At 36.7% G+C, this 497,477-nt stretch overlaps 11 protein-coding genes and 1 long non-coding RNA gene across 20 annotated transcripts; 7 read left to right on the forward strand and 5 right to left on the reverse strand.

Moving 5' to 3' along the window:
• The first annotated feature begins 10,481 nt into the window (after nucleotides 1–10,481).
• Nucleotides 10,482–12,057, forward strand: LOC123528768 (uncharacterized). Its single transcript, XM_045308743.2, has one exon. It carries the CDS (start codon nucleotides 10,578–10,580, stop codon nucleotides 11,871–11,873), a length of 1,296 nt encoding a protein of 431 aa, XP_045164678.1. The 5' UTR covers nucleotides 10,482–10,577; the 3' UTR covers nucleotides 11,874–12,057.
• An 11,144-nt stretch (nucleotides 12,058–23,201) lies between these two features.
• On the reverse strand, nucleotides 23,202–79,195 carry LOC123529380 (uncharacterized). 6 transcript variants are annotated; one of them, XM_053521320.1, is made up of 6 exons: nucleotides 78,895–79,194; nucleotides 54,233–54,331; nucleotides 53,567–53,666; nucleotides 53,074–53,196; nucleotides 46,226–46,997; nucleotides 23,202–31,963 (listed from the first exon to the last, which is right to left on the reverse strand). In XM_053521320.1, exons 3-6 carry the CDS (start codon nucleotides 53,630–53,632, stop codon nucleotides 29,976–29,978), a joined length of 2,949 nt encoding a protein of 982 aa, XP_053377295.1. In that variant the 5' UTR covers nucleotides 53,633–53,666; nucleotides 54,233–54,331; nucleotides 78,895–79,194; the 3' UTR covers nucleotides 23,202–29,975. The 6 variants fall into 6 exon arrangements, with proteins under 6 accessions (XP_053377295.1, XP_053377296.1, XP_045165625.2 ...); XM_053521321.1 differs by having other exon boundaries at nucleotides 53,074–53,193; nucleotides 78,895–79,193; XM_045309690.2 differs by lacking the exon at nucleotides 54,233–54,331 and having other exon boundaries at nucleotides 78,895–79,195.
• A 24,844-nt stretch (nucleotides 79,196–104,039) lies between these two features.
• On the forward strand, nucleotides 104,040–112,376 carry LOC123529718 (uncharacterized). Its single transcript, XM_045310221.2, has 4 exons — nucleotides 104,040–104,270; nucleotides 106,305–106,440; nucleotides 110,232–110,362; nucleotides 111,102–112,376. Exons 1-4 carry the CDS (start codon nucleotides 104,222–104,224, stop codon nucleotides 111,287–111,289), a joined length of 504 nt encoding a protein of 167 aa, XP_045166156.2. The 5' UTR covers nucleotides 104,040–104,221; the 3' UTR covers nucleotides 111,290–112,376.
• Nucleotides 112,377–114,243: 1,867 nt separating this feature from the next.
• LOC123529715 (caprin-2-like) lies at nucleotides 114,244–115,918 on the reverse strand. Its single transcript, XM_045310217.2, has 2 exons — nucleotides 115,626–115,918; nucleotides 114,244–114,680 (listed from the first exon to the last, which is right to left on the reverse strand). Exons 1-2 carry the CDS (start codon nucleotides 115,843–115,845, stop codon nucleotides 114,250–114,252), a joined length of 651 nt encoding a protein of 216 aa, XP_045166152.2. The 5' UTR covers nucleotides 115,846–115,918; the 3' UTR covers nucleotides 114,244–114,249.
• A 1,953-nt stretch (nucleotides 115,919–117,871) lies between these two features.
• On the reverse strand, nucleotides 117,872–167,608 carry LOC123529371 (histone-lysine N-methyltransferase EZH2-like). Of its 2 annotated transcripts, none has more exons than XM_053521326.1 (18): nucleotides 167,471–167,608; nucleotides 152,964–153,121; nucleotides 152,228–152,356; nucleotides 148,619–148,738; nucleotides 147,659–147,857; nucleotides 146,964–147,054; nucleotides 144,776–144,939; nucleotides 142,116–142,207; nucleotides 140,445–140,604; nucleotides 138,427–138,453; nucleotides 135,260–135,408; nucleotides 132,764–132,867; nucleotides 131,174–131,346; nucleotides 128,095–128,270; nucleotides 127,171–127,266; nucleotides 125,300–125,381; nucleotides 122,625–122,790; nucleotides 117,872–119,859 (listed from the first exon to the last, which is right to left on the reverse strand). In XM_053521326.1, the coding sequence occupies exons 2-18, from the start codon at nucleotides 153,111–153,113 to the stop codon at nucleotides 119,799–119,801; spliced, it is 2,139 nt and encodes a 712-aa protein (XP_053377301.1). In that variant the 5' UTR covers nucleotides 153,114–153,121; nucleotides 167,471–167,608; the 3' UTR covers nucleotides 117,872–119,798. The 2 variants fall into 2 exon arrangements, with proteins under 2 accessions (XP_053377301.1, XP_053377300.1); XM_053521325.1 differs by lacking the exon at nucleotides 167,471–167,608 and adding an exon at nucleotides 167,284–167,378.
• Nucleotides 160,845–161,991, forward strand: LOC128547848 (uncharacterized). Its single transcript, XR_008366690.1, has 2 exons — nucleotides 160,845–161,099; nucleotides 161,369–161,991. It is a non-coding gene; the product is annotated as an uncharacterized LOC128547848 (long non-coding RNA).
• On the forward strand, nucleotides 167,457–208,122 carry LOC123529372 (transmembrane protein 168-like). 2 transcript variants are annotated; one of them, XM_045309683.2, is made up of 6 exons: nucleotides 167,457–167,787; nucleotides 168,095–168,170; nucleotides 181,213–182,602; nucleotides 189,793–189,871; nucleotides 195,678–195,873; nucleotides 199,263–208,122. In XM_045309683.2, exons 3-6 carry the CDS (start codon nucleotides 181,251–181,253, stop codon nucleotides 199,808–199,810), a joined length of 2,175 nt encoding a protein of 724 aa, XP_045165618.2. In that variant the 5' UTR covers nucleotides 167,457–167,787; nucleotides 168,095–168,170; nucleotides 181,213–181,250; the 3' UTR covers nucleotides 199,811–208,122. The 2 variants fall into 2 exon arrangements, with proteins under 2 accessions (XP_045165618.2, XP_053377302.1); XM_053521327.1 differs by lacking the exon at nucleotides 168,095–168,170.
• A 3,619-nt stretch (nucleotides 208,123–211,741) lies between these two features.
• Nucleotides 211,742–264,499, forward strand: LOC123529369 (protection of telomeres protein 1-like). Its single transcript, XM_053520788.1, has 12 exons — nucleotides 211,742–211,845; nucleotides 215,650–215,761; nucleotides 219,468–219,607; nucleotides 221,923–222,066; nucleotides 228,094–228,198; nucleotides 229,321–229,394; nucleotides 234,803–234,938; nucleotides 235,848–236,382; nucleotides 241,309–241,471; nucleotides 243,273–243,320; nucleotides 244,133–244,232; nucleotides 263,652–264,499. Exons 1-12 carry the CDS (start codon nucleotides 211,825–211,827, stop codon nucleotides 263,847–263,849), a joined length of 1,776 nt encoding a protein of 591 aa, XP_053376763.1. The 5' UTR covers nucleotides 211,742–211,824; the 3' UTR covers nucleotides 263,850–264,499.
• Nucleotides 264,500–272,000: 7,501 nt separating this feature from the next.
• On the reverse strand, nucleotides 272,001–300,339 carry LOC123529366 (inter-alpha-trypsin inhibitor heavy chain H3-like). 2 transcript variants are annotated; one of them, XM_053521323.1, is made up of 16 exons: nucleotides 300,125–300,339; nucleotides 297,682–297,839; nucleotides 297,033–297,143; nucleotides 290,382–290,496; nucleotides 287,827–287,953; nucleotides 287,081–287,244; nucleotides 286,545–286,661; nucleotides 283,667–283,838; nucleotides 281,673–282,391; nucleotides 280,343–280,463; nucleotides 279,729–279,878; nucleotides 278,242–278,415; nucleotides 275,326–275,448; nucleotides 274,401–274,512; nucleotides 272,718–272,929; nucleotides 272,001–272,521 (listed from the first exon to the last, which is right to left on the reverse strand). In XM_053521323.1, exons 1-16 carry the CDS (start codon nucleotides 300,206–300,208, stop codon nucleotides 272,286–272,288), a joined length of 2,895 nt encoding a protein of 964 aa, XP_053377298.1. In that variant the 5' UTR covers nucleotides 300,209–300,339; the 3' UTR covers nucleotides 272,001–272,285. The 2 variants fall into 2 exon arrangements, with proteins under 2 accessions (XP_053377298.1, XP_053377299.1); XM_053521324.1 differs by lacking the exons at nucleotides 297,033–297,143; nucleotides 297,682–297,839; nucleotides 300,125–300,339 and adding an exon at nucleotides 290,982–291,339.
• Nucleotides 300,340–312,803: 12,464 nt separating this feature from the next.
• LOC123529404 (HMG box-containing protein 1-like) lies at nucleotides 312,804–412,367 on the forward strand. The gene is made up of 13 exons (XM_045309732.2): nucleotides 312,804–312,821; nucleotides 317,654–317,874; nucleotides 321,921–322,030; nucleotides 330,181–330,367; nucleotides 331,896–332,027; nucleotides 336,351–336,484; nucleotides 345,764–345,875; nucleotides 348,807–348,964; nucleotides 351,674–351,812; nucleotides 361,201–361,255; nucleotides 367,082–367,251; nucleotides 391,166–391,308; nucleotides 392,375–412,367. Exons 1-12 carry the CDS (start codon nucleotides 312,807–312,809, stop codon nucleotides 391,305–391,307), a joined length of 1,575 nt encoding a protein of 524 aa, XP_045165667.2. The 5' UTR covers nucleotides 312,804–312,806; the 3' UTR covers nucleotide 391,308; nucleotides 392,375–412,367.
• An 11,900-nt stretch (nucleotides 412,368–424,267) lies between these two features.
• Nucleotides 424,268–433,838, forward strand: LOC123529360 (uncharacterized). The gene is made up of 4 exons (XM_045309672.2): nucleotides 424,268–424,425; nucleotides 425,362–425,526; nucleotides 426,412–426,559; nucleotides 429,113–433,838. Exons 2-4 carry the CDS (start codon nucleotides 425,362–425,364, stop codon nucleotides 429,274–429,276), a joined length of 477 nt encoding a protein of 158 aa, XP_045165607.2. The 5' UTR covers nucleotides 424,268–424,425; the 3' UTR covers nucleotides 429,277–433,838.
• Nucleotides 433,839–453,797: 19,959 nt separating this feature from the next.
• On the reverse strand, nucleotides 453,798–484,983 carry LOC123529354 (uncharacterized). The gene is made up of 5 exons (XM_045309665.2): nucleotides 484,649–484,983; nucleotides 470,943–471,131; nucleotides 468,105–468,252; nucleotides 467,294–467,366; nucleotides 453,798–462,562 (listed from the first exon to the last, which is right to left on the reverse strand). The coding sequence occupies exons 1-5, from the start codon at nucleotides 484,722–484,724 to the stop codon at nucleotides 461,189–461,191; spliced, it is 1,860 nt and encodes a 619-aa protein (XP_045165600.2). The 5' UTR covers nucleotides 484,725–484,983; the 3' UTR covers nucleotides 453,798–461,188.
• Between the last annotated feature and the right edge of the window lie 12,494 nt (nucleotides 484,984–497,477).

Here is a 497,477-nt window from a genome sequence, read left to right on the forward strand (position 1 = left end):
TGACGGGCCATTGCAAACTTGCATCTTCAACATTGTAACCGCAGCTTCTAAAGTGCTAGATCGACAGGTTCATGACGAGCCATGGCAAACTTGCATCTTCAACATTGTAACCTCAGCGGCTAGGGTGTTAGATCGACAGGTTCATGACGAGCCATGGCAAACTTGCATCTTCAACATTGTAGCCTCAGCTTCTAAAGTGCCAGATCGACAGGTTCATGACTAGACATGGCAAACTTGCATCTTCAGCATTGTAACCTCAGCCTCTAGGGTGTTAGATAGACAGGTTCATGACGAGCCATGGCAAACTTGCATCTTCAACATTGTAACCTCAGCTTCTAAAGTGCTAGATCGACAGGTTCATGACGAGCCATGACAAACTTGCATCTTTAACATTGTAATCTCAGCTTCTAAAGTGCTAGATCGACAGGTTCATGACGGGTCATGGCAAACTTGCATCTTCAACATTGTAACCTCAGCTTCTAAAGTGCTAGATCGACAGGTTCATGACGAGCCATGGCAAAATTGCATCTTCAATATTGTAACCTCAGCTTCTAAAGTGCCAGATCGACAGGTTCATGACGAGCCATGGCAAACTTGCATCTTCAACATTGTAACCCGCGCTAGGTGTTAGTTAGATCGACAGGTTCATGAGACGTGCAAACTTGCATCTTCAACATTGTAACTCAGCTTCTAAGTGCAGATCGACAGGTTCATGACGGCCATGGCAAACTTGCATCTTCAACACTGTAACCGCCTAAGCTTCTAAAGTGCTAGATCGACAGGTTCATGACGGGTCATGGCAAACTTGCATCTTCAACATTGTAACTTCAGCTTCTTAAGTGCTAGATCGACAGGTTCATGACGGGTCATCGCAAACTTGCATCTTCAACATTGTAACCTCAGCTTTTAAAGTGCTAGACCGAAAGGTTCATGACGTGCCATGGCAAACTTGCATCTTCAACATTGCAACCTCAGCTTCTAAAGTGCTAGATCGACAGGTTCATGACGAGCCATGGCAAATTTGCATCTTCAACATTGTAACCTCAGCTTCTAAAGAGTTAGATCGACAGGTTCATGACGAGCCATGGCAAACTTGCATCTTCAACATTGTAACCTCAGCTACTAAAGTACTAGATCGAGAGCTTCATGACGAGCCATGGCAAACTTGCATCTTCACCATTGTAACCCCAGCTTTTAAAGTACTAGATCGACAGGTTCATGGCGGGTCATGGCAAACTTGCATCTTCAACATTGTAACCTCAGCTTTTAAAGTGCTAGACCGAAAGGTTCATGACGGGCCATGGCAAACTTGCATCTTCAACATTGTAACCTCAGCTTTTAAAGTGCTAAATCGACAGGTTCATGACGAGCCATGGTAAACTTGCATCTTCAACATTGTTACCACCTCAGCTTCTAAAGTGCTAGATTGACAGGTTCATGACGGGCCATGGCAAACTTGCATCTTCAACATTGTAACCTCAGCTTTTAAAGTGCTAGATCGACAGGTTCATGACGAGCCATGGTAAACTTGCATCTTCAACATTGTAACCTCAGCCTCTAAAGTGCTAGATCGACAGGTTCATGACGGGCCATGGCAAACTTGCATCTTCAACATTGTAACCTCAGCCTCTAAAGTGCTAGATCGACAGGTTCATGACGAGCCATGGTAAACTTGCATCTTCAACATTGTAACCTCAGCCTCTAAAGTGCTAGATCGACAGGTTCATGACGGGCCATTGCAAACTTGCATCTTCAACACTGTAATCTCAGCTTCTAAAGTGCTAGATCGACAGGTTCATGACGGGCCATGGCAAACTTGCATCTTCAACATTGTAACCTCAGCTTCTAAAGTGCTAGATCGACAGGTTCATGACGGGCCATTGCAAACTTGCATCTTCAACACTGTAACCTCAGCTTCTTAAGTGCTAGATCGACAGGTTCATGACGTGCCATTGCAAACTTGCATCTTCAACATTGTAACCTCAGCTTCTAAAGTGATAGGTCGACAGGTTCATGACTAGCCATGGCAAAATTGCATCTTCCACATTTTAACCTCAGCTTCTAAAGTGCTAGATCGACAGGTTCATGACGAGCCATCATTGTAACCTCAGCTTCTAAAGTGATAGGTCGACAGGTTCATGACGAGCCATCCATGGCAAACTTGTATTCAAAATTGTAACCTCAGCTTCTAAAGTATTAGATCTGTACAAAAAATATCACGAAGGTCATGAAGAGTACATTTGTTTTCGAAAATGGTTTACTGTTTGCTGTTTTAATAGAGATTAGTTCACCATCGACACGATTTCTAAAATATACGTAGAGGTTACCGGAGTTAGTTTAGTAAATAAAAACTAAATCATAACAGCTTTGATCTTGGCGGTATTGAGCATATAGACTTTAGTTGTGGAATTGTCTGTTTCATATTTAACCTGATTTTCGGATAGACCTTTATTATATTTATAGTAATAAATTATTGAATAGTTATACTTCAACAGTTTATGGTGATTAGAGGGTAATTGGGAACTGTTTGAAGCACAGGAGGGAAATCTTTATTTTTATTTTATCTCGCTCTCCTGACATGCCTTATAGACTTGTTTTCTATCTCGTTCTCCTGGCATAGCTTCTAGGCATGTTTCCATCTAGATCTAATGACATAGTTTCTACACTTGTTTTCTTTCTCGTTCTCCTCGATATATAGTTTCTATGCATGTTTCCGTCCAGATCTAATGACATAGCTTCTACACTTATTTTCTTTCTCGTTCTCCTGGATATAGCTACTAGGCATGTTTCCATCTAGATCTAATGACATAGTTTCTACACTTATTTTCTATCTCGTTCTCCTGGATATAGCTTCTAGACATGTTTCCATCTAGATCTCATGACATATTTTCTTCACTTGTTTTCTATCTCGTTCTCCTTAATATAGCTTCAAGGCATGTTTCCATCTAGATCTCATGACAGTTTCTACACTTGTTTTCTATCTCGTTCTAATAACACAGCTTAAAGTATTGTTCTCTCTAGTCTTTCTGATATAGCTTCCAGATATGTTTTCTATCTTGATCTACTGGAATAAATTCTCGACATGTTTTCTATTTTGTTCTGCTGCAATATCTTCTCGAGATGTTTTCTATCTTGTTCTACTGGGATAAATTCTCGACATGTTTTCTATCTTGCTCTGCTGAAATATCTTCTCGACATGTTTTCTATCTTGTTCTGCTGAAATATCTTCTCGACATGTTTTCTATCTTGTTCTGCTAGAATAGCAGCTTCTAGACACTCCGCCGTCAGTGTTAAGTGAACACGACATGAAGAAATGTAAACAACAGAGTTGCAATAGATCTACAACCCACCTTCGGTGTTAGTGAACACGACATGAAGAAATGTTATCAATTTGGTTGCAATAGATCTACAACCCACCGTCGGTGTTAAGTGAACACGACATGAAGAAATGTTATCAACTGAGTTGCAATAGATTTACAACCCATCGTCGGTGTTAAGTGAACACGACACGAAGAAATGTTATCAACTGAGTTGTTATAGATCTACAACCCACCGTCGGTGTTAAGTGAACACGACATGATGAAATGTTATCAACTGAGTTGTAATAGATCTACAACCCACCGTCGGTGTTACGTGAACACGACATGAAGAAATGTTATCAACTGAGTTGCAATAGATCTACAACCCACAGTCGGTGTTAAGTGAACACGACATGAAGAAATGTTATCGAGTTGTAATAGATCTACAACCCACCGTCGGTGTTATGTGAACACGACATGATGAAATGTTATCAACTGAGTTGCAATAGATCTACAACCCACCGTCGGTGTTAAGTGAAAACGACATGATAAAATGTTATCAACTGAGTTATAGATAAAATGTTATCAACTGAGTTGCAATAGATCTTCAACCTACAGTCGGTGTTAAGTGAACTCGACATGAAGAAATGTTATCGAGTTGTAATAGATCTACAACCGACCGTCGGTGTTAAGTGAACACGACATGATGAAATATTATCAACTGAGTTGCAATAAATCTTCAACTCACCGTCGTTGTTAAGTGAACACGACATGAAGAAATGTTATCAACTGAGTTGCAATACATCTACAACCCATCGTCGGTGTTAAGTGAACACGACATGATGAAATGTTATCAACTGAGTTGCAATAGATCTTCAACCCCCGTCGGTGTTAAGTGAACACGACATGATGAAATGTTATCAACTGAGTTGCAATAGATCTCAACCCATCGTCGGTGTTAAGTGAACACGACACGAAGAAATGTTATCACTGTGTTGTATAGATCTACAACCCACGTCGGTGTTAAGTGAACACGACATGATGAAATGTTATCACTGAGTTGTAATAGATCTACAACCCACCGTCGGTGTTAGTGAACACGACATGAAGAAATGTTATCAACTGAGTTGCAATAGATCTCAACCCACAGTCGGTGTTAAGTGATACGACATGAAGAAATGTTACGGGTTGTATAATTCAAACCACCGTCGGTGTTATGTGAACACGACATGATGAAATGTTATCAACTGAGTTGCAATAGATTAAAATGTTATCAACTGAGTTATAGATAAAATGTTATCAACTGAGTTGCAATAGATCTTCAACCCACAGTCGGTGTTAAGTGAACTCGACATGAAGAAATGTTATCGAGTTGTAATAGCTCTACAACCGACCGTCGGTGTTAAGTGAACACGACATGATGAAATGTTATCAACTGAGTTGCAATAGATCTACAACCGACCGTCGGTGTTAAGTGAACACGACATGATGAAATGTTATCAACTGAGTTGCAATAGATCTTCAACCCCCGTCGGTGTTAAGTGAACACGACATGATGAAATGTTATCAACTGAATTGCAATAGATCTTCAACCCACCGTCGGTGTTAAGTGAACACGACATGAAGAAATGTTATCAGCTGAGTTGCAATAGATCTACAACCCACCGTCGGTGTTACGTGAACACGACATGATGAAATGTTATCAGCTGAGTTGCAATAGATCTTCAACCCATCGTCGGTGTTAAGTGAACACGACATGATGAAATGTTTTCAGCTGAGTTGCAATAGATCTTCAACCCACCGTCGGTGTTAAGTGAACACGACATGATGAAATGTTATCAGCTGAGTTGCAATAGATCTTCAACCCACCGTCGGTGTTAAGGTATTAGATCACTAATAGTAATGTTTACAAAATGGCCTGTGCTTGTTATATTCCGAAAGATAACCGTGTTTTGCACTATTTTGCAACTTTTAAACAACTTTTACCGTGCCGTTTTTTTTTTATAAATTTTATATAACTTATGGTATCTCCTCAAGCTCAAGTAGAGACAAATTTCAAAGTGATAGCCACTATCCAAAACGTTTGCAGAGAACTCATTTTACCATTAATTTTGATAAAAGAAACATCAAACTATTGGCAAACAATTATAAAACACAAAATAAAAATGACAATATCATTTTTTCTATGGGGCCTCAGGTAAACGGATTTAATGAGACAGAATTCATACTTCAACATTGGAAAAATAAGGTCGAATGCTGTGTTTCTGTTTTGAATTTTGCTTACTCCATTTAAAAAATAACCTTAGGGCAGACGTAAAACCTACCTAAATTTCTTCAACAATATATAATCTAAGAGTGAAAGCAAAATACAGAACTTTCACCGCGTGTAACTCAATCTTTTTAAAGATGTGTAACTCTACCCCTTCTGTTTAAGTAGTAAATTCACATTGAACACCAAGAAATCGCTTATAAGATTCACCTTTTTCCATTTTTGTACAAGAAATCAATAATAAGTCTTGAAAGATGTAAAAACGTACTAGAAAAAAGGAAAATAAGGGGGGGGAAATTTGGTCCCAGCAGGGCTTGAACCTACGCCCCCTCCTAAGAATTGCAGTAAAACTAGGTTTATGGTAGGAATTGAATACTCTTCAAAAAGGAGGTTCTCTATTAGTGATCTAATACCTTAAGTGAACACGACATGATGAAATGTTATCAACTGAGTTGCAATAGATCTTCAACCCACAGTCGGTGTTACGTGAAATGTTGTCACATGAGTTGCAACAGATTTCAACGTTCCACCATCAGTGTTAAGTGAAATCTGACCTGAACATATGTTATCATTTGGGTTGAAATAGATTTACAAACCACTGTCGGTTTAAGTTGAATTCGACCTGAGGAAATGTTATCAGCTGGGTTGCAAAAGAGATCTATTAATCCCTGCAACTATTAAGTGGCATGATATATTAACAGAATTGAAAAAAAAAAAAAATAATAAATAAATGACCTAAGAACCACGTTCGATTAGTGTTAATTAGTGTTAATTTAACCTGAATAAATGTTATCAAGTAGGTTTAATAGTTCTAAAACTACTAGCAGTGTCAAGAGAGGCCTGAATTGAACAAGTTTACCACGCCAGACTTTGCCAAAACACTGTTTACGAGATACTGTGGACACTGAACATTACAAAAAATCGCACCGAAATACACATCCTGAAATTTGAAACCAGTGCGTGCTTAGTATTGATGTGGTCTTTCTTTTAAATATTTTTTCACATAAAATTTTTTCACAATGTATTTGAGAGATTTATAATTAGCGATATAACTTTTTTGAAAATTTTGATTAAAGATAACCGCCAACAAAAATGTCTACATCAGACAAAATCCTAGACATAAAATTAACTATACTTTATGTAAAGCCTTAATCATAACAGTCACGTTTTTAAACCTACCAATGTGGCAACCTCGAATATATGGGATTGACTGTTTTATATTTTGACCTGATATACAAATATATCTTTATTTATAGTTATTGAAAATCAGTGTAGTAAAGAAGTGTAATCGAGGACTTTTAGTACGGAAGCACAGAAGCATTATCTAAGAACAAATATGACATTTCAAAAATCTATTTTATGTTATTTGAATATAACACTTTTTCGGCTAGAAAAATTAACGGCCGTCATGACTGCCGTTTTTAAAACTCATGCGTTATTGCATTTGAGGTAAGGGTCTCGATCAAATTAAATGTTAGGTACCAAACAATCACCATGCAAAGTTGTTTACTTATAGAATTATATGAATTTGAACTAAATGTATTCATCACACTATTGACGTCGTGTGAGTGAAAAAGAAATTTTAGCCCAGAGTTGTTGGCTGTCAATGGCAGGCCGCAGTATATTAACTTTATTATGATTTTATGTTATTTCTGCCAAGGAGTTTATTCATATTATGACTGTCAAAATATGTCATTTTCCTTGAATTTAAATTGATTGCGAAATCTTTTCAAAATTAGGTCTTAACCACAGATCTTTAAGTCTATGTTTTATTGAAGAGTAGCACTGATTAGCTTTTACAAAAGAGCTAAACTTGTCTTTGTGTAATTTTACTTCGTTTCACGTACAGAAATGCGCTTGTCGAACTGGATCGGTCTAAAATAGACCAAAAAAAGAGAGAAAATGTCAATGTTTTAGCAGAAAAGGCTAAATAATCACAGTCTAGCTAAAATAAATTAGTATAAACCAAAGTACCGTAATTGACAACTTCTATTATAAATCCAAGGCCGAGGACTAAAGTTACCGACAACTACCCAACATGAATCAGAAACCAAGGGCGAATGCTGTCGACAACTTTCCAACATGAATCAGAAACCGAGGGCGAATGCTGTCGACAACTTCCCAACATGAATCAGAGACCGAGGGCGAATGCTGTCGACAACTTTCCAACATGAATCAGAGACCGAGGACGAATGCTGTCGACAACTTTCCAACATGAATCAGAGACCGAGGACGAATGCTGTCGACAACTTCCCAACATGAATCAGAAACCGAGGGCGAATGCTGTCGACAACTTCCCAACATGAATCAGAGACCGAGGACGAATGTTGTCGACATCTTTCCAACATGAATGAGAGACCGAGGACGAATGCTGTCGACAACTTTCCAACATGAATCAGAAACCGAGGGCGAATGCTGTCGACAACTTCCCAACATGAATCAGAGACCGAGGGCGAATGCTGTCGACAACTTCCCAACATGAATCAGAAATCGAGGGCGAATGCTGTCGACAACTTCCCAACATGAATCAGAGACCGAGGACGAATGCTGTCGACAACTTTCCAACATGAATCAACAACTTTCCAACATGAATCAGAGACCGAGGACGAATGCTGTCGACAACTTTCCAACATGAATCAACAACTTTCCAACATGAATCAGAGACCCGAGGACGAATGCTGTCGACAACTTCCCAACATGAATCAGAAACCGAGGGCGAATGCTGTCGACAACTTCCCAACATGAATCAGAAACCGAGGGCGAATGCTGTCGACAACTTTCCAACATGAATCAGAAACTGAGGGCGAATGCTGTCGACAACTTTCCAACATGAATCAGAAACCTTTGTATGTTCAACACCTGTCATGTTCTACAAGATATCTTGTAGGCACCAATAAAGTATTTATGCTTAGTAACTATTTTGGCACTTTCACGCTTCCATAGAAACAACTCTATTGCTCGGGAAGCATTTTTGGCATCGTGTGAAGAGGGCTTTTCTCAGTCTTTGGCACGCGTGATATCATTGCCGTAAATATAACATATGACCAATCTGGAAGCAATGAAAATGATTTTGTACACAAAATTATAAATTCAAAGTTCATACCTTCATGAATAGTGAAAAGTGTAGCTAGTTTCAAAATTCATGAATCAGTCTCAACTATAGTGAACAGCAGACATATAACGGTGAGGTTACGCGTAGATTCTTTTCAAATCATTTACTAGAAATAGATAATGCAAAAAGGGACTTCAAGTCGGTTTTTTTTTTTTGGCAGTTATTCGCGTATGTGTGGAATCTCACTAGAGTAACAACCAAATACAGCTGTTTGTGTAGCTACACTCGGTTTGGTGACGCAAAAATAACAATATGAAAATTTAGTCTTGATTCGTCCTATCCTCGTTACAAAGTCAGTTTCTTTCGTGGTCAGGTGTCCTAAGGATATATCATCATATTGTTGCTATCACTTTAGCCGATGCGCAACTTGTCCATAATAATGGTGATAGGTGGGAGGTAGTATGAAGAGACATATTTTTCGTTGTTTTACTGATACAGAATATAAGAGTAAAATTGGTCAAAATCTCTACAAAGCTAAAACATTTTAAACACGAAAAAAAATAGTGTCGAAATATAGGACATCAGTAAACTATAATTTCCTAAATTGTGTTGCCATTTCTATATCTTTTTAACGTGTTGCGTATAAAAACAGTAAAATTCAAGTGCACAGAGGCATGACAGTGTCTTTTTTCGTCACTGTAACTGTAAAAGACCTTTAAATGGGTAACTTTATAATTTCAAATAAGTCTACGTTTTCTTTTATCAATTTAAGAAACGACCTTGTTGCCAGGTTTGTTGTTGTTGTTTTTGTTGTTGTTGTTTTTTTGTTCAGAAGTTGAGCTAAAAGTTAAAACTGATAAAATGGCATCAGCTTAAAGAGTTTTTCGTCAGTTTGCTTAATATAGAAGTATGACACGGTTGACGTCTAAAGAAATTCCCCTTTAGTAGTTCACAGTACTACGGAAGCCCTGGAGGGACATTTCAGTTGTTACACCTTCATACCTTATCAACTATTCGTTATAGCTTATTTTTCAGTTACAGGTTATTCATTCACTTAACATAAATAGCATCGCATTTAAGGACTGAAAATGTTATTTATTGTGATTATTTAATCCACTGCGTCTCCTGACTTATCACATCTGCACTTTATATAATCTCTTACAACACTTTTTATACAGAAAATTGTTCTACTATCTATGGATCTTGACTTTTGTCAGAATTTTAAACTCGTTAATAAGTACATGTACTTACTTTTATCATTTCTTAAAGAGATAAACTGAGACAGTTTTCTTTTACCAGCTGTCTAAAAAGAAAGGAAAACTGATATAATGGTCAGTTAGAATATCAATATGTGTGGTTGTGTAAAATCTATACATGTAGAAGTGTTGAATGATCCAATCGAATTTCATAGCTTACCTTTATCCAACCGTCCATTCCTACATTCTCCAAACCCTAGTCCGCTAAGTAAACGTAAGTATTGTGAAATAGATATTTTAGTAGTTTTACACTGGAAACCTGTTCGGTTTTTGGTATTAGTCTGGTAAACGGTTTACTTAACGTATATAAAACAGAACGGAAATTACGTTTTCTCTACTTCTTACTAAAATCTTTCAAACATTTAACTTATGAAAAATAAATAATAACAACAAGGTAATGTCAAATGTGTAATAACAAATGAATAATAACAAATGGTAATAGCAAAACAGTAATAAGTTCTTCTAAAAAGTTATAAGTAATAATTATTGAGTGTCCCTCCAGGACTGCCGTAGTTTCGTGCTGCCTGTTAGAACACGAATTTATACAGGTGTTCCGTATTTCCAATAATCCGATCGCGACATAAATATAGACGTGATCAAGGTAGTACAATATAGATCAATACCATTAAAGGAATTCTATACAAAATCGTTTCGTGTTTCCACCCGTAATCGTGTCTTGTTTAAAAAACTGATACGAAACCATGTATAAAGATTATCTGAAACGGAATGGATTTGTTAAAACTGACTTAAAACTTAAACAGAACGAAACTACTAATTTAATGGAAAGAATAAGCGAAGAAAATGGAAATAAATACGGTGGAAATTCCGGCTTGGATACTGAAGCGAGTGTAGATCCACTTAGCAACGAAGTAAATACAGCATTTTCATCGGACTTAAATAAGAGAAAATTAATTCTTCATTTCGATATACGAAATACAGTGCTTGTCGCGGATTCAGTGACAAATGTTTCTGTAGAACAAGCACTGAACAGTTTTCTGACAGGTGTTGTTTGGGGCAACGAGAGCCCAGACGGGAACTGGGTATGGCATTCCGATCAGCTTTCACTCACACCGCCGGCGGAAAATGTTGTAACGTTTTACAAATATCTAGAAAAAAAATTCGTCAAGAATACAACAGACAGGACCCAATTGAGGTTAGCAACGGGGGATTTCTCTCAGAGCGACATCGGAAAGAGCTTTCAGCCGCATTTCCAGAATCATTTGGAACTGCTTAAATGGAGACATGACTTCGAGAAAGATACTCACAATTGCCTGACAATGTCTGGTAAAGATGGACAACAGTATAATTACATAGTGCCTGCTTTGTATAAGTGTATTCATCATTTAGTAGAATCAAAAAGAGATTTTGCTATAGTTTTTAGAACTTTTGGACTAGACGCCCCCAATGTTATCACCAGTTTGGAACACGGACTGAAAGGAAACCATCCAGGATATCAAAAACCCGTACATTTGAAAGTTAACAGAGATGTTGGAACTGTGAAAAGAAGTGACGATGAACCAACTGTTTTCACTGTTATAGGAGAAGACGAAAAGACAGAAAACTACGTCGGGGACAGATCGATTTACGACATGCTTTCCAGCAGTGTTGGTATTTCCGGTTTTAGAGACGATGTACACTATTGGCTGGAAAATTCTTACCATCACGAAACATCAAAACCTCATATTATAGACCCTTTCGACCAAAACGTTCATCATATATTCTTCGATGACAATTACAGGGCTTACGAAGATGACAGTATAATTGACGTTAGATTATTTGAATCACGTGATGCCAAAGAAGCGCGAAGTTTGACTAAAGCTGAAGTTGCGCAATTTGATAATGTGTGTCTTGTGCAAGCGGATCTTATCAAGTGTATAGAAGATGAAAATTACTATCGCGACAGAATTCAAGAATGTGAATCAAACTACTCCATATTTCTGAAAAGATGGAGTCGGCTTTCTAGGAGTATGTCAGTGCAAGTAGAGTCCTCAAAATGAAAAATAGTGTTCACATATTGTACCTGGAAATAAAAAAAAACAATTTAGCTTAACAATCATTTCTTGTTAAATTAGCCAAAGTTTTATTTTATTATATGATGCAATATTACTAAAACGCAATACTAAAGCATTAATATTGTCATTAGGTCATTACATTTTATTTCTAATAAAGAACCAAATTGCACCTCGTTCTATTCGTATCGTACTCCAGGTTTTGCTAGACTGAAAGGTCATATCGATCGTGCCCGGAACTGCAAAATGGCAACTTTTCATGAGAATTTGAAAATATTTGCTTTGTTTTATCAAGGGGAGTCCACTTCACTTAACTTTAGATAAATGGCTTAAATTTTGTTTTTACTAAACTGAATGCAGATCTTCTGTCATCTTAAAGGTCCATTACTAAGGGAAAGTGAGTTGGCAATTTGTTTCATAGCCAGTGCATAGACTTCTGCAAGACACTAAATAATGAAGATTGGCAGGTCAAAATTTACAGAAGGTCTTTGGAACTCAAAGAAATGTATGTGTATTATGTTGAAATTTCAATGAATCGACAGAATGACCCCCCTTGTCTTTTTAACTTTCTTCATACTTCATAGAAAAATAATTGTACATATACTGCGATTTATTTCGAATTTCTACATACCAACTTTCATTTTCGAATAAAATGAAATAGTTTCTATGCTTTTTAAATGAAATTAAAATGTTCACTTTCCTTAGTATTGGACCTTTAAAAAATCACTTGTTTGTTAATGGCATTTAATATGATAAAACAGTGTAGTTGGCTACCATATGGTGGCTTTTCAAGTTGCTCAAAACCTGTAACTCCAAACGCCGAGTCTAAACCATGCGAGTGCACCATTTTGTGCGAGCGAAAAGTCTCGTAGGTGAAACAGATAAGGTTGATAAAGAGATGTGCTACAGGGACGATGGCTGGACAGAAATGAGTATCCAGTTTATAACAAAACAAAAAAAAAAGTGTGTTTTTTTTTCGCGCTAAACTGCAGGCGAACACGGTGGATATGTCTAATGTATGAGAAATCACGAAACAACTGGCTTTGCTTTGATGTAATTTTGGAATTGCCAATAGTTTCTGAAATGTCCCTGGTTTCACAGAATTTCGTAAGTGATTAAGAATACAACATAAGTGGAGCAATGCAGGAAACTTTAATTAATATTTCATTTTCATGGGCGTAGGAGCGAGTTTAACTTTGGGGGGCCAAACCTTTTCGACCGGCGGTTTGTGGCGGGGGGGGGGGGGGGAGGGGGAGGGGTTAGCGGCAAGGTATCCTCGGTGCATTATTCATGACAAAGCCTCAAAGCCTTGGGATTAATTGGGCCATAGGCCCCTCAAACCTTTATGTTTTAGGAATCATTGAGTTATTCTGATGATACACATACAACTAGGCACTGAACTGTCTTAATCAGTCATATTATGTATTGTTGTAATTAAGTGTGCCATTTTTTTACATTCTTCTGTTGAAGCCCTGGACATACAATCAATTAGCACTGCATTTGTCTGATTGTGGTATAAAGTTGTGGAAATATCATTTCCCTTGAATGGACAATGAAAAACAAAAAAATACATACGTTTACATGCGTAAACAGGCTTAATAGTTAGGCCTACATTGATTTTGCAGTCGCTCAAACTGGAACTGAAGTGATTGCGCTCAATGATATATTATTTTTATAAAATGTAAACAATTCTTGGCGTGGCGCGTACAGATTTCAGTACTCACACTACGGAAAGAGACAAGTCAGCATATAAGGGAAGGCCAAAATGCAAATTAGAAATCTGGTTGAAAAGAATTATATGATGCTAAGTAAATGTTATATTAGACTGCAATCTATATCTCTTTTCCAAAATATTCGGGGGGCCAAACTATACTTTGACCCCCCCCTCTCCTAGCTTTGGGGGGGGGGGAGGGGCCTGGCCCCCGCTGGCCCCCCCTGCTCCTACGCCTGTGATTTTATTTCAGTGGAGTTGCGTCTTTCCGATTTTTTTTCTGAGAAAGTAAAAAATACAAAGATGTTTCAAAGTTGTATTGTATGTGCCCGTAAAAGATCTGAAACGTTAAAATATTTTTTTTTGCCTGGAAGGAATGGTCGCGAAAGCTTGCCTCTCACCTTATGGGTTCGAGCTATAAGTGTGATTGGGTTATACCGTGAGAAGTTGGCTGGTTCCACGCATAAACTGAAATAATATCTATATTTGATCTTCGGATAGACTTTATTATTGAAATTTCTCCTGAAATTAAATAAGCCCGGCAACAATTCTAATCTTCAGGTAGACTTTATTATTGAAATTTCTCCTGAAATCAAATAAGCCCGGCAACAATTTTAATTTTCTAACCAACAATCTTTCACTCGATCCTTAGATTCGATCTTGACATTACTATAGTATTACAATGTTATATACTTATACGAACATAATTGAATGATATAGATCTACACGTGTTTTTAATAATAAAAAAGAATTGTTTGAAAATTAATGTTTCCGAACATCTGTTTTAGAAATTAATAGATTTTGATCACTAAAATGATAAAATGTTAAATTTAGAATAGGTGTGTTCTCTCACTAGTGTGACGGCTGTAATTCGCCTCCTTGGAGCAAAAAGGTACAAAGTGCTGATAATTAAAGAAGGTTATGGTACCTTTTTGCTCCAAGATGGTGGTATGTATAATTGTTTATACAGGCAGAATGCATAAAATTCTTTATAAGAGCCCAATGTATTATAATGATTGTTTAGAAGTTTGTTGTTCTCTAAAGTTCTTGAGCACGATGTATCATCGCTCGTAGAGTTGGCTTACTGTTGTTAGTCTATAAGTTCTGCACATTGTCTAAATTTAACTTAACTACATTTTAAATGCATGGTCTAGTGCCAAATATTTATAGGTTAGATTTGAATCGAGAAAGTGCACGAGTTCTGCACGAGTTTAAGAGCGCAATATTGATCGATAGAAAGTGCATATTGCCCCAAGCTAATTTTATTACTTAATGTCAGCCGAAGCTGAGATGGGCCATGTCAGGATCAGTCGATTTGATATAAGAAATTAGTAATCTGTTATTACAAGTTACTAGAATGATAAAAAATTCTTTGGGGTGAGGATGTAATTGGGCATAGGAGCGGTATGAGACATTGGGACATGGAGTGAGTGCGGCGGGTATTTGCATACTAAGAGTTTAATTACGTTTGTGGTGAGTAAGACAGTGGTGTAGAAGAAGTAAAAAGTGGGGTAAAAAATTAGGATGTGGTCTTATGGTGAAACCCGTTTGCAGGGACAGTTGGAGTGCTGAGGGGATACAAAAATCATATGGAGTAACGCAGGAAGTGAAATTTTTTTTTATTACGGGTAGTGGCGGGATGTCATAGGAGGTTGACAGTAGACTTAGGTGTGCGTTGAGGAGTGGGAGTATTGAATTTATTTTGTTTTTCTTGGGGTTGTGATAGGAGGAAGAAGAAATGGTAGAAGAGGTATGTATGTATGATACAAAGAAACAACTATTAAGTAACATAAGAAAATGAGAGAGAAAATCTGGCGTGGGGTTAACTGGTCTTCTACCCATTCATCATTATCACCCTACCAGAAATTAAATCATTTCTTAAACATTCTATCGTTACTCTGTAAAAAATATAGTATTCCCATAACCCCACCCCTACCAATATACCTCAGTTTTTAATCTGTAAACTGTAAAATTTAAAAATAATTTGATGATATATTGTTAATCATTATATGTAAGAGATTTAACATGCTTATTTTACCTAAAATATATAAATCAGCGGTCAATACTGCGGCCTTTAACATTTGTTTACGGATTAGTCAAAAATTTAAAAATAAAAGTGAAAATAATTTCTGATTTCGCTTGATAAAACTCGTATTGAATGGTTTGCCATCCGATCTCCGGTGCAACATTAAATTCTATATGCCCATCTCAAATGCGCCCATTTGATTGGTCGAAATGAGTTCACGCGCGGGTCCGAAAAAAGCGATATTGACCTGCAAAGTGATAATGACTCTTGTGGTATCACGTTTTCTTATGTGTATGAAATATGGGCAAGTCAAATGAATGCATTTGAGAAGGGCATATAATATAACAATTATAGACTTATGTTTTGGTCAATATGTGTATTTACGGACCTATAAGAATGATATTGACCTCGGACTGCGTCCTCGGTCAATATCATTTTTACAGGTCCGTAAAAACACAAAATGACCTCAACATAAGTCAGTAACTGTATAATACTGACCCCGTTGAAAATAGATCCCATGGGTCCTTTTTCAACATTGAGAATTGATCCAGTCAACATTTCAACATTAGATTTTGATCAAAAGTTCCTTTCAAAGTAAAATGTGTACATGCCCTTCTTATTTCTATATAGAAAATCTGACCGCTATCGATTAGTGGCCGGAGGAATATTCTTCGGTATGTCAACGTTGAGAATTGATCCCGTCAACATTTCAACATTAAATTTTGATCAAAAAGTCCTTTTTCAACGTTGAGAATTGACCTCGCCAACATTTCAACATTAAATTTTGATCAATGGGGTCAATTTTCAACGTGGTCAATATTTATAATGCTACACCGGCAATAGTTTTGACTACTGGCCGGCAAGTCATTCAGTATGTGTATATTTATTTAAAGAATTTTGACAGTTATAATTAAGTAATGTGCACACATGTTTTATATATCGATTATCGGCTCGGTATCTTCCTTTTTTTAAATTTTACTTTTGTTATCTGCGCACTTTTAACTTCTACTTTAAAGCTGAACTGAAATAAAGTAGGATTATAAACTATTTGGTCTTCGGTTTTGTTATGACACTATGGTAAACAGATTGATCTTTTTGAAATCGAGCCATTTAATAAATGAGCCGTGCCATGAGAAAACCAACATAGTGGGTGTGCGACCAGCATGGATCCAGACCAGCCTGCGCATCCGCGCAGTCTGGTCAGGATCCATGCTGTTCGCTAACAGTTTCTCCAATTCCAATAGGCTTTAAAAGCGAACAGCATGGAGCCTGACCAGACTGTGCGGATGTGCAGGCTGGTCTGGATCCATGCTGGTCGCAAACCCACTATGTTGGTTTTCTCATGGCACGGCTCAAATATGTACTAAGACGTCAGATTTACAGATCAATGATTTTTGATTGAACTTAAAAAGTATTGAAAATTTGAACGCACACATTCCTTATGTATGATTTACTTAGCTTTACAAATTGAGTGCAATTTTAAATTAATACATTCGTGACACTTTTCAATAGAGACGGCAATAGATATACTAGCAAAAAGACGGCAATCATATTTTTTACTATTATAGTTTAATCAAGCGGTGAAATCATACAGAGTTTACGAAGATAGCCAGGTCAACAACAATATGCATAAATAGTTACACAAATTTGGAGTCCCAAGATCCATGTATTTAAAGAAAAAGAAAAACAAATAAAAAACAATTATCATTCAGGTAAATCTCCAATATTACGTGTATGAATACTTTCTTTTGTGCTTCTCCGATAAACGTCAGCGACAGTACCTACTAATTGTAAACGAAATTTCAGCCATGTATCTGCTTCTGTCCAGTCCCGCTGTTTTTATTGGTTGAATAATTATAAATTTACAATTTTTATTGGTTCTTTAAGTAGGTTAAAAGTTGGTTGAAAAAAAATTCTTGGCCCAAGTAAAATCCCAGCCCCATCCCCTCCCCCTTCCCCAAGAAGTTCAAATTGTCGGCCCCGAGGTAACGTCATGCCAAACACTTTTTTTTTCAAAAAGAGGAAAAGGTACAGGTTCTTTTGCTGTTATTTTTTTAAACGTAGGTGTCTGTAAGAAAATTTGAACAATATATTAAAAGGTTTACATACAAATTATTTAGTGCCTCTTAACAGTATAGTGATTGATTACAGTTGGTGATTGATTAAAATCATTGATAAAAGTTAGTGATTGATTAAAATCATCTCATAAAACGCTGGACTTGGTTTAGTAAGATCATACACTTCAGCCAGATTGATTGACTATTCACTTTCCCGAGGCCTTTCCTATTCCTATATATAGCTTTAAAATATGCATTTGGAGACATCACCTATTTCGTCAGCAGTCACTAATAGTAGCATATAGTCACTTTTCAAAAAAATCGAAGAAAAAGAAAAAAATCAGGGTAATATTCATCATGATCATGAACTATTACCTCTGAAATGCTTCCATCAATTAAAGGGAGTATATGGCCCTTTTAAGTGAAATTGTTGTTAGTTTACTGTGACCTATTAATTAGCAATATGACTTTGATCGCAAGTATCAAAAACAGTTTTTGCATGCATTTTTTTCTCTCATCTACAAATGGCAGGGCAAGCTGAATGAGGTTCAGTATTTTCATATGAAAACAAGAATGTCGTGCAGTAGGTACACACATATTAGTCACAATCCGTGACTCTAGTTACCTCCCCTGGCAGTCCGTCCATAGATAATATAAGACTGAAATGAAATGAAAGTGATAATTACGTCACGAGTTGGACTACACACATATGTACAGTGAATTACGGTGCTCCGTTATGGCCAGCGCCTGCTCCCTGTGAACGCGAAGCGCGAAGGTACGACGGTACGATGGCGAAGCGCAACAGCACGATGGTGACAACACGACAGTGCAATGGCGAAGCGCGACAGTACGATGGCGAAGCGCGACACTACGATGGTGAAAGTCCGTCGTACTGTCGAGCTTCACCATCGTACTGTCGCGCTTCACCATCGTAGTGTCGCGCTTCGCCATCGCACTGTCGCGCTTCACCATCGTAGTGTCACCTTCGTACTGTCGTGCTTCGCCATAGTACTGTCGTACCTCCGCGCTTCGCGTTCACAGAGAGCAAGCGCTGGCCCTAACAGAACACCGTAGTGAATAGCCCACAGAATTCCGTTTTCCCAAATGTAGCGGACTGAAAGAATGCTGAAACATAAAAGGGGAAAAAAGTATAAGAATCAGTGACCAATAAGTAAAATTGATGGTTTATTCATGTAATATCAGCATTTAATTTTAAACTAGCCGCAATTGTTTTAAGTTCAGATGCGCATTTATCATATATCTTGAGGGTACAGTCCATTCGATACTATTTTACACACTTGGATTTCTTTGTTATTTCATTCAAAGATAAATTCACTGATCAATACGTATTGGTTCGATTCAAACACATCAAATTAAATTTGTCTCGCATTCATTTTCGGCGCGCCACTATACAGTTGGAACCTGAAATACCCAGAGATACCGAACAACCGAAGTTACACAAAAAACCTCAACTGTCTTCAAAGTGAATATGCAGGCGCAGTGAAGCCAAAGCATGTTGACATAAAGGTGTTTCCCTATGAGATATTTGGTCTAGTATCACTGACATTCTAAGTCTTTAAACTCTGGTAAATAAACACATGTATTGAGTCAGTGCGTTACTATTATTATTATTATACCAGATTTATGTAGCGCCCTTTTCATGACCAATTTCACGTTCAAAGGCGCTTTACATAGTTCAAATGCAGCCACACAGGGCGCATAATTCATCCTCTACTAGTACAGACATAGAGCGATCTGACCAGAGGGACAGAGTGAGACAAAGCCCCCATGACAGAGAGATCAGAAATCAGATACAGGCTTGTCCGGTTAACTTAGCCTAGCTCGTTGCGAATAGACAGCCTGGTTCTTTAACGTACGTGCCCAGTGTATAGCACTGATACATGCAAGGATTGAATTAGCTTTTTATTGTGCTGTACATTGTTTCTCCATACATTTCAAATTTATCTCAACACTTAAAGCTTACTTTAAATGTATTTTATGACGTAAGAAACAGTATGTCCCCGATACATACTATACCGGTACTTATTCACTAGAAATTCCAAAGCAGGAATGTTTTACGAACCTGTTGGAAGTTTTGAAATATTAGATGCCATACAATTTAGTTCCAATATGTTGTAACAACGCTACTACACGGGCTTATTGTATCTGTGAGAATTTAATCGTACACCCAATAGCAGAGAAATCACTGGCAATATCTGATTCATCCAAAAAAAATTTGGAAATCACCTTCTCTATATGTAACCGCGCAAAATTTAATGGGGAATGGACCGTCTCACAACTAGTTCGTATCTATCTGCTGTACAATGTAGTTTAATGTGGAATAATTTACCACCTTCGACGTCATTATCGTTACAGACCGGAAATTTGGCCTACTCTGTCACCGCCTTTGAGGCAGCTATGGACTTGATCACAAACTTACAAGTACTCATGCCCAGTAAAAAAAAGTTCAACATACTCTGAATATATACCAATAGCACAGTAATTTACTACGAATAACTATCGACTGCATGCCTTTACTTCACACCTGTTTACTTTACAGGTGGTTTGAAAGCATAACTGCATGTATATATCATTCAGCTGTTATCGCTTTGCCATCTTTGGAATGGATTGTTTTCATACACATACTAACATAAATCACCTTCCATCAGTACTGTGCTATCAGTAGGCTTACCTTGATTTGTATAGTCATCTTGTTGCAGGAAACCAGCAAATGTAATGTAAAGATTGTCATGGGCAAACCCGCCGGGATCAAAGTGCTGGACAAATATCTGGTCCTTAGCTTGCAAAACCACAACACCTGTTTGCGCCATCGTGTCGTTGAAGCGTTCACAGGGGCGTGAGGGAGCATGTTCCCCACCAGTTCGGACCCATTTTTCATTTTCAATTGCAGTTGCAGTGGTTTCAGTCAGCCATCATTGTCACAGAGAAAACGGAAACTCCTGGTACCGGTGCTTCGTAAATGCCACACTTTAAGTCAAAGCCGGTTTCGACTTTTTTGTTCATTGGCGCACTTCTGGTAGTCTCTTTTCTGCAGTTCTAACACTAAATGCAGTTATTATACGTATAGAAATGTTTTGATGTATGCATCTTTCCCTTAAAAAGTATCACCATGACCTGACTGAGGTTATTACAATGGTCTCACTCTACGCATTTTATTATTAGCATACATTCTGAATTTAATTACTACCACGGCTTGACATTGTGGATGTCAGATTCTATGCCGCAAAAGGAGCAGCTGACACCAATGAAAATATTGATACAAATAAGATTTAAAAAAATATATTGTAACGCTTTATTTACTGGGAATAAACGGCGATGACTGTGCTGAAATCAAAGCCTTGAGATGTCTGGTGGTTGCGGGTTTTGCTCTAGATTTAGTTTCATTTCAAATGCCAATCTATAAATATACATGTATAAGAAACAAATACTAATGTGCCTCATATCTAAGATAAACTCTGCCTGACCTTACATGAACTCAACTTAATTGACAGCTGGAAGTCAGTGATGTAACCATAGGCTGAAATACCTTATCATTGACAGATGTTATATAATCTAAATGGCCAGTGTGAATGGATAGAGGATGAATAAGAACTGCTTGATCATTGATAATTCATCCCCATTGTTCATGAATGGGACTATTTTGTGTAGCAAATGAACATCCTTTGGATGTGATTTGGAATCAAATAAAGATGCAACATGATTGTCAGAAATACACAACTTTGGTAGCGGGATAAACCCGCAACCAAAAATCAAATACTTATGGCCAAAGGAGGATGGAAGCAAATTTTAAAGAAATAACTTTTTTGTTGGAGTGAATATGGGCAAACGGCAAGAAACTAAATTGTTTTTTGGGGTGGGAAGCAGGACGTCTGTGTGTGTGGGGGGGAGGTGGCGACAGGATACTAGTATAAGAAACTAAATGAAACACGAGGGCCATGAAGGCCCTGTATCGCTCATCTGACCTATTGACCTAAAGATCATTAAGATAGTTTCATTAAGATATGGTCATAAATACCGCCTCTAGGGTGTTAACAAGCTTTTCCTTTGATTTGACACGGTGACCTAGTTTTTGACCCCACATGACTTAGATTTCAACTTGACATAAAGATCATCAAGATTAACATTCTGACTAAGTTTCATGAAGATACAATTATAAATATGGCCTCTAGAATGTTAACAAGCTTTTCCTTTGATTTGACCCGGTGACCTAGTTTTTGACCCAATTTGAACTTGACCTATAGATCATCAAAATTAACATTCTGACTAAGTTTCATTAAGACATGGTCATAAATGTGGCCTCTTAGTGTTAACTAGCTTTTCCTTTGATTTGACCTGGTGACCTAATTTTTGACCCCACATGACCCAGATTCAAACTGGACTTTGAGGTCATCATAATTAACATTCTGACCAAGTTTCATGAAGATACAATCATAAATATGGCCTCTACAGTGTTAACATGCTTTTCCTCTGATTTGACCTGATGACCTAGTTGTTGATCCCAAATGATCCAATATCGAACTCGCCCAAGATTTTATTGAGGGTAACGTTCTGACTAAGTTTAATTAAGATTGGGCCAAAATTGTGACCTCAAGAGTGTGAAAAAGCTTTTCCTTTGATCTGACCTTGTGACCTAGTTTTTAACCCCAGATGACCAAATATCCAACTTATCCAAGACTGTATTGAGAGTAATATTCTGACCAAGTTTCATTAAGATTGGGTCAAAATTTTGACCTCTAGAGTGTTAACAAGCTTTTCCTTTGATTTGACCCGGTGACCTAGTTTTTGACCCTAGATGATCCAACATCGTATTCATCCAAGATTTTATTGAGGGTAACATTCTGACCAAGTTTCATTAAGATTGGGCCAAAATTGTGACCTCTAGTGTTAACAAGCTTTTCCTTTGATTTGACCTGGTGACCTAGTTTTTGACCCCAGATGACCCTATATCGAAATCGTCCAAGATTTTATTGAGGGTAACATTCTGACCAAGTTTCATTAAGATTGGGTCAAAATTGTGACCTCTAGAGTGTTAACAAGCTTTTCCTTTGATTTGACCCAGTGACCTAGTTTTTGACCCCAGATGACCCGATATCAAACTCGTCCAAGATTTTATTAAGGGTAACATTCTGACTAAGTTTCATTAAAATTAGGCTAAAATTGTGACCTCTAGAGTGTTAACAGTCAAATTGTTGACGTCGACGGACATAGGGCAATCACAAAAGCTCACCTTGAGCCAAAAAACAAAAAAAAGAGAGGTGTGTGTGGTGGTGGTGGTGGGGGGGGGGCCTTAATGATGACAGGGGTAATGTAGATTGTTGTATTGACGGGATAGAACCGGTTAAGAGACTTTTTTTTGTTGGGGGGGGGGGGGGGGGGGGGGGGAACTGGGGGTGTGGTGGTAGCAGTGCATGTATGTTTTCTGGCTGTTTCATTAGGCCTTATCAATATCTGATGTGCCATCTAGTCTATTATTAAACTGAAATAGAAAATAAAAACAAGAAGACTTTATCATGACTTTAATCATATAAACTTTAGAAATGACAAACTCATATATCATCGCTTTTACTCATATATCAAACTTAAGATTACATTTAGTTACTAGTAGTAGTACATTCAAGAAAATTTAATACAGAAATACAATGATCTTTTTTATCATTTAATTCAAATTAAAAGCACGTTATTTACCTGAAATACCCCTGGAACCTTCCACAAAGGCGGTCTCATGTACTATTTTAAATGTCTGCTAAGATCTAATATCCCCATAGCCATTGGTCCAGTGGGTAATACATGCATTTAAATTCGATATATTACTATACAATGTACATTAATGTGTCAAATTAAAGACCACAAAAAATCCACAGTCTTACATCAATTCAAGCTTAAATAAAACTGTCATACAGCTATGCCAGAGCTACTGAAAATTTTATACTGTTTACATCGTACACAGAGTTCTACAAAATAACACTAACTAAAGAAACTGGAGCTGTAACCTTAAATTGGAATTTCAGAATTTGTATCTTTGTTATGGGTATAAAAATATGTTATTTTGATGAGATAATTATTATAACTAAAATATAAAGACAGAAAAATGTGTTATCTTTCTAAATATGTTACAGAATTGCATTAAAGAATGCTGGGGAAACAGAAAAATTGTAGTATTGTGTTTACAAAATATGAGAAATACACTGAAGTTTATGGGTAAAGTCATTTGTGAACTTTAACTTAGCACATAACTGTATGACTATTTTACATTATAAAGGAAATGTAACTCTGCTAAATATTGTTCAACTTTTAATACAAATGATATAGTCCATTTCATTTCGCAGAAATTGCTACGAAAATTGGTGAAACACATAAGTAGGAAACAGACTACTGCACAAATATCCTATATTGAACAACTTGAATCTGCTGTAACTTTACCAAAACTTAAAAAAAGAAATAATGGGAGAAAACTTTTTATGTATTAAAATTATTTACAGAAACTTATAATTTTGACAAAAAGATCACTTCACTGAAAAACTACTATTTGACTGACCAAATCTGGAACACTTATTTCACAAATTGTTGCAACATCATTGATCAATAAAGTTACACATTCACCATTCTGTGATAGTAGGATCTTTTTAATTCTTTAAAATGTCTTAATAATAAATTCTATTTTAATGTATTTTTCCATGTGTAAAATTCTGACACATGAAAGTGTGAGAATTCTTTTTCTTCAGAAATTTACAAAAAAAACAGGAGCTGTCACAACTGGTGACAATGCCCCCGAAATGTGCCCAAGAATGCTACAATTGTCTGCACAAAATATGCCAGAATAGTTTAGGTATGAATGTGTCAAATTATTTTCAAATCCCTTAATAAATGGTAAACATTATTTCAAAATCCCTTAATGGATGGCAGAGTTATGGACCAGACAAGAAAAAGACCCTGTTAACCTTTGACTTCTAAGTGTGACCTTGAACTTAGATCTAGGGGTCTGGTTCTTGTGCATGACACATTGTCTCATTATGGTTAAAATTTAAGCAAAGCTATTTCAAAATCCCTTAATGGACCGGACACGAAACAGACCCTGTTAACCTTTGATCTCTAAGTGTGACCTTGACCCTGGAGCTAGGAGTTTGGGTCTTGCGCATGACATGTCGTTTCATTATGGTGAACATTTATGCCAAGTTATTTCAAAATCCCTTTAGGGATGGAGGAGTTACAGCCTGGACATGAATCTACACGGACACACGCAGACGGACAGTGCGATTTTAATATGCCCACCTGTGGGGGCATAAAAATTTACATGGAAAAGTTGTTTTTATTCCAACTAATCCTATTTATTTTTAACAACACATCTTATAGCAGTCAAACTGAAAACTTGAGACTCTTTTTCTCTCCCAAAATAATCCAGATAAAGTTTGAAAACTATTTCTACTTTTGCAACCCTAGCTCAAAGGTTATTCTATGTTAGTCTATGATCATGGATGGCCTGAAATAGAGTTTAACAAGAGCACTGCCTTGTTAAACGCTCATCTGATTTTTGTGTAATAGAAATATTGTCATACCCATGATTTTCTAAGTTCAAAAGGGGCCATAATGCTTGCAAACAAGAGGACCATGATGGTCCTGAATCGCTCACCTATCCCCACATGACTCAGTGTTGAACTGAGTATGACGTCGTTATTTCTATTATTTGACATAGTGACCTAGTTTTTGAGCACGTGACCTAGATATCATCAAGATAAAAAATTCTGACCAATTTTCATGAAAATCCATTGAAAAATATGGCCTCTAGAGAGGTCACAAGGTTTTTCTATTATTTGACCTAATGACCTAGTTTTTGAAGGCACGTGACCCACTTTTAAACTTGACCTAGATATCATCAAGATGCACATTCTGACAAATTTTCATGAAGATCTTGTAAAAAATATGGCCTCTAGAGAGGTCACAAGGTTTTTCTATTTTTCGATCTACTGACCTAGTTTTTGACCGCACATGACCCAGTTACGAACCTGACCTAGATATCATCAAACTGAACATTCTCAACAATTTTCATGAAGATCCACTGAGAAATATGGCCTCTAGAGAGGTCACAAGGTTTTTCTATTTTTTGACCTACTGACCTAGTTTTTGACCCCACGTGACCCAGTTTCGAACCTGACCTAGATATCATCAAGGTGAACATTCTGACCAACATTCATGAAGATCTCATGAAAAATATGGCCTCTAGAGAGGTCTCAAGGTTTTTCTATTTTTAGATCTACTGACCTAGTTTTTGACCCCACGTGACCCAGTTTCGAAACTGACCTAGATATCATCAAGGTGAACATTCTGACCAATATTCATGAAGATCTCATGAAAAATATGGCCTCTAGAGAGGTCACAAGGTTTTTCTATTTTTAGATCTACTGACCTAGTTTTTAACCCCACATGACCCAGTTTCGAAATTAACCTAGATATCATCAAGGTAAACATTCTGACCAATTTTCATGAAGATCCATTGAAAAATATGATCTCTAGAGAGGTCACGAGGTTTTTCTATTTTTAGACCTACTGACCTAGTTTTTGACCGCACGTGACCCAGTTTCGAACTTGACCTAGATATCATCAAGGTGAACATTCTGACCAATTTTCATGTAGATCCATTGAGAAATATGGCCTCTAGAGAGGTCACAAGGTTTTTCTATTTTTAGACCTACTGACCTAGTTTTTAATCCCACATGACCCAGTTTCAAACTTGACCTAGATATCATCAAGGTGAACATTCTGACCAATATTCATGAAGATCTCATGAAAAATATGGCCTCTAGAGAGGTCACAAGGTTTTTCTATTTTTAGACCTACTGACCTAGTTTTTGACCCCACGTGACCCAGTTTCGAACTTGACCTAGATATCATCAAGGTGAACATTCTGACCAATATATATGAAGATCTCATGAAAAATATGGCCTCTAGAGAGGTCACAAGGTTTTTCTATTTTTAGATCTACTGACCTAGTTTTTAACCCCACTTGACCCAGTTTCGAACTTGACCTAGATATCATCGAGGTGAACATTCTTACAATTTTCATGAAGATCCATTGAGAAATATGGCCTCTAGAGAGGTCACAAGGTTTTACTATTTTTAGACCTAATGACCTAGTTTTTGACCCCACGTGACCCAGTTTCGAACTTGACCTAGATATCATCAAGGTGAACATTCTGACCAATATTCATGAAGATCTCATGAAAAATTTGGCCTCTAGAGGTCACAAAGTTTTTCTATTTTTAGACCTAGTGACCTAGTTTTTGACCCCACGTGACCCAGTTTCGAACTTGACCTAGATATCATCAAGGTGAACATTCTCACCAATTTTCATGAAGATCTTGTGATATATATGGCCTCTAGAGAGGTCACAAGGTTTTTCTATTTTTAGACCTACTGACCTAGTTTTTGAAGGCACGTGACCCAGTTTCGAACTTGACCTAGATATCATCATGATGAACATTCTGACCAACTTTCATAAAGATCCCATGAAAAATGTGACCTCTAGAGTGGTCACAAGCAAAAGTTTACCGACGCACGGATGGACGACGGACGACGGACGACAGACACCGCGCTATCACAAAAGCTTACCTTGTCACTTTGTGACAGGTGAGCTAAAAAAGCAATGTAGAGTAACTGTACTTGCTGTGCAGAGTCAGCTTTTAATGGCAAATAACCACTCAAGTTTTAAAGCAATAGCTCTGACAATTAAGGAGAAAACTTGACCTAAACGCAAAACTTAACCAAGAAATCTAGAAATCTGATATTTTCTATTAAAGTCCAAAAGGGGCCATAATTCTTGCAAAAAGCAGGACGGAGTTATGTTTCTTGCTGTACAGAGTCAGCTTTTGATGTTGAACAAGTGTTGCAAGTTTTAAAGCAATAGCTTGATAGTTTAGGAGAAAAGCTGACCTAAACACAGCACTTAACCAAGAAATCTGATTTTCTAAGTCCAAAAGGGGCCATAACTCTTGCAAAAAGCAGGATAGAGTTGTGTTTCTTGCTGTACAAAGTCAGCTATTAACGGTGAACAAGTGTTGCAAGTTTTAAAGCAATAGCTTTGATAGTTTAGGAGAAAAGCTGACCTAAACAAAACTTAACAAAGGCAAAGCCGCACCGACACAGACGCCAATCAAGTCATGAAAATAACAAATTTTTTTCCCCCAAAAAAATCTGATGAGCTAATAAGAAAACCAGTCTGTGGTTGTGAATGGCCTGAAATAATCTTGAATCACTAAGCCAGTCTATGATCCTGACTAGCCTGAAATAGTGTTGAATAACTAAACCAGTCTGTGATCCTGAATGGCCTGAAACTTGGCTTAATAACTTAACCAGTCAATGATCCTGAATGGCCTAAAATGGCACTGAACAATTAACCAGTCAATGACTGGGTTAGCTAGTAGCACTATTCATAGTAGCATGCAAAGTATCACTTTATAAAGCTGGGTCACAACAAAATGATGTGTTGAATGTTATATACACAAGGACATTACCAAAGAAATTCAGCATACAACCAGTGTAGAAAAAAAAAGCCTTCATTCTGGTAACATGATCAAAACAAGAATACAAAACTTTAATGAAAAACTGAATTGAACAAACTGATCATCAATGACAACTGATATTGAAACATTTTATAACATTTAATACAAAAATATATTAGCCTCTCTGCTATATGCAATGAATTAATGATAGGTCTCTGCTCAGGTAACACATGGATTGATGAAAATAAGTTGTGTGATATCCATTTTAACAACAGAGTGAAACCTCTGTAAACTGTTCACATTAAATTCAAATACACATGTACAGGTTCCTACAATAATATGGTCAAAATTTAAACAAGATAATATATATTCATATTAAAGTTAATCATTCAAGTAAGTTTGAATAAAATACTTGAGAAAACGTAGCATTTGATATAAAATTCATCATACAAAAATATTAGTTTCTCTCACATTTTGGAACAATTTACAATGGCATTTATAATACATGCAAAAAAGATCTCAATATATTAAACATCCCATTAAACTGGTCACTGAACATTTCATATTAATAACTGCAGGGGATTTGTTACTGTGTACTTAATGTAAAATATACTTTGCCAAAATACATAGTTTTTAAGTTTTTAATACTTTTTTTTAGTTGAAAATGTCACAAATGTTATGCATTGCTATTTCTTCCACTGAAAGTCAATTTCCTACATAAGTTGGTCAATGTTTGGGTCACTCAAAACCATGTAAACTTTAGCCTCTTTTTCATCCCTTGGTGTCCTAAAGCAATCAGTGTTTAAATGTATTCTATGTATTTTTCAATCAAATTAACCACTGATATGCTTAGTAATGTACAGAAACGAAGTGCAATTTACAGACAGTAATGATAAACTTACCCACTTGTAACTGTTTCCAGTTTCAAAATGAATAAAAATTCATGAAATTGAAAATACTTCAGAGAAAGGTTTCTGAAAGCTACTTGAAAAGCAACAAAATTTGATTTTATTATTAGGAAAAAGTAAAAAGAAAAGGAGCACAATGTGCTTTTCCAAAGTATCAGTTGATAAAATATTAGGTAGTATTGGGCATATTCCAGTGAGCATCCTCTTTCAGCATTTGAGCTGCACCATGAGAAAACCAACATAGTGCATTTGCGAACAGCATGGATCATGACCAGCCTGCGCATCTGCGCAGTCTGGTCAGGATCCATGCTGTTCACTTTCAAAGCCTATTGCAATTAGAGAAACTGTCTGTGAACAGTATGGATCCTGACCAAACTGATGCGCAGGCTGGTCTTGATCCATGCTGTTCGCAAATGCACTAAGTTGGTTTTCTCATGGTGCGGCTCATTTGTATTTTTCTTCACTGAATCAAAAGATTATGTCCAGGAGTTACTAATTAAGGTTTCTTTTTTATCTATCATATTTTTACAGTGGAACTTCTGAAAACCACACACCATTGGGACCAGAAGAGAAGTCTGGGTTTTTTTAAGTTTCCAGTATTTGGAAACAAAGAGTGATTTAGCCAAGTACAACTGCATATGATAAGCTTTCCTTTGTGATTTGGAGCAAGTTCAAATTTTGGCAAAACAGCCCGGTCATAGAACTTGTATGTATATTAAGACTTTATCTAGATATCTCATTCTAATTCTCAACCATCCCTTAAAAGAATGTTCAGAACTGAATTAATAGAAACATATTAAATTTCAAGATCTACAAAATGAACTTTCTGCAATTATCCTCTTTCATAACTTTCCTCTTTCCCAATACTGATATATCATTCATCGTTTTCATCTGAATCAATACAAATGACTTCATAATCCATATATTCATTATCTGTTGACTGGGACTCATTTCGTGACTTTTCAATGTCGCTTGTCTCACTTTTTATTTGCACAGTCTGACTGGAATCTTGGTTTACAAGTTCTTTTCCTGAGATAGGTGGCAACATTGATGTTGTTCCATCATTAACTCTCAAACTTGGGGAATTTGTTACAGGCTTAATGGGTAATGTAACACTTTGTGGAGAGGGCTGTCCAAAAACTATGGCAGAGGCAGTATTTGTGTACTGTACTGGCAGTCCAGTTTTCACCGGCTGTAGAGGAATGATATTTCCTGGAGAGTTAGGTTTTACGTCTGCCGCTACTGAACCAGCAGACTCTATGTTTTTAGATTGCTGTCGCATGAAACTAGCTGGACCTATTCTTCTCTTTCCGTGAATCTTACATTCATCTTTATATACTCTGCACATTGCACACTGTTGTTTTGGTAAAGGTTTTATGACTATCTCCTCCTCCTCATCTGATGAAAGGCATATCACCATACTGTCATCTTCTTTAACGTTGTTAAACACCTGTTTACGTTTCTGGCTCCTGGCCACTTCTCTAGGTGTGTCTGGCATGAGGCTAGTTTGTGTTGGATGAAAAAGTGTTTGGCTGTGAGTGTTCTGGATTGGGAGAACCTGCAGACGCATTCCTTGTCCCCCCATTGGCACTGTACGTACAAGCAATTGTGGCGTTGGTCCAGAAACTCTTACTGGCTGCATCAACTGATTATAAATAGGTCCCTGCATGGGCCTTACCGCCATTGAAGAAGCCAGAGCATATTGTACCTGATTAAGTCTGTATTGTCTGTTTAACTGATGTAACAAGGTTGTTTCAGTTTGTCTTTTCTGCACTACTTTTGGACGAGGAGTTGTCCAGTATTTAATATCCTTCTTACTGATTCGTGCCAGTACAACTTTACAGCGCTTCATTCTCTTCAGTTTCAGTCTACTGTCTCTATCTAGACCAAACTTTAGTCTTTTCTTAAATTCCCACTTATCACCTTTATTAAACTTGTACCAATGGCACCACTTGTTCAAGTATTTTTTTGTGAACCTGAAAGTACACTGAGGGGGTGGTCTATTTCTTAACTTTTCAACCATTGGATTTTTCCTTTCTTTCTTGTCTAGATCAATAAGACTGGCATCATCAGTTTTACAATACCTTTCGATGTTCTCAATAACAGGCACCTTGTTTTCATATTTCCAGTGTTTCTTCAACCGTTGTCCCAGAGGGGACGTCAGAGGTATCCCAAGAATAGCTGATTTTGATGGTACTTTTTGTGTTTGTACAGTTTCTTCATTGCTACTCTCAGAATCCTCGGACAGTTCCTTTTCAACTGACGGCACTTTGTCAAAAACAGACTGTTGAGAACTTTGTGAAAAACTGAGTTGACGCCTGCGGCCATTGCTATCATCCCTACTCAGCTGTGACAACATGGAACGAGTACGGGGTGTCATTGGGAGAGCCTGAGGAGTGTCATCCACTGTGAGGTCAATAATCTGACAATCATCATCATTCACACTCTTTTTTGGGGACTTGGAAATTGCTTCAACACTAGGTGTAGGAAATAGACCAAGAGATTCAAAGTAAATATTCCTGGAGGGTGGAATGTAAACGTCTTCAAATTTCCTCTGTCTCCTTTTTATCTCTCTAGATTTGTTGGGTAACCCTAATGGCAGAGACTTCAAACTTGAACCAACTTTTCTGAGCAATGTTGGTACCGGTGGACTATTACTTCTATCCAACTGAAATCTACCTGTTACAGATGTTGATACAGATGGGTGACTAGCTAGTGGATTTGATGATGTAGGAAAAGCTGGCTTGAGTAGTTCAGAATCCGTATTACTAGGTTCTTCTTCACACACATCTTGATGTACCATTAACTCAGATTGGTCTGCAAAACCTTTAGCACAGACAAAACATATCCAGACAACATCATCTGCAAAATAAATTCATGAATTCAGCGAAATGTTTAGGAAATAGGAAACATATCCATACAATATCAACTGCAAATTTCAAAAGGTCCAAGTTTGTCACAGTATTAACAACTCGGGTTTTCCCTGGCTGGGCAATATACCTCAAGTGGGCACTACTGCGCAATATGACACTTTTGTAAGAAGCTAGATGTGAATATATAGGACACAGATGCCTCACACTCATGTCACTCTGTACATGGTTTCATGACTCTAGGTAAAATATTTTTCAAGACATATGCAACACAAACTTTTAAGCACTTTATGCAATTTTCACTATGTCAAGGACCTTAACTCTGGTCTGGTTGTGTAAAATCCAAGACAGAACATCAAACTTTTATGCCCTTTATACTTTTGAGATACATACAACACAAACTAAGGCCCTTTAAGAGCACCAGAGTCTAGTAAAGCATGCTGTGAGTGACAGAGTCTAGTAAAGCATGTTGTGAGTGACAGAGTCTAGTAACGCATATCGTGAACGCCAAAGTCTAGTAAAGCATGCTTTGAGGCCAGAGTCTAGTAAAGCATGTTGTGAGTGACAAGAGTCTAGTAAAGCATGTTGTGAGTGACAAGAGTCTAGTAATGCATGTTGTGAGTGACAGAGTCTAGTAATGCATGTTGCGAGTGACAGAGTCTAGTAACCCATGTTGCGAGTGACAGAGTCTAGTAAAGCATGCTGTGACTGACAGTGTCTAGTAAAGCATGCTGTGAGTCACAGAGTCTAGTAACGCATATCGTGAAGGCCAGAGTCTAGTAAAGCATGCTTTGAGGCCAGAGTCTAGTAAAGCATGTTGTGAGTGACAAGAGTCTAGTAAAGCATGTTGTGAGTGACAAGAGTCTAGTAACCCATGTTGTGAGTGACAGAGTCTAGTAACCCATGTTGTGAGAGACAGAGTCTAGTAACCCATGTTGTGAGTGCCAGAGTCTAGTAAAGCATGTTGTGAGTGACAGAGTGTAGTAACATTTGTTGTGAGTAACAGAGTTTAGAAATGCATGTTGTGAGTGACAAGAGTCTAGCTAAGCATGTTGTGAGTGACAGAGTCTAGTAACACATGTTGTGAGCGACAGAGTCTAGTAACACATGTTGTGAGCGACAGAGTCTAGTATGGCATGTTGTGTGTGACAAGAGTCTAGTAAAACATGTTGTGAGTCACAAAATCAAGTAAAGCATGTTGTAAGTGCCAGAGTTTACATGTAGTATGGCATGTTGCGAGTGCCAGAGTCTAGTAATGCATGTTGTTAGCAACAGAGTCTTGTAAAGCATGTTGTGAGTGCCAGAGTCTAGTATGGCATGTTGCGAGTGCCAGAGTCTAGTAATGCATGTTGTTAGCAACAGAGTCTTGTAAAGCATGTTGTGAGTGCCAGAGTCTAGTATGGCATGTTGTGAGTGCCAGAGTCTAGTAAAGCATGTTGTGAGTGCCAGAGACTAGTAATCGATGTTGTGAGTGAGAAGAGTGTTGTAAAGCATGTTGTGAGCAACAGAGTCTAGTAAAGCATGTTGTGAGCAACAGAGTCTAGTAAAGCATGTTGTTAGTGCCAGAGTCTAGTAAGCCATGTTGTGAGCGACAGACTCTAGTAAGCCATGTTGTGAGCGACAGAGTCTAGTAACCCATGTTGTGAGTGACAGAGTCTAGTAACCCATGTTGTGAGGGCAGAGCCCTAGTAGGGCCCATGTTGTGTGCGACAGGTCTAGTAAACCACATGTTGTGAGCGAGAGTCTTATGGCTGTTGTGGTGACAGAGTCAGTAAAACCCATGTTGTGAGTCAACAGAATCAAGTAAAGCATGTTGTAAATCCATTTACATGATTTGCTGTTGTGAGTGCCAGAGTCTAGTATTGCATGTTGTTAGCAACAGAGTCTAGTAAAGCATGTTGTGAGTGCCAGAGTCTAGTATGGCATGTTGTGAGTGCCAGAGTCTAGTAAAGCATGTTGTGAGTGCCAGAGTCTAGTAATGCATGTTGTGAGTGAGAAGAGTGTTGTAAAGCATGTTGTGAGCAACAGAGTCTAGTAAAGCATGTTGTGAGCAACAGAGTCTAGTAAAGCATGTTGTTAGTGCCAGAGTCTAGTATGGCATTTTTGTAAACCCAACGCACATTGTGACAGAATCTAGTAGAAATCAGAGTTTTAACCATTTGTAAGAGACAGAGCTAGTAAAGTATGTTGTGGCGGAACTGTGTTTTAAAAGCTGTTTTTAGCAACAAGTCTAGAAAAGCAATGTTGTGAGTCCAGAGTCTAGTAAAGCATGTTGTGAGTGCCAGAGTCTAGTATGCGCGTTGTGAGTGCCAGAGTCTAGTATGGCATGTTGTGAGTGCCAGAGTCTAGTAAGCATGTTGTGAGTGCCAGAGTCTAGTAATCCCATGTGTGAGTGAAAAGAGTTTGTAAAGCAGTTGTGAGCCAATTTCTAGTAAAGCTTGTTGTGAGGCCAGAGTCTGGGAAATGGCATGTTGTGGGGTTGCCAGAACCTAGTAACATGTTTGAGTGCCAGAGTCTATTTAAACATGTTGTGAGTGGAAGAGTGTTGGAAAGCATGTTGTGAGCAACAGAGTCTAGTAAACAGTTTTTGAGCAACAGAGTCTAGTAAAGCATGTTGTTAATGCCAGAGTCTAGTATGGCATGTTGTGAACAATGCACATTGTGACAGAATCTAGCAGAACCCAACCCATAACCTATGTTATAAGAACGAGTCTAGTAAAGTGTTGTGTGTGAACGTGTATTAACATGTTGTTAAACAGAGTCTAGTAAGCATGTTGTGAGTGTGATCTAGTAAAGCATGTTGGTGGCAGAGTCTATAAGCATTTGTTGAACAAGAGTCAAGTAAGCATGTTGTAAGCGACAGAGTTTAGTAAAGCATGTTGTGAGTGACAGAGTCTAGTAAAGCATGTTGTTAACAACAGAGTCTAGTAAAGCATGCTGTGAGTGACAGAGTCTAGTAAAGCATGTTGTGTGCGACAGAGTCTAGTAACGCATGTTGTGAGTGACAGAATCTAGTAATTAAGCATTGTTGTGAGTCCAAGGCAGTTAATCATGTTGTATGCAACAAGTATATATCATTGAAAAGCAACTTTAATAATAAGTCTGTTGTAGCGCAGAATCTGTAACACAGTTTAAAGCACAGAGTCTAGTAATACATTTGTGAGCGAGATCTAGTAGCATGTTGTGAGTGTCAAGTCTAGTAAAGCTTGTTTTTTGCGACAGAGTCTAGAAAGCAGTTGTTAGCGACAGAGGCTAGTAAAGCATGTTGTGAGCGACAGAGTCTAGTAAAGCATGTTGTTAGCAATAGAGTCTAGTAAAGCATGTTGTGAGAGACAGAGTCTAGTAACCCATGTTGTGATGCCAGAGTCTAGTAAAGCATGTTGTGAGTGACAGAGTTATAACATTGTTGTGAGTAGACAGGTTAGAATGCATGTTTGAGTGCAAGAGCTGGGCTACTGTTGTGAGTGACAGAGTCTGAAACATGTTGTGAGTGACAGAGTCTAGAAAAGCATGTTGTGAGTGACAGAGTCTAATATGGCATGTTGTGAGTGACAGAGTCTAGTTACGCATCTTGTAAGCAACAGAGACTACAGAGTGCCTGAGTCTAGTAAAGCATACTGTGAGTTAGATTGGCTATCTTCTCTCTGTTTGTTTTGTCATATTTCTCATGTATAAGATATCTTTATTATCATGGAGGTAACTCCAGAGGTTCTTTCTACATCAACATTTTTTATGCTCCTAGCTCTAAAATAGGGCTGTAGGGTTTAGACTCAGATGAAATGTCTATTAAGAAGCTTAAATTACTATAAAGTTTGCGGGTTTTATAAAAAAACAAACTGCAGCCAGGGCCAGGCAGCTACGAGTGAGGGAGTGTAGTAAAGCATGTTGTGAGCGCCAAAGTCTAGTAAAGCATGTTCAATTGTTGTGAGCGACAGAGTCTAGTAGGCCATGTTGTGTGTGTCAAGAGTGTAGTAACGCATGTTGTGAGCGACAGAGTCTAGTAAAGCATGTTGTGAGAGTTAGTCTAGTAAGCCATGTTATGTGTGACAAGAGTGTAGTAACGCATGTTGTGAGCGAAAGAGTCTAGTAAGCTATGTTGTGTGTGACAAGAGTGTAGTAAAGCATGTTGTGAGCAACAGAGTCTAGTAAAGCATGTTGTGAGCGATAGAGTCTAGTATGGCATGTTGTGAGTGACAAGAGTGCAGTAACGCATGTTGTGAGCGACAGAGTCTAGTAAAGCATGTTGTGAGCGACAGAGTCTAGTATGGCATGTTGTGAGTGCCAGAGTCTAGTAAAGCATGTTGTGAGCGACAGAGTCTAGTTAAAAATGCTGTGAGTGACAAGAGTGTAGTAAAGCATGCTGTGAGTTACAGAGTCAAGTAGCGCATGTTGTAAGTGCCAGAGTCTAGTATGGCATGTTGTGAGCGACAGACTCTAGTAAGCCATGTTGTGAGCGACAGACTCTAGTAAGCCATGTTGTGAGCGACAGAGTCTAGTAACCCATGTTTTGAGTGACAGAGTCTAGTAACCCATGTTGTGAGCAACAGAGTCCTAGTATGGCATGTTGTGAGCGACAGAGTCAGTAACACATGTTGTGAGCGCAGAGTCTAGTATGTCAGTTGTGTGTGCTCAAAGTAAACCTATTTGTAGTCACAGAATCAAGTAAAGCAGTTGTAAGTGCCAGATTTACATGTAGTTTGGCAATGTTGTGAGTGCCAGAGTCTAGTAATGCATGTTGTTAGCAAACAGAGTCAGTAAAGCATGTTGTGAGTGCCAGAGTCTAGTATGGCATGTTGTGAGTGCCAGAGTCTAGTAAAGCATGTTGTGAGTGCCAGAGTCTAGTAATGCATGTTGTGAGTGAGAAGAGTGTTGTAAAGCATGTTGTGAGCAACAGAGTCTAGTAAAGCATGTTGTGAGCAACAGAGTCTAGTAAAGCATGTTGTTAGTGCCAGAGTCTAGTATGGCATGTTGTGAACAACGCACATTGTGACAGAATCTAGTAGAATCAGAGTCTAGTAAACTAGTTGTAAGAAGATCAGTAAAGTATGTTGTGTGTGGGCAACGGGTTTAAAGCATGTGTTAGCAACAGAGTCAAAAGTAAAGCACTTTTGTGAGTGCCAGAGCTAGTTGGCATGTTGAGTTGCCAGAGTCAGAAAAGCATGTTGTGAGGCCAGAGTCTAGTAAGCAGGTTGGTGAGAAGAGTTTGTAAAGCATGTTGTGAGAAACAAGTCTAGTAAAGCATGTTGTAGAAACAGAGTCTAGTAAAGCATGTTGTTAGTGCCAGAGTCTAGTATGGCATGTTGTGAACAACGCACATTGTGACAGAATCTAGTAGAATCAGAGTCTAGTAACCTATGTTGTAAGAGACAGAGTCTAGTAAAGTATGTTGTGTGTGGCAACTGTGTATTAAAGCATGTTGTTAGCAACAGAGTCTAGTAAAGCATGTTGTGAGTGCCAGAGTCTAGTAAAGCATGTTGTGAGTGACAGAGTCTAGTAAGCATGTTGTGAGTGCCAGAGTCTAGTATGGCATGTTGTGAGTGCCAGAGTCTAGTAAAGCATGTTGTGAGTGCCAGAGTCTAGTAATGCATGTTGTGAGTGAGAAGAGTGTTGTAAAGCATGTTGTGAGCAACAGAGTCTAGTAAAGCATGTTGTGAGTGCCAGAGTCTAGTATGGCATGTTGTGAGTGCCAGGGGTCTAGTAAAGCATGTTGTGAGGCCCAGAGTCTATAATGAATGTTGTGAGTGAGAAGAGTTTTTGTAAAGCATGTTGTGAGCAACAGAGTCTAGTAAAGCATGTTGTGAGCAACAGAGTCTAGAAAAGCATGTTGTTAGTGCCAGAGTCTAGTATGGCATGTTGTGAACAACGCACATTGTGACAGAATCTAGTAGAATCAGAGCCTAGTAACCTATGTTGTAAGAGACAGAGTCTAGTAAAGTATGTTGTGTGTGGCAACTGTGTATTAAAGCATGTTGTTAACAACAGAGTCTAGTAAAGCATGTTGTGAGTGCCAGAGTCTAGTAAAGCATGTTGTGAGTGACAGAGTCTAGTAAAGCATGTTGTTAGCAACAGAGTCAAGTAAAGCATGTTGTAAGCGACAGAGTCTAGTAAAGCATGTTGTGAGTGACAGAGTCTAGTAAAGCATGTTGTTAACAACAGAGTCTAGTAAAGCATGCTGTGAGTGACAGAGTCTAGTAAAGCATGTTGTGTGCGACAGAGTCTAGTAACGCATGTTGTGAGTGACAGAATCTAGTAATTACAGCATGTTGTGAGTGCCAGAGGCTAGTTATGCATGTTGTTAGCAACAGAGTAGAGTAAAGCATGTTGTTAGCAACAGAGTCTAGTAAAAGCATGTTGTGAGCGACAGAGTCTAGTAAAGCATGTTGTGAGCAACAGAGTCTAGTAAAACATGTTGTGAGCGACAGAGTCTAGTAAAGCATGTTGTGAGTGTCAGAGTCTAGTAAAGCTTGTTGTTAGCGACAGAGTCTAGTAAAGCATGTTGTTAGCGACAGAGGCTAGTAAAGCATGTTGTGAGCGACAGAGTCTAGTAAAGCATGTTGTTAGCAACAGAGTCTAGTAAAGCATGTTGTGAGCGACAGAGTCTAGTAAAGCATGTTGTTAGCAACAGAGTCTAGTAAAGCATGTTGTGAGTGCCAGAGTCTAGTAAAGCATGTTGTGAGTGACAGAGTCTAGTAAAGCATGTTGTTAGCAACAGGGTCTAGTAAAACATGTTGTTAGCAACAGAGTCTAGTAAAGGATGTTGTGAGAGACAGAGTCTAGTAACGCATGTTGTGAGTAACAGAATGTAGTAATTTAAGCATGTTGTGATTGCCAGAGGCTAGTAAAGCATGTTGTGAGCGACAGAGTCTAGTAAAGCATGTTGTGAGTGACAGAGTCTAGTAAAGCATGTTGTTAGTGACAGAGTCTAGTAAAGCATCTTGTTTGCAACAGAGTCTAGTAAAGCATGTTGTGAGCGACAGAGTCTAGTTAAACATGTTGTGAGCGACAGAGTCTACTAAAGCATGTTGTCAGCAACAGAGGCTAGTAAAGCATGTTGTCAGCAACAGAGGCTAGTAAAGCATGTTGTCAGCAACAGAGTCTAGTAATGCATGTTGTGAGTGACAGAATCTAGCAATTTAAGCATGTTGTGAGTGCCAGAGGCTAGTTATGCATATTGATAGCAACAGAGTAGTAAAGCATGTTGTTAGCAACAGAGTCTAGTAAAGCATGTTGTGAGTGCCAAAGGCTAGTAAAGCATGTTGTCAGTGACAGAGTCTAGTAAAGCATGCTGTTAGCAACAGAGTCTAGTAAAGCATGTTGTTAGCAACAGAGTCTAGTAAAGCATGTTGTGAACAAAAGAGTCTAGTAAAGCATGTTGTTAGCATCAGAGTCTAGTAAAGCATGTTGTTAGCAACAGAGTCTAGTAAAGCATGTTGTGAACAACAGAGTCTAGTAAAGCATATTGTTAGCAACAGAGTCTAGTAAAGCATGTTGTGAACAACAGAGTCTAGCTAAGCATGTTGTGAACAACAGAGTCTAGTAAAGCATGTTGTGAACAACAGAGTCTAGTAAAGCATATTGTGGACAAGAGTCTAGTAAAGCATGTTGTGAACAACAGAGTCTAGTAACGCATGTTGTGAGCGACAGAGTCTAGTTAAGCATGTTGTGTGAGACAAGTGTTGTAAAGCATGTTGTGAGCAACAGAGTCTAGTAAAGCATGTTGTGAGTGCCAGAGTCGAGTAACACATGTTGTGAGCAACAGGGTTTAGTAACGCATGTTGTGAGTGACAGAGTCTAGTATGGCATGTTGTGAGTGCCAGAGTCTAGTAATGCATGTTGTGAGTGACAGTCTAGTATGGCATGTTGTGAGTGACAGAGTCTAGTAAAGCATGTTGTGAGTGCCAGAGTCTAGTAACGCATGTTGTGAGCGACAGAGTCTAGTATGGCATGTTGTGAGTGCCAGAGTCTAGTAACGGATGTTGTGAGCGTCAGAGTCTAGTATGGCATGTTGTGAGTGCCAGAGTCTAGTATGGCATGTTGTGAGTGCCAGAGTCTAGTAACGCATGTTGTGAGCGACAGAGTCTAGTATGGCATGTTGTAAGTGACAGAGTCTAGTAAAGCATGTTGTGAGCGACAGAGTCTAGTAAAGCATGTTTTGATTGCCAGAGTCTAGTATGGCATGTTGTGAGTGCCAGAGTCTAGTATGGCATGTTTTAAGTAACGCACATTTTGACAGAATCTAGTGTCGCTTGTTGTAGAGGCAGAATCTTGGTAACCAATGTTGTGAGAGACAGAGTCTAGTAATGCATGTTGTGAGTGATAGAATCTAGTTAGGCATGTTGTGATATTCTAGTAACGCTTCTTGTGAGCGACAGAATCTAGTAACCAATGTTGTAAGAGACAGAGTCTAGTAAGGCATGTTGTGAGATTCTAGTAACGCTTGTTGTGAGCGACAGAGTCTAGTAAAACATGTTGCGAGAGACAGAGTCTAGTAACACATGTTGTGAGAGACAGTCTAGTAAAACATGTTGTGAGAGACAGAGTCTAGTAAAACATGTTGTGAGAGACAGAGTCTAGTGAAACATGTTGTGAGAGACAAAGACTAGTATGGCATGTTGTGAGCGACAGAGTCTAGTATGGCATGTTGTGAGTGCCAGAGTCTAGTGTGGCATGTTGTGAGTGCCAGAGTCTAGTATGGCATGTTTTAAGTAACGCACATTGTGACAGAATCTAGTGTCGCTTGTTGTAAGTGACAGAATCTTGTAACCCATGTTGTGAGAGACAGAGTCTAGTAACGCATGTTGTGAGTGATAGAATCTAGTAAGGCATGTTGTGAGATTCTAGTAACGCTTCTTGTGAGCGACAGAATCTAGTAACCAATGTTGTAAGAGACAGAGTCTAGTAAGGCATGTTGTAAGATTCTAGTAACGCTTGTTGTGAGCGACAGAGTCTAGTAAAACATGTTGTGAGAGACAGAGTCTAGTGAAACATGTTGTGAGAGACAGAGTCTAGTGAAACATGTTGTGAGAGACAGAGTCTAGTATGGCATGTTGTGAGCGACAGAGTCTAGTAAAACATGTTGTGAGAGAAAGAGTCTAGTGAAACATGTTGTGAGAGACAGAGTCTAGTGAAACATGTTGTGAGAGACAGAGTCTAGTGAAACATGTTGTGAGAGACAGAGTCTAGTGAAACATGTTGTAAGAGACAGAGTCTAGTGAAACATGTTGTGAGAGACAGAGTCTAGTACGGCATGTTGTGAGCATCAGAGTCTAGTATGGCATGTTGTGAGTGACAGAGTCTAGTAAAGCATGTTGCGAGGGCCAGAGTCTAGTATGGCATGTTGTGAGTGACAGAGTCTAGTAAAACATGTTGTGAGAGAAAGAGTCTAGTAAAACATGTTGTGAGAGAAAGAGTCTAGTAAAACATGTTGTGAGAGACAGAGTCTAGTAAAACATGTTGTGAGAGAAAGAGTCTAGTGAAACATGTTGTGAGAGACAGAGTCTAGTGAAACATGTTGTGAGAGACAGAGTCTAGTGAAACATGTTGTGAGAGAAAGAGTCTAGTATTGCATGTTGTGAGTGACAGAGTCTAGTATGGCATGTTGTGAGCGACAGTCTAGTATGGCATGCTGCGAGTGCCAGAGTCTAGTATGGCATGTTGTGAGTGCCAGAGTCTAGTATGACATGTTTTAAGTAACACACATTGTGACAGAATCTAGTGTCGCTTGTTGTAAGTGACAGAATCTTGTAACCCATGTTGTGAGAGACAGAGTCTAGTAATGCATGTTGTGAGATTCTAGTAACGCTTGTTGTGAGAGACAGAGTCTAGTAAGGCATGTTGTGAGATTCTAGTAACGCTTGTTGTGAGCGACAGAGTCTAGTAAAACATGTTGTGAGTGCCAGAGTCTAGTAAAACATGTTGTGAGAGAAAGAGTCAAGTAAAACATGTTGTGAGAGAAAGAGTCTAGTAAAACATGTTGTGAGAGACAGAGTCTAGTACGGCATGTTGTGAGCATCAGAGTCTAGTATGGCATGTTGTGAGTGACAGAGTCTAGTAAAGCATGTTGCGAGGGCCAGAGTCTAGTATGGCATGTTGTGAGTGACAGAGTCTAGTAAAACATGTTGTGAGAGAAAGAGTCTAGTAAAACATGTTGTGAGAGAAAGAGTCTAGTAAAACATGTTGTGAGAGACAGAGTCTAGTAAAACATGTTGTGAGAGAAAGAGTCTAGTAAAACATGTTGTGAGAGACAGAGTCTAGTGAAACATGTTGTGAGAGACAGAGTCTAGTGAAACATGTTGTGAGAGAAAGAGTCTAGTATTGCATGTTGTGAGTGACAGAGTCTAGTATGGCATGTTGTGAGCGACAGTCTAGTATGGCATGCTGCGAGTGCCAGAGTCTAGTATGGCATGTTGTGAGTGCCAGAGTCTAGTATGGCATGTTTTAAGTAACACACATTGTGACAGAATCTAGTGTCGCTTGTTGTAAGTGACAGAATCTTGTAACCCATGTTGTGAGAGACAGAGTCTATAAATGCATGTTGTGAGATTCTAGTAACGCTTGTTGTGAGAGACAGAGTCTAGTAAGGCATGTTGTGAGATTCTAGTAACGCTTGTTGTGAGCGACAGAGTCTAGTAAAACATGTTGTGAGTGCCAGAGTCTAGTAAAACATGTTGTGAGAGACAGAGTCTAGTGAAACGTGTTGTGAGAGACAGAGTCTAGTGAAATATGTTGTGAGAGACAGAGTCTAGTAAAACATGTTGTGAGTGCCAGAGTCTAGTATGGCATGTTGTGAGTGCCAGAGTCTAGTATGGCATGTTTTAAGTAACGCACATTGTGACAGAATCTAGTGTCGCTTGTTGTAGTGACAGAATCTTGTAACCCATGTTGTGAGACAGAGCTAGTAACCAGTTGTGAGTTCTAGTAACGCTTGTTGGAGAGACAATTAGTAAGGCTGTTGTGAGATTCTAGTAACGCTTGTTGTGAAGCGACAGAGTCTAGTAAAACATGTTGTGAGTGCCAGAGTCTAGTAAAACTGTTGTGAGAGACAGTCTAGGAACTGTTGTGAGAGACAGATCTAGTGAATATGTGTGAGACAGAGTCTAGTAAAAATGTGTATGCCGACTAGTTGGGCAGTTGTGAGTGCCAGAGTCAGTATGCATTTTAAGTAACGCACTTGTGACAGAATCTAGTGTCGCTTGTTGTAAGTACGATCTTGTAACCATTTTGAGAGACGATTTAGTAACGCTTTGTGAGATCTGTAACGTTGTTGTGAGAACGAGTCTAGAAAGTTGTGAGAGATTCAGTACGCTTGTTGTGACGACAGAGTCTAGTAACATGCTGTAGTGCGCACATTGGACAAAATCTAGTGTCGTTTTTTATAAGTGACAGATCTGTAACCCAGTTTGTGAGAGACGAGTCTGTAACGCATGTTGTGGTTCTAGTAACGCTTTTGTAGAGACAGAGTCTTAGGCATGTTGTGAGATTCTAGAAAACGCTTGTTGTGAGCGACAGAGTCTAGTAAAACATGCTGTGAGTGCCAGAGTCTAGTAAAACATGTTGTGAAGACAGAGTCTAGTGAACGGTTGTGAAGACAGGCCCTAGTGAACCGTTGTGAGAGACAGAGCCCTAGTAAAACATGTTGTGAGTGCCACAGTCTAGTATGGCATTTTGTGAGAAAACGCACATTGTGACAGAATCTAGTGTCGCTTGTTGTAAGTGACAGAATCTTGTAACCCATGTTGTGAGAGACAGAGTCTAGTAACGCATGTTGTGAGTGATAGAATCTAGTAAGGCATGTTGTGAGATTCTAGTAACGCTTCTTGTGAGCGACAGAATCTAGTAACCAATGTTGTAAGAGACAGAGTCTAGTAAGGCATGTTGTGAGATTCTAGTAACGCTTGTTGTGAGCGACAGAGTCTAGTAAAACATGCTGTGAGTGCCAGAGTCTAGTGAAACGTGTTGTGAGAGACAGAGTCTAGTGAAACACGTTGTGAGAGACAGAGTCTAGTAAAACATGTTGTGAGTGCCACAGTCTAGTATGGCATGTTGTGAGTAACGCACATTGTGACAGAATCTAGTGTCGCTTGTTGTAAGTGACAGAATCTTGTAACCCATGTTGTGAGAGACAGAGTCTAGTAACGCATGTTGTGAGTGATAGAATCTAGTAAGGCATGTTGTGAGATTCTAGTAACGCTTCTTGTGAGCGACAGAATCTAGTAACCAATGTTGTAAGAGACAGAGTCTAGTAAGGCATGTTGTGAGATTCTAGTAACGCTTGTTGTGAGCAACAGAGTCTAGTAAAACATGTTGTGAGTGCCAGAGTCTAGTAAAACATGTTGTGAGAGACAGAGTCTAGTGAAACATGTTGTGAGAGACAGTGTCTAGTGAAACATATTGTGAGAGACAGAGTCTAGTGAAACATGTTGTGAGAGACAGAGTCTAGTGAAACATGTTGTGAGCGACAGAGTCTAGTAAAACATGTTGTGAGAGACAGAGTCTAGTGAAACATGTTGTGAGAGACAGAGTCTAGTAAAACATGTTGTGAGAGACAGAGTCTAGTAACGCTTGTTGTGAGTGATAGAATCTAGTAACCCATATTGTGAGTGACAGAGTCTAGTAACACTTGTTGTGAGCAACCGAATCTAGTAAAGCATGTTGTGACCAGGGCTTCGGAAATTTGCCGGTTTGTCGGTTTTGGACCGATTTCTGACTTTTCAGACCGATTCGTGAAGTGAAAAAACGAAAAAAAATCGGTCCCGAAAATGTAGAAAAGTATAAATTTCGTCTGATATCTCAATACACGATTCACCTGCCAAGTAGGAAATTGTTGGTCGCACCTTCAGATAATCAATAAACGTGTCAATCGGTCTGATTGTCACTTTGATAATCGGTCCGTAATTAGCGCGAGACGCAATCAGTGCTCGCGCGGCACATCCTTTAATGTTTGCAGACAGCCGACTGCGGTGTATTAAACATTTTTGACTGGTTTCCTAACGTTTCTGACTGGATCCAAATCATTTCGACGGGGATCCACTTCTGTTATTCAGAATACGACGGATGGTTTATTTCAAAAGGCTATGTTTGATCACGGTAACAAACAAATGGTCGCTGCATTTAATCAAGGAGCTATAATTGTATTTTATACTTCTTTGATTTAGTGAGACATCACACGGAAAACCGATAAAAATAATTTTTATAATTACTTGATTTGAAAAAATTACATGATTCATTTGTTGGGGCTACAGTTGAAACAAATGCAGAACATCGTCTTTGCAACCCGACTGTACAAAAAAGAAAAAAATGGACGGGCAACCACGAATGATAAAGAAAACCGGAGTGGCACTGTTTATCAAATCGGTCTTTTAAAAAACGTTTCAAAATGAAGTTTTGTTTACATCAGAAGAGAACATATAACTTTATAAAATGTAGTTGCTTAATGAAGTACAACGTAAGTGAAATGAAATATTTGTGGCCAACCCGCGTGACGTTTTGGTACTATACATGCGGGAAATTCGATCTCAGCGTTCAAATAACGTACACATTCGGTCCGCGGCAGAGTATTCTTTAAATCTGAGGCTGTTTAGCAGAGAATATGTGTCGTGTAACTCACTTTGACGCATTGTATTTTATAGAATTCCGTCAAAGAATGAGGAAACCACAAAGTATCTGCCGTGTATACGGTATCGAAGTCACGTGCGTTGGCTTTTAGACTAGTTACGCACACGGTGTCAATGCCTCGTATTATCTCGGAAAAACATCGAAATTTAAACAAAGTAACGATCACACATAACACTGAATAACTGTCTTCATTGTGTGGTAACGCGCGGTGACTGGTAACTCAGTTTTAATGCATGACATGCTTATTTCTTTACCCTATCACGTTTTACAAAATATGTAATATTGGGAATGCGGTGGGTGGGGTAGCGCCGATGTCAGGATTTTCGTTTCGGACCGATTGAGTTATCAAAATTTCCGGAGCCCTGGTTGTGACAGTCTAGTAATGCATGTTTTGAGTGTCAGAATCTAATAACGCTTTTTGTGAGTGACAGAGTCTAGTAACGCATGTTGTGAGCAACAAAGTCTAGTAACGCATGTTGTGAGCGACAAAGTCTAGAAACGCATGTTGTTTACGACAGAATCTAGTAACACATTTTGTAAGTGATGCATGGAGAGGTTCCACTGTATATACCCCTACCTAACATATATGTAAACAGTACAAAATATGACATGTGTGTCCGGCATTCTGAGTTATACATACCCTCTTGCTTTTCATCTTTGTCACTTGGTCTCTCCTCCTTAACAATATCAGGGAGGTCTTTCTTTACAGAATGGTTCTCTGCTTTCCTTCCACAGCCTGCATTAGTCTTCTGCAGATGTTTATCATTAATTGACAAAGAAACTGGTTTCTCTTTCAGCAATCTATTTAATTCAGTCATTTTCTTCAGAACAGTAGATCTAGCAGAATTCTGTTCAAGTACATTAGTGATTTTAGCAGAGTTAGGTTGGTTTACTTCATCAGCACTACTTCTTCTAGGCTTAGTTTTTTTCACCTTATGTAAATTTTTATCTCGGCTTAAACTGTCTGCAATATGAGGATAGTTTCTACTTCGGCTTCCAACCGGTCCCTTGACAATCTTATTTAGTCCAAAGTCTCCAATATTTGAGAATGCTTCTTTCAATGACTTTGCAATTTCAAAATCTATCTGAGCAATAACATCTGCTGAAATATTTTGTTCCTTACCACTGTCTGTATTCACACTCATACCTGTTATTTCACAATCATGAGAATCTCTACCCATAACAACCTGTAAACTTGCACCATCTTTTTCAAAATTATCTACTTCAGTATATTTGCTTTTATTACAACCGTCTCTTAAGTTACTTCCTGAAGGCATAACTGCTTCTTCCATGGGTTTTTTCATTTTTTCAGTGTTCTCTGACTTCTCTGGCCTTTGACTTGATCTGTGTTCAGCAATTTCAATATTTGGCTCACCTGTACAAACTTCCTCTCTCACGCCTGGATGATTGACCTTAAATATAAACAGGAAGGCTATGAAGGTGCTCAAAAATTCACCTGGGTTTGCAAAGGTTTGCTACATGATTAAATCGTAATATATTGTATTTTCTGTAAGGCCATTATGATACCAGGAAAACTGGCCCAACACACCAACAGGTATCAAGTTATGTAGGTCCCCAATCTTCAACATATAGGCACATATGACATGTTACTTTTTTTTTCAGCTGTATAAAAACACTGCACTTTGGTGCCAAGGAAGTAAGCAGTCAACAAGTTATAACAAATTAAGATATAATGGTAGTGTATTCCAGAATTTAAATAATGGCCCCCTTACACATGTGTTTCTTTGTTCAAGACATTGGTGAGCACCTGTGTAATTTGAAAAACTGTCACAATATATGGCCGTCACAGCAACTTACTTTCTAATTTTAAAACAATCTGCTTCATAAGCATTAAAGTTGTTTGTTTTCTAAAATTTGCCTAATCTAAAGGCCATGTCTGGACATACTGATTCAAACTGGCTGGTAATCAAAGAGAACTAGAGCTATCACTAAAGGTGATGAATGTACCCCCCGCATGCACTGACACAGTAAATTGCAATTTGACGCACACAAGATTGCATAATTATGTGGACTGTATGTATATAGACTTTATGTATACAGTATAGTAACAAACAAGAAGCTGCGTTCCATAAACGCTTGATGCCCCCGGTGGCATCCTTGTCGATACAAAGCAACCCAAGTCCAAAACGAGGTCAAGGTCAAGGTCAGACTTAGGTCAGGTGATGTTTGAAGATGAGGAATGGTCACAGGTTACATCTGTATTAGTATCAATTCATTCTTGTAAGTCAGATGCTAGACGAAACGGTCCCATTTGGTTAACCAAGATATGGCCAATATAAAGCAACCTAAGTCCAAAATGAGGTCAAGGTCAAGGTCAAACTGAGGTCAGGTGATGTCTGAATGGAGGAATGGTCACAGGTTACATCTGCATTAGTATCAAGTAATTCTAGTAAGGGGTATTGATGCTAGACGAAACGGTCACATTTGGTTAACCTCATACGGACGGACAGGACAATAAAAACAAAGTCCCATAACTATGCAGAATATAAATTTTATCTAAAAGAACGTAACATGCACCATGCACAACTAGGGTTGGTACTGATCACTTGTGTGAAGTTTCATTAAATTGTGTGCAAGGGTTCGGAAGATTAGGCGCACACAAGATTGCATATGCAGACTGTATGTACATAGTATGTTAACAAGAAACAAAGTCCCATAACTCTGCAATTTTTGTTGTTGAAAGAACCTAACATGCCCCATGCACAACTACTGTTGTTACTGATCACTTGTGTGAAGTTTCATTAAATTGTGTCAAGGGGATGAGGAGAGATGGTGTGTACAAGATTGTGTCTACGTATATAGTATAATAACAAACAAGAGATCACAGAGTGATCTTGGCGCCCACCAATGTGCCATTTTTGAGTGTTCCAAATTTCAAGACTTATTGACTACCTCAAGGTAAAATTTCATTTCAGTACACAACACTGTGCATGTGGTCTCGAAGTAGGTCACTAGGTCAATGTAAAGGTCAAAGTTCATTTCGGTACACAAAACTATGCATGTGGTCCAAATTTGAAGGCTATAGCTTGAGAAATGTAAAAGTAGGTCACTAGGTCAAAATCAAGGTCAAATTTTATTTCGGAATACAGAACTATGCATGTGGTCCGAATCTGAAGCCTGTAGCTTGAGAAATGTGAAAGTAGGTCACTAGGTCAATGTCAAGGTCAAAGTGTTTTTCGGTACACAAAACTATGCAAGTGGTCCAAATTTGAAGGCTGTAGCTTGAGAAATGTAAAAGTAGGTCACTAGGTCAAAATCATGGTCAAATTTTATTTCGGAATACAAAACTATGCATGTGGTCCAAACTTGAAGCCTGTACCTTAAAAATGTGAAAGTAGGTCACTAGGTCAATGTGAAGGTCAAAGTTTTTTTCGGTACACAAAACTATGCATGTGGTCCAAATTTGAAGGCTGTAGCTTGAGAAATGTGAAAGTAGGTTACTAGATCAAAATCAATGTCAAATTTCATTTTGAAACACGGAACTATGCATATGGTCCAAATTTGACGCCTGTACCTTCAAAAATGTGAAAGTAGGTCACTAGGTCAAAACCAAGGTCAAAGATTTTTCCAGTGCACAGAACTATGCATGTGGTCCAAATTTGAAGGCTGTAGCTACAGAAATTTGAAAGTAGGTCACTAGGTCAAAATCAAGGTCAACTCATGTCAAGGTTAATCTTGCCACTCAAAAATATACATGTGGTCCAAATTTGAAGGCTGTAGCTACAGAAATGTGAAAGTAGGTCACTAGGTCAAAATCAAGGTCAACTCACATCAAGGTTCATCTTGCCACTCAAAAATATACATATGGTCTAAATTTGAATGTTGTAGTTATTGACAAGAACTTTTTAAAAGCTTTTCCCTATATAAGTCTATATGAACCATGTGACCCCTGGGGCGGGGCCATTTCTGACCCTAGGGCGATAATTTGAACAAACTTGGTAGAGAACCACTAGATGATGCTACATTACAAGTATCAAAGCCTTAGGGTTTGTGGTTTGGACAAGAAAATTTTCAAAGTTTTTCCTTATGTAAGTCTATGTAAACCATAAGACCCCCAGGGCGGGGTCATATTTGACCCTAGGGGTATAATATGAACAATCTTAGTTGAAGACCAGTAGATGATGTCACATACAAAATATCAAAGCCCTAGACCCTGTGGTTTTGGACAAGGGGTTATTCAAAGTTTTTCCCTATATAAGTCATTATAAACTATGTGACCCTCAGGGCGGGGCCATATTTGACCCCAGAGAAATAATTTGAATCATCTTGGTAGAGGACCACTAGATGATGCTTCAAACCAAATATCAAAGCCCTAGGCTCTGTGGTTTTGGATAAGAAGGTTTTCAAAGTTTTTCCCTATATAAATCTATGTTAAATATAGAAATAAACAAAGGACCATAACTCACTCATAAATTGTTGAACCAGTCTGATTTTCAGAGGGACACAACTAGGGTACCAATACATCATTCTGACAAATTTTGGTCAAAATCCCCCCAGTAGTTTCTGAGGAGATGCGATAACGAGAAATTGTTAACGGACGGATGGATGGACGGAATGACAGACGGACGGACCACGGACGCAGAGTGATTTTAATAGGCTAAAAACAAAGTCCCGTAACACTGCAATTTTTTTTATTGAAAGAACCTAACATGCCCCATGCACAACTACTATTGTCACTGATCACTTGTGTGAAGTTTCATTAAATTGTGTCCAGGGGATGAGGAGAGATGGTGCGCACAAGATTGTGTCTACAGACAGACAGACAGACAACCTGAAACCAGTATACACCCCCTTACAACTTTGTTGTCTGACAGGACAGGGGCTGGGCAGGGGAGGGCAGACAGACAGATGGTTTATTAAACAACAAGAGATCACAGAGTGATCTTGGCGCCCACCAATGTGCCATTTCTGAGTGTTCCAAATTTCAAGATTTATTGACTAGCTCAAGGTCAAATTTCATTTCCATACACAACACTGTGCATGTGGTTCAAATTCGAAAGCTGTAGCTTGAGAAATGTGAAAGTAGGTCACTAGGTCAATGTCAAGGTCAAAGTTTGTTTCGGTACACAATCCTATGCATGTGGTCCAAATTTGAAGCCTGTAGCTACAGAAATGTGAAAGTAGGTCACTAGGTCAATCTTAAGGTCAAAGTTCATTGCGATACACAAGACTATGCAAGTGGTCCAAATTTAAAGGCTGTAGCTCGAGAAATGTAAAAGTAGGTCACTAGGTCAAAATCAAGGTCAAATTTTATTTTTGAACAAAAAACTATGCATGTGGTCCAAATTTGAAGCCTGTATCTTCAAAAATGTGAAAGTAGGTCACTAGGTCAATGTAAAGGTCAAAGTTTGTTTTGGTACACAAAACTATGCATGTGGTCCAAATTTGAAGGCTGTAGCTTGAGAAATGTAAAAGTAGGTCACTAGGTCAAAATCAAGGTCAAATTTTATTTCGGAATACAAAACTATGCATGTGGTCCAAATTTGAAGCCTGTACCTTAAAAATATGAAAGTAGGTCACTAGGTCAATGTAACGGTCAAAGTTCATTTCAGTACACAAAACTATGCAAGTGGTCCAAATTTGAAGGCTGTAGCTTGAGAAATGAAAAAGTAGGTCACTAGGTCAAAATCAAGGTCAAATTTTATTTCGGAATACAAAACTATGCATGTGGTCCAAATTTGAAGCCTGTACCTTCAAAAATGTGAAAGTAGGTCACTAGGTCAATGTGAAGGTCAAAGTTTTTTTCAGTACACAAAACTATGCATGTGGTCCAAATTTAAAGGCTGTAGCTTGAGAAATGTGGAAGTAGGTCACTAGGTCAAAATCAATGTCAAATTTCATTTGGAAACACGGAACTATGCATATGGTCCAAATTAAACGCCTGTACCTTCAAAAATGTGAAAGCAGGTCACTAGGTCAAAATCAAGGTCAAAGTTTTATCCAGTGCACAAAACTATGCATGTGGTCCAGATTTGAAGGCTGTAGCGACAGAAATGTGAAAGTAGGTCACTAGGTCAAAACCAAGGTCAACTCATGTCAAGGTTCATCTTGCCACTCAAAAATATACATGTGGTCCAAATTTGAAGGCTGTAGCTACAGAAATGTGAAAGTAGGTCACTAGGTTAAAAACAAGGTCAACTCATGTCAGGGTTCATCTTGCCACTCAAAAATATACATGTGGTCCAAATTTGAATGTTGCAGTTATTGACAAGAACATTTTAAAAGCTTTTCCCTATATAAGTCTATATGAACCATGTGACCCCCGGGGCGGGGCCATTTTTGACCCTAGGGGGATAATTTGAACAAACTTGGTAGAGAACCACTAGATGATGCTACATTACAAGTATCAAAGCCTTAGGCTTTGTGGTTTGGACAAGAAGATTTTCGAAGTTTTTTCCCTATATAAGTCTATGTAAACCATATGACCCCCAGGGCGGGGCCATATTTGACCCTAGGGGTATAATTTGAACAATCTTAGTTGAAGACCACTAGATGATGTCACATAAAAAATATCAAAGCCCTAGACCCTGTGGTTTTGGACAAGAGGTTTTCCAAAGTTTTTCCCTATATAAGTCTATATAAACCATGTGACCCCCAGGGCGGGGCTATATTTGACCCCAGAGAAATAATTTGAATCAACTTGGTAGAGGACCACTAGATGATGCTTCAAACCAAATATCAAAGCCCTAGGCTCTGTGGTTTTGGACAAGAAGGTTTTCAAAGTTTTTCCCTATATAAATCTATGTAAAATATAGAAATAAACAAAGGGCCATAACTCAATCAAAAATTGTTGAACCAGTCTGATTTTCAGGGGGACACAACTAGGGTACCAATACATCATTCTGACAAAGTTTGGTCAAAATCCCCCCAGTAGTTTCTGAGGAGATGCGATAACGAGTAATTGTTAACGGACGGACGGACGGACGGACGGACGGAATGACGGACGGACGGACCACGGACGCAGAGTGATTTTAATAGCCCACCATCTGATGATGGTGGGCTAAAAAGGTTACAAACAGTGAGTTTATATAATACATAATAAACAATATAAGTATATTTCAATTGTGGTGAAATACAAGCTCAAGTTATTAAGCAGGCACTGTCAATATGCAAAATTCTAAGTAATTCAAGAGAGACTGGGTCTATCTGACTGGTTGTGAAGCTTCGCCAAGATATTATGCCAATGAACATTCTGACAAAGTTTGTTGAAGAATGTATAATAACTTCTAATGTTAGAGAGCAGATAATGTCAACTGCCTTATCTGAGAGTAATTCAAGGGCAGTAACTGCAGTGCCACTGCGACTCTGCGAGAATCCTATAGTTAGCTCAATTTCAATGCATGTGACTCAAAAGATTAGGGATGTGCTGACAGACAAACACTGCAAGCTGGCATAAGCTCAGCCTTGACTTAGAGATCCTATTAATATTAAATGCTCATCCAAGCCTAATTAGTAAGTGATGCTTACAGTAGAAGACAGCTGAAGTCCTATGTTACATTCTCTAAAATCAGACAAGAGTGGCAGATTCTCTTGGTCCATGTAGCAGTTACAGCTATGTACAATCTCTCCAAGCAAATCAAATGGATCCTGCTCAAAAAAAAGGGGGAACAAATCAAACTCAGGAATATATCCCTACAAAAACTGTTTGTTTTTTTCAGCATGCATAGTTTGAATTTTTGGATATATTTACTAAAACAGTAGAATCTGATAAGCTGACGAGGTAACTGCATATATCTTAATCATTTTAGTTTGAACTACATACGGTACTGGCTAAACTGAATTGGGTATTATGACATTTTTACTTCAATTCAATTGCATTTCAATAAGAATGTCTCAACAATTATTTAATTTTTAGAGTTTTATACTATTTTTTTGGCTCAAATGATAGCATGTTAAACTAACCAATCGCCTACATGTATAATGCATAAACTCATCTATAGGTAGATCTCATATAACTCACCCATCTTCTGTACTGAAGATGTCGCAAAGTGGTCACATATTTACATACACCAGTCTCTTCTAGCATTGTAATACATTTTTAAAAGACCAGCCACAAAACACTGAAAATACAAGAGTGATGTCAACACTTTAATATGTGCTCTAGAAATGCACAGTAAGAATACTATGTCATAAAGTCATCTGGGGCAAGTAAGCTAACACAATCAAGAGAAACCAATATTCCATTTTGCTATATATATGTTTGATTCCATTTAAGACTATTATGATATCTGTGATAAATAAATAAATATACTTTTCCATGTTTTTCAGTGAATTATTAAAATATTAGAGAGAAATATCATAGACTGGTATTTCCACAGCGAACAAGAGGGTCATGATGACCCTGGATCGCTCACCTGAGTAATATGAGCTACATTTTTCAAATGTCAAGCTGATGCTCAAATATTATGAAAGTAGGTCAGTAGGTCACATTTATGGTCACTGAAAGTCAGTTTTAAGATCGGTATGCAAAACTGTACATGTCATCCAAATTTCAAGACTGTATCTTAAAACAAGAGGGCCATGATGGCCCTACATAGCTCACCTGAGTAGAGCTGCTTGCTTGTGAACAAATTTCTTAGCTAAAGCTTTAAAAACAAGAGGGCCCTGAAGGCCCTGTATCGCTTACCTGAAGGAAGTAGTCAGTAGGTCACATTCATGGTCACTGAAGTCAGTTTTAAGATCGGTGTGCAAAACTGTACATGTCATCCAAATTTCAAGGCTGTATCTTAAAAAAAAAAGTATGTCAGTAGGTCACATTCCACATGACCCGGATTCAAACTTTACGTAAAGATCATCAAGGTTAACATTCTGACCAAGTTTCATGAAGATACAGTCATAAATGTGGCCTCTAGAGTGTCAACAAGCTTTTCCTTTGATTTGACCTGGTGACCTAATTTTTGACCCCACCTGACCCAGATTTCAATTTTATCTGAAGATCATCAAGATTAACATTCTGACCAAGTTTCATTATGGTATGGTCATAAATGGGACCTCAAAAGTGTTAACTAGCTTCTCCTTTGATTTGACCTGGTGACCTAATTTTTAAACCCACCTAACCCAGATTTGAACTTTACCTAAAAATCACCAAGGTTAACATTCTGACCAAGTTTCATTAAGATATAGTCATTAAGATATAGTCATAAATATGAACTCTAGTGTTAAAAAGCTTTTCCTTTGATTTGACCTGGTGACCTAGTTTCTCATTTCCACTTGACCTAGATTTGAACCTGCCCTACAAATCATCAAGATTAACATTCTGACCAAGTTTTAGGAAGATACTGTCATAAATATGGCCTCTATTGTGTTAACAAGCTTTTGCTTTGATTTGACCTGGTGACCTAGTTTTTGACCCAACCTGACCTAGATTCGAACTTGACCTTAAGATCATCAGGATTAACATTCCGACAAAGTTTCATGTTGATACAGTCATAAATGTGGCCTCTACAGAGTTAACAAGTGTTTCCTTTGATTTGACCTGGTGACCTAGTTTGTGACCCCAGATGACCCAATATCGAACTTGTCCAACATTCTAGTGAGAGTAATATTCTGACCAAGTTTCATTAAGATTGGGCAAAAATTGTGAACTCGAGTGTTAACAAATCAAATTGTTGACGATGACGGACACAGGGTGTAGGTCAGTAGGTCACATTCCACATGACCCAGATTCGAAATTGACCTAAAGATCATCAAGGTTAACATTCTGACCAAGTTTCATAAAGATATAGCCATAAATGAGCCTCTAGAGTGTTAAAAATACTTTTCCTTTGATTTGACCTGGTGACCTAGTTTTTGACCCCACCTGACCCAGATTTGAACTTGGCCTAAAGATCATTAAGATTAACATTCTGACCAAGTTTCATTAAGATACGGTCATAAATGCGGCCCCTAAAGTGTTAACAAGCTTTTCCTTTTATTTGTCCGAGTGACCTAGTTTTTGACCCCATCTGAACCAGATTTAAACTTCACCTAAACAACATGAAGACTAAAATTCTGACCATTTATTTGGGTTTTATGGCGCACCAACACAGTATAGGTTATATGGCGCCAAACAGGACTACAAATTTCTAACCAAGTTTCATAGAGATATTGTCATAAATGTGGCCTGTACAGTGTTTATAAACTTTTCCTTTGATCTGACCTGGTGACCTAGTTTTTGACCCAACCTGACCCAGATTTGAACTTGACCTACAGAACATCAAAATTAACAGTCTATTTAAGTTTCATAGAGATACTGTCATATACGTGGCCTCTAGAGTGTTAACAAGAGATGTCCGTAAGACAGCGCGCTTGACTTTTCTCAGTGCTTGACTCTGAATTAGAGCTTTGCCAATAAAAAAATCCAAGTTAAAAAGGGTAATAACTCTGTCAAATTCAAACCAGAGTTATGGGAATTGTTTCTCCTGGTGTAGTCTTTGATAGTAAATAATTATTTTGAGTTTCAAGTCAAAAGCTTTAATAGTAACAGAGATTTTTGATTTCATCAAAAATTTTAACAAAAAAATTCTTTAAGAAGCGGCATAATTCTGTCAAAATTCAAATCAGAGTTATGGGGATTGTTTCTCCTGGTGTAGACTTTGAGAGTAAATAACTATTTTGGGTTTCAAGTCAAAAGCTTTAATAGTAACAGAGATATTTGACTTTATCAAAAATTTTAACAAAAAATTCTAAGTTTAAAAGGGCCATAATTCTGTCAAAATTCAAATCCAAGTTATGGGGATTGTTTCTCCTGGTGTAGATTTTGATGGTAAACAAGTATTTTAAGTTTCAAGTCAAAAGCTTTGATAGTAACAGAGATATTTGACTTTATCAAAAACTTTAACAAAAAATTTTAAGTTAAAAAGGGGCATAACTCTGTCAAAATTCAAATCAGAGTTATGGGGATTGCTTCTCCTAGTGTAGACTTTGAAAGTAAATAACTATTTTAAGTTTCAAGTCAATAGCTTTGATAGTAACAGAGATATTTGACTATATTAAAAACTTTAACCAACGGCGACGCCGACACCAACGCCGTGGCGAGTATAATAGTTCTACTTTTTCTTCCAAAAGTCGAGCTAACAAGCTTTTCCTTTGATTTGACCTGGTGAACTAGTTATTGACCCCAGATTGCCCAATATCGATCTCGTCCAAGATTTTATTGAGGGTAACATTCTGACCAAGTTTCATTTAGATTGGGCCAAAATTGTGACCTCTGGAGTGTTAACTGTCAAACTGTTGACAACGGACGACTGACGACGAACACATGGTGATCACAAAAGCTCTTCGTGCTTAGGTGAGCTAAAAATATATCAAACATTTTTCACTAATAAGAAAATTTAACATGGGTAAATTTAGTCAATATATGAAATAACAAGAGTTGTCAGAAAGACAGCATGCTCAACTTTTCTCAGTGCTTGACTCTGAACTAGAGCTTTGCCAGTAAAAGGGGCTTAACTCAGTCAAAATTTAAATCAGAGTCATGGTGATAGTTTCTTCTGGTGTAGCCTTTGATAGTAAACAAGAGCTCGCCAAACAAGGCAATATACGCCAGAAGGGTTACATCATAGGATGGGAGCAAAATTTAAAGAACTTGACTGTTGTAGCCCAAAGGACTGGAACAACAAAAGGAAAACTTCCAAAAAAAAATCTAAGTCCACAAAAAAAAATATTCAAGGTCCACAAAAAAAAAAAAATCCTTATCAGGTACTGGTATTTAAAAATACACCTAAAAATTGGAGGTAACACCCATCTTGTACCACAGAAAAGTGGTCTCGGTTTTTCCCTACGGCCAATACTAAAAGTTTCAAGAAAAGCTATTTATAGTAACATAAAAGGGAAGTAATTCCAAAGAAATTATTGTAAGTGAACAAAAAAAGAGATCTGCCAAATAAAAACAAGAGCACTGCAATGCAGAGCAATATACACAAAGCAAAGTCATATATGACCTTTGACCCTTAAGTGTGACCTTGACCTTGAAGCGAGTCATCCGGAACATGCGCTCTGCATGTCGTCTCAGTGTGGTGAACATTTCTGCCAAGTTTCTTTGAAATCCTTCCAGCAGTTCAAGAGTTACAGAGCGGACACGAAACAAACTGATATGACTTTTGACCCCTAAGTGTGACCTTGACCTTGAAGCGAGTCATCCTGAACATGCGCTCTGCATGTCATCTTGGTGTGGTGAACATTTTTGTCAAGTTTCTTTGAAATCCTTCAAGGGGTTCAAGAGTTACAGAGCGGACACGAAACAAACTGATATGACCTTTGACCCCTAAGTGTGACCTTGACCTTGAAGCGAGACACCCAAAACATGCGCTCTGCATGTCCTCTCAGTTTGGTGAACATATGTGTCAACTTTCCTTGAAATCCTTCAAGGGGTTCAAGAGTTACAGAGCGGACACGAAATTGCTAACGGACACAGACAGACGGAGTGACGGACACCAGCGTCATAACATAATACGTCCCTTCGGGCGTATAATAACTATTTAAAGTTTCAAGTCAATAGCTTTGAAATTAACAGGGATATTGGACAACATATAAAATTTTAACAAAAAAATTCTAAGTTAAAAAGGGGTGTAACTCTGTCAAAATTCAATCAGAGTTATGTGGATTGTTTCTCCTGGTGCAGACTTTGATAGTTAAGAAATAGTTTAAGTTTCAAGTCAAAAGCCTTGATAATAACAGAGATATTTGACTTTACCAAAAATTTTAACCAACAGCGACGCCAGGGCAAGTGCAATAGCTCTAACTTTTTCTTCAACTAGAATGTGTCTGTAGGACACAGGGTGTGCCCCCCAATGGTACATTTGTCACAAATAAGGGGCAATAATTCAAATGTTTGCAGTCTTAATGGGGTATAACCTCAACAAACATTTTATGAAAAGGATTCATTATTCTAGGCCCTATACTTTTTGAGCTATGAGCATCACAAACAAAAAATCCACTATTTTGGCTATTTCAAGGGCCATAACTCTGTAATAAAAGCTAAGATTCTCAAGAAGAATGCCAAGTGTGCAAGGTCACATCACTATAAAGACTCAAGCAAGGTTTCCTGAATTTACATCTAATACTTATTGAGCTAGGCACATAATTAGGTGAAAAAGCGCATCTTTTTACTATTTCAGGGGCCATAACTTTAAAAATTGGGGGTGGAGCCAGCCAAAAATAAGAGATGTACAAGTTTATATCATGATAAAGACATATGCAAGTTTACAACCATTTATATTAAATACTTTTTGAGCTTAGTAGGTGCGTCACAATTTGAAAATGTACATTTTTGACTATTTCAGGGGCCATAACTCTAAAAATAGGGGGCGGACCCAAATGAAAAATAGGAGGTGCGCAAGTTCATATCATGATTAAGACTCATGCAAGGTTTCATGAATCTATATCGAATACTTTTTGACCTAGGCATGTCACAAGGTGAAAATACGCATTTTTGACTATTTCAGGGGCCATAACTCTAAAAATAGGGGGCGGACCCAAACGAAAAATAGGAGGTGCGCAAGTTCATATCATGATTAAGACTCATGCAAGGTTTCATGAATCTATAGCAAATACTTTTTGAGCTAGGCGTGTCACAAGGTGAAAATTTGCATTTTTGACTATTTCAGGGGCCATAACTCTGAAAATAGGGGGCAGAGCCAGATGAAAAATAGGAGGTGCGCAAGTTCATATCATGATTAAGACTCATGCAAGGTTTCATGAATCTATATCAAATACTTTTTGAGCTAGGCGTGTCACAAGGTGAAAATGTGCATTTTTGACTATTTCAGGGGCCATAACTCTGAAAACAGGGGGTGGAGCCAGACGAAAAGTAGGAGGTGCGCAAGTTCATATCATGATAAAGACTCATGCAAGGTTTCATTAATTTATATCAAATACTTTTCGAGCTAGGCGCGTCACGAACTTCGGACGGACGGACGGATGGATGGACGGACGAAAGGACAAGACCAAATCTATATGCCCCCACCACTCATGGGAATGGGGGGGGGGCACAAAAAGTCAAGCTAAACAGAAAATTTGTTTTTGTTCATCAGAATGAAACATAACACCTTTAAGCATATTTTTTGAATAAACACAACTTCTCATGCTAATCAACATTTTAAAAGGTTTGATGACTCCAGGTCAAATACCTTTTGAGATGTACATGACACAAATTTACATGGAAGGATAGACACACAAACTTTGACTAAATCATGGGCCATAACACTCTGGTCCGGTTCAGTGAAGAAATCTTAAACAAAATCCCTGTTGCACAACTTCTCATGCTGATCAACAATCCTTTGAGGTTTAAAGAATGTAGATAAAATATTTTTTTGAGACGTGCACCAGGCTAGTTCAGACAGATGTACAGACAATGGCAAATCTGCATCCCCCCAACCCCCCGCCCAAAAAAAAATTGAGGAGCTCAATACCCAACATTTGCGTTCTATACATGTAGTGAATCTTATACATCATATGAAAGTCAACAGGAAACCGAGAGATCCATTACAGATGTTTTACATATCATGTGATGATAGTTGAACCTGAAAGTTCATCTAACTACTGTGAACCAGCTATATTATATATATGTATGTGTGCTTACATACTTGTGTTCATGTAAATATTTTTACTCATTTACTTCTCAAATAAAACAGAATTTTCCATTCGACCTGGATTAATCTATTCAGTATTTTCAATTTTGTGCAATTTAAGGAGCATTTCCCAAATTGGAATTAACATTGACTGAATTTTTCCCACCCCCTGCAAAATACTGACCAATCCTGCCATCTGTGCAACTTCACCTTGATTGAATAATATTCCTTTTTCTAAATGGTGTCATGACTCCTAATCATATACTTTTTCAGGGATTTTTAAGGCCTATTTTGGGGCAGAATTTCGGCCCCATCCCAACTGCAGAAATGTGCTTATTTTCCCAATTTTGAGGTTTAAATTTCCCAAAAAATCTGCCAAAAAATAACAATTTTGCAGTAATCCCAATTTTAAGGCTTCCGATTTTTCGTTTTGATTTGTGTTCCTTACTTTTAATCGAGTTTAAGCGCTGTTCCTGTTTTGATCGAATAACCGTTCAATTACCGATTCGATTAAATCTTGCAAACTGTTCTATGTTCCGTTTACATGATCCCGCGATCACATTTAATCAAGCTCGCCAATTTTCCCGAAAATGAAAATAATTATATCAAGTAATAAATAGTAAATATTACACAAATAAAGTCATAAAAAAGTATGCTGGTGACAACAAAAAGCTGTCAAGCTTCAGCTTTGTCAGTAAAATAAGTGCTGAGGAACAGGCCACTGCAATAAAGTCGCAGGATTCGGTTAGGTAAGCGAACGCCGATTACAAATTAAACACATCCTCGGACCGAGCCCAGTTATAAAACATTGGATAAAACACTGTACACAAATGAAGCTGGTACTGACCCACCGAAATCTGAAGGTTTTACTGACACCTCTTTGTCTTAAGAGTTTTTTGTGACTTTCTTTGAGCAATTTATTAGACAAAATAAACAACAGAAAAAATGACTTGTATTTGTAATGTGGCATACAATACTGAATCAAATTTCATACAATGGTAAAACTTATTTTTGAAATTTCCCAATTTTCAGGTTTTACACGCCATTTTTCCCAACTGAATGGGCCCCGGGCCCCAGGTTTGAAATGGTAAAAGAATCCCTGCTTTTTACGATATTTGCCACAAAAACTTCCTACCTATTTTTTATCATATTAACTCTGGTCTGGCTGAATTAAATCTCAACCAAAATCCCTGTTGCACAATTACACACGTAGAATAACAATCCACTTATGTTCAAATATCCTTTGAGAAACATGTGATGCAAACTTTTAGGTCATTTTATGCATATTTTTTTTAAATCAAGGGCCATCACTCTGGTCTCCAAACCGCAGGTGAACATTTTCACACTGAATTTAAATACTATTGTAAGGTTTCATGACACACACTTTAAGGTTGAGATTTACCCTAAGCCTTCTTTACACAAGGGAAACAATCTTGTTTATATAGCGAAATTGTTGAGTGAACACCGTTCTGTCCATGTTATATCAGTGCAAAGGAAATGTAACCTATCTATGTTAAATGCTATGCATGATAACACAGTTATGCATCTAACAGTCCTGAAATTGATTTCTTCGATTTTCACATATTTCTAGATATTTTTCCCCTACTTTGACGCATATATGTTATAGTGTAGATAGTTGAGATTGCTCACTTTCCAACAGTAGTCTTTTCAACATATTTCACCTTGTGAAATTCTGTCGGTTTTGACTTTTTAAAAAAATCATCTTTTTGTTGACAAATCTCACCACATAAAATGTCCCACTTTCCCTAGGGCATTAATTTATTTGATCTTTACATAGTTTTCTACTCAGATTGCTAATCCATGTGGCAATTATGCATGCTTTTTCCCTGCTTAGAGGTAGAAAGTGCATAGTTTGCATGAGGTTCTAGGTCAATAGCCACCATAGCCTACCATAAAGTCTTAGCAGAGTTGGCTCCATTTTTTCCAAATATTTTACCCGGGATCATTTTTTTCAGCATAAATAACTCTTTTTCAGAAAATGATATTTTAATAATTTTTTCAGTCCTTTTACTTTGATGCAGTTAACTACACATCCATTTATGTCTAAAACAGATAGTTTCTACTTGAAGTTTGTATGTTACACTGCCTATTTAAGGCTCTTTTTGCATTTTCTTGAGAAAGTTGAACTTAATGGCCATAATTCTGGTTAGGCTTAGTGAAATCCCAAACAAAATCCCAGGTAAACAACTTCACATGCTGAACAACAATCCTATATATATATATATAAATTTTTGAGATACACACAACACAAATTAAGACGGGCAGTAAATTTTGAGCGTCCCCACCCTAAAATTTGTGTGCAGCAAATCACAATTTAATACTAGATTGTGTGGTGTTGAAAAGCTATTTTTGTCTTTTGTGATTTGTTTAGCCTTTACCCTGCTAAATTTCTAAAATGGACTGGTCAATCATTCAATTTAAGCAATACCATTTATTATTCCAAGGGGTGTTCACTGAAAATTTACTAACTGAATAGCAAACAGTGCAGAGTGAGACCATGATCAGCCTGCACATTTATGCCAAGTAATTTTGAGATCCCTTCAGCAATGGCAGAGTTATGGACCAGACAAGAAACAGACCATGTTAACCTTTAACCTCTAAGTGTGATCTTGACTTTAGAGCTAGGGATCTGGATCTTGCGCATGACACCTCATTAAGTAATTTCGAAATCCCTTGATGAATGACCTGGACCTTGGAGCTAGGGGTCTGGGTCATGGTAAACATTTATGCAAAGTTATTTCAAAATCCCTTCATGGATGGCAGTTATGGACCGGACATGAAACAGACCCCGTTAACCTTTGAGGGTTGACCTCTATCGTCAACGTACCTGTTTTCAAACCCTAAACTTATACCCTATTTATTTTGTTTGTAGCCGGGCCTAAAAATGTATGAAAAACAAATATTGTATCTAATATTAATTTCAGGAGGATGTGCAAAAATGATGTTTTTCACTATTACTTTTTGCATGTTTCGCATATATCTATTGTGTACTATATCTGTTTTATGTGAAGCAGCATCTTTCATGGAGAAAATTACTCACTGTATACTCTTCAAAGTCATATATAAGTTATGTAACATTATCAAAAATTTATTTCTACAATTGAATCTAAACCTGGTCTTTGTCTTATATGAATTCTGTAAAATATGACAAAAAAATGTGAGCGAAGTGACTGAAAAAAAAGTTCATAATTCCAATTTTATCAATTCTTACCATTCTTACCAAGATGGCCGGCCCTAGGTCGCTCACCTGAGTAACACCATAACAGTGAAAACACGTTTGACTTAGTGACCCAGTTTTTGACACCACATGACCAAGTTTCAACTTAGTCAAAGTTTTCGATAAGATAAACCTTCTGACCAAGTTTCATGAAGATTGGAGCAAAAATGTGGCCTCTAGAGTGTAAAGATTTTTCTTCGATTTGGCCTAGTGACCTAGTTTTCTACCCAACTGGACCCATTTTTTTACCTATCTGAGAATTCATGGAGACAAATATTCTGACCAATTTTCATTAAGATTGGACCAAAAAATATGGCCATAAACATTTTCTTTGATTTGACCTAGTGACCAAGTTTTTGACCCCACATGACCCAGATTAAACACGGTCTGTGATTTTATGAAAACAATTATTCTGACAAAGTTTTGTGAAGACTGGAGCAAAAATGTGGCCTCTAGAGTGTTAACAAGCTTTTCCTTTGATTTGACCAGGTGACCTAGTTTTTGACCCCACATGACCCAAATTCAACCTTGGGCTAGAGGTCATCAAGACAAACATTCTGACCAATTCCCATGAGTTTCAAACTTAAAATGTGGTCTCTAGAGTGTTAACAAGACTTTCCTTTGATCTAGCCTAGTGACCTAGTTTTTGACCCCACATAACCCAGATTCAAACTTGGCCTAAAGATCATCAAGATAAACATTCTGACCAAGCTTCATGAATACAGAGTCATAAATGTGGCCTCTAGAGTGTTAACAAGCTTTTCCTCTGATTTGACTGGGTATTAAACCTAGTTTCTGACCACACATGACCACTATTAAAACTTGACCTAGAGGTCATCAAGACAAACATTCTGACCAATTCTCATGAGTTTCAAACTTAAAACGTGGTCTCTAGAGTGCTGTGATCTGGCCTAGTGACCTAGTTTTTTACCCCACATGACCCTGTTTAGAACCTGACCACAAGATCATCAAGATAAACATTCTGACCAAGTTTCATGAAGATAAGGTCATAAATGTGGCCTCTAGAGTGTTAACAATGCAAATGTTGACAGACGACAATGGACGGGGGACAAATTAACTGGTCCCAATAGCTCACCTTGAGCACTTTTGACGAATATCAAAAATAAACAAGAGGACCATGATGGTCCTGAATCGCTCACCTCTTCCCACATTACCCAGTTTTGAGTATGACGTCGTTTTTTCTATTATTTGACATAGTGACCTAGTTTTTGAGCTCATGTGACCCAGTTTTGAACTTGACCTAGATATTATCAAGATAAAAATTCTGACCAACTTTCATGAAGATCCTTGAACAAGAGGGCCATGATGGCCCTATATCGCTCAACAGAGTTTAATTGCTTTCTTGAAAAAAATTCTTTGCTAAAGCTAAACAAATAACCCCATGGGGTGGGGTCAATTTGACCCCGGAGGTAATGATTTGAACAAATTTTGTAGAAGTCTACTAGGCAATGCTACATGTCAAATATCTAAGATCTAAGCCTTCTGGTTTATTTTTAGAAATTTTTTGAAGATTTTCCTATGTAAAATCAAGTGACCCCTGGGGTGGGGTCAATTTTAACCCCGGGGGTCATGATTTGAACAAATTTTGTAGAGGTCCACTAGGCAATGCTACATATGAAATATCTAAGCTCTAGGCCTTCTGGTTTACTTTGAAGATTTTTCTATGTAAAATCAAGTAATCCCATGGGGCGGGGTCAATTTGACCCCGGGGGTCATGATTTGAATAAATTTTGTAGAAGTCTACTAGGCAATGCTACATGTCAAATATCTAAGACCTAGGCCTTCTGGTTTATTTTTAGAAAATTTTTGAAGATTTTCCTATGTAAAATCAAGTGACCCCTGGGGTGGGGTCAATTTTGACCCGGGGGTCATGATTTGAACAAATTTTGTAGAGGTCCACTAGGCAATGCTACATGTCATATCTAAGCTCTAAGCCTTCTGGTTTATTTTTAGAAATTTTTTGAAGATTTTCCTATGTAAAATCAAGTGACCCCTGGGGCGAGGTCAATTTTGAACCCGGGGTCATGATTTGAACAATTTTAGTAGAGGTCCACTAGGCAATGCTACAAGTCAAATATCTAAGCTCTAGGGCTTCTGGTTTTTGAGAAGAAGATTTTTTAAGATTTTCCTATGTAAAATCAAGTGACCCCCGGGGCGAGGTCAATTTTGACCCTGGGGTCATGATTTGAACAAACTTGGTAGAGGTCCACTAGGCAATGCTTCACACCAATTATCTAAGCTCTAGGGCTTCTGGTTTTTGAGAAGAAGATTTTTAAAGTTTTTACTTTTGGTTGCCATGGCAACCAGAATTCTGTATGGAATTCAATTCTTTGAACAATTTTTAAAGAAGACCATCCAAGGAACAACCCTGTGAAGTTTCATCAAAATTGGCCTGTTGGTTTAGGAGGAGATGTTGTTTAAAGGAAAGTGTGGACGGACGGACGGACGGATGCCGGACGGTGAGTGATCACAATACCTCACCCTGAGCACTTTGTGCTCAGGTGAGCTAAAAATATGGTCTCTAGAGAGGTCACAAGGTTTTTCTATTATTTGACCTATGGACCTAGTTTTCGAAGGTATGTGACCCTGTATTGAAATTTACCTAGATATCATCAAGGTGAACATTCTCACTAATTTTCATGAAGATCTCATGAAAAATATGGCCTCTAGAGAGGTCACAAGGTTTTTCTATTTTTATACCTACTGACCTAGTTTTTGACCGCACGTGACCCAGTTCAAAATTGACCTAGATATCATCAAGGTGAACATTCAGATCAATTTTCATGAAGATTCATTGAAAAATATGGCCTCTAGAGAGGTCAAAAGATTTTAATTATTTTAGACCTACTGACCTAGTTTTTGACCGCAGCTGACCCAGTTTAAAATTTGACCTAGATATCATCAAGATGAACATTCAGACCAACTTTCATACAGATCCCATGAAAAGTATGGCCTCTAGAGAGGTCACAAGGTTTTTTTATTATTTGACCTACTGACCTAGTTTTTTACGGCACGTGATCCAGTTTCAAACTTGATCTAGATATCATCAAGGTGAACATTCTGACCAATTTTCATGAAGATCCATTCAAGGGTATGGCCTCTAGAGAGGTCACAAGGTTTTTCTATTTTAAGACCTACTGACCTAGTTTTTGATCGCAGTTAACCCAGTTTCAAACTTGACCTATATATCATCAAGAAAAACATTAAGACCAACTTTCATACAGATCCCATGAAAAATATGGCCTCTAGAGAGGTCACAACGTTTTTTCATTATTTGACCTACTGACCTACTTTTTGAAGACACGTGACCCACTTTCAAATTTGACCTAGATATCATCAAGATGAATATTCAGACCAACTTTCATACAGATCCCATGAAAAATATGGCCTTTAGAGAGGTCACAAGGTTTTTCTATTATTTGACCTACTGACCTAGTTTTTGATGGCACGTGACCCACTTTCGAACTTGACCTAGATATCACCAAGGTGAACGTTCTGACCAACTTTCATGAAGATCTTATGAAATAAATGGCCTCTAGAGAGGTAACAAGGTTTTTCTATTTTTAGACCTACTGACCTAGTTTTTGATGGCACGTGACCCAGTTTCAAACTTGACCTAGATATCATCAAGATGAACATTCTGACCAACTTTCATAAAGATCCCATGAAAAATGTGACCTCTAGAGTGGTCGCAAGCAGAAGTTTACGGACGGACGCACACACGCAGGGACGACGGACACTGCGCAATCACAAAAGCTCACCTTGTCACTTTGTGACAGGTGAGCTAAAAATACATGTGTTTGAAATCTATTATTTATTACTAAAGATGTACTGGTCAGTCTGGTTGGGAACCAGTATCTGGACAGGACCAGTTTCCGGACACATGTACCGGTAATAACTGATTTATTTCGTTGTTATTCACGTAATTGTTTCATCTAGATCATTTAGATGTTTGTTCTTCATGCATTCTACAACAAACCACTATATTACAAGGCTGTATAAGGTTAGATTTTATGATTATACCTCACTTGTGTTTACAAAACAACTTTCTGTCTTAACGGGGCATGAAGATAACATTGCGCATGCGCAGTAGTTTACACTTGTCGAGGTATCAAGTGGGGAAGAAATAATTAAACTACATATTGATTGTCTGCTGATAACATGTGCTACGTACTATAATTTCACAATAACTGTTACAAAAATTAGGCAGGGCTGTCGATTTTTGCACTAATTTTATTCTATATCTATTGGAATTATCAAGAATTTGTGTTAGACGGAATTAGAGGTTTTTTTATAGTCGACCACTGTTTGCTTTCGTAGCTGCTAATGAACGTCGGGTTATGTTTCATGTGCATTTTTGGAGAGATTATTGATAAAGAAATGTGTAAAAAATAGTTTAACTAGAAAATGCTTTTGTAAAAAAGCGCATGTCTCCCCCAATGCAAAGTCCTATAGGCAAGAAGTCAATAGGGGTCAGGAGCAAAAGTCAAAGAGACACTGATGGTTGGTTGCAATAGGGATCATCTACTTGGCATGTCCAATCATCCCCCTAAATTTCAACACTCTTGGCCTAGTGGTTCTCAAGTCACTGTTCAGGCTTCTATAACCTTGACCTTTGATCAAGTGATCTCAAAATAAATAGGGGTCATCTACTGCAAGTCCAATCATCCTATTAAGTTTCAACATTGTAGGTCAAGTGGTTCTCAAGTTATTTCCAAAAAATGATTTTACATGAACAGGCCACTGTGGCCTTGACCTTTAATAGACTGACCCCAAAATCAATAGGGGTCATCTACTCTGCATGTTCAATCATCCTATGAAGTTTCAACATTCTGGGTCGAGTGGTTCTCAAGTTATTGATCGGAACTGGTTATCAATGTTAAGGCCCCTGTGACCTTGACCTTTAACGGAGTGACCCCAAAAACAATAGGGGTCATTTACTCTGCATGAACAATCATCCTATGAAGTTTCAACATTCTGGGTCGAGAGGTTCTCAAGTTATTGATTAGAAATGGTTTTCCATGTTCAGGCGCCTGTGGCCTTGACCTTTAACAGAGTGACCCTAAAATCATTGGGGGTCATCTACTCTGTATGACCAATCATCCTATGAAATTTCATCATTCTGGGTCAAATGGTTCTCTAGTTACTGACCGGAAATGGTTTTCAATGTTCAGGCCCCTGTGACCTTGACCTTTCACAGAGTGACCCCAAAATCGTAAGGGGTCATCTACTCTGCATGACCAATTATCCTATTAAGTTTCAACATTCTGGGTCAAGTGGTTCTCAAGTTACTGACCGGAAATGGTTTTCAATGTTCAGGCCCCTGTGACCTTGACCTTTAATGGAGTGACCCCAAAATTGATAGGGGTCATCTACTTTGCATGTACAATCATCCAATGAAGTTTCAACATTCTGGGTCAAGTGGTTCTCTAGTTATTGATCGGAAATGGTTTTCCATGTTCAGGCCCCTGTGACTTTGACCTTTGACAGAGTGACCCCAAAATTATTAGGGGTCATCTACTCTTCATGACCAATCATCCTATGAAGTTTCAACATTCTGGGTCAAGTGGTTCTCAAGTTACTGACTGGAAATGGTTTTCAATGTTCGGGCCCCTGTGACCTTGACCTAAAATGGAGTGACCCCAAAATCGAAAGGGGTCATCTACTTTGCATGTACAATCATCCTATGAAGTTTCAACATTCTGGGTCAAGTGGTTCTCTAGTTATTGATCGGAAATGGTTTTCCATGTTCAGGCCCCTGTGACCTTGACCTTTGACAGAGTGACCCCAAAATCAATAGGGGTCATCTACTCTTCATGACCAATCATCCTATGAAGTTTCAACATTCTGGGTCAAGTGGTTTTCAAGTTACTAACCGGAAATGGTTTTCAATGTTCGGGGCCCCTGTAACCTTGACCTTTGATGGAGTGACCCCAAAATCGATAGGGGTCATCTACTTTGCATGTACAATCATCCAATGAAGTTTCAACATTCTGGGTCAAGTGGTTCTCTAGTTATTGATCGGAAATGGTTTTCCATGTTCAGGCCCCTGTGACCTTGACCTTTGACAGAGTGACCCCAAAATCAATAGGGGTCATCTACTCTTCATGACCAATGATCCTATGAAGTTTCAACATTCTGGGTCAAGTGGTTCTCTAGTTATTGATCAGAAATGGTTTTCAATGTTCGGGCCCCCGTGACCTTGACCTTTGATGGAGTGACCCCAAAAACAATAGGGGCAGGGATCGAATTTAAGCTCGCATACTCGCGAAATGCAAGTGCAAATTTCAAACTGCAAGGTGGGATTTCAGACACCAGCATTTTTTTGCGAGTGAAAATTTTTGGCCGAATAATGTGCATTTCTAACGGTCGTCTCGATCTTACACTGTTCTTTCTTTTGGAGCACTCTTTCATCTTTCGTTGTGAAAGGACGTTTACACTCGATACTTGTCCTGTGCGCATGTCTTTTCAACTGCTGACAAGTACCTGCGCCAATTTTGATGACGTTTACCGCATCCGGTGGTTTTTTTTTTTTTGGTAATCTATTAATAAGTTACTATTTATATAGCGCAAATACGATTGGCTGGATTTGTCACGTGGATGTTTGTGTTAATGTTCTAAGAAAGTAACATGTCACGGAAAATGCAAGTTGTTTTTCATTTAGCAAGTTAAAAAAATACCACTTGCGAAAAAATGCAGGTAGAAAATCAGGCTAAATTCGAACCCTGAGGGGTCGTCTACTCCAGCAGCCCTACAACCCTATGAAGTTTGAAGGTTCTAGGTCAAATGGTTCTCCAGTTATTGCTCGGAAATGAAGTGTGACATACGGACGGACGGACTGAAGGACGGACGGACGGACAGACCGACGGACGGACAGGGCAAAAACAATATGTCTCCTGGGGGAGACATAATAACTTATCGTCAAAATATTTGTCGACTACTGGTTTACCTCATGGTGAAAATAACTTCATTTTGTGACCCCATAGAACCCATATTTTACCTCACAACGCGATGCTGATTACAACATCCTATGCGGAAGGAGGTGAAGTTTGTATAGTGTGGGCTTCATTTATGTCAAATAATGGAGCCGAAATATAACAAGAGCACCTCCTTGCGCGTGCTGATGCTCATCTGATTTTTTTGTATAATAGAAAAATTGTCCTACCCATGATCTTCTAAGTCTAAAAAGGGCCATAATTCTTGCAAAAAGCAGGATTGTAGTTATGTTTTTTGATTCACAGAGTCAGCTTATGATGGTGAACAACAGTTGCAAGTTTCAAAGCAATAGCTTTGATAGTTTAGGAGAAAAGTTTACCTAAACATAAAACTTAACCAATAAATCTGATATTTTCTAAGTCCAAAAGGGGCCATAATTCTTGCAAAAAGCAAGGCAGTTATGTTTCTTGCTGTACAGGGTCAGCTTATGATGGTGAACAAGTGTTGCAAGTTTTAAAGCAATAGCTTTGATAGTTTATGAGAAAAGCTGACCCAAGAAATCTGATTTTCTAAGTCCAAAAGGGGCAATAATTTTTGCAAAAAGAAGGACAGAGTTATGTTTCTTGCTGTACATGGTCAGCTTATGATGGTGAACAACTATTGCATAGTTTTTGTTTGTTTGTTTTGGGTTTAACGCTGTTTTTCAACAGTATTTCAGTCATGTAACGGCGGGCAGTTAACCTAACCAGTGTTCCTGGATTCTGTATACAGACCTGTTCTTTGCAAGTAACTGCCAACTTCCCCACATGAATCAGAGGTGGAGGACTAATGATTTCAGACACAATGTCGTTTATCAAATAGTCACGGAGAACATACGCCCAGCCCGAAGATCGAACTCACAACCCCGCGATCCGTAGACCGACGCTCTACCTACTGAGCTAAGCGGGCGAGTGCTTTGATAGTTTAGGAGAAAAGTTGACCTAAACATAAAACTTATTCAAGAAATCTGATATTTTCTAAGTCTAAAAGGGGCCTTAATTCTTGCAAAAAGTCGGATGGAGTTGTGTTTCTTGCTGTACAGGGTCAGCTATTGATGGTGAACAAGAGTTGCAAGTTTCAAAGCAATACGTTTGATAGTTTAGGAGAAAAGCTGACCTTAGAACATAAAACTTAACCAGGCAACGCCGAAAACGATCAAGTGATGACAATAACTCATCTTTTTTTTTCAAAAAATCAGATGAGCTAAAAATGTGTCCGGCTACTGGTTCCCAACCAGTATCACTTTAATCTTTAATTGTTAATTAATTCCTTATTTTTAAATGTTGACTTGACAATAAATTTATCATGTCCTGTATAATTCATTAATTATATAAGTAATTCCCCACATTCCTTGGGGTTTTTTAAAACTGCAATTCGATGGTAAGTGTGACCTTGACCTTGGAGCTAGGGGTTTGAGTTCTTGGGCATGACAATTTGTCTCATTTATACAATGGTGAACATTTATGCCAAGTCATCTCAAAATGGGTGGGGGAAGCATAGAAATTATAATTTCTTTAATAGTAATGTTGTAATTGTTACACCTTCTTTGCTTACCGGTAATTATTATTCACAGATTTTTGCTTAGTATTTAAAACTGTAAAAAGCAAATTATTGCGTTATAAACTTTGTTACTTTTTACAAAGATATTGTAACAAATTTTTAAACAATTTACATGTTTGTTTTGTTATTATGCATGCATGCAGTTAAGGCCTAATTGTGTTCTTTAGTTACAACTAGCATTATATTAGTTCTCGATTTCGGGGAAATTATATATTAAACAGCTAGATGAAACTTTATGCATTTCAGGTGGAAGTTTTAGCGGCATAGATTAAGAATCATGCGATTTTGGGGAAATTATATAAAACAGATGAAACTCTCGAATTTTATACACTTCAGGTGGAAGTATTAGCGGCGTAGAAGAATCATGCAAAAATGACCAAACTCGAAAGTTTCAATTATTAGCTAGATTTTGTAACCTTTGGACATATTATATAATTATATATTTAAGACAAAGGTGAGAAATAAAGATGAGAAAAAAAACATCTGTTGATTACTTCTTTTTCTGCAAATTACACTGAAAAATGGTGGGATTCTGACATCTATATAGCCCACGTTGGGATTCGATGCCTAAATACATTTTACAAATTAATCCAACCAAAATTCCACATTTGTTTATCCAATATTGGGGATCCAACGTCTGACTGATGTATAATGTTTACTGGAATAGATCTATACTGAAAATAAAACAAAACTTTAAAGTTTAAATTTTGGGAGAATCAGACCTGTACATATTGTTCTATGTTGAACAAGAGCTGTCCCAGGAGACAGCGCGCTCGACTACTTCGATGCTGGATAGCGAGACTGGGCACATGTGAGGAAACTGGAACTGTCAAGTACTTGAGTGTTTATAATGACTCCAATGGTGGATAACAATATTGCACAAAAGCTAAGACGTCCATTCTACAGATAGAGGAGCAACTCCAATTTAAACATGTCCGCACAGTTCAGCTTTTTATACTTTTTGGTATTATCATTATTTTGCTTTCAAAATGAAGGAGGCATATTTTATACTGTCTAAAATCGTACTGAAATGTCCAACTAATTTTCGAAATCAGACGTTTAACACATGCACGTGAGATCAAAAATCTATGTCGGCAATCTAGGGTTAAATTAAATTGCATGGTACTGAAATTTAAATATCGGGACAATTACTAAACTGTTATGCTCAAATGATTAGTTAATGATATACATCTTGAACAAAATATCGCCTTTTTCAGTATGTTTCCATCATGTGTATATTGACCGCGTACCTTTTGTGTCGGCAATTTGGACAACAGATACGTTACAACATCTATTCACTTCAAATTAATACTCAGGTGCATAATGCATGTTCCGGAATGACTATTGGCAGTTTGTATGTTTAATGATATGATTATCAAAATAACATATATTTATTAACAAAATAAACATATTGTAGAAAATAAAATAAGATGATGTTCAACTGTCGCCGTGTTTCAATCTATTTTTAACAGATTCGTTACGAAGTGTTTCATTCAGCATACATTTATATTGCATTTATCTAGAAATGTTACTGGACAGTGTAGTAGAACACGTGTTATACTTTGTATCCGAGTTAAAGTATTTATCTTTTAGTCCAGATTTCATATTTTTCACTTGAGAAAACATATTAAAAACAGATACGTTACAAACAACAGATACGTTATACGAATGTGCTATAAAAGAGTAAAAATATTTGAATTGTTTGAATAATCATCACCTTAACTTAAAGTTTTAGAAAATAGTTGATTACGGTTTTATTATTGATATCTGGAGTTAATAAGACATCATAAATATTGAATAAAACAGATACGTTACAATTTCTATTTTTTATGTTAGATGTTAAAATTAAAGTTTTTCTATACAAAACATAAACATTTTATGTTATATTACTTTATTTTCAAAAAGAATCATATCAAAATGTATGAAATATAAAGCAAATGTAACGCCAATTAAGCAATTTAAAAATGCGACAGATTCGTTAATACGAAATGGGTAGACTATTTTCACCAAAAGACTGTATTTTCGGATATATCTAAGAACCAACAGTTATATTATTCATATAGTATGTTTCCCTCATCAATTCTAGTACATTAATCTACATGATGATATATATCTTATTTCATAATCCAATATGAAGTGCGTTTTATGACAACTGATATTTGTGTAAATTACGTTAGTTTTTCCATACAATTTGATTTATTTTATCAGTCATAATATATAAATAACTTCATTTCTTATAAAACTATAAAGAGTATTAAGTTTCAACAGGTAAATAACAGACACAAATATTGTTATGTGTTATATTAAAATATTCTTTTGAATGAAAATTCGCACTGTAACGTATTTGTCGCTGATATACAGCTATCTTTGTAAAATCAATGAAATAACGAAAAATTGTCGATAGTTAACTAAAATATTTAATATATGTACTCCAAAGGCATGAAACAACTAAATAAAAACAAATCTGATTATATTTGGGAACATCAGATGTGGGGACATTTTTGCTGTCCAAGTTGCTCCTGGGTCTATCTGTAGAATGGACGAAGAGTCTGTTTCAAAATTATTAAGTAATAAAGAGTGGTAAAGATAAAGTGTATCTAAACAATATATATATGTAAGTATAATTCTAAGCAAAAGGGGGCATGATTCATAAAATATTGGTGCAGGAGTTATGCACCTTGTGTCATATGATGTGGGTAATGATGTGGAACAACTACATTTTTGTACTTCAAGTTTGAATCAAACGCATTTCATAATAACTGAGATATAGTGAAAATGCATCAAAATTAACCTTAAATTCTAAGTAAAGTGGGAATAATTCATGAAAATTGGTGCCAGAGTTATGCACCTTGTGTCATATGACGTGGGAGATGATGGTGAACAATTAATTATTTTAAGTTTGAATCAAATCCATTTAGTAATAAAAGAGATCGATAGAATGAAAATGCATCAAAACTTTAACCGGAAATTCTAAGTAAAAAGGGGGAATAATTCATGAAAAACTGGTGCCAGAGTTATGCACCTTGTGTCATATGATGTGGCTGATGATGTTGAACAATTGTTTTAAGTTTAAATCAAATCCATTCAGTAATAACAGAGCTGAGCTAGATAGTGCATCTAAACTTTAACCTGAAATTCTAAGTAAACGGGGAATAATTCATGAAATATTTGTGCCAGAGTTATGCACCTTGTGTCATATGATGTGGGTGATGATGTTGAAGACTTATTTTAAGTTTTGAATCAAATCCATTCCATAATAACAGAGACAGAGTGAAAGTGCATCAAAACTTTAACCTGAAAATCTAAGTGAAAAGGGGGGGATAAATCATGAAATATTGCTGCCAGAGTTATGGCCCTTATGTCAGATGATGTGGGTGATGATGAGGAATAATTATTTTAAGTTTGAATCAAATCCATCAAGTAATTGTACAGAGATAAGAAGAAAAAAGAGAGTGTAAAAAAAACTTTAACCAAGGTGGGGACGCGGAAGGACGCCGATGCCGGGTCCAGTAGGGTAGCTCTCCTTATACTTCATATAGTCAAGCTAAAAATGGGGTCACCTGAAATGCCGTCCATATAATCAACAAAGCCAAATATTTTTTGTAAAACAGAATTAAATTACAGTACCTGAGTATTATTTTAGTTTTCAATTTTATAAAATATTTCACTGAAATAGTAGAAGATTTCTCTGTTTCTCAACTAAATTGGTTTTAAGGACACGTCACAGACAGGATATTTTAGCATTATTGCAATACGCAATATTATAAGTGTTTCCAATAAAAAATTCTCAATATCTAGATATGAAAATAATCGAGGGATGTGTTTTGTATGATCTGAAAACTGTAGAGTTCTAATTAGTGACAATTAAGACTGAATTTAAACAATAGAATTTCGTTCTTATGCGATTTGGATAGACAAAACAATAGAAAGGTAATAATAATTATATTCTTTTATTGTTTTAATTTATGAGTTGTAAGCTACAATATATATTGATCCATTTTAAGAAAATCAAACTGGAAGGTTACTAAAGAAATAACAGCAAACTTTTAATTCCGGTCATGAGTCATCATAAACCTCTATCTCCATTCTGCATGTGCATTGTTTTTTTTGTTTTGTTTTTTAATTTGTAGGTATCTTGGTAGGACATTGTAGTGTGTAACTTACTTTACATTTCCGCCAATATTTGTGTTTGAAATTGCTTTGTTGAGCTCACTGAAGCCATGTAAGAATTTCTATTGTTTTAGTTTATTGTCTGTAATACGGTACCAAACCTTGTTATTAAATTGTTCCTGAATTCTGGTGGGAAAAGGAAACTATTTGTTCGAATCATAATATAACGATTTTTGGAAAGAACTGAATAGTCTTTGTTTCAAAAATTTGTCATTCACCGGAAATTTAAAATGTGATACTACCTAATAACGCATAAAGTTTAACAAATCAGATAATCAACATGGTACCCAAGACAAACCATGGTAAACATCTGGTATTCATAACTTTATCATGACATCACCGTACATTAGGGGTTCTAACTGACCAATCATAGAGCTGCATTTTCCAGTACCTGCCAGTTTCCACTTGGGTATAATAAACGAAGTATATATTTACAATGAATAGTGACTTTAGAAATAAATATCATACTATTTAAGAAATCAAATTAAGATTTTTTTCTGCACATGCCCCAGATGATGCTATACAAACAACAAAACTTTGAAGTTTCATTGACATATTATATGGATTTAATACCTTTATTTTAGTTTAAAGTTTGAGATTTTACACTGGGAGTCTATGATAAAGCCCGAGTAAAATGTAATCATTACCCAAGTGAAATTAGTATCATTCCGCAATGTTTTGGACATGTTAAATTTATGAATGCGAGAATGCTACAATGTATATGTGACAAGTTAAGTAGAGAAATGATACGGCCTAAAAAAAAAAAATTCTTTGTTTCCGGTAACATGCTCAAAAAAATTAGGGTAGGTAGGTCGGAAATTTCGGAAATTATTTTTTTGTCAAAAAATGATTACAAATAAGGGGGTTATGCCTTTAGAGCATCAGTAAGTTGATTTCTAACATCACTGGCCATGTTTAAAGCATAAAAAGTGCAGTTTTGCATCGTTTTGTTAAAAAGTTGAAAAAAATATTCTCCAAGGCCATAAAAACATTTAGGGTCAGGCCAAAAATTTAGGGTAGGTCGGGATACCGGAAACAAACAATTTTTTTTTTTTACGCCTAAGAGACAGTGTGATGTAATCTTACAGTGATTTTTTATTTGCGCCGATCTGATTCTGATTTGACTCCCGAATTCGGCATCTTCCCAATTGACAAAAATGGTCAAAATTCCAAAAAAATGCTTAAAAATTCCCAAAAACGAGATGATTTTTCCCAATTAGATTCATTTCTTGTGAAAGTTGAACTAAAACGATGCAAATAATCATAAAAAATTCTGACTCTAATTATGGTTTATTCGCAGAATTTTGTTGCCAATTCGAAGTGCGATGTTTACATAAAATGGGTCACGGCATAGTACGGCATTTAGTATGACTTTCATCACGGTCGCTAAATGCTTTTTCATGCATCAAAATGAGTTGGAAAAAAAATTGTTAGAAAATTACCTAAATTATCGAAAAATGTCGCATAATTCCAAATATTACAATAAGAAAATAAAACTTAAACACGCCATCGGTACTCCAGACATTCGAAATTCTTTTGGTAAAGTTAAAAATTCAAATCAAACGTCAGAAAAGCAAAGTGATCTGTCCAAGAAATCTGAGTCCCCACAAAATGACCCTCAGAAATCAACAGTTCAAGCTCATGGTGACCCTAATTTAGCTATCTGAAAATAACCTGTCTGTCCTGTCTGTTCAACCTCAGTGCATATTTGAATGAAATAAATTTACCTTAAAATAAAACTTTTCAAAATGATTTCTTTATTAAGTTTTGTTAATTTTTCCCAATTTTGAAGTTTATCGCGATAAAAATTCCCAATTTAAAAGGCATGGGCTGTTGCCAAAAAAAGTAAAAATATCACTGTCTTATGCCAATATAATCAGGTCTAAGAAAGTGGAATATTTACAGATTATCTGTAAATTTACAGATAATCTATAAATTTACAGATTTTTCAATCTGTAAGTTTACAGATTGTGTGTATGAAAACCGATGAAATTACATTTATCCTCAAAACCGCAGCTTGGAATTAATTGGTTTATTTACAGCATGCTTAAATTATGGTCATTTGTGGATTTCAGCAGTTTTTGTTGACTTTGAGTTTTTGGCATTTTAAGAAAAATCAAAGTCAACAGAAATGACTGGAAGTTACAATTGACCTTTATTTATACATACCTTAAGTAATTGAAAAATCTGTAAATTTATAGATAATCTGTAAATATTTCACTTTCTTAGACCTGATAATTTTGTGCAAAAATACTAGGAAACTGTTAAACCACAAAGTAATTAATAAAACTGAACCAGTAAAGTACTCAATACAATAGCTAAATAAATAAATTTCTACATTAATGTTTATTGGCCACTGCTGGATTCCATGAATTCCAAGATCCGGTAACCGGACGTCTTGAAGTTGAAGAACGGAAGTTACCGGACGTCTGGCCAATTTTAACGGAAAAAATTGAAAAAAACTATATTTCAGCTAGACGTTGGCTATTTTTAGCTACAAAAATGGTTTTTAACGTCGGCTTAAACACGCAGACACACTGTGAAACAAAATATCTAAATAATAACAAAAGATATCATAATTGTTTTGTTGCAAAATTCCGGGGCGTCCTAACATTTGTTACTGAAAATTCCATAATCACCGCGTTTAAAATTTTTAAAGTAATTAATGTATGCATATCGTCTAGATTATTACACGGAACAGTTCTTACATATCATCTGAATTAATATTTAGCATGATAAAATGTGAAAATTGGTTATTTAAAAGCTCCGTGTTACCTTGTCAAATATGGCGCCCATCGGAAAGTGTAACATCGTTGTTTTCGGAAATCAGTGGGTGTTGTACTATTTGATAATATAAGTACACCAATAAATTCAATATTAATTTCTGGCGAACTTTACATTTATAAAGTTGAGAAAAACATAGAGTATTAAATCGTATCACATTTGAATCACCAAAATATTTCTTTTTTATTGCCATAAAATGCGATAATGCAATTTGAAATTAGAATTCGCGATGTTCAAGATGGGGTCACGTCAAATTTGAGTAGTTGATGACGTCATATGCGTAAGCGTTACGCTATTGATAATGAAACTCATGGAATTTTATGTTGTCACTCATGCATATGTCTTCATTTAAGTCGGATTATACAAAGTTTTAGTCGACCTGTTTTTTAAGTATTTACTAGGGTAACATTTCTACTAGCACCCACGAAATTTGCAACAAATTTTTAAACGTAGGTCACAAAATGTGAAAATTTCAAAAAGTTATCTTCTAAATATGCATGTACAATTAATCATCAAATATCAGTTACAGAATTGTAAGGTTTGCGCGGCGTTTGTCGCCTGATTATCATGCAGGGCTCAATTTTAACAAGGTTTGAAGAATTAAGCCACGAGTTTTAAAATTACTAGCTGGTGATCTTCTTTGTTGAAGCGGCAATCAAAACCGTGACCCTAGTATACGTCCCCCGACGGTTCGTCGACAGTTATTTAAAATCGGTGTAATTCGATGTACGACACGTAGGCCTACTGCAGTCTTTCAGAAATGCTAGAAAAGTGATAATTTAATTAATGGCGAAAAGAAAAATACTTATGAATAGCAAATTTATTTTTGTGCAATACGTAATAACCGGTGTGTTATGAGTACTTCGCAGTGCCTGATAATTTTTTCTTGCCTACCTAGCGGGGAAAGTATACATTTGTCCGAGCACGCGCCATGAATAGATATTCCTGTCTTTCCCTAGAGAAAAACCTTTTCTAAAATAGCCTGCACTTAGGTGACCATTTATTAATACTGATATGACGTCATAATTATTAATACTATTATGACGTCATAAACATATAAATAATGTCAGGAAAAACCCAAATTTATTTGTCTCCATGATCTATTTTGAACGGTAATAGGAAAGAAAAATGATCTAACATGTCTGCCTATGTAAGACGGCTGTTTTCCCAACACTCGAGACAGCTTGGATAAAAACCTCGCTAACGCTCGTTTTTTTCCATTCCACGCTATCCCTCTGGTAGGGAAAACCCCGTCTTACACAGGCAGGCATGTAAGATCCTTATTAAGTCACCAATATTCCTATATTATTGATTTGTTTTTCTCCATTGATGACGTCACTGCTTTATTACGTCACAGTTGGCGCATTTCATGCAACTGTTCCGGATAACAATTAATGGTGAGCAAACCCGTCTCGGGATATTTCAAAGGGTATTAGAGCATTTACACAAGGATCTAACATCAAATTACAACATTTTAAAGCTAAACGTGTTTGGGGAAAGATCCCCCTGTACTTCTTCTTTCATGAACACCCGGAATAAACTCACACTGGCCATAGCTTTCGCAGAAGCGGTGGTTCTAACGCCGCGGCGGTGGAGGATTCATCGGAGGAGCGGTGGATAAGTATGACTGACTGACTATCATCGGTAAGTTTTCTAATGAGTTTTCCCATATTTTTTCACGTTTGACTGAAAACAACTAGTGAGACAGAGGCCCACATGTGTACTCTTCAAGCCTCAAACACTTGTTCAGTGCAATTCTTTGTCATTAATGTAAACACTTCTGTGTATATATATATATACAGTTTGACGATCGAGGGACTGCCGTTTTTGTACAATTTCCATCAAAAATGGTAAGATTTTGTACAAAGCGACCCCTGAACACGTTTGCATCAAATCGCGTAAGTATGACACTGTCAATCAATAAATATTTTTTTTGTAATCGGTAAATTTTTATTGCAGGCATATAAAATAATCGACCAAAAATTACTCCAACGCAGTGTGCGGTGGGTACAATTGCAACGCATTACGGTGTGTCCGATTTCTTGAATGTCCGTTTCGGTTTTCTAAATGAACTAATTAAGCTGCACTTTAAACAAAATTTGACTCTGGAAACACAAATTTCATCACTCTGACACCAGATGGCAATACTATCTCAACATTTAGAAATAGTATATATTATTACATGATTCCGTATACATATATCGCCGGTCCATAGTTTGTGCTACTCCAGTGGTTTCTTTTTAACATGTGCTTTTTTTTTGGGGGGGGGGGGGGGTATCGCCGTTTTTCAACAGTATTTCAGTCATGTAACGGCGGGCAGTTAACCTAACCAGTGTTCCTGGATTCTGTACCAGTACAAACCTGTTCTCCGCATACTGGGCTAGTCTAAAGTTAAAAAATATAGATCTATATTCTGTGAAAATATTTTTTTTTCTGATATAATGTTATAAAACACTTATTGAATGACATGTCTGTCAATAGTAACAGCTCTTGTCAATAGTTTTGACTGTTGAGCGGAACGCCATTCCGCAATAAATGTATTCTATTTACTTGCGCTTCCATTTTCTTTCGATTGAAAAATATGTACCCCATAATCATAGAATATTCTGCCACCAACTTTCCTGTTTTTACGAATCTTTATTTATCTGTTTACATGTTTACTAAAAGTGACTCTTTTATTGTATTACTTCTCGAAAGTGTAAAATAACATACTATTATTCTTACTCGTTTATTAAATTCATATCTCGATACAAAGCTGTTAAAGCTCTTTATATGATTACGTAATTTGTAGCAAAGCAGTTGGATCTGAAGGTTCTGTAACCAATCGTAGCTTTATGATTAAATATAGACCCCCACGTCTGGAAAATTACATCATTTGTTATTTCTGAACATTTCGAAGCGCAAACATAACAAACACCCTGTCAATACAAAATGCACTGTGTTATCGAATGCGTAGGCGTATATCACGGTGTATATGCATATCGGATCCATCTCTGTGGAAAATGAGAAAACGAATCCCTCGATCTCTGTTCGCGCACAGGACACTCTTTGTGATAAACAATGACATCCAACGTTGGCGCTTTGCCAGGGAGACCGGAAAATCAACTTTTTCGTCCCGAACATGGGTTTGTGCATAAAAAATATAAAAACCACGGGAAGACGTAGCGATCTGCCATTGCTTTTTTATCGTTACATTTGTTTTATCAGTTGACACAAGTCCAAATGAAGATGGAATGTAGACCGAGGGTACTTGCTCGGATGAACATCGTGTCGTGTTTATGAAACTTAAATACGACTTTCCTTGAATATAGCAAATATCTAGTACATTAGATGTGAAACCGTTGATCCCATCTTACCTGTAAATACACTTTATGTGGTTACTTTCATCATGTTTCCTTAAATATATATAGGAGATGCGAATGATTTCGGTTTTATCTGTTCGTTAGCTTTTGTGTCTGCTCTTTCTTTGGGAGAACGGGTTGCAGAATTTTGTAATGATTAAAAATTTAGTGCTTTTGTTGTAAGTCATAATTATGAGTATGTCAGATAGATTCACCTCGGCCCAGATCTCCTGTTCAAAAGTTTGTTTTTCCCATGCTTTGAAAAACATTCCCCTCCAAAATTTGTTTCATATATTCCAATTAAATATCTGTGTGGGCCATTTATAAACCAGGTCCTATTTTAGAGAACTCCTTTTCACCTGCCGATGTTTTCTTTGAAATTTTATCAAAATTGATAAAACATCGTCACCCATTTTCTTGTTCTCTCGAATTATCAAAATGACGGCGTATGAATCAGTTGCTTCTTTGTCGTAGCAGTAGAACAAGCAGTTAAAGATCTCTTGTGTTTGATTGCCGTTGTGACAGTTTTTAGAGGTGAATAAGTTTTTTGTCTTTTAATTAATGTATCATTGCTTCCTGTTTGTCTTTTGTTAGTTGTTTGACTCTGTTTCTCCGTTATTTTTCACTGTTGAAACAAAAAGTCTAAACTTTTTTCTTGACATTTTGAAATTCTGTGGTAAACCTCTAAAAAAAGGATACTGTAGAAGTAGAGATAAATCAGCCTACTTGAAAAAAGTCTTAACTAATATAACACAGCTGCTCAATGGCATTTTGTTGTGGTATACTACGTATTAGTCATTGTATTGTACATTAGTCAAGTACTGTACATCCGTCCCTTTTGTCTACCCCTTACCCCATCCCGCCCCCTTTTCCCTGTATTTTGCATATAATTAAAATGTACTTGTAACCCGTCTACAATATTTTTCCGTTACAGCATCTTTTTGTTGTGGGCCTACTTTGCGATGCATGACTCTATGGCTGTTTATGGTGGTGCTCAGTGATTCCGGAAAATCTAACCTTACCTTTTATCTTTTGGTATATTGCATGACATAAAAGTCGCATGTGGTCAGCATTTAACCAAACAATCGATATAGTCAGCTGATATTTTGTATATATTTAGGGAAAATGAAGTTCAAGAAATTAATTGAGGTGTATTTTATACGATAGAACATGATATTATTTCTTGGCAGTAAATTTAGTAGCATAACTGTAGTTCAAGACATTAAGCTTACTTCTCGTGTATGTATTGAACAGAACGGAAGTGCAATGATATATTATTACTTAACATTCAGTTTCTATTGCTGTCTAATGTCAAAGTGATTTTATGGGCCTATCCAGATCAAAATCCCAGGAAAAGTGTTGTTTCGTTAACTTAACATTAAAGAAACAAGATACACCGTAATGCGTTGCAATTGTACCCACCGCGCATTGCGTTGGAATCATTTTTGGTCAATTATTGTATATGTCCTCAATGAAAATTCACCGATTACGAAGAAATAATTATTGTTTGACAGTGTCATACTTACGACTTGATGCAAACGTGTTCAGGGGTCGCTTTGTACAAAATCTTACCATTTTCGATGGAAATTCTACAAAAAACGGCAGTCCCTCGTCAAACTGTACAGAAGTGTTTACATTAATGACAAAGAATTGGACTGAACAAGTGTTTGTGGCTTGAAGAGGAAGAGTACACACGTGGGTTCCTGTCTCACTGGTTGTTTTCAGTCAAACGTGAAAAAAATATGGAAAACTCATTAGAAAACTTACCAATGATAGTCAGTCGGCCATATTTATCCACCGCTCCTGCGACGAATCCTCCACCGCCGCGGCGTTGGAACCACCGCTTCTGCGAAAGCTATGGCCAGTGTGAAACTGTGGTGGTCAAATCGAGTACGACATTACACGTACAGTGAGCACTGACTAAATGCCCTGTGTTCATGCATATATTTAATAGCTGTTTTTATAGGTTTTATGCAGGACATGCTAAGGAACGTTTCTGTTTACGAGATAAATGTATTGAATATTTCTTTCATTTCTCTTGAGCGTATATGTACACTTTATTTTCGGATGTGAATCACTTATGATTACGCCCCTTTTTTAGACGTGAATGAGTTGGACGTAATATCGTTGGACCATGAAAGAAATGCTTTTATAAATGTACACCACTGTTGGAATGTCATGATGTGAAAGGCACCCACTTTAAATAATGAACAAGGTAATTTTAGTAGTATTAATTAATACCTAGTGACGTAATGTTTAGACCGTCCTGACTGGCCATGCAGTAAGGCAATAAAACGGAATGTGTTTTCTGCGCTTTACAGTATTTTATTGTACATTTTGACAATATTTGCAACAGCTGGTTTGTAAAAAATATCCAACTTGATCACTTCAGTTTGGACCTTCAGGGGGAGGTAACTTTATTGAGACACGTAAGCAGTTTGTGACTAGTGAGTAGGCCATTCCTTGATCTTGATTCAATTTAATAGTCCCTACTGGACTTCAGGATATAAACGGAATGGGGGCTCATCCAGCACGTTTTTCCCCACAAAATAGCGAAAAAGTCCCTGAGTATAAATCGACAAGCACGGAACCCTTCCGTTATTTGAATTTCCCGCGCCAAGGTGATAGTCTGTTACACTGATCTGCCTTAGCGAATATGTAGTATTTAACGCGTGTAAGAGTCTAGTCTGGATTACCTCCCCCTTACTATCGTTATCAGAGTACGACCGGGAACCAGACAGAGTACGACCGGGAACCAGACAAGAGTCTAGCCAAGGTGACTCACCGATTCATACAAAGCTAGCAGCAGTTAGTTTTACAACTTACATCAGAATTTTATATGTATCGGCTGTTTAAATTTTCTAAAGAATTAATTACAATCATTATCTCTCACCTTAATTTACAGACATCCAAAATATTGACGGGGTCCAAAATTCGAAGTGCTACCGTAATCGGGGGCCAAAATTCGAAGTGCTACCGTAATAGAGTACCTCCTTTTTGAAGAGTATTCAATTCCTACTATAAACCTACTTTGACTGCAATTTTCAGGGGGCGTAGGTTCAAGCCCCACTGGGACCAAAATGTTTTTCTCCTTATTTTCCTTTTTTTTTCTAGTAAGTTTTTATTTCTTTCAAGACTTATAATTGATTTTTTGCACAAAAATGGAAAAGTTTCATTTGATAAGCAATTTCTTGCTGTTCAAAGTGAATTTACCTCTGAAACAGAAGGGATAGAGTTAAACATCTTTAAAAATACCGAGTTATATGCGGTAAAAGTTCTCTATTTTGCCTTCACTCTTTAGATTACATGTTGTGGAAGAAATGTAGGTAGGTTTTACTTCTGCCCAGAGGTTATTTTTAAATGAAGTGAGCAAAATTCAAAACAGACCCGCAGGATTCGACCTCAATATTTCAATGTTGGGAGTTAGAATTCTGTCTCATTAAAACCGTTTACTTGAGGCACCTTAAAAATGATATTGACAGTTTTATTTTGTGTTTTATAATTGTTTACCAATAGTTTGATGTTTCTTTTATCAAATTTAATGGAATAATGAATTCTCAGCAAACATTTTGGGTAGTGGCCATCACTTGAGCTTGAGGAAATACCATAAATTATACAAAATTTATATGAAAAAAACGACACTGTGAAAGCTGTTTAAAAATTGCAACACAGTGCGAAACACGGTCAACTTTAAGAATATACCAAGCAAATGCCATTTTGTAAACATCACTATTATGGGTCTAATACCTTAAGTTCTGTTTTGATATGGACCGGTGACTATCGTTTATCGATTGATCATAGTATACTGTCTCATGGTTTGAACTGATAATGAATTAATCGCACATAGCACATACAAACTCGATGGTAGCCTACTACACCAGAAATATGTTGTTTTTTTTTCGGCGATTTTTCATAGACCTAGCTTTGGAGAATCAATGATGGACAAGGGAAATAACCCCGACTTACTAAATCCACGAGAGACGTTTTCAAAGGTTGCTACTTTTTTCCAAGTTTTTTTCTCTCAAAAGTTCGGGATTTCTTTTCTTTCTTAGAGCCTCACAGATTTTTTAAATGCTCTACATGTCACGCTTTGATCGTTTGTTTCCATACCATTTTCATATTATGACTGAAATCCCCAACATCAATTAAGAGATTGCATCCAACATCCAGAGATTGCATCCGACATCAAGAGATTGCATAAGATGCGTGCATTTGGGGCCAAGCAATACAGAACAACTAGGTTATCGCGACAAAACTGCTGCGGGAAGGCTAATGTGTAACCGTATTATGCTACTTGAATGAACTCTAGTAAAATTCCACTACATCACGCTCTGCTGCACTGGTCAGCATTTTCTAGATATTGTTGATTTCCCGCCTATATGCTTCAGTCCATCTATTAAAGTTGCAGTGAAAATACACTTGTGTTCTTAGCTTCTTTATCCCCACATTTGTGGTACATGGTTCCTACAGAACTGTATTATTATTATAATACCAAAAACACTAAAATATTACATGGTGTCAGAATAAAAACGGATTATTTATCAAAGCTATTGGATTAAGTGTTCTTATCACATTTGTGAAAATGGAAGGCATACCGTCTCCACAGATTAATTGGAACAGTTCAAACTTGCCAGATGAATGGCAGAAATTTGAAACGCACGCCAAACTTATCTTCAACGGTCCACTCAGTGAAAAAACGGAGGAACAAAAAGTAAACTACTTACTTATATGGGTACAAAGGAAGAGAAGTGCGCCAATCATGGAAGGACATTAGCGCCGAGGATGAGAAGAAACTAGACACATATTATACGCGTTTCAGGAATTATGTGCAGCCGAAGTTGAATCCAATTTTCGCGCGCTATAAGTTTTACAATGAGTCCCAGGGCTCAGACAACTTTGACACATTCCTAACTAGATTGAGGATTAGAGTAAGGTGTAATGGTATCACCTTTAATGAATGAACTCTATTCACATGACCTATGACCTCTGTAAATTTCCACAGCATGCATCTCCACTCTCTGTTGTTATATATATATATCAATGATTCCCGCCAAAGCTCAGTCCTTAGAATAAACTAGTACAGTCAACACACTTGTGCTTGCTTTTATTTTATATCCACATTGGTAGTATATACAGGACCAATAGTGATATGAACATCACAAAATAGAAATCATTACATGGTGTCAGAATAGTTGGAATTAATATTTAGTAAACTATTCACAATCTGTGAATTTATAAACATGGAGTTAACAGGACTTTCTGTGCCTACTATGAAATGGGACTCTAGCAACTTGCCGGAACAATGGATTAAATTCCAGAGACATGTGGAACTAATGTTTTCGGACCCACTGAGAGAAAAATCTTACGAGGAAAAGGTGTCCTACCTTTTAATCTAGGTAGAGGATAAAGGGCGAGAAATTCACGCGACATGGGAGCCCTTCACTGGTGACGACGCCAAAAAACCCACTAAATACTATGAGAAGTTCAAGGCTCATGTTCAGCCGTCACTGAACCCAATATTCGCCAGATATAAATTCAACAATGAAGTACAAGGCAGTGACAGTATTGACGCCTACGTAACAAGGTTAAGACTCAGTGCACAGGATTGCAATTTTACAAATAAAGATGAGATGATCCGAGACAGGATCGTATTCGGAACTAACTCCTCAAAAGTGAGAGAAAAATTAATCAACAAAGGAGAGGGACTAACTCTTGAAAACGCAATACAAACTGCACAGTCGCACGAATACTCGCAACAACAGCTACATTCTATGGCAGCAACAAATAATGACGTTCACTCTGTAAAACACAGATCAAAACAACGACCAAGAACCATCAACAATCATCTACAACAACAACCACACAACACTCCAAAGCAACATCATATGAGATCGCCAAACCAGGAAACGTGCAGCCATTGTGGACATAGAAAACACCAACAAAACAAAGAGTGTCCAGCACAGAATGTCACGTGCTACAAGTGTGGGAAACTCAATCACTTTGTGAATGTGTGTAAATCCAAAAACAGGAATGTAAATGCAGTGAATTATTCAAATTCAACAATGGACAATGAAACTAGTGATAGTGAGAATGAGGATTATCAAAACTTCTATGTAGACACGTTAAATTTTTCTTCTTCTCCTGATCGTGCATTTACCCAGATAAACGTTGGCCCCTCCCGAACCCCAGTAAAGTTCAGAATAGACACTGGAAGTGCAGTGGATATTTTGCCCTTGAGTCAATTTCAGAAACTTAAGGTTAAGCACCCCTTAGAGACCCCAGATAACATTCTACCTGTTTGTGGCATGATTAGATTGCATTTGAGCTATAAAGATAAAACCTGTGGTTCGATGTGCTATGTTGTTGATAGCCCTTCCTTACCCCTGCTGAGTTTGCAATCTTCTGTTGATCTAGGTTTGATAAGACTGACCTACTCAGTTGATAACTCGATCTCTAACAATACAGCTCCATATGATAAACAGAGAGTTATGTCAGAGTATGGGAATTTATTCCAAGGAGTAGGGGTCATCCCAGGTGAAAGCAAGCTTCACATTAAGCCTGACGCTGTTCCTGTAATAAACGCACCTAGACGTGTTCCCGAAGCATTAAGGGACAGGTTATACAAAGAACTCCAGCGCATGGAGAAAGAAAACATTATAACAAAGGTCACCGAACCTACCGACTGGGTTAACTCCCTTGTCATAGTAGAAAAACCTAAGACAGGAAAGCTAAGGATCTGTCTCGATCCGAAAGCCCTGAACGAGGCCATAAAAAGACCTCACTATCCAATGCGCACACTTGAAGACGTAACATCAAGACTGACGGACGCTAAATTCTTCAGTATACTTGACATTACGCATGCATATTGGAGTGTCAAACTTGACCATAAATCATCTCTTTTAACCACTTTCAGCACGGTATTTGGCAGGTACCGTTGTCTTAGACTCCCATATGGTATCTCAGCATCGAGCGACATATTCATGCAGAAAGTAGACGAGATCTTTGAAGGTCTCAATGGTCTCACAGCAATAGTAGACGACATCTTGATTTATGGGAAATCTCGTGAAGAACATGACGCAAACTTGCGTAACGCTCTCGAAAGAGCTAAGTCTAAGGGAATCAAGTTCAATCCCAACAAGTGCATAATAGGAGTCACTGAAGTGCCATTTTTTGGACACTTAATTACAGACACAGGACTCAAGCCAGACCCTACGAAATTAGAGGCAATATCGAAACTCGAGATTCCCAAGAACCGACAAGAATTAGAGAACGTACTTGGCATGGCAAACTACCTCCAGAAATTCTCACAAAATTTAGCTGAGGTTACAAGCCCCATGAGGTCTCTACTTAAAAAAGATGTAGAATTCATTTGGGATGCTGCTCAAATCTGGGCGGCATCCCAGGTCACTTGTTCCCTGGTCTTTCGTGGCGGTAATTTTCGCCCAGATATGTGAAAATATATATTTGTTAAGGTATTGATCGGCAAAATAAATATTGCCCTTTTTCAGTCAACACTTAGTTCACTCTTATATTTTCCCATACATAGTCCTCAGGGTCAGTGCTTCGTTGTGAACAGATACACATAAATGAATTTTATAGGTAGATAAAATTATTTATGTCATTGTTGTACATTTAGAGCGAATCGGTCCTATTCTGAATTATGTTAATTTATAAACTACGGTAAAAGCCAATCAATGAATTCTTTTTATCACGTGATACCGTTGGACCAATCGAGAAACGGCATCTTCCTTCTTCGTCAGCATTCAAGAGTGAATAGCACGCTTCTTTCTTTAATTTTATTTTGGCTTATTTCTGGTTTTATCTTACCATCACCTCCCATTCCACATCCTCTTTCAAGTTACAATTTTCTAATTTTGAAAGATTTCTCTTAATTTGCAAATTCATCTACATTTCTTGATATGTTTTCGGCGGTTTTATCCGCCCTAATATGTGAATATATATATTTGTTATGGCATTGGGCTGTAACTCCATTCAGATATGAGAACATATCTATTTGTTAAGGGCGGTATGTTTCACCCAGAAAATATAAATTTGTTAAGGTATTTCGTCGGTATTTTCCGCCCAGATATGTGAAAATATATATTTGTTAATGTATTGTTTAGCAACGGCGGTATTTTCGCCCAGATATGTGAAAATATATATTTGTTAAGGTACGGGGCGGTATTTTTCGCCCAGATATGTGAAAATATATATTTGTTAAGGTATTGATCGGCAAAATAAATATTGCCCTTTTTCAATCAACACTTAGTTCACTCTTACTCAGGGTCGGTGCTTCGTTGTGAACAGATGCACATAAAATTTACTGATATATCTATTATATACTTTATACTTTTGTTTCATCAATAATATTTACTAAAATATTTAATTGTTTAATGATTTGTTTGGATATTTGAAATTGATATATTTGATTCATTCAATTTTAAAATTTTATGAAGAGGGAAATGTAATGGTATCACCTTTAATGAATGAACTCTATTCATATGACCTATGACCTCTGTAAATTTCCACAGCATGCATCTCCACTCTCTGTTGTTATATATATATATCAATGATTCCCGCCAAAGCTCGGTCCTTAGAATAAACTAGTACAGTCAACACACTTGTGTTTGCTTTTATTCTATATCCACATTTGTGGTATATACAGGACCAATAGTGATATGAACATCACAAAATAGAAATCATTACATAAGGGACTGTCAATTTGACAAACCAGAAGAAATGATACGTGGCAGAATTGTGTTCGGTACAAACAGTTCTAAGGCCAGGGAGAAATTAATTAACGCGGGCGACAAGTTAACACTAGACAAAACAATCCAAAACATGCAAAACATGGAGTACGTACTGTCAGGAACAATTACGAACAATTGGTAAAGAAAATGTGAATGCCATCAAACAAAAACGCCCACACCACCGCCATCAACAACAACAACAGCAACGACAGGTTGATCGACGGAGAGCGGCAACTGCCAAAGAAGGAAACTGTATAAATTGCCGACGAAAGAAAAACACACAGAATCACACATGTCCAGCGAAAAATGCAACATGTCACAACTGTGGAAAACTGAACCATTTTGCCAGTGTGTGTAGATCTAAAAGCAGAAGTGTTCACAATGTTAGTTCAGCAAACGGATTTAAATCTAGTGACTCAGATACTGAGGATAATAGGGAATTTTTCATTGATACGGTAAATTTTTCCTCACTTACTGAACGTGCATTTGTACAAGTAAATGTTGACCCCTCCCACATCCCTATCAAATTTAAACTAGACACCGGTAGTGCGGTAGACATCATTCCCTTAAGTCACTTTCAAAGACTTAATATCAAGCACCCTCTTGAGGCCCCTGATAGTCACTTGACCTCTTATACAGGGAATAGGTTACCTGTCTGTGGTATGCTTAACTTGCACATGAGTTACAAAGATAAGAGCTGTCAGTCAAATTGCTATGTAGTAGATAGCAGCACTGTTCCCCTCCTGAGTTTACAAACATCAGTTAACCTTAACCTGATTCAGATAACCTGTTCAGTAGATGCTTCCGTGCCACTTGATAAACATAAGGTTATGTCAGAATATGGGGATTTATTTCAAGATGTAGGGGTCATCCCGGGTGAAAGCAAATTGCACAATAGGCCAGACGCAATTCCTGTAATAAACCCGCCCCGTAGAATTCCCGAAGCATTAAGAGACAGGTTAAAGGCCGAACTCCAGCGTATGGAGAAAGAAAGCATCATCACAAAAGTAACGGAACCTACATATTTCGTTAATTCTCTTGTGATTGTTGAGAAAAAGTCAGGGAAACTGAGGTTATGCCTAGATCCCAAAAACCTCAATGACGCCATAAGGAGACCCCATTACCCTTTGCGCACTATTGATGATGTGACCGACGCAAAATACTTCTCCATACTTCACATCACACACGCATACTGTAGCGTTAAATTTGACGAAAAGTCATCCTTCTTGACAACATTTAGCACGGTATTTGGCCGATACCACTGGCTAAGACTTCCTTACGGCATCTCTGCATCAAGTGATATCTTCATGCAGAAAATTGACGAAATTTTTGAGGGACTTGAAGGACTTACAGCCATTGTTGACGACATTTTGATCTATGGAAAGTCTCGCGAGGAACATGACGCAAACTTGCGCAAAGCCCTTGAAAAAGCAGAATCAGTGGGTATAAAGTTCAACCCAGACAAATGTGTCATAGGTATTATTGAAGTGCCATTCTTTGGACATCTGATCACATCGACTGGACTGAAACCAGATCCTTCAAAAATCGAGGCAGTAGTAAACCTCGAAGCACCCAAGACAAAGCAAGAATTAGAGAATGTCCTTGGCATGGCTAATTACTTGCAGAAATTCGCACCTAACTTAGCCGAGGTTACTAGTCTCATGAGAGCTTTGCTAAAAAAAGACATAGAATTTATGTGGGACGTACCACAGTCGCAGTCATTTGACAAAATGAAGGAAATCATAACAAACAGTCCCGTGCCGGCCTACTTTGATTCCAAAAAGCCAGTGACACTTGAGTGTGACAGTTACAAATATGGCCGTGGAGCCGCCATTTTTCAAGATGGCCGACCGGTGGCGTTTGCCTCCAAGACATTGACTGAGACCGAATCCCGCTATGCAAACATAGAACGAAAAATGAATGCAATAGTATTTGCATGTACCCGGTTTCATCAATATGTGTATGGCAGAACTGTAACTGTGCACAGTGACAATTCGCCCCTGAGTGCAGTCATGCAAAAACATCTGTGTGCATATCCTCCTAGATTACAAAGGATGCGACTGACACTGAGCAAGTATGACCTAGACGTCAAATTTGTACCAGGTAAAGAAATACCTGTAAGTGACCTGCTTTCAAGACAGCCTCTCAAAGAGAAATTTGAGAATGAAGGTTTTGACCTACATGTACACACTGTATACTCAAAGGTTTACACATTACTGACCACAGACTTGAGTCATTGAAACATGACACAAAGAATGATGTAAACATAAACCTGCTGAAGCAGACGATTACTGACGGATGACCAATCTCCCGCGCAGAATGTAATCCTGCAATTGTGGAATTTTTTAACCACAGAGATGAACTCTCTGTAGCAGACGACCTGATATTCAGAGGTCAAACAATAGTAATTCCCGCCCCTTCGAGACAGCAGCTGATAGAATCAGTTCATCAAGGTCACATGAGTGTGGAAAAAACCCTACGAAGAGCCAAAGACGCTGTTCTGGCCTGGCATGGCGAAACAAATCACTGACTTTGTTTCCCAATGTGCCGTATGTCAAAAACACAGTTATTCAAATGCAAAGGAGCCTTTGATGTCACATGATGTACCAGACAGACCGTGGCAAAATATTGCCGCTGACCTATTCTCCTTTGACAACAAAGGCTACCTTGTTACTGTGGACTATTGTAGTCGATACTTTGAAGTAGACGCTCTCCCAAATACCCAGAGTGTCACTGTAATAAGAAAACTGAAAGTTCATATGGCCAGATACGGCATTTGCGACAAACTTGTGACTGACAATGGACCACAATTCTCTGCAGAAGTCTTCTCTGACTTTGCCAAAGAATGGGGGTTTTCACACGCCACATCAAGCCCCATGCATCCTATAAGTAACGGTCTGGCTGAGAAAACAGTATCCATTGTTAAAAGAATATTCAGAAAAGCACAGGTAAGTCACAGGGATCCCTATCTGTCCATTTTAGAGTATAGAAATACACCCCTTGAAGTTGGGTTTTCCCCAAGCCAACTGATAATGGGTAGAAGAACAAAATCTATTCTGCCTATCACCAATGCCCAACTAAAGCCCAAAAGCATTGACCCAAAAATCGTGAAAAACAAAATGCAAGATATCAAACAAAAACAAAAATCTTGCTATGATAAATCAACAAAAAACTGTCACCTCTAAAACTAAATGAGTATGTTCGATAACAGGTCAACAAACACTGGGAACCAGCAAAAGTTATAGAAATACACAATGACCGTTCTTACACAGTACAAACTAAATCAGGTGGTACATATCGCAGAAATAGGGTCAAACTGAATAAAACTAAGGAAAATTTCCCAGAAATTCAAGAATTTGCGCCTAAAATTCTGGAAGACTCCCCCACAAACAACCCCTTATTGTGCCCCAATGATAGGAATTTTCCGGGACCAGACAATGATGACCAAGTTATGACCCCCGAAGCCAATGATATGCCCCGCCAAAATTACCCCTATATTACACGTTCAGGCAGGGAGGTAAAACGCAACAAAAGGTACTTTAGTGAGAACTGGATGAATAAATGAGAATGATTATGCAGAGAACATTCAAAGACGTTATATGGAAATAAAATGCAGCAGATAAACTTTGATTATAACTCTTAATAAGACTTGTGCTAAAATTGTTTAAACTGAAATATACTACCTACTTACTTATTATTATTATTTCATGATTTACCATGTTTATTCAATAATGATATGTTTATAATTTAAACCAATGATAGTGACCTATCGATTATTATCATCATCTGGAAACAATCGATGTACATGTATGTAACAGATACAGATTCAAAGTTTCTCAACTTTTCAGAGAGAGGGAGATGTAACCGTATTATGCTACTTGAGTGAACTCTAGTAAAATTTCTAGAAAAGTTAAAACACATGCCAATTTTTTTTTGTCTGTTTATGGAACCAACTTTTCACTTCATAATAACAAAACATTATTATATACAATGTAGATTCGATTTCGCTTTATATGCATTCAAAATGTTAGTACCAATCTCACAATTTTTTCAACATTCAACTATTTTCATCTATGTAACAACGGAGAATGTCAGACAAGTTGGTTCCATATTAAGACGGTTCAATATATTGTATTTTGAATGCACATAAAGGGAAATCGAATCTATATAATGCTGTTTTGCTATCATATGATGAAAAGTTGGTTCCATATAAAGTCAAAACGGTTCCATATATTTATTTTAAATGCATATAAAGCGAAATCGAATCTATATAATAATGTTTTGCTATCATGTAAGGAAAAATTGGTTCCATATAAAGTCAGAACGATTCCTTATAAAAAAATACGCTGAGAAGAGAATGGCTGAATAAGTTTGCAGATGAAGCTGTGAAACACATTAATTCAAAGAGGGCCTAAATTGTCCACCTGCCATCTTGTCCACCTGTCATGGTTTTGCAAGAATTTGCTCAAAGTTAGAGGATTTTAATGATAGAAATCCTTATATCACCGAAAAATTATTACAACAGGGCTACCGTTATATCATAAGCTATGGAAAGTTTTCAGTAAATTTTACTACAGATCGTCCGAACTGTTAAAGAAATATAATACTAACCTAACATTTTAAAAAACTTGGTCTTACACACCCAGAATACTATGGAGATGTAGTTTATAAACTTCGGAAAATTAAACATAGTCCTTATTTTAATCACATATTTGTAAAATGTGTTAAAAAGTTTATCAAAAGAGGATTCGATGCGAAAATCGTGAAGCACAGTGCATGTTTGGTGATTGACCCCTCTCGCTTTCCTATTTGATGGTGCGATGACTAAAAAGTGTAAGACTCCTCGATGCTTTTCTCCTAAATCCTACATTAAACGGACGGAGGGAGTGGAATTTTGTCTTGAAGCTTTCTTAGTCGTGCTCTTGAAAGTTAGGCTCTTGGTGCTGTTGTTGAGTACATTGGTGTAATTATGACTTAGATTTACCATACTTCTATGTTTTATTTAATATGATTCGGTATTTTTTCACTAATTTTAGAGCCTTTCTCAGCAGGGAATGATTTTATTTACATTATGTTGTCTAACTTGTTGAAAATAGGGTAAGTGCGAAGTTGGCATGCCCTAAACGCGTTTAAACTTCCAAATCAATTTCCTTTATATAGGTTACTGACCGTTCCAAGGCGGTGCCCCTATTTTCAACTTGTTTTCTGTCTGTCTTGTATTTTGTGTTGCGTATATTGTCTTTTTAGCTCGACAATACGAAGAATGGAAAGCTATCCTACTCGACCAGGCGTCGGGCGCCATGATGCGTTTTCTCTTTATCTCTGTAATTACTTGATGGATTTGTTTCAAACTTAAAATAGTTATTCCTCGTCATCACCCACATCATAGAGCACAAGGGCCTTAACTCTTAACCAATCTTTCATGAATTATCCCTCTTTTTACTTAGAATTTCAGGTTAAAGTTTTGATGCACTTTCAATCTATCTCAGTTATTACTAAATGGATTTGATTCAAACTTAATATAGTTGTTCCACCTTATCACCCACATTATATGACACAAGATGCATAACTCTGACACCTATATTTCATGAATTATGTCCCTTTTTACTTAGAATTGAAAGTTAATTTTGATGCATTTTCACTATATCTCGGTTATTTTGCCCCCCTTCGAAGAAGGAGGGGTATATTGTTTTGCAGATGTCTGTCTGTCTGTCTGTCGGTCGGTCGGTATGTAGACCAATCCGTTTCCGGATGATAACTCAAGAACGCTTGGGCATAGGATCATGAAAGTTGAAAGGGAGGTTGGTCATCACCAGCAGATGACCCCTATTGGTTTTGAGATCATTATATTAAAGGTCAAGGTCACAGTGACCCAGAACAGTTAAACGGTTTCCGGATGACAACTCAAGAATGCTTATGCCTAGGATCATGAAAGTTGATAGGGAGATTAGTCATGACCAGCAGATGATCCCTATTGATTTTGAGGTCAGTGGGTCAAAGATCAAGGTCACAGTGACCCGGAACAGTTAAACCGTTTCCGAATGATAACTCAAGAATGCTTGGGCGTAGGATCGTGAAAGTTGATAAGAAGGTAGGTCGTCACCAGCAGATGACCCCTATTGATTTTGAGATAAGTAGATCAAAGGTCAATGTCACAGTGACCAGGAACAGTAAAACGGTTTCCGGACGATAACTCAAGAACGCTTGGGCCTAGGATCAGAAAAATTGATAGGGAGGATGGACATGACCAGCAAATGACTCCTATTGATTTTGTGATCATTGGGTCAAAGGTCAAGGTCACATCGGCCAGGAACAGTTAAACGGTTTCCGGACGATAACACAAGAAGGCTTGGGCCAAGGATCATGAAAGTTGATAGAGAGGTTAATCATGACCAGCAGATGATCTCTATTGATTTTGAGGTCAGTAGGTCAAAGGTCAAGGTTACAGCGACCCGGAACAGTTAAACCGTTTCCAGACGATTACTTGAGAACGCTTGGGCCTAGGATCACAAAACTTGATAAGGAGATTTGTCATGTCCAGTAAATGACCCATATAGATTTTGAGGTCAGTAGGCCAAAGGTCAAAGTCATATTGACCCGGAACAGTTAAACGCTTTCCGGACGATAACTTGAGAACGCTTGGGCGTAGGATCACGAAACTTAATAGGGAGGTTGATCATGACCAGCAGATGACTCCTGTTGATTTTGAGGTCAATAGGTCAAAGCTCAAGGTAACATTGAACCAAAACAGTAGAACTTTTTTTTACAGTGAGCAAATAATTTCTGTTCCTTGTGCAATTACTGAATGCATCAAGGGGGGCATTTCGTGTTCTACTAGCTCTTGTTACTAAATGGATTTGATTCAAACTTGAAGTAGGTGTTCCACATCATCACAGAATTATACTTATTTAGTGTTTTGATATCTCTCTTATTACTTAATATTTTTGACACAGACTCAAGCTATTGTGCAATGTTCATCCACCATTTGAGTCATTAAACACTCCAGTGACAGCTCCAGTTTCCTCAGATGTGCCCAGTTTCACTATACAGCATCTAAATAGTCGAGCGCGCTGTCTCCTGTGACAGCTCTTGTTTATTTCTTCCATAACATGAAAAATACATGCAGGAGAAAAATCTATTACTGGTTGTAGGTGAGAATGGAAATATCCGGCTTTCGGGTAACTGTTTGTGCGGTAATTAGGCATACCCCTTTACTGTCTAAACAGTTACACTCAGGCCTGCTCATTCAACCAGTTCAAAAGATTTTCCATTGATACCAGTAGGTTTCGTACTTTCCAACTTTTTACCATCCGTGAAAGCTCTACCACAGTAAGTACCACCCGCGGAAGCTCTACACCAGTAGTGACCACCCGCGGACAGCTTTGCGACAATGAACACCAACCACGGACAGTTCTGCAACAGTAGGTACCACCGGTGGACAACTCTGCAACAGTATTTACTGCAATGGGACAGCTCTACAAGAGTGCACTGTGGGTTTCACCCGCGGATAGCCATGGAACAGTAGGTACGGTCTACGGACAGCTCTGTAACAGCATGTACCACCCATCGACAGATCTGCAATAAAAGTTACCACCTTTGACAGATCTATAACAAGACACTATAATGGGTATTAACGAAATGAAACTTAATTAAACTACTGCTATCGCTATTAAAACGATTAAAAACCCTGCAATACCGCTTTGTCAGAAATTTTTGTCTAAATTTTTGCAATTTTTGACAAATGATTTCTGGGACATCTGCTCTCCAAAGTTTGATATTAAAACTGTGGATCCAGCTGGTTATGTCCCCTTTTTATTTAAAATTTCAGATTGATCAATGTCCCTCTGGTTTTACAAACTGCATCTTATTAAAATTTCATCCTTATCGTCGCCAGCAACATATATGAAAACGCCCAATATTTCATGAATTTTGACTATCTCACTACATTTTTGTTCTTACTCTATTTAAACTCAAAATAGTTGTTGATTTTCCTCAATGTACTTGCTAAAATATACTTAAAATATTACTCGCTCATTATATCATACTTTTATTATATATGTAGAACGATCCATAACCCTAACATCAGTATTGTATGAACTGCATATTTCATTTTTGGACAGAAAAGTTGGATTTTTTTTAGTTTCTGTGCTCGTTTCTTGCTTGAAATATATTGATTTTTACTCGTACTTGTTCATCCGCACATCAAAATGTATATCCACACATCGCAATATATATCCTCAAATCAAAATGTATACCAATACTTCAGAATGTTTATCCTCTCATAAAATGTATACAATACATCAAAATGTAAACATCACATCAAAATGTATACCCTCGCATCAAAATATATATTCTCACATCAAAATGTATATCCATACATTAAAATGTATACTTTTACATCAAAATCTATATTCCCAGATAAAATTTATACTCTTTAATCAAAATGTATAACTCACTTCAAAATGTATACCCTCGTATCAAAATATATCCTCACGTCAAAATGTATACCCAAAGGCCTACATCAAAATGTATACCCTCAGATCAGAATGTATATCCTTACATCAAAAGTTATGCCCACACATTTAAATGTATACCTTACATCAAAATGTATGTATAAAAATGTTTTTTTCACATCACAATGTATTCCCTCATATCAAAATGTTTACTCTTACATGATCAAAATGTATATCATAAACCAAAATGTATACCCTTACATCAAAAAATGTTTATCCTTACATCAAAATGTGTACCCACGGAAGAAAATGTATATTCTTACATCAAAATGTGTACCTACCGAAGAAAATGTATATTCTCGCATCAAAATGTATACCCAAAAGGAATATCCTCACATCAAAATTTATACAGAAGAAAATGTATATTCTCACATCAAAATGTATACCCAAGATATATTCTCACATCAAAACGTATGCCCAAAATGTACATTCTCACATCAAAATATATACCAACGGAAGAAAATGTATATCAGAATTTATTTTATACACTTCTGTGAAATACTGAAATTTATCAGTGAAATAAAATTGATATTTTCACTGTTTCAAACAGTGAAAATATCATTTTTATTTTTCACTGGTAGATCTACGGAACTACATTTGAATGCGAAATGATATGAATTATCACGGTGAGGATGCGTACACCGGATATTGCCATTAAGTGATAAGGTATTTTCCGAAAACGTGATTATTTTTCGTCAACAAGGTAAGTAAAACCTGATTTACTATTGTATCATACTACTACAGAAGAAAAGAGCATTACTTTTCATAACTAGATACTGTGTATATGCTCTTACAAGCGTAAAATGAGTCAATCTTAAGTAGAAATGCTAAAATTTGTGATAAAATGACAAGTTTATCATTTGATAAATGCATGCCGTAAGCACATTTGTCCCGATACTATAACCTATTTGCATTGTGGGGAAAATCTGAATCGAACGATTTATTTAGTTACAAACAAAGAAAAAATGTGCAAAATTTCAGCTTTGTAAATGTTCAAATCATGTAGAAATCGGTGATAAATGAGCGTCGATGGTGTACTGTGTATTGAGTTTTCAAAGTAATATTTGTACTGTGTATTGCAGTTTGGTGTACTGAGTATTGATATTGAAAAACGTACATATTTTCAGCATTAATGGTCATTAGATAGACAAAGCATGTAGTTCCATTGGCCAAAATGATGGATTTTCTTTTTCTGTTTACAGATGACATTAGACTTCACAGCGAAAATAACAAGCACCAGTTTGAACACCGATATTACAACTTACAATTACAGCGGCATGCCAATAATCACTCCGAGAAACTGTCTAAAGACTAGCCATTGCCGATAAAAGGCACAACCACAAGTTCAGCCGTGAAGTTTTATAATAATGTAACTCAGGATATGATGACGATAAGAGTGGAAAAGGTCTCTCCTTATAAGAAGAGCAAACATGAAAATATGTTATACTTTTACCTTCATACTACAAAGAGATATAAACCTTGGTCAATAGACGACCTTTATCAATTATGGTGTCAATAGTTCAAAGGTCAAGGTCATAGGGGCTTTGAGTTTTTAACGTGGTTTCTCCTCAATAACCTTAGACTCACTTGACGTAGAACCCTCGAACTAGGTTCACTTGAAATTTTCTTAAAATAGTATAGTCAAAGCTATTTTTATTGTTTTAAATGCATTATTCTGAAAGGTAATTAGCTCACCACTTTCTTCATACGAAACAAAATGTGTGTCATATGCACTGAGCAATTTGTTTTAGAAGTAGGAGGAAACAGTGCCATGTGTTATTCTTGCACACTTCATTTGCAAGATATATGTCATTTCTATGCAAACAGTTCGTTATCATTGTTATGTGATTAACTTCCCTGTTAACCAAAATAGTATATTTGTTGTCAAGGTCAACTTCAAGCTATAATAAACGATCGGGAACTGACTTGAAGATCATTCCGATATTTTCATATATTCAAACTGTTGAATGTAAAATGTTTATGATCTTTGATTTAACATATTTATTCCCAACAATATACATAACCATATTTATATACTAACATTACAAGTACAGTTGGTGGAAAGGATTAGAAAGAAAGACAAATCTTATAGAGTTCTTCTATTATCTTATCATGATCTTTGCTATTTTATGAATATGTGTTTAGGTTTCAAGTTTGTTTAATAAATATTACAATGTACATGACTATTTGTTCTTTATCAAAGTAAAACATGGCTTTTACAATATTGCTTGTCAAATAATGTTTGGTAAAATAAATATGTCACAACAGAACCTATTTCAGTATCAATACCCACTCTTATGTAAACTCTAAGGTACACTCATCACATTTATGCAGTAACTAGCTACTTCTTTTAATGTCAATAAGTATTTGTCTGTTTGCTTTTCTATTTCCTCTTAATTTAGCGTCAGAAATGCGGTTTCTGTTATGCAAGCAGTTGTATAATTGTAAAATCATTGTAAGAGTTATAAGCCTGCTCTTCAAAACAACTTGCAGTCTTCACTATACCTCATATTAACCAAGTTGTCGATGAAAACATTTTGCGACGTCAAAAAATATAGGAAACTATAAAATCACTTAAAGAAAACGTTTCTTGGCAAACAAACTAATTAAAGCTATTTATTCGTTCATTTATTTTGTCACATTCTTTCATAGACTGTGTAACAATACTCTCCGAAAACCTTGTCTGTCCATGGAATTGCACTCTGGGTAACATTGAAAGTTCCATGTACACCGCCGTGTATGTGTCGCTAGATCATATTTTTGTACTGGTAGCATTGTGTAAATGTTAGGCTAGATGGCGTGGTAGGTAGCATGTTAGTGAACAGGCTCCTCACCATTTGCCCAAATCAAAGGTTTCTTTCTGTTCTGTTGCAAATTGGTCCCTTTTGTAATCGGGTTCCTTTTTTAAACATGTATGTTAATATTTTCTAAATCGACAGTATTTTTTCTGCTTTTTTTTTCTCTGCATATGTCTGGTGCTATTTTGTAATTTACTTTTTTGCGGTTTTGGTCGTTAGCACACGAACATATTCTCGTCATGTTGGTGGTGTTCAACAGTGACATCCAATGGCATTAAATTCGTTCGTCGAGCCAGTCATAAACACACATACATAAGTTGAATCTGCAACGAAAAAAAAATCACAATATGATATTTATTAGTTGGACCGGGCTGTCTGCAACATATTGAGAGTAAGTCTAAGTGGCATCTCAATGCAAAACTGTTTTTGAGATTCATTTAATATCAACTTAAACAATGCTCGATGGAAGAATAGAATATATCTATACATTTACAACTGGTAAGCATAACAAAAAATATTGCCCACGGTTGCACTATGGTGTAGTGAAATACGTTTAGAGCTTATTACATGAATTACAACAGAGTAAACGCTATAAATTCAAAGTAAAGCATCACGTATCTTCAGGGCTACAGAAAATATTATTTTTTACTTTGAAAAGGAAATGATAATGTACATTTTGTAAGATTCATTCTATAAAACTCAGCGATAATGTAAATAATACACAGTACAGTAAAATGTGATACAGGTCAATACACAGTACATTTATTTGCAATACACAGTACACCACCGACGCTCATTTTTCATCGATTTCTCTGTCATTTGAACATTTACAAGGCTGAAATTTTGCATATGTTTTCTTTGTATGTAACTAAATAAATCATACGATTCAGAATTTTTATCATAAGACAATAAGTGACGATATTGGGAGAAATGTGTTCCCGACCTGCAATTATCAGATGATAAAGTTGCCATTTTATCACAAATTTTAGCGTTCCTTCATAAGATTGACTCATTTCACGCTTGTGTGAGCATATACACAGCATCTAGTTATTAAAAGTAATGCTCTTTTCTTCCATAGTAGTATAATACAATAGTAAATAGGTGTTTTACTTACCTTGTTGACGAAAAATAAACACGTTTTCGGAAAATACCTTATCACTTAATGGCAATATCCGGTGTACGCATCCTCACCGTGATTATAAATTATTGGAAATTCCTTGCAAAACATTCTTTAGTAAAGGTAAAGATGTATAAAGATAATAAAAGGATCATAAATATTTACATTTTATCATAATAAAATGTCAAAGGAATCAGAAAACGTAATAGAACTATTTATAGTTTTTCTACAAAGACATCATGACGTCTTGACATTATCACGTAATGATGCGATGCACGTGACGTTGCGCGGGCAACCTGAATATAATCAAACCATTAAAACCATTAAAATGCATAAAATAAATAGAAAATTTGTTTGTTTCAGTGTAAGATCGAAATATATTTCACTCGTGAACACCATAATTTACATTTTCACTCGTGGCTGCGCCACTCGTGAAAATATTGCATTATAGCGTTCACTCGGTGAAATATATTTCGGTCTTACACTAAAAAAAACAACAAACATCCTCTATGTACACCCTTATATCAAAATTATTGAGTCGGTCGCAGAAAAAGACTTCCATGAATCTCTAGTTAAGTATTGATCATTTCTCCTATTTTTTTATCTTGCGTGTTATCGTCCAGTATACATTAAGTGAATTAGATTGTGCCATATATAGTGAGTGAATGTCTAAGATGAATGACTTTACATTAGCAGTATAAGATTTTGGCCGTAAACCATTCACAAATTATTTTCTTCTCCACAATGTTATCACTGTCTTTTCATTTTGAAAAATGGACGCAAGTTTGTGTTTCTACATATGGCGGAATTTAAAATTGACAAATATCTATCCCTTCTATGCTTATTATGTAAGTATACTACATAGTTAAGAACATGCTTTTTTTCATTATTTTTTTTTTTCATATTTAAATGTTTTACCAGTTATTCAAATGTTTTTGTTGTATCTCTTGTTGTAGGCTACTGACAAATGACTTAAATCTTAATTACTATACTGGAAATTAAATTTCTATGTCAAACATGTAATTAAGGGTTAAGGGGACATTCTTGTATACTTGGTGTCGTGTTTGTTTAAAGGAACTAAAGTCAAAATTGGAATATTTTGTACTTGTTGTTTTGTCTTTAATGGATATGACTTATTAAAGTCTTGGAACAACTAAAAGGCTGTAAAATGTGCGGTTGAATTTTTTTTTTTTTAAATAGAAAATCAATAGGTTGTTTTTGTTGTTCTTTTCTTCTTATAGTTATCTATACGAGTGACCGTGTACTCAGGGAGAGTGTACGTTCAGTGGGATACCCGGGAACACATCGGATACCCACTACCCGAAAACGCATTAGTTCGCGTGAATTATATTTTAACGTCGGATAAAGATTCTTGTAATACATATAAAATTCAACAAAGATAAATGACGTTACCCCGCCTTCTTGACAAATGTTGAGCAGAGGTGACGTTTCTATTTCATTCGGTAAATATTCCAGTTTTCTTGCGTACCAGACGGAAATTTCCAGTATTTTTGCTGCTGCTGGAAAAATCCATTTTATACCCCGCGGTATAAGATGACTCTCGTGCTGTATATGACGTATTACGAACTATATATATGTTGAAGATTTATGTAGTAATTTGTATTTTATTTCATAAAACGGGAATAAAAATCAGATACCTTGACAGTTCCTCTTTGTTCCTGATTGTTTATTTCTCGATTAAAAAATACGCTATGTTATCAAAAAGTCATAACGTTACGCTGCAACCGATAAAACAAAACCGGAACTAAACACTGTTGTTTGTCCATGAAACGTCATATAGCGTCTTTCCTGTTTACGGACGTTGGTTTCTCGCGCTTTGTTTAGATACGCTGCTGTAATAAATAGTTCTAAAGTTGTTCGGTTGATTATATTTTTATCATTATTTATCGAATATGGTATGCAAGAAAAGATTCTCTGTCACTGGCTGTGGGTGCAGATGGGAATATCCGGCTCTCGGATAACTGTTTATGCGGTAACTCGACAGAGCCTCGTTGTCGCCGAAACAGTTCCCCTCGAGGCCGGATATTCCCATCTGCACCTACAATCAGTGAAGGAATCTTAAAGGTGACTTTATTTAGGAAGAGAAATTAAGCAACAGATGGGGAAAGCAGTTTTACTATTTATTCAATGACTACAGAAAATAGCTTTCTCTTAAAGCTATAGAGATATCTTGATAGCATTATATATTTAAAAGATAGAACTACAAAAAGAAGAATGATTTGTGTAAGGCACTAAGGGATATAGAAAACTCACTTTTGTTGAAAAATAGAAGATCTAGCACTGTTTTAAAACAAGCTCTGTTGGCAAGTGTGCAAGCATTGTATTTGAAGAGATACCTTGAAAATGTTAAGTGCTAGCAGTTTTATTTTTCAAAAGAGAGGACAGAAAACGTTTCAGAAAAAAAAACTGACCCCTGTACAAATCGAATTTTGAACAAAGTAGAAACGCTTTTAAAAAGTAATTTGCTTTCGCGCGCATCATAGAGTGGGAGCAACTGTCTGTCGCAGAACAAAGATAGCTCTTTTAGAATACAGTTATTCCTTAAACTAAAGAGATATCGCTGTAACTTAAACATTTCCTGGAGTCATGTAATAAATAGTTTCACGGCTTGCCATACTTAGATTTAATTATTGAGTTTAACTCTGCTGCTTATAATCTATTATCGTGTACCCGCGTATCCGCGACGGTTGGATGACCGAGTACCTGGTACCTGGAGCCAATTGTTCTCCCCGCCAATGGTTAGCGGCCCACGAAAGCATAACTGTGCCGCTTAGCTAAACTTTTTAATTATCTGCATTGATGCTCAAAACTATGTGCTTTCTAAACAAAATTGAACAACTGTGAAATTGTTTTGTCTCTAGGTTTGATACGTTTGTGTGGAAGTGTTGATGAAAATTGTGATTACCTTGATACAAGTAGGAAGGATCGAACCAATCACCTAAAGTGCCCAAACTACGGCTGTTGTGGCGACTTTAAAAACAGACATTGTTGTGTAGGGTGAGTGTTTTTGTTCACAGATAGCTGAAGTTACATACATGTGTAGGTATGTTCGTATCTTTGTTAATGTGGCACAAACATAAAGTGATAAACAACCTGACTCAATAAAAACACAAGGGTGGTTTACTACTTGTATATAAAAGATCATTTTTTCACAAATAATCATGACCCTGAACTACGGCAATTGCCATCTGTAAGGGAAATAGTCATGACCCAGGACTACGGCAGTTGCCATCTGTTTGGCAAGTAGTAATGACCCAGGACTTCGACTCCGGCGATTGCCATCTGTTGTGCAAATAGTTACGATCTAAAAGAACGACAAATGCCATCTGTTGGGAAATAGTAATAACCTAGGACTACGACAGCTGCTAACTGTTGGGCAAATAGGAATGACCAAGAACTACGGCATTTGCCATCTGTTTGGCAAATAGTTACGATCCAAAACTACGACAGTTGCCATCTGTTGGGCAATAGTAATAACCCAGAGCTAAGAGCATTTGCTATCTGTTGGGCAAATAGTGATATGACCCAGAATTAAGACAGTAGCTCCCTGTACTATACGATCAAAAATAACGACAGTTAACATCTGTTGAGCAAATAGCAATGACCTAGAACTACTTTAGGCAATTCGTAATGACCCAGAACTTGCGACATTTGCCATCTATTAGGCAAATAATTACAATTCAAAACTCCGACCGTTGACATCTTTTGGACAAATAGTAATGACCCAGAACTACGACAGTTGCCCCCTGTTGGGCAAGTATTATACGATCCAAAATAACGACAGTTGCCATCTGTTGGGCAAATAGTAAAGACATAGAACTACGACAGTTGTCACCTGTTGGGCAAGTATAATAATTGGAAATAAAATGGTGCAGACAGAAAAATCTAAATTATGGTGTGAAAAATCAATGCCGTTGTATTTTGGGTATCAACTAAACACCTTATTTCACATGCATTATTTGAATATGAGATATTGCACTGCACATTGTTATATCACCTACTCGAATGTCTGAAATCACGCATATATGTGATATCAAGCAGCGGAGTTGCTGATATCAAACATTGTAGTGATACTCCCACTTACTGCAATTAATATGCAAGGAAAAATCAGTTTTAAAAAATGTTACTTTTGCATTCTGGATCAGTATGTTTTCTCATATTTTAAAAATAAAATCTTGATGTTAAACAAACTAGTTGATGATATCATGCATTCAAAATGAATGTGTGATATCAATAATTGGAATAGTACGTAGATATCAAATTATAATTAATGATATAAGTTTAAATAAATGACCCAAGTAGTGCATCCCTTTTAAAGGTGATGTATTATAAGAATTCATTTCGAACACATGACGAATATGTGATATCGACTGTTCCTATTGTTTATATCATATATTAAGATATGCATAAACATCCATTCAAGTATTCACGTACAATGTACTTGTAATCTGTTTTGAATAATTGATGCCATAATTATATAATAAATGTGTGATATCGCACAACTGAATTGGTGATATCACACTGTCATCTATGTGAAAATATTACGAATAGCGTTAAATAGTACAAGAGCTCGTCGAACACGAAATGCCCCCCTTGATGCAATCAGTAATTGCACAAGGAACAGAAATTATATGCTCACTGTAAACAAAAGTTCTACCGTTCTGGTTCAATCTGACCTTGACCTTTAACCTATTAACCTAACGAGATCACAGCGTGATCGTGGCGCCCACCACTGAACCATTTTTGAATGTTCCAAATGTCAAGACTAGCTCAAGGTCAAAATCAAGGTCAAATTTCTTATCGGTACAAAACAGTGTGCATGTGGTCCAAATTTGAAAGTTGTGGCTTGAGAAATGTGAAAGTAGGTCACTAGATCAATTTCAAGGTAAAATTTTATTTCGGTACACAAAACTATGCATGTGGTCCAAATTTGAAGCCTGTACCTTCAGAAATGTGAAAGTAGGTCACTAGGTCAATCTCAAGATCAAAGTTCATTTTGGTACACAAAACTATGCTTGTGGTTCAAATTTGAAGGCTGTAGCTTGAGAAATGTGAAAGTAGATCACTAGGTCAAAATCAAGGTCATATTTTATATCGGAACACAAAGCTAAGCATGTGGTCCAAATTTGAAGTCTGTAGCTTCAAAAAAGTGAAAGTAGGTCACTAGGTCAATAACAAGGTCAAAGTTTGTGTTGGTACACAAACCTATGCATGTGGTCCAAATTTGAAGGCTGTAGCTACAGAAATGTGAAAGTAGGTCACTAGGTCAAGATCAAGGTCAACTCATGTCAAGCTTCATCTTGCCACTCAAAACTATACATGTGGTCAAAATTTGAATGATGTAGGTTATGGACATGAAGGTTCTAAGCTTTTCCCTATATAAGTCCTTATGAACCATGTGACCCCCGGGGCGGGGCCATATTTGACCATAGAAGGGTAATTTGAACAAACTTGGTAGAGAACCGCTAGATGATGCTACATTACAAATATCAAAACCCTAGTCTTTGTGGTTTGGTCAAGCAGATTTTCAAAGTATGAGACCCCCAGGGCCAGGGCAGGGCCATATTTGACCCTAGGGGAATAATTTGAACAATCTTAGTAGAGGACCACTAGATGATGTCATATACAAAATATCAAAGCCCTAGGCCCAGTGGTTTTGGACAAGAGGTTTTTCAAAGTTTTTCCTATATAATTCTATATAAACCATGTGACCTCCGGGGTGGGGCCATATTTGACCCCAGGGAAATAATCTGAACAATCTTGGTAGAGGACCTCTAGATTTTGCTACATACCAAATATCAAAGCCCTAGGCCCTGTGGTTTTGGATAAAAAGATCAGAAACCATTTAAATGTTCCTGGCCAATGTGACCTTGACCTTTCACCTAATGACCTCAAAATCAATAGGGGTCATATGCTGGTCATGACCAACCTCACTATCAATTTTCCTGACAATAGACCCAAGCGTTCTTAAGTTATTGCCCGGAAACCATTTTCCTGTTCCTGGTCACTGTGTCCTTGACCTTTGACATACTGACCTCAAAATCAATAGGGGTCATCCGCTGGTCATGACCAACCTCCCTGTAAACTTTCATGACCCTGGGACTAAGCGTTCTTGAGTTATCATCCGGAAACCGTTTAACTGTTCAGGGTCACTGTGACCTTGACCTTTAACATACTGACCTTAAAATCAATAGGGTCATTTGCTGGTCATGACCAACCTTCCTATCAACTTTCATGATCCTAAGCCCAAGTGTTACTGAGTTATCATCCGGAAACCGTTTAACTATTTAGGGTCACTGTGACCTTGACCTTTGACATACAGACCTCAAAATTAATAGGGGTCATCTGCTGGTGATGACCAACCTCCCTATCAACTTTCATGATCCTATCCCAAGCATTCTTGAGTTATCATCCGGAAACGGATTGGTCTACATTCCGACCGACCGACCGACCGACCGACATCTGCAAAACAATATACCCCTCCTTCTTTGAAGGGGGGCATAAAAATGGACTTACTAAGGCTATTCCGAGCCAGTCAATGTAATGATCAGTGCAAAAAGGTCAAAATGGCCTACAACTATACCAAAGAGTGTAAAAGAAGATTTGTTTGATAGACTAGCAATGCGGTTACAATTTGGCTTCCTCAAATGAATAAATCGCCACAAACGAGACTTCAGACCCACCTTGGTGAGGGGCAAGTGATTCTTAACCACTCGGACACGGAGGCCTATCTTACATGCTAGTCTGTGTAATGACTATGGATCATTAGTACATTTATTTCATTTCAGACCTATTCCAATAGTTGCTGGCGTATTCGGATCTCTTCTGTTTATTCTTGTCGTGGCTGTGATAATAGGAGTATGTTGCACACACTACAAGAAAAAACACAGGACTCAGCCCGTCCCTACTATAACAGCAGGTAATTAAGGTTCTTACATATTGTGTGTTAAACTAAAGTCCCCACTATTACAGCATTTAAGGCTCTTGTCACAAGTATTATAAACAGAACTTAGCCCATCCCTGTTCTTGTCGGATGTGTGTTAAACAGGATTCAGTCGGGCTCTACTATTAGAGAAGTTACGTAAGGTTCCAATCGGTTGTATGTTAATGAGGTCTCAGCCGCCCCCCTACCACCACCACACACACACACACACACACACACACACACACACACACACACTATTACAAGAGGTATGGTTCCAGTCATATGTGTATAAAACAAGACTCAGTCGATTCCCACTATTAAAGCACTGTCGCATGCCGGTCTTAACTACAGCAGATAGTGTTTCTGACGCATGTTTGTAGTACATAACCCGGCAGGTACGGTTCCTGTCGCATGTGTGTTAAACTAGTAAAGCCGGTTAAGGGCTTGTCACAGGACTCAGCCGGTCCCTAACTAATTAGCGGACAAGCTTCTTCTTGCAGCTGTGATTACAGAGTCAACAAAATTATCTGAGTAAATCATCTTTTATATGTGTTTTGACAAAAAATTAGCTGCAACAATAACAACAGAAGCACCGATAACAACAATTAGCACAACAGCAGTAATCACTATTTTGTTGATGAAATTAATCAAAATAACATACATGTATATTTTATTGTAATGATAATACAAAAACATCACTACACATATGTTTTTCTATCATTTACTGTTTCAGAGATGTACAACGATATACCCTTGCCTTCTCCGCCAAGCCACGCTCCACTTGTTTATAACCCTTCGAGGCTTCACCCACCGCCACTAGTTACCCATCCTTTCCGACATGTAAAACCAGCAGAGTGCCAACAAAATCACCCACCACCGTCAAACTTACATCCACCAAGACTGAAAGCACTCAGAGCATGAAAAGATGAAGGAATACCTTTAGCGCCGACTAGAATACAGAAAATTAAATGTATACCACAAGCTCTGACTACAGTAGAGACAATTTAAGGTTTACCACTAGCGCCGACTAAAATATAGACAATTTAATGTTTACCACTGGCACTGGGCAGAGCATAGATAATTTACCACTGTCGCAAAACAGAGCAGAGAAGGTTTATCACCTGCGCCGACCAGAGCATGGAAGATTTACCACTTGCGCCGAACAGATTTAGCACTTCAACGACCGCTGCAAAGACAATTAAAGGTTTATCACTATCGTTAGACAAATAATTGGCTAAAGTAGGAATAAATACTTATTACTGAATTAGTCACGAAAACTTGTTTAGTTTAATAATTCTTGCAAAAATGACCAAAAATCGGTACCTCGTATGATAGAAACTGACATCAACTATAGACAAATCACTGGCGCAAAACAAAGGTTTACCACTAGCGCCAGACCCCTTGCGCAATGTATCATAAATGGAGAGTACCTGGAACCTCGCAAATATAGAACCTGGAAATGCGTCACACCCCAGTTATCATGAGAAAATGGATGCCGTTTTACATGGCAGATGAACATGAACACTTGATGAAGAATTTGAAAATAAGTTGCATATAGCTTAGACATAATATGATATCTACTAATGTACTTATTGTCAGACACTTTCATAAAGTTGTGTTTTGTGAGACGCTACTTTATTTTGACGAAAAGAAAATGCGGTAAAATCAACAGGTTCAACAAAAACAGTATTGAGTTTGCCGTATGTTTTGTTACATCTGCACAGAACGATTTCTATTTTACATACATTATCTCTAAACAATTTATAATATTTATCTAATGACTATTTTCTGTATAATATCAATCATACAAGGACAAAATAAGTGTTAAAACAATATGCATTTTGTACTTACACAATGTGCTGATTTTCGAGACTAAGGGGTGAGCTATATCTGTAATTTGACTTGATTAAACATATTCTTATTTAGAGAACTAACATGTCTATATATGCCTTTCGTACATATATTGTGTTTTAGTATTCTAAATATTGTTAATGAAGGTAAAATCGGCCCCCATCGATTTCCGTGAAACTTTGACAGAATAGAATGTAGGGATAACGCATGTTTTTTCGTGTTATAACATCTGCAGATTCCCGAGGGATTGGTTGGTACCCGAGCCCGTTAGGGCGAGGGTACCCACGTATCCCGAGGGATTCTGCAAACGTTATAACACGAAATGAACATGCGCTAACGCTATTCTAGCATAAAACGCGTAAAAACTGATAAATGGATACAATGTCTCTCAACGTCATTAATTTTCCACGAAATGCGCGGGAATGTCTGAGTTGTTTTTTACGTTGACGTCATTTCGTTTTGAATTATCCGTTTTGGGGCCGAATGACGTTTACGCTTTGCCACGGAACGCGCATATATAAAAAGGTGTTATAACAGCACGCGAGCGCGAGAATCTCTCTGTTTACACACGTTTTCTGTCCTGTTAAAACACCCCCGAAAAGTGACAAGAACAGCAGTTTTGTGCTAGAATTGACGATATTTTAGACGTTTCCTCGTTGTCCTACTGGTGCATACCATGAAACTTGACCACTAACGTCAACTTTTCACCAGGTCGTCCTGCCTTCAAACTTAACCACTAACGCTAAATTTTCACCAGGAGGTCCAGCCTTCAATATTTGCCACCAACGTCAGCTTTTCTTAAAGACCTCCTACTGATGTATACCTTCAACCTTTACCACTTATGTCAACTTTTCACCAAGACGTCCTATTGATGGCATGCCTTCAAACTTGACCACTTACGTCAGCTTTTCACCAAGACATCCTACTGATGTATACCATCAACCTTTACCACTTATGTCAACTTTTCACCAAGACGTCCTATTGATGGCATGCCTTCAAACTTGACAACTTACGTCAGCTTTTCACCAAGACATCCTACTGATGTATACCATCAACCTTTACCACTTATGTCAACTTTTCACCAAGACGTCCTATTGATGGCATGCCTTCAAACTTGACCACTTACGTCAGCTTTTCACCAAGACATCCTACTGATGTATACCATCAACCTTTACCACTTATGTCAACTTTTCACCAAGACGTCCTATTGATGGCATGCCTTCAAACTTGACAATTTACGTCAGCTTTTACCAAAGTACGAAACATAGTTTACATTAGTCCTTTTTGCCCAATCTATTGATACATGTAAACTGACAGCTTACGTCATCAAAGACATCCTACTGATGTATTCCATCAACCTTTACCACTTATGTCAACTTTTCACCAAGACGTCCTATTGATGGCATGCCTTCAAACTTGACAATTTCCGTCAGCTTTTTACCAGTACGCAAATAGTTTCATGCTCTTTTTGGCAATATTTGATATATAAACGAAGCGTTACCATCAAACCATGGATAATACTTATCTACTACGAAAAACTTTCAAGGAAGTACTTAACAAAATTTTATTGTTTCCACGCAAGGTGAATGACTACATAAGGCGATTGATTAACTGTCTCCTTAATCCAGTTCTTCCAAACAAAAAATTTAGGTTCATGATTTATGATTGTCGGCCGTGAATCTCGATTTATTTAGATAAACATAAGTGATGGACTGTATTTTTATCAGCAATAACGTTCATATGGAACCTTCATGGGAAATAAAGTTGACATTTACCAAAGTAATGAAGTGTTCAGATGGACGTCAAAAAGAAGTTATTGTGGCAAACATGCCAAACTTTTAGTCTTACGGTTTATCATGTAATTGAGTGACAGGAGTGTAGATCACGCAATTTAAGTATGTCATATTTTTAAGGTAATCATGGCATGTGTAAAATGAAAACAAATACTAGAATTATACAGCCAAATTTTCATCTTGTTAATTTTCAGTAAGAAATGAGAAAGCGACCAAAGAGAACGGCAAAGATACATTTTAATCTTTATTGACAAGATATCCCGAGAACGTAGTTAACAGTCCTTCTCCGTGAAAAAGTCGGTTCGAATCGGCGACAGAATGGGCATGCTGAACCCACAGGTCATCACCGGCGTTCATATGTACCACCAATCCGTTTGTTGCCGTATGGAACTGGTTATCATTTCCGGTGCGTATATTTATTACAGGCGAACCATTGAGCATAAACTGTGCTGCTAACTGGTACCCAGCATTACTGGTCAAAGATGCGAAGAACTGGTAGGTTCCGTTGAATGGAGCTCGGAACTGGGCGTGGCGTGCATCGTACGCGTTTCCTTCATTCAATGTGACGTTATCAAAAGGGAGTGGCTGGTCAAGTCCAAGAACTGTGATTTCTTTATCAAGATGGGCGGTAAATGCTACGGCAGTATTACTGGAACAGCGGCATGCAGCTGTAAAATAAATTACATAATGCTATTTTTGAAATAGAGGAACTTTCTAATTCATTTTAATTAAAAACCGCTGTATTACTTCTTGGTTCGGGAGCGGCGAACAGAGACGTACTGTAATAACGGTCGCCGGGTCCAGATAACCGGTACTCTAGGCATGCGCCTCGGAAGACTCGATGAAACTGAACGACTCTGTTTCTGTATTTTACGTTAATATGCTTAGCTGTCAAATAGTCTTAAAATGGAAATTATACACATGTTCTGTTTTTGTTTGGTTAAGAGTTACGTCGACAAAATTTAGGTCATGTAGCAATTTTTCCAGCGTTTGATCTCCATGAATCAACCAAGCAACATAATAACAGACTCGTGTTTGAGTAAGTTTGTTCATGAGAAGTTATGAAATATTCAACACCCCTCACGCCCCCTAGTATCGGTTTAAAGCGGCATGCCTCCAGATCGTTCAACAAAAATCTTTTTTAGATATCTCGAAATAAATGCTATATTTCTTAAGAAGGCTTTAAAACGTAATTAAGTACTGACAAACTTTATGTTACGGAAACATATGAGAATTTGCTGTTTTTACTACTTTTTACGATGAAAATACTCCAGGTAAACTGTCTCGATTACAAATATCTATATTTTGAAGACATTATTCACTATTTCAGCTATAACGCTATTGGTTACGACGAAGGCAAAACGTCTTTATTGCCGCGGCGGTCCGGGGTTCGATTCCCGACGCGGTCATCTTTTTTTCTTGATTTGGAATTTTTAAAATATTTTAGAAAAACAAAAATTCATATTCTAATGTTCATAATATGACCAAAACTTCAATTTGAAAGAAAGATTATTTTTTAGCCAAATCTGGAGGCATGCTGCTTTAAGAGGAATTGTATTAAGTAAGAATGTACTCAGTGATCCCAAAGAACCAAAAAAAAAAAGCAGAAATACCTTTATCTGCAGCAGTTTTTCTTTGCAGCTGGTCATAGGTTTCTCTGTATTGTTTAACTTTGACTTGCAGTGCCTCCCGGCCTCGTGTCACATCGGCAAGTTCCCGCAGAATGAGAGCATACCGTACTGGTGTCACCGTGGTCATCTGCTGCTGATTTTGTGCTTTTGTACAAATTAACAAAGGAATAATGAACAATATCTGTGTCAACATAATAGCCATTATTGTACGCAAAACACGCTATATGTAAATGTCTTAAACTATTTTCGCAAGATATACACGTTTCCTGACCTCACTTTAGATAAGGCATCGCAATACTTATCATTAATCAAAGACACTATAGCACACTTTTATACTCGCGCACAGATTATGTAAAACTTCATTTGATCTTTAACTATTTTTTAAATCTGTCAAATGCAGCCGACGGCGATTCACCTCGCGAGTGTAACTGAAAAAACAAGAGTGAAACAGGACTATAGCGACAATCCTAAAAACACGCGGGATTGGGGGCCGCAGGTCCCAAGAGGGATCATGGGGCAGAGATTTTTCGCCCTCCCCATCTGCTGCCTGGGTATTTAAATACCTTTTATATTCAATGCTAAATGTCCTTATCAGTAAATAATTTATTTTCTACCATGAAATATATTTGAATATTCCGAGATATACATTACGTTACATAGCGGTTTTTGCAGCTCTTAAAATAATGTCGCAGTTTTCAACTTATACAGTGAATAACCGCTTCCTTAAGGCAAACCATATAGCTTAATACTTTAACCAGTTTGTCATGGATCGAAATCGCTAGTGGATTCCAGAAAAAAGGTATGAAATGCCAGGGTTCTGCGGACATTAATCATTCGTATATATGCCCAAAGCAACAGTTCATGCAGATCTATAGTTACTATTCATTTGCGGACGTGCAGGAAAACCCTGGTTAAAAGATACTGCCTCAGATCACTAAATTATCTTTAAAATCTGAAATGTAATGTAATGTTTTCCTTGCAATTTGAAATATATATGATTTTGTCATAGTTAAGATTCTGAAATTTGCAGTTTAATAAAATATTGCTGTCTTTGTAAGCATAATTGAAGGTAAGTGTTTGAACAGGAATAGAAAATAAATGGATCGCCTATGTAATATAAGAGGGTTATAATCGTTCTTGTACTAACATGAACTATTTTCTTAAATGTCAGTACTGCATAATTACCACTGTTTTATTGCAAGTTAAACCAGTTGTAAATATAAGAATGTAACACTGTACTATAGATATGAGAATTATACTGCCTTATAATTGAGATGTCTTCTATACACAATTATTGAAAATACACTGCTTCTTTTATAACAAAGTCCATATGATTTTCTTTTCACACAGAGTGTATAATCATTTAGTTACACCCAAGAGGGAAATAAAAAATTTCTCCCACCAGGTTTAAACTTTTTTTTAGTCACTGATGCAAACACTTAAGGAATACTATTTTTATCAGGTTCTTACAGGCATTGATATCGCACTACCCCAAGTGGAAAGTGAAAACGGTTTAGCCTGATACAATATGCTTCACTTTTTCTGATTTCGTCAACCTACATGCTGATAAAAGAAATAGATGTGCCCCACTTCCTGTCACAGAACGATCATGTGTTAGCTTGTTGACAAAGCAAGACTAATGAAGCTTCCATTTTACCTTTTAACAGGGTTGGGGGTAAAGAAACTGAAACAGTAAAATTTTGGGGAGGAGTTGGAAGGTGCAGGAGGGCGAAGGGGTAAACACCAAATAAAACCCCCAGGTGTATAACTTCACATACTGAACAACATTCATATATAATGCTCCAGGACTCCAGGTAACGTACTATCTGAGATACTTGTCACACAAACTTTGAGGTTATTCATGCATATTTCTGACTTAAGCAAGGGCAGTAACTCTGGTCTTTGGCAGTGAAATCCAAATGCACAACTTCACATGCTGAAAAACCATAATATACGACATCTGATGACATGGAGATATGAGCGACACACAGACAAGGGTAAATCCAAGTGCCTAAAACCTCCTCCACAATCATTTTCTAGGGCATAACTTAATAATTTGAAGTGAAGTTATTGTGAAGACTTTCTTGTTACAAAATATCACATTTAGGAACTGGTGTTATAATATATAACAGGCTGGATTAGTGAAGATTTAATTATATTGATCTGTAGGAAGATCACAATACCTCACCTGAGCACTCATGAGGTAATGAAAAAAAATCAAAGCAAAACAGGTTTTCACTGACATTTATTTCTATCCATTTCAAATGTAGCTATAAATCTTGATTGTTTAACTAGTTGATCTGAAACAAAGGAAAATGCTGAACTTTTTTTAATCTCATCTCACAATATTTGCAACTGTTTAAAACTGTTGAACTAGAGCTGTCAGAGGGCCTGCTTGACTGATTTGATGCTGGATAGTGAGATTGAGTATATCCGAGCAGGAAAAAATGAAGGTCACTGAACAGTTTTTTGTAATAGAAGCAGTTTTGTATCTATAATCTGAAAGCATCATAAAGGCATAAACAACAAGTGTTTGAACAGTTAATATGGTCCTTCTATTATGAGCATTTTCAAAGATAGTGTTCAAAATTGGTTTGGGTTTTACAGCGCACCAACACAGTATAGGTTATATGGCGCCAAACAGGACTACAAATTTTGGTTTCACATCTCATTTACAGCGAAATAAAAACATGAGGTATGGAATCAAAATTTGTATACCTGCTGGAATCACAAAGTTACAGCAAAAACCAAGTGTTAAGACCCTACTAGTCGCCTCTTACGATCATGCAAAGGTAAGACAGTGGTTCCAATTCTTTTCATACATAGATCGTCCCAGAACCACATTAAATTCAAAGTAAAAAGGGGATAATTCATAAAGTACTGGCAACAGAGTTATAGATCTTGTCAAAGGTGATGTCCTTAATGATGAGGAAATGTTAGAAGACAATACTTTCAAGAGAATCCAGAGTAACTTCAGCTCACAAACAATTTTACCTGGAATTCCAAGAAATGAGGGGGAATAATTCATACAATACTGATGCAGTAGTTAAAGTACTTTTTAACACATGGTGAGACTGATGGGAAACAACTGCTCTGAATTTGAAGCTTCCAATATTGTAAATACAAGACTTACACCAACTCTTTAACTTATAATTGTAAGTACATACAGGAATTTAAGATTCTTTCACTGGCTGTAGGTGAAGATGGGAATATCCAGCTTGAGAGTAAGTGTTTAGGCTGTAACGAGGCTCTGCAGAGTTACCATGTAAGCAAAGTTACAGTGTAAAGTTACCCAAGAGACTTATACTCCCATCTGCACCTACAACCAGAGACAGAATCGTTTCCTTGCATCCCATATTCAATTTTGTTTTCTTCGGTTTAGTGTTGTTTTTCAACAGTATTTCAGTTAAGTAATGGCAGGCAGTGAATTTAACCATTTCCCTGGATTCTGTACCAGTACTAACCAGTTTTCCACAAGTATGCATGACATATTAAAAAAAAACAAAGATAGTAAAAATTGATTCAAACAAGACTTTCTTCCAGCACTTTTTTCTTACAGTAGCATATTAACAAAGCGCAAGTAACCTTACATCTGTAAACATGAAGTACATGGCAACTTACTAGTCAAGAGTTTTATTTTATCATCTGCACTGAAATTATGCTTTTTATGTAAAATAATTCTTTTTAAATTGAGAAATAAATTATAATCAACAGAGATGAACAATCAAGGTATTCGAGTTTTATTTGGTTTTACATAAAATTAATTACTGCACAAAACCACTATATAGATGTAGTTTGTTATACGTCTTTACAGCATGAGAATCATCTTACATCCCGGGGTGTAAGTTGGGAGTTTCCAGCACGTGTGAAACCACCAGAAAGCCCAATTATGCAAGAAATATTTCATGCAATACTGATGCTAGTTGTGGATCTTGCCTTATGATGTGTTTGATGATGCAGAAAAACCTAAGTTTAAAGCAAACACATTCAGTAATAACAAAAATACAGGGACAAAATGTATATCAAAACTAAATATCTGGATGTTGACATTAGCAAAAGCTGGAAACCTCTTTATATACTTCAAAAAGCCAAGCTAAAAAGTTCCCACTTGATCTAATTATTTCACATGAGTTATCAGGCACTCATCTCCAAATGTTATATCATTTCAACATCTCTCTCTATACCCACAAATCGTAGTTGTTCTGTTGGTCCATATCTGAAAATATATAGTTACATCATTTGATATAGTGCTGACTGCTGTTCACAATGAAAAGGTCTACAAAGCCTATATTTAGTCAGATTCGATATGTCAGGCTATTCAAGAAGATGCTATGTGAGGTAGTTATATTAGAGAAGCAGAGGTAAGCCACAATCTGGCACCTTATGTATTTGGGCCAGAGGCTGAGAGAAGGGCCTTTATCACAATTTTTTAAACCAAATGAAGTTGTGATTTTGACAAAATTAAGTTTCAAAATTATATTTTTGACATTTCACTTATATTTTGCTAAAAATCTGTTATGACATTTACAAACGATGTCATACACTTTCAATATGATTTCGCTCAATATTGTTATGCCATTAACAAACAAGGTCATACATTTTCGCTACAATTCAGCTCAATGCTTGTTATGTCATTTTCAATGTCATACACTTTAACAGGGTTTCGGGTGAATCTAGAGCTTTCACTACTTAACGCAGATTTTAATTTAGCTGAAATGTACAGCTTATTACTTAGAACTATTTCATTCAAAACATATCAAGGCCTTTCTCAAACTAGAGTTGTCACAGGAGTGACGAATTATACCCCAACAATATGGCCTTGCCACAGAACTAAGCCAATGTCACAGCTGAACTTGCTTGACCTTTAACCTACTGACCTAAAAATCAATAGGGGTCATCTGCTGGTCATGATCAACCTCCCTATGAAGTTTCACGATCCTCGGCCCAAGCGTTTTCAAGTTATTGTGCGGAAACGGTTTAAATGCTCCGGGTCACTCTGACCTTTGACCTTTTGAAATCGAAATCAATAGGATTCATCTGCTGCTCATGACCAACCTCCCTATTAAGTTTCGTGATCCTAGGCCTAAATGTTTTGAAGTTATTGTCTGAAAACTATTTAATTGTTCTGGGTCACTGTGACCTTGACCTGTGACCTCAAAATCATTAGGGGTCATCTGCTGGTCATCACAAACCTCCCTATAAATTTTCATGATCCTAGGCCCAAGCATTCTCAAGTTATCATGTGCAAACCGTTTCACTGTTTCGTGTCATTGTGACCTTGACCTTTGGCCTACTAACCTCAAAGTCAACCTTGACCTGTATTTTATCATGTCACACCTGTGTACAAAAATTTATGATCATAGGCCCAAGCGTTCTCAAGTCATCTACCGGAAACTGTTTAACTGTTCCAGGTCACTGTGACCTTGACCTTTGACCTACTGACCTCAACGTCGAAATTGACCTGTATTTCATGATGTTACATTTGTGTACCAAAATTTATGATCCTAGGCCCAAGCGTTCTCAAGTTATCATCCGGGTACCATTTAACTGTTCAGGGTCACTGTGACCTTGACCTTTGACCTCAAAGTTGAATTTATCCTGTATTTTCTGATGTTAAACCTGTGTACCAAACATTATTTAAATCTGTCAAGCTTTTCATGAGTTATTGTCCGGAAACCATGAAAACCAATGGACTGTCAGACCAACCGACAAGCTCACTCCTACATACTCCCCCAAACTTCATTTTGTGGGGGTATAATTAAATGTTGCTACAGTAACAGAGTTATTTAGAACATATTTTTAAAAAGACATTAAAAGACAGTAATATTATGTTACTGCCAATGCATTACTACTGTTACTATTGATAATAACGTGAGTAATTTTTCTTCATTTTTGAAACTTAAATGTTTTTATAGTCTATTGCTCATTACCTATTTTTGTTGTAACAGCCCATTGCTCAAGACTATGGCCCATTCACACTCTATTTCTACATCTAATGTAAGGGTGGATGTATATGAATACTGTTCGTATAGTGTAATGGAATGAATTACTGTGATGATGTGCATTTTTGTTTCTAACTAGCATTTTGTATTTTTCTAATCAGCATAATAAATACAAAACAGATATGGTTAATATGGACATTTAGCCCAGTGTATACATCACTTAATGAAATCTCAAACATGCTAAAGATGTTGGCACTATTTTGATGGTATCACCATGCTTAAAATATGCACAATAAAACCAAATACTTGAAAGCATACTGGCAATCCATGTCAAGACTTCTGTCTATAATAAAATTACCCATTATTTATCAAATAATCACGGTCTTAGAGTGGTTTGTTGTCTGATTTATCACAGTTCAAAGTTCAGATGCTCATGAACTAAACCATGATGTAGTTAGCACAAGTGAATAGATACCCAGGCATCTGAAAGCATCTGAAAGATGTAGGCCTACTGCAGTAAATTAGATGATAAACCATCAGAAGGCCTTGTTTTCATTCTTACATGCTCGTTTAAGTATTATAACAAAAGTGCCCGACTGTCACAAAATACGCCCCTCTAAATATTCAGTTGCGTATCATAATTTAATTCAAGGGCCATAATCAAAGAGTGCCTTGGGCGATTTGGCTGGTTATCAAACCTGGCTGAGATATTATGCCCATAAACATTGTCAGCAAGTTTGGTGAATATCGGATGAAAACTGTTTGACTTAGAGAGCGGGCGTATAAAATTATGCTAGACTTCATTTATCTGAGTAGCAATAAACCCGATGTTATACAGCAACTTGACGTCATAATTTGCTCTCTTACTCATTCACACATCAACTGTTGTTGATCACAGAATATATACATGTATATAATTGAGCCAAGTTAGAATTTGAGATGAAGAACTTTGCCATTATTAGTAATTAAAAGTTTACGCCTTATCTCTTCACAGCATGAAATCCAAGCCAATACAGATAACAATAGAATGAACTGTAACCTGTAATCAAAGAAGAGTTCCTCTCCAGACTGGATTGATCGCTTCGCAAAGATTCCAATCCTATGATCACCATTGACCATCATTACCTTTGCATAACAGTTTGGATTGACGGAGTGGTTGGCAAACCTGATCTTGTTTCCTTTTCGTGTTGCATCTACCACAAAATCTGCCATGAAAAACAAGTAATAGTTTTGTGATAGGTGACTGCAATAGAGAATAAATAAGATCATCAATGTCCTGGGTTGCTCATATGTCCCTGACCTTGAATGATACAGAATAAGTCTAATGAAGAACCGTTTTAAAAAAAATCTGAGAGGACTCCATTCAAGTATGTTTCAGTCAAAGTTTGATGTTAAGTTTTATATGGTATGGCATAGTGACCTAATTTTTGACTCCAGATGACCCAATTTTAAATATATGACAGACTCAGGAAATTCTATTTTCATGCAATGAAGAACTAAGAGGGCCATGATGGCCTTAGATCGCTCATCAGAGTAACACTGCTTGCTTGAATAATTTCAGAAGATGGAAATACAAAGAAAATGTCTGTGAAATTATTTTGAAATAGTACAAGTGTTTTCTGACAGGAATATTTTAAAAGTTTCTACTAAATAAATACAGGCAAATAATGTCAGTGACAAGTTACAAACTTGGCTTAGATTTTATAATGAAACTATAAACCAGGACACATATGCTCTCATTATGAGATATTAGAACACTGATGCCCAGACTATGTGTGAAACATTAGGACGCTGATGCCCAGGCTATGTGTGACATTAGGACGCTGATGCCCAGGCAATGTGTGACATTAGGACGCTGATGCCCAGGCTATGTGTGACATAAGGAAGCTGATGCTCCCACTATGTGAAGACAGATATGCAGGACACAGATGCTACCACTAAAATATTTTAGGACAAAGATACTCCACTTATGTTAGAACACTAATGCTCCCACTTTGTGATATTAGGACTCAGATGCTTTCACTAAGTACATGTTTTATGTCTCTAGGTCATGTACATTTTAAGATACATGGAGCATATGTGTCCTAACTTCACATAATGGGAGCATCGGTATTCTAACATTAAACAGTGGGAGCATATGTGTCCTAACTTCACATAATGGGAGCATCTGTGTCCTAACATTAAACAGTGGGAGCATCTGTGTCCGAACTTCAAATAATGGGAGCAGCAGTGTCCTAACATTAAACAGTGGGAGCATCTGTGTCCGAACTTCAAATAATGGGAGCATCAGCATCCTAACATTAAACAGTGGGAGCATCTGTGTCCGAACTTCAAATAATGGGAGCATCAGTGTCCTAACTTCAAATAATGGGAGCATCTGCATCCAAACTTCACATAGTTTGGGCATCTGTGTCCTAGCACTAGCAATTCATGAATTTGCAACAAGTCCTAATGTGGCTTAAACCTGTATAAAGGCATAAAAAATTGCATACTTCTTTTTATTCATATTTTTGTAGTAGCTTGCTTCAATAATAAGTAGTTTGCTTTCCATGTGTACCAGGAATCAAAATAAATGCCAAGATATTGATCTTTTCAACATCTAAATAGAACAGTATTCAATTGCAATTCCCCTTCCTAATGTTTATTTAAAATATTGTTTAATCCAGTGAAAAATCATACAGTCTTGTCGTTTTTTTAAAATTTCGTCAGAAAAATTAGTTTTAGCTATAATTTACTGTTCTTTTTAAAGTTTTGGCATTAAATTTTGTAAGAATTTTTTTAAAGACACCATTTTGTTCAAGGTCTTTTATAAATGATGCCAGACTATGCGTGCAATCTCACGGAGAGGGACATCCTTGATATCGTTCTGCCAATGTTGTTTATACGAAAAAAACAAGAGTGCCAGACTGTCACAAAATACGCCCGTCTATTATTCAGTTATGTATCATAAATGTAATAATGTTGATGTTGCATGCCTTGTTAACCCAAAAAAGAGGAAGAAGGAATCAAGGTATTTGTGAGGTTCCATGCGGGATGAAATTGACAATCAGATCAAAACTGTTTGAATGGACAAGGCTAATTTCACAGATTTCAAGTAATTCAAGGGCCGTAATCCAAGAGTGACTAGGGCAATTTGGCTGGTTATCAAACCTGGCCAAGATATTATGCCCACAAACATTATCAGCAAGTTTAGTGAAGATCGGATGAAAACTGTTTGACTTAGAGGACAAGGCTAAATTCGCAGTTTTTCGAGTAATTCAAGGGCCATAATCCAAGAGTGCATGGGGCAATTTGGCTGGTTATCGAACTTGGCCGAGATATTATGCCCACACACATTGTCAGCAAATTTGGTGAAGACTGGATGAAAACTGTCCGACATAGAGAGCGGACATGCTTTTGGACGCCGACTACCCGTCCACCCGCCCGCCACGGGTGTTCACATAATACGCCCAGCTCATTCAGAGACAGGCGTATAAAAAACGTTTTTTCTTTGCAAGCAAATTATGTAGTGAATGTAAATATTATGAAATAATGACAATTTTGACTAAGTCAAGTGCAATTACTCTGGTATAACTGGAACAATCTTGTCAACTATTATTGAAGTTCCTTAATCAAGCAGAGCAGGATGGCCTTCCTCACATGAAATATTTCTGGCCAGACCCGTACAGCAGGGTGAAATATTGGAAAACTGAGACAGAAGCAAAAATGTCTTACCATTATTCAGATTGAAAAGGAAACTACACATGTATTTATCATAGACTTTCCCTCGTCTATCTGCCTCATCCTGGGAGATTATCTGTAATAGTGAAAATAGCTTTATATAACATCTTTACAATACTGTGAAATCATTTAATTTTATGGTCATTAAATTTTGCGGTTTTGGTAAATACGGCAATTATGTGGAAGGCATAAATTTGTGGATGTCAAGTTTTCTGGGATTTAAATTTGTGGATTGACACAATCACAAAATCCACAAAAATTAGTCCCACACCAAAATTAAAGATTTTACAGCTAACATTTCCTCATCTACTTGTTAACAATATGGAGAAAGTATTCAGTTTCACAAAAAATATGATGAATCCTGAAACATTTAAAGTTCCTACTAGAATAGCTTTGCTGCTCACTAAAAACCTCTTACAAAACAAGAATAAGTAGTTAAACCAGCAGACAAGTTGTAAATATATACATGTATCGGTAATTGAGCACTCACTCATGTGATACACATTCCATTGCAGTATGAAATATACTGGCAGGTTAAAAGTGTATCGATGTCAAACCAAACATTCTTTATGAAACACATGGAGAGGTTTAAAGTGTATGAATGCCAAACAACACATACTTTATGAGCCAGACGGGCAGGTTTAAAGTGCATGGATGTCAAACCAAACATACTTTATGAAACAGAAGGGCACACAAGGGAAAGTTCTAGGTTATATATAATATATACTTTACTATACTGTAGAAGTGGGCAGATATACGTTTCATCTATAGATTCAATCCGTAAAGGACTGTAGAAGTGGGCAGATACACCCGTAAAAGTGGGCAGACTAACGGTACTGGAATTGAAAAGAATCTGCCCAGATTTACGGAAGGGGTGATTTATATATAACAACCATAATGCTTGTGAAACACATCGGCAGAAAACCACAAACACTTTATGAAACACATTGGCTAGTTTACTGTGTATGAATACCCAATCACACGCTTTATAAAACACATCGGCAGGTTTAACGTGTATGAATGCCAAATCACAAATACTTTATGAAACACATCAGCAAGTTTAATGTGTATGAATACCCAAGCACACGCTTTATAAAACACATCAGCAGGTTTAACGTGTATGAATGCCAAATCACAAATACTTTATGAAACACATCGGCAGGTTTAACTTGTTTGAATACCCAATCACACGCTTTATAAAACACATCGGCAGGCTTAAAGTGTATGGATGCCAAATCACAAATACTTTATAAGACTGTTTACACCTAACAAGAAGTGACTACTCAGTGTTATATATGAAGTAGTCCAAAATGTAGTTTCATGTTGCTGATGAAATATGGTATAATAGGCATTTAAGATGTGGTAGTTTTATTTTTGGCTTAGTTTTATTGCTTATTGTATTGAGAAAAGATCCAGATCATTTTCATTGTCAATTTCCAGGTTTTAGCTTTATTCAATGAGAAAATGTCTACATACGTGTAATTGCTAAAGAGCCATTTTTAGAGGGTGTTGTTTTTCAAAACAGATTATTTTTCGCATATGTAACGTCTCATTTTCTTTCTTTTTTTTGGTCAGAGGACATGTTATACTAACTGGCTATATTTGGTTTTCATAACATTGAAATGCTCTAAAGTACTTAAAATGAGGTCTCAAGATTTCATTGTTTATATGAAATAAAGAAGGAACTAAAGTAGCATAATGTGACCTTTATGAAACACAACAGCAGGTTTAAAGTGTATGGATTCCGAAACCACACATACATTATGAAACACAAGGGCAGGCATAATGTTGGCAAGTTGTATGTGATATATAACACATATATAGCACCCATAACAGTTGTGTTATACACCTTACAGTTTACATACCTCGCCACAGTACTCCGAGATGAACTCATTTTTGTCACTCGACTCCTTCAAGAAAATTCCCCAGCCTGCTACATCTGAAGGTGCCAGTAACAAATGCTGAAATAAAGTAACAGTAATATCCAAAGTTACCAGAACTTGTTCAAAACTCTTCAAATATGAGTTTTTCTTATCTTTTTACAAGTTTTAAGACTATAAACTTATGAATCAGTAGGTATTTAGTAACTTCATAATAAGCTGGTAATGGTATGTATTCCTTGTAAAAACACTCTATGTTTTGCAAAGCTTGATTAAGCAATACCATAACAGTGATATACATATAATCAACCGCAGAATAATGTAAGATTCAGAACTTCAATTAATGCAACTGACAATTTGTGAACACATCTTGAGATTTGTATTGCTTTATTAAGAACACTGTTAACTTAAAATAATAACGTATATTTCCATCAAAGTCTAAATATCATATTCCTCAACACAAGCAATTCCCGAACATCAACATGAAAGCTTTTACAAACTAAGTCTTACTATTTTACAGTGCATAGTTTGATTATACCAACTGTCACCTGAATGTCAGTTTTTGTTTGTTTTGGGTTAAACGCTGTTTTTCAACTTTTCAACAGTATTTCAGTTATGTAACGGAGAGCAGTTTACCTAACTAGTGTTCTTGGATTCTATATCAGTACAAACCTGTTCTCCGGAAGTAATTGCTAATTTCCCCACATGAATCTGAGGTGAAGAACGACTTTAGACACAATGTCCTTTATCAAATCATATCTGAGAACAAATGCCTCACCCTAGGATTGAACTGCCGACCCTGCGATCTGTAGATCAACACTCTCTCTGTTGAGCTAAGCTGCAGGCCCTTATATCCCTTAATAGTGAACTTGTTTTATTTCCAAAGAGAAGTAAAAACTTTGCAAACACCTTTTTGAGATTCCTTTGTACATTAACATTTTTACACGATATTTTGTCAGTATCAAACTGGTCAGCTCCACATGCTTGACACAGATCAGGATCACACTCTCTCACAGCCAGGAAACATGGACACTGCTTGGTATTACACTGAGCCTTGCAACGACATCCTGGGAAACGGTTCTGACCTGAAATAAAAGCCTTATTCTGTTTGGGTTTGGTATAACCATTAGGCCAGCAAATACTACCCCAAGAATGATTCTAACCAGAGACAACAGCACTATTTTGTATTACCAAAGTCTAGCAAAGAAAACTTGAACAAGAGCACCGCCTTGCGGGTGCTGACGCTCATCTGATTTTTTTTGTGTAATAGAAATATTGTCCTACCCATGATTTTCTAAGTCTAAAAAGGGCCATCATTCTTGCAAAAAGCAGGATAGAGTTATGTTTCTTGATGTACAGTGTCCACTTATGATGGTGAAAAACTGTTGCAAGTTTTAAAGCAATAGCTTTGATAGTTTATGAGAAAAGTTGACTTAAACATAATACTCAACCAAGAAAATGATTTTCTAAGTCCAAAAGGGGCAATAATTATTGCAAAAAGCAGGATGGAGTTATGTTGCTTGATGTACAGGGTCAGCTTATGATGGTGAACAAGTGTTGCAAGTTTCAAAGCAATAGCTTTGATAGTTTAAGAGAAAAAGTTGACCTAAACATAAAACTTAACCAAGAAATCTAATATTTTCTAAGTCCAAAAGGGGCCATAAATCTTGCAAAAAGCAGGACGGAGTTATGTTTCTTGCTATACAGGGTCAACTTATGATGGTGAACAAGTGTTGCAAGTTTTAAAGCAAAAGCTTTGATAGTTTAGGATAAAAGCTGACCTAAACATAAAACTTAACCAAGAAAACTGATTTTCTAAGTCCAAAAGGGGCAATAAATCTTGCAAAAAGCAAGATGGAGTTATGTTTCTTGATGTACAGGGTCTGCTTATGATGGTGAACAAGTATTCCAAGTTTCAAAGCAATAGCTTTGATAGTTTAGGAGAAAAGTTGACCTAAACATAAAACTTAACCAAGAAATCTGATATTTTCTAAGTACAAAAGGGGCCATAAATCTTGCAAAAAGCAAGATGGAGTTATGTTTCTTGCTATACACGGTCAGCTTATGATGGTGAACAAGTATTCCAAGTTTCAAAGCAATAGCTTTGATAGTTTAGGAGAAAAGCTGACCTAAACATAAAACTTAACCAGGCAACGCCGACGCAGACGCCGACGCCGACGCCGACGCCGACAACCGCTCAAGTGATGACAATAACTCATCATTTTTTTTCAAAAAATCAGATGAGCTAAAAATGATTCTAACCTTAAACAACAGCACTACTTTGTTTTATGTTGCCCAGAGCATAGCAACAACAACATGTGAGATGGTTCTAACAGGGTGCAATTAGAATGTGAGCTACAGAAAGTAATTGGGCAAAGGGTTTCTTTGGATTTGTATACCATTGCACATATTAACTCAATGAAAATCAAGTATCTGTCTTAAAATAAGATTCACATATACTGCGATATCATTTAATTTTGTGGGAACAAAATTTCATGTTTTTTTTCCCTCAATACTATTATTTCATGGTGATATGAATTCTAGGATTTTAACTTTTGAACAGAAAAGAAATGGGAATTTTAGTAGTCATTGGATTAACTCCACCAAGAAATCCAAGAAAATTGAATATTAATGACTTCACAGTATTCCCAATGTATCCACAACTAGAATGTGTCTTAGGACACAGGGTGTGCCCCCAGGGCCACTGGTACATTTGTCACAAATAAGGGGCAATAATTCAAATGTTTGCAGTCTTAAGGGGGTATAACCTCAACAAATCTTTTGTATAAAGGATTCATTATTCTAGGCCATATACTTTTTGAGCTATGAGCATCACAAACAAAAAATTCACTATTTTGGCTATTCAAAGGGCCATAACTCTGTAATTAGCGCTAAAATTTCAAAAAGAATGCTAAGTATGCAAGGTCACATCACGATAAAGACGCACGCACGGTTTCATGAATTTACATCAAATACTTTTTGAGCTAGGCACGTCATTAGATGAAAAGGTGCATTTTTGACTATTTCAGGGGCCATAACTTTAGAGATAGGGGCTGGAGGCAGACGAAAAATAGGAGGTGCGCAAGTTTATATCATGATAAAGACTCATGCAAATTTTCATCAATATTATATCAAATACTTTTTGAACTAGGCGCGTCACAAGGTGAAAATGTGCATTGTTGACTATTTTAGGGGCCGTAACTCTGGAAATAGGGGACAGAGCCAGACGAAAAATAGCAGGTGTGCAACTCCATATCACCATAAAGACTCATACAAGGTTTCATCAATTTATATGAAATACTTTTAGAGCTAGGCGCGTCACAAGATGAAAATGTGCATTTTTTGACTATTTCAGGGGCCATAACTCTAGAAATAGGGGGTGGAGTCAGACGAATAATAGCAGGTGCTCAAGTTCAAATCATGATTAAGACTCATGCAAGCTTTCATCAATCTATATCAAACATTTTTTGAGCTAGGCACGTCACAAGGTGAAAATGTGCATTTTTGACTATTTCAGGGGCCATAACTCTAGAAAAAGGGGGTGGAGTCAGACGAATAATAGCAGGTGCTCAAGTTCATATCATGATTAAGACTCATGCAAGCTTTCATCAATCTATATCAAACATTTTTTGAGCTAGGCATGTCACAAGGTGAAAATGTGCATTTTTGACTATTTCAGGGGCCATAACTCTGGAAATAGGGGGCGGAGCCAGATGAAAAATAGGAGGTGCGCAAATTCATATCATGATAAAGATTCATGAAAGTTTTAATCAATTTATATCAAATACTTTTTGAGCTAGGCGCGTCACAAACTTTTTTCAAACGGACGGATGGATGCACAAACAAGACCAAATCTGTATGCCCCCACCACTCATTGCTGGGAAACAAAAACCTAGCATTGAAGGCTAGTCATAGCCTTATGTGACTTCTCATTAGCTACACTGATTTCCCAATAAAAAATCTTTTTTCTACTGTTTAACTGACTTACATTCATCGCTACACTGACAAAATTTCTCACAAAAATTTTGCGCCATCACACACTGACACGTGTCATCACATCTCATGCCAGGATGGTCACATGGTACGTAGTTAGAAACCGTCTTAATGTTGCTGTCCTTCTTCATCTGGACACGCTTTGAATGTAAGGCCCAAACTTTACTTCTGTGAAACATATCAAGAACAGATAACAGGTTAGCTACCCTTATAAATATGTAAGAGTTTTTTACTCTCTTGATAAAAATTCAAAGGTTACAAACTGGTATTCATCAGTCACTTGTCACCTACTTATATGCCAAGTTTGCAGTCAATACCTTCAATGGTCATTAAGTTATACTCCGGACATGAAATATGAGGGACAAATCTGACCACTAAGCTCCATTTGTGACATTGACCTTTGAACTACCAACCTGGTTCATGCCCTCTGCACACAACCTCATCACCATCTTCCTATATGCCAAGTTGAATATCAATATATTGAATAGTTATTAAGAAGGGATGTCAATATTTTAATAATCAGTTAACAGTTAAATCTTTTGAATGGTACACACTGGTCAACCAAATAAAATATGCTGCATCTACTTTTCTATTGAAAGATGACTTTTTTCCTCAACACCCATGAAATTACACATATATTCGATTCTTATCACTTCAGATGAACGTTGTTGTTACCGAAGAAGACATTTTCAATTCATGTGTAAAAAAGTCTTTATTCTTATAAAAATTTAAAGATGAATAAGGCAAAGGAGTGCTGATTTGTACTGTTTGTTGTTTAACAAGTCTGTTTATCCATTTTTATTTAAACCGATATACAAGTCAGTTTACCTGTAAGAAGCTAAAAGTTCAATTGAGAACAGTATTTGTTTCATTATTTAATATATTGATTATCATCGTGAGAAAAGAGTTAAATGTAGCGAAAGAATTTTATACCGAGCATATCAACAAGAGCTGTCTGTAAGACAGCCAATGCTTGACTATTCGAATTGTTGTCCCAGAAGCAGGAATATTACCCTAAATGTCAAAATATCTATAGAGTTTCAATCTAGTATCTACATTAGTTTTGGAGATAGGAACTTGCATGCAAAACTTTAACCAGGATGTTCTAAGTCCAAAAGGGGGCATAATTTGGCCAAAATGCATGTCAGAGTTATGGGACTTGACGCTATCACCTAGTTTTATAACCCCAAAGACACATGTGAAGTTTCAATCCAATATCTGCATTAGTGGAGATAGTAACTTGCATGCAAAACTTTAACCAGGATTTTCTAAGTCCAAAAGGGGGCATAATTTGCATAAAATACATGTCAGAATTATGGGACTTGACCCAGTGAAGTTGGTAATTGACCTAGTGAAAGAAAAAATAAGTTTCAAAGCTATATGCCTTTCAATAATAGCTATATGTACTTGCAAGCAAAACTTTAACCAAGGTGTGACGCCGACGCTGACGTGAGTATAATAGCTCGGACTATTTTTCGAATAGTCAAGGTAATTACAAAATAAGTTTAAATGAAACTGTCATATCATTTCAATTAACTCCTAAAATATATGAAACAAGTTGTTGAATGTCTACTGACTAACTTACATTGGTCGTTTTTTCGGCTTGATCTTTCTTGGAGGTGTTTTTTCATTATCGTCGCCATCTAAATCAGGTAAGTGGGTCATCTCCTTCAGGGCAAACTCATACACCTAAAAAACATTTACAGGAAATTGCTGCAGGATTCAGTCTTACATAAAATAGCCGCTGGTGCCCCTGGTATCAGTCTTACACAAATTTTGCTGCTGGTATCAGTCTTAAAACAAAACTGGTGCCTATATCAGTCTTACATAAAATTGCTGCCTATATCAGTCTTACATAAAACTGCTGCCTATATCAGTCTTACATAAAACTGCTGCCTATATCAGTCTTACATAAAACTGCTGCCTATATCAGTCTTACACTAATTGTTGCTTGTATCAGTCTGACACTAAATTGTTGCTTGTATCAGTCTGACACTACATTGCTGCTTGTATCAGTCCGACACTAAATTGCTGCTTGTATCAGTCTTACACTAAACTGTTGCATATATCAGTCTTACTCTAAACTGCTGCCTATATCAGTCTTACACTAATTGCTGCTTGTATCAGTCTGACACTAATTGCTGCTTGTATCAGTCTGACACTATACTGCTGCCAATATCAGTCTGGCACTAAATTGCTGCTTGTATCAGTCTGACACTAAACTGCTGCCTATATCAGTCTGACACTAATTGCTGCTTGTATCAGTCTGACACTAAACTGCTGCTTGTTTCAGTCTTACACTAAACTGTTGCCTATATCAGTCTTACTCTAAACTGCTGCCTATATCAGTATTACACTAATTGCTGCTTGTATCAGCCTGGCACAACATTGCTGCTTATATCAGTCTTACACTAAATTGCTGCCTATATCAGTTTTACACTAATTGCTGCTTGTATCAGCCTGGCACAACATTGCTGCTTGTATCTGTCTTACACTAAATTGCTGCCTATATCAGTTTTACACTAAATTGCTGCTTGTATTAGTCTGACATTAATAGCTGCTGGTATCAGTCTGACACTAAATTGCTGCTTGTATTAGTCTGGCACTAATTACTGCTTGTATCAGTCTGACACTAAATTGCTGCTTTAATCAGTCTGACACTAAACTGCTGCCTATATCAGTCTGACACTAATTGCTGCTTGTATCAGTCTGACACTAAATTGCTGCTTGTATCAGACTGACACTAATTGCTGCCTTTGTCAGTCTTACATTAAATTGCTGCTTGTATCAGTCTGACACTAAATTGCTTACACTAATTGCTGTTTGTATCAGTCTGACACTAAATTGCTGCCTATATCAATCTGACACTAATTGCTGCTTGTGTCAGTCTGACATTAAACTGCTGCCTATATCAGTCTGACACTAACTGCTGCTTGTATCAGTCTGACACTAAATTGCTGCTTGTATCAGTCTGACACTAAATTGCTGCTTGTATCAGTCTGACACTAAACTGCTGCCTATATCAGTCTGACACTAACTGCTGCTTGTATCAGTCTGACACTAAATTGCTGCTTGTATCAGTCTGACACTAATTGCTGCCTTTGTCAGTCTTACATTAAATTGCTGCTTGTATCAGTCTGACACTAAATTGCTTACACTAATTGCTGTTTGTATCAGTCTGACACTAAATTGCTGCTTGTATCAGTCTTACACTAAACTGCTGCCTATATCAGTCTTAAACTAAACTGCTGCCTAAACCAGTCTTACACTAATTGCTGCTTGTATCAGTCTGACACTAAACTGCTCCTTATATCAGTCTGACACTAACTGCTGCTTGTATCAGTCTGACACTAAACTGCTGCCTATATCAGTCTGACACTAATTGCTGCTTGTATCAGTCTGACAATAAATTGCTGCTTGTATCAGTCTTACACTAATTGCTGCTTGTATCAGTCTGACAGTAATTGCTGCCTTTGTCAGTCTTACATTTAATTGCTGCTTGTATCAGTCTGACAGTAAATTGTTGCTTGTATCAGTCTTACATTAAATTGCTGCTTGTATCAGTCTGACACTTAACTGCTGCTTGTATCAGTCTGACACTAAATTGTTGCTTGTATCAGTCTGACACTAAATTGCTGCCAATATCAGTCTGGCACAAAATTGCTTTATCTGTTTTAGAGTCAAACAAACACAATTTAGGCCATATGGTGATTTCTCCTGCTTTTGCTTGTGGGGTAGACCCCAGCATGAAGTCAGCAACCTCAACCAATCGGCCATGGAGGCAAAAAATTGCTGCCTCCAACACATCTTACACTTGCTTACTAACAGAATTTTCATACAAATAATAATATTTGCAAAACTGAAGCACACAACTGCTAATCTTACAATACCAAGATTTTAACACAGCACCTGGCAGCAAATGTGGCTATTTCCAACAGTCAACATTTGCTCTGTAATTTTGGTGGATCTGATAAATCGAAGTGATAAGCATTTCATCTTAACTAAGATCTTATCTCAAAACTCATCAAAGGTGATTTCTTTGTGAGCAAATTATGTACAGAGAATAAAATCTCACTTTTACCTGCTTACAGTTTTTATTCCACAGTAATTTTGCAATAGCACAGTAATTTGTTCGGTACATTTCAGCAAGAACACGAAATAAGGATTCTTCTGCTCCTGTCCACTCCTCCGTTATCTTCTTTGACTTCATCGGATACTTTATATCCAAATCTACAAAACAATTTTTCCTGTACAAATTCATAGGTGTAATAAAATGTTTTCATAAAAAAGAATTAATAAACAAATCAAGACTATAGCCAAGCAATGAAGTCTCTTCTTGCAAAACACTAGTACTGAACTAATATCTGGTAAAGTAAAATTTCTTTTTTGCAATAAATGAACTAATTTTCAAATAAAGAAACTCAATACAAACAATATTCAGATAACAAATGAACATGAATTTAAAATTTGCAATTAAATTCCTCTGGGAGGCTTTTGGAAAACTGACTAGCATGCTAGCACTATCTGTTCCTGCTGTATATAAACTAAAATAACGCTCATCTTACTCAAGACAAGAGGACCATGATGGTCCTGAATCGCTCACCTATCTCCACATGACCCAGTGTTCAACTGAGTATGACATCGTTATTTCTATTATTTGACATAGTGACCTAGTTTTTGAGCACATGTGACCTAGATATCATCAAGATAAAAAATTCTGACCAATTTTCATGAAGATCCATTGAAAAATATGGCCTCTAGAGAGGTCAAAAGGTTTTTCTATTAATTGACCTAATGACCTAGTTTTTGAAGGCACGTGACCCACTTTTAAACTTGACCTAGATATCATCAAGGTGAACATTCTCAACAATTTTTCATGAAGATCTCGTGAAAAATATGGCCTCTAGAGAGGTCACAAGGTTTTTCTATTTTTCGACCTACTGACCTAGTTTTTGACCCGCACATGACCCAGTACGAACCTGACCTAGATATCATCAAGCTGAACATTCTCACCAATTTTCATGAAGATCCATTGAGAAATATGGCCTCTAGAGAGGTCACAAGGTTTTTCTATTTTTAGACCTATTGACCTAGTTTTGACCCCACGTGACCAAGTTTCCAACCTGACTTAGATATCATCAAGATGAACATTCTGACCAATATTCATGAAGATCTCATGAAAAATATGGCCTCTAGAGAGGTTACAAGGTTTTTCTATTTTAGATCTACTGACCTAGTTTTTAACCCCACATGACCCAGTTTCGAACTTGACCTAGATATCTTCAAGGTAAACATTCTGACCAATATTCATGAAGATCCATTGAAAAATATCGCCTCCAGAGAGGTCACAATGTTTTTCTATTTTTAGACCTACTGACCTAGTTTTTGACCGCACATGACCAGTTTCGAACTTGACCTAGATATCATCAAGGTGAACATTCTGACCAATTTTCATGAAGATCCATTGAGAAATATGGCCACTAGAGAGGTCACAAGGTTTTTTCTATTTTTAGATCTACTGACCTAGTTTTTTGACCCCACATGACCCAGTTTCGAACTTGACCTAGATATCATCAAGGTGAACATTCTGACCAATATTCATGAAGATCTCATGAAAAATATGGCCTCTAGAGAGGTCACAAGGTTTTTCTATTTTTAGATCTACTGACCTAGTTTTTAACCCCACGTGACCCAGTTTCGAACCTGACCTAGATATCATCAAGATGAACATTCTGACCAATTTTCATGAAGATGCATTGAGAAATATGGCCTCTAGAGAGGTCACAAGGTTTTTCTTTTTTTTAGACCTAATGACCTAGTTTTTGACCCTACGTGACCCAGTTTCGAACTTGACCTAGATATCATCAAGATAAACATTCTGACCAATATTCATGAAGATCTCATGAAAAATATGGCCTCTAGAGAGGTCACAAGGTTTTTCTATTTTTAGACCTACTGACCTAGTTTTTGACCCCACGTGACCCAGTTTCGAACTTGACCTAGATATCATCAAGGTGAACATTCTGACCAATTTTCATAAAGATCTTGTGAAATATATGGCCTCTAGAGAGGTCACAAGGTTTTTCTATTTTTAGACCTACTGACCTAGTTTTTGATGGCACGTGACCCAGTTTCGAACTTGACCTAGATATCATCAAGATGAACATTCTGACCAACTTTCATAAAGATCCCATGAAAAATGTGACCTCTAGAGTGGTCACAAGCAAAAGTTTACGGACGCACGGACGCACGGACGGACGACGGACGACGGACACCGCGCGATCACAAAAGCTCACCTTGTCACTTTGTGACAGGTGAGCTAAAAACACACTAAATCTACACATACGCAACAAAAGTATAGGAAAGTATAGTATATGAAATTTATAAGTACACCTTCACTTGTGTATGTTTAAATGAACAAAAATAAAGAACAGTTCAAAAGAAAACACACAACTATTCATCCACTTTTATGTTGAACAAGGGCCATAATTTCCAAGATTTATGTAACTGAATTATTTTACTATATTTAACTACAAATTAAAATTTTATTATGGCAATGATAACAACTTGCATGCAGAACTTCAACCAAATTTTCTAAGTCATCTAAGGGCTATAATTTGTATTAACTTAACCCAAGAGTTCTCTAACTTGGGTATGTCAGTATGTTTGATGAGACGGTTGCTTGTGTGAAGTATCAATCATTATTGAGATACAGCTCAAAACTTTAACCACATTTTCTGAGTTGAAAAAGTGCCCTTTATCACAATAAATCCAACCAGAAGTTATATAACTTAGCTATTTCAATAGGTACTATGACTGGAAGCATCATGTGAAGTTTCAATCCAACACATATGACTGTTATTGAAATAGCTTGATAGTCAGTCGTATACAAAACTTTAACCAAATTTTACTAGTCGAAAAATGGCCATAATTAGTATTAAATTCCACCCAGTTATCTAACTTGGTTAGTTCAGTAGGGATGATGACAAGGAAATACTGTGTGTAATTTCAATCTAATATATGCAATTGTTCCCAAGATACAGATTATTTGCAAGCAAAACATTCACCAACTTTACATAACTTTTAGTATGTATGATGATCCAATGTATGCAATGGTTACTGAGAAATTACCTTGCCTGTCAAAATTTAAGCAAGTTGTGATGCTGTTGATGATAGTGAAGCTTGGTTGAGTAGAATAGCTCTCACTATACTTCAAATATCTAAACTAAAAATGTGCGTACTACTTACTTTTATACTTTGCTTTCATGAAAGAACCTGAAAAATAACATGATCATGCTACACTACAAATAACACAATATCTACAACATGCTAGGTGCTTGAAGAAAAACTGTGCAATTTTTATCACAATATTGATGCTCTAAGCATGATACTTTAGCCTATCAATACACAATGAACAATGAAAAAGAAAATAACGAGAGACATGTATATTCCATAAAACAAAACAAAGACTGAACACCATTTTAAAGAATACTTGTGCTTATTTGTTTGTTTTGGATTTAACGCCATTTTTCAACAGTATTTCAGTTATGTAACGGCGGGATACTTGTGCTTAAATCTAATAGCAAATATTTTCACCTTTTTTAAAAACAGGGTATTAGTCGCTCACCTGACCCTGACCCTTGAATATATTCAAATATATACATTGAACAATGAATGGTGACCACAACTGTGTTTAGTATAACAAGAGGGTCATGATGGCCCTATATCGCTCACTTGAGTTGCTTGCTTGAACAGTTAAAAGTTTCTACTAAATAAATACAGGCAATAAGTATGTGTGTTTGTTTGTTTCCTGCCCCCACCCCCACCACCCCGAAATGGGGCAAGTTTCAACCCCAGGGGATAATTTGAGCAATCTTGGTAAAGGACTACTACACAATGCTACATACCAAATATTAAAGCTCTAGGCGATGTTGTTTTGTACAAGAAGATTTTCAAAGTTTTCCCTATATAAGTCTATATAAACCATGTGACCCCCAAGGGGGCCATATCTGACCCCAAGGGGATAATTTAAACAATTTGGTAGAGGCCTACCAGATGATGCTACATACCAAATATCAAAGCCCTAGGCCCTGTGGTTTTGGACAAGAAGATTTTCAAAGTTTTTCCCTATATAAGTTTATTATAAACCATGTGACCCCCAGGGCGGTGCCATATTTGACCCTTGGGGGAAAATTTGAATAATTCTGGTAGAGAACCACTAGATGATGCTACATACCAAATATTAAAGCCCTAGGACCTGTGGTTTTGGACAAGAAGATTTTTAAAGCTTTTCCTTTCGGTTGCCATGGCAATGGAATTCAATTCTTTGAACAATTTTTAAAGAAGACCATCCAAGGAACATTCCTGTGAAGTTTCATCAAAATTGGCCTGGTGGTTTAGGAGGAGATGTTGTTTAAAGAAAGTGTGGACGGACAAACAGCGGATGGTGAGCCCCCCCCCCCCCCCGCCTTTGTGCTCAGGTGAGCTAAAAACACATGAAATGTAATTTGATGTGAGAAATGGAATGTATTTTCTTAGTGGGTGGGGGTAAGAAGGATACCAGTACTAAGAAAGAGTATGAGATGTAAGTGAAACTGAGAAGCACGTTATAAAACTTTAACCATGACAAAAACATGACCTAAGTGACCTTGTCTTTTGGAGTACTTGACCCTAAACCAAAAGATGGCTGTCTCTTAGTAAGATCAATCCATAGGTGAAGTCTGATGATTACAGGCACAGTAGTCAAGAAAATATAGTCAAATTGAGAAGCCTGCCTTAAAACTTCAGTCTGAATGCAATGGCAATGCTGACGCCTATTCTGAGGTCAGGATGAGGTACATTTCTCTTTATTCTTCGAACAGTCGAGCTAAAAACTACAAAGGTCAATTAACTGGCTGATTTCCTTCAAAACTAAATCCTACTAAAATTGGGAAAATACTATATCTCGTGTCATTTTATTAACACATAGCAGATAAAAATATTATGACACCTAGATTCATGCAACAATATTCTGTATCAGGAATTCAAACTTTTCAACTTTAATCTGCTAATCTGTTTTATCTGCCACAATTTTCATTACAATGCCTATGTCCTGCTGATTTTTTCAAACTTTTTTACAGTACTGGTAGTCATGTGAGTAAATACCAGCATAGTTTTTTTTGGTCTATACACTCTTATTATACATACAGCATTCAAAACATAAAGCATTTAAAAGTACAAAAAAATGTCTGTTAAATTGTTGATGATTAGGAGCAGTAAAGACGTACCTAAACCATCATTGCTGTCCTCACTGCCACTGCCAGTTCCATTATTCTTGCGTTTCTTTCCTTTGGTCATACCTATAGGTGATTTACTGCGCTCATTTTTACATTCCTTGTCAGATTTTTCAGAATCTGAAGCTGAGACCTCCTTCTCCTTGTAGCCAACCTTGACAGTAGACCAAACAGAATTCATATATTGCAATCACATAACTCTACTCGTATTAATCCTCACTGTGCTTAAGAAAGATGAAAAGGTTAGACTAGGAACACATTTCTGTTCAAGCACTTTAAAGAGCCATTAAACAAGAGCTGTCAGTAAATACTGTGTGACTCTATTGATAGTTTGTGAAGATCATGCTGAAAATGTGGCCTCTAAAGTGTTAACCAGGTTTTCTATTGTTTCACCTAGGAACTAGTTTTTGATCCTAGTTGAAACAGTTTAACAACTGTCCAAAATTTTATTGAGGGAAACATTCTGACCAAATTTCATCAAGACTGGGTCAACATTGTTACCTCTAGAATGCTGAAAGTCAAACTGTTAACAAAGGTGACCTTGAGCACTTATTAAAATCGTGCTAGATGGTCATCCAAGAAACTTTTCGATGAAATAAATTCATAACCTATACAAGAAACTATAAAAGAACAAGAGCTGTCTCCATAGGATGGCACATGCCCCCCGATGGCACTTTGAATGAATAGTTATGGCCGATGTTAAGAGTTTAGGACCCTTGATCTACGGACCTGGGTCTTGCGCGCGACACATCCTCTTACTGTGCCACATATTCATGCGTAGTTATTTTAAAATCCATGCATGAATGACAAAGATATGGACCAGACATGCCCATCATTGCACTATCATGAAATATGACCTTTAACGTCTAAGTGTGACCTTGACTTTTGAGCTACGGACCTGGGTCTTGCGCGCGACACGTCGTCTTACTGTGGTACACATTCATGCCAAGTTATTTGAAAATCCATCCATGGATGACAAAGATATGGGCCGGACACGAATGCACTATCATGAAAAATGACCTTTAATGTCTAAGTGTGACCTTGACCTTTAAGCTACGGACCTGGGTCTTGCACGCGACACGTCGTCTTACTGTGGTTCACATTCATGCCAAGTTACTTGAAAATCCATCCATGGAGGACAAAGATATGGACCGGAAACGAATGCACTATCATGAAAAATGACCTTTAACGTCTAAGTGTGACCTTGACCATTGAGCTACGGACCTGGGTCTTGCGCGCGACATGTCGTCTTACCGTGGTACACATTCATGCCAAGTTATTTGAAAATCCATCCATGGATGACAAAGATATGGACCGGACACGAAAATTGCGGACAGACTGACAGACCGACAGACTGACAGACGGTTCAAAAACTATATGCCTCCCTTTGGGGGCATAAAAAGTGATCAAGCCCCTTAACAGCCATAGTCTTTCACAAACTTGAATAACTGAACACTTTTGGTTGAAGGTCACCCACAGAACATGTATATCAAATTACTTTCAATTAAGAAGATGGTTTCTAACAACATTTTGAAGTTTTTCCTCCCCATTGGTTATGGAGATGTCTTTTATAGCAATTATTGATGGTGAAGAATAACAGACATTTACCACAGGTGATGGGAAAAGATCACCCTGTAAAATAACATACTGAAAACATTTACATACAATGTGCATAAAGCAATCAGCACCACAGGGCTCTGGTTCCTGTTTCTTGTCTGGCATCTTCCTCATCAACTTACTCGGACTTGGTCTGTAAGCTGCAATTTATAGGACAAAATAGCTTTATTTATTTCTGTTCCAATTTAAACACTTCATCCTGGCTACTACACCCTTTCCTAAAATATAAAGAATTTTTTATCATAAATACATGAGAATTTTGCAAAAAAAAATATAATAGTCTGCCCATGTCATACTGCTTTCAGTTTCTTTATATTTTCAAAGCTGCACTGGTAAGTAATTGTTCCAATTTTTACAGACTTGTCGAGTACTGTAGGCTTACTTATTTTAGCGGGGTACTAATAACAGCGCTTTTAGTGCTATCGCATGTGCACTAATTCATGTCCGCGCATTAATTTGTCCAAGCATTTTCATGTACATTTTCATTTGATGATGTTTTCTTCGTACTTTTGCAAATAAATATTCTTCAGAGTTTGCACTAGTTACACTGCTTGCTAATATTTTAAGGTAGGTATGATATTCCTGTTTATTGTTCATATTATTATTTTAAATACATTTTGTATATGATCATGCAAAATAAAATATTTAAGCTTGTAGTTTGTGTTGTTTTTTTCTCACTTGATCAAGTTGTTATCGATTTCCGTATCACCTTCGGGCATGTCCGCTGTTGCAGTCGCTCGTTTACGGAAAGGTGTGAACGTTTGTATCAGGACACAATGCATGGACAAAGGGGATTAAATGATTAAAATGTGTGACAATCTCGTTTTATTTCAGCAATTATAACTAGTATATAGAATATAAAACACGCAGATTATTGTAATTAAATGCAAGAAGACAATACAGTTACGTAGGCAATATCATACTTTATATACAGTTGAAAGTATCATTGAAAAAATACAAGTATCATCACGGCACACTATCTTAAAGTCATACTTGGTACATGTTTTAAAGTTTCTAGCTAACAGATTTTTTCGATTGCGTCCATTAGACCTGTAAGGCAGCATGGATAGGTTTTAGTCTACTCAATTTTAAGTTTACGTCAAGATTTTTAATCTCGGTTCCTTCTGCGAAGGCATGTTCTATTTCATCACTGTACCAGCGCTGGAAACTTTGAATAATTGGAATGACAAATGACTTTAATCAATCATCAGATATTTACTAGTAGTAACTAGTATTTACAATACGTTCACAGAAGAATTATCGCATTTTCGAGAGATTTATGGTATAACACTTAAGTATACAATTTCAAATAAATCGTACTTTCTTTAGCCTGCTAACAGAGAAAAAAGTTGATTTCATAATCAGTATGACGTATAATTACAGCAGAAACACATTACATAAAAATTGCTGACAGTTAAGTTTATTTCCGTGAATCTCCATAAATCTCCGAGAGCCTCATCTCGGACAGTGCTAAAATTAGAAATGAGCGGTCTCGCGAGAGCGCTAATTCACGTCCACGCATTAATTAGATATTTTACCAAAAATAGTGTTTGCGCTAAATTTTTGCCGCGCTAATAAATGTACTCCTACAGTATGCAAAAAAAACACAGAAAGCTGGTCAAGATTTGCCTATTCTCTTACTGATAACATTTACATATAGAAACAGTTCAAGCTTTGTTGAAATAAATTAATGATAGTAAAATCCTTTTTAAGGGGGTATCCATCATAGACCTTGACCTTTGAACTCAAAAATAATAGGGATCTTTATCTAGTGACACTTAATGACTGTGTAAAGTATGAAAGCTGTAGCCATTATACTATCTAGACTTAGTTCTGAAATGAAAATTGTTGATCGACTGACAGACAAAATCATAACATAATAATTGTCCCTTTTTTCAAAACATATTATGTAACTAGATGTGTATATTTATTTAGAGTTGCCCTTGTCCATCCAGATGCACAAATTCACATGCTTTATAACAATCCTTATGATACATGGGACACAAACTTTATTTTTTGACTTAGACAAGGGCCATAACTCTGGTCTTGCAGAGTGAAGTAAAAACAAAACTCCACATGCTGAATAACATTCCTACATGGTTTCATGACTCTAGGTGAAATATTTTTTAGATATATGCAACTCAAAACTTTTAAGTTTTCACTAAGTGAAGGACCATAACTTGGACCTGGCTTAGTGAAATCTAAGAGGACACCAGCTGCACAACCAACTTCACTTACTACATAACAATCCTGCCATGTTCTATAACTCAATACTTTTTGAGATACATGCAACACAAACTTGTATGTCATTAATGTATATTTTATTACTTAATCAAGGGCCATAACTCTCGTCTGAAAAACAGAAATCCCAAACAAAACCCCAGGTACACAACTTCACATGCTGAATAATATTCCTACTATGTTTCATGACCCTAGGTCAAATACTTTTTAAGATAGATGACACACTTTAATGTCCTTTTATGCATATTTTTGACTAAGTCAAGGGCAATAACTCTGGTCTTGCAGAATGAAATCTCTAACAAAACTCCAGGTGAACATCTACACATGCTGAATAATATTCCTGTAAAGTTTCATAACCCCAGGACAAATACTTTTTGGGATACATGCAACACAAACTTGGACCTTTTTTTATGCATATTTTTGACTAAGTCGAGGCAAATCAAGTGGGGAATGATAGAAATACTTACGATGAAGACAGCAGTCATACTTGTAACATCTGCGGCAAAACAATGTATGAAAAGAGTGTAGAGTTTGCTCCCTTGGTACTGACATGGCATTTGGGCCATCAATGTTGGGTGTGCATTCAGGGGGCAAGGAACTCGGATCATTTTTTTCAAGTAAATCTCGGTACCTGAAGTGTAAGAAATAAAGAACATTGTCAACCAATTGTTTCAATCCCAGTAACAGTACAAACAAATAAATAGAAGAGCACCACCTACAGGTGCCAGTGCTTATCTGTAAGTGCTTCACATAAAGCAATATGCCAGAAAGGGGTTATGGCTCTTGCCCTTCCTACGCATCTATTAATAATGAACAAAATGCACAAAGTTTCAAATTTAAAATAGCCTAAATTATTCAAGGGAAGTGCACTTAAGGAGGTAGGTTACCTTGTTACCAGGGTAAATTCAAATTAGTAGAGCCGCAGCAATTTTTTTATATTTCGTGTAATTTAATGTTTGAACTGCTACAATCTCAATTTCGTTTATCTCTATCCCTTCAAATACAATTTTTATCCAGGTTTGAAGTACATGACCCTCCAAAGGTATTTTATATAGAAAGAAGAAGGAAAATACGGATATTTGACACTTTTCAGTGTATTTTGGTTTCATTGTTATCCGTAGAAGTCTGCACAATTGATAATTTTACTAGCATGTGCGTTAGCTTCCTGATAAAAGGTTAAAATGTATATGTCGCAGGGCTCGTGTATCCATGGTAACGCATTTTCTCTCATTTTTAAACAACTACATGTATGTATGAAAACAGGATTTTCGACGGCTCCAGTGCCATTCTGTTAATGACCAACATGGAATATTTGGGTAATATTATTAGCAAAATACCAAGAACGTTACATGGTACTCTATTTTTCTTAAAGTTTAAAGTAACCATGGCAACAGATGTTTGAAATAGCTTATATCTTGCTTTTTATCGTAGTTTCTTATAAAAAATATTAAATAAAATTATCTTTCTTGTTGATGTAGCTTTAAAACATCTTATTTCTAACGTAAGTAGTATTTTCGTGTTATCTGCATTTATTTAAACAAATTTCACAGCTTAAAATACTTACAGCAGTTCCCCTCGTCTGACGTTATTTATGGAAAAATCGTTCTGCATGCTGCTATTATTCTCATTGATATTGTTAAAATGAAAATAAAAAGCCGAAGCTGTGTTCCTTACATAGACTAGTGTCAACATTTTTGAATTTTACATTTAGATATATAGGTCACAGGCTTCGTTTCCATGGTAACATCAATTTAATTCAAGATACAATTTTCTACTGAAATTTGAACAATTTTAGAGCTTAGTTTTAGTATAATACTGACAATTTATCAACGGAAACTGAAAACTAGGTATAACAAATCAAATTGCCTAATTTTTATTTGAAAATGGCCGTAATAAGTAATCTTTCACCCAACTATATTCCCAATAACATTGGTTACCATCATCCATTTTCTTACATTCCGCAAAACATTTCAAAATAACTACATAAAAGAAGCAAAATATTGATTATTATTCAGAGCGAAAGACTCATATAAGATATTTCAGCAAATAAAGGCTGTTTAAAAATAGTTCAAATAAAGAAAATGCACAGAATTACGTACTTTCAAAACAAAAGCCATTAATTTTGTGTGGTAACTGACACGAATCGTCATGACGTCATTTTAAGGCAACAGTGTTTTGAAGCGTTTCTGCAGCAATTTATTCATTATTTCTGCATTTAATAATTAAACCATTAAGCATCAGATCGGAGACAGGTTCATGTTTTTTTCTTCAGAAGAATGAATATACAAACACATTTAGTTTGTCGTAAACGTCGTCGTATTTTGAGCAATTTTGAGCCGCACCATGAGAAAACCAACAGAGCGCATTTACGACCAGCATGGATCCAGACCTGCACATACGCTTACAAATCTTATCACAATTAGAGAAACTGTTAGTGAACAGTATGGATCCTGACCAGACTGCGCGGATGTGCAGGCTGGTCTGGATCCATGCTGGTCGCAAATGCACTATGTTGGTTTTCTCATGGTGCTGCTAATTAAATTTTATCCTCTACTAACTGGAAATATCAACATTACTTTCAATTTTATAGGCATGAAACCAACTTGTGTTGAGAAAAATCACAGAAAAATGGGTTTGCAAGAAGTTTTTACTTACAGGTGTTTCAAGTTGTCAGATTTTCCCTTCTCTGGGAAAACTTCAGCCATAGCTTCAAATATTTTATCTTCTGGAAAAGTCATCTGAGAATCTGTAAAACAGTTTACAAAATATATAGCTAGGATTTTTTTTGTTTTCATTTTAACTCGTACTTGTATTAACACCTTGAAAGGTGATGACTTTGCAGCTACTCCTAAGGATGGAGGTAAACCTCTGGTGACACATGAAAAGGCGGCTACCTGTTCAAAACCCACTGACTAAACTGACTAACTGGATATCTTTCTTGTAATGGAGAACTGGACTTGGGACAAAACCCGTACTTACTGTGATGTGTGGCAAGCAATTTGTAGTCAGTATATGGTTGTAGAGCTATCATAAAAGTTGCTTCTTCAAGGAGTTAGCATGTTACACTTTTTCAATGCTGGATAGTGCAAAGTTGTGTTAGTGAGGAAACAAGAGAGCCAATTTATTTGAAATTACCTGCAGTCTCATGTACTTACCAAGATCTTGCAAGGGTAAAACTGTGTTTCCAATTCTCTTTATACACAAGTTGTTGTCCCAGAAAAACATAGGACCAGAAAGCTATAATTAAATGTACATAGTATTACTAGAAATACCTACAGAAATATACATGGATGATATGTGTTTTGTATCACTGATAACTAAAACAGTACATAGCATTAGGAATTACTTACCAGGAACATCTTTATCATAGATTGTTGAGACAGATTGTACAAGGTTGAGAAATAATTCATCATCAAGCATGGATTTGTCCTTATCCCCATGAACTTTGCCATCATAATTCTTGATTAGCTCTTCAATAAAGGAGGTGTCTTTTTCTAACAAATCATCTCCCATATATGGAATATTATGTAACACCGTTTCATCCTCTACCTGTGAACATTAAATGATCTTGTGCTAAATAGTTGTGTTTTAAAAAACAAAACAACATAGTGCCATTTCAAACAAGACAGCTCCCAGAATTATTTAACAATTTTGTCACACCCTTCAACACTAAGGAACAAGACAAAAGGGTCATAATGGCAATGGTTGTCCTAAGCTTCATGAACTTTACTGATGAGTGATGACCTTGTATATATGTGATAAAACACTGGAAGATAACATCACACAGTTTTTTGGAAGAAGTTTTGTAAGTGTATTCGATTTTAGCTATGCCTGCCCTTAAAAGGAATCAACTAGAACCATTTGAACAAATATGAGCAGGAGCTTAGAAGAACATTACAGGCCAAGTTTTCTCGAGAACAATCAAGTAGTTCATGGAAAGATTTTCTTTTACAGTTTTCCTACCTTTAGCTCTGGCTTGCCCAAAAAAAGGGGCCAGGCATTTGAACAAACTTGAGAGAGGACCTAACAATGATGCAATAGATTCAAGTTGCTGAATATCCTTAAAGGCTTCATTAAAAGAAGTCATTGAATTTTTTTATATTTTCAGCATTGATGGGTGCTAAAAGGAGCACTTGGCCATATAAAGAAAGTAGTTGTAAACATAGCCTATGAGGGGTTAAAACCTTTGTCTAGGGAGCAGTCATATTAGTCTGGTTTTTTTTTACAATTATGGCTCTAGGACACAAAAATAAGTCATTAAACTCAATCCACTCATGTGCCGGAACCCTTTGGTAATAAAATGCACTAACCACATAGTTCTGTTGCAGCGGCGCCCATGAATACATTGAAGGTATTGGCTTGAGTGAGTTCATCAACCTCAGTGGTACCGACTGTACACTTAGCTCCTTCACTGCACTTGTTACTTCACACTACAATATTTGCAACACAAGGTAAATATTTACAATATGTAAAAAAAAAACAGTATGCATTTCTTTGAGGAATTTTTATCCTTAATGGCGAAGTCAATATTTTGAAAATAAAATTTCAAACAATGCCAAATCATGGAAGGAAAGACTTGTTTTAAATGAAAATTGAACAGCATAGTTACTATTATTTCTTACAATGGCCTTAATCTTTAAAGGGTGACAACTTTTTGAGACTATTTTAAATATCCAGTCGTACGGGACAGTACATTAAATATATATTGGACATGTAGATTGTTGGTAAAACTAGAAGATGCTTTTATAGAAAAGCGCATGTCTCCCACAACGCATAGTCTTATAGGCAAGAAGTCAATAGGGGACAGGAGAGAAAGTCAAAGAGACACTGATGATTGGCTGCAATAGGGATCATATACTTGTTTTAAAGTTCTGGGCCTAGTGGTTCTCAAGTTAATGACTGGAAAGAGTTTTCTATGTTCAGCCCCCCTGTGACCTTGACCTTTGATGGAGTGATCCCAAAAACAATAGGGGTCATCTACTCTATCACTCTATGGAGTTTGAAGGGTTCTTAAGTTATTGACCGGAAATGGATTTCCATGTTCTGTCCGCTGCCACCTTGACCTTTAATAGAGTGACCCTAAAATCATCTACTCTGCAGCCCTAGGTCCTTTGGGTTTGCACAAGAAAATTTTTTAAGTTTTTCCCTATAAAAGTCTATATAAACCATGTGACCCCCAGGGCGGGGCCATATTTGACCCTGGGGGATAATTTGAACAACCTTGGTATAGGACCACTAGATGATGCTACCTACCAAATATCAAAGCCCTAGGCCCAGTGGTTTTGGACAAGAAGATTTTCAAAGTTTTGCCTATATGTCTATTTAAACCATGTGACCCCCAGGGCGGGGCCATATTTGACTCTAGGGGGATAATTTGCATAATCTTGGTAGAGGACCACAAGATAATGCTACATCCCAAATATAAAAGTCCTATGATATGTGGTTTTGGACAAGAAGATTTTTAAAGTTTTTCCTTCCAGTTGCCATGGCAACCAGAGTTCTGTATGGAATTCAATTCTTTGAACAATCTTTAAAGACGACCATCCAAGGAACAAATGAAATTTCAACAAAATTGGCCTAGTGGCAGGGGTCTAGCTAGGTCCAAATTTTTGGGAGAACTCACTTCTCCCTCAAGCTGATTTAGGGAGAAGTGGGGAGACTTTAGGGAGAAGTGGGAACTTCAAGACTTTTTCTACCGCAATGATGTTGAGTGATTCGAAAGGTAGCTGTAATTTTCTTGTTTCTTGATAAAAAACATTGATGTGACCATTCATTTTCTTAGTTAGATCATTTCCAATACAGTGGTTATCGTTTATTTACAAAATTCTGAAAAAAGTCGTTTTCAAAATTCAAGCCGATGCTATAAATGTAACCCGCTGAATTTTGGTTATATCTTGTACATGTATGAAGTGTTTATTATTAACAGCAGCAAAGAAGTAGAAGTGTATTTATTTTTTATATCTCTTTGCACCGAGTCATTCACCGAGAAATGTCAGTATCTCACTCGAAATATAAAACTGAAAGTAAAATGTGTACAGTAATCTAGAAATACATATTCAAATAAATTCATCGATGGAAGTCAATTTAACGTAGTTAATATATTACATGTCGTTCTTTTATCATAGATAACAAATAATTGTGTACCATATTCTAATTAATCGCATGGTTAATCAGCAGTTTCTTAAATAAAACATTGTTTTTTTTTAGCTCTCGAACCTGTTGACAATTAACGCGAAGTGTCAAAGACGTAAGCGCGGTGCTGATTGGCTTAACACAATAGACTCTGGTGTATCGGATAATTTGATTCGCTTTCACACTTCTCGGGATAATCTCGCAAGTACCTGATGTAGGCGGAGCTTAAATTATGCTGCGTGTGTTTGTGTATTCAACACTCATTATGACACGGTGCAAATTGTCAACAGTCTGGGTAGCAGTAATTAGCGAATGCGGAAATCAAAGAAAATCGGGCGACTTGCATTTCGCTTTGAGGTTAGATCTGAGCGAAGTTTGAAGTTCTAGAGCGCCTATTTCGCTCAAGTCGCCCAGTCGCGAGAGCCCTGAGTGGTTTAGAAGCAGATGATGTTTAAAGGGAAGTGTGAACGGACAGACGATAGACAGACGGACAACAGACGTTGAAGGTGTGGAAGTTACTGAAAACAAATTGAATACAACTATAACAGTAAGTGACCGTACGTAAGAGGAAGTGATTCAAGTGAATGAAGGCAAATAGAAAGTGACTGAAGACAAATGGAAAGTGACTTTAGACAAATGGAAAGTGACTTAAGACAAATGGAAGTGACTGATCAATGCCAAATGGAAAATGACTGAAGCCAATGGGAAGTGACCGAAGACAAATGGAAAGTGACAGAGGATAAGTGGGAAGTGACTGAAGACAAATGGAAAGTGACTGAAGACAAATAAAAGGTGATTGAAGACAAATGGAAGTGACTGAAGACAAATAGAAGGTGACTGAAGACAAATGGAAAATGACTGAAGACAAATAGAAAGCGTCTGAATGCAAATAGAAGTGACTGAAGACAAATGGAAGTGTCTGAAAGAAAATGGAACGTGACTGAAGACAAATGGAAGTGACTGAAGACAAATGGAAAGAGAATGAAGACAAATGGAAGTGACTGAGGACAAAATAGAAAGTAACTGAGTACAAATGGAAAGTGACTGAAGACAAAATAGAAAGTGACTGAAGACAAATGGAAGTGACTGATCAATGCCAAATGGAAAATGACTGAAGCCAGTGGGAAGTGACCGAAGACAAATGGAAAGTGACTAGACAAATGGAAAGTGACAGAGGATAAGTGGGAAGTGGCTGAAGACAAATGGAAAGTGACTGAAGACAAATAAAAGGCGATTGAAGACAAATGGAAGGGACTGAAGACAAATAGGTGACTGAAGACAAATGGAAAATGACAGAGGACAAATGGAAAGTGACTGAAGACAAATGGAAAGTGTCTGAAGACAAATGGAAAGTGTCTGAATGCAAATAGAAAGTGACTGAAGACAAAGGGAAAGTGACTAAAGACAATTGGAAAGTGTGTGAATGCAACTGGAAGTGACTGAAGATAAATGGAAGTGACTGAAGACAAATGGAAAGTGACTGAAGACAAATGAAGTGACTGAAGACAAATGGAAAGTGACTAAAGACAAATGGAAGTGACTGACCACATATGGAAGAGACTGAAGACAAACAGAAAGTGACTGAAGACAAATGGAAGTGACCGAAGACAAATGGAAAGTGACTGAAAACAAATGGAAGTGACTGAAGACAAATGGAAGTGACTGAATACAAATGGAAAGTGACAGAAGATAAGTGGGAAGTGACTAAGGATTAAGTGGAAAGTAAAGTAAGAGGATTAAATGTAAGCAACTATAGAGAAGTGAAGTGACTGAAAGCAATTGTTTACCTTATGGGTAACTGGTGTGGCTGTAAGGATTTCTGGAGTGTAGAAACTCTGAAACTCTGGCTTCTTCTGTACTGACTGATGATCTTCTATATCTTCCTGTATCTTTCTACAATTCTCATTATATAATGCCTGTAACATTATACATGTCATTTAATATGGAAAGGTAGAAATCTTGCAAACACCTTTTATTACAGAATTATTTTAATTATTAGTACTTTCTATTGATTTAATTGTATCATGCCTTAGTATGTAAAATCAGTTGATGTATTTATTGCTAGTCAAGTTTCTGTCACCTTTGGCTCTGACACATAGTAATTTGAAGTCCAGTTTTAATTTCTCTTGTTTTATCTGTTTTAGCTGTAACAGGCTTGCTGTTAATACTGATGGTCTCTGATAAAACTGACCAAGCCGTATTTGAAAGGAGATAACAGACTGAAATAGGATTTCTCTTAAGCTATATTGTATTTTTCTCATGTAAAATATTGTTTCATTGGTGGAACTGTTTCTCTCAAGTTACTGGTTAATTATTTTGAAGAATTTCACTGGTTCAGTTTTTGCAACAAAAAATCATAGAGATCAGGGAACAAGTTTCATTTGTTTTAGAGAGAGCAGACAACAACTTACATGTATATCCATAGCATAATGTTCACTACTTACACTGCAGTGTCTGTTTGCCATCTTATTTTACTGCTGTCAATATCAGACTGCTAGGTGAGCTTACAAACAGAAGATTTACCTTTACTTGCTCTGTGTGTTTGAGTTTCTTTGATCTGCGTAGTCTAATATACTCTGACCTAATGATTCCTTTCAAGTCCATGTGAGTTTTGCTTGATGTAGATGGCACACACTTCTCTGGGCTACCTACAGTTTCCATGCTGCTAGCCATTTGTTTTTCTGAAACGTAAAAAAAGATGTTGGTGATGTTTACCAAGTTTCATCTGAATCAAATAGAAACTTGAGAATGAAATACACAATAAACAGATGTTCATATGAGCCGCGCCATGAGAAAACCAACATAGTGGCTTTGCGACCAGCATAGATCCAGACCAGCCTGCACATCCACGCAGTCTGGTCAGGATCCATGCTGTTCGCTAACAGTTTCTCCAATTCCAATAGGCTTTAAAAGCGAACAGCATGGAGCCTGACCAGACTGCGCGGATGCGCAGGCTGGTCTGGATCCATGCTGGTCGCAAAGCCACTATGTTGGTTTTCTCATAGCACGGCTCATTATTATAATATTTCACAATCTAAAAGGTCTGTAACTCCTGAAATAACAAGGAATCGGTAAAACCGAATGATGCTTTCCGATGCATGTGCTTATCCCAATATGGGGAATAACATATTAGAAACAAACAAGAAATGGAGATAATAAAAAGAATAAAATTGAATAAAGGGAGATAATTAAAGCAAGGGACATATTATTAAGTGTAATTTTTGCCTACCTCTATCATTTTGTGAAGTTTCAATGAAATGCCATTAATACTTTTCAAAGTACATGTAATGCTGCGGACAAGCCTTATTTTGTGTAATAAAGGGAGATAATTAAAAAAGCTAGATAAAGCAGAGTTATGGTTCTTTGACACTGCACTTCCCGTCAATGGCCTCTATCACTTTGTGAAGTTTCAATGAAATCCCATTAATACTTTTCAAGTAATGCTCCGGACAAGCCTTATTTTGTATAATAAAGGGAGATAATTCAAAAACTAGGTAAGGTAGAGTTATGGTTCTTTGATAATGCACTTCCCATCAATGCCCTCTATCATTTTCATGAAGATTCAATGAATTGCCATTAATACTTTTCAAGTCATATTTTGTATAATGAAGGGAGATTACTAGAAGATGCTTTTGTAGTAAAGCGCAGGTCTCCCCCAATGCATAGTCGTATAGGTAAGAAGTCAATAGGGGACAGGAGCAAAAGTCAAAGAGACACCAATGGTTGGTATATAGATCGGATAGATTGCTAGTTTAAATAATTAACTGTACCCAAGAGATGAATATCATTATATTCTTTTGACAGTTATTATTGGGAACGAATATTCGGATATTCGAATATTTGAAAAAAGGCCGAATATTCGGATATGAAAATCAAATTCGAATATTCGTAAATTAGTGTATATTAAGTATAGTTTATATGGACCAATAGAAGCATGCTAATTTTTCAGAATAAAACCATTTGTTCTGTCGTGTTTGTTAATCGTATATCAAAAGATGTCCAATTAACAAAAAAAATGCTATGCATAATTGGCAAGGGCTACCATTACGGATTAACAGTTTGCAACAGGGGTATCAAGAAAATTGCAATGCATAATTGACAGCGAGGGGTCATCGTTACGGATTAACAGTTTGCACCAGGCGTAAATGTGATATCTTTTTATCTTTTGTTCATTTTTTATTGGGGCCTGTTTTATGTAACAGATTTTAGATTTTTTTTTTCAAAAACAATACCAAACTTGTAGACATTGGCGATCTTTGGCAAAATTTTGGTTAACATTTCATACCATCCGCTGAAACGGTTTTCATCCAAAGCTCCCGGGCAATCGGCCGTATTTGAAATAAATTTTGAAGTAGATTATAATAAAATCAAGAAATAATATACGATCATGTTGAAGGAGGTTTAGTCTGCCTTCGTTAAGTTTGTCAGCTTTTTACATGCCGACTGAAAATTTTCAAAATGGCGGCGGTAATACAACTGTGCGACACGTGCTTGAATTGGACGACCTGCTATTTTTAGATAAAGTTGCGACAGTCTAAATTTGAATGTTTCTTCTAAAAATCTGAATTAGTAAAATATGTTCATGATCATACTCACAGAGTCGTGAAATAAAACACTAGGGTCGCAGGTCTAACTAGGTAGGGTCGGGTTACCCGAAACAAGCATTTTTAGGCCTTATTACGTACGATGATTCGCGTTTTAAACAGCGGAATATATTGTGTATATGCCAATCACTTAATAAAAATTTTAAAATTCCATTAAAACATGCCTAATATTCGAATATATTCGAATATGGCAAACCGAATATTCGAATATTGATTTCAGTATTCATTCCCATCCCTAGTTATTAATAAAACCCGGCCCGGCCCAAACAACGAAAATAGCCCATTCTGATTGTACGGAAACCACCGGAAACTTATGGATGGAAGGCTAATATAATTATGAGTGGGTATACCGTCATCTTTTCAATGCAAATGTGTATTTTACTTCATTATTTAACAGTACTACAAGAAAAGTACAATATTGATGAAACATATGTTCAATGAGGTATTGCACTTGACATAAGCAAATACCTAAAATAACGAGATATTTTATATGTTAATATTACGTTGTTATGAACCACTTTCACACCTACTGATGTGACACTAGGTTTAGTACGAAGTGGCCTTTACTGTGTCAGCATTGCCTGTCGTCTGCATTTGTTTTTCGTCCTCTTATTTCACAAACTGACGAGGGGGAAAAGGAAAATATAAATAAAATGGTCTGACAATTTTTAAGCAGGTGAAATTGGAGATCTTAATAAGTGCCTGTTAAATTAGAAATATTGACTATTGGTCTACAAGAGAACATGACTATAAAGCTATGAATATAAATGATTTTAACTTCTAAATATACAGTCAAACTCGCTTTATACGAACTCATCCGGACCTAAGAAATATGTTCGTATCAAACGAAATTCGTATTAATGAATCTATAACCAGATAATTTGTCCGAGCAATTTGGGCAGTATCACCGGTATCATCGGTGAATAGATTCCAATATTTTGATACCTGAAAGTAGTTAATAGTTTTAAAATGATTAAGCTTATTCATTCAGATAACATTGAAATTACTCAAGAAAAGTTATACTTAAACAGTTAAAACTGTATTGATTTAAATTTTAATGTGCGGTTGAGGTCAAGAGCACCAAATTATATCCACCGCCAATATTGAAGCTTGTACTATATAACAAGCATTCTAAGGTATAAAAGTTTGTATATTTTGTAAGACACAGCCTATCTGTATCGACAATAGAACGTCAATAATGTGTTTAAAATTATTTACATCTCCTTAAATCTTGACCTGTTAATTGATTGAATTATTTTATATTGACATGCTACACAAAGGACCGAGTGTTTGTTTGAGAATAAGTGTGAAATACTCCATTGTCCAATTACCACGCGGCACAAGCTTGACCATATTATTATTTTCAACACATTTTATAACGTCCCCGACTTCTAAAATTAATTCGTATCAAAAGATGGAAAAATATAATATTTAAGCTTATTGGGACTTCCAAAATGTGTTCGTATCTACCGATTATTCGTATCAAGTGAGTTCGCTATTACCGAAATAATTTTACAAAGAAAATAGAAGGACTCGGCCGGGGAATTCGGGCTTTGTTCGTTTAATCCGAAAATTTGTATCAAGCGAGTTCGTATTAAGCGGACTCGACTGTATATGTGACAGAATGTAAGTTGATATCGACATGATATCATTCGTAATTATATTAGCCTTCCATCCGTAATTTTCAGATGGTTTCCATACAGTCAGAATCGGCTATTTCTGTGGTTTGGGCCGGGCCGCGTTTTATTAATAACCTTTTTTGACTGGTTGAGGTAGACAATGCATACATGTGATCTCTCCTGATTTCGGCAGTAGACTACCGATTTTGGTTGACAATCTACCAGTTTTTTAAATAGATCGCCGACAATTATTATTTATTAAAACAGCTGGGTTTTAAACAAATAAAATGGGACTGGTTTGCGAAGTTTGAGTTATGCATATGACTTACTGTGATAAAATCAGTGAAGCAGACAAGCAGAGACTGGTTATATGACATCGAATAATATTTGTCTAACTTTAGGTTATGGAATGTAAACCAGTCACGTTTTCCCTTGACCTGGGACTTTGTACACAAAAACACATGTCAATTATGACTTTATCAAGCTGTTAATTGGGCAGAAGGATTAAAAACACATCAAAGCACTGTCTTAGGCCAGAAATCAGGAGGTGTGAAAAGATGACCTACCAATTATTGAGTTCAGAGGTATAAGGTGGTAGAGGTACTTTGTTTTTCAATATGTTTTTACGTTTTTTAGAGCAATTAATGAATTATTACACCTTCACTTTGTATGATCAGCAACAATACTAGCTGACATAATTTTATTTATCTAAACATTTTATTAAAAGGTTTTAGTAATATACCAGTGCTTTCTACCTACTAATATACCAGTGCTTTCTATTTACAAGACTGTACAAAGTGCTAATTACACACATGTTTCTTTATAAAAACTACTTGCAATTTTTTTTATAATATGAGGTCTTTTTCACATATATTCTGCAAATAAGTAATTTATCTTTTTTATTTTTTTACAGTATTGAGTCTGGCCGACAGATTTGGGTGCCATGTTCAAGCAGACCAGCTGATGGATGAGTATCTGACTACCAGCTGAGTCCAGACTCGGAGCTGCCATTTATCAGTGAAGACACAAGTCTTGACAGTTTCTGGTCGAAGATGAAACGAGGTTTGGACAGCTCAGTGAAGTAGCTCTGTCTATCCTTTTTCTGCCCCACAGCAATGCTGATCTCGAGCATATATGGCCCAAAATGTGCACCTCTGCACAACTGTGTCCATTTGTAACTCACTATATACATTTGGTTACTAGGGTTACTTGCTCTATGTCTTTGATTACTGTACTCTTTTTCAAAATTTTAGTGTCAGTGCACAACAGCACAAGTGTCCATTTACAACCCATTATATTCCTTTGGTTACCAAGGTTACTTACTCTATGACTTTGGTTACTGCAGTTTGTATTGCAGTTTATATTGCACTGAAGACTGAAATTTTTCTTTTTTCATAGAAATGTGTTGGGTTTTTCATCGTTTTCAGTGTAGACCGAATAATGATTTTATGCTATAGAAGGTTACAAATGGACTCACTTGTGCACATTTTGTGCCATATCTAATCTCAAGTGGCAGGGTTTTTTTTAATTCTATAGCAGCAGCCGAATATCGGCCTCGTCCCCCAGCCGAGGATTTCCCCCACAGCCAAGGATTTCCCCTACCGCAGTCCGAAATTCCCCTACGTCCAAAATTCCCCCCTCCGAAATTGTAAACAAAGCAAGGGAGATTACTCCGTTAGTTCATATTGACGCTTTACCATACTGTTTTACAACATCATCGGTTCCAGTACCAAGCGTAAAAAGACTAAAATATCAGAGTCATTTTCAGAGGTAAACGGGGATTGTTAAAAAAAACTTCTTTTTCATCGGCAAAAGACGTAAGTATATGTCTCATATTACGACACACTTTGTAAGTTTGCGGCATCTGTGACCGTCAACAAACCACAACAACAACACACAGTAACAAACATGTCTCATAACTGGAAAAGTTATAAGAAGATAAAGTCAACAAGTCAAAAACGCACAATCAGGGCTAGCGCTGGAATGGGCATTTTGAGCAAAATGCTTAAAATGCTAATTTTGGCTCAAGAAAATTCAGAAATGGCTCAAACTCTAAAAAACCAGTCAATTTTTATATAATGTTATTTTGGACCAAAGAGTGCCAAGACAGACTGTGACAAAACATGCAATAAACAAGAGGCACAGTCCATGGTCCATTAACACCATCAAGTGACAATAAACCTGTGCCCTTGGGGTAATTAAAAGCATCTCTCACAGTTTGTTTATCTAAACTGGTACTGATTAATGAATATACATGGATCAAAGGTGTTTGATTGAAGTTCCTTGATTGAATAAAATATTGAGCCATCTTTTATCATAAAATTATTTCAAATGAGTAATTCATTATTGATGCCAATAAGTATATAATAAAATGTTTTTAAATTAATTTCTTGCTTGTCATTATGGCTGAGAAAGATAGTTCTGAATCAGGTAGTTTACCTCCTGCAAAGAAAGCAAAATCTGTGAAAAGTGAAACTAGGACTCTAAATCCAGCTAGAAAATGGAAAACAGACTTTCATTGGTTGCTTGTGGATTACTTGTAAGTTTGTGTGATTTATTTCAAAACTAATAAATAAATTCACTGCTTAAGAGTTGTCCCAGTAGTTACATGTATATAATATATTGTTAATTCATTGAGAAATGATATAAATTATGGTTTAAAATAAATTTATCCTTGATGCAATGTTTTGCTTATTATTACACAAGGACTGACCATTCAGTTATGAAGCATTTAGTATGATTTAACATTTGTGGATAATGGTGTTTTCTGCTGCAATCTAAGCATTTGAAATACCTTAAAGCCCTAAAGCTTCTGGGGGCAAAGCCCCCTGTGAACCCCACCAAAGCCCTGTCGTGGACACGCGAATGGTCGTGCGAGCCACTTCGATCCATGGCGTAAAAATTTGGCTCAAACTTTTTTCAACCCAGTGCTAGCCCTGACAATTAAATCCTTCTTCCAGCCTGCGTTAGTGACCTTTAATTATTCAATGATTTCTTTCTTGTATACGGCTAAATTGAGCATTTCAACTCTCCCCACTCACCTTGTTACAATGATAAGTGAACATTAGTGCAAGTCCATCTATTGCGTAAATCTCCACTATTCTAACAATTTCCAAATTTCATCTATGTGCTTATTTGCTAAGTGACAGTGTGTATAGTTGCTAAAAGTTGCAGGAATATGTAATAAAAACATAGTTTAAAGTGTTTATTATGCATAATTGTAAATTCCCCACCCCCCACCAACCCCCAAGTGAAAAATATCCCCCAAAATTTCTCGTTGCGTGCTAATTTCTTCCCCCAATGACAGGCTGGGGCCCCTTCCCCCTATCGTAAAAAAAACCCCTGAGTGGTGTTTTAGTATGGTTAGAAAAATTCAAACAGATCACAGAGACAATTTTGCAAACAGAACGTTGAATTCATAGTTAAGGTGTAACTTCAATGAGGACAGTGAATTTTTTGGTGTAGTGTGAGCAAAGAATTTCTCAGATCTTCAAAAGAGGCCTGTAGTCAAAAAAACAAAGATGTATTCACTGAATAATAAAAAAAAAATGATTTGTGTGACAAGCTATCTTGTTGTATATATGGACACGTTTTACAGTCTACTTTCATAACATAATTAATGGTAAACCAGGTTAATATGGCAAGAAAAAATCTCCCACTTTCGATACCCAATCTACCACTTTTTGAAACAAATCTACCACTTCAGCAGTTCAGAGTAATCATCAGGTCTAGGAAAGTGGTATATTTACAGATTATCTGTAAATTTACAGATAATATATAAATTTACAGATATTTTGATCTGTAAATTTACAGATTGTGTGTATGAAAATTGATAAAATTACATTTATTTCCAAAACCGCAGCTTAAAATTAATTTGTTTATTTACAGAATGTACAAATTAACATCATTTGTGTGTTTCAGCCATTTTTATTGACTTTGAATTTTTGGCATTTTCAAAAAAATCAAAGTCAACAGAAATGAGTGAAAGTTACCATTGACCTTTATTTATGTGTACCATAAATAAATCAATTAATTTCAAGCTGCGATTTTGAGTCCAAGTAAGATTTTAGCAATTTCCAAACATTTGATCTGTAAATTTACAGATTGAAAAATCTGTAAAATTATAGATTATCTGTAAATTTACAGATAATCTGTAGAGTAAACTATTGTTGTATCGGACACCCCGGGTTCATCGGACAATACGAAAATTGCACCCCAACGTTTAATCTAACCACTAGCTACGCCCAATGTTTTTCTTGTTTACATTTTGACTAATAAACATAATGTGGAATGTATGCGGTAAAATGATTGGTCAACATTTTGTAACGGCAATTTTGGTTGGAAGAGAAGAGTTTCCTCAGAGTGACGCCCCTTTCACGACCTTGACGAAAGTCACTACTGGCGCGCGATTTGAAACGTCATATTGAACACACAAAGTACGTAGCAATAACGAAACATCTTTGTATTATTTTGTAAACGATATATGAATATATGGTCCAGGAACATGTAAACATGACACAAATGCCTAAAAAATGATATTTCTTCCTAAAATATACAAAATATAAACTGTCCGATAATCCCCAGTTGTTAAAATTCAAAGTTTCTTCCGTTGGGGTTTATCAGACAGTCTTATGCCGCCCTTAAACTGAGTATATCATTAATCTATGGCCAGTTTGAACTTACTGTGCTTTTTTTTTTTGTCTAGATGGGTTCATCAAACATTCTTGTATCACTTCGTAACGAAGAAATTGGAATTAGATCTACAGTACCTAGATCCGCAACTAGAATGCAATTCTTTACTGTAAAAGAACTTGAAGAGTTGTACCAGCATGAATGGTGTTTTGACCACCCCTTTTTGTTTCACTTGCACTTAAAACTCGCAAAACTTGTGATGAAATATGTTGGTGTTTCGGACATTGTTATGCACACGTTAAAAAGATGGAAAAGTGATAAAATCAGATCAACAAGATACGAAATTGTTACGGATAGTCATGTATTCCTAGTTCCTAAAGTAGCCCCGCTTGTGACTGAAGAAGAGCGCAATAGTTTGCTTGAACTTTCTGATGATATAAGAATGCATTCATTGTGAGCATTCCCGAAATCAAGCAGTTGACATTCAATAATTGAAAACATAATGACAAAATTATTCATACTTTACTAAGGAATAACAATAAATGAAAAGAAACTTTATTTTTCTTTTTGCATTTATTCCAATAAATAATATATGCCCATACATATAGATCTACATAATTGAGAGCTAACATTTTGAACCAGCATAATTGGGATGTTTGCTTCATCATTATTCTAATTAAAGACCTGCTCCAGTTTTACCCTGTTATTGTCACTGAAAAAGCATAGAAATTCGGAGTATGAACAATGACGCATATCAAAATAGTTAATATTTGATCTATATATATAATTCTATCTGAAATACCTGAGGTTTTGCGTGCTAAAGTGCGGCGCGTGGTAATATCGGGTTGCATATATATGCACAATAGAATTTGAATAGCCGCGGAGCAGGGCTTTAAGGCAAACGTGTTCATTAATGCCATTGTATATTCCAAGGCGAAAACCCCTTCTACTGGACTTTTTCCTTTTGCGACCTAAACGTGTGCCACTAAAACTGTGACTTCTTGCCCTATAATTAGCAAGTTTCATTTAATGGTTATATTGTTCCAGATATGCCCAAAAAGGGGAAAGGGATGAGATGCCAGTATGACAGGGGTGATATGGAACGGGCGGTTACAGAGGTTAACGTCGGCAACATGAGTCTACGCAAAGCGGCTGCTACATTTAATGTTCCCGGTCAACTTTGCATGACAGGATAAGTGGTCGAGTGGAGACCACGGCCACACCGGAAAGCAGCCCGTTTTTCCTGCCCATGCTGAACGTATGCTTGCCGATAAAGTTAAGGAGGCGGCAGAAATGGGTTTTGGTATTGATAGGCAGCAATTGAAAGCGAAGGCCGCACGACTAGCAACAGCCATGCATCTCAAAACACCGTTTAAAAACGGCGTTCCTGGTGATGACTGGGTAAACAGTTTCATCAAGAGAAATTCTATTAGTCTCAGATCGCAAATAGCACTGTCTACGGTTCGAAGTCGTATGTTGAATCAAACTGTGACCAATAAATACTTTAAAGAGCTCGAAGATACAATTAACAATTTGAACTTAAACGATAAACCCAATTGCATATGGAATATGGACGAGACGTCCGTTTCTTTAACACATAAACCTACACGCGTGTTCGCGGCGAAGGGGATGCGCAATGTTCCTGGGCGGGTTGGGAATTCAAGAGAATCTATTACTGTTACGGCATGCGTTAATGCCGCAGGTCAAGACGTCCCGCCTATGGTCGTGGTCAAAGGGAAAACAAAAAAGTCACTCAACGCATTTAATGTGACCGAGGGTCCATTTGGTACAAAATGGACATATCAATCAAAGGGGTGGATGGAGGAATCTCTCGGTACTGAATGGTTCAAAGGTGTCTTTGTTCCCAACATAGGCCAGCACAGACCCCAGATTCTGATTTTAGATAGTCATAGCTCCCATGAGACCTTGGACATCATAGAATGCGCTAGAGCGGACAACATAACATTGTTTGCACTTCCTCCGCACACTACGCAATGGCTGAATCCTCTCGATAAGACAGTGTTTGGACCCTTTTCTAAGGAGTATAACCGGAAATGTACCGAGTTCATGTCACAATCTCCGAGCAATTTGGTATGTAAATGGGTGTGGCCTAGTCTTTTAAAGTACGCTTATGAAAGGACATTTACAAAACATAACATAACGAAAGGCTTCTCGGCATGTGGCATTTATCCACCTGACAAATCAGCCATACCCGATAACGCATTTATGCCTTCTAATGCTTTCGACACCTTTACCAGTGAAATGGACACCGCCGCGTTCAGCAATGCCCTCGACGAGTCTGCTTCGAACAGAGACCAAGAGCACCCCATGCAAAAGAATGAAATGGTCAACGAGCCTAAGAGTCAGCTTGAAGAGAGAAACCCGTACGATGTAAGTACCTGATGTGGATTTTACATATGCATATATAATAATAACATATTAAAAAGTAAAATGTTCATTACATAATAACTCCAATAAACGTAATTATTACATGCACCAGAAATAATAATATAGGTTTATAATTATAATAGTCGATTGACCTGGGATGTTGTATTCGGCTCCAGTAAATTTTTCAAGATTTGATCTCACGAGGCGCACAAGCGCTGAGTGTGATCCGATCTTACAAAATCCACGAGAGCCGAATACAAAATCCCAGATCTAGCTTCTGTTATAATGAGCCTTTATTATATATCACCACCTTTTTGTTTGTTGTAATGTTATCGAACGAATTTTTCAATGTTTATTGATGCTAATCTGTGTCGGGTTATACATATCTTATGAAAGTAGTCCGGCAGCATACAATACAAAAGGTACAAAACGGCATGTTCATATATGTCTACCTATCGATACCCAAATCGATCTATTTAGTAGCATTGTTAAACCTATATTGTTGTATGGTTGTGAAATATGGGGATATGGAAATATTGAAGTTATAGAACGTGTTCAACTTAAGTTTTTAAAAACTGTTTTAAAGGTTAAATCTAGTACGCCAAATAGTATTGTGTATGGTGAAACAGGTGTAAAACCTATTGCAATTGATATTAAGACAAGAATTATTTCATTCTGGGCAAAAATTGTATCATGCAACGATGTAAAACTCACCAAGGATATGTATTTATTACTGTTCGGACATTATAAGTATTCAAATCCAGTTGCAAACAATTCAAGAAAGTTTCTTTGGATTAGAAATGTTCAGAATATATTTATAAGCTGTGGAATGTCGAATATTTTGAGTCCCAGTCTTTTCCGAATTTTAAATGGTTGGTTATGTCTGTCAAGCAAAAGCTATTTGATCTTTTTTTGAACGATTGGCATTCAAATTTAGAAAATTCATCTAGCTGTAGGACATATAAACTTTTCAAACATGAATTTTGTTTTGAAAAATATCTTACCTGTACAGATCATAGATATCTTAATTATATCATAAAATTCAGAACAAAAAACCATAAACTTCCTGTTGAGACAGGAAGCTGGAATAGAACTCCATATGATGAGAGAAAATGTACCCTATGTAATTCAAATATTGGTGACGAATTTCATTACTTACTTGAATGTTTCTATATTAAATACGTTAAGGAAAAATTATATCAAACAGCAATTCATTCGTTGTCCAAATATTATTACATTCTTTAGAATTATGAATACAGATACCAATAATCATGTTCTTTATAGAAAGTTTTGTCTATTTGTAAAAGAGATTATACAGATGTTTCAACATTGACATTTCATATGTACAAATATTCAGATCCGGGTCCTACTCCCGCTTTGTAACGATTTACTATTTTTAAACAGTGAATAACACATGCCTCACTATGTATTTGTATAATTTGGTACCTCATATTGTCATGTATACCATGAAATGAGAGAAATAAATATTGTATTGTATTGTATTGTATATACTTGTGAAATACAAACCGAGTTTTTGACACACAAGTAATTTATATAGGTATATGATAAAATACAATATTCTTCCTCCGTCATTGATACTATAACTGAAAATGAGAGTTAACAGTAAAAATGAACTTGCCGCTATTCTTGGCACGGGCATCTACATTAGCCCGTGAACTTATTTAGTACTGCAACTGCTACTGCTACCGTTGGCGCTACAGTCAACCACTATCACCACTACAGCTTGTAGTATTATATGTTGAAAAAAATAAATAAAATCAATGTTGTATGTTAGTAATACGATTTTTATCATCATTATTATAAAAACACTGTTTTATTTAGGAATTGGATGCTGAACTTCTGGGAACAGCAGATGACAGCGGAACATTAACTTTAGAGTCGGTAACTGCAGCAGAAGTGTTGGATGCAATAATGCGGTCCGAAATAAATGTCAACGCTGAAGGCAGTGGGATTTTACAAGAATCAAATGAACACACAATAGAACTGCACAATTTCACCATAATGGAATCGCCTACTTCCTCAATCGGTCAGGAACCGGATAATGTGGGTCAAATCCCCACGCCCGAGTTGCTACAAGATACTCATACAATATCGGTAAAAGTAACATCTCCTAGCGAAGAAATTGATCGCATATTTGCTCTCCCCAAGCCAATTAAGTCAGTAGGCAAGTCTTCAAAAAGAAAGTTGACGTCCCACAGGTATGCATGAGAACTTTCAAATTGTATAAACGTTTATAACATTCAAAATCGGCCAAAATGCTCATCTTAAAATATCATACATAGGAAATAATATCCTTGTGTTTGCCGATCAAGTTATAGCTAAACTAAAATCGAAATATACATACTTAAAACGTTCTATATCGCCGACAGGTTTTAACCATGTTAAGGGTGTTTTGGCGTAAAAAAATGTTTGTTACCGGTATCCCGACCTACCATATTTTTTTTTGCCCTATTCTTAATGTTTTAATGTTGACAAAAAGTTTCAAAACTGCACTTCCTATGCTTTAAACATGGTCCGTGATGTTAGAAATTAATTTACTGATGCTCTAAAGGCATAACCCCTTTATTTGTATTCATTTTTTTTTTGACAGAAAAGTCTCAATTAATAATAAAAATGAAAAAAAAACCCTCTAACCTGCCTAACCTATTTTCAGCATGTTACCGGAAGCAAAAAATATTAAGGCCTTATATATATATATATATCAGAATAGCATTGCTTTGTGTTTCTGAAGCATAAACAGGGTAAATATCATCATTGCAACAAATCACAATGTTCAATATTCCTAATAATTGCGATCGATTTTTAACAAGCACTGATCGATTTGTTCGTGTAAGTTTCCGTCATCGTGTGTTATATATTCTTTTTTTCTTGTTCAGGTTACTCACCAGTGATGAAATTGTTAGGGAGAAGATGGAAATAAAGAAGAAGAAAGAAGAAGAAGCATTAAAGAAGGAGGAAAGAAAACTAGCCAGACTAATGAAACAAAAAGAAAAGAAAATGAAACAGGCCATGAAAGAAAATATCAAGCCGATTCGCAAACGTTTAATAAAAGGGACATAAACTGTGAAGTGGACATTGTGAAATTTGGAAATGGAAATGAAAGCTAGATTGTCAACGTTAAATTTTACAAAACACACATGTTTAATATGATGTTAACTGAGATAATCTTTGAGATCTAAATAAAATATGTTGCTTTTTTTTTTTAAAAAGTCGAAAGTGTCCGATAAACCCCGCCAAAAATTTACCGTCCAGTTAACCCCGTTTTGCTGTCCGATACACCCCAGAAAACGTCCGATACTCCCCTTCAGTATGTTTACAGACAAAAACATTTATAACCTGTGAAGTAACTTGGCCATTATCGGACTGTGCGTTTAATTTGATCGAGCAATATCAGCTGTACGTAAAAGACAAAGGTATGCCGAAGTTAACCGTGACGTAGCTCGTATATGTTACCACGTTCCTGGAGGTGTCCGATACAACCCCAGTTTACTCTAAATATACCACTTTCCTAGACCTGATCATATGTATGACAGTGTAAAATATCACAAAGTAAAATCAGTCTATCCGAAGTCTCATTACTTAGATTGGCGCCTTCTAGTGCATCGATCATGTGGTTTGGAAAGCCCATCCTGGTAAACTATCGTCTACAATCGATTACACTTGAACTGCCGGCACATCGCGAAAACATATAACAGACAATCTTCCTAATATAATATTAACGGATTGAATATTATAAAGTTTATAAGAAACATATATGTGGCAGTACCTGATCAACTGCGACTATCCAAATGACAAGTGCTAGTTTTTGTTTGATATTTCTTACGAAAACTAGCAAAAAAATTTATAAACAAAGATCTACCGCCACCAAATTTTCAAGGGAAAAGACCGAGCGGACTCGAAGACTGTGCGACACTTTCCGGTGTTATGTGTGTTTGTCAACCCAAACAAAACTCTGACAGCAAGGTGTACATTAATAGAATTCATTTACTGATATACTTCTCTTGAGATTCAATTTTTCCGTCAGTATATCGCATCTTTTCCGGCTTTATTCCTGAAGCAGATCTTCAAAAACAGAACATAAATGTAAGTGTAGTAGAATTCGGTTAGGATAATAGGAATTGTCAAAGATGGGAGGGATATATTTGTTCTACATTTATAAAGAATTTGATTCAGTAAAGACATTAGTTTCAGATGTTTAAGTTTACATCTATAGCGAACCGGTATGACTGAATAGCGAAATCTAGTAGATTTCGCGAAATCTAATCAAATTAGCGAAATCTAGACATAAAATGTAAACTAATGAATATTTTTAAAAATCCTTTAAAGCTTTTATTAAAAGTATAAATCTAGCTGTGCATGTCAATTTTTAAGAAAAAATATTTATATGTAGGGTGGTTTTGAAGTGAAAAACTTATACGGGTCTAGATTTCGCCGGATTCTACATGCGTGGAAATCTCAAATGACAGGTAAAATCAAGACATAAAATTTAAAGTGATGATTTTTTTTTTAAATCCTTTTAAGCTTTTATTCAGAATATATTTCTTAGTGTGCATGTCAATTTTCAAGAAAAAAATATTTATATAAAGTTTGGTTTTAAAACGAGAAACGTATACGGGTGTTGTTTTCGCCAGATTTTATATGCAAAGAAATCTCAAGTGACAGGCAAAATCAAGACATAAAATCTAAAGTGATGAGTACTTTTTAAAATCCTTTTAAGCTTTTATTAAGAATATATTTTTACGTATGCATGTCAATTTTCAAGAAAAAATATTTATACTTAGTATTAATTAGAAACGAAAAATATATACGGGTGTTGATTTTGCCAGATGGTCAGTTACGGGGTCGGTAATCAATATACATGCCTTTATGTACTATATAACCCCAATATATAATGTAATTGCCAGTGAAAAGCTAGGCATAGTTGTCATAACTTTCGTCATAACATATTTTTCATAATTATTTTTAGCTTTACCATACAAAGTATATGGAGAGCTATCCTACTCACCGCAGTGTCGTCATCCTTCAGCATCCACACCTTAAAGTTTTGATGCACTTTCTCATCTTTCTTTATCTCTTTAATTACTTGATGGATTTGCATCTGACCTTAAAGTGTTATTCCTCATCAGGGTTAGACACTAACTTATTTGAACAAGGTTCCCAAAGGAATCTCTACTTTTTAAATCTGGGGGTCCTCCTCAGGCTTTGGGATCCCTCATAATATGATATATAAAAACAATCACAACAGGTGTCTTATGAGAAGTTACGGTTGTGACTCCAGTGGGATTCGAACCCGCAACCTCTGTATTAAGTGGCTGACACCTTAACTCCTACAGAAGAATGTATCCAAACTGATATCAATTTACATGTTTGCCAATGTCAATACAAGGTCTCGACTTTGGAGACACTTGTATCTTATAGATATAATCATTGTCAAGTCTACTGTGACAACCACTAAAAATTATAATATCAAAAAAAAAATTCTTGAAATTCTTGACTTCTCTTCATATATTTTAAAATATAAAATCTTAATATTACCTGGCATTTATATTTCCGATGATACAAAATTTATTGTAGTTTCTCTTTGAGGTTTGAAGATATAAAGTGTTAAAGTAAGGGAATTATATTTTTAGGCATAAAATTCTGTTTTGGATTACTTTCACATTGAAATTCATAAACAATTTCATTTTGATGTTTGAAAGTTTGATTTATAGTTAATAGACTTATCTTCCGAATCGGAATCGGTAAGTATTTATATAAAAAAAAACAACATCAAACTGAATAACACTACAAAAATAACGGATCGTAAAATTTCTGAAAGTGCAAAAAGATCGCTGAGATCGAGACTCGTAACCGACTACAGTATTCTTGTGCTAAAAATTAAAATATTAGATAATATTAAGTAATATTTTGATGATCAAACGTCGGTACATCACGGGTGACTTCCGCTGCAATTAACTCTTGGGGTGTCATAAAATATTTGGAAGCCGCGGTCCTTCTGTTTTGATTAACACTTCCCGTTATGTAAGGCAAAGAGCTATAAAAATAAATATATTTTATACTTCTTTGTGTAAGGCCATAAGTTCCAAGCCATCGTAAACACAAATTGTTGTTCAGGGGAAATCTGCATCTATCACGCATGACCTTCAGTGGCGTAGCTTCTATAAGGCACTGCAGGCCCGGGCCTGCAGATTACCCGAGAAAATGAAAAAAATAAAAATGCCAAATATGCAATAAAAATCGAAGGGTAAGGGGGGTTAGGGTGTAGGGAGCTAATGATCATATGAAAACCAATATCGAACATGTAATTAGAGCCTGATTATTCTATTTCCATGATTAAAACTAATAAGACAGATGCCAGTAGTTTAATTATTTTCTCGTTCGTATACCACCGCCTCGCAAAATATCGCCCCGCAACTTTGTTAATGTCGGCAAATAGACATTTGCTCTGATTAGCTAGCGACTTGTAGTTTACATTTTATTATAAGCGCTTTTGTTACCCTGCGCTAAGTTTTTTTGGCACCAAATTTGAAAATGGCGTCATCGGGTCCGCTTTATCCTGACCCAGGAGATAAGAAAGATATTTCTCTTTGGAATGATTCGAGAAAATACAACTCTAAAAACTGAATGGACGGGTTCAGAAGAATTCCAATTCCCGTCAAGGTAAGCTATTTATTATCTACTTTAGATATCCTTATTGTAGAGCGCTCAAATCCAATTTGCGTTGATATTATATACTGTATACCGGAATGTTGAAAATAGAATATATTGCTTTTTAAAATAGATGTGTTCTCATACATTATGTACATATGAAGTTACGCATGATTAATAATATTATATATAACATAATCTTGCGTGAAGTGAACATGCCTCTGTGGCTGTGAGGTTAGCGCGCTTGACTTGTAAACCAAGCGGTGCAGGTTCGAATCCAGGAAGCAGATTTTTTTTTTTTTTTTAATTAACCGCTTGAATAGACATTTAAGTGGACGTTATGTTAAAATTATCAGAAGGTTTTTATCGTTCTTTCAGACTTATTAGTGGAAAACAAAGAAGATTTAATGCTAGATGGCTCCGTCAATATCCATGGCTCAAGGATTCTGTGTCTTTGGATGCCGTTTTATGTGCACCTTGTCTGCTATTTGACAACAGCAAATCAAGGTATTTTTCTTCACTACCTTTCAATGACTGGAAGAACTTGTCCACAGCCATAAGCCGCCATGAAACTGACGAATCCCACAAGGATAGTATGGTGAAGTCAGAAAATTTTGTTGATATCTCCACAGGGAAGCAGGAGTCCGTAGTTAGCAAACTTTCATCTTCTATCAAGAAAACTGTTGAGAATAACAGGTATATTCTGCGCCGTATCATAGAAGTTCTTTTGTTACTTGGAAAACAAAATATAGCAATTAGAGGGCATACTGGAGAGAACAGTAATTTCATGGTTATCTTGAATAGTTTTGCACAGACAGACCCAGCCCTTGCTTACCATTTTAGAATTTGCAAATAAAAATGAAAATACACGTCTCCTGACATACAGAACGAACTCTTAGGTTTATGTGCTGATCAGGTAATTAAAAGAATTATAACCAGGTGCAGGAGTTCTAATTTATTTTGCTATAATGGCGGATGAAGCAACTGATTGTTCTCTAAAGAACAACTTTCAGTGTGCATACGTTTTATTGATCGGAATGAGGGAAAGCACGAGCTGCATGAAGAATTCATAGGTTTTGTTACGTGTCCTTCTATAAAGGGGACTGCCTTGGCACAGGCAATATTACAACATGTACAGGATTGTGGACTGGACATTTTAAAGCTAAGAGGCCAATGCTACGATGGCGCTGGGAATATGTGCAATTTATTAAATCGCACTAGTCTTTAACTTTTAGCGTTGGTCCACACATCGAAACTTCAGTGCGTCAGGACAATGATGAAGACAGTTCAAGATATTACCTTTGCATTTTCTTACTCGGGAAAACGGTTAGAAGCATTTGCAAATGAATTAGCGGAGGACGCCGTCACACGTGAGCAGTTGGAAGGTCGCCAAAAGCTTAGGACGCTCTGTGAAACAAGATGGACGAGCCGGACAGACGCACTGATGACGTTTAGGAAGTCCTTCCCAGTTGTAGTACATGCTTTGGAAACGCTCGAGGCAGACAATGACGAAAAAGCAGGAGAGCACGTTAGAGCCATACTGAGGTTCGAATTCATCATCACGCTTGTGACTTGCGAACATATACTGAGTTCTCTTGTTGGCTTGACAGCTATACTTCAGCAGGTAATTGTTTATTGTTATATTATTAGTGTAATGGGGCACTGCTGTCATCACCACATCACATATAGTACCGGTTAATTGTTGTTGTTGTTTTTTTGTCAAGGAAACGTGTTGGTATTGACTTGATAAGCTTTAATCTTACCTTACAATTGAATCAGTTTGCATATAAAGTAAATTTTAAAGTAATTTGCTGTTAATTTGCAATTATACCATGTACCGCTTTAGATAAACAATTAGTGCAGTTATATACCATGTACCGCTTTAGATAAATAATTGTTACAATCAAAAATTAATAACATAGGCTTAGCATTTTTCGATGAACTTCGTGAACTGAACAGACTCTACCAAAATTTAGATATTCAATGTATATTTCTCTCTGCTTGTTAATCAATCAATTAGTTATAGTCTGCAAGCAAATATAGTATCTGTGTTATGTCAAGGTGGACATGGATTTGGGGGAAGCTGTTCGGGAAGCTAATGTGGTAGTTTATTTTTACTACGTGCAGAACGAGAAGAAGAGGCTGTGTTTGACGAAGTATTTCAGAAAGCTGTGGATATTGCATCAGAGTTTCAGGTAGTGTATCTTGCTTCTTGTTACGCTGTTCTTAACATTTATTGGTCATGCCGTTTTCTAATATTGAAGTAAGAGCTAACATGAGCCGATGGTATGATCAGTTCTCCATTCTAAATTAATTTATCCAATCTAAACTGTTGGCGTGCCCATCATACTTCAGAAAGTAATGAACAGACAGAGGTAGAGGGCGAAAGTCTAAAGAAATTATTTTATAACTACCACATAGTTATAAGTGATTGTGACCCTCAACTGAAAAGTCCACGTCATTGCCGACTACACTAACCGGACATCTACATGTTCATGTAAGCCTTGAATAGAAAGTTATATTGTACACTACATAATGCTCACATTATAATTTGATCGTAATATGTTGTTTTGCATTTTTATTAAAGTTTATTCTTTGACAGGACAAAATTGGAAAGTACTGTTTACCAATACTTTTTATTCAGATTGGCGCCTGTGTTCCCCGTCAGAATATGAACCAACGTAACAGGGCCAATTACCAGATAGCGGATCCAAAGGCCTACTGGCGGGTAGCCCTTTATTACTTATTTCTGGACCATTTGATTCAAGAGATTACAGATCGGGTAATGAGCAACCAGACCGTTTTGTGCCAACTTCTGATTCCATCAAGGTTGGATGAGTTAAATGATGATCACGTTAATGCAATTTACGCTACGTTTGCGCAGGATATTGCCTCAACAAGAGAATCATTCGGTGGGGAGATTCAACGCTGGAGAGTCAGATGGGGTCAAGCCAATCTGCTCAGACCAAGCACACTACTTTCAACATTAGATGTCACTTCTAAGGCGGCTTATCCTGGAATATACCTTGTTTTTCAGTACTGGCTACAATGCCTGCTACATCTGCTTCATGTGAACGTTTTTTAGTTCAATGCGTAGAATCAAGTCGTACCTAAGAAGTACCATGACAGGAGACCGCCTGTCAAACTTAGGAATTCTTCACATTCACAGGGAAATAGAAATTGATATTGATGAAATAATCAACAGTTTTGCGTCCGTGAAATGTAGAAACTTAGATTTTGTCTAAGATTACCTTACGCAAAGGACATATTGTGACAGGTACCGTACATACTTTGAAGTGCGTATACAGGTTATATTCCAGTTGAATAATTATTGGAATTCATCTGTTTAATAGTAATAAATTCCAACATTTAATCGGTAAATAACATTCAGCAAAAAATAAACGGAATTTATTTGTTTTGATGAATATGGAATATCACATCGGGAACTGATACAATTTTAACATTTTACCCGCGCTACGTGCTCGTTTATTAAAAATATTTAATTGCATCACCTCTCGATGAGATATATTCCATATCCACTCTAAATAAATATCGTCAACAAATTACATTTAAGAATAATCCTAACTATGATGAACCGTAGCATCAGTTTCATTGCAGCATCATACAGAACGTCAGTTACAATTACTTTTACACTGTCACCACAAAGCATTTTCATCAAATTTTGATTTTTGTTTGTGTTTTTTGTTTTTTATACTGTTGATGCACTAATAAAAGTGAATTTTTGAAACTTTGATGATAAAAATAAATCTTTTTTTTCCCACAAAATCACATGATATTTCTATCGTCACGTGATAATTTAACATGTGATTTTAAATCCAATCAAATCGCTGTGAGGAGTTTACGTCCCATCGTTTGTTAGTAATTTACCACATGCGCTGCCCTAATACTTTATCGCAGAATAGTATATATGTGGTTGCCTTAAGTATTTATATATATATGTGACGGGTCGTGTTAGAATATTAATAAAATGTTTAAAACTGGTACTATCACTGGCACCAGATCAGAAAGAAAATGCCTCCGTACGTGTTATACCCTACCCCTAGGTATTCTATAAGAACCATGGTCATGAACGGGAAAATATACTAACCCGTTTCAATCGCGCATTTCATGCCTAAAACACGCAGTGCGATAAATGTGTGCTATGGATATCAAACAAGTGGTAATTTATCTTCCATTGAGTACCGGTAGCATTTCTTTAATACATCTTATCTTAGAAAAACAACGCGTAGTTTATAGTAATTTCAACGTAACACAAAAAACTGCTTGAACTTCCCCGGTGAAGTTCCGTTCTAGATTAAAAAAACCATTCTGATTGGCTGTTGTGAAAATGTATGTCAATCGTCACTTTACTACACGTTTCGCTAAAATGTGGAAAATGCAGCATTAATGTGCAAAATGAATAAAATAAACAGAACAGATGCAGACCAATGTACGATTTCAAATTAAATATCGTATACAAGATGAATTTCATTCATCATTTCGAGTTTTTAAAATTGTGATTTTTTAAATTCTGTTTTTTGTTTGTTTATGTTTCGCCAAACATGTGCACACTGTCGTGACCTCTAGACCGGATGTTCATTAGGGAAGGTCAAGCAAGTTTTTTTCTGTAACGTTGACGAAAGCATAAAATATGTTGATAATTCTCAGCAATATGGAATATTAGACAATGTGACTGGTGCACGATGGAAGACAAATTATCGCTTGTTCAATATGCTACATACCCATTCACCGAACTGCGCGTTTAAGTTGAGAAATGTACCATTGAAACGGGTTAGTATAATTTCCCGTTCACGACCATGGTTCTTATAGAATACCTAGGGGTAGGGTATAACACGTACGGAGGCATTTTCTTTCTGATCTGGTGCCAGTGGGTACTATGTGATGCAATTAACGATGAAAAATGCGTCAGTCAGGTCATTTAATGGATTAAAGATAAATTTTTAGACCGTAGGTGTCACATTTTAACGGTAAATGACCTCTTTGAAAATAAAAGTAATGTTGGGTAAGTAATACTTAGTTCTGTTGACTTAGTCACAAACTGAATTTTGATCGTTTCTTGTGTTTTTATTGACCTGAACTCCTCCGCTTAGTATTGGTCTTAATCGGCCAGAATGTCTCAGAATGCACCACAGACACTCTAATTTTTCAAAATTTTCTGGGGGAGCGCCCCCAGACCCCCCGTCCAAACTCGCACCTTCGGCGCTCGATCTATCGGGCCTGCAACTTATAAATAGCAAGCTACGCCCCTGACCTTCATGACCTAACACATTTTAAAAATACTTAGATGTTAAATGGTTGTTATTTTTAGAACGAGGAAAGTCCCGCGAACCGGCCAGTTGCAAGCAGTTTTCTCAGTAATTTTCCATGATGTAGCGTCGTGCACATGTAGGAAAAAACCCCGGTGTCTTTCTTTGAAAAGTACCCGATATATTTAAATAGTAGGCAGTGGCTACGATTACGGTACCGTAATCCTAGCCTCCGGTTCTAGGATTGCGGAAGTTCCGTATTCCTAAACAACCCTATGAGGATAGGCTAGGATTACGGAAGTATTTAAGAGACATCAAAAATATGTTAGGACATGCATAAATGATGTTGTAAACTTCTTAGTTCACTTTATTAAAATAGCGATTTTTGATGCCTGCCTTATTATTCCGTGTTATCTATCCGCCATTTTGGGTTAGTATAATCTTAAACGCTATATTAATGGCGGCCCGCGGAAATATAGAAATATGAGGGTAAAAGTTAGGTTTAAAAAAATATTCTATACTTTGATTTTTTTTATTTTTAACCATATTGTATGTTATTAAAGACCATATTTGTGTTGATTTGATGACAAAAATTGCAGGTATATATGAAACATAGATAATTCTATAATATTTCCGCGTGCCACCATTAAGATTATACTAACCCAAAACAGCGGATCGATAGCACGAAATAATAGTGAAATAAGTAATTTTACAACGTCATTTATGCATGTCCTAACATATATTTGATGCCTCTTAAATACTTCCGTAATCCTAGCCTATCCTCATAGGGTTGTCTAGGAATACGGAACTTCCGTAATACTAGAACCAGAGGCTAGGATTATTGTACCGTAATCGTAGCCACTGCCAAAATAGTAACCACATGATCTTGTACGTAAATAATGATGACGAAATCCCATATTTTGAGTTAGTAAACATCCGGAATTTCTTTCTTTATGAAAAGAACGAAAATAAAGCGATTGATTATGAGACACGGGATAAAACGATTCTGTTCAAATGGCCGTTAATCGGTATTATACGTTTCTATCGGGTAACCGATAAGACACGGGTCAATACGTTTCTGTTTGGTAATCGATAGATACGGTGATAAACGTATCGATGTGTGAAAGGGTTAAAATATTTTTCAAACAGGTATTTATCTTTTACTTTTTGGATATCATTGACAAAAAAAATAGGTATCCAGCCGGAATCCCAGCTTTAAGAAGTTGGTGTTCCTTCTCAAAATTTGGGATCCTCGGGCCCCCGGGACACCGTTAGTGTCGAACCCTGCTCATCATCACCCACATCATCTTGCACAAGGGCCATAACTCTCACACCAATATTTTATGAATTATCCCCCATTTTTACTTAGAATTTCAGGTTAAAGTTTTGGTGCACTTTCATTCTGTCTCAGTTATTACTAAATGGATTTGATACAAACTTTAATTGTTGTTCCACGTCATCACCTACATCATATGACACATTTAGGTACATAACTCTGGCACCAATTTTTCATGAATTATGTCCCCTTTTTACTTAGAATTTTAGGTTAATTTTTGTGCATTTTCACTATATCCCTGTTATTACAAAAAGGATTAATTTTGATCCAAACTTAAAACAGTTGTTTGACATCATCACCCACATCATATGACACAAGTCTCATAACTCTGGCACCAATATTTAATGAATGATGCTACATTTTTAGTGAAAGTTTATACATAAAATTTCAGGTTAAAGTTAAAATTTGATACATTTTCGCTCAGTATCTGTTATTACCAAACAGATTTTATTCATACATAGAAAATACTTGTAGCACATCATCACCCACATCATATGACACAAGGGCCATAACTCTGTCTCTGGCACCAATATTTCATGAATTATGCGCCCTCTTTACTAAAAATTTCAGGTTGATATTGTTGCACTTTCTCTTTCTCTTTGTTATTACTTAATGAATTAGATTCAAACTTAAAATAGTACTTTAGGCAGGGGTGGCAAAATCTGAATTTGACTTGCTTGTCCAATTGCTATTTTGTACTTGTCCATATGATAGTTATATAGTAAATTTGGTCAAATTTCCCTTGTCCATACAAGGTTTGGGACAAACTGGGCAATATGGACAATTGAATTTGCCACCCCTGGACTTGCAGTTATGATACAGTTACTTTTTTATACGCCCGTTCGAAAAACTGGATGTATTATGGGAACGCCCCTGGCGGGCGGTTGGGCAGCTGGGCGGGCGGCGTCCACAGACTTTGTCCGGAGCATTATCTTCTTCATACATGGAGGGATTTTGATGAAACTTGGCACAATTGTTCACCATCATGAGACAGAGTGTCATGCGCAAGAACCAGGTCCCTAGGTCTAAGGTCAAGGTCACACTTAGAGGTCAAAGGTCAAATTCAAGAATGACTTTGTCCGGAGCATATCTTCTTCATGCATAGAGGGATTTTGATGTAACTTGGCACAATTGTTCACCATCATGAGACGGAGTGTCATGCAGAAGAACCAGTCCCTAGGTCTAAGGTCAAGGTCACACTTAGCGGTTAAAGGATATACGAATGAAAACTTTGTTCGGAGCATTTCTTCTTCTTGCATGGAGGGATTTTGATATAACTTGGCACAAATGTTCACCACCACGAGACGGAGTGTCGTGGGCAAGAACCAGGTCCCTAGGTCTAAGGTCAAGGTCACACTTAGAGGCCAAAGGTCAGATACAAGAATGACTTTGTCAGGAGCATTTCTTCTTCATGCATGGAGGTTTTTTATGTAACTTGACACAATTGTACACCATAATGAGATGGAGTGTCATGTGCAGGTCCCTTCTTTAGAATTACTTCCCTTTGTTGTTACTATAGATAGCTTATATTGTAACTTTTTCATTACTAATCGTAGGGAAAAATCGAAACCACTTTTCTGTAGTACAACATGCATGTTACATCCAATTTTGGGTTTTATTTTGACCTATCTCTACCTGGTATTAAGCATACAAAATAATGATTATAATCATCCAAATTTTATTAAGTAATCTGATTATCACCAGTATTGACTGCCTAATCAAATAAAATTGTTGCAAATTTGCTTCCCTCCTTTCAATAACGAATGTAGTTTATTACACAGATGAATAATGATTTTTCACATATTTCAGTCACCCAACATAGCTTTGGGCCATTTTCGCCAATTAGAAATTGGAAATTTACTAGTCATTTGACAAGTCCCGCCTTGCGATCGCCTGTCAACTGTGGTTTAACTCCACCTTTCATACCTTACTACTTACGTCACGCATATCATTAACTTAGTGTGATTACATGTAAGCTTCCTTTCAGTGACCGCGAGTGTTTATTTAGAATACACGAGACAGTTTTATTGTAGTAATATGAATGATAAGAGAAAGGATTATCAAAGGAAAATGTCCCCGGGTCCTGATTGACGCACAGGCAAGTATCATGCCGTGTCCTTTGAGCATCTTTTGAAAATCTCCCGGGTCAAATGGAACCACTGCTGGACTTACAATTTTTTTATTTTTTTTTTTAAGATTAACTTCCTTTAGTTGTTACTATAAATAACTTATATTGTAACTTTTTTATAATTGACTGTAGGGAAAAACCAAGACCACTTTTCTGTGGTACAACATAAATGTTACTTTCAAATTTTAGGTGTATTTTAAGGTATCTTTACCTGGTAAGGAGTTTTTTGTGGACTTAGAAAAACAAAAGAATTACAATAATTACGAAACAACCACAAAATTAAAATTCCATTTGCAAATACAGGTGTTAGTGTAAAGAAATTTGCTGTGACAGGCGTATATTGTGACTTTCTGGCACTCTTGTTTCACATTTCTGTTTACCTGTGTCCACCATTACTGATGCTGTATGATATAGGCAGTGTCTATGGTTACGATCTCTACTGGTAGAATCTGATTCTAGAGGTATGTATCTCACTCACAGTACCTCTTGACAAGCCTGTTTGATATGTCATGTACAAAAAAATGTAAGATTTTAATAAACCACAATATTTGGAAAAAGGAGGTCTGTACTTGTAGACAGTTCCAAATAGACTTGTCTAGAGGTACGGATCTCATCTGTACCTCTAGAATCAGATCATACAGGTACAGATCTGTACCACTAGACACTTCCTGATATATATTGACTACTTAAGAAGTGATGCAATCAGTTTGCAGAAAATTACACTATTTATTTTGCCTATTTTTCGAGGTAATTTAACTTGTGGAAATATTTTAATTACCAATGGGAAACCTGGTCATAATTTAATAGGTATCATGTTTCTGCTAATTTTGATTACAAGCTGTTTAGTCCCAATGGCTCTAGAGTTACAGCCCTTGAATTACTGAAAATTGGGAAAATTGACAGTGTCCGCTCTCTAATTTGCGCTGTTCTTATCTATTGTTCACTAAACTTGGTCAAAATATTTATGGACATGTTAACTCAGCCATGCTTGATAACCATCTGGATTGTCACAGTAGCTCTTTATTTATGGCCCTTGAATTACTCAAAATTGCGAAAATTGTTATTGTGTAGTCTCTTACTTGAATAGTTCTTATCCAGTATTCACCAATGGTAACAATGTTTATGTGCTTAAGTTAATATAACGGAGAAGCTAGATAACAAACTGGATTCTTTAAGTCTTTCTGGAGCTATGGTCCTTGCATTACTCAAAATTATGAAACTTGACTGTGTCAGCTGTGTAGCTTGAGCAGTTTTTATTCATTCTTCACCAAACTTGGTCTCAATGATAATGGGCATAATAATCTTGGAGTTTGTATAACCTGTTGAATGCTCACAGTCTCCCTTGAGTTATGACCCTTGAATTACATAAAATTGTGAAAAAGTGTCCGTGCTCTAATTTTAGTACATGTAGTTCTTTTCTAGTGTTCACCAAACTTGGTCACTATACTTATGAGCATAATATCTCAGACAAGTTTAATAACCAGCAGGATACTCTTGAGTTATAGCCCTTTAATTAAAATGGTGAAAATTGACATTATTTATTTAATAATTATGTCTCCCACCACACAGTGGTATGGGAGACATATTGATTTACTCCTGTCTGTGTCTCTGTGTGTCTCTGTCACAAATCTTTTCTGCACTCTAAGTCGAACATTTCTCATCTGATCTTCACCAAACTTGAACAAAATGTGTTTGCCAATAAGTCCTAGGCCAAGTTTGATAACAAGCCAAATCGGCCCAGGCACTTCGGAATTATGGCCCTTGAAACTTGTTTTTGATAATCAAAGCACTGAAAGTCTGATAAGGCAGTTGTTGGAGACATGCACTTTTCTCAAAAGCAACTCTAGTTTAAGTTGTTCTTACCCAGTGTACACCAAACTTAGTCAGAATGTTGACTAGCATATTGTCTTTACCACGTTTAATAACCAGCTAGATTGTCATTGTTGCTGTTGAGTTACGGCCCTTGAATTAGTTGAAATTGAGAAAATTGACAATAAGTGTCAAAAATCAGATGTTATTTGCTGTTTTGTGCATATTTTGTGACAATTTACTACTCTTGTTTTAAGTTCTTCTGAAATAAGTTAAAAAAGTAAATATTAAAGGGAATTACGGTATTCTACTTTTTTCAGGTAATGGATAGAGAAACTTCATATAACACAGCTTGTAGATGTTAACTAAACTGCTGACAAGAAGACGTTGCATCAGAGCTATCCGCCAACTGCAAGTCGTCTTTTCTCATTGTCTTCATTTTCTACAGCAGTGCTGTCACACATTCATCATGAATATTAAGGATGCAAGAGCGAAACTTACTGTGGTATATCTGGGGTACCTGTCTGATGTTATGCTAACTGTTGCCCTGGCACTTGGGCTGTACACAGAATGGACAAACTCCAGTAACACTATAGTTCTCATGATATCCTTATGTGGATTATTTGTGTTTGTGATCTCCTGTGCATTGCAATATTACTTTAATTACAGTTCTCTAGGTAAGGCTCTGCTTCACATCTGGCTTGGATGTATTCTTGGTGTGATAACGTTCAATGATTCTCAGGAATACCAGTACGAAACCCTGCAAGAATCCATGGACATCTTGTTAGTGACTAGTGCCGTCTTCGGATGGTTCTGGAGCATCTGTGAACGTTTCATACAAACGAAAAAGCATGATGCCTGTATGTTTTCATCAACAGAATGTTTAGAAAGTTTAGGATTAATAATAGGATCTCTCGTTATAGGAACAGTAGATTCAATAGCTATCTCACTATGCATTGTAGCATTTATACTGAATCTCGCTGCCATTAGATTGAAGTCCTTACTTGGAATTTTAACATTATTATCATTATTTGCTGTCGTGATACTTATTTTTCTGCCCCGTTTGACTAGTGTGAATGATAGCGGAGTTCCTAGGACTGTTAACATATATGGTTTGATGTGCTTTGCTGGCCGCCATTTATTTGAACCCATTATCGATCTTTATTTTTCAAGTCTTTCAACACTTGAAAGATGGCAGGCATTCTTTACAAAATCTGGCTTTACAAGAAGATTAGTCATAACTTCTATTTTTTTATTGAATTTAGTGTCAGGTGCAGTGATTGGTCGATTATCAGCCAATCATAAAGAATGGTTTGTTGTTGTTCCATTGTTCACAGTATTTGCTATATTTTGGCTTTGCTTCCATATTTTATATCTAATTACAACATGGAAGCTGATGAACAAGATAACAGAATGTAATTTAACGTATAACAGTTTAGCAGAGGACAATCGCAGCATGAACAGGATCATGGCTTCAAAGGGGATACGTCACTTTAGTCTTATATCTAGAAGGATCATCTTCCTGACGCTAATAACAACAGTATTGTTAATGGGAGTTGGCTGGGAAACCAAAACTAATTACAGCATTGGACTCGTCATGACTATACTACCTATAGAAGCAGTAACATTGAGCCTGTTTTGGGAACTTGGAGATAACCTGGGTGGTACATGTACAGGATATGCACTCATAGCTCCACATACAGGGCAACGGTATGTAATTAACATTGTTTTAGTACATTTCAGTCTTAAGAGAAACTGTTATTATTTTTATGTTTTCTTGAGGTTCATATCGCATAAAGCAAAATAAGCAATCATTGTTTTCTTGTCTATGCTAATTTTTTATGGATTTCAGCATTATAATTCCCGTGCTTGATGAAAATCAGTATCTGGGACTAAAGCATTGTCCTTTTCCATCAGTCAATCCATCATCCCATCCGTCTGACAACCTTTTTGTGTCCAGTCCGTAACTCTGCCATCCATCAAGGGATTTAAATATTTCTTGAAAAAAATGTTCCCCATAATGAGGCAACATGTTGTCTGCAAAACCAAGAACCATAACTCAAAGGTCGAGGTCACAATTGGAGGTTGAAGGTCGACAGGGATTTGTTTTCCTGTCTGGTCTGTAATCCACCATCCACCAATGGATTTTGATATTACTTGACACAAAATTTCCCAAATTTCCCACATAATGGGACAACAGTCATGGGCAACTTCCAGTTCAGTAGTTTAAAGGTCAATGTCACACTTATAGATGATATTAACAGTCTGTTTTAAGTCTGGTCCGTAATTCAATCAACCATTACCAGTAAGAGATTTCAATATTGGCACAAAATTTCCCCACAACAGGACATCAGTCAAGATACCTATTGATGTTTAACGGTTCTAACTTGAAAAAATGTCTAGTAGAACTTTACCTTCTTTTGATAAAAGAAACTTAGCGTTTAAATATTTAAATACATTTTGAGTGTCTATAAGCTGTATAGTATTGTGTTTATTGTATACTTTTTGTATGTATAAACATCAGCAATCCGTGAATTGTATTGTGTTTATTGTATACTTATCGTGTGAGTAGTATGCTTATTGCATATACAAACAGCAGCAATCCATGAACAGTATAGTGTTTATTGTATACTTATTGCATATACAAACAGCAGCAATCCATGAACAGTATAGTGTTTATTGTACACTTATTGCATATACGAAAGCCAGGAATCCAGGATCAGTAAAGTGTCTATTTTACACTTATTGCATATACGAACAGCAGCAATCCTTGAACAGTATAGTGTCTATTGTACACCTTTTGCATATACAAACAGCAGCAATCCATGAACAGTGTAGTGTCTATTATATTCTTATTGCATACAGTTTTTGCATATATGAAAGGCAGCAATCCATGAACAGTATAGTGTTTTTAGCCCACCATCATCAGATGGTGGGCTATTAAAATCACTCTGCGTCCATGGTCCGTCCGTCCGTCATTCCGTCCGTCCGTCCGTCCGTTAACAATTTCTCGTTATAGCATCTCCTCAGAAACTACCGGGGGGATTTTGACCAAACTTTGTCAGAATGATGTATTGGTACCCTAGTTGTGTCCCCCTGAAAATCAGACTGGTTCAACAATTTATGAGTGAGTTATGGCCCTTTGTTTATTTCTATAATTTACATAGATTTATATAGGGAAAAACTTTGAAAACCTTCTTGTCCAAAACCACAGAGCCTAGGGCTTTGATATTTAGTATGAAGCATTATCTAGTGGTCCTCTACCAAGATGATTCAAATTATTTCTCTGGGGTCAAATATGGCCCCGCCATGGGGGTCACATGGTTTATATAGACTTACATAGGGAAAAACTTTGAAAAACCTCTTGTCCAAAACCACAGGGCCTAGGGCTTTGATATTTTGTATGTGACATCATCTAGTGGTCTTCAACTAAGATTGTTCAAATTATACCCCTAGGGTCAAATAGGGCTCCACCCTGGGGGTCATATGGTTTACATAGACTTATATAGGGAAAAACTTTGAAAATCTTCTTGTCCAAACCACAAAGCCTAGGGCTTTGATACTTGTAATATAGCATCATCTAGTGGTTCTCTACCAAGTTTGTTCAAATTATCCCCCTAGGGTCAAATATGGCCCCGCCCCGGGGGTCACATGGTTCATATAGACTTATATAGGGAAAAGCTTTTAAAATCTTCTTGTCAATAACTACAACATTCAAATTTGGACCACATGTATATTTTTGAGTGGCAAGATGAACCTTGACATGAGTTGACCTTGATTTTGACCTAGTGACCTACTTTCACATTTCTGTAGCTACAGCCTTCAAATTTGGACCACTTGCATAGTTTTGTGCACTTGAAAAAACTTTGACCTTGATTTTGACCTAGTGACCTACTTTCACATTTTTGAAGGTACAGGTATCAAATTTGGACCATATGCATAGTTCGGTGTTTCAAAATGAAATTTGACATTGATTTTGACCTAGTGACCTACTTTCACATTTTTGAAGGTACAGGCTTCAAATTTGGACCACATGCATAGTTTTGTGTTCCGAAATGAAATTTGACCTTGATTTTGACCCAGTGACCTACTTTCTCATTTCTCAAGCTACAGCCTTCAAATTTGGACCACCTGCATGGTTTTATGTATCGAAACAAACTTTGACCTTTACATTGACCTAGTGACCTACTTTCACATTTTTGAAGGTACAAGCTTCAAATTTGGACTACATGCATAGTTCTGTATTCTGAAATAAAATTTGACCTTGATTTTGACCTAGAGACCTACTTTCACATTTCTCAAGCTACAGCCTTCAAATTTGGACCACATGCATAGTTTTGTGTACCGAAATGAACTTTGACCTTAAGATTGACCTAGTGACCTACTTTCACATTTCTGTAGCTACAGGCTTCAAATTTAGACCACATGCATAGGATTGTGTACCGAAACAAACTTTGACCTTGACATTGACCTAGTGACCTACTTTCACATTTTTGAAGGTACAGGCTTCAGATTTGGACCACATGCATAGATTTGTGTTCTGAAATGAAATTTGACCCTTGATTTTGACCTAGTGACCTACTTACACATTTCTCAAGCTAAAGCCTTAAAATTTGGACCACTTGCATAGTTTTGTGTACTGAATTAAACTTTGACCTAAAGATTGATCTAGTGACCTACTTTCACATTTCTCAAGCTACAGCTTTCGCATTTGGACCACATGCACAGTGTTGTGTACGGAAATGAAATTTGACCTTGAGCTAATCAGTAAGTCTTGAAATTTGGAACACTCAAAAATGGCACATTGGTGGGCGCCAAGATCACTCTGTGATCTCTTGTTATATACTTACTGCATATACCAACAGCAGCAATCCATGAACAGTATAGTGTTTATTATATACTTATTGCATATATCAACAGCAGCAATCCATGAACAGTATAGTGTTTATTGTATACTTATTGCATATATGAACAGCAGCAATCCATGAACAGTATAGTGTTTATTGTACTCTTATTGCATACACTTTTTGCATATATGAAAGGCAGGAATCCATGATGAGTATAGTGTTTATTGTACACTTATTGCGTATTCCAACAGCAGCAATCCATGAACAGTATAGTGTTTATTGTATACTTATTACATATACCAATGGCAGCAATCCATGAACAGTATAGTGTTTATTGCATACTTATATAAGTGTATGTTAGACTGGTCTGTGACCTTACATTTGCCAATCATAAGTTATTCTTATGGTTTAATTATTTCCTTTTATATTTATAACATGCTACTCTTAACTGCCAAATGTAATGATAATACAGCCAGTATAATACATTCAACAGAATGAAAGTGAAAAACAAAAATTAAAAATATAATTAAATAAACTTATCTCATATTGTATGCGTAACAACAGTCTGTGAACAATATTGTTTATTGAATGCTTATTGTATGTATAAACAGCAGCAAACCATGGACTAACATGCATAATGGAATTCATGTGTAAGTTAATACATTTTCATTTGGCACTACATAGTACTTTTAGACAAAAAGTTTGGGTTTTTTGCATGGACACAATTTAATTTCAGTTTTGTTCTGTTAACAATTTGTAGTAAGATTCAAAACTGATAGAAGCCTTTTAGAGAGATCCGCCCTTAGTTTGCAACGTTTTGTTACAACATAGTACCTGGTATTCACATGTATAATTTTCATTAGTAATTTTGAATGACATTTTTACGTTATAGTTCATCACTGTCTATTGAACCATGACTGCACTTAAAAGTATAGACTATACTTGGTTATGGAGATGCTTATAAGTTATATCAGCAAATGTCCCGTAGCACACATAGGTAATGAAAGTATAATTTTTGTGCTTCCCAAGACTTGATATAGAGGCACTTAGAGTTGCCCTTGTCTTTACATCTGTGTGTCTGTCTGAGTGAACGAAAGGACATTTGTTGAGTGGTGAGGACAATCATAAGGTAATGTTCAGTAACCTCTGTTCATTCTGTACTGCTTATTGTCGCTTGTTAGGTACTTAGTAGGAAAAGAAATGCTCAGTAAATATCCATGCGTAAGAACGCCCATTCAGATATCAGCTTATACAGTAGGGTAATGTGTCTAGGAGAACAGTATATAGCAATAATTCTGTTTATTCCATTTGTTTTATATTGTTTAAATTCTTAACATGGCAAAAAAGAAGAGGGAACAAAGGAGTATTCAAAAACTAGTTACTTTAAGAAAATCTGTCAGTATGTCTGTCCATCTGACCATTTGGATTTGTGTCATGCATACCTCAAAAAATATTTGACCTAGAATTACCAAACCTCTAAGGTTTTTAGCATTTGAAATTTTACACCTGGGTTGTTTTTGTGATTTCGCTTGGCCAGACCAGAGTTACAGCCCTTGACTTAGTAAAAAATATGCATAAGAAGGCATAAAAGTTTGTGTCACATATAATTTTTTTAAGTATTTGACCATAGGTCAGGAAATATAGGAATGTAATTTAGCATATGTAGGGGGATTTGTTTGGAATTTCTCTCAGCTAGCCCGGTGTTATAGCCCTTGACTTAATCATCAATTTGCATTGGGGCATAAAAGATTGTTTAACATAATTTTATCTCAAAAAATATTTGAACTAATAGATTTATTAAACCTTACTGTAATATTATTCAGCATGTGGAGTAGTCTGCCTGGGGTCTTGTATGGAATTTTAGCTGGACCAGAGTTAGGGTCCTTGACTATCAAAAATATGCCTAAAGGATCCAACAGTTTGTGATGCACATTTTTTAAAAAATAGGACCTTTAGTCATGTAACATTAGTGAATTGTTAGTTGGTCTGGCATGTGAAGATGTGCATCTAATGAACATTACTTCTTTAAAATACCAGAATGAGTAATGAGAGGTACGTTACCTCTGTAAAATACCAGAATGAGTAATGAGAGGTACGTTACCTCTGTAAAATACCAGAGAGTAAGTGATGAGCGATACATAACCTCAGTAAAATACCAGAGAGTGAGTGATGAGAGGTACATTACCTCTGTAAAATACCAGAATGAGTAATGAGAGGTACGTTACCTCTGTAAAATACCAGAGAGTAAGTGATGAGCGATACATAACCTCTGTAAAATACCAGAGAGTGAGTGATGAGAGGTACATTACCTCTGTAAAATACCAGAATGAGTAATGAGAGGTACGTTACCTCTGTAAAATACCAGAGAGTAAGTGATGAGCGATACATAACCTCTGTAAAATACCAGAGAGTGAGTAATGAGAGGTACATTACCTCTGTAAAATACCAGAATGAGTAATGAGAGGTACGTTACCTCTGTAAAATACCAGAGAGTAAGTGATGAGCGATACATAACCTCTGTAAAATACCAGAGAGTGAGTGATGAGAGGTACGTTACCTCTGTAAAATACCAGAATGAGTAATGAGAGGTACGTTACCTCTGTAAAATACCAGAATGAGTAATGAGAGGTACGTTACCTCTGTAAAATACCAGAGAGTGAGTGATGAGAGGTACATTACCTCTGTAAAATACCAGAGAGTGAGTGATGAGAGGTACGTTACCTCTGTAAAATACCAGAGAGTGAGTGATGAGAGGTACGTTACCTCTGTAAAATACCAGAATGAGTAATGAGAGGTACGTTACCTCTGTAAAATACCAGAATGAGTAATGAGAGGTACGTTACCTCTGTAAAATACCAGAATGAGTAATGAGAGGTACATTACCTCTGTAAAATACCAGAATGAGTAATGAGAGGTACGTTACCTCTGTAAAATACCAGAGAGTAAGTGATGAGAGGTACATTACCTCTGTAAAATACCAGAATGAGTAATGAGAGGTACATTACCTCTGTAAAATACCAGACAGTGAGTGATGAAAGGTACATTACTTCTTTAACATACCAGAGAGTGAGTGATGAGAGCTACATCACCTCTGTAAAATACCAGAATGAGTAATGAGAGGTACATTACCTTTGTAAAATACCAGAATGAGTAATGAGAGGTACATTACCTTTGTAAAATACCAGATTGCATAATGAGAGGTACATTACCTTTGTAAAATACCAGAGAGTGAGTGATTAGAGGTACATTACCTCTGTTAAGTGCCAGAGTGATAAGAGGTACATTACCTCTGTAAAATGCCAGAGTGATGAGAGGTACATTACTTTTGTAAAATGCCAGAGTGATAAGAAGTACATTACCTCTGTAAAATGCCAGAGAATGATGAGAAGTACATTACCTCTGTTAAGTGCCAGAGTGATAAGAGGTACATTACCTCTGTAAAATGCCAGAGTGATGAGAAGTACATTACCTCTGTAAAATGCCAGAGAATGATGAGAGGTACATTACTTTTGTAAAATGCCAGAGTGATGAGAAGTACATTGCCTCTGTAAAATGCCAGAGTGATGAGAGGTACATTACCTCTGTTAAGTGCCAGAGTGATGAGAGGTACATTACCACTGTTAAGTGCCAGAGTGATAAGAGGTACATTACCTCTGTAAAATGCCAGAGTGATGAGAGGTACATTACCTCTGTAAAATGCCAGAGTGATGAGAGGTACATTGCCTCTGTAAAATGCCAGAGTGATGAGAGGTACATTACCTCTGTAAAATGCCAGAGTGATGAGAGGTACATTACCCCTACAAAATGCCAGAGTGATTAGAGGTACATTACCTCTGTAAAATGCCAGAGTGATGAGAGGTACATTACCTCTGTAAAATACCAGAAAGTAAGTGATGATAAGTTTATTTAACACTGTAAAATACATGTACTATGGAGTAATGAGAAGTGTGCTACTTTGTTGTACAGTATGTCTTAATATGCATCTTTGTTGAAACTCATTACTATCTATCAAAAATAACTTAAACACCATTATTTTATCTTTAAATGATACAGGTCAGGCGGAGGAACCAAGTTACTGTCAGCTGTGAATGTACAAGAAATAGGGTCGAGAGCAACTGTCACTCTTAACAAGGTAAATTATCTTTATGCATTTTAAAAGGGCCTTTACATTTTTGCATGTTTCAGCTCTCCTGAGCACGAAGTGCAAGGGTAGAGCAATTGTGATTACTCACTGTCTGTCTTAGTTCATCATCTGTTTGTCCACACTTTCCTTAATACAACATCTGTTTAGAAACCCTTGATGTCCCTTGCATTGTCCTATGCTGAGATTGTTCAAAGAATTTCACTCCATGCAGAACTATGGTTGCCATGGCAATGGAAAAGAAAAACTTTAAAAGTCTCCTTCTCAGAAACCACTTGCTAGATTTAAGAATATGTAATATGACAGAAATATTTATTAAATTTTTGTGACCATCTACCATTATTGTAAAATTATTCAGATTTATTGAAAAACATGGCTGCTAGAGAGCATAGTTAGTGTATGTATACAGTGGGAACTTTAACAAAATCTTGTCAGAAATTGCTGTTCATGACCCACTACCAAAATAGTTCAAGTGATTTTTATTCTTAAAAAAGAACATGGCCACCAGAGAGGGTGGTCACTTTTCCCTGTATATGTATATTGGAACTTTAAAAAACCCTGTCTTAAACCATAGTGCTCTGAGCTTGGATATTTTGCATAAAGCATTGTGTAGTAGTTCTCTTCCAAGATTGCTAAAATGGGGTCAAAATTGGCCCTGCCCAGGGATCACTTGTTTATAACAAAAACAATTGTTTGTAGAAATTCTCACAGTAAGGTATATAGATCTGTAGATATTCACTCACAGTAAGGTATATAGGTCTGTAGATATTCACTCACAGTAAGGTATATAGGTCTGTAGATATTCACTCACAGTAAGGTATATAGGTCTGTAGATATTCACTCACAGTAAGGTATATAGGTCTGTAGATATTCACTCACAGTAAGGTATATAGGTCTGTAGATATTCACTCACAGTAAGGTATATAGGTCTGTAGATATTCACTCACAGTAAGGTATATAGGTCTGTAGATATTCACTCACAGTAAGGTATATAGGTCTGTAGAATATTCACTCACAGTAAGGTATATAGGTCTGTAGATATTCACTCACAGTAAGGTATATAGATCTGTAGATATCACTCACAGTAAGGTAATAGTTCTGTAGATATTCACTCACAGTAAGGTATATAGATCTGTAGATATTCACTCACAGTAAGGTATATAGGTCTGTAAAATATTCACTCACAGTAAGGTATATAGTTCTGTAGATATTCACTCACAGTAAGGTATATAGGTCTGTAGATATTCACTCACAGTAAGGTTTTATAGGTCTGTAGATATTCACTCACAGTAAGGTATATAGATCTGTAGATATTCACTCACAGTAAGGTATATAGTTCTGTAGATATTCACTCACAGTAAGGTATATAGATCTGTAGATATTCACTCACAGTAAGGTATATAGTTCTGTAGATATTCACTCACAGTAAGGTATATAGTTCTGTAGATATTCACTCACAGTAAGGTATATAGGTCTGTAGATATTCACTCACAATAAGGTATATAGATCTGTAGATATTCACTCACAGTAAGGTATATAGGTCTGTAGATATTCACTCACAGTAAGGTATATTTGGTCTGTAAATATTCACTCACAGTAAGGTATAAAAGGTCTGTAGATATTCACTCACAGTAAGGTATATAGATCTGTAGATATTCACTCACAGTAAGGTATATAGGTCTGTAGATATTCACTCACAGTAAGGTATATAGATCTGTAGATATTCACTCACAGTAAGGTATATAGATCTGTAGATATTCACTCACAGTAAGGTATATAGATCTGTAGATATTCACTCACAGTAAGGTATATAGGTCTGTAGATATTCACTCACAGTAAGGTATATAGATCTGTAGATATTCACTCACAGTAAGGTATATAGATCTGTAGATATTCACTCACAGTAAGGTATATAGATCTGTAGATATTCACTCACAGTAAGGTATATAGATCTGTAGATATTCACTCACAGTAAGGTATATAGTTCTGTAGATATTCACTCACAGTAAGGTATATAGTTCTGTAGATATTCACTCACAGTAAGGTATATAGGTCTGTAGATATTCACTCACAGTAAGGTATATAGATCTGTAGTATATAGATCTGTAGATATTCACTCACAATAAGGTATATAGATCTGTAGATATTCACTCACAGTAAGGTATATAGGTCTGTAGATATTCACTCACAGTAAGGTATATAGGTCTGTAGATATTCACTCACAGTAAGGTATAATAGATTTTGTAGATATTCACTCACAGTAAGGTATATAGATCTGTAGATATCACTCACAGTAAGGCATATAGATCTGTAGATATTCACTCACAGTAAGGTATATAGATCTGTAGATATTCACTCACAGTAAGGTATATAGGTCTGTAGATATTCACTCACAGTAAGGTATATAGATCTGTAGATATTCACTCACAATAAGGTATATAGATCTGTAGATATTCACTCACAGTAAGGCATATAGAATCTGTAGATATTCACTCACAGTAAGGTATATAGATCTGTAGATATTCACTCACAGTAAGGTAAAATAGGTCTGTAGATATTCACTCACAGTAAAGGTATATAGATCTGTAGATATTCACTCACAGTAAGGTATATAGATCTGTAGATATTCACTCACAGTAAGGTATATAGGTCTGTAATATTCACTCACAGTAAGGTATATAGGTCTGTAGATATTCCACTCACAGTAAGGTATATAGATCTGTAGATATTCACTCACAGTAAGGTATATAGATCTGTAGATATTCACTCACAGTAAGGTATATAGGTCTGTAGAATTCACTCACAGTAAGGTATATAAGATCTGTAGATATTCACTCACAGTAAGGTATATAGATCTGTAGATATTCAATCACAGTAAGGTATATAGGTCTGTAGATATTCACTCACAGTAAGGTATATAGATCTGTAGATATTCACTCACAGTAAGGTATATAGATCTGTAGATATTCACTCACAGTAAGGTATATAGATCTGTAGATATTCACTCACAGTAAGGTATATAGATCTGTAGATATTCAATCACAGTAAGGTATATAGGTCTGTAGATATTCACTCACAGTAAGGTATATAGTTTCTGTAGATATTCACTCACAGTAAGGTTATAGTTCTGTAGATATTCACTCACAGTTAAGGTTATATAGGTCTGTAGATATTCACTCACAGTAAGGTATATAGGTCTGTAGATATTCACTCACAGTAAGGTATATAGATCTGTAGATATTCACTCACAGTAAGGTATATAGATCTGTAGATATTCACTCACAGTAAGGTATATAGATCTGTAGATATTCACTCACAGTAAGGTATATAGATCTGTAGATATTCACTCACACTAAAGGATAATAATGTAGAATATTATCACAGTAAATGTTGATCATGTAGATATCTCTAGCCAGGTAAATTGTCTTAGATTTTCACAGTAAGGCATATAGTCTGTATGATATACACTCTCACACTAAAAGGTAATATATTATGAAATTTATGTAAGAGTAGCTGTTGATAGTAACTCACACTAAACCAGGTAAACTGTTTAGAAACATTCCTGTAAGAGTAGCTAGTTGACAGCACCTCTACACTAAGTAAGGTAAACTGTTTACAAACATTTCCTGTAAGAGGTAGGCTGTTGACAGTAACCTCTCACACTAACCAAGGTAAAGCTGTTTATCAGAAAATTTCCCCTGTAAGAGGAGTATTGACACATTTCTACATAAGCAGTAAACTTTACAAATTCCTGTGAGTAAACTGTTGACAGCACCTCTCACACTAAGCAAGGTAAGCTGTTATGTCAGACATTTCCTGTAAGAGGTAAACTGTTGACAGCACCTCTCACACTAAGCAAGGAAACTGTTCAGACTTTCCTTAAGAGGTAAAGCTGTTGACAGCACCTTCACACTAAGCAAGGGTAAGCTGTTTAAACATTCCTGTAAGAGGTAAACTGTTGACAGCACCTCTCACACTAAGCAAGGTAAGCTGTTTATGTACAGACATTTCCTGTAAGAGGTAAACTGTTGACAGCACCTCCCACACTAAGCAAGGTAAACTGTTTACAAACATTTCCTGTAAGAGGTAAAGTGTTGATAGCACCTCTCACACTAAGCAAGGTAAGTTGTTTATGGACAGACATTTCCTGTAAGAGGTAAACTGTTGACATCACCTCTCACACTAAGCAAGGTAAGCTGTTCATGTACAGACATTTCCTGTAAGAGGTAAACTGTTGACAGCACCTCCCACACTAAGCAAGGTAAACTGTTTACAAACATTTCCTGTAAGAGGTAAACTGTTGACAGCACCTCCCACACTAAGCAAGGTAAGCTGTTTATGTACAGACATTTCCTGTAAGAGGTAAACTGTTGATAGCACCTCTCACACTAAGCAAGGTAAACTGTTTACAGACATTTCCTGTAAGAGGTAGGCTGTTGACAGCACCTCTCACACTAAGCAAGGTAAGCTGTTTATGTACAGACATTTCCTGTAAGAGGTAAACTGTTGATAGCACCTCTCACACTAAGCAAGGTAAACTGTTTACAAACATTTCCTGTAAGAGGTAAACTGTTGACAGCACCTCTCACACTAAGCAAGGTAAGCTGTTTATGTACAGACATTTCCAGTAAGGGGTAAACTGTTAACAGCACCTCTTACACATTAAGCAAGGTAAACTGTTGACAGCAACTTTCACACTAAGCAAGGCAAACTGTCTGTATATATTTCCTGGAAGATGTAAACTGTTAACAGCAAGTCTCACACTAAGCAAGGTAAACTTTTCATGTACAGATGTTCCCTGTAAGAACTAAACTGTTAACAACATGTCTCACACTAAGCAAGGTAAACTGTTCATGTACAGATATTCCCTGTAAGAGGTAAACTGTTAACAGCAAGTCTCATACTAAGCAAGGTAAACTGTTCATGTACAGATGTTCCCTGTAAGAGGTAAACTGTTAACAGCAAGTCTCACACTAAGCAAGGTAAACTGTTCATGTACAGATATTCCCTATAAGAGGTAAACTGTTACCAAGTTTTTCACTAAGCTGGGTAAACTATTTATAGATGTTTCTTGACAGATGTTAACTGTTGACAGCAACTGTCACAATAAGGAAGTTAAACTATCTGTTTTTTTTCCTGTAAGATATACAGTAAGGGGTAATCTGTTGACAGCAACTCTCACACTAAGCAAGGTAAGCTGTTTATGTACAGACATTTCCTGTAAGAGGTAACCTGTTGATAGCACCTCTCACACTAAGCAAGGTAAACTGTTCATGTACAGATGTTCCCTGTAAGAGGTAAACTGTTAACAGCAAGTCTCACACTAAGCAAGGTAAACTGTTCATGTACAGATGTTCCCTGTAAGAGGTAAACTGTTAACAGCAAGTCTCACACTAAGCAAGGTAAACTGTTCATGTACAGATATTCCCTGTAAGAGGTAAACTGTTGATATCAAATTTTTCACTAAGCTGGGTAAACTATTTATAGATGTTTCCTGACAGATGTTAACTGTTGACGGCAACTGTCACAATAAGCAAGTTAAACTATCTGTTTTTATTTCCTGTAAGATATACAGTAAGGGGTAATCTGTTGACAGCAACACTCATATTAAGCAAGATAAGCTATTAATTTATATTCCCTGTAGAAAGTAAACTGTTGACAGCAACTGTCACATTAAAGTAGGTAAATTATTCATAGATTTCCTTCAGATGTAAATTTTTTTGCAGCAACTATACTGAGAAAAGTAAAATTCTTCAAAGATTTCTTGTAGTTTGATTTCATTTCATTTGCATTTCAGATTCAGCAGTTCTTTAGTTTTAACATGATAGACAACTATGGATGTGACTTTTCATCTAGTGGAATTACAGAGGACTATCTCAAGTCAAAGGTGACTCAGTTCTTTGACAGGAGGACAGGGGATGGTCCCAGATATGACACATATTTACTGTACTATTGTGGTGATTGTCATGACTCCGGAGACTGGGCATTAACAGGTATATAACTATTACTACACAAGAGAGTTTAATCTGCATCCAGACAAAATATGGGTCTCTTTGACATTGATATTTGTAATTTGTTATTTCATAGTTTATAGTTGAGATGACCTGGATGGCCATGTGTCACATGTTCCTTCCACTGTAGGTTAAATTTCAAGTGACTTCTTTAACAGTATTCATAGGATATAACCTTTACTTATGCTTCAAAAAAAAAAAAATGTTCTGTTTTGTCCATCCTAAATTATTACACCCCCACAAAACGAAGTTTGGGAGGCGAGGGTATATAGGAGTGAGCTTGGCGGTTGGTCGGTCGGTCGGCCGGTCCGTTGGTTTTCATGGTTTCCAGACGATAACTCATGAAAGGCTCGACCGATTTAAATAATTTTTGGTACTGAACAGTTAAACAGTTTCCGGATGATAACTTGAGAACGCTTGGGCCTAGGATCATAAATTTTGGTACACAGATGTAACATCTTGAAATACAGGTCAATTTCTACTTTGAGGTCAGTAGGTCACACTCAAGGTCACAGCGACTCGGAACATTTAAATAGTTTCCAGATGATAACTTGAGAACGCTTTGGCCAAGGATCATAAATTTTGGTACACAGGTGTAACATCATGAAATACAGGTCAGGTTCTACTTTGAGGTCAGCAGGTCAAAGGTTGAGTCACAGTGACTCGAAACAGTTAAACGGTTTCTGGATGATAACTTAAGAACGCTTTGGTCTAGGATCATAAATTTTTGTACACAGGTTTTACATCATGAAATACAGGTCAAGTTCGACTTTGAGGCTAGTAAGTCAAAGGTCAAGGTCACAATAACACTAAACAGTTAAACGGTTTCCAGATGATAACTTGAGAACGCTTTGGCCTAGATTAATGAAAATTGACAGGGAGGTTGGTTATGACCAGCAGATGACCCCAAATGATTTTGAGGTCAGTAGGTCACAGGTCAAGGTCACAGTGACCCAGAACGTGTAAACGGTTTTCGGACAGTAACTTCAGAATGCTTGGGACTAGGATCACGAAACTTAATAGGGAGGTTGATCATGACCAGCAGATGACCTGTATTGATTTTGAGTTCCAAAAGTCAAAGGTCAGAGTGACCTGAACATTTAAACCTTTTCCGGACAATAACTTGAGAACACTTGGGCTGAGGATCATGAAACTTCATAGGGAGGTTGATCATGACCAGCAGATGACCTCTATTGATTTTGAGATCAGTAGGTCAAAGGTCAAGCATGTTCAGCTTCGACATTGGCTTATTTCTGTGACAAGGCCATATTGTGGGGGTATAATTCGTCACTCCTGTGACAACTCTAGTTGAACTTGAATATTTCTGGAACTGATAATATTTTGAAACTTAAAACATGTCCTTGTTAGGTTGTGTCTTTATGAAATCTAAGTCAGGTTGATGATCTGGGTTAACAACTAGTTGACTAGGTCATATTATTGAAAATCTCTGTTAACTCTCTGGAGGTAATTTCTTCTACCTGATCTATTGGACACTTGGTCAGAATGATTTTACTTTATACAGTCGAGGCCATAGGGTCCTCTAGGATAATGAATTTAGGTCAGTAGGCAAAATCATAGAAAAACCTTGTTAACACATAAAAGAGACCATATTTTCGACCTGTTCTGTATGAAATATAGTCAGAGTGTTTTTGTGAAATCTAGATCTATTTTGAACTTGGCTATCTTTGGTCAAAAAGACAGTCATTAGGTCAAAGCATAGAAAAAACTTTTTTAATTCTCTGGACAGCAAATTGTCCATCTGGTCTGAATGAAACTTGGTCAGAATGTTTGTCTTTATACAGTTAGGCTACATTTGAAATTCAGTCATCTAGGGTTAAAAATTGGGTCACTTTAAGTAAATGAAATCATAGAAAAGCCTTGACAATAATTGAAAAGCCACAGTTTTATTGGATCCTCATGAAACTTATCAGAATGTTTTATAATGAAATCTAGATGATGTTTGAACTTGGTTAGCTTAGATCCAAAACTAGGTCACTAGACTCAATGTTGTTTTTGCCCTGTCTGTCTGTCCATCCGTCACACTTCATTTCCGATCAATAACTGGAGAACCATTTGACCTAGAACCTTCAAACTTCATAGGATGACAGGGCTTACGGAGCAGACAACCTCTATAGATTTTGGGGTTACTCTGTTAAAGGTAAAGGTCATAGGGGCCTGAACATGGAAAACCATTTCCTATCAATAACTTGAGAACCACTTGACCCTGAATATTGAAACTTCATAGGATGATTGGACATGCAGAGTAGATGACAGCTATTGATTTTGGGGTCACTGTGTTAAAGGTCAAGGTCACAGGGGGCTGAACATGTAAAACCATTTCCGGTCAGTTACTTGAGAACCACTTGACCCAGAATGTCGCAATTTCATAGGATCATAGGTTTAATTGGACATGCAGAGTAGATGACCCCTGTTGATTTTGAGGTCACTGTATTAAAGGTCAGGGTCACAGTGGACAGAACATGGAAATCCATTTCCAATCAATAACTTGGGAACCATTTGACCTAGAACCTTCAAACTTTATAGATTGATAGGACTTAAAGTGTAGATGACCTTATTATGTTTTAGGTCACTTGAGCTAAGGTCAAGGTCACAGGGGCCTGAACATAGAAAACTCTTTCCAATCAATAACTTTTAATTTTACAGGGGCCTGAACATGGAAAACCGTTTCCAGTTCATAACTTGAGGACCACTAGGCCTAGAATGTTGAAAGTTAGTGGGATGATTGGACATGCCAAGTAGATGATCCCTATTGCAGGCAACCATCAGTGTCTTTTTGACTTTGCTCCTGTCCCCTATTGACTTCTTGCCTATATGACTGTGCATTGGGGGAGACATGCGCTTTTCTACAAAAGCATTTTCTAGTTAATATTCCAGTAGCCTAGTTAATATTCTTCCTGACCTTCATGAAACTTTGTCAGAATATTCGTCTTTATAAAATCTAGGTCAAGTTTGAAACTGAGTTGTCTGAAGTCAAAAATAAAAAAAGAATAGATAACTTTGTCAAATAACACTTAACACTTCAGAAGCCAGTTTTTATAACTAATTGTTATGAAACTTGGTTAGAATGGTTGTCTTTCTGAAAGCTATATCATGTTTGAAGAAGTCAGGTGAGTGATACAGGGCTGTAATAGCCATCTTGTTTAATGATGTACTTTTATTTGCATAACGGATTTAAGAAGTATTGTACAAAAGTGAATAAAATCCATTGCAATGAAATCTAGGACAGATGTGTTTTAAAGTTTGATATTGATGTCAGTCTTTGAAAATTTGTATTAAAATCATATCTAAGGTAATCAGGATTTTCATTGAGTGTACATGCTATGACATATAATAGTTTGTTACCTTTTCAGGAAATGGAAACTTGAAATTTGACACATTAATGGAATGGTGGTCTCAGAAGAACGGAGATTCTGGTTCCCGTTTAATCATTGTCTGTGATACTCAGCATTCATGGCGCTGGGCTCAAGATGTTTCCAAAATAGATGACAATTTTGTGGCTTTGCAAACTTGTAAATTTACACGAATGCCCGATCCAGAATTCGGTGACAAGTTGACGGTTGGTACTTTTACTGATGACTGGGTAACTTATAATCTCACTGATGATATAGAACCTGCATGGTCTGATAAGGACAGAATTATTCGGTCAGTTTACAAAGTCTCAAAGAACTGGACAAATTTTGTGTTCCACTTGCCAACACCGGAGGATATAGAAGACCATTGGGAGAGCAACTTTCCAAAATTTACAAAGCCATTGATCAAAGGTGTGAACTTTTTTGAAACTGGAGGTTTGTGCTGCTGTTGCGACGGTGTTCGGCGATGTGTAAAACGTAAAAGAATGCAATGGCTGCCACCTAAGGCATGGGAAACAGGACATGGTTTTAAACTTGTCAGGTCTTAAACTTCATGTATTGGCATTTTACATGGTTATACAATCATTTTGATAAAACTTGTTTTTAGTTCATTTTGACAACAGTGTTTTGATATCTTTTTCATTTAACAAACTTATATTCATGTATTCACACTGTTTTTACAATAGTCCATATATGATATCAAGTGAATGTTTATTTATTTATAACATTTGTTTATTGTGTTGCACATTTGTGATAGTAGGTGACCATTAATGTTTTCAGGATAGTAGGTCAAGGTCACAGTGAAGTCTGACTCAAGGGGTTTTATGATCAATTCCTGGAGAACACAAGAGTCTAAAGTCATCAGACCTTAAAGGGTGATTGTCAGTGGTCAGAAGATTTCCCAAATTGTTTTAGGGGTCAGTAGGTTAGAGGTCAAGGTTAAGTGACCATTAAGACTAGAAATTGTTTCTGATCAATAAATTTAGACATTTTCTGTCTAGGGCTGTCATGCTTTAAAGGATGATTGTATGAGGTCAGTAAATAATCTCTACCATTTGGGGGTCAGTAGGTCAATGGCCAAGTGGGCTGAAAACAGTTTCATATCAGTTACTGGAGAACTGCCTCTGGTCAAGATGAACCCAGCTGCTTTTGAGGTCAGTAGTTGAAAGGTCAAGGTCACAATGTGTCCATGAATAACTTGTCATGCTTTATTTGATGATTGTATTTTTTGTCAGTAGAAGAGCCCGAGCCCGGTTACTTTCATGATCATTCTGGCTAAAGTCAAGGTCACATCATATTAAGACTGAAGATAAAGTAGTTAGATATCTCTTTCAGACCTTCAAAGTGAGCATCTTTGTTTTACAAACAGCTCTTGTATTAATTTTTGTCACTGTTCTAGATTCATATGTTGTTATATAGTGAATAATGGCTTAAACATTTTTACAAAAGAGACAACAGCTTCATTTCAGTAACAGATTTAAAGTCAATTCCAATTTTTCCAATTTTCGTTTAATTCAATTTATTTTATGCACATGATTCAAAGAGTTTTATTGGCATTAGTCAGAAGTAAAAAGTTAAAAAGTTTAAAATTCAAGACATTTTATCAGATTCTCTATTATGAGGTGTGTTACATGGATGAATGATTGTCATTTGAATTGCCTTTTTTCAGAAAAATTCAGAAAGATGTATTTTTTCTTTAACAATGTTGAAATTTTTTTCAGTTCTGCAATAAAGGTATTTCTTGGTTTCCCTTTGTCTTCAGTATACGGTATGACTATATACTGGTTTTAAAGCATAAGAAATGTCATCCAATAAAAAAAATTTGTTTTGATCGACAAATTTGAAAAAAATTATACCGTCATTGTATGAGTATAAGAGGCACTTTTTTACCGAGATTCTGGTCAGGAAGGACCGATGCGACCTATACACAGGTATAGAACAAGACCACATTTTTTCCCCAACTCAAAAATAAGAAAATCGATCTTTGTTTACCCCGCACTATCTTTGTTTACACCGTGTACCTTTACATTGAAGAGAATTCAAGGGGAGTAACTACCTATGATTCAGGCATAGCTAACAGCCGGTATCGGGACCTGGCGTCTTAAATTTGTATTAAATGTAAAATTAAGAGCTCGCATAAAAACTTTAGATAAATAAATGCTGTTTTTCATTAAAATGTATTTTACAACTCATCAAGTTTTTAACAAAACCTGTGTAAAATTTTCCCATGTGTTTTCACACATTTTGCAATAAAATATTTGAAACTCCATATCAAGTAGCCCGGAAATCAATAGTCTAGTCTTCAAACATAATTTTGATATTTGTCTATAATCCCCTTGTTCATCGATAAATTCACGCCCAAGGCATTAATTATCTTACCACCTACTGTCACAATCTGCAAACAATTAACCATTTAATCATTATATATAACCCGGGGGCAATTGTAAACACGTGCATGCGAGATTTTAGACTGATCCAATAACATCATAGTCGCTGATCCGTAGTGTTCAAAATCATTTGAAGTCATTCTACCGCAACCTGCCAAAGAGTACTTTTGTTTTTGCTGGCTTCAGTATTTATGGAGCAATCAGGATGTGGCAGTTTAATGCTTACACCTAGTTTATGCTTTTCAATTTAAATACTTGCACAACATGCAAAAAAAATTGACCATGATTAAGCAAAAATTGGCAAGTTCATGTTTTAACAGTTAAAATTGCCTATATTTCTAAGAAAGAAAAAAACACTATAGAAACCATGCAAAACTATAGAGAATTCCGGACTAACATAAATTCGGATAAGTGAATTTTATCAGATAAATTGCAATTCATACTACCCTAAGGATTTTGCAAGTTTATAAAAATTGATTGACATTCCTTTTGTGATACTGCAATTAAGGTATTAGGCCCCTAATAGTAATGTTTAAAAAATGGCATTTGCTTGGTATATTGTTACAGTTGACCGTGCTTCGCACTTTGTTGCAAATTTTTAAAAACTTTTACCGTGCCGTTTTTTAGCTCACCTGTCACAAAGTGACAAGGTGAGCTTTTGTGATCGCGCGGTGTCCGTCGTCCGTCCGTGCGTCCGTGTGTCCGTAAACTTTTGCTTGTGACCACTCTAGAGGTCACATTTTTCATGGGATCTTTATGAAAGTTGGTCAGAATGTTCATCTTGATGATATCTAGGTCAAGTTCGAAACTGGGTCACGTGCCATCAAAAACTAGGTCAGTAGGTCTAAAAATAGAAAAACCTTGTGACCTCTCTAGAGGCCATATATTTCAAAAGATCTTCATGAAAATTGGTCAGAATGTTCACCTTGATGATATCTAGGTCAAGTTCGAAACTGGGTCACGTAGGGGTCAAAAACTAGGTCAGTAGGTCTAAAAATAGAAAAACCTTGTGACCTCTCTAGAGGCCATATTTTTCATGAGATCTTCATGAATATTGGTCAGAATGTTTATCTTGATGATATCTAGGTCAAGTTCGAAACTGGGTCACGTAGGGTCAAAAACTAGGTCATTAGGTCTAAAAATAGAAAAACCTCGGACCTCTCTAGAGACCATATTTCTCAATGGATCTTCATGAAAATTGGTCAGAATGTTCATCTTGATGATATCTAGGTGAAGTTCGAAACTGGGTCACGTGGGGTTAAAAACTAGGTCAGTAGATCTAAAAATAGAAAAACCTGGTGACCTCTCTAGAGGCCATATTTTTCATGAGATCTTCATGAATATTGGTCAGAATGTTCACCTTGATGATATCTAGGTCAAGTTCGAAACTGGGTCATGTGGGGTCAAAAACTAGGTCAGTAGATCTAAAAATAGAAAAACCTTGTGACCTCTCTAGAGGCCATATTTCTCAATGGATTTTCATGAAAATTGGTCAGAATGTTCACCTTGATGATATTCAGGTCAAGTTTCGAAACTGGGTCACGTGCGGTCAAAAACTAGGTCAGTAGGTCTAAAAATAGGAAAACCTTGTGACCTCTCTAGAGGCGATATTTTTCAATGGATCTTCATGAAAATTGGTCAGAATGTTTACCTTGAAGATATCTAGGTCAAGTTCGAAACTGGGTCACGTGGGTTTAAAAACTAGGTCAGTAGATCTAAAAATAGAAAAACCTTGTGACCTCTCTAGAGGCCATATTTTTCATGAGATCTTCATGAATATTGGTCAGAATGTTCATTTTGATGATATCTAAGTCAAATTCGAAACTGGGTCACGTGGGGTCAAAAACTAGGTCAGTAGGTCTAAAAATAGAAAAAACATTGTGACCTCTCTAGAGGCCATATTTCTCAATAGATCTTCATGAAAATTGGTGAGAATGTTCAGCTTGATGATATCTAGGTCAGGTTCGTAACTGGGTCATGTGCGGTCAAAAACTTGGTCAGTAGGTCGAAAAATAGAAAAACCTTGTGACCTCTCTAGAGGCCATATTTTTCATGAGATCTTCATGAAAATTGGTGAGAATGTTCACCTTGATGATATCTAGGTCAAGTTTAAAAGTGGGTCACGTGCCTTCAAAAACTAGGTCATTAGGTCAAATAATAGAAAAACCTTGTGACCTCTCTAGAGGCCATATTTTTCAATGGATCTTCATGAAAATTGGTCAGAATTTTTTATCTTGATGATATCTAGGTCGTATGTGCTCAAAAACTAGGTCACTATGTCAAATAATAGAAATAACGACGTCATACTCAGTTGAGCACTGGGTCATTTAGGGATAGGTGAGCGATTCAGGACCATCATGGTCCTCTTGTTTATAAAATTTGTGTAGTTTATGGTATTTCCTCAAGCTCAAGTAGAGACATATTTCAAGGTGGCGGCCTGTATCCAAAATGTTTGCAGAGATTTCATTATATCATTATTTTTTATGAAAGAATCATCAAACTATTGTTAAACAATTATAAAACTAAAAAATAAAAGTGTCAGTATCATTTTTTTCTAGGGTGCCTCAAGTAAACGGATTTAATGAGACAGAATTCTATCTCAAACATTGAAAAATTAAGGCCAAATCCTGCGGGTCTGTTTTGAATTTTGCTCACTTCATTCAAAAATAACTGTGGGGCAGAAGTAAAACTTACCTAAATTTCTTCCACAATATGTAATCTAAAGAATGAAGGCAAAATAGAGAACTTTTACCGCACGTAACTCAGTATTTTTAAAGATGTCTAACTCTACCCCTTCTATTTCAGAGGTAAATTCACTTTGAACAGCAAGAAATTGCTTATCAAATGAATATTTTCCATTTTTGTACAATAAATCAATAACAAGTCTTGAAAGAAGTAAAAACTTACTAGAAAAAAAGAAAAATAAGGAAAAAAAATTTTGGTCCCAGTGGGGCTTGAACCTACGGACCCCTGAAAATCGCAGTCAAAGTAGGTTTATGGTAGAAATTGAATACTCTTCAAAAAGGAGATACTCTATTATGGGCCTAATACCTTAATTAACATGAGAAGAATTCCCAGTGTAAATAAATTTAGTTTTAATCTAAATATGGACAATCCAGAGCAAGAGATTCCCTTTTTTCTGCTACCAATACATGGTTGTAAGCATTTGTCTAGAAATCCATTGATATTTTTCACTGTCTTATACATGAGTGCGACCTATACTCGTATGATTATGGTACTGCGAGCACCTTTTCATGAAAATCTTACTTATGGTCACATTGTTACAGTCAGGTATTACCATATGCATAGACATTTTGTTGTACCCCCCGACAACAAAGTTGTAAGGGGGGGTATACTGGTTTCAGGTTGTCTGTCTGTCTGTCTGTCTGTCTGTCTGTCTGTCCGTCTGGTCGTCTGTCCGTAGACGCAATCTTGTGCGCACCATCTCTCCTTATCCCCTTGACACAATTTAATGAAACTTCACACAAGTGATCAGTACCAACAGTAGTTGTGTATGGGGCATGTTAGGTTATTTTAGAAAAAAAAATTGCAGAGTTATGGGACTTTGTTTTTTGTTACTATACTATATACATAGACACAATGTTGTGGGCACCATCTCTCCTCATTCCCTGGACACAATTTAATGAAACTTCACACAAGTGATCAGTACCAACAGTAGTTGTGCATGGGGCATGTTAGGTTCTTTTAGAAAATTTTTTTGCAGAGTTATGGGACTTTGTTTTCTGTTACTTTACTATATACATAGACACAATCTTGTGCGCACCATCTCTCCTCATCCCCTTGACACAATTTAATGAAACTTCACACAAGTGATCAGTAACAACAGTAGTTGTGCATGGGGCATGTTAGGTTCTTTCAGAAAATTTTTTTCCAGAGTTATGGGACTTTGTTTTTTTGTTACTATACTATAGACATAGACACAATCTTGTGCACACCATCTCTCCTCATCCCCTTGACACAATTTAATGAAACTTCACACAACTGATCAGTAACAACAGTAGTTGTGCATGGGGCATGTTAGGTTCTTTCAGCGACAAAAATTGCAGAGTTATGGGACTTTCTTTCTTGTTAACATACTATGTACATACAGTCTGCATATGCAATCTTGTGCGTGCCTAATCTACCAAACCCTTACACACAATTTAATGAAACTTCACACAAGTGATCAGTACCAACCCTAGTTGTGCATGGGGCATGTTACATTCCTTTAGATAAATATTCTGCATAGTTATGGGACTTTGTTTTTTGTTACTATACTGTATACATACAGTCTATATACATACAGTCCACATAACTATGCAGTCTTGTGTGTGTCAAATTGCAATGTACTGTGTCAGTGCATGCGGGGGGTACATTCATCACCTTTAGTGATAGCTCTAGTTCATTCTGTTGAAGAAAACACAAAGAAACTAGTCTCACATCTTTAAAATTTGTTCAAAAGCAGCTTTTTGTCATAAGATGACATTTTCTTTTTTAAAATAATTATTACTTCTCCCTGTATGACTGTAAACTGGCCCTGTTAAAATGACTTTTGAAGATGAAAGTCCAAGGTTTTGTGTGTGTTTTTTTTTACATTTATTTCAGATATTTACAGTTTTAATAGATCTCTCTATTGGAAAGGTCTTGAAATTGGAGCATATATCTGTTACACTATTACAGTAATCTGATCCATGACGGGGCCTCCATGGTCGAGTGGTTCAGGTCACTGACTTCATATCACTTGCCCCTCACAGATGTGGGTTCAAGCCTCACTCGGGGCATTGAATTTTTCATGTGAGGAAGCCATCCAGCTGACATACAGAAGGTCGATTGTTCTACCCAGGTGTTTGCCTATAATAAAATAATACTTGGAGGGGCACCTAGGGTGTTTCTCCACCATCAAAGCTGGGAAGTCGCCATATGACCTAAATTGTGTTGGTGCAACATATCAACAAAAACAAACTTAATCCATGTGAAAGACTTGTCTGTATGGTTTGTGTTGATGACTTTAGATATGCTTACATATGCAAAATACTCCCTAGACAGACATAATCAGACTTGGATCTCCAGAGTATTTATGTTTTGTGTGCAATATGTGTTGGAATGATCATTAGTTGTGCCATGTAAGTGAAAACGAAACATTAAAATTGAGCCGTGTCATGAGAAAACCAACATAGTGCCTTTGCAACCAGCATGGATCCAGACCAGCCTGCGCATCTGCGCATTCTGGTCAGGATCCATGCCGTTCGCTTTCAAAGCCTATTGCAATTAGAGAAACCATTAGCGAACAGCATGGATCCTGACCATATTGCGCAGATGCGCAGGCTGGTCTATATCCTTGCTGGTCGCAAACGCACTATGTTGGTTTTCTCATGGTGCGGCTCAAATTTAGAGGAGAAAAAAATCACTTGAAAAAATGAGATCTTGATCCCTGTTTAGGTAACTTTTTATGGTAAGCCTGACTATATTAAGAGTTGGTAGAACTCTTGTAAATTTTGTATGTAAGCTGGTATCTGAGTGACCACAAACTGGGAATGGATTTAAACCTCACACACTTGTTCACTGTGATAATTTGACATGTAGTGCGCAGGTTTCAATACTCCTTTTTGCATTTTCTTAAAAGTTATGTCCCTTTTTTTGATACAGAATTTTTTGTTAATGTTTTAAATGTAAGTTGGAATCTTAGTAACCACTAAGTGGGGATGGATTAAAACTTCATACACTTGTTCTCTGTGATAATTTGACATGCAATGCATAGGTTTCGTAACTCAGTATTGCATTTTATTAAAATTTTGACCCTTTCTGAATTTGGCAATTTTTGATTAAGCTTTTGTTTATATGTAAGGTTCACACACTCATTCACATTAATGAGCTGGTATGAAATGCAGTTGGTCAAAAAATGTTGTTTAGGTGGACAAATTTATGTTTAAACATAACAATTTTTGATGAAGTTTTTGCATGTAGTCTGGTATTTCAGTAAACACAAATAGAGTAGATTTTAACTTCATCATTTTGATGATCTTATGTGAATTTTGATGAACTGATGTGAATTTTGATGAACTGATGTGAATTGCACAGTTTCTTTAAGTCTGTTCTTGATTTTAACAGATAAAGCCACTTTTTGACATTGTATGTTGTGATAAAAATTTTCTATTTATGCTGATATCTCATTTAGCATTTTTAGAGAGAAGTGTTTTATGACTCTAACTTATGTTTAAGCAAATTTTATACGTACTAACTTCCGTGAATTTATTCAGTCGCAAGGAGGGTCTATACAGTAAACTTGGCTTATACATTAAATGATATTTTGATGTGATAGGGTCCTTGAATAGTTATACAAGGTACATAATACTTAAACTTTTGAACAAGTCTTTCAGTGTAATAATCTATATGAATAATCAACACTAAAGTGTTTTAATGATGTGCAGCATTCCAATTTTTGTTCTTTATTAATAAAGGAGATATGTATCGTAGCTTTTTTTTTGTTCTTTATTTTCCTTGAAAAGGCCTAGATGTATTCAGTTTTTTTTATATATTCCAGACGATAACAACAGCTCATAAATCTGGGTTCAAAAATGGAAGAAATAAATGGTTCATATAAGTTATGTTTATGTTGTCCAGAAAGGAAATCATAAATGTTGCTGCTTTGTCTGTCTGTCTGTCCATCCATCCATCAGTTCCACAATTCTTGTCCAGGGTAATCCTCAGCAACAACTGGCTGGAATTCAACAAAACTTCTTAGGAACCTTCACTCTCAAGAGGAGATGCGCATAATTATTATTATCTTTATGTTCCAGTCTGATGATTTTTATGCCCCCAGCATCTACTGATGCGAGAGGCATATAGTGATTGTCCTGTCCATCCGTCCGTCTGTCCATCTGTCCATCCGTTTTCATTCGTACGAGGTTAACCAAATGGGACCGTTTCATCTAGCATCAATACCCCTTACTAGAATGACTTGATACTAATGCAGATGTAACCTGTGACCATTCCTCATCTTCAAACATCACCTGGCCTCAGTTTGACCTTAACCTTGACCTCGTTTTGGACTTAGGTTGCTTTGTATCGACAAGGATGCCACCGGGGGCATCGAGCGTTTATTGAATGCAGATTCTTGTTCACTCTGTTATTGGCTTTTCATTATTCAACATTAGTAAACAATAGTTCCATCCATGTCCAGAGTAACTGTTAGCAAACTTTGCCTGGAATTTTGCAAAAATCAATAGGAATGATTTTTCACTGAGTTATTGCCCTTTGATTATTCAAGATGATAGTATACTTCAGCACCATTTCTTCTCCTCAGTATTCTCCATTGCATTATTGCCCTTTGATTATTCAACATTTGTAAACTATAGTTCCACCCCAATGTCTACAGTATTTCTCAGCAACCGCTGGCTGGAATTCAGTGAAAGTTCATAGGAAGCTTCACTCGCAAGAGGAGATGTATATATCTTGTGCATGCATATTCTCAGCAACTACTAGTCTGAGTTCTAAGAAACTTTCTTGGAATCTTTACTACTAAGATGAGGTATGTGCCCAGTTGATGAATTCTGCTTTTGTGCTTTCAAAATGCATTATTCTTACTTCAGGGAGCATTCATTGGTTTTATCAGTATTTTCTTACTCGTCATCTGTCAAAATATGCATGATGCCATAAGCTGATGCAACAGAGTCAGCTACTGCCATCCCAATACTTCAGCAAGCAACTGACTTGATCATAAAAAGTTAACTAATTCGAGATTTCTTGCTGAAACCAAACTGAACAGCAGCAAAGCAGCAAATAAATGCCAGTGGAAATGATGACATCCTTGTGTAATACATTGATACTCTTTTAAGTTATTAATTGTGAAAGTTCATGGGTTCGATATATATTTATTACCTGTCAATCTCTGCCATGCTGACTGAGTGACTGATAAAGGCAAGTTACTAGTTATGATTTTAACTCGATTTTATCAAAATTGTCTTTTTTAAAGTGTGGGGGATAGATGTTACTTTTCAACCATCATTTTTAAAAGGTAGATCTACATAGAAATTATAATAATTAGCCCCCGTCAAAGCTGGAGGGGTATGATGTTATGTTTTGTTTTTGTTCAATGTCCATGTCCTTAAGTGATATTTCTTGCGAAACCACTGAGCCACAGTAACTTTTTTTAAAGTTTTTTGAAGTGTAAACACTTCAACTCGGGAACTACAAACTTCCAACTAAAGGCAGGATGGCTGTGACTGGCAGTTGACCTGTATTGATGCTAGAAAAGATAAAAGGTAAGGATTACTAAGGTTTCCTGGAAGTAGACCCTACAGTGCAATCCAAACACAGCCAAAGAGCCTGGCATGCACCACAACAAAAAGAAGCTGTAATGGAAAAATATTGTAGACATGTAGTAATTCAAGGTCGCAGTGCCCTTGTGGTGAAAATTTGTTTCAGATCGATAACTCAAGAATGCTTCAGCTCAGGAAACTCAGTTAATAAGGCTGGTTAGGTCAACGACAGATGATCGTGGTGATCTTGTCTCAGCTTCAAATCGATTTCTGATAAATGCTTTGGCTGAAGAACCTCAAACTTGACAGGAAGGTTTGACCAAAACAGATAAATCCTATCAGTTTCGATAGTGAAAGTCATGCTCACTTTGAGCTAAAAATTCGTTATTGCATCTTTTAGCTTCAAGGTACAAAGTAGTCTGACAAAAATAACAAGAGTTTTCACATTATTTTGTATCAATTTTGATCAAACTTGTTTTGGGCGTGTAAGTCATTTGCAGTGAAAGTTCTTGTTATAGAGCTAAAAATAATTTAACTGACTAAGAAAGGTTGATGTCATGCAGACGTCACTGACGTGGGGAGGATTATTTACCCTTTATTGGAACAAATATAATGCAAGGTTGGCACATCAGTAGCAGATACTTTATTTTTCAAATGATACAAATTAAAGAAGACTATATTGGCTAGTTTTGAAGTTCTGGAAACAGTCTATACTTGTTTATTGAACAACCCTCGTATGTTTCAAAGATATTGACAAAAATGGAAGTTTTGGATTACAAGATTTGGTACACAGAAAGTAATGAGAAATGTTAGAAAATCCTCTTCCAACATGCTTATGACGTGCTTTATTTAAATAAAATGTCATTGATCATCTCAATCATCATACTAATAAAGTTTTAACATTAATAATATTCCAAAATCCTGTTCTGTTATGACTATGTCTATAAATATTTATTAAACATGTATAAAGGTAGTCTCGGTGTCAGTTATGTTAAAATGACACTTAATTGTTATAACTTACATCTTCTATTTATGTTTTAACTTAATTAATGTCACATTTCCACTTTACATAGTGAAATTCAGTAATTCATACAGTACCTATTAAGGTCTAGTATTTGTTTATCTCTTGTAGGTTGACATTGTTATCTTAATTAATATGATAACACAAATTAATTCATTACAATTGATTACAGGATGCCTACTAATGCAGCCTAGAAAAAATCTAGAGGACATGCTGTATGTATTTCTACCCAACACATAGAATACATGCAGGCTAGGAATCCAGTTGCCATACCACAGGAAAGATACTATGTAGCCAGTTTTCAAATAGCTTCTATGCAAATTGTGCATTTGTTGGAAATTAAAATTTAAAGCTGTTTTTGTCAAGTTTTTAACTAAAATATTAATGTATGTTGGTATGGTAACCATGGTTACCCAACTGGTTCCTTAATATGTGCAAAGATAAAAATTCCTGAAAGTTTCAAATTGAATAAAATCAATTTTTATTTTTGTTGGTAGTCATATAACATTACAAGCACAATGCACAGCTTTTGCCGGACATGAATGTTCTTACAGAGAACTGCTAAGATAAGATAAGATTTATTTCAAGTCTTCAAGATAGCAAACAAGTACAATACATAAGCTCATGTGAGCTTTTGAACCGACTACAGAATAACATATAGTATATATTAACACAATTAATGTATAAAAAGCTGCAGTAATAATGAGGAGATTAATGTTAAGGAATATGCAAATAAATTTAATAAAAATAAATGTTTAAACATTTGCTTATAAATAACATAACTTTGTATAGTTAGAATCAACGGAAGCAATCAATGGCTGGTTCTACATTATCGAGGATAGTAAAGTTACTTCCCTTAGACGCATTTACGCCATTTGCTGTTTTACAACGCAGAAATGACTACGGTTAGGAAAACGGTAAGATTTTTGTTTGAGTTCACGGTATACTAGCCCGACAGTCGTCAGAATTGCTTTTGAGAGTATGTGCGTATGTCTGAAAAACATTATTTGAAGTGTCTGAAAATTGTTAGGCAAGTTATATTCAGTAGAAAAACTGGAAAAAGTAGCGGCAGCCGAACCTCAACTTGAGCCTGAGGGCACAGGCACCAGTATCGGACCTGGGACAAAAATATGACCTTGTTTTCATCCTAAATGAGTTCAAAATGAAAAATATGTAGTGAAATATGAGCCCCTTTCAAAAGATACATATGTCTACTGAAGGCCAGAATCTCGAGAATCGAGCCTGCGAGCTATGAGTTCACTTCCCGGGCCGTTGTGAAATAAATTCTCTTGACAATTAAACAAACTACCTATTCATAACTTTAACATGTCCAAAACATTGTGGAATGATACTTATTTCACTTGGGTATTGATTACATTTTACTCGGACTTTATCATAGACTCCCTGTATAAAATCTCGAAGTTTTAACTAAAATAAAGGTATCAAATCGAAATAATATTTCAATGAAACTTCAATGTTTTGTTGTTTGTAGCATCATTTGGAGCATGTGCAGTGAAAAATCTTGATTTGATTTCTTAAATTGTGTGATATTTATTTCTTAAGTCACTATATGTTCATTGTAAAAATACCTCGTTATACCCAAGTGGAAACTGGCAGGTACTCTAAAATGCAGCTCTCTGATTGGTCAGCTAGAACCCCTAATGTTCTGTGATGTCATGATAAAGTTATGAATCACTATTTCACGTGTACATTTAGCTACAAAATGAGACCGACCCCAAGTCTCTAGCCCTCCCCGTTCATGAAATATCTATCAGGAAACAAGTGCCTTTCTTCTGCAAGTTCCAGGTAGATAGAAATGTGGCACAACGAAACGGTACGAAATCACGGGCTAAAAGATGTTTGTCAGCCTAGCAAGAGTCAAATTCATTTGCCATTAATAACAAGTATTACTAAATATGTAAATTATGGCCACTCACCACCGTCAGTAGCATCTTCTACACGCGATATTTACTTTTTTATTTTTCCGTTGGTCTTTCCATTGTATTCTCCGACATTGAAACCAATATGATAATATCCGAGTAATTTTGTGCGAAACGTTGTGATTCTGTCTGAGGTGTGTTGCTATTGGCCAATCAGAAATTGCGTTTAAAAATACCTAATGAATTCTGTTCAATGGCGTAGCATTCAATTGAAAGACCAAGGAAAATTTGAAACGCCAATATCGCGTGTTTGAGATGCTACTGACGACTGTGAGTGGCCCAAGTTTATGTATTTATTTGTACTATTTAGTATTTTTTATTGAAAACGAATAGTACTCGGCGGACAACCATACTTTAGTCTATGTTTACGTACCGATTCTTTGTGCCGCATTTTTATCTACCAGGGGCTTTCAGCAGGAAGGCACTCGTTTCCTGATAGATATTTCATGAATGGGAAGGGCTAGAGACTTGGGGTCGGTCTCAGTTTGAAGCTAAATGTATACGGGAAAAAGTCAAAACGGCATAGCGGCACGCTGGAAAAGAAACCAATTGAAAACGGGCAAATATTTAATGAATGTCGTCAAGGATGTACTTTAAAATCCTCGGTAACGGGTTAGAATTGAAATAATGTATCTCATTTAGTGATTTGCTCTTGAATAAATCATTGTTTGTCGTTCAGATGCGTATTATTAGCTCTATATCAATCGGGCTGCGCCCTTATGATATAATCCTTCGCATCTGAACTCCAAACAATGATTTATTCAGCGACAAATCACTAAATGAGATATATTATTTCTTGAATAAAAGTTTTGTAATGTAAAATGCCAATACAGTTCTTCTAACACAACCTGATTGATTTTCCTATTCAACAAAGAAGGCTGAAAGTTGTGTGTTTTTTTACAACAATTCACAATTTTTGTCGAGCCCACTTGCGGGAGCGAAGACATAGTTGTCCAAATGGCTGTTCGGTGTATGTGCGTGCGTCTGTCCGGATTTGTTTGTCCGGACCATAACTTTGACATGCATGGAGCAATCTTGTTTATATTTGGCATGAATGTTAACCTCAGTGAGACGGAGTGTCTTGTGCAAACCCCAGGTTCCTATCTCAAAGGTCAAGGTCACACTTACAGGTCAAAGGTTAAATTCAAAAATGACTGTCCGGAGCATTTCTTCTTCATACATGGAGGGATTTTGATGTAACTTGGCACAATTGTTCACCATCTTGAGACGGAGTGTCATGCTCAAGAACCAGGTCACTAGGTCTAAGATCAAGGTCACACTTAGAGGTCAAAGGATACAAGAATGACAACTTTGTCCAGAGCATTTCTTCTTCATGCATGGAGGAATTTTGATGTAACTTGGCACAAATGTTCACCACCATGAGACGGAGTCCCTAGGTTTAAGGTCAAGGTCACACTTAGAGGCCAAATGTCAGATACAAGAATGACTTTGTCTGGAGCATTTCTTTTTGATGCATAGAGGGATTTTGATGTAACTTGGCACAGTTGTTCATCATCATGAGACGGAGTGTCATGCGCAAGATCCTAGGATTACTTCCCTTTGTTGTTACTATAAATAGCTTATATTCGTAACTTTTTTATTACTTGTCGTAGGGAAAAATCAAGACCACTTTTCTGTAGTACAACATGCATGTTACATCCAATTTTCAGGTGTATTTTGACCTATCTCTACTGGTGAGGATTTTTGTGTGGACTTAGAATTTTTTTTTTTTTAAGATTTATGTCCCTTTGTTGTTACTTTAAATAACTTATATTGTAACTTTTTGCAATCTCTTTTTTATTTGGCATAAATGTTTGCCTCAATGAGACAAGGAGTGTCATGTGATACTCCCAGTCCTTTTGACAGCTGGCGGGCTCGACATGTTGCAATTAGTTACAATTATTGCGTCTTAGCGTCAAACGGCATAGTGGCCCGTTGGAAAAGAAAACAACAAAAATCAGGCAAATATGTGATGGACGTCATCAAGATTATACTTAAAAATCTTTGATAACGTGTTAAAATCAAAATAATATATCTCATTTAATGATTTGCTCTTGAATAAAAAAATTTCTTTTCGTTCAGATGCGTATTATTATACCACTCGGGCTGCACCCTCGTGATATAATTCCTTCGCATCTGAAGTCCAAACAATGATTTCATTCAACGACAAATCACTGGATGAGATATATTATTTCTTAAATAATTATTATGTAAATATTATTTTTATAATATATTTTATATGCAATTATGAAATCAGATAGAAAGATGCTTTTATTTCCTTCTTGTTTAGATAACACTTCAAAAGGAAGTTTATTTTTAGCTCGCCTGAACTGAAAGTCCAGGATGAGCTATTATATACGAGTGGATGATCCAGCATCCAATGTTATCGTCAGTAATTTTAATAAAGATCTCCTTCTATGAAATTACTGGTTAGAATGACATTAGACTTTGTCTGTAGAATGTCCTCTCTCAATTTATTTGAATGGTTCCACTTGACCTGTTTTAGGCCCTGCTAAAAATAGAAAAAAAACCTTTATACAACTTCTTCCCATGAACAGCTTGATGCATCTACATCAAACTTGGTCTGTAGTATTGTTATAAGCCTTTAACATTTTTTTTTCCATTTGGGACACTAAGCTCTGTTCAGGGGCTGTTAGAGCTAAAACTAGAAAAAACTTTTTGCAGCACTTTTAACCATTTTAGCGTGTGGAGGTAGAGGGGGGTGGGGAGTGGGGGGTAGATAGGTACTGACCATGTTTAGTGATATAATGTTTTCTTCAGGAAAACTCTTCAAACAGATATGTTCCATTGAGCAGTGTGAAAGTTCATACGAAGGTTGATGTATATGGAGTGGTCAAATTCTTCAAACAGCCGTACAAATCGAGGGGCAGTGGTATGTATAGGTCAAGGGGCAGTGATATGTATATATCAAGAGGCAGTGGTATGTATAAATCAAGGGGCAGTATGTATATATCAAGGAGCAATGGTATGTATAAATCAAGGGGCAATGATATGTATATATCAAGAGGCAGTGGTATATATAAATCAAGGGGCAGTGATATGTATATATCAAGGGGCAATGGTATGCATAAATCAAGGGGCAGTGATATGTATATATCAAGAGACAGTGGTATGTATAAATCAAGAGGCAGTCAGGGTTGTCAATAAGAACTGGCTGCCGGCCGAAATGGACGGTTCAAATCGCATGTGGGCCAGTTCAAATTCGCAAAAAAATATAATCTGGCCTTAAAAATTAAACCTGCCGACCATAGCGTTTCTTTTTTTTTGACGATTCTGTCATGAAAATATAATTTGTATAAAGGACTCTTCAATCCAGCCTGAAAATGGATATTACCCGCGGCCGTTTCCCTTCATAATACACAGCATGTCATCACGGTCGATGTTCAGTCTTAATTGCGAGCGTATTTTAACGGCAAAATTACTTAAGCTCCGCCTTGTAATACAAATGATGATATACATACGTCATAATTGACGAAATCCAAGCTAGCGTCAAAGAAATGAAAATTATGTTTCACGGACTGAATTAATATTGCATAAAAATATACATCAGTTATTGTAGTGTCAAAGTTACATTTTGTAGCAAAAACTTTGGAATGATGAAGCGTGACGGGACATCCGTGATAATTTCCAAGAATTTTGAAATCATGAGTGATTAATGCAGTGGAAAAGATGTTCATAAATGCTCCCAAAATGCCCCAGAATGCAGGAAATGAAGTGCTGAATTACAAAATTTTCTGGGGAAGCATGGCCCCCACCCCACAACCCCATTAGCTGGCCGCCTACTTTTCTATTTCAGCCTGTTCAACAAAAACTTATTGGCAGCCTTGGGCAGTGATATGTATATGTATAAATCAAGGGGCAATGGTATGTATAAATCAAGGGGCAGTGATATGTATATATCAAGAAGCAGTGGTATGTATAAATCAAGGGGCAGTGATAAGTATAGATCAAGGGGCAATGGTATGTATAAATCAAGGGGCAGTGATATGTATAAATCAAGGGGCAGTGATATGTATATATCAAGAGGCAGTGGTATGTATAAATCAAGGGGCAGTGGTATGTATAAATCAAGGGGCAGTAATATGTATATGTATATATCAAGGGGCAATGGTATGTATAAATCAAGGGGCAGTGATATGTATATATGAAGAGGCAGTGGTATTTATAAATCAAGGGGCAGTGATATGTATAAATCAAGGGGCAAAGATATGTATATATCAGAGGCAGTGGTATGTATAAATCAAGGGGTAGTGATATGTTTATGTATATATCTAGGGGCAATCGTGTGTATAAATCAAGGGGCAGTGATATGTATATGTATATATCAAGGGACAATGGTATGTATAAATCAAGGGGCATGATGTTATATCAGCATGTATATAATCAAGAGGCAGTGATATGTATAAATCATATAATGTATTAAATCATATATATATATATATATATAAGTATTATATAATGGGGCAGTGGTATGTATAAATCAAGGGGCAGTGATATGTATATGTATATATCAAGGGGCAATGGTATGTATACATCAAGGGGCAGTGATATGTATATATCAAGAGGCAGTGGTATGTATATGTATAGATCAAGGGGCAATGGTATGTATAAATCAAGGGGCAGTGACATGTATATGTATAGATCAAGAGGCAGTGGTGTGTATAGGTCAAGGGGCAATGGTATGTATAGATCAAGGGGCGGTGATATGTATAAATCAAGGGATATTGATATGTATGGATCAAGGGGCAGTGGTATGTATAAATCAAAAGGTAGTGGTATGTATAGATCAAGGGGCGGTGATATATATAAATCAATGGATATTGATATGTATATTTATAGATCAAGGGGCAGTGGTATGTATAAATCAAGAGGCAGTGGTATGTACAGATCAGGATGCAGTGATATGTATAAATCAAGGGGCAGTTGTATGTATAAATCAAGGGGCAGTGATATGTATATGTATAGATCAAGGGGCAGTGGTATGTATAGGTCAAGGGCTGTGGTATGTTTAGGTCAAGGGGCGGTGATGTGTATAAATCAAGGGATATTGATATGTATAGATCACGGGGCATTGGTATGTATAAATCAAGAGGCAGTTGTAAGTATAGATCAAGGGGCAGTGATATGTATAAATCAATTGATATTTATATGTATATATATATAGATCAGGGGGCAGTGGTATGTATAAATCAAGAGGCAGTGGTATGTATAGATCAAGGGGTGGTGATATGTATAAATCAAGGGATATTGATATTTATCTTGCCTCCTACAAGTTTCTTGCATTTCTATTGGTCAATAGACGTCACGTGGAGACAGGATATATTCCATATCCTGCTAGTATATTTCAGATATGATTTTTGATTAAAACAAAATGGCTGCCACACTGCTGGCGTAATTGAATCAAGTCAGAAAATTTATTAGCTCCAGCGATAGTATCGTTTCCGAGAGTAAATTTAGTGTTTTCTTGCCGATTTCATTCTACTAAAGTTGAGGCTCGTGAAGTTTGACAAACGTTAGCCGTAAAAGCGGAAATTTTCTGTATGGGATACACGGAAGTTGAAATCTTGTTTTGGAAGTTAAACAGTTAAATCATCGTGAAATAAAAGAATTGACATATTTGTTACTCAGCTGTTTGTTGTGGGGTCATTTAATCTACGTGCAAGATAAATGATTTAACAGGAAACGTGATGAAAGCCGAAGTATCAAGACATTTATGGCATCGTTGAATCCAGTAACTTTCGAAGGGATGGAACAGAAGTTTTTAGTGTTTCCGATCTAAACCAGTTCATTACCTGTGTAAATGAGCTTTTGTGTTTTGTGATTTAACAAAAAAACACAGGTCATTGTGCATTTTATGACTGGTGTAAATCAACTATAAACAAAACGTGATGACCAAACAAATGATTGTAGGATTCCAGTCTGCACAGTAAGTAGCTTTGTTAATTTACAAAATGTGTTGATTATAGCATGTAAGTCAAGGATAGTTGGCAAGATAAAATCGTTACACTGCTTGTTGGTGACAGGATACGGGATATACGCTGTCTCGAAAATATGGATATCCTCAACAACCTATATCCCGTATCCTGTCACCAACAAGCAGTGTAACTAATAGTATATGTATAGATCAAGGAGCAGTGGTATGTATAAATCAAGAGGCAGTGGTATGTATAGATCAAGGGGAAGTGGTGTGTATTGATCAAGGAGCAGTGGTATGTATAGATCAAGGGGAAGTGGTACGTATAGATCAAGGAGCAGTGGTATGTATAGATCAAGGGGAAATGGTATGTATAGATCAAGGGGCAATGGTATGTATAGATCAAGGGGAAATGGTATGTATAGATCAAGGGGCAGTGGTATGTATAGATCAGGGGGCAGTGATACGATTAAATCAAGGGGCAGAGGTATGTATAAATTAAGGGGTAGTGGAATGAACAAATCAAGGGGCAGTGGTATATATGAACAAATCAAGAGGCTGTGGTATTAAATATAGATTATGAGGCAGTGGTATTATATATAGGTCCTCTGTTTCAGACCACCGACAATAGTGTTAATTGGTTACAACTGTTTACCTATTTCAGACTACTGCGCAATGGTTAGTCTAGTTGACCCTTCCTACATGGATCCTATGGATAAACTGAAATGTTTGTTATTTGCCAAGGAAATGAGTAAACTACCACTTGTCAAGCTTGGACAGATCATCAGATTTCACAGATTGTCGGTACGAGTTCAATTCTTTATAAAGTAAATGTTTTTACATTGTTTACACCCAGAGATATAATCAAAGCCTTGAGATGTCTGATGGTTGCGGGTTTTGCTCGAGTTATTTTCATTTTAAATGCCAATCTATAAATATACATGTATAAGAAACAAATACTAATGTGCCTCATATCTAAGATAAACACTGCCTGACCTTACATGAACAGCTGGAAGTCAGTGATGTAACCATGGGCTGGAATACCTAATCATTAACAGATCTTATATAATCTAAATGGCCAGTGTGAATGGATAGAGGATGAATAAGAACTGCTTGATAATTCATCTGCATTGTTCATGAATGGGACTATTTTGTGTAGCACATGAACAAATTTCTTTTGGATGTGATTTGGAATCAAATAAAGATGCTACATGATTGTCAGAAATACACTTAACTTTGGTAGCGGGATAAACCCGCAACCAAAAATCAGAATTTTAGCTTTACTGTTGGAAGTATATCCTACTCGCCCCAGTGTCGGCACCTTTATTGAAGTAAAGCACTCACTGTATCTCTGTTTTTTTTCTTGATGAGGTGATTCAGACTAAAAATAGTTATTCCTCATCATTATCCACATCATGACATAAGAGCCATAACTGTCATACCAGTATTTCAGGAATTATCCCCCATTTTCTGAATATTGGGTTAAAATCTTCATGCACTTTCATCTTTTTATGCTGCCACATTTATGTGGAGGCATATAATGTTACTGCTGTCCATATGTACGTTCGTCTGTTCGTCCTGAAATCTTGTGTGCCCAACTCCTTCCACATTATTTGCCTGATTTGCTTCAGACTCGCACATGCTTCATGTGCAGATGACCATAAAGGAAGGAACTTTTGCTGTGATTATTTTTACCCGTTGGTAGTTTTGCTATAGAGAATATGAAGAAAAATATTTTATATCCAACTCCTCAAACACTATTGAAAGCATATGTTCGAAAGTTTTGCAGATGAAGGACCTTCATATGGAGATGACCATTAATAATGGACTTTTTTCCGTGGCTAGTATTTCTTATGGGCCTTTCTTAATTTCACAAAGTAGGCCGTAGGGATACAACTTCACGTACACTTTTTCAAGGAAATTGATTCAAAGTTGCTCAGATGCACAGCCTTACCTGAATGCAACCTTTAGTTGAACATCTTTCATGTGAGGATGGTCTGTACTAAAAACTTTGCTATTTAGAGGATGGCACAGTATGTGGTGGCATTCGTGTCCAATGGACACAATTTAAGTTTATAACTAGATGGATTTTATTCAAACTTAAGATAGTTGTTCCACATTATCACCTTCATTCCTTCACACAAGGACCATAACTCTGGCACCAATATTTTCATCAATAATGCCTTCTTTTTACCTACATTTTCAGATTAATAATGAAGCAGAATGGATTTGATTCATACTTTATATACCTGTTTCACATCATCACCCACTTCATATGACACAAGGTCCATAACTCTGGCTCCAGTTATTCATGAATTATACCCCCTTTTACATAGAATTTCAGGTTAATGTTGTGATGCACTTTCAATCTATCGCTACTGTTTCTAAATGGATTTGACTTAAAATAGTTGCCATGTATCATTACCGACATCACATTACACAAGTGCCATAACTCTGGCTCAAATATTTCCTGAATTATGCCCCCTTTTTATCCCCTGCCGAATGCGGGAAGATATAGTAGCAAACAATCAGGGTTTAGGAGCTATCTAACAGTACAGAGAACAAAAGAAAACAATAGGTCATTCCGTGATCAAAGGGTTTAAGGGTTAGTAGCCCATATGCTAGCAGAAGAAAATAACAAAAGAAATACCCCATAAACTTGAAATGAACAAGTGTCCATGTCCATCCTGTCTGTGCAAAACCATATCTATGACATAGTGTGGAGCATTTTAAAAGAAGCATTATAGAAATGTTAACTGCTGTAGGGAAAAGCCACCCTGCAAGTTTTGGTCAGATTGCCACATCATCTTGACGCAAGGTCCAGAACTCTGCGCGGAAATATTACATAAATTATTAGTTAATATTTTGATACAAATAACCAAATTTGGTAAGCTGGTATCTGGGCAACCGCATTTGGGAATAGGGCTAACCTTCTTACAGTTTACTTCTGTTGTTTTACTGCCAGAAGTACACTTCACATAAACAAGTGACGTCAAGGATGTCATTCATAATTATACAATAAAACGCGCCACGTAAACATGACGCCAAGATTATCACGTCAACATGATAACATGTATACTTACCGTTACGTGACAGCTCCTACTTCATTTCTGTTTCAGATTAGCGAGTTTGCAGGTTCACTACAAGGTCAAAACAGCCCAGGTTTTTCATGGTTACTGTTCTCTGGGGATGTTGGGGACCCAGTGGAACCTGTGAATTCTTCTTCATCATCTTACAGTATCACAGATACAGACAGAGAAAAGGTATGTTACAAACAAATGACATTATTGCAAGGCAACTTTTCATCAGGTTTTATGAGGGGAAAAAAATGATCAAAGGAGATTATGTAAAGTAAGAGGGATTATAAGGAAGAGGGCTTCAGTAATAATTGAGCCGCACCATGAGAAAACCAACATAGTGCATTTGCGACCAGCATGCATCCAGACCAGCCTGTGCCTCTGCGCAGTCTGGTCAGGATCCATGCTGCTCGCTTTCAAAGCCTATTGCAGTTAGAGAAACTGTTAGCGAACAGCATGGATCCTGACCAGACTGCGTGGATGCGCAGGCTGGTCTGGATCCATGCTGGTTGCAAACGCACTATGTTGGTTTTCTCATGGTGCAGCTCAAATCTTTGTTAAGTGAAGGTGACTTACAAAGTGTACATCGCATTAAAGATGAAATGCATAGTTAATGCCAGTATGGTCTTCAGTTAACAACCACAGCAACAATATACATGTATTTACAATTTTATGAATCATTTTAACACGTGCAAAAATAAAAAAAAATTGTGTGCATCCCATTTATTCATTTGACAGACACGCTCATGTATGAAAAAGAAAGGAAAAAAACAAAGTAAAAAGTAAATGTCATCATTTTATTAAAAAATAGAAATTAAGATGTTAGAATAGTAACAATATTTGAGGTACAGTCAAACCTCAATTATTCGAAGTACAAGAGACCAAAATCTTATTTCGAATAATGCATAGGTTCGAATAATCCAACTGCTAGCTCCGACCGGTCTTTGTTTCATTCCAAATGTTGCAACTTACTCCAGACTTAGACAGATCTCCCCGATCTGACTATAACTTTACTTGATAAACCCTTTTTATTACTATATTCACGAGAACATTGAGACAAATAAGAAAAATATATTTTTTATCAGTTTTATTTACAAACAAATCTTCATAAATCCACATAATAAACACATTATTTTAAAATACATGTACAGATAATTACACAGGAAGTACACAATGATATAAAACATTTACGAACATGTCGGTAACTCTGTTATCGTTGTCATCTCTCTCGTTTATTGTATTTTGCAGTCACTGTTTAATTATCAGTTGTCAATTATCATAGCAATTTTTCTGCCCTTTCGTGTCATTTTTCTATCAAGTTTTCTAAGCCATGACTCAAACATGTCTCCTGTCATCCCTGCTTTCTTGTTTGCCTTGTATTCAGGTGGCAAGGATTTGACATTTTTAAAGCAACGTGGTTTCTGAGATTTGCCCAAGACTAAAAGAGGTAATTTTTCTCCACCGGACATATTGCTGTAGACAAGCACCGTGAGTCTTTCCTTACTTCTTTTACCACCATGGCACTGAACGTCTTTAAATTCTAGCGTTTTGTCTGGGGTAAGCTGGTAAAAGAGACCAGTTTCATCTGCATTGAAGATATCATCGGGTTTGTAATTTTCCAAAATAATTTTGAGCTTACTCTGCCATGCGGTCATGTCATCAGACGTAGAGTTTACAGAATTTGATTCACCACAGACTTTTTTTAAAGGAAATGCCATGCCTATCCTTAAATCTATCTAACCAGCCATTTGAAGCCTGAAATCCTTCAATAGACATTTTTTGTGCCAATTCATTTGCTTTAGCTTAAAGCATCGGTCCTGAAATAGGGATGTTGTTTGAGCGAGTGGCTTTGAACCAGGTCGTTAGAACTTCCTCCAATTCATCATAAGCCCCAACTTTCATAGATTTTCGTTTCGGTCCAAATTTTTGATAGCCATCTTTAATTGAGTCTTTATTTTTACTCCACGTTGAAAGAGTGCTTGCTGGAATATTAAACTGTCACGCTATCTCCGTTTTTGATCGAGTACCCTTCTCACATTCTAATATCGCTGCGTATTTTTCTTCAATAGATTTGCTCTCCTTTTTTCTTTTCAAACCCTTTCTGCCCGTCACTGATCTGGCTATCCCCCGACGTTGCCGGGTCATTCACCAGATTGCTCAGCTCGGACAGAAAGAAAAACATTGGCCGATCTGGGTATCCCCCGTTACCGGGTCCTTCGCCAGATTGCTCTGCCAGAATTTGTTGTGCTAACGTTGTAGAAGTCATTTTTGATATGACAACTTCTAAAAACACTCCTTCTTTATATAGAAGTGGCCAAGTTTATTGTTTGCAGGTTTGCATAATCGTAATAAAGTTTGGAAATGAATGTGAACACTTTTAACAAAATTCACCAATTTTCAAAGCCGTTTTCACAAACAAGCTGAATACCGTAAGTGTAATTATCACAATTTGGCGAATATTACGAACAAACCGCTTTTCGTTTTTCACACATTGAGCGTGTCAGCAACTTGTAAATTGATTGGAGTGAACTTCGAATAATAGGTGTGAAATTCTTTACAAACACAATCCACGGTGCTCAAAAAAGACTTCGAATAATGGCATGTTTTCGAAAAATTGATTTCGGGTAATCCATGTAATTTAACATAGCATTATATAGAGAGCAATTCGGGACCATAAGTTTCCTTCGAATAACACCGGGTTTACGAATAATAGGTTGTTGAATAATCGGGGCTCGACTGTATTGTCTGAGAATTTTCCATTATTTGTGGTCATAGTATCTTGGTTACTTTTAGATTTTGTAGAAAAAGAAAATGATAATAAATTGATGCTTTTTAGCATGACTATTTGAAGAATAATGAGACCTATTCTGCACACTAGAGTTGGTGGCGTTGTCAGTGACACACCTTGTTTAGCATTCTATCTCAATAAACAATGTATGTATTGGTTTGAAACTTCACACAATGCATCAAAGCTATTTAAATAACCAAGTTAGATAACTCTTGATTCTGTTTAGGGTAAATTATAACTCTTTTACTACTTGGAAAGTTTAGTTCATGTTTTGTGTGCAGCTGATTATTAGGCTGTATCTCAGTAACAAATATATACATAGGATTGAATGCTTCCTAGTCACCAGATCTACTGAAATAAACAAAATAGATCACTCTTGGTTGCTTAATGTTAGTTATGGCCCTTTATTTATTATGATTGAAGTTTTGCATGCAGCTATCAACCTGTATCTCAGTAACATGGAGCTGTTTGTATCAGATTGAAACTCGTCATAAGACTACTGAAATAACCAAGTAAGATAACTCTTGGTTGACTTAAATGTAACTAATGGCCCATTTTGACTTAGATAAAAATTCAGATAAAGTTCTGTGTGCAGCTATCAAGCCACAGCACAGTAATATCTTAATAATGCCTACCTTACATTCAGTCATTGGGTGGAAACTTGTGCAACACATCCTTCTCAGCAAATATATTTACATACAAATGTAACAAAATTAGTTGAAATTATTTCAAATTATGGCCTTTGCATGACTTTGAAAATTTTGCTGAGACAGGCAATTTTTGTTAACATTTCCATAATGAAATTTTTAGCTTGGGTGTTGGTGTTAAAAGTTTTGCATGTAAGCAGATTTCTCAAAAACTGCAGAAAAATGCTTTCAAACTTAATATGTGTCTTCACTATAATTAGATTACCTCACAAGACAAGTTACACATGTCTAGCTTTTATTTTGTCAAAATTAGTCCCTTTTCAACTTAAAAGATTTGGTTAAAGTTTTGAATGTAAGCAGATTTCTCAAAACCTACTGGACCAAATGCTTTTTAATTTCACTTATGAGTTGACCTCACAGGGTATGTTTTATAACTTATGACTTTCATTGTACCCCCCGACAACAAAGTTGTAAGGGGGGGTATACTGGTTTCAGGTTGTCTGTCTGTCTGTCTGTCCGTCTGTCTGTAGATGCAATCTTGTGCGCACCATCTCTCCTTATCCCCTTGACAGAATTTAATGAAACTTCACACAAGTGATCAGTACCAACAGTAGTTGTGCATGGGGCATGTTAGGTTCTTTTTGTTACTTTACTATATACATAGACACAATCTTGTGAGCACCATCTCTCCTCATCCCCTTGACACAATTTAATGAAACTTCACACAAGTGATCAGTAACAACAGTAGTTGTGCATGGGGCATGTTAGGTTCTTTCAGTGACAAAAATTGCAGAGTTATGGGACTTTGTTTCTTGTTAACATACTATGTACATACAGTCTGCATATGCAATCTTGCCTAATCTACCAAACCCTTACACACAATTTAATGAAACTTCACACAAGTGATCAGTACCAACCCTAGTTGTGCATGGTGCATGTTACATTCTTTTAGATAAATATTCTGCATAGTTATGGGACTTTGTTTTTTGTTACTATACTGTATACATACAGTCTATATACATACAGTGCACATAATTATGCAAATAATTATCAAATTGCAATGTACTGTGTCAGTGCATGCGGGGGGTACATTCATCACCTTTAGTGATAGCTCTAGTTTGGTTAGCTCATCTGATTTTTTGAGAGAAAAAAATGATGAGTTATTGTCATCACTTGATCGGCGTCGGCGTTGTCTGGTTAAGTTTTGTGTTTAGGTCAGCTTTTCTACTAAACTATCAAAGCTATTGCTTTAAAACTTGCAACACTTGTTCACCATCAATAGCTGACTATGTACAGCAAGAAACAACTCCATCCTGCTTTTTGCAAGAATTATGGAACAGCCTCGGTAGCCTAGGGGTAGAGCATCCGCTTCTTATGCAGGAGGTCGTGGGTTCGATCCCCGGCCGCGTCATACCAAAGACGTAAAAAATGGTACTAGTTGCTTCCTAGCTTGGCGCTGAGCATTAAGAGGGTAGTGCTAGGACTGGTCAGCCCGGTGTCAGTATAATGTGACTGGATGGGGTATCATGTCACATGTCTACGGCGTGATATTCCAGTGAGGCAGCACTATAAAGTTGGGCATTGTGCTCACTGCTACAAGTAGACACTGTCGTTTATATGACTGAAAAATTGTTGAAAAAGACGTTAAACCCGTGCACACACACAAGAATTATGGCCCCTTTTGGACTTAGAAAATATCAGATTTCTTGGTTAAGTTTTGCGTTTAGGTAAACTTTTCATCTTAACGGTCAAAGCTATTGCTTTAAAACTTTGAGCAATTATTCACCATTAAAAGCTGACTCTGCACAGCAAGTACTGTAACTCTACGTTGCTTTTTGCAAGAGTTATGTCCCCTTTTGGACTTAGCAGATATCAGATTTCTTGGTTAAGCTTCTTTTATACAGAGACAACAAAATCAGATGAGTGTCTGCACCTGCAAGGCGGTGCTCTTTAAATTATGCCTCTGTTTAACATAGACATATTGTGAGCATTTTGCATATGATATGCATATTTTTTTATGCCCCCGAAGGGAGGCATATAGTTTTTGAACCGTCTGTCTGTCGGTCTGAATGTTCACCTTGATGATATCTAGGTTAAGTTCGAAACTGGGTCACGTACGGTCAAAAACTAGGTCAGTAGGTCTAAAAATAGAAAAACCTTGTGACCTCTCTAGAGGCCATATTTTTCATGAGATCTTCATGAAAATTTGTCAGAATGTTCACCTTAATGATATCTAGGTCAAGTTTGAAACTGGGTCACGTGCCATAAAAAACTAGGTCAATAGGTCAAATAATAAAAAAACCTTGTGACATCCCTAGAGGCCATACTTTTCATGGGATCTGTATGAAATATGGTCTGAATGTTCATCTTGATGATATCTAGGTCAAGTTTGAAACTTGGTCAACTGCGGTCAAAAACTAGGTCAGTAGGTCTAAAATTATTAAAGTCTTTCGACCTCTCTAGAGGCCATATTTTTCAATGGATCTTCATGAAAATTGATCTGAATTTTCACCCTGATGATATCTAGGTAAAGTTCAAAACAGAGTCACGTACCTTCGAAAACTAGGTCAATAGGTAAGATAATAGAAAAACCTTCATGAAAATTGGTCAGAATTTTTATCTTGATAATATCTAAGTCAAGTTCAAAACTGGGTCACATGAGCTCACAAACTAGGTCACTATGTCAAATAATAGAAAAAACGACATCATACTCAAAACTGGGTCATGTGGGAAGAGGTGAGCGATTCAGGACCATCATAGTCCTCTTGTTTATTGAAGGTGAAAGAACTTCGTCACTGGGCTAGTAACAAAGATGAACTACATGAGAAGCTTTGCTCATTCAATGAAGTTGCTGTTGGTGGTTTCTTTGACCTTGTCTGTCAGGTACGTCTCCATTATGCTATTCATACCTTGTCAGTCTGGTTCTGCTATATGATAATTATTTATTCTGGTCTGTCAGGTACCACTAGATGATAATAATTTATTCTAGTCTGTCAGGTACTGCTATATGATAATAATTTATTCTGGTCTATCAGGTACCGCTATATGATAATAATTTATTCTAGTCTGTCAGGTACTGCTATATGATAATAATTTATTCTGGTCTATCAGGTACCGCTATATGATAATAATTTATTCTGGTCTGTCAGGTACCGCTATATGATAATAATTTCTCCTTGTCTATCAGGTACCACTATATGATAATAATTTATCCTTGTTTGTCAGGTACCACTATATGATAATAATTTATCCTTGTCTGTCAGGTACCACTGTATGATGATAATTTATCCTTGTTTGTCAGGTACCGCTATATGATAATAATTTATCCTTGTCTGTCAGGTACCACTATATGATAATAATTTATCCTTGTCTGTCAGGTACCACTGTATGATAATTTATCCTTGTCTGTCGGGTACCACTGTATGATAATAATTTATCCTTGTCTGTCAGGTGGTGCCTTTGCTGCAGAGTGTTTAAGGTCGCTGACTTCAAATCACTCGCCCCACATCGATGAGGGTTTTAGCCTCACTGTTCAATTCTTCATATGAGGAAACTATCCAGCTGGCCAGTGGTTCTACCCAGGTGCCCGCTCGTGATGAAACAATGCTCGGAAGGGCACCTGGTGTTTTCCTCCAGCATCAAAAGCTGGAAAGTTGCCATATGACGAATAATTGTATCGGTGCGACGTTAAACCCAACCAAATAATGAAATAAATTGTCTGTCAGGTATGTTAGGTACATATGCTTCACAGTCTTGTACTTACAGTACTGTATTCTTCTACAGCTTAACTGTGTCTGTCAGGTAAACTAATAATTATAATGATAATTGGACCTTGTCTGTCATGACTTGTAGATGATGACAGATTAATTTTGCTTGTCGAGTACATATGTATAATGATAGTCAGGATTATATATATGCTTCAGTGAGGTTGTTGTTTGTGGTGATAATTTGACACTGTCTATCTGGCACTGTTATATATAGTTATAATATGTTTTGGCAACACAGGTTGTACAGACCTCTGTGATAGAACCTGATGTAGGGAGATTGTTGAAAGTCTGGGATGGAACACAATGTATATAGTAAGTACAAACTGATGAAGGGCGATTATTCAAAGTCTGGGAAAGTACACAGTGTATATAGTAAGTACAAACTGATGTAGGGAAATAGTTCAATGTACTGGATGGTACACAGTGTATATAGTAAGTACAAACTGATGTAGGAAGATTGTTGAAAGTCTGGGAAAGTACACAGTGTATATAGTAAGTACAAACTGATGTAGGGAGATTGTTCAATGTACTGGATGGTACACAGTGTATATAGTAAGTACAAACTGATGTAGCGTTGGCCTACGGATCGCGGGGTCGTGAGTTCGATCCCCGGGCGGGGCATTTGTTCTCCGTGACGATTTGATCCCCGGGCGGGGCGTTTGTTCTCCGTGATGATTTGATAAAGGACATTGTGTCTGAAATCATTCGTCCTCCACCTCTGATTCATGTGGGGAAGTTGGCAGTTACTTGCGGAGAACATGTTTGTACTGGTAAAGAATCCAGGAACATTGGTTAGGTTAACTGCCCACCGTTACATGACTGAAATACTGTTGAAAAATGGCGTTAACCCAGCACAAACAGACAAACAAACTGATGTAGGGAGATTGTTGAAAGTCTGGGAAAGTACACAGTGTATATAGTAAGTACAAACTGATGTAGGGAGATTGTTTAATGTCTGGGATGGTACACAGTGTATATAGTAAGTACAAACTGATGTAGGGTGATTGATGAAAGTCTGGGATGGTATATAGTGTATATAGTAAGTACAAACTGATGTAGGGAGATTGTTGAAAGTCTGGGATGGTATATAGTGTATATAGTAAGTACAAACTGATGTAGGGAGATTGTTGAAAGTCTGGGATGGTACACAGTGTATATAGTAAGACTTATTATTTTATTTATAAACAAGTCGAAAGATTTCCTGCGGCCAGAAGTTATACAGACCAGAAATTATAATGGATGTTTGTGTGTTTACTCGTCCTAAAAAGTAACTTGTAGGTGAATAGCGTGCTTTTTTATTATTATTATTATACCATTATGCTTTAATGTGGCAAGTACATCTATGAAATATGTATTTCTTAATTCTTAGAGGTTTTGCTTTGAGCAAAAATAACTATATTTCACTTTCATTGTATAACATAACTTTTAGCTCAACTGGCTACATTTCTTGACTGTTGAAATACTTTACATCTGGACTTCGTTAACATATAGAGCAAGACAGCACAGGACCATAATCCAGGAAATTAAAGAGCAATTACAAAAAATCCCTTATGTACAACTAGGTATAAATGTTGATAATTGCTTAAAGTTTGAATAGATTATATGAAATGATAAATTAGAAATTCAGGTCACAAACATTTCTCTAAATATCATATAGAGTGTCAGCTATATTGCAAAAACGGCGCTCCATAAATGTGATAAGCCAATCGCTTATCGGTAAAAAGTCACGTGAAATCACCCAGTCCCCATGTGCTACACTACTTTTTGCATTCCAATATACCTGCGGCCTCCAGGCCGCAGGTAATAATAATATTCATTTTGGCCCATCAAAGCTTTAAGTGTATGAAGTACATAAATGTATGGAAAGCTGGTGCGTCATGCATTTTGCGAAATGGTTTTTGCGTTTTGCGAAATGCTTTATGCGAATTGCACAATGTGTTATGCTTTTTGCTAAATGCAAATTGCTTTTTGCTAAATGCTTAATGCGTAATGCTTCATGTGAAATGCTGAATACATCTTGCTTCTTGCTAAATGCTTTATGCGGCATGCAAATGCGACGTGCCACCACGCGTGATTGCTAATTATAGTATCATAGAGGTTTAAGTTTCGACCAATCAGATATAGCAATTGTCGGTACTGCCGTACATGGGGATTTCCGTAAATTTCCGCGGCAAACTGTCATGGAAGCTGCATGTAAGACATGTGGTGTGTCCCTAAGTAAATTTCCTGCAGCTCACTTTTGTCCCCATTGTGGGGCAAAAGTGATGAGAAAGAAAACCTGTCTGAGATGCAATTTCACTTGCGAAATGGAATATAGGTTTTGTCCACACAAAAGTGAGCTGCAGGAAATTTACTTAGGGATGCACCACACATCTTACATGCGGCTTCCATAACAGTTTGCCGCGGAAATTTAGGGAAATCCCCATGTAAGGCAGTACCGACAATTGCTATATCTGATTGGTCGAAACTTAAACCTCTGTGATACTATAATTAGCAAGCATCACTATAAATAGTAACAAAATCACACATGGTGGCACGTCGCATTTGCATGCCGCATAAAGCATTTAACAAGAAGCAAGACGCATTTCGCATTCAGCATTTCGCATGAAGCATTACGCATTCAGCATTTAGCAAAAAGCAATTTGCATTTAGCAAAAAGCATAACACATTGTGCAATTCGCATAAAGCATTTCGCAAAATGCAAAAACCATTTTGCGAAACGCATGTATGTACCCCCTGAAATTTTCTTCAAAACAGCTGTGAGGCACATGATCACAAAATGGCTGTCAATTCTTTAGTAGAGCTGCCCCAGCAATGTAGATTCGAATCAAAATGTTCACTAATCTTTCACAACAATATGTCCAAATGTCAAATATAATATCCAGAATTAATTTATTATTGTAACAGCCAAAGTGCTAGGTTCACTTCTACAAAATGCCTTTTTTTTTGTCTCAATTTCTCCAGGTGCACAGCCGCAGATTCGACAAAAAGGTGAGCAAAAAGCATAACTCATTGCGGAATTCGCATTAAGCACTTAGCAAAAAGCAATTCGCATTAAGCATTTAGCAAAGAGCATAACACATTGTGCAATTCACATAAAGCATTTCACAGAACGCAAAATCCATTTCACATAAAGCATTCCGCATGTGGCATTGCGCATTTCGCATTCAACAAAACGCATGGTGCGTCGGCTTTTCACATAAAGCATTCTGCATGTGGCATTGCGCATTTCGCATTTAACAAAACGCATGGCGCGTCGGCTTTCCATATAAATTTGTTTAAAGTTTTACCTCTATATGGCCATGTACTTAGTTTAAATTTCTGTCCGCCCAAATGTGTCAAAAGTATTTGACTTGAAGTAATCAAACGTCACAAGATTGTTATTCAGCATGTGAAGCTGATCACCTTGGGCTTCGTTTGGGATTTCACTCAGTAAAACCAGAGTTATTACCCTTGCCAGTCAAATTAAGCATAAACAGCCTTTTAGTTTGTGTCACACATACCTCAAAAAGTATTTGACCCAGAGTCATGATACCTTATAGGAATATTATTCAGCATCTGAAAATGTGCTCCTTGAGTTTAGTTTGGGATTTTACTCAACTAGACCAGTCATAAAACATTAGAGGATAGCTCTATAGTATGTGAGGGAACTAAAGGAATGTTGTTCAGCAAGTGAAGTCTAGTTCCCCCCACCCCCATCCCCGCTGAAAAAAAAACAGAAAAAAAAAACAAAATACACTTTCAGTTATCTTTTATTTCTTGATGATATTTTGTAATATCCGTAATATTCCCACCGGCCTATGTAGTCATTAGTGTTGAATGTTTCTTTTCAATATGTCCAGTTTCCATTTTAGTTAATGTATTTTATCAACCCAATAATAAATTATTCAGTCTTGTATGAGCATCTGTCATATATGTTCAGTGTGTTCTGCTTGGCCACTTTAAGGGGCTGCCACAGTAACTTTCAATAAACCATTTGATTGATCTTCATCAAACTTGGCTAGAAGCAAGGTCTAAAGGTCACAGTCCTCCTCAGGTGAGTGACTTTGGTCCAGTTAGGCCTCTTGTTTCAATTTGTTAAAGGTTGCATACTTTTGAAGTTCTGGATCTCTCAAAGGCAGACTTGTCAACTAACTGCATCTGTGAGATTGGTATACAGGTAACATCTTGTCACAGTGAACCCTTTTGGCAGGAAATGATAAAGTGCAAACAGCTACAGTGTAACTTCCGAAAACCGAACGACCTCTGGACCGGCTTAAAAGTTCGGTTTTTGGAAGTTTCCGGAATTCAGAAGTTTGTATGCAAAGTGGACGTGGTGTACAAGAGTTATGTTTTCCTATACATAGGATGAAGGAGATTATTATCCTTTTTAATTTTACAATTTCATATAAAAAAAAATAATTAATTGATTAATTAATTAATTACAAACATTAAGGATAATAAATGCATAAATAATAAATATTAAAAGAAACAACATATCTTTAATAATAGCATTTACGCAAACATTTTCCACTTACATTTTACCATCTTTGGAGTCCCGAGTTTGTCAATATTAAATATTAATTAATGTTGATAATGCATAGTTTAATCGATGTAACTAAATCAATTAAAACTCCTATCTTTCTTTCGTTCAAACATTAAGAAAGCTTTTAACACGTAACGTGTTTAATTTGTCACGTTTTCATAAATTGAATACGAATGAAAGTTATCACAGATTACTTCCTTACTTTTGCATCATATGATCATTGTGATTATATAGCGTTTAAAAATAAACGCGCGCTGCTAATAGATAAACAAAAGAACATGTTGACAGCGTTTTTGGATTATCAGGTGAAACTTTTAATCCAGCAAATATTTTACTGTTCGGTTTTCGGAAGTCAATTTTAGTGTTAAAATTTAAACGGTGCTTCAAAAATCGTCCGGTTTTCAGAATTCGGAAGTTCTGATTTTCAGAAGTTAAAAATATATGGAAATAAGAACAGAAAAAAAACGGGATCTTGAGTTTCGTGCGGTTTTCAAAGGTTTCCGGTTTTCAAAAGGTCCGGTTTTCGGAAGTTACACTGTACTATGACTGTGGTGTATGTAAACAGTGAAGGGGCCTCCGTGGCCGAGTGGTTAGAGTCGTTGACTTCAAACCATTTGCCCCTCATCGATGTGGGTTCGAAACCTCATTTGGGGCGTAGAATTCTTCACGTGAGGAAGCCATCCAGCTGGCTTACGGAAGGTCGGTGGTTCTACCCAGGTGCCCGCTCGTGATGAAATAGTGCACGGAGGGGCATCTGGGGTCTTCCTCCACCATTAAAGCTGGAAAGTCGCCATATGACCTAAAATTGTGTCGGTGCGACGTTAAACCCAACAAAATAAAAATAAATAAATGTAAACAGTGATACTATGAAATCATTTAAATTCGCTGGCATGAAATTTCGCGCAAATGTGAAAAAGGACCGTTTTCGCGCGGGCTTTAATTCGCGCGTTTCAATTTTAGAAATTAAAAAATAGTAATAGCGCGTTCTTTAATTCGCGCATCAGTCCTAGTACGAAATACGCAAAAAATTCATCCTACATGAATAAAAATGATTTCACAGTAGCCAATTTAGCACTTTACCCTCTAAAATGATACACCTTTGAGGTCAATAGCTTTGTTTAAATATGAATGCAACAGCTGTATATAGCTTCTTTGAAAAGAACAAGCTTGGAATGTAAATACTGTTTGTTTGCAGTGATGTGAGAAATGTGAGTGCTGACTGTGAAGAACAAGCTGTGCAAAAAGATGAAAAGTTATTGCAGGATGCTAAAGGTTTCCTGTATGACGTCTGTGTGTTTGATGACCATTTTAGAACTTCTAGGAATATAAAGGTAAATTCATGCAGGATGCTGAATGTTTCCTTTACGATGTCTGTAGGAAGATTTAATTGTTAATCTGTTATTAAGATAACATAATATTGATGTCCCTAATTATTTATCATCAGATCTGTAGATATATACAAAGTAAGTTTGCATACCCTAACTGGAAGTAAATGTTGTTCGATAAAAAGAAGAGGGTTTTACGAATTGCGTCACAGATTCAAATGGTAAAATGTTTATCAATACTACAAACTGAAGAAGCTTATTGAAATTATATGCAAGTATAACACTCTTCCTCTGACAAAAGTACCTTTAAGTTGATCTGGTAGTTTGCTGTTTGTTAGATTTTCTGGTAAAGTGTTATATAAAGTGAAAAGTAAAGAAGTCATATGTACGGACTGAAGAAACCTTAAAGTATTTTAATACCTGATATATCATAAGCAGGAACAGCAACTTGTTCTCACTGACACATACATGTCTGAATACTACTTTGGGACTTTCTTAAGAAAATTGATAAACCAGATTATTGGCAAGTTTCTAATATGGGTAAATATGCCAATGAAGTACCGTTACAGATACATTTAATGTAATGTAGTCTAGGTGTACAGCTAGTACTTGGTTTGGATGGCGATAAAAGAGCCTTTAAGGTAAAAAGTAACTACAGTATTATTAATTTTGTGACTTTAGTTTTCTGGATAATGTTCATTATTCAAATGGCCCAATTAGGTTGTGAAGGTAAAGCTGGTTTTGAATATTTGTAAAGATACGTAAATACTAGAATATTGTAATTGGCTTACTCCAAAAACTGGAATTTTATGGATTTTACAATTGCTCAGCTGGAGAATGGATTCAAACCTGCATCCACTTGAGAATAGTACCTAGAAGGATCATCTGTATTAGAAAATGTATTTTATTTTTCAGCCTGGAGATTATGTGAAGTTTATAAATCTTCATGCTGCAGAATACAAGTCTGCAAGCAGCCGGGATGGTGATCACACTGTTGTAGAGTTTGTCCTTCACAGAGGAGATTCATTTGGGAGAAGTGTTAAGGTGCTCCCTCAGAACAATGTAGATCTTAATACAATGAAACAAAGACAAGATATTGTTGCTATGGAAAATGGCAACTTTAATTCTTGTGAATCACAGGCAGAGTCTGCAGAATGTAAAGGAGTGCAAGTTATCCAAGGTCCTTCTACATCTGGTGTATCAGAGAACACAGGCAGAGAAAATGGTGAAAAAGCAGCACGGCAGAATGAACGTTCAGAAATTATTGTGGAATCATCTGAAGAACTTGAAAGTGATAAGCTAGAAACAGTAAAAAGACATGCTACTGACTCTGGTGATAAAAGATCTGTGAAAGAACTGAAAAAAGAATGTGATAGACAGCTACCTGGAGAAACTAGTGGAAGTTGTATCAGTTCAAATGAACCAAGATGTATGGCACAGAGTAGTACAGGTAAAAGTTCTATAGCTAATACAAATAAGCAATGATGTATGGCACAGACAAGTACAGATAACAGTTGTGTAACTAGTACAAATAAGCAATGATGTATGGCACAGACAAGTACAGATAACAGTTGTGTAACTAGTACGAATAAGCAATGATGAATAGCACAGACAAGTACAGGTAACAGCTGTGTAACTAGTACGAATAAGCAATGATGTATGGCACAGAGAAGTACAGGTAACAGCTGTGTAACTAGTACGAATAAGCAATGATGTATGGCACAGAGAAGTGCAGGTAACAGTTGTGTAACTAGTACGAATAAGCAATGATGTATGGCACAGAGAAGTGCAGGTAACAGTTGTGTAGCTAATACAAATAAGCAATGATGTATGGCACAAAGAAATACAGGTAACAGTTGTGTAACTAATAATAAGCAATGATGTATGGCACAGAGAAGTACAGGTAACAGTTGTGTAACTAGTACGAATAAGCAACGATGTATGGCACAGAGAAGTACAGGTAACAGTTGTGTAACTAGTACGAATAAGCAATGATGTATGGCACAGAGAAGTACAGGTAACAGTTTGTAACTAGTACGAATAAGCAATGATGTTGGCACAGAAAAGTACAGGTTACAGTTGTGTAACTAGTACGAATAAGCAATGATGCATGGCACAGAGAAGTACAGGTAACAGTTGTGTAACTAGTACGAATAAGCAATGATGCATGGCACAGAGAAGTACAGGTAACAGTTGTGTAACTAGTACAGATAAGCAATGCTGTATGGCACAGAGAAGTTCAGGTAACAGTTGTGTAACTAGTACGAATAAGCAATGCTGTATGGCACAGAGAAGTACAGGTAACAGTTGTGTAGCTAATACAAATAAGCAATGCTATATGGCACAGAGAAGTACAGGTAACAGTTGTGTAACTAGTATGAATAAGCAATGCTGTATGGCACAGAGAAGTAGAGGTAACAGTTGTGTAACTAGTACGAATAAGCAGTGATGTATGGCACAGAGAAGTGCAGGTAACAGTTGTGTAGCTAATACAAATAAGCAATGATGTATGGCACACAGAAGTACAGGTAACAGTTGTGTAACTAGCACGAATAAGCAATGATGTATGGCACAGAGAAGTACAGGTAACAGTTGTGTAACTAGCACGAATAAGCAATGATGTATGGCACAGAGAAGTACAGGTAACAGTTGTGTAACTAGCACGAATAAGCAATGATGTATGGCACAGAGAAGTACAGGTAACAGTTGTGTAACTAGTACAGATAAGCAATGATGTATGGCACAAAGAAGTACAGGTAACAGTTGTGTAACTAGTACAGATAAGCAATGATGTATGGCACAGAAAAGTATAGGTAACAGTTGTGTAACTAGTACGAATAAGCAATGATGTATGGCACAGAGAAGTACAGGTAACAGTTGTGTAACTAGTACATATAAGCAATGCTGTATGGCACAGAGAAGTCAAGGGAACAGTTGTGTAACTAGTACATATAAGCAATGCTGTATGGCACAGAGAAGTGCAGGTAACAGTTGTGTAGCTAATACAAATAAGCAATGCTGTATGGCACAAAGAAGTACAGGTAACAGTTGTGTAACTAGTACAAATAAGCAATGCTGTATGGCACAGAGAAGTACAGGTAACAGTTGTGTAACTAGTACGAATAAGCAATGCTGTATGGCACAGAGAAGTACAGGTAACAGTTGTGTAACTAGTACAGATAAGCAATGCTGTATGGCACAGAGAGGTACAGGTAACAGTTGTGTAACTAGTACAGATAAGCAATAATGTATGGCACGAAGAAGTACAGGTAACAGAAGTACAGGTAACGGTTGTGTAACTAGTACAGATAAACAATGCTGTATGGCACAGAAAAGTATAGGTAACAGTTGTGTAACTAGTACAGATAAGCAATGATGTATGGCACGGAGAAGTTCAGGTAACAGTTGTGTAACTATTACAGATAAGCAATGATGTATGGCACAGAGAAGTTCAGGTAACAGTTGTGTAACTAGTACAGATAAGCAATGATGTATGGCACAGAGAAGTACAGGTAACAGAAGTACAGGTAACAGTTGTGTAACTAGTACAGATAAACAATGCTGTATGGCACAGAAAAGTATAGGTAACAGTTGTGTAACTAGTACAGATAAGCAATGCTGTATGGCACAGAGAAGTACAGGTAACAGTTGTGTAACTAGTACAGATAAGCAATGCTGTATGGCACAGAGAAGTACAGGTAACAGTTGTGTAACTAGTACGAATAAGCAATGATGTATGGCACAGAGAAGTACAGGTAACAGTTGTGTAACTAGTACAAATAATAATGTATGACACAGAGAAGTCAGGTAACAGTTGTGTAACTAGTACAGATAAGCAATAATGTATGACACAGAGAAGTACAGGTAACAGTTTTGTTACTAGTACAGATAAGCAGTAATGTTTGGCACAGAGAAGTACAGGTAACAGTTGTGTACAGATAAGCAATTATATATGGCACGAAGCACGAAGATCAAAAAACGCATTGCCAAGAGAACCATAGTTGTGTATGGCACAGAGAAGTACAACTAACAGTTGTGTAACTAGTACAGATAAGCAATGATGTATGGCACAGAGTAGTACAGGTAACAGTTTTGTAACTAGTACAGATAAGCAGTGATGTATGGCACAGAGAAGTACAGGTAACAGTTTTGTAACTAGTATAATAAGCAATAATATATGGCACACAGTAGTACAGGTAACAGTTGTGTAACTAGTACAGATAATAATGTATGACACAGAGAAGTACAGGTAACAGTTTTGTAACTAGTACAGATAATAATGTATGACACAGAGAAGTCAGGTAACAGTTGTGTAACTAGTACAGATAAGCAATAATGTATGACACAGAGAAGTACAGGTAACAGTTTTGTAACTAGTACAGATAGGCAGTAATGTATGGCACAGAGAAGTACAGGTAACAGTTGTATAGCAAGTAGAAATAAGCAGTGATGTATGGCACAGAGAAGTACAGGTAACATTTGTGTAACTAGTACAAATAAGCAATAATGTATTGCACACAGAAGTATAGGTAACAGTTGTGTAACTAGTACAGATAAGCAATAATGTATGGCCCACAGAAGTACAGGTAACAGTTGTGTAACTAGTACAGATAAGCAATAATGTATGGCACACAGAAGTACAGGTAACAGTTGTGTAACTAGTACAGATAAGCAATAATGTATGGCACACAGAAGTACAGGTAACAGTTGTAACTAGTACAGATAAGCAATAATGTATGGCACAGAGAAGTACAGGTAACAGTTTTGTAGCTAGTACAAATAAGCAATGATGTATGGCACATTTCACTTATACAGATGTATTGCACAGAGAAGTACAGGTAACAGTTGTATAGCAAGTAGAAATAAGCAATGATGTATGGCACAGAGAAGTACAGGTAACATTTGTGTAACAGGTACAAATAAGCAATGCTGTATGGCACAGAGAAGTACAGGTAACATTTGTGTAACTAGTACAAATAAGCAATAATATATGGCATACAGAAGTACAGGTAACAGTTGTATAGCAAGTAGAAATAAGCAATGATGTATGGTACAGAGAAGTACAGGTAACAGTTGTATAGCTAGTACAAATAAGCAATGATGTATGGCACATTTCACTTATACAAATGTATTGCACAGAGAAGTACAGGTAACAGTTGTATAGCTAGTAGAAATAAGCAGTGATGTATGGCACAGAAAAGTCCAGGTAACAGTTGTATAGCTAGTAGAAATAAGCAATGATGTATGGCACAGAAAAGTCCAGGTAACAGTTGTATAGCTAGTAGAAATAAGCAGTGATGTATGGCACAGAAAAGTCCAGGTAACAGTTGTATAGCTAGTAGAAATAAGCAGTGATGTATGGCACAGAGAAGTACAGGTAACAGTTGTATAGCTAGTAGAAATAAGCAATAATGTATGGCACATTTCACTTATACAAATGTATTGCACAGAGAAGTACAAGTTACATAACTGATACAAATAAACAGTGATGTAAGGCACATTTTTAGCTTGGGTATATGAAGGATATGGAGAGCTATCCTACTCGGCATGGCGTCGGCACCTTGGTTAAAGTTTTGATGCAACTTCTCTTTATCTCTGTTATTACTTAATGGATTTGCTTCAAACTTAAAATAGTTATTCCTCATTACCCACATCTTATAGCACAAGGGTCATGACTCTCGCCCCAATATTTCATGAATTGTCCCCCTTTTTTACTTAGAATTTCAGGTTAAAGTTTTGGTGCACTTTCACTCTGTCTCAGTTATTATTAAATGGATTTGATTCAAACTTAAAATAGTTGGTCCTCATCATCACCCATATTATATGACCAAAGGTCCATAACTCTGGCACCAATTTTTTATGAATTATGCCTGCCTTTTACTTAGAATTTTAGGTTAATTTTGATGCATTTTCGCTGTATCTCTGTTATTATGGAAGGGATTTGATTCAAACTTAAACTTATTGTTCATCATCATCTTCCTGATCATATGACACAAGGTTCATAACTCTGGCACAAATATTTTATGAATTATGTCCCCTTTTTACATAGAATTTCAGTTTAATTTTGATGCTTTTTCAACAGATCTCTGTTGTTGATAAATGGATTTGATTCAAAATGATTGTTCAACATCATCACCAACATTGTATGACACAAGGTTCATAACCCTGGCTACAATATATTATGAGTTATGCCCCCTTTTTACTTATAGAATTTTAGTTTCAAGCTGTGTTGCACTTTTGCCCTATCTCATTTATCACTAAATATTCTGATCTCCAAGGAATACTAACACAAATTAAGCAGGCTGCTAATAAGTTAATTATTATTACTAAGGTAGCTGTATTTCATCATTTTCTCAGACATGTATATATATTTCAGTGATATTGAATCATCCACATACAAAAAGAAGAAAGATAAAAGAAGTGTTAGATCATGCTGTTCCAAACAAGTTTAGAGTGAGAGCCAAAGTGTATGATTACCATCCCAAAACAGGCACAGTGAAAACTTTCCTCAAACTTCACTGTTCTGTCTGCCATTATTTGTGAGTATTTAATCTGTTTGTTCTACAGTATAGAATTTGATATAACTATTGTTTTTATTCTCCCAACAAGGTTGGCATGTAGTAAATGGTTTACAAAGGCTTGTAGGATCTGTCATATAGTCTCTCCATAAATCTGTGATTCTTCACTCTCTTGTAGATGTAAAATTTACTGGGTTTTGCCAAAACAGCTGTTTCATGGGAACATGAATTCATGGAAATAAAGGGAAAGTGGCTTATAATTTATGATTTATTTTTGTGGATTGACACAAACACTTAACCCACACAAAATTTAATCCTCCACAAATAATGATAATTTTACAATCATTTGACATAAATGTTCACCAATGACATGACAGTGCAAGAACAACTCCAGCTTACTAGTAGGTCAAGGTCAAGGTCACACTAATCATTGGTTTTGAAGGTGTATTTTGTATATTGTCACAATCCATTTCTCTGTCATCTGTCAAGTGATTAAAAACACTTGACATTAATGTTCACATAACCAGACAGGGTTCGAATTTAAGCTCGCATACTCGCAAAATGTGAGTACATTTTAAAAAATGCAAGTGACTTTTGCCCAACCTAGCAAAATTTTGCGCGTGCAAAATCTCGAGTAGAAATTACGACGGTTTTAATTTCTTTAACTTTCAGTTAGATCTGCTGTAAATACTCATTTGAGCCGTGCCATGGGAAAACCAACATAGTGTGTATGCGACCAGCATGGATCCAGACCAGCCTGCGCATCCGCGCAGTCTGGTCAGGATCCATGCTGTTCGCTTTTAAAGCCTACTGTAATTAGAGAAACCATTAGCGAACAGCATGGATCCTGACCAGACTGCGCGAATGCGCAGGCTGGTCTGGATCCATGCTGGTCGCAAACCCACTATGTTGGTTTTCTCATGGCACGGCTCATTTAATGATGATGTGATGATGTTTCACACAGTATGCAACAATTGATGACGTTTTTACATAGTGCGTGGACTGTTTGCAGATTTTGATTATGCAACAGGGTAACTACTGGTATGCGCATGTACGATATTTTATCGAAAAACAGTGTTTTGTACTACACACTTGCGCTTACCGGTAGTGTTATAGAGGACAAAATCGTACGTAGAAAAAAAGGTTGAACAAATTGCGACAAAAGTTGATAAATGGCGAGTTGAAATTTTTTTTACTCACAAAAATTTGCAAGTGCAAAAAACTGTTAAATTCTAACCCTGCCTGACACGACTTAGGTCTCTAGCTCCAAGGTCAAGGTCAGACTGTCAGATTAATTTTAATTTGTAAGCATATTATGTATAGAGAAACTGGTGATTTCTCTCGTATTGCACAAGGTTTCAAGATAAGGCAAACTTATCTGAAAATTCAGAGGACTTACCTTGTCTCTTTTATATGTGCACTTACAAATATATTGCCCAAGTCACCCTGTGCAACAGGTGGGTAAAAATTTCACAATATTTAATGTTACAACCTATTTCCCTGTGTCAGTTTGGAAGCATTTGTGTATGTCAAATGGATAGTTTGTTTAAAAAATAAGACTATATTAAAAGAGGTTCAACAAATAAAAATAGTAGGGAAGCAAGTTAAAAATCAAATTGTTTTGGAAAATAGCCCTAATTGTTTTTATAAGAATTATTTTTTATCATATGGTATAATGAAACAGGATTTATACCCTCAACTGGTCAGTAGCACATTTTATATAATTCTGGTTTCCAATGTAAATTACTTTCTTGAATAATAATATACAAACATGCTATTGTGTGAAGATTGATAGACAGGTAATATGTTGGTGTTGTTTCAGGTGTTCATATCCAGCTGCTTCTGCTGATGTCAGTACTGATGTCAGTAGGTAAGTTTCCTCTTATTTCCATTCAAACAGCCGTTCAAAGCTTTGTTTGAAAATATTTCTGCAGTGTGTTAGCTTTGTTTCATATCTCTTTAAGTCCTTATAACTTGGTTTGCACTTCATCGACTCACACTTCATTGTGAGAAATTGCCTTGCTGTGGATAGACTTGCCCTTCATTGTGAGAAATTGCCTTGCTGTGGATCGACTTGCATTTCATTGAAGGAAAATTGGTCAAGGTGACTGACTCATCCTTCATTGAGAGAACATTGCCTGGTCAGGGAACTAACTTACACTTCTTTGTGGGAACGTTGCCTGGTCAGGGAACTAACTCGCACTTCCTTGAGAGAACGTTGCCTGGTCAGGGAACTAACTCGCACTTCTTTGTGAGAACGTTGCCTGGTCAGGGAACTAACTCGCACTTCTTTGTGAGAAAGTTGCCTGGTCAGGGAACTAACTCGCACTTCTTCGTGAGAACGTTGCCTGGTCAGGAAACTAACTCGCACTTCATTGAGAGAACGTTGCCTGGTCAGGGAACTAACTCACACTTCTTTGTGAGAACGTTGCCTGGTCAGGGAACTAACTTGCTCTTCATTGAGAGAACATTGCCTGGTCAGGGAACTTACACTTCTTTGTGAGAACATTGCCTGGCTTAAGTGTTGTCTCACAACCTTGTGAGTAATCTTGTGCTTTACTCACTGAACTTACTGGACTGAACACTAAACCTATAGAAATACTGAAACTTAAAAACTAAGACAAGAAGTGCATGCAAAGTAGATTTTTTTTTTGTATTTGATTATTTTATGTCTGTTTTCAGGTCAGATTCTCAGCTTCAGATAGGCAGTACATTTAAAGGAGTACCTCACTATAATTGTCCACAATGTCTTCAAAACCAGGATAGTCTGAATGGTAACACTTGAATACTTAAAAGATTTTTCTTATGGGGAGTAAAAAATGCTGCTAAATACCCATAATGCACCTGCACTTGACCAATATATGAAGTTTGCTTAGAAAATTGTTAGTACTTCTAGTTTAGGCTAAGACTACCGTCGGCTTGATAAAACCCCTTGCAAACATTGCAGGGGTGGGTGGCTATACTGGAATCACTTTGCCCTGTCCCCTCTAGTCTGTACAGCCATATACATATCTTTTTTAAAAAAATATGTTTTAGGATCACAAGACAAGATCACTTGCCAGGTCCCAAACCTCTGGCAATTGCTTTGACAAAATCTTTCAATATTTTGAAACCTATTGTGCATCTTACTGAAACTTCTCAGAAACTTTTTGAGATCCTAATTTAAGTTTACACACCAATTTCCATAACTCTCCTTTATTTTCAAAAAAATTTTCAAAATTGTTTTTTTTTTATTATATCTCTGGAACAAATAAAGTTATTATGTTGGAACTTAAAAAAAAAGGTTGTAAGAATTGTAAGTTAAGTTCATATAGGAGATCAAATAACTCTTGATTTTTGTTGTAAAAAATAATTTACAATTTTGCTCTTAGAAAATGTCTGGAAATGTGATTACTTTCAATATCTTTTAATGGATTGAAACTTTGCATAAATCTTGAATAATAATGCATTAATATACATCAGGTCAAGTTAAATTTTTCATTTTGACAAAATATTCCCCCCTTTTAGACTTTAAATCTTGCCAAAGGACTTGGAAAATGTGACAATTTTTTCCTTAAACAGCTCAGAAACCAAGGACTGTACTTCACTGGAACTTTAATTAAGGTATACTAATTAGGTACACTAGATAGGAAAATGGCACGAAAAAAAGGTAGTCACATAATGGCAGATTCAAATAGTTCTCAGTTTTTATCCCCCGCCGATGAAATTGGGAGGGGAGTATTGAAATGGTGTTGTTCGTCAGTCCATCCGCAGCCATTTCTCAGTAACTGGCAGGTAGAATTTCATGAAAGTTGAAATAAACATACTGCGATGATGCCCGTCAAGTTATTTTTTTTTGATTGATCAATTTCCCTTAGAGTTATTGCGTTTTATTTACTCAAAATTGTCCGTCCGCAGCCATTTCTCAGTAACTAGCAGGTAGAATTTCATGAAATTTGAAATAAAGATGAACCAACATACTGTGATGATGCCTGTCAAGTTTTTTTTTTGATTGGTCAATTTCCCTAAGAGTTATTGCCCTTGATTTAATGAAAATGCCCAAAAATGTCCGTCTGCAGCCATTTTTCAGTAACTATCAGGTAGAATTTCATAAAACTTAAAATAAACGTGAACCAGCATACTGCGATGATGCCCGTCAAGTTTGTTTTGGATTGGTCAATTTCCCTTAGAGTTATTGCCCTTTAATTGTTTAGAAATTTAAAAATCCACAGATTTGTACATAACAAGCAACCAATTGGTAGAATTTCATTAAACTTCTTACATTATTTTCCTTTAACATTTATTATAAACATGTGAAGTTGTGTACCCACACCTGATCACCACCTTGCCCCAAAAAAAAAAAATCATTCCTTTTTTTTTAGCTCACCTGTCACATAGTGACAAGGTGGGCTTTTGTGATCACCCTTCGTCCGTCGTCCGTCCGTCAACAATTTCTTGTCTGCACGATAGTGGTTTCATTCATGATTTTATTTTAACCAAACTTGCACACAACTTGTATCACCATAAGATCTCGGTTCCTTTTTTGAACTGGCCAGATCCCATTATGGGTTTCAGAGTTATGGCCCCTGAAAGGGCCAAAATCAGCTATTTTGACCTTGTCTGCACAATAGCAGCTTTATTTATGATTTGATTTTTACCAAACTGGCACACAATTTGTATCACCATAAGATCTTGATTCCTTTCTAGAACTGGCCAGATTCCTTTATGGGTTCCAGAGTTATGGCCCCTGAAAGGGCCAGAATTAGCTATTTTGACCTTGTCTGCACAATAGCAGCTTCATTTATGATTTTATTTTAATCAAACTTGCACACAACTTGTATCACTATAAGACCTTGGTTCCTTTCTTGAACTGGCTAGATTCCTTTATAGGTTCCAGAGTTATGGCCCCTGAAAGGGCCAGAATTAGCTATTTTGACCTTGTCTGCACAATAGCAGCTTCATTTATGATTTGAATTTAATCAAACTTGCACAAAACTTGTATTGCCATAAGATCTCAGTTCCTTTGTTGAACCGGCCAGATCCCATAATGGGTTCCAGAGTTATGGCCCCTGAAAGGGCCAAAATTAGCTATTTTGACCTTGTCTGCACAATAGCAACTTCATTTATGATTTGATTTTAACCAAACTTGCACACAACTTGTATCACCACAAGATCTTGGTTCCTTACTTGAACTGGCCAGATTCCATCATGGGTTCCAGGGCTATTTTGGCTTTTGCAGCCATATAGAGACTTCATTTATGGTTTTATTTAATACAAACTTCCAAAATATCTTCAACAACAATAAATCTTGGATTCCATGGCAAATCAGATCCAATTGTAGGTTCCAGAGTTATTTTATATCTGATTACCTCCCCTGATTGTAGTCAAAATGGATTTATATCAGTAAGTACTTATAGGACTTGTTTGAAATTTCATTATTGTCATTAGTTGGACTGAGCCAATCAGGGTAGATAACTATGGACTGATTTTATGTCAAATTACCTCCCTTTATTTCAAATTAAAATGGGTATATCTCCGTAACTAATGAAGATACTGATCTGAAATTTCATTTATGTCGACAGATTTATTTGGCAGATCCTTCTTTTGTACATTTTCTTTTTAATTACTTCCCTTTTACGTTACTATAAATAGCTTATTTTTAGTAACTTTTTTATTATTGGCCGTAGGGAAAAACCGAGACCACTTTTCTGTGGTACAACATGGATGATACCTCCAATTTTTAGGTGTATTTTGACATATCTATACCTTGTAAGAATTCTTTTTTCTTTTTGGTTAAATTTCTTTCCTTTGTTGTTCCTGTCCTTTGGACTTAGATATTTTTTCTGAGGACCTTCTTGTCCTCAAGTGCAATGATAACAGGTGAGCGATATAGGGCCACCCCGATCATGCATTCCCGCCCCCCCCCCCCATTTTTTTTTCAGTTTTAATTTTCCATCAATATTTATAATCAGCATATGAAGTTTTGTACCCTCACCCGGTCACTCATGCTGCCCCCCACCCCCCCTCCAAAAAAAAAAGCATACATTTTTTGTTAAAATGATTTTGACTTATGAAATTATTTGCTTATATTTTTTGTGCCATTCCTCACCACAAACCCTTTCAGCGGAGGATACCAATTCATTGAATTTGCTTGTTTTTGTTATATGTAGAACTATTTTCCTTATTTTTTTTTACAACTGTTTGCGGAATCGCATAACACACCTATGCTTGACATTTAGGTAGCATTTTCATAGTGAAATAATAACCTGACAGATTTTTATACGCCCGTTTGAAAAACGGGACATATTATGGGAACGCCCCTGGCAGGCGGGCGGCGTCCACAGACTTTGTCCGGAGCATATCTTCTTCATGCATTGAGGGATTTTGATGAAACTTGGCACAGTTGTTTTCATTATGAGACGGAGTGTCATGCCAAGAACCAGATCCCTAGGTCAAAGGTCAAGGTCACACTTAGAGATCAAAGGTCAAATTCAAGAATGACTTTGTCCAGAGCATATCTTCTTCATGCATGGAGGGATTGATGTAACTTGGCACAATTGTTCGCCATCATGAGACGGAGTGTCTTGCACAAGAACCAGGTCCCTAGGTCTAAGGTCAAGGTCACACTTAGAGGTCAAAGGATACAAGAATAATAACTTTGTCAGGAGCATTTCTTCTTCATGCATGGAGGGATTTTGATATAACTTGGTACAAATGTTCACCACCACTAGACAGTGTGTCGTGTGCAAGAACCAGGTCCCTAGGTCTAAGGTCAAGGTCACACTTAGAGGCCAAAGGTCAGATACAAGAATGACTTTGTCTGAGGCATTTCTTCTTCATGCATAGAGGGATTTTGATGTAACTTGGCACAATTGTACACCATCATGAGACGAAGTGTCATGTGCAAGTCCCTTCTTTAGAATAACTTTCCTTTGTTGTTACTATAAATAGCTTATATTGTAAGTTTTTCATTACTAGTCTTAGGGAAAAATCGAGACCACTTTCCTGTAGTACAACATGCATGTTACATCCAATTTTGAGGTGTATTTTGACCTATCTCTACCTGGTAAGGATTTTTGTGTGGACTTACAATTTTTTAGCTCACCTGTCACATAGTGACAAGGTGAGCTTTTGTGATCACCCTTCGTCCATCCGTCCATGCGTCAACAATTTCTTGTCTGCACAATAGTGGTTTCATTTATGATTTTATTTTGACCAAACTTGCACACAACTTGTATCACCATAAGATCTCGGTTCCTTTCTTGAACTGGCCAGATCCCATTATGGGTTCCAGAGTTATGGCCCCTGAAAGGGCCAAAATTAGCTATTTTGACCTTGTCTGCATAATAGCAGCTTTATTTTTAATTTGAGTTTTGCCAAACTGGCACACAATTTGTATCACCATAAAATCTTGGTTCCTTTCTTGAACTGGCCAGATTCCTTTATGGGTTCCAGAGTTATGGCCCCTGAAAGGGCCAGAATTAGCTATTTTGACCTTGTCTGCACAATAGCAGCTTCATTTATGATTTTATTTTAACCAAACTTGCAAACAACTTGTATCACCATAAGATCTTGGTTCCTTTCTTCAACTGGCGAAATTCCATTATGGGTTCTAGAGTTATGGCCCCTAAAAGGGCCAGAACTAGCTATTTTGACCTTGTCTGCACAATAGCAGCTTCATTTATGATTTGAATTTAATCAAACTAGCACAAAACTTGTGTCACCATAAGATCTCGGTTCCTTTTTTAAACCGACCAGATCCCTTAATGGGTTCCAGAGTTATGGCCCCTGAAAGGGCCAAAATTAGCTATTTTGACCTTGTCTGCATAATAGCAGCTTCATTTATGATTTGATTCTAACCAAACTTGCACACAACTTGTATTATCACAAGATCTTGGTTCCTTTCTTGAACTGGCCAGATTCCATCATGGGTTCCAGAGTTATGGCCCCTTAAAGGTCCAAAATTTGCTGTTTTGGCTTTTGCAGCCATATAGAGACTTCATTTATGGTTTTATTTGATACAAACTTCCAAAATATCTTCAACAACAATAAATCTTGGATTCCATGACAAATCAGATCCAATTGTAGGTTCCAGAGTTATTCTATATCTGATTACCTCCCCTGATTGTAATCAAAATGGATTTATATCAGTAAGTACTTATAGGACTTATTTGAAATTTCATTATTGTCATTAGTTGGACTGAGCCAATCAGGGTAGATAACTATGGACTGATTTTATGTCAAATTACCTCCCTTTATTTCAAATTAAAATGGGTATATCTCCGTAACTAATGAAGATACTGATCTGAAATTTCATTTATGTCAACAGATTTATTTGGCAGATCTTTCTTTTGTTCACTTACAATAAAAAAAAATTTAATTACTTCCCTTTTACGTTACTATAAATAGCTTATTTTCAGTAACTTTTTATGCCCCCAAAGGGAGGCATATAGTTTTTGAACCGTCTGTCTGTCGGTCTGTCAGTCTGTCGGTCTGTCCGCATTTTTCGTGTCCGGTCCATATCTTTGTCATCGATGGATGGATTTTCAAATAACTTGGCATGAATGTGTACCACAGTAAGACGACATGTCGCGCGCAAGACCCAGGTCCGTAGCTCAAAGGTCAAGGTCACACTTAGACATTAAAGGTTATTGCATTGATGGGCGTGTCCGGTCCATATCTTTGTCATTGATGGATGGATTTTCAAATAACTTGGCATGAATGTGTACCACAGTAAGACGACGTGTCGCGCGCAAGACCCAGGTCCGTATCTCAAAGGTCAAGGTCACACTTAGACATTAAGGGATAGTGCATTGATGGGCGTGTCCGGTCCATATCTTTGTCATCGATGGATGGATTTTCAAATAACTTGAATGTGTTCCACAGTAAGACGACCTGTCCTGCGCAAGACCCAGGTCCGTAGCTCAAAGGTCAAGGTCACACTTAGTTGTTAAAGGTCTTTTTTCATGATAGTGCATTGATGGGCGTGTCCGGTCCATATCTTTGTCATTCATGCATGGATTTTAAAATAACTACGCATAAAGGTGTGACACAGTAAGACGACGTGTCACACGCAAGACCCAGCTCCGTAGGTCAAAGGTCCTAAACTCGAACATCGGCCATAACTATTCATTTAAAGTGCCATCGGGGGCATGTGTCATCCTATGGAGACAGCTCTTGTTTATTATTGGCCGTAGGGAAAAACCGAGACCACTTTTTTTTCTGTGGTACAACATGGATGGTACCACCAATTTTTAGATGTATTTTGACATATCTGTACCTTGTAAGAATTTTTTTTTCTTTTTGGTTAAATTTCTTCCCTTTGTTGTTCCTGTCCTTTGGACTTAGATATTTTTTCTGAGGACCTTCTTGTCCTCAAGTGCAATGATAACAGGTGAGCGATATAGGGCCATCATGGACCTCTTGTTTTTTTTTTTTATTAGCTCACCTGTCACAAAGTGACAAGGTGAGCTTTTGTGATCGCGTGGCGTCCGTCGTCCGTGCGTCCGTCCGTAAACTTTTGCTTGTGACCACTCTAGAGGTCACATTTTTTGTGGGATCTTTATGAAAGTTGGTCAGAATGTTTATCTTGATGATATCTAGGTCAAGTTCGAAACTGGGTCACGTGCCATCAAAAACTAGGTCAGTAGGTCTTAAAATAGAAAAACCTTGTGACCTCTCTAGAGGCCATATATTACACAAGATCTTCATGAAAATTGGTCAGAACGTTCACCTTGATGATATCTAGGTCAAGTTCGAAACTGGGTCACGTGCCATCAAAAACTAGGTCAGAAGGTTTAAAAATAGAAAAACCTTGTGACCTCTCTAGAGGCCATATATTTCACAAGATCTTCATGAAAATTGGTCAGAACGTTCACCTTGATGATATCTAGGTCAAGTTCGAAACTGGGTCACGTGCCATCAAAAACTAGGTCAGTAGGTCAAATAATAGAAAAAACTTGTGACCTCTCTAGAGGCCATATTTTTCATGGGATCTGTATGAAAGTTGGTCAGAATGTTCATCTTGATGATATCTAGGTCAGATTCGAAACTGGGTCACGTGCATTCAAAAACTAGGTCAGTAGGTCTAAAAATTGAAAAACCTTGAGACCTCTCTAGAGGCCATACTTGTGAATGGATCTTCATGAAAATTGGTCAGAATGTTCATCTTGATGATATCTAGGTCAAGTTCGAAAGTGGGTCACGTGCCTTCAAAAAGTAGGTCAGTAGGTCAAATAATGAAAAAACGTTGTGACCTCTCTAGAGGCCATATTTTTCATGGGATCTGTATGAAAGTTGGTCTGAATGTTTATCTTGATGATATCTAGGTCAAGTTCGAAAGTGGGTCACGTGCCTTCAAAAAGTAGGTCAGTAGGTCAAATAATGAAAAAACGTGACCTCTCTAGAGGCGATATTTTTCATGGGATCTGTATGAAAGTTGGTCTGAATGTTTATCTTGATGATATATAGGTCAAGTTTGAACTGGGTCAACTGCGATCAAAAACTAGGTCAGTAGGTATTGAAATAGAAAAACCTTGTGACCTCTCTAGAGGCCATACCCTTGAATGGATCTTCATGAAAATTGGTCAGAAAGTTAAGCTTGATGATATCTAGGTAAAATTTGAAACTGGGTCACGTGCGGTCAAAAACTAGGCCTGTAGGTATAAAAATAGAAAAACCTTGTGACCTCTCTAGAGGCCATATTTTTCATGAGATCTTCATGAAAATTAGCGAGAATGTTCACCTTGATGATATCTAGGACAGGTTTGAAACTGGGTCAACTGCGGTCAAAATCTAGGTCAGTAGGTCTAAAATTATTAAAATCTTTTGACCTCTCTAGAGGCCATATTTTTCAATGGATCTTCATGAAAATTGATCTGAATGTTCACCTTGATGATATCTAGGTCAGTTTCGAAACTGGGTCACGTGCGGTCAAAAACTAGGCCTGTCGGTATAAAAATAGAAAAACCTTGTGACCTCTCTAGAGGCCATATTTTTCATGAGATCTTCATGAAAATTAGTGAGAATGTTCACCTTGATGATATCTAGGTAAAGTTCAAAACAGGTTCACGTACCTTCGAAAACTAGGTCAATAGGACAAATAATAGAAAAACCTTGTGACCTCTCTAGAGACCATATTTTTCAATGGATCTTCATGAAAATTGGTCAGAATTTTTATCTTGATAATATCTAGGTCAAGTTCAAAACTGGGTCACATGAGCTCAAAAACTAGGTCACTATGTCAAATAATAGAAAAAACGACGTCATACTCAAAACTGGGTAATGTGGGAAGAGGTGAGCGATTCAGGACCATCATGGTCCTCTTGTTTTTTGGGTTTTTTTTAAAGATTAACTTTCCTTACTTGTTACTATAAATAACTTATATTGTAACGTTTTATAATTGACCGTAGGGAAAAACCAAGACCACTTTTCTGTGGTACAACATTGATGTTACTTTCAAATTTTAGATGTATTTTAAGATATCTCTACCTGGTAAGGAATTTTTATGTGGATTTAAAAAAGAATTGCAATAATTACTAAACAACCATAAAATTAAAATTCCATTTGAAAATACAGGTGCTAGTGTAAAGAAATTCCCTGTGACAGGCGTATATTGTGACATTCTGGCACTCTTGTTTATTAGAACCTTAACTAGATCGTACACAACCACTACAATTTGGGGTCTCATTTTTTTAGCTGATGTTTAACTGATTTTTCTTGCACAGGGGCGTAACTGGGCCTATTTTGAGAATACGCACAATTGCTAGGGGGGTTCGGGGGCGTGCTCTGGTTCGTTCTGGAGGGTATCCAGATGACGAATTTCAGTATAAAAATCATACAATTCACGGTAGCAAATTTGATTTAATACCTATTTTTTATCTTTACACAGCCAGTTTGAACCATATCACTATAAGTGACCATGGGAGGGACCATTCACTAGATTAACAATTTGTAATCCCCAACCAATAGCAATGATTTACGGCACTTTTGGCTAAAAACGTAAAATTTTTGGGCAGAACATTTTTCCGAAAAAGACAGCAGTTAAATTTAAATACACTTTTTACAGGGTTTCATTTTCGTCAGCATAAAAAAACACAAAATTTCCCCCTGTTGACTATAAGGCTATGGTCACGGGCTCATGTCGTATAAATGACCCAGTGCAAATTTTTTCCTATTTACTTTTTAAATTTTAATCAAACAGGGAAAAAGCCAAAGTGGGTTTTCCCCCCCCGGGTTTGCAAATATGTAAACCCAACATGTTCTTGCAAATTTTCCCCGCACAAAATGGGGGATCAACCGCTTTCTGTACCATTGTTTGCGCAGAAAATTTTCCTCACCCTTCTCATAGGGGAGAAGGATTTTTCCGTGGTTACAGTTGAGACGGGGCATCACCTAACAAAATGATCAACTTTTTCTGATGTCTGGCAACCCCAAGCTTTCACAAGGGTCCCCTCAGTGCTTCCGATGTCCACCAAATGCCCCAACGATAAACATTCCCTGAGAAAAAAAAGGGTCTTCGGTGAATAAAATGGCGGGGTTACACTTAACTTTGGGAAAACACTTTTCTTTGCATTGTTCCTGTAAAAACGGACGGGGAAAACCTTTCGCTGGGCCCAAAAACGGTTTAAATTTTTCCACGGGGTTTTAAACTATTTTAAAGGGGCCCCGGGGGGGAGGGGCTAGGGGTTTTATACTGAAACCGCCCCCCCAATACCCAGGGGGGACTTTTGTAGTATGCTAAATAAAAAAAAAAACTAAAGGGGCCTGCAATACGTGTACGTACATCCATGTTTAAAGGGGCAAAAAAGGGATTTTTTAAAATATTTTAAAAAATCCAGTTTTTTTAGCGAAAAGTTTATTCCCCATTTAATTCATATTGAGAATAATGCCATTTTTTTTTATTTTTTTTAAACCCGTTTGGGGGGGGGGGAAAAATTTTAGGGGAGGAGGTGGGGAAAAAAAAAAAGTCCCCCTCGATTGTAAATGATTTTTGAAAAATTCAAAACGCGGGCCCTTTTCCCAACCTGAACTGAAACTACCAACAAGGAAACTTTTCCCCCAAAATGAAATGATGATTTATATTAAATAAAACTTTTGCCATATTTTTCTGTTCAAAAGGGGCAAACACGGACATTTTAAAGGACGACAGGGGGTTAATCAAAAAAGTTAACCCTTGTGTCCCCTGGCTCAGTTATTCTCAACTTTATTAAAAATTTAAGGGCCTTTTTAAATTGTTCTTGCATTTTTTTTGTTCTTGTATTTTTTTTCAGAAGGCTTGTAAGGGGTTTCAGCATTTGGGTTTGGTGAGAAATTTACTGGTTTAAAAATCCGGCTATACCCCATTACCTTTCCCTGTTAAGTGAAAGGTCACTAATTTTATTTCCTTACAAAATTGCCCATACCATAAACTGGGGAAAAAGGGTTTTTGGGAACCCCCCACCCGTGAAACAAGTTGGCAGATAAATTTTAAAGACAATCTGATAGTTTTTTTCACATTAAAATAATTTTCTTTAAACTTTAAATAAAAAGGATATCAGAAATTTAAAAAATAAAATTGTCATATAGTTTACTTTTTTGATTTTTTAAAAGATGAACATTAACATTGTACCCCTTAAAAACAAAAAAAAACGGGAAAATAAAACCTTTTTTGCAGAAATTTTGGAAGGAGTCGGGGACATTTTTTGTTTTATTATCCCCCCAATACATTTTCAAAAACAAATTTTTTTTTAAAAATACATATGATTTGTTTTTTAAGCATTAAACAATATTTCTTTGTTTTTTCATTTAGGAACCTTTTTTCTGATTTTCTTCCCCTTAAACTGTTTTTTTAAAATTTTTTTTTAAAAAAAAATTACTTCAAATCTTTTAAATTTTCCTAAAAAAATGGGTTTTTAAAAACCCCAAAATACTAAAAAAAACAAAAAAAAAAAATTGATTTTAAACCTCTATACACTGTGTTGTGATCTTTTTTGGGGACCTTTAGTTGTTTTTTTTTTAAATTTTAAATTTTTTTTCTCCCCCCAAAATTTTAGGGCAGGGGGGTCTTTTTAAAAACTAAAGTTTAAAAAATACTGGCCAAAGGGTTTTTTGGGGAAGACTTTGGTTAAACCCAAATCTTTGGGGGGCACGGATAACAGTTCTTCGATAAAATTCTGCCGCTCCCCCGGTTTTTTTTTGGCGGGTTACAATGATTTTTCAGTTTTTTCGGCTGGCTTTTGTTTACTAAATTTGCGATGTTTTGCTTCCCACAAAAAGGAATCACTCTGCAATCCCAAGTTTTTTATCGGTTTTTTTTTTCCTCAATTTTTCATAAATTACGGGACAAAAAAAGAGTAATTTCACGGGCCTTTCGCCCCCCCGCATAACACCAAAAAAGTTGTCTGCAGCAATAGTTTGGTGAACAGGGTAAGGAGGTGGCAGGTTCTCTAGAGGGGCTTTTTTAAATTAGGGGGTTTATGCTTACCAAATAAAAAGCATTTTAATGCAGTAGACTCCTTTAGCTTAACCGAATTTTGAAACCCCAACTTGTAACCCAAAAAACCCCCAAAGCTTTGCCTTTCGCTTTTGTCACTTTTTTAAAAAGAAAAAAAAAATATGAAAAAATTGTTTAAAACACCCCCGCTGGATTAAAAACCTGGGAACCCAAAGGCGGGCGGGGGCTCTACCAAAAGACCTATGGGCCCTTAAAAAGGGATTTACGTTCATTCTAATTAACTTACTTATGGGGAAAATTTGGAAAACATGGACTTCCCTTCCTTCCGGGAGGGGAAGTAATCCCCACGTTTTCATCTTTTTTACAAGCCCCTTGGGGTTTTCTCTTCCCTTTTAAAAAATTCAGTTTTAACGGGGGCAAAAGTCCCACAGTCAGCCTTTTTAAACTTTAAGGCCGTTTACATTTTTCCCATTGGGAAATTCCCCCCGAGATACAAGATAAAGCGTTAAAAACAAGGGTTATAAACCGGGACACAAAATTTTGGCTGGGGGCCCGGTTTTTTGGTGGGGGAAATCTTCTTTTTTTGAGAAAAAGAACTAAAGAATTCGGGCTTTTTGATCGATGGGAATTTAATCCCTAACCCCTTAGGAAATCGATTTTTAATGCTTTTTTTTTTGGTTTTTTTTTGAATTTTTTTTTTTTTAAAAAAGGCGATTTGAAAAATGGAATTGCCGTCGTATTTTTGGGAAATGCCTAGAAAACCGCCGTTGCTCAAACTGCCCCCCACATTTTTTTGGTTTTTTTAATCAACACGGGAAAATTATTTTTCAAATGTAATTTCAGACATTTAAAAGGGGTCCTGACGTGTGCTGCGGGCCATTGGAAATTTGCCCAATTTTATAAAAAATTAAAGAAGGCCAGCTTTTTAGTGTGTTTTTCCCTTTTAAAATTCTCTGGGTTTTCATGCAGAAAATTTTTGCAAAAACTTTTCCCCCAAATCACCGCTTTTGGTATAGGTAGATGGTCGGTTTCCATCTTTTTTTAATTTTTTTAAATCTCCAAAAAATTTATAAAATTTGGGTCGGGAGCATCCGGGCCATAGACCTCTTTCGGGGGGGGGCCAATGGTTCTGCTTAAACCCCAATTTAAAGGGCCACCAGAATTAAAATAGAAAAAAAAAAATTTTTTTTAAAAAACTTTTTTCATCAAGCCACATGATGGATCTTCAATGAACTTATTCTGTAGCAACCTTGTATGGTCTTTTACTCAACTTTTCAAATGCTTCACTTGGCCCATTTAGGGGGCCACTAGAGCTACAAATAGAAATATTTTTAAAACAGGTTTTTTTCATGAATCATAAACCCTTTGGGATGATCTCTTTAAATTTTGGGTTTCGGGATGTTAAAACGTTTTGTGGGAAAGGCCCTTTCAAAAAACTTTTTTTTTTTAAATGTTTAAATGATCTTTTCAAAAACTTGGCTTTAAAGCTTCCTTGCATGAAATTCTCTTAACTTTTTTCAAATGGTTGAAAGGGAAAAGGGGAAAATGCTTAAAGGGATTCTTTTTTGGGTGTTCACCCAAATTGTTAAAGCAATGTTTTAAGGTCAAGGTCGTAATCAGGTTAGTTATTAGGTCCATTTGGGGGGTTTTTTTTTTTAAAGAAATGCCTCCCTTTCTAAATTTTATTTAAATCTTTGTTTTGCAAGGGGAACACTGGAAAAGGGGAATTTAATTTGGGAGTGTGTTTTACTTTTTTTTTTATTTTCATTTTTTATTAGCCTTTTATGTTTTAAAACAAGAAACTTTTCAACCATGAGTGAATTTTTGTGTAATCCGAAATGCCCCCGGAGGAAAAATTTAAAAATCCGGTTAGTAGTTTAAATTTTTAGCCAGTACCTGTGTTTCCCAGAGGGGACTAAAATTTTCCCCCCCTGTCAAACTGTCCGTCACACAGAGTAGGGTCCTGGAAAATTTTCCTTTTTTTGCTTTTTTTGAGCTGTGCCATGAGGGAAAACAAATGGGGGGTTTCGCTAGCATGGTCCAAACCCCCTGCGCATCCGCGCAGTCCGGGGCAGGGTCAATGCTGTTCCCCTTTTAAAAACCTACGGGAATTAGGAAAAACCGGGTTTGCGAACAGCCGGGGTCCACCGGACAGCGCGGAGGGGGCAGGCTTAAATCGGTCCATGCTTGGGGCCAAAACCCCCCTATGTTGATTTTCCCCATGGCGCGGCCCCATTTATTATTTCAAAAATTTTTAGGCATTAAGGTTGGGCTCCTGCAAAGGGAATTTTTGTAATTTTACAAAAGGAAAAAGGACTAAATGGAATGTTTTGGAAAAAGAAGAAACCCAAAATTGAAAAAATAATCACTTTTTTGCCGAGTATTCGAGGAATAGGGGAGCTATCCACTTGCCCCGGGGATCGGGTTAGCGTTTAGCGTCCCCCACAAATTTTTTAAAGTTTGCGTACAACCCCCAAAAAACAAAGTCGATTGAGATACTGGGTTTCATTTTTTTCATATTTTTTTTACCATCATGACCCCATTCTGTAAACAGGAAACAGACAACTCTAACAAGGGATTTTGCTGAATTTTTGGCCCCTTTTTTAATTTTGGGAAAATGCTTATTGTTTTTTTTTTAAATTTGCGTACCACCCCAAATGTTTTTTCAAAATTTCCCTTGGATAAAATTTCTTTCATATTTTGCTTTCTTGTTTACCCCCCCTGACCCCAGTCCCGTAAACAGGAGCAGACAACTCTTCAAGCATTTTGAAATGAATTATGGCCCCTTTTTTTACTTAGAAAAATTTCTTTTTGTAATTTTTAAGTTTGCGTACCAAACCCCCAATAAAAATTTTTAAAAGGCCCCTTGAGATTTGCTTTCAAAATTTTGCTTTTGTTTTCCTTTTTGACCCCAATCTTAAACAAGAGCAGGCAACTCTATCAAGTATTTTGACTGAAATTTTGGCCCCCTTTTTGGCTTTTAGGGAAAATTGGGTTATTGTAATGTTTTAAAATTCTTACCCTTTTGCTTATATTTACATCAAGCACTGAGAATGGGGTGAGCGAGTGGCAACTGAAAAGCTCTTTTATACCTTCCCTTTCACTTAATTTTTCCCCATTTTTAGCTCTTTTGAATTTTTGAAAAAAAAGATGATTATTTTCCCTCACTTATTTGGGGCCAAACGTTGGCGTTGCCTTTTTTTAAGTTTTTTGTTTAGGGCAGCTTTTCCCTAAAATATCAAAACTATTGCTTTGAAAATTGCAAACTTGTTTTTCCCAAACTTTAAACTGACCCCGTACATCAAGAAAAATAACTCCATCCGCTTTTTGCAAGAATTATTGCCCCTTTTGGCTTAGGGAAAAACAGGTTTTTTTGGTTAAGTTTTTATTTTTAAGTTTAGCTTTTTCCCTAAACTAACAAAGCTTTTGCTTTAAAACTTGAACCTTGTTTACCATCATAAGCTGACCCGGTACAGCAAGAAACCCCTAACTCCACCTGCTTTTTGCAAGATTTTTTCGCCCCTTTTGGGCTTAGAAAATATCAGGGTTTTTTTGGTTTTTAAATTTTTTTGTTTAGGGCAACTTTTCCCTCTTAAACTTTTCAAAAGCTATTGCTTTTAAACTTGCAACACCTTTTCACCCATTTAAACGACCCTTTTAAATTTAAGGAAAAAAAAAGTCCACCTGCTTTTTTCAAGAAATTTTTTGCCCCTTTTTGGGCTTTGAAAAAACAGGGGTTTTTTTGGGGGAGTAATTGTTTTTGTCAGCTTTTTTTCATAAAACTACAAAGCATGGGTTTAAAACTTGGGAACATTGTTTTACCATCATTTTGTGACCATGTACAGCAAAAAACCCTAACTTGTCCTGCTTTTTTGGGTTGACTTTGGCCCCCTTTTACTTAGAAAAATCCAAATTTTTTGGTTTTTGTTTTTTGTTTAGGTCCCGCTTTTCTCCCAAAATATTCAAGCCATTGTTTGAAACTTTGCAAAAGGGTTTTTTCCCCATCATAAGCTGAATAGTACAAACAAAAAAACCTAACTCCTCCTGCTTTTTGCAAAAAATTATGGCCCTTTTTGGATTAAAAAATCATGGGTAGGACAATTTTTTTTTTTATACAAAAAAAAAACAGTTTTGGGGGTCCCGCACCCCCCCAACGGGGGTGCTCTTTTTTAAATTTTTTTTTTTTAAGTTTTTAACTTTTAATTTACTAAAAGGGAATTCCTGATCTGTTTGATTGAAAAAGAAGGGTACTGTGAGTATAAATTTAAAAGGGTAAAAATGAGAATTTTTGTTACCATTATATACTTTTCAAAAAAGGCCCTTTAAACGGGGGTTTTTAAAACAAAGGGTTTTTTTATTTGCTAAGTTTAATGTTTTTGATAACAAAAGTCCAAAATCAGGGCCTAAATGATCTGGGGGGTTTTAAATCTTCCATTTAGTTTCTCCCCTTATTGGCCTTTTAAAATTGGGGGGGGTTTTTAGACTGGTTAAAAAATGGGGGGGGGGTTTTTCCAAATGGGGGGGGGTGTATTATCATGGCTATAAGTAAAAAATCAGTTAATGTGATTTTTTACGGTTTTGGGGGCCCCGGCCCCCAAAAATTTTGGGGAGTTTCATTTTCAGGGGTTTAGATTCTTTTTTGGGGGTTTAAAGGGGGGGATAATGGGTTTATTAAAGGGGGAAAAAATTTTTGGGAAAGGGAAAATTTCGTAAATTGAAATTTCCCTTATAACTGTTTTGATGGATATTTAATATTTTAACCCCGCCCCGTGAATAACCTAAAAACATGTAGGGGCAAAAACTGTTTTCGGGTTTTTTCTGCAATAAAAACCCTCGCAATCAATGCGTTATCCGTCCAGGGGGTAGCATGGTCGGAAAAAAATAGTTACCCAATTTTTTCCCAAAAAACTGTTTATTTCTAGGTTTTCAGTTTGAATAGAAATAACAAGTTCCCAAGTGGGATTTTTTCGAAAAATAAAACCCGTTTTTTTGTTCTTATGGAAACAAAAATATTTACTCCCTTTTGCATAAGAACTCAAAACACGGGTTATTCTACGATAACCAGGGAATTTTTATTTTTTAAATTATTACATAATTCCTTATAAAATTGCTGGCCAAGTTTTGCTACATGATGATCTATATTTAACACAAGGGTTTTCCTTTGGGTATTAAAAAAAAATTTTAAAATAAATTTTTGGAAAAAAATTTAATTTGGGGTGTCCATTTTAAACATTTACGTTGGGGGGGGGCCTTAGCAAAAATTTTTAAATTTTTTACCCTTTGAAAATAGTTTTGTGTAGGCCATTTAGTAAGTGTTATTAAAATTTTAGTCTTAAATAGATAAAAATTTTTTGGGCCTTTAGGGTTTTTGTTACGGAAACCCGCCTTTAGTTTATCCCCCGCCAAAGAAAAACGGGGGGGGGGGTATTGGAAAAGGGGTCCGTCCGTGGGTCCCTCCGCACCAATCTCATTTTCAGCAGGGAGAATTTCATGAAACTTTTAAAAAAAACATGAACCAACATACTGCGATGATGCCGTCAAATTTTTTTTTTTTTATTGGTCAATTTTCCGGGTTTTTTTTGAGTTATGGGCCTTTATTTTAATTTAAAAATGCCCAAAAATGTCCCTTTTCCCCAAAACCATTTTCGAACTTCCATGTAAAAATTTTATAAAACCGAAAAAAACTGCACCAAAATACTGCGATTTTCCCCCCGTAAGTTTTTCTTTTGATTGGTCAATTTTCCTTAGGGATTTTTCCCTTTATTTAAAGAAAAATCTTCGTTCTGCAGCAATTTTTTCATTTTAAAAAAGCTGGAGAATTTCATTGGGGAAAATTAAAAAGAATTTGAACCAACATAACCCCGTGGATGCCCGATTTTTTTTTTTAATTGGGGCATTTTTTCCCTTTGAGTTTTTGCCCTTTAATTTTTTTAAAAATTACAGATTTGTACATAACAAAAAAACCATTTGGGAGAATTTCTTTTAAAATTCTTTCAAATTTTTTCCATGAACAGTTTTAAAACAAGGGAAATTGTGTACCCCTTGCCCTTGGGGCACACCCCCCCCCCCCGAAATAAAAATAAAAAAAAAATTTCAAACCTTTTTTTTTTTTTTCAAAAAACCCTTCCGAAAATTTTTAAACAAAATGCCAAGTTTTTAAACCCTTCCCCCCCCTAAAAACCCCGACCCAAATCTGCCCACCAACCCCCAAACATGGGATCTTTTTTTTCTCGAAAATATTCGAAGGAAAAGGCTAGCCATTCTTCTCAACCCCGGGGTCGGCGGCGGGTCAACCCCTTTGGGTTAAATTTTTTTCAGGCAAGTAAACAGCTTTTCATTTTTTAAAGGGTTTTTAGCTTTTTTAAAATTTTTTATTCCCTTTTTTTAGGGGCAAAATTTCCCCCTCTCCGGGGCAAAAATCCCATTTAAATCGGGCATGTTTTTTGAGCAAATTATGCCCCCCCTTTTTGGGCTTAAAAAAATTTTTGGGGGAAAATTTTACAAAGCAAATTACTAACCCCCAAAAAAGAAGGGAATATTTTTTAAATTTAAACTTCACATGGGGCCCTTGGGGTTTTAAAACGGGTTTATAGGGACCAAGGCCCATAACTCTGACTTTTATTTTTTGGGGGAAATTTTTGCCCCCTTTGGGGGCCTTTGAAAATCCGGGTTTTTTTGGGGGGGGCGTGCAAGGGCATAAAAGCTATTACCAAAAAGGCATATAGTTTGGGAAAATTTTTTAGGCTTTTTCTAGGTCAATTACCAAAACCCACTGGGGCCAAATTTTTCCCTAACTCTTTTTCATGTATTTTTTAGCAAAATTTTCCCCCTTTTTGGGTTAGAAAATTTCTGGGTTTAAAATTTTAAAATGCCCAAATTTTCATCCCCCAAAAATAAGGGGATATTTAATTGAAAAAATAACCCGGGGTTTTTTCGGGGGTTTTAAAACTAGGGTTTATAACATCAAAATCCCCTAACTCGGGTAGGGATTTTGGGGCAAATTTGGCCCCCTTTTGAAATTTAAAACTCTTTTGATATTTAACATTTTGGGTAATAATTTCCTGCTTCTGTGACAATATTTCGAATTTTCGAGTTTGGCTGTCTTAGGGGACAGCTCTTGTTTTTTTTTTTTTTTCATTTTTAATTTTCCATCAATATTTATAATCAACATATGATGTTTTGTACCCTCACCCAGTCATCCCTGCTGCCCCCCACCACCACCACCACCAAAGAATAGCATTCATTTTCTGTTAAATTGATTTTGACTAATGAAATTATTTGCCTCTTAGTAACATCCTTAACTTTTTGCCGGATATACTGTTTTGCCGTTCCTCACCACAGACCCTTTCGGCAGGGGAAACCAATTCATCAGATTTGCTTGTTCAACACTTAATTTTGCTGGGCAAAACTTGGAGAAAAAATATGAAAATGTATTTCTGATGTCATATAATAAAACACTTACTGAATGGCTTACCAGGAAATAGTAAAAACTGTTTCTGACTACTTACCAGCAAGCCATGAATTTCAGTAAGTGTATAATAATGTCTAAAATAGTTCATTTTCTGAATAAAGCAAAATTCATAGATGGCTTGGAAATTGATTTATTTTTACATAATGAAAAACATGCATCTAAGGTAGTGAGGCTTTTCAGACATAAAGATCTTCCTTGGAAAGGTTGAATTTAACAGTAGTTGGGAGTAAGTAGTCTCTACATTGACTGTCCTACCTTATAAATTAAAACTGTTATTATGTCTTTAATGTTTGAAGTTGTTTATTTTATTTCTGTAGGTACAACTGTTTCAAGAAATCGAGCCAGAAGACCTTCTGAAGGATGAATCCAGTTTTGTGCAGATAAAGGATTTTTTAACTCAGTTATGTCCCCTTGACTTGACAGTGGAAGAGAGACCTTGGATAGAGTGTTGTTTACAGTCATATAGTGTTACCCAAGGAACAGGCTATCAAATATTTGACACTGTTGTTGTGTGATCAACTCAGTGGGTCCCAACGTTGCCATTTTAGTTGTTTTACAAGGACATAATCTGTAACTCATTTGTTGTTATGCCCCGGCATCCACTGATGCAGGAGGCATATAGTGACTGTCCTGTCCGTTCATCTGTCCGTTCGTCCATCCGTACAAGGTTAACCAAATTGGACCATTTCATCTAGCATCAATACCCCTAACTAGAATGACTTGATACTAATGCAGATGTAACCTGTGACCATTCCTCATCTTCAGACATCACCTGACCTCAGTTTGACCTTGACCTTGAACTTGACCTTGTTTTGGACTTAGGTTGCTTTGTATCGACAAGGATGCCACCGGGGGCATCAAGCGTTTATTGAACGCAGCTACTTGTTTTATACTTGTCAGTGCTTAGATGTTATAAGAATTTGTTTCTTACATTCTAAGAGATTTTCTGTGTTTCTTGACATTTTATACTAGTCTGTTTTTCAAACAGTTGTTCATCCTGACATCACTATCCATTGACTTATGGAGATGTATTGTGTGGTAGAACATAGTCCCCAAAAGTATATTTGGCAGACTACATTATAGGAAATGCCATGTGACATCACTGTTTCCCACCATATTAATTTCACACATGAAAGCCTTAGCAGCATAAAAAACTTATAATTGAACAACTTTGTTGATTTATTAATTATGACTTATAATCAGTATTTTTTAGTGATGATCTAATTTCTGTATACTCGTATAAAATTGAAATGAAAACAGGTTTACAATCACTAGTTACATGAGTTACAACACAGCATAGGCTCCCAGTGCACTTGTGACAAAGATCATGCTTTGAGTATCACAGAATGGATGTTTGTGTTTATACTTGGTGGACCGGTGGTCTAGTGGTAACATGCTTGACAGTAAATTCAGAGGTCAGGGGTTAGAATCCCGGTCCAGGAAATTTCTGAGATGCTCTTGAGTGTCTCCCACCTAACTAAGAGACATGTACTGGTTCTTCCCAGGAAGGACGGCTTCGTGTGTATCGGTACTATACAATGGGCACGTTAAAAAGCCAGACTGTCTCAGTATCTGCAAAAATAATTCTCCACATGAAATCACTTTAGCAAAAAAAGTAGCAGCAAAGTCCTTTTAATAATAGTTGAAAAATTAACATGTAAATAATATTTAAAACAATCTGAAAATGTGTAAAGCTAACAAAACATAACTTTTTACACAAATCATTTCCAGTATTAAGGTGTTAAAGGTGCAGAATCTAAGATCTTGTTGTTAGAGTTGCAGAATCACGGATCTTGTTAAAGGTGCAAAATCTAGGATCTTGTTGTTAATGGTACAGAATCTAGGATCTTGTTAAAGGTACAGAAACTAGGATCTTGTTAAAGGTGCAGAATCTAGGATCTTGTAAGGTGCAGAATTTAGGATCTTGTTGTTAAAGGTGCAGAATCTAGGATCTTGTTGTTAAAGTTGCAGAATCTAGAATCTTGTTAAAGGTACAGAATCTAGGATCTTGTTGTTAAAGTTGCAGAATCAAGGATCTTGTTACAGGCGCAGAATCTAGGATTATGTTGTTAAAGGTGCAGAATCTGTGATATTGTTAAAGTTGCAGAATCAAGAATCATGTTAAAGGTACTGAATCTAGGATCTTGTTAAAGTTGCAGAATCAAGAATCTTGTTAAAGGTGCAGAATTTAGGATCTTGTTGTTAAAGGTACAGAATCTAGGATCTTGTTAGAATTGCAGAATCAAGAATCTTGTTAAAGGTGCAGAATCTAGGATCTTGTTGTTAAAGGTGCAGAATCTAGGATGTTGTTAAAGTTGCAGAATCAAGAAACATGTTAAAGGTGCAGAATCTAGGATCTTGTTGTTAAAGGTACAGAATCTAGGATGTTGTTAAAGTTGCAGAATCAAGGATCTTGTTAAAGGTGCAGAATCTAGGATCTTGTTGTTAAAGTTGCAGAATCAAGAATCTTGTTAAAGGTGCAGAATCTAGGATCTTGTTGTTAAAGTTGCAGAATCAAGAATCTTGTTAAAGGTGCAGAATCTAGGATCTTGTTGTTAAAGTTGCAGAATCAAGAATCTTGTTAAAGGTGCAGAATCTAGGATCTTGTTGTTAAAGTTGCAGAATCAAGAATCTTGTTAAAGGTGCAGAATCTAGGATCTTGTTGTTAAAGTTGCATAATCAAGAATCTTGTTAAAGGTGCAGAATCTAGGATCTTGCAAAAGGTGCAGAATCTAGGATCTTGTTAAAGTTGCAGAATCTAGAATCTTGTTGTTAAAGGTACGGAATCAAGGATCTTGTTAAAGGTACAGAATCTAGGATCTTGTTAAAGTTGCAGAATCTAGGATCTTATTGTGAGCTTCAGAATTAAGTATCTTGTTAAAGTTGCAGAATCAAGGATCTTGTTACAGGTGCAGAATCTAGGATTTTGTCGGCTAGATTTCATGAAGAGTTATAGAGTTACTACCCCTGATGTTGGCAGATTTCTAGCCCACCATCATCAGATGGTGGGCTATTCAAATCACTCTGGTCCGTCGTCCTTCCGTCTGTCTGTCTGTGCCCGCAAAATGATGGTTAAGTGACTTCATAACGGTACTTTCTCTTTGATGTCATTCATTCCGTTCTGTTTATGTGACCTTTTTAGCTCACATGTTACAAAGTGACGAGGTGAGCTTTTGTGATCGCGCGATGTCGTCATCCGTGCGTGCGTCCGAAACTTTTGCTTTGACCACTTAGAGGTCACATTTTTTGTGGGATTTTTTATGAAAGTTGGTCAGAATGTTCATCTTGATGAAATCTAGGTCAAGTTCGAACTGGGTCACATGCCTTCAAAAACTAGGTCAGTAGGTCTAAAAATAGAAAAACTTTGTGACCTCTCTAGAGGCCATATATTTCACAAGATCTTCATGAAAATTGGTCAGAATGTTCATCTTGATGATATCTAGGTCAAGTTTGAAGCTGGGTCATGTGCCTTCAAAAACTAGGTCAGTAGGTCTAAAAATAGAAAAACCTTGTGCCCTCTCTAGAGGCCATATATTTCACAAGATCTTCATGAAAATTGGTCAGAACGTTCACCTTGATTATATCTAGGTCAAGTTCGAAACTGGGTCACTTGCCATCAAAAACTAGGTCAGTAGGTCAAATAATAGAAAAACCTTGTGACCTCTCTAGAGGCCATATTTTTCATGGGATCTGTATGAAAGTTGGTCTGAATGTTCATCTTGATGATATCTAGGTCAAGTTCGAAACTGGGTCATGTGCCATCAAAAACTAGGTCAGTAGGTCAAATAATAGAAAAACCTTGTGACCTCTCTAAAAGCCATATTTTTCATGGGATCTGTATGAAAGTTGGTCTGAATGTTCATCTTGATGATATCTAGGTCAAGTTCGAAACAGGGTCATGTGCGTTTAAAAATTAGGTCAGTAGGTCTAAAAATAGAGAAACCTTGTGACCTCTCTTAGAGGCCATACTTGTGAATGGATCTCCATAAAAATTGGTCAGAATGTTCATCTTGATGATATCTAAGTCAAGTTCGAAAGTGGATCACGTGCCATCAAAAAGTAGGTCAGTAGGTCAAATAATGAAAAAACGTTGTGACCTCTCTAGAGGCCATATTTTTCATGGGATCTGCATGAAAGTTGGTCTGAATGTTTATCTTGTTGATATATAGGTCAAGTTTGAATCTGGGTCAACTGCGATCAAAAACTAGGTCAGTAGGTCTTGAAATAGAAAAACCTTGTGACCTCTCTAGAGGCCATACCCTTGAATGGATCTTCATGAAAATTGGTCAGAATGTTCACCTTGATGATATCTAGGTCAATTTTGAAACTGGGTCATGTGCCTTAAAAAACTAGGTCAGAAGGTCAAATAATAAAAAAACCTTGTGACCTCTCTAGAGACCATACTTTTCATGGGATCTGTATGAAAGTTGGTCTGAATGTTCATCTTGATGATATCTAGGTCAAGTTTGAAACTGGGTCAACTGCGGTCAAAAACTAGGTCAGTAGGTCTAAAATTAGAAAAATCTTTTGACCTCTCTAGAGGCCATATTTTTCAATGGATCTTCATGAAAATTGATCTGAATGTTCATCTTGATGATGATATCTAGGTCAGTTTCGAAACTGGGTCACGTGCGGTCAAAAACTAGGCCAGTAGGTATAAAAATAGCAAAACCTTGTGACCTCTCTAGAGGCCATATTTTTCATGAGATCTTCATGAAAATTAGTGAGAATGTTCACCTTGATGATATCTAGGTAAAGTTCAAAACAGGGTCACGTACCTTCGAAAACTAGGTCAATAGGTCAAATAACAGAAAAACCTTATGACCTCTCTAGAGACCATATTTTTCAATGGATCTTCATGAAAATTGGTCAGAATTTTTATCTTGATAATATCTAGGTCAAGTTCAAAACTGGGTCACATGAGCTCAAAAACTAGGTCACTATGTCAAATAATAGAAAAAACGACGTCATACTCAAAACTGGGTCATGTGGGAAGAGGTGAGCTTTTTATGTGACTGATAGAACAATAGAGAGAACAATGGTGGTGTCACATAAATACCGTTTCGTTACGTACGTCCGTTAACAATTTCTCGTTATCGCATCTCCTCAGAAACTACTGGGGGGATTTTGACCAAACTTTGTCAGAATGATATATTGGTACCCTAGTTGTGTCCCCCTTAAAATCAGACTGGTTCAGCAATTTGTGAATGAGTTATGGCCCTTTGTTTACTTTTATAATTTACATAGATTTATATAGGGAAAAACTGAAAATCTTCTTGTCCAAAACCATAGAGCTTAGGGCTTTGATATTTGGTATGTTGCATCTAATGGTCCTCTACCAAGATGATTCAAGTTATTTCCCTGGGGTCAAATTTGGCTCCGCTCCGGGGGTCACATGATTTATATAGACTTATATAGGGAAAAACTTTGAAAAACCCCTTGTCCAAAACCACAGGGCCTAGGGCTTTGATATTTTGTATGTGACATCATCTAGTGGTCTTCTACTACAGTTGTTCAAATTATTCCCCTAGGGTCAAATATGGCCCCACCCTGGGGATCACATGGTTTACATAGACTTGTATAGGGAAAAACTTTGAAAATCTTCTTGTCTAAAACCACAAAGCCTAGGGCTTTGATATTTGTAATGTAGCATCATCAAGTTGTTCTCTACCAAGTTTGTTCAAATTATCCCCCTAGGGTCAAATATGGCCCCGCCCTGGGGGTCACATGGTTCATATAGACTTATGTGGGGAAAAGCTTTTAAAATCTTCTTGCCAATAACCTACAACATTCAAATTTGGGCCACTTGTATAGTTTTGAGTGGCAAGATGAACCTTGACATGAGTTGACCTTGGTTTTGACCTAGTGATCTACTTTCACATTACTGTAGCTACAGCCTTCAAATTAAGACCACATGCATAGTTTTGTGCACCGAAAAAAAACTTTGACCTTGACATTGACCTAGTGACCTACTTTCACATTTTTGAAGGTACAGGCTTCAGATTTGGACCACATGTATAGTTTTGTGTTCAGAAATGAAATTTGACCTTGCTTTTGACTTAGAGACCTATTTTCACATTTTTGAAGGTACAGGCTTCAAATTTGGACCACATGCATAGTTTTGTGTTCCGAAATGAAATTTGACCTTGATTATGACCTAGTCACCTACTTTCACGTTTCTCAAGCTACAGCCTTCAAATTTGGACCACATGCGTAGTTTTGTGTATCGAAATGAACTTTAATCTAGTGACCTACTTTCACATTTCTCAAGCTACAGCTTTCAAATTTGGACCACATGCACAGTGTTGTGTACCGAAATGAAATTTGACCTTGATTTTGACCTTGAGCTAGTCTTGAAATTTGGAACATTCAAAAAAAAAAAAATGGCTCAATTGTGGGCGCCAAGATCACTCTGTGATCTCTTGTTTCTATTTTGGCACTTTTAGCCCCATATAGAGGTTTCATCTATGCTTTGATTTGCTATAAACTTGCACAGAATGTTTATCTTGATGATGTCTAGGCCAGATTAGAAACTGGACCATGTGGGATTGAAAACTAGGTCAAAAATCAAGGGAAAAGCTTGTTAACACCCTAGAGGCCACATTTATGACACTACCTTCACAAAAAAAATGGTCAGAATGTTTATCTTGATGATCTCAAGGCCATGTTAGAAACTGGGTTGAAAACTAGGTCACCAGGTCAAATCAAGGGAAAAGCTTGTAAACACTCCTGGGGCCACATTTATGGTCCTATCTTCGTGAAACTTGGTCAGAATGCTTATCTTGACGATTCCTAGTGGGGTCAATAACTAGGTCACCCGCTCAAATCAAAGGAAAAGCTTGTTAACACTCTAGAGGCCATATTTATGATCCTATCCTTATGAAACTTGGATGTAGGATGTTTATCTTAATGATTCCTAAGCCAAGTTCAAAACTTGGTGATATAGGGTCAAAAACTAGGTCACCGGTCAAATCAAAGGAAAAGCTTGTTAACACTCTTGAGGTCATATTTCTGACCGTTTCTTCATGAAACTTGGTCAGAAAATTTATCCTGATAATTCCTAAGTTGAAGTATGAAACAGGTTCATGCGGGGTCAAAAAGTAGGTCACCACTCGAATCAAAGGAAAAGCTTGTTAACACTGTAGAGGCCACATTTACGCCTTATCTGCATAAAACTTGGTCAGAATGTATATCTTGTCATCATCACCCTCTTGTTGGGTTTAGTACATTCCAACTAAAATTAGTAACATTTGGATAAGAGTTCCGTGAATGGTTGCTTTGCATCTGACACGCTAAAGAACCAGGAAAGCTTCTTGGATTGAAGTGTCTCCATTATGTCGTCTGCTTGAGTCGCCCATTTAGGTTTCCATTGGCGGCCATAAATGCTTTTACAAACAAATACCAGTACTTCACTGTCAGCTTTAGCCTATAACTTTGAAAGTTGATATTATGAGTGCCTGTGGTAAGGGTTTAAGGAGTCAGTAGATCAGAGATCATACTAATAGTGACGCCGAAAAAACCCAGTTTTCATTCCGTTTTTGGAGACTGTTCGATATGGTTGTCCAATTAAGAACGTCTTTGCTGATGGTTACTTAATAATCTTACTTTTTAGTGTGTCAGTATGACAAAGGACAAGTCTGAATGTGATAACTGATTAATAATAGTACCAGTTTTACAGAAAATATTCCTTCTTCATCCCATCCCAGCATGGACCAAGGGAAGGAGAGACATTTCACCTCAAGCAAGCAATACTACAAATGTATATAAAATTCTGTGAAACTTCTGGATTCACAGTTAGCCTCAAGCAAGTAATACTGTATAAAATACTGTGAAACCCCTTAGTAGAGTTACAATTATGTACACGAGTTTGTTGGCAATTCCAGCCCAAAATACCAGCGTACATAATAATAGTATACCTAGGGGTTGGGTACAATATGTACAGTTGCATTTGCTTTCTGTTCTGGTGCCAGTGGTTTGAGCTATGAAAATTTAGGTGAACGATCGAAGTCCATTATAGCACTCTTGTTAACCTCTGTTCTTGTAAAAAAGCATGATGCATGACTACTGCAAAATTATGTTAAAGTCAAATCAAGAAATGACCTATGGTATTGTGACATTTTCTTCAGTGAATTTGTTAACAGACATCATATTTTTAAAGAAAGTGAAGTGAAATAATTATGATGGGTAAAGAAAAGTCTCTACTGCCTATATATATGCTTCAAAGTATGGAATACAAAAGGTCAAAGAAACAATTTGAGGACTATTAGATGTATGATAGTGTTATTCTTTTTCACAGATTACATAGATAGATTACTTTTCCAATGCATTGACATACTTTGGACAGGGTTAAGTTCTCTCACCAATTTACTTTCTATTATGAAGTTATTTCCCTGTAGTGAGGAAGGTTTATATTAGGGTCGGATTGTTCAGAAAGTGCAAGTATTATTGCAGGAATGAAGATCAGAAATTTAACCTTAATTTTCACCCAAAAGTTCCCAAGATAACCTTTTTTTATTACAAAAACAATCTAAAAAAACCTTTATTTTCATTATGTCCTGCTGGGAAGCCTGCTGCAGTACATGAGGACAATCTTATCCATTTACACGTTTAAGATACATTTCCAAAGTGGAAAGGTGCATACAGTGTCTAAATAAAACAAAAACACAAACCTTTGAAGACTTTATGATAATTTGAATATGTATAATCACGTATAAACCGCCTGCATGTTTTTCTTACTTTCAAAAATGTGACCGTTTTAACATAACTTTATCTACCAAAATAAAACCGAAAATAAATTGCACATATAATAAGAAAATGTTAACTATGAAGATGAAATTCATTAGAAAATGTTAACTGTGAAGATGAAATTCATTTTAGAAAATGTTAACTGTGAAGATGAAATTCATTTACAAATGTAATAAGAAAATGTTAACTGTGAAGATGAAATTTATTTAAATGACCCTTGCACTTTTGGTATCAACGAGTTTGGCTTCTTGTTGAGCCAATGGCCAACATTTCTCTGTGCCTGTCCCAGGACTTTCAATCTGTCTGCTCTTTAGTACGAACTTTGTGCCATCTATTTTAAGAATAACTTTATCTTTCGCTGGTTTCTTCTTTCCCTTTTTGTTTGTCTTGGCTGGTTTCTGAATTATCTTTATCATGTGGACTTTCTTTGCCAACACTTGACCTACATATAACAAATATAATTTGTATTTAAATGATCTAGATGGTTACGAAATATATTATATAAGCTAAGCAAGTGGTTGTCAACTTGTGTGACAAAACGTATGGACAAATTTGAAGAACTGCAGAAATTAAAAAACGGCAAACTCTACTCTGTAGCAGTCTGTCAGTTTTCATAATGAAAGTTGGAATTTGCTTACTCAGTATTCCAGTGTCTGCAAGTGTACTTTGAGAAGATTTTTCAACCATCAGATTGAGATATCCATCATCGTTTACTGTAACACTCATAACAAATGCATCAAGTTTCACTTTCAACTCTCTTGCTGGTCCAGATGCATTTCCTGCTGGTAAAAAAGTCACTTCCCAGGGCAGTACGTCGCCAGTAGATACATTCTTCGTATTAAATGTTTCACTGTAATTATAAGTTTCAAACTTATTTCTTTACACCTAGATTACTAGTATATGAAATGAGGTCTCTCTTTATTCAAGAACAGGGTTCTGCACAACAGACATTTTTTAATTGAGACTATTTCGATCCAGAAAAGAATCTCTCTGGAAAATTGTTTTGAACTTAAACATGCAAAAATAAACATTGAGAGACAAAACAGAAATACAAAGTCAAAGTACTGGCAAAACTGATGGGTCTTAATTAATAGATTTTTTTCTTCATTTATTTCCTACATTATTTTTATCAGTGACAGTATGCCTTAAAAGTGACACCTTCACAGTAGGGGTTAGCATGCTGAATATTGACAAGACAGTTCTAAACTAGAAAATGATTTTGTAGAAAAGCGTATGTCTCAAATGCATAGTCGTACAGGCAAGAAGTCAAAAGAAAACAGGAGCGAAAGTCAAAGAGACACTGTTGGTCGGCTGCAATAAGGATCATCTACTTGGCATGACAAATCATCCCACTAAGTTTAACATTCTTGGCCTAGTGGATCTCAAGTTATCAACTGGAAACGGTTTTTCATGTTCAGACCCCTGTGACCTTTACCTTTGATCAAGTGACCCCAAATAACCAGGGGTCATCTACTCTGCAAATAAGTTTCAAATTCTGGGTCAAGTGTATCTTGACCTTTGATGGAGATAGGGGTCGTCTACTCCATAAGCCCTGCCACCCTATGTAGTTTGGAGGTTCTAGATCACATGGTTCTCCAGTTATTGATCGGAAATGAAGCGTGACTGACGGACGGACAGACAGAGAAAAAACAATATGTCTCCTCCAGTGGAGGGAGACGTAACTCGCATGGCGATAAGTTTATAACAAAACGTTTAGAAAGTTTAATTTCATACAACGTGAGTAAAAAGATACCTAGAACTATCACTAAGTTGAGTAACAATCACAGACTACTTTCATAAAGGGATTTTCGTCTACATAAGATAAACAAATGATGCTCGTGTTATGAAAGTTTAGAAGATATGAGCGAACACAAAATGACGCTGACAGGGGCATTAATTACGTAACCAAATTGATAACGTGACCAAAAATAGGTGTTTTTTATTTATGTTGTTTATTTAATACTGGAAGAAAATAATATTTCGTCGCTAAGTTGTTGAATTTGCAACATAAATATTTTAAAAGCATAACTTTGTTACAATTGCGTTGTATAATAGCGCACGGGCTTTGTAAGTTTGCATAGGATGCAAGACAAGCACTTCTGAAAAGGGTGAACGAATTAAAAACTAGATCTATGTATTTTTTTTTACGAACTTTACAAGTCACTTTTCACTTCTTTTGAATTTTTAGTAACTGCACTTCTCTATCAAACTATGTATGTATAAATGAAGATATATGTATTCGTTTGTTTTCCCAAAATTTAAAGGCATTACTGTATTTTCCCAGAGCCAAACGAAAAACAATGAAATAAAGATGCGAATACCTGGTCAGCTGCTCATGGTGTTCACCAGAAGTCATGTGTATTTCTTTTACACTTCCTTGTTTAGTCCATTTGCCAAGTATCGTCTTTTCTAACAGAACGTTTAGCTGCAGACCTGTAAAACATTCTTAACTTTTGTAATATTTACTAGAAGCGCACGTCAGGTGATATAAGATATTATTTTATCTTATTACAAATATATGTTATCTGAAATTTCATAATATATTTATGAAAAGTTGCCGCCATTTCCAAACAACTTAAGCTTTCAAGGCATTGTTACAAAAATGTCTTAAAAAGAGGACACACCAATGGAGGCACAACTTTGAAACTTCAGGCATATCGTCATGAAGCCAGTATGTACGCTCCCTGTAATCCGGAGCATTTTCTAGTTCTATTGTAGTTTCAGATTACTGCTAACTATCTAACACTGGGTCAGTCAAATACTTTTATATAGATTTTGACTGGTTGACCGGTTCATTTCTCAGTACTAAATACTAGTAGATGAAACACAATAATTTGATTTTATCCGGTAATTTTATACTTCAAAGTAATAGTGATTCTAGGAGTATGAATCTTGTTTATAAATATAATTGTAAGATCGCTTACACTGAACTGGCCTTTCTTATTATTATGAATTTGGCAGATACTGTTTGTCAATAAAATGAGATTATCGAGTTTTCACTGTTCTTTACATGATTATTGTATTTTTATCACTGCAAGATATACTTCTGCTATCTGGGATCTTCTGTAAAGCATACATGTATCTTTATCACTCTATAAGGCATAGTTATCCGGGTCCAAGTAAAATTGGACCCTGTATACAGTACAGGTTATACAACTATTTACGTGTATCTTTATCAATGTAGATAACACGGACGCTCATATCTGGGACTGTCTCCAAAGAAGGTGTCACATGCATAATAATTACCTGTATCATTGTCGCTGTAGAAGACATAGGTATCTGGAGCCGTCTCCAAAGCGTCGTCGTACATGCTGAAACACAGAGGGTCTGCCAGCTTCGGGAATTTAACGCGTAGCGGATACTGGAAGCCTGTTTCAATACATTTATACCGTATGTCATCAAAATCCCAAAAGCAGACGCCAAAATAATAGATATAATGTTTTAACTGATCAGAAATACATGGATACCAGCGCTATTTGATATTAGATTCCTTAAAGTAATGATAAATTGACAAAAGAATAATACTGATATTATATCAAGACTGAAGCATTAGTAAGTCCTTGACCTTTGAGCTAGGTGTATGAGTTCTGCACGGGACATGTTACCTTACTGTAAGGAACAAGGACCTGACAAGAAAAACTGCCATGATACAGATTTGACATTTTAATATGACTCGGGTCTTGTATGTCACACATCGGATTGACATGATTTTGTTTATATGCAAAAGTTATAGATTTTACAAGAAAATCAAGTCAGATATATACTTAACCTCTTAAGTGTGACACTGACGTTTGGGTCATGTGTCTAGGTCTTGCATACGTCAGGTGAATGTTTGTGCAATGTAATTTTAATGTCCATCCATTTAAACAAAAGTTATAGTTGGGATACAAAAGAATGACATAAAATTTCTGTTGTATGTGTATGACATTGACCTCTTATATAGGGTTCTGAGTCTTGAATGCGACAGATTGCTTTGTTGCGGTTGAAGGTTTACAAATCTTCTTTATGCATACACAGTTATAGACTAAACGAGAAAATGAAGTAAAATCTTAATATTCAAGAATAACCTTGACCTATTAGTTAGGCGTCTTGGTCTTGCACGCAAGACATGGTGTCGTCATGGTCAGGTTAAAATATCTACGACATTGCATTGCATAGATAGGGATCATGATCTAAGATAGCATTTCTTTTGCACTCTATGCCTTTTTTGCTTCAGCCTTGGGATATTAAAAAGTGTACAGACCAAAGCATAAAATTAAAGCATAGCAAGTACCTTTAGGCAATCTATATAAATATAAAAGATCATCTGTAAAATTGGTTGCAATGTCGTTTTCTGCCAAAAATGTCAGGTAAGTATTTACGCTAGATATTTAACATGAATTGTTAAATCCAACAACAAATTAAATTTGTTACCACTTTCAGTAGAGTAAATACAGCAATAAAACATCGTCCCGATCAGTCCATTACGATTCGATGCGTGAATTTGTTGCACATAATTAGAGGGTCGCAATGGGGTTTGTTTTCACACATTAACCATGCATTTGAATGTAACGATAATATTTAGTTGCTTACATTTAAATTTGCTGATATATGTCTGTCTGGTCGACTGAATGTACATATGTTATGTTCTTCAAGAATGGAGGAAATAAAAGAATCAATCTGACTGAAGTACATCTCCTATTACGCTACGCATAGGATCTGACAACGAGCTATGAGGCCTCGTATCTGACACCTCGCACCAATCAAAATTAACTTACAACATCTGCAAGCTTTTAAAAAGCCTAGTATTTGATATTACAAGCTTGTAAAATTAACAGCTAGCTCATTACGCATTTGTTGTAACAAGTCACCAGTTCAGTGGATTAACGCAATTATATTCTCTCTTTGACATCATAACAATGCTGATTGGTTCAACAAAATAGATGCGAAAATACAAATAGCATCTTGAATCCAAATATACAGACATTTAAATGTGAATTGTCGTTCTGTCGATTGTTAAAGATAAGTCTTTAGCATGGATTGTAAAAGAATCAATCAACCATCCTAGGTTTAGTAATATGTAATCCATGGAACGCGTTCAGTCAGAGAGTTGCCTCAATTAGGAAAGAATAGTTTAACGTCAGAGGTTATTTCTAAGGTCACGGAGTTTAATTGTCCAGCTTGTAATTACAACAGCTTTCGATATCAGTAGCTCAGTCAAGTGTGACTTACGGAATTAAGATATTCCTTCTCAAGAGAAGGAACAATAAGATGATGTGTCGCGGACAAGTCCCGGACCCCTAGATCAAAGGTCATGGTCTACCATTTAAAGTATCTTTTCTTGTACGTATTGTAATTTTTTATGCATGGGTGGATATTCAAATACACATTTTACAACCGGACAGAAACCATCCACTATAAAAGTAATGTGTACAGAAACAAAAGACGAAACAATTAATATCCTGACGGAAATATTGCTATTTCACAGTCCGCAGTGAACAGCCATGTTATAAAATCAATATTATGTTTATTTTCATTAAACCATAAGGGTAGTCTTGTTTAAAGGGGCATGCCTCAAGATAAAAATATTAAAGTTGCAACTGTTTTCAAACAGAATTAACAATTCATATTTGATATCGAAAATGATAAAGCAAATATTCTAATATGTATAATATAAAATAAAGCTAACTCCTTTCTACTTTGTATCAAAATTCATTACCCAGTCTGATCAGCTAATTTTTTTAAAGAGTTTTCTACATATTTTATTGATTAAAAGAGTGTTCTATAGATAAAGGGTTCCTATAATGCACAGAATCGCTTTACATTTTCTTTTCATTGCAATAACTAACCAATGAAAGCAGTTTCTGAATTTCAAAAAATCTGACCTAAATCTGGAGGTGTGCAGCTTTAATGAAAAATCCGACCTAAATCTGGAGGCGGACAGCTTTAATGAAAAATCCAACCTAAATCTGCAGGTGTGCAGCTTTAAAGAAAAATCTGGAGGCGTGCAGCTTTAATGAAAAATCTGACCTAAATCTGGAGGCGTGCAGCTTTAATGAAAAATCCAACCTAAATCTGGAGGAGTGCAGCTTTAATGAAAAATCTGACCTAAATTTGGAGGCGTGCAGCTTTAATTAAAAAGAAGATTCATGATCAGACTAAACGAAATTTGTTTTATTCAACCTTTTGGTTTCTTCTGATTTCTCCTTTTGTTCTTATTTCTGTTCTTCCTTTTGTTCTTCTTGTGTTTGTTTCTTCGTTTGTTTTTCATAGGTCTCCTGTTTGGGTCGCTGCCGAACTTGCCAAGACTTGCAAGAGGGTCAATGATGTCATAGGCGACATCCATGTCGGCAGGATCTATATATGTACGGTTTGAAATAAAGGAAAATATTATATCAATATATGATCAGTGTTCTCAGTTACAAGATAACTATAAATATATGAGTTTAACCTCTGCCTTCTGTGCTTTGGTTACAAACAACGTCTTTGGTGTAACTCACCCTGGTGGTATCGGAGTAGTTGCCTGACAAAATAGAGTACAACAAATCAAGGGCCATAACTCCACCAAATATCCGGAACATGCCGACAATAATTATGTATAACTAAGCATGACACCAATCACTCCTGTAAGGTACGATAGAAATCCATTTAGTAACATAAAAGAGATGGCCAAAACATATAATTTGATGAATTTGACAGATTTTGTCCTACGCTCTAGCTTCCTATATATATCAACAGTTATGTATCCCACAAGACAGTGCTATCTGTCTGTTTTTGAGTCCATCCGTCCGTCAGTCTGTATGTCACAAAATTTGTCAACTCTGACTAAACGGATTTACTTCAGACTTAATTAACAAGATCGCTGTTAAGCCTGAGTGTAGGACAAAATCCCCTGCGGACAAAACCCCCTTTCGCTCATTTTTGCATAGGCGGACAAAACCCCCTTCATCAGTTTTACAAGGAGGACAAAATCCCCTTCGCTGAATTTTACAAAGAGGACAAAAAACCCTTCATGTTTTTTAAAGGAGGACAAACCCTCACCCCCCCCCCCCCCCCCCCCTCCGCGTTTTTCACAAGGGTGACAAAAGAAAACGCGAAGGGGGGTTTGTCCTCCTTGTAAAAAGCGCGAAGGGGGTGTTGTCCACCTTGTAAAATTCTGCGAAGGGGGTTTTGTCCTCCTTGTGAAAAAGATGAAGGGGATTTTGTCCGTCTTTGCAAAAATGAGTGAAGGGGGTTTTGTCCGCAGGGGATTTTGTCCGGATCCCAGGAAGCTACAATATCATGCTGAAATGTCAATACAGCTAGTATTTGTTAAAGTTTTGGCCTGAATATTAAGGGAAAAGATAAATCTACATTAATAATATTCTCGCCATTATTTTTCACATTACATTGACATCATGATGCATTTGCACATGACGTTGCACGGGTAAAATGGGTAATAATTGGTTAAAACCATTGAAAATCATATAATTAATAGAAAATTTTTGTTTTACATGTAAAACTGAAATATATATCACTCGTGTAAACCTTAATTTACATTTTCACTTGTGGATACGCCTCTCATGAAAATTTTGCATATGGTTTTCACTCGATGACATATATTTCGAACTTACACTGAAACAAACAAACATCCTCTACATTTTAACGTCAATGCAAACTAAATATCACACCTGAGAAAACACGCATCGGTGAACTGAACTGTGTCCGCATGAAGTTGGATCCGACTGTCTTCGAAGTTGCTTGTGCGGGCATGGACGAATAGGGCCGCTTTCTTGAATATGGTCGCTTATGATGAATCCTTTGGCCGGGACGAAACTGTCCTAAAACAAGCATTCGAAAGAGCATAATTATACAATAATAGCCAGATTTATTCACCCTAATCAGTAGGTCACTTATAAGTAAAGCAACCACTTTCATTAAAACGTTAACGTATGTGTAGTCAAGAGTGTGTTTGTTTATTAGAGGATAGATTGTACTATTAATTTTAAAGATTGAATGAAATTTCAAAAGATGAAAGACCTGGCCTACAAATGCATCATCCCAATAAAATCATATCAATACACATGCATTAAGAATGCTTTGTATATTAGACATCAACACATTCAAGTCAAACTAACTTTAGCTGGTAAAAGGCTCTATGTGGAATAATTTGGCCATCTGTTGTATAGTCTCCTAGCTCTTTGTAAATACCATCATTAACGGACCTCTAGCCTGCCCTGTACGGGTAGTCTATAGAGGTCCAGTTACCAGACCCCTAGCCACTTCCTTACTTATATCCTTTTACCTGGTTTCGGTACAGGGCGTCTCTCCTGATTATTTTCCACAGTCACATCTTCAATATTTTCTGTGCTGTCTGTGTCAGGTAACGTAACTACCATAGACGTCAGAGGAGTGACAAAGCCATACTAAATGAACATAAATTATATGGCTTTACAAAATGTTTTAAGCGCCTACCATTATGTATTTTCTCACAAATTTTATAACATTGATGAATATTACGAAGTAATGAAAATGGATTGGAATAGCATATTTGTATATGACAAACGGTATGCTACCTTTAATCATTTACACAACAGACTGAATTTTACTTCCATTTTAGTTAAGTTTTGTATGGCTTGCAAAATTACTTTCTCTACTCTATAATAATAGTAGAGAATATTTGATGACCCTGGATCGCTCACCTGAGATATGCCCAGAACTAGGCCTTCAACTTTCAGACAAAAAGATTTGTTTTAAAAAAATCCTATAGTATGTCTATGTAAAACTTTGGACCCCCAGGGCAGGGCCACTTTTCACCCAAGGGGCATAATTTGAACGATCTTGGTAGAGGATCATAAGGCAATGCTACATACCAAATATCAAAGGCCTAGGTCTTGCGGTGTCAGACAAAAAGATTTTTAAAGTTTTTTTCCTATATAAGTCAATGTAAAACTCAGGACCCACTGGGTGGGGCCTCATTTCAACTCGCGGGGCATAATTTGAATATCTTAGTAGAGAATCACTAGAAAACGCATCATACCAAATAAAAGCCTAGGCCTTGCAGTTTCAGACAAGAAGAATTTTGAAGTTGTTTTCATATATAAGTCTATGTAAAATTTGAGACCCCCGGGCAGGGCCTCTTTTCACCCCAGGGTAATGATTTGAACAATCTTGGTAGAGGACAACAAGGTAATGCTACATACCAAATATCAAAGGCCTAGGTCTTGTGGTTTCAGACAAGAAGATTTTTAAAGATTTTTTCATATATATGTCTATGTAAAATTTGGGACCCCCGGTGCGGGGCCTCTTTACAACCCAGTGGCATAATTTGAACAATCTTCATAGAGGACCATTAGATGATGTTACATACAAAATATTAAGGTTCTACGCCTTGCGGTTTTGGACAAGAAGATTTTTTAAGTTTTTCCTTTTGGTTGCCACGGCAACCAGAGTTTTGAGTAGAATTCAATTCTTTAAATAATTTTGAAAGGGGGCCATCTAAGGAACATTCCTGTGAAGTTTCATCTAAATTGAACTGGTGGTTTAGGAGGAGATGTTGTTTAAAGGACAGTGTGGACAGACGGATGGGACGGTGAGTTAAAAATAGGAAATAATGATGAACATTAGAGACTGACCTTAAGGGACAGTTCCAGTATTTGCCTGTTATATCCCTGTTTCTCTGCTTCATCTGATGTAGCAAGTTCCTTGTCAAGCAGCTGTTTAATGGTCAGATATGCCCAGACTTTTTCCGTTATTTTCTCAAAGTCCCCACTGTTTGTCGCATTTTCAGTAACACTGATGTCTATCAAGTTATCACTTAATCCTCCCGACAAAACCATGTGGGGTCCATCTACGCTGTTGCTGATTATTCGTAAAGTGAGTGTATTGTCAATGACGAAATCATCAAGGTTTTCCAGTCTTCCCGAGATCACCATCTCTGACCCATTGAAGTAATTGGTATACTCGTGTTTCGTTACGTTGACAACGGGAGCATCCAAATACTGAAACGTTATATTGTTCAGCAGAGTGACAGAAATTTCGTTGTAAAATCCGGAAATTTGCATGGCAGCATCTGACGCTTCATAGATCTTTCTGCCTAGGCCGTTGTTCTGTATGGAAACTTTCTTAACAAGATCGTAGTCCGCATGTTCTCCAAATGCCAGAGAAAATACTGGAATTCCTATTTCATTTATAGTGCGTACGTTTTTCAAAATTTCTTCTGTGTTGGTTACGCCGTGTGTTGCCTCGCCGTCAGTAAGAAACACTATGACAGGTGATCGGACAGCACCATCAGTGTTGCTTCGGTCCTTCAAGAAGGTTACACCTGTTGTCAGTGCTAGATCAATATTGGTCCCTGTCAATATAAAAACATTTATTGCTTATCAGTTTTTACTGTCCATTAAGATATAATGGAACCGTAAACATCTAAGTTTGTGCATCTGAGCAACTTCTTATCCATTCCTTCACAAAGTGTATGAAGAGATGAACACACCAAATTTCTTCACTATGGCCTATTTTGTGAAATTAAGAAAGGGCCATAATTCTAGAAAAAAATAGCCACAGAAAAAAAAGTCCATTATTCATGATCATCTTCACAAGAAGGTTCTTCATCTATGAAACCTTCAAGCATATCCTTTCAATGGTGTTTGGGGAGTTGGACACACAGATTTTTCTCTGTATTCTACTTAGCAAAACTATCAAAAGGCCATAACTGTGGCAAAAATAGTCACAGCAAAAGTTCTTTCTTTTTGGTCACTTGCACAACAAGCTTGTTCAGCTGTAAAAGTTGTAGCAAATCAAGCGTATAGTGCGGGAGCAGTTGGACATACAACACTTTTCTCTATATTCTATAAAGCAAAATTATCAAAGGGCCATAACTGCAGTAAAAATAGTCACACAAAAATTTTGCTTTAAGGTCATCTGCATATCAAGCTTGTTCATCTACGAAAGTTCGAAGCAAATCAGGCTTGGATTCAGTGTTGTTATATTTTCTGGTCCTTTGGGATCATGGCGTCCATTCAATATTTGTGTAATGAGTTTCGCTTAAGCCTCCTATAATTCTGCTTGGTTGCATTCTATGCTTCCAAAGGATCTTTTTACAAACTTTTATTAACAGTGTGGGAGGAGTTGGACACACAAGATTTTTCTCTATATTCTATACAGCAAAATTATCCAAGTGTCATAACTGCGGTACAATAGTCACAGAAAAAAAATCATTCTTCACATCAAGCCTGTTCGTCTGTGAAAGTCTGAAGCAAATCGGGCTAATAGTGTGGGAGGAGTTGGACACACAAGATTTCGGGACATACATACGGACATTCATACGGACGTTGGGACAGCAGCAACGCTATATGCCGTGACCCACATAAATGTGTGTGCATAAATATTAATTATGCATCGAGAAATAGACATAGATAAATATTTTCCCTGCAGAATCGTGTATATATCTCGATACAAAAATAAATAATCTATAACTTTTTGGGTCACTACTTCAAATCATTTTTTGTTTCGTATAAAAAGTAACTTTTGATCTGATTACCCTACGCATCTTGCAAGAACATCACTTTTTTTCCTACACCTTATTTTCATGAAACTATCACAAACTGTATTATTACAACAATTAACTTACACCCGCCAGCTTTTAGAGAAGAAATGTGTGTTTTTGCTTCCTCCATTATATCTTCGTCTAAAACATCCACCATCTGTGTTTTCCAAAACGAGGTAGATCCAGAAAACGACATAATGTTCATCCGGTCACCTTCGTTCAGCTGGCCGAGAATAGAATGCATTGCTTGCTTCAACTGAAAACAGTCCAACCAAAGATTATTCACTGGAATCTTGATATGTCCGAATAAATTTGGCAGTGCGGACCTTGAATCAAAGGGTCCGACACTTGTAGGTCTTTTTAATATGGCATAACAGATATATATATATAAGTTTCAATTATATATCCGAAGGATTAAAAATTACCATTTAATCCGTTTGATCTTTTAACTATATTATATATCCGGGCAACCATTTTTTTGCCCCCTACCCCATCCCCCCACCACCACCCCTTCCCCCAGTGGTCAGGACTATTTATTATGCCAAATTAAAGTAATCCACACGTTTCGAACCCCCTTTGGATGGAATACGGAAAACCAAACTGAGTACACGGAGGATATTTGTACATTTCAGTATAAGATCGAAATATCTTTACCGAGCGAAAACAAGATGCAATGCTTAGATCTGTTGTTCACGAGTAACAACTGTTTTTGAGCGTGCATGTAACACAAAAATATGTTCTTCCAGTTTCAAGTTTTTCGATGGTTTTAACCTAACTTTATATATTTGATTAAATGAATTTATAAAAAGAAAAGCCAAAGACTGATTAAAGTGATTTCGCACATTACTGCATGCATGCTACATTATATTCCCATGATTGAGAGTGCTAAAGTTCTGTTTTTTTCCATAACACTTTCGGTTAATCACATTCTAAGATCTCTGAACACGTCCAAATTAAGATGAAACGTCGAAAACAAACGACCAGAATATTTGTAAATGAGTGTGCCAGAATGTCACAATATACGCCCGTTATAACAAATTTCTTTACACTAGCACCTGTATTTGCAAATGGAATTTTAATTCTGTGGTTGTGTTAGTAGTAATTATTGTAATTCTTTTGTTTTCTAAGTCCACAAAAAAACACAAACTCCTTACCAGGAAGAGATACCTTAAATACACCTAAAATTTGAAAGTGATATCTATGTTGTACCACAGAAAAGTGGTCTTGATTTTTCCCTACGGTCAATTATAAAAAAAGTTATAATATAAGTTATTTATAGTAACAAGGGAATTAATCTTAAAAAAAAATCAAAGTCCACACAAAAATCCTTACAAGGTAGAGATAGGTCAAAATACACCTCAAAATTGGATGTAACATGCATGTTATACTACAGAAAAGTGGTCTCGATTTTTCCCTACGACTAGTAATGAAGAAGTTACAATATAAGCTATCTATAGTAACAACAAAGAGAAGTAATTCTAAAGAAGGGATCTGCGCGTGACACTCCGTCTCATGATGATGAACATTTGTGCCAAGTTATATCAAAATCCCTCCATGCATGAAGAAGAAATGCTCCGGACAAAGTGTTCATTCTTGTGTCCTTTGACCTCTAAATGTGACCTTGACCTTATACCTAGGGACCTGGTTCTTGCGCATGACACTCCGTCTCATGATGGAGAACAATTGTGCTAAGTTACATCAAAATCCCTCCATCATGAAGAAGATATGCTCCGGACAAAGCCATTCTTGAATTTGACATTTGACCTCTAAGTGTTACCTTGACCTTAGACCTAGGGACTTGGTTCTTGCATATGACACTCCGTCTCATGATGGTGAACAATTGTGCCAAGTTACATCAAAATCCCTCCATGCATGAAGAAGATATGCTCCGGACAAAGTCTGTGGACGCCGCCCGCCCGCCCAAGCGCCCGGACGCCCGCCAGCGGCGTTCCCATAATACGTCCCGTTTTTCAAATGGGCGTATAAAAAGGAAGAATAGAAATGAGTCCATATGACATTGGTGTCCCAACTGAATGTCACTAAATGGTCATACAGATAGAGATAGGTCAAAATACACCTAAATATTATATAAAAATAACAAAAAAGGGAAGTAATTCTAAAAACAAAGTTGAACATATGTGCCAAGTTACATCAAATTCCACTTATGCATGAAAAAGACATACTCCAGACAATGTAATTCTTGTATCTGACCTTTGGCCTCTAAGTGTGACCTTGATCTTAGACCTATAGGGACTGCGCATGACACTCCGTCTCATAATGGTGAACATTCATGCCAAGTTACATCAAAATCCCATCATGCATGAAGAAGAAATGCTCCGGACAAACTTCAGTTTGACCTTTGACCTCCAACTGTGACCTTGACCTTTGAGATAGGAACATGGGATTTGCGCATGAAACACCTTCTCATTGAGGTAAACGTTCATGCCTAATATAAACATTATTGGTCCATGCATGTCAAAGTTATGGTCCAGACAAAATCGGACGGACGCACGCACGCACATACCCCGACCCGCCAAAAGTGACGACTAAGTCGAGCACACCGCAAGCGGACTCGACAATGAAGAAAACATAAATTTATACAATTAGCTAATTTTGTTTTGGAGGGTGGGGATGAAAATCTCAAATAAAAACACAGATGCACAGCTTCACATGCTGATCAACATTCAAATTTCATGAGACAAACTTTTAGGCCTTCCATGCACAGTTTTGACTATGTCAAGGGCCCTAACTCTGGTCTTGCTGATTCCGTGTCAAGTACTTTTTGACATATGCTCCACACCAAAATCGGAAGAACTAACAGACATCCAGATGAACGGACAAGGCAAGGATTAAGTTATACTAGTAGTGGAGAGATAAAATCCACCACGTTTTAAACTACCGGTATATACCTTTGATTTAAGTTATCATTAAGTATGGCGTAGAATGGTGACATATTGCTTACTTGATTCAGTTTTGTTCCGGTCATGGATCCACTTGTATCCAGGATAAACAAAACGTCATTAGGTATTGGCTTGTATCCGTCAGGTGCGAAGAAATGCACGAAGTATCCATTCACAACCTACAGAAATAATTCTCTCATTCAAAAGAAGTACATAGAACATTACACAACTGTTCTATTGTTCTCTGCGGGTTAATAACCAAAATTACCGCACCGACATTTTAAGTCAAACGTGCTTAAAGCCCTGCTCCATGGCTATTCAAATTCTATTGTGTGTATGCAACCCAAGATTTATAGGTAACAGTTAACGGCCACGCGCCACACTTTAGCACGCAAAACCACAGGTATTTTATATAGAAATTTATATTTGTTACTGGCATCGAGTTTCGATTTCCTTTTTATGTTGTTTGCCCGACGGGCGTAGTATCACAGAAATACTGCTAAATACTATTTATCATAGCGATTAATCTAGCATGTTTTCGTTTGCAAACATACAAAATTAATGTTGCATTGTATGTTATTTAGGTTAGATCACATACCAAAACATCCCCAATGTCCATTTCTCTCTCTACGTCATACTGAACCACGAACTGTCCTGCCATACCACTAGCTGACTGTGCTGTTTGGAACTCAATACTTGGCACGAATTTCACGTGCGCTGTTTTCGGGGTGGGTGTGGTTATCACTGTTATAGTGCTCACATCTGTATATCAATTAAAATCAATTATATCTACATCTCTGTATTTTCCACAGGCACCAGACCAGAAAATGCCACTGTACATGTTATATTCTACTTAGCGATGTTCTTGAACTTTTCAGATGTTTTACAAGAATTTTCGTAGATGTTCTAATAGTACTATGGATTCAAAGTTATCGGCAAAACTATCTATGGATGTTAGAAGTTTTGATTAGTGTATACTGACAACATGGAACCACGCAGGTTATTTAACAATGCAGTTTTAATTTTTTGAGGGGACTGCTTAGATTTTCTCACGTTCAGGCTGACATATACCGATGTTTGTTTGTGTGTTTGTTCTAAGCTACCTATGCGAATCCAAATCAATTAATCAGGCGCGTAGCTACCTACACGAAGGTCCACATCGATTTCAAGCACTTTATTAAGTCGTCGGACTTATGACACAGAAAATGTGAAGAGACCACCTGGCTGTGCAGACTAATTGTTTCATTTCTGGTTTAAACTTGTATATACATGTTTTTTGTTTTCTTCAATACATGTTGTTGTAGAATTGTAATTTTGGTCGGTTTGATAACACATTTGTCTTACCCTCGATGTCAGCCATGACGTCGTTTCTGAGAGGCGGGACTCTAAGATCAGTTATCTCGCGTGACTCCACGATGGCGACAGTGATGTCCATATCAGGGACAGGCTGACCGGGATCGATATAAATTACCTGAAATAGTTTTAAAATACATTATAATCATAATTACCCTCTAATTACTTCACAAAATTAATAGTTTCGTGAATTTCTTTCGAATAGTTCTGCCATGTCGTACTGACATGCTGACACTCCCGCCAGGACGACAGCCAGGCAGTAAGACAAACAAAATAGGGCAACGATACGTCAATTTTTTCTGTTGTGGTGGTGCCTTTTTCGTCGTGTGTGTGGGGGGGGGGGGGGGAATGCGACAACACGAGGAAAAGGAAAAGTAACATTTTATCGTTCTTTCGTCCTTTTCCAGGATGACTAGCGACAACACGACAAAATAACATTCTGTTGTGTTGTTGTTATGTCGTGCTGGCGGAAGACACATACTGTTTAGTCACACTTCATTTTCCGACTGACATGCGCGGTTTACGTACAAGAACATAACACATACATGGGAAATAGTATGAAATAAAAACTTATTCATTCAGCAGTACGTGTTGCTATTAACTCAGATGTGCATCTCTACCATTATGATAAAGCCTAAATGATGCATATGTGTAACTCCACTGCGTATGCAATTCGGAATGCGAAACAACGACACAATAATCAATCGTGTTATTGTGTGGCAATACGACATATTGATACTTTGTCGTACTTTCATACTGTCGTGTGGCGCCCCTACCAGAATGACAACACGACGTGTCATAGTGTTGTCGCGGGTCGTCCCCGCAAGCACGAAAAAGCGATAAAATAGGACAACAAAACGAAAGAAAAATGGTTGATACTCCCCCCCCCCCCCCCCCCCCCCCCCACCACTTTTTTTTTGTCGTGTCGTCGTCCTACTTTTATCGTATTCTCGTGTTGCCGTGCTGGCGGGAGTGCTAACATGACAGCACGATATGGCAGAAACGTGCCATCTTATTAAGCAAATATGAACAAGTAGGCCACAAACAGTTCGAGCTCATATGCGTGAATACATTTTTGAATAAGACAGGAAACCCCAATGGAACTCTTCAGTTTAAAAAAAGATACTACACAGGGGCAATCCCGGGGTTTTGGTAGGGTGTCAACTTCTAGGGACGTCCGGGGTTTTGAACCCTCGGAAAGATTTTGTCAAAAGTATATACCTCGTATTCTACGTATACTTAAACAATATTTGACACCGTGTCATGTTTTAAATTCGTAAATTTTTAAAATAAAGAATTAAATTACCAAAAGTGATGTCGTTTTCCAAGTAAGGCGAGCCAAAATGTATTTTTGTAAAATGACAGATTCCACAGTTTCAGGTTATAAATTTATTTAATATGGACAGATTTTCAGGGGACTCGCCATCATGAATCCTCCTTGAAGTTGAATATAAATCAAGGAAAACTGTAAGTGGAATAATACAAATAAAAAAAAATGTATGCTATCGAAATATATAAAGAGAAAAATGGTACTTCACATAATTATGTTTTCCGGAAATGGGCTAAGAGCTACGTTTCCTGTTTGAGCTAAAGTTTGAATAAACAAACACACCATTGTTCCTTTTTATGAACATTGAATTCAGATTCAGAAATAATTATCGCTCGCACTTATCTGTAATCTTAAGTTTGTTGTATATTTGAAGAGGTGTTAGATATGTAGAATGATATGTGGCTTATCCTGTAATAAAAATGTACCATGCAAATTCTTTTCTGTTTTCTGTTCTAGAGCTGTAGAAATGATATTGGTTTTTTCACAAGTTTTATGATCTGTTCGTAATGTTAAATGGATATACCATACCGTCACTGCACATATAAGGGCATAAAATTAATTTGAAGAGAAACATCAAATATGTAACATGAAATACCATTATATCAAAAGACAGCTATGGCGTTCCATATCAATGTCACGTAACTTGAGCGACGATATAAACTTCTTAAACTGATAACGCCAATAAATAGCAGATTATGTTGAATTCCTATAAGTTTGGTATCAGTTATGCAAGACTCTCCCCGAGCCGTGATAAAAGGCTCAACAAATTTTGCATAAGGCCTAAAAAAAATATTTGTTTCTGGTAACATGCTAAAAAAATCAGGGTAGGTAGGTCGGAAGGTCGGATTTTTTTTTTTTTGGAGGTTGGGGGGGGGGGGGATTTTTTTTTTTATTTAGGGAGACTTTTCGGAAATTATTTTTGTGTCAAAAAATGAATACAAATAAGGGGGTTATGCCTTTAGAGCATCAGTATGTTGATTTCTAACATCACTGACCATGTTTAAAGCATAAAAATGCAATTTTGCAACTTTTTGTCAAAATTTCGAAAAAAATATTCTTCAAGGCCATAAAACATTTAGGGTCGAGCCAAAAATTTAGGGTAGGTCGGTATACCGAAAACAAACATTTTTAACGCCTAAATCTACCTATAATTTTAGATAAATAGATTTACTATTTTTTATCTCGTGTTAAAGTACAAAATGTTGCAATAGCTAACCTGTTCATAATGGCCACGTGTTCTCTTCAACAGTTCCTGGTATGTGAGGTTGAACGACACCTTGCTCTGTGGGGCCACAGTAACTGCCAAGTTAAATCTGTTCGTCTCTCTATGTCTTAAAAGTATGAGGATGTAATACAGTTAAATGCCAAACATAATTTCCGCATATAGACTTACATACGTTACCAGCCTTTATTTTGATAACGCATGCCGTATTATGAATTTCGTCAATAAGTGAGAATGCATGTATTAAATGCAATATTTAAATAGATATAGTATTCAGGAAAATTAACGTAAACATAGTTAAATATGGAGTAGACTTCATCCACAAAATCATGTAAGTAGCAAAGTATAGATTTTCTTTTGTACGGGGTTTGCATACTGCGTAGAAAATGCAATAAAATAACATAAATTAAAATTTTGCACTCATTCAAGCGCTTAAAGAAAAAGCACCGTAAATAATATTATATAATTGACCTTGTTCCAACTGACCTTGTTCCACATACCCCGTACTTCCTCTCTCCGACACACTACGTACTATACCCCGCACTTACTGACCTTGTTCCAGCACATCTTCTCCCCGTCGCACTACATACTAACCTTGCACATTCTCCCCGTTGCACAGCGTACTGACATTGGTCCAGTGTACCCCGCACTTTCTCCCCGTTGAACAGCGTACTGACATTGGTCCAGTGTACCCCACACTTCCTCCCCGTTGCACTGCGTACTGACTTTGTTCCAGTGTACCCGCACTTTCTCCCCGTTGCACTGCATACTGACATTGGTCCAGTGTACCCCGCACTTCCTCCCCGTTGCACAGCGTACTGACATTGGTCCAGTGTACCCCGCACTTCTTCCTCCCCGTTGCACTGCGTACTGACATTGGTCCAGTGTACCCTGCACTTCCTCCCCGTTGCACAGCGTACTGACATTGGTCCAGTGTACCCCGCACTTCCTCCCCGCTGCACTACGTACTGACCTTGTTGCAGTGTACCCCACACTTTCTACCCGTTGCACTGTGTACAGACCTTGTTCCAGTGTACCCCGCACTTTCTCCTCGTTGCACTGTGTACCGACCTTGTTCTAGTATAGCCCGCACTTTTCCCCGTTGTAGTACGTACCGACCTTGTTCCAGTGTATCCCGCACTTTCTCCCCGTGGCACCGCGTACTGACATTGTTCCAGTGTAACCCACACTTTCTCCCTGTTGCACTACGTACTAACCTTTTTCCAGTGTATCCCGCACTTTCTCCTAATAGCACTGCGTACTGACCTTGTTCCAGTGTAACCTGCACTTTCTCCCCGTTGCACTACGTACTGACCTTGTTCCAGTGTATCCCGCACTATCTCCCCCTTGCACTGCGTACAGACGTTGTTCCAGTGTAACCCGCACTTTCTCCCCGTTGCACTACGTACTGACCTTGTTCCAGTGTATCCCGCACTTTCTCCTAATTGCACTGCGTACAGACCTTGTTCCAGTGTAACCTGCTCTTTCTCCCCGTTGCACTGCGTACAGACCTTGTTCCAGTGTAACCCGCACTTTCTCCCCGTTGCACTGCGTACAGACCTTGTTCTAGTATAGCCCACACTTTCTCCCCGTTGCACTACGTACTGACCTTGTTCCAGTGTAACCCGCACTTTCTCCCCGTTGCACTGCGTACAGACCTTGTTCTAGTATAGCCCGCACTTTCTCCCTGTTGCACTACGTACTGACCTTGTTCCAGTGTAACCCGCACTTTCTCCCCGTTGCACTGTGTACAGACCTTGTTCTAGTATAGCCCGCACTTTCTCCCCGTTGCACTACGTACTGACCTTGTTCTAGTATAGCCCGCACTTTCTCCCCGTTGCACTACGTACTGACCTTGTTCCAGTGTAACCCGCACTTTCTCCTAATTGCACTGCGTACAGACCTTGTTCTAGTATAGCCTGCACTTTCTCCCCGTTGCACTACGTACTGACCTTGTTCCAGTGTAACCCGCACTTTCTCCCCGTTGCACTGCGTACAGACCTTGTTCCAGTGTATCCCGCACTTTCTCCTCGTAGCACTGCGTACCGACCTTGTTCCAGTATAGCCCACACTTTCTCCCCGTTGTTATACGTACCGACCTTGTTCCAGTGTACCCCGCACTTCCTCCCCGTTGCACTGCGTACCGACCTTGTTCCAGTGTAGGCCGCACTTTCTTCCCGTTGCACTGCGTACCGACCTTGTTCCAGTATAGCCCGCACTTTCTCCCCGTTGTAGTACGTACCGACTTTGTTCCAATGTACCCCGCACTTTCTCCCCGTTGCACTACGTACCGACCTTGTTCCAGTGTACACCGTACTTTCTCCCCGTCGCACTACGTAATGACCTTGCATATTTCTCCTCGTTGCCCTGCGTAATTACTTTGTTACAGTGTATCCCGCACTTTCTCTCGGTTGCTCTGCGTACTGACCTTGTGCCAGTGTATCCCTCACTTCCTCCCTTGCTCACTACATACCGACCATGTTCTAGTGTACCACTACGTACTGACCTTGTTCCTGTGTACTCCGCACTTTCTCCCCGTTGCACTGCGAACTGACCTTGTTCCAGTGTACCCCGTACTTTCTTCCCGTTGCATTGCGTACTGACCTTGTTCCGGTATACCCCACACAGTATAGCCCGCACTTTCTTCTCAATGTCTCACTTCCTACTGACCTTGTTCACATTTCACCGTAGCACTATGTACTGACCTTGCAAGTTCTCCTCGTTGAACTATGTATTGACGTAGTTCTAGTGTACCCCGCATTTGCTCTCCATTGAACTACGTATTGACGTTGTTCTAGTGTACCCCGCATTTGCTCTCCGTTGCACTACGTACTGACCTTGCTCCGGTATAACCCTCACTTTCTCCTCTTTGAACTACAGTGTATATTGACCTTGTTCCAATATACCCTGCACTTTCTCCTCTTTGAACTACAATGTATACTGACCTTGTTCCAAGGTACCCTGAACTTTCTCCTCTTTGAACTACAATGTATACTGACCTTGTTCCAAGATACCCTGCACTTTTTCCAATTTGAACTACAATGTATACTGACCTTGTTCCAAGATACCCTGCACTTTTTCCAATTTGAACTACAATGTATACTGACCTTGTTCCAAGATACCCTGCACTTTCTCCCCTTTGAACTACAATGTATATTGACCTTGTTCCAACATACCCTCACTTTCTCCTCTTTGAACTACAATGTATACTGACCTTGTTCCAATATACCCTGCACTTTCTCCTCTTTGAACTACAATGTATACTGACCTTGTTCCAAAATACCCTGCACTTTCTCCTCTTTGAACTACAATGCATACTGACCTTGTTCCAATGTACCCTTCATATTCTCCCCTTTGAACTACAATGTATACTGACATTGTTCCAATATACCCTGCACTTTCTCCCCTTTGAACTACAATGTATACTGACCTTGTTCCAATATACCTTACACTTTCTCCCCTTTGAACTACAATGTATTCTGACCTTGTTCCAATATACCCTGCACTTTTTCCAATTTGAACTACAATGTATACTGACCTTGTTCCAATATACCCTCACTTTCTCCCCTTTGAACTACACTGTATACTGACCTTGTTCCAATATACCCTGCACTTTCTCCCCTTTGAACTACAATGTATACTGACCTTGTTCCAATATACCCTCACTTTCTCCCCTTTGAACTACACTGTATACTGACCTTGTTCCAATATACCCTCACTTTCTCCCCTTTGAACTACACTGTATACTGACCTTGTTCCAATATACCCTCACTTTCTCCCTCTTGAACTACACTGTATACTGACCTTGTTCCAATATACCCTAGCACTTGTCTCCCTTTAATCTCCTGTAACTATGTATATTGACCTTGTTCTAATGATACCCTCACGCATTTCTCCCATTGACTACAAACTGTATACTGACCTTGTTCCAATATACCCCCACTTTCTCCCTTTGAACTACAGTATACTGACCTTGTTCAATATACCCTCACTTTCTCCCTTTGAACTACACTGTATACTGACCTTGTTCCAAATACCCTGCACTTTCTCCTCTTTGAACTACAATGTATACTGACCTTGTTCCAATACCCTGCACTTTCTCCTCTTTGAACTACAATGTATACTGACCTTGTTCCAAATACCCTCACTTTCTCCCATTTGAACTACATGTATACTGACCTTGTTCCAATATACCCTCACTTTCTCCCCTTTGAACTACACTGTATACTGACCTTGTTCCAATATACCCTCACTTTCTCCCCTTTGAACTACACTGTATACTGACCTTGTTCCAATATACCCTCACTTTCTCCTCTTTGAACTACACTGTATACTGACCTTGTTCCAATATACCCTGCACTTTCTCCTCTTTGAACTACAATGTATACTGACCTTGTTCCAATATACCCTGCACTTCTTCCCCTTTGAACTGCAATGTATACTGACATTGTTCCAAGTACCCTGCACTTTCTCCCCTTTGAACTAGCAATGTATACTGACATTGTTCCAATATACCCTGCACTTTCTCCCTTTGAACTACAATGTATACTGACCTTGTTCCAATATACCTCACTTTCTCCCTTTGAACTACAATGTATACTGACCTTGTTCCAATATACCCTGCACTTTCTCCTCTTTGAACTACAATGTATATTGACCTTGTTCCAATATACCCTCATTTTCTCCTCTTTGAACTACAATTTATACTGACCTTGTTCCAATATACCCTGCACTTTCTCCTCTTTGAACTACAATGTATACTGACCTTGTTCCAATATACCCTCACTTTCTCCTCTTTGAACTACAATGTATACTGACCTTGTTCCAATATACCTGCACTTTCTCCCCTTTGAACTACACTGTATACTGACCTTGTTCCAATATACCCTGCACTTTCTCCCCTTTGAACTACAATGTATACTGACCTTGTTCCAATATACCCTGCACTTTCTCCCCTTTGAACTACAATGTATACTGACCTTGTTCCAATATACCCTGCACTTTCTCCCCTTTGAACTACACTGTATACTGACCTTGTTCCAATATACCCTCACTTTTCCCCTTTGAACTACAACTGTATACTGACCTTGTTCCAATATACCCTCACTTTCTCCCTTTGAACTACATGTATACTGACCTTGTTCCAATATACCCTGCACTTTCTCCCTTTGAACTACAATGTATACTGACCTTGTTCCAATATACCCTGCACTTCTTCCCCTTTGAACTGCAATGTATACTGACCTTGTTCCAATATACCCTGCACTTTCTCCCCTTTGAGCTACTATGTATACTGACCTTGTTCCAATATACCCTCACTTTCTCCCCCTTTGAACTACAATTTATACTGACCTTGTTCCAATATACCTGCACTTTCTCCCCCTTTGAACTACAATGTATACTGACCTTGTTCCAATATACCCTGCACTTTCTCCCCTTTGAACTATAATGTATACTGACCTTGTTCCAATATACCCTGCACTTTCTCCCCTTTGAACTACAATGTATACTGACCTTGTTCCAATATACCCTGCATTTTCTCCCCTTTGAACTACAATGTATACTGACCTTGTTCCAATATACCGTATAGCGGGTTATTTCTGCGGTCAAAATATTCTGCATTTAGGCCCCCAAAAATGTGAAACAAATCTCTGCGTGTTTAATTTCTGCGTTTTCACTTAAAAGGAAGAGAAATTTCTGCGTTTTCGATGCCAAGGAGGAGGTAATTCCTCGCATGATCGGACGTTGTGAGAATGATAGCGTACGAAAACAATAAACTAAATTACTGGTAACTGCTGTAAACTAATTTGCATTTAATGAATACATTGTAGGATATAATAACTTACGAAATAAAAAAATTACCTCGTGTAGCATAGCGTGAAACAACGTTGGTGAAAAAAATGCAGATGTTTTGCATTTTGAATTTTTGCTGGATGAATATTCTGCTGGAAATATTTTTGCGATTCTACCGAAAGACCGCAGAAATGCAAAAATATCCCTCCCGCAGAAATATCCCGCTATACGGTACCCTGCACTTTCTCCCCTTTGAACTACAATGTATACTGACCTTGTTCCAATATACCCTGCATTTTCTCCCCTTTGAACTACAATGTATAATGACCTTGTTCCAATATACCCTGCACTTTCTCCCCTTTGAACTACAATGTATACTGACCTTGTTCCAATATACCCTGCGCTTTCTCCCCTTTGAACTACAATGTATACTGACCTTGTTCCAATATACCCTGCACTTTCTCCCCTTTGAACTACAATGTATACTGACCTTGTTCCAATATACCCTGCACTTTCTCCTCTTTGAACTACAATGTATACTGACCTTGTTCCAATATACCCTCACTTTCTTCCCTTTGAACTACAATGCATACTGACCTTGTTACAATATACCCTGCACTTTCTCCCCTTTGAACTACAATGTATACTGACCTTGTTCCAATATACCCTGCACTTTCTCCCCTTTGTGCTACAATGTATACTGACCTTGTTCCAATATACCCTCACTTTCTCCCCCTTTGAACTACAATGTATACAGACCTTGTTCCAATATACCTGCACTTTCTGCCCTTTGAACTACAATGTATACTGACCTTGTTCCAATATACCCTGCACTTTCTCCCGTATACTGACCTTGTTCCAATATACCCTGCACTTTCTCCCCGTTGCTGAGCTGCCTCGTACTGTTTCTTAGCAACCTCCTTTTCTTTGATCTCGCCAGTTATTATTTTACCGTCTATTTCTCTATAAATACAAGGGTAGAATTGAAATTTGTTCTAGATTTCTCTGTAACAAAAATCTAAGATATTTCTTCCTAATAAATGCGCAAAAAAAACCCATAAAATGTTTGAAGCAAGCACCTACACAATATGTCTATTCAGAAGGAACTTTTATTAGTATATGTACCGGTCTACAGTCTACCAATGCTTAGAAGAACAAAATGTGAGATACTTTCAGATCTATCTGTTCAGGCAAAGACATGAAAGTCGCATCCATTCTCACGTATAGATGCCATACTTTTACTTTCTTGCTAGTGATGATATACAAGATGTCTATTATTCAGAGCATGCGATGACTCCTACACTGATAAGTCAATGCTAACATGAATAATACGTGTCCCGATAAGCGGTCAGTTCAAAATTTACCCGAGATATAATGCTAACAGAAATGACTTGGTCTGTATCATGGTTGATGTCTTAGATGATATTGATATCTGTCAAAGATCTCTGACTGTTAACCCATGGCAGATTACATGTGAGAATGAAATAATTATACTTATTACAGCGTTAGGTTTGTAATGAAAGCCTCGTTTGGCAGTGTGACGTCAAAGATGGCTTCTCTCGGTTGCATGTCAACGTTCTTTATCCGGCTTGTCACCGTCGTCGTGGAAAAACGGTATCTGATGTCGGAATAAATGTGCAGGGAATGAATCTCTGGCTTCTGAAATGACATTCGTGCATTATTCTAAAACAAGCGATTTCTTCATTTCTTCAGTTTATCATTGATGTCAATGAGAGAAGTTTCCGGTCCTTGCGGATCATGACTTGAAACTGTATTAACTTTTTAATTATATATTGATCTCAGTGAAATGTTGATACGTCGGAGTCTTCATAGAAATGTCAGAAGCAGATGCACGACTATGGAGTGAAAGTTTTGTGAGCTTTAATTTGGCACAATAGTTACTATTTTGTCCACTATAACAGGGTTTCTTAACTCCCCTGCCCCTTATCGATGTGGGTTCGAGCCCCACTCGATGCGTTGAATTCTTCATGTGAGGAAGCCGTCCAGTTGGATTACGGAAGGTCGGTGGTTCTACCAAGGTGCCCGCCCGTAATGAAATAATGCACGGAGGGACACCTGGGATCTTCCTCCACCATCAAAGCTGGAAAGTCGCCATATGACCTTTAATTGTGTCGGTGCGACGTTAAACCCAACAAAAAAAATCTTAATTCTGCAAGAACCAAATGAAAACAATATATCATTCTACAGGTATCCACAGGAATGTTACTTTCTCAAGTTTGAAGAGATCTTTAATGCGATATTTTATGACTTATTTTAGAAAAGTTTCTTAACGGGGTAAATTAGACGATAAATCACAAGAAGGCCTTGATTGTTTTCGTTCTGACATGCTCATTGACATAATTATTTTAATAAATACTATGCTGAACTTCATTTACCCGAGGAGTAATGTATCGGATGTCATGCGGCTATTTGACGTCATAATTAACGTCATAATGCTCTCTTACCGGTCCGCGCGTCAACCGTTGTTTATCGCAGAATATACAGAGCTTGATTTCCTTCTTTGTTTAAATAGAAATCAAGTCAAGTCATGTTAGAATGTTTATTAACATTTCGAATCACAATTAAAATTTCCAAAGAGAAAACAAGTTTGCAGGATATTAAACTGTATTTTCATATATTTTAACTGCCCGAAAAATATCCGCCTATCATCTATAATATGAAATAAGGCACTGCCTCAATTGGGAATCGTTACAGTCCATCAGGTTGCCCAGAAATATGCGATTGTATCAATTTACAGATAGATTTTGGAATAAAAAACAATACCGCCCATACTTGTACTGATGTGCAAGACGTTGCGGATCGGATAAGTTATGTGGACACTTATTACGCACAAGGAAAAAGCGTATTCTTCCAAAAAATCCGAAGTCAGACGCTCTGTGCACGTGCCGGAAGGACGATAGTATATCTCATTTGGTATATATCGCATGTTACTGTAAAGGGATCGATCGGTGGGATCGATTCCGTATTATGACTATTTACGGTAAATTTAGAAGAAAAGTATCAACACTATGTTAAAAAAGGAAAAGGTAAGGCCCCTTCTTCTGTCCATATTCTTATAACAATAGATAAATAAATAAATAAAACGGGGGGAAAAAACTAGCATTTTAAACTTGCTTTATTATATTTGCAGAGCTCTACTGTCTGTATTTTTTAAAAGTAAATTGGGCGTTTCTAGTTGTGAATGGCTACCAAAGAGACTGACTTCCAGATCGCACGAAAACAAAGACAAAAGTAAAACTTAAAATATCAAGAAATTATTGCTTTATTTCTCAAAAAGGCTTTAAAACTTAGTTCCTGACAGACAGTTACTGACAGATATTTATATGTCCTGGAAACACATCATTATTAGTTCCTTTTACTAAATAAAACTTTCTTTGTACCAAATTACGAAGTTTAATATAAAAGCTCGTCAAGTTCGAATATTGGTCAAGACGTGTTTTCTTTCTCTCACGACTTTGCATTAAAATAACTCATGGTCTATTAATGTCACTGACGGTTCATTCATGACCAAACATCAATTTTAAAGAAAAATCATTTTAAGCCGAAATATGCAGTCTTGTCTCCTAAAAGTTTCAAGAACATAGTATAGGCCTAATGCAATAATAGCAATTTCCTCACATCAATTTTTGAAAATTCAATATTTAGTTGCTAATATCACTGGTGTAGATATCGCCGGAATTTTCACATAAATAAGACAAAATTTTAATTCGTTTCTAGGATATGGCAGGTAAGAGTCATATCACGGAATTTCTTTATTCATATTTAACAAAACAATAAATTAAGTTATATCATAGCCAATTGGATTTTGTTGAAATATAACATACTGTTCTAAGAAAGTCAAAATTTTCATAGAATTATTGGTAATATTAAAAATATTGCAAAATAACGATGGAGCATAAGTTTAACATTCGTAATATTCTTACCTTAAAAACCGTTTGTCCAGCATTTATCCCTGGAAATAACAAAACTCCAAAGGTTAGAACGACCCATCCGCTAACCCTGGACATTTTCGCTGTATGTCTTTGTGTCACAATTAAGTTAACATATAATTGTAAGCTTGCAAGCCACTTGATTCAAGATACTTGTTATGTACGTTCCGGAGTCAGGAATAACATAAACACAGCAGGTCTCTATTTACTGTATTGGTGTTGTTTTTGTTGTGAGATTATCAGCTCGACATGATATCTCAGTTTACACCAATCAGATAACGGTAACAGATTCGCGCTAGCAGAAAGATCCGGGTTCAAGGCGATTCTGGGAAAAACAACTTAGTTTTTATTTAAAGTTTACTGCGTTTTGTCTGTTATACGGAATCCTGTTAGAGACATCGCGTTCTCGCCCCTCGCCTTTCACAGATGTACTAGAAAAAAAAAACGCATTCACATTCTCGCATCTTTTTTTCTAAAATGAATGGATATACTATTAAATTTTTATTGGTAAATCGAAAAAAAAACCCCGCAAAATTCAATTTTTTGTTTCGCGCACTTTTTTCACAAACGTCGGTGGTGAAAAAGAATACACGACATTTTAGGGTAGAATCTCGCGTGTTTTTTTTTTCCAGCCGACTCAGTGATCCCGGACGTACGATAGTGTCTGAAAATAAGGCCGGAGTAATCGAGTCGACTGGGAAAAAAACCGCGATACTCTACCATAAAATGTCGTGTTGTTTTTTCATCGCCGACGTTTGTGAAAAAAGTGAGCGAAACAAAAAGTTGAATCTCGCGTTTCTCTCTATCTCTCTCTCTCTCTCTCTCTCTCTCTTTGTCTTTTCGATTTTCCAATAGAAATTTAGTAGTATATCCATTCATTTTCTTTTTAAAAATAGATGCGAGAATGTAACGAGCAAAATCTCGCGTTCTTTTTCCTAGTGCATCAGTGAAAGGCGAGAGGCGACAACGCGATGTCCCTAACAGGATTCCATACTGTTATCATTTAAATTTTCAGTTTAAATTAATTTATGAACAAATTAAATCATGCGATTCGTTTACCTCAACCGCAGAAATACAGACATGCCCAACCCATACTGTTTGCAATCAGAACACTCAACTCACAAACTGACAATGTAAGTTACGATAATCCTAACTTTGTTCTATTTGTATATCGCGAGCACGACGTGCACGAATCAAAAATGTCTTGCATGCACACGACATGGATTTTTTTTCCTGAAAACATTACTAAGATCAAATAGCCAAAATGTAAATCATTCAATAATCTCCGAAATATTTCCATTTCCTGTTAACTTGATCCGATACCGAACTGGCCTCTATGTTTAGTTTTAATAAGGGTCCATCCGCCCTTTCAGGCACATTATAGCATTGCGCTATGTATAGAGTATAGACCCCCGGCATGTCACATGCAGGCATGCCGTAAAAGATAATTTTTGAAGCCATTTGGTGAAGAAAAAATACCTCTATGCAATTTCCGTAGAGTATAAGCCAAGAAGTCCAAAATAATTTTGAAGTCAAAAGTGAATCACTGTCACGGCCAAAGAAACAATAAACGACAGCGACCCGGAAAGAGGCGTGGTTGCCAGACTAACACTGAGGTCGCCCTTACAAGGGTGGTTGGTTGGTGCCGCAAGTCGCTGCTGTCATCGCTGCTGTCATCGCTGGTGGTCTGTCGTTGTAGAGTTGATGTGCCCCTCCCCTCCCGCTCCCCACGTTGAGCGTAGGGATTGGGCAGCTCGGGTCTTCTCCGCAGGTCGTCAGATCTGCAGGCCGTCATAGTATCACTCTCTCCGGTCTTCATCAGGACACCGACGGTTGTTTTGGACCTACATCCGTCGATACCCTGTAAGCTCAGGGTCTTCTCTGTAAGTCATCTGAACTGCAGGCCGTCAACCAAGTAGGTAGCTCCTTTCACAAACGGTCCCCTTTAGAGCCACTCCCTCCGGATTAGTCAGGACACCGACGGTTATTTTGTCTTTACATCCGGCGATGCCCTGTGCCTTCTCCACGACGTTGCACGCTCCGGAGGGAAGGAGAAACAGACCCGTGTTCTATCTCCCTACCATTTCAAATACTCAAAAACCACAGACCCGTGTCTGATCTCCCCTAAAAACCAAGTGGCCCGTGTCTAATCTCTTAACCATTTCAACTGTCTTGAAAAAGACACATAGCAGATGCGCGTTTAGGATGCCGGCTGATGTCTGCATATAGAATAAAATTCAAGAATGACATCTTCCAATGTATTGCCCAAAATTGCGTCACAGTCCCTATTGCTATCCAGACATCATTGACCATTGCGCATGCTTGCCCTATTTGCAAAACTATGAAACAAAATTCTATCTTATATCTTATTTTTATATCCGTTTGTCTTGCACATGAACCTTATGTCTGTATTTCCATATTATCTAAAATGTATTCTGTAAGGAACTTCTGTGCGTGTATTTACTCGTAAAAATAGTTCTATAAAGATAATTAATAAGGATAAACAGAGCGGACTTAAAAATATTTCATGAAAAAATATTCTATTTTCTTAAAACTATATTACCTTAAGTTAACATGTTAGAAGACTTGCTCCTAGACTATGATATATTATTTTTAATATCTTTTTTGTGTAAAGTTGTGACTTTAGCCAGTCAATATCCTATGTCCGCAAAAACTCTAAAATAGACTGGCATTTGTTACTATTACATAAAATAAAAGAAAAATTACAAAAATTGAAATTTTGTGGCAAATTCTTTATTATCAGTCTAGTAATATGTATTTTTTACGCTGGAATTAAGTAGTTAATAAATGTATGGCGCTTCTGTTCACTGAAAGACACATCCAATTTCTATATCATTTGACTTGAAACCTTTATAGAACGGAGGCATAGTGATACATGCGGACTGAAAGTGTGAGCTTTTTGCCTTGTGGCTACGACATGGTAACTGGTGGGAACGGAGCAGTAGGCCACGGCATATATGACTCGTCATTTGAGTGAACCGAACTAGCTTTGAAGCCTGTAACTATTTTAGAAATGATGGTTACAATTTATATTCCTACGCAAAAAAGAAACATTTTAACTTTATGGGACAAAACTGTGTTCGTTTAAATCTCAAAAATATCGAGTGCTAGTAATACCTAATACTTTCTTCCAGTCTTTAACTTTATCATGACATCAGGAGTTTTAACTGACCAATCAGAGAGCTGCATTTTTAAGTACCTGGGTAAAACGAAGTATTTTTACAATGAACATATAGATCTAGTGACTTTAGAAATAAATATCACAATATTTCAGAAATCAAATAGTATTTTTAACAGCACATGCCACAGATGATACTACAAACTACACATGTTTGAAGTTTCATTGAAATATTATATGGATTTAATACTTTGACTTTAGTTTAAAGTTTGATATTTTACACAGGGAGTCTATTATAAAGTCCGAGTAATTAGTGTAATGTAATTAGTATCATTCCGCATTGTTTCGGACATGTTAAACTGTTTATAGTCACATTAAACAATTTTCATATTTTCGTATTCAAATATCTTTTATAAATGAATAAACGTTTTAAATGACATATAATTTTAACAGCGGCGTAGTAATGTTCAAAACTTTTAGAAAAACACAGTAAGTTAAGTGTTCATAATTAATCCATTTTATTTCGAAATAACAATTAAAAGTGATCAATAAATTGTTTGTTTTATAACCTTTCCGTTGATCAAAAAATTATTGATATAATTTGTGTTTTAAGAAAATTTAAGCCGTTAAAAAACATCTCTGTTTACAAAAAAACATGGACGGTCGGCTTCTGCCCACCCGATTATAGTCTTATCAGTTCTAAAAATAGAAAATTCAACGGATTTGTATACAAACACGATCTCTCCTACTGTACCTATATACCTGTTAGTCACAGATACATGTTGGTTCTATCACTGAGACAGTGACTTTTATTATTACCGTATTGTTGTGCAGCAATTCTTTTGTAAAAAATAATCTGAATAAAAATGTATACAATGAAGTTTCAGTACAGAAATCTAATAACTTTTGTTACTAAATCTACAAAAAATGTAAAATATCTAATTATGTAAAAGTTGCTATTCTTTTAATTCTTTATGTTTTCATGACAGATGTCAAAACTTTATTGTTGTCTCAACTTTGACACATTTATGCACTTTAATCTTTGATAGCCCAGAATGTGCTTAAAGGCTTCTAAATGTATTTATGATATGGTCTTTGCGATCGTCTGGATTATTTAAATGTTAAGAATTCCTGACTGATAAGGTGTTGACTGCGGTCAAAACTTGTTAATATTTCAAATACTTGTAATCTTGATTTTGATTAGTTCATACTGTTAATCACAGTCACAATAAATTAAGGGTCATTTTAATTGGTCAGTTATTATATGTTGAGAGCGAATATATTTTCAAGACAGCAGGTTTCTAAGAGAACAGATTTGGATTTCAAAGTAGAAATATTGTGGTTTTCCACTAGAACACTACAATTTTTAATACATAAAATCTTTTTTCTAATTGTTATATTCTACGAATATCCTTGTGAAAACTGTTGACTGTTGACTTTAAACTGTGTGGTTTTCCACTGAAGAAAAATAAAGAAGATAATCTGGAACTGTGTTTTATAATTTGGACCTAATAAGTGTGCTTTAGTGCCTATTACGCCCATTTTATTTTTCGGCATTACAGTATTCTGGAGACTGCAAGATTATCAATAATGACAGTATTAATTAACACTACATTTATTGATTATTTACGAGTATACCGACCGCTTATCTCTCATCATAATTTCTATGTAAAAGTTCCTGGTGAGGTTTAACAGTCGTTTCAATGCACATGACAAAAGAAAATATATTAAAATATACATCTTTGAAAAGCTCAAATCGAAAGCTTTTAAATGGTGTATATCTTTAGAAAATCGAAAGAGAAACTATGACACACTGGCACTTTAGATATAGCATTTTCTGTGGATTTTTAGCGTAAAGTAACGTTTATATCTTTCAAACTGTTAAAGGGGCATACCCTATAACTGAGTGCAATTAAATATCTCCAGAAACCATGTGTAAATGCATCATTAAATCAAAAGAAACATCCAATATCACCAAACAGTGTACTTAAAGAACACAACACACTATGATACGGCGCCGCAGCAGCAATCGAATTCGCTACGAAAACCACATTATTTTACCTTCTTTCTTGATTATTTTACACGCACCTGTATTTATTCATAAGACAACACCAACTCTCAAAATTTCAGCATTCCAGCAATAATAAGTGAAATTCACGTTTTACTTATCAAGTTGTTGTTGTACAATTTTGGGTGGATAGTGATTTATTATAGACAGACGCTATATAGGTGATTATTCGTCCAAAACGGAAAAGTTCGATATAATTATGTTCTTCTTGAAAAATGTGAGAAGTCCTTCTTTTACGTAACTATGTCTATCCCATAATATACGGTTGCAAAATTTTAATCTGCTGGATGTAGAGTATGCCTCTTTAATTTGAATAAGAAAGAAATGGATCTAATACGTCTATTATTTATATTCTCTTTGTGAATTCTTGTGTTTTTAATAAAACAGACACTGTATTTCTCATTGGTACCATTACAGTAAATTTTAATTAAGCCGATGAAGGGTTGCCTTTCCAAGCTCGTCAGTGTGTTTCAAGACACTTGATGGTTTTAGTCAGAGCAGAATTTCTAGTATATAGTGTAACATTAATGCAAATGGTTTGAATGTTATACTGTTTCATGGAAGTGACTTGAACTGGTACAGCGGAGTGGTTTATTGCACATCAAATGCGGGTTTCAGCCTTTCTGTGCTTTCAGCGCTTTGATTCAACACTGGCGCCGGAAATACGGTGTGATTTTGCTAATTCCGCTTTTTGTGTATTGAAAAAATAGATGCAGTAAAGTTCACTTACAATTTGTTGTGAATCTATAGAGCTTCACTCAGGATATTAATTATTTAAAAGAAGAAGACTTTAGCTATAGGGACAACGTACAGAAGTTAAACCTATATAGCAGTCGAATGCTATACCCAGCCAGCATGACTATATCGGCCCGATATAGGTATAATGTCGGCATGTTGGCAAAATGTGCCGATGTAGGCCGACGTCGGGCCGTTGTAGTGCTGCAAAATATTGAAATCGGTAGATCGACATCAATCAGTGTAACTATTTCGTACGTCGGATTGACATCGGGCCGATATTAGATTCTCGAATATAACAATATTTTTCAAAATATTATTCATAAACGTGAAAAAGTAATCTAATTGTTTATATGTGCTAATTTATTAAGCAAATATGATGTATGCCAGAATTAATCAAACTAGGTTCCAAACAAAATTTGTAGACAGTATTTATCAAAATTTTATATGTAATAAAGGGAGGTAATAATTAAGATGCATTTTTATTTTTATGTAAAATGCCGCCATAGAAATATTTATATTTACAAAAGATTGCAATTATAAATATGTTTAAAATTCTAATTGAACAATTTTAATAGTTTTAAGAATATACAGAAAGCTTACGTAACTGTATAAAACATGCAGTATATAGTTGTGAAAATATTAAATCAATAAATCAAATAACTAAGCATCATACACATGATGCGAGACACATCAGTTCTCAAGAAAATTACTCTGAGAATTTATAAAATGTATAATTTAAGAAAACTTTGATAAAGCACTGCGTCTCACACTATTTCGAGACCACGATATGATCTGCCAATATCGGGCCGATATCATTTTGATGATGGCCAAATATCGTTTGCCAATATCGGACCAATGTCACTATGATGTTGACCCGATAACGTCTGCCGACGTCGGGCCGACATCATTCCTGTTTGCAGCCGAAATTGAAGCCGATATCGGGCATATAGACAATGACGTCGGTTTGATATCGGACCGATATAGAATGTTGGCTGGGTAGATGATAGCATATAAATAAGCTGAGCACCAGAAGTTGATACGACAAGAAGTTCGATTTATGTGGAGAGCGTCCGTCGCAGTTTATTTTATTTTATTGCTTGAATGTAGACTGTAAATTTACCTTCAATATTTCGTCAAGAGCGGATGCCTGGGAGTGGGTAGAACCATCCATGTTCCTAACCTAGCTGGATACTTCCTCATATACACCCAAAGCAAAGTTTCCCATGAGGGGCAAATTATTCGAGGCCAGAGGCAATAACCCCGCCTCCCATCCTATAAATTACTAAGCCTTCATTAGGAGACAGTAAGTTCAAATTAGGTGATCCCGACTCCATTTTATATTACGCAAAAAGCACCAGGACGCTTTCAAACATTTACGTTATATCAAACAGGTATTGGGCGTGGGCATTGTTGCACTTATTATCACTTCATATGAACAACGTGAAACAAACCGAGTGCCTTATTAGTTTACTGGGTTGCGTTCTATTCTTCCCATTGATTTTATTACAGATTGTTTGATCCACAACGTCTGTCAAAAACGGTGTATTTCGTAATCTGCCTGTTTCTGGTTTGAAGTTTGCCAACATGCCAAAACGAAGTGCACCAATACAACAAATGAAATATTTGTTTCGGGGCTTGGGATAGGACAGGGGTGCCAAAAAGCCAGAATTCACGTGCCGTGTTGGTGGCCCTGCCAGAATTGCCATTTGATATTAGTGTATGTCAAATTTCAGAAAATATATTCTACCGTAGTTCAGATCCCTAAACTTGGATACGTTTAAAAGAGTGTAGAAGACAAATTCATGTCATTACACTTCCTTATACATGGTGCTTCGGCGGGATAAAGTACGCTTCTACGTTATTGCATTTTTCAGCCACTGATGCTGTAGCTCCTACGTTATAAATCAGCAATTTTTGTCTTTTATCTGTTGAATTCATTAACTGTGACAATCAACATGTTATAGAAATATATAGGCCGGATCCAGAAATATTTGATGGGGGTGGAGTGTGGGGCGGGGGGCACAAGTTTAGAGTTTAGAATGAAGGCGTCACCGTCAATGCGCATAGCGCTGAGGGGGGTAGCTACGGGAGGGGGTCCTCCGCTCGTGTTGGAGGGGTTGGAGGGGGATCTCCCTTTGGATATTTTTGAAATACAGGTATGAAATGGTGGCCTCTTGTGCATTTCTGGTCTAAATTTTGAGGTACAGGAGTGGGTACTCCCTACATTTTTTGTGGGGGATTCAGGTTGCTCTCCCCTTGGAAAAAAAATTGAAATCGTAGCCTCGGGTACAGTTTTGGGTCTTAATTTTGAGAAAAGATTATTCCTTTGCCAAAATAGCAACTTTGATGAGTATAGGTCACTTCTCAGCCAACTTAGGGGGTGGGGGTGGGGGGGGGGGGGGGGCAGCCCTAGATCCGGGCCTATGTTATATTGTATTTTTCCGGAAAGGGTACTGGAAAAGATGGGGGGGTTTTGAGCATAAGTCCTAGCTAGCTAGTTAGGTTTCATTTCCTCTAAAGTGCGTACAAGAAATTGGATGGCAACGAGTATTCCGCAGTGATGGGAGCAAATATCTTGCTCAACAATAATTTCTAATTATCAAAAGAACAAAAGATTTTTCTTACCTGAAATCGTTCAGTGTGCTCTTTTGATCCTTGATCATACGTTATTGATCCGATTTCTCAAAATAAAGATTGGACACGGTGCACCCAATTTCCAACCGGACAAACTTGCATGCATGTGTTACCGAGCAAGTTCTTTTGTCACATTTTAGCATCGCAAATATTTCAATTTTATTAAAATAAGCATGTCTTTGATTGAAAATAACAAATTTCTTGACGATTAAATGGATCCTGAAGCAAAATTACATGAATAGTGTAATAAATATGCAAGATATTGCCTACACACGGGTATATTTTGCTATTTTTTTTTTTGTTCAAACTTGGGCGACCTGTATTGAATGTTAATTTCTCCAGACAGACTTTCTCAATACTTTGTTAAGCAAATCGTTATGAAATATGTCAACCATGAGAATAGGTTAAACTTCCGAACAAATTTTAAACAAAAAGTTTTCTCATAAGCTGATCCAGTAGTTCAAATAAAAATAGTCCTGATATTTCTTCATTGTTTTGTGCTCTTTCTCAATTACATCGTGTTTCCTTTTACTCTATTGCGTTTCAGTATAGTCTTCTTTCAAAATCTGCATGGTCCTGTCCATGCTAGAAAAGAAATGCGGCGTTAGAATTTAAAGTCTGGAAGAGAGAAACATGAAAAAAGAACATTGTTCATTTATTCAATGAAGCTTAACTTTCTTGTATAAAATCTACCACACCTTTTTCTTTTTTACAATAGCGATATAGATTTTTATGGGAATAAAAGTCTCTGAAAATCTGATATTCCGGAAAATGTAGGAATATTTATTAAGTTAAATAGGACATCTGGTTTTAATGGTGTTGAACCTTTGCTTTCTGTACTGAAGAAACATGGTCAGTAGTTAGGTAATAAAAAATGTGCATCTGTGATGTGTTCGAAAGAAGGCCATGGTAAACAGATCCTTTTTTTCCATTTTTGCGCATTTCCGTGCAAACGGGTAAATTAATTACACTTTTTCACAACAAAAATGCATTCTGCATGAAAAGTGACCGTTTTCAAGTATAAATTCCAACGCTCAAGTTTTGCATATCAAAACCAAAAGTAGGTCTTTATTGTGTGAACGTCATTTTAGGGCAGCAGATCACCACTGTCTGGCATTTCACTAGGAACTATTCCATCCTGTACTTTTTTATCATTTTTTTTTTCTCATTAATTTAATCACACCTTTTCTCTGCTAAAATGCATTCTGCATGAAACGTGACGGTTTTCATGTTTAAATGCCAACGCTATTTCACAAGGAACTATTCCGCCCCATTTTTTATTATTATTATTTCGTTGATTTATGATAGAACTTTCAAGAAAAATAGGTGCAGGAAAAAGTGATGTTCTGTAAAGATACTTTAAGCCACTTTCCACAGAACAATTAAATTTCGTTACAGAAAAAAAGTTCTACTTCTGCGTGGACAAATAATTTTGTTCAGGGGGTCTCCGTGGCCGAGTGGTTAAGGTCGCTGGCTTCAAAGCACTTACCCCTTACCGATGTGGGTTCGAGTCTCACTCGGGGCATTGAATTCTTCTTGTGAGGAAGTCATCCAGCTGGCTTACGAAAGGTCGGTGGTTCTACCCAGGTTGTGATGAAATAATGCATGCCGAGGGGCACCTGGGATGTTCCTCCACCATCAAAACTGAAAAGTCGCCACATGACCTACAATTGTGTCACTGCGACGTTAAACCCAACAAAATAAATAAATTTTGTTCAGTGAAAATTGTTAAAATCGGCGTACTTTAAAAGATTTCGTTGGGAAATACCACGAAACCGCTAACTGTCGTCCATGACACATAGCAATTATAAAAATAACGTCGGCGCATGATGTCGGGCCGTAAGAAATCGAGACAGTAACGATTAATGATTAAATGGGGGAAAAAAATACTTCGTAAACCAAAACATGCAGGTTACGGTCAAATTATCATACCGAAATCTTGGAACTACAGCCTGCGATCACGACTGTCGATTGTAATATAATGTTTCGATACTCCATGTAAAATAAGCGATTACAAGATAATGATACCAATAATTGATGTTTGTATAGCCTGAAATCGTAAATAAAAGATATAAAAGGAGTGATACTAAATGGAAACTCCTCCACATGGAGGCCAGTAACTTCCGATATTCCCCAGGGTAGTGTTATGGGACCTGTCCTCTTTGTCTTATTTATAAATGACTTGCCAGACACATCAAAGAACGGGAGTGAAATGTATCTGTATGCGGATGATATCAAAGTGTTTAAAAAAAATATTAAAGAAGAAGACTGTTTGAAATTACAAGAAGACATAGAAAATATGCAATCATGGTCGGAAAAGTGGTTGTTGAAATTCCATCCTGAACAATGCAAAACTATGCGAATAGGAAATTCTGAAGTTCCTGAATTTAAATATAAACTAAAGAAAGACTTGCTACCAATTGAAAAATCATCAGAGGAAAACGACATCGGAGTGATCATTGATGAAAATTTGAGCTTTGAAAGCCATTTGACTCAAAAACTAAACAAGGCAAATTCAGTACTCGGAGCAATAAGAAATTCTTTTCAATTTTCTGGATATTAAAACATTCAAACTTCTATACACATGTTTAATCAGACCTCTTATTGAATATGCCAATCCAGTTTGGAGCCCATATAAACTCAAATATATAGACATGATTGAAGACTTGCAAAGGAGAGCATCAAAATTACTTCCAGGAATGAACAATCTAAGTTACCCGGAAAGACTTGAAAAACTAAAGCTACCTTCATTGACTTATAGACGACACGGAGGTGACATGATTGAAGTGTTTAAAATTCTAGCTGGAAAATATGACCATGAGGTAAGCAAGATATTCCACCTGCGAGAATCGGACAGAACAAGCGGGCACAATACTAAATTTAAGATATTCAAGGAAACACCAAGATTGGAACTTCGCAAACAATCATTCAAATACTGAGTTGTGGACTTATGGAACTCGTTACCACAGAAAGTCATTGATTGCAAAACAGTTCTATCGTTTGAAAGAAATCTAGATAAGTTCTGGAAATCACAAGACAATAAATATAATTATCGCTCAAAAATAAGCACCGGAATAGCACCAAGCAATTACATAACTGTTGAAGAAAACGTAGAGCTGAACCAAGAGGCTACACCAAGCCTTCTCTCAGAAGAGGATTTGTGAGTATTTATTAAATGCTTTTAATTCAATGGAGGGTAACTTTAAATAAGACATGATCTTTTATATATGAACTACAATAACAAGTCATAATAACAAAATCAGAATGGCATGTAAAACATGACAACTGGTTGCTAAAGTAACTGATAATGTGGAGGATGAGAACTAACTATTTATCTAAAAGCAGACATAATTTTCTTACAGAAAACAGCCAGTTTAAACAAAGTATTCTTATTGTCATTGTTCGTAAGGTTAGAAAATTTAAGCAAAGAAAAATTTGAATTAGTGACCTTTTACCTGTAAGAAGGCATACAGACACTAAATAGAAAAATGGCGCGAAAAAATGGTAGTCGCATAATGGCGGACACAAATAGTCCTCAGTTTTTTTTTGCTCTGTAGAGCTATTTTCCTTATTTTCTTTGCCATTTTTTTGCTAAAATCACATGACAGATCTATGCTTGACATGTAGGTAGCATTTTCATAATGAAATAACAACATGACAAAATTTATCATGGAAACTTAGATAATACACCACCAGTATAATTTGGGGTCTCATTTTTTAGCTGATTTTGCAATTTGTGTGTTTGACTGAAATTATTTTTCTTGCATCAAACATGACCCCCACTTTTCTTTTCATTTTTAGTTAGCACTGACAATATTCTTCAAGAAAATGTAAGTTACAGAAATTTAAAATGGGTCCTGATGTGTGCAGCGGTCATTGGAAATAGGTCAATTTTATATAGAATAAAGAACAACAACTATTTAGTGTGTTATAACCAGAAGAAGATTTAGTGTTAATATACCTTAAATTTCCAATCACGTGATCGTTTTTCGTGACCTAATTACGTATTCAAAATATAAACATCATCCAATCAACAAGTGGTTTATTCAATTACTATTAACCAATCAAAATTTACAACCGACAGTGGCCTTGAAAGTATGGCGTCGAGTAGCGTAAGTTGTACAAATGTCAAAATAATCGCATTATTAGTGTATTTTTGTTTGTCGCCTCTTAGATTTATCAGAATTAAGCTCCGTTTATGTTATGTAGTAAATTTGCAAAAAAGAGTTCCACGACTCTTCTGTTTTATTCTGAAACAAAGCTCAACTTTTTGCCATGTTCAAAAGCTAAGCCTACAGTTTGTTAGTATATGCTTACGGTAGTCTATATTGCTTGTTATTTCAGCTGTAGATTCGTATACCAGCAGGTATATTTATTTGTGGAAAGGTCTAACTATAATAAACAACCTTACTCATTTGACTTATTTTATGATCTGATACTTTATATAGTTGTCATCCCTCTGATAGGACAGCGACAGTCAAATTTTAAAGTTATCACCCTTTCCTAATACGGGGTAATACGTCCCTTTATTTGGACTAGCATTTGGTCAAACCCCCATGCGCCCTAAAAAACACGCCCTTATAATTATCTGACTAGCAAGTGCGGATCAAGTGCAAGAATAAAAGTATTGAAAGAAGACTTCAAAGTAAAAATAGTGAGAATGAAAGAAAAGCATTACAGTGTTAATACAAGGTGAAGGTATAGGTTAAAAGCTGGTAAAAACAACTGTCTCCGGTACTCAGGGGCTGTTTGAAATGAGAGATGAGCTAAGACTACACTTAAACCCCTCTAGGTCAGATATTAAGATGGTAGTACTGGGTAGGCAATTCCAAAGAACAACTGTGTAGGGAAAGAAGGATTATTAGCTGGCAGAGGTGTGAATTTGTCTGAAGGAAAGTGGGTGCATGTGGCGCGTCATGAGGGCACCAGGAGATATGATGGAACTGGCACTGCCACCAAACCATACACAATTTTGTAGAACGTTGTCAGTCGTGCCATGTCTCGTAATGTCTGCCAACCAAGTTCATGTTGCATGCTTGTGACTCTGTCATCATTAGGTTTTTAACCCAACGGGTTGCTCTGCATTGAACCCGTGGCCTTTTCTACTTTGGTAATATTTGATTGTGTATGAGGGCTCCACACAGAAGAGGCATAGTCTACTTGTGGTCTAACTAGTGTTTTGTAGGCAACTTCTCTGATGTTTTGGTTTTTCGTCTGGATGTTTCTGCGAAGGAAGCCAAGAGTTATTAGCAATAGCATTGTTAGTAATTTGGTCTATATGTTTATTCCATGATAGGTCTGCTGATATGTTCACTCCTAAATACTTGGAGCTGTCAACTGCTTCTAAAATTTGTCCATATAATAGTCAGGGGTGTAACTGTTTCAAGTTATCGCAGTTTATAACCCATTTGAGTTATTGCTTATACTTTCATAACTTGTTTCAGTTATCATGAAATATTACAAAGCCCTCCTGTGCCAATTCCTCATTTTGAATGAGACTAACGCATTTATTTCCTGAATCCTTGAACTTTTATCTTTCCAGCTATGCAGTAAATTTTTTTACGCAAGGCTGATAAAGTTTTACGCAAAAGTTTTAAAAGCCATAAAACTCTTAACATCCCATTATGCTTATCAGGTCATGGTCAGACTAAAAGAGAATTTGATTAACCAAAGTTTGCTACTAATTTCACTTTAAAGGTCACTTTGTGAGAACAGCAAAAATACTTTTTTTGAATAACTTACCTGAGTTAACTATATTTTATAACTAATACAGGTTGTAAAATGCTTGAAAAAGTAACTGAAATAGGTTACATAACTTAAAACAGTTACACCCCTGACTGTATAACATGAAATTAAAAGAAAATGATTGCCTCTTTTTAGTTATATTTAAAACAACACATTAACTTGGATTAAATTCCATTTCCCAAATTTCATCCCATTTGACCAACTTGTCTAAATCATCTTGGAAAGTTTGACAGTCAAACATGTTTTTAATTGCTAAATATATGACAGTGTCATCTGCAAACAAACAAACTTGTGATGTTATTTGGCCGGGTAGGTCATTTATATATAAAAGAAAAAGTAGGTGGCAAAGAACCGATCCTTGTGGTACCCCGGATGTTACTGGGACCTCTGTTGAAGAATCGCCTTCTAATACAACTGTTTGGGTTCTACCTATTAAGAAAGACTTAATACATAATATTACTGTGTTGTTGACGCCATGTTCCTGCAATTTATATAAAAGTTTTAGATGACTGACTTTGTCAAATACTTTCCTAAAATCTAATAAAATCATGTCTGTTTGTTGTACGCTTGTTATATTTCTCGCCAAATGTTCAGCTAGTTGTAGAAGCTGTGTCTCACAGGATCGTCGTTCTCTGAAACCATGCTGTAAATCTTAAAGAATATTGTTTTTATTAATGAGCTATTAGATTGGAGGCCACAATATGTTCTAAAACTTTACAAAGAATACAGTCATGTTAAAGAAATAAGTCTATAGCTTGCAGGGTCTTCCTTGTTTCCCTTCTAGAATAGAGGTATTACATTTGCTGATGTCCAAATTTTCAGAAGAGGAGCAGTATCTAAAGATTTCTGAAAGATAAGAGAGGATATTTGTGCAATTTGATGACTAAGAGTTTTTAAGACCAGTGGTTTGGTGTTGTCTGGGCATGCTGCTTTGTCAGGTTTCAGGTTGGAGAGAAGCTTCAGAACTCCGTTCTTCCCGAAGTGTCCTGTTTGGCATTTTTGATGAGACTGAAAAGTGTTTTGGTATTAAATTTGCTGTTACTGGTGTCTTTTTCTTCATCTAGTTCTTTCATACCTAAAATGTACTCTATATAGTTATTGTAAGATAATTTAATTTGTCGCTTGATCTCATTTTTCAGATTAACATTAAGGTTGCCCTAGACTTGCTGTTTCTATTCTACTAATTTATCCCTTTTTCGCATTAGTCTTTTAATGTGCTGTGTAATCAAACTTAAAGATCTTTTAGTACCAATTCTTTTAGTGGCAATAAAATCAGAAATGCCTTTAGATATGGTGTCAGAGAAAGTAGTCCAGATCGAGTTGTTCAACAGACTTGGTAGTATGATTTTCCATGATATCATTTTTCACTTAGTCCAAATGCTGCTTAAACTAATGTCCCAGTCTGCCTTTCTATACAATGGAATGTTTCTTGGACTTTGAAAGATTTCCTTTGGTTTAATGTCTGCAAGGAATGAAACTATGTTATGGTCTGCTATACCTGGAAAAATATTTTACATTTTGAATTAATGTGGAGTTAGCAAGAGATCCAAGATGTTGTCACCTCTTGTACATTGGTTTACCATCTGTGTAAGGTTAAAATCTGAAAGCAAGTCAATAAAATCTTCATATAAATTTACAAAGCTACAGCCTGGTTTGATTCTTGGTGTGAACTCGAAGTCACCTAAAATACAAAAGTTTCCTTTTAAGTTTCTTGTCATATCTAATGATTTCCTAAATTCACTGTTCCCAGGAGCTGTATGCATCTGATTCCAATGGTCTATAATAAGCTGAAATGTATAAAGGTTTACAAGATTTTAAAAGACATTTTGACCCATAAAAGTTCACAGTCTGTTTTTAGTTGTTTCTGCTCTGTTGCTAGGATGGTATCTTTCACAATTAAGTATTATGTTTTGAAATTTTATATTTTTCATAATATGGTTTAGATTTATATCTAGATCATTCTTTATTTTTTAATTCTATCTTACTGATTGGGATTATTAAGCAAGCATTATTCATGTAATTGTGTGATCTGGATGTAAATATTTTGTTTTGTTTCTGTTTCATTAACATCTGTTTCACCATTAAGACAGTATTTGCTTTAAGTTTTATGATGTTACCCCACCTGTGTTTGCAAAACAACATTTAGTCATATTGAGGCATGAAGATGGCAATGCACATTTCCATTTGCAAATATTTCTTTTTTTTTGAGATACCAGCCTTACCAGGTGGGGAAGAAAGAACTAAACCATTTATTCCGTTTGTGCTGCTGACATGAGTTACTTTTATTTTTATGGTATTAACCACATGACCTGATGGTATTACCCACATGACCTGATCAATTAATTAGGCTTCTTGTGACATAGCTCCACTGATGGACACAAACTGTTCATGTTAGCTAGACTACAACTGACATAGCTCCTCTTCAGCAGATAATATTTCACCAACAGTCACAAGCTCCACTTAGGCACATGATGTTCATGGATAAGATCCACTTAGGCAAATTATTTTCATGTTACACTCCCATTGGATAAGCTTCACTTAGTGTTACACTCCCATTTGATAAGCTTCACTTAGTGTTACACTCCCATTGGATAAGCTTCACTTAGTGTTACACTCCCATTGGATAAACTTCACTTTGTGTTACACTCCCATTGGATAAACTTCAGTTAGTGTTACACTCCCATTGGATAAACATCACTTTGTGTTACACTCCCATTGGATAAGCTTCACTTAGACATAAGCTTCACTTAGACATAAGCTTCACTTAGACACATTATGCTCATGTTACACTCCCATTGGACAAGCTCCACTAAGGCATGTTATGTTTATGTTACACTCCCTCTGGATAAACTCCACTTAGGCACTCTATGTTCATATTTCGTTGTCACTGAAAGAACCCCACAATATGCATTATCCTGCTTACAAAATGTAAGTCCAGGAGAATTATGTAGCCAATATATTTTTACCTTAGACTAGATATATCTAAATCAAACTTTCATAGAATGAATTCCAAAATCATGCTTAAATTCACTACTGACATACAAAATAAAAATGTTTTGTAAAAAATTGGAGGAGGGGCAGTGTTTGTACTATGGTATTACATACTGCTCAGTCTGAACTCACAATAAACATGCTCAGTGAATCTGTTGTTTGCTGCTTTAAACCATTTTGTGATAAATTTTATATTTTTATCTTTCAGGAGGTAACCTATTCAAAGCGGCCACATGTGAAAACAGAACGCATGCAGGAATTTATTAGAGCACAGGATGAATCAAACAGTCCAACAAAGAAACTGAAATGCCCTGAACTAAACTGCAACAAAGTGTTCACAAGTTCTCCTGGCCTCAAGTACCATCTGCATACACATACTGTTAAACAACCACAGTTTTCCTGCAGAAAATGTTATAAAGTTTTCAAAAGGTAAAAATAGAAATTTAAATATTTACTTTAAAACAACTGTGAAGGTATCTGAGGTATCTGTTTAGTTGAGAGATTAGATACTGCTGGAGATCTGATACTGCTTGAGGTTTTATACTGCTGGAGGTATTGCTGGAGATTTGATACTGCTGGAGGTCTGATACTGCTGGAGTTTTGATACTGCTGGAGGTCTGATACTGCTGGAGTTTTGATACTGCTGGAGATCTGATACTGCTGAAGATACTGATGGAGTTTAGAGATTAGATACTGCTGGAGATCTGATACTGCTGGAGGTTTGATACTGCTGGAGGTATTGCTGGAGATTTGGTACTGCTGGAGGTCTGATACTGCTGGAGTTTTGATACTGCTGGAGATACTGCTGGAGTTTTGATACTGCTGGAGGTACTGCTGAAGTTTTGATACTACTGGAGATCTAATACTGCAGTGCTCCAGCTAGGATTAAAAAAGGGCAGGGTGCTGGCACTGAAAAGGGCACTTCTGGGTTGGTGGTCGGTCCGGGACCGTGCTCCCCCGGGAAAAAATATAACTGGTCCATGCATACAGTGCATTTTAACATACTTTAGGCATGGAATTTGGCATAATTTAGGCATGTTTTTTGGCACACTTTAGGTATGGTCTTTTAATAGGCTATGTCTGTCATCTCTAATGCACCTATTTATTAACTAAAAATTCTACTGTTTGTATTTTACTTGGCATTGATTTTCAACTTGTAACATTTCTTTGTAATTGCATACTGAATAACAATATCTATGTGTTTAGGCCTATAATACTTGTTACAATTTCAGTACACATCTTCTCCATGTAGGCTACTTGATATTTATAAATTTATACCTGCAACATATTATATACAGAAAATAAAGTTTAAACTTCCACTTAAATAAATGAAATCAGGCAAAGTTTTTAACTTACAACAGTCTAAAGCAAGTTTAGCACTTGTAATAGACATATTCCGGGTATCCAAAATTTTATATCCGGATATGGTTACACTTTTTTCTAAAAGTCGTCGAATGTCCAGTTTAAACAATATTTTTGAAAAATATTATGATGCAAGACAGTTTAACAGCATTTCACAGTATCTGACATTAAAGTGTACCCTGTCATTACATCTTAGTAAACTAATTTCAAAGAAATCTTCATGAAAAATCGGAAATTTCACAAAACAGACGACAACTTACTTTCGATTTCAAAAACTTGTAAAACGATAAAATCAAAATATTTTCCTATTTAAATTTGATAGTGATCGATTTTTATTAATTACATATAAATGTCTGTTGTCTGGACTTAAGTTTCAGTTGTGTATAAAGGGGTATTTACGACTATATTACCGAAAACGAAAGTACACTTTGACAGGTGGCGCGAAATGATAATGATTTCAGACTGGTTTGCAAACTGTTTTAACACTAAGGTTCAATGATTTTAATGCTAGTGGAGCAGTCTAAAATATCATGGTCTGCCTGGGCACGATTACAGCAGGTAACTGTTAATTGTTTGCTAATTATGTCAATGCCCCCCGGCGTGTATCACTCGATAAAAAGGGGGCAATAAAGCAGTGTATCATAATCATTGAGGCAAAAAAGGGAAGTTTGGCTAAAAAAAAGAAATGAATGGTTGTAAAACGGGCAGGGTGCCTGGCGGGGCAACAGGGCGGAACGAATTTCGGAACGGGCGATGCGCCCTGCTGTAAATAGCTAGCTGGAGCACTGAATACTGCTGGAGTTCTGATACTGCTGGAGGTTTGATACTGCTGGAGCTTTGATACTGCTGGAGTTCTGATACTGCTGGAGGTCTGATACTGCTGGAGTTTTGATACTACTGGAGATCTAATACTGCTGGAGTTCTGATACTGCTGGAGATGCTGCTGGAGTTTTGATACTGCTGGAGGTCTGGTACTGCTGGAGATACTGCTGGAGGTTTGATACTGCTTGAGCTTTGATACTGCTGGAGATCTGATACTGCTGGAGTTTTGACACTGCTGGGGTTTTGATACTGCTGGAGGTCTGATACTGCTGGAGTTTTGATACTGCTGGAGATACTGCTGGAGTTTTGATACTGCTGGAGGTACTGCTGAGGTTTTGATGCTGGTGGAGGTCTGATACTGCTGAAGATACTGATGGAGTTTAGAGATTAGATACTGCTGGAGATCTGATACTGCTGGAGGTTTGATACTGCTGGAGGTATTGCTGGAGATTTGATACTGCTGGAGGTCTGACACTGCTGGAGTTTTGATACTGCTGGAGATACTGCTGGAGTTTTGATACTGCTGGAGGTACTGCTGAAGTTTTGATACTACTGGAGATCTAATACTGCTGGAGTTCTGATACTGCTGGAGATGCTGCTGGAGTTTTGATACTGCTGGAGGTCTGGTACTGCTGGAGATACTGCTGGAGGTTTAATACTGCTTGAGCTTTGATACTGCTGGAGATCTGATACTGCTGGAGTTTTGACACTGCTGGGGTTTTGATACTGCTGGAGGTCTGATACTGCTGGAAGTTTGATACTGCTGGAGGTCTGATACTGCTGGAGTTTTGATACTGCTGGAGGTCTGATACTGATGGAGATACTGCTGGAGTTTTGATACTGCTGGAGATCTGATACTGCTGGAGATACTGCTGGAGGTCTGATACTGCTGGAGGACTGATACTGCTGGATGTCTGATACTGCTGGAGATACTGTTGGATGTCTGATACTGCTGGAGGTCTGATACTGCTGGAGTTTTGATACTGCTGGAGATCTGATACTGCTGGAGGTTTGATACTGCTGGAGTTTTGATACTCCTGGAATTCTAATACTTGCTGGAGATTTTGATACTGCTGGGGATTTGATACTACTGGAGATCTAATACAGCTGGATAATTTTGATACTGCACACACCCTTTAAAACGTGTCAGATAATATCCAGAGAGGGCACACACACTAAAATGTGTCAGATAACACCCATAGAGGCCACACACACTTAAAATGTGTCAGAATAACACCAAAACGGGGCACACACCCTTTAAAATGAGTCAGATAACACCCAGAAGAGGCACACACACTTTAGAATGTGTCAGAATAACACCAAGAAGGGGAACACACCCTTTAAAATGTGTCAGATAACATCCAGAAGAGGCACACACACTTTAGAATGTGTCAGAATAACACCAAGAGGGGACACACACCCTTTAAAATGTGTCAAATAACATCCAGAGAGGGCACACACACTTTAAAATGTGTCAGAATAACATCCAGAGAGGGCACACACATTTTGAATTGTGTAAGAATAACATCCAGAGGAGGCACACACACTAAAATGTGTCAGAATAACATCCAGAGAGGGCACACACACTTTAAAATGTGTCAGAATAACATCCAGAGAGGGCACACACACTTTAAAATGTGTCAGAATAACATCCAGAGGAGGCACAATCCCTTTTAAATGTGTCAGAATAACATCCAGAGAGGCCACACAAATTTTAAAATGTGTCAGAATAGCATCCAGAGGGGGCACATGCACACACTTTAAAATGTGTCAGAATAACATCCAGAGGGGATGCACACCCTTTAAAATGTGCCAGAATAACATCCAGAGAGGGCACGCACACTTTAAAATGTGTCAGAATAACATCCAGAGGGGGCACATGCACACACTTCAGAATATGTCAGAATAACAGAGGGCACACACACTAAAGTCGGTCTGACTAAATGTTAAACATCCAGAGGGGGCACGCTCACCTTGAAATCATCAAAATGATATCCAGACAAGACACACACACTCTAAAACCATCAGAATAATTTCCAGAGGGGGCACACAGAGTTTGAAATGTGTCAGAATAACATTTTGTTAGACCTTTTAATGAAGATTGAAGTCATTAAAATATTATATTGCCTGACAATTGGAAATGCAGTTTGACACTGCTAACTGTATCTATTTAAAAAATATGGACTTGGTTGAAATCCAATTTGCTCTACTGTTTCTAGTTGTGAGGAATAAAATAGCATGTAAATAATTAATCTTTAATTAAAAATTTGCTGTATGTTGTATTTTTCCAGTGCTAATGGGTTGAAATACCACAGGGAGAAGACTCGATGTGATGACTCTGATATAGAACAGACTTACGTAGCAGACACATTGAAGGCTGACACGGAGGGCACATACTATGGTACAATGTTTTTCTCTCTGTAAAATGTTTTCAAGTCTACCTCATGTAAAATATGATTGTTATAAGTATAGAATTTCGCTTTCCTGTCCATCCGACATTCTGTCATTCTGTTCGTTGGTCAGCACTTTCATGTCCGGTTCATAAATCTGTCATCTATCGAATGATTCTTATATTACTTGGCACAAATGTTTGCCATAATAAGACATTGTCATGTGCAATATCCAGATGCCTAGCTCAAAGTACAAGGTCACACTTCTAGGTCAAAAATCAGTTAGGTTTTTTTCTCGTATGGTCTATGATTCAACCATCCGTCATGGGATTTAAATATTACTTTTAGCAACTGTTCCCCATAATCAGCGGACTTGTCATGCACAGCTATCAGCCGACGTGTTATGCACAACTCCGAGGTCAGGAATGAACATTGATTTTCTCCTATCCGGTCTGTAAAATATTTTAGGTCACAAACTCAGTGTGCCCATACCATGTGACTTTGACGTCATTTTATGGCTAAGACGGCAAACCAAATTCCGTCGATTCGATTCTTCAAAGTGGCGTAAGTTCTTTATTTCTTCATTAAATATGACCAAATAAAGCGCAGGCTAAGGAAAAAAGTGAGTACTTCACTCACAAGTAAACGGTTTTATCAACAGATGAACAGTTTTGGCCTGAAAACGGGAAAACTGTTTTGTTTAGAGAAAATGAGCATGGTAAGACAGCAAGCAAGGACCCTTTTTGAAAGAAAAACGGATGATTGTACACATCAGAGATGTCGCACGTATTACCGATTCACAGGAATTTAATGCCGGCTCTTTTGGATGCCTTAATTAACAAAAATGTAGCAGAATTATTTAAAAACTTTTTAAGAATCCAAAATACGCTAAGACGGCAAGTCCGCTAAGACGGCAAGTCATTTTTTAAAGTAATATCGTCTATGGAGTCGCACTTCTCTACAAGCAGTCATTGGATGTTTACCAATAGTAGATCATTCTACTTCTTGTCAAAACTATAGGAAAACATCAAAGAACCGTTATATAAGTGAAGTCAAAAGCTACACACATATACCATGTTGGATGTACCTCTGCATGTCGGTCTTTGGATTAAAGTATGTTACAGCGTTTCGAAAACTAAAGAACAAATATACAGTTGGCAGCAGGCAACAACAAATAATACACATTTTTGACCTAATCAATACTATTTTGTATGTTCCCAAGTCTGTTGTAGATATGATGTTTGAGGGAATGTTTTCTTGACAAATCATTATGTATTAAAAATTAGGCTACTTATTAAGAAGAGCCATTTTGTCGACTTCCACAAATCAAAAACACAATTTTCAGATATATAGAATAATGTTTTGACAAATAAGAATCTTATTCTTAACTCAGTCTATAAGCTAGAAGACATGCTTTAAAAGTCTTTCTATGTAGCTGTGTTCAAAGTATTGAGTAGAATAGAAAAAATCTTATTTTTTCCCCCAAAATTTAACACGATATCACATATTAAAAAAGAAATAGTGGAAACTCCACAGGTCGCATAACACAACAAAAACGAAAATGTTGCGGGCTCGGTTTGATTGAGCCTGTTCATGGATGGTAGTGGAAATGCATGCTACCGTCCACGCCCTCTAGCCCCGGGTTGAGCAGAACTCAACATTTACACATGCTAAAAGTACAAAAAGCAATTTAGAGACATCCGCAGATGTATTCAAATGATGATGAACGTGGAACCTTCAATGATACACGTGTTGAGGCGTGTAATTCCATGAAGAGCGGCGTTTGGTCCCCAGATAAAATAAAGGGTTTGCCCCGAACGAGAAAACAATGGGCAGAACTAAACAAACTGGAATTTAGGAAGGGGATCTGAGGTTATGGAGCCTGCGTATCACAGGAACAGTCAAAAGACAAAATTAAAAAGCAGGCACCATATCCAAGGGGTGATTAAACAATACCCAAGGCTATGAAAGCGGGAGTATTGGAACCACCCACAAATACACCAATTTTCCCAATTCTTGGAGAAAGGGTTGTATAATTCTACACATTTCTGCAAAATCAACTTCTTGTTTAGCCGAGCCTAGAAATAAAATGTACTGATGTCACGACTTAAGTAATCGTGACACCAAAACATTAAAAATGTTGCAACCCTACTTCTTTAATTCGTGGGTTGTTGTCTTTAAACTCCACTACCTTGTTAAAAATGTTTGTACAAACGACCGCTCCTGCTACAACAACAGTAGAAGTCAGTGGGGTCCGCCAAACTGGAAACTAGACCTGTATCTACCCCAAGATCCTGCTGTTTCGACTTCCATGCAGTTTTGAGATAAGAAAAAGAACCATACACATGAAAATCATTGGGAGAAGACGCAAATGCCCCGTTGATTTGCTTTGATTCAGTTTTGCTTAAAAGAAATCAAACAGTTTCATTTATCGGGCACACATACTTAGAAACTTCACATCAGGCAAACACCAACATTTGATATACTAAGATAAGATTTATTAATTGAGTCGGAAAGTCAAATTACAAGTAACATTAGCTCTGATGAGATTTTTAACCGACTATAAATTCTCGTTATGTACTGTCAGTTTGATTCTATTTTGCTTCATAATCTATTAAAAAAACTCTGTAGCTTTTACTCTGTTTTATTATCGTTTATCAAAATGACAACTCTCATGTAAATTTTTCAATTCAATAACAATTATAATCCGGAACTGATGTAATGTTGTTAAAAGTCATAGTAAAGTACCCCTAACATCTAAATGTATTCAGGATTTGCAAGGAATATCAATTATTTATCTTGTAAGTATTAATATAGGTTATTACATTAAATATCGAGACAAATAGGTAAGTTAACCAGACGTGTACTTGCAGCACGAGCCCTGCTCCCGTCCTACCTTTTAACCTTGAATTGTCACTGAAAAAGCATGAAAATCCTGACTATGAACAGTGATGTCTGTCAAAATAGAGTCAATTGTATATGAAATTCTATATGAAATACCTGTGATTTTGCGTGCTAAAGGTTGGCACGTGGCCGTTAACTATTACCTATTGTAATCATGGGTTGCATACACACAAAAGAATTTGAATAGCCGCGGAGCAGGGCTTTAACCTGTAACGTGTAGCTTTCCATGTTACAGTGGAGCACTGTAGCAATTAATATACTACAGAATAATTATTTATAGAAAAGAAATCTTAAACAAATATTTTGACTCAGTTTTGCATCAGCCTTACAGAGATATTAAAAGTATAAAGTAAAATGTTAAATAATAAATAATATGAATCGGTCGTTATAAAAGCTGTACAAAAATAAGGATGAAATAAGAATAAAGGGAAGTCATTCAGAAAGAAAATCTATTTTTAAATTAATAAAGCAGTTTATCATTTAGCTTACTCCTACACAGTGATCTCCCTTGTCATTCAAATCAGGACAGGTAGAAAAATCGCATGCAGATCTATATCCTATACAACTAGAAAAAATGATTCAGATCATATGCTGTTTTATTACTGTCGAGTGCATTATGTAGATTTTTTAAAAGTTTTTAAATAATTCTGCTACATTTTTGTCAATTAAGGCCTCCCACAGAGCCGGCATTAAATTCCTGTGAATCGGTAATACGTGTGACATCTCTGATGCGTACAATCATCCGTTTTTCTGTCAAAAAGGGCTCTTGCTTGCCATTTTACCATGCTCATTTTCTCTAAAGAAAACAGTTTTCCCGTTTTCAGGCCAAACCTGTTCATCTGTTGATAAAACCGTTTACTTGTGAGTGAAGTACTCACTTTTTTCCTTAGCCTGCGCTTTATTTGGTCATATTTGATGAAGAAATAAAGAACTTACGCCTTTTTTGAAGAATCGAATCGACGGAATTTGGCTTGCCGTCTTAGCCATAAAATGACATCAAAGTCATGTGGTATTGGCACACTGAAACTTGTCTGGTATGAATCTTTTTTGTATCTTTGCATGTTTGTATAAATATTCAACATAACAAAAACAAAGGAATTTAGTTTTCAAAATTTGGCTTGAACTTTCCCCCAATACCCGACCCCCCTCCACACACACGCAGTCTGTATCTTGCTTATAATTAAAATGTGCTTGTTGTTGGGATTTGTGAGGCAACCCATCTACAATATTTTTCCCATACAGCTTCTTTTTGTTGTGAGCCTACTTTTTGATGCATGGCTCTTTGGCTGTGTTTGGAGTGCTCTGTGCCTCTGGGAAATCTATCTTTTTTCTTTTTTTTTGATAATTTAAAAGTATAAGCCCCAAATTCATTTTATAGCTTGTTTGGATTATATATACTGATTTTCTTTTCAAAAACCATACATATATGAGTCACCTTTTGCCTTGACAGGTAGATTAACAGTACTGTGCAGGCCTACAGGTTATTGTTCAGTAAGCTTAAAGGCAAAGAAAATCTCCTATATAAGTGACCCCCCCCCCCTAAATACCAGACTTTTTAATCCCCAATATACAAGATCCTGTCTGGTCCAGTCTGATAAGGGTCCATAAAACCCCTGTAGACTTGACATGTAGCCTAATTATTGTCAGAGAATCATAAATTTTATTGCTTACAGGTAAATTGGTTATTTCCTGTGTTTTGCATTTTATTAATTGAAATGCTGTTGTTGTTTTTTAGTCTTTTTTCAGCATGTACACAAAATTATTTTAATTGATAAGATACTAATTTTGATAGCTCGGTCATGTTGAGTAATGTCCTGGCCAATTAAATTATAACTCTTATAGCAAAGCATTTCTCACTGTATAATAATTATTCAAAACTTAGTAAGAGAAATTACAAGTTTGTTTATTCAATGATTATGATCTTTTTATCAAAAGTAACAAAATAAAAACGAAATAAAAAGATAATTGCTGGATTTTATTAGAAATTAAAGAAGCGTTCAGTTGCATTTTTAATAGATCAAGAAGGTATATAGACAGAAGGATGTTATATATTAAAAATGCTTAATTCCTCTTGTGTTGTCTAAATAATGTTAACTTTCTTTTATGTATAATAAAATCCAGCAATAAAGATATATCATTGTTCAAAATACACAATAATTTATTACTTCTAAAAGCTATGTGCCTGAATGCATTTTTTTTATATTTTTGATAATAAAAAACAGCAATAATGAGATGTACTTGTTAAAAAACTTACTTTATTAAAAATATGATAAAACACTGTTGTATCTGATCACTTTGTTTATTTAGCCCTAATTCAATCAAGCTTTCTAAACTTGTTATAAAGGTGAGAACTGATTTGCTATAAAAGTGAGAAATATCACCTGCAATTTATTTACTGCACAGTAGCTATACAGTAGCTTATTATGATAAACAGAAGCAAGTCTACCAATGGTCCCGACTTGTGTATTGGCCCTTATCGCCAATACGCAGACCTTATCATCTCCATAGGCCACATACCAGGCATACCAGAATCAGTGTCTTTAAAGATAAAAATCCTGAATTATTGGTCCCATACTAGTTTTTGACTGGTTTCAGGCTCTGACTAGTTTCTGACAATCTTTGACTGGTTTTGGATGGTTTCTGACTGGTATCTGATAGTCTCAGACTGGTTTCTGATGGTCTCTGACTGGTTTCTGACAGTCTCTGGCTAGTTTCAAATTGTCTGTGACTAGTTTCAGACTGTCTCTGACTGGTTTCAGTCTCTGACAGGTTTCTGACAGTCTTAACTGGTTTCCGATGGTCTCTGACTGGTTTTAGATTGTCCCTGGCTAGTTTCAGAGACCAAAGAATTGTTCAAATCCTTTCATTCATCAGTCTGTCCACATTTTTGTGTTGAATTTGTAAATTCTACAGGTAAGAGTAATTTGGCAGTAATGATGACCAAATCAAGACACCATTCAGCTTGCAAGATCCATGTCAGTACCTCAAAGATTAAGGTCACAGAAGTCAAAGGTTAACAGGCTCTGTTATGTTATCTGCTGCATAACTCTGCCATCCATAAAAGATGTTACGAATGAAATTGTATTGGAAATAAAATGTTATATTATATTGATAATATGTAATTTAGAACCAGTTGTGTAGATTCAAACTTAGTATTTTGCATCTTAACATACTAAATGTAAAGTGTAATATTGTGTATATATCATTGATAGATATCAGATCATAAGGCAGTACAGCAGTTGAGATTTTGCTGGTTGGGCTGCCAGTATAATGTAGCAATGCATAGTTCACTTTTTTATCTCCATTATTTGGAGAATAGAGGGGCTGTTCTACTCGCCCCGGCGTCGGCGTGACCCTTCTTGGTTGAAGTTTTTCGGCAACCTTTGTTTTTCTGTCATATCTTATTGCTTATATCTTACTGTAACTTCACACAAACATTGTCCAGCATACAAACAAAGTATGTACAGGGGCTGGGCCCATTTTATCTTATGTCAAGGTCACCAATGTGTTATACTTAGGTTATTTTTAAGGTTGAAGTTTTTCGACAACCTTTGTTATTATGCCCCCGAAGGGAGGCATATAGTTTTTGAACCGTCTGTCCGTCTGTCGGTGTGTCTGCAATTTTCGTGTCCGGTCCATATCTTTGTCATCGATGGATGGATTTTCAAATAACTTGGCATGAATATGTACCACAGTAAGACGATGTGTCGCGCGCAAGACCCAGGTCCATAGCTCAAAGGTCAAGGTCACACTTAGACATTAAAGGATAGTGCATTGATGGGCGTGTCCGGTCCATATCTTTGTCATCGATGGATGGATTTTCAAATAACTTGGGATGAATGTGTACCACAGTAAGACAACGTGTCGCATGCAAGACCCAGGTCCGTAGCTCAAAGGTCAAGGTCACACTTAGACGTTAAAGGATAGTGCATTGATGGGCCTGTCTGGTCCATATCTTTGTCATCGATGGATGGATTTTCAAATAACTTGGCATGAATGTGTACCACAGTAAGACGACGTGGTGTACGCAAGACCCAGGTCCGTAGCTCAAAGGTCAAGGTCACACTTAGACATTAAAGGTCATTTTTCATGATAGTGCATTGATGGGCGTGTCCGGTCCATATCATTGTCATTCATGCATGGATTTTAAAATAACTACGCATGAATGTGTGACACAGTAAGACGATGTGTCGCGTGCAAGACCCAGGTCAAAGGTCCTAAACTCTAACATCGGCCATAACTATTCATTCAAAGTGCCATCGGGGGCATGTGTCATCTTATGGAGACAGCTCTTGTTCTGTCATATCTTTGTTAATATTGCTTATCTCTTACTGTAAGTTCACATAAACATTGTCCAGCATACAAACGAAGTATGTGCAGGGGCTGGGCCCATTATACCCAAGGTCAAGGTCACAAAGTTGTTATACTTGGAATTTTTTTCATGTTAAATTTTTTCGAAAGTTTCGTTTATAGACATATCTTTGGTACTTTTAAAAGATAACGACTTGAAATTAAAAATATTTCTTTATAATCATCATCTGCATATGTGGTTACAAAACCCATAACTTAAATTGTATTTTTGACAGAATAATGCCCCTTTTGTACTTCAACTATTTTTGCAATCTTCTCTTTCTGGATATTACTTTAATGCAATATAAGATAAAGACTTGAAACTTAAAATGTATCTTTATCATCATCATCTGCATGTGTGGTAACAATCAACATAACTCTGATTTATGGTTTTGACCAAATTATGCCCCTTCTATACTTAAATTTTTTAACAAACTTCGTTTTCTGGACATAACTTTGATACTATATAAGATTATGACTTGAAACTCAAAATATATCTTTACCATCAACATCTGCATATGTTGTAACAATCCCAATAACTTTTGTGTTCTTGACAGAATTATGCCCCTTGGTGTATCTTCCTTTTAAAATAGAGGTCTGTTATTGAGACATATATTCATTTTACTGTCAAATCCCCAAATAGTGGAGCACGCTGTCTTACGGACAGCTCTTGTTATTAACGGAATTTAGGAATTGTTATGTTGCTGCAGCACTGTATTAAAATAGGGTTGGATAGTTTTGACAGAATTGATTTAGTCAATTCAGAAGTTCTGTCCGTTAGGTGGTCAGAAATAGATGTTGACAGTGTGACTTGAACGTTAAAGAATGAAATATCTCTCAGAGCAAACAGCAAAGATTTAATGCTTGTGTTCATTAGCCTTCTAAAAAATGATTTAAAATATTGTAGATCAGGACCAGCCTTATGGTGAACATACAGTTTCTCCATCAAGACAGATACCAGATGACCTTGACCTCGGGGCTAATACATTGACGTCAGGAGGGATGGACAAACTGACAGAGCTGGCAATCATAGCTACAGGTCCACAGAGTCCATTGTTACAGAAACCAAAACCACCCTGGGATATGAAACCTAGGTAAGGCTTATATAGCAGTTAACCTTCAGGTTTATCTCAAAATACCAAACATTTCCTAACTAACCAATGTTGGTGCAAGTTGAAGTGTATGTCAGGGCATTGTCAATGCCCAAGTTTGTAAATTTGTCTTTATTTACTTACTAATGATAATAGTTAGATGCTTATGCACCCCTTTCAAAAAAAGAGGGGTTTACTGTTTTATCCCCTAGAATTTTTTTATGCAGTTGGAGTACTTAGATTTACTGATGTCAGTCTTTCCCTGTGTGTTCACATTTGAATGTTGTTTGGGATTTCACTCAGCCTACTAGACTTATAGCCTTTAACCTAGTTAAAATTATGCAATATGTGTCACATTTATCTCAGAAAGTATTTGACCCAGAGTTATGATACTATGGAAATGTTGTTCATCATGTGAATTTGTGCAATTAGGGTTTATGTAGGGCTTAACTCCCCTGTCCTCTTCCCCCTCTTACTTACCCCCAACCTTCTGAAAAGTTCTACAACAAGTAACAAAATGATTGAGCAGTGACAGAAAGTGGGGCACCAATGTCTTACACATTTAACAGATCAGTAACTGGAGAATGCTTTGGCCTGTGGTCAAACTTCATAGGGTGATTGCCTGTGTGGCCGGCAGATGATTCCTGTTGCTTTGGGATCAAAAGGTCAAAGGTGAAGGTCACAGTGACATTGAAACTGAGAACAGATACTAGTCAATAACAGTAGGACCTGCAGTCACCAGACTTAAACGGTCAAAATTGGTTCAGGGGTCAGTAGTTAAAACAGACCATTATATAGAACAGATGCAGTGGTCCAGTGGTAAAACTGACTGCAGGACCAGGGTTCATAAGTTAGAGTCCCGCTCGTGCAGCTAAAATAACGAACGTATAAGAGTCCCATGTTTGGGTGCTGATGTTATTCTACATGGACGTTGTAATATGTGTTTATGATGAGCTATATTTTGAATATCATTTCAAAGCTTCGTAACTGTTACTGTTATATAAGATCGAGACAAGTTTCATGTTTACAGTCATATACACAGTCTACCTTACACAGTTATATACACAGTCTACTTTACACAGTCATATACACAGTCTACCTTACACAGCCATATACACAGTCTACTTTACACAGTCATATACACAGTCTACCTTACACAGCCATATACACAGTCTACCTTACACAGCCATATACACAGTCTACCTTACACAATCATATACTCAGTCTACTTTACACAGTCATATACACAGTCTACCTTACACAATCATATACTCAGTCTACTTTACACAGTCATATACACAGTCTACCTTGCAGTCATATACACAGTCTGCTTTACACAGTCATATACACAGTCTACCTTACACAGTCATATACACAGTCTACCTTACACAATCATATACTCAGTCTACTTTACACAGTCATATACACAGTCTACCTTGCAGTCATATACACAGTCTGCTTTACACAGTCATATACACAGTCTACCTTACAAAGTCATATACACATTCTATCTTACACAATTCTGTTGCAGTGGCGATGTTAAACGATCACTAGAAAAGATGTTAGAGAATTGTGGTCATCATATGTCATCCCAAAACCAAGGCAGCTCAAAATTAACTGATCTCAACTCACCTGTCAATCAACATACATCATCCAGTGAAAGGTAAGTTGATGTTGGAGGGAAAGATTCGTTGTTCATTCCAGATTAATCTGGAAGTCTGGATTTGAAAGCGATTTTGAGATTGATGCCAGCCTGTTTTTAGCTCACCTGAGCAATGCTCAGGTGAGTTTTTCTGATCGCTCGATGTCCGGCGTCCGTCGTCTGTCGTCCGTCTGTCGTCTGTCTGTCGTCTGTCTGTCAACATTTAGCTTGTGTATGCGATAGAGGCTGTATTTTTCAATTAATCTTTATGAATATTGGTCAGAATGATAACCTTGATGAAATCTAGGCCGAGTTCGAAAATGGGTCATCTCGGGTCAAAAACTAGGTCACTAGGTCAAATCAAAGAAAAACCTTGTGTATGCGATAGAGGCTGAATTTTTCAATTCATCTTCATGAATATTGGTCAGAATGATAACCTTGATGAAATCTAGGCTGAGTTCGAAAATGGGTCATCTCGGGTGAAAAACTAGGTCACTAGGTCAAATCAAAGAAAAACCTTGTGTATGCGATAGAGGCTGTATTTTTCAATTGATCTTCATGAATAATGGTCAGAATGATTGCCTTGATGAAATCTAGGCCGAGTCTGAAAATGGGTCATCTCGGGTCAAAAACTAGGTCACGATGTCAAATCAAAGAAAAACCTTGTGTATGCGCTAGAGGCTGTATTTTTCAATTGATCTTCATGAATATTGGTCAGAATGATAACCTTGATGAAATCTAGGCCGAGTTCGAAAATGGGTCATCTCGGGTCAAAAACTAGGTCACTAGGTCAAATCAAAGAAAAACCTTGTGTATGTGCTAGAGGCTGTATTTTTCAATTGATTTTCATGAATGTTGGTCAGAATGATTGCCTTGATGAAATCTAGGCCGAGTTCGAAAATGGGTCATCTCGGGTCAAAAACTAGGTCACTAGGCCAAATCAAAGAAATACCTTGTGTATGCGATAGAGGTGGTATTTTTCAATTGATCTTCATGAATTTTGGTCAGAATGATTACCTTGATAAAATCTAGGCCGAGTTCGAAAATGGGTCATCTGGGGTCAAAAACTAGGTCACTAGGTCAGATCAAGGAAAAACCTTGTGTATGCGATAGAGGCTGTATTTTTCAATTGATCTTCATGAATTTTAGTCAGAATGATTACCTTGATGAAATTTAGACCAAGTTCGAAAATGGGTCATCTCGGGTGAAAAACTAGGTCACTAGGTCAAATCAAAGAAAAACCTTGTGTATGCAATAGAGGCTGTATTTTTCAACTGATCTTCATGAAATTTAGCCAGAATGATTACCTTGATAAAATATAAGACGAGTTTGAAAATGGGTCATCTGGGGTGAAAAACTAGGTCACTAGGTCAAATCGAAGAAAAACATTGTGTATGCAATAGAGGATGTATTTTTCAATTGATCTTCATGAAATTTTGTCAGAGTGATTGCCTTGATGAAATCTAGGTCGAGTTTGAATATGGGTTATCTGAGGTCAAAAACTAGGTCACTAGGTCAAATTAAAGAAAAATCTTGTGTATGCGATAGAGTTGTTTTTTTCAATTGATTTTTATGAAATTTGGTCAGGATGATTGCCTTGATGAAATCTAGGTCGAATTTGAATATGGGTCATCTGAGGTCAAAAACTAGGTCACTTGGTCAAATCAAAGAAAAAACTTGTGTATGTGATAGAGGCTGTATTTTTCAATTGATCTTCATGAAGTTTGGTCAGAATGATTGCCTTGATGAAATCTAGGTCGAGTTTGAACATGGGTCATCTAGGGTCAAAAACTAGGTCATATCTAAGAAAATGCTTGTTTTATCGCAAGAGACCAATTTTTTGGTCCAATCTTAATGAAAATTGGTCAGAATATTTGTTTCCATGAAATCACTAGGTCAAACATGTTTTACACTGTTATGGTGTGTTTCTTAGGTGAGCGACCTAGGGCCATCTTGGCCCTCTTGTTCAGGAGAGGCAGGGGATGTCTTGAGAATATTCTTAGATTTTGACAAGAGTTGAGAAAAAATCATGGAATAAAAGGACAATATTCTTTTTGATTATCCTTGTGACAAATTATACAGTGGTAACAGTTTTTTTCCAGAACAGTTTACCAGGGATTAGGCACATTATAAGGAGGAAAACACAATATAGATCATCTAAAGTTGTCCTCAAAAGCAGAATAAAATGTCCAATAAGTATGAGAAATTTTACTTTGAAGTTAAGCTCACAGAGCTACATTTAAGCAGATATAAATCCATGGAGATTATCAATGATGGCATATATATCTGACAGTTAGCTCTTTACATTCAGAAATTTCTTTAAATTAAATAACTTAAAAAAAACTCTCAGTGCTTCTGTGCAAGGGGCTGTGACCATATGGGGTTTTTCAGCAATGTTAAAATCACCTGTAATGCCAGTCTGGCATGCAAGAAAAGCATGAGAATAATCCATGAGGTGTTAGTTATATCTTTGAACATAGAAATGATAGTCCACTGGCTGGAAATGGTTCCTGCATGGATGACACACTAATGCTTATCATATGTATATGCATTACTTCTACCTAGTCAGTGTGTTCTTGTTGTCAGACTAGATAGGCATGCAGGAACAATTAACACATGCTGTGGGAATTTCAAACACATGGTATTACATTGCACAGAGTTGTGTACATCTTGCTGGTAACTGGATACTAGGAAGTGTTACTGAATTTCCTATATAAATCAGATAATGGAATAAAACAGTTACCAGTTTTTAGCTCACCTGAGCACAAAATGCTCTGTGTGAGCTATTTGATTGCTCACCGTCCAAGGTATGTTCGTCTGTTTGTCTGCACTTTTCTTCAAATGAAACTTCTGGTCAGAACTGCACCAAACTTGCTGTGAAGCATCCTGGCATAGGCCTCTATCAAGATTTTTTCATATGTTTAAGTTGGCACCTTCAGGGGGCCGCCAGAGTTAAAAATAGAAAAGCCTTTAAATTATTTTTTATGAACTGTTGATGGATACTCATCAAACCAGGACTGTAGCATCACAATAAAGTTTATACAAATTTTGGTGCCTGGCCCCTTTTAGGGATGGCTAGAGGTAAAAAATGAAAGACCTTTAAACAAGTTCTTCTCATTAACCTCTAGATGGATGTTCTTAAAAACTTGGTCTGTAGCATCATTATAAGGTCCTCTCCCAAACTTTTCAATTACTTCTCATGAACGGCTTGATGGATCTTCATCAAACTTAGTGTGTAGCATTTTTGTAAAGTCCTCTTCCAATTTGTTCAAATGGGGGTGCTAGAGCTAAAAATAAAATACCTTTAAATGACTTCTTCTCATGAACAGCTTGGCAGATATTCATCAAACTTGGTTTGTAGCATCAATGTAATGTCCTCTCCCAAATGTTTTCAAATGGGGACACTTGACCCCTTTTAGATGTCGCTAGAATGAAAAGTAGAAATACCTTTAAACAAATTGTTCTCTTGAACTGCTTGATACATCTTTATTAAACTTGATCTGTAGCATCACATCATTTAAAGGTTAGCCCCAAAATCTGTTCAAATGGGGGCTCCTGGGTCCTTTTAGGGGCAGCTAGAGCTAAAAGGGATGACTTTAAACAACTTCTTCTTCTCATGAACAGCTTGATGGATATTAAACAGACTTGGTCTTTAGCATCATTGTAAGGTCCTCTTCCAAACCTGATCGAATGGGGGCACCAGCCCCCTTTTAGGGGACACTAGAGCAAAATATAGAAATAGTTTGAAACAACTTCTTCTCATGTACATTTTGATGCAGATAACCATTATAAAGAGACCTTCCAAAACACTCTGAGTCTGCTCCACTTGTCTGTGTGTATTTTTTCCACCCAATTTTAAGAACCTAAGAAGCATATTGTCACCTTAGCACAAAAAGTGATTACATCCTTTAAGTCAGTGCAGTTATCCACTTCTTGTGTTGAGGTGACAATATATCATTTTGAGCTGTTAGTTATCTGTCACACTTATTCATGTAACCAATGTCTACTGCCTGTGGAACTTTCGACACCTAGAGCATCCAAAGTTGCACACTGTCTAGCCTGTTTAAGCTCTGAAACTCAGGTAAGCAATCTAGGACCATCATGGCCCTCTAGTTATATGGCCAGATTACCAAATCATTGGCATTCAGATGAAATTATGTCAGCATATTGGAAAATTGGGTGTTGGTATAATCCTGCTCACATGTAAACTTTTTGAAATTTGACATGTTGTGACTACGAATGAAATTTGATTTTTCCTCTAAAATATGTTGATTAATAGATTTAATTGAAAATGGAGGTGCATTCATAGATGTTGATAATAACAAGATGTGCTGTAAATTTCAGTGTACATGATGGGAGTGATCCCCGTGTTTCTACCAGTTCTCCTCTGTGTGTCTCCCCAGAGGATTCAGATAGACTGGAAACAAGTAACTGGTCACATACCTGGCCCACTGCAGTCTGGCAATGTTTCATTAAAGGTTTGTTGGTTTAAAATACTTAAATACTAAAAGATTGGTTGTAGTTTCAAGTGTTTGCTATATTTACAGAGAACTGCTCAGTTTATCCTCATATGTAGTTTTCCTTGAGGCAAGATAACTGGTTCATTTTCACTTCCCAAGATTTTATATATACCCCTATTATTTTGCAGATGTGAGACTAGAAAAATTGCTTGTCTTAAAGAATCTCATTTTTAATTAATATTCATAAACTGGCATATTAGTAAAGCAGAACACCTTTAAATTTAATTGCCTTCCGACCAGAATAAAAGGTTGATTTAGAGGGGTTTTCAGTTTAGAGGGGTTTTATTGGAATGTGTGCACATTACATGTGTAATAAAATAATTCCCGAACAATCTGATACATTTTAAATTCTAATCTTGTTAATTTACTGCCTGAAACAACATGGTTAAAGGTTTTATCTCGACATGTGTTATCAAATAGAGTGATTTTGACAAAAGGTTTGTGCCAAACACTAGAGGTATGACTGTTGACTTAACCAGACTTGCTCCAGTAATACTAGAGTTACAGCTCTTGAATACACTGGAATACACTTTCCATAACCGGAATACACCTGTATTTTTTAAGTTAAAGGTATTTTTGAAGGGTTTTTGTTATAATTCAGTCATATATATCATAAATAATTAACATACGAAAGGAAACTAAAATACATTTACGCAAAATCATTTTATACGAGAATGAAGTTCGGCGACCGCGCGGGAAATTTCCATAACCGAAACACACCCGTATTTTATTAATAAATGGTATTTTTGTAGGGTTTATTGCAGAAATCATTCATGTATAATATAAATAATAAGTTTACAAAAGGAAAATAAAATACTTTAACGCAAAAGATTTTATACGAGATTTGAATTTGGCGAGCGCACGGGAAGTTTCCATAACATAAATGCACTCGTCCTTTTTTAAAAAAAATAAATAGTATTCTCTTAAACACTTTTTATCATTTTTTTGTAAGTTGTAGAACCATGTTTAATCAGATTAAATATAAATGAATATTTGAGAGAAGTTTATTAATAAAAAGTTAATTCTGTATACGAGATTATAACTTTACGATCTTAGGAAATGTTTTACGCTTACGTCGCTATGACTAGATACCGGAATGTTGATTATTAAAATTTAATTGTTTCTTGAAATAATAAGAAAATAATTTAAGATAAAGAATATCAATATTCGATTTTAAATGAATCATAAACAAAATACGGGTCCCGACATAAACTGCGCGGATCGGAAAGGGCTTAACATGATCGGAAAGGGCATGTCACATGTTTATTATTGAAACTTATTTGTTTCTTCATATTTCATTTAACAAATGAAAAAGAAAATAAACTATGAATGATAAAATAGCAATTTTTGATTTTTGAATGAATTATAGACAAAATACGAGTGGCATAAACCACGCTGATCGGAAAGGACATAACATGATCGAAAAGTGCATGTCACATGTTTATAATTGGAAATTATTTAATTATTTCTTCATATTTCGCATTTCGTTTAACACATTAAAAAGAAAATTAAGAAAAAATATCAATGTTCAATTTTTAAATGAATTATTATGTTTAATATATAAATATAAAAACGTTTACTTTGCTTATTTCCAAAGCACAATTAATATCCTTTGAATATATACAGCGTGACAAACACGTGCCTCTGATTAGACCTGATAGAGTTTGATTAGATTATCACACCTATTGATTATATCAACTAATCAGTATATTTGTAAGCTCACACATGCGACATGTGACAAATAATGTCTGACAAGGTATATGTAGTTAAATATGATAAGCTTTTATTTAATTTCATACTTGTCGTTATAATTGCAAATTGAAAAATTGAAGAAAAACAGGTACATTCAGTATATTTTTTTTATTTTTCATGTACTTTAACGTATCAATACTAATTCAATGTTTTGCTTAAACAGCGATGTATTGTAGATTTAAACATTTTCATTCCTCCTTCCATCTCTCCAAGATGCACTATGTCTCGATCATAATGTCTCGGGTATCGTAGTCGTTTTCCTTTATCAACATAGTCTTCCTATAAATATTTGTTCAGTGTTTCATTTACAGAATTCCTTATTTTGTTAAAATCAGTTTTATTAATTCCAGTCCACTCCGGAAATTTAGGAAACGTGTTTTTACGTCGTAACTTTACCAAAATTCAGAAATTACATCGTGAAAAACTTATTATTTTGATTGACTGGAATTTACCCGTGAATCGTAAAGATACAAAACATCATGCCGGTAATTTTCCATTCCACGAGCACGTGCGACCTATCGTAATATCTAATTTACATCGCTCGACGTTACTTTTGTTAATCAACACTACAAAAAACGCGCATACTGCATTCATTTTTTTAATATTATCGCTTCAAGTTTTCAACACCGCTTAAGAAGTAATACAATTTGGATTCTATAACGATTTTAATAAGATATCGACAGTAATGTAGGGAAAATTCTATAAAAACGGTCTAATTTTCACATAATTATTTGTAAAACATCGAACAGCGCGATCTTTATTACTTATTTCTTTCTAAAAGTAAATAAATAATACATACTATGGACATAAAATTCAGACTTTTGACCAGAAAGTACAAAGAACAGAATAAAAAAATCTTAAATAATGAAAAAGCGGCAGCAATTTAGATAAATGGAGTAAAACGATTTTTGGCAAACAGATTTCGGTTAGTGTGGCATAATAGGTTACGTGACCTCATGAATGTAAATAGAATGCATCTTTGTACATGTATATTTTTGACACGACATTTTACTTTTAAGATATTTTTCTTGAACAATAATGTAAATTCCTTGAGGGCAAATAGGTCATAGAGGTAGGATATCCGCTTTACCGTTTGACACATTTACCTGTCAGTTTATGCACATTCGCTTTTAATAACAAATTAAAGAAGCTGATATGGTTACACTATATTTCATAAAGGAATATTATATTATAGCATAAAGAGACTATTTTGAAATAATTTGAACCAAACTATCGAAACTTGAAAGAAATTTACTTACCTAAGTTAAAATCTAACAAAATTATGGCGATTGTGGTACATCCTCGAGTGCGCAAATTTACCGTGCGCGCAACAAATTTGCAGCCTCGTATAAAACGTTACGCGCATTTTAATTTCCTTTTGTAAATTAATTATTTATTTTAGATATGATTGAATTCTATCATAAACCCTAAAAATACGATTTATTTAAGAAATACGTGTACATTAGAGAATTTTAGGGCATGGAAATTCATTTACGAATACGCAAATTTCCAGTGCCTTCGCCGATTTTCAATCATGTACAAAACGTAATGCGCAAAAGTATTTTAATTTCATTTTGAAAGTTAATTATTTATGACATATTTTATTGAATTCAGTCATATACCACTTCAAAAATAGCATTTGTTGAAGAAATACGGGTGTATTTCGGTTATGGTAATTTCCCGCGCGGTCGCCGAATTTCAATCTCTTATAAACTCGTTCTGCGTGAACATAATTGTATTTTCCTTTGGTATGTTCATTATTTATGATATATATGATTGAATTATATCAAAAAATCTTCAAAAATACCTTTAATTAAAAAAATACAATTGTATTCCGGTTATAGAAAGTGTATTCTGGTGTATTCCTGTTTTTAGGTGGATTCCGGTTTAATGTGTGACCCCTATAACACTAGAGGTATGACTATTGACTTAACCAGACTTGCTCCTATAACACTAGAGGTATGAGTATGACTATTGACTTAACCAGACTTGCTCCCATAACACTAGAGGTATGACTATTGACTTAACCAGACTTACTCCTATGACACTAAAGGTATGACTATTGACTTAACCAGAATTGCTCCTATGACACTAAAGGTATGACTATTCACTTAACCAGACTTGCTCCTATAACACTAAAGGTATGACTATTGACTTAAACAGAATTGCTCCTATATTACTAAAGGTATGACTATTGACTTAACCAGAATTGCTCCTATAACACTAGAGGTATGACTATTGACTTAACCAGACTTGCTGCTATAACAGTAAAGGTATGACTATTGACTTAACCAGACTTGCTCCTATAACACTTAAGGTATGACTATTGACTTAACCAGAATTGCTCCTATAACACTAAAGGTATGACTATTGACTTAACCAGAATTGCTCCTATAACACTAAAGGTATGACTATTGACTTAACCTGAATTGGTCCTATAACACTAGAGGTATGACTATTGACTTAACCAGAATTTCTCCTGTAACTCTAGCGGTATGACTATTGACTTAACCAGACTTGCTCCTATAACACTAGAGGTATGACTATTGACTTAACCAGAATTGCTCCTTTAATACTAGAGGTATGACTATAGACTTAGCCAGAATTGCTCCTTTAATGCTAGAGGTATGACTATAGACTTAACCACAATTGCTCCTTTAATGCTAGAGTTATGACTATAGACTTAACCAGAATTGCTCCTTTAATCCTAGAGGTATGACTATAGACTTAACCAGAATTGCTCCTTTAATGCTACAGGTATGGCTATAGACCTAACTGGAATTGCTCCTATGACACTAAAGGTATGACTATTGACTTACCAAGAATTGCTCCTTTAATACTAGAGGAATGACTATAGACTTAGCCAGAATTGCTCCTTTAATACTAGAGGTATGACTATAGACTTAACCAGAATTGCTCCTTTAATGCTAGAGGTATGACTATTGACTTAACCGGAATTGCTCATATAAGACTAGAGGTACAACTATTGACTTAACCAGAATTGCTCCTTTAATACTAGAGATATGACTATTGACTTAACCAGAATTGCTCCTTTAATACTAGAGGTATGACTATAGACTTAGCCAGAATTGCTCCTTTAATACTAGAGGTATGACTATAGACTTAACCAGAATTGCTCTATAACACTAAAGGTATGACTATAGACTTAAACAGAATTACTCCTTTAATACTAGAGGTATGACTATAGACTTAACCAGAATTGTCCGTATGAAACTAGAGGTATGACTATAGACTTAACCAGAATTGCTCCTTTAATACTAGAGGTATGACTATTGACTTAACCAGAATTGCTCCTATAACACTAGAGGTATGACTATTGACTTAACCAGGATTGCTCCTGTAACTCTAGAGGTATGCCTGTTGACTTAACCAGGAATTGCTCCTATAATACTAGAGGTATAACTATTGACTTAACCAGAATTGCTCCTATAATACTAGAGGTATGACTATTGACTTAACCAGAACTGCTCCTTTAATACTAGAGGTATGACTATAGACTTAGCCAGAATTGCTCCTTTAATACTAGAGGTATGACTATAGACTTAACCAAAATTGCTCTATAACACTAAAGGTATGACTATAAACTTAACCAGAATTGCTCCTGTAACTCTAGAGGTATGACTATTAACTTAACCAGAATTGCTCCTGTAACTCTATAGAGGTATGACTATTGACTTAACCAGAATTGCTCATGTAACTCTAGAGTTATGGCTCTTAACTTAACCAGAATTGCTCCAGTAACGCTAGAGGATGAGAATTTTATTACATTATGCTGCAAATAACAAAATGTAATGGAAATTTGTACATCTTAGTAACATCACATCTGAAGTTTCTTTTTGCTTGTTTTTTATGTACATCTGCTGAGATCGAAGTTTGCTGCAAATTTTGTATTTCAATGTAAATAAGCATGAAATAAAAGGAAATTTTTTTTCTTTTTATTTATTTGAAATATATCTCACAAATAAGTGAGACAGTTTTCATTCATACATAAACATTGTTTCTCTTCTCATTGAGATATATACCACGCAAAATAAATAATCTTCTATATCATATTTATGTAGAAATTTATTGTACCCCCCGACAACAAAGTTGTAAGGCGGGGTATACTGGTTTCAGGTTGTCCATCCATCTGTCTGTCTGTCCGTAGACACAATATTGTGCGCACCATCTCTCCTCATCCCCTGTGTGCACCATCTCTCCTCATCCCCATGACACAATTTAATGAAACTTCACACAAGTGATCAGTAACAACAGTAGTTGTGCATGGGGCATGTTAGGTTCTTTCAGAAAAAAATTGCAGAGTTACGGGACTTTGTTTTTTGTTGCTATACTATATACATAGACACAATCTTGTGCGCACCATATCTCCTTATCCCCTTGGCACAATTTAATGAAACTTCACACAAGTGATCAGTAACAACAGTAGTTGTGTATGGGGCATGTTAGGTTCTTTCAACAACAAAAATTGCAGAGTTATGTGACTTTGTTTCTTGTTAACATACTATGTACATACAGTCTGCATATGCAATCTTGTGCACGCCTAATCTTCGGAACCCTTTTACACAATTTAATGAAACTTCACACAAGTGATCAGTACCAACCCTAGTTGTGCATGGTGCATGTTACGTTCTTTTAGATAAATATTCTGCATAGTTATGGGACTTTGTTTTTTGTTATTATACTGTATACATACAGTCTATATACATACAGTCCACATAATTGTGCAGTCTTGTGTGCGTCAAATTGCAATGTACTGTGTCAGTGCATGCGGGGGGGTACATTCATCACCTTTAGTGTTAGCTCTAGTTGTATCTACGCTGTGGAATATTTGGGGTTTTATTTTTATTTATTTATTTATTTATTTATTTACTAGTATTTATTATGCCCCCCTTTGAAAAAGGAGGGGTATATTGTTTTGCAGATGTCGGTCGGTCGGTCAGTCGGTAGGTCTGTCGGTCGGTCGGTCGGAATGTAGACCTATCCGTTTCCGGATGATAACTCAAGAACGCTTAGGCCTAGGATCATGAAAGTTGATAGGAAGGTTGGTCATCACCAGCAGATGACCCCTAATGATTTTGAGGTCTGTATGTCAAAGGTCAAGGTCACAGTGACCCTGAATAGTAGAACGGTTTCCGGATGATAACTCAAGAACGCTTAGGCCTAGGATCATGAAAGTTGATAGGGAGGTTGGTCATCACCAGCAGATGACCCCTATTGATTTTGAGGTCTGTATGTCAAAGGTCAAGGTCACAGTGATCCTGAATAGTAAAACGGTTTCCGGATGATAACTCAAGAACACTTGGGCCTAGGATCATGAAAGTTGATAGGGAGGTTGGTAATGACCGTCGGATGACCCCTATTGATTTTGAGGTCAGTATGTTAAAGGTCAAGGTCACAGTGACCCTGAACAGTAAAACGGTTTCCGGATGATAACTCAAGAACGCTTAGGCCTAGGGTCACGAAAGTTGATAGGGAGGTTGGTCATCACCAGCAGATGACCCCTATTGATTTTGAGGTCTGTATGTCAAAGGTCAAGGTCACAGTGACCCTTAATAGTAAAATGGTTTCTGGATGATAACTCAAGAACACTTGGGCCTAGGATCATGAAAGTTGATAGGGAGGTTGGTAATGACCAGCGGATGACCCCTATTGATTTTGAGGTCAGTATGTTAAAGGTCAAGGTCACAGTGACCCTGAACAGTAAAACGGTTTCCGGATGATAACTCAAGAACGCTTAGGCCTAGGGTCACGAAAGTTGATAGGGAGGTTGGTCATGACCAGCAGGTGACCCCTATTGATTTTGAGGTCAGTATATCAAAGGTCAAGGTCACAGTGACCAGGAACAGTAAAATGGTTTCCAGGCAATAACTCAAGAACGCTTGGGCCTAGTGTCAAGAAAATTGATTGTTAGTTTGGCCATGACCAGCAGATGACCCCTATTGATTTTGAGGTCATTAGTTCAGAGGTCAAGGTCACATTGGCTAGGAACAGTTAAATGGTTTCTGATCTTCTTGTCCAAAACCATAGGGCCTAGGGCTTTGATATTTGGTATGTAGCAAAATCTAGTGGTCCTCTACCAAGATTGTTCAGATTATTTCCCTGGGGTCAAATATGGCCCCACCCCTAGGGTCACATGGTTTATATAGACTTATATAGGAAAAAAATTTGAAAATCTTCTTGTCCAAACCACAAAGTCTGTGGCTTTGGTATGTTGTAATGTAGCATCATTTAGTGGTTCTCTACTAAGTTTGTTCAAGTTATCCCTCTTGGGTCAGATATGGCCCTGCCTCAGAGGTCAAATGGTTCATATAGACTTATATAGGGAAAAACTTAGAATCTTCATGTCCGTAACTTACTTCATTCAAATTTGGACCACATGTATAGTTTTGAGTGGCAAGATGAACCTTGACATGAGTTGACCTTAATCTTGACCTAGTGACCTACTTTCACATTTCTGTACCTACAGCCTTCAAATTTGGACCACATGCATAGGTTTGTGTACTGAAAAAAACTTTGACCTTGTTATTGACCTAGTGACCTACTGTCACATTTTTGAAGGTACAGGCTTCAAATTTGGACCACATGCATAGTTTTTTTTTTCCAAAACAAAATTTGACCTTGATTTTGACCTAGTGACCTACTTTCACATTTCTCAAGCTACAGCCTTCAAATTTGGACCACAAGCATAGTTTTGTGTACTGAAATGAACTTTGATCTTGAGATTGACCTAGTGACCTTCTTTCACATTTCTGAAGGTACAGGCTTCAAATTTGGACCACTTGCATAGTTTTGTGTTCTGAAATAAAATTTGACCTTGATTTTGACCAAGTGACCTACTTTCACATTCCTCAAGCTACAGCCTTCAAATTTGAACCACATGCATAGTTTTGTGTACCGAAATAAACTTTGATCATGAGATTGACCTAGTGACCTATTTTCACATTTTTGCAGGTACATGCTTCAAATTTGGACTGCATGCATATTTTTGTGTTCTGAATTGAAATTTTACATTGATTTTTATCTATTACCTACTTTCACATTTCTCAAGCTACAGCCTCCAAATTTGAAGCACATGCATAGTTCTGTCTACCGAAATGAACTTTACCTTAAAATTGATCTAGTGACCTGCTTTCACATTTCTCAAGCCACCGCTTTCAAATTTGGACCACATACACATTGTTTTGTACCTAAATGAAATTTGATCTTGATTTTGACCTTGAGCTAGTCTTGAAATTTGGAACATTCAAAAATGGCTCAGTGGATGGCGCCAAGATCAATCTGTAATCTCTTGTTAGGTTAATAGGTTAAAGGTCAAGGTCATATTAAACCTGAATGGTAGAAGTTTTGTTTACAATGAGCATATAATTTCTGTTCCTTGTGCAATTACTGAATGCATCAAGGGGGGCATTTCGTGTTCGACGAGCTCTTGTTTATTTATTCATACAACATCAACTTTATTTACAGGAACAAAAATCAAATTTTTGTCTTCGGAGGATTCCAAATGGCAGCTTGCAGAATTAATTGCTCAAAAAGAGGAGCTGACACAACAGGCCTCATTGAAAATGACTACATCAAAGTAAGAAAACACAGTATTAAAGAAGAATGCTTATCAGAATTTGTTCGAAATGTTGACATCATTTTCGATGGTATCTCACACAACAATTAACCTTAAGGTTAATACACAATGAAAATCAATGAAAATCTTTAGTCTTATGAGTAAATATTTCAAAATTGGAGCATTACTATCTTTCTAAAGGTAAAATATGATATTACAATGTTTGACCTGTTAAATAATTCCAAATAATGTCTTTAAATCATCATGTATTTTGCGGGTCTCATTAATCATGGGCAGATATTTCAGAAAACAAGAACATGGATCTATGAATTTTATTTCACCATATTTTGCAGTATATGTTTATTTACAGCTGTAAAATGTTCATTAAAATATACATTGTAGAACAATTTCTATTTGAAAATTGTGATATTCTCTTAGCAACCCATTATTAAAACTTTTATGAGGTCAAAATTTTTCAGATCGGTCTAACAAAATGTCAAGCTTACTACCCTACCTGTTTTATTTAGAGTATTTTCAAAGAATATTCTGAAATTTTTGACAATTCAGGATTTAATCAAATTCTAGTTTGTAGAGTAATTAATCTGAACATGCAGAACTACCTTTAGGAGAAATTTCACCTCACAGTCCCTACACCTGGCTCCCTACACGTCACAGTCCCTACACCTCACTCACAACACCTGGCTCCCTACACCTCCTCCCTACACCTCACTCACTACACCTCACTCACTACACCTTGCTCTCTAAACCTCACTCCCTACAGCTCCCAACATCTCTCTCCCTACACCCTCCCTACAACTTGCTCCCTAAACCTCACTCCCTACAGCTCCCTACATCTCGCTTCCTAAACCTCACTCCCTACAGCTACCTACACCTCGCTCACTACACCTCACTGCCTACACCTCGCTCCTACACCTCACTGCCTACACCTCACTCCTACACCTTGCTCCCTAAACCTCACTCCCTACAGCTCCGTACACCTCACTCCCTAAACCTCACTGCCTACACCTCGCTCCCTACACCTCACTGCCTACACCTCACTCCCTACACCTCACTGCCTACACCTCTCTCCCTACACCTCACTGCTTACACCTCACTCTCTACACCTTGCTCCAACACCTCGCTCCCTACACCTCACTCCCTACACCTCACTCTCTACATCTTGCTCCCATTTAGATAAATAATCGCAAAGAGTGATAACGGGAACTGACAACATGAGCTCTGCTTGTTTCGCTACGCACATGAATGACTGTAAATATAACCTTTATGATTGTTTGACTGAACAGATTGATAGTATTTTGCAGTGATCATGATTATGGTGCAAGCATATTAAAATATGCACTGAAATAAAATGCTACATGTTTTAGACAAAGCCATGGCATAGAACATATGCAAAAGTAACCTTTCAAATTTGGGAAAGAAAGTTAAGTTTTGTTGACACCAAGGAGATTAGAGAGTATTTTTAAAGGGGAGAAATCTCGCACTGAGAATGGTTTTTACTGCGGGTCTGTGTGTGACCCTAATAATTACTGGTTATTTTATTTTCTGCTGTTTTGGTGGTCTGCAGCCTTACAAGTTGGCAATCAAAAATGGTCGCTCAAATATTATATTTGTAACCTCACTTGGTGTACTAAAAATGGCATCTGCTAGCCCAGAAAAGAAAAAAGGCAAAATCATCCTAAAAACTTCAAGATGACTGGCTAACTGATCCTGCGTTCCTTCAGTGGCTACATTGGGAAAGTGTGGCCATGAAGTGTACAATGTGCATTCATTCTAGAGCTGTAGAAGTCTTCTTTGACCAGGCATTTAATCACTGATGGTCATAAAAAAAACAACAGGGGCTGAATTGTTGAGATATTCCTTCTAAAAGATTTTGGGGTAAAAGGTATTTTAGTTGAAAGTAAAAAAAACATGTAGAATTAGTTTGTACCCTAAAATTTTTCACTGTACCCTATTGTTTTGGCAACAAACTTCATATTGCTGAGATTATTCTGTCATTAATCAATCATGTATTGCAGTTTTGCACCCAATGGACTATTCTGTCATTAATCAATCATGTATTGCATTTTGCACCCAGTGGACTATTCTGTCATTAATCAATCATGTATTGCAGTTTTGCACGCAATGGACTTCATATTGCTGAGATTATTCTGTCATTAATCAATGATATTTTGCAGTTTTGCACCCAATGGACTTCATATTGCTGAAATTATTCTGTCAATAATCAGTTATGTATTGCAGTTTTGCACCCAATGGACTTCATATTGCTGAGATTATTCTGTCATTAATCAATAATGTATTGCCGTTTTGCACCCAGTGGACTTCATATTGCTGAGATTATTCTGTCATTAATCAATTATGTATTGCAGTTTTGCACCAAATGGACTTCATATTGCTGAGATTATTCTGTCATTAATCAATTATATATTGCAGTTTTGCACCCAATGGACTTCATATTGTTGAGATTATTCTGTCATTAATCTATTATGTATTGCAGTTTTGCACCCAATGGAATTCATATAGCTGAGATTATTCTGTCATTAATCAATTATGTATTGCAGTTTTGCACCCAATGGACTTCATATTGCTGAGATTATTCTGTCATTAATCAATTATGTATTGCAGTTTTGCACCCAATAGACTACTGTATTTTGTCATTAATCAATTATGTATTGCAATTTTGCACCCAATGGACTTCATATTGCTGAGATTATTCTGTCATTAATCAGTTATATATTGCAGTTTTGCACCCAATGGACTTCATATTGCTGAAATTATTCTGTCATTAATCAGTTATGTATTGCAGCTTTGTACCCAATAGACTTCATATTGCTGAGATTATTCTGTCATTAATCAATTATGTATTGCAGTTTTGCACCCAATGGACTTCATATTGCTGAGATTATTCTGTCATTAATCAGTTATGTATTGCAGTTTTGCACCCAATGGACTTCATATTGCTGAGATTATTGAACACAACAATGAGACTGATGAATCAGAGATTACGATTCACTTCACCCCAGCAGTATTAGGGCAACGTGACATTTCGGCAGTATGTCAGAGAGACCACCCTTTCTTTGTGAAAGAAAAAGGTAAAAATTATTGCTAAGTACAGAAACAGCAGACCCAATTTTAAAACAAGTTTACACAAATGTTTTTAGCTCACCTGTCACAAAGTGACAAGGTGAGCTTTTGTGATCGTGCGGCGTCCGTCGTCTGTCCGTGCGTCCGTAAACTTTTGCTTGTGACCACTCTAGAGGTCACATTTTTTGTGGGATCTTTATGAAAGTTGGTCAGAATGTTTATCTTGATGATATCTAGGTCAAGTTCGAAACCGGGTCACGTGCCGTCAAAAACTAGGTCAGTAGGTCTAAAAATAGAAAAACCTTGTGACCTCTCTAGAGGCCATATATTTCACAAGATCTTCATGAAAATTGGTCAGAATGTTCATCTTGATGATATCTAGGTCAGGTTCGAAACTGGGTCATGTGCCTTCAAAAACTAGGTCAGTAGGTCTAAAAATAGAAAAACTTTGTGACCTCTCTAGAGGCCATATATTTCATGAGATCTTCATGAAAATTGGTCAGAATGTTCATCTTGATGATATCAAGGTCAGGTTCGAAAGTGGGTCACGTGCCATCAAAAACTAGGTCAGTAGGTCAGATAATAGAAAAACCTTGTGACCTCTCTAGAGGCCATATTTTTCATGGGATCTGTATGAAAGTTGGTCTGAATGATCATCTTGATGATTTCAAGGTCAAGTTCGAAAGTGGGTCACGTGCCGTCAAAAACTAGGTCAGTAGGTCAAATAAAAGAAAAACCTTGTGACCTCCCTAAAGGCCATATTTTTCATGGAATCTGTATGAATGTTGGTCTGAATGTTCATCTTGATGATATCTAGGTCAAGTTTGAAACAGGGTCATGTGCGGTCAAAAACTAGGTCACTAGGTCTAAAAATAGAAAAACCTTGTGACCTCTCTAGAGGCCATACTTGTGAATGGATCTCCATATAAATTGGTCAGAATGTTCATCTTGATGATATCTAGGTCAAGTTCGAAAGTGGGTCACGTGCCATCAAAAAGTAGGTCAGTAGGTCAAATAATGAAAAAACGTTGTGACCTCTCTAGAGGTTATATTTTTCATGGGATCTGTATGAAAGTTGGTCTGAATGTTTATCTTGATGATATATAGGTCAAGTTCGAAACTGGGTCAACTGCGATCAAAAACTAGGTCAGTAGGTCTTGAAATAGAAAAACCTTGTGACCTCTCTAGAGGCCATACCCTTGAATGGATCTTCATGAAAATTGGTCAGAATGTTCACCTTGATGATATCTAGGTCAAGTTTGAAACTGGGTCATGTGCCTTAAAAAACTAGGTCAGTAGGTCAAATAATAAAAAAACCTTGTGACCTCTCTAGAGGCCATACTTTTCATGGGATCTGTATGAAAGTTGGTCTGGATGTTCATCTTATTGATATCTAGTTCAGGTTTGAAACTGGGTCAACTGCGGTCAAAAACTAGGTCAGTAGTTTTAAAATTAGAAAAATCTTTTGACCTCTCTAGAGGCCATATTTTTCAATGGATCTTCATGAAAATTGATCTGAATGTTCACTTAATGACATCTTGGTCAGTTTCGAAACTGGGTCACGTGTGGTCAAAAACTAGGCCAGGAGGTATAAAAATAGAAAAACCTTGTGACCTCTCTAGAGGCCATATTCTTCATGAGATCTTCATGAAAATTAGTGAGAATGTTCACCTTGATGATATCTAGGTAAAATTCAAAACAGGGTCACGTACCTTCGAAAACTAGGTCAATAGGTCAGATAATAGAAAATCCTTGTGACCTCTCTAGAGACCATATTTTTCTATGGATCTTCATGAAAATTGGTCAGAATTTTTATCTTGATAATATCTAGGTCAAGTTCAAAACTGGGTCACATGAGCTCAAAAACTAGGTCACTATGTCAAATAATAGAAAAAACGACGTCATACTCAAAACTGGGTCATGTGGGAAGAGGTGAGCGATTCAGGACCATCATGGTCCTCTTGTTTGGATATTTGGCATGTGATATCAGGGTTTGACTGTCTACCGCAATTGTTCAAATTATTGCCAGAGGTTCAAAAATGGCGATGCCCATGTATGTGACATGTATATAATACAGACTAATATAGAAGAAACTTGGAATATCCTCTTCTCTGAGCCTCAATATTTATATAAACCTAAGTCTGTACTTGTACCATTACGTTATACAAACACACTTAAAGTCTTTTACACAGGCAAGCACTTCAGGGTCAATGACCCTCCTGTTTGATAATTCTTAAGACTTTTTTCTGTTGACTGCCTGTCCCAGAATTTGAAAAGCAATTCTAAGTAAATATATGTCTGAGTTTCCCACTTTGGAAATTAAATTACCTATTTGAGAGGCATTGAAGTTCAGAATGAGATAGTTGAATAAAATTTTAATTAGTACATTGAAAATACAGAAATTAAGATAAAGTATTGTGGCATAATTATTGTGGCATATTTTATTTACTGAAGTTTACTGAACCTATATATATTCTTACACACCAGGCCTTGTGAATGAGGCAAACAAAAAAAATGGTGACTTTACTTCCTGAACAGAAAACAAGTGACTATATTTCGTAACAACTTTCCTTTTTTGGGAAGTAGGTAAAAAATATTTATTTAATTTTATTTCACAAATGGAAGTTTCCCCTACAGGTAGCTTTTGTCCAAAAATTAAACCATTGTGGCAAAAACTCTGAGAAGTGACATGCTTTAAAGAAAATTATATATTTAAGGTTGGTCATCTTGTAATCCATTTGAGACTGTGGTGCATTATGGGATACCTTGCTGTGATCTGTCTGTCGGTGACATTTGCCTTCCACCTTCTCACCCTGAGGCAACATTTTCGGAGGAAATTTTCAGAAGTTTTGAAGAGTAAGTACTTTATGGTATTTTCAGCAAATTAAGAGTTACTTTGCATTGCTAACTGGAACCTGCTAAATGCAATGAACTATAAATATAAGGTGTGTTTATGTATTTGATTGTCTGTTTTCTTCTTCATTAGCCGATCCATGTGGTATACAGACACTTCCTTGTCATCACATGCTGAACTTGTCTGTATTGCTGTATTGTATGTTGGCTGATTTAGGACATTTCGTTAAGTGGCATTGAAACTTACAATGTTACATAACAAAATATAGAATTGCCACGGAAGGAAAGATGCAATTTGGTGATGGGGCGTGCTAACAAGCTAAAATGAAATCTTTGTTAATAGCATGCATGCGAAATAAATTGTTTCATTATGTTGCATTGTTAGTTTCATGCTGTCGTGTTGGCGTGCCAAAATGACACAATATAATTTTCGTATAGTGCGCCAGGTCGACACAAGGAAATGTGCCACAAAAACGACTCACATGCCAACAGCATAGCAAAATGTCTTAAAGCAGCCACAATAGTATTGAACATTTTGCAGTACAAACATTTAGGAATTCCCAGAATGATATGTTTCACATACAGAAATGTTTGCTAACGTGATTAATCAAAGTTTTTGCAGATAAAAGATTATTAAATGATAAGTAAACATTGATCTTTCATGATCATCGTGAAATGAATAGTTACTGTAGTAAGTTATCAACTCTTAGTATTAAAGTTTTGTTTTTATCGGATTTGGTAAGATTTGTTGAACAAACATAAATTTAATACATTTTGTAAGAGGGTTGTTCAATAAATATGCGGAAAGGTGCTCTCATTTCTTTATCTCTGGTCCTATGTTGCTGAAATTTGAAAATATGACGGATATAAACATAATAAATGCGGATATCTAAATTACAGATATCATAACATGCATAATATTTATAAGCGGCCCAACGTCATTAAGATGCTGTCATATCACAAACAATCAGTACAACTCCTGATTACCATTGGTTCAATGTTTATCGCAATTAAATGCATTTTCTACACCTTCCTACCAATAAATAGATATTGTTCATATGATATACCTGTCGTTAGGGCTGTCATTGATTGGGTCTTTTGCATATCGACGATACCGATATATCGGAAGACAAATATCGACGATACATCGATATATCGATTATTAAGTTAGATTAACAATCTCTTTGTTTATGGGCATGCTATATACCTTCTTGTTAATGTTATGTCTTTTTTTTTGCCTACTTTTTATATTACTGTTTGATTGTGTTGTATTTGTATCTATGAAATAAATAAAATAAATGAAAATTAATGAAATCTTTTATAGATCTTCATTGTGCCTTCACTCCTCTTTTGCGTTTATCCTACTTTACAACCTAGTAAACTATAATACCAGGCACTGGAGTTGGGTTTCAAACAGCTAAAATTCTGCATTTCTCTTCCACAGATATCTATTTATTTATTAAATTAATTAATTTATTTATTTACAATGTTTTTATTTATTTTTAGCCTGTTTCATACCCTGTCTTAATTTTTACCTTGCACAAGTTTACATTCGGATTAGGTACTGGCACCGCGAGTTTTGTGTTTTTTTTTGTTGTTTTTTTTTTGTTTTCTTTTTTAACTTCTGCCCAAGTTTTCAATGGGCCTCAAATTTGTAGTGTTTGACTGTTTGTTTGTTGTACCCAAAGGCATGTTTAAGCAACACCCTGTGTTTCTACGAACCAAAACAAAGCTTTTCCTTCCATCTTTTGACTGTTTTTCCACTATTTAAGCCGACGGCTTCCTCTTCGGCCATCTTTGATTGTTATTGTTACGGGCACTAGCTAAATTCTGTACCTTTTACTGAGTGATCAGCTATACTCCGTATCGACAGCCCTATCACGTGATCTGAAACAGGTAAACATTCTCACTACACTGCAGAGAGAATGCCTCTACAATGAGTTTACAACCATGTCAGATTAATAACCACAGTTAATCTATTTCTTATCACTTGCTAATAAATAAACAATTAGACCCTCAACCTACACAGAATCCTAATTAATCTCAGTCTTTACAATATTCTACAGAAAATTACAGAAATGGCCTCTAGTAGTTCTTTGAATTGGAGTAAAAAATTAAATGAAATTCCAAAATTTACTATTTTACAAATTGCTGATTATATAAAAGTAAGAGGAAAAAACAGGGCATTTGAAAAAGGATACAATTTTTTTATTGAAAGTTATGTACATGATGCTTTTGTTTGTAAAACAGACAGTAAATTTCTTGTCAAACAAAATGTTGGCGAAGTCAGAAGAAAAATGAATTGCCACATATATTATCGGCAGAGATATGTTTAAAAGAATCAAACGTTCTTGATGGACAATGCAGCTGTATTGCTGGGTGAGTGAAAATTATGTACTTTTTTAAATGATTGAAACTTAATTTGATTTTTGTGTGTGAATTATTTTGTCTTGTATTCCATTAAAACTATACTGAAGTTTTCAAACAAATGTCACTAAAAGAATAATGAATATTATCAAATAAATTCTAATTATATGATTTCATTTATGCTTTCAGAACCGGAGGAGTTTGCAACCATATAATTGCATTGTTATACAATGTAAATCACTGGAGTAGCAAGAGAATGACAGAGATCCCAGCAGATATGTCATGTACAGAAGTGAGCCAAATATGGCATAAGCCACGTGGGGACAAAATTGAACCAGAACCAGTAATGAAGCTCACCTTTGCCAAAGCAGCAACTGACAGACAGCTACGTAAAAGGGAACCTGTGAAATGTTATTTGTATGACGGGCGTGCAAAAAAAAGTAAAGGAACTTTGGCACCATCAAAAGAGGAGGTAGCTACTATACAAGAAATAGTTGGAGCACGCAACAGTAACATTCCTATAGTGTATTTAACTAAAGACCACTCAACAACACACTCAACTGACACATTATTTGGAGAAGTTCCTACTGGTTCCCCACTCAGCTATCAACTCCAAGACTATCACAGCTCTAAGTCTGAATTTTCAGCGTACATTCCCAGCAAAGTTGATATTGTTTTGCAAGACAACCTTCGCTTCCCTGATATACCTGTACCAAATTCAAGTCTTAACATAGACTTAACTCAACTTGATGAAACAAGCAAAACATTCTTGCAATCACTGGACGTAACTAAAGCCAGGTCTGAGGAGATTGAACAAATCACCGTCGATCAGTCTCGGAATAAACTATGGCATGAGATGCGTAAAAATAGACTTACAGCATCAAAGTTTGGCGACGTTATAAATAGAAAAAGTGAACCAAGTGAAGCTTTTGTCAAAAATTTATTTACATGCAAAGATTTATCAAGTGTAAAATCAATTTCACATGGCAGAGATAAAGAAGATACTGCACGAAAATTGTACACTAAAAAAATGAAAAACAATTGCAAACATAATGTGTCAGTATTTCGCACAGGACTCCTAATAAATCCAAGCTGTCCTTATCTTGGAGCTTCCCCAGACGGCAAAGTTTTAGACAGGTCATCTTATGATCACTTCGGGCTGTTGGAAATTAAGTGCCCATATAAATATAGAAATACTACACCCGCGGAAGCAGCAAGAAATACAGACTTCTGTCTTGAAATAAGGGACGAGGAGCTGCATTTAAAAAGGTCACATAGTTACTTCTACCAAGTGACTGGACAGATGGCAATAGCCGGTGTAAATTGGTGCGACTTTGTTGTTTTCACGAACAAAGGACTATTTGTAGAACGTATATTTTATGACAAAAACGTGTGGGCAAGAATTTTCCCAAAGCTTGCTCAATTTTACACAACTCAGCAGTGCCTTATCTTAAAAACAAGCAGACGGACATTTAAGTGAGTACTTTAGTCATCGTCAGTTGAAGTTTTTGCAATAAGAGGGTCCTGGAAATTTGATAAAAGGCAACAATCAGTCCATATTTGATTTACAACACCAGCAGATTTAATAGGTAATCTTCTGTCAAATATATGGAAGTTTCTAACTTTTCCTATGGCCCTTTCAACATGTATCCGATGATGAGCTATTACATGTGTATCCTGTACATTTGCAGCAGACAATCGTTTTCTTTTTCCAAGGAACGGAGGAATGTTTAGACAGAGACCTATCTCGTTCAATTCGTTTGCAATTGTAAATCCTTTATCTGCCATGATTCCGTCTCCACGTTTTAATTCGCCAGTTCCTATTTTTTGTTTTAACAAATCAAAGAGACCACTGCGTTGACAAATTACTTTGTCTGAAATTCCACCAGTGTATAAATGTGACACAAACATTATTCCTCCACGACTGTCTACTCCAACGAGGCCTTTATATGTGTTTGCCGACTTGTAGTCAGAATACGTTTGTGACTTTCGTACTAACGAAGAAGGCATTTGTATTTTTAACTCAGTGCAATCAATAATTAGCATTACATTTGGATACTGCTTTTTAAAATCATGTGTCATATGTTTTGATATTATATCACGATGAGGAAAAACTTTCATAGAACCTAGTCTTATGTAGATTAAATTTATCCATGTATTGAAAATTCTTGACACCATTGATAACGAAATTTGAAAACGGTTTGCCAAGTCCTTGTTAAATAATCCCAGTCTAAGTTTCATTACAGTCAGTAAGAATTCATCCTCCAAAGAAAGTTTGTAAGTCCTGGATGCTTGAGATGCATCAAAATCTTCTTCATCACTGCTTTCACTTTCTGACATTTCATAGTCACTTTCAAAATATTCAGCTCCAGATGTGTATGAACTACTTTTGCGTCGATCCCAGTATGTTATTGAACTTCGGTCCTTCTTTGGCACAATCAGTTCTAAAACGGTATTGAAAACTGCAATAGTTGCAAAGCCTGTATAAAAACGTAACAAATTCAGCTTAGGATTGGAATGTACGATGTTATTCAATGAGAATCTATGAGTACACGGCATGACTATATTAGCCTGTACTTTCTGATGCACTCTCTCCTCGCCTTCTGATGCAGTGTCTGTCTCATCGCTGTCCTCAAACTTTCTCTTTCTCGGTGACTTCCGCTTTGGTGTGTGAATCCATGTGAAAACAGATGGAACTGCATCACACTTTAAACGTTCCTTTGCTGCATCTGGGCAAACATAGTCTACAGATTGGAAATGTTTTGAACAGACTCTGGTGCTGGCTGTTACTCTAAAGTCATCCTTTGTAGCCGATGACCCTGACCTACGTATCCTGTCTTTCCACACCTAAAATTAAAAAGAAAACACTATTTATCAGAAGGCACTCTTAACAATACTTCACTTTTCCTTGTAACAGCAGCTGGGATTTTTTTTTGATGAATTCTGTATGTTCTTTAAGGTAGTTCTGCACGTTTGATAAACCGGAAGTGATGGCGTGACGCCATTTTTCCGGAAAACGTAGAATAAAGACTGGATTCGGCGTACGGAACAGAAAATAATTTTATGAATTAATTGCAACCTGTGAGTAAATTTATTGCAATGGTACTGTTGCTATATTGTAAAGTCAAAATATGATATTAAAACATATCATATTTTAATAATTCAAAATAACGTCCTAAAATTAGCATGAACTGTCCGGTTTACTTTAATCATGGTCAAATATTTCAAAAATAAGCACACGGACCTATATATTTTATTTCATCTAATTATAGGCCATGTCTTTATTTACAACTGTGAGAAGTTTCATCAAAATCTACATTGTAGAAAAATTTCTATTCGCGAAAATGTTAAGAAAGTTATGATTCTCCCATAGACTCCCATTATGAAATATTGCGTGAGGTCCCTATTTTTCAAATCAGTCTAGCAAAAAATCAAGCACACGACCCTATCATTTTATTGGCCTTAATTGCTGGTATACTATTTTGAAAATCATGCTTATCAAATTCTAAATGTACAAATAATCGATCAAACGGAGAATGACTTACAAGCTAACATTCTATAAAGTTTACACTGCATTTTATAAATATAAAGTTTGTCAATTCCTTTCTTACCAATCTTCATGTATTGCATATTTATGCATTGTAATTTCATCATCCTGAAGATGTAAACTGCATAAGCATAAAATGTTCAGATTATAAGATAATTGCAAGTTACAACGGTTGGGTAAACACACTGGCGAAGACAAAACTAGTTTCCTTCGGGTCAGATAAAATTATTCGTAATGAGTATAGGAAAATAAAAGCGAATATAGCAGTTAATATTCTAGTTTTAATAACAAACGAAGCGATTCAAAAGACAGAACGCAAATAGATTCTAAGTTGACCTTTTTAACAAACCATAAGGTTGATCGCTGGAAGACGCTAGGTACAGTTAACATATTTTGCCGATCCTTAATTCTCCACATTTTGCAAGTAAAACAGGTTGTATGAGTTTTTAATTGCAGTGGTTTTTTTGTATATGATTTGCGTGAAATGGGAATAAATATCGAAAAAATAGTGATACTCTTATCATTTTATGTGAAGTCCTACTGTCGTATTGAAAATGATTTAACTGTATTTGCGAGAAGACTTTTAATGATAAAATCGTACTGAACATAAATTGTTTATGTCTGTATAGTTAGGATTATCTGAAGTTAATCCGTCTATAATTTTGCTTTTCAAGCTGCAAACATACAAACTTTGTTTTTATGAATATTGATTAAATAAGAAGGTTATTATACCGTTAAAACTTCAATGTGAGACCACTCCAATTGCCTGCTAAATTTGTGATCATCACTTTTGTTTGATGTTCAATGGGAGTGTTAATCTATCGATATAATATTTTGGGTAAATATGAGGGTGTGTATAGAAAAGAGACAAAAATTCAAAACACAAACATGAACTGGATAGATTATTATTTATCCAAGAAATAAATTTTGCGATCAACCATATTACCTATCTACATTTGCATTTATTATTTTTGATATTCTGAAGTAATGAAAAATCAGTGTTTATTCAAATCTCTTGTATTTAAAATTAATTTTGGTCCAAGTCACAAGACTTAAACTACATCATTTCTAATTTATAATATTTTGAAACTGACATTTTTTAAATAAAAAAATATGAAATAGCTTTCTTACCTTAATTTGCCTTCATCGTTTGGAAATTTATGCATTGACACATTTTCATCAAATCCTGAAGATTTACAACTGGGAACACAGCAGTAAAACACCATGATTTCAAGATAATACTAGATAATCTTTGCAATGTGTACATGCGGTATGTATATAAACACACTGGCTGGGAAACTCTCTGTTTACCTGTTTCGGGTCACGTGATAAAATTTGTCGATACGGAGTATACGCGAACAAGTAAAAAGCCGAGATTGACGTAGAAACAGTATATATACTCTATGTTTTTACATGCACACACAACGAAGCGACCTTTCAAGACAGGACAACGTAACTTTTTGCAAATAGATTCTGAAGTTGAGCCCTTTTTACTTCTACCCATATAGGTAGTGCCGGCTAGTGGGAAAAGACTGCTACGGTACAAGTTTAGACATGACCTTTTTGACAACTTCCGTTACTTTCGGCACATTTTTGCAGGCAGAAAAAGTTGTTTTAGAGGGTCTGAGTGTTTATCTAGACAGTTGTTTTTTCTCTCTGTAAAATATCGATTTTTGAAAATGGGAATCGATAATCGATCGACCAAAAAATATCGTTGATACATCGATATCATTTCTATCGATGACAGCCCTACCTGTCGTATTGATGAAATGGGACATTGAACTGTGATGCCGTATGAAGGAGCTCTTTAATTGATAAAACGTAACTGAACGTAATTTTTCATGTCTGTACCATAAGTCGTCAGCGATGTTTTCCTGACCACTTCTAAACATCCCGTTCCACTAATAAAATTTTGTTTTCTACAGGGCATTGTCCATTAAACCTTTAGCAGTATAGCATTTGTCTCTTTTCTTGATTTTTGATACAAAACACAAAGTGTTATCTCATGACTCCGTTCAACACTGACTTTCAAGTGATGACCAACACAATATGCCTGCCAAACATTTGAATGATGTCACGTTTATAGTTTGATGTTATTGGCGTAGTGCTTACTCTTCATATATATATTTACCAAATTTGCCAGTGGCAAGTAATGTTTTAGCGCATGTAGTATAGAAAAGGAGACAAAATTGGGCCAGATGACATCACATGACATTGCCATGGGGACTAGTATTTATTATTTATCCAAAGAAAAAAAATTTTGTCGTATCAACTCAGTATTTCCTAATCTACATTATGTAGCAGTTTCATTTATTTTTGATGATACATGAAGAAAAGAAATATTTCCGTGTATTTATTGAACACTCCTTGTATTATATACCATTTAAAGGTTTTGTTGTTCAGTCACAAGATTAATACTTACATTCATTATGTCTCCCACATTTAGTTGGGGAGACATATTAGTTTAGTGCTGTCAGTCTCTCTGCCTGTCCATCCATCTGTCTGTCTGTATGGCACAAAGATTGTCCATATAACTCCTCAGACATTAGCAGTCGGATTTACACCAAACTTCCTAAGAGTGAACATTGCCAAGTCTAATTCTGCATGTCGTCAGCTTTTTCCAGTTTAATGATTTTCAACGGAGTAATTGCCATTGATTCATCAGATTTTATGATGTTTTGGCTACTTCTCCTACATTATTGGGTGGATTTCCACCAAACCTTAACAAGAGTGATCATTCCAAGCCTCATTGAGTATATTATCGGCATGTTCTAGTTCATTGATCAGCTCACCTGAGTACAAAGTGCTCGCAGTAAGCTATTATGATCACTCACTGTCCGGTGTCCAGCCGCCTGGAATCTTTAAAAATCTTCTTGCATGAAACTGCTGAATTGATTTTAAAATAATTTCACACAAATGGTCCTTATATAATTAAAACTTAAAAAAAATCTGGTATGAAATTGTTGGCCTGATTTTGAAATAATTTCACGCAACTGGTCCTTGAGTGACCCGCTACCAAGATTGTCATCATCATATTCTGATTAAATGATTTTCTGTGGAGTTATGACCCTTGATTTGTCAGATTCTTTGAAATCTGTGTTACTTTTACGATACCACTTGTTGGAATTCCATCAAATTTCATAGGAGCAACTGTTGCTAAGTCTAGTTGTGTATATCCTTGGAATGTTATGGTTCAGTGATTTTCCATGGAGATATGGCCCTAAATTTGTTGCATTTTACATTAATTTTTGCGTTGTAAGTGGTGTGAGGCATACGTTTTTCTTGAAGAACAATCTCTAGTTTACAGTGTGAATTAAAAAGATGAAATATGTATGATACAAAATTCATCCAGAACATGAAAATAAAAATTATTCTTAGTATCTACATGATAAATTTGGATTTCAGTGTAGATTTTGGCTTGATTTTAATTCTGTGAAGTAATTTCTGTTTGAAGAAATCACAATATCTCAATTTCAGATTTGACTTTACACCTGAAGATACCTCAGCTGTATTTGCTCTGAGCAGTATGAAGGTAAGACTAAACCTGAAGATATTTCGGCTATATTTGCTCTGAGCAGTAGGAAGGTAAGACTTAAGCTGAAGATATCTCAGCAGTATTTGCTCTGAACAGTAGGAAGGTAAGACTTAAGCTGAAGATATCTCAGCAGTATTTGCTCTGAACAGTAGGAAGGTAAGGCTTAACCTGAAGATATCTCAGCAGTATATGCTCTGAGCAGTAGAAAGGTAAGACTTAAGCTGAAGATATCTCAGCAGTATTTGCTCTGAACAGTAGGAAGGTAAGGCTTAACCTAAGATATCTCAGCAGTATTTGCTCTGAGCAGTAGGAAGGTAAGACTTAAGTTGAAGATATCTCAGCAGTATTTGCTCTGAACAGTAGGAAGGTAAGGCTTAACCTGAAGATATCTCAGCAGTATTTGCTCTGAGCAGTAGGAAGGTAAGACTTAACCTGAAGATATCTCAGCAGTATTTGCTCTGAACAGTAGAAAGGTAAGGCTTAAGCTGAAGATATCTCAGCAGTATTTGCTGTGAGCAGTAGAAAGGTAAGACTTAAGTTGAAGATATCTCAGCAGTATTTGCTCTGAGCAGTACGAAGGTAAGGCTTAAGCTGAAGATATCTCAGCAGTATTTGCTCTGAGCAGTAGGAAGGTAAGGCTTAAGCTGAAGATATCTCAGCAGTATTTGCTCTGAGCAGTAGAAAGGTAAGATTTAAGCTGAAGATATCTCAGCAGTATTTGCTCTGAGCAGTAGGAAGGTAAGACTTAAGTTGAAGATATCTCAGCAGTATTTGCTCTGAGCAGTAGGAAGGTAAGACTTAAGCTGAAGATATCTCAGCATCATTTGCTCTGAGCAGTAGGAAGGTAAGGCTTAACCTGAAGATATCTCAGCAGTATTTGCTCTGAGCAGTAGGAAGGTAAGGCTTAAGCTGAAGATATCTCAGCAGTATTTGCTCTGAACAGTAGGAAGGTAAGGCTTAAGCTGAAGATATCTCAGCAGTATTTGCTCTGAACAGTAGGAAGGTAAGGCTTAACCTGAAGATATCTCAGCAGTATTTGCTCTGAACAGTAGGAAGGTAAGACTTAAGTTGAAGATATCTCAGCAGTATTTGCTCTGAGCAGTAGAAAGGTAAGACTTAAGCTGAAGATATCTCAGCAGTATTTGCTCTGAGCAGTAGAAAGGTAAGACTTAAGCTGAAGATATCTCAGCAGTATTTGCTCTGAGCAGTAGGAAGGTAAGACTTAAGGTGAAGATATCTCAGCAGTATTTGCTGTGAGCAGTAGGAAGGTAAGACTTAAGCTGAACATATCTCAGCAGTATTTGCTCTGAACAGTAGGAAGTTAAGGCTTAACCTGAAGATATCTCAGCAGTATATGCTCTGAGCAGTAGGAAGGTAAGATTTAAGCTGAAGATATCTCAGCAGTATTTGCTCTGAGCAGTAGGAAGGTAAGGCTTAAGTTGAAGATATCTCAGCATCATTTGCTCTGAGCAGTAGGAAGTTAAGGCTTAACCTGAAGATATCTCAGCAGTATTTGCTTTGAACAGTAGGATACAGATACGAGTCCACCAGCAGGTTCCTGTGCTGGGAAAAGTAATTTGAAGGATCAAACTTTGGTGTAGGCCAAGAGACCAATGAATGCCTTTCTGTTGTTTGCTAAGGAATTCAGGGTAGACTACATTCACAAGTTTCCAAAACGAGATAACAAGTAAGGGACTGAGGCAGTTTTTAAGGAAGTACTTACCTTGGACTTACCTTGAATTTAAAGGAGGGATGTCAAAGAATGACACTTCTAAATGAATATTTTGAGTATTGGATTGTTGTCTGTTAACCAGTAGTCTGAAATCTACTTATTTATAACTAGAACACTTGGTTCTATGACTGTCAGACTTCATGAGATGGTTGCCTGTGAACAGTAGATGAATTATAACTGTTGAACGTTTGTTTTGCACTGACGTTATCTACTGTTGAATTATATCAGTTGAAAATTAGTTTTGCACTGACGTTAACTACTGTTGAGTTATAACTGTTGAGTGTTTGTTTTGCACATACGTTAACTACTGTTGAATTATAACTGTTGAACGTTTGTTTTGCTCTGACGTTAACTACTGTTGAATTGTAAATGTTGAACGTTTGTTTTGCACTGACGTTAACTACTGTTGAGTTATAACTGTTGAGCGTTTGTTTTGCACATACATTAACTACTGTTGAGTTATAACTGTTGAATGTTTGTTTTGCACTGACGTTTTGCTAATGTTATCTACTGTTGAATTGTAAATGTTGAGCATTTGTTTTGCACTGACGTTAACTACTGTTGAATTATAAATGTTGAACATTTGTTTTGCTCTGACGTTAACTACTGTTGAATTATAAATGTTGAACGTTTGTTTTGCCCTGACGTTAACTACTGTTGAGTTATAACTGTTGAGCGTTTGTTTTGCACATACATTAACTACTGTTGAGTTATAACTGTTGAATGTTTGTTTTGCACTGACGTTTTGCTAATGTTATCTACTGTTGAATTGTAAATGTTGAGCATTTGTTTTGCACTGACGTTAACTACTGTGGAATTATAAATGTTGAACATTTGTTTTGCTCTGACGTTAACTACTGTTGAATTATAAATGTTGAACGTTTGTTTTGCTCTGACGTTAACTACTGTTGAATTTTAACTGTTGAGCGTTTGTTTTGCACTGACGTTAACTACTGTTGAGTTATATCTGTTGAGCGTTTGTTTTGCACTGACGTTAACTACTGTTGAATTGTAAATGTTGAACGTTTGTTTTGCACTGAAGTTAACTACTGTTGAATTTTAACTGTTGAGCGTTTGTTTTGCACTGAGGTTAACTACTGTTGAGTTATAACTGTTGAGCGTTTGTTTTGCACTGACGTTAACTACTGTTGAATTATAACTATTGAACGTTTGTTTTGCACTGACGTTAACTACTGTTGAGTATAACTGTTGAACGTTTGTTTTGCACTGACGTTAACTACTGTTGAATTATATCTGTTAACGTTTGTTTTGCACTGACGTTAACTACTGTTGAGTTATAACTGTTGAACGTTTGTTTTGCTCTGACGTTAACTACTGTTGAATTGTAAATGTTGAACGTTTGTTTTGCTCTGACGTTAACTACTGTTGAATTGTAAATGTTGAACGTTTGTTTTGCACTGACGTTAACTACTGTTGAGTTATAACTGTTGAGCTTTTGTTTTGCACTGACGTTGACTACTGTTGAGTTATAACTGTTGAACGTTTGTTTTGCACTGACGTTAACTACTGTTGAATTATAACTGTTGAGCATTTGTTTTGTTAACTACTGTTGAGTTATAACTGTTAAGTGTTTGTTTTGCACTGACGTTAACTACTGTTGAATTGTAACTGTTGAACGTTTGTTTTGCACTGACGTTAACTACTGTTGAATAGTAACTGTTGAGCGTTTGTTTTGCACTGACGTTAACTACTGTTGAGTTATAACTGTTGAGCGTTTGTTTTGCATGTACGTTAACTACTGTTGAGTAATAACTGTTGAGCGTTTGTTTTGTTAACTACTGTTGAATTATAACTGTTGAGCGTTTGTTTTGCACTGACGTTAACTACTGTTGAATTATAACTGTTGAACGTTTGTTTTGCACTGACGTTAACTACTGTTGAGTTATAACTGTTGAGCATTTGTTTTGTTAACTACTGTTGAATTATAACTGTTGAGCGTTTGTTTTGCACTGACGTTAACTACTGTTGAATTGTAATTGTTGAACGTTTGTTTTGCACTGACGTTAACTACTGTTGAGTTATAACTGTTGAGCGTTTGTTTTGCACTGAAGTTAACTATTGTTGAATAGTAACTGTTGAGCGTTAGTTTTGTAATGACGTTAACTATTGTTGAATAGTAACTGTTGAGCGTTTGTTTTGCACTGTCGTTAACTACTGTTGAGTTATAACTGTTGAGCGTTTGTTTTGCATGTACGTTAACTACTGTTGAGTAATAACTGTTGAGCGTTTGTTTTGCACTGACGTTAACTACTGTTGAGTTACAACTGTTGAGCGTTTGTTTTGCACTGACGTTAACTACTGTTGAGTTACAACTGTTGAGCGTTTGTTTTCCACTGACGTTAACTACTGTTGAGTTACAACTGTTGAACGTTTGTTTTGCACTGACGTTAACTACTGTTGAATTATAACTGTTGAATGTTTGTTTTGCACTGACGTTAACTACTGTTGAGTTATAACTGTTGAGCGTTTGTTTTGCATGTACGTTAACTACTGTTGTATTATAACTGTTGAAAAACATTTGTTTTGCACTGACGTTAACTACTGTTGAGTTATATCTGTTGAGCTACAGTTTTGCACTGACGTTAACTATTGTTGAATAGTAACTGTTGAGCGTTTGTTTTGCACTGACGTTAACTACTGTTGAGTTATAACTGTTGAGCGTTTGTTTTGCACTGACGTTAACTACTGTTGAGTTATAACTGTTGAACATTTGTTTTGCACTGACGTTAACTACTGTTGAATTATAAATGTTGAGCGTTTATTTTGCATGTACGTTAACTACTGTTGAATTATAACTGTTGAACGTTTGTTTTGCACTGACGTTAACTACTGTTGAATTATAACTGTTGAACGTTTGTTTTGCACTGACGTTAACTACTGTTGAGTTATAACTGTTGAGCATTTATTTTGTTAGCTACTGTTGATTATATATGTTGAGCATTTGTTTTGCACTGACGTTAACTACTGTTGAGTTATAACTGTTGAACGTTTGTTTTGCACTGACGTTAACTACTGTTGAGTTATAACTGTTGAGCATTTGTTTTGTTAACTACTGTTGAATTATAACTGTTGAGCGTTTGTTTTGCACTGACGTTAACTACTGTTGAATTATAACTGTTGAACGTTTGTTTTGCACTGACGTTAACTACTGTTGAGTTATAACTGTTGAGCGTTTATTTTGCATGTACGTTAACTACTGTTGAATTATAACTGTTGAACGTTTGTTTTGCACTGACGTTAACTACTGTTGAATTATAACTGTTGAGCATTTGTTTTGTTAACTACTGTTGAGTTATAACTGTTGAGCGTTTGTTTTGCACTGATGTTATCTACTGTTGAGTTATAACCGTTGAGCGTTTGTTTTGCACTGACGTTAACTACTGTTGAGTAACAACTGTTAAGCGTTTGTTTTGCATGTACGTTAACTACTGTTGAGTTATAACTGTTGAGCTTTTGTTTTGCACTGACGTTGAATAGTAACTGTTGAGCGTTTGTTTTGCACTGATGTTATCTATTATTGAATTATAACTGTTGAGCGTTTGTTTTGCACTGACGTTAACTACTGTTGAATAGTAACTGTTGAGCGTTTGTTTTGCACTGACGTTATCTATTGTTGACTTATAACTGTTGAGCGTTTGTTTTGCACTGACGTTATCTATTATTGAATTATAACTGTTGAGCGTTTGTTTTGCACTGACGTTGACCTTGGATATATATAAACAGCCGTATGTACAGTCAGACATCATTTTGTTTTATCCCTTTCGTTATGCACTGTCAGTGACTGAATATAGATCCTGCATTAACTTTAAAAGTACAAGACATTTTTTCATGCTACCTCACTTAAATATGGTGGGTTCTTCGGAGAATGTGCAGATCCTTCAGTTAAGTTTCAATGCTAAAAATGAGGTTCCTATGGCAGCAGGCATGACAAATAGCCCATCCCGTTGGGAGGTGGAATGGCAGTAATCTTGTTTATTTTTTAGCTACCAAATAAGGTCTCTGATATGCTAATACTTTGGAAAAATGTCATACCTAAGGTGGCTGTCATTCAGTATGTGATTTTGTTTCAGCAAAACAAGAAGGATACAGATATGAGTCCACCAGCAGGTTCTTGTGCTGGGAATAGTAATTTGAAGGATCAAACTTTGGTGAAGGCCAAGAGACCGATGAATGCCTTTCTGTTGTTTGCTAAGGAATTCAGGGTAGACTACACTCACAAGTTTCCAAAACGGGATAACAGGTAAGGGACTGAGGCAGTTTTTTTTTTATAAGACTGCATAATGTCTGTTACCTTAACAGTTGTCTGTGAAAGTAACACTACTGCAAGAAAAATGTTAATAATGTTCGTTGTAATTGTATTTACTCATAAGAAACCGTAAACCTGCCTAGAAATATACATTATTATTTGACTGGTACAAGTCATAAATTTTGTAGATGTTTATTCATCTACATCATGCCCATTATCTTATACATTTTGCTCTTATGTAGTTATGCAATTTTAATCTGGGAAAAGTCAGAATAAAGATATAGGAGCAATAATATGTCCTGTCTGTCTGTCCTGTCCATCTGTCCGCCTGCTTATGAAAACTATTAGATGAGGCTAGAATCCCAAATTAAGTGCATTTTGTTATCGTAAGCAGCCTTACAATAGGTAATAGCTGTTGTTCTGTTTTATTTGTGCCTACACTGTCTCAGACTAAGTAACAGATACAAATACAATATCATCTTAAATTTTTGTCCAGATTTACACACAGTTATAAACATCATCATAACTCTGTACAAATCGAGATATTTCTGTCTACTGGCTCCTCATGTACAGGTCAAGATTATCCTGCCTTCCCTGGTAATCAATCATGTACAGATCAGACAGATGTATTGTTTTGATCAAATTTTACAATCATAGTGACTGGCTGCATTCAGGAAATTGATACCAAAACTTCATTTTTGCCAGGGAAAAGTGATTTCTTTCACATTTCTTCCAAAATGGATGGCTTAGATCCATGTAAATTATTCCAGTAAATAAATGTTTAAAAATTCTTGAAGCACTAAGTCTGCTGGATTTAAAATAGTTTAGAGTCTCATGGGTGTAAGCATGCTGTATCAAGTAGATATACCGAAGTAGTTCTGTTTTACCATATCAGATATTTACTTGTTCCGGTTTGAATTTTTCTCTGAAAAAAAAAAGAATGTCTAATGGCCAGTATATGTAACAGTAACAGTAAATATAAAGAAAGAATAAGCTGTGCTTTTTTTACACTAAGTAATGGCCTTTGGAACAGTAAGTGAAAGATAGGGTAGCCGCTTTATGTTGTTAGGTGTCAAAGTAATACTTATGTAATATATGTGATTTAATCTTGTATTTTCTAAGTATATAACATACTTATTTCAGCATTACATCTTGTATTAGACATGGTATGAAAGTTTGATGTGTTGTTGTGATTGTACAGTGTGTGTTGTGTCAGATGTTGTATGCACAAAGAATATGTAGAAGTGTGTCAACACATAGACTTTCTTTTCAACTTTTAAGCTCACTTGCACAGAGTGCAAGGTTGATTTAGCTGTTGTGGTTTCATTTTATCTGTTGTCTATCCATCCATCCATCAATCTATTCATGAACATTTTGAAAATGTATTTTCCTTTGAAAAAATTAAAGATAATTACGAGTCGACACTTAGGAAATATTGAGCATAGAAAATATGGCCAGAGCTAAGTATCGCAAAGTAGTCCCAACTACAAGTAGTGGATTGATATAGCAGACTGGTTGCTTCACATACCCACCAACAAGTATATTTTAATTATAGGTATGATATAAAAATGGAAAAGGGTAAGAAAAACATGGAGGCATAAAAATGTGGTGGGGACATAAGAAAAGGAGGCATGAAAAGGTGTTAGAGGCATAAAAAAGGGAGGCATAAAAAGGTGTTAGAAGCATAAAAAAGGGAGGCATAAAAAGGTGTTAGGGGCATTAAAAAGGTGTTGGAGGCTTATAAAGGGGATGCAGGGAAGTAACACAACTAACATACAAGACATTATGCATAATATATAATTTATTATGCCCCCCTTTGAAAAAGGAGGGGTATATTGTTTTGCAGATGTTGGTCGGTCGGTCGGTCGGTCGGAATGTAGACCTATCCGTTTCCGGATGATAACTCAAGAACGCTTGGGCCTAGGATCATGAAAGTTGATAGGGAGGTTGGTCATCACCAGTAGATGACCCCTATTGATTTTGAGGTCTGTAGGTCAAAGGTCAAGGTCACAGTGACCCTGAATAGTAAAACGGTTTCCGGATGATAACTCAAGAACGCTTGGGCCTAGGATCATGAAAGTTGATAGGGAGGTTGGTCATCACCAGTAGATGACCCCTATTGATTTTGAGGTCAGTATGTTAAAGGTCAAGGTCACAGTGACCCTGAACAGTAAAACAGTTTCTGGATGATAACTCAAGAACGCTTAGGCCTAGGATCACGAAAGTTGATAGGGAGGTTGGTCATGACCAGCAGGTGACCCCTATTGATTTTGAGGTCAGTATGTCAAAGGTCAAGGTCACAGTGACCAGGAACAGTAAAATGCTTTCCAGGCAATAACTCAAGAACGCTTGGGCCTAGTGTCAGGAAAATTGATAGTTAGGTTGGCCATGACCAGCAGATGACCCCTATTGATTTTGAGGTCAGTATGTTAAAGGTCAAGGTCACAGTGACCCTGAACAGTAAAACAGTTTCCGGATGATAACTCAAGAACGCTTAGGCCTAGGATCACGAAAGTTGATAGGGAGGTTGGTCATGACCAGCAGGTGACCCCTATTCATTTTGAGGTCATTAGGTCAAAGGTCAAGGTCACATTGGCCAGGAACAGTTAAATGGTTTCTGATCTTCTTGTCCAAAACCATAGGGCCTAGGGCTTTGATATTTGGTATGTAGCAAAATCTAGTGGTCCTCTACCAAGATTGTTCAGATTATTTCCCTGGGGTCAAATATGGCCCCACCCCTAGGGTCACATGGTTTATATAGCCTTATATAGGAAAAAACTTTGAAAAACCTCTTGTCCAAAACCACAGGGCCTAGGGCTTTGATATTTTGTATATGACATCATCTAGTGATCCTCTACTAAGATTGTTCAAATTATTCCCCAAGGGTCAAATATGGCTCCGCCCTGTGGGTCACATGGTTTACATATACTTATTTACAGTGTGCATATAATTTCTGTTCCTTGTGCAATTACTAAATGCATCAAGGGGGGCATTTCATGTTCGACGAGCTCTTGTTTTGTTGGGTTTAATGTCGCACCGACACAATTATAGGTCATATGGCGACTTTCCAGCTGTTATGATGCGGGAAGACCCCAGGTGCTGCTCCGTGCATTATTTCATCATGAGCGGGAACCTGGGTAGAACCACTGACCTTCCGTAAGCCAGCTGGATGGCTTCCTCACATGAAGAATTCAAAGCCCCAAGTGAGGCTCGAACCCACAGCGATGAGGGGCAAGTGATTTGAAGTCAGCGACCTTAACCACTCGGCCACGGAGCATAACATATAAAGCAAAACAGCCATCAAGCAAGTTGAAAATAGGGACGCTATGGTGGAAACATCATGAACTTGTATAAAGGGCTCAGGAGGAATTAAAATGTAATGCATTTAGGGCATGCTAACCTCACACTTACCCTATTTTCAACTAGTTATACAAGATGGTATAATTACTATAAATAAAATAATCACCTGCTGAGATAAGCTGTAACATTAGTGACAAAATACCAGACTGTATAAAGTGAATCATGTAAACAAGGTGAATCCAAGATATCGTTACACTAGAGTATTCAATACCTTGTGTCAGTCAGAGCACCGAGAGCATAACTTTCAAGAGCACCACTAAGCTAGTTTCAAGACAAAAGTCCACACCCTCCGTTCGTTTTTGTAGAAGTTAGGAGAAAAGCAGCTTGCAACGAGTCTCACACTAGAGTAGTTATTGCACTATGAAGTAGGAAAGTTAGTGACTAATTGTAGAGGGGTCATTTACCAAACATGCATTTTGCATTGTATCCTCTTTTAATGAATTTTCTGATGGATTTTACAAATATTTAATTAAAATAAGCATTATATCTAATTTTCTGTAGTTTATAAACTATGTCTTCCTAGATTATACGGTATGTAAGATCATGTTTAGGAAGGATTTTAAGATTTTTGTTGTATTTCTTTAAAACTTCAGACAATCTATAGTAAAATTTTAATAAAGCCTTTGGTAGTTTATGATAGCAGTAGTCTTTTTTTCATATAAAGATTTCTAAAATTGGTATCCTCTGACTTTGAGAAAGCTCTTGCTAAACAAATAACTTTGATATAAATACCGATAGACCGTACTAGACGCCGTATGATATCGTTAAGTAAAAAAATTATGTTTCCTAATAGTAGCTATAAGCTTTGTTTGTAATTTCTTTGGATAAATGTGTTCACCATTTCTGACAAATATAGGTTGTCCATATTTAAAATATCATTCTGAGGAAATTTTTACACTTTAAAAACTGCATATAAGAGATTGTTATGGAGAAGGTAAACAGGTTTTAAAATTTGGCAATATTCACACATAAATACATTTAAACAACTTCTTATATTTGATTTTCATCAAACTTGGTCTGTTGCATCATCTCCCAATATTTTTCAAAAGGAGACACTAGCCCCTTACAGGAGCCACTAGAGCTAACGATAGAAATACATTCATGGATCTTCATCAGATTTGGTCTACCTGTCATTCAAGCTTATTAAATGGTTTCCCTTGACTTCATTTTGCGGCTGCCAGAGATAAAAATCAACAATACATTTAAAGAACTTCTTCACACGAACTGCAAAATTTTCACCAAAATTGGTAGGTAGCAAGGTACAAAGTTATAGGTCAGGTGAACAATGTTTATATTTCTTTGAGTACAGTGTATAAAAAATTTAAAAGTCTTGAGTTAAGATGGGGGGCCTCCGTGGCCGAGTGATTAAGGTCGCTAACATCAAATCACTTGCCCCTCATCAATGTGGGTTTGAGTCTCACTCAGGGCATTGAATTCTTCATGTGAGGAAGCCATCCAGCTGCCATACAGAAGGTCAGTGGTTCTACCAGGGTGCCCGCTCATGATGAAATAATGCACGGAGGGGCACCTGGGGTCTTCCTCCACCATCAAAGCTGGAAAGTCGCCATATGGCCTATAATTGTGTTGGTGCGACGTTAAACCCAACAAAACATTAATTGTACTAATAGCATTAATTGATGGTGCTTTAGTAATAAATCTCTGAGAAGCTTAGATACAATTACAGGGCCTCCTCTGGGTTTTTCATACTTGTTGCCAACCTTTTCGCCAATTTGAAAAAGTTGGAGTCACTTAAGAGCCACTTTTGAGCCAAATCTCTGAGCCACTTTTATTTCTCTCATTTGGTTGTCTTAGTGAGCATATGGAAATTTTAAATTATTGTGAATAGATTCTAATTACATTAGGAATGATCATAAAGTGTATTAAATAATTGTAAAAGTAAAAACAAAGAAAAATTCAGTTTCTATATTTAATGTTGAATACACTTAAACTATCATGTAGTATAATTCTATAGAATCTACTGTCTTATTTACACCATAAAAATCAGTCAATCAGTTTATCACTCAACATTTCTTGTTTCTTTATTTAATGTTGAATATAACTTTAACTATCATGTAGTATAATCCATACTGTCTTTTATTAACATTTTACACCATAAAAATCTGTCAATCAATTTATCACACAACATTTCTTGTTATATAGGCTGCAGTCCAAGAACACATTACACTAGGATAACTTAAACTATCATGAGTATAATTTATACTGTCTTAAATTATCAACATTTAACACCATAAAAATCTGTTGAACAGTTTATCTCACAACATTGTTATATATGCTGCATTCCTAGAACATTGATATTGCATTAAGATTCTCCTAGTCTTCAGAACTTTCCATTTCTTAAAAGCACATCCAAAATCAAAGTCAGATAAATCTGGCTTATCAACTGAAATCCTCATCAGGTTGTTCAGAGCTGTCATTGCTAGAGAGTTTCTCAAGCAAGTTTTGATGAGGTTTTGCTTGCTGAATCCCCGTTCACATTCAGCAGTGGAAACAGGGGCCACAAGTAACCTCCCAGCTGCCTCAGAAGCAGCTGGGTACACATCTTTATTTCTTAGTGCAAGATTTGCCATGTCCATGTGGATTTGACCGATTTATTGCCATTGTCATGGCTTGCATGGGCAAAATTTAAGAAGCATTCATCCTTGCAACCTTCCACCCCGACAGTGGCAAGGTATTCGTTGACCACATCTGTGTCAGTACCTTTGCAGGCTTTACTGACTGGTGGATTAAAGAAATTACTGAGAGCAGTCAGAACTGAATAATCCTCATTATCAGAAAACCGGACATTTAAACTTTTGACCAGACCAGTTACAAACTGGTCACAAACTTTGACTGCCTCATCTCTCTGCTTAGAACTGTCCCTAGTAGTGTGACCTTAGAACTGGAAAGTGACCAGACCATCAGCATCAACCTGGGGCTCAGAAGGGACCTGATCAAGAAATTCTGTGAGCTTCTGACCATTTTTTTTGATCTGCAAGTCATTGACACAATCAGTAACTGACCTGAGCAAAGGAGTAACCTCTGTGAAATCAAGGTCCTGCTTCTGATACATCACAAAGAAAATGCACAACATACAGAAACTTGAAGCAGGTAAGTGACTTGTGTAGGCTCAGTGCCTTTACTGAATTCTCCTCAAGAAAGACAGAAATCAAATTAGAAAAGTTGGTGACCATGGCAGACACTGATCCTTGAAAACTGAGCCATCGAGTATGAAATACCTCCTTAAACCTCTTACTTTGACCTGGAGTTAGAGACTGAACAGCTTCAAGCATGGCCATATTTTTAGGGGAATCGTGAAAATACTTGTAAACACTGTTGATGACCTCTTGCACTTTGACCATGTAAGGGATAGCATCAGCACCAGTACAACAACTTAACGCTAACCTGTGGGCAATGCAATGAGTGGCCAAAAACCGGGTACCTCTCTCTTTAACCTTGTAACTACACCAGACTTGTGACCAATCATAACTGCTGCACCATATGTGCTAACACCACAAAGATTGGACACACTTATACCTTTGACCTTCAACATCTCCATGACCTTAGTATATATTGATCCAGAGTTTTGCCCTGACACATTGGTGCTCTCGTCAAACATCAGGCTGAACTTCACACTGGAAGTGATTTTGTTGATTAACTGGTCTTCAAGTTCCCCGACTATACAACTCTGGAATTCTTCAATTGAAGTTGAATGTTCGTAATTAGTGTGACCATCACATTTCAAATCTGCCAACTATGACCTATAAATAAAGTTAAAAAAAATACATTAAAAAAGCTAGAAGTGCTGCTTTATGGTAAAGAAAATTAATGTCTTAAAATATACCTTCTTTATCTTATATAGTCTGATATTACAGAATTTTCAGACAGTAAGTATTTTTTTTTAAAGCAGCACTAGTAGCTTGTATTTTGATTAACAACAGTGGTAACTATAATCTAAAGTGCACATAGGAGAAGGACACGGTAAGTTACACTGTAACTTTTTTTCATAATCCTTATGTTATCTGTAGCAATGTTGTATCATGTTAGGCATATTTGAATAAAAATACTGTTTGAACTAAAGTACACATAAATGTAGCATTTATTTGTTTTGTGCATTAAAATTTTGTACTTAAGGCTGATGTGTAACTGTGTAAGGTAAATTCGCATCCCTACTGGCTGTAGGTACACACCTTTGCATTTTTAGCTCACCTGTCACAAAGTGACAAGGTGAGCTTTTGTGATCGCGCAGCGTCCGTCGTCCGTCCGTGCGTCCGTAAACTTTTGCTTGTGACCACTCTAAAGGTCACATTTTTCATGGGATCTTTATGAAAGTTGGTCAGAATGTTCATCTTGATGATATCTAGGTCAAGTTCAAAACTGGGTCACGTGCGGTCCAAAACTAGGTCAGTAGGTCTCAAAATTGAAAAACCTTGTGACCTCTCCAGAGGCAATATTTTTCAAAGGATCTTCATGAAAGTTAGTCAGAATGTTCACCTTGATGATATCTAGGTCAAGTTCCAAACTGGGTCACATGCCGACAAAGACTAGGTCAGTAGGTCAAATAATAGAAAAACCTTGTGACCTCTCTAGAGGCCATATTTTTCATGGGATCTGTATGAAAGTTGATCTGAATGTTCATTTGATAATATCTAGGTCAAATTTGAAACTGGGTCAACTGCGGTCAAAAACTAGGTCAGTAGGTCTAAAAATAGAAAAACCTTATGACCTCTCTAGATGCCATACTTTTGAATGGATCTTCATGAAAATTGGTTAGAATGTTCATCTTGATGATATCTAGATCAGATTTGAAACTGGGTCACGTGCCAACAAAAACTAGGTCAGTAGGTCAAATAATAAAAAAACCTTGTGACCTCTCTAGAGGCCATATTTTTTATGGAATCTGTATGAAAGCTGATCTGGGTGTTCATCTTGATGATGTCTAGATCAAGTTCAAAACTGGGTCAACTGCGGTCAAAAACTAGGTCAGTAGGTCTAAAAATAGAAAAACCTTGTGACCTCTCTAGAGGCCATACTTTTGAATGGATCTTCATGAAAATTTGTCAGAATTTTCACCTTGATGATATCTAGGTCAAGTTTGAAACTTGGTCACGTGCTGTCAAAAACTAGGTCAGGAGGTCAAATAATAAAAAAACCTTGTGACCTCTAGAGGCCATATTTTTCATGGGATCTGTATGAAAGTTGGTCTGAATGTTCATCTTGATGATTTCTAGGTCAAATTTGAAACTGGGTCAACTGCGGTCAAAAACTAGGTCAGTAGGTCAAATAATAGAAAAACCTTGTGACCTCTCTAGAGGCCATATTTTTCAATGGATCTTCATGAAAATTGGTCAGCATTTTTTATCTTGATGATATCTAGGTCAAGTTCAAAACTGGGTCACATGAGCTCAAAAACTAGGTCACTATGTCAGATAATAGAAAAAACGACATCATACTCAAAACTGGGTCATGTGGGAACAGGTGAGCGATTCAGGACAGGCTATTTCGACATGCAAATGAGCTGTGCCGCCTACTACTTGCTGCGTACATGCTGTGGACTACATAGTACACAGGATGTACGCTGGAGGAATCCAGTATGGCAACTGAAAGGAAAAACATTAAAAATCTTCTTGTACAAAACCACATGGCCTAGGGCTTTGATATTTGGTATGTAGCATCATCTAGTGGTCCTCTACCAAGACTGTTCAAATTATTCCCCTAGGGTCAAATATGGCCCCGCCCCGGGGGTCACATGGTTTATATAGACTTATATAGGGAAAACTTTGAAAATCTTCTAGTACAAAACCACATGGCCTAGGGCTTTGATATTTGGTATGTAGCATCATCTAGTGGTCCTCTACCAAGATTTTTCAAATTATCCCCCTAGGTTCAAATATGGTCCCGCCCTGGGAGTCCCAAGTTTTACATAGACTTATATAAGAAAAAAGTTTAAAAATCTTCTTGTCTGAAACCACAACACTTAGACCTTTGATATTTGGTTTGTAGCAGTGTCTTATGGTCCTCAACCAAAATTGTTCAAATTGTTCCCCTTGGGTGAAAAGAGGCCCTGCCCTGGGGGTCCCAAGTTTTGTATAGACTTATATAGGAAAAAGCTTTGAAAATCTTCTTGTCTGAAACCATACAACATAGGCTTTTGATATTTGGTATGATGCATTGTCTAGTAGTCCTCTACCAAAATTGTTCAAATTATGCCCCTGGGGTTAAAAAAGGCCCCGCCCTGGGGTCACTTAGTTATTATATGAGTTATATAGGAAAAATACTTAAAAAAATCATCTGATCCTATTTTTCCAAGACTGTTTAATTATAATTACCTGATGACCCCAAATGATATGATGTCACTTGACTGTGACCTTGACCTACTGACCTACTTTCTTGTTTTTAGCTCACATGTCACAAAGTGACAGTGTGAGCTTTTGTGATCCGTCGTCCGTCCGTGCGTAAACTTTTGCTTGTGACCTCTCTAGAGGTCACATTTTTCATGGGATCTTTATGAAAGTTGGTCGGAATGTTCATCTTGATGATATCTAGGTCAAGTTCGAAACTGGGTCACCTGTGGTCAAAAACTAGGTCAGTAGATCTAAAAATAGAAAAACCTTCTGACCTCTCTAGAGGCTATACTTTTCAATGGATCTTCATCAAAGTTAGTCAGAATGTTCACCTTGATGATATCTAGGTCAGGTTTGAAACTGGGTCACGTGCCTTCAAAAACTAGGTCAGTAGGTCAAATAATAAAAAAACCTTGTGACTTCTCTAGAGGCCATATTTTTCAATGGATTTTCATGAAAATTTGTCAGGATGTTCATCTTGATGATATCTAGGTCATTTTCGAAACTGGGTCACGTGCGGTCAAAAACTAGGTCAGTAGATCTAAAAATATAAAAACCTTGTGACCTCTCTAGAGGCCGTACTTTTTAATGGATCTTCATGAAAATTGATCAGAATGTTCACCTTGATGATATCTAGGTCAGATTTGAAACTGGGTCATGTGCCTTTGAAAACTAGGTCAGTAGGTCAAATAATAGAAAAACCTTGTGACCTCTCTAGAGGCCATATTTTTCATGTGATCTGTATGAAAGTTGGTCTGAATGTTCATCTTTATGATATCTAGGTTAAGTTTGAAACTGGGTCAACTGTGATCAAAAACTAGGTCAGTAGGTCTAAAAATAGAAAAACATTGTGACCTCTTTAGAGGCCATACTTTTCAATGGATTTTCATGAAAATTGGTCAGAATGTTCACCTTGATGATATCTAGGTCAAGTTCGAAACTGGGTCACGTGCCTTCAAAAACTAGGTCAGTAGGTCAAATAATATAAAAACGTTGTGACCTCTCTAGAGGCCATATTTTTCATAGGATCTATATGAAAGTTGGTCTGAATATTCATCTTGATGATATCTAGGTCAAATTCGAAACTGGGTCAACTGTGGTCAAAAACTAGGTCAGTAGGTCTAAAAATAGTAAAACCTTTTGACCACTCTAGAGGCCATATTTTTCAATGGATCTTCATGAAAATTTGTCTGAATGTTCACCTTGATGATATCTAGATAAAGTTTGAAACTGGGTCATGTGTGGTCAAAACTAGGTCAGTAGGTATAAAAATAGAAAAACCTTGTGACCTCTCTAGAGGCCATACTCTTCATGAGATCTTCATGAAAATTGGTGAGAATGTTCGCCTTGATAATATCTAGGTCAAGTTCAAAACTGGGTCATGTGCCTTTAAAAACTAAGTCATTAGGTCAGATAATAGAAAAACCCTGTGACCTCTCTAGAAGCCATATTTTTCAATGGATCTTCTTGAAAATTGGGTCATGTGGAGACAGGGGAGCGATTCAGGACCATCATGGTCCTCTTGTTTAAGATGCAGCCTTGAAATTTTGATGACATACACAGTTTTACACACAAATCATAAAACTGAATTTCATTGACCATGAATGTGACCTACTGACTTTCTTAATACTTTTTCACCAGTTTGACATTTGAAACATGTAGCTCATATTACTCAGGTGAGCGATCCAGGGTCATCATGACCCTCTTGTTTGTTTTCACACCCGTCAGTAAAATCTTTTAGGTTAATTGACGAATTATAAAATTATCTGAAATGTTTGCAAACAATAACAAACTTAATGTAGTTTTCGTACTAATTAAAAATTCTTCATACATCTGCATGTCACTAACATACATGTCGGCCTTTTTGTAGAAATCCAAACTCATAAAGTACGCTGTAATTGTCCTTAATTTTGGTGAATCCTCGACACACTTCAAATATACGAATTTGCAGATGTTCTTGTAACTGATTAATTATGCTTTCACACATACTTACGCAATTACCTTCTCAAAGTGTCAACCGACATCAATAGCCGAATTGACAAACACCGCCCAGACTGGTTATCGATTTTTTTCGCAACCAGCGCTTGAGGTAAACGTGTATCGAGAACCAATTCTTGACCCGCTTATATCATTACGAAAAAAAACATAATCGACCCAAAAAAACTATGCACCACTTATTTTTGCCAGTTCGCAAAATTTAGCGCCAAATTATTAAAATCATCGCAAATAGCGACATTGGCAATCAACAGCAGAGGCCCTGAATAAAGAAAAATAATAGCAATTAAAACCCAGTCTTATTATTAATCCTGTTTAAGATTGTACTCAGTCAGAATGCAGATTTTCCATTGGTTCTGTTTAAGATTGTACTTAAATGAATTCAGTCGGAATGCAGCTTTATCATTGGTTCTGTTTAACATTGTACTCAAATGCAGTCAGTCAGAATGCAACTTTACCATTGGTTCTGTTTTAGGTTGAACTCAAATACAGTCAGTCAGAATGCAGCTTTACCATTTGTTCTGTTTAAGACTATATTCTTAAGCTGTTAAGCAGATGTATTCTGAGGGTGTCGGTCACACTTCTATTTCTAAGACATTTTTGTGCCCCTCCCCCCATTTTGTTTGGTGGGGGGGGGACACTTAAGAGTTGCCCTTGTCTGTCTATCCATCTTTCTGTCCATCCAGATTTGTGTCATGCATAATTGAAAAAGTATTTGACCCAGAGTCATCAAACCTCACAGGATTGTTATTCATTGTGCAGCAGTGGTTTTAATTTGGATCTCACACAGCGAGACAAGAGTTATGGCCCTTGACTTAGTAAAAAATTTGCACAAAAAGGGCCTAAGTTTGAACTTAAAGCCTGTTGCATAATTTACTGTTACAGTAACAGTATTGCATAGTATGTCATATTGTTCACTATAACAGTATATAGTGTGCATACCCAAAGACTGTGTTATGGTTCAGTATAACAAATAGTACTGCAACAATGGTGTATGCATACCATTTGCCTGATGTTCCCTAATACAGTAATGCACCAGTGGTATATGCATACCTATTGCCTGTTGTATAATTCACAAATTCAGAAAAGCACCCTCAGTAAATGCAAGTCATTGCTTGTTGTATGCTAGACTAATACAGTATTCCACCCATTAAATTAACCCAAAGCCTGTTGTATTGTTCACTAAGGTTGACTAATACACTATTGCACCAATTGTATATGCATGCCAATTGTCTGATGAATGGTACCTTAATACAGTACTGCATCAGTGGTATATGCATACCAATATTTTAGCAGTTGTATGGTTCAGTTGTGCATGCAGTACTTCACCAATGGTATGTGCATACCAATTGCCTGTTGTGTGGTTCACTAATACAGTGTTGTACTAATGGTATATGCATGCCAATTGTCTGATGTATGGTTCTCTAATACAGTACTGCACCAGTGGTATATGCATACCAATTACCTGTTGTATGGTTCAGTAATGCATGCAGTACTTCACCAATGTTATGTTCATACCAATTGCCTGTTATGTGGTTCACTGATATAGTGTTGTTCCAATGGTATATGCATGCCAACTGTCTGGTGTATGGTTCACATATACATGCAATACTGCAACAGTGGTATATGCATGCCTATTGTCTGAACATTGTATAATTCACAAATTCAGGAAATCACCCACAGTAAATACATGTCATGGCTTGGTGTATGGTAGACTAATACAGTATTCCACCCATTGAATGTTGTATTGTTCACTAAAGTTCACTAATACAGTATTGTACCAAAGGTATATGAATGCCGATTGTCTGATGAAAGGTTCCCTAATACAGTATGTACCAGTGGTATATGCATACCGATGGCCAGTTGTATGGTTCAGTAATACTTGCAGTACTTCACCAATGTTATGTACATACCAGTTGCCTGTTATGTGGTTCCCTAATAGTGTTGTACTAATGGTATATGCATGCCAATTGTCTGATATATGGTTCCCTAGTACAGTACTGCACCAATGGTATATGCATACCAATTGCCTGTTGTATGGTTCAGTAATGCGTGCAGTACTTCACCAATGTTATGTACATACCAATTGCCTGTTGTATGGTTCCCTAATACAGTACTGCACCAGTGGTATATGCATACCAATTGCCTGTTGTATGGTTCAGTAATGCATGCAGTGCTTCACTAGTGGTATGTACATACCAACTGCCTGTTGTATGGTTCCCTAATACAGTACTGCACCAGTGGTATATGCATACCAATTGCCTGTTGTATGGTTCAGTAATGCATGCAGTGCTTCACCAATGGTATGTGCATACCAGTTGCCTGTTGTATGGTTCAGTAATGCATGCAGTACTGCACCAATGGTATATGCATACCAACTGCCTGTTGTATGGTTCCCTAATACAGTACTGCACCAGTGGTATATGCATACCAATTGCCTGTTGTATGGTTCAGTAATGCATGCAGTGCTTCACTAGTGGTATGTACATACCAACTGCCTGTTGTATGGTTCCCTAATACAGTACTGCACCAGTGGTATATGCATACCAATTGCCTGTTGTATGGTTCAGTAATGCATGCAGTGCTTCACCAATGGTATGTGCATACCAGTTGCCTGTTGTATGGTTCAGTAATGCATGCAGTACTGCACCAATGGTATATGCATACCAACTGCCTGTTGTATGGTTCCCTAATACAGTACTGCACCAGTGGTATATGCATACCAATTGCCTGTTGTATGGTTCAGTAATGCATGCAGTACTGCACCAGTGGTATATGCATACCAATTGCCTGTTGTATGGTTCAGTAATGCATGCAGTGCTTCACCAATAGTATATGCATGCCAGTTGTCTGGTGTATGGTTCACTATTACATGCAATACTGCATCAGTGGTATATGCATGCCTATTGTCTGAACATTGTATAGTTCACAAATTCAGGAAAGCACCCACAGTAAATGCATGTCATGGTTTGTTGTATAGTAGACTAATACAGTATTACACACCCATGGAATATGAATACTCAAAGCCTGTTGTATTTTACATTTACACACCCATGGAATATGAATACTCAAAGCCTGTTTAATTGTACATTTACAAACCCATGGAATATGAATACTCAAAGCCTGTTGTATTGTACATTTACACACCCATGGAATATGAATACTCAAAGCCTGTTGTATGCTAGACTAACAGGCAGTACTTGGCACATTGTACGTGTACACCCAAAGCTGAATGTCTAGGGAAAAAAGTTTTTACAGCACGGTATTTTCTAAATTTCATGAAACATCCTACATTATACATAACTTCCTTGTTTTGAGGATTTTTGGATATTAAAAGTAAGTGACATGAGGAGGGCAAATGTTGCCTTGGAATCCAGTGTGACAAGATCACTTTTTCTTTTGGAAAATTGACAGCCAGGAGAAACACACTTTCTGACTGCAACACCATGTATATTACACGCAAAATATACAGGTGTATGATAAAAAATGATAACCTTTGAAATCAGTAATACATCACTAAGAATAGAAATGGAATTCTCATGGAAAAGACTGATCAGGATTGTGTACTTACTGAGGTATCCAAGTATTTCTGGTCCATTTGTACATCCTTTTCCAGCAAGTGGTAACAACTGTTAAATATGCCATAATGAACTTGAATGTGCTTTATAGGTGTTAGATTGTAAGATATGTTGTTTTAATGCAGACCAAGACTTAGTGATCTACTAGTATTGTAAGATATGTCGTATTAATGCAGACCAAGTGATCTACTAGTATTGTAAGATATGTCGTATTAATGCAGACCGAGCGATCTACTAGTATTGTAAGATATGTCGTATTAATGCAGACCAAGCGATCTACTAGTATTGTAAGATATGTCGTATTAATGCAGACCGAGTGATCTACTAGTATTGTAAGATATGTCGTATTAATGCAGACCGAGTGATCTACTAGTATTGTAAGGTATGTCGTATTAATGCAGACCAAGTGATCTACTAGTATTGTAAGATATGTCGTATTAATGCAGACCAAGTGATCTACTAGTATTGTAAGATATGTCGTATTAATGCAGACCAAGTGATCTACTAGTATTGTAAGATATGTCGTATTAATGCAGACCAAGTGATCTACTAGTATTGTAAGGTATGTTGTATTGATGCAGACCAAGACTTAGTGATCTACAAGTATTGTAAGATATGTTGTATTAATGCAGACCAAGACTTAGTGATCTACTAGTATTGTAAGATATGTTGTATTAATGCAGACCAAGTGATCTATTAGTATTGTAAGATATGTTGTATTAATGCAGACCGAGTGATCTGCTAGTATTGTAAGATATGTCGTATTAATGCAGACCGAGTGATCTACTAGTATTGTAAGATATGTCGTATTAATGCAGACCGAGTGATCTACTAGTATTGTAAGATATGTCGTATTAATGCAGACCGAGTGATCTACTAGTATTGTAAGATATGTTGTATTAATGCAGACCAAGTGATCTACTAGTATTGTAAGGTATGTTGTATTGATGCAGACCAAGACTTAGTGATCTACAAGTATTGTAAGATATGTCGTATTGATGCAGACCGAGTAATCTACTAGTATTGTAAGATATGTCGTATTGATGCAGACCGAGTGATCTACTAGTATTGTAAGATATGTCGTATTGATGCAGACCGAGTGATCTACTAGTATTGTAAGATATGTCGTATTGATGCAGACCGAGTGATCTACTAGTATTGTAAGATACGTCGTATTGATGCAGACCGAGTGATCTACTAGTATTGTAAGATATGTCGTATTGATGCAGACCGAGTGATCTACTAGTATTGTAAGATATGTCGTATTGATGCAGACCGAGTGATCTACTAGTATTGTAAGATATGTCGTATTAATGCAGACCGAGTGATCTACTAGTATTGTAAGATATGTCGTATTAATGCAGACCGAGTGATCTACTAGTATTGTAAGATATGTCGTATTAAAATGCAGACCGAGCGATCTACTAGTATTGTAAGATATGTCGTATTAAAATGCAGACCGAGCGATCTACTAGTATTGTAAGATATGTCGTATTAAAATGCAGACCGAGCGATCTACTAGTATTGTAAGATATGTCGTATTAAAATGCAGACCGAGCGATCTACTAGTATTGTAAGATATGTCGTATTAAAATGCAGACCGAGCGATCTACTAGTATTGTAAGATATGTCGTATTAAAATGCAGACCGAGCGATCTACTAGTATTGTAAGATATGTCGTATTAAAATGCAGACCGAGCGATCTACTAGTATTGTAAGATATGTCGTATTAATGCAGACCCAGGGATCTACTAGTATTGTAAGATATGTCGTATTAATGCAGACCCAGGGATCTACTAGTATTGTAAGATATGTCGTATTAATGCAGACCGAGCGATCTACTAGTATTGTAAGATATGTCGTATTAATGCAGACCGAGCGATCTACTAGTATTGTAAGATATGTCGTATTAATGCAGACCGAGCGATCTACTAGTATTGTAAGCCCGCCCGCTTAGCTCAGTAGGTAAGAGCGTTGGTCTACGGATCGCGGGGTCGCGAGTTCGATCCTCGGGCGGGGCGTATGTTCTCCGTGACTATTTGATAAACGACATTGTGTCTGAAATCATTAGTCCTCCACCTCTGATAATTCATGTGGGGAAGTTGGCAGTTACTTGCGGAGAACAGGTTTGTACTGGTACAGAACCCAGGAACACTGGTTAGGTTAACTGCCCGCCGTTACATGACTGAAATACTGTTGAAAAATGGCGTTAAACCCAAAAACAAACAAACAAACTAGTATTGTAAGATATGTCGTATTGATGCAGACCCAGTGATCTACTAGTATTGTAAGATATGTCGTATTGATGCAGACCGAGTGATCTACTAGTATTGTAAGATATGTCGTATTGATGCAGACCCAGCGATCTACTAGTATTGTAAGATATGTCGTATTGATGCAGACCCAGCGATCTACTAGTATTGTAAGATATGTCGTATTGATGCAGACCGAGCGATCTACTAGTATTGTAAGATATGTCGTATTAAAATGCAGACCGAGCGATCTACTAGTATTGTAAGATATGTCGTATTAAAATGCAGACCGAGCGATCTACTAGTATTGTAAGATATGTCGTATTAAAATGCAGACCGAGCGATCTACTAGTATTGTAAGATATGTCGTATTAAAATGCAGACCGAGCGATCTACTAGTATTGTAAGATATGTCGTATTAAAATGCAGACCGAGCGATCTACTAGTATTGTAAGATATGTCGTATTAAAATGCAGACCGAGCGATCTACTAGTATTGTAAGATATGTCGTATTAAAATGCAGACCGAGCGATCTACTAGTATTGTAAGATATGTCGTATTAAAATGCAGACCCAGCGATCTACTAGTATTGTAAGATATGTCGTATTAATGCAGACCCAGCGATCTACTAGTATTGTAAGATATGTCGTATTAATGCAGACCCAGCGATCTACTAGTATTGTAAGATATGTCGTATTAATGCAGACCGAGCGATCTACTAGTATTGTAAGATATGTCGTATTAATGCAGACCCAGCGATCTACTAGTATTGTAAGATATGTCGTATTAATGCAGACCGAGCGATCTACTAGTATTGTAAGATATGTCGTATTAATGCAGACCAAGCGATCTACTAGTATTGTAAGGCCACACCAAATTGATGTCTTGTTCTTCGGATTTTTTTCAAAAATATTTGGGGTGAGCGAGCGAAAAAAAAAAAATTTTGTTTTTTTCAAATCATCATTTATTGAGGCGAGCGAAGAGCGATGAAATAAAATTTTAAAAAATGAATAGTCACTTGTGTCATGTTTATCACCAAATCAAGTGTATTTCTATTCATAAGCCGGAAAAACAAATGTGTGTGAAGTAACATTCAGACAGCATTGTCTTTGGAGTATTGAATGTTTAATGTGTGATGCATACAATAAAAAGTAAGAAATATATCAGCGCTTTTATTATTCTGAAATGTCTTATTTATCCCATATCACTTAACAATTTTCTCTGCTCGTGACATTAGACCTTTTAACCCTTGAAGTGCTGGACAACATGTATCTATTACAAATGCAGATAACATAGCACTCTACTGAACCTGAGGTTGTACTATTCGGTGCCAAGTGTCTGCAGACTGGGTTTTACTGTCAGAAATCAAATGAAAATCCAGCACTTTGAGAGATTGACTATACAAAGTAAACAAAAATAAATGTTGACACTTTTGAGAGACATATAAGCAAATGTCTAGAATTCCTGATGTATTGTCATGTACAATCTTTAATATCACTCAAACCAACTTTTTTTTTTTGGATTTAACGTCGCATCGACACATGATAGGTCATATGGCGACTTTCCAGATTTAATGGAGGAAGACCCCAGGTGCCCCTCCGTGCATTATTTCATCATGAGCAGGCACCTGGGTAGAACCACCGACCTTCCGTAAGCCAGCTGGATGGCTTCCTCACATGAAGAATTCAACGCCCCCAGTGAGGCTCGAACCCACATCGATGAGGGGCAAGTGATTTGAAGTCAGCGACTTTAACCACTCGGCCAGGGAGGCCCTTCACTCAAACCAAATAAAGAATTGTAGAACAATCAACAAAAACAAAAACCTGCGTTTGAGAAACACACATAACCCCGGCGGGTTTTACACAACTGTATTTGCAGAAAGATTCATCTTATTGTATAGCGCAGCAGCGCTAACATCTCTGTAAAACTGCAGCCCGGGGAAATCTCAACAGCTGTTGCTGAAAATACCTGCCGTTCGTCATCTTGGCATGAGATAAAAAAAAAGACATAGGGGGCTGCCATTTTGTTATGCCCGATTTTAAAGTGATCGAATATAACAAAATTTAATCGAATAAACTCATACTACCGGGGTAGGTATCACTTCTGTGCGGTAGGGAGACTACGTAGTCGGATCGGTGACTGTATTAGAGAACATGTTCTTCCGTTGCTCCGATAAATTACAAGCAAGGTGCGTTTAAACTTCCGAATTTCCACTTTTTTTTTTCCGTTCCTACTGATTTCGACCCAGCGCAAGAAATACGCCCGGTGCGGGCGGTCGAAAAAAAATTAAATTTTTTTTTTTCATTTCCCGTCAAATTGGTGCGGGAAATCTGACGAAACAGGTAATCAGTTTGGTGTGGCCTAAGATATGTTGTATCAATGCAGACCAAGTGATCTACTAGTATTGTAAGATATGTCGTATTAATGCAGACCAACTGATCTACTAGTATTGTAAGATATGTCGTATTAATGCAGACCAAGACAGTGATCTACTAGTATTGTAAGATATGTTGATCTGCTAGTATTGTAAGATATGTTGTATTAATGCAGACCAAGTGATCTACTAGTATTGTAAGATATGTTGTATTAATGCAGACCAAGTGATCTGCTAGTATTGTAAGATATGTTGATCTGCTAGTATTGTAAGATATGTTGTATTAATGCAGACCGAGTGATCTACTAGTATTGTAAGATATGTCGTATTAATGCAGACCGAGTGATCTACTAGTATTGTAAGATATGTCGTATTAATGCAGACCGAGTGATCTACTAGTATTGTAAGATATGTCGTATTAATGCAGACCGAGTGATCTACTAGTATTGTAAGATATGTCGTATTAATGCAGACCGAGTGATCTACTAGTATTGTAAGATATGTCGTATTAATGCAGACCGAGTGATCTACTAGTATTGTAAGATATGTCGTATTAATGCAGACCGAGTGATCTACTAGTATTGTAAGATATGTCGTATTAATGCAGACCGAGTGATCTACTAGTATTGTAAGATATGTCGTATTAATGCAGACCGAGTGATCTACTAGTATTGTAAGATATGTCGTATTAATGCAGACCGAGTGATCTACTAGTATTGTAAGATATGTCGTATTAATGCAGACCGAGTGATCTACTAGTATTGTAAGATATGTCGTATTAATGCAGACCGAGTGATCTACTAGTATTGTAAGATATGTCGTATTAATGCAGACCGAGTGATCTACTAGTATTGTAAGATATGTCGTATTAATGCAGACCGAGTGATCTACTAGTATTGTAAGATATGTCGTATTAATGCAGACCAAGGGGTCTACTAGTATTGTAAGATATGTTGTATTAATGCAGACCAAGTGATCTGCTAGTATTGTAAGATATGTTGATCTGCTAGTATTGTAAGATATGTTGATCTGCTAGTATTGTAAGATATGTTGTATTAATGCAGACCAAGTGATCTGCTAGTATTGTAAGATATGTTGTATTAATGCAGACCAAGTGATCTGCTAGTATTGTAAGATATGTTGATCTGCTAGTATTGTAAGATATGTTGTATTAATGCAGACCAAGTGATCTACTAGTATTGTAAGATATGTGGTATTAATGCAGACCAAGTGATCTACTAGGATTGTAAGATATGTTGTATTAATGCAGACCAAGTGATCTGCTAGTATTGTAAGATATGTTGTATTAATGCAGACCAAGTGATCTACTAGTATTGTAAGATATGTGGTATTAATGCAGACCAAGTGATCTACTAGGATTGTAAGATATGTTGTATTAATGCAGACCAAGTGATCTACTAGTATTGTAAGATATGTGGTATTAATGCAGACCAAGTGATCTACTAGGATTGTAAGATATGTTGTATTAATGCAGACCAAGTGATCTACTAGTATTGTGAGATATGTTGTATTGATGCAGACCAAGTGATCTACTAGTATTGTAAGATATGTCGTATTAATGCAGACCGAGTGATCTACTATGTCGTATTAATGCAGACCGAGTGATCTACTAGTATTGTAAGGTATGTTGTATTAATGCAGACCGAGTGATCTACTAGTATTGTAAGATATGTCGTATTAATGCAGACCGAGTGATCTACTAGTATTGTAAGATATGTCGTATTAATGCAGACCGAGTGATCTACTAGTATTGTAAGATATGTCGTATTAATGCAGACCGAGTGATCTACTAGTATTGTAAGATATGTCGTATTAATGCAGACCGAGTGATCTACTAGTATTGTAAGATATGTCGTATTAATGCAGACCGAGTGATCTACTAGTATTGTAAGATATGTCGTATTAATGCAGACCGAGTGATCTACTAGTATTATAAGATATGTTGTATTAAAATGCAGACCAAGTGATCTACTAGTATTGTAAGATATGTCGTATTAATGCAGACCAAGTGATCTACTAGGATTGTAAGATATGTTGTATTAAAATGCAGACCAAGTGATCTACCAGTATTGTAAGATATGTCGTATTAATGCAGACCAAGTGATCTACTAGGATTGTAAGATATGTCGTATTAATGCAGACCAAGTGATCTACTTGTATTGTAAGATATGTCGTATTAAAATGCAGACCGAGCGATCTACTAGTATTGTAAGATATGTCGTATTAATGCAGACCAAGTGATCTACTAGTATTGTAAGATATGTTGTATTAATGCAGACCAAGTGATCTACTTGTATTGTAAGATATGTCGTTTAAATGCAGACCAAGTGATCTACTAGTATTGTAAGATACGTCGTATTAATGCAGACCCAGGGATCTACTAGTATTGTAAGATATGTCGTATTAAAATGCAGACCGAGCGATCTACTAGTATTGTAAGATATGTCGTATTAATGCAGACCAAGTGATCTACTAGTATTGTAAGATATGTCGTATTAATGCAGACCCAGGGATCTACTAGTATTGTAAGATATGTCGTATTAAAATGCAGACCGAGCGATCTACTAGTATTGTAAGATATGTCGTATTAATGCAGACCCAGGGATCTACTAGTATTGTAAGATATGTCGTATTAAAATGCAGACCGAGCGATCTACTAGTATTGTAAGATATGTCGTATTAATGCAGACCGAGCGATCTACTAGTATTGTAAGATATGTCGTATTAATGCAGACCGAGCGATCTACTTGTATTGTAAGATATGTCGTATTAATGCAGACCGAGCGATCTACTAGTATTGTAAGATATGTCGTATTAATGCAGACCAAGCGATCTACTAGTATTGTAAGATATGTCGTATTAATGCAGACCGAGGGATCTACTAGTATTGTAAGATATGTCGTATTAATGCAGACCGAGCGATCTACTAGTATTGTAAGATATGTCGTATTAATGCAGACCAAGGGATCTACTAGTATTGTAAGGTATGTTGTATTAATGCAGACCAAATGATCTACTAGTATTGGCAAATATTTAGCAGCAGTGCCTCATTTTCATTTCAGTTAGGCTATTTATAGAAAACTGACATAATCAGTGGTAACATGGAAGCTCCATCAGATTCCCACAGGTGTTGATAATCTCGGAAACTCATTTAATGCCAATTAACAGTAAATAGCAGAAATTTAGTGGGGTCTTGTATTAGGTATGATTTTAAAAAGGCGTGAATTATCTATGACTTTCCAGTCTAGGGTAAATGTTTACCTTTCTTTCTGTTATTAGACAAAATATAATGAGAATTGTCAAAAATTAACTAGTGACATTCAAGGTGCTGTCTTAATTAAAAGCAGTACATGTCATGAACCCTGCACTTGATTTACAGAAGACACAGTGAACACAGTATTTCAGTATTTTTATTTCTTTATCAAAAAAATCTTTTAGCATAAATTGCAATATTTTTTTAAAATTTCTCCTTGTGTTTTGGTTATGAGTGTTATTACTGGTTTTGCTTTTAAGCACTGTATGTTACATGTTAATTATTTTCTTTATCTTAAAAGGTAATATTTACCTTCACATAATATTTTATATGGAAAAGAAAAAGTGTTCATTTTCATATAAACAGCATTAGTGTAATGATGACCCTTTCTGCAAGCATGTGCAGTCTGACATCAGTCACAGAAATATTAACAAAATGGCATTGTTCCAAAAATTGTTTCAAAATTGGATACCAATATCAAAAAAAGCATTAAATTGTAGCTAATTTTATAATGGTAAAGAGGAAAATTGAATTGACACAACTGTATGACTTTTTAAGTGGATTTAACAATACTTAAAATAAAAATAAGGAACTGTATTATTTCAGTAAGTTCCAATGTGGTTTATACCCTTAAAAATGCACAAGAGAAATTGAATTTAATTTTTAATTGTATTTTAGATGGTTAGATTATAAAATAATTTGGAGACTAAGATTCTATTTATTGATTCCTGTAGAGCGATTAGTGTGATGTTAGGCGAGCAGTGGCAAGCTCTCTCGTCGGACAGAAAGCGTGTGTACGAGGAGAAGGCACGATGGTTGGCCGAGAAACAGAAGAAAATACATCCTGATTGTTGGAAGAGAAAGAAACAGTCTTAGGGTATAATATAAGATGGCTTTTAAAATACATTTTGGAGCATTGTGTATATATAAAGTAACATCAGGAATGACAAATGAAAATCCTTCATTGGCTTTAGGTACCCGTGCGAATATTCAGCTTAAGGTCACTGTTTACACAATTCATGAACTCACAAATTTTTGCTCATTCGGGCTGCGCAAAGTGCTGGGGAGCAATTGGGATCATACACCATCATTTTGATATAGGACATACTCGTGGGATATCCCATAACTTTGTCCATCCACGCACATGTTTCTTTAAATAACATTTCTTAACCAGTTAACAGAAGTTGATAAAACTCAGAAATTCCTTGGTTTGTTCTATACCAAAGTTTTCATATGGTTCTGCTCAGGTGCACAAAGAAGTCACCTGAGCTAAATATAGAAAAATCTCAAAACCACATTTCCGTTACCACAGTCTAATGTTAATTTGCTTTGTTTCAAGTGTTGGATTAAGTTTGTATCTTGTAAGCAAGATGGAAAAAAAGGTGACTAATTGATTCTGTTTAAGATACATCTTTCTGTGTAATTAACTCTTAGCCTGCTGGTGGCAAATGATTATGCCTTTGCGACCAGTGCAGACCAAGATCAACCTGCACATCCGTGCAGTCTGATCATGGTCTGCACTGTTCGCTATTCAGTCAGTAAATTTTCAGTGTAAACCCCTTTGAATAATAAATGGTACTGTCCAAATTGAAAGATGGACCAGTCCATTATAGAAATATAACAGGGTAAGGGTTAAAAGCCAGTAAAATGCCTAGTTTAACATACTGGGAGTCTTTGAGTAAACTATTTTGATCAGATTTATACTTATATTGGCAGGGTAGCAAGGTTTGGGGAAAATATTTCAGAGTTTGGCAATACCTCTTATAGATCTTGATTCAGGTGCCGGGAGAATTGCTGTTTGCATAAATGTACTTATTTTAGCAAGTGTTTGTTTCCAGTTGAACACAATGAAATGAATGTTGAAAAAATCATTAGGAATATTGAATTCAGGCTGAATACTTAATATAATAACATGACATTTTCTGTTGTTGTTTTTTTTTCAGGACATGAAAAGGGAAGAGAGGGGAGGCAGTCTAGTGCTATTTGTAATCCAGAATGCTTATATGCCTGTAAGGTATTGGCTTGTTGATCATGTTAAAGCTTTTTGTTGTCAGATATTTGTTATTTGAAAATTGATTTGATCTCATTTTACCAATATTTATTGTATAATTTATCCGTTTTGATCACTTGTTTATTTTTGCAGATTTTAACTAGATGGTAGATAGAGTCTTTGATTTATTTTACTGAAAAAAAGCTGTTCACTTTGTAAATTCTGGAGGGGTAAACAGTTTGTCTTGATAAAACTTAACTGAAATCAGAGTGTCAAACCTGGTTAATGGAGCAGAATACTTTTAGTCCAATGGTTGTAGATCAGAATCATTGATTAGTTTTTATTGAATGAAGATAATACATCTAAGGTCAATGGTCATCAACCTCTGATTTATGTAGGCAAGTTTTTCTTACAGAGAGTAAGTAAATTCCATACTTGTGAGCAAACTAGGAATGTAGGTTCACTGACAGGTTAACTGACAACCCCATTGACAGCCTCACTGACAGGTCCACCTACAACCTCACTGACAGGTTCACTAATAACCTCACTGACAACCTCACTGACTGGTCCTCTTACAACCTCACTGACAACCCCACTGACAACCTCAATGACAGGTTCACTGGCAGCCCCACCAACAGGTTCACTGATATGTCAGTCTCACTGGAAAAGAAGATAAAAAGGTTGGGGAAGATTTTCATGGAGAACAGAGCACACCAAATGCAGCCAGAGAGCCATGCATTGCAAATAGGGCCAACAACAAAAAGAAACACATCTGTAAAATACATGTAAGGTTATTGGTCATCAGTCGCTGATTTATGTCACTGACAGCAACACTTGTAGGTTCACTGACAGCCTCAATGACATGTTTGCTCACATCCTCACTGACAGCCACACTAGTAGGTTCACTGACAAGTTCATTGAAAGCCTGACTGACAGCCGCAATGACGTGTTTGCTCACATCCTCACTGACAGCCACACTAGTAGGTTCACTGACAAGTTCATTGAAAGCCTGACTGACAGCCGCAATGACATGTTTGCTCACATCCTCACTGACAGCCACAATAGTAGGTTCACTGACAAGTTCATTGAAAGCCTGACTGACAGCCGCAATGACATGTTTGCTCACATCCTCACTGACAGCCACACTAGTAGGTTCACTGACAAGTTCATTGAAAGCCTGACTGACAGCCGCAATGACATGTTTGCTCACATCCTCACTGACAGCCATAATTATATGGTTGAAATGTTGAACAAACAAACATGTTCACTGATACAAAATGAAAGACAAGAAATAGTTTGTAATACAGTCAAACCTGTGTATAAAGACCACTCTTGGGAGAACCAAAATGTGGGTTTTATTGGGAGGTGGTCTTTATTCACAGGTTAAAATACACTGTAAATATTAAAATTGGAAACAAAACATGTGGTCTTTAGAGCCAGGTGGTCTCTGTTCAGAGGTGGCCTTTAACACAGGTTGAACATAAATGATAAATTTATTGATTTATTACAAGCAACATTTAGTTATAGTAAGGTATTGTCAGATGTATTTTCTTTTAACCTCACTAATTATACCCCCACCAAACATGTTTGGGAGGGGCTATATAGGAGTCAGTTTTGTCGCATCCCTTCCTGTCGCGAAATCTATTATCTCAGTTATTACTAAATAGATTTGATTCAAACTTAAAATAGATGTTTCACCTTATCACCCGCATCATATGACACAAGGTGCATTACTCTTACACCAATTTTTCATGAATTATGCCCCCTTTTACTTTGAATTTAAGGTTACTTTTGATGCATTTTTGCTATATCTCAGTTATTACCAAGTGGACTTGATTCAGACTTAAAATAGATGTTCCACCTTGTCACCCACATCATGTGACACAAGGTACATAACTCTGACACCAATTTTTAGCTCACCAGAGCCAAAGGCTCAGGGTGAGCTATTAGGATCACTCACTGTCTGGCGTCCGTCGTCTGTCGTCCGTAAACTTTTAATTTAAACGACATCTCCTCATAAACCGCTAGGCCAATTTCATTCAAACTTCACAGAAATGTTCCTTGGGTGAAGCTCTACAAAAATTTTTCAAAGAATTGGATTCCATGCAGAACTCTGGTTGCCATGGCAACCGAAAGGAAAAATCTTCTTCTCAAAAACCAGAGGCCCTAGAGCTTAGATATTTGGTATGAAGCATTGCCTAGTGGACCTCTTCCAAATTTGTTCAAATCATGACCCGGGGTCAAAATTGACCTTGTCCCAGGGGTCACTTGATTTTACATAGGACAATCTTAAAAAATCTTCTCAAAAAGCAGAAGCCCTAGAGCTTAGATATTTGACATGTAGCATTGCCTAATGGACCTCTACTAAAATTATTCAAATCATGACCCGGGGGTCAAAATTGGCCCCGCCCCAGGGGTCACTTGATTTTGCATAGATTTCTTTAGGAAAATCTTCAAAAAATTTTAAAAAATAAACCAGAAGAGCTAGAGCTAAGATATTTGACATGTAGCATTGCCTAGTGGACTTCTACAAAATTTATTCAAATCATGACCCCCGGGTCAAAATTGACCCCCCAAGGGGTCACTTGATTTTACATAGGAAAATCTTCAAAAAATTTCTAAAAATAAACCAGAAGGCATAGATCTTAGATATTTGACTTGTAGCATTGCCTAGTGGACTTCTACAAAATTTGTTCAAATCATGACCCCTGGGGTCAAATTGACCCCACCCCATGGGGTTACTTGATTGTACATAGAAAAATCTTCAAAATTTTCTAAAAATAAACCGGAAGGCCTAGAGCTTAGATCTTTGACATGTAGCATTGCCTAGTGGACCTCTACAAAATTTATTCAAATCATGACCCCCAGGGTCAAATTGACCCCGCCCCAGGGGTCACTTGATTTTACATAGGACAGGCTGTCTAGCGTCCCTAAAATTCCTACTTTTTCCTATTTTTTTTCAATTTGGCTAAAATTCCTATTTTTTTTTAAAAAATCAAAGGAAATTCCTAAAAAGGCCCTATTGTTTCACAAAGATTCCTAATTTTTTAACTTTTTTGCAATGATCAAAAAGAGAAAATGTTTTAAATGTTGTTTAAAAGTTCTTCTAATTCAGAAAAAAACAATTTAGCACAGTTCAAAACAGTGCAAAGCTAGGAGACATCTTTTCTGTAAATAAAGCACTATTTCTGAGTTACTTTTATGTCAATCACATAAAGGTAAGCACATTACATGGTCTTTAAAGTCCATATTTTGATTTGAAAATTCCTAAATTTAGCCCTAAAATTTCCTTAAAATTGTACCAAATTCCTAATTTTAGCCCTATTTTTTTTTGTACAAATTGCCCTAAAATTAGCCCTAATTTTTTGTCAGGGTATGCTAGACAGCCTGATAGGAAAATTTTCAAAAATTTTCTTAAAATAAACCAGAAGGCCTAGAGCTTAGATATTTGACTTGTAGCATTGCCTAGTGGACCTCTACAAAATTTGTTCAAATCATGACCCCGGGGTCAAATTGACCCCGCCCCAGGGGTCACTTGATTTTACATAGGAAAATCTTCAAAAATTTTCTAAAAATAAACCAGAACGCCTAGATCTTATATATTTGACATGTAAGCATTGCCTAATGGACCTCTACAAAAAATTTTCAAATCATGACCCCTGGTGTCAAAATTGGCCCCGCCCCAGGGGTCACTTGATTTTACATAGGAAAATCTTCAAAAGGTTTTTAAAAATAAACCAGAAGGCCTAGAGCTTAGATATTTGACATGTAGCTTTGCCTAGTGGACCTCTACAAAATTTGTTCAAATCATGACCCCCGGGTCAAAATTGACCCCCCAGGGGTCACTTGATTTTACGTAGGAAAATCTTCAAAAAATTTCTAAAAATAAACCAGAAGGTCTAGAGCTTAGATATTTGACTTGTAGCATTGCCTAGTGGACCTCTACAAAATTTGTTCAAATCATTACCCCCGGGATCAAAATGACCCAGCCCCAGGGGTTACTTGATTGTACATAGGGAAGATTTCATAAATTTGCTAAAAATAAACTAGAAGGCCTAGATCTTAGATATTTGATATGTAACATTGCCCAGTAGACTTCTACAAACATTGTTCAAATCATGACTCCCGGGGTAAAATTGGCCCTGCCCCAGGGTTTACTTGATTGTACATTGGAAAATCTTCCAAAAAATTTCTAAAAATCATCAATTTGACATTTGAAATATGTAGCTCATATTTCTTTGGTGAGCGATCAGGGTCATGATGATCAGGGTCATCATGACCCTCTTGTTCATGAATTATGCCCCATTTTACTTAGAATTTAAGGTTAATTTTGATGCATTTTCACTATATCATTCTGATTGGGTCAGAGCCAAAGGGAAGTAACCTTTTTTTATCTTTTGTACTGAGTTACTTCCTCTTAAATTCCAAGAATTAGTCTATTTTTAGAAATTCTATTTTTAGATTTTCAATATTTTAGGTATTTTTCTAACTTTTTTGTTATTAGTCCTATGTAAAAAGTAAATATATTTTTCTGTGTGTCGGTAAGATACTTTTTTGTATTCATTTTTAGTGTATCTCTAATATCAGAGATTTTTATATTTACCTCATCCCTCATCCTGAGCACATAAAAAAAAAATTATACTACATGTAGTATTACTTGTATGTGCCGCGGAAGCCTAGGATGAAGTACTCCAAAGACAAGTAAAAAAAATTTTAAGTATGAAGTTTTTTTTACTTTATATTATTCGTTATTATGAGTAACTTTAAAATTTCTTATGGTTGCCATTCTTCTGTGACAAGGCCATATTGTGGGGGTATAAGTCACTCCTGTGACAGTTCTAGTTGATTTTGTATGTATATTGTATTACCCAGGATTTCAACAAAGTCAGCATTGACAGAAAACGTTAGATATTTTTGTTGTTTAAATAGAAAATGTGAACCAGTATGTATTTTGTAAACTTTTTTATAACTTGTCTGCAGCATTTTGTTTGATCTCATTTTAGAATTGTTGTGTCCTTTTTGTTTGCAATTTTTCAAACTTTGTACTTTTTGTCATTTTTAAAAAAAAAAAAAAAACTGTGCAGCTTTTAGTTAATAACATATTGTAAAAAAATAATTTCAGTGAATATCTTACAATGCTTATAAAAATATTTCTGGATTTATAGGAAATTTCGAAACACTCCAAAACTATAGACAAGAGAAATGTTAGGTATTGCAACATTGTTGTTCCTCAAGAACCACATAATTATGTGAGTTTAAGCACAAAAACTTTTATTATGAAAGTTTCACTGCAGTTCACCATTTTGTTTATTCTTGTTTTGTTTTGTTTTAAAAACTAAAAAGGAAACTGATGACTTAGTTTTTTTTCCATCTCCAGAAAGTGTTCAAAACTGATGTACAAGATGTTTGAAGAACAGCTTTGATATGTTGCTTTCAACTTCTATAGCGTTGTTACTGATTCTTGTAGTATAATCATGTAACTTTGTTCAGTAAGTCAGTCTGAATTGAATTTCTGTGCTTTTTAGATTTTTGAAAATCTTGTTAAATTTTGATGTACCATTCCATTATAAAATTGTCCTCCTAAAAATTAAACATATTTTACTTGTTTATTTTTGTACAGTTGCTACGTTCATTGAATACCCATTGTCTGCATAAAACTTACATGCAAATTTTGTATTAAGGTTGCCTATTTTATGTTGAAACTTGAATTGCATAATATTATCATTTGTATTAAATATTTGTACAAAAGTTGACATGTTTGGAGGGACCATATTGTAGAACAGAGTTTAATGAAACTTGATTGCAAAGTTTTCCAGACTGATAAACTTGGTGAAATACATATTGTTTATGATCAACTAAGTGAACTAGTAAGTTTTCAAGATATCCTTAGTTAACTACATAGTTTTTCTTATGAACTAGAGAGTATTTATGATGAACTAAACAGAGTATCTATGATAACTAAGTGAACTACAAGGTATTTACGATGAATTAAGTGAATTACAGATATGATGAACTGAGTAACTACAGAGGTTTATTTATGATGAACTTAGTAACTGCAGAGTGTTTATGGTGAACTAAATGAATTGCAGAGTTTTAATGATGATTTAAGTGCACTACAGATTGATTATGATAAGCTTAGTGAATAAGAGAGTTTTTAGCTCATCTGATTTTTTGAAAAAAAATGATGAGTTATTGTCATCACTTGAGCGGTTGTCGGCGTCGGCGTCGGCGTCTGCGTCGGCGTTGCCTGGTTAAGTTTTATGTTTAGGTCAGCTTTTCTCCTAAACTATCAAAGCTATTGCTTTGAAACTTGGAATACTTGTTCACCATCATAAGCTGACCCTGTATAGCAAGAAACATAACTCCATCTTGCTTTTTGCAAGATTTATGGCCCCTTTTGTACTTAGAAAATATCAGATTTCTTGGTTAAGTTTTATGTTTAGGTCAACTTTTCTCCTAAACTATCAAAGCTATTGCTTTGAAACTTGGAATACTTGTTCACCATCATAAGCGGACCCTGTACATCAAGAAACATAACTCCATCTTGCTTTTTGCAAGATTTATTGCCCCTTTTGGACTTAGAAAATCAGTTTTCTTGGTTAAGTTTTATGTTTAGGTCAGCTTTTATCCTAAACTATCAAAGCTATTGCTTTAAAACTTGCAACACTTGTTCACCATCATAAGTTGACCCTGTATAGCAAGAAACATAACTCCGTCCTGCTTTTTGCAAGATTTATGGCCCCTTTTGGACTTAGAAAATATCCGATTTCTTGGTTAAGTTTTATGTTTAGGTCAACTTTTTCTCTTAAACTATCAAAGCTATTGCTTTGAAACTTGCAACTCTTGTTCACCATCATAAGCTGACCCTGTACAGCAAGCAACATAACTCCATCCTGCTTTTTGCAATAATTATTGCCCCTTTTGGACTTAGAAAATCATTTTCTTGGTTGAGTATTATGTTTAAGTCAACTTTTCTCATAAACTATCAAAGCTATTGCTTTAAAACTTGCAACAGTTTTTCACCATCATAAGTGGACACTGTACATCAAGAAACATAACTCTATCTTGCTTTTTGCAAGAATGATGGCCCTTTTTAGACTTAGAAAATCATGGGTAGGACAATATTTCTATTACACAAAAAAAATCAGATGAGCGTCAGCACCCGCAAGGCGGTGCTCTTGTTTTATGATGAACTAATTGAACTTCAGAGTGTTTATGATGAACTTAAGATATTGAAAGAGGTCTGACTCTGCCCTGCATCTTGTTATTTAGTCTGTAGTATCCACATTTTTGAAGCAGTCTTAATCAAACTTGAACACAATGTAAACGTTCATCGATTGTTAGTCAAGTTTGATAACCAATCAAATCTGATAATTAGGTCAGAAGTTATGGCCCTTTATTTATTAATCACATGCTATGTCTGACCATGTTTACACTTTTATTTCTTCATACTAAATTATGTTTAAATGGAATGTTACTCTAAAATCTAGAATTCCATTGTATTTTGTAAGTGGGTCACTTTCGTAAAAAAAACAGGTCACTAGGTCAAATTATTGAAAATCTTAGTAAATGGTTTACCTGATGTACATAAAACATGGTTACAATGATTGTCTCTATGAGATTAGATACTAGGAACTAGGCCAGGTGTGCAATACAGGACCTCCAGGGCATTCTTATTAGTGCATCTCTGCTCTGTATGAAACAGTTCATCATAAAACTTATAACACAGAATGAATAAAATGATGAATAACCATGTATATAGTGTGTTAGATTATAATAGAATTTAGCAAACTTTTACTATGGACTCTAAAAATATCAGTTCAGTAATATTCATTTTTTTACTGTATATGTTCTACTTGTTCATCTTACAGCAATCTTGAAAATACCATGAGAGTAGGATAAAACCAAGTCAGTTTGACTTTAAAGCTAGGAGTATGATTTCAATGTTATTTATAGATATTTTGTTTGTTTTGTTGCTGCTTTTATGTGGATGTCGAAATATAATGTATTGATAGACTAAATGGTAAATTGTGTATCGTCATAGATGCACTTTAAAAAGTACAACCATTCAAAATGGTGTTTTTAACTTGAGAAATGTCTTTTAAAATTGGTTTACTTTGTAATATTTTCACATGTTTTTAAGAAATATTTAAAGCAATATTTCTGTAAAAGGAGAAGAATTTATAAGTTTGTCCAACATTTTATTTTTCTAAATGAGCATATCAAGTAGTTGCCTGGTAAACCCAATATAGTCTGGGCCCACTTAAAAGGGAATATGCAACACTTGGTAAACCATTAAAACTGTTGAAAACTTAAACTGTTAAACATATAATTAAATTTCAAGAGAAGTCCAGCAAACAATCATTTAACAGTTTTAAGTCTGAACAATGACTTTCAGACTTAAAATGACGAAAAGTATGGGCCGGATGGTTTTCAGTTTGATTTTGACAAGTCTATTTGCAAAAGATAACAAGGCTAAGTTTGGACCAGTCTCAAAAAAGCTTTTGATTTGTTTTTAATGCTTCTTGTTTGTCTCTAAATTTGGTACTGTAAATTGTGGTCATGAGCCTGAGTTTCTTTATGTATAAAAGAAATATATAATTGACTATAATACAAATAATTGAATCTAGACATAATTTTAATGTAACGAATGGTGTGTATTTGAGGAAGGTACAGTGAAACCTGCTTTAAGAGACCACTTAAGGGAGCGCAAAAAACTGGTCTCATAAGACAGGTGGTTTTTTAATCAGGTTCAATCTATGTGAAATGCTCTATAGAAGGACCTAAAATTAATGGTCTTATAACACAGGTTTTTGCTTAATACAGGTGGTCTCGCAGGAGTCTATTTTATTTGTTTATGTTCCAACATTTATGTAATGGATGGATATGAGTGAACCAGTAATATAGTTTATCTTAATTGTTTATGAGTGTCCAAGCATTTGTTTTTGTAAATGGTGGATATGTGTTTACCACAAATACAGTTTATTTTGCTTGTTTATGAGTGTTCCAGCAGTTAAAAGTTTATGTAAATTGGTGGATTTGTGTTTTCCACAAATACAGTTTATTTTGCTTGTTTATGAGTGTTCTAGCAGTAAACGTTTATGTAAATGGTGGATACATGTTTACCACAAATACAGTTTATTTTGCTTGTTTATGAGTGTTCTAGCAGTAAATGTTTATGTAAATTTGTGGATTTGTGTTTTCCACAAATACAGTTTATTTTGCTTGTTTATGAGTGTTCTAGCAGTAAACGTTTATGTAAATGGTGGATACATGTTTACCACAAATACAGTTTATTTTGCTTGTTTATGAGTGTTCTAGCAGTAAACGTTTATGTAAATGGTGGATACATGTTTACCACAAATACAGTTTATTATGTCTCCCCCAGGAGACATATTGTTTTTGCCCTGTCCGTCCGTCCGTCCTTCCGTCCGTCCGTCCGTACGTCACACTTCATTTCCGGGCAATAACTGGAGAACCATTTGACCTAGAACCTTCAAACTTTATGGGGTTGTAGGGCTGCTGGAGTAGACGACCCCTATTGTTTTTGGGGTCACTCTGTCAAAGGTCAAGGTCACAGAGGCCTGAACATTGAAAACCATTTCCGATCAATAACTAGAGAACCACTTGACCCAGAATGTTGAAACTTCATAGGATGATTGGTCATGAAAAGTAGATGACCCCTATTGATTTTGGGGTCACTCCGTCAAAGGTCAAGGTCACAGGGGCCTGAACATTGAAAACCATTTCCGATCAATAACTAGAGAACCACTTGACCCAGAATGTTGAAACTTCATAGGATGATTGGTCATGAAGAGTAGATGATCCCTATTGATTTTGGGGTCACTCTGTCAAAGGTCAAGGTCACAGGGGCCTGAACATTGAAAACCATTTCCGATCAATAACTGGAGAATCACTTCACCCAGAATGTTGAAACTTCATAGGATGATTGGTCATGAAGAGTAGATGACCCTTATTGATTTTGGGGTCACTCCATCAAAGGTCAAGGTCACAGGGGCCTGAACATGGAAAACCATTTCCGATCAATAACTGGAGAACCACTTGACCCAGAATGTTGAAACTTCTTAGGATGATTGTACATGCAAAGTAGATGACCCCTATCGATTTTGGGGTCACTCCATTAAAGGTCAAGGTCACAGGGGCCTGAACATTGAAAACCATTTCCGGTCAGTAACTTGAGAACCACTTGACCCAGAATGTTGAAACTTAATAGGATGATTGGTCATGCAGAGTAGATGACCCCTAACGATTTTGGGGTCACTCTGTGAAAGGTCAAGGCCACAGGGGCCTGAACATTGAAAACCATTTCCGGTCAGTAACTTGAGAACCACTTGACCCAGAATGATGAAACTTCATAGGATGATTGGTCATGCAGAGTAGATGACCCCTAACGATTTTGGGGTCACTATTAAAGGTCAAGGCCACAGGGGCCTGAACATGGAAAACTATTTCCAATCAATAACTTGAGAACCTCTCAACCCAGAATGTTGAAACTTCATAGGATGATTGTTCATACAGAGTAAATGACCCCTATTGTTTTTGGGATCACTCCGTTAAAGGTCAAGGTCACAGGGGCCTGAACATTGATAACCAGTTCCGATCAATAACTTGAGAACCACTTGACCCAGAATGTTGAAACTTCATAGGATGATTGAACATGCAGAGTAGATGACCCCTATTGATTTTGGAGTCAGTCAATTAAAGGTCAAGGTCACAGTGGCCTGTTCATGTAAAATCATTTTTTGGAAATAACTTGAGAACCACTTGACCTACAATGTTGAAACTTAATAGGATGATTGGACATTCAGAGTACAGTTAAACACCGCTCGCTCGAGGTCGCAAGGGGATGAGCAAAATGCTCGAGTTATCCATGGTTTCGAGCGACCCAAACATTGACCAACATACGAAGAAAATCGAAGTTTGTTTTACCAATTGTCATCGAGACCATTTGCAGAGGAAACGGTGATGCGCAATAATAACACACTCGTGACATTTTCAAAAAACGTATTACAAACGTTATTTATGATAGATCGTATAAATGGCACATGTGAAGAAACAGCTAAGACATTCCATTTTTTTATTGAAATACTGTAATCGAATTCGCAATTTTCTTCTCCAAATTAAGATTTCATAATTATCGTCTCAATTTTTTATGAAAAGGCTATCTTATTTCCTTTATTTGCATGCAAACAACTGTTAATTAAAATATTAAAATCTCATAATTATTTTCTCGATCCCGCAGAAAAAAAAGTAATAAAAAAAAATATTAATTAATAACAATTTTGATCAATAAAATTTTCTTTCACCTTTCATCAATAATTAATCTCATTATTAGATCAAATATACCGACAAACAAACATTTAAGATAGTCGGGGAATAGACCATGCAATTCTCACGACGTGCGAAAATTTTAAATTAACCGATGCATTTTGATCGCCGAAGGTGTGAAAAATTTTGACACCTCTTGCTCGAGTTTGCCATAAGCAACAAAGAGTAAATTAATACACAGGGACCAGGTGTCATGCTCGAGCGATCGAGTTATCGATGCTCGACCCAGCCATGGTAATTTCACATAGAAAATAGAAGGAAATTGGCCGGGACCACATGAATTGCTCGAGCGAGCCCGGGTGCTCGAGTCATCGATGCTCGAGCGAGCGGTGTTTCACTGTAGATAACCCCTATTTATTTTGAGGTCACTTGATCAAAGGTCAATGTCACAGGAGCCTGAACAGTGACTTGAGAACCACTAGGCCCAGAGTGTTGAAATTTAGCGGGATGACTGGACATGCCAAGTAGATGATCCCTATTGCAGCCAACCATCAGTGTCTCTTTGACTTTCGCTCCTGACCCCTATTGACTTCTTGCCTATAGGACTTTGCATTTGGGGAGACATGCGCTTTTTTACAAAAGCATTTTCTAGTTTTGCTTGTTTATGAGTGTTCTAGCAGTAAACGTTTATGTAAATTTGTGGATTTGTGTTTTCCACAAATACAGTTTATTTTGCTTGTTTATGAGTGTTCTAGCAGTAAACGTTTATGTAAATTTGTGGATTTGTGTTTTCCACAAATACAGTTTATTTTGCTTGTTTATGAGTGTTCTAGCAGTAAACGTTTATGTAAATTTGTGGATTTGTGTTTTCCACAAATACAGTTTATTCTGCTGGTTTATGAGTGTTCTAGCGGTAAATGTTTATGTAGTTCTGAAAACTGAAAAGAGTTTAAGATCAATAATGTATGAGCCTTTTTTTAGGGTGATTGCCATCTTCATTAGATTACCTCTTGTTTTCTGAGACAAGTTGGGGTCAAATTGACTGAGAATGGTTTCTGGTCAATAATAAGAGAATGCATGGGCCTACAGGGGTCAAATCTTATAGGATGATTACATGTTGTCATTTGATGACCCTTATTGTTCATTGAAGTTCATTGTTTTTTCTTCATTTATGAGGTCTGAAGCTACAGACTTTGAGACTGAAAATTGCATGTCTAGTTTCTGCCAGCAGGCCATCAATTGTTGGGGATGGAGCATATTTGTTTTGCCAACAGCTTTTGTTTTACTTGTTTCTGAGTGTTCCAGTATAATGCAGTATTTCAGTGTACACATACTGGTGGTACTGCTCATAAGAGTGTTCCAGTGCAGCTGCATTATTCTAGTTTCCAATTACTGGTGCTGTTCATTCTAGTGTAACTGCTATATCTGAGTGTACATGTACCAGTGGTACTGTTCATCCAAGTGTTCCAGAGTAACTGCAATATCTGAGTGTACATGTGCCAGTGGTACTGTTCATCCAAGTGTTCCAGAGTAACTGCAATATCTGAGTGTACATGTGCCAGTGGTACTGTTCATCCAGGTGTTCCAGAGTAACTGCTATATCTGAGTGTACATGTGCCAGTGGTACTGTTCATCCAGGTGTTCCAGAGTAACTGCTATATCTGAGTGTACATGTACCAGTGGTACTGTTCATCCAGGTGTTCCAGAGTAACTGCTATATCTGAGTGTACATGTACCAGTGGTACTGTTCATCCAAGTGTTCCAGAGTAACTGCAATATCTGAGTGTACATGTACCAGTGGTACTGTTCATCCAAGTGTTCCAGAGTAACTGCAATATCTGAGTGTACATGTGCCAGTGGTACTGTTCATCCAAGTGTTCCAGAGTAACTGCAATATCTGAGTGTACATGTGCCAGTGGTACTGTTCATCCAGGTGTTCCAGAGTAACTGCTATATCTGAGTGTACATGTGCCAGTGGTACTGTTCATCCAAGTGTTCCAGAGTAACTGCAATATCTGAGTGTACTGTTCATCCAGGTGTTCCAGAGTAACTGCTATATCTGAGTGTACATGTACCAGTGGTACTGTTCATCCAAGTGTTCCAGAGTAACTGCAATATCTGAGTGTACATGTACCAGTGGTACTGTTCATCCAGGTGTTCCAGTGTAACTGCAATATCTTGAGTGTACATGTACCAGTGGTACTGTTCATCCAGGTGTTCCAGAGTAACTGCAATATCTGAGTGTACATGTACCAGTGGTACTGTTCATCCAGGTGTTCCAGAGTAACTGCAATATCTGAGTGTACATGTACCAGTGGTACTGTTCATCCAGGTGTTCCAGAGTAACTGCAATATCTGAGTGTACATGTGCCAGTGGTACTGTTCATCCACGTGTTCCAGAGTAACTGCAATATCTGAGTGTACATGTACCAGTGGTACTGTTCATCCAGGTGTCCCAGTGTAACTGCAATATCTGAGTGTACATGTACCAGTGGTACTGTTCATCCAAGTGTTCCAGAGTAACTGCAATATCTGAGTGTACATGTACCAGTGGTACTGTTCATCCAAGTGTTCCAGAGTAACTGCAATATCTGAGTGTACATGTACCAGTGGTACTGTTCATCCAGGTGTTCCAGAGTAACTGCAATATCTGAGCCACATGTACCAGTGGTACTGTTCATCCAAGTGTTCCAGAGTAACTGCTATACCTGAGTGTACATGTACTCGTTACTGTATTTGAGTGTTCTAGTGTGATTGTTTATTATTACACAACCAGGGAGAGAGCTCATCTTACTTGTTTTTGCAAAGTGTGTTATATTACAGGTGCAATGAGCAAAGCCAGTGTATATGTCTGTCTATAGTTACACATTAATTTATTGATTTTTAGCTCAACTATTCAAAGAATAGGTAGAGCTATTGGACTCACCCATGCGTCTGCGTCCGCGTCCCGATTTGGTTAAGTTTTTGTATGTAAGCTGGTATCTCAGTAACCACTTGTGGGAATGGATTGAAACTTCACATACTTATTCACAGTGATAAACTGACTTACATTGCACAGGTTCCATAACTCTATTTTGCTTTTTTACAAAATTATGGTCCTTTTTCGACTTAGAATTTTTATGCCCCCGAAGGGAGGCATATAGTTTTTGAACCGTCTGTCTGTCTGTCGGTCTGTCAGTCTGTCGGTCTGTCCGCAATTTTCGTGTCTGGTCCATATCTTTGTCATTGATGGATGGATTTTCAAATAACTTGGCATGAATGTGTACCACAGTAAGACGACGTGCAGTGCACAAGACCCAGGTCCGTAGCTTAAAGGTCAAGGTCACACTTAGAAGTTAAAGGATAGTGCATTGATGAGCGTGTCCGGTCCATATCTTTGTCATCGATGGATGGATTTTCAAATAACTTGGCATGAATGTGTACCACAGTAAGACGACGTGCAGTGCGCAAGACCCAGGTCCGTAGCTCAAAGGTCAAGGTCACACTTAGACTTTAAAGGATAGTGCATTGATGGGCGTGTCCGGTCCATATCTTTGTCATCGATGGATGGATTTTCAAATAACTTGGCATAAATATGTACCACAGTAAGACGACGTGTCATGCGCAAGACCCAGGTTCGTAGCTCAAAGGTCAAGGTCACACTTGGTGTTAAAGGATAGTGCATTGATGGGCGTGTCCGGTCCATATCTTTGTCATTGATGGATGGATTTTCAATTAACTTGGCATGAATGTGTACCACAGTAAAACGATGTGTCACACGCAAGACCCAGGTCCGTAGCTCAAAGGTCAAGGTCACACTTAGACGTTAAAGATCATTTTTCATGATAGTGCATTGATGGGCATGTCCGGTCCATATCTTTGTCAATCATGCATGGATTTTAAAATAACTATGCATGAATGTGTGACACAGTAAGACAATGTGTCGCGCGCAAGACCCAGCTCCGTAGGTCAAAGGTCCTAAACTCTTAACATCGGCCATAACTATTCATTCAAAGTGCCATCGGGGGCATGTGTCATCCTACGGAGACAGCTCTTGTTTGGTTAAGGTTTATATGTAAGCTGGTATCTCAGTAACCACTAATGGGAATGGATTGAGACTTCACACACTTGTTCACTGTGATGATCTGATATGCATTGCACAGGTTCCATAAGTCTACTTTGCATATTTACAAAATTATGCCCCTTTTTCGACTTAGCAGTTTTTGGTTAAGTTTTTGTATGTAACTGGTATCTAAGTACATACTATTGGGAAAACCACTTGTGGGAATGGATTGAAACTTCACATACTTGTTCACTGGGATGATCTGACATGCATTGCACAGGTTTCTTAACTCTATTTTACTGTTTTTTTACAAAATTATGCCCCTTTTTCGACTTAGCAGTTTTTGGTTAAGTTTTTGTATGTAAGCTGGTATCTCAGTACATACTGTTGGGAAAACAACTTGTGGGAATGGATTAAAACTTCACATACTTGTTCACTGGGATGATCTGACATGCATTGCACAGGTTTCTTAACTCTATTTTGCTTTTTTTACAAAATTATGCCCCTTTTTTGACTTAGAAAATTTTGGTTAAGGTTTTGTAACATAACTCTCAGCACCAGCTTATGGGAATGAATTGAAATTTCATACAGTTGTCTGTCATGAGCTGATATGCATTGTAAAGGTTTCTTAACCCTATCTTGCAGTTTTACAAAATTATGCCCCGTTTTGGACTTTTAATATTCATTCAATTGACAAGGCTGTTGAATAGTCGAGCGTTGCTGTCCTCTGACAGCTCTTGTTTCTTTAACACTTACCAGTTACAGAAATTGTCTGTTTTGACACCCTTGTAATTGTTTAACCTTTAGCCTGCTGGTGGCAAGAGATTCAGCCTCTGTGATATCATGCAGTCTGATCATGGTCTGCACTGTTCACTATTCAGTCAGTAAATTTTCACTTACCATTCCTTCGAATGATAAGTGGTACCGAAGGAATGATAAATGGTACTGCCCAAATTGAATGATGGAACAGACCGTTTTAGAAATTTAGCAGGGTAAAAGTTAGTTCTGAAGTATTTCAGTGTATATGTACCAGTGGTGCAGTTCATAAGGGTGATTTAGTATGACTGCAGTATTTGAGTAATCATTTACCTTTGTCATTTTTTGCATCCCTGCAATTGTTTTAACTTTATATCAACATGGTAGTAGTTATATTGTGTTGTTATAAGATGTTGTGTTTACCTCAAGTTCCTGAGCCTAGTTGCTCATGATTTGGTACATAGTAGGAGTTGGTCTTTCTTTAATGCAGCTTTGAAAATTTTTAATGTGAGAAAATTAGAAATTAATTCTCTGCATGTGTAAAATACGTTGTGCCTTTGGACTTAAATATATCATGTTTACATAATCTTTGTCATAATGGAAATGTTCATATAAGTGTTGTCATGTTAAAAAGACTATGCAACATTGCATGGGAATCCGTATTTGAAAGTTATTAACTTTGTTATGTTCAGCTGAATTGTTAGAAAGAACAGTAAGAGTCTATGTTGCTTTCAGGTTGCATTATGACACAGTTCTAGACTGCACTATAATTTTCTCAAGTACTGCCCATATTTTCATCAAACTAGCCTTAATAGGGTGGGGGGCAGACACGTTTTGTTTTAAGGTCAGCTTGGTACCACAAAGGTCAAGATGACTTGGATCAGATAGTGTTGGTAAGTATTTGATGACAACATTACCTATTTGACAGTTTCTTCTTACTGACTATCAGTACTGTTATCAACTTCATATCAAGGGCAGTTTTGGCTTTTGGAACAAAGGTAAAGGTCACTAGAGAAACTTCTATATTCATTAAATTTTTGTTGTCATTCTTTTTATCACATGCTTATGTTAATCCGTATTGTTTCTGGGCATCCCTTTACACCCCATTCCCCCCACACGCATCCTTGAAGCAAAAGTGAGAAAAAAAAATCTTGACATATTTCATTTTGATTGAACAGTGTTTTGTGATTGTCCATATTTTTTGTGCCCCCTTTGAAAGAAGAGTGGGAATATTGTTTTGCTTATTACTTATTCCTCCTTGGTAGGTATACCATTTTGTTTCTTATCAATAACTAGAGAGTATCTGGTTCGGCAATAATCATTTAATGATTACCTGTGCTCAGTAGATGACCGATATTATTTTTGGGGTCAGTGAGTCAAAGGTTAAGATCACAGTGACCTTGAGACTGCTCATTGACTAATGTATTTTTAGCCTACAGTTGGCAAACTTCATAGGATGATTGCCTGTAATGCTTAGGTGACCCCTATTTTTGAGGGTTTATAGGTCGGATGTCAAGGTCACAGTGGCATCAAGTTTGAAAATGGTTTCCACTCAGTAGCTAATGGAAGTTTTAGCCTACAGTTGTCAGGCTTTATAGGATAACTGTCTAATGACCCCTTGTCTTTTTTGCAATTAGGAGGTCAAAGTTCAAGGTCACAGTGATCTTGAGACTGAAAACAGTTTTTGCTGAATAACTTATTCTTATTGGCCTTAAGTCGTCAAACTTCTTAGGGTAATTGTGTTTGGTAGATGACGTTGTTGTATTACAAGTGATTAGGACAAAGGTTAAGGTCTTAGTGATCTCAGAACTGAAAGGCCATTACTGGGGGCATACATACATGTTTTAAAAACAGCTCTTTATTTCTTAAAACCAATTCTTTCCACTCAGAGGGGCCGCCAGTGTTGAGTGGCCAAGATTGCTTACTTTGAATTACTTGCTCCTCACCTTTGTGGGTTTGAGCCTTTTCATGTTAGGAAGCCATCCAGCTGCCTTAAGGAAGGTTAGTGGTTCTATTCAGGTGCCTGCCTGTTATGAAATAATGTGCTGAGGGGCACCTTGGGCCTTTCTCCATATGACCTATGATTGTGTCGGTGTGACGTTAAATCAACGAAAAATGTCCTCCCCGAACCCTGTCCTGATACACACAGGTCAAGGTCACAGTAATTTTGGGACCGGAACTATTTTCTGCTTAATAACTAAAAAGGCTTTGGCCTACAATGTTCAAACAGTATAGGATGATTGCTTTTGTCCAGTAGATGACCAGTATTGTGTTTTGGGTTAGTAGGTCAAAATTCAAGGTCACAGTGACTTCAGAAATGGTTTCAGCTCAATTAGTAAAGAACTTGTTTGCATACTGCTTCCAGAGTTGATAGGAGGATTGCATAGTAGATAGTCAGTAGATGAACGCTATTTTTTATGGGTCAGCAGGTCAGGAAAATATTTACCTTTTTTATTGAATGAAAACAGTTTTCGCTAAATAACTAATGAATGCTTGTGCTTACTGCTTTCTTGTGCTTTCTGCTCTTTAACTCCATAAAATTATTGCCAGTTTGAGATATAAAACTGTTTTTTATCAATAAATAGAGAATGCTTGGACCAATGACATTCAAAATTTATATGCCTGTAGTCAGCCCTTGTTGTTTTCAAGGTTTGCAGTTCTAAGGTCAAGGCCTGCCATACTTGACCAGCCGTCATTGGCAATATATGTGTTTTTCAAACAGCTCTTGATTTTTTGTAGGTGTATTTTCATCATTTACCTTTATACTAAGTCTGCAGTGTGCACACCTTTTGTCCTCAATCATACCTTTACAACTACAGCATTTATCAACTTAGTGGTGTGGTAAGAATTTGTGCAAAACTTGGATATGTAATCCATATTGAGTGTAATAATTTTAGTTAATTTAAAACCAGACACCATTTCGTCATTGTAATTTTTCCTTCTCTTTTGGCAAACATTTTTGAGTAGTTGAATAAACTGGCCTTTTGACAGTTAGTTTTTTTTGGGGTATGTTTTGGTCCTTACTGAATACATGTGAAGTACATCCATGAAGCTATATTGTATTTTAAATATCATAAAAATGAGCAAAACTGAATTATGGAAAATTCTGATCTTTTTTTACCTGACAACTCACAGATATTAAATAACTCATTCATTGAATTATATAGTGATTACATCACAGCATTGTAAGATCTCAGAAGTTAAAACAGGCAGCAATATTTGTGTGTTCTTCCACAGGCAGCATTGCCACATTTGTGTTCAATGTCATATATGTTACGTCATACTGGATTATGTACTCGTATGAAACTTCATTGGGTAATTCAGACTAATAATGATACATCTTATAGAAGCTTGAGGTGTAATGATTTTTTTGTAAAAAATGTAGAAGTCCTGTTTGATATATATCACCCTAATAATGAAATAAGTCCAAAGAAATTTCCTGCGAGTACTTACAGTAGTTATGTTGAATATATCACCAAATATGATAAATGGTATGGCTATCTACAAGAGATTGAATATTTAGATTAAAATACAACATTAAATGGGATTTTTTTTTGTTTGAAACTGCTTTGGCAAAATTAAATGGACATAAGACAAAAATCAAAACCTAAGATTTTTTTTTCCAGTCAGATTTTTAGAGAAATAAATAAGGAAGAACTAGCTGGCATATGCATTTGTCATATTTTGTGTATAAATATGTTATGTGATTGGTGCATTTTAATTTTATTTATGATAATTTTTGTACAAGCAGTTTTAAAGAAGCTTTTTGATATTGATATTATTAATATGTGAGACTTTAGCGGTAATGCTTTCTGTTGTAACAAGAATATTTTACGACATTAAAAAATGGATTTATTGATATTTTTTCTGTTTTTATTTTCCCTTCTTCATTAGAGCCCAGTGTGTGGCTTGGTGAGGTAACATCCAGCTTACAGAAGGATTGGGGCTTTATCTTTTCAAACCTTATTGAAAAGACAATGTTAAAGGGTCATTTTCTGTCTGTAATAATTGTTATTTTACAATTTACTATTTTAAGAAGGTACAAAGACCACTGAAATGAATGAGCAAGTATTTTTAGCTCACCTGCACACATGCTCATCTGAACATGTGTTCAGGTCAGTTTTTAGCTCACCTGATCATGAAGTGCCCAGGGTGAGCTATTGTGATCCTTCATCGTCTGTCCACACTTTTCTTCAGATGACATCTCTTCCGAAACTGCTGGTCAGAATTGCACCAAACTTGGTCAGTAGCATCCTGCCAAACTTCATAGGGTGGTAGGGTTTATAGAGTAGACAGCCCCTATTGTTTTTGGGGTCATTCCATCAAAGGTCAAGGTCACAGGGGCCATCCATCCATCACACTTCATTTTTGACCAATAACTGGAGAACCATTTGACCTAGAAACTTCAAACTTCATAGTTAGATAGGGCTTACAGAGTAGATGATCCCTATTATTTTGAGAGTTACTAGATCAAAGGTCAAGGTCACAGGGGCCTGAACATGGAAAACCGTATCTGATTAATGACTTGAGAACCACTTAACCAAGAATGTTGAAACTTCATAGGGTGATTGGTCATATAGAGTAGATGACCCTTATTGATTTTTTGGGTCATTTGATCAAAGGTCGAGATCACAGGGACCAGAACATGGAAAATGGTTTCCGATCAATAACTTGAGAATCTTTTGAACCAGAACTTTCAAACTTCATAGGATGATAGCACTTACAGAGTAGATGACCCTTATCGTTTTTGGGGTCATTTGAGCTAAGGTCAAGGTCACAGGGGCCTGAACATGGACAAATCTTTCCAAGCAATAACTTGAGAACCACTTGACCCAGAATGTTGAAACTTCATAGGATGATTGGACATGCAGAGTAGATAACCCCTATTGATTTTGGGGTCACTCCATCAAAGGTCAAGGTCACAGGGGCCTGAACGTGGGAAATAGTTTCCGATCAATTACTTGAGAACCACCTGACCCAGAATGGTGAAACTTCATAGGATGATTGGACATGTAGAGTAGATGACCCTTATTGATTTTGGGTCCCTCGATCAAAGGTCAAGGTCACAGGGGCCTGAACATGGAAAACAGTTTCCGATCAATAACCTGAGAACCACCTGACCCAGAATGTTGAAACTTCATAGGATGATTGGACATGCAAGGTAGATGATCCCTATTGCAGCCAACTATCAGTGTCTGACTTTCGCTCCTGTCCCTATTGATTTCTTGCCTATTACGACTGTGCACTGGGGGAGACATGCGCTTTTCTACAAAAGCATCTTCTAGTTGCACCAAACTTGGTCTGTAGCATCGTGGCATGGAAATCCCTTAAGTTTGTTCAATTGTTCCACTTGTCTGGAATTTAAGGGTCCAACAGAGCTTAAAATAGAACAATGGAATATTAAAAGCTTCTGCTCATGAACCACTTGAAGGAACTTTCATTTCATGGTCCTGTCACAGTTTTGTTTATGAAATGGTTCGGTTTTGCCTCCTTTTATAGGTCAGCCAAAGCCCAAAATTGAAAAATACAACAACTTATGAGCTGTTTCATGTATCTTCCCCAAACTTTGTCTCTAGCTCCCTTGGTTGAACCATCTCTCAAGCCCAGTCACAGCAAAATATAGAAAAATCTTTTAATAACTTTTAATGAACTGCTTAAAGGATATTCATCAAACATGGTCAGAAGCAAGTTACGGTCCACCTCGGGTGAGTAATGCCCATTTTGGCCTGTTGTATTAGGCCTAAAAAAACTTCTTTGTTTCCGGTAACATGCTAAGAAAAATTAGGGTAGGTAGGTCGGAAATTTTTTGGGTTTTTTTGGAATTTTTTTTTATTAAGGGAGACTTCGGAAATTTTTTTTAGTCAAAAAATGATTACAAATAAGGGCCTTTGGAGCATCAGTAAGTTGATTCCTAACATCACTGGCCATGTTTAAAGCATAAAAAGTTCAGTTTTGCATCTTTTTGTTAAAAAGTTGAAAAAAATATTCTCCAAGGCCATAAAAACATTTAGGGTCGGGCCAAAAATTTAGGGTAGGTCGGGATACCGGAAACAAACAATTTTTTTACGTCTTATGTTATTGTTTCTTTCCTGTCATTCACAGTTCTCAAAACAATGAGACCAGTTTTGTGGATGAGGGATGAGGCATGTTTACTAGCAATCTGAAATGAAATTAACTTTTGCATTGTTTCATTTTTTCTATTTTTATCAATTTTAGCTGAGTTATGTTAATGCAGATGGATGGTCCGATGTCCATCGTCCGACATCCACAATTACATTAATGTCTCTTCCCAGAAACTGCTGGTCAGAATTACACCAAACTTGGTGGCAATGTCCTCTCAAGTTTATTCAGATTGAACTGCTTGACACATTTACCCTCGTTACCTGGCTGTAGAAGGATCCTTATTCTTTATGGGATCAAAGGTCACGACACAGTAACCTTGACACAGAAAATGATTCTGGATTCTAAATCATAAAGTGTAACAAATACGGCTTTCAAATTTAACACAATGAGTAGTTACAACTAGAGGGAGCTCCTGTCATTTTTGGGGCAAGTGGTGCAAAAATCAAGGCCACAAGGACCTGGCTTAATTTCTAGTATTTCTTTTCGTTTCCAGGCTCTGGGTCAGAAAGTATAATAGCTACAGTGTTAAGACTTTAGACAATGACAAAGTACCACTTAAGGAAGACCGTTATTCATTCGAGATCAATGGCTCAAAGTTCAAGCTCACAGGGACTAAACATTTTCTGGTGTCTTTTCGTTTCTGAGCTCTTGATGAGGAAGTATACGATTTTCAAACTTGAAATATTAACTAAGTACCACTTGAGGAAGATCCATATTAATGTTTGTGTCAGTGGCGCAAAGGGCAGTGTCACATTGAATTGACTGAATTTCTTGTATTTTTTTTTTCCTTTCTTGTCTCTACGTCACAAAATTTATAATAGCTTGTTGCGTTGATACGTCATGTTGACTTACTACAGATTTTTTGGATATCAACATTACATGTATTAGAAACCGTGTTACGATCATGTTATGTCATGTGGCAGACTCGTGAAAACATATCAAACAATGTGTACTAAACGCGACTGCTGATAAGCCTACCATACTCTTGTAGATGTACTCTTTCCATAGATTACGTACATCTCCGAAATTAAGTGGGTTCATAAACCATGTTTTCAATAAAATCGATATTTAAATTACCTTAAATGCCACAACGGACTAACTTGTTTTTTACGATGAAATGGTAAAGAAGCAAAACGTCAGTAAATATCTATGAAAAAAAAAAAAAGAATTATATAGGCTACATCAATACAATAATCAGTCTGCAATTAATTAATTCAGTGTCAAAGCATATTTTAATTCATTGTTTTTACATGTTTGCTGAATTTGTTGAATTCTAAAATCCCATTTTTTTATAAATGACTTATAATAAGTTTAAAACCCGTAATATTGATTGGGATTTAGCAATTTTGTTATACCCTCCTACGACGGAGAAGGTATGGGATATAGTTTTGGTCTTGTCCGTCCGTCCGAAACCATATCTAATACAAGGTTAAAGGCCCTTTGAACATTTATATATCCAGAATTATCTAAGACATGATTTGAAAAATAGCACAAATGTTAATTGTTGTAGGGAAATAGGGCTCTTCAAGTTTCAAACAGATTTGTTAAGAAGACATTATTTACGGTCCTTTGTATTTACATCATATATATATCAACAGTTCATTTATTCATCTAAGAAGTGAATCGAAGGATTTCAATAAAACTTGGTAGAAATGATACTTGGTACAGGGAAATACGACCCTGCAAATTTCAGCCATATTGCTTGAAGAAGACAAGATATTAATATAATAAATTATATTACATAGATAGATAGATAGATAGATAGATATCTTTATTGCCTCCAAAGATTGAAGAGTACATATTATAATATATAACATTTCAATTTACAAAGCATAATTACAAAACAATAGGTACAATATAAGTTCAATGTACAAATCACAATTGCATATTAAGATGAATATTGAATATCAATTCCAATTATAACTGAGATGCTAACACATATGTATATTATAACTACATATAGTAGTAACAGAAACCTGTATACATATGTGAGGAATAATAATTGCATCAAACGATTCGTAAAATCTGCGAATTTGTTAAGTTTAAAAGCTTATCGAAACGAAATATAAGCAGTTAGTTAACAAATATAAGCAGAAGAGATGTGTTAAATGAAAAATTGTAAATCATAGTGTACAGTGAAATCAACATTTAAACATGGTTAATAACTTAATTTTATAGCTAAAGTTCGATTTCGGTCATTGAGCTGCCGTGACTGCCCTTTAACGTATGGAACTACGTCACGGTCCCATGTTCGAAATCCAATAATAGTAGTCTATTTACAATAGTGTCCATATCATTGATAACTAGTTATAATCATATCCAGACATTACAGAATAGAGGCCACAAGCCATTTGATGATAGTGTTTGATTAACACTGCGAAATTTTGTGCATGTAATTAAGACATGATTTCATACATTTCACTCTTGTTGTATCAGTCAAGTCAAAGGCTGTAAAGCCCTTAAACATTTCTAACAATTGTTGCTCGGGCGCTACACTACAAAACTGGTCAAACGTTTCAATGCCTAAGTCATTGGATAATTTTGACCAAAGATTTGACCTACGAGTGTCATTGATTGGACAGAACATAACTGAGTGTAGAGAACTATTGTTCGTTACAATACGACACTTTGTGCACTCCGTCATAAATCTCTGTGAAAAATAATTGCACATTAATTTCATTGCGCTGACAGATTCATAGCGGTAGTTTCTGTAAATTTGACAGAATTTCCATAGATTACAAGGAATGTACTCGTAGTGTATTGTTAAACAAGAGCACCGCCTTGCGGGTGCTGACGCTCATCTGATTTTTTTGTGTAATAGAAATATTGTCCTACCCATGATTTTCTAAGTCTAAAAAGGGCCATCATTCTTGCAAAAAGCAGGATAGAGTTATGTTTCTTGATGTACAGTGTCCACTTATGATGGTGAAAAACTGTTGCAAGTTTTAAAGCAATAGCTTTGATAGTTTATGAGAAAAGTTGACTTAAACATAATACTCAACCAAGAAAATGATTTTCTAAGTCCAAAAGGGGCAATAATTATTGCAAAAAGCAGGATGGAGTTATGTTGCTTGCTGTACAGGGTCAGCTTATGATGGTGAACAAGTGTTGCAAGTTTCAAAGCAATAGCTTTGATAGTTTAAGAGAAAAGTTGACCTAAACATAAAACTTAACCAAGAAATCTGATATTTTCTAAGTCCAAAAGGGGCCATAAATCTTGCAAAAAGCAGGACGGAGTTATGTTTCTTGCTATACAGGGTCAACTTATGATGGTGAACAAGTGTTGCAAGTTTTAAAGCAATAGCTTTGATAGTTAAGGATAAAAGCTGACCTAAACATAAAACTTAACCAAGAAAACTGATTTTCTAAGTCCAAAAGGGGCAATAAATCTTGCAAAAAGCAAGATGGAGTTATGTTTCTTGATGTACAGGGTCTGCTTATGATGGTGAACAAGTATTCCAAGTTTCAAAGCAATAGCTTTGATAGTTAAGGAGAAAAGTTGACCTAAACATAAAACTTAACCAAGAAATCTGATATTTTCTAAGTACAAAAGGGGCCATAAATCTTGCAAAAAGCAAGATGGAGTTATGTTTCTTGCTACACAGGGTCAGCTTATGATGGTGAACAAGTATTCCAAGTTTCAAAGCAATAGCTTTGATAGTTTAGGAGAAAAGCTGACCTAAACATAAAACTTAACCAGGCAACGCCGACGCCGACGCCGACGCCGACAACCGCTCAAGTGATGACAATAACTCATCATTTTTTTTCAAAAAATCAGATGAGCTAAAAACTGTATAGTACATTATCACTACATATTCTTGATTTCCATTCGAATTCATTGTACATTTTAACTGCCTTTTTAACAGTTGTTTTCCATCTATTATTATTAGGAAAAGAGCCATCATGTACATAATTAGACAACACATTACATAAGCCATATTTCCCTAAGACTCTATATATGTCAGGCATGAACCCTTTACTTTTTCTTGGGTTATTCATGTACGATATTAGTCTGTGGCTAAATACTTTTTTAATGTTAAACTTAGAATCAAGTAAGCATAACTGACCGAAAAGTAAAAGTTTGCGTTTGTCTATAAGAATTGTTATAGGTAAAATACCAAGACAGCTCAAAGCTATATCAGTGCGAGTATATTTCGGTAATCCTTGTATGAATTTGACGCACTGCGCGTGGGCTCTTTCCAGCATTGTGATATGTGATTCTGTCAAAGTATTCCATACCTCGCTGCCGTAGAGAGCTTTGGGTAAGACAACTGATTCATATATTTTCTTTGACGTAATCGGGTTTAAGCCATTGCTATTAACTCCACAATCCACAAGACTAAAGAATGACTTTCGCAACTTATTGCAGCATTCACGTACATTATGGTCTAATGACAAGTTCTTTTCACAGTTTATTCCAAGGTGGATATAGTTTTCTGTTTCTTCTATAACGTTATTTCCAAGTTTCCAATTGCGGTTTCTTGATGTGGTTTCATTAAATACAACCACTTTACATTTAAGCGGGTTGTAAAGAAAACGTTCATTTAACGAATTTTGAAAACATAATTCGAGAAGTTTATCTAATCCATTTTTGGTATATGACAGGATCACCATGTCGTCTGCTGAAGTAGGACAACCACAATTTATTGTGTTCATTTTAAAACTGAAACCGCTAGAATCAATTTTGTTCATTAATTCATTTATGAAAATCAAGTACATGTGTGGACTTAAACACTGGCCTTGTCTGGTGCCTTATAAGACTGGGAACCAGTCAGATTGGTATCCGTTTGATCGTACACTGCTGTAGCTATTTTCATACAACGATAGTATAGACTTGTAGAGTGTTATGTCAATATCCATTTTATACAATTTTAACATGAGAAGATCAATCCAACAGCGATCAAATGCCTGTGTATATAGCGTCCAGAAAACAAGCATATAGTGTAGAGTGGTTCTCTGCAGCAAAACTAATATTTTCACGCAGCATTAGTGACGTCATCACACAGCTAACGTTACGCTGGAAACCCCCTTGTGAAGGATTAAGGTGAAGTTTATCGTCACTATTTAGGAGCAGGAGAACAACTTTTTCATATAGTTTGAGAAGTATAGAACACAATGTGATTGCCCTGTAGTTATTTGGGTCCGTCTTCTTCTTGTTCCCACCTTTAAATAATGTGATGATAATACCCCTTTTCATTTCCATAGGTGTATGCGAAGATTTAAGCATGCAATTATATAGTTTCACTATAACACTTAACAGAAGTTCTCCGCCGTGGATAACATTTTCATAGTATATTTTGTCGTTGCCGCAGGCTTTGCCTTTCTTGCACGAATTGAGAGCCTTTAATACAATGTCTCTTTCTATTATATAACGGTTACCGTATTTATTATTTAAGTTTTGGCGTAAAGAAGAGATTTCGCTGGTAATTGTCTGTCTGTACGTCTCGTTAAAACCTTCGCTTTCCGTAGGGAATAAAGATCTGCAAAATAGTCTCTCCAGCATGAGTTAATTGCTTGCGGATCTGTATAGCGGACACCCTTGAAAACCATCTCAAGCGAAGAGATGCGTTTGGGTTTATTCCTGCGTTTATTAATTAATTTCCAAAACTCACAACTGTCAATTTCTGCAGCCACATCTATTTCATGTTCTTGCTCTTGCATATATTTCATAACACAGATTCTATGAGCAGACCTAAACTTGCTTTTGGAATCTTTATACGATTTATAACTAGATGCTGTATTCCCTCTAGGCTGATTTTCTTTCATCCAGTTAGTACGTTTAGTTTTCATTTCATTGTGGAGCTCTGATAAGTTCCGGTTCCAGTACGGTTTAATGTACGGCTTATAACCTACTCGCGGGATACATGCCTCTGAGGCAGTGTTAATAACAGACACAATTTGTCGTACAATTGGTCAATCTCACGCGTGCTTATTATGTCTGAACTTGCTAACTGCAGTAATAATTCGCTGTTTTCAAGAAAGCATTTATAAGCATTAAGCTGGTTTTGCGTAACATTTTTCCAGTTGATAATGTCTGTTTTAGGACTATTATTAGTTTGGGGCGAGTAAGCAGATGGCATTATAACGGAGCATATTACCGGCCGATGCGTTGACACATTCAATGCATTATCCTCTAAGATTTTGCAATTTACCTTATTTTTAGAAAAACCTTCAGACATTATGATAAAATCTATCAAAGTTTCTCTATCACAGTTGTATGGTACATTTGTAAATTTTGCCCCCGAGCAAACAGCTTTCGTATTTATAGCTAACATATCATAATTTGACATAAAGTCCATTATAAGTTTACTTCTTGAGTCAATTAGTGAAAATATCCCATGTTCTGATTCAAGTTCAGCATTGTAGTCACCCATACATATAATGTGACCTTTGTCAATGTACATACATATAATATTCTCCATTCTTCGAGGTAAGTTCTATACTTAAGCAAAGAATGGTTTTTACAAGGCATGTATATTTGAAATATGAAAACATAACACCCTGGACTGATCATTAATTGTATACCTATAATATTGTCACTAGGAATATCAAGCGGGCAGATGATCGAGTTCAGTGTTTTTCTCCATAGAATAGCATTACCTCCCTTGCCTACTTTACGATTAGTGCATAGTTCAAGGTCTGGGTCTGATATTGCAATACTAGTATAGTCAGTATGAATAGAGTCAAGGAAGTGGAGATTACTTCTGTATAACCAGTGTTCGGAAATGCCGCAAATGTCTACACTATAAGTATTTAAAAAGTTACATAGGTAACTTGCACTGGACATGATGCCAGTAGAGTTCCAAGTTGCAATGTTAAGATCTTTTATTGTCATTTACTGTGTAAAAAGATACTACTTTAATAGTCTACATCGTCTTCAAGTAACGAGTACCGATTATATGTTGGAGTTACGTCGCGATTCTCCGACACCATTGGGTTGTAACGGGATCTCCGCCGATCCCATTCTTTTCTCGAATCATCGTAGTCGTACTGTTGTTTGTATTTGTTCCTCGGCATCCATGGCCTGCAGACGACACCCGAAGGCCAGAATGCTGGGTCGTCCACAAGAAGATTTGCGTTTTCGTCATCTTCGACGTTAACGCGAATCGTAGTAGTATTGAATTTTCTATTTCGGAAAACCGATACTTTGGTAACTTTTGGTCCCTGATTACGCACAAACGATGCAATTTTTTGTTCAGTTATTGTTGGTTTAAGCCCACCGACGTAGAAACGCCTTGTTTTGCGTTTAACGTATTGTGAAAAGTCTCCATAATCATCAGAAGGTTGGTCTTCGGTATTGTTCATATGCCTATTACGGTAGTATCGTGGACCGAGGTTTTTGTCTATGATAGCAAAATTGACACGCTTTTGCTTTTTCTTATTTTTATCCCGATTTTCTCGTACACTAACGCGAGTAGGGATTGGTATATTTCCAAATGATGTAGTACTTTCAACATTCTTGTTGACTGTATGTTCGCTGATCTGCAGCAGTTCCGCAGAATACGGAGCAGCCGGGTCTCTTGCGGAGTTGAAGAATGTTTCATAATCTTGATCACGTGATGTTAAGTTGTCGTCTGCAACAGTTTCCGCATGTGTAGGGATCAGAGGTTCCTGTTCAAGGGTTTGTGGCTGGGAGTTAACCACGTCACGCGGTGAGTGAACTGTTGGCGATGTTTTATGATATGAGGACATGATCCTCTTCATGTTTTCAATAGTTCGATTCAGTTCGATTAAGTTGTCTTGCAAAAGTTTAAAATTGTGTCCATTTTTCAACACCATAGATTTACAAATGTTAACATCAGATTTTATGGTTTCGCTGAAATTATCCATTCGTTTGATCATATCTTTTACTTCGGACTGAATTTCTTCATGTTTCGTTGACAAATTCAACTTTATATCATTTACCGAGGATTTTATCTCAGCACTGTCTTTACCTCGAATGTTTTCTGATGCCGCCTGACGTTGTTTTATAAGAAGCAGATCTGCCTGAAGTGACACTACGACATCTTTCAGATTGTTAATTTCACATTTACATTGACAGTTGTTTGGGATCTGTACGGCCAATGACTTTCTTGCAGTATTCCGTTTTGAATTACTGATCAGCTCTTTAATGGAAGAGTAATCCGCCCCTTCAATAACACTAAGTAGTGCATGTATATCATAGGCTAACTTCACAGCAGCACTGTCACCAGTACGCGTGTTCATTCTTTGTTTCATTTCAGTATTGCTGTCAAATGGAAAGTTTTCTAGCTTTCGCACATATCTGAAAAGCATGAGTCTAGTATTCTCAAGTTTCTGTTCACATTGTTCGTAATCAAGTAATAAATGGTTAACAAACATGTCAGTTGGTTGTTCTCGAGCCAATAGTAAGAGACGTTCCTGTTCAACAATGTCTGTGCAATTTTCGGGTTCAATGGTACTCTTTGGGATGTCATCATCCTCGTCAGATTCATATGCGTGTTCACGATTTGTATTTGGGAGCATTGGGGTAACATAAATGTCAAGATCATATTTGTCTGGAATGTTGTGCTGTTGGGTTACTGATGCTGTAATTGGCACTTTTACATCAGTGTTTTCGTAAATGTTTGGCTCGTATTCTGTGATAGAGGTGTCTATCTCCATGTTTTAAGCAAAACGATTACCTGATTATCTGTAAATAATGCGACACTGTATTGATAGGTAATCCAATATATATAGCCGGAGGTATTAAATCACAATTTCACAGGTTAGAATCTATTGTTCTCCAGATTTTTGATTATAACCTCCTAATTAAGATCCAAAACTTTATGAGAGCACTATTTTCAGCAACAGCTAATGTTCACGAATAAATCCATATAAAAATCCATTAGTAAGAACATTAAATAATGTCTACATTCAAAGATTTGCGAGAGCTAATTTCTACACCAGTTCGCACATTTTTCCCGCTAAACTCTCAAGAGTGGGTTTTTTATTCTATTTTATGTCAATCCGAAGCCATATCTATGACGCGGATAGAAGGATTTCAATACTGTTAACTGGTTTTTAGCAATATGGTCCTGCACGCTTCAGTTAAATTGCATGGGATAAGGTTAGCTGTGTTCCAGCTAAATACTTGAGTAAGGAATGAGACATCAGGATAAAACTGACATCAGTTTTGAGTACGTAAGTATTTTTGTGTAGGCAGAAAATGCTTTTTCAACCATAGTGGTCATTTTGCTCCCAACCATAGTCGCGTTTTTATTTTTCAACCACATGCACCGTACTTTCCAACCTTAGGCTCCATATTTCCAACCATATACTCCATTTTTCAACAATACACGTTTAATGTGCATGCTGATCTGGTGCTGGTGCTGACGCCCTCATCACAGGCCCCTCCCCGACCTCCCTCACAGACCTCTCCCCGACTCTTCCCCGACCTCCCTCGTGCTGGTACTGTGGTATTATTTTGACGCATGGCTAATAACCTTGTAATAGGTTATAATGATTTTAAGATTAAATTGACAAGGAAATATTGGCAACTAATAACCAAAATAAAACAGTAGACCAAAACAGTCATTGTCCGTTATCTTTTATAAGCAGTGATAAATATTATGTTTTTAACCTACATTTAATATTTTACATAGCCTCCCTTTAAACGTTTCACAGGTAAACTATTTCGTGACGTCACGCAGGTGTGACATTAAAGCAAAAGGTAAAGGACGATTTCACAGATGTAAACAGCTTTTTATACATGTTTGATTGGGTGGTGTTAAACTTCAACAGGAATCGTACATTGTAATAACTACAGATGTGAAGGAAAATAAAACACATTTAAGGTATATATATTTATATATTTTATTTTTAAAATCAGTAAAGCACTCAAATGCCTGTTCATATATATTTTGTGACATTAAAGGATTGGTTCTTAACCGTTCAATAATATTTTACAACATATGTGGCTTTCATTAGTTTTTATTCGCTTGTGACTTATTTATACATTTGTACTTGAATTGTCCCCATCTTCACGTCTCAATCTGTGATTTTATTATTGTAATCGTTTATCTAGTGTATATTAGAAATAAACAAACTATTTTATCTTTATTTCCACAGCTGATACTAAAATAATTTAAACATCTATTGTGATTAAAGAACACGGAACGATTTCCTTAAAATACACTCACTATTCAAAGCCCCTTTCGACATAGTTTCTACTCCAGCCGGAAGGTCGGGTGGTCTGTCGTTAAGTTTTGTTAGGTTTAACTTCACAACGACATTTCATAGGTCATACGGCAACTTTCCAGCTTGTCACGGGAGAGCTTTATTTCAGGGCCACTGCATTTCCGCAAGCTAGCTGGATAGCTTCCTCACAAAAAAAAAAATTCTACACCCAAAGTCAATTGAGGTTTCAACCCCCCATCCCAAACACCCCGCCCCCTCCCACCGCCCCCAGCGGTGAGGGGTTAATGTTTCCAATTCAGCAATCTTAACCACTCGACCATGGAGACCCCTGTTATTAATCAAATGAAAAAGCAGGTGACATTTCGGAACCTGGAAAAACATATAAAGCTTAAACATAGGGAACTGCATGAGTATGGTGAGGGATTCAAACACAATCACCTTAACACTTTGTGTGTGCGTGCGCACGTGCGGCAGTGAGTGGGCGGGGGAGATGGTAGTAGATAGTCTATTGGTCTAAAAATGCGTTTTTATATTGAAATGAAAACGTTTAGTACAGAATTCCGTTTGTTATTTTATATTAATTATCTTTAAAGATGATGAATGAAGATAATGCTCAAGTGGAGGTGCAGGCGGGGTTAAAAGATGGAAAAAGAAACAGCGCAGCTACCATAGAGCATACAGAGGTCCATATTGACCTCGCCAAGAACAACAATACACCTGTTATAACAACAGGCAGTACAGATGCGCCAGGTGTTAAGGTATATTATCAGTTTCATCTTATGTTTGTATGAAAATGTCACGTAGAGATAGCAAAACTAAAGCATTATTCAGCTGTGACTGAACATGTTCCTCGATTGTTCTTCATGATTATTTTGTCATCTCAATCACTAATACAGGTTTTGTCTTGGGACGGCCCATATATTATATAACTGGACTGTTACATGGGAAAACCTATATTAGTGACATGACATAATTATTGCTTAATAAGCAGTTTGAAATACTGGAAAATCGTTGTGTTTCTTATTACCATGACCATGCAGAAACTAGAAACAATTATTTTGTATATATATATATATACACTGCACGTCCTATTTTAGGTTTAGGTTAGAACGTTACATTATGAAAAACTCACTGCATGAATTTGCTTCATAAGACACAGAACAATAATGAAAGCATTAATTGAAACAAAATTGTTTAAGACAAGAAGTTTAGCCTGATATGTTGATCACATTTGCGAATATTTTTTATTGGAATAGGTTTTTTTTAATGTTTTCTTCATTGCCTTTTGGTTTGTAAGATCAAACAGTGTATACAGAGTTTCAGAGTTGCGTTTAGTGTAAAAATTATAATTTTCTACATTACAAATGTACATCTTTAAAAGAAAACGATCACTTCAAACATGTATTATTCTGTTGACATGTATAACTTACGGGTAACAGTGTATCCTGTAGACTCGGCAGCACTTATAAATGCCCTTGGTGCCGATGTCGCGGATATTATCTGCATGGTATGGCGCATTCATTTTGGCAGGACATCGTTTCAACTTCCAGTTTGTTTAACTGTCGAAAACCAAGATTTTGTTAATTTGATGATACATAGAATACTTGTGGATGTGACATTAATGATTCTCTTTTTGTCCTCAGTACACTAGTACCGAGACTGGACAGACCACGGTTGTCGTACAGACGAAGCCTGATCCTGCTGATAAACCAAAAGACTTTGTTGTGACGTCATGTTTCGTGATAATGCTGTGTAATTTTTGCTGGGGCATTGCTGGATGGCACTTTGGCTGTAAGTATTGAATGCCCGAACACTACTCAGGAGTTTTGTATCAAGCATTTTGGCAAATGCTTCCATAATTTCGAAAGTACGAACTGTCTGTAGCCATTTCCTACTGATCATTCAGTATTATGAGAGTAAGATTTCTTGGTAACATCGTTTAAAGGACCAACTGGTAAATCATTCAGATTTTTATTGGCTCGCAAAATATTTTTATATTTACAATTACGACACTGAACATAATTAAAACTTAGGATAATTTGACGTAATTCTTAAAACTTTAATGAATCTCAATGCAAGATGTTCTATTTGAATGTAACACAGAAATAATCCTGTGTTCCATAGTATCTACCTCGTCATCCACATCTAATTCATGTGGAGAAGTTAGAAGTCGCTTGTGGAGACCAGAATAGTACTGGTACAGAAACGCTGGTTAAGTTAAAAGCTCGCCGTTACATAACTGAAAAACGGCGCTAAACCCGGCTAAAATAAACAAATCTATCTTGAATATAGTAAACGTCATGTATGCTGTATTTGATAGATAAGGTCATTTTGACATATTCACTCGGTATAATTATAACTAGATCTAACTTTGTGCGTTACACCAGAGTACGGTAATTTAAATAATTTGCTTGAACAACCGGCATTTAAATATATACGCCATTGTTTTGTTGAAATAGTTGTAAAAACTTTTTTTACTTCTGCTTTAACAAGCTACAATCTAACTAATTAATGAATCATTAGTTTGTTGTCGGGAGACATATTGTTTCAACTGTCCTCCCGTCAGTCACACTAACGTGTTGACTCTAGTCGCTCAGTTTCAACCCATCTCAGATTAATCTTTGTATATGTCTTCAACATGCGCATATTGTGAATTTCACGCTCAGTTATTGGTTGGGGGGGGGGGGGGGGGGTGTGCCCACTTTTGGACCTTAAACTATAACAACTAAATCCCAAACTCCAGTAGTTTCCATACAGTTTAAATGAAAATTGGTATCTATCGTCAACTTTAAATGGACTTTTGTATATCATGGAGTTTCTTGTCCGAGTTACACCCATATATAGTGTTCACAGAAATATTGGCAATTCTCTGTCAGTTTTGTTGTCTGAAATCAACGTTCAACTTGCTAAACCCAAAGACTGTTAAGTGATGGTGTCCGCGGCGGCGTTTTGTGTAGGCACATTGTTAATGATTCTCAGCAAGCTCATGTCTCAGGTATTCAGTGTTCATCACAACTGACTACAACTTCATACTTGCCTTCTCAATGATAATACCGACTGAATGACACAGGTTCCGTAACACTTACTGTCATTTTGATGAAATTATGCCGCTTTCTGTACTTTTTTATACTGGTTTTCAGTTCTGTTTGCGTTTGTTACACATTACAATTGAATGAATCTTCTCATTTTTCTTCGTCATAATAATACCTGTTGAATGACATAGGTTCCATAACTCTTGCTATTATTTTGATGAAGTTATGCCTTGTTAAAAAAATTTATTTGCGATTGGCAGCGAGTTATTATCTCAGTATCAACCGTCACCTCTAAATTAGTTCGCCATGATAATGCCATATGAATTCAACATGGGTTTCTTAGCTCTTATTGTCATCTTGATGAAATTATGCCCCTTTTTGTACATTGCGACTAATTAAATCGTTTCACGTTTCTTCGCCATGATATTACCAACTAATTTACAAAGGTCCCATAACTTTTTTGCCATTTTTCCCGCAAATTTTATTCGCGATTGTCTAAGTGACTACCTATCACAAATTAAAAGAAATTTCACATATCCCTTCGCCATGATAATACCAAATGAATGGCGTAGGTTCCATAACTCTTGCAGTCATTTTGATGAAATTATGCCCCCTTTTGAACGTAGCCACTTGTATGCCCCCCCCCCCCCCTCCCCCGATCCCCCACCTCCTTTTAGAATTGTTTTACTAATTGTCGGTCGGTCGGTTTGTCTGTTTGTACACCAGTTGGTTTCTGATCTATAAATGAAGATCGCTTTGACCATAGGATGATTGTATGTGGCCCGTAAATGACTCATGTAAATTTTTAGTTCAGTAGGTGAAAGGTCCAGGACACAGTGGCCTCGAAACTGAAAACGATTTCCACTCAATAACTGATACCTGTTTGGCCTACAGTCTTCAAACTTAATAGAATGATTGCTGCGGTCAGTAGATGACTCCTACTAGTATCAGTTTGGTGTCAGTAGGTCAAAGACTAAAATGATTTTCGCTCAGAGCCTAGACTAATTTGACTGTCAGTCTTTACAGGATGATTGCCTGTAATCAGAGCATGACCCTTGCTGTTTTCGATGTCATTTGGTAAAAGGTTACCTCGGACCGTATTTATCAGTCAATAATGATAACCATGACAGCAAAATAAAACAACGTCAGCGATTCGGGTGTACAGCAATGCTATTGTTTTGCTCTTTTAGTGAAGGTTAGAAAGATGGGTATAGAGGGACGAACACGCCGGGTGAACTATCAGAACAGCTTAAGCGTAGACCAAAACATTGAGTTAATCTAGTCAGTCATGTATACTTTTTCTCAATTTCAGTAAAAGCGAACTATGCCTGGCAGTTAGGAGATGAAGTGGAATGTCGGAAACAAGCAAAGAGGGCGAAGATATTTGTGATATGTGGTGTTATAACGGGCATTATTACATGGGTGCTGGCATTGACTTTATTTTTTACGCTTTCACCTTTGAGACCAGGCGCTTAGCGCACATGCACACACAAATTATGTTTTCAGACGAATGACATTTTAGTCAGTTCTCACAACTTTGAAGTCTTCCATTATTGTGTCCAAAATAGAACTTTAGAGAAGATATATGTCCAATACAGTGTTAATCATTAAAACATAAACCTACTTGTCAAGCAAATAGGACATATACTATTTAGTTTTTAAAAGATTTGTTTTAAACAATTGTGTTTAATATTTTGCTATACAATGTAGAATTCGTATTTTTAGATTGAGATTTTATTGGACCACGTACAGAAACTTGGTGCGCTTCTGATTTTGTTTGGACCGTTAGCTGTCATTACGCGATATGTTGGACCTCTTTCATTTTGAAAACTTTCACAAACTTTGAAAATCGCGAGAGCCAAAACGACAACACTGCGTTTGTTTTGCTTTGAGAGTAGTAGATCTGCCTGTTAAAAATTCAATGCACGTAGATCTTTTTATAATATAGATATGTTGTCCGCAAGCGTACGTAAATTACATAAGAAACATAAAAAGAGAAGATACATAGTTAAGTAATACCGTTTTACATGTAAAGTATGAATACATTACGTATAATACTCGGCAAAGAGGTCGTTTTCGTGTAAAAAGGTGACGAGACACAAAAAAAGAAAAAGGTCCAAATCATATGAAGGCAGCTAATGATCGTTACAAATTGACATTTACAAAATAAGCAGGTATTTATTATGTATTTTTGCAAGAGCTTGTATGCATTTTTTTTATTATTTGTTACATGAAATATTTATTATTATGTGCTAAATTCTAAATGTATAAGTCGGTAGTTACGCTATCTACTGTCAGGGTATGGGTGTGCGTGCAGATTGGGATGCACGTATTGTTAAAAAAAAAAGATTTTTTTTTCTGAATTTGAATGTTAATATTTTGTGTATGAATGAACTAAAAATTACAATACATGTATAACGTGATCAAAGAATACGTACATTCAGAACAAATATAGTTCGCAGTGCTTGCTTGTAAAACAACAGGGCTAGTTATTGCTATTGTTGGTCAGAGTTCTTCCTGCTCGAGTAATCTAGGGGACGACTCGAAATACTTACTGTTAGGAAAGAATTATATGAGCCGTGCCATGAGAAAACCAACATAGTGGCTTTGCGACCAGCATGGATCCAGACCAGCCTGCGCATCCGCGTAGTCTGGTCAGGATCCATGCTGTTCGCTTTCAAAGTCTGTTGCAATTAGAGAAACTGTTAGCGAACAGCATGGATCCTGACCAGACTGTGCGGATGCGCAGGCTGCATGGTCTGGATCCATGCTGGTCGCAAAGCTACTATGTTGGTTTTCTCATGGCGCGGCTCATATTATGTACGAAAATTATCAAGGTTAGTACTCCGGAAGGTCGCCGCAGATGTAAGGAAAGACAATTACCACTAAAGTATTTGAATTTAGGGATAAAATTACATAGTACAAGATATATTTACCTTCCTCTTCTTCAACAAGTAAAGATTAAACTGAGGACTTCAGGAGGGAGGTGGGCGATGCAGGAGGAGGGTGGGCGATGCAGGAGGGAGGTGGATGATGGAAAACAGACATCAGCGGCACAGTCCATGAATATTGTAAATGTCTCTTTTTAGTATATTTATCATCAAACTAGGAAATAATGATCTGAGTGTATTTTGTTGTTATTTCAAACTCATGTGCTTCTATGTTTGTTTTTGTGTTGTTTAATTTCATATAAAAATTGAGTTTGTTATCATATATGCATTCAAGAACGTAGTCAAATTGTAATTGTTCGCTGCCGATTTTGGCCAAGGGAAATATATTCTGTTCTCCGTCTGTCCGTTGTCCGTGCAAACTCTAGGTACTGTGATATCTTTAAAAGTATGACAGATGTTTTAAAAAAAGATTGCATGATTATGCACGGTATTTTATTCTGTAGTTTCGTAAAAAATTCTGGTTGCTTAAAACATAATATTATGACAACAAGAGCGCCGCTGTGCAGAGCATAATGCGTCGGAAGTAATATGATTTTCAGGACTAAGAAACATAGTTCAAAGCATTCTGAAGTTATTGTTCAGAAACTCAATTGCAAACAGATAGGTGGATGATCAGCACGATCACATGTTATGTACCTGTTATCAATTCGCATGGCAGATACCTGGTCACAGGACCTTTGGCTAAAAAAATCTAAAAATCAAGAGGGGCAGTGTTGAATGTTTGTTTTTTTTTTTTACAATGTAATTTTAATCTTTGACCTACTGAGATTGAAATCAGTGTGGTTCATCAGCTTGCCCACTGGCAACATGCTTGCAAATTTTGAGTTGCTTTTGTACCAACAGTCAGTGTGAACTTGACCTTTGACCTTGTGCCCTCAAAGCCAGTAGGGGTCATCCAATGCCTATGGGCAGTGTGTCTGCTTTAAAGCAAGAGGATCACCTGTTTACCACGTTTAATGATAATGTCTCTTTTCACACGCCCGAATGGACGTTTTTTTTAAAAGGAGCAGATCGTCTGTACGTACGTCCGTCTGCCTGTTAGCAATTTCATTCCCGCTCAATAACTTAAATATGCTTCAGTCTATGATCCTCAAATTTGGAATGCACATTGTACATGGGTGGTGCATTACTGCTATTGATTTTGGGTTCAGTTGGTCAAAGGTCAAGGTCATAGTAACTGTGAGTACAGAAACAGACACATTGCACTTGTACACTGAATGACCTGTGTTGATTTTAAGGTCAGTGGTCAAAGGTAACGGTGACAGTAAATAAGTTACAACAAAGCTACACGTAAGAATTGAGCAAGACTTTGTTATAGCATCTACTGTTATTAGATAAATGGAAAGCTTCAGGGACATGTAAAAGTATTGAATTAGTTAATGTTTTATACTTATATTCAGTGAGCTCTCTTTTAAGGCTAGATACAACCATTGGTATATACCAAGCATTGTTTTAAACGCAAAGGGAGGAAGTTTTTAAAGCTTTTTTATATAGTTAGCTCGACTTTATGTATGAAATTTTCAAATAATATCTAGTTTCTGATATCACATTGTTGTCGGCGTCAGCGTCACAAAAGTTTTGCATGTAAGCAAGTTTCTCAGAAACTACTTTACCGAATGCTTTCATAGGACCAGTTACATAACTCTAACTTACATTTTGTCAATACTCTGCCCCCTTTTTAACTTAAAAGTTTTGCATGCAAGCAAGTTTCTTGGAAACTGCGAGGCCGAATGCTTCAAAACTCCACACAAGTCTTTGTCATCGTGTGATGACCTCACGGAGCAAGTTACATAAATCTAGCTTTAATAAGCTCACTAGAGCACAGTCTGGCAGCCAGTCACTTTTCCTTTGACTATCTGTTATGAAAACCTCGTGACCCTATTCAAAAATATTTTTACACACGTATCTTTGGTGAACCTTTAAGAATGTTTTTAAATTATTCCATTTCGTCGTAAACATGGCCGCCAGGGCTATAATTTGAATAAGAAAGATCTTCAATCGACAACCGCTCCTAAACCGCTGGTCTGATCACGGGAATGTTCCTTCAGTTTCCCTCTACCAAAAAATTTCAACTGATTCCGAAACTGCGATAATCTTCGCAGCTGAATCTACAGGCCAGATTTCAGAGTAATTTGGCAGAAATGTTTCGTGTTATATCTGCAAGAACTCTGAAACTAGGTGAGCTATAAACGGTCTTCATGGCTTGTTTTGTCAAATTATGCCCCTTCTAGCAGGCTGGTAACATTGCCCGATCAGGCTTTCGATATAAAAACTAATATTTCTTGAAAAATAATGAAGATATTTCTTTCAAACTTTGTCCATTTATTAAGCATAACATATGATGCATATTAAGATAGAAATAACTTTGCTGCCTTCAGTTTTGTTAGCATTACTTCTCTTTTTCAGATTTTTATGATGCATAATTTTTGAAGTCCAAAAAATATGTTTTAATGCAATGTTTAAAACAGAAAAGGGTTCAATGGCTTTCTGTTGCTCCAGACTTGTTTAGCATAGGCATTTTGTGAAAGTGTGAGCACTTTCAGATGATCTCATAGAGCAGGTTTCAACACTTACATTTTATTCACTTGTTTTTTTGACACAGCAACTTTAATGCTTCACATGTAAGCATGTTTCTCAAACTACTGAACCAAATGTTTTGTTTGACTCCACACACTTTTTGTTGTCACGAGATGACCTCAAGTGGCATATCTCATTTCACTAGCTTACCTTTTGGCAAAATTACGACGGTTTTGATCTTGAAATGCTGATAAAAGTTTTACATGTAAACAGGTTTCTCAGAAACTACTATAGTATTGTACTGAATGCTTACAAATGTTGAGCCAGGTTCCATAACTCTTAATTTATACTTTACAAAATTATGCCTCATTTTTTACCCTAAAATATTTTCGTAAAGCTTTTGTTTGTAAGCCGACGAATTATGGTTACAGATAGTCGAGTGCGCTTTCATTAGATATATAATTGAATAAATATTATATTCATGCAGTTTATATACAGTTATATACAGGTTATGATACCCAATCATGTATTGCAGTTTATGATGCAATACCATTAAAAGTATTTAAAATGTTTTGTCTTTTTGATATTTCTTTACATTATTATTTTTCTCAAAATGGTACTCCACAATATACAAGAGGAATTCAAGAGCGTTAACCAGTCTCAATGTCACTGTAACATCAATCTGACTAAAGTACATATCCTATTACGCTACGCATAGGATCTGAGAACGACCTATTCATTGCCTCGTTCTGACTACCCTTTCGCTAGCCAATCAGAACCTAACTTACAACATCTTGCAAATCTACCTGTAGCCTTGACTTTTGATATTTACAATTTTTATGTCATAATGTACCAGGTAGCCGGTTAGCTCAGTCGGTAGGCCACTTGCTTTGTAAGCGAGCGGTCCCGGGTTCGAGCCCTGGAATGACTGCACATTTTTCTTACTCTTTGACATTCGAACAAGTCGTCTGATTGGATAAAATAAAAATAGCAATACTGGAAATCCAAAATATACAGAAGACGAATGTGAATGGGTCGTTCTCAGATCTTCGTTTAGAAGATCAAGTACTTTAGTCAGATTGACTGTAACATTGACCTTTGGCGAACTTGCCCTGTAATTCAATAGGCCCATACAATTATGTGACACTAAATGTTTGCGTTAAGAAAAGACCCAGACGTTTATCAATAGAAATTGTTTTAAATACTTCAAGGAGGTCCAAAATTGACATTTGAGCCGTGCCATGAGAAAACCAACATAGTGGGTATGCGACCAGCATGGATCCAGACCAGCCTGCGCATCCGCGCAGTCTGGTCAGGCTCCATGCTGTTCGCTTTTAAAGCCTATTGGAATTGGAGAAACTATTAGCGAACAGCATGGATCCTGACCAGACTGCGCGGATGCGCAGGCTGGTCTGGATCCATGCTGGTCGCATACCCACTATGTTGGTTTTCCCATGGCACGGCTCATTTAAAGACTTCCTTTTGCATGTTTAATAGTTACCGAAGTTTTTTTTAATAAGTGTTATTTGAAGTCAAGGCTGTTATGGGCATCTGACATAAACATATCACATCAAACAACATTATGGTTAACAATGTACAAGGAGAATGCCGAGCCGCCTATAGGGAGAACACACAGTCACTTTGATATTTCCAAGTGTGATAACGGGCCCATCACCCCAAAACTTGCAAATTATCTAAAACTAGACATTATATTAAACGGAGAAGAATATTTCAGTAAAGTAACGGCGGGCTGTTAATCAGCGTCCCTGGATAATGTACCAGATACTAACCAGTTCTGTGCAAGTAAGGCCAAAAAATATGTGTGTTTCCAGTCTCCTTGAAAAAAAAGAGGTACGTAGGTAGGATTTTTTTTGTATCGAAGGACAGAACACCGAACAAAACTAACGCAATATGATGTAGACACCAAGGGAGACTTCCTTAAAGAAAAAGTAAACATGCTGTCTGTTTCTGCTTGCATAATCCTATAGAAGTATCTGGAAATAAAGACAATTTGAAAATTGGAACATGTTGTTATATATTTTCGGGTCCTCTGGGACCTTTGCTGAATTCCTGATATCAAGAGGTGTTTTATAGAAGAAATGACCTCTTCTTGTTGCTGTGGCACTATTAAAACTGAACTTGACTCTTGACAGCCAGAAAACATTGATTACTAGGTGGTGTTTGACATTTGCATGTACCATGGTGTCAGATAAACAGACTGAATAAAACCTGGTCCCCAATATTTTAATGTGACTACATTTTTTGGTTCCAGACGACTGTCTTTGTGTCCTGACTATATTTAAGCAATTATTAATACCTAAGAGCCAAAATACTATAAAATAAACCAGATACCAACAATGATTTCAAAATATAATGCCAGAAACGTATAATTTCAAATGTTATACATGTGTATTAAGAATTTTCATACACTATAAAGGCAATGCTTTATAAAAGAACAGCTGTTGCATATTATCTAACATTTTCATTAAAATGGTTATGTCTATAGCTGTATGCTAGGCGGATGTAAAATAAATACCAGACAGAAAAAATAAAATCTGTTATTTTCAAAATTGTTTTATAGAAGAACTTGAATTGAAACATTTTATGTGCATCTGTTCACAACGAAGCACTGACCCTGAGGACTATGTATGGGAAAATATAAGAGACTCAGTGAACTAAGTGTTGACTGAAAAAGGGCAATATTTATTTTGCCGAACAATACCTTAACAAATATATTTTTTCAAATATCTGGGCGAAAAATACCGCCCTTAACAAATAGATATATTCTCATATCTGGATGAAGTTACAGCCCAATACCATAACAAATATATATATTCACATATTAGGGCGGATAAAACCGCCGAAAACATATCAAGAAAAGTAGATGAATTTACATATTAAGAGAAATCTTTCAGAATTAGAAAATTATCACTTGAAAGAGGAGGTGGAATGGGAGGTGGTGGTAAGATAAAACCAGAAATTAGCCAAAATAAAATTAAAGAAAGAACCGTGCTATTCATCCTTGAATGTTGACGAAGGAAGATGCCGTTTCCCGATTGGTTCAACGGTATCACGTGATAAAAGGAACTCCCTGATTGGCTTTAACCGTAGTACATAAATTAACATAATTCAGAATGGGACCGATCCGCCCCAAATGTACAACAATGACATAAATAATTTTATCTACCTATAAAATTCATTTATGTGCATCTGTTCACAACGAAGCACTGACCCTGAGGACTATGTATGGGAAAATATAAGAGTGAACTAAGTGTTGACTGAAAAAGGGCAATATTTATTTTGCCGAACAATACCTTAACAAATATATATTTTCACATATCCGGGCGAAAAATACCGCCATGAAAGATCAGGGAACAGGTGACCTGGGATGCCGCCAAAAAATAATGGAGGGTTAAGTAGGGAGGGGACGACGTTGTGATTTGAATTTTCGTGTTGTTACACGTGTATGTAGTTGCCTTTTACCTCGGAGACGGTTGTTTTAAAGAAACTGGATTTTTGTTGAAAAACATTTTCTTTCAATAATATTCACAGATCCTTATCTTATTTGTTCTTGAACAGTTATTTTTAACAAAAATAACAACTTTTTTTTTAGTTTGACCTTTAAACAGCAAGTTTGGCCTTGAATAATGCAGATTTACAAATAACAAAAATGCCTCTGTTCATGATCTATTTTAATCCCACACGAAGTTGACTTTTGACCTTTAATAATCGGTAAGGTTAGGTTTGCTGACAGCGCCGTGATTTATAAGTATTTTGAATGATGAAATATTCTTTAACAGCGCCATTTTTTTTCATTTTTTTTTTATTTAGCTCATCTGAGCCAAAGGCTCAGGGTGAGCTATTGTGATCACTCACCGTCCAGCGTCCGTCCGTCCACACTTTCCTTTAAACAACATCTCCTCCTAAATCACCAAGCTAATTTTGATGAAACTTCACAGGGATGATCCTTGGATGGTCTTCTTTAAAAGTTGTTAAAAGAATTGAATTCCATACAGAACTTTGGTTGCCATGGCAACCGGAAGCAAAAACTTCAAAAAATTTCTTGTCCAAAACCACAAGGCCTAGGGCTTTGATATTATCTAGTGAGCCTCTACCAAGATTGTTCAAATTATCGCCCTGGGGGTTACATGGTTTAGATAGACTTATATAGGGAAAAACTTTGAGAATCTTCTCGTCCACAACCATAAGGCCTTTGATATCTAGTATGTAGCATCATTCTAGTGGGCCTCTACCAAGATTGTTCAAATTATCCCCCTAGGGTGGAATATGGGTCCTCCCAGGGAAGTGGGGGCGGGGGTCACATGGTTTATATAGACTTGTATAGGAACAAACTTTAAAAATCTTCTTGTCTGAAACAACAAGACCTAGGCTTTTGATATTTGGTATGTAGAATTGTGTATGTACCAAGATTGTTCAAATTATTACCCTTGGGTGAAAAGAGGCCCCGCCACGGGGGTCCCTAGTTTTACATAGACATATATAGGAAAAAAACTTATAAAAATCTTCTTGTCTGAAATTGCAAGGCATAGGCTTTTGATATTTGGTATGTTGCATTGCCTAGTGGTCCTCTACCACGATTATTCAAATTATGCCCCCCTCCCCCATGTTGAAAAGAGGCCCCACCCAGGGGGTCCCAAGTTTTACATAGACTTACATAGGAAAAACTTTAACAATCTTCTTGCCTGAAACTGCAAGTCCTATGCGTTTGATATTTGGTATGTCGCATTGCCTAGTGGTCTACTACCAAAATTGTTCAAATTATATCCCTGGGGAGAAAGAGGCCCTGTCCTGGGGATCCCAAGTTTTACATAGACTTATATAGGAAAAACTTTAAAAATCTTCTTGCCTGAAACTGCAAGGCATATGTTTTTGATATTTGGTAATGTAATAGCTGGAAATCTGATAACCGAACTTTCTGGTATCCGGATATCATTCACTTTACGAACCAGTACTCACCATGTGCAAAATACAGATTTTAATCTAGTTTCCTTGAATGTATGTTTAGTATTGACATAATACTTTGAATTCATTAGAGAATCTTTGCTTGTTATAAATCACTTTTGTTAATATTTCGATTTCCAGCATTCCTGCATGCTGTATTTACGAGTTGAATATGTCCGCCATTTTTGATAAGAATTTTTGCGCATGAATTTTAGTAATTTTGCAGGGAATGTTTAAATGACTGATTTATATTGCTATTGATTACTGTTTTGTTAACTTTGATTGTTTCTAAAGTAACGAGTATGTAATGAGCAAACTTCGGGAATATTCTCGAACGCTCCGTGTAACTATTTGTTTGCTTTGAACGCGCAATGCTGAAAAATGCTGGGACGCTATATTTTTGTCTCTATTTTGGTTTATCGGAGACAATTATATCAGTTTCCCTTTTTGAATCAATTCTCTGTATCTGTCCTTACCTTTTTATCTCTTTATAGCAGAACAGTTTACGTTAATTCCATGTTATTTAATTTTGACCTGATTAAACTGACAGCGCGCTTTTTGTGTCAAGGATTTTGATTGGTCCCAAGCTTTCCAGCATCCCTTACAGCATCGCGTCACTTATAAAAGGACGCACGTTCCAGCAATCTGGGCTCTAGAATCGTGAAATATATCGTAGATCTCTATAAAATATGATTTCAGTAGAACTTAAGCGGAACGTTATCGTTAAATTAAATAACATATAAAGCTCTGAACTTCATTCCTGTTATCTTTTAGAGTGTATTTATAGGATCAGTTCCTCTACCATAGCCCGATCCATATCTACAACAAACCATTTATAGAAATGGTTTCTTCGTAATCCGTGCTCTTAGTCACAAACAACTTTCTCACCACTGGCTCAACTTTCTCGCTAAGCTTTCTCCACCAGAACAGATCAACTGAAACAACGTAGATCTTCCACTCGACAAGACTGACACAGCAATGATGCGATTTACTCAGAGAACATGATAAGAGTGACTAAAAGTGCAGATTAACTATTCCTAGTCCATCCTGTATACATATTTGTCGGAAATCCAAAAGCCTGGGTGCTTACAATTTTGATGTCAGAAGCGTGGTCTGTAAGTGCTTAATAAAACAGACCGAGTGATCGAACTGAAACACCTACATGTATTTTTAAGTTTTATTCATTTATATAGATCTATGCAACTAAATAAATAAACACATAGGTAAAAAGATTGTCAACTTATTTTTTCAATAAACATATCAAAATGGCTACAACTGACCCTGAGATTTCATTTGATCAGCCTGATGAACGTGATATTTCATCCGAAACGCAGACGATAGACGCAACTGATAATTCAGAAATGTTAATCAATTTCAACAATTATGAAAGTACTGGATCTAGACATGATACCTCACAAAATAACACAAACTCTGCTCCGCAACATAATGATGCGGTGAGACACATGCGAAAAACTGTCATAATCCAGCACCGCGAACATTCCGTATTCCCGACAGAATGAACGACATCAATGAAAATAGGACCCCTCTGTATGAACCTGCGTATCATTTTGATTCAGATCGTGGCGACAATGTATACCGCAGTCCCCTACGTGCTACACCCCAGCATACAATGATTAAACCTGACACGTATGACGGATCGGATAGTTTTGAACAGTATGTATTTCATTTCGAAGACTGTTCCAAGTTGTCTCTATGGGACAACAAAACGAAAGTTTTTTAATGCTTGCTACAAGTTTACGCGGTCCGGCAAGGAATTTTTACACGAGTCTAACAGAGCATAAACGACGTGATTTTCGGCTTTTGTCTGGCCGTCTGTCTGAGCGCTTCGGTAGCAGCAGTAAACATCAATGTTTATGGCTAAGCAAGTTAGAAAACAGGCGTCGTTTAAAGGAGGAGAGCATTGCATAACTGGCAGATGATCTCCGGCAGCTCTCCCAAAAAGCGTATTCCGACCTTGATCACCATTCACAAGAGAAACTAGCATTGAATCAGCTGTACAAACTAGTTTCAACTGAAATGAAATGTAGGTTCATGGATCATAACTGCTCTACTATCAACGATACGGTAGCGGTAATCGAGCGTTACCAGTCCATTCTCGGGACTCATGTGTCAAATGTTCGAGCTTGCGATTCGCGCAACACGAGTTCAGACATTGAATTGTCCCTCAAACGCATCGAGTCACGATTTGATAAAATAGAATCATCACGAAATGTTCACTCACAGATCCACACCACAGCCGAGAAGTGTTAAAACATGTTTTGGTTGTAATTCAACCGATCACATGTGGGCATCATGTCCAAAAAATCTCAATGTCAGGCATAACCGCACTAACAGAAATAGGCAAAATGCATTCGGACATCCCCAGTAACATAATGTACATGACAACATTCAAAGAAATACTGATGTGCGACATTTCAGCAACAATACCTGATATTAAGGCAAACTCCTCTTCTGGACCGAGGCAGGAAAAATAATTTGCGCTGACTCTGAAGGCCAAGGGTCAGCAACAATGTCAACAAATAGGCCTACATTACAAAATACACATCACGAAATTCACTCAGCTCGTTCAGGTTCGAATTTCAATAAATATGACAATGGTTTTTATGTTCTGCATTTATAAATTTTCTAATAGACTGTAGTGCAGCTACTTCACTACTTTCTAAGAAAACGTTACGTGAAATCGGAACTGAACGCACTTTCAACTTTGTCCGATGTCTAAGGTACTTAAGACTATAAATGGGGACTCCATGGCTGTCACAGGAAGTGTTGATCTCCTGATTGAAATGGCCAATGAACGTTTTGATCTATTTTTTTGTCGTCTGCAGCATGGAGACAGACGGTATTTTAGGTCAAGAGTTTTTGCGCCAACATGTTGACAGCATTAATAACAGAAAGTCTTGTCTTGTAATAGGTCAGAATTTTGTCCCACTTTGGACAGGTGGTCAAGCTTGTAGAGTTGAACTTCAAGAGATCGTGAAACTTCCGTCCTATACTCGCAAGAAGGTCTCCATTAAAATACCACAAAAAGAACACTTGACACAGCAGAGATTTTGTAGAGCCTTCAATTGAACTCATGGCAAAAAGTGAAGTTTGCATCATGGGTGGGATATAACATTATATAAGAAAACTACTTTAGGTACATGTGAGTCTTACTTTGAACCAGAAATTCAACAGGAGAGGATTGCCTCAGTACTAGAACCTACAGAATATACTCCTTTCCCTGACAACCTTTTAGATCTCCTTGAACGTAGCTCTACGCATCTTACTGAACCTGGAAAACAAAGCCTTGTTCAACTACTGCAACCTCCCAGGCGTTTGCCCCTCGGTAAGCGTCAAATCGAAAAAGATGAAGTTGATAAAATGCTAAAAAGAGGTATCATTGAACCTTCTAAAAGTGCTTGGGCATCACCCGTAGTATTAGTTACTAAAAAGGACGGCACCCCTAGATTTTGCATCGATTATCGAAAATTGAATGATCTTACAATAAAAGATGCCTACCCTCTTCCCCGTGTGTACGACTGCATTGATGCACTGTCCGGGTCTAAGTATTTCAGTTCTCTAGATCTGAACAGTGGCTACTGGCAAGTTGGTATGAGAGAAGAAGATAAAGAGAAAACAGCATTTGCTACGCTACTACTATGGGTTTATATCAATTTTCAGTAATGAGTTTTGGTCTCAAAAATGCGCCATCGAAATTTGAAAGACTGATGGAAAATGTTCTCCGTGGCCTACAATGGATTGAATGTCTCTTATATATGGACGACATCATTGTGCCATGTACAACAGTAGGTGAAGGTCTTGAATGCCTAGAACATATTTTCGAACGCTTACAGCACGCTTGTCTGAAATATAAACCATCAAAATGCATCTTTTTCCAAAAGCAGCTCAAATTCTTAGGACATTTAGTTTCAGAGGATGGGGTAGCCACTGATCCTGAGAAAATCAAAGCGGTTCGCGACTGGCCCATACCCCACAATGCAAAAACGACAAAATCTTTTCTCGGACTTTGTTCGTATTACAGACGTTTTGTACATGGCTATGCCAAAATAGCTCGCCCACTGCACAAGCTTTGTGAGAAAAGTAACAAGTTTCTATGGACGGAAGATTGCGCAAATGCCTTTGATCAACTTAAACAAGCTTTGACGTCAGCTCCAATACTAGGTTATCCAAGACCAGATGCGAAGTTCTTACTTGACACGGATGCGAGCCATTTTGCTACCGGATCAGTACTCTCGCAACTACAAGACAACAGAGAAGTTGTTATCGCATGCTACAGTAAAAGTTTAAACCAACATGAGAAAAGCTATTGCGTAACCAGAAAAGAACTCCTAGCGGTTGTCCATGCACTCAAGGCATTTCACCTTTATTTGTATGGGCAACCCATCTTATTGAGAACTGATAATGCTGTGGTCTCATGGATGAGGAACCTTAAACAGCCCTCTGGTCAAGTCGCAAGATGGCTTGAAGTACTGGGCACATATGACTTAAATGCGACCCATCGCCCAGGCACCCAACATCGAAATGCAGATGCACTCTCCAGATCATCTTGCACAAAATGTTCTAAGCAATAAAATGCAAGTGATAATGTGACCAATGGAATTAATGTAGACAATGATTCAGACGATACACCTTTGCAGAAACACAATTGCGATTCAGACCCTTCTGCTCTCTTGCCCTTTTCTGACAATCCTGATTCACATGTAGCACGTGCAGCAACACGAAGTCAGACTGATTCTTTTTCTGTTTTTAAACACATATCTTTTGTAATTCCAAACCGGTCATCTAAAGAAATTAGAGATCGGCCGCTTGGTGATTCTTCTATTCATTTTATCATAAATGCACTAGAGATTTCAGACAAAAGACCTCCTTGGCAACAAGTTGCTGGTACAAACAATACTACTGAAGTACTGTGGCGTATGTGGGACCGGTTATCTCTACATGACGGTTGTCTGTTTCGCACCTGGTATGATGACAGTGATCATCACTATCGCCTACTGGTGGTGCCTATACAGCGAAGAGGCTACGTGCTTCATTGCATGCATGATATTCATTCGTCAGCCCACTAAGGCTCCGATAAGACACTAGAGAAAATCAGACAAACCATTTACTGGCCTGGTATGAAGGGTAATGTTGAAAAGTTCTGCATGAAATGTCACATGTGCGCAGCACGTAACCCTCTAAACCCCCTAAATCACCTATGGGTCTGACGCAAGTACTTGAACCACAAGTGCACTGGATATATTTGCAACACAAACCAGCGCGCATGGGATCAGTACTATCAGGTTATGATGGCCTATCGGTCTTCAGTTCACGCCAGCACAGGTCAAACTCCAAATAAAATGGTGTTTGGGAGGGAGAATGTCCTGTCTCTGCAAGCCTTTATAGGTTTATCCCCACAAAGTAGTGCAACTGACACCAGAAACCTATGAAGAAAACCTCCAACAGCAGCTAGAAAGTGTTCATGAAATTGCACGAAAAACCTTTCACACCAAAAGCCAGTATCGCAAGCGGCATTACGACCTGAATGCCAAAAAGCGAACTTCCAACCCGGGAGATCCCTATGGTTGCATGATACATCTAGACGCCATGGTGTTTGCAGTAAGTTATCCGCACAATGGAAAGGTCCTTACATAGTTTCGAAAAAAAAAGATGACCCAGTATACCTAGTCAAACGTTTACCAAGTGTTCCAGCAAAAGCAATACATATAGACAGACTTGCTTTGTACAATTGCTCACATATACCTGAATGGCACTTCAGTAATACTTCCCCAGGTTCACTACCCGTAACAGTTCCAGTCATCAGTACCTGTGCTTATATGAGTTAACACAGTCAATATTCGACAGGAAAATATGCCCCCACCCACCTGAATAATTATTTTGTCATCACAATTATAATTCATATCAATTCAACCGGCTTAGATGTGCATGAAAAATAAAACTGCCGTCCGATTCAGTTAAAACATAATTCTTGTGTAGAAGTGATATGAGTGATATGAGTGAGACAATGACCTCCGTCAAAGCGTGCACGTATATATTCTTCTTTTTGAGCGCTCAACTTGAGTAATGAAGAAGGACTGATCACCCACCTGCGATTTGCTCAGTATTTGTGCTTAATGTTACATCCTGATATAGTATTCAACTTGATATAGATGTGAAGTCAACAAGAATATTTTTTGCGACTTGTGAGTCGACCGGTAGACACAGCAATAGTTGCACGAAATCAGTCAATTAAGTTCCGAATATATTAAGATAAGTCAATGTGATGTATTGCTGAACTGTGAAATTATTCAAGATGATATTTGCTGGGTAACTAAACTTTAGTATATTGTACATTCCAGTTGGTAAATCATCGGGCAGTGCAACGTTCCCTTGTGACAAGTGTCCGTCGGTGTTTAATAACCAGAGGGAGCTTTCAAACCATAACATCAAGGCAAACCATACTTCTGACAGTGTTGTCTGTGCGTGGAACAGAAGGCACGTGAATTTCGCCATCCGCAAGATCTTAAACGGCATGTACGGGATCACCACAAGATTATATATCAGGAGTTTCCTCCAAGAGCACTGTCCCTGGAGAACTGCTTCTTCTTTGCCAGGGATCCTGAGTCATTCATACAGACGTACCATAAGCAGTCAAATTACTCCGAGGAGGCCAACTTTGTCCGTGAAGCCATCACCAGATAGGCAACTGGGCGTGTCCCAGGAATTATAGGCTGGCGAGAGGGTTGGCGGACAGCAAGGTCAATGGCTGCCAACCCTCAGAAGGCAAACAAAAGACAGCACGGTCCATTGTTTACTATAAAGCAAATTAATCTGTCTAATCAAGATGCAGTTGTCATTTTTCTAAGCACCAATAACGAAGTTGTCAAAGCATAGATACAAGATGCCGGTTTAAGGGATCCAGCCGTCACAACACCCCTCATCCAGAAAATGATGTCGCTGGATCCCAACTTCACTCCACCTACAGGTCCCTGGAGGTTTTATCCAGATTTGACTTCAGTTAATTCTGAACTAGCAACTATCCTTGGGATTGACGTTAAATTTCTAACTTCTGTGTGGTTTAAGACAGCCAAAGTAGCAAAAACAACAACATCTCTACCAGTGACCTGCACCAACGTGACAACTACAACTCGAACAGCAACCTGTACCGATAGAGCAACAACAACGACTTCTCCAGCAGTGACCAGCACCAAATGTAAAAACAACAACAACAAAAACATGTCAAACAGCGACCCGCACTGATACATCAACGGCAGCAACAACAACCAGCACCAACCCAATACCAACAACTACTCCAGCAACAACACTTCTCACAACAAACACCGTCACGATAAGAGTAACGACAGCACCAGTTTTAACAACGACAATCTTCTCGCCAAAACAAGCCGACTATGAAGATGATCTAGACTCACTTCTCACACCGACACCTATCTCTTTTGGTACTGACAGCCCTCAAAGCTCACCAGATCACCACTCAAATGTATCATCACTAAAGTACCACATTGACTCACCTCCACCACTTTTCAACTCAGCACCAACACCATCATATGAGCCAACGACAATCATCATGAATCCAACAGCACCAGCACCAGCATCAGCACCATCATATGCGCCAACGACAACCGTCATGAATCCAGCAGCACCAGCACCAACACCATCATATGCGCCAACAACACCATCATTCAGACCAACAACCACCAACCAGAATCCAGCAGCACCGACACCATCATACCAACCAACGACCACCAGAAATCCAGCAGCACCAGCACCATTGTACGAACAAACAACAACCACCCAGAATCCAGCAGCAGCACCGATATATAGACCAACACCACTACACATCACTCCAATTGTCTTAGCAAAAACCCTTCTGATGAATGGGAGTATGCCAATTCTTCAACCTGGAAGCAGAGAGTGGAGCTCTGTACCTGAAGAAAGTATTCCAATTACATCTAATCTCTGCTGGCCACCAAATGGTTGGTCCTCCTTTACACATGACCAGTTGAATTTGCAGCAATGTCACTGGAACACCAAAACGTCATCAACTTGAAACATCTGTACCGAACAAAACTACTTTTCAAATATAATTATTTAGTCTTACCCGGAACCAAAATGCACAACGTTGGACCAACAACAAAACTGTTAGAATACAATTATGAGGTCATCAAGAACATCTCTGTAGGAAAAGATACCAGCGCCACAGAAAATCAGATAGCAATAATCCGGTCATTCTTACCAACTCCACTTTCCACTCTTCTTCAAAGTATTAAACACATTTCACTGAGATTAACCATCGAGGGGCGGTCAAAATCATCATCATGAAAATCCTGAAAGCCAGTACTGACAATTTCTTAACACATCTGAGGAATCTACACCCTAGAATACATAATACTGATTAATATATATATAAACATACATTTGTAACATTTCATTAACGTAATGAACTGTAAACTATTTTTCGCGCAAGGACTGTGGGTTATTTTAAAGTATTACAACTGGTGAACTTGTTCCCACATTAAGAGCTCTGGACTGTTTGAAGTAGTACAAACTGTGAAGGACCATGAACTATTCAAGTACTATGGACTTTCTTTTTAAGTATAATAAATAATGAATTCATCACAAACTGTTTTAAGTATTACAGACTGTGAAGTGATCATGAACTGGAATATTATACAATATGTGCGATATTCATGGACTTTGTAAGTATTAAAAAGTGTGAAGTGATTATTTAAGTACTATGGACTGTGAAATGATCATGAACTTTCAAAATATTATACGCGAAGCATTCGTGGGTTTTTTTAAGTATAATGAACAATGAAGTGATCATTAACTTTTACGTATTGCAAACTTTCAAAGTATTACATGTGAAATGTTCATGAACTATTTGCGCGTTATGAACTATGAAGTGCTGATGAACTATTTAAATATGACATATCTTCGAATGAGGAGTGTTAACTAAAAGCATTATGAACATTGAAGTTTTAATTAAAATGCTATGAAATGTGAAGTGTTAGAAGGTATTTCTGTATGAACTGTGTGTATGAACTGTGAAAAGACTTAAAGATGTGGTAGATTCAAACTCGAGTTACCATTATGAACTGTGAAGTGTAGTAGAAAATGTATTTAATTATCAACTTTGAAATGTGCTCAGTTTAATTTAGTTAAATAATTTGATAGAGAATCTAACGGAGATGTTTCATATTATAATTGTACCAAAGATTAGGCTATATTTGAATTATTAAATATGTGCATTTAAAATTTTTTATCAATCGATGATTATTAATTGTGCATGTTCATAATCATATAATTGCTCATTGATGTTTTTTGTATTGTGTCAACTTCTGGAGAAGTTCACATATTAAGGTGGGGAGAGTGTAATAGCTGGAAATCTGATAACCGAACTTTCTGGTATCCGGATATCATTCACTTTACGAACCAGTACTCAACATGTGTAAAATACAGATTTTAATCTAGTTTCCTTGAATGTATGTTTAGTATTGACATAACGCTTTGATTTCATCAGAGAATCTTTGCTTGTTATAAATCACTTTTGTTAATATTTCGATTTCCAGCATTCCTGCATGCTGTATTTTACGAGTTGAATATGTCCGCCATTTTTGTTATGAATGTTTGCGCATGAATTTTAGTAATTTTGCAGGGAATGTTTAAATGACTGATTTATATTGCTATTGATTACTGTTTTGTTAACTTTGATTGTTTCAAAAGTAACGAGTATGTAATTAGCAAACTTCGGGAATATTCTCGAACGCTCCATGTAACTATTTGTTTGCTTTGAACGCGCAATGCTGAAAAATACTGGAACGCTATATTTTCGTCTCTATTTTGGTTTATCGGAGACAATTATTTCAGTTCCCCCTTTTTAAATCAATACTCTGTATCTGCCCTTACCTTTTAATCTCTTTATAGCAGCACTGTTTACGTTAATTCCATGTTATTTAATGTTTACTGTAACTTGACCTGATTACACTGACAGCACGCTTTTTGTGTCAAGGATTTTGATTGGTCCCCAGCATTCCAGCATCCCTTACAGCATTGCGTCACTTATGAAAGGACGCACGTTCCAGCAAGCTGGGTCAGTTGCAACAATAACAATAACATTGACCTACTTTTAAAGTTCGATCTTCAACAACTTTCAAAAATGCAATCAAGCCCTGAAGCTTTAGGTACAAGCGGTTTACCAAACTTCTGAAACTTTAGGTACAAGCGGTTTACCAAACTTCCTTTACTGTACCAGTTCTATCGCTTTATTCTAGAATCGTGAAATATATCGTAGATCTCTATAAAATATGATTTCAGTAGAACTTTGATAAAAACTAAATGGTTGAAAGTAGTGCTTTGCAACTGGTCCATTGCTGTGTCTGCCTTTAATCTCCTACGTGTTTATCATTTTTTTACTGTAAGAAGCATATTTTATCGTTAATATATATTGAGAATACGTTATCGTTAATTTAAATAACATATAAAACTCTGAACTTCATTCCTGTTATCTTTTAGAGTGTATTTATAGGATCAGTTCCTCCACCATAGACCGATCCATATCTACAACAAACCATTTATAGAAATGTTTTCTTCGTAATCCGTGCTCTTAGTCACAAACAACTTTCTCACCACTGGCTCAACTTTCTCGCTCAGCTTTCTCCACCAGAACAGATCAACTGTAACAACGTAGATCTTCCACCCAACAAGACTGACACAGCAATGATGCGATTTCTCATTGAACATGATAAGAGTGACTAAAAGTGCAGATGTCCATCCTGTATACATATTTGTCGGAAATCCAAAAGCCTGGGTACTTACAATATGTTGCATTGCCTAGTGGTCTACTACCAAAATTGTTCAAATTATGCCCCTTAGGTGAAAGAATCCCTGCCCGTGGGGTCCCAAGTTTAACATAGACTGATATAGGAAAAACTTTTAAAATCTTCTTGTCTGAAAGTTCAAGGCCTATGCCTTTGATATTTTGTATGTATCATTGCCTAGTTGATCTCTTACAAGATTGTTCGAATTATGCCCTTGGGGTAAAAAGAGGCCCCGGCCCACTTGATGTATGAGTTATATAGGAAAAATACTTCAAAAATTATCAGATCATATTTCCTAGAGTGTTTAATTATATTTACCGGATGACCCCAAGTGATAAGGGGTCACCTGAATGTGACCTTGACCTACTGACCCACTTTCTTGTTTTTTAAGATACAGCCTTGAAACTTGGACGACATGTACAGTTTTGCAAACCAGTTTTCAAACTGACTTTCAGTGACCATGAATATAACCTACTGACCTACTTTCTTGTTTTTTAAGCTTTAGCAAAGAAATTTGTTCAAGCAAGCAATTTAACTCAGGTGAACGATATAGGGCCATTATGGCCCTCTTGTTTACGTGAAAATGACCTTTGACCTTTGATATAAGATTTAACCTTGACTCATTTTTGATTTTCTCTTCATTACCGGCATTACGGGATATACATTTAACTGAACAACGATCAGTTACTTATAATAGAAAAAAAACATGTTTGAACAATAAAATTGCATTATACGATTATTTGCACAAATCTGAACTTTGATATCTATGATATTATGAATACCCATGGCTGTTTTTTTTTTTTTTTTTTTTTTTTTTTTTTTTTTTTTTTGTGTGTGTGTGTGTGTGTGTGTGTGTGTGTGTTAGACAGACATGTATTGCTGACATTGACTAACATATATTTAAATGAATTAGCATCGTTTGACAATAACAATAAAATATTTTTGTATAAACAAACCGAGTGAACGTTTTATCTCCAAATAAATATTTGTATAAATGACAATTAACATGACCTTGTCTGAAGCTGCAACACCTAGAACTTAAGATAATTGACCTGTAGTGTTGTGTAGTGGTCCTATACCAGTTTTATTTAAATCATTCCCCAAGGATTAAAATTGACCCCATCTTGTGGTTCACTTGTTTTACATAGTCTGATATAGGAAAAACTTGCTGACTGCTTGAAAAACAGTTTCGGTGACTACGTGATTTGCGCCTTTTCGTACGGCATTCTGTCCGTCCACACTTTCGTGTCAGTTCCATAGCTCTGTCATCCATTAAAGGATTATAATATTTCGCGGCACACATGTTCCCAAAAAATGAGACGACGTGTCATGCATAACACCCTAGCTCACAGATCATGGTCACACTTTGAGGTCAGATGTCAACATTCTTTTCTTATCCGGTCTGTAAGTCAGCCATCTGTCAATGATTGTGGTATGAACAGACTCAATCAAACCGAGTCTGCTATTATTCTTTTTTGGTTGCATTCTATGCTTCCAAGGGATATTTTTACAGATTTTATTAACTATCACAACAGCAATCTTTAAGTGCCGTGTGGCGGCTGTAAAAAGTCGACCCGTACTTGGATTCAGTGTTGTTATATTTTCTGCTCCTTTGGGATCATTGAGTACTAACAGAGTTCGCTTAAGCCGGTGCTAGGGGGCGTGAGAGGTGTTGCACATTTTATAACCCCTCATGAACAGACTCAATCAAACCGAGTCTGCTATTATTCTTTTTTGGTTGCATTCTATGTTTTGTGTCCACTCCATAACACTGTCATTTCGGAGGTCAAATGTAAGGAGAATCAGTCCCATGTTTGCTCAATTGCTCTGCCATTCATTAAGGGATTTTAATATTACTTGGCACAAATGTTCCTCATATTAAGTTAAGGTGCTATGCGCAAGGTGAAAGGTCAAGGTCACATTGGAGGTCAAATATTTTAGGTTATTTTTCTTATCGAATCTAACTCTCTCGTCATAAACATTTAATCTAACAAGCTGATCAATCCAATTGAAAACTGGTGGTGTTTTTCTTCAGAATTTCCTCCCTTTAAATTATCATTACGACGAAGCATTTTCTATTTTCCGACCAATTTAAAAGAGATTTGTAACCAAACATTTTGGTACCGCCCAATGCGCAGGTGCCCTCGGGACGGATATTTCTATCCGATTCGTAAACACATGACAGATAATATTAATCCACAATATTGAATCCACAATATTGAATCTACATCATTGACAGATATCAGGTTATGCTGCAGTTGAGATAATTAGTCAACTTTTAGTAGGGCACTGTGTATCACGGTAATTGCATGACTATATTTCATTCACTTGTTTCACATTGAGATATAAAGGAAAACTAAATTTAAGAATATTTATATTGTCTAAAATTGTAATGCCCCGATCATGATTTTTATATATTTGTTCAATTCATGGCTTTAAATCAAAATTGTCCACGTCCTGTTTCAAAATAATTTCATGCATTTCGGGGGCAAGGTCAATGTTACTATAACAGAACCACTCACACGGTTACTGTATAAAGAGAAACAGTTTCTAGCCGAGAAGTTTCAGCTGTAAAGTTTGTTTCATTTTCAATCAGTTATTGTACTATATTTCATCCTTCATGCATACTGTTACACCTGAGAATGTGTGAATATTTAGTGCTGGCCTTTATTACCAACCGAACTCGCAACATGTACCATGTAACATGAATCTGGTGATCAATATAGGGCAATTATGCTCCCCATATTATGATAAGATCCACATTGCTGACTTTTTTTCTGTCATACAAACAATAAGTAGCCTACATAAAGATCTATGACATAATAACAAACTATTTTTGAAGACTGAAAGATAAATTTTAAATTTTGTGATTTTTACACAAATTTGACTTTCGAATTTGACTTCAACGATCTACTCTTCAACGCCTCTGTGGACATCGACTGGAGAGGGTTAAAAACTGCGCATGGCAGAGTGAGGAACGTGTCTTCAACGTGCGTGTTGTTAAAATGGCTTATGCAAAACGTTTGTTTATTCTTCACCTAAGCAGAGGGACCGGGCAGCGACTGGACGGGGTCTGAGTCTTGCAGACTACACGTGCTACATGTGACCTAGGGTCTGAGTCTTGCAGGCTACACGTGCTACATGTGACCCGGGGTTTCAGTCTTGCAGGCTACGCGTGCTACATGTGACCCGGGGTCTCAGTCTTGCAGGCTACACGTGTTACATGTGACCTATGGTCTGAGTCTTGCAGGCTACACGTGCTACATGTGACCCGAGGTCTGAGTCTTGCAGGCGACACGTGCTACATGTGACACACGGTGTCTGTGTCTTGCAGGCTACACGTGCTACATGTGATCTAGGGTCTGAGTCTTGCAGGCTACACGTGCTACATGTGACCCGGAGTCTCAGTCTTAGAGGTTACACGTGCTACATGTGACCTTGGGTCTGAGTCTTGCAGGCTACACGTGCTACATGTGACCCGGAGTCTCCGTCTTACAGGCTACACGTGCTACATGTGACCTTGGGCCTGAGTCTTGCAGGCTACACGTGCTACTTGTGACCCGGAGTACGAGTATTGCAGGCGACACGTGCTACATGTGACACTGTGTCTGAGTCTTGCAGGCTACACGTGCTACATGTGATCTAGGGTCTGAGTCTTGCAAGCTACACGTGCTACATGTGACCCGGAGTCTCAGTCTTGCAGGCTACACGTGCTACATGTGACCTTGGGTCTGAGTCTTGCAGGCTACACGTGCTACTTGTGACCCGGGGTCCGAGTATTGCAGGTGACACGTGCTACATGTGACACGGGTCTGAGTCTTGCAGGCTACACATGCTACATGTGACCTAGGGTCTGAGTCTTGCAGGCTACACGTGCTACTTGTGACCCGGGGTCCGAGTATTGCAGATGACACGTGCTACATGTGACACGGGATCTGAGTCTTGCAGGCTACACATGCTACATGTGATCTAGGGTCTGAGTCTTGCAGGCTACACATGCTACATGTGACCCGGAGTTTCATTCTTGCAGGCTACATGTGCTACATGTGACACGGGGTCACAGTTTTGCAGGTTACACGTGCTACATGTGACCCGGGGTCTCAGTCTTGCAGGCTACACGTGCTACATGTGACCCGGGGTCTCAGTCCTGCAGGCTACACGTGCTACATGTGACCCGGGGTCACAGTTTTGCAGGTTACACGTGCTACATGTGACCCGGGGTCTCAGTCTTGCAGGCTACATGTGCTACATGTGACACGGGGTCACAGTTTTGCAAGTTACACGTGCTACATGTGACCCGGGGCCTCAGTCTTGCAGGCTACACGTGCTACATGTGACCCGGGGTCTCAGTCCTGCAGGCTACACGTGCTACATGTGACCCGGGGTCACAGTCTTGCAGGTTACACGTGCTACATGTGACCCGGGGTCTCAGTCCTGCAGGCTACACGTGCTACATGTGACAAGGGGTAACAGTTTTGAAGGTTACACGTGCTACATGTGACCGGGGGTCTCAGTCTTGCAGGCTACACGTGCTACATGTGACCCGGGGTCTCAGTCTTGAAGGTTACACCTGGTCTTATAATTGCAAATGTTTTTTGCCAAAAAAATACAGATCGAACAAAAAAGCCCCAAATCTCTGAACTCCGAGCGTGACAATGGCAAATCTATAAGGGGTTATCTGTGTAGCTTTTTCTGGACCAGACGATCCCAGTCAATCAATAAAACGAACTTCTGTAACTGAATATTTCTTTATATTTTCAATCCTTTACAAACATATAACATTTATTGCACATAGAAAATTAAGATAGAATATGCAAACTAAGTCATTGTAAGCCAAACAACGACAATTAAACACTATCAAATACTGAAAGATGTACGAAGAGAGGTTCTGTAGAAATTAGCATAAAAGCAATAATAAGCATAATGTTAAAACCGCATGTGTAAATGTATAAACCTTTCTTTTTCTTCATGTTTATTACAAGATGAGAATATGTTCTCTTAAAATAATCACACATTACAAATACATGTACATCAATTTAAATATTTCTATATCATACTTAAAAACTTTATGATAAAATTCCATAAAATAAATGTAAAATGGAATCCAAAATAACGTACATTAAAGTTACATTCACAATGTCTATAACTGTATATATATTTTAAGAATATCGCTATGAACGACAGCCTTAACTGGCAAGAAAAAATAAACTGTTCCAGCTTACTAAAGCAAAAATACATATTTGGCAAAAAAATTTCATACCTCACACAAGATTCTAGCATTTCCACTTGTTAAAAGATGGTCACATAGTGACACCCTGTATTTCTGTGGAAGGTCAGTAGATTTTCATGTTGGGCTAGGCTTAAAGTAAGTGGTCAGTAAAACAAATCAATTATTGGGTTTGTATGTGACCCTTCACACAAATATGTGGGGTCAGTCAGATATATCTGGGGACTCAGCTAACGCCTCGCCATCATTTATCATACTGACCCCACATTTTTCCATGCAGGGTCACTAACAAACATAAAAATTAATAATGGTTGCCCTGACCATAAGAAGAGGCGGGAGACTGGTTGTTTGGGGTCAGATTAAGCTAGAATGTTTATTTACCAAGAAAAACTGGGACGAAGGGAGGCCATATTTTTGAAGATTCTAGTATATAGTAGCTGAAACTGGCCAGATTATACAAAATACATGTCTCTCAACTGGAGTTTGATCACGCGCCTGTAAGGTATGGAAAAGAATATTTACTGTGAGTGAAGTTAGGATTTTTTTTTCAAAAATACTAAGATATCCATAAACTAAAGCCAAAGAATGTTCTTTTCTTTTCAAAATGTATCTGTTTTGGAATATTTTAAGGGAGATCCTATGTTTTAACTCGTGGAATTTAAGCCAGATTATTTATTTACTTTGAAAGCGAGACCAGGATTTTACTTAAATATTTGGGTTAGCATTCTTCTGCTCTTCTCGATTCCTTGCACAGATTTCAATGGCCATCCCTGGGATTATTCAATATATACTGCCATCATACACCATTAAATTATTAATTATAAATTATACACCATAAAAATATTACTGAAAGACAAAATTCAGCATCAACAGTTGATAAGTGACATCATGCACATAGCAACTTATCAAAACATGTGAAAAGATTGCATGCAGTCAGCTGTTAAAAAAGTAACAAAGGGAAAAATGTTTGAATTTTACAGTAAAAAGTTTCACTTTCTAATTAAGTATGAATCAATGTAGTATCACCTGCTTAAAATACAAAAAAAACCCCAAAAAATAACAACACATCTATCTTCAATACAATTACGAAAATAAAGTATAGGCTTAAAAAATTGGTTTGGAACTATCATGAAATGTATTACACTGCTTAGACAGCAATAACTATATTCAATGTTATTAACTGCATTGTTGTGACAGCAATAACTATATTCAATGTTAACTGCATTGTTGTGATAGCAATAACTTTATTCAATGTTAACTGCATTGTTGTGACGGCAATAACTATATTCAATGTTAACTGCATTGTTGTGACGGCAATAACTTTATTCAATGTTAACTGCATTGTTGTGATGGCAATAACTATATTCAATGTTAACTGCACTGTTGTGATGGCAATAACTTTATTCAATGTTAACTGCACTGTTGTGATAGCAATAACTATATTCAATGTTAACTGCATTGTTGTGACAGCAGTAACTTTATTCAATGTTAACTGCATTGTTGTGATAGCAATAACTATATTCAATGTTAACTGCATTGTTGTGATAGCAATAACTTTATTCAATGTTAACTGCATTGTTGTGACAGCAATAACTATATTCAATATTAATTATAATTCTTAGATATCATGAATTTTGAGCAAACATGAAAAAAGTAGTCATGGGTACAAATATGTGGTAACAGAAAACTTGTGAGCAAAATGAAAAACAAAGTGCTGTCAGCTTGAATATTTTCAAGCTGGACAGTAAATAGTGACCTTAAATGAGGGAAAATGAAAGAAACAATTACATAAATATTGAAGTAACATAAAGGTATAATCCAAGATTGTAAGTCATAAGCCAAGAGTGTAGTAATGGCCTTTCTGCAACTGTGTGATGCTATCAAATTAAACATAAATTATTCAAGAGGATGTTATTTTGCTGGTCTGTTGCACAGAAATCATACCGTGGAATTATAAGTAGCAGATAATAAATACTGCTAACTTTGACGAAACAGTAGCAACAGATTTTCACTATTATATCTGATTCTGAAGGAGTAGTAACATGCTATCATGTTTTGATTTGTAAATTTTTTTTAAAAGAACATCAAATTTGTTAAAATTATGGACCAACATCTGTCGTAAGCCTGTTGCAATCCTATTAAGTTATTCAAAAAATACCTTAATTTCAAAATTAGTATGCAAAAATTTAAAAAAAACTTTATGAAAATAAAGTAGCAAAATTCAAGAAATTATTTTGTCAGAATTATGTATCTTGCCAAATGGATGAAGGTCAGTAACAACAAGTTTGAAAAAAATCCCTTGAATCACTTCAAAAACATAGTAAGTACACTAAGTGTGCCAACCACAGTTACTGTTCTGGTCACTTTAACACAGATATCAATTTTCTAAGTACAAAATGGGCCATCATGCCAAAAAATGCGAAAGAGAGTTATGGTTCTTTACCTACTTACTCATCAAATGATGAAAAACAGGTATTCAAAGATTCCATAAATTTTGACATTATTCAAGAAAAGTGGTCCTTTACAACATATTTTACCAAGAAAACTAAGTACAGAAAGGTCAACAATGCGAGAGATGATCCTTCATCTGCCTATTCTGTTACTGATGAATAAATGTGTATAAAGTTTCAAGGCTATAGCATTTACAGCATACAAGAAAAGAGGACATCATAAAAACATATTTAACCAAGAAAATTCTAACTTTCTAAGTACAAAAAGGCACATTTTTTTCTGAAAAAAACACACCTTATGGTTCTTGGCCTTCTTACCAACTGAGGTGTCATATGAAAACATGTAGTCTATCACGGAATGCAGAGCCTTTGTCATAAGTTTCATCAGAATTGGTAGTATAACATGTGCATGGCTTAAAGTAAGAAAACATATTTGGACTATCAGTATTGAAGTGTAGCAAAGATGAGAGCTACATTACAATGATAAGAAATGAACAATTACTTGAGAAATTAGAAAAATTTCATGATCCTGAAGGGCATTAACAACACATATTCCTTTCTTAGCCAAAAACATACGGTTTTAAATAAGTCATCATATACAGTATCCATAATTAACTCATAACAAGAGGCCTAAATGGGACTTAGTCGCTCACCCGGACCTGACCTTGCCTGTAACTATGTTTAGTGAAAATCCTTTAAGTAGTGCATTAAAAAAGTTTTTAAAAGGATTTTTCTATATTTTGCTGTGATGCCCCAAAAATGCATAACATTAGAACAAACTTCATGGTATAAAGTTATTTAAAATAAATTCTGGTTTTAGCTCTGGTGTCCCCTAAAAGGGACCAAGCAGAACTATTACAATGATACTACAGACCAAGTTTGATGAAGATCCATCAAGCTATTCATGAGAAGAAGTCATTAAATGGTTATTCTATTTTTAGCCTTAAAGAGGCTAAGTGCCCTTATTCGAACAAACTTGGGAAAGGGATCTTACAATGATGCTACAGGCCAAGTCTGATGAAGTTCCAGTCAGCGGTTCATCAGAAGAAGTCATTTAATCTTTTTTCTATTTTTAACTCAGCAGTCCCTAAATAGGCCAAAAACTGCAAATGAACAACTTGGGAGAGGGCCTTAAAATGATGCTACAAATCAAGTTTGATGATGATCAATCAAGCCCTTCATGAGAAGAAGTCATTTAAAGGCATTTATGTTTTCAGTTCTAGCGGCCAAGTGCCCTCATTTTAACAAAACTTGGAGAGAACCTTATGATAATGCTACAGACAAAGCTGAATGAATAACCATCTAGTGGTACATGAGATGAAGTTGTTAAAAGGTATTTCTATTTTTAGCTCTAGTGGCCCCTAAAAGGAGCCAAAATGCCCGCTTTAAAGAAATTTGGAAGAGGACCTTTTAATGATGCTCCAGACAAGGTTTGATGATGATCCATCAAGCAGTTCATGAGAAGATGTTATTTACAGGTTTTTCTATTTTTACCTCTAGCAGCCCCTAAAAGGGGCCAAGTGCCCCGAACTAAAAAAGTTAGTAAAGGACCTTATAATGATACTACAAATCAAGTTTGATGAATATCCATCTAGCTGTTCATGAGATGAAGTTGTTTAAAGTCATTTCTATTTTCAGCTCTAGTGGCCCTTAAAAAGGACCAAGTGCCCCAATTTGAAAAAAGCTTGGGAGAAGCCCTTATAATGATGCTAAAGATAATGTTTGGTGAAGTTACATCCAACAGTTCATAGGAAGTAGGCATTTAAGGTACTTCTATTTTTAGCTCTAGTGGCACCTTAAAGGGGTTTATCGCCCCCATTTGAATAAATCTGGGAGGACTTTATACTGATGCAACAGACCATTTAAATGAAGATACATAGAGCAGTTCATGAGAAGAAGTCTTATTTTCACATAGAGGCCCCTTAAAGGGGCTGAGTGTAAATCTGAGAGAGGACCATATAATGATGCTACAGACCGAGATCGATGAAGATCCATCTATTGGTTATTGAAGAAATCGTTTAAAGATCTTTCTAATTTGATCTCTAGCAGTCCCTTAAAGGAGCAAAGTGCCCCCATTTGAACAGTATTAGGAGAGGACCCTATTATATAATTGCATTACAGACTAAGTTTGATGAAGATCTATCAAGGGGTTCATGAGAAGAAGTTGTTTAAATGTTGTTTTTTTCTATTTTTAGCTTTAGTGGCCCCTAAAAAGGAGCAAAGTGCCCCCATTTGAACAAAATTGGGAGAGGACCTTATAATTATGCTACAAACCAATTTTGGCGAAGACCTATGAAGCAGTTTATGAGAATGTTGTTTAAATGTTTTTCTATTTTTAGTTCTAGTGGCCCCTAAAAGGTGCCAAGCTGAATCATTTGAACAAACTTGTAAAAGGTCCATGCCAGGTTCTACTGACTAATTTTGGTGAAAATCTGGCAAGTAGTCATACTTTCAGAGGAGATATTTAAGTAAAAATGTTGATGCAAGAAGCAGGACGATGTACGATGGACACCGGACCGTTCACCTATATTAATACCTCACCCTGGACAAAGTTCCGGTGAGCTGAAAACATGACCTGTTTTGACACACTGTACTGTATTACAGTAAGTATTCTATCTGACAAGTATTACACACTCTAAATTTCTGGTGAACAATGAGAGACATCCTGGTACAAAGTTTTAGCTGAAAATCTGTTTTATCTCAGTACAACATGCCTTTAATAAAAATATACAATGTAAGAAGCAGTATGTCGTATATGCAATGTTATAAGTAGCGTGTATCTGGGCCAAGAACAATAGGTTGCAATTGGTGGCTGTAGTATTCAAAAGTTAAAACACTTTTTAAAAGTTCCCCTCCTCATCTAAGATGCAAGTGATTCTATATGCTGTGACCTTGACTTTTGACCAAATGACCCCTAAAACAACAGGGTCATCTAAAGCCTACAGGCAACCATCCAATGAAGACTGACTGCAAATGCGTTCTTCAATTATTGAGTGGAAATCATTTTCAGTCTGACTTTGACCTTTGACCTACTGACCCTTAAAACTATACAGGCAATCTTCCTATGAAATTTGGCCGTAAGTCAAAACGTACTTAAGTTATTGAGCGGCAATAGTTTTCAGTTTCGGGATCACTGTGTCTTTGACCAATACTGACCCCAAAATGAATACGGATCATCCACTAACCACAAGCCATCATCCTATGATGTTTGGCCATTGTGAAACAAAGCATTCTCTAGTTATTAGCCGGAAACTAAGGGGTCTAACGACCTACAGACAAACCCACAATAAGCAAAACAATGTACCCCCTCTTCTTTGAAGGGGGACATAAATATATATTACACGACTCCAAGTTGTTATCATAACACTAGATTTCTAGTTATTACAAATGAATAAATTCCAAATGAATAAAGGAGGATGTTCTAACTGACAATTTTCTGCCATCTTGCAAAACGGCAATAAAATAATTAACCAATCATGCAATTTGAAATTTACAATCACGTTAAAAAACACATGTATTTAAAGAAATGGAAATGAAATATTAAATGCTTTTAAGAACACAGAAGATATAAATGCCATTGAGGTAATAGGCAAGTTAGTCTAAAAATAGAATTAATTAATAAGAAGGAATGCATATATTATAACATGGTCCCAAGGCACAAATCTGAAAACAAAAGTTTTCGATAGAAAACACATAGAAATATTTCTAAAAAATTCCAAAACCGAATTAAAAGAATGTTATAACATAAACGCATTCTATATAAAAAATGATGTCAGAAAATGACAAAATAAATTTTGTAGGACCTAATCCAAATCTTTAATCTTGGTTAAATAACTAACTGAATATTAATTAAGGAAACATCCATTTACATCATCGGTCGCCCGCTTAAAATAGAACTTGGTGAAAAGATGGTGGGAACAAAAAGAGTAGATTTGAAGAAAGAAACGGTTGCAGTCGATACCCATTTATTGTACCTTGATATTATCCTTGATCTTTTTTTGGGGTACTTTTTACAGTAATAAGACACTTAGCAGATTTAATTATAGTAATCTTAAAAATAATGAAACCATAGTATTAATTGTAACGACATTAGAATAAGTTAGTTTATCAATGTAAAATGTCTGGAACATTTTAATTAACTAAATGTTCATCAATTTACATTTTGAGCCGTCACTTTTAAAAAGAATGATCTTGGCAGAACATTGCTTTGTTGAGCTAGTAAAGTATTGGACTTTTTGACAAATGTAATTATCAGATTCACAAAAGATGTTTTCAGTGAGGTATGTGTCGCTATACTTTAAAAAAAAAACAGGTCTTTTTACAATTATCACAATACATCTACTGTGATAAAGAACATAAGATGTTTTCAAAATATTATATCTCTAAAATAAATTGAAGTGATGGCCCTTTTTAAAACTAACGGCTTCAAATTACATACACTTCTTATATGTCTGTTTCAACTTTGCTGCGTGTAGGAGAAACAGGCTTGTGTGAAGGGGATTTGTGTGACGGTGATTTGTGTGAATCTTTTTGCGAAGCCTTTTGTTTATGTTTAGGTGAACTATTTCCAGTCTTATGCACCGGTGAGGTGCTTTCGTGCTTCGGTGGAATTTTACTATGAGAAGGAGAACTATGATCTGGAGATTGATGATCACCAAGTTCATGAGGCTGTAGCGAACTTGAACGTGGTGGAGGATTTGGAAAAACATCTACATAATCTGGCTTTTTCTCAACATCGACAGGACTTAAATATTCATCGTCATTCACTGCTTCTGGTGGTTTTGGGGCATCCCCTAATTTAGATAACACATAAGTTTCCTCCTTAGATTCTCTACTTTTTACTTCTGTATTATTTACATCCTGTGTGTCTTTTACACTTGCATCAATGTCAACTGCTACCTCATACGGACTAGATAAATCATTGGCTGGAGTGGTAGGGATAGACTTTGTGGGAGATTTGCCTTCAGAAGTCTTTGTAACTCTTGGTGTTACTTCAGGCTTAGTTTTATGATCTTTTATTGGTGATTCTACTTTAGAAGAACCTTCAGACGCACTGGTCGACTGGTTAGATTTAACACTTCTGTTAGCGTCTGATTTCTTCATTGATTCTCTTTGATGAGGCTCAAGTATAAAATAGTCATGATTTTTTGGTGTTCCTGTTAATTCAGATTCTTCTTCAATAGTATCTATGCCACCATGTAACTCATTTTCAATCACAACTGAGTCTTGAGGAACTGAATTTGATTCAGTCAAATATCCACTATCTTTTTGCTCACCATCTGCATCAGGATTTACCTCCCTTGATGTTTTCTCCAGAGTGAAATAATCATGAGGCGAAGGAGGCACACCACTGTCTCTAATGTTACCTGACTGAGTTTTACTCAAAGTCAGATGATCGTATGGACCGGAAGGAGCACGACCTTCACTTTCCCTAAGTAATGGGTTATAAATATTTCCTCTCATGTCTGCAGCAGACGACGTGGAGTCTCGTGGAGAGACGTCTGTGCGAGAATCTCCATCGAGAAGTGGTCGCCGGGAGGCAGTAGATTCAAAACGATTTACACGTTTTGTTTTCTTACCATTAGCTATATTTCTTTCTGGTGGTTCTGGGGGGATTTCTTCTACAGTAGCTTGTTGATTGGTCCGGTTATAAAACACAGACTGGTTATCTGTGTCAGCATTAAAAAATCTATAAATACGTGTTGATAATGCGCGAAAACTCGATACCCCTCCTCGCCGCTTCTTTGATTTCTTACTTGGCAAAGCAACATCCCTCGAACTCCCCGAGGCGCCACCTGGGCTTGGCGTCCGTGCAGCCTGTGGTGTAAAATGAATATAATAAGTGACAGTGAAAACATTAGCTGTTTGAAAAAACATATCTCCCTATGATCTACTGTATGACGAAATAATGTGTGTAAATTCCAGGGGTCATCTACTGAGATAGATAATCATGCTATAACATTTGATGGCCCAATGTCCAACTATTCTCCTGTTATTGACTGAATGCTGTTTTCAGTCTCAAGTCAACTGTTACCTTGACATTTGACCTAATGATTCCCTCAGAGTAAAATAGGAATTATCTAACAAGAGGGCCATGAAGGCCCGGCCCTGTATTGCTCATCTGACCTAGGAATAATCAAGATTAACATTCTGACCAAATTTCATTAAGATATGGTCATAAATGTGGCCTCTACTGTGTTAACTAGTTTTTTCTTTGATTTGACCTGGTGACCTAGTTTTTGATCCTACATGACCCAGATTCAAACTGGACCTTGATATCATCAAGATTAAAATTCTGACCAATTTTCATGAAGATACAGTCATAAATGTGGCCTCTACAGTGTCAACAAGCTTTTCCTTTGATTTGACCTGGTGACCTATTTTTTGACCCAAGATGACCCAATATCCAATTCTTCCAAGATTTTATCGAGGTTAATATTCTGACCAAGTTTCATTAAGATCGGGCCAAAATTGTGACCTCTAGAGTGTTAACTAGCTTTTCCTTTGATCTGACTGGGTGACCTAGTTTTTGACCCCATAAGACCCAGATTAGAACTTGACCTAAAGATCACCGAGATTAACATTCTGACTTAGTTTCATTAAGATATAGTCATAAATGTGGCCTCTAGAGTGTTAACAAGCTTTTCCTTTGATTTTACCTAGCTACCTAGACTTGAACTTGACCTATATATCATCAAGATTAACCTTCTGACCAAGTTTCATTAAGATATGGTCATAAATGTGGCCCAGACTTGAACTTGACCCAGACTTGAACTTGACCTATATATCATCAAGATTAACCTTCTGACCAAGTTTCATTAAGATATGGACATAAATGTGGCCTCTAGAGTGTTAACTAGCTTTTCCTTTGATTTGACCTGGTGACCTAGTTTTTGCCCTACATGACCTAGATTCAAACTGGACCTTGAGATCATCAAGATTAAAATTCTGACAAAGCTTTATGAAGATACAATCATAAATGTGGCCTCTACAGTGTCAACAAGCTTTTCCTTTGATTTGACCTGGTGGCCTAGTTTTTGATCCCAGATGACCCAATATTGAATTCTTCCAAGATTTTATTTAAGGTAACATTCTAAACAAGTTTCATTAAGATTGGGCCAAAATTGTGACCTCTAGAGTGTCAACAAGATTTTCCTTTGATTTGACCCGGTGACCTAGTTTTTGACCCCATAAGACCCAGATTCGAACTTGACCTAAAGATGATCAAGATTAACATTCTGACCAAGTTTTATGAAGATACATCATAAATGTGGCCTCTAGAGTGTTAACAAGCTTTTCCTTTGATTTGACCTAATTTTTGATCCCATTGGACCCAGATTAGAATTTGACCTATGTATCACCAAGATTGAGATTCTGACCAAGTTTCATTCAGATATGGTCATAAATGTGGCCTCAAGAGTGTTAACTAGCTTTCCCTTTGATTTAACCTGGTGACCAAGTTTTTGACCCTACATGACCCAGATTCAAACTGGAACTTGAGATCATCAAGATCAACATTCTGACCAAATTTCATAAGAAACAGTCATAAATGTGGCCTCTACAGTGTTAACAAGCTTTTTCTTTTATTTGACCTGGTGACCTAGTTTTTGACCCCAGATGACCCAATATCGAACTCGTCCAAGATTTTATTGAGAGTAGCATTCTGACCAAGTTTCATTAAGATTGGGCCAAAATTGTGACCTCTAGAGTGTTAACAAGCTTTTCCTTTCATTTGACCTGGTGACCTAGTTTTTGACCCCAGATGACCCAATATCGAATTCGTCCATGATTTTATTGATGGTAACATTCTGACCAAGTTTTATTAAGATTGGGCCAAAATTGTGACCTGTAGAGTGTTAACAGTCAAATTGTTGACGACGACGGACGGACGTCTGACAAACGACGGACACAGGGCGATCACAAAAGCTCACACTGAGCACTTTGTGCTCAGGTGAGCTAAAAACTGTGACTACAGCCAATTATATTAATAAGTTTGACAGTCCCAGGTCAAAGTGATCAGAAACGTTTTCAGTCTTCAAGTCACTGTGACCATGACCTTATGACCGGCAAAAATATAGGTTATCTATTGACCACAGACAATTATGCTATGAATATGATGGCTACGGGCCCATTTTCAGTGTCAAAATAACACTGATCTTTAACCTGTAGGATCCTGAAACAGTAGGGATTATATTCGATCACATCCTATTCAGTTAACCAGTACTGTTCCAAGCTTAAGCATTCTCAAGTTATTGACTGGTAACTGTTCCAAATCTCAATGTCACTCTGAACTTGACCTTTGATCTAGTGACCCAAAATCAATAGACAATAGGATTCATCCATTTTAGACCACAAAGATCGAAAACAAAATGACCTTAAGGAGTGATGTGAGCAGGGCAGGGAAGGGGCAGTAATAAGTGGATTGTGTGTTTGTGTATGTAACACAATGTCCCGATACTGTCATTTTGCTGGTATATCAACATCAACAGCATACGGTTACCAGTCAAACTGGAAGTTGTAAAATGAGTGCAGAGTTTTATTGCTCTAGTGTGCACTGTTGTATGTTTTATTAAGCCACGTAAGTTATGAAACCAGGAAGATTATGACCCTAGGAATACTTCTCATTCAAGTAGTAGTCCTATCCTTCAAAATTAAAACAAGTTCATAATATCAACAGTTTTCCTTTTCATCTCGAGTATTTTCGACCTTTCTAAAATGCCTTCTGAACAATTTGTGTCTTTGTCTTTTTGTCATCAACCAACATGTCTATTTTATCTTTCCATTAGAGCTTCTATCTGTGTTAAACCTACTTTGCAATGTTTGGATCTGACTTAATTTGCTGTGCTCACACTGTTGGATACCCACGAGTGTCTCAATACGCTACTCATTGTGTAAAGTGGCGTAATGAGGATACTTGACATGTTGTGCCCGGTGCTTCCTTACCTTTGCATTTTTTTATCAAATTGCCATGGAAAACATACACTTCGTACAGTGATCGAACTCATGACCCCGTGATTTGTATACCAGTGTGCTCTCTCTATTGAGTTAAGTGGGCGAGCTTCCCAACATTCCGAGTCTAAACATAGATGCATATCATTTCTTCAGTTTGAGGTATTTACTTCTAAACCAAAGTGGTCTGACAAGTGTGGGCCATTTTATTATATGTCATACTAAATCATCCTGAGTCACAATGAGAAATAGAGAATCTGTCATTGGTCTTCGGTTAAGATCAGAAAATCCCAACCCGAGGGCGCACCGCTCAAGTCTTAAAGAGGCTGTGCCGAGTTTAAGACTTGAGCGGTGCAACCGAGGACTGGGATTTCCGATCTTCACCGAACACCAATGATGGATTCTATTTCTCACTTACCACAACAGAAACAATAAAAACAAGCATGAAAATATGGAACTATTTAAAACGCGGGAAATTGACGTCCGTAAGCCGAAGTGACGTCATGACATTTCAGTGACACACAATAACAAAGTTCCGCTTTAGTTTGTAGCGTAACGGTACGTTCTTATCATAAAGTAACGAATTTTGAATCGAGAAATACACTATAAGGAACGGAGAGAAAAGATAAAGGTACCTGATTTTTAATTATTTTGTATAAATAATATGTATATTAGTGCATGAAGTAGTCCGTCACGGGAGTGTGGGATAACCCACGTGAGATAAGATTTTCCAGCATTTCTAAAAATACTGTAGAGATTTTTCTGTCCGATAAGTGAGAAATGACATGCGAACACGGTCTCTGTTAGTAGAAAGATAAAAGTATAACATATACGAGTGGTCCAGTGGCGAACCCTTTTGATCCAAACTACTGCAATTTGGTATGTTCACGAAACAATTCACAACGTCGGACATTTTTGATCCAGATTACTGCAATGTGATATGTTCACGAAACAATTCACGATGCCGAACCCTTATGATCCAAACTACTGCAATTTCATATGTTCACGAAACAATTCACAACGTCGGACAATTTTTATCCAGATTACTGCAATGTGATATGTTCACGAAACAATTCACGATGCCGGACCCTTATGATCCAAACTACTGCAATTTCATATGTTCACGAAACAATTCACAACGTCGGACAATTTTTATACAGATTAGGCCTACTGCAATGTGATATGTTCACGAAACAATTCACGATGCCGGACCCTTATGATCCAAACTACTGCAATTTCATATGTTCACGAAACAATTCACAACGTCGGACAATTTTTATCCAGATTACTGCAATGTAATATGTTCACGAAACAATTCACAATGTCGGATCATTTTGATCCAATCTACTGCAATGTAATATGTTTACGAAACAATTCACAATGTCGGACCATTTTGATCCAATCTTCTGCATTGTAATATGTTCACGAAACAATTCACAATGTCGGATCCCTTTGATCTTAACTACTGCTATGTAATATGTTCACAAAACAATTCATATGTCGGACTCCTCTGATCTGAACTACTGCAATGTGATATGTTCACGAAACATTGCACATAATATTATATGCCTGTTACAACTCTACGAAAAAGATACTAACCTGAAGTGGCTCTATCTCGGCGTATATATGTTCCTCTCGCTCTGCGTCATGTAGCGGCCGTCTCACTGTCACTCTGAAACGTTGAAAAATTCTTTAGAGAACTATCAGACAATAAAACAATATCTACGAACGTTAATAACTTATTTAAGATGTTTAATCCTTTGCGACCTTAAACCTGAGAAAAGATGATGGCATCTGTGTAATGCATAAAAGACTATACTAGTAACTATTTTCAGCCCGACAGCCCGACCAGAAACAACCAAAGCTGAAAACGACGGTAAAATCTATCATCAATCCGAGTACGAACAGTTGCATTATGAATGACATTAATGCACATTACTGAAAAACACAGCTATTTTGGTTGAGTGGGTGAGTGGCACTGTTGTTTCCGTATCAAAGAGGAATACTTAACACTCGTATACAATTCCAATTGTGGTCCATACCAATTCTTTTCCTTCAGTAAAACAAGTATTTTAATTTGTGTCTGATTGGTTGGGCATTTAAGTAAAATTGACACAATTTAGGTTATAATTATGTCGGCCTTTAAGCTTAAATAGTGGAAAATACCAGAAGTCTTTCAGTACAAATTTTCAGGCTCAATATTGGTGCTTGGGTAGAACTACCTGTCTTCCACAAGATAGCTGGACTCTTCCTCACACAACAGAATTCTCCTTTACACCCACGGTGGTGGAGCCGTGATTCGATGAAAAGACATTAACTGTAGTTAGTTTCTTTATTAATATGTACATGCAGATCTATCATTGATTTTGACAGAACAGGACACCCCATGTCATAATAAAAGAAAAAGAACCTTTCTTTTCGTTTGGCCGTAGTCTTTCTGCAACACCGTATGACGATAACTGCCAGCAAAATAATCCCAATCAGCGATGCACATGTAATGCCGACAATCTTTATCAGTTCTGTTGTGTCCGCCGATTTCACTTTATCTGATCTTGGATCTGAAAAAAAAATACGACAGAACATTGCAAGGGACTTCTCATGTTCGGTTAGGAGAACTGGTAAAAATAACATCTTTGACTTTCAGGTTTGTCTTTATATGCTCAGTTTCCACATATATCAGTTTATTACAAGGCTCCTTATAATAGGGCAAACCCGAGATATGCCGGTCACGTGAGCGGCAAGAAAAAAATCTCGCCAGTTTATTAATAAACGACCGCTTCGGCGCACGCCGGCCACGTGACCTGCAAATAAAAAAAAATCCAATCTATCATGATTTTTTTATTGTGGACTGTTCCAAATAAGTAAGCAAAGTTTCTCTTGCAGTATGTTTCTACATTCTCTGGTATTAACCCAAATTTCCAAATGTTTACCCGATTTTATATCGCGAAAATATATGATTTGCCGCTTTGCCTATCTCGCAAGACCAACACATGTCGGGCTGAACGAACGCATAGCCGGTTGCCCGCAGCGAAACGGCGTAAGCCCCATGGACCATAAATCGTGACCAGAAGTTTGTGCTGTACTGCCGGTCTATATCAACACATGGTTACTGGACTTATAAATAAAGTATTTCTAGACAAACGTCTTAAAATTAATTTCTGCTGTTAAATGATAAAATAGTTACTGAATGGTCCTTCAAAGTTTGGGGGCAACAATTTTGTCTATTAACAGGCAGACCATACAATACGTGTTTTACAGCCTGAATGATATCTCTTATTATCGTATACTGGTATCTATATCACAAAGGAAGATATCTAGCTATCAGTCACAGAAAGAATACAGCTATCTCTCAAACTCAAAGACATATCGCTTTTTAAAATTTTTTTCTGTGGTAACTGAATAAATAGTAAAACTATCGTCTGCGTGTGAAGAATCGTTAGCTTTATTTCTACGGCATGATACCGTAAACAAATAAAAAAGGATTCATTTTCAAAAATGTATTTCAGGTTTCATTCCTAACTTAATAAGAGTTTGAGGTTCATACCACATATAAAATAGTAGAACAAGAAACTTAGTATTTTTGATATGTCAAGGCAGTATTTAACACATAAAGAGATTTAAATGCACGAATCGTAAGAATCCAGTATTTCGAGAAACAATAACCATACAACCCTTTCTGGCGCAAGGGCTCGCAAAAAAAAATGTTGCTAAGGCTGCTGGCATGCTGCTATCCTACACAGTGAAAGGACATGCCCCTACATTTACAAAACAAGAGTGCAAGAATGTCACAATATACGCCCGTCACAGCAAATTTCTTTACTCTAGCACCTGTATTTGCAAATGGAATTTTAATTTTGTGGTTGTTTAGTAATAACTAAGTGTTTTGTTTTTCTAAGTCCTCAAAAAAACTCCTTACCAGGTAGAGATACCTTAAAATACACCTAAAATTGGAAAGTAACATCTATGTTGTACCACAGAAAAGTGGTCTTGGTTTTTCCCTACGGTCAATTATAAAAAAGTTACAATATAAGTTATTTATAGTAACAACTAAGGGAAGTTAATCTTAAAAAAAAAAAAAAAAAAAAAAAAAAAATCAAAAAAAAAATTGTAAGTCCTCACAAAAATCTTTACCAGGTAGAGACTGGTCAAAATACACCTCAAAATTGGATGTAGCATGCATGTTGTACTACAGAAAAGTGGTCTCTATTTTTCCCTACGACTAGTAATGAAAAAGTTACAATATAAGCTATTTATAGTAACAACAAAGGGAAGTAATTCGAAAGAAGGGAACTGCGCATGACACTTCGTCTCATGATGATGTATAATTGTGTCAAGTTACATCAAAATCCCTCCATGCATGAAGAAGAAATGCTTCGGACAAAGTCATTCTTGTATCTGACCTTTGGCCTCTAAGTGTGACCTTGACCTTAGACCTAGGGACCTGGTTCTTGCGCATGACACTACGTCTCGTGGTGGTGAACATTTGTGCCAAGTTATATCAAAATCCCTCTATGCATGAAGAAGAAATGCTCCGGACAAGGTTTTCATTCTTGTATCCTTTGACCTCTAAGTGTGACCTTGACCTTAGACCTAGAGACCTGGTTCTTGCGCATGACACTCCGCCTCATGGTGGTGAACATTTGTGCCAAGTTATATCAAAATCCCTCTATGCATGAAGAAGAAATGCTCCGGACAAAGTTTTCATTCTTGTATCCTTTGACCTCTAAGTGTGACCTTGACCTTAGACCTAGGGACCTGGTTCTTGCGCATGACACTCCTTCTCATGATGATAAACAATTGTGCCAACTTTCATCAAAATCCCTCTATGCATGAAGAAGATATGGTCCGGACAAAGTCATTCTTGAATTTGACCTTTGACCTCTAAGTGTGACCTTGACCTTAGACCTAGGGACCTGGTTCTTGCGCATGACACTCCGTCTCATGATGGTGAACAACTGTGCCAAGTTTCATCAAAATCCCTTCATGCATGTAGAAGATATGCTCCGGACAAGGTCTGTGGACGCCGCCCGCCCGCCCGCCCGCCAACCCGCCCGCCAGGGGCGTTCCCATAATACGTCCCGTTTTTCAAACGGGCGTATAAAAAAAATCAATATAGACAGCAGTGTATATTTCAAATATGACGCTTAGTACAACTTTTATACGTACAACTTTAATTTGCTTGCAATCGCTAACAAATCAAAAGAAAGTACTTTCTCGGTCGAAATAAAGCTGGAGTAAAGTGACTTACCTATTGTTGTTACAACTGCTATTGATGAGAACTTGGTCGGCTGTGTATATTTGGTTACATTTTGTTGCGGTGATGTTATATTTGGTCTCGGTGTCGTGGTCGTAGTTGTTGTTGTTGTCGTCGTCGGTGTAACTATGTTGCCGTCGGCATCTTCAAATACCACCAGCTTCTTTTTGTAGTTCCAGTCATCTAAAAATGCATTAAAGCACGTTGTTAAAGCATTCCAACTGACCAATCAGAAAGCAGCATTTGAGTATCTGCCATCTAAAAAGAGCTCTCTTACAGGGTCAAAGGTAGTAAGAGCGGACGCAGTGGTCCAGTGGTAACACTGTCTGACTATGAAACCAGGGGTCGTGAGTTCGAGGCCGCGCTCCTCAAACTAAAAATTACTAACATTAGGATAAGAGTTCCGTGTATGGGTTCTATATACATGGCATGCAAAAGAACCAGTGGAGCGTCTTCTGTTTTTATCCACCCGCTAACATTACTAAGTGTCTTCTGGAGGAGTCATCCATGGATATGGGTTAGCGATGGCAACTATAATTAAACTTAGGCTACATACAAACAACGGTTGTGAAATTACGTTTGGAGACAACCCGCAGCTTGTGGCTATGTCACTGCTCAATTTCAAGTTTGGGCTCTGAGTGAACCAATCGAAAGCTTGAGAAAGAAGTTGTATAACCTTGGATCCAGCTATATTTGGAGAACATATTGCCTAATCAAAAATATAAGTTTGATCTCCGTATAAGTAAGTTATTTTATTCATAAGTAGGGGGTCTATGATTAAGTCGAAGATTTCTCAAAGATACACATTCATCTATCTATATGAGAGATACACGTTCATCCATCGGAGAGGTACACGTTCATCCATCTGAAAGGTACACGTTCATCCATCGGAAAGGTACACGTTCATCCATCGGGGAGGTACATATTCAGCAATCGGAAGGTACACGTTCATCCATCGGAAAGTTACACGTTTATCCATCAGAAAAGTCACGTCCATCAATCAGAAAGGTACACGTTCATCAATCAGAAAGGTACACGTTCATCCATCAGAAAGTTACACGTTCATCCATCGTTAAGTTACACGTTCATCCATCGGAAAGGTACACGTTCATCCATCGGAAACTATCCATATAACTGTTGTCTCCCCTGGCATCGATTTTCTGCAATATCGGTCATGAGGTCAATTCTTCCTCATGGTTACGCGTTCATCCATCAGAAAGTTACAAAGTTACACGTTCAATCATCAGAAAGGTACACGTTCATCCATCGGAAAGTTACACGTTCATCCATCAGAAAGGTACACGTTCATCAATCAGAAAGTAACCAAGTTACACGTCCAATCACCAGAAAGATCGTTCATTTAATGGAAAGATACACGTTCATCCACCTGTTTTTTATTGCATTCATGTTGAATGTTATTTTCATGATGACGGAAAATTTCGGTAAAAAAAACCCAGATTATACACAAACATTAAAGTGTGTGTGTGTGTTTTTTCAAAATCTGGACAGAACAGTTTTGATCGATTTTAATTAGAACATATTACGTATATATAAACAGAGGATAATACGCGAGTGTCCTTTCATACTGAGTTTATTAAACAAGTTGAATGAAATATTCTAATATGACCAACAATGCTTTAATCATCACAACGATGTTATGTTGACGTCACGTCAACGTGATATTTGGCGTCATGTACCCATCAAGAAATAGCGCTTTTAAATTTCATGAAATATTTTACTTAATGTTTTAAACGAAATGTCACATTGCAAAAATGTTCTGATCAATTTATACACATACTGAATTAGTTATTCGCTTTGCTGAATAATTCGCAATAATTTTCGCTCGAACTGAATTCTGCCGCAAGACGTATTACCGTTTCCGGTCCTGGCGTGTTTTAACAAATGGTCAGAGACCACCAATTCAAAAAAAGTACAGGGAACTTACTGGGAATGAGGTAAGTGTATAACTGCCTGGGAATAAGGTAACGTCTGTGCGTTCTGATTGGTCAGTCGTGTAAACGAACCCAGGAAGTGATTATTTTTTCAAAATTGATATTTTTTCACTGCATTTTATTATACATTTTGACAAAATTTGCTACATTTTATGTGTATTGAAAAAAACGTTTTATCAAACGAATTTCTCCCGCCATGCCATGTAAACAGGCATCACATTCACACGAAAATTACTTAAATAAAGTATCACTATTCATATGCTTTTCGTCCGATATTTTGGTAGAACTAAGATAGTCTTGAAAAACTTGTAATTAGATATGCATGTTTCGATGTATGGAAGGCCGTACACGCAATAATGTTACAATGTAAGTCTATGGGAAAATAATTGGTGGTCTCTATCCAAATACCTACTATTGGCGCCATGCTTGCGCGAAGAAACAGTTCCATCATATTTGATATAAATTTTACAATAAAGAACATATTAGAATCGAAATGATTTATAGCAAAACAGTGCTTTATCACTATTTATACACTCGGGCGGTTATACGTCGTCCGAAATAATTTCACTCGGGCTGCGCCCTCGTAAAATTACTACGCCCGACGTATAACCGCCCATCGTGTATAAATAGTGATAAAGCACTGTTTTGCTAAAATTATTTCTTAAATAAAATGCGAGGCACTGCCGAGCATTTTATCAAATTTATTCAACGGGTTTAATAAATTCAATATGGAGGGACGCAAATAGTGTAATACCAAAATTATGTAATGGCTTTATTTCACTCCCACGGCGACAAACATGTGATAAATATATTTATTTTTCCTATATACGCTTAATATAAAACAGAAAACAGTTATTCAATATGTATTGTCTCAGTTTACCAATTTTCGAAACAAGGGTTTTCCTGGATGGATGGATGGATGGATGGGGGTTATATTATAATATGGGATAGGCTATATCTGAAATCTGGACGGATAAAAATTATTTGTACACTGGAAATTAATTAATATACTAGTATTGCAAACTAAACATAAGGCAAAGGCTCTACAAATGTTTTAGTTATTATTTGGGAAGTTTCATCACACTCGCTGTAACCTTGTAAATAATATCTAAAATATTACTATTTGTATATGTCAGTATGAAAAAAATTGTTTTCAATATCGTCATTTCATACAAATGACATAAGCCCTATTATGTCACGCATTATACAAGATCTCACGACTGTTACACGCAATATGTATGGACACAAGACATAACAGACATAAGTCCTTAGCAATATGTATGATATCACTACAGACATAGACCATAATATGTACGCAATATACTTGGTCCCGCAACTGACATAGGCCCATAACTGGCTATGTACACAATGACACAGTATCCGTAATTAAAGCCAATTTTGAGTAATACAAACGTCACCAACAAAGCACTAATAATGGTTGCAAACCCGTACTTACTCATTCAAACTTAGGAAAAAGAGCAGCGTCCGGTCAGGAAACTGACTCTTTCAAACACCACAAGATAATGCATTAATAAATTACAAGTGTTTTCATTTCGTTAATAGTAACCACGAGTGCGTTTTAAAAGAGGAGTGTGACAACAACTATATGGATTCCGACGTGGTTTTACGAAATAAGACACGAATTATTGCAATACCTATGTTTGGACAAAATGCTCGTACTTTGGGAAAATATGAACAGGATGGACGTTATAACCTTTTACCACTTAAGTGTTTTGTAACATACTATATTGTATGATTATAGCATGAAATATGAAATAGTTATAAGGATTTTTTACTCAACCAATAGGGAATTCGAAAACTGGTCCAATCCATTGAAAATACTTTTTTAACTGAATCGATCAGCCACTGGTTGAAGAGGCCTATAAATCATTTATGTGAAATTATTAAGAATGAAATGTTATTTTTTGTGCGGGTGTTATCTATATTGGCACTTACTGCAAATCTATGAATCGCGCTAGGTTTGGTTTTGACTTTAACCGGCAAGCCGCTCAATAACTGTTTTATTACATCACATCAGTAGTAAGTGATCAAAATTTATTCAACTGTTCACTTATTAGCCCAGTATACACGTATCGAATACAAACTGGTCATATTACATAGACTACTGCATGTAATTTACACCTATAATTTTACCAAGATTTTTTTTTTCAAATTCTTTTTGCACGCCTTTGGGCTCTTTATGTTGCCTCCAATATTTGTCACTTGAAGGTGAACATTGCATAAGAACTTGTGAAGATAAGCGAACACTCAATTTTCAGAATTTTAAGTAACTCAAATGTCATAACTCGCGAAAGCCTCGGAATCTCCACCTGGTTATCGAACCTACCTGAAATAGTTTATCCATAAATATTGTGATCAAGTTTGGTGAACATTGGATAAGTACGGAATTCTGTTTCCGCCATCGACTTTTCGACCAGACAGATACGCGAAAACTTGATATTAAGCATCTAATTTCAACTTTTCGCGCTAAAAATTTACCGCGAAAAGTCGGAAACTTGAAGTTTTTAACACGACAATTGTCGTGCAAACAAACGTCAACTTCTCGATCTAGAATCAAGCGCGAAAAACAGAAATTTAAAAGACCTACTCAAGTTAGAGTCGACAGTCAGTTTTCACAATTTTAGTTAATTCAAGGACCGTAATTTCAGAGCCACTGGGACAATCCGTCTGTTAATCGTCACTGGAGTTATTTAAGTAATACGTAAGAGGTAAGTACCATGTCGTATATACGAGTTACTAAGTCGTAATTCACATCAAGGAATTAGTAATCGTACGTTAGACCACTGCTGGTGCCAGAACACTATAATTTCAGTATACGAAAACACCATCTACATCTTTCATTAATTAATTAGGATCCCTTACGGGATAGGGGAATGTTCACGGTATGTGAATCAATACCGAGTTATGTGTGGCAATCTATTCCCTTGCGGGTTAAAAAGCAAAAGTCTATATAGATCAGTTGTCAATTTGGCAAAATGTATATTAGTACACCCTGCATGTTTATATCGTAAATGATGTCACAGTTCAACAGACATCGGCTACCAGCAATGATACCATCAGCATCTCAAATGTTAAATTATTAAACCAGTATGTTTGAAGTTCTAACGGTCCAAAGATGTGTACCTTGTTAATGGCAATAACACGAACCCATACCAAAATTTCTAAGCTCGCGTCTACGTTAAACGGTATAGCTTTACTTCATTACAACACAGTAACTCAAACTGACATGTAGTCTTATCCTTCTAGTGTCTGCATAGAGACCCCATACCCGTCCGGTATGTTTGCTACCTGCTGGGAGACCAAACATCCGCCCGGTATGTGAAAGCCTTAACTGGGAAAGAATCTTCAGTCGAATCACAGATGACACTCGTCTAGCTCATTCCGAGGTGCCTCTTCGTGCCTACAGGGAGCCGTGTGGTGTTTCCTTGTCAATGATTCTATGACATATGGCCGTAAGACTTAACAAGAACACCACCTGTGGGTGCCAACACTTGCCTGTGACTGTTAGACATGATTCAAAGCTATCGCTCTTAAAGTATTTGAGAAAAGTGAACCTAAACAGAAATTTTTACTAAGAAATACAAATTTTGTTAGTACAAAAACCGATCATAATTCTGAAAGAAAATGCATGTGAGAGTTATGGTTCTTAGCTTACTTACTCATTTTACGATGATAACAAGTGTATTAAGTTTCAAAGCTCAGGTTCCCAACTATACTCGAATGATATTAAAGCTGGAAGAAAGTTTAAATATTCTTTTCGGCACATTGTTACATCGCCTGTGAGAATGACTTTTGTTTTCAGCTATGGGAACAATATAATGGTGTCACACCAACAATGATAACCACAAGAATGGGCTTAAAGATGATGAAATTGATTAAAAATATTTCTATATTGTCCAGAATTTAATGGTGCACTTAAGTACCTTTGAGCTAATATGTGCCTGTTACTTGCACACTTGTAAGTCACTGAATGGTGTGATTCAAATCTGTTTGAATGCAGCCATAGAGTATGGATGAAAACTAAAAACAGTTTTCTTTTATTTAGATTACTTGCTTGGATTTGTCTCTAACATCAGAAAGCATACATGATGATTTGAGCAAAGAACTAGGTTACCTCCACTGAGAGCAAACATTGTATAATATTACCAATATATGTACGATTGCAGTGGTATAATTATGGTGACAGCCTGGGAAGCGAGTAGTGACACGATCGATCTGTCCTTTTAAAACCGACTTTCCCTACAGAAGTATTCTCAAACTCATGCGCGTCAGCAATATCGCTGTCTCACAACATGAACATGGATAGGCTCATTCTCTCACACCATGAACATGTACAGACTCTGTCACACCATGAACATGTACAGACTCTGTCACACCATGAACATGTACAGACTCTGTCACACCATGAACATGTACAGGCTCTATCACACCATGAACATGTACAGACTCTATCACACCATGAACATGTACAGGCTCTGTCACACCATGAACATGTACATGCTCTGTCACACCATGAACATGAACAGGCTCGCAAGCTCTGTCACACCATGAACAGGCTTGCAAGCTCTGTCACACCATGAACATATACAGGCTCTGTCACACCATGAACATGTACAGGCTCTGTCACACCATGAACATGTACAGGCTATCTCTCTCTCTCTCTCTCTCACTGTCACACCATGAACATGTACAGGCTCTGTCACACCATGAATATGTACAGGCTCTGTCACGCCATGAACATGAACAGGCTCGCAAACTCTGTCATACCATGAACATGTACAGGATCTGTCACACCATGAACATGTACATGCTATATATCTCTCTCTCTCTCTCTCTGTCACACCATGAACATGTACAGGCTCTGTCACACCATGAACATGTACAGGCTCTGTCACACCATGAACATATACAGGCTCTGTCACACCATGAACATGTACAGGCTCTGTCACACCATGACCATGAACAGGCTCGCAAGCTCTGTCATACCATGAACATGTACAGGCTCTGTCACACCATGAACATTTACAGGCTCTGTCACACCATGAACATGAACAGGCTCGCAAGCTCTGTCACACCATGAACATGTACAGGCTCTGTCACACCATGAACATAAACATGCTCGCAAGCTCTGTCATACCATGAACATGAACAGGATCGCAAGCTCTGTCACACCATGAACATGTACAGGCTCTGTCACACCATGAACATGAACAGGCTTGCAAGCTCTGTCACACCATGAGCATGTACAGGTTCTGTCACACCATGAACATGAACAGGCTCTGTCACACCATGAACATGAACAGCCTCGCAAGCTCTGTCACACCATGAACATGTACAGGCTCTGTCACACCATGAACATGAAAGGCTCGCAAGCTCTGTCATACCATGAACATGTACAGGCTCTGTCACACCATGAACATGTACAGGCTCTTTCACACCATGAACATGAATAGGCTCGCAAGCTCTGTCACACCATGAACATGTAAGGCTCTTTCACACCATGAACATGAATAGGCTCGCAAGCTCTGTCACACCATGAACATGTAAGGCTCTTTCACACCATGAACATGAATAGACTCGCAAGCTCTGTCACACCGTGAACATGTACAGGTTCTGTCACACCATGAACATGAACAGGCTCTGTCACACCATGAACATGTGCAGGCTCTGTCACACCATGAACATGTACAGGCTCTGTCACACCATGAACATGTACAGGCTCGCAAGCTCTGCCACACCATGAGCATGTAAGGCTCTGTCACACCATGAACATGTACAGGCTCTGTTACACCATGAACATGAACAGGCTCGCTAGCTCTGTCACACCATGAACATGTACAGGCTCTGTCACAACATAAACACGAACAGGCTCCCAAGCTCTGTCACATCATGAACATGTAAGACTCTGTCACACCATAAACATGTACAGGCTCTGTCACACCATGAACATGTACAGGCTCTGTCACACCATGAACATGAACAAGCTCGCTCTGATACACCATGAACATGTACAGGCTCGCCAGCTCTGTCACACCATGAACATGTAAGGCTCTGTCACACCATGAACATGTACATGCTCTGTCACACCATGAACACGAACAGGCTCGCCAGCTCTGTCATACCATGAACATTAACAGGCTCTCTCACACTATGAACATGAACAAGCTCTAGCTGTCACACCATGAACATGAAAAAAAAGTAGAATTCATATGGTCATGTAGACAAAAGCGCCATATTGGCCCTTATTCACTCACCTGCGTGCCGTTGCTATTTAGTACAAGTTTTGTCACAAAATCTTCAAAGAGATGTGAATTTCAACTCATCGCTTGTGACTTCATTTTATACCAGTGTTTAACCGTTAACATTACCATAACTGATGTAAAACAACGAACAGAACTTGACCTCTTAAGTGGGGATATGAGTTTTGCATGTGACCATAGTCTATAATATAGTGAATGTTGTGCCAAGTTATAATACTTATCCATAAGTAAAAAGCTCTAGATGAAAACGGAATTTTTTATAAAGAGGGTTTTCTAGAGTGTTAATCACGCTTTCTATGATTTGACCTAAACTGAATACAAAAAGTGACCTAGATTCGAAAATGCCAAAGTTTTGTGAAGACAATCATTCTGACCAAATTTGATAAAAAATCATGTACACGAGGTAGAAAAATATAACCTCTGGAGAGATGTGTAAGTGTTCAAATCCATTATGAAATTTAAAGCCCATTAAGTCCCGAGGACCACATCTTTATTAGATTGATTCCAATTACAGAACACGGCTTTCCCACGATTTCAACATACTGACCTAGCTTTTCACTCAAAATGGACCAGTTATAAGCTTTACCAGAATGGTAATAAAGACAAACACTTTGGCCAGGTTTCATTGTTTGTTTGTTTTGGGTTTAACGCCGTTTTTCAACAGTAGTTCAGTCATGTAACGGCGGGCAGTTAACCTAACCAGTGTTCCTGGATTCTGTACCAGTACAAAGCTGTTCTCCGCAAGTAACTGCCAACTTCCCCACATGATTCAGAGGTGGAGGACGAATGATTTCAGACATAATGTCGTTTATCAAATAGTCACGGATAACATACGCCCCGCCCGAGGATCGAACTCACGACCCCGCGATCCGTAGACCAACGCTCTACCTACTGAGCTAAGCGGTTTCATGGAGCTCAGGTAAAAATGTGGACATTTCAATGTTAACAGGTTTTTTTTTCTACGATTTGACCTAGTAACCTAGTTTTTTAACTCAGATGATCCAGTTTCGAAACTGATCACGGTCATTCTAATCAGGTTTCAAGTCCACAGTTTAATCGAGTAAAAAAAATGAGACCATAAGATATCAGTTAGGTCGTGGCAACGAGATACTATTTCGTGGCCTTGCTAGAAATACGAACTTGTGGCAACATGGTGCTAGTATGCCGCCACGAGTTAAGTTATCATGTGTTCATGAATTACGAGTAAATATCTCATTATTTGTCTCCTCAAAGCCTCGCAAAAATTTGAACAACGGATGGTTAACCCTTACCATGCTGGACACGATTGGTTCTGCCTTTGCGACCAAGGTAGATCATGATCAGCCTGCACATCCCTGCATTCTGATCATGATCTGCACTGTTCTCTATTCAGTCAGTATCTTTTTGGTAAGCACCCCTTTTAACAGTTAATGGTACTGTCCAAATTGGAAGATGGGCAAGTTCATTATATAAATTTAGCAGGGTGAGGGTTAAAGAATACATATATTTTCATTTCAAAAAATCATTATCTAAACTTATTTTATTTCTTGACATTTTAGAAAAAATCCGTCTCCACAATGACAGCCGTTTAGTGATGAGAAAAGGGAAGTTTAATAGTTTCAGGAGATACCTCTAATGAACAAAACAACTTCAGTCATGTCAGTGTGGCTGTGAAAACTTTAGTTTATTGCTGATTCAGAACATTCTATAGATGTTTATACCACCAACACCCAAAACTCCACTGCAGGTCATTTGTATGGTCGGCGAATACAGCCAAAATTAGTAAATATGTACAATCCATCCATTTACAAACTTGTTAGTGCAATGTATTTCTATAAGGTCATCTGGTATAGAAACACTATACCGCCCATTAAAGTGGCTTTTAACGCTATGTATTTTGAAATTATCTCACAAATGTAGCTCTCGGACTTTGCATTTCCTTTCTGTGTTTTTAATTTGTACGTTATTTTTATTGAAGTCTTCATGGAAGATTAATATTTTACCCAAATGAGTTCTCTTGTAAAAAAAAGCTTTCGAGTTGTGCTCAGCCCGGGGCTAGAGGACGTGGACGGTAGAATGCGTTTGCACTACCGTACATGAACAGGCACAATGAAACTTAACCTGCAAGTGTTGAGCGACCGCCGGTCGCCCAGTTTTCACTTTTCTTATGATACTAACACAGAAAAGTGAAAACTAGTATCAGGGCTTCAAATAGTCGAGCGCTCGGTCATTAGACACCTCTTGTTTATCATGTATTGACACTATAAAAACAACGATATATATATAGTCAATTATGAACGTTGACGATTATTTTCTTCGTCTGTTGCATATGATGGGGGTTAGGACGGGATGTTAGATTTTCGAAGAATTCTATTAAATTAATCATTCCATTACTTCCGTGCGGTTTAACGAGGTTTTAGATTCCGTTCGATATTTTTATGAACCTCAATTGTCAATGTTTAGCTCTATTGAAAATTGGTAACAAAAGAACGACATGATCAATACAATACTGGTTGAAAATGGCATATTCTAACCTCTGGCCTGGCCAGATGAACTCAATTTTTGAAAAGGCTTGGCCATACCAGGCCAGAATTCTGAAAAAAAAGCTAGTTACTGAAACATATAATGACTGTACTACTCGTACCCCAGATATTTCAATTTCAGGATATAACTTTAACATATTTGTAACTACAGGTCAAACACACAATATTGACAGCCATTCGTGCATTCCTGATCACCAGTGTCTATGGAGATTCATTAATAATGTGTTATATATGTGAGCACTCTCATCTTAGTATTCTTACTTCAGTGATCCAAGTTATCAACTATCACTGGAAATGTGAAATTAAATGATAATAAAGAACTAAAACTTATGTTGTTTTCTGTAATCACATCACCAGCATAACGACCGATAGCTGATCTTTATTAAACCTGCTTATATAAGAATATGGTGATAGTGGTGTGCTACTTACTTTATAAATCAAATCAATTAACACATAGAATATGCATGGTCCTGGGGATAAAACAACATAACATTTGTTCATTCTAAAGATAAACAGCAATTATATCATCCCTACTGCCAATGAATCCCTTTAGGATCAACATCAGAATAAATATGAGCCGTGCCATGAGAAAACCAACATAGTGGGTATGCGACCAGCATGGATCCAGACCAGCCTGCGCATCCGCGCAGTCTGGTCAGGCTCCATGCTGTTCGCTTTTAAAGCCTATTGGAATTGGAGAAACTGTTAGCGAACAGCATGGATCCTGACCAGACTGCCGGATGCGCAGGCTGGTCTGGATCCATGCTGGTCGCATACCCACTATGTTGGTTTTCCCATGGCATGGCTCAATTATGTTGGATCAGACTGATTCCCAAAATTGAAATTTAAATCTGATAGCTATTTATGCGAAAATATAACAGGTCCAATTTAAATGCCACACGTTTGTACTCCCTGATGTCAGTAAAAGACTCAGTTTCTTAAAAAAAAATATGGCTTCGTCCCTCGGTCAAATTAATGGGACAAGCAATTCAAGGCCAGGCCAGAGATTAGAACATGCTGTTGAGCTTGATAAACACAAGTTAGTCATGAATTATGTAACAATTTTCAAGTTATTATTTAAAAAAAAAAGGCTTGAACACTGAAGTTACAATAATTACGGTTTCGAAACGCCAAAAAAGAAATTGTTCAGTATATGTACTAGCGATGAAGTCTATGAACGACGTCTCAAGATAAAATGAAACTATTCTTTCAGTAAGATGGGGCTTGATCATTACTTTTTGAAAAACAAACCTCTGTAAAAATGTCATCCAGTTTAGTTTAAAAAATAAATCAGCAAATTAGTTTAAAAAATAAATCAGCAGATGGCCGGTCAAAGTATTTGTCCCGGATTAGAATTGCAGCTCGTTGGGAAAAGAAATAGAATATTTTCCGTAAAAAAACTCAGTCAAGGTGTAGATGGGAGATGATGAGGATGTATTATAATACATTTTGCATAGAGAAAAAGAAGAAACCTTTAAACCAGATAGTTTTGCCCTTTGAGGTCAACTCATGACCAACTAATGACATGATGTGTGACGTTTGAAAGCGTTTGGCCTATTTTTTTAGTTTTTTTTTTAATCGCATGCAAGCTTTAGTCAGGTTAACGGCTAGATAATCATTTAACAATTTTTGATCATTTCTCTTATATATTCTGAGCTCTAATTATCTATGTTTTGAGGAAAGGGAACATAATGATACAAAATTTGAATAGCCTGAACACAGACTAGCAAAACTTTTTGATGGGGACGGCGACAAAATCTCTTAAAATGGCTCCGAGAAATAGTGTGTCATAAATGATCCCATTCCTATGCATGTACGATAACTATTACCCTAGCCTGGGAATCCAGTCTGACAATTTCTAACTTTTTTTTCTACCTGCAAATTGACAGTTGTTAATATCAGAAACTCGATGAATGCCAATTAACACTAATTAGCGCAAATTAAATGATATCTTTAATGCATAAATATTAGGTACGATTTCCTCTGACAAAGCAAAAATATTATCAACGGCTATTATGTAACTTGTTACTTTCTACAGAAACCTATCGATCTCGGATCGGGATAAGTCGTAAACCTGCGATAAGATTAGATGAGTCACGCATCAATATTTTCACATTTAGCTCTTCTTGGTTTTCATTTTCTCTTTTAAAATGGAAGTTCATGAATTATCTTTTGCACGATTTAGCTGCTTTCTCACGGCACCTGTTTTGTTTATAGATACATACTTAATTAATATAATCGGTGGAAGTTATGTACTCCGCAATATAAGTGTTATTAAATGATTGTGTTGTGCACTATGTAGAAGTATTTCTCAAATCCTAACACAGAAAACTATCTGAACTGAAGGGGTATCAAATCCCTACCCGTTTATAGACTGCATATTAATTTACTTGTGATTTAACGATAAGAAGTATGCTGGATAGATTGGCAATGAGAACACATGTATTATATATATTTTGTGACCCGTGGAGTGAAATGTTAATGTATAATATGTTTGTCAGTATCATATTCAACATTACAATGGAATGTTTATGCACCTCAGGCAAGTTATGTCAAAACACGTAGCTGTTTCACCTTTTAATTAACAACTTTACACAAACTAACAAACATACGTGTAAATCTTAACACAGATATACATGTACATGAATGTTTGTATATACTTGTTCATACTTGGACAAACATCATTTTATATTATTTTCAACTTTTAACCATGCATGTAAAATTAAAGTTTAAAACCATAAACGCACTGTAGACAGTGTTAAAACGAAGGTTATACAATGCTTACTGTATGTCTTAAGATTATATTAAGTGGAACAACATATCTTACGTTTATATATGCATAAAATGGCTGATTTTTTATCCGACATAAACACGTATTGTAGTGTGTAATGGTTTTTAAGTCATTTTGACAATCCCAGGCAAGGTGTGTCTGTGTATTTTCTTACCTTTAAACTTATTTTTCCATTTTTCAACCGGTTTAAGCTTCTCTTTAATTATTCTATCTTCGTCGTCCGTGGCCATATCTTGTAATGAACCTATTAACTGATTAATTAGCTCCAGCTACTGAGTAAATATGTCTCACTAACACTGCACAGTAAACTCCAACATGTCATATTTTATATCAACAACAAACGCGAAATACTCTTAACGTTCAATGTTTAATAGCATATACAACGCATCAAGTGTTTTCATTTCCGTGTATGTCAAGAAAAATAAAACAATACTTATACAGAAAGAAGTATCTGTTCTTCAATTATAACACCGGAAGTACTTAATAGAAAATGTAGGCCTACTCTTAAACGACAGAGGGCGCAAACAAACATGGCGTTTCGCGCCATTTTTGAAATGACATCAAGTTGAGATAACGAATTAAATATCAAGTGTATGCTGTGATTTATGAAAAACAATTTAGATATCATGCACTGTCGTTCTGTCTTAAAAGAAACTTACATTTAAAACCTAAAATGAGCGAAAAAATGTCACCAGGTCATGTATTTAGAATCTAGATCTATGTAATAATGTAAAATATACAAAATTCCTTTTATATATGCAACATTTGTTTTTTTTGTCTGCTATTTAGTTTACATATGCAAAATTGCTTTTTTGTCTGCTATTTAGTTTACATATGCAACATTTGTTTCTTTGTCTGCTATTTAGTTTGCATATGCAAAATTGCTTTTTTTGTCTGCTATTTAGTTTACATATGCAGCTTTTGCTTTGTTTTGTCGGCTTTTCAGTTTACATCATTCTCATCCATCAGGGGTTCGTCAAAATCCCGATACAGAGAACCACGGTAGACCTCTGGTATGCGAGAATGAGTTTACATATGCAACATTGCTTTTTGTTTGCTATTTAGTTTACATATGCAGCTTTTGTTTACTTGGTTTGCTACCTTTAGCTCTGTTGTTTACAGTATATGTTTTTCATGATACACCCTCATATTATTAAAGTAAGGTGCTTAACTTTTTTACTACACTATCTAAGTCTGTTACATTTTTTATCGTTCTTAATTTCCGTCTATTTATGTTATGTTACGTATTTTTGTTAAGTGTAATAGAAAAACTCGGAGCCTCTAATGTAACATCCGACACTTTTAGTAGACATTACACATTTTGTATTTCGTAAAAACCGAATTAAGATTTCGTAACTACGAAGGAAGATTTTGTATTTATGAAATTAGACTCGTAAAAAGAAAATGCATTTCGTAAAAATGAAATAACTTTTATTTTTTACCAAATATAATTTTGTGTTTTAATAGTAATGGTTACGCAATATGAGAAACGTTCAAACAATAAAGGAAAACAGTATTGACGTACAATCTTATCAAGCGGGACGTGCTCACATACAGACGGCAGGTTGCACGAATGAACAGATGAGTAGATTGATGAAAGGAGAGACGGAAGGTGGGACAGACAGGCAGACAGACGAACAAACAGAGGAACAGACACGGGGCAACAATTCCGACAATGCCGGTACATATAAATCTGCAATATTGTCTCAGTCTGGCCAGTAGTATAGTTTAGTCTCAGTGTATCTATGTACATCTTATACACACATATAGAAACATAAAATACCATATAGCATATCTGTATAGACATATAAGTGATGATATTATTCTTTTACGCCACAATGTATTACAATAATACTCTTCCTTATCTTTCAGTATTTGATATGAAACAATAACAGTATAGATAAAATAATATATAAAATGCCTTGATTAACCTTAGAACTGAAGAAGATGCATAACTGCGATTTAAAAAATGTTTTACTAAAGTGTTTGTCTCCCCTGAACTAACCAAACGGCAAGACTACGTTCAGGCTTTGGCAACTTATAATTAGCCATGTTAACATTTAACAAATATCATTTTGTCACGGGCCGAAAGTACATAAAAGGTGCTATCAACCTCTGTACCACCCGCATTAAACAGCGCATACATTAAGTTCCCATTCAGTTTACATCTTAGTAATACGTATAGTGTCTAATTATCTTTTGAATGGATATATAAGTGACCCCATCTAAAAACGTATATTGTATAGACGCGCAAATGTACACATGATACATAATTGAGAAAAAATATAATAATAAAAATGATAATAATTATAATAATAATAATTAAACAAAGCTTCTGTTTAACATAAATAAATCAGTTTTATCAACGAAACTCGTTATGTCCCTATACAAAATCTCCCGAATCGCTGGCCTATGTCCCTACACAGAAAGTATACCACGTGCAGAGTATATGAACATTTTCTATCACATTAACTTATTACGACTGTGATAGTTTCTGCCACTAAGATATTTCAATGGAGTTTTGTGGAAAAGTTTCTTTAATGTTTTCTCGGGTGCCCTTGTTGGTTGAGGTTACAACACACTAAATAGCTGTTCTTTATTTTATATAAAATTGACAGATCGCAGCACACACCAGGACCCTGACAGATCGCAGCACACACCAGGACCCAATTTAAATGCCTGTAACTTACATTTTCTTGAAGACTATTGTCAGTGCTGAATAATAATCAGAAGAAAAGTGGGGGTCATGTTTAATCAGTCAAACGCACAAACTGCAAAATTAGCTAAAAACGAGACCCAGAATTGTAGTGTATGACCGAACTTTCTAAGTTTCCATGACAAATTCTGTCATGATAGTATTTCATTATTTCATTATGTAAATACTACCTACATGTCAAGCAAAGATCTGGCATGTGATTTCAGCAAAAGGAAAATAGCTTTGCAGAGCAAAAAAGACGGAGGACAATTTGAATGCGCCATTTTCCTATTTAGTGTCTGTATGCATTGAAGGGAAAGCATGTTTGTAACTTCAAACAGCTGTACTGCGTGTGCGTAATTTTGATCGAACATACGCGTACAAAGTGGTACTTTTGAAGAGTGATTTCGTATATTTCTAACTGTACAGTCAATTGTGCATCTGAAAAAAAAACAAAACATAAACATGCATTTTCCAACTGTCATAATTCCTTTGTTTTGTTTAGAAAAAAATAAAGCGCCGCTGACATGTATTTGGCAACAAATAAAGCGCCGCTGACATGTATTTGGCAACAAATAAAGCGCCGCTGACATGTATTTGGCAACAAATTTCTGTAGTGGGAGTATTTGAAAGTATACACTTTTCAAAGAACTTTACCATACATCTAGGATTTTCAAGAGTTTCAATTTAAGTCGCATTTTTGAATCCCTATCTATGAAAGTATGACAGTGAGTAGGCGCCATTGTCCATTGTAACACTGTACTGGTTTACATATTCTCCTTGAAAACGAAAGCCCTTACTGTGACCGATGACGACTGCCTTCTCCCAAAGTTGTCTCAACATCCTCCGACACAGGATCTTTGTGAATGCCAACACCTGTAGCAAAACAGTACATTTTAAAACTGAAAGATTCACTTAGTCAGAAGTTTTCTGTTGTATTTGTGATAATATTTAAACATATTATCAAATGTCATTAATTTACTGAGAAGAAAAAAAAAACAAAAACATAATTTTAGCGCCCTTAGTAGATTCAATTAAATATACTTTTTTTTTTATCTCAAGCGCGTCATAGCTTAAAATCTCATGATGTTTCTGATTGAATGTTTTGTTAATGTTAATATATATGTCTTCCGATCGGGTAAAGCAATCATAATGAAACAATATGAAGACAGACAACTCAGGATACAACAAAATACAAATGTACGTCCAAATGACCTCTTGTTACGATGCCAGGTACGTTTGTTATTGTCAGCGGGATAGGATACAAGACCTGTATCCTAATACAAAATGAGACTGTATTTAGATAAACTTTACATCCTCAAAAGTTTTTTTTTTAAAACTTGTTTAGGGACCCTGTTTGGTAAGTTGAAAAAAAAAGCTTTTTTAAGTGGGGTTTTAATTGCTTTTTTACAAAAAATTATAAAAAATATTTTAAAAAGTATAAGTAGTGGTTTGTGAGAGCCCCCGCCCCGGCCCGGGAGTGGGAGGGGGGGAGCAGGAGCAGGAGCGGGGGCAGATTGCGAAATTTAAAAAAAATTTAAATTTTTTTAAATTATTTAATTAGATGTTTGGGGGGGGAAGGGGCATCATGGGGTGTTGTTTGGCGCGATTTAATCTCTTTTTGCTGAGGGCGGGAAAAAGTGTTTTGAAAGGGATCAGGGTTTTTGGCCACTGTTTTATCTTGATCAAAATTAAATTTATTTTAAAATTAAAAATTTTTAAAAAATTTAACATTTTTTTTTTTTTCCCCCCCCCCCCCCCCCCCCCTTTCCCCTCGGTGAAAGGGAGGTGGACAAAGAAAAAAAAAAATGGATCCCGGGAAAAGGAATTTTCGAGTTTAGAAAACGCAGGAGAGTGGGAATGCTAGGTTTTCTTTAAAAGGGTTTCACTTTTGCAAAAGCTGTGGTAGTTTTAAAATGGGAATTTTACGCGCAAGGCCCCGGCCCTTGCGGGGTGCGAATCAAAAAGTTTGTCACAGATGACCTCTTTGGCGTTATCAAAATTTAAGCTGAAAAAGCTGCGCTTTTAAATTTGATAGGATTTTAGAAAGACTTGATGGGGGAAAAAATCTTTCTTAAATGGAGAGGACAGTCGGCCTTTTTTCGGATACGCCCTGCCCCCTCAAAAGGGAAAAAATGCTTCATTTCTGTGAAACTGTATTTGCCCTTTGTTAGTACGTTTCTCCCCCTTCCCTATGAATATTTTTAAAAAATATATTTTTATTCTTTTTATGACAAGAGACAAGACAAAAAAAATTTTTTTATGAAAAACTTGTACACATATTGGAACTCGTTATTTTAACAAAAAAAAATTGAAAATGAAATTCGTAAAAGTCAGTGAATAAAAACATTTAAAACATATATACAGATTTTGGTTTATTTATTTTGAAAAATATTACGGAATCTTTAAGACCGTTAAACTAAATGAAATGTGTGTGTTACATTTCTATGTTTTTTAATCATCGATAGAAAAATTTTTTAAATTTTAAAGTGGGAAAATAAAGCATTTTTTTAATTAAAAAATTATAGATACTATGGTTTTAAATTTTTAACTTTAAGTGAAGAATGAAAATTTATTAATAATAAAAGTAGGGGATTATTTCATTTGGGTAGTCTTTTCTGGGGGGGAGGCCCCCATGCTTTAAATTTTTATACTATTTCTTTTTTTTTAAAGTAAAAAAAAAGTATTTAACCTTTTAAAACATGGTTTCAAAGGGAAGCCCTTTAAAATTTTTTAAAGCGTCCTGAAAAGCAACGAAGTGTATGAATTTTTGGTTTGACAATACGAGAAAATGTTTTTCCGCATTAAATAATTTAAGTTCATTTTTGCAATATTTGCCTTAACTAAAAACTGAAAAAGGGGGGGGGGGATTCTTTAAGTTTTTTTTTATTCTTGGATTAAAAATAGTTGCTTTATTTTAAAAACAACTCGGGCGGATATAATAGTAGCGCTTGGTGAATTGTACTCGCAAAAATTTTTAACGTTTGACAAAATTCAAAAAGTGTTACTCGTCTTTATCCGTTTAAAAATCCCCGACCCAAACGGGACTTTTCGGGGGCGCTCTAAGCGATCTCTCCATCCCTTTCCCGGAAACTCGATGCGAAGCCTGGGGGCGCGGACATAAAAATGTTTATGTTGCGTTTTTCATCCCCCGAGCCCAAAACCCTTTTTGAAAAGCGTTTTAGTCAAAGCTGCATTAAATTCGGTTTGGGAATTAAAATTTCTCTTTACTGAAAAAAGGAAAAGAAAAAATTTTTTAAAAGTGTTGTTAAATTTACAGAATATTTTTCTCTTTTTTTAAAAAAAAATTTTTACTGTTGAAATTGATTTAAAATGGGAAAATTTTTTGTGAACCCAAAATCGTTGGGGAATTTTTTTAAAAATTTTAAAAATTTGAGGGGCCTTTTGTTTCCATTTTTAAAAGGGAAAGTACTGAGGGGAAAATATTAAACATTTATTTTGCTGTTGTTAGGGGAAACCTTGGGGGAAAGCAAAAAAAAAGTCATGCATTTTCAGGGTTTTTATCTTCTTGCCCCCGAAAAAACGTATCGAAATACAAAAAATTTTTACAAAAGAATAAAAAAATTTATTTTACCCTTAACTTTAACGGCGTTAAAGGGCTCGTCACGGAACCCGAATATCTTTGCGTTTAAAGTTATTGAAATTACTTTCAGGTTTACCTGACAAAATTTCATAGTTTATAAGTTTAATGTTTTACTATTAAAAGAAACGCGCGCATTGCTAGGGCGTTTTTTTTTTTTGTGTACGTATGGTTTTTGAAAGTAAAAAATTCGTTGTGCACATAATTTTAAAAGATCTCTAAATGACCCCAAGCACTTTGTTTTTTCATCCCCCGTTTAAATCATCTTTAAACAAATTTTCGTCCCGCCTGGGCCGCCAAAAATTGAAAAAACATCTGTATTGGGTTCGGGACCGTTTTTTTGTATCCCCTCAAAAACTTTCCCCCCGCCCCAAAGACGTTACGGAATCAAATTTATCTTTGCGTTTTTTTATAAAATTTAATACTTTAAAGGGATACCTGGCGAATACATAGATTAAGCAAACATATAATTGAAAAAAACGCGGCATTGCTAGGCGATTTCTTGTTTTCGAAAGGATATTTGTACGTGAAAAATTCGCTGGGGCCATAATTTTAAAGTATAAAAATTGTATCTCAGCACTTTCTTTATTAATCGCCGCTTTATCAAAAAAAACGAATTCACCCCGCCGGGGCCAAGGGAATGGAAAAATTATCTCGGATTAGTTCAGCCCTTGATTATTTATCTTTCTTTGTTCCCCAGCCCCGGCCCACTTGGTTACAAGTTTCCCTGGAAAACTCCCCGTTTTTTAAACCAACGGGGAAAATGGGAGCGCAGGTGCTGTTTTGAAAAACAGTTTTGGATTCGGGTTTCCGCGTATAGTAAATGCAAAACCCCAATCAGTCCCAGCGACCCCGATTGGGTTTCCCTTAGGCAAAATAGTGGCGGGCAGATAACAATGTGAAGTTTTATCAGATATTAAGATAAAAAAATTTTTAATAATATTTTATTGCTTTTTTAATATTTACAATGGGTTGGGCACAAGTTATATAAACTTTATTAAAACCCCTCCCCCAAAAAAAATTAAACCAAAAACAATATCAGAAAAAATTGTGCAGGTAGGGAAGTGCTTTTCTTTAAACCCGCAGTATATAAAAATAGTTTTTGTTTGGCGCTATACGTTTGACATCTTGCTGCGGCGGTTCCCGTGGTTCTCTCCCCTCTCTCTCTCCTCTCTCGTTTACTGATTTTGTGGGGGGGAAAAATTGAATTTGTACGGGGAAAAATTGATTTTATTTTTGACGCGTGCAAAAAAAATTTAAAGATTGGGGGGGCCCGGGGCAAGAAAGAAAAAACATCTCGTGGAAATTTTGGGACGGCGTATTTATTTGCTGTTTAAATTTTCTTGTCACGTTTTTTTTTGTTTTTTTCTTTTGGTCCCCAAATTGAATACCCCTTGGCGAAATTTTTAACAACATACCCATGAAGCTTTTATTTAAAAAGTTATAAAAAAGGGTTTTTAAGCGCTAAAGGGTTTCCCAAGAAATCGGTTCAAGTCATCTTTATATCGGGTAACCCGTGCGAGCCCCTTTAGTTGGGGAAAGAGAATGATTTTTAAGTTTTGTTGATTTTTTGTTAGATAAAAGATATTTTTGTTTTTCTGTTTAAGGTTTAAAAAATAATAGGAAAATTTTAGGTGTTTTGCGGAGTAGGCTGTGCCCTTGCTTCTATTTATACGCATGCATTGTTTGAACGAAGTGCTTTCCGTTAATGCAATTGTGTATTTAGTTTTGGGCGGTCTCCGATAAAGAAAGCAGTAACACCCGCTTTTATTTAAAAGACAAAAAAATAAATAAAATTTAAAAAGTTCACCCTTTAAAATCTGTTGAAAGGAATTATCGAAATTTCAGGCGGACACTTTGCGGCAAAACATTTTAAAAAAAAATACCCAAGAAGTCGGGTCTAAAAAAAATTCAAAAAAACAAAACCGTTGGTTTAAAAAAAATTTGATTCTCCCAAATTTTGGACTCCCTTGTTTATAAGTATCAAATACCCAAACATTCACCCCCCAAAAAAAATTTGATTGAAAATTTTTGATGGAAAGTCCGTTAAAAAAAACCCAGTAGTTATTTGAATTGCCCCCTTATGATCTTTTCCGGGTTTTCTACCCCGGGTTTTGGGTTTTCCCCCCTTTCCCCCACTTTGTAAATATCAAAATTAAAGGGGGTGGGAAAAAACATTTATGATTTTAAAACTATCCCTTTTTAAATTTCTTTTAACTGATTTAGCTTTTTCATTATTAAAGATTACACCTAAAACACTTTAATGGGTTTTTTCTTGAGTTTATATGAATCTTTAAAATGTTTTTCGATTTTAAAAATTCCCTTTGGGTTAAAAACATTTTCCCCCTTCAAAATTTTACTGAAAACATTCATTTAAAACTGAGTACAATTATAATAATAAAAGGGCTATTAAAAATTAAAAATAAAATAAAAGGGAAATTTTTTTTTAAAAAAAGTCCCCGTAAACTTCCCCCCCCCTTTCCCCAATTTTAGTAAAAAAAGCCCTTTAAAACTAGAGAACAAAATACCCTTACAAAAAAAGGAACTGTCTTGCAAACCCTTTGTTGCGGGAATTTCCCCTTTTTTAAGGGTCTTTTTATTAAAAGAAAAAAAAACCGATACTCAAGGGTCCCACTTGATTTTTTTAAGAAAATTAACATGTCTTATTTTACTTTTTTGATTTACTTGGTCCAGATCTTTCTAAAGCATATCCCCCTCTTTCCCGACCTTTTTTTAAAATTTGCGAAGCGTTTTTTTTTCCAATAAGACAAAGTTAGCATGGGGCCCTTAAATTTAGCAGGGTGCTTTTTCTTACATTTTTTGGGCTTTTCAAAAACCTTTGAAAATTTAAACGTCCCTTTGCAACGGGTAGGCACTTACCGCTCTCTGCCCAAAGATGTTAAAATAATTACATTTTTAAACGTGTTTCTGAACCGAAAGGACCCCCAAAGAATTTTTCACCTACATCCCATTTGTTTTTACAGACGAAAAGTTATTTGGGCGAAGAGAAAAAAAAGGGAAGAGGTGACACTAGCGGTACAAAAGTAAAGTTCGCTGACATTTAAAAGGGGTTTTTCCGCCCCGTCTTAACGTTCCGTGAAAAGGGGTAGGACATTACCGCTACCGCGTGAATGGTGGGAAAACTGGTGTAGTGTCTAAAAAAAAAAAAAAGGGGTTGGATTCCATACTTTAACACTGATTTAATTCACTTATGCCCAGGGGCATTGGGGTTTTAATGTGCTTTGGGGGGTTTTTTAAACCTTTTTAAAATTTTTACTCACACCCCAACACCCCCGAATGGAAATTTTTTGTTTTTGTTTATGTTTATAAAATGTTTTATATTGTTTAACAGAAGCATATTTAATAAAAAACAATGAGCTGTGGGGAAAACCTTTCGACACTAAAAGAAATTTTTAAAAGCCTTAAACTGCGCCCAAAAATTACTTTTTTTCCCTCTATGTTTGTTTCCATTTTTTTTTTTTTTGCATCGTTATATTTTTAAAACCCAAAAAACATCTGTTAGTTTTCCCTTTCGTTTCCACTTAAATTAAATTTTATTATTGGCACTTTAATCTTGGTTTTTTTTTCCCAAAGAATATAGGGGACATTCCCTTGGGCATACCTCCAGTTGAAAATTTACTTTTAAATGTATTGCACTCAAAACGTGGTTTTTTTTATGTAAAAATGCCTTTATTGAAATTAATTTTGTTTTCGATTTTAAAAAGAAAACTTAGTTATCTATCGGGAGGAATGGGGGAATAGTGTTTAAAAACGTTTTTTACATAGTCCTTGTGAAATGTTTTTTTTCTTGGATTTTAAATTTTCTACTAAATTTTTTAAAAAGGGAAAATACTTTTTTATTTTCCATTTCCTATCTGCATTTACTTAAATATGTTTTAATGTAAATGTAAAAAAAACTTTATAATGAAAAAAAGTCTTTTTTGTAACTATTAGTTTAATAAAAAAATTAAACGGCCCATCTCATATAGGGGGAAAAAACAACAACAACGAACTTTTCTTTAACAAATTTCAAACATTTACGGGACAAGGGTTTTTTATACAGTGGTTTATCCCGGGAAATTGTTTTTTCCCCCCATTTTCCTTACTAAAAATGTGGGCAATTCCCGATCAGCTCTTTATTCGACTACCTTTTTACTATTGTTCTAGTTTTTTTGAAAAAATTGGTTTTAAAATTTTACAGCAGGGTCTTTTTATTTGTCAATAAAACAGACAAATGGCCCGGGCCCAGACAGACAGACAGGCGAACGGGGCTTTCCCACACAGGGGGAAAAATTTAATTCTCCATAAATAATTTCAATATTTTTGGAAAATTATGTACTAATTTTCTTTCGATTTTTATGACGGGACCCGCTTTTTGTTTTGGGTTTTTAATTTTTCTGCCATTCAATTAAATTATTTTGACACAGAAAACAAAAAAATAAAACCCACGCACACCGTTCCCGAACCCTTTTAAACAAAACTTGAACTTTTAAATTTCCCCCCTATTGCGGTTTTCTGTTAAAAGCTTAATAAATAAAATTTTATTCAATTCATGAACTAAAAAAATGCTTTATGTATATCCACTGCCCCATTTGTATTCCCGTGTCTTAAAATTACTGGTTTTTAAATTTAAAAATTTAGGGGGGGAAAAAACTGTTACAGTGCAAAAGGGATATTTTAAAACCAAAAGGGCTGTGAAACAAGGTCTGGTATCATCCCCAACAAATTAGATTTAAATAAAGTAAAAAATCAGTCCCATTAAAAGGTGAACTAAAATTAAAAAGGGCTAAAATCTTAAAACAAAAAAAAAGATCTTTAAAAAAAGGGTCGCCCAAATTGTTGAAAGACAAAAATACATAGGGTTTTAAAAATATCATTTGTGTCATTTTTGTCTTATTTTCCTTTTTTGAAAAAGAGAAAAAACTAAACCCCACACTTTAACACTTTTATTTCTTTGGTTTTGCAATTTTGTTTTTTTAAATTTTAAAAAAGATTTTTGACAGCTGGGGTTTTGGGAAAAACCACTTCTCTCCCTGAAGGTTTAAAATTGATCGGCTAATACCCCTTTTTAAATGTGATACGCAGCCCGTTTTTCAGCCTTTTTGGGTAAATTGTAAATGTTGGTATTTAAACGGGTTTTAAAGGCCTGGGGACTTTTTTGTTTTTAAAGATTGCCTATAAAATTTTATGAAAAAACTGACCAAGGGTTTGGACGTCTGAAATAGGTTTAATACAGATATTTTTTAAAGTTTCATTTCTTGATATTTTCGACAAAATTTTTACAAGTTTTTTAACAAAAAAAGTGATTTTGTGGATTTTTTTCATTCTCTTTCTTTTAAAATATGAACATTAATCTTTTTTTCTTTTTAAAACTTCTTTTCCCCAGTGACGCAAAAAATTTTCCCCCCAGAACAAAAATGATGCCCCCAAAAATAACGCGGCAATGCCCCAAAAACTAACATTGACCCCAAACAGAATTAACACCAATTTACCTACACTCTAAAAACTTTTTTCCAAAGGGCCGCCCAAAATACTAAAAAACACTTTTAAAGGAAAAATTAACACTGACCCCCCAAAAAAATTCTACTAGATGTTGATACTACCTATTTAAAGTTCTTTTCCTTTGGGGCCCATTCGGAATTTTTTTTCCCTACTTTTTGTATCATTATGTTGTTTTATTCTTGGTTTTGCAAAAAAGTACTTTAAAAAGCTTCCCTAGCCCCATTAAAAATTATAGGCAAAATGTGAATGACTCTGTGGGAAAGGCGTTTATTTTTTAAAGCACAGCAGGACTGTGCCTACACAATAATATATAGGGACCTAAAAAGAGAAAAACGATGATCTAAAAAATCCCCAAAAGGGTGTTAAAAAAATTTAAAAAATGTTAAAACGCAGCCCCCTGAACCTACATTTGCCTAGATAGTCCTATTCCCCCTCCGCTCCCAATTTAAAAAAAAGGCCAGCTACTCAAATGTTTGAAAAACATTATGGGCCAGCAACATCTGGGCATGTATTCAATATAAAAACTTTTCCCTTAATGCCTGGTCATTTTGTGCATGTGTAAAATGCGTAAATCCAATATGTAATAGTTGTATGGGAAAACTAAAAAAATTTGGCTATGATCTTTAAAAACAGGTTTTGGGGGCCCGCTCGGGGGGAAAAGAACTAAATTTTACAGTTGGGCCCACCAAAAGTTTCTCCCACAAAAAGTTTTCGTTTAAGTTTTTTTTAAAATTTTAAAATAAAACAAATTTAATCGGGATGGAAAAGGGTTTTTATTTGTTGTTTTTAAACATTTTTTTAAAAGGAAAACCCTTTTAAATGCGTACGCTTATTTACAAAAAAAATAAAACTTTTTACATCTTTCAAAAAATATGACCTCATTAAATAACTTTTCCCCGAAATTCAAGAAAGGGAATATAAAATTTGTTTATTTTTGGGGACATTTTTGATAAGTATTTAAGTTTTTTATGAGTTTTTGGGAACCCAAATTTTAAAAAATTTAAATCAGTTCCCTTAATTTCATGAAATTCACTAAAATTGTGGAAAATTATACTTTGCTTAATGTCCGAAAATTTTTTGTGTTTTATTGAAATATTTTTGCTATGAAGTTTCTCAAATTTTTAAATTGCAAAATTGAAAAATTTGAATTGGGACTGTTTTCTTACTTTGTACTAAATTTATTTA

This window comes from Mercenaria mercenaria, chromosome 13, assembly GCF_021730395.1.
Source record: "Mercenaria mercenaria strain notata chromosome 13, MADL_Memer_1, whole genome shotgun sequence".
NCBI classification, from domain to species: Eukaryota; Metazoa; Mollusca; class Bivalvia; order Venerida; family Veneridae; genus Mercenaria; species Mercenaria mercenaria.

Excerpts from the sequence above, each read along its gene's own strand:
- LOC123528768 (XM_045308743.2), top strand. The coding sequence starts at position 10,578 with ATGTATAAAGATTATCTGAAACGGAATGGATTTGTTAAAACTGACTTA.
- LOC123529380 (XM_045309690.2), bottom strand. The coding sequence starts at position 53,632 with ATGCTAGAAGAGACTGGTGTATGTAAATATGTGACCACTTTGCGACAT. Across the intron at positions 46,998-53,073 it reads GACTTCAGCTGTCTTCTACT|GTCAATCATCCAGGCGTGAG; the intron begins GTAAGCATCACT and ends TTTATATTTAAG. Across the intron at positions 31,964-46,225 it reads CAAAGATGAAAAGCAAGAGG|ATGATGTTGTCTGGATATGT; the intron begins GTATGTATAACT and ends TTTATTTTGCAG.
- LOC123529718 (XM_045310221.2), top strand. The coding sequence starts at position 104,222 with ATGGCGGAATTTAAAATTGACAAATATCTATCCCTTCTATGCTTATTA. Across the intron at positions 106,441-110,231 it reads AACAGACATTGTTGTGTAGG|ACCTATTCCAATAGTTGCTG; the intron begins GTGAGTGTTTTT and ends ATTTCATTTCAG. Across the intron at positions 110,363-111,101 it reads CGTCCCTACTATAACAGCAG|AGATGTACAACGATATACCC; the intron begins GTAATTAAGGTT and ends TTACTGTTTCAG.
- LOC123529715 (XM_045310217.2), bottom strand. The coding sequence starts at position 115,845 with ATGGCTATTATGTTGACACAGATATTGTTCATTATTCCTTTGTTAATT. Across the intron at positions 114,681-115,625 it reads AAAAACTGCTGCAGATAAAG|CTGCATGCCGCTGTTCCAGT; the intron begins GTATTTCTGCTT and ends TTTATTTTACAG.
- LOC123529371 (XM_053521325.1), bottom strand. The coding sequence starts at position 167,332 with ATGGGCTTTCCAAACCACATGATCGATGCACTAGAAGGCGCCAATCTA. Across the intron at positions 147,858-148,618 it reads CGCTGCAACAGAACTATGTG|GTAGAGGATGAAACGGTGTT; the intron begins GTTAGTGCATTT and ends TAATGTTCACAG. Across the intron at positions 119,860-122,624 it reads GAACTCTTCTTTGATTACAG|ATATGGACCAACAGAACAAC; the intron begins GTTACAGTTCAT and ends ATATATTTTCAG.
- LOC123529372 (XM_045309683.2), top strand. The coding sequence starts at position 181,251 with ATGTTAACTAAACTGCTGACAAGAAGACGTTGCATCAGAGCTATCCGC. Across the intron at positions 182,603-189,792 it reads GCTCCACATACAGGGCAACG|GTCAGGCGGAGGAACCAAGT; the intron begins GTATGTAATTAA and ends TAAATGATACAG. Across the intron at positions 189,872-195,677 it reads CAACTGTCACTCTTAACAAG|ATTCAGCAGTTCTTTAGTTT; the intron begins GTAAATTATCTT and ends TTTGCATTTCAG.
- LOC123529369 (XM_053520788.1), top strand. The coding sequence starts at position 211,825 with ATGACTACGGTTAGGAAAACG. Across the intron at positions 211,846-215,649 it reads TGACTACGGTTAGGAAAACG|GAAAACTCTTCAAACAGATA; the intron begins GTAAGATTTTTG and ends TGTTTTCTTCAG. Across the intron at positions 234,939-235,847 it reads GAACTTCTAGGAATATAAAG|CCTGGAGATTATGTGAAGTT; the intron begins GTAAATTCATGC and ends TTTATTTTTCAG.
- LOC123529366 (XM_053521323.1), bottom strand. The coding sequence starts at position 300,208 with ATGTCCAGGGTTAGCGGATGGGTCGTTCTAACCTTTGGAGTTTTGTTA. Across the intron at positions 286,662-287,080 it reads TGGACATTGGGGATGTTTTG|GTTGTGAATGGATACTTCGT; the intron begins GTATGTGATCTA and ends TTATTTCTGTAG. Across the intron at positions 278,416-279,728 it reads ACCGATGCGTGTTTTCTCAG|ATCCTGCCGACATGGATGTC; the intron begins GTGTGATATTTA and ends GTACATATATAG.
- LOC123529404 (XM_045309732.2), top strand. Across the intron at positions 336,485-345,763 it reads CTGGCAATGTTTCATTAAAG|GAACAAAAATCAAATTTTTG; the intron begins GTTTGTTGGTTT and ends CTTTATTTACAG. Across the intron at positions 345,876-348,806 it reads TTGAAAATGACTACATCAAA|TTTTGCACCCAATGGACTTC; the intron begins GTAAGAAAACAC and ends TATGTATTGCAG.
- LOC123529360 (XM_045309672.2), top strand. The coding sequence starts at position 425,362 with ATGATGAATGAAGATAATGCTCAAGTGGAGGTGCAGGCGGGGTTAAAA. Across the intron at positions 425,527-426,411 it reads CAGATGCGCCAGGTGTTAAG|TACACTAGTACCGAGACTGG; the intron begins GTATATTATCAG and ends TTTTGTCCTCAG. Across the intron at positions 426,560-429,112 it reads TGCTGGATGGCACTTTGGCT|TAAAAGCGAACTATGCCTGG; the intron begins GTAAGTATTGAA and ends TCTCAATTTCAG.
- LOC123529354 (XM_045309665.2), bottom strand. The coding sequence starts at position 484,724 with ATGGCCACGGACGACGAAGATAGAATAATTAAAGAGAAGCTTAAACCG. Across the intron at positions 471,132-484,648 it reads ATGGAAAAATAAGTTTAAAG|ATGACTGGAACTACAAAAAG; the intron begins GTAAGAAAATAC and ends ATGCATTTTTAG. Across the intron at positions 468,253-470,942 it reads AGCAGTTGTAACAACAATAG|ATCCAAGATCAGATAAAGTG; the intron begins GTAAGTCACTTT and ends TTTTTTTTTCAG.